General features: G+C 38.4%; 7 protein-coding genes, 1 long non-coding RNA gene and 1 pseudogene across 16 annotated transcripts; 6 read left to right on the forward strand and 3 right to left on the reverse strand.

Annotated features, from left to right (window-relative positions):
- Positions 1–5,527: 5,527 nt before the first annotated feature.
- LOC101669993 (cytochrome c oxidase copper chaperone) lies at positions 5,528–13,123 on the reverse strand. 2 transcript variants are annotated; one of them, XM_004772800.2, is made up of 4 exons: positions 12,919–13,123; positions 11,009–11,097; positions 9,350–9,391; positions 5,528–5,662 (listed from the first exon to the last, which is right to left on the reverse strand). In XM_004772800.2, exons 1-2 carry the CDS (start codon positions 13,023–13,025, stop codon positions 11,013–11,015), a joined length of 192 nt encoding a protein of 63 aa, XP_004772857.1. In that variant the 5' UTR covers positions 13,026–13,123; the 3' UTR covers positions 5,528–5,662; positions 9,350–9,391; positions 11,009–11,012. The 2 variants fall into 2 exon arrangements, with proteins under 2 accessions (XP_004772857.1, XP_004772856.1); XM_004772799.2 differs by lacking the exon at positions 9,350–9,391.
- An 11,230-nt stretch (positions 13,124–24,353) lies between these two features.
- CFAP91 (cilia and flagella associated protein 91) lies at positions 24,354–122,928 on the forward strand. Its single transcript, XM_045088428.1, has 18 exons — positions 24,354–24,571; positions 30,806–30,882; positions 31,591–31,748; positions 32,494–32,577; positions 33,802–33,855; positions 53,266–53,447; positions 76,906–77,083; positions 80,829–80,986; positions 83,317–83,499; positions 84,561–84,703; positions 92,973–93,089; positions 94,480–94,551; positions 95,715–95,861; positions 99,138–99,359; positions 102,120–102,268; positions 103,046–103,137; positions 113,477–113,642; positions 121,809–122,928. The coding sequence occupies exons 1-17, from the start codon at positions 24,448–24,450 to the stop codon at positions 113,626–113,628; spliced, it is 2,292 nt and encodes a 763-aa protein (XP_044944363.1). The 5' UTR covers positions 24,354–24,447; the 3' UTR covers positions 113,629–113,642; positions 121,809–122,928.
- An 11,739-nt stretch (positions 122,929–134,667) lies between these two features.
- Positions 134,668–159,325, forward strand: NR1I2 (nuclear receptor subfamily 1 group I member 2). 5 transcript variants are annotated; one of them, XM_045088430.1, is made up of 9 exons: positions 134,669–134,899; positions 150,225–151,081; positions 151,561–151,694; positions 153,085–153,272; positions 154,176–154,450; positions 155,816–155,958; positions 156,130–156,246; positions 156,598–156,703; positions 158,041–159,325. In XM_045088430.1, exons 2-9 carry the CDS (start codon positions 151,038–151,040, stop codon positions 158,183–158,185), a joined length of 1,152 nt encoding a protein of 383 aa, XP_044944365.1. In that variant the 5' UTR covers positions 134,669–134,899; positions 150,225–151,037; the 3' UTR covers positions 158,186–159,325. The 5 variants fall into 5 exon arrangements, with proteins under 5 accessions (XP_044944364.1, XP_044944365.1, XP_012901486.1 ...); XM_013046033.2 differs by having other exon boundaries at positions 134,670–134,899; positions 150,225–150,443; XM_045088429.1 differs by having other exon boundaries at positions 134,668–134,899; positions 156,130–156,703.
- A 2,620-nt stretch (positions 159,326–161,945) lies between these two features.
- Positions 161,946–376,680, reverse strand: GSK3B (glycogen synthase kinase 3 beta). Of its 3 annotated transcripts, XM_013046044.2 has the most exons (13): positions 376,116–376,680; positions 304,669–304,862; positions 270,309–270,392; positions 249,092–249,202; positions 240,635–240,765; positions 237,326–237,432; positions 229,643–229,740; positions 206,136–206,231; positions 197,739–197,777; positions 194,888–195,074; positions 179,559–179,657; positions 175,303–175,352; positions 161,946–166,871 (listed from the first exon to the last, which is right to left on the reverse strand). In XM_013046044.2, the coding sequence occupies exons 1-12, from the start codon at positions 376,201–376,203 to the stop codon at positions 175,348–175,350; spliced, it is 1,239 nt and encodes a 412-aa protein (XP_012901498.1). In that variant the 5' UTR covers positions 376,204–376,680; the 3' UTR covers positions 161,946–166,871; positions 175,303–175,347. The 3 variants fall into 3 exon arrangements, with proteins under 3 accessions (XP_012901498.1, XP_004772848.1, XP_004772849.1); XM_004772791.3 differs by lacking the exon at positions 175,303–175,352; XM_004772792.3 differs by lacking the exons at positions 175,303–175,352; positions 197,739–197,777.
- Positions 226,056–226,233, forward strand: LOC123394675 (annotated as a pseudogene).
- Positions 315,150–317,375, forward strand: LOC123394389 (histone-binding protein RBBP4-like). Its single transcript, XM_045088433.1, has one exon. It carries the CDS (start codon positions 315,164–315,166, stop codon positions 316,442–316,444), a length of 1,281 nt encoding a protein of 426 aa, XP_044944368.1. The 5' UTR covers positions 315,150–315,163; the 3' UTR covers positions 316,445–317,375.
- On the forward strand, positions 376,633–439,011 carry LOC101693437 (developmental regulatory protein wetA-like). Its single transcript, XM_004772795.3, has 3 exons — positions 376,633–378,604; positions 434,584–434,709; positions 438,888–439,011. The coding sequence occupies exon 1, from the start codon at positions 376,633–376,635 to the stop codon at positions 377,377–377,379; it is 747 nt and encodes a 248-aa protein (XP_004772852.1). The 3' UTR covers positions 377,380–378,604; positions 434,584–434,709; positions 438,888–439,011.
- Positions 439,012–442,259: 3,248 nt separating this feature from the next.
- Positions 442,260–502,295, reverse strand: GPR156 (G protein-coupled receptor 156). 2 transcript variants are annotated; one of them, XM_004772798.3, is made up of 9 exons: positions 502,161–502,295; positions 501,748–501,884; positions 464,803–464,938; positions 464,437–464,547; positions 459,219–459,344; positions 458,130–458,225; positions 454,626–454,862; positions 448,228–448,386; positions 442,260–443,770 (listed from the first exon to the last, which is right to left on the reverse strand). In XM_004772798.3, the coding sequence occupies exons 1-9, from the start codon at positions 502,251–502,253 to the stop codon at positions 442,433–442,435; spliced, it is 2,433 nt and encodes an 810-aa protein (XP_004772855.1). In that variant the 5' UTR covers positions 502,254–502,295; the 3' UTR covers positions 442,260–442,432. The 2 variants fall into 2 exon arrangements, with proteins under 2 accessions (XP_004772855.1, XP_044944367.1); XM_045088432.1 differs by lacking the exon at positions 459,219–459,344.
- LOC106003780 lies at positions 466,707–501,878 on the forward strand. The gene is made up of 3 exons (XR_001176470.2): positions 466,707–467,842; positions 499,459–499,545; positions 501,763–501,878. It is a non-coding gene; the product is annotated as an uncharacterized LOC106003780 (long non-coding RNA).
- Positions 502,296–566,816: the final 64,521 nt, after the last annotated feature.

Genomic DNA, 566,816 nt, shown 5'->3' on the forward strand with positions numbered 1-566,816 from the left:
GGGGCTCGATCCCTGGACCCTGGGACCATGACCTGAGCTGAAGGCAGAGGCTTTAACCCACTGAGCCACCCAGGTGCCCCTGATATGTTCTTTATTTTTTAAATTAATTAATTTTAAAGTAATCTCTAGACCCAACATGACTCTGAGATCAAGAGTTGCATGCTCTACCAACTGAGCCAGCCAGATGCCCAAAAACATTGGGGGAGAATAAAAGGGAACGAACAGAAGTCGCATCGTCACACCATTTGTTGAGTTGATTCAATTCAATAAGCATTTATTTAGGGCAAAGTATGTGTGGCAAGCACAGGGGATATACAGATGAGCATGACAACTGTCACTTTCAAGGAACTATTGGTCTATCGAGGGAGACGGACCCAGAAATAATTGCAATCCAATTAAATAAATGTATTTGGGGGTCAAAGGAAGTCCTGATCAGGGAGAAAAAATTCAGAAAAAAACATCACAGGGAAGGTGACATTTAAGCCAGTCTAAAAAGATGATGAGGTGTTCCCCAACTAGGAGGAGGGCATTCCAGGAAAGGAGAACAGAATGTGAAGTCAAGTCCAGAAGTAAAACAAAATACACGACATATTCTGGTAATAGAGGACAGTCTACTGTCGGTGAATCAGGAGGAACAGCAGGACACGAGGTAGGAAAGGCAGATCGGGGCCAGATTATGAAGTCAGCTGGCTAACCTGCCTCTCCAAGGGATTCTGTGAACTACGGCTGGTCTGTGAGCTATTACCGGTCCATGATGAGATGAGGGCAGAAACTGAGAGAATTGACATTTTTATAGCAATTTGACAAAGGGACTTACGGCCTTTTAATGCAATGAAGACTGGGCTTGTAGATGTGTTTTTTAAACTATATTTTCCCCAACTTCTGAGTAGTGATTATTAATTGGAAAAAAGTAAACCACATAGAGTTTGAAAAACACTGAGCCTGAGATTAATCCTTTCCTAATATCTATTAAAATAGAACAGAGGCATGATCTGAGCTTTGGACACATACTGCCAAGTTGACCTTAGGCAGACACTACTGTTTGTCTGCCCTATAACCATTCCCCATTTTTTCTTAGTTTATGGAACTGTGATTTTGCTTGGACAATATGTTAAGGAAGGTGAGAGTTTCCCTCAGTTGCCAGAGCCTAAAATAAGACTGGTCAAAGCCAAGCACAATATCCTATTCCCCTCGGTGGCAACTGCCTTACGAGTGGGCATGTGACTAACGGGATATAAGAGGAAGTGTAAGTGGGGCTTCTGGGAAAAAAACTTCCTGACAGTGCGAGGCCTGCTATTATCTTGGCTTGACCAGTGTAGTGCAGTGATGTAATGCTTGAAGCTACCATGAGATGTGATATACCTAAGGAGGAGGAGGATAAAGAACTGAAAAATAGAGTAAGTCACACTTCTCCAAAGTTTTACTGAGCCACTGTCTTGGATCTGGAACTCTCAACCTTCAGACTTCACGACAGGACGTCAACTACATTTCTTGCTTAAGCACCGTAATTAGGCATTCTGGTACTTGCAGGTGAATGCTTCTGGACTCAGATCTCCCTTGGGGTCTCCAGAAGGCCTACTCTTCAGGAAACAGTTCTCTGAACATCTGCTAATTGTTTTATTCTATGAAAACTTAACATCAGCCAATTTATTGTGCTTTACTAATATGTTTCTTTCAAAAGTTTGAGTAAACTATGAGAGAAGATGCTCCTTTAAAACTCAATTTGGCCATTTAGGATGACTTAGTTGTTAAGTGAACAAGGTGGAAAATTGATTGCCTACTCAGTCTATTTATCCCTTCCTCCTTGTTACAGAATTCCAGTTTTGTGCTGATAACTATAATTACAAATGGATCCAAGGGTTGGGGGGAGGGGTCCTATTTAAGCCAATCTGCATAAGGCGCTCTGTTCAGCAACTATTACTGGTCAGCAACTATACAGCAAATATAACCTAATTTGTCTCAATCAGACTTTTAAAAAAAAGGGATTTCATGTCTTGGGAATGCTTTCTCTCTTCTGCTGGACTTGAACAAGGAAGTACATGGTATCATCAGTCCCAGAAGAAAGAGCTCTGAGATGAAAACAACTTGGATTCTTGGATAATATCATTGAACCTATGACATCATTACATCTAGAGGTTCCCCTAACTCTGGATTTCCAGACATATGAGTTTCTCTTGATGAGGATTTTCTATTACTTGCTTTCAAAATCACCATAATCGACAGAGATGGAACTACCAGCTAGCAGTTTTTGGTAGCTAAAGGAAACCCTGGGTAGTCACACATGCACTCGTTTTAGGAAAGTATCTTGGAATATTCATCATAAAACTGAGTATTCAACTTTGTATGTTCACAGTTTATACACATATAGGTACTAGATTATAAGCTGAGAAGCTTAGAGTAAGAACATATCTTACATCTTTGTTCACTACTTAGCACATAATTAGGCATATATTATGTCCCGAGTAGATGTTGAGTCAAATAGCCTCTCATCTCCTTGAGTGCAAGATGTATGTCTGATCTACACATGAATATTCAACACCTAGGACAGTTACTTGCATATAACAGGCCTTTACTAGATACGAACTGTATGAATAACTATGAATATGTGATGTTTATATTAGGTATCTGGTACAGGAAAGAACATTCAGCTTGAACTCTACTGACCAAAACTCACATTCCAGGTCACCAGCTATTTGACCACAGTGATTTCTTTTTTTTTTAAAGATTTTATTTATTTATTTGATAGAGAGACAGTGAGAGAGCGCGTGAACGAGGAGAAGGTCAGAGGGAGAAGCAGACTCCCCATGGAGCTGGGAGCCTGATGCGGGACTCGATCCCGGGACTCCAGGATCATGACCTGAGCTGAAGGCAGTCGTCCAACCAACTGAGCCACCCAGGTGCCCTGACCGCAGTGATTTCCTTAAAGTGAATACCTCTCACCTGTAAAATGGGGATTATGGTTCTTCTAGCAGCCTCACATCAGACCAATGAAACATACAGTTATCCTAAAGTAGGCCTTACTTAGGGTCCTGGTCTTGTATTTTTTTTAAAGATTTTATTTATTTAAGAGAGAGAAAAAGAGGGTGTGAGCAGGGGGAAGGGGCAGAGTAAGGGGGAGAAGCAAACTCCTCACCGAGTAGGGAGACCAACGCGGCACTTGCTTCCAGGACCCTGCGATCATGACCTGGGCCAAAGGCAGATACTTAACCAACTGAGCCACCCAGGCATCCTCATGGTCCTATTCTTATCCACCTTTCAGTCAAATGTTTTAAGATTAGACAAAAAGAAATGATTAGAAAGAATGGTGTGACTGTGTCTGTATTGTTTGGGAATTACTGTGTATATCAAGGGCTTAGCAAAGATGTATGTCAGAATGTGGTGGTCACCTATTAGGAAGCAAACTTTTTCATTTTTCAGATTACTGTGGTAACATTTCTTACTATTACTAGTATTAAAATGTTATGCGTAATTTTTGGGAAGGCTTAAGCACTAGGGAAGGATGGGCAGAGGGTCTTATGAGATATATTTTTAATTATGGCAGATGTTAAGGGCACTTTGGTTCCTTTACATATCAAACTGGCAAAGCCTGAAAAAACTAACCTTGCTAAGAGCTTAGGGAAATAGACACCCCCAGATACAAAGGTACAATGGGTAGCCCCCCTCTAGAGATCAGTCTGGCAATACTCATCCAAAGCCTTGAAAACATGCATAGCCTCTGGCCCATCCTTAGCTAAGTGATTAGTAAGGGATCTGTAAAGAAATTCCTATGGAAACTTCCAGTGCAGTTTTATTATGAAGTGCCCCCCCCCAAAATAATAAAGTATATACATGCAGAAAGGGATGAATGGCAAAGTCACCAAAAAGTTGTCCTATTGTACACTGGTAGGATTTCAGGTGATTTCTTCCTTATATGTTTCCATAAAACCAGCCATCAAAAAAATCAGAAATAATTTAGAGGTCAGGTATATGTCCTGTTTAAGACCGATACTCAATTCCACAAATGGTATCTGACATAGAGCAAGCATTCTACAAAGCACTTTGTTGAATGAATGATGGTACAAGCAATAGGGAACTGGTTAAATTATAGTAAGCTCAGAATGGAGTTATACATATGAGGATTATAATCACAGCTGGTAAAATACATCAAGGGAGAAAAGTAATATGATTTCATTAAAAATATATAGCATAGAAAAATGACCTCATTTATTATTTTTAAAACATGTATAAATACATAAGAAAAGTTTGAAACAGCACACAGCAAAAATTAACACTTGGTGGTAAGTTTATAAATTTTTCCCCCCTTTTGTGTAGTTCATGGCATATTCAAGTAGAATCTGGATGACTATCTGCCAAGGACTGGGTGTTTTGGTGGGAAGTTGATTTTTATCTGTCTCAGGAGTCCAAAATTCTATTCTTCACCTAGAAGAATACTCTGAAAGCTATAAAATACCTCCTGAATGTATTATATCCAAACAAATATTCAGGGGAAATATGAGTATAAAATCAAAGAATTAGAGAATGTTAATCAACATTAAATGCTAGATACTATGCCAAATCCATAGTATATAAACCATTTTAAGTAGTAGTCACAACCCTGTACAGTTAAGTATTACTTCTATCCTTGCTTTTTTTCTTTCAGATGAGAAAAACCCACTGAAAGAGGTTGTGTCTATTGAACCTAAGTCTGTCATATTTCAAAGCCACGCTGTTAATTAACTAGAAGGAATCCTAAGGAAAAACTTAATTCAGCTCCTTTATTTTATAAAAGAGGCAATTTTCCCATCACAGAATGACGTATGGACACCACATATTCTCTTACGTTCTTCAGTATTTTTTGCTGAGATTTGAAACTCAATTTACTTCAGGCAGAATACAACCTTGTTTCATTAGCCATAAGCAGCTAACAGGACCGTGGGGTTCTATGTTCTACCCCAGGTATCACTCTTTAGCAGAGCACTAAGTTATTTCATTGGTGACTATCTGTCTTTGTCCAGCCTCTGGTCTGGGCCAGCTTCTAATCAATAAGAGACAATTATCTGGCCAGAGGCATTAAACTAAGGATCCTAGTTTATCTTAAAATGCAACTAGACATCTACAGATTAATTATGCCATACAGTTAAGATCTTCCAAGCCAAGGCACCTAAATGTAGTCCAAAATCTAAACAAATAACTTACCCCAAAGAGAGAACTAGTGAAGAGTAAGAATAATGATATAAAATATTAAGACTGAAAGCTTGTCCAGTTCTTGCCTTTAAGTAAGTTAAAAATAAAAACCAAAAACACTGAATGAGATGACATGGCTACCATACCCATTCTCAACTCGGCTATTTCCTTACTTCTATGCACTTCATTTTGGAGATTTCACTGAGTGAGATCAGTACCTGCTTTCTTTTTATCTAGAGTTCCCAGAAAGACACAACAGAAGAAATTAATATTTTAAGATTTTTTTTAATACTATGTCCTTAAAGAAAAATAAATAAATGCCATGTAAGGATGTGGGGAACACAAAAAGAAACACACCTTAAGATTTCTGACCAGAGATATTTCCTTTTTTTTTTAATAAATTATAAATACTTTTTCCATTTATCAAAGATCCTCAAAGAATTCTCACAACTACTGAATCTTCTTCATTCTTCAGGAATTATTCATTCACAGAGTACACCTACAAAAAAAATTTTATATTAGAAAATTAGATTTCAAACATCATGCCAGACCACTGGAAATGAATCTCACTCAAGTACTATTAATTCTAAACTGTGGTTTAGAATAAAAACCTATAGTTTTAAACTCTAGTTTTGTCTAACTAAAAAATCAAAAACCAAAACTGTTCGATCCAGTAAATTTTTTAATCTTCAGAAGTCTTTGTTAAAAAACTACATATATTTATTTATTAAAAAATATCTTCCCCAAAAGGCTAGGGCAGTTCATTTTTACAGATATTCAAGAGAAGATATTTGCAAAGCCCTCCTTGCTGATTCAAGTATGTCTGGCAAAGATCCACAAAGTGGAAGGCAGAAGGTCAGCTCTGTATCCAAGACACTTCCTGTGTAAAGTTACTCATTTTGACCCCAGGGGAAAAAATGAAATCCATTTAGAAATCAAAAAAGGAAAGTAGTAGAGGATAGGGTTGCTGGTTTAAGTGAATCAGTACCAGGCTTCTCTCGAGACCGAGATCTACCCCCACCCCCAGTCCCTAACCCAGAAGACAGAGAACAATGCTTAAAATGGTAAGTCATTTGGGCTAGCCAACTCTTCAGGCCCAATGCAAGTGCTTCTTCATCTAGCTATTAATCCCTGCATGCGGTTTAAGAAAAGATAAACCTTACTAACAATAAAAACATCTGAACTCTCTTTTCTAAAAGGCTCAAAGGAAGAATACACTTAAGGAAAGGATTGAGCAGGAACGTAAGCAGAAATGAAGCCACCCACACTGTAAGAGACAGCAATCCATACCACTGTTACTTTTTCTGCCGCTAACTATGTATCAGGAGGGGCTACTCCTGAAAGCCTCTGGGTATAAAACTCTTGGTTATATATGTGGAAGTAAAGTTCTTGACAGAAGAGACCCTGTCTTTCTCATGCCAGAATTTTCTAGTATTTAACAATAAAGATCTATTGAATGAATAAAAGTTTGAATAGCAAGAAATGACACTTTTTCTGGATTTTCTTGGGATCATATTTTCATAGATAATTAGGTGGGTATATGTGAAATCAGCATACTTTAACCAACTATTAAGTTCTATTAAACAGTAAATAGAGTATCCTCACTGCTCAGTCCTTGTCCTTTCATTTTCTTTCAACAATTTTAGCCCCTAGACTAAGTTCTCAAGGTTCCTTCTGACTCCTAAAGTCAGAAAGATACTAGCTGCCATTTCCTCTTTACATTTTTAAGCAGGTTCTTGGTTTCTCTAGTTTCTCTTGCAGTTAAAAAAAAAATAGTCATAAGACAGAAGAAAGTGTCTAGAGTCACTACCATCATATTTTTCCCTAGGAGTTTTCAAGTCTCTTCCTTTGCTATTATTAAATTTTTAGGTAATTTATATTTAGCAGTATCTCTGCTACTTCTTCAGCTTAACCCAACGGCTCTTAAAGGGTATACATGAGTTAAAGGTTACACAGGAGTTTCTGAGTCAACAGGAAGAGATCAAGGCCTACAGCATGTGAATTTTGGAAAACAGTCCTCAGGTGATTACAAAGTACACCTCTGGCTGAATGTAGCCTACTTTTATATTAAGTCCCAATGTACTAAATTAAAGGTACAATAAGACCTATCTTATTTATGATCTAACATTAAAATCTACAAAAAATTTCTGAATTAAGTAACTTTTGCGATCATTACTGGGAAGATCTAGGTTTGCAAAAGTGTTTTTCCTTTACAGCTATCCTCAGAAAAATGTGATCTAACAGTCTAAGGCATATCCATTTAGTTAGGTTTATCTTATAACAATGTAGACAGTCGTATTGGATTTTACAGCCAATGACCTGGTTATTCATAAACACACCCCCCCCACACACACACCCACCCCTACGCATTTTAACAATAGGTCTTTCCCTCTTTTAAGTTTTTAAAATTTTTATTTATTTGAGAAACAGAGTGAGAGAGAGAGAAAGAGAGACAGAGCATGCACACATGCACAGGCTGGAGGAGGGGCAGCGGGAGAGGGAGAGGCAGGCTCCCTGCTGAGCAGGGAGCCCAATGTGGGGCTTGATCCTAGACCCCGGGATCATGACCTGAGCTGAAGACAGCCATCAAACTGACTGAGCCACCCAAGCACCCCAACAATAAAGTTTCAGGATTGAAGATCAAGACTATGTGTGTCCTAAAGATGAGTATGTTGGCAACAGATCTCATTAAATGCAAGGAATAAAGTGTAAAGCATCTGTGTTTTGGAGAACATAAAAGACCTAAACTCCAGTTTTAATTCCACCAGCTATCCATTTGTCACCTGAACAAGTTTTTTTGACTTCACTGTTCATCCATTTCCCAATGGGGGTTAGAGAGACAGGACACCTGGGACCAAAGGAGATCCAAACACCTGTTCCTTTTCCAAAAGCACTATCATGCTGTAAATGAAAACATGACATCTGAATTCTAAGAAAGGCCCTATGTGGATTCAGATTGTTTCTCTCATAACCGGGATCCAAAAATATGTAATCAGGTCATATATTCAACAGACCTCAACTGAATGTCTGCTATCCACAATTCTGAAGACATAGACTATCCCATTCTGGTTTCTCTTAAGTAGTTGACAAATCCTATTCATACACCTGTCATTTAATCATCACAATGACTCTGTTATATAAACTAAGGTCCAGAAAGTGACAGACTTGCCCAAGACCACACAGTTAAACATCAGGTCTTGTAAGTCCAAAGTTTCTCCATTTTCTTCTACACACAAACGAAGTACATAAGAATCACTCTCACTCTCTGTCCCAATAATATAAAGAAAACTAGGATATCTTTGAGTCCTTGTGAATTTATGATAATTATCATATCAGTTGTAGCACCTCTGTGGTCCATGTGAAGTCCAAGAGAAGTTTCTGTTGCTCCTAAAATAAGCATTTTTTAAAAATCATCTTTTTTATCAAGACAGGCTTGGCACTAACCAGCAGTTTATACAACACCCTAGGAAGAGTGTTAGATTATGAACAAGGAAACCGTGTATAAATGTTAAGATTCTAGGTCTTTAAAAATAATCAAAAGGTATACTTAACTTTTAAAGAACACCTCCTGACACATATCCCCAACTTACTTATTTTACAAAATGATTCACCATGGGATTTAAAGAAATCTAAAAGCCATTTAAGTATGTCATGTACACACAGGATACCGTATACCATATATAAAATCCACCATACCATATATAAAATCACAAAATGTATTATGGTTCTCTTTTTATAAATTAAAAAAATGAAACCCAGGGAGGATTAGTGTCTTGATGAATGTTAAATGTAGCTGAAGTAAAATACATGCTAAACTAGACATAAGGAGAACCAAAATTAAAGCCTCAAGACTTTCATCCTAGACTGTTCTTCACTACATAGTGATACTTATCAGCTTGGAACAGGTTCCTTGTCCATCCTTTTTTATAGCTCCATGAGGAAGACTAGCCATATGTGAAATTCTAAAGAGGCAGAAGCGAGGTGAAAGGGAAAGAAACCAGGCTTTCTATTACTGTTACATTGGTATGTGACTTTGGCTTTATCTCTCAGCTATTATTAAGTTAAAAGTGGTGGTGTGGTGTGGATATTGGGGGGTGGGAGGGGTAGGCAAAAAGCAAAGGAAGGAGAACTCACTTTGGGAGGCCTTAGTTCCCCATTTATTTATTTATTTATTTATTTAACAAACCTCTATTGTGAACCTACTACGTGCCAGCCATGGTTACAGGTCCTAGGGATAGGACAGAGAGTAAAGCAAAAAATTAATTCTTTCTCAGAGTTTAAATTCTACTTGAAGTAAAGAAAAGCAGATAATAAGTAAATATCTAATATGCAAGCAGTGATGTTAAGAATAGGGTAGCCACTAGCTGATATGGTTATTTAAATTAAAATTAAACTAAATATTCAGTTCTTCAGTTTTACTAGTCACATTTCAAGGGCTCAAGAGCCACATATGGCTCCACATATAGCATAGTGGAGAGTGAAGGTACAGAATATTTTCATTATCACAGGAAGTTCTATAGGACAGTGCTGGGATAGTGATGGGCAGGAATGCTATTTCAGATGGAGTGTTGAGGCAAAGATTGTCTAAGATGGAGGCTTTTTTTCTTTAAAGATTTTACTGATTTATAGAGAAAGAGAAAGAGAGAGAGAGAAAGCACAAGAAGGGGGAGGGGCAGAGAGAGAAGGAGAAGCAGACTCCCCACTAAGCAGGGAGATCAATACAGGGCTCAATCCCAGGACTCCAGGATCATGACCTGAGCTGAAGGCAGACACTTAACGGACTGAGCCACCCAGGTGCCTCATAAGGAGACTTTTGAACACAGACCTGATTGGAAGGAATTAAGGTGCTATCTGAGGAAAGAGCTTCCAAACAAAAGATCATTTATTTATGGTATTGTTGTTAATTTAAGGTCCCTTTTAGCATTAAAATTTGGATTCAGAGTTCTTAAAAAAAAAAAAATGGTCTGGGGCACCTGGGTGTCTCAGTCTGTTAAGCTTCTGCCTTTGGCTCAGGTCATATCCCAGGGTCCTGGGTTTGAGCCCTGCATCAGGCTCTCTGCTCAGAGGGGAAACTGCTTCAACCTCTCCCTCTGCCTACCTGTATGCTCTCTCTTTCTCTTCCTTTCTGTGTGACAAATGAATGAATGAATAAATAAATAAATAAATATCCCAAAAGGAAAAAAAAAAGGTCTGAGGTTGTAGTATTATTGGAAGCCTGGTACAAAAAAGTAGTCATAGTTCCTTTTTCTTTTGCAGAAAGCACTGCTTCTATGTACTACTTATTCCCTACTTAAAAGCCCGTACTAAAGACCCACAACATCAGAAATAAATAAAGAATATTTTCCTTTTAGTTCCTTTAAGTCAGACAACTTCCTACACTATTATTCCTTCTGACTCTAAAAAATTTTTTTTTCTTTTTAATTTGACAGAGAGAGAGAGATCACAAGTAGGTAGAGAAGCAGGCAGAGAGAGAAGGGGAAGCAAGCCCTCCGCTGAGCAGAGAGCCCAATATGGGGCTCGATTCCAGGATCCTGAGATCATGAACCGAGTCAAAGGCAGAGGCTTAACCCACTGAGCCACCAGGCGCCCCTCCTTCTGACTCTAAAGGCTTTTATCAAACTCTTTTGTGAAAGATCTACTGAATACCTCTCAATTTATTAACATCATTTACTCCCTATATTAGAAACTGAAAATTATTTTTAAGTGATACTTAAGCATCTTAGATTAGCCAGGTGAACTGCCTTTTGAACAGAATGTTGCCCAAATTACTGCTAAATCTATAAAGCACAAATCTGAAGCAATAAGTCTATGTATTATCTTCCCAATCAGAAAGAATCTTGCTCACCATCTCATATCTTAAATCCCAGGGCTCTCATGCATTCCTTGTGGGCCTCGATTAGGTGTCCACAGTGTTCTTCTCCTTTCTCAATGATGCTATCAAACAAATTGTACTTGTTATCTAACAAAGCAGGCATTAAACACGTTAGTAGTAAGTAAGCATGCATGATAGTGATGGGGAGTGAGGCAGAACATGGGTCTGATGGAATGTAGCTGGGGTTAAAAAAATTTAAAAAGCTACTACCCCAGATGGCTTTGTTTTTATTGGCTCTTGTGATACTTCCATGCCCATAAAGATGTTTCACAGATAACTAGTTTTTAGGGAGAATCTAATTAGAAGAAATAATTATGCTTAATATTGCCTCTCGTTCATATCCAAGGAACAACACAGTTCTCTAATGAAATAAACCATCTGAGTACAATATCTACTTTAAACAAAGGACAGAGAGAAGAACTTACTTTTTTGCCTAGTACAGAGGAATTAAATTTTTTATTCTGCCCTACATTCAAATAGACCTAAATAAAACTTCTTATCACAATACACCCCAAAACATTCAAACAGCAAGATCTGGCAGCCAACAGCATCCTGATGAGCCTCCCTCATGATGATCAAAGAACTTTTTATTTGTAAAATTCACAAAGTAAAACCTAGGACCACACAGCTTTATTTCTAGGGCCTGAAAATGTAATTTTAGCAAAGATCAAGCTAAGCCAAGTGCAATTATAAAAAAAAAAAAATACTAACTACAGGTATATGGGCATAGTGGTCTGAAGCAATTAACACAAAAACAATTTGAAGGTTAAGTTCTCCTTTAGAGATCCAAATCCTATACATCCTTCAAACAGCTCAAGGGCTGCCTGCAAATGAATAAATGCTTGGGGTAGAGCTCCCTATGAAGGTAATAGCTAGCAAGGCACTTGTGTGGCTTGAATCATTAACCCTTACAGTAATCCTAGATAGAGGTGGATATTTTTATTAAGCCCATTTCGCACAATTTGCTCTAAGTCACATAGTGGTGGACCAGGATTCAAACCTTGACTCTGGATCCCAGGCTCTTAATCATGACAGCATACTATCTTTAGATTCAATAAGCACTTACCAGATTGTAGTCTTTCAATTCACCTTTCACAGTATTATTTGCGAAGTACTGAGTATTAATAAAAAGCACTAAGCTCCTGCAATTATTAACCCCACTATGCCACTTTTTATTATTTTTATAGGAGGACAAAAAGGGGTTGGAGGGAGAGGTGTACATTCCCATTTTCTGAGCATCCGCCAAATGAGACTTGCTCCACAACACAAGCTGTATAAAATTAGTACAAACAAAACCTTTTGTGCGTTGATAGTACTTTAGATGTACTATTCTGAACACTGTCATCAACGTCATAGTCTGATCTTTAATTCATTTACCCAAAGAGCGGGGAGAGGTAGGGGGAACTCTTCAGTACTTTAAGAAATGTACCGTGTCCTACTGTGCCAAAACTTTACCAGAACACTTTAACTCTTTGATCTTGCCAAAATTTTCTATCACGGCCCATGCCACGTGGTAACAGCAATCTTAGTATACGTCTCCATTAATTTTAAGCTCCTTTAAATCAAGTAGCATCTACAGTTCTATGTCTTTAGTAGACCTAAGGTAGTGCTTGACACAACACAACTCAAAAACCCCTTGCAGTAAAGGATCACTAAGTGAAGCGAGCCTGGTTCTGTGTGACCTCTCTCTTAACCTTTCATCCATGTTTCCGGTCTGGGCTATGGGCTCAATGGAGACAGCTGATCCATACCCTACAGGGCCCTCTTAACTCTCAAGAGCGCAGAACAGCGAAACTCCGAGCCCAGGGCCAGGCAGGGCACGAAGGCACCGGAAGGCGGCGCGCGGGGCCTGCCCGCCGCCCCCTCCCCGCTGGCGCACTGACCAAGCATCGCGGGCCTTCTTGGTCTCCGGGCAGGCGCAGCAGGGCTTCAGCGGCTTTTTCTCCTGTGAGTCAGACGGGGCAGGGCTTGCGGCCGCCAGACCTGGCATCTTTGAAGCCTAAAGCAGCAGTCAGCACCGCCAACTACACTCTCCCAGGCTTGGCTAACGCCGATTCGCCTGCAGTCACTTCCGGCAGTTGGTCTATAAGGGACAGGAAGTCCCGCCTCTCTCAGACAGGGAGGGAAACTGGCGCCTACGCTGGAGAGGCTAAATGAAGGTATTAAAGCGAGGCGCCTCTTCCGCGCAGGCGTAGAGAGGCGGAGTGAAAGCGCAGGGTTTGTCAATCAATGTGGGAAGACTCGAACAGGAAGAGCGGAGTAAATTAACTCCTACTTCACAACCTCTCCGCCCAACAGTGGAAAATCGAAACCGAGGAAGGTGAAATGACTTGTCCACGCTCAACAAGAGAAACCACTAACGAGAGCCAGTCCCCCTCCCCCAAGTAACGTCTTAGTTCCGCAGGTTTCCTGCTGCTGTGTTATCTGTCCTCTCCTCCCCTGCTGTTGTATAATCTGCCCTCCTCTCTCTCCCCGTCCCCACCTCCACCTCCGTCGTTTTCTGATTTAGTTAAAAGCGTTCAGCAAAGACATTTGGATAATGCAATCCACAAGTGTGGCGAAGAAAATTCTAATACTCATACGGTACCCCATACACGTTAAATTATTAACGGACTGGTGTTTATTAGCTGCCTTTTTGAGTTGATTTCAGTATGAATTGTTCACTCATAGGGCGAATATATCAGTTAAAACATTTGAAAAAGGACTTTTCCTTGATTCTCGAATTCGATTAGATATATGCGAACTGGCGCCTACTATGTTTTTTGTTTTTTCCTCTGCAGAGAGTTGTTGGAGAAAGGGAGTGAACTTATTTTTTAAAGCGGGGCTTCAAGGCATTGTTCAAATAGCTGCCTAGTGATTGATATTTTGGGTACTCAAACTTTCAGTATCACCTAACCAAGGTTTGTTGCTGTATTTTAGAGATTTAGATCCGGGAATCCATTGATTGAATGTGAACGGGCGCTATATAGAAGTAGTTTCTCTCTCTTTTTAAAAAAGATCTTTTTTATTTGAGAGAGAAAGAGCGTATGAGAAGGAGGAGGGTCAGAGGGAGAATCAGACTCCCTGCTGAGCAGGGAACCTGATGTGGGACTGGATCCTGGGACTCCAGGATCATGACCTGAGCTGACAGCAGTCGCTTAACAGGCTGAGCCACCCAGGCACCCTAGAAGTAAGTAATTTCTCAATGTATATTTTCCAGATTACCAAAACCATCCCTATTTTATCATCTAAAAACTTCTAATGGGCATGATTTTTACTTCATTATGGATTGGTATGTTTAAAAATACAATGTGTAGTCCTTATGTTCTCCTAAAATAACCCTTATCTAACATTATCAGTTCTTTCAACTAGGTGTTCACTACTCTTGTTTAATATCTTGCTATTTAAACAGTGCTTCTTGGACTTCCAACATCAATATCAGTTGGAAAGGTAATGTACAATAAACATGGCTGCACAAATCAATGGGGAAAAGAAAATGGAAGAAAATTAAACACCACATGAAAAGGTGGGGCCTTGGATGCATTAAAGGTGTACATGTGAAAGGTCAAACTAAGAAATTAATAGAAAATAGTGAAAATAGAGGAGCATCTATATATATATTTTTCTTTTTTTATTAATCATCCCAGTTTTAGGGTGCCTGGCTGGTGCCTTCAGTGGAGCATTCCACTCTTGATCTCAGGGTCACGAGTTCAAACCCCACATTCAGTGTAGAGATTACTTAAAAATAAAATCTTTATAGCCAGCAGACACATGAAAAAGTGCTCAACATCACTCGGCATCAGGAAAATGCAAATCAAAACCACAATGAGATATCACCTCACACCAGTCAGAATGGCTAAAATTAACAAGTTAGGAAATGACAGATGTTGGCGAGGATGCGGAGATAGGGGAACCCTCCTACACTGTTGGTGAGAATGAAAGCTGGAGTAGCCACTCTGGAAAACAGTATGGAGATTCCTCAAAAAGTTGAAAATAGAGCTACTCTATGACTCAGCAATTGCACTACTGGGTATTTATGTTAAAGGTACAAATACAGTGATCTGAAGGGGTACGTGCACTGGAATGTTTATAGCAGCAATGTCCACAATAGCCAAACTATGGAAAGAACCTCGATGTCCATCAACAGATGAATGGAGAAAGAAGGTGTGGTGTATATCTACAATGGAATACTATGCAGTCATCAAAAGAAAAGAGATCTTGCCATTTGCAGTGATGTGGATGGAACTAGAGGGTGTTATGCTGAGGGAAATAAGTCAATCAGAAAAAGAAAATTATATGATCTCTCTGATAGGAGGAATTTGAGAGGCAGGGTGAGAGGTCTTGGTGGAGTAGAGAAGGAAAAAATGAAACAAGGTGGGATCAGGAGGGAGATAAACCATAAGAGACTCCTAATCTCATGAAACGAACTGAGGGTTGCTGGGGAGTGGGGGGTATATGGACAGTGGGGAGGGTATGCGCTATGGTGAGTGCTGTGAAATGGATAAGACTGATGATTCACAGACCTGTACCCCTGAAGCAAATAATATATGTGAAATAAAAATAGAATCTTAAAAACAATCATCCAACCTTAATAGTATGTCTGTTACTTAAGACCCCAAAATACATTAATGTAAAGTTGGTTGGAGGTTATCTTTATACTGAAGCGTGGGGTACAACCTATTTGACAACATTGCAAAAGCACAGATTCTAAGTGTCAACACAAATTGAACAAACCATTTAGAATTTCTAAAAGTAAAGAGTTTTATCTGAGCCCAAGTTAAAACAGCTGCACAGGAAGCACACTCTTCACAGGGAAAAAAGTACTCTCGAGAATAAATAGTTTCTATGGAGTTGTATACTTTTTTATATCTTGTAAAAGCTCAATAGATTATAGGTTAGTGTATAGGCAGGAATTATGAGTTTTATTGTAAAGGAATGTAAGGAACAGGAGTGTTATTGATATCTCAAGGACAAGAGGGTTTTCCTTTTGGGTACCTTTTCTTAGGCTACACAAGCACATGTACAATAAATGTGTAGCAGGCTGTAAATCAGGCTGTTGTTTTGAACAAAGTTGATGTGCAGTCATGCTAACTTAGAAAGAAATCTAAAATGGCTTCCCTTGTATATTAGGCCTTTAGAGAGTTTTTCTCTCATCATAAGTTAAAAAAAAAAAAAAAGATAATCACATCAAAACAACAGCTTGATGTTTTCCATAGCAGAGATTAATTAAAGAAGCCATTAGACTGCTGTGGCACTAATGCTGCAGTGGCCTACATTAAGCAAACCAAAAATTGAGCCTATAAATACCTCAAGGTTACAAAATCAAAATGCTAAGGACAACCACTCACAAACAGCCAACTAAAATTTAAGCTGTAGCCAGTCAATAATTGGCTTTTCTTCTGCCTTTTCTCTGTAGAAGACTCTCTCTGAGCTCTTGTCAGTAGAGCAAGTGTTCCTAACCATTTCTTCTGTCCAATTTGTACCAATTTTTGTTCAAACAAGCTCTTAAATTTTTATTATGCCTCAATTTATCTTTCAATAGAGACTATAGAATATAAAATTAACAGATAAATGATGAATTGGTCAAAGATACTTGAAATATCTAAATCCAACAAGGGATTGAAGTCTAGAATAATTAAGAAACATATAGAAAGTAACAATAACAACCTCAGTAGAGATATGGAAAAGGGATATGAACAGACAGTATATAGGAGAAGAAATGTTCAAGCAACTTTTTTGTTTGCCTACTTACTGCAAGAGGATATGTAGAATATATAAAAGAAAAACCTGAAGCCAACACTTATAAAAAGAACTACGAGTATAAATCATAGATAAGGAAAACAAAACAGTGAAGAATCACTTTAGACCCATTAGACTGACAAAAGAAAGCTGAACAATGTCAAGTACCTGTAAGGAATCCTTCCAGGTTACTGTTGGTGATGTGGAATGGTCCTGCCATTTTGGGGGGCAGTTGGGCAGTATCCAGTTAATTTAAGAGTAGGTGTATATTCTGTGACTCAGCAATTCTGTTTCTGGCTCTGTATTCCAAAGACTTTCCCAGCAAGTCCATAGGGAACATATATGGGGATAATTGTGACAGCTTGTTTATGGGGCAGAGGATTGGAGGCAATGTGGGCATTCATCATTGTGGGGGTGGATAGGGAAATGTAGTGTCCTGGGCACATACTAGAAGAAATTGACAACATAAAGTAACATGGACAAATTTTTTAAAGAGTGTGGGTATTGAAAGTAAGAGAATAGGTATGTACCCCAATACCATTTACATAAATTTAAAGAAGAGGGGCACAAAACCCAAAAACACACATAAGACGGCATATGTATAAAAAGACTTGCTTTAAGCAGAATCGTTGTTTATGAAGGAAAGTTAAGTGGGGGAAGAGAATGGGGATAAATGCCAATCAAGTGATCTTACAGGGACCGATGATGACAATGGGTCATGAACAGAGCAGGATTAAGAAGTCAATTATCCACACTTGAAAAACAAGGAAAACTATCTTAGTAGCACCCCACTAAATGCAATTTGGAAAATGCTGCTTCATGGGGTAGTAATTGAATTTAATGATTTTGATGTCCTCTTTCACTACCCTTGTAGGTGGTGTGAAACAAGGTTTTATTCTAAGAGCTCTAGCCATATCCTTGCTTTTAAGCAAAAATAATTATTTTGTTATAAATACATATTGTGAATTTGTAGTTGATGTGCTATGATCTTGTCGTTCTCATTTTGGTGCCCCAACAGTAATTAGCAGATGGTAAACACAGCATACATAAAGTTTTATTCAGACAAATTATTCCCAAGAAAGCTTTATTTTGCCCTGTTGCTACAAAGACTCTTGAAGTATTTTTCCCCCATAGATCTATTTAAAATAAGGAGAAAAACAAAAAAGTGTTGTTTGAACTGATGTTTCCCTCTAGTACTGTCCAATAACTCTCATATTGGCACTGATAATTCTTAATAGAGAAACCAGATTTGTAAGATAGGCTCAGTTAGAATGTATAAGCGGTTGAAATGGCAGCATCATCTTCAGCTGTGATGTCTTCCATACATGAAGAGTTTGTGAACCATCATTTGGTCTTCATAGCAGTTGAGCTTATTATTTACATTATAGATGAGAATATTGAGAGATGGACATGATTTGTTCAAGGTCACATACTTGTAAATGGTAGGCCTGAGGCTCAACATCTTTTCCCTCTAAGGTCTATGCTCTATCTACTATCCCACTTAATATGTCTAAATGCAAAGTGAATATTTCTTATTTTTAGATTAATCATTGATTTCCATTTAATTTGTTACTGAACTTTAGTGTCTAGGAAATCAACAAGGAATAAAAGACAAGTATCTAAGAGAATTTAGGGAGTTAAGAAAATTGAGATAAATTGTAGATGTAGATTATAGACGAACATACTCAGTTTCTGCAATTGAGAAAAGATTTTTCTTGCCCACTGTCCTTCCTTGCTTCAGTGAAGAAAGGATACTGCAGTGACAACACTCTGTGACTTCCTCTGGGTTAGCTAGTATTGGCAGGCCTCAGGCAAAGAAGTTGGGTAATAGCCCCAAAGAAGTTGGGTAACAACAGGCCGTTTTCCAAATATTAGCAAGATCTTAGTTTCTGGGGCGCCTGGGTGGTTCAGTGGGTTAAGCCTCTGCCTTCGGCTCGGGTCACGATCTCAGGGTCGTGGGATCGAGCCCAGTCCGACATTGGGCTCTCTGCTCAGCAGCAAGCCTGCTTCCCCCTCTCTCTGCCTGCCTCTCTGCCTACTTGTGATCTTTATCTCTCTCAAATAAATGAAATCTTTTAAAAAAAAAATCTTAGTTTCCTCCCTGACCATTGTGACTTTTTTTTTTTAAGATTTTATTTATTTATTTGAACGACAGAGATCACAAGTAGGCAGAGAGGCAGGCAGAGAGAGAGGGGGAGGCAGGCTTCCTGCTGAGCAGAGAGCCCGACTTGGGGCTCGATCCGGGGACCCTGGGATCATGACCTGAGCCGAAGGCAGAAGCCTTAACCCACTGAGCCACCCAGGTGCCCTGTGATTCTTTTAAAAAAAATTTTATTTTATTTAAATTCAATTAATTAACATATAGTGTATTATTAGTTTCAGAGGTAGAGTTCGTGACTCATCAGTTGAGCACTGGTGCTTAAAACCCTCCAACAACTGGTTCTTCACGATGAAATATTCTCCTGCCCTTGAAAAAAAAAAAAAAAGACCAAAAGATAATCCTTTCCAAAGTGAAATATTTATTTATATCCAGCCACTTACCTCTCGTTTCAGAATGGTACCGTTACCCTACACATGTAAGTTGCTTTTTCTTCTGCCTTTTAAGTTATAAAGAGGTAAGCTTTAAGGTTAATGATTGGTTTTAACACAAACACCACTTTTTACTTTTTCTTACTCAGTCTAAGTGTCTTTAGGCTTGTGGGATTGTTAGAGTAGGTGGTTAGTTAGGTTCTAACAGGATCCCAGGAGGCCAGCACGGAGGAAGTCATGGTTAGCTACTGGGAAAGTCAGAGGCCCCTCCTGGCAATACTCCACAAGAAGTCAGATCTAACCAACAAGTCCAAGATGGCGGAGGCTGTGACAGGGAACCCCTGGCCAAATTAGGAAGAAAAACTGTGAAACACTTCTTCCCACCCCAAGTAATAAATATTTTGCCCCTTGGTTAATAACGGTCACTAAAAGATAGAAACCGAAACCCCCAATGCCACACATTGCTCTTGCTATCATTCTTGCTCTCATATCGCTACAGGGTACTTTTTACTTTCATAAACTCTCCCGCTTCTGTTACTCATCCACTGTGCTGCCTGTCTGTCCTTGAATTCCTTCTTGTGACAAGACCAAGAACCTTGTGTAACTCCTTCAGTTCTGGCTGGGTCATTGGCTCAGGAACCAGGGTCTCTCCCATTCACCCAGCAACAGGATGGCCTTAGTCTTAAAGGAAAAGTAGGAGTAAAGAACAATAACATTTAGTGTTTCCCATTCTCCCCCAAGAAAACTCTCAAAGACCCACTTCTCCCAAGAAAAACACGACAGTTTTAGAGTTGTAACTGGAGATTAAATTGAGAGAAGGAGGCATGTGGAGACTAAATAATGAAGGATTAGATGAACTATCTGTTTTACAGAGCAACTCTGAGGTTGGTTTGATTAGCATCTTTCATTTCAAGTTCTTGCTTCCAATTCTGATTCCAACCAGCAATATTTTACTATTTTAAGCCCGTGGAGCTCTTTGTTATTGCTGTTGTCATTGCTTTATTAATAGGCAGCTAAGGCTGAAATGGTGACTATAATGGACTTCTTTATAGTAGAGTGAATATGTTATTGTGTGGTACTGAATGGAAGCATAACCTATGAATGCCACCAAGCCGTCATTCTGTGGATGACAGCCCTGGTAATGTAAAAAGCAACAACTAAAGAAATGCTTTCTAAAATCCAACCATGACGAAAGTGCTTAGCTATTTTTCAGGCCTAACTAATTCCACTTGTGGCGCCTTTACCAAGCAAGGGTAGGAAGTAGATGTTGGTAGAGGAGTGACACCATATGCTGAGAGAGAAGAATTACAAGGCTTGAAAATTCTCACTTCTCTAGTTAATAAGTTCAGAGGTAATTTTATATAGTATTTACATTTCTGCCTGTGGGGAAAAAAAGCCTTCCAATTTCCATAGGCAAATATGGGCTATTTATCATGCTCTATAGCTTTTTAAGAACTCTGAAGGGTTTAAAACTATACCCTATTTGCCTACTACAGTCCCATGAATGCTAGTAGAAGCCAGCAAACTACTAGGTCAGAGGTAAAGGGTAATTTATTACTTACAGCTGTAGCAGCGGTGTATCAGCATTTTTGTGTCAGTTCACTGAGCTCTAATTCCCACAGGGTGATGTGAAGAAGGCCAAATGACATCTGCATACACACTGGGTTACATTACAGGAAAAAAACAGTGAGCTTAGGAAACCCAAATCTTTACTAATGGGTGGTAAGAACGTCTGCCCTTTGCTCAAAGGGAGACTGTTTCTTTCTTTCTAAAGGTTTTCATTTATTTGAGAGAGTGCAAGAGAGTGAGAGCATGAGTAGGGTGAGGGGCAGAGGGAGAAGCAGACTCCTCACTAAGCAGGGAGCCCGATGTGGGGCTCAATCCTGTGACTCTGGGATCATGACCTGAGCCAATGCCAGATGCTTAACCATGGAGTTGCCGAGGAGACTGACTTCTAAGGCTCTAAGCAAACCTGCCCTTTGCTCTAGAAGTGCACACTATCTGTATTGTCCAAGGTTTTTCCTACCCAAAGGAACAAGGGCAGAGAGTATCCCCCTTAAAAGATAAGCAGAAACATTGCCAACTGTCTTTCAATATGGCAAAGTATAACTTTAATGATTTTTTTTATTAACTAGCGCTCCTCTACAATATCAAAGTTACAAGTAAACTGCAAAATACCATGTAATTTCATAAAGACTGCACATTATTTCTTGCTGTGTAGCATTACCAAAAACCTAGTAGTAATAGATGTGTATTATCTTGGTTTTTATTTTTTTTAATTTTTTAAAATTTAAAATTTTTTATTTTTTTTTAAAGATTTTATTTATTTGCCAGAGATAGAGAGAGAGAGTACACACAAGCAGGCAGAGAGGCAGGCAGAGGCAGCGAGACAAGCAGGCTCCCTGCTGAGCAAGGAGCCCGATACAGGACTTGATCCCAGGACCTTGGGATCATGACCTGAGCCGAAGGCAGCGGCTCAAACAACTGAGCCACCCAGGTGTCCCTATCTTGGTTTTTATAGTTAGGAATCTAGGCATGGCTTAAGTAGCTCCTCCAGGGTCTCAGACTGCAGTGAAGATACTGGGTGAGACTGTGATCTTATCTAAGGTTCTAATGAGGAAGGATATGCTTTTAATCTCACTCAGGTTTTTGGCAGAGTTCAGTTTCTGGAGTGGCAGGATTGAAGGTTTTGGTTTCTTGCTGTGGGTTGGAGGTTGCCCTCAGCTTCAAGAGGCTCCATTCCTTGTTATGTGAGATTCCCCAACATGGCCACTTGCTTCCTTCAAGCAAGGGAGAGAGTAAGCAACTCCAGTAAAATGGATTGTACTGTCTACATAAGACAATCACATAGTCACATATATATCATCACATTTGATGTATTCTATTGGTTAATGTCCCCCAGTGTATTTATGGAAGAGGCTGGTTGTTGGCTACTGAAGATCATTTATGTGATTCAGTGAGGAGAAGTCTTTCTAAGGGGGGGATATTTTAGCTGAGAACTCAAATGATGAGGAGTCAGCGACAGGGATGAGGAACGTTCTGGGAAGAAGGGACAGAAAATGGGAAATGTAGCTATGCCCACAGACAGAAAAAATATTATTATACCATTAAACATTGTATTTTGTTTCTGTGTCTGTTTTCTCCATAATTCAGTAAGCTGTACAAATTATCTCAGAATCTTCAACACCTATTTTATAGTAGATAGTAAATTTGTTTAATAAATGGATGGATTTTTCATTTACGAATCATTTTATTAAGTTTTCATTTATCAGGAACTTCAGAGATACAAAATAATCATGTGAAGGCCTGCATCCACAATGAACTCACAGTTGTGCAGAGCAGAGTTGCAATAATTACTAATTCAAGGTGGTCCATGCTCTTGGCACTACTGTAGTTTTGGAAGAAAGAATGAAGCCTCACTCTTTTGTGGGGATTTGAGAAAACTACATGAAGTTAGCACTGAGTCTTCAAGGATACCTAAATTAGTTGGGGTGCATAAATAAGAAAAGGCATATTAGGCAAAGGAATCGGCTTGAACAAGGGCTTGGGAGTGACAAAGCTTATGGCTGTTTTGTAAAATCCCTAAGAAATTTAGGAGTAAACAAAACCAGGAGTATGTGTGGAAAGAGGGATAGTAGGCCTGTAGGCTTATTCAGTGTGTCAATGGATCACATCAAAAGGACAAAGCAGTCAACTCTAAGGTGTGCCACTAGCCTAACAGAATTTGAGTATCATAAATTATGGATTAAACCACATCAGATATGTAAAATGTATGCATTCCTAGTGATACCAACCAAACAAAACCTCACTGGTTAATATTGGAGGTTGCTAAGGCACCAACTCATTTTTCTGAAATTTTACAATTAAAGGGAAAAACCACAGCATTTATGTAGTGTTTCTTCTAGGATCCCTCTATTTCAGGAAAACCAATGAGTTGGTGAAAAAAAATTTTTTTTTAAAGATTCTTATTTGAGAGAGAGATGGCAAGAGAGAGAATAAGCAGGGTGGTAAGGGACAGAGGGAGAAGCAGACTCCCCATGTGGGGCTCCATCCTGGACTCCAAGATAATGATCTGAGCTGAAGGCAGGAAGACCTACTGAGCCACCCAAGTGCCCTAGAAAGTTTTTTTTTTTTTTTAAAATAGAAGAATCCCAGATAGTAAAGGAAATCATTGAAAGTGTTAAAAAAATCTGTTATAAGACTTAAGAACTATACCAAAATGCAATGTGAAGACTTTTTTTTTTTTTAATCTTTTGATAGGAAAAAGAAAACATTAAATGACATTTGGCTTTAACCAGGTTAATTTGAATATGTAGTGAGTATTAGATGACATGAAGGAATTCTTAATTTTGTTAGATGTGAAATTAGGTTAATGTGAAGTTAAAAAATCTGTATCAGTTTGAGATGCACATTAAGGGTAAAATAATGTCTGGGATTTGTTTCAAAATACTCAAGCATAGAGTCGGGGGAGGGATGAAATTAGATTGCCAAAATGTTAAGCGTTGATTCTTGGTGATGGGTATGTAAGGGTTATTAAAAATGGATTCACTTTTGCCTGTTTAAATTTTTCCTTAATAGTTTTAAAAAGCAGAATAAGCCCCGCAGAAAGGGGATGTCCGAAATGAAAGACCCCAACTATTCTAGAAGGTTCTAAGATTTCACAGGGATTTCCGAAAGATGTGAACTGTAATTCCCAAAACGCTGCTGGATTTGAGCATTGGACTCCGGCTCTCGGGACCGAACCCAGGGTAAGTGGTTGAAGGCTCACGTCAGTTTTGGGAGTGCTTTGGGAAGGTAGGACGTCTTTCCCCAGCCCAGCGGCCTCCCCGCCTCAGGAATGCCCTCTTTTCAATCTTTCTTCCTCTAAACCCCCGTGCCCTTCACTCCCCTACGCCTTTGGGTGCTTCTCTTTTCGCCGCCCCCAACCTTCCTCTCCAGCGCCTAGCCCCACCCATCCCTTTTGCGGACCCTACCTGTCCTCTCCCACGCCAGGCCCACCCCTTCCGTTTCAAGGCCCGCCCACGAATTCGCCCCGCCCTCCCTCTCGTGCTCCTCGCCCCGCCCCTTATCTCGAGGCTGAGGAGGAGGTTACCATAGCTACCGTGCACACAGCAGCTATGCGTCCCTAGTTGGTCCCCGGCTGGCCGGAGGGAAGAGGCGACACCATGAGCCATGTGGTGACTATCGAGGAGCCCCAGGCCAACCTGCAGGTGTCTCAGACCCGGTGCGGGGTGAGGTCGAGGGCCTGGGGCAACGTCTCTACCAGTCGACAGTATGATTTTCTGTACGGTAAGGGTGACACCAGACTTCCCTCCTGAGTTACTGCCTCCTGAGCTAGGTGGGCTTCGGGACAGTGGGACCGAGCCAGGAGCCCGGTGAGCGGAAGATGAGCCTCAGATCAGATCCCTTGTCCGCGGTTATCCTTTGTTGGGTGGGGGCAGCTCGGAGCTCCCAGGTGGCGGTGCTCTCCCTGCTCGTTGGGAGCCCCAGGTGTGCTCAGCGTGTCTGAGCACCGCGCCGGATCATCCGCCTTTACTGTTCGCCACGATCTTTTCCTGATAATTTGCACAGCCTTAAGCAGTCTTTCTAAAACCTGTTCCCACTGTTTTGTTATCCAGAAAAGTGTGCAGTGATTTGCAGAGTTGGAGATTCACTCAAATCCCCACGATGAAACTGCAAAAATGACCTTCCCGCTCCCATTCTCCGGGCAACTCAAAATTTGGCTTTGTATATAAAGAAGTAGCAGTTTATCTCACCTTTGTTTTTAGTTTTATCTTTTTTAAAAAACTTATTGTTACTCATCAGAGCATTGCTTATAAACTATGTCCGCTGGATTCTTTTGGGTCAGTAAAGGCAGGCCCAGTTTGTTTCAGTACTATGCTTGTCCGTTGATGTTCTGTTTCTTTTACTGGATCTTTAAGTTCCTTGAGTTCTTTAGGTACTTGTTTTATACAGTTTTGCAGGCTTATCATCATCAGTGTTGGTACATATGCGAGCTGCTTCACAAAAAACCTTACTGAATTTTGAATTTACTATTATAAGAATTTTAATCAATTAAACATGATTTTTCTAATTTTGCCCTCATTGATCCCATGCTCTTCTTCTGAACCCTGCATTGCTTTTTAACCATGTGGTAGCTCCTCTAGGATTCCCAGGATCATCTTTGGATGGATATCCAGAGGTTACCCATTTCCTGGTATAGGGACTGTGTAATGGGTTGCTTGGGTATTATGGGCAGTGGTTTTCTTCATTCACTCTTGGTTTCATCTTGTAAAAATAAGTCTGGTAAACTGTAAAAACATCACGTTGGTTTCAAAGGTAATTTGGAAATTGGATAGACCTCTTCAGTAAAGACAGGCAAAGAATTTATCAAGCTTCTTGTCTCTTTTATCCTTAAAAGTATTGCTTTCTCTCTTTCACTCTTGCAGAAGGATTGCTAAATATTTCCATGTTCCTTGCAAGGAACAGAAACCCACTCAAAACAGGCCAAATAAAGTTTGGATTGTTCCAATAAAACAGAGAGTCTCACAACTATTAATGGACAGGAAGCATAGTTTAGCTAGGACAAAGTAGAACCAAGACAAGGAAGGTCAGAGCTAAGTTGTGGTGCCCTTTTGCCTGATTTCTTGGACCTTATGGTTTTTTTACCTTGTTTAGGTTGTCATATTTAGCAAGTAAAAGTATAGGATGCACAGTTAAATTTGAATTTGAAATAAGCAATGAATAATATTTTAATACAAATTTTTAGCCCCATGCAATATTTGGGATCTATTTATATGAAAAGTTATTCATTGCCTATATGAAATTTAATGGAGCATCCTGTATTTTAGCTATCAACTCTAACCTTTGCTCTTTTCTGTGCATATGTTTCCTTCTTCCATCTGACAGGAAGCCACTGCTTTATGGATTTCTCTTACTGTGATGGGGACTGGGGTGGCAGTCTACATGACCTCTTATCCTAAAACTCATCATCAATTGTATGGAGACCTCATGTATCTTAGCTGAAAATTGAAGAGAGAAATAACGTAGATTGTTGACAAGCCAGTGAATTGACTGACTTGGGTCCAGTTTCCACCCTGACAGAACTGTGCTAGTGTCGGTGTGGTGGTCAGTGGTATACACGTGAACACCTTTCCAACTTTTTCATGCTTCCCCTGTTCCCACCCCTCAAACCCAATGGACTTTTCACCATAGTTAATTGTCTGCAAGGCTTTTGCTCCTCTAAGAAGCTTTGGGTGCCTTCATTAAATGTAATATTTACTCTTCTGATCACTCTAGCAATTAAGATTGATTCAGATGCCTTCCATTTTTTTGGTATTTTAGAGTTAACATCATTTTCTTAGTAGATTTTACCTCATTTATATACCATTTTGCATTTAACTCAGTTTTTTGGTAAATGCTTTGTGTCTCTCAAGTACCTCTTGAAGTGACCAGTGTACATTGTCACTTTGCTGAATCTGTACATTATTAGTTATATATACAGTAGTATATATAACTATATATATATAGTTACATATACAGTAGTCCTGATAATGAAAGCCTTTTAACTATATGATACAGTTTTTCTAGCTTCCAAAAATGTTTTAAAATGCTTTCTAGATATATCATAAGCTCTTTCCTCCCCCCCCCCAGAATATGCAATTTAGTATATTTTTGCCTAAAAGTAATCCTTCTGTCTTGGGGTTTTATACACTTCTTCTCATGATTACTTGGTTGTGATAACTTCGTAGGCTTGCCAGAACAGTTTCTACAGTACAGTTAAATTGGCTGAGGGGCTTTCCCATGGTTTCTGTGGGAAACTTCCACCCATAAAATTCATGGGGTTCCGATAATATTGGGCCTGGGAACCAGAAGGATTGGAGTTGAAATTCTAACGGTCAGTAAGTGGCTAATTTCTTGAAGCCTCAGTTTCCTCCCCTATAAAAAGGAGGCCTAGTGCCTATCTCATTGGCTTTTTGAAAGGATTAAATGGAATATTGCTTCTAAAGTACTTAATACCTGTCCAGGAATAAGCAAGTGATACCTGGTGAGTACTATTACCTGGGCATCTCAGAGGTCTTTCTATTGCCTTTCGAGCATTGATTATGATCACAGTTGTGGGGTATGTTGCAGAATGTAGCCATAAATCCTACAGTATTATGCCATTATCTTCTATGGATGGCAGGAATGTTTCTATAGATCACATGTCTTTGTACTCCTTATGGGTAGAAGAGGAGAATGGTTTATAATTTATTATTCAGATTTAGGAGAAATGCAGCCTAAGCTCATTTAAAATGAACAACATGGGTGGAACCAAAGACCCAGTGACATCTTTTAAATCACTTAAAGTAAGAGTATGAATAGAAATTTCCTTTTGGGGGCACTTGGGTGCCTCAGTCAGTTAAGTGTCTTCCTGCCCTTCCCCCTGCTTATGCTCTCTCTCTCTCTCTCCCTGTGTGTCAAATAAATAAATAAATAAATAAATCTTTAAAAAAGTTTCCCTTTGTCCCATACTATTCCTAATATATCAGATGTGTTGAAGCTATAGCCTTTTCCCCTTTAAACAGGTGCATTCATTCAGCCTTCAGATTCACTAGCCTGTAATTTGGGGCCATAAAATCTGGTCTCATCATTCCTAATCAGCCCAGTTTTCATCACTTCTCAACTTGAATCATAGGTGTGGATTTGGGTGCTGCAGTTGAAGAAGAGTATATCTAAGGATGATGATTCCCAAAGTCATATCACTGATCCAGACTTCTCTCCCAAACTCTAGATTCTTATATCAAATTGCCTGCTTCATTTCTCCATTTGGACATATAATAGATGCCTAAGGCATGCTTTTCATGTTCTCCCTAAAAACCTGCACCATCACAGGCTTTCCTGTGTCAATTGATACCAGCCCCATACTTTATTTTTGTATTATTATTATTTTTATTATGTTATGTTAGTCACCTTACAGTACATCATTAGTTTTTAATGTAGTGTTCCATAATTCATTGTTTGCATATAATACCCAGCACTCCATGCAGTATGTGCCCTGCTTAATACCCCCTCACTGGGCCAACCCATCCCTCCCCAACCTGCCATCCAAAACCTTCAGTTTGTTTCCCAGAGTCCATAGTCTCTCATGGTTCATCTCCCCTTCTGGTTTCCCACCCTTTATTTTTCCCTTCCTTCTCCTAATGTCCTCCATGCTATTCCTTACATTCCACAAATAAGTGAAACCATATGATAATTGACTTTCTCTGCTTGACTTATTTCACTTAGCATAATCTCCTCCAGTTCCATCCATCCAGCCCAATACATTGCTAAGTCGAAAAATCTTGGAGCCATCATTGTCTCATCTCTCTCTCTTTCTGACACACACCATTCCAATCCATTAATAAGTCCTCTCTGTCCAACCTTAAAAATATATCTAAAATCCTGCCCCATTTCATAAGTTCTCTTGCCATCAATATCATTTTTTCTCTAGGCTCACTGCATGAGCCTCCTAATAGGTCTCCCTGTCTTTTCGATTGTTTCCATGCTATCTGTTCTTCACTGGGCAGCAACAATGAACATTTTATTATTTTTTAAAATATTTTATTTATTTATTTTAGAGAGAGAGCATATGAGATAAGTGGGGAGAGGTGTAGAGAGGTAGAGGAGGAGAGTAGAGGGAAAGGGAGAGAATCCCAAGCAAACTCCACACTGAGTACAGAGCCCTATGTGGGGCTCAATTCCACAACCCCAATTTCAGCTCATGACCTGAGCTGAAACTTAACCAACTGGGCCACCCAGGAGCCCCTACAATGAACATTTTAAAATGTAAGTCAGATTTTGTCACATCTTGTTTCAAAATCTTACAATGGTTTCCCACCTAACTCAGATTAAAAGCCAAAGTCTTTTCAGTGGTCCACAAAGCCCCATGTGATCTAGGCCCCTGATAACTTGCCTGACCTTTTATCTACCCTGTTTTGCCCCTCTCACTCTGTTTCAATCCTGTTGGTTTCTGCTGTTCTTCAAACACATCAGGCATGCTGCCGTCCTAGGGCCTTTGCTCTGTTTCCTCTGCTTCAAATGCTCTTCAGATAACTCTGTAGTCAACTCCCCACTTGCAGGTCTCCTTAAATGCCACCCTTTGGGGTGCCTGAGTGGCTCAGTGAGGTTAAGCATCTTCCTTTGGCTCAGGTCATGATCCCTGGGTCCTGGGATTGAGTCCCACATTGGGCTCCCTGCTCAGCGGGGAGCCTGCTTCTCCCTCTGCTGCTCTCCCTGCTTGTTCTCTCCCTCCCTCTCTCTCTGTCAAACAAACAAACAAATAAAATCATTAAAAAAAAAAAAAAGAAGTCATCCCTCAATGAGGCCTGGTCTGCCCTGACTATTCTGTGTAAAATTGCAACCCAATTTCCCTTACCTGCTCTTTCCCCACTTTTTTAGTAGCACTTAACTGTCCTCTAACATATTATATAATATGCAAATTTGTTGTGTTGTTTATTGTCTCTCATGAAGTCAGGGATCTTTATCTTTTTCTTGATATGTTCGAGGCACCTTGAACATAGTAACCTGTCCATAAATCTTTCTTGAATGAAAGAGAGCTGAGCCTCTTGTAGTTTTTCAACCTTGGGGAGAATATTAAAAATCTGCATCCAATATATCATTTTTGTTTGGTAACTGAGGAGTTATTAGACTCTAGGAATTGACTCACATTATCTAAATTAAATTAAATTTAAATTACATATAAATCACAATGACAATTATTAATTCCTGTGAAGAAATATATTGCCAAATCATATAGACTAGTTGGCCAGGGTATTTGTTTCTAAAGAGATACCTATTTGGGAAATCAAACCTCTATCTGAAGGTTGCTTATGAATTTAATGTCATGTTATTTCATTTTAAGAGATGGCATAATAAATCATAAATATTATTCATTGTTTTAAAGATATACCTAACAAACCCATACTTACAATAACAGGGTAACCTTTTGTTGAACTTTGGAGAAAAAACTTTGTCCCATCATCAACATCCTTCTAAATTTAAGGAGTGAATTATAGCTGATTTTATTTATTTATTATTAGAGAATGACATTTTCTTATTATGTTTATCAATTCTGAGGTGACATGTTGTTAAGAGTTTGTATCTTTCCCTTGTACTGAATATGGGAGGTAGTGCTGCAGTGTGTTATTTCTTTCACTTGCAAAGGGGCGTAGTTAGTGTATATATCTTAGAGTATTTCTTGGGCCACCTAGACCCAGAAAGTGGTCTGGGTAACAGAAAGCGGTCTGAAAGAAAAGATGGCGTATTTATGCTCGGGTGCTTGAGAACATATCAGGCCTACTTTTTGCCTTCTAATTCTATTTCCTGACTTTGGAATATACGGAGGAGAAATGCATCTAACAGACTCTCACTGGTGACAGAGTAACAGGGCAATGAGCTTCTGTAGAGTTAGGCAATATCTAAATCTTGTAATTAGTTTTCCAATTAAGAAGTTACATTTTTTTGCTATTATTCTCAGTCTAGATATATTCCATTCCTTATACCACCTTATTGTTTATTTTGCAGATCCATTGTTTATTGTGTCGAGTGAGAAAGACCATACACAGGCAACTATCCAAGCTAATCTGATTCGAAACAGACTGGTAAGTCAATGACTAAGGCCACCTAATGAACTTGAACCATCTAGTTTTGCTAACCACACTAATCAGACTGACTAATCATGAGATTTCCAGTGGATTTTGTATTCTGCAGAAATCACTCTGCCATGATTACTATGGGATAAGACATCTTGATACTTATGGCCCACTGTGAAGATTAATTAACTAATAGTGAATAAAGGACTCATTATAACCTAATTTATTTCAGTGGGAAAAGTTATATGTGCCTGTGTTAAAAGAATTCAAATAGTACAGAAACATATATAGTATGAAATAAATTCTGTCCCTCATCCCCCTTCTTATAATCATCCATTGCCATCAGTTTCTTGGGTATCTTTCTAGAGATATTCTATTCATATACAATTACCCTTCTTTCTATGCCATATATACTGTTTTTGTACCTTTCAAAATTTATAATAATAAATAAAATGCTTTAGAAAATCTGATGGTGGGGCACCTGGGTGGCTCAGTAGATTAAAGCCTCTGCCTTCAGCTCAGGTCATGGTCTCAGGGTCCTGGGATCGAGCCCTGCATTGGGCTCTCTGCTCAGTGTGGAGCCTGCTTCCTGGCTCTCTCTCTGCCTGCCTCTCTGCCTACTTGTGATCTCTGTCTGTCAAATAAAAGAAAATTTTTAAGAAAATCTGATGGTAAGATTTTGTCCTTTTCCTCCCTATCTGCCTGTCCTAATATTAGAAAAAAGTTCCCAGGTTTAGAACCATGTTCAGTAACCTGATCCATTATCCAAGATATTCTCTCTATTGGAGCAAGGCAGACCCTGTCCCACCATTCATCCGCCGGGAATGGAAAGGACAGGAGGAGAAACACAGAGAAGCCCTCAGGCAGCTTACCACGTAAGTGTCAGGTAGCTTTGGCTGCTAATCATGTTTTTAATAAATGTGTTTTTCTTCTTAAGAATTTTTATTCTGCATTTTTTAAAAGTACAATTGTGATGTTACACCCGGGTCAATTGACCAAAAGAGATCTGATTCAGGGGCAAAGGTTATGGGATTATAGTTAGTAGATATTCTCAGAAGCTTGGAGTGAATATATATATTAAATGACAATTTGCCACCAAAGGTAGAGGTAGAAGTGACTGAATTTGTTTCTTTGATCCATCTTAGAAATTGCAACTATACCCTTCTGCTAATATCTAAATATATATATATTTGGAGATTTGCAGCCAAAGCACCTTCAGAGACAAGTCTCTTGAATTCTTTATTCTTTTAATTATTTATAAATCATGCCTAGTAAGTTTAAAAAGCTACCTTTCAGCCTGGACATAAAAAGTTTCTCTTAAAACTCTGTTATTCCTATATACTATTAATTAAAAGTGTGTATTTTTGTATGTGAGATTTCATAAACCCACTTTTTTCTTACTCTTCCTTCTTCTTTTTAGCCCCTGGTTTCCTGGCTCAGGGAAAGTAATTATTATGTAGTCTGAGATGTAGGTCAGTCAGATGCATGTTATAGATGACTTTGCTCTCAGTCTCAGATACTCTGTGCATCTCCTACTTTATAGACATAAAAATATGAAATAGAAATTATATTTGAAAATGACACATTAGACTTTAATAATGTTTTTCTGCTTCATTTTAGAACTGGTGAGTCTTTTCAGATGACTAAAGAGACTTATGAAGATCCTGAAGTTACTGGAAGGAATCGCTACAAATATTTTGAAAGGTAAAAAGTAATTACTAATGAAAATGAGCCCAGATATTATTAGAAAATGTCTTTTATGAGAATATTAGCAGCTGTCAGTTTTGAGTGCATGCAGTGTGTCACGTACCAGTTTAAGTGCTTTATATCTATAATCATTTTTTTTTTTTTAGATTGTAAAACTACACCCAACGAGGGGCTCTAGCTCACAACCCCAAGATCAGTAGTTGCATGCTCTACCAAGTGAGCGAGGCAGGCACTCTATATAATCAATTTTTATAACAGAATTGTAGGATAAGATATATTATCCCTCTTTATCAATAAGGAAGCTGAGACCAAGAGAGGAAAAATAAATTGCTTGAAGTCTCTTAAGTTAGCAAGTGGCAGATCTGGGATTCCAGCTAAATCTGCCTAACATCAGTAGCTGTAAGTAAGAATGTAAATTTGAGAACAAAATGAAGTCATCAAATCAAATGAGATATAGCAGATTCATCATGACAGTCATAGTACATGGGAAATTGTGATAAGTAGACAAATAGGCAACATTCACTGTCTTTGTGTGAGTGTTGTCAAAACCAACATGGTCGAAAATTTCACTTTGTTTCATTTGTGATCAGTATTCATGTGATAATCCTGTAGTTGGGTTAAAATAAAATGAGGATCTCTCTATAGGTCTTAGGTGGTTAGAAAAACAGTCGTGATGCCATATGTACATAAGCTTTCTTGAGAACATAAATTTGTTATCCACATTGTTATTTGTAAGCAACCTCTTTAGAGAAGTTTTATAACGCTGACTTTTTAGAGAAGTCTTAAATTTTCAACATAGTATTCTCAATTCCTAGACTTTCTGGGGGTAGTTTTTAGAACTAAGTCATTGCGAATTTCACAGTGTCTCAGGGAACTGAAGTTGCTGGGAACGGATGACCAGCTGAAGCCCAGGTATAAGGCATTGCTTCTGAAACTGTGGCTTGTTTACCATCTGCAGGGAAAACACTGGAATGTTTATTACAAATGCAGATTCATTAGCTCTATCTTAAATCTCCTGGATCTCCTGGGCTAGACTTGGTAATTAGCATTTTAAACAAAATCTCCCCCACTCTCCAGTGATTTTGTGTTTGTCCAGATTTGAGGATTACCAGTACGGGATATTCAAGCTCACTGATTTTAAGGGACTAATATGAGAGTTGGAATAAAGCCCAGAGAGCACACAATGAAAAAGTTCCACATGTTTTTGTTTTTCTCCACCAGACCTTTCCTTCCATTTCAACAGATGCCATTCAATGTCATTTTTGCAGCAACCAAGTAAGTAACTGTTATTTTACAATTTTTTTTTCTGTTTATTCCCATATTTGTTTCCAGAAGATAGTTCTCTAAATCAACATTTTTCAAATTCCAGATCACAAATCATTAGAAAGTCATGACATATTTTAGTGGGTCATGAATAGCATTTTAGAAAATGAAATAGAAAATAACCAAAAGCATCAGATACTTTGAGGGTAAATTGCCTTTTTGCTAATAATTTCTGTTTTGGATAGATATATACATATGTTCATATGTAATGATTATGATGTAAAATGTATTTCTTATTACACATTTTGGTAAAAATACAAGTTAAAAAATGCTTTAAATATCCTCTTTGCTTCCCTGAAACACACACTTACTTGGCAACAACTCTTCAGTATTTTATCGAGAAAAGTAATCAGTTATGAAATAGTTTTTGAGTACTGGAAGTTCATAATTTAATAATCATCTAATATACACAAGGTTATTCAATATACAATGATCAACAAAACATGGTTTTTGTCCCAGAGAGGAATGGCCCAAGGTGACAGAAAAGTAAAGGACAGGGGCCAAAGCTGGGATGAGTGTGCAGTTCTCCAGTATTGTTTTAGGGCTGTACTGTTTTGCTCTACTGTTTCCTGTGTCAGTATAACATAATGTGTTTACAAGAGAAATCATTGAAATGATCAGGAAAAGAAGCCTTTCTTAAGGTCTCAGATTTCTGAACAGAAATTTGGATAGGGCTTGGCTTTCAAACAAGTATTTAAAGGATATCCTAATGATACAGCATTTTAAGAATAGATGTTATCAAATGCCTGTAATCCTCAAGATAAGTGCCAGTTATGATCCTGATTCTGAGTATTTATTTATTTATTTAAAAATATTATTTATTTATTAGGGAGTGCATGAGTGGGGGGGAGGTTTATAGACTCCCCACTGAGCAAGGAGCCTGACACAGAGCTTGATCCCAAGATCATGATCTGAACCAAAGGCAGATGCTTAACTGACTGAGCCACCCAGGTGCCCCTCTCCTCTGATTTTTTAAGACTATGCATGGATACTTTTGGCTCTTATACAGATGGAGAATAGATTTCTTGCTCTCCCCCTAGAGAGAGCAACTTTGTGTGGTGTCAGTTTACTCAGGGATGGCTGCAGACTTGTTTTCAGTGAAATGCTCTGTATGAGAAAGGAGGAACATATGAGATTGAGAGATCCTTATAGATATCTTTGATAACTCTTTGAAAGCAGGCTTAGTGGATCATCTACTTTGGAGGTAATATTTATGTCAGGTCTAAAAGTTGTTTAATTGTGGGGAGTTCCGGGTTGACAGTGATGAACACTAAGCCTCTTCTTTTCTAAATAACTGTGATGTGAGAGATTCCCTATAAGAATTAAACCATAACAGTTGACATCTTAGATACTCTCTTTGAAGTTTTTAAGGAATTAATCAGTATCCCTGAATGCAATCAGCTCTGGGATTCTGGCAGGGTTGAATTTCTGAGCAATGAGGATAATTCACCTTACGTTAGCAGGGATGGAATTGTCTGGGGGACCAGCTGGCCTTCTCCAGCCTTTCATGGTTGGCCGTGGACTCTTTACTTTGGACTCATGTAAGCATCTTGGTGAAAAGGATAAAAAGTTAACATTTTAAAAAAGTTCAGTGGCAGGTTTTAGTTCCACATGTAAGGAGCTTGGCAGTTGCCATCTGTCCTATCAACAAGTAAAAAGCGGAACAAACTGAAAAAGCAACAACTTTTCTTGGATCTGTAAGAAAGGGGAGGATTCAGGGCAAACTGCTGCCCTAAGATTAGAGTGTCAGACAGGTTATAAGGAGGCATGGATTCCCAGAATCCCAGAGATTCATGAGTGGAAACAACTCCAGAAACCAATTCCAGATAGGAAAACCTGAACGATGACTGATGAATTGCAGGGCGCCTGGGTGGCTCAGTTGTTAAGTGTCTGCCTTCAGCTCAGGCCATGATCTCAGGGTCCTGGGATCAAGCCCCACATCGAGTTTCCTGCTCAGTGGCAAGCCTGCTTCTCCCTCTCCCACTCCCCCTGCTTGTTTTCCCTCTCTCACTGTCTCTTTCTCCCTGTCAAATAAATAAAATCTTTAAAAAAAATTGATGAGTTGTTGGAGGCTCTGAGAATTAAATTTTAGGGGGACCTAGTCATTGGAGCTCCCACAATTTTGTGAGATTTACCTCCAGGAGCTCAACTAGGTTCTCAAAGGGGGTTTAGGGAAAAAGCCCCTCATGTGGGGAATGGAAAGGGAACTCTTTTGAAATATGCCAGAGCACTGTGTTCTTAACAAGGTCAGTTATTAGGAGAAACTAGTTAACCAGAGTCTAACCTCCTGGAATTACTATGGCCTAACTCACCTGGGGGAAGGATAATATGCAATTCTATCCTTCTCTAACCATCTTGCCCAACCTGGGGAGGAGGCAGATGGAGAAAAAACTGGGAAACACTTAGGAAATTCACAGTCCATATGCATAGGCTCACCAAAAGACTGAGACATAATCACAGGACAATAGAATACTTATTTTCCCCCTCTTTCCCACTTCACCACCACATTACTAAAGGCCTATTTACAGTAGTTCTTCTCACCCAGTATTATGTGTATCAGTCAAGAATCAAAAGGCATACTGAAAGGCAAAAAACAATTTGAAGAGGCAGTATAAGCATGAGAACCAGACATGGGAGATATGTTGGATTATCAGATCAAGAATTTAAAACGACTATGATAACACGCTAAGGAGGTCTAATGGATAAAGTGGATAGCATGCAAGATCAGATAGGCAGTGTAAACAGAGAAAAGGAAATCTTAAATTTAAAAAATGCTAGAAATAAAAAATGCTATAGCAGAAATGAAGAATACCCTTGATGGGCTCACTAGTAAGTTGGACATAGCTTACGAAAGAATTTTGGGGCTATAAGTTAGAACCATAGAAAGCCATAAAACTGGAAAGCAAAGAGAATAAAGACACAAGGACTGAAAAAAGGAACAGAATACCCAAGAGCTGTGGACAACTACAAAGATAAAATAAATGTATAATGGAAATACCAGAAGAAGAAAGAGAGAAAGGAACAGAAGACATATTTAAAACAATCACTGAGGACTTCCCCAAATTAATATCAGACATCACACTACAGAGTTAGGAAGCCCAGAGAACAACAAGCAGGATAAATGCCAAAAGTACACTTCTCTTACTGATAATTACTTTTCACTGATAAGACATATCTTATTCAAACTAAAGAGAATCAAGATAAAAAAAGAAATTTTGACAGAATCTAGAGGACAAAAATACCTTACTTACAGAGGAACAAAGATGAAAATTACTTCTGACTTCTCAGAAATCACATGTGTAAGAAGAGGGAGACGTGAAAATTTAAAGTGTTGAGATAGAAAAAATATCAACCTAGAATTCTGTATCCTATGAAATTACCTTTAAAAGTGAAGGAGAAATAAAAACTTTCTCAGACAAACAAAAATTGAGAAAATCTGTTGCCATTAGACCTTATAAGAAATGTTAAAAGATGTTCTTTAGAGAGAAGGAAAATAATAAAAGTCAGAAGCTTGGATCTGCATAAAGAAAAGATGGAATAAATGAAGGTAAAATGAAAAGTTTTATTTTTTTAATCTAACAGTTGACAGTTTGTTCAAAATAACAGCAACGATGTGTTTGGAAACATATATAGTTGATACACAGTAGACTCTTGAAAATATGGAGGTTAAGGGTACTGACCCTGACATACTGAAAATCTATGCATAACTTTTGACTTCCTTAAAACTTAACCTACTCATAGCCTACTGTTGACTGGAAGGCTTACCAATAATATAAACAGTCAGTTAACACATACATATTTTGTATGTTGTATATATTATGTACTATATTTTTTACAATGTTAAGAAAATCATAACAGAAAATAGATTTACAGTACCGTATTGTATTTAGGAAAAAAATCCACATATAGATGGATCTATGTGATTAAAACCTATGTTGTTCAGGGTTCAACTGTGTGTGTGTGTGTGTGTGTGTTTGCTTATGTATGCTTATATAAAGTAAAATGACAGCAATGATAGGTGAAAGAGAAGAATTAGGATTATTTTGTTATTATATAAGGTATGTACACTACCCATGAAGGAATATAATGTTATTTGAAAGTGGACTTGGATTAGTTTTAAATATATATTGCAAGCTCTGGAGCAACCACTAAAAAAAGTCAAAAAGGAAGTATAACTAATAATACTTAATAAAAAAGATAAAGTAAAATCATATAAAATGTTCAACTAAAGCCATAAAAAGCAGAAATATGGTAGAAGACAAAATAAGAACAAAAAACAAGAACAACAAATAGAAAATGGTAACAAATATAGTAGACCTTAATCCAAATATATCAACAATCACTTTAACCATCAGTGGTCTAAATGTACCGATTAAAAGACAGATATAGTCAGGATGGATCAAAAAACAAGAACCAACTATATATTGTCAATAAGAAATCCACTTTATATTTTATTTTATTCAGTTTTTTAATTTTCCAGTATAGTTAACATACAATGTTATATTAGTTCCACCTGTACAGTGTAGTGATACAACAGTTCTATACACTACTTGGTGTTCAGCATAATAAATGTACTGTTTAATCCCCATGATTTATTTTACCCATACCTCCAGCTACCTCCCCTCTGGTAACTACCAATTTGTGCTCAATAGTTAAAAGAGTCTATTTCTTGTTCTCTTTCTCTCTCTCTCTCTCTTTTTTTAAAGAAACCCACTTTAACTATAAAAACACTTATAGATTCTTTTTAAGATTTTATTTTTAATGTTGGGGCACCTGGGTGGCTCAAGGGGTTAAGCCTCTGCCTTCAGCTCAGGTCATGATCTCAGGGTCCTGGGTCAAGCCCTACATCAGGCTCTCTGCTCAGCAGGGAGCCTGCTTCCTTCCCTACCCCCTGTCCACCTCTCTTCCTACTTGTGAACTCTGTCTGTCAAATAAATAAATAAAATCTTTTTTAAAAAATTTATTTTTAATGTCTATACGCAGTGTAGGGCTTGAACTCACAACCCCAAGATCTAAGAGTTGCTCTATTGACTGAGCCAGCCAGGTGCCCCAAGACACCTATAGATTAAATGGGTGGAGAAAAATACATTATGCCAACACTAATTAAAAGAAACCTACAGTAGTTATATTAATTTCAAAAAGAGCAGACTTCAAAGCAAGGAAAATTATCAGGGATAAATAGAGGCATTATGTAATGATAAAAGGCTCAGTTCTCCAAAAAGACATACATTCTTTCACATGTATGCACCTAACAACAGAATGTCAAACTACATAAAGCAAAAACTAATAGAATTACAAGGAGAAATGGATGAATCCATTATCATAGTTGGAGACTTTAACACCCTTCCAGCAGAAATGGACACATCTAGCAGGCAACAAATCAGGAAGGCCCTAGTTGAACTCAACAACACCATCAATCAACTGGATGTAATTGATATCTATAGATTACTTTGTCCAACAACTGCAGAATACATATTTTTCTCAAGTTCACATGGAACATTCACCATGATAGACTACATTCTGGGCCATAAAACACAATTTAACAAATGTGAAAGAATAGAAATCATACAGTGTCTGCTGTCAGACCACAATGGAACTAAACCAGAAACTAGTAACAGAAGGGTAACAGAATTCCTGAATATGTAGAGATTAAATGATACATTTCTAAATAACACAAAGGAGAAAGAAGAAATTTCCACAGAAATTGAAAAGTATTTTGAGCTTCATGAAAATGGCAATACAGTTTATCAGAATTTATGGAGTACATTGAAAGCAGTGTTCAGAGGGAAATTTATATTGAATTTATGTATTAGAAAATAACTAAAACCAATCATCTAAGCTTTCACCTTAGGAAACTAGGAAGAGGAGAGCAAATTAAATCCAAAGCAAAAGAAAGGAAACAATAAGAATTAGAGCATAAATCAATGGAATTGATCAAGGAAATCAATAGAAAAAAGTCAGTGAAGCCAAGAGCTGGTTCGTCAACAAGATCACTAAAATTGATACCTCTAGGGACACCTGGGTGGCTCAGTTGGTTAAGCTGCTGCCTTCAGCTCAGGTCATGATCCCAGTGTCCTGGGATCGAGTCCTACATTGGGCTCCTTGCTCAGCAGGGAGCCTCCTTCTCTCTCTGCCTCTGCCTGCTGCTCTGCCTGCTTGTGTTCTCCCCCTCTCTCTCTGACAAATAAATAAATAAGTAAATAAAATCTTAAAAAAAAATTGATACCTCTAGCTGGGATAACTAAAAAAAAAAAAAAAAAAAAAAAAAAAAAAAACAGAGAGGACACAATTTACTAATATCAGAAATGAAAACAAGGACCTCACTACAGATTTTATTGATGTTAAAAATGTAAAGGAATACTATGAATAACAATACCTGCAAATTTGGTAACCTAGATGAAAAGACTAATTTCTTGAGGCTCAGATGGTTAAGCGTCTACTTTTGGCTCAGGTAATGATCTCCAGGTCCTGAGATCAAGCCCCATGTTGGGCTCCATGCTCAACATGAAGCCCGCTTCTCCCTCACCCTCTGTTTGCTGCTCTCCCTGCTTTTGCTCTCTCTGTCTCTCTTTCTTTTTCTTTCTTTCTTTTTTTTTTTAAGATTTTATTTATTTATTTGAAACAGAGAGAGAGAGCACAAGTAGGCAGAGAGGCAGAGAGAGGGAGAAGCAGGCTCCCTGCTGAGCAGAGAGCCCGATGTGGGCCTCGATCCCAGGATCCTGAGATCATGACCTGAGCCGAAGGCAGAGGCTTAACCCACTGAGCCACCCAGGCGCCCTCTGTCTCTCTTTCTCTCTCAAACGAATAAATAAAATCTTTATTTTATTTTATTTTTTTTAAAAAAAGGTGTCTCCCTTCAGTTTGGTTCATGATCCCAGGATTGAGCCTAGGCTCCCTCCTCAGCTGGGAGCCTACTTCTCCCTTTCTCTCTGCCCCTCCCCCAGCCCACTCATTCTCTCTTTCTCACTCTGCTCTCTTTCTCTGGTAAATGTTTTCCTTTTAAAAAGAAAATACCTGAAAGACACAATTTGTCCAAACTCACACAAGAAGAAATAGACAATGTGAATAGACCTGTATCTATTAAAGAAATAAAATCAATAATTAATAACCTTCCAAAACAGAAAGCACCAGACTCAGATGGGTCTACTGGTGAATTCTACCAAACATTTAAGGAAGAAATGATACCATCCTCAACAATCTGTTTTAGATAATAGAAGAGGGAATACTTTCTAACTTTATGTGGCCAGCATTATTCTAAAACCAAAATACAGACAAAGACATTGAAAGAAGACTGCAGACCAATGAACATAGGCACAGAAATTCTCAACAGTATATTAGCAAATCAAATCCAGCAGTGTATAAAAAGAGTTATACACCACAACCAGGCTGATACTAGGCTAATTCAGCATTTGGAAATCAGTTAGTATAATCCGTCATATCAACAGGCTAAACAAGAAAAATCACATGATCATATTAATAGAGGCAGAAAAAGTACTTCACTGTATCTAATACCTGTTCATGATAAAAACTATGAGTAAACTAGGACTAGAAGGAAAATTCCTCAACTTGATAAAGAACATGTATAAAAACTTACAGTGTACTTAAATGTTGAGAAACTCAAAGCTTTTCCAAGATCAGGAACAAGGCAAAGCTGTCCCCTGTCACTCCTTCTTTTCAACATCATAAAAGTCCTAGCTAATGCAGTAAGACAAGAAAAGAAAATAAGTTACACAGATTGGTAAGGAAGAAATCTGTCTTTGTTAGCAGATGCTATGTTTATCTATTTAGAAAATTGGGGAAAAAGGACTAAAAATACCAGAACCAATAAGTGATTATAGTAAGGCTGCAGAGTACAAGGTTAATAAACAACAGTCCATTGCTTTCCTATATACCAGCAATGAACAAGTGGGATTTAAAATAAAAAAAATGCAGTACCATATACATTATCATAAAAAATGAAATATTTAGGTATCAATTCAATAAGATATATACAAGATTTATAGGAGGAAAACTATAAAACTTCGATGAAAGAAATAAAAGAACTAAATAAGTAGAGAGAGATTCCATGTTCCTGGATGACAAGACTCAGTATGGTCAAGATGTCAAGTCTTCACAACTTCATCTATGGATTTAATGTAATCTTAGTCAAAATCCCTGTAAGTTATTTTATGGCTATCAAAAATTGATTTTAGAGCTTATATGAATAGTCCTTATGTGTTGACAATAGCCAATGCAATATTGACAGAGAAGAACAGAGTTGGAGGACTGGCACTACCTGACTTCTAGACCTACTATTAAGCTATAGTAATGAAGACATAATGGTATTGGGAAAATAAAAGACAGATCAGTGAAACAGAATAGGGAACCCAGATATAAGCCCACATAAATATAACCAACTGATTTTGACAAAAAGAATAAAAGCAATACAATAGAGCAAAGTAGTTTTTTAACAAATGGTGCTGAGACAACTGGACATCTACATGCAAAAGGAAAAAAAAAAAAAAGAATCCAGACACAGACCTTACACCCTTCACAAAAATTAACTCAAAATGAATCACAGATCTCAAGGTAGAATGCAGAACTCTAAAACTCTTAGAAGATAACAAGAAGGGCGCCTGGGTGGCTCAGTGGGTTAAGCCGCTGCCTTTGGCTCAGGTCATGATCTCAGGGTCCTGGGATCGAGGCCCGCATCGGGCTCTCTGCTCAGCGGGGAGCCTGCTTCCTCCTCTCTCTCTGCCTTCCTCTCTGCCTACTTGTGATCTCTCTCTGTCAAATAAATAAATAAAATCTTAAAAAAAAAAAAAAAGAAGATAACAAGAAAAAAACCTAGATGCCCTTGGGTATGTTAATGAATTTTTAGCTGTAACACCAAAGGTACAATTCTTTAAAGAAATGATGGGTAATCTGAACTTCATGAAAGTCAAAAACTTCTGGTTTTTCGAGCAAAGATGGGAGGACCCTAGGCTTACCTTATTCCTTGAACACAGCTATTATTCTGAACACCCAAGAAATCTGAGTACTGACAGAACAAACTGCACCACCAGAGGGAGAGAAAAGGTCACATTGTGGAAGGTTGGAGGTGTGCAGATGTGATGTGGGGGTGCTGCAGAGGGAAGTGAGACCTAATCATGGAGAGAGGCAAGGTGGTGGGCAGCGTTGCATAAGGGAAACATTTCACACAAGGAAATCATTTCCCCCAAGAGACTGGCTGGGAAGATGAACGGGGCTGATTATTGTGAGTTTTTACAGTCAACAGAACTCAGACTGGAGTTTTAGAGTTCTGTGTCATGGCTGGTGTGGAGCCTCATAGGTGCTGCAGTGCTCCTGTGGAGAAGGAGGGCAGATAGCCTGAGAGGATACAGCATGATCCAAGGATCCCCTGGGATACAGAGAGAGATGGTTCCCCCTTCTTGGAGTGCATCTGCAAGAAGCAGAATTGCTTCTTCAAGGAAAAAAGAGATGGCAGGCACCATTATGCTCCCCCAACCCTTAGCACAGACACAAACATCTTCTGAGGGTGGCTAACCTGGACACTGGTTTTTGCTTCACTTTACTCCTAACTCCTGTATGTTCTGCTATTTCTAGGACAAACCTGTACCAGCCCCAATGTGGCAAGACCTTTCCCCAGAGGGAATGTCCAAGCCATGCCAGGTCCCTACAGTTTGGAGCTGTAAAACTCAGCCAGCCTGCCTGGGATAAAATACAGGTGCCCTGGAGCACCTGGGTGGCTCAGTGGGTTAAGCCTCTGCCTTCAGCTCAGGTCATGATCTTGGGGTTCTGGGATCAAGTCCTGCATCGGGCTCTCTGCTCAGCAGGCAGGGAGCCTGCTTCCCCCTTTCTCTCTGCCTGCCTCTCTGCCTACTTGTGATCTCTCTCTCTCTCTGTCAAATGAATAAATAAAATATTAAAAAAAAAACCCACAGATGCCCTGCACTGCAAGTGGGCAGACATCTGGACACAGGGTGAAGGCAGGGATCTGTGGGATCCCTGGGACATACGAGGGAAGATTGTTCACTCTTCTCTAAGGGCTTCCTAGACAGTAGTGGGCCCAAACTCCCCTCTCAAGGGAGAGGGCTGGTGCCATTTCTCTTCCCTGCCCCTCAGCATAAACTAACTACAGTAAGCAACACAAGCTAACAGTGGCAGCATAAACTGTTTACACCAAGCCCTGCCCCCTTGCACTCTGCAGTTACTTCTTTACTAGGGCAAGTGTGCCTGAGAACCTGAGTAGTGGGCCCCTCCCCCAGAAGAGCAGCATAACTGCACTGTATGCACCAAGTCTACTGACCATAGAGTGCTGCAAAGCATCAGGTCTCTCTTAATAAACAGACCAGAGCACACATAGTTAAAATTTGCCACACTCTGGCCAAGTTCCAAGCAGTCCCCAGTGCAGGCAATGTGAAATTCTGCAGAGGACTGACCTGAGGGAAAGAATAGTCATAACACAGCAGCAAATGTACACAGCATCTAGAGAGACACTTTTTGAAGTGCGTAGCCCTCGACAGCATATGAACCTCTTCTTCATAAAGCTATTACTCTCAGGAGCAGGAAATATAACAGGCTTTCATAACACACAGAAGAAGACAGAGACCTAAACAAATACCAAGATGGAGGAATTCATCCCAAGAGAAAGAAAAAGAAAAGTTCACAGTAGTGATCTAATCAAAACAGATATAAGTAATATGCCTGATCCAGAATTTAAAACAATAATCATAAGGATACTAGCTGGGCTTGAGAAAAACATAGAAGACATCAGGGAGACCTTTATCACAGAGATAAAAGACCTAAAAACTAGTCGGGCTGAAATAAAACATTCTATAACCAAGATACAAAATTGATTGGATAATGACAACAAGGGTGGACAAGATATGAAGAAGTACTAGGATAAAATTATGGAAAATAATAAAGCTGAAAAGAAGAGAGAAAGAAAAATATTGGATCATGAATGTAGATTTAGGGGACTCAGTGTCTCCACAAAGTATATAACATTCATATCATAGGAGTCCCAGAAGAAGAAGAGGAGGAAAAAGGGGCAGAAGGTTTATTTGAGGAAATGATAGCTGAAAACTTTCTGATCTGGGGAAGGAAGCATATATCCAAATCAAGGCAGCACAGAGAACTCCCATCAAAATCAGCAAAAGCATGCCAACACCAAGACACATTGTAAAATTTGCAAAATGTGGAGATAGGGAAAAAAATCATAAAAGCATCAAGACAAAAGAAGCCCCTAACTTATAAGGGAAGACAAATAATGTTAGCAGGAAACCTTTCCACAGAAACTTAGCAGGCCTGAACGGAGTGGCATGATATATTCAACATGCTGAATGGGAAAATATTCTCGGAAAAGCCAAAGTATTTTAGAAATGGGAAAAGCCAAGAATACTCTATCTAGCAAGGTTGTCATTCAGAGTAGAAGGAAAGATGGTGTTTCCCAGACAAAAACTAAGGAAGTTTGTGACCACTAAACCAGCCCTGCAAAAAATTTTAAAGGAGACTTTCCCTGGAAAAGAAAGACCAAAAGTAACAAAGACTAGAAATGAACAGAGAAAATCTCCAGGAACAAGGACAAAACAAGTAACACAATGCCACTGAATTCATATCTAACAATAATCACTCAATGTAAATGGACGAAATGCTCCAATCAAAAAACATAAGTTATCAGAATGGATCAAAACAAAACAAAAAAATCAAAACAAGACGTCTGTATGCTGCCTACAAGAGACTCACATTAGACCTAAAGGCACTTACAGCTGGAAAGTGAGATGGAGAACAACTTAACATGCTAACAGACATCAGAACAAAGCTGGAGTAGCCATGCTTATGTCAGATAAAGTAGATTTTATTTTATTTATTTATTTTTAAGATTTTATTGATTTATCTGACAGCACAAGCAGGGGGAGCAGCAGATGGAAAGGGAGAAGCAGGCTCTCTGTTGAGCAGGGAGCCTGATGTGGGGTTCAATCCCAGGACCTTGGGATCATGACCTGGGACAAAGGCAGATGCTTAACCATCTGAGCCACCCAGACACCCATAAAGTAGATTTTAAATCAAAGGCTGTAACAACAAGAGTTGAAGAAGGGCACTGTATCCTAATAAACAGGTCTGACCAACAAGAAGATCTAACGAATATAAATATTTATGCCCCCAACTTGGGAGCACCCAAATATATAAAACAATTAATACAAACATAAAGGAACTCACTGACAATAGGGGACTTTAATGGCCACTTAGAGCAATGGACAGATCATCTAAGCAGAAAATCAGCAAGGAACCAATGGCTTTGAATGACACACTGAACTGGATGGACTGAACAGATATATTCAGAACATTCCATCCTAAAGCAGCAGAATACATATTCTTTTTGGGAGTACATGGGCATTGTCCATAATAGATCATATACTAGGTTACAAATCAGGCCTCAACAAGTACAGAAAGACTGAGCTCATACCATGAATATTTTCTGACCACAATGCTATGAAACTTGAGGTCAACCACAAAAAATTTGGAAAGACCACAAATACATGGAGGTTAAAGAACATCCTGCTAAAGAATGAATGGGTCAACCAGGAAATTAAAGAAGACATAAAAGAAATACATGGAAAAAAAAGAAAATGAAAACATGCTGGTCCAAAACCTTTGGGATGCAGCAAAAGTGATCATAAGAGAGAAGTATATAGCAAGATAGGCCTATATCAGGAAGAAGAAAAATCTCAGATACACAACTTAACTTTATACCTAAAGGAACTAGAAAAAGAACAAGTGAAACCTAAAGCCAGCAGAAGAAGGGAAACGATAGAGTAAAAAAAAATGGTACAGAATTTTAAAAAACCAAACAGAACAGATCAATGAAACCAGGAGCTGGTTCTTTGAAAGAATGAATAAAATTGATAACCCCCTAGCCAGACTTATCAAGAAGAAAAGAAAAAGACCCAAATAAATAAAATCACAAGTGAGAGAAGATAGATCACAACCAATACCACAGAAATTCAAACAATTATAAGAGAATATTATGAAAAATTATATACCAACAAATTGGGCAATCTGGAAGAAATGGACCTAGAACATATATACTACCAAAACTGAAGCAGGAAGAAATAGAATATTTGAACAGACCCCTAACCAGCAATGGGATTAAATCAGTGATAAAAAAATCTCCCAGCAAACAAAAGTCCAGGGTCAGGTGGGTTTCCAGGGGAATTCTGTTAAACATTTATTTTTTATTTCTTTAAAGTTTTTATTTATCCATTTGACAGAGAAAGAGAAAGATTACAAGCAGGGGGAGCAACAGGCAGAGGGAGAGGGAGAATGCAGGCTCCCCATTGAACAGGGGCCTAATCCCAGGACTGTGGGGTCATGACAAAGGCCAGACACCCAATCAGCTGAGCCACCCAGGTTCCCCTCTATCAAACATATAAAGAAGAGTTAATACCTATTCTTCTGAAGCTGTTGCAAAAAAAGAAATTGAAGGAAAACTTCCAAACTCATTCTATGAGGCCTGCTTTAGTTCCCAAATCAGACAAAGACATCACTAGAAAGAATTACAGGCCAATATCCCTAATGAATATGGATGTAAAGATAAATTTCCATAAGGTAGTAGCAAGTTGAATCCAACAGTACATTAAAGAGTTACTCACCACATCAAGTGGATTTATTCCTGGGCTGCAAGGTGGTTCAATATTCACAAATCCATCAATGATACACTATATTGATAAAAGAAAGGGAAAGAACCATATGGTCCTCTCAATAGATGCAGAAAAATCATTTGACAAATACAGCATCCATTCATTATAAAAACCCTCAACAAAGAAGGGATAGAAGGAATATACCTCAACATTGTAAAGGCCATGTACAAAAGACCCACATCTAATATCATCCTCAATGAGGAAAAACTGCGAGCCTTCCCTCTGGTCAGGGATGTACAGGGATGGCCACTTTTATCTTTGCTATTAAAGTAGTACTGAAAGTCCTAGCCTCAGCAATTAGACAACAGATTGGCAAGGAAGAAGTCAAACTTAATTATCCATAGATAACATAATACTCTATGTAGAAAACCCAAAAGACCCCACCCCAAAATTGCCAGAACTGATGACATGAATTTAGTAAAATTGCAGGATACAAATCAGGGTACAGAAATCTGTTGCATTTCTATATACCAATAATGAAGCAGCAGAAAGAGAAATCAAGAAATCAGTTCCGGGGCGCCTGGGTGGCTCAGTGGGTTAAGCCGCTGCCTTTGGCTCAGGTCATGATCTCAGGGTCCTGGGATCGAGTCCCGCATCGGGCTCTCTGCTCGGCAGGGAGCCTGCTTCCCTCTCTCTCTCTCTGCCTGCCTCTCCATCTACTTGTGATTTCTCTCTGTCAAATAAATAAATAAAATCTTAAAAAAAAAAAAAAAAGAAATCAGTTCCATTCACAATTGTACCAAAAGCAAGATACCTAAGAATAAACCTAACCAAAGAGGTAAAAGATCTGTACTCTGAAAACTGTAGAACACTTGTGCAAGAAATTGAACAAGACACAAAGAAATGGAAAAACATTCCATACTCATGGATTAGAAGAACAAATATTGTTAAAATGACTATACCACCCAAAACAATCCACACATTCAATGCAATCCCTATCAAAATATCAACAGGACTTTTCACAGCGCTAGAACAAAACAATCCTAAAATTTGTATGGAGCCACAAAAGACCCCGAATAGCCAAAGAGATCTTGTAAAGAAAAGCAAAGCTGGAGGCATCACAATTCAGGACTTCAATTTATATTACAAAACCGTAGTTATCGAGACAGTATGGTACTGGCACAGAAACAGACATCTAGATCAATGTAACAGAACAGATAACCCAGAAATGGACCCATAACTATATGGTCAACTAAACTATGGTTTCCTGCTTTGACAAAGAGGAAAGATGGAATCTTTGGAAAGATGGAATCCATGGAAAACAGTCTGTTCCATAAAAAAGAGTGTAATCTTGCCATTTGCAACAACATGGATAGAATTAGAGTGTATTATGCTAAGCAAAGTAAGTCAGAAAGACAAATACCATTTTATTTCATTCATATGTGGAATTTAAGAAACAAAACAGATGAACATGGCAGGGGGAAAGACAGGCAGACCATAAATTAGACTTTTAACCATAGAGAACAAACAGGGTTGCTGGAGGGGAGGTGGGCAGGGAGATGGGCTAAATGGGTGATGGGGATTAAGGAGGATACTTGTGATGAGCACTGGGTGTTATATGTACGTGGTAAATCACTAAACTACTCCTGAAACTAATATTACACGGTATGTTAACTAAGTGGAATTTAAATTTATTGCAAGGACAGGACTTGCTCTTTTTTTTTTTTTTTAAAGATTTTATTTATTTATTTGACAGAGATCACAAGTAGGCAGAGAGGCAGGCTCCCCGCTGAGCAGAGAGCCCAATGCTGGGCTCGATCCCAGACTCTGGGATCATGACCTGAGTCGAAGGCAGAGGCCTTAACCCGCTGAGCCACCCAGGTGCCCCACTAAGCGGAATTTAATACAAACTTTAAAAAAAATAAAAACTTTTGCCATACAAAGTGTCAGTAGAATGAGAAGACAGCCACAGACTCAGAGAAGATATTTGCAGAAGATGTATTTGCTAAAGTACCGTTATCCAAACTATGTTGTAAACTTCAAACATAACAATAAGAACAACCTGATTTTAAAATGGACCAAAGACCTTAACAGACACCTCACAAAAAGGATATACAGATTGCAAATAAGAACATGAAAAGATGCTTCATATCAAATGTCATTGGGGAAATGCAAATTAAAATGATAATCAGGTGTCACTATGAATAAATAAATAAATAAATAAATGTGTCACTACTAGAATGGCCACCATCTGGGACACTAACAATACCAGCACCAGGAACCCTCATTCATTGCTGGTGGGAAATACAAAATGCTATAGCCACATTGGGAGACAGTATGGCTATTATAAAACTAAACATACTCTTAGCATATGATCCAGCAATCTTGCTCCTTGGTGTTCACCCAAGGAGTTGAAAACTTATGCAAAAATTTGAAAAATTTACTTGCATATAAACCCATTAGTATTTACAGCAGCTTTATTCATAAATGCCAAAACTTGGAGGCAACCAAGATGTCCTTTACCAGGTTGATGGATAAACTATGGTATATTGAGACAGTGTAATATATTATTCATCACTAAAAGGAAATGAGCTATTAAGTCATGGAAAGATGTGGAAGAATCTTAAATGCATATTACTAAGACAAAGAAGCCAATCAGGAAAAGCTACAGTATGTGTGATTCCAACTATATGACATTCTGGAAAAGACAAAGCTATGGGGATTCTAAAAGGATCATTGATTGCCAGGGGTGGGAGGGGTATGGATGAATAGATGGAGTACAGAGAATTTTTAGGATGGGGAAGATACTCTGTATGACGCTGTAATGGCAGATAGGTATTATGCTACATGTACTACGTATTGTAAGGATTTGTCAAAACCAGTGGCTTAACCCACTGAGTCATCCAGTTTCCCCCAAAACACAGTTTTTAAATATAAAAATGTAGTCCTGTTGTACATGCTGCTCTACAGTGTGCTTTTTCCCTATTTTACATTGAATTATGGACATTTTTATATGTTTATAAATTCTGATTACATTTTTACTTTTAATAGCTGCATAAATTCCATTATAGGTATGCCATATTTTTTGAAGTAGTTTTTCTATTGATGGTGATCATTTAAGTTTCTCGAAAACTTAAATTTAAATCATTTTTCTTGAAAAAGAGCCACATGAATAGATTGAAAAGATTTCCCTGAGGTATGATTTAGTTAAAAGGGGAAGATGCAAAAATGTATTAATAATATGATTTCCATATTAGCAAAACAATAATAATCTATATGTGTATATTTGTTCAAGTGTAGAAGAATAAGTGTGGATGAAAATACAGCAAGATTCAAGCATAATTGAAGTATATATTCTAGATATAGGATATACAGAAAGGGTCCTTCTATAGGTGGATAAGGGAGAAAAGATATTAAGGGAAACAAACTCAAAAGTAAAAGAGAAAAACACTGCTGGGGTGCCTGGCTGGCTCAGTTGGTGGAGTTGCAACTCTTGATCTTGGGGTTGTAAGTTCGAGCCCCTCATTGGGTGCAGAGATTCCTTAAAAATAAAATCTTTATTTTATTTTTTAGATTTTATTTAAATTCAAGTTAGTTAAAATATAGTGTATTATTAGTTTCAGGGGTAGAATTTAGTGATTCATCAGTTGCATACAACATCCAATGCTCATTACATCAAGTGCCTTCCTTAATACCCATCACCCAATTACTTGGTCCCCTCACCAACCTCCCCTCCAGCAACTCTGTTCCCTATAAGAGTATCTTATGGTTTGCTCCCTGTTTTTATCTTATTTTTTCCTTCCCTTCCCCTGTGTTCATCTGTTTTATTTCTTAAATTCTACATGAGTGAAATCATATGGTATTTGTCTTTCCCTGAGTTATTTCGCTTAGCATAATACACTCTAGTTCCATCCATGTCATTGCACATGGCAAGATTTCATTCATTTTGATGGCTGAGTAATATTCCTGTGTGTGTGTGTGTGTGTGTGTGTGTGTGTGTGTGTGTATACACACTATATCTTTATCCACTCATCAGTTGATGGACATCCAAAAATAAAACCTTAGAAAAGATGGGCGCCTGGGTGGCTCAGTGGGTTAAGCCGCTGCCTTCGGCTCAGATCATGATCTCAGAGTCCTGGGATCGAGTCCCACATCGGGCTCTCTGCTCAGCAGGGAGCCTGCTTCCCTCTCTCTCTGCCTGCCTCTCCATCTACTTGTGATTTCTCTCTGTCAAATAAATAAATAAAATCGTTAAAAAAAAAAACCTTAGAAAAGAAAACAGTGTGCTGTTTTTAAAGCATATGTGCTATCATACTTGTTATAAAATATATATAAATATAAAAATAGCCATATATCATTTTGATATCATATAAAAATATAAGCATTATCATACTTGTTATAAAATTATGTTAATAGCAAAGATGTTTATTTTTTGTAATATTTTAAAGATTTTATTTATTTATTTATTTGACAGAGAGCTAGAGAGCACAAGTAGGCAGAGTGGCAGGCAGTGGGAAGGGAGAAGCAGGTTCTCTGCTGAGCAGGGAGCCTGACATGGGGCTCAATCCCAGGACCCCGAGATCATGACCCAAGCCTAAGGCAGATGCCTAGCTGACTGAGCCACCCAGGCACCCCAGGAGTAGACATATGTTTGAATGAATTAATATAAAAATTTTTTCCATACTTAAAAGTAACCAGAATAAGAAAAAAACAAAAAGTTGAAAATATGGATCTAAGATTGATGCCTAATAACCTCAGGTGCAACCATTTTTTTAAAATTGGTCATTAGAAAAAGTTTTTAAGTTTTCTCTTACATATCAGACTTTATGAATATATTTGCATATATCTCTGTATATCTGTTTATATTTCAGTCAACATGAGAATGCCCGTTTCTTTGCAATTTGATCAATGCTAGGTATTTTCAATTTTTTAGATCTTTGCTTATGTGATATAATAAAATAGCATCTTGTGGTTTTATTTTACTTTTCTTTGATTACAAGTTATGTTCATTATTTTTTCATATGTTTGCTACAAGTTTTCATTTTTTCCAATTGTTCTTTATCCATTTTTCTTTTAGTATTTAACTGTCTTACTGATTTATAAGGCCTTTATTTGGTAATAAAAATATTATGGTATATTTACTTATGTTTCCTATTACTTTTATAGTCTCATTTTTTACATTAAATGCCTTAAAATATCTGGAATTAATTTCTATCCAAGGGATGAGGTAACTTTTACATAGTTAACCAAGTAATCCTAACATTAATTAATTGAGTCATCTATCTTGAAAGAGCCTTGCCTTTTTAAAAAATCAGAAAGCATCTCTTCTCTTTTCTCTGCTCCTGAATTTCTAGAGGGAAACAAATTTTGTTGTATAACTGAAACCAGAGAAAAAAGAAACCAGCAATTCTCAGCAGGTTCAGAAGTAACTGTATGACATCCTAGAATCTACCTTTTATAGCTCTATACTATATTCCCGCCCAGTAATACACAGATAAGTAGGTACTTTTGTGATTAGACCTAGGCTTTTATATCCCTTCAGTTTTTTGGAAGAGGTGAGACTAACAAGGCAGTTCTCTCAAGATAATTGGGCACAATCCTGAATACACTGGATTCATGAATTTGTGCATGTTTAAAGGGGAATGGGCTTAGTGAAGCTAAGGATTTATTTCTACGTGACTGTATAGTCTTCTAAGTGATTGGATCAGGTTTTAATTTTTGAAATAATTTTCCCTTTTAGGACAGAGGCATATATTTTCCCTCCTACTCCTGCTAAGTACCCTCCTGTACCTTCAAAGTATACCGTGGGTACTCAGACTGATTATCGGGATGCTGAAGTTCAAACTGATCCGTATTCTCCAGAATATGTAGTATGTCAGGATTCAATCCCTGAGCTCTTGACCCTGGCTACTCTTACGTGGGGTGAGTTGACAATTGTCTTGATTATTTTTGAAGGCCTGTCCTGATAACAGTGCATGCTGTTGAGTTCCTGGAAATGATGTGCTCAGAGGTAACTGCCTCTGTTGCTGTTTAAAATGTCTTGCTCAGCAGAGCTACTTCACAGACTCATGCTTCTATTGATACTTTTCTTCAAGGAGAGTATACCCTTTCCATTTTAAGGAGACTTATTGTACTTTATCCTTGAAGCTGAAGTTCTATTTCAGCTTAATTTTGTGTTTATTTGCTGACTACTCACCTCCCCCCGCCCCCCAAACTGTTTTTCCTAATGAATCAATTCCTTTTCATTGAGCAATCCTCACTCCCTCTTTACATATAAACTTTTTTTGAGTGTATGATACTGAATGTATATTCCACCATATGGAACAGTATTATCTTACTTTGCCAAAATATCTTGCAGTTATCAAAGCTCTCTTACATACCCCTATTGGATGATTTGGGTGATTTCTTTTGCTGTTATCTCTAAAATGTCAATATGGTTCAGGCTCAGAAATTCACTCTTAGAATGCAATAAAATCTGACCTAGGCCTATATTATGTGAAATTAGAAAAATTAATAAGGAAAGGGGCTTTTTAAAAAAAAATATTTTATTTTTTCAGTGTTCCAAGATTCATTGTTTATGCACCACACTCAGTGCTCCATGCAATACATGCCCTCCATAATACCCACCACCAGTCTCACTCATCTCCCTACCCCCCACCCCCAAAACTCTGTTTGTTTCTCAGAGTCCACAGTCTCTTATGGTTTGTCTCCCTCTCCGATTTCCCCCAACTCACTTCTTTCCTTCTCCCAATGTCCTCCGTGTTATTCCTTATGCTCCACAAGTAACTGAAACCATATGATAATTGACTCTCTCTGCTTGACTTACTTCACTAAGCATAATCTCCTCCTGTCCCATCCATGTTGATACAAAAGTTGGGTATTCATCCTTTCTGATGGAGGCATAATACTCCATTGTATATATGGACCATATATATCTTCTTTATCTGTTTGTCTGTTGAAGGGCATCTTGGTTCTTTCCACCATTTGGCTATTGTGGCCATTGCTGCTATGAACATTGGGGTACAGATGACCCTTCTGTTCACTACTTCTGTATCTTTGGTGTAAATATCCAGTAGTGCAATTGCAGTGTCATAGGGTAGCTCTATTTTTAATTTCTTAAGGGATCTCTGCACTGTTTTCCAAAGTGGCTGCACCATTCCCACTAACAGTGTAAGAAGGTTCCGGAAAGGGGCTTTTGGAAATGACTAGACATTAGCTTCTTGAACTCACTTGATTGTAGTGGGGAAACTGAGAGCCAGAGAAGCCAGCTCCTCCTAGGTGTTAGAGATAGTTGGTTCACTGTAATGATTTTTATTAAAATGAGTTACTTTTGTTTCCCAGTTGTGATAGTTTGCTCTGGTCAAGTCTGTATCATAGACAGTAAAGATGTTCATATCTGAGACCGAGTTTGGTTCTTGTTTCCTGGCTCTCCTTACAAATTCAGAAGCATTCTTTACATCCATACTTAAAAGTAGAGGCTCTACTTTCAGATGAGATTTTCAGAGGAGATTTCAGACAGATTAAAAATATGCTGAAACTTTTCCCTTCTGCTCTGAATATGTATATGTATTAGTGTATATATATGAAAATATATTTTGGTTATATGTATATTAGTGTGTTTGTATACACATATATACTTTTTAAGAAAGGAAGAAAATTTCCATAGTTTAGAAGTATAGACTTCCTAAAAGAAAGAAATAGCTGGGAGCCTAAGATGATGAGCAGGAACTGTGAATGGTAGGGAGCCTGATCTGAAATGCCTGCCTGAACTAGAAGAAGCAGGACTTTTCTCCTGCCCACAGGTGGGGCCGAAGCCCAGTGCCTGCCAATACAGATGTTGAAGTATCAGTAAAAACCACTGAGTCAGGCCTACCCCCTCATTTGTAAGGCCCTGAGTAGGATTTTAAATGGAGGCCTATATACTATATGTATAAGATGTTTTAAAATGATAAATCAAGTTAATATCTGTTAAGTAAAATATTTTAAGGAAATAAATCTGTATTTTTCACAAATATATCTTTTTTTCTATTTTAAAAATTTATTTATTTATTTTCAGAGAGAGAGTGCATGTACAAGCAGGCAGAGTGGCAGGGAGAGGCAGAGAGAGAAGCAGGCTCCCCGCTGAGCAAGGAGCCTGATGCAGGACTCAATCCCAGGACCCTAGGATCATGATCTGAGCTGAAGGCAGATGCTTAACCTACTGAGCCACCCAGGCATCCCTACAAATATATCTCTATAACAAGTTGAAAGGACAAGTTTAAATGGAAAATTCTTAGATACCTTGGGATTCTTTGGAGGAATGGGGCAGCAAGAAAAGAGGCTGCCTGTGACTTACTTTTTTCTCTGGCTCTGTTCCACATCATGAGGGGCCTGTCATGTATGCATGTGGTTACTTCACCTTCTTTTTCCAATCTCTGCATATATATCCCTGTAAACAGCTGCTACGTGGTTACTCCTTGGGTTTAAGGGTGAACGAACAGGGGCACCTGGGTGGCTCAGTTGGTTAAACATCTTCTTTCAGCACAGATCATGATCCCAGGGTCCTGGCATCAAGCCCAACATTAGGCTTGCTCGGTAGAGAGCCTGCTTCTCCCTCTCCCTCTGCTGCTCCCCGTGCTTGTGATTTTTTTTTTCTCTCTCTCTGTTAAATGAATAAAATCTTTTTAAAAAGGAGGGGGGTATGAACAAACAGCAGCATATAGTCTGCCCAGGGGAGTCTGAATTCTAGGAAGAGGTCCATGTAGATACTGCAAGGAGGCTTGGGCCATTTTTTAAGGAATTCCAAGGTCTCTAACAGTGGAGTAGGTTCAGCTGGGCATGGTCTGTTGAACTTCTCATCTTATGATAATGGGCAGAGCTCTAAAGAATGAGGCTGGGGAGCTATCCCTTTTGCCAGGTCAAAGACTGTTACTACCCAGTGTGCTCATGAGAGGAATCTACAGATGATCTCAACCCAAGAATCACAAAACATCTAAAGAACACAGGCACCAGGAGTGATCCACAAAAAGTTAAAAAAGAGAGAGAGAGAGAATAAATTCCTGAGCAAACAGAGCAAATGGACCAATCTGAAAAGGACTTGGGAAATACTTTTTATATCCTCAAAGAGATAAAGAGGGATAAAGCATGAAAACAAGAGTGGGAGCTATGAAAAAGAACCAGTTGCAATCACTGGGAAGGAAAACTATGAAGTTTGAAATAAAATGAGCTCAGTAGTAAACTAGGCAGCGCTGAAGAAAAAATTAGTGAAATGAAAGAGGAAATGAACAAATATTCCAGAATGCAATATTCAAAGATAGAATAAGGTTTAAAAAAAAAGGTAAGAGCCATGGGGGATAGGATTATAAGATCCTATAATAGAGAGAATGGTGGAGAAGCGGATGCAAGAAAAGATAAAGACTGAGAAAGATAAATGGCTAAGAATTTCCCAGGACTAAAGAAATATATGAATCATGTACTGTTGGATCCTATTGGCTAGTATTTGGTGAGAATTTTCGCATCTGTGCTCATCAAGGATATTGGTCTGTAATTCTCTTTTTTGACGGGGTTTTTGTCTGGTTTTGGTATCAAGGTAATGCTGGCCTCATATAATGAGTTTGGAAGTTTTCCTTCCATTTCTATTTCTTGGAAAAGTTTCAGGAGAATAGGTATTTTTTTTCTATTTTATTTATTTATCTTTTTTTAGTTTTTATAAACATATAATGTATTTTGATACCCAGGGGTACAGGTCTGTGAATGGCCAGGTTTATGCACTTCACAGCACTCACCATATCACATACCCTCCCCAATGTCCATAACCACACCCTCTCTCCCAAACCCCCTCCCCCCAGCAACCCTCAGTTTGTTTTGTGAGATTAAGGGTCACTTATGGTTTTTCTCCCTCCCTATCCCATCTTGTTTCATTCATTCTTCTCCTACCCCTTAAAGCCCCCATGTTGTATCTCCACTTCCTCATATCAGGGAGATCATATGATAGTTGTCTTTCTCCGATTGACTTATTTCGCTAAGCATGATACCCTCTAGTTCCATCCATGTCATCACAAATGGCAAGATTTCATTTCTTTTGATGACTGCATAGTATTCCATTGTGTATATATACCACATCTTCTTTATCCATTCATCTGTTGATGGACATCTAGGTTCTTTCCATAGTTTGGCTATTGTAAACATTGCTGCTATAAACACTCGGGTGTGCCCCTTCAAATCACTACGTTTGTACCTTTAGAGTAAATACCCAGTAGTGCAATTGCTGGGTCGTAGGGTAGTTCTATTTTCAACATTTTGAGGAATCTCCAACCTGTTTTTCAGAGTGGTTGCACCAGCTTGCATTCCCACCAACAGTGTAGGAAGGTTCCTCTTTCTCTATATCCTCACCAGCATCTGTCATTTCCTGACTTATTAATTTTAGCCATTCTGACTGGTGTGAGGTGATAGCTCATTGTGGTTTTGATTTGTATTTCCCTGATGCAGATTGATGTGGAGCATTTTTTCATGTGTCTGTTGGCCATCTGGATGTCTTCTTTGCATACATGTCTGTTCATGTCTTCTGCCCATTTCTTGATTGGATTATTTGTTCTTTGGGTGTTGAGTTTGCTAAGTTCTTTATAGATTTTGGACACTAGCCCTTTATCTGATATGTCGTTTGCAAATATCTTCTCCCATTCTGTCAGTTGTCTTTTGGTTTTGTTAACTGTTTCCTTTGTTGTGCAAAAGCTTTTGATCTTAATGAAATCCCAATAGTTCATTTTGTTTTTGCTTCCCTTGCTTTTGGTGATGTTCCTAGGAAGATGTTGCTGTGGCTGAGGTCGAAGAGGTTGCTCCCTGTGTTCTCCTCAAGGATTTTGATGGATTCCTTTCTCACATTGAGGTCCTTTATCCATTTTGAGTCTATTTTCGTGTGTGACATAAGGAAATGGTCCAGTTTAATTTTTCTGCATGTGGCTGTCCAATTTTCCCAACACCATTTATTGAAGAGGCTGTCTTTTTTCCATTGGACATTCTTTCCTGCTTTGTCGAAGATTAGTTGGCCATAGAGTTGAGAGTCTATTTCTGGGCTCTCTATTCTGTTCCATTAATCTATATGTCTGTTTCTGTGCCAGTACCATGCTGTCTTGATGATGACAGCTTTGTAATGGAGCTTGAAGTCCGGAATTGTGATGCAACCAACTTTGGCTTTCTTTTTCAATATTCCTTTGGCTATTTGAGATCTTTTCTGGTTCCATATAAATTTTAGGGTTATTTGTTCCATTTCTTTTTTTTTTTTAAGATTTTATTTATTTATTTAACAGAGAGAAATCACAAGTAGATGGAGAGGCAGGCAGAGAGAGAGAGAGAGAGAGAGAGAGAGAAGCAGGCTCCCTGCTGAGCAGAGAGCCCGATGCAGGACTCGATCCCAGGACCCTGAGATCATGACCTGCGCTGAAGGCAGCGGCTTAACCCACTGAGCCACCGAGGCGCCCCTTGTTCCATTTCTTTGAAAAAAATGGATGGGATTTTGATAGGAACTGCATTAAATATGTAGATTTTTTAGGTAGCATAGATATTTTCACAATATTTGTTCTTTCAATCCAGGAGCATGGAACATTTTTCCATTTCTTTGTGTCTTCTTCAATTTCTTTCATGAGTACTTTATAGTTTTCTGAGTATAGATTCTTAGCCTCTTTGGTTAGGTTTATTCCTAGGTATCTTATAGTTTTGGGTGCAATTGTAAATGGGATTGACTCCTTAATTTCTCTTTCTTCTGTCTTGTTGTTGGTGTAGAGAAATGCAACTGATTTCTGTGCATTGATTTTATATCCTGACACTTTACTGAATTCCTGTATAAGTTCTAGCAGTTTTGGAGTGGAGTCTTTTGGGTTTTCCACATATAGTATCATATCATCTGCGAAGAGTGATAATTTGACTTCTTCTTTGACCATTTGGATGCCTTTAATTTCCTTTTGTTGTCTGATTGCTGAGGCTAGGACTTCTAGTACTATGTTGAATAGCAGTGGTGATAACGGACATCTCTGCCGTGTTCCTGACCTTAGCAGAAAAGCTTTCAGTTTTTCTCCATTGAGAATGATATTTGTGGTGGGTTTTTCATAGATGGCTTTGATAATATTGAGGTATGTGCCCTCTATCCCTACACTTTGAAGAGTTTTGATCAGGAAGAGATGCTGTACTTTGTCAAATGCTTTTCAGCATCTATTGAGAGTATCATATGGTTCTTGTTTTTTCCTTTATTAATGTATTGTATCACATTGATTGATTTGCAGATGTTGAACCAACCTTACAGCCCTGGAATAAATCCCACTTGGTCATGGTGAATGATCCTTTTAATGTACTGTTGAATCCTATTGGCTAGTATTTTGGTGAGAATTTTCGCATCTGTGTTCATCAAGGATATTGGTCTGTAGTTCTCTTTTTTGATGGGATCCTTGTCTGGTTTGGGGATCAAGGTGATGCTGGTCTCATAAAATGAGTTTGGAAGTTTTCCTTCCATTTCTATTTTTTGGAACAGTTTCAGGAGAATAGGAATTAGTTCTTCTTTAAATGTTTGGTAGAATTACCCCCGGGAAGCCGTCTGGCCCTGGGCTTTTGATTGTTTGGAGATTTTTGATGACTGTTTCAATCTCCTTACTCATTATGGGTCTGTTCAGGTTTTCTATTTCTTCCTGGTTCAGTTGTGGTAGTTTATATGTCTCTAGAAATTCATCCATTTCTTCCAGATTGTCAAATTTGTTTGCATAGAGTTGCTCATAGTATGTTCTTATAATTGTTTTTATTTCTTTGGTGTTAGTTGTGATCTCTCCTCTTTCATTCATGATTTTATTTATTTGGGTCCTTTCTCTTTTCTTTTTGATAAGTCTGGCCAGGGGTTTATCAATCTTATTAATTCTTTCAAAGAACCAGCTCCTAGTTTCATTGATTTGTTCTATTGGTTTTTTTTTTTTTTTTTTTTGGTTTCTATTTCATTGGTTTCTGCTCTGATCTTTATTATTTCTCTTCTCCTGCTGGGCTTAGGGTTTCTTTCTTGTTCTTTCTCCAGCTCCATTAGGTGTAGGCTTAGGTTGTGTACTTGAGACCTTTCTTGTTTCTTGAGAAAGGCTTGTACCGCTATATATTTTCCTCTTAGGACTGCCTTTGCTGTGTCCCACAGATTTTGAACCATTGTGTTTTCATTATCATTTGTTTCCATGAATTTTTTAAATTCTTTAATTTCCCAATTGACTCATTCATTCTTTAGTAGGATGCTCTTTAGCCTCCATATATTTGAGTTCTTTGCAACTTCCCTCTTGTGATTGAGTTCTAGCTTCAGAGCATTGTGGTCTGAAAATATGCAGGGAATGATCCCAATCTTTTGGTACTGGTTGAGACCTGATTTGTGACCCAGGATGTGATCTATTCTGGAGAATGTTCCATGTGCACTAGGGAAGAATATGTATTCTGTTGCTTTGGGATGGAATGTTCTGAATATATCTGTGATGTCCATCTGGTCCAGTGTGTCATTTAAGGCCTTTATTTCCTTGTTGATCTTTTGCTTGGATGATCTGTCCATTTCAGTGAGGGGGGTGTTATAGTCCCCTACTGTTATTGTATTATTGTCAGTGTGTTTCTTTGATTTTGTTATTAATCGGTTATATAGATGGCTGCTCCCATGTTAGGGGCATAGATATTTAAAATTGTTAGATCTTCTTGTTGGACAGACCCTTTAAGTATGATATAGTGTTCTTCCTCATCTCATTATTGTCTTTAGCTTAAAATCTAATTTATCTGATATAAAGATTGCCACTTCAGCTTTTTAAAATGTCTGTTAGCATGGTAAATTGTTTTCCACCCCCTCACTTTAAATCTGGAGGTGTCTTTGGGTCTAAAATGAGTTTCTTGTAGACAGCATATTGATGGGTTTTGTTTTTTATCCATTCTGATACCCTGTGTCTTTTGATTGGGGCATTTAGCCCATTAACATTCAGGGTAACTATTGAAAGATAAGAATTTACTACCATTGTATTGCCTCTAAGGTGACTGTTACTGTATATTGTCTCTGTTCCTTTCTAGTCTACTACTTTTAGGCTCTCTCTTTGCTTAGAGGACCCCTTTCAATATTTCCTGTAGAGCTGGTTTGGTATTTGCAAATTCTTTCAGTTTTTGTTTGTCCTGGAAGCTTTTTATCTCTCCTTCTATTTTCAATGATAGCCTAGCTGGATACAGTCTTCTTGGCTGTATACTCTTCTTATTTAGTGCTCTGAATATATTGTGCCAGTTCTTTCTGGCTTGCCAGGTCTCTGTGGATAAGTCTGCTGCCTATCTAATATTTCTACCATTGTATTTACAGACATACAGCTTGTCCTGAGCTGCTTTCAGTATTTTCTCTTTGTCACTAAGACTTGTAAGTTTTACTATTAGATGATGGGGTGTGGACCTATTTTTATTGATTTTGAGGGGCTTCTCTGTTCTTCCTGGATTTTGATGCTTGTTCTCTTTGCCATATGAGGGAGATTCTCTACTATAATTCACTCCTTTTTTTCTTTCTTCTTTTGGAATCCCAATTTTTCTAATATTGTTTCATATTATGATATCACTTATCTCTCAAATTCTCCCCTTATGGTCCAGTAGTTGTTTGTCTCTCTTTTCCTCAGCCTCTTTATTCTCCATCATTTGGTGTTCTTTATCACTAATTCTCTCTTCTGCCTCATTTTTTATTGCACCTCATTAATAGGTTTTTAAATTTCAACTTGGTTAGATTTTAGTTCTTTTATTTCTCCAGAAAGGGATTTTATTTCTCCAGAAATGGTTTCTCTAATATCTTTCATGCCTTTTTCGAGCTCAGCTAGCATCTTGAGAATTGTCATTTTGAACTCTAGTTCTGACATATCAATTTCCATATTGATTAGGTCCCTAGCCATTGTTACTGCTTTGTATTGTTTTTTTTGTGGTAAGTTTTTCTGCCTTGTCATTTTATCCAGACAAGAATATAAGAACAAGAGAATAAAATGCTAAAAGGGTGGCAAAGACCCCAGAAAAATGTATGCTAACCAAATTGGAAGAATCCAAAACCGGGGGGGGGAGGAGAGGAAAAGGGGAAAAAAAGAAATAAAAATTAAAAAATTTTACACATTAGACTGTGTGCAAAAAATTTACACATTACACACACATTAGACTGGCGAGTAGAACAGAGCCACGCCCTTGATTTTGGGTGTATTTTGGTATTTTGAAGGAACTACCTCCCAAAATTTTAAAGAAAGAAAAACATATATATATACACACAAAAGTAAGGGTAAACGTGATGAAGGGATGGAATATGACTGTACAGATGAGAATAAAAAAAATTCTAAAAAAAGAAGTGATGAGATAAGTTGGTTGGAAAAAGAAAAAAAAGAGGAGGGAATGTGCTCAGGCTGGAGACTAGAACAAATCCATGTGCTAGATTAGGGTATATTTTGATTAGAAGAACTTATACCCCAAAATTAAAAAAAAAAAAACAACCCTACACATATACAAAAAATAAGGTTAAATACAATGAAGGGATAAAATATGGTATAACAATGAAGGTTTAAAAAGATTTTTTTAGAAAGGTATTATTAAGATAAACTAGCTTAAAAACGTTAAGAGAGGAAAGAGGAAATGTTAAAAAAAATAGGATTAAAAAAAAAAAAACTAGGGCACTTGGGTGGCTCAGTCATTAAGCGTCTGCCTTCAGCTCAGGTCATGATCCTAGGGTCCTGGGATGAGCCCCACATCGAGCTCCCTGCTCTGTGGGAAGCCTGCTTCTCCCTTTCCCTCTGTTGCTCCCCTGCTTGTGTTCACTCTCTTGCTGTGTCTCTGTCAAATAAGTACATAAAATCTTTTAAAGAAATATTTTAAAAAATTTAACTTTGCAAAACTAAAGGATCATGGAGAAAAGGCCATGAATTCTATGCGTTGCTTTCCCCTAGCTCTGGAGTTCTGCTGTTCTCCTTGATTGGTGAGCGTGGTCTTGGCTGGATGGTCTTGCTCATTTTCTGTGGGAGGGGCCTGTTGCAGATTCTCAAATGTCTTTGCCTGAGGCAGAATTGCACCACACTTTCCAGGGACTGGGCTAAGTAATCTGCTTGGTTAGCTCTCGGAGCTTTTGTTCCCTGAACATTTTCCGTACTGCTTTGGAGGATGGGAATGAAAATGGTGGCCTCCCAATCTCTGGCCCAGAGGAGCCAAGAGCTCGGGGCCCCACTCCTCAGTGTGCCCTCAGATATAAGCAATCACTCTTGTTTCCCTGGTCTCTGGCCATACTCCAAGCTCACCCGGCCTGTGATTGAACGTTTCTATCTCTGGTGCACGGTCCCATTTGGAGTCTACAAACCCAGCAGATTCCTGCTGTGCTGCTTCTCCTGGAGAAGGAAGGTGAGTCTCCCTGGATATGCCACTTGTGGGGTCACTGCTCTTTGATCATGTGCCTTGGATCATGGTTTAAGGCAACCCCGATCTGAAAGCTCACTCTTTGGTTCTGATTCTGTAGTTGGCTTCCCCCCTCTGATACCTGGCAGCTCTGACACACTCAGACACCCCCAATCTTTCTCTGACCCCATGGGACCTGAGACCACACTGTCCCCACGAGGGCTCCACCCCCGCTTAGCCTCTGGAGTGATGTCCCTCTGTGGAGTGGACTTCTAAAGATTTTATTTATTTATCAGAGGGAGAGAGGGGGAGAGAGCGAGCACAGGCAGACAGAATGGCAGGCAGAGGCAGAGGGAGAAGCAGGCTCCCTACTGAGCAAGGAGCCCGATGTGGGACTCGATCCCAGGATGCTGGGATCATGACCTGAGCCGAAGGCAGCTGCTTAACCAACTGAGCCACCCAGGCGTCCCTGAAGCAGACTTCTAAATTTCTAATTTTGTGCTCTACTGCTCCACTGCTTGCCGGGAGCCCCCCATCCCCTGGTCCATCTTCCTGTCACTTTCAATTCACTTCTCCCCACATCCTACCTTTCAGAAAGTGAAATCAGAAAGGAAATCTACCTATGTGTTCCTAGAATTGCTGCTCTTCTTCTTTCCTATCTCCTTTTGAGTTTGTACGTGTTTGGAATGGTTTGATAACTATCTAGCTGAACTCCAGGACCTGATGTCATTTCAGTCTGCTACTCCTCCACCATCTTGCCTCTCACTCAAGATGATAATTTTTTAAAAAGTTTTTTTGGGGGGTGCCTGGGTGGCTCAGTTGTTAAACATGTGCCTTCGGCTCACATCATGAAGCCGCGTCCAGCTTCCTGCTCAGTGGGATGCCTGCTTCTCTCTCTCCCACTCCCCCTGCTCATGTTCTCTCTCTCTCTGTCTCTCTCTCTGTCAAATAAATAAATAAAATCTTTTTTTAAAAAAAGTTTTTATTTATTCTCATTTGAGAGAGAGAGAAGGCACAAGCAAAGCGAGGGGCAGAGAGAGAGAAACAATCAGGCTTCTCACTGAGCAGAGAGCCCAATGCAGGACTCCCTCCTAGGACCGGACCCTGAGATCATGACCTGAGTGAGCCAAAGGCGGATGCTTAACCTACCAAGCTACCCATATGCCCTGTAAAGATGATAATTTCTTTAAAAAAGAAGTAAGTATTAAAACTCTATGTTAGGATTGGCAGACTATGGTCTAAAAGCCAAACTGGCCTATTGCCTTTTTTAATATAGCTTGAATGCTAAGAATGGCTTTTACACTATAAAATAGATGACAAAATCCTATTTTGTAGCATGTGAAAATTACATGAAATTAAGATTTCAGTGACTCTAAAGAGGTTTTATTGGAACATAGCCACACTCATTTGTTCATGTACTGTCTGCCTGCTTTTGCATTTCATTTTTTGGAAAAAATTTTTTTTTAATTTTAATTTCATTATATTTAACATACAGTGTTATATTAATTTCAGGTATATAAGATAGTGGTTCAGCAGTTCTATACATTACTAACACACATCACAATAAGTGTATTCTTTAATTCTCATCACCTATTTCCCTCCTTCCTCCCTCCCAGTAACCAGTTCTCTATATTTAAGAGTCTATTTTTTGTTTTTCTTTTTTTTTCTTTGTTGATTTGTTTTGTTTCTTAAATTCCACACAAGTAAAATCATATGGTATTTGTCTTTCTCTTTCTGACATTTCACTTACCATTATGTTCTCTAGCTCTACCCATGACAAAGATGTTGCAAATGACAAGATTTCATTCTTTTTTATGGCTGAATAATATTCTATTGTGTATATATGCCACTTCATATTTATCCATTTATAATTCTATGGACCCTTGGGTTGCTTCCATAATTCGCCTATTATAAATAACACTGCTATAAACATATACCTTTGGAAATTAGTGCTTTTATATTATTTGGATAAATACCTACTAGTTCAAGTACTGGGTCATATGGTAATTCTAGTTTTCATTTTTTTGAATAACCTACATGCTGTCTTCCACAATGGTTGCAGAAGTTTGCATTCCCGGAGTACCTGGCTGGCTCAGTGGAAAGAGCATTCCACTCTTGATCTCAGGGTCATAAGTTTGAGCTGCATGTTGGATATAGAGATTATTTAAAAACGAAATCTTAAAAAAATGTTTTGGGGCACCTGGGTGGCTTAGTTTGTGAGTGTTGGACTCTTAATTTTGACTTAGGTCATGATACCAACCCCCGTATTGGAGTCATGCTCAGTGGTGAGTCTGTTTGAGATTCTCTCCCTTTCCCTCTGACCTTCCCCCACTCACTCATGCACTCTCTCTCTCTCAAATAAATATATAAATCTTTAAAAAAAATTTTGCATTCCCACCAACATCAAGGTTCCTTTTTCTCTACCCTTGTCAACACTTGTGATTTCTTACTTATTTTAGCCATTCTGACAGGTGTGAGATAACCTCTGGTGGTGTTTTTGATTTGCATTTTCCTGTTGATGAGTGATGCTGAACATCTTTTCTTGTGTCTGTTGGCCATCTGTATGTTTTCTTTGGAGAAATGACTCTGTGTGTGTGTGTGTGTGTGTCTGTGTGTGTGTGTGTGTTGAGTTGTAAAAGTTCTTTCTATATTTTGGATACTAACCCTTGGTCAAATATGTCATTTGCAAATATATTCTTTCATTCAGTAGGTTGTCTTTTAGTTATGTTGATTGTTTCCTTTGCTGTGCAGAAGCTTTTTATTGTAGTCCCAGTAGTTTATTTTTGCTTTTGTTTCCCTTGCCTTGGGAGACTATCTAGAAAAATGTTGCTGTGACCAATGTCAGCGAAATTATTGCCAGTGTTCTCTTCTAGAATGTTTATGGGTTTAGGCCTCAAATTTAGGTTTCTAATCCATTTTGAGTGTATTTTTGTGTGTGGTATAAGAAAGTGATCCAGTTTCATTCTTTTGTATGTAACTATTTGGTTTTCTCAACACCATTTGTTGAAGAGACTTTTTCCCATTGCATGTTCTTGCCTCCTTTGTGGAAAATTAGTTGACCATAAAATTGTGGATTTATTTCTGGTCTTTCTGTTCTCTTCTGTTGATCTGTGTGTCTGTTTTTGTGCCAGTACCATACTTTTTGATTACTACAGCTTTGTAGTATATTTTGGATTTTGGGATTGTGACACCTCCAGTTTTGTTTTGTTTTGTTTCCCAAGATTGGTCTGTCTATTTGGAGTCTTTTGTGGTTCCATTCAAATGTTAGGATTATTTGTTCTAGTTCTGTGAAAAATACTGTTGGTATTTTGATAGGGAGTACATTAAATCTGTAGGTTGCTTTCTATAGTATAGACATTTTAACAATATTTGTTCTCCCAATATATGAACATGGAATATCCATTTGTATCATCTTCAGTTTCTTTCATCAGTGTTTTATAGTGTTCAAAGTAGAGGTCTTTTACTTCCTTGGTTAAGTTTTTTTTTTTTTTTAAGATTTTATTTATTTGACAGAGAGAGACACAGCAAGAGAGCACAAGCAAGGGGAGTGGGAGAGGGAGAAACAGACTTCCTGTTGAGCAGGGAGCCTGATGTGGGGCTCCATCCCAGAACCCTGGGATCATGACCTGAGCTGAAGGCAGTTGCTTAATGACTGAGCCACACAGGCACCCCTCCTTGTTAAGTTTATTCCTTGGTATTTCATATGATTTTTATACTTTGTGCTGTTGATGTGATATATCATGTTAGTTGATACTGAACCACCCTCATATCTCAGGAAAAAAATCCCACTTGATCTTGGTAAATGATTTGTTCAACTTGGTTTGCTAATATCTGTTTGAAGATTTTGCATTTCTGTTCATCAGAGATATTGGTATATAGTTCCCTCAGTCTCTCTCTCTTTTTTTTTAGTGTCTTTATCTGGTTTTGGTATCAGGGTACAGGTGGCCTCATAGAATGAATTTGAAAGCTTTCTTTCCTCTTCTATTTTTCAGAATAGTTTGAGAAGAATAGGTATTAACTCTTTAAATATTTGTTAGAATTCACCTTTGAAGATGTCTGGTCCTAGACTTTTGTTTGTCAAAGTTTTTTGATTGCTGATTCAATCTTTTATGCTGGTGGTCAGTCTGTTCACATTTTCTGTTTCTTCCTGTTCAAGTTTGGGAGGTTATATGTTTCTATTTCTTCTGGATTATCCAATTTGTTGGCATATAATTTTTTATAATAGTCTCATAACCCTTGGTCTTTCTGTGGTGTTGGTTGTTATTTCTCATCTTTCATTTCTGATGTATTTTTGAGCCCTCTCTTTTTCTTTTGATGAGTCTGGCTAAACGTTTATCAATTTTGTTGATCTTTTCAAAGAACCAGCTCCTGGTTTCATTGTTCTGTTCTACTGTTGTTTTTTAAAAAAATTTCTATATTTATTCATTCTCTAATCTTTAGTATTTCCTTTCTTCTGCTAGTTTTGGGCTTTGCGTATTTTTTTTTTTTTTAGCTCCCTTAAGTGTAATGTTAGGTTGTTTATTTGAAGTTTTTCTTGCTTCTTGAGGTAGGCCTGTATTGCTATAAATTTCCCTTTAAAATTGCTTTTCTGCATGTCAAAGATTTTAGGCCATTGTGTTTTCATTTTCATTTGTCTCCATATATTTTTTAATTCCTCTTTGATTTCTTGGTTGATCCATTCATTGTTTAGTAGCCTGTAACTTAGCCTCTATGTATGTGTGTTTTTCCAGATTTTTTTCCTGTGGTTGATGTCTAGTTTCATACTGTTGTGGTTAGAAAAGATGCATGGTACTTCAGTCTTTGTAAACCTGTTGAGACTTGCTTTGTGGCCTAATATGTGATCTGTTCTGGAGAATGTGCCATATGCACTTGAAAAAAATGTGTGTATTCCACTGTTTTAAGATGCAATGTTCTGAATATATCTGTTAGATCCATGTGGTCGAATGTGTCATTTATAGCCACTGTTTCCTTAATCATCTACTGTTTAGATGACCTATCCATTAATATAAAGGATGTTAAAGTCCCCTACTATTATTGTGTTAGTATCAGTTGCTCCCTTTAAGTTTCTTATTAGCTGCTATATATTTTCGGGTATTCCCGTCTTCTTGTTCAGTGGTTCCCTGTGTGATTATGTACTATCCTTTGTCTTCTGTTACTGTCTTCGTTTTAAAGCCTATTTTGTCTAATAAAAGTGTTCCACCTGGCTTTCTTTCACTTTCATTTGCATGATAAATGCTTTTGCATTTCTTTACTTTTAGTCTGCATGCATATGCCTTTATGTCTGAAGTGAGTCTTGTAGGCAGTATATATATGGGTCTTGCTTTGTTTTTTTTTTTTTTTTTTTTTTTTTTTTTTAAGATTTTACTTACTTATTTACTTACTTATTTATTTGTTTTAGAGAGAGTGTGAGTTGGGGGAGGAGGAGTGGAGGAGTAAAGGGAAGAAGAATCCAGGTAGATTCTGTTCTGAGCATGGTGTCCCACACAGGCTTGATCTCACAATCCTAAGATCACAACCTGAGTCAAAACCAAGAGTCAGATGCTTAGCCAACTGAGCTACCCAGGTGCCCTGATGGGTCTTACTTTTTTATCTATTCTGTCACCCTATGTCCTTTGATTGGAATGTTTAGTCCACTTACATTCAAAGTAATTACTGAGAGGTATGTACTTATCATCATTTTGTTACTTGTTTTATGGTTGTTTTTGTAGTTCTTATTAAATTCCTTTTTTTTCTCATTGTCCTCTTTCAAGATTTGCTAGCTTTCTTTATTGATATACTTTGGTTCCCTTCTCTTCGTATTTTGCATTTCTATTACTAGTTTTTGATTTGTGGTTATGTTTAGGTCTATATGTAACATCTTATGCATGTAGCAGTCTATATTAGGGTTTTGGCCACTTAAGTTTGTACCCATTCTAAAAGCATTAAATTTTTATTCCTCTCCCCTGTTATATTTTAGGTATATGGTGTTACACTTTACATCCTTTTATTTTGTGATTCCCTTGACTGATTTTTATAGATATACTTTATTTTACTGGTTTTGTGCTTCCTACTTTTCTTACTCCTGCTTATGGTCTTTCCTTTCCACTCATAGAGTCTCCATTAACATTTCACGGAAGGCTGGTTTAGTGGTCATGAATTCCCCCAACTTCTGTCTCCTTGGCAAACTTTTTCTCTCTCCTTCTATTCTGAGTGATAGCTCTGTGGGATAGAGTATTCTTGGTTACACATTTTTCTCTTTCAGCACTTTGAATATTTCATGTCACCCTCTTCTGGCCTGCAGTGTTTCTGCTGAAAAATCAGCTTGTTGTCTTACAAGGTATTTCTTGTATATAATTACTTTTTTTTCTTGCTGCTTTAAAAATTCTTTACCACTACTTTCTGCCATTTTAATTACCATGTGCTTTGGTGTGGACCTCCTTGAGTTGATTTTGTTGGGGGCATTTTGTGCCTCCTGAATCTGGATTTCTGTTTCCCTCTCCAGATTTGAAGAGTTTTCAGCTGTTATTTCTTCAAATAAAATTTTCTTCCCCCCACCCTTTTCTCTTTTTTTTTGGATCCTTACAATGCAAGTGTTATTATACTTGATGGTGTTGTTGAGTTTCTTTAATCTATTTTCATTTTTATTATTCTTTTTTGTCTCCTGTTCAGCTTGATTGCTTTCCATTACTCTGTCCTCCAGTCACTGAAATATTCATCTGCATCCTCTAGTGTACTATTTTTTTCTCTTCAGTTATTGAGTTCTTCATTTCTGATTGGTTCTTTTTTATGTTTTCTCTCTTTGTTGTGTGTCTCACTGAGTCCTTCACTCTTTTCTCCATTTCAGTGAGTATGTTTATGACGATTACTATTTCCTACCAAGCATACTGCTTATCTCTATTTCATTTAGATTTCTTGTGATTTTTCCCTGTCCTTATTGATATTTTCTCCTGTCCTTTCATTTGGGACATATTCTTCTGCATCCTCATTTTGTCTAATTCTCTGTGTCTCTTTCTATGTGTTATGAAAGTCAGCTATATCTGCTCTTGAAAGTCATGGATGTATGAAGAGGTGGTCCTGTAGTGCCTTGCATTACAATGTCCCCTTTTCACCAGACCCTGGAATTTCAGGGGCATCTTCTGTGCATGTTGTTTGTGCCCTATTGTTGTGGCTGAGTTGTGTTTACCTTCAGTCTAGTCATCTGCAAAAGCTCTTTGCCTGTTGTGGACAGGGTTTGGTCCCCGTGTTTTAATTTTGCCAGTCTGGGATTGCCTTGAGCTTGAGTTGAGTCAGACCAGGGGTTTGCCAGAGCTTCAGTAGCACTGAACAGCAAGGTATTCTTCCTGTATTGTCCCTTGAGATAGTTTTGTTGGTGAGTGGGACCAGCAGTTAGTTCAGAAATCTGTCCCCAGCCCACTACTATGTGTGGTTGGACTGGTATGTGTGGTTATCTTCCTCTCTCCTTGAGACAGGAATTGCTTGGAGTGGTGGTGGCCCCTTTTTGCGCTGCTTGCTTAGTGCCAGCCTTGGATGGACTTTTGCCAAGGATGGTTCCACAGGAGACATAGGATCAGAGTTAGTAGTGTCAGCAAGGTCTGTCAGTATATACGGAGGTGACCTGCAGCTGCCTGGGACAACTCTGCTGAGGCCAGCTTGGTTGGAGAGAGCAGATCTTCAGAAGACTGTGGGGCAGGGTATGCTATTAGAAAGGTTGGTGGAGATTATTCCTGCTGTGCTGATTCTGGCAGTTGTCCATATATCTACACTGGGAGGGTGGAGGTGGGAAATGGCCCCTGCCAACTTCTTTGTTCCTCAAGGAGTCTCCCAAAGATCCCTGCCCCTCCAGCACAAACTCTGAGATAGTAAATAAACCCCCCTCTTGTATATCCCAGATGCTTATCAAATTTCTGCTTCTAAGTTGAATCTCAGTGGGGCTATTTGTTGTGCTGTCTCTTTAAGGGTAGGGGCTCACTTTTCTCTCATCCTCCACTCTCCTGGAGCTGAGCCCACTGATTTTTTTTTTTTTTTTTTTAAGTTCCAGGTGCTAAGCCATACTGATTTTAAGAGTTGGCGAAGCCGGACTCCTCTGCCTTTCAAAGCCAAATGTTACAGGGATTCCTCTTTCTGGTGCCTGTCCCCTGTGCCTGTGGTACCTGGCATGGGTTCTATCCTCTTTGTACTCACTGCATTCTTCCCTTTGGTGGACAGTCCTGCGGGTCTGTTTGGCTCCCACTATGTCTTTGCCTTTCTTACCCTCCTTAGTGTGGCCTCTTTTCAACATATAGGTGTGAAGTCTTTTCTTCCAGTCTTTGTTTTTTTTTTTTTTTTTTTTTCTGATTATTTACACTGAGGGGGATGTATCTAGTTGCATCTGTTGGATGAGACAAGCCTAGGATATTCCTGTTCTGCCATCTCCCCACAAGTCCTTCCTCTACATTTTTAATATAGTAATGATTAGGATGTGTTCCTGGAATTTAGCACATGGGATTGGGCTTGGGAGGTAGGCTGGCATGGATACTAAATATCCTATCCTGCATTCAGCAGTCCCATATAAGAAATAATTGTTTGCTCAGTATGGCAGTGATATCACTGATTGAGTGATGCTGACTTTTTGATTGAGAAATGCTGACTCAGTGCAGTAAGAGGGAAAAATTCAGGTATGAGGATTAGAAATAAAAAGCAAAACTATACTTGTAGACAGTTAACTTATTTATAAAATCAAATGAAAGTACAAATTATCAGAACAAAGAACCTGAGTTGAAGGTAGGTGATTGTGGAATTGACATACAAAGATCAATAGCTTTCCTATATGTGAACTATGTCTATAAATATATAAGATTATATTTGAAAATATAATCTTAAAGCAACAAATAACAACCTAAGAAAGTCACTTAGCAAAAACATGTGTATAGCATTATGGAGAAAAACATAAAGTGTTCCTTAAGCATGTGAACAAAGATTTGATAAAAAGAAGAGCATACCGTGTTTATAAATGGGAAGACTCCTGCTTGAATAAATAAATATTATTTCTCCCCTAAATATTTTATACCTTCAATCAATGCTAATCTAAATCCCTATTTCCAGTATAACTGTATATATATATATATATATATATATATATATATATATATATGTCAGTATCTTTGCTCTTCTCTTCCCAGAAACCACACAAAAGCAATAAGCACAACAGAACTCCCACAAGGTACACTTTCAGTGAAACTACAAAAAAAAAAAAGAAAATCTGTGAACGACTACTAAGTATTTGTTAGGACTACAAAAAGCAACTGAGATTAGGCAGAAACAATGTGGGAGGAAGTAAGGAAGCATGGGCTGTGGGGGAGCACCTGGGGAATCTCAGAAGGCTTGAGGAAAATTCTGGGAGGCAGGTTTGGCAATATCCAGAAAAATTTAAAGTGATTATATTTTATGATCTAGCTGCTAGACGATCCTAGAGAAATTTTCATATGGACATAATGAGAGCAGTACAAGGATGTTTTTTGCAGCATTACTATGTGTATTCAAAAATTGAAACAATCTAAAACATCAATTTTTAGAAGATAGCTTAAATTCTGGTTGAGTCCTACAGTTGAAGAATGAAATTAGATCTCTTTCTATCAGTGTGACTAGTGTCCCCAAGACAAAATTGAGTAAAAAAGCAAGTTGCTGAGTGATACTTAAATATAGTAAAATATCATATATGTAAAAATTAAATAAAAGACTAGTGTTATATTTTTACTTACATATAGTTCATTTTTTTCCAGCTTTATTGAGATATAATTGACATATCATATAAGTTTAAGGCATACCAGGTGGTGATTTTATATATATATATTTTACAAAATGATTGCCACAATTACTTAACATACCCATCACCTCACATAGTACTTTTTTTTTTTTTTTTTTTTTTTGGTATGTGTGGTGAGAGCATTTGAGGTCTACTCTCTTGTCAGCTTTCAAGTATACAGTATAGTATTTTTAACTATAGTCATTATGCTGTATGTGAGATATCCAGAACTTATTCATCATATAACGGTAAGTTTGTACCCTTTGACCGCTTTCACCCATTTCTCCCACTTCCTTGCCCCTGGCAATCATCAGTCTACTCCCTTTTTCTATGAATTCAGTTTTTTTTAGATTCCAGATGTAAGTGAGATCATACAATTTTTGTTTTTTTCTGTCTGACTGATTTTACTTACCATAATGCCCTCAAGTTTAATTCATGTTTTCACAAGTGGCAGGATTTCCTTTTTGTATGGCTGAATTTTATATATTTTATATTACATATAAAATTTATCACATTAATTATAGTCAGTATTAATTATATTAAATATTACATATATGATAAATTTTGTTATATCACATAGTTATCATATTTAATATAACGTTAATTATATTTAATGTTATATAGGAATTATATACATTTATATCATTTTTTACATAGTCATGTGTTGATGAACACTTAGGTTGTTTCCATGTCTTAGCTACTGTAAATAATGCTACAATGAGCATGGCAGGGTACAGATATCTCTTTGAGATAGTAATTTCATTTCCTTCAGATATATACCCAGAAGTGGAATTGCTGAATCATATGGTACTTCTATTTTTAATTTTTTGAGTAAGCTCCATACTGTCTTTGATAGTGACTATAGCAATTATATTCTTGCCAACAGTGTACTAGGGTTCCCTTTTCTCTATATCCTTGCCAGCATTTGTTATCTGTCTTTTTTAAAACAACTATCCTAACAGCTTTGAAGCAATACCTTCTTGTGTTTCTCTTTTGTAGTTCTCTGATAATTTGTGATATTGGGCGCCTTCCATGTACCTGCTGGTCATTTGTATATCTTCTTTGGAAGAATGTCTATTCAGGTCCTTTGTCCATTTTAAAATCACATTATTTTGGTTTTTTTATTTGTAGTAGTTCCTAATATATTTAGGATATTAACCCCTTATCAGATGTATGGTTTGAAAATATTTTCTTCCACTCTATAAGTTGCCATTTCATTTTGTTACTTATTTCTTTTGCTGTGCAGAAGCTTTTTAGTTTGATGCAGTCTCATTTTTGTTTATTTTTGCTTTTGTCATTGTGCTTTTCGTGCCATATACAAAAAACCATTGCCAAGACGAATATCAAGAAGCTTTCTCCCTATGCTTTCTTCTAGGAGTTTTACATTTAAGTATTTAATCCATTTCAAGTCAAGTCAAGTCAAGTGATTGATGTAAGTTAGGGATTCAGTTTCACTCTTTTACATGTAAATATCCAATTTTTCCAGCCCCACTTACTGAGGAAAGTATCTTTCCCCCATTGAGTATTTGTGGCTCCCTTGTCAAATATTAGTTGACTATATTTGGGTTTATTTCTGGGCTCTTGATCCTGTTTCATTGGTCTATGTGATTGTTTTTATGCCACTACTGTATTATTTTGATGACTGTAGCTTTGTAATATAGCTTGAAACCAGGAAGTGTAATGCCTTCAGCTTTGTTCTTCTTTCTCAAAATTGCTTTTGCTCTTTGGGAGTTTTTTATGTTTCCATATTAATTTCAAGGTTGTTTTTTCTATTTTTTAAAAAAGATTTTATTTATTTATTTGACACAGAGATGGAGATCACAAGTAGGCAGAGAGGCCGGCAGAGGGGTGGGGGGAAGCAGGCTCCCCACTGAGCAGAGAGCCTGATGTGGGGTTCAATCCCCAGACCCCGAGATCATGACCTGAGCCGAAGGCAGAGGCTTAACCCACTGAGCCACCCGGGCGCCCCTGTTTTTTCTATTTCTGTAAAAAATGTCTTTGAATCTTACTAGGAATTGTACTGAATCTGTGTATGGCTTTGGGTAGTATGTATATTTTATCAAATTAATTCTTCCAATCCATGAACATGGGATATTTTTCCCTTTACTTTTGTCATCTTCAATTTCTTTCATCAGTATTTCATAGTTTTTAGTGCATAGATCTTTTACCTCCTTAGTTAAATTTATTCCTATTATTATTACTACTACTACTACTATTATTTTAAGATTTTATTTATTTGAGAGAGAGAGCATGCACGAGTGGGGTGGGGAGGGTCAGAAGAAGCAGAAGAAGCAGCCTCCCCACTGAGTTAGGAGCCTGAGGAGGGGTTCAATTCCAGAACCCTGGGATCATGACCTGAGCTGAAGGCAGAAGCTTAATTGACTGAGCCACCCAGGTGCCCCCCATTTTATTATTTTTTATTCTATTATAAATGGGATTGTGTTCTTTATTTTTTAGGTAGTTCATTGTTAAAATATAAAAATACAACTGATTTTTGTATGTTGATTTTGTATCCTGCAACTTTACTGAATTCATTTGTTAGTTTTAGCCGTTTTTTATAGTCTTTATAGTTTTCTATATTATAAGGTCATGTTATCTGCAAAAGAGACCATTCACCTCTCCCTTTTCAGTTTGGTTGGCTTTTGTTTCTTCTTTGCGTGATTGCTCTGGGTAGGACTTCTAGTACTGTACTGAATAGGAGTGATAAGAATAGGCTCTTGTTTTGTCCCTGATCTTAAAGGAAAAGCTTTCAACTTCACTGTTGAGTATGCTGTTAGCTATGGGCTTTTCTATAGAGTCCATTTCTGTTTCATTTCTCTAATAGAGAGGGAGTATAGAGTAGTAGATAAGACCACAAAGGTCAGATTGCCATGTTCAAATCCTGATTTCTATTACTTACCAGCTGTGACCTTCTTTAAGTAACTGATATTTCCTTGCATTTAAAAATGTTGATTTGTCTGATATAGGGCATTCCAAGGTATGATTATTTAGTAGGCAGATAATATTCTTCAAATACTGTCTAGTTTTATTTTTTTTTAACTGTCTAGCATTTTATGTGCAACTAAAATGTCTTCTGGCCGAATAAGTAACAAGAGGCAGTACAGGGCACAGATAAGCTATGAGGCACACCAGGAAGATGTTTCCTAATATCATTTTGTCATCACCCCTGAAGTTCAAGAGAACAGGAACTGAAAGGGAATAAATGAAATACTGAAATGTACATGAGTTTGTCCATATGCTTCTAAGGTTCTTTGCTTCATCATCCAGGTCGAGGGCTCCCGGCAGGACAAGCTGAGGTTGAGATGATAGAACGTGCCCGGGAGAAGCGTGCTTGGGAAGCCACTCTTCCAAGTCTGAGTGACTCCTTCCAGTTTGAGAAGAGGAGGAGGATGATGAATATGATGGAGAGGAAGGAGTGGGCCTTCAGAGAGCAGGAGATTGAAAAGTAAGTTCTAGATTACCCAAATATCTGCACCTGAGCTGTTGGCATAATGAAAATACTTTTTATCTGTAAAGCATTTTCCCAAATGTATTGGTTTAACAGCAACCTGCCACCTATAGAGATAGAAAGTTGGGTTTCTGGTTCTTTTGGGAATAATAGCTCTATAATTTTCTTCCGAACAATATAAAAATGTATAAGGCCCTTTTCATATGTAAAGTTTTAAGTATGGAACCCAGATTTGAACAATTCCTCAAAACATCTGTGATTCTTCTCTTCCCTTTTCCCTTTTCTCTCTCTCTCTTTTTTTTTTTATGATTTTATTTATTTATTTGTCAGAGACAGAGGGAGAGAGAGCGAGTGACGCAGGCAGACAGAGAGGCAGGCAGAGGCAGAGGGAGAAGCAGGCTCCCTGCCAAGCAAGGATCCCGATGCGGGACTCGATCCGAGGACTCTGGGATCATGACCTGAGCCGAAGGCAGCTGCTTAACCCACTGAGCCACCCAGGCGTCCCTTCCCTTTTCTCTTTAAAGAAATCTAGACTATCACAGAATCCCACTGAAATGCCTTTTGTTTTTTTAAAGATTTAAAAAATTTATTTGAAAGAGTGAGCACAAGCAGGGGGAGCAGCAGAGGGAGCTGCAGGGGGAAAGGGAGAAGTAGGCTTTCCACTGAGCAGGGAGGCCGATGTGGGGCTCGATTCCAGGACCCTGGGATCATGACCTGAGCGGAAGGTGACTGAACCACTCAGGTGCCCCTAAAATGTTTTTCTTTTTAAAATTTTTAAAACTGTAGTTCATTAACATACGGTGTATTAACATACAGTGTAATACTGGCTTCAGGAGTAGAATTCAGTGCTTCATCACTTACATATAACACCCAGTGCTCATCACAAGTGCCCTCCTTAATCCCCATCACCTATTTTGCCCATCCCCCACCCACTTTCCTGCATCAACCCTCAGTTTGTTCTCCATTCGTAAAAGTCTCTTTCCTTTTTCTTCCCCTTTCCATATGTTCATCAATTTTGTTTCTTAAATTATACATATGAGTGAAATCCTATGGTATTTGCCTTTCGCTTTCTCTTACTTTGCTCAACATAATATACTCTAGCTCCATCCACTTTGTTACAAATGGCAACATTTCATAATTTTTTCACACCTGAGTAATTTCCTATTGTGTGTGTGTGTGTGTCTGTGTGTGTGTTTGCCACATCTTTATCATTCATCATCAGTCTTTTGAACTGACCCTTTCTGTTCATTCCCAGTGCCACCCTCTGGGGATATCTTCATATCCAGCAGCCTCCTAGCTAATCCTTTTATTCTCCCTTCTACTGGATTCGCAGTCAGGATGCCTCGGGTTCTAGTCACAGCCCATGGGGCATTTTCGATTTAAAAGACAAATTGTGGAGTTCCTTAATTAAGAGATGAGCTCACAGTGCACAAATAACAATATGCTGTGGTACTTCTGGTTTTCAGTTATTTATCTAATGTATTTGCAGTAGCAATGTATTTGTCTTTGGAATGTGTGGAAAGGATGAAACCCCCCAAATTACAACTCCCTAGCAATAAGGAAAGGAAAGGAAGGGAACTTGATAAGGTTATCGTTTGTCCTAGGCTGAGCTGAGGCACTTCACTGCTCATAGCAATGCCACCACAGCCCCTGACGGTGCGCTTACACAAAAGAAAGTTAAGAACCAGAGCCTCAGTGTGGTTCTGAATTCAAAATATGTTTATCTTTTTATAACACCTTCTATTAACCCTGAATCCAGACTGTGTGATGTTTTGGTAAAAACTTGCAATTAAAAAATGCAAAGGTGTTAGGTATTGGGTGTCCAATCCTGTCTGTAGAAAATTAAATTTATTGCTGCAATTTGGAGAGGTATAGTCTTATCAGAAGGGCATTAAAAACATTTAAAATGTTTCTGGGTATTTCTGTTTGGGGTAAGTGGAGACTTGGGAAAGTTATTGTGAGAAGCTAGCCTCTGAGCTGGGTGTTGAAGGGTGAGTAAGAAGCCATCAGTTAGATAATATTAGTGATGATGATGATGATGATGATGATGGTATTTACAGAGCATGTTCCAGTTATAGAGTGCTTACTATGTGTTGGAGCCATGTTCCAAGCCAGTAGTTCTCAAATTGTGGTCTGCAAACCAGCAGCATCAGCATTACCTGGGAATTTGTTAGAAATCCAGATTTTCGGGCACCATGAGGATTCCAGATTATCTGATGCATGCTCAAGTTTGGGAACTACTCTTCTACCGTGTTGTATGTATTAACTCATTTAATGCACATGACAATCTTATGGGATAGAAATTATGTCCATTTTATGACTAAAGGAATTGAGGTTCAGTGATGAATTTTAGAATGAACCTAGGATTTCTAACTTCACACAGAAAGGTGACTCTTGGTCTGTGGCTTATTTTTAAAAACAGCTGTTTCTCCATATTTTTCGCTTTTCACTACTTCCCCACTCCCCCTTGTATGTTCGCTTTGAGACGCTCCCCCAGTATGACATGTTAGCTCTGTCTCTAGTCCTTTGAGTTGAACTTTCCTCTACTGAGGCCTCACTTTTCCCTTGTGTATGTGGCAAATCTCAATCCTTGTTTATTCTCAAGACTAGAGTTCATGGCTCCTGTAAGGAAGACTTCCCCAGCTTCCTGGATTCACTGGGAATAGCATTAGACATAGACGCTCTGTCATTTCTTCTCCCATATTCTTCATTCTTCTGGTCTGGTATTTATCTTCTTGTGCTATAAAATACTAGTTGATATGCCCGCTCCAATAGAACAGTGCTTCTTGAGAGAAGGTGTTTTATTTTGTTCATCATTGTTTGTTTCCTGCTTGGCATATGGTGAGCACTTCATAAATATTTGACAAATGAGTGGCTGAATAATTTACTCTATGAATTTTTAAGTAAGAGTAAAATGTTCAAATGTCTATTTTAGGAAGGAAAATCTTGACAGCTGTCTGGAGCAAGATTAGAAGGAGGGACTAGATTAGCAACTAGAGTCAAAGTTAGGGGAGGGATGATAAAAACATGAGCTAAGTGATGGATGTAAGAAGTGTTTTAGAAGAGGAATTATTAGGGGAGGGAAGATGTAAGAAAGGGTAGGTTTCTGGTGGAACAAAATGAGTGGGGTTTGTTTGAGGTTGTCAGGGGCTAGCTGAAAATTCCTAGCAGACAGGAATTCTGGTTCAGAAACACCTGGTCCGGAGGTAGAGATTTTGAAGTCATGTGTACATGGTTGTATACACATGAGCAAGGTAGCTAGCTCTGGGAGAACAAGATATAGGTAAGGGGAAGGGAAACAAAGATTGATTGGTTGTCTATATGTGCCAGACACTGGCATTTTCACATTTATTCCTTAAAATAGCATGCCGCTTCGTTTTCTCTTCACTCATATTACTTAACCCCCCGGCCAATACCTATGGACCTGGAACTGTGTACAAAGGTCTTATTGTTCTTTTAGGTCCATCTGCCTAGAGAGCCCTTTTATTTGACTGGCATACTCTTCTTCTCCTTTCAGAACTACGCCCATACATATTCCTTTTATAGAGAGACTCACTATTGAGTTGCCTCCCCCAAACGGCCAATCCGTTTGTCATACTTTTGCCAGAGCAGCCTTTTTAAGTACTTGAATGTGATACCAGCCTCAAGAGAGCATCCTGTTTATGGCAGGGATTTTCCCTTCTCTCTAGTAGAACACTCTGAGATACCAAATAGGTCCTTATGTCTGGTGATTTACTTAAAGGCTTCAGGAGATTCGCCTGGAGATTCTAAAAGAGCTGCTGAGAAAACGTGATGAGAATCAAAACGAAGTGAACATGAAGCACCTGAATGCCCGGTGGTCTCAACTGCAGGAAGCAAAGGAGGCAAAATTGGCACGGATTCAGCACACACACGTCTCAGGTAATGGTGTCATATGAACAGTGAAGGGAATGGGAGGGTTCGCTTTGCTTTGAATCTTTGAGCAAACCTGATTTAGATACAATTCTTTTGAGACCTAATGTTATTATATAAGTAAAGGAGATGAATTATTTCTCAAAAGTTGAAGAGTGGAAGAAAATTCCTTACTGAGAAAACCAAGTATTGATGTTCTAACAGGCAGTCCAGCTATTAACATTATGTGGGGGGGGGGTAAGTGTAAGGGGTTGGCCTTCCCATATTCATGGATTGAAGTCCTGGATAGGGAGCCCTATTTCTCAGTCTTTTTTTTATTTTTGCTCTTAAATGAGACATTTAATCATCATTTTTCCTGCTCACCCCCTGCCATGAAATTTTAATACCGTGGATATACTGTATATCTGTTTGTGTACTATATCTGTACATATAAAAAGAGCAGTCTGTGGATGATTAAGAATGACTATATCAAAATTTTTAATTAAAATTTTAAAAGGGGCATCTGCATGGCTCAATTGGTTAAGTGTCCAACTCGATTTCAGCTCAGGTCATGATCTCAGGGTCAGGAGATGAAGCCCCATGTTGGGCTCCTCACTGGGCACAGCGCCTACTAAAGCTTCTCTCTCACCCTCTCCCTCTGTCCCTCACCACCCCTCATCTCTGTCTCTCTCCCTCTCAAAAAAATAAATAAAAATAAGGATTAAAAATTTTAACTCATTAGTATTTAAGTTTATATTAAATAAGTAATAACTTTATAGTTTTATTTGCTTAGGAACTTTTAATGTAATTTACTTTAAAAATTGTAATATTTCAATTACATGTGCAAACTAGCAATTTCTATGCCTAATAGAATAATCATAATATTTAAAAAACCAAATTTGTTATTCATCTACAAAAGTAGAACAATTATAAAAATTCCTTAAAATTATTCTCAGTGAACTTAACTTTTAAAGTTTTCTTGATGTGAGAAAATAACTTTTAACTAGGTGCTAGGTATGCATTTAGATATTGTCAACTGTTTCTTTTCAGTACTTCACAATAATAAACATGGGTTGACTAGCTTGTCTATTGTATTCTATTCTATTCTAAAGTCCTCCTGTCCCTCTCTTCTGCCCTCTGGGATCGGTCACCTTCCAAAAAACTTCCTGCAAACATAACTTTGTTTTAGGCTCTGCCTTTGGGGGAACCAAGGCTAAGACATTACTCATATGTCACTTCTTCAGTGAGGCCTTCAAGGACACCCCCAACCCCCATAAATTAGGTACCTGTTATCTGCTCTCACTTATATGCCCCTGAACTTATTTTTTGTGTGAGAAGATAACTTTTAACTAGCTGTTAAGTATGCAGTTAGATATTGTCAACACTTTTTCTCTTCAGTACTTGATCTAACTAATGATGAGCTGACTAACTTTTGTAGATAAATAACAAACTGAAGGTTGCTGGAGGGGAGGGGTAGAGGGATGGGGTAACTGGGTGATGGGCATTAAGGAGGGCACTTGAGATGATGAGCACCATATGTTAGATGCAACTGATGAATCACTGACCTCTACTCTGAAACTAATAAAAAAATATAAATAGCAAAATATAAACTTTTTGTTTAATTCCCAAACCCCACGTCACACACAAAAGTGTGGAGAATCAAACATAAATGCCCACAAGGTAGCAGTAGTACATGCAGCCGCCTCTTATAGTAAGACTTTGCCGTCCCACAGTATGGGTTTGCACCCATGGTGAGTGCACAGTGTGGAGCCCTAGGGGGTGGATCTGTGGTAGGCAGAGAGGTAGCACAACTCCTCAGCTGAGTAAACTCCCAGTGTGCACAGCTGAGCCTTTTCCATCTGACTGCCAAACAGTTCTGAAAGCTCCAAGCTGGGATATATTGTGTTTTATTCTGTTGTTAGCCAAGGTAGAAGGAGATTATTAAAGAACCTGTTGTCTTCCTTCCCTTGCAGTTATTTTCCCAGGAGAAAATAATTCTCCAGAACTTCACTGACCATGTCTTTCTTGGTTAGTTTGAGTTTCTTTCATTAGCTTGACAAAACTCTTCCTGAGTTTTTGTAAGTAAGTTTTTGTAAGCTCTTACCTCAGAGCTTGGAATGCACTTATAAAAGACTTTTGATGAGTACCAACTGAGGACACCAACTGACTCAGCTTCTGTCACTCCCACTTGTCTCCTGATGACCTGGGCTTTGCGGATGACAGACCTGGCTACAGTGAGCGGTCATCATGAAATTCAGTCAGTTCAGTAGCTTCCCTGTGAATAAAAGTAGAACTGGCTTATTAGGCATTTGTTCAGAACAGCACTGTGAAGATAGTCACAGAGGTATGTTTTATTGTAGCAATCAGAAAACTTGTGGGAAAAAGAAAGAATATAGAAGGAAAGTTGGAGAGAAGAAATATCATCAGGGATTATTGTGATTATGCATCACAGGTCTATGGACCTCTGTCTCGTCTTGGTCGTTTCCCCGACAACAATTCAGAGGACTTTGTAGTAAAAAATCACTATCTCAACACCTATGAAGGTAAGCAATTTACATAATTACAAGTCCAGTATAAGAGGAGTATTAAAGTACTAAAAGAGAAGTATTAGGTTAAAGGCTAAACAAAAAATAAAAATATTTTCAAGAAATAGCAATGAACACATTTAATGTTATTAATAGGAGTACATACAAACCAATAAAAATTCCTAAGATCCAAATAAATAAATGGGTTTATTGTGTAACAATATATCTGTGTTTACCTACTAAACATTTAAGCATGTTCAATGTCACAAAAATGAAACTGAAAAAGCTTTCATACTAGGTTTTCAGAGTAAACAAGGAATATATCATGAAATCATCCCTTTAAAAAGAAGTATTAGTAAACTGGTGGGCAAGGAAATGTGTAACTAGGGGATAAGTTCATGGAGAGGACTATACCTCTTGCCAAGTCGCGGTGAGGCTCATTTAGATTATTTAAATTTAATTGGCAAGTTGAAGCATATACATGGCCAAGATCATGAATTGATGGTCACACTGTTGAACCCGTAGCTCTGGCTGATCATCTCCAGAGCAGAATACAATAAACTGGTGTATAGCGACCAAAAATTGGTGGTTCCATATATCATATGGTCACTAATTTTTTGTGGTTATTGTCGTAGAACTTAATACTTTTTTGTAGGGAAATATTTAATTAGAATGCATTTCTCAGGGTCCCTGGGTAGCTCAGTCTGTTAAGTGTCTGATCCCAGGGTCCTGGGTTCAAGTCCCGCATTGGGCTCCCTGCTCAGTGGGGGGTCTGCTTCTCTGTCTGCCCTACCCTCTTTATGTGCTCTTTCTCTCTCTCTCTCTCTCAGATAAATAAAATCTTTTTTTTTTAAAAGAATGCATTTTTCATTTTGTGGTCTAAATCACCAAGAACACGAGAACATTAATTATGTAGAAATTTGCTTTACATTTTAGGGGCCACTTCAATTATGTGAGCTCTATCTTATCAGTAATTCTAAATTAAACCACTTAGCAAACAGCTACTAAAATTAACAATATGCTTTCAAAATGTGAAATTTAATCACTGAATACTAAAAATATGTACTTCCTTCCTGTAGGATTAGTTGAACTTGAGTCACGTCTCCCAGATTTTGTGACACAACCCCGAATCAGACCGCCAAAGCCAAAAGTCACTACCACGAAAGCTGGTTTTCTCAAGAGGGCAGCAAGGATGGACCATGAGTTGGTAGAGGTTCATAAGGTATAAGACTTATTCGTAGACAGGCGCTATTAGTGGGACTTTTGTAGTGAAATACTTCATCTCCAAAACTGCAGTGTCCAGTAGTTCTCAGCACATAACTCTACATCTTTTTTCTCCAGATTTTATCTTCTGGAAGTTGCCCACACTGTGTTGAACCAATGTTTTTTCCTTGTTTCAAACTGTAGGAAAATTGTTGGAGGCTGTTCTCGCCATTTGCAGAAGTCATGCTACTTCCTTTTTTTTGTTGTTGTTGTTGTTAACATGTTACTTCCTAAAAGTGGTTCTGACTTTGGATCTACATAATAAAATCTGCCACTACAATGAGGTGTAGCAAGTTCCTAGTATCAGGAATTACTGCTGGTTTTAATAGTGTAATAGGCCTCATTTTCTCCCTTTTAGATTTGTTACCGGGGACTCGGGAAGAAAGGGAGTCACATTCAAGTCCTTTCTCATCTGGTTTAAAGCTCAACTAAATGAGAAAGTGCAGTGGTTATCCCCATAATACAAGTTACACAGCACCCCACAGCTGTGCTTCCCATTTGTTAGTTGGACTGTAAGTGTACAGACTCTAGAATTCGTGATTTATGATCATGCTGCTCCGTCTTTAGCATGCATCACAATCACCTAGAGGGCTTAAAACACATGTCGCTGGGCCCACCCCTCAAAGTTTCTGATTGAGTAGGTCAGGAGTGGGGCTGGAGTATTTGCATGTGGTACAAGTTTCCAGATAACCCAATCTTCAGAAATTGCCATTGGAGACACACTGGTTCGTGATAATCTCATCATTGGCCCATGCATTTGTTTGTTCATTTGGCTTTGGGAATAGCATAAGAATCCACAGTAGCCTATACTCAATATAAAAATTAAGACCATGGGGCGCCTGGGTGGCTCAGTTGTTAAAGCGTCTGATTCTTGATTTCAGCTCAGGTCACGATCTCAGAGTCCTGTGATAGAGCCCCACTGTGGCTCCATGCTAGATGGGGAGCCTGCTTAAAATTCTCTCTCTCCCTCTTCCTCTGCCTCTACCCACCCCACCAAGGCACACATCGCCCTTTCTCTCTATCAGTAAATAAATAAATAAGGACTTTGACAATAATTCACGTATATCTATGTGTTTTTTTCCCACCTCATCACCCCATCTCCGTTTACCCATTCTGAACTTGGTGTTCATTATTCTCTCACTTTCTGTAAGAGTTTCTTTCAAATACTCTTTATTAGGGTATGGAAGTTCTCTTCTACTCCTGTTTTACTAAAGATGTTTTATCTGTATCTATTGAGGTAATTATATATTTTAAAAATTATTGAATAGGGAACATTTATGTTTATGTTTTTGTTTTTTTTAAATGAACAATCTATCCTTACATACTGGGAATGAACCTAACTTGGATAAGATTTTTTTTTTAAGATTTTATTTATTTATTTGACAGAGATCACAAGTAGGCGGAGAGGCAGGCAGAGAGAAAGGGGGAAGCAGGCTCCCTGCGGAGCAGAGAGCCTGATGCAAGGCTCGATTCCAGGACCCTTAGATCATGACCTGAGCCAAAGGCAGAGGCTTAACCCACTGAGCCACCGAGGTGCCCAAGATGTTTTATTTTTAATACACTGTTGGATATTAAGGAGGGCACTTGTTATGATGAGCCCTGTGTGTTATATGTAAGTGATGAATCACTAAATTCTATTCCTGAAACCAATACTACACTATATGTTAACTAACTAGAATTCAAATAAAAATTTGAAAAAGAAAAAAAAATCATTGTTGGATTCGATTTATTAATATGTTTTTCAGAATTTTGATTCCATATTCATGAGTGAAACAACCTTATTTTTCTCTCATTTTGACTCTGTATGGCTTTGGTGTTAGAGTGATGCAGGTCTTCTGAAATGACTGCAGAGTATTCCTTCTTTTCTACTTTTGGAAAGAGTTTAAGTTTAAAGTGATCTAGTCCTTCAATTCAGTAGAATACTTATATTAAAATTATCTGAGACCGATGTTTTCTTCATGGAAAAATTCTAACTACTCCTTCAGTTTCCTCACTAGTTATAGAACTGTCTGCATTGTTTTGGTAAATTATATCTTCTTTTTTTTAAAATTTCTTTTTTATTATTATTTTTATTTTTTATGGAGGGAGAGAAGAAAGGGGCAGGAGAGGGGCAGAGAATGAGGTAGAGAGAGAATCTTAGGGGATCCATGCCCAACTGCAGAGCCCAATGCAGGACTTATCTCAGTACCCTGAGATTGTGACTGGAGCCAAACCAAGAGTCAGACATTTAACTAACTAAGCAAATCAGGTGCCCTGGTAAATTACATTTTCCTTATAAAGTGTTTTGTGCCTAACTTTTCATGTTTTTTTGCATGTGGTTGTTGATAGTATTATTTAAATCTTTTTAGTGTTTGTGGTATCTATAGTCATGCCTACTTTTTTTCATTTGTAATACTATTTATTTTTGCTTTCACTTGCTTTCCTTACTTGGTTTTACAGGAGGCTTATTAATTTCCTTGGTATTGTTTTTCCAAAGAATGAAATTTTTACTTTGCTGATTTTCTCTTTTATATATATATATTTTTAGTAACATTAACTCCCATTCATATACATCTTTCCTCTTTCTTTCTGTTTTGTTGTTCTTTTCCTTAAAGTAGTCATGTAGCTCATTAATTTTCAGGCAGTCATCAGTTTTATAAAAGTATTGAAGGGTAAGCATTTCCTTCAAAACACTGATTTTGGTATATTCCATTAGTTTTGATTTTATCAATATTAGTATCTAATTTTTTAAAACATCTGTTATGGTTTTTGAACCTGTGAGTGTTTAAGTTTTTAAATTTCCAAATATGCAGGAATTTTAACTCATTTTTGAATTAACTTCTAACTCCTTTGCTCTATGGTCAAGGATCCCTATTCTTTGAAACTTAGTGAGGCTTGTCTTGTGAACTAGTTTACATATAAAATAATCTAAGTTTTACAGATAGAGCTTTTTTACATATAAAATATTTTACATATAAAATAATATGTTACATATAAAATAATCTAAGTCCACCTTCAGATAATGCTGCCACTTTACGTGCAGTGTAGGTTCCTTATAGCAGATTATTCCCCGTTCATCCCTACTGTCCGTGTGGCACTCCTGTCATTCACTTCACTGATCCATATGCTATAATAACCAATATATTCTTACTCTCATTGCTTTAACATTTCTATTTTGGATCAATTAAAAATAAGAAAGAATACTTTATTTTACCTTCATTTATTCTTTCTATGGCACTGTTCCTTTATAGGAATGCAAGTTTATGACCTATGTCATTTTGCTCCTACCTGAAGCAACTGGAGAACTTGGTTTACATTTATTATAAGGAAGGTCTCCTGGCAATAAACTCTCTCAGTTTTTGTTTGTCTCAGGAAGTCTTTATTTCTTCTGTATGATTTTTTTTTTTAGATAATTCACATACCATTAAATTCACTCTTTTAAAATAAACAATTCAGTTTTTTTTAGTATACATATATACACAAGGTTGTTCAACCATCATCATTATTTAATTCCAAAACATTCTCATTATCCCCAAAAGAAACCCATACCCATTGGCAGTCACTCCCAATTGCCTTCTTCTCCCTATCCCCCAGCAACCACTCATATTTCTTTTTATGGATTTGCCTATTCTGAACATTTCATATAAATGAAATCAAACAATGTATGGCCTTTTGTGTCTAGCTTCTTTCACTTAGCACAATGTTTTCAAAGTTCATCCATGTTGTGGTAGGTACCTTATTGCTTTGTATGACTGTACAATATTCCATTATGTGGATATATCACATTTTGTTTACCTGCTCATCAATTGATACAGTTGATAGAAATTTGAGTAGTTTCTACTTTTTATCTATTATAAACTATGGTGCTTTGCACATATGTGTACAAATTTGTGTGTGGACATAAATTTTTCAGTTCTTTTGGCAATATACCTAGGAATGGAATTCCTGAGTCACCAGGTAACTCTTATACTTCTTGAAGTACTCCCAGAATATTTCAAAAGTGGCTACACTGTTTTACATTCCCACCAAGAATGTATGAGGATTCTGATTTCTCCGTATTTTTGTCCTCACTTATTATTGCCCATCTTTTTTATTATAGCCATCCTAGCTCACCCAATGAGATTCCTGCATGGTATCTCATTGTGGTTTAGAATTGCATTTGTCATAATAATTAATGAATTTTAGCACCTTTTTCATGTGCTTTTTGGTCATATGTACATCTTTTTTTTTTTTTAAGATTTTGTTTATTTATTTGTGAGAGAGAGAGACAGCGTAAGAGAGTGAGCAAGCACAAGCTGGGGGAGGGACAGAGGGGAGAGGGAGAAGCAGGCTCTCTGCCAAGCCGGAGCCCGATTCAGGGCTTGATCCCAGGACCTTGAGATCATGACCTGAGCCAAAGGCAGATGCTTAACCCACTGAGCCACTCAGGTACTCCAGGGCATTTGCATATCTTTTTTGGGGAAAAGTCTATTCAGATCCTTTGCTTATTTTTTAATTGGTTGTCTTTTTATTGTTTATAATAGACATTACTTTTAATGTCTATTTACTGTTGAGTTGTAGGAGTTTTGTATATATTCTGAGGACTATTCCCTTGTCAGATGTGATTTGCAGATTTTCCTCCCATTCTGTGATCTTTTCAGTTTTGAATAATTATTTTATTGAGTGAATTCTAGGTTGGCGGGATTTTTTTCCAACACTTCAAAGATTTCACTCTCGCATGGATTTTTTTTTTTTTAAGATTTTGTTTATTTATTAGAGAGAGAGTGAGCAAGAGCATGGGCAGGGAGGAGGGACAGGGAGAAGCTGAAGCCGATTCCCACTGAGCAGGGAGCCCGATGCAGGACTCGATGCCAGGACCCCAGAATCATGACCTAGCTGAAGGCAGATGCTTAACCGACTGAGCCACCCAGGCATCCTGCATAGATGTTTTCTGACTAGAATTCCACTGTAATTTTTAATCTTCATTCCTCAGTAACGAAGGTGTGTTTTCTATCTTCTTTCAGACTTCTCTCTTTGTCTTTCTCTAAATGTTATATGCCTGGGGTGTGTGTGTGTGTGTGTGTGTATGGCTGTGTGTGTATGTGTGTGTTAAGGTACATGTCTTGCTTAATGTTTTCTAAGCTTTCCGGATTTCTGGGTTGGTGTTTGTTATTACTTTGGGCAAGTTTCCAGCCATTATTATTTCAAATATTTATTCTGCATTCTCTCTTTCTTCTCCAATTGGCATTCCACTTACACATATTACTCCTTGTGATATTGTCTCACAGTTCTTAGATGTTCTGTTCTGTTTCTTTGTTTTTCCTTGCATTTCAGTTTGGGAAGTTTTTATTGACATATCTTCAAGTTCCTGGAGTCTTTTTTTTTTTTTTAATCTTTTTTTAGCTGTGTTGATTCTACCAATGAGCCTATTGGTAGCATTCTCCATTCCTGTTATAGTGTTTTGACTTCTAGTCTTTCCTTTTGATTCTTTGGGTTTCTGTCTCTGCTTACGTTACTTATCTGTTCTTGCTTGTCATCTTCCTTTCCCATTAGAGCCCTTAACATAGTAATCATTGTTATTTTAAATTTTCTGTCTGATAATTCCAACATGTATATCATATCTGACTCTGGTTCTGATGGTTACTTCTCTTTTTAGAGTATTTTTTTTTCCTTGCCTTTGTAATGCCTTTTAATTTTTTTGCTGATAGCCTGACATCTGTTATCAAACAATAGTAACTGAGGTAAATAGACTATAGTGTGGCATTTATATTAATCTGGCTAGATGTTGGGCTGTGTTTAATGTTTGTTATAGCTGATGTCAGAGGATTCACATTCTTCTACAGTCCTTGTTTTTAATCTGTCCTCTTGGCTTTGGGATGAGATGCCATTATATGGTGTCTGTCAGTCTGGAATATTGGTTTGAATTAAAGAGAGTCACTAAATATTAGATTTATGTCCAGATAGTGTATTTACTTGGTCTTATGGTTACATTATTTTGAGAATCCAGTATCAGAAATATAAAGGTATCGGTGGTATAAGGCTTTAAAAAATACTTCATGAGCTATGTCACAGTAACCATAGAGGAGAAATATCTAGAATAGTATAAAATAATTTCCACAGTACAGTATTTTCAGGCTATTCTTGGTAGTAATTTAGGTTAGAATATATTTTTGAAGACTTGTCAAATTACTTATGTCCTAAAGGAGATTAAAGAGTGTACCAATGAATACTTTCTTCTATTTATGAAAATCATGGATTGAACTCAGTTGCCTAATGTATTTGTCTTTTAAGCATGTTAAAATGTATTGTTTGGTAACAACATTTCCTCGATATTCTCATATTCATTCATATTCCCCCTCCCAAGAGCTTTACCTTTCTAGACAATAAGACAGATTGAAGGGATTCTCATATACTTTTATTTGTTGGTTTTATTATACTTTTCATTAGACTTCTTGACCAAACATTTTTCCCTTAACTGTGAAAATGAATTGCCTTTTTTCCAAAATTTAAATTATTTGTTTCTTTTCTCTTATATTTAGAATTTATTTGCTGACTGGGAAAAATATCCACATAGTTCAAAATTCATAAATTATACAAAAGTATTAAATGTAAATCTTCTATCCCTGTCTCCCAGCTATGCAGTTCCTTCTTTGGAGGCCACCAGTGTTTTTTAGTTTCATATCTTCCTGTCCAGAGATATCTTACAAACAAATATATTCATATCTATATAGAGAAATATACACATGTATATATGTGTGTATTTAGAAATATGTAAGAACAAATAAAAATACCTATGAGTATCTTCTTAAATTTTTTTACACAAATAATACATAATATACACTGTCTGTCTGTGCTTTTATTATTTAATATATGTTGGAGATCATCCCATATTGCGTTACATCATTTTTTACAGATTTTTCATCATATAAATGTTCCATGTCTACCCAGTCCCCACTTGATGGATATTTATATTGTCCCAAGTTTTTTGTATATAAAAAAAAATACTATATTGAGTGATCTTATTTGCATATAATTTGGTACAGGTATGAGCAACATATCTAGAAGAAAATTCCTAGACATGAATTACTGACCCACAATATGCCTGCATTTATAGTTTTGATGGATGCTGATAAATTTTCTTACATAAATGATGTACTAATTGCTGAGTGTGTGAGAGTGCCTGCTTTTCCAGATCCCTACCAACATATTATGAATGATTGGTTTTAAGATGGTTTCTCGTGGTGCTGTTTAAGGCAACGCACTCAAGAGATGCCTGAGCTTAAAATTATTATTTTTTGACTGCTGCTGCTTTCTGTTGATTCTATATATTAGAGCTCTATATATTAGAGCTGTTGTGTATTTGGTGTCAGTTTCATTTTGTAGAAACTCAGAGGGTTCTGTTAAAACCACAATAATTTCGTGTGGTTTCAAATTTTACTCAACTTGCATATTTTTATTAATTTCAAGTTTTGGCTTAGTGCTTATTTTGTCACTTCTCTCTGTTTTCTGTGGGAAAACTAATATAAAAATCATATGATGAAAAACATTCTAAAATATTATTTTTAAAAGACAGATCAGGTTTTTTGATCCTTTTAAGTTACAAGTATCCCCCTATGGCTGAAAATAGAAACAATGAACAAAACCTTATGTCATATATAATTTGGGGGACTTCTGGTGACTAAAAGTAAAATCAGTAAAAATGTATGTTGAAATCAAAGCACATGCACACACTGTTTCTCAAGAAAACAAGTTCATTTTCAGAAAAACTGAGGTGCAGTCCTTCATGGTCAAAGGAAAGCCCTTTCTTCACTAGGAGACAATTGCCATTTAATGCTCCTCAGTTCCCCCATAACAACAGAACATACCAAATATTTCTGTCATTTGTGGCACAGGGAAATTTTCTATCACTCAGGTACTTACTTGAAATAGCTAATTGGCTCTTATGGAAGAATAGGATTTGGAGGTTTTGCTTGCATACACACCACAAAACCTTTCAAAATCTCAAAAAAAATTTTTTTAATTCCCCAAATCTTTGACTAAAATGGATAAACCTAGAATATGTGCTTGGTTTATTCAGTGTTAGCAGATGTTTAGGAATATCATACCATCCCTTGGGTCAAACAAGCTCCCAGTTTTGGCCCTTCTCAAACTGTCATAGCATAACCATAGTGAAGACTATTTCTGATTGATACTTGATCTGTGGCCTAGATTGAGTAGTGGAAGAAAATACAAAGGTAAGAAATGACGCTAGTTGGTGTGTTTGATTTCAGGCAATACTGGATAAGAAGAATAGAGTTCTTGAACCAAAGAAAGTTTTGCGCTTTCTTCAAAGAAAGGCTCTACCTCAACCTCGGCTTCCAACTCCAACCTTGGAAATGAGTTCCAATGTAAGTTTGAAACTTTATTTGAAATGCTAAATTCAGTATTGCTGTTTGTTTATTCTTATACTTTGGGTTAAAAACAAACCTAACTTAACAGAGTTACCTTTTCAAGATCTGACTTATGGCTTTTCTTCTTATGCTTCAAACATCAGACCATTACGAATAAGCAAAATGAAATCTTCCTAAGAAAAATGGGCATCAGAAGGTAATCCTCATGTGTGTCAAATAAAAAAAGATGAAATGATGATCAGTTACCATAACCATCTTGCCCATGGGAAGGTGGCTATGAGCTGGAGTCAGAAAGGAGGGAAATAGCAGCGATGTCACGAGGACAGGCCAGCTTCTGAGGTGGGACTGGCTCCAAGAGTTCACCCTGACCAAGGTCACACTTCACCTTCATAGGTCTCCAAACTTAGTTTGGGCAAGGTACCAGAGTCAGTCAGGATTTAGGACTGACTTGGACTCAGCAGCTTCCGCACCCCCCACAAGAAAGTGCTAGAGATGCCACAGTACAGATGTATTGCTTGACAGAAGGATTACTGCCTCCCTTGTAGAGGAGGATATTCTTCTTAGCAGTCCTTTTCCTCAGCCCACTATCTCCCAGTATAGGCAGTTCTCACAAGATGCCAGAAGGTCGTTGTGTGTTGTCAGAGGGAGAAACATTGGCAGGAGGTCTCATTAGTGCTTCTGAAGGGTCACCTGTGTGGAGACCCTGCTCCAGTACTCCCACTGACTGCCCGGGATATGCTTCTGGAGTTCCCCTTTCTAGGCTTTGTGCCAGTCACTCCCTGTGGTTCACATTGTCTTTCGCATGTGTTCATGCTGTTGATTTCTGTTGCTTTCTCTTGCATTCAGGGGCACTTTAAGTCAATTTGCAGGCTCTGCTTTCTGCTTTTGGTATATAGTTACTTAAGGTGATTTTTGTAGATGGCTATTCTTGTCCATTTTGATTTTACCAGCTTTTCTAAATTCTTGAGAGAAGTACCTTACTCTAGACTCCAACATAGACTAGTTGTATTCCTTGTCTACTCATGAAAAAACATGAAAAAACTATTACAAAAGGGATGTTATAAGCAATACTTGCTGCTTCAAGAAAGATTTTGCTAGAAAGGAGTATAGGAAAATGAAAATGACTTAATTTGTAGGGATAGAGTGAGTTTTTTGCTTTTGATATGATTTTTTAATGATGTCTTATGATAAAAAATAATTTTAACAATACAGGAAGTAACATTTAAAATACTATATGTTCAATGAGTACTGTAGGCCTTATTTATTTCTCTTCAAATCCTTCTGGCATCTAGCACAGTCTCTTTTGCTTGATCTAAGTCTTCAAAAAAATATTTGATGCTGACCGCTACTCTTTTCAGCCTGCTTGGTTCTCACTTTGTTCTTTTAGGAAGAAGAAGATATAGAGATGGCTGTGATCTACCTTCAAAAGTTACTCCGGGGAAGAGCCGTTCAGAACATGGTATGTACAGTCCAACCACTGGTCCTGTGCTTCTTCTTTGAGAATAGATTTATAGAAGGTGTATGTACTCGGTTCCTTGGGGTGAATTCCCTCTTACACCCTGCTGTCTGATGGAACTGTGTGCTCCTGAATTACCTACCCATTCCCTTCTACTGTCAGAGTTTGTCCAAGTGGGTGGCATAGGGTCAGGGAGAGAAAGGACCTGCCTGCTGTTTGTCACAGTTGTCACCGAGGCAAAGTGAAATTAGTATCTTCCTTAGAATCACTAAATCCAACAATTTTCTTACCTGAATTTCGACTTATTTTATAAAAAGTTTATTTAGTTAAGTAATCTCGACACCCAACATGGAGCTTGAACTCATGACCCCTACCCCCCAAGATCAAGAGTTGCATGCTCTATCAACTGAGCCAGCCAGGTGCTTCTGAATTTTGACTATTAAGGCATCATAGACTAAATGGATTCCCTAATTTTCCACAATGTCACAATTATTTGAGTTTGTATATAGCTAGCACTACCTGAATAATAAATAGCTAAGTAATGCTAACTACAGTTTTGAACCCATACTATAAGCTCACATTATATATTCTTTGCTTTACATTTATCATCTCAGTTTTTTCTATCAGTTACCCCATTTTATAGGCAAGTGGTGTGAGTCTGAGAGTATATTAACTACTAGCAAATTCAACTCTGGTCTTCCTGACTGAAAAGCCTTCACCACATTATTTGTGCAAGCACACTTCAATTTTAAAACGGACTGATACAAAGCACCAGCAAAAAGATCTCTTGGAAAAGAAAGCATGGCTATGAAAAAGAGCATCCTCAGGCATCTTTGGGAAGGAGAACAGAAAATGAAGGGGAGGGTCTGGTTTCTTAATATGATACTATAGAAACCACTTTATCTTTGAGAGGTATTTTGAGAAACTGAGTAAACAACTGCTAAGTAAGCTCTTTCTCGACCTGAGCAGCTGGAGGTGTAGAAAAGAATGCAGAGCTCTAAGCCCTGTGGAACACCCCTGCTCTGTGAAGGCAGAACCGAACCCACCGTTCACCAGTCCCTCACCAGTCACTGCAGGAGCCTTAGGGTCCCGCACAGGGGATGCTAACTTACAAGTCTCTTTTTTATTTGATTTGATTTGATTTGATTTGATTTGATTTGATACAGATGTTTGAAGGGAAGGAAAAGCGGCTGGAGTTGATCCAGGAGCTGCGTACCAGCCACGCACTACAAGAGGACGACAGGCTGCTGAAGAAAGCCGAGAAGCAAGTGACGCTGGCCTTGCAGCGGCAGAGGAACTTGCATGAGCACAAGGTTCTTTCCTTTTCTTTCTTGTTATGTCATTTCCCCAGATTTTTATTATTGAGCAGGTGGCGTTACCACAACAGTAAATGAAATGACAAAAAAGAACCACCCCAACCCCATCACTCTATCATAGTTGTGTTTTAAATAACAGCCTGCAGCAGCAGTCCAGAATTGGAATGGGATGTGCCCTTGCTGAACTGGCTGTGGTCTTATTTTATTTGCAAAAGAAAAAAAAAAAAAACCACCACATTTTAAAAAGGCTCTCCCTTCCAATTTTCTTAAATATTTGGTTATTGTACTCAGTAGAATTGGGGCTCAACAGAATGAAAAGTAGTAAAGGCAGAAAAAAAAAAGACATAAGATTTATTTATTTATTTAAAGATTTTTTATTTATTTATTTGACAGAGAGAAATCACAAGTAGATGGAGAGGCAGGCAGAGAGAGAGAGAGGGAAGCAGGCTCCCTGCTGAGCAGAGAGCCCGATGCGGGACTCGATCCCAGGACCCTGAGATCACGACCTGAGCCGAAGGCAGCGGCTTAACCCACTGAGCCACCCAGGCGCCCCCAGACATAAGATTTATTATAAAAAGCAGCACTTGTTTATGAGTTTTGGAGCTGTTCATAGTGTATGCTGGTTAAACCACATCTAAAATATGTTGTTATCTCATGGTATTTGGTATCCTGTGATTTTCATCAGTGTCACCTGACAACAGCTGCTAATTGCAGCTCTTCCCCAAAAGTTGTAAATGTTTTCCTATGGCATTTGTCCATGTATACAGTTTTCAATATTTCTGACTACAGAATAGACATACTTTTACTATCTCTCCCACTTATCTCTAAATCAGCGTGAAAAAGAAACCGTTTGCAGAGTCTTGTGTTATAAGAAAGCTAATAGTGGAGTTAATATGACCCACCCTTAGTAGTGTACACAACACTTGTGCCATGTGGGACTGGGCATAAATGGTAGGCAGCTTGAGAATGAATGTGTTACGTCTTTCCCATGACACCAGGCTTGTAGATACTCTCTGAGTTTGGGGTTGATGGTGTAGAGAAGGGAGGAAGAAAGCCACAGACTGTGAGACCCAACAGAGGGACCGAGAAAGAAGAATGGAATGTGGACACGAGAGTTTCTGAATCTGGAGGTCTCAGAGCCCTCAAAATGACAGAGACAAGGCTGCACTACTGTTCCGATGGGAACAGAATGGCCTAGAAATACCAGGACCCAAGAACTGGATGGAAAAATGCCCTCCTTGGCCCTTTAGAGTTTCTGATTATAGACTTCAGCAGGTGCACCTAAGCTAGCCCAGACTTTTTTTTTCTTTTTCTTTATTTTTTTTTTTAAGATTTTATTTATTTATTTGACAGACAGATCACAAGCAAGCAGAGAGGCAGGCAGAGAGAGAGGAGGAAGCAGGCTCCCCACTGAGCAGAGAGCCCGATGCGGGGCTCAATCCCAGGACCCTGAGATTATGACCTGAGCCGAAGGCAGGGGCTTTAACCCACTGAGCCACCCAGGCACCCCCAGCCCAGGCTGTTTAACTCATGTGTCCCAGTTCATAGGTAAACACTTGACTGATACCATCTCAGCTAAGAGCTGAGGGAGTCGTTAACAGAAAGAGCTGTCCCCTAACAAAGGACTTGCCCTGCTTACCTTCTGCTGTACCTAGATACACCACTGATATGCAGGAGTCTGAGGGAGGGGGCAACTCACATCTACCTCCAGCTGATCCTCTCCTATTCTCCTCTTGTATTTTCTTCGGGGCATAGTACAGAAAATGCACAATTCCCAATTATGTAATGCATTGCGTGATATGATCACAGCAAAATCACCTTCCTAAAGATTTTTACTTAATTTTCAAATTAGATTGTACTACCTTAGCATACTCAAATTTCCTGCTGAAGGAGAAGGCTGGACACGAACAGGTAGCCACTTGGGATTTTAAAGGTTGCATCTGCCCCATAACGGAGGGAGCTTGTGATCCTGAGACAAGGAGAGAATCTGTTTGTGGTCTCTGGGCTGAATGACCACTGTTGATAAATGTAAGGAGCAGTGAGGCACTCTTAGTGTGGCCCTTTCTTTCCACCTCCTCCTGTCATATAAGTAGAGCTGAACTTTGTGGTTAGAAAGTATGTGCGGGCTGGGTGGAGGTGAGGGAGGGTGCTGGCGCTAACGTCCACGCTTGAATGGCAGTCTCCCACAGCCTCATCATCTTTGAGACCGATGTGGGTTTCCTCCCTTCAGAGACAAACCAGAGAAGAGCACAGCATAGAAGAACTGTCAGGACTGAGGGAGTGTATGACTGGGAGATGAGCCCTTTCCCTTAAACTGGAGGATAGGAAAAGGAACGGGATGAAGTTGCAAAGGATTCAATCTTCCTAAACACTTTCATTCTCTCTGTCAAAGCCAGGACAGACAGATCCATAAATAGATACTGTGGCTTATTCCTGCCAGAGAACTCCAGGCCCCAGCTTTACCTCAATGATTACATAGACCTGTAGGCTTTTTCTTGCTCTGTTTCAAAGATAGTTCTTAATGACTTTGAAGTTATTTAAAAGAATATGGTACCACAGTTTCTACTTTCATGTTATTCAAGACCTTAGAATCCCCCAAACTTGTGTCAAAGGACCAAGCGTTAAAAAATTAAAAGGTATCATGAGTGAATTTCTAGAAGGTTCTATTTTATTGAACTCCAAAAACTTTTTTTAAAAAAACCTTGACATTTCCCTTCATATCTGGGAAGATAGAAGTACTTTACCTTCTGGAAAAAATGAAAAAAAAATTTTGTGTGGGTATAAACTAATGTTTTGCTAAATCCCCCTCATAATTTGAGGACTGTAATCTGTCAGTGACTGACTAAGCAATCCACTTTCTCATGTCTCAGTTTGATCATAAGTTTTCTTAGTAAGAATCCTTGGGGCCGGGCTGCCTGGGTAGCTCAGTGGATTAAGCCTTTGCCTTCAGCTCAGGTCATGATTTTGGGGTACTGGGATCGAGTCCAGCATCGGACTCTCTGCTCAGCAGGGAGCCTGCTTCCCCCTCTCTCTCTGCCTGCCTCTGCCTACTTGTGACCTCTCTCTGTGTCAAATAAATAAATAAATAAATAAATATTTAAAAAGAAGAGTCGTTGGGGTGATGCCAACCTAGTGATAATACTCCTAATAAACACTAAGTGTATTCTGAAAATGAAGTGACTGTCAGGAGTTCTGGGTAATCCAGCCTCCCTCCATACACATCCGCATGCTTAGTAGAATTTGTATCCTTAAAATTTTACTATTGTTTTTAAGGTCTCACTGGTCGAAAACCATTTGGCTGGACTGGAAGGAAGGGTGCTGGCAGACATGTTTGACTTCCTGTCCAAAGAGCTGGTGAGACTACAGGAAGAGCGGAGGATCCATGCTTTTGCCATGCTGGCCGAGCGGCAGCGGAGGATGCGAGAAGCTGAAGAGAGTGGTCGGCGCCAAGTCGAGCAAAGGCGCCTGAGGGAGGAGGACCAGATATTTAAGGAGGCAAGTCGGGGGCGCAGCTGGATGGCTGAGGAGCCGAATCAAACCAGAGGATACTCATGATATGAAATGGCACTTGTTTTTTGTTTCTCATTGTGTTCTACAAATATGTATTATGTTCCTATGATGTGCTAGGCACTGTGAGATACTTTGGAGGGAAGAAACCAGACATGGTCCCCTTTCTCCTGGAGCGTAAGTACTATGTAACATGCAAATATGTGTAGGATGAGAAAATATAGTACGTTTCATGAAGCAAACAGATGGGGCCCAGTGGCACATTTTAAACAGGTTACTCTTTTTGCTGTGTGGAGAACAGGTTGGAAGGAGTGCAGAGTGGAAACCAGGAGATCAGGAAGGAGGCCGTGGAAGTAGTTAAAGCCAGTGAGAAACAGGAAGAAGTCAAAGAAACTGTCCAGTTTCTGGCCTAATCAACTGGAAGATGATAGTACCGTTTTTTGATGTGGGAAAGCGGAGCATGGAATTAATTTAAGGGCAGGGGTAGAATCAGGAATTTGATTTTTATTAGGCTTGAGACATTCTAGTGGAGGTGGCATTTCAGTGGTGGATAGCTAAGATGGAATTTAGAAGAGAGGTTTTGGCTAAAGATATAAACTAGAGCACCAGGTTGGTAAGTTAGAATTCTGACCAAGACCTAATGAGTGTGAAATTCCAAAGTGAACAGGATGTAAATTCAGAGGAAGTCCAAGGAGCTAATTATATCTCAAAGCACTCACCCTCATCAAGAATATAAAAGCTCAAGTGTTAAAATAGAAGGGGATTTATGAAGAAGATTTATGAAGAAGATTCCTTTAGAGAGAACTGTGCTGTGACTACCCGTTACACCTCCTACCTCACTCCCACCCCCCAACACACACCAAAACACACCCAGAGGTTGGTTTCTTTTACTGCAGTCATCGGCTAGCTTGATACATACTCTTTCAGTTAGGGCGTCTGACGCCCTGGGCATGGAGAAGAGGGAAGCTGGGCCAGCTGGCTGCCCAGGGATAGAAGAGGCTCTATGGGTGGCTAGCATACCCAGAATATGTCAAGGCAAAGGCTGTGTGAGAGTTTCCCCTGGTCCAAATGTGGGCCACATGGGAAAGAGAGATAGAACCCACCTGGATCTTAAACATTTTCCAAGAGGGCTATCTGAATTGTATGTGTGGATACTCAGTTCAAAAAAAAAAAAAAAGGGCGTCCATTTGAGATCTTCTTACTTGATCTGAGATTTTCAGGATTTACCCAATTCTTTCCTTTTTTTTTTTTTTAAGGATTTATTTATTTGACAGAGACACAGCAAGAGAGGGAACACAAGCAGAGGAAGTGGGAGAGGGAGAAGGCAGGCTTCCCATCAAGCAGGGAGCCCGATGCTGGGCTTGTTCCCAGAACCCTGGGATCATGACCTAAGCTGAAAGCAGACACCCAGGCGCCCCGATTTACCCAATTCTTACGGAATTAGGATTGATTCTTGAATAGTATTTGTTTTGTGTGTGTGCTTCAAGTTTTTTTTTTTTAAGCCAAAGAGATTGCTCTCCCTCTATACAGCGTAAGAATTTTTGAGTTACATATTGTCATGTTCAGCCTTTTAACTGGGGTGGCAGATCATCTACAATGTGTAACAGCCTATAATCCATATTCTAGCTATTTATGATTGCATACTTAGGGAGGAAAACTGTAAAGAAAAGGGAATGTTTACCATAAAGTCATGACAGTGGGAAGGGTCTGTGGTCAAGAAAAACCCATAGCGGACTTCTAGAATTCTAGCAGTGGCTACATGGGTACTGGCTTTACCCTAATTCAGTGCACAGGACATCTGTCACTGTGCACTTTTTAAAATGTGTGTTCTACTTCACAATTTCAGAAAGCTTAAAAAAGCAACAGTCCAGGGTATGATAGTTCAAAAATTCATCAGAGACTCAGGATCCTTCTAGCTTTCTACTTTTTTGTCCTTAAGGCATGGCCCTCATGGAAGTTTAAGATGACTTCTGGTGCTCCAGGATTATGTCCCCATGATGTGAGACGTGAAAAGAGAAAAACAAAAAAGCTAGGTTACTCCCTTTAAGAATCTTTCCTAGGGGGACCTGGGTGGCTCAGTTAAGTGTCCGATTCTCGATTCTGCTCAGGTCACGATCTCAGGGTACCGAGAATGAGTCCTGCCTCAGGCTACACACTGGGTTGAGCCTGCTTAAGATTCTCTCTCTCCCCGACTTGGTTGTGTTCTCTCTCTCTCTCTTAAAAAAAAAAAAAAAAGAATCCTTTTTAGAAAGTACACGGATGACTGCTGCGTATATTCCCTCAACCAGAACTATGGTTACTAGGAAATGTAGTCTTTAGACACCTGTTGACACAACTAAAACTCAGGGGCTCTGTTATATAAGAGAAAGGACATTGGGAAATAAACTCTTAATCTCTGCTACAGTTGGGTAGTTTGACCAAGTCACATCACTGGAAAGAACAAAGCCAGGATCCAAAACAGGGTTATTGACTGAGGCCCATGGTCCTTCTGCAGTGTTGTATTGCCCACCCTAAGTAAGCCTCATAAAGTGGGCTAGATGGATAGGGCCTGCCCGGACTGGGTGGGTAGGTGGGCTTGAAACAGACTGACCAGACGGAGGAAAAAAGGAATGATCAATGAGGGAACTATTGACTTAAAGAACGAAATAGATGTGCTTAAAAGACATTAGCCAATGTTTGTTCATTTTTTGGGTCTTGTTTACAGTAGTATTCCTAGTCTTAGTAAGGAGGTATTTTTATTTTTTGTAGGTGATTAAAGTTCACCAAAGTACTGTAACTTCCTATCTGGAAGACATAATACTGAACACTGAAGAGAACACTGCAGAAGAACAAGCCAGGGCAGAAATTGAGAAGATGGCTAAGGAAATCAATGACATTGCTTATGAAATGGAGAGCCGGTTTGTACCAAGACACCAGAGGGCAGGATGGGCAGTCCATTTACTGTTACCGATATGTATTTTTCAAGAGCTTAAGATTTTACCTTTAAGGAGAAACAAGTATATATCTCCCGCTTCAGTGTCCATTGTTTTTTTGTTTTTTTTTTTTTAAAGATTTTATTTATTTATTTGACAGAGAGAGAGATCACAAGTAGGCAGAGAGTCAGGCAGAGGGGGGGGGAAGCAGCTCCCCGCCAAGCAAAAAGCCCGATGTGGGGCTCTATCCCAGGACCCTGAGATCATGACCTGAGCTGAAGGGGCGGCTTAATCCACTGAGCCACCCAGGTGCCCCATTGTCCATTGTTTTAATTGCATAATTCCTTAGAAGTCAATGTGCCTAAACCTTTGTATGGCAGGAGCACGGGGAGTCGGATTTTCAGTGATCCTCTGCAGTCTGGATCACTAACATGTACTTTTACAATACCACAAAGCATGAAAGCAATGTGAATAAGTATGTGCAGTATGACTTCACCCCAAAGGTTTTGGCTTCTTGCATAAGTTATATTTCTAACATTCCTTTCCTGGCAGGCAGGTTAACTAAAGGACAGGATCAAACCTGAATTTGCATGAAATCAACCAAGCCCTCTGGCAGAATAATATTTCAGACAACTTAATCAAGGAAAAGGCAGTGGTGGGATTTGAGCAGTGGAGTCCTTCGCATAAGGAGAACTTAAGTAGAAATCAGAAGCTCAAGTGAGGCAACAAAGGAAATAGTTTAATTTGTTTTTTATTTTTTAGTCGAACTCAGCTTCAGTCAGAGGAGATTGTTGCTGAGTTGGTTTATAGTTTCCTGATCCCAGAAGTGCAAAAGGACTATGTCAAAGAAAAAGGTAAGCCAATGTAATGCTTCACTTTGTGATTTCCTTTAAAAGATATAAATTATTTTCAATATCCCTGAGATTTAAAATTGAGCAGAAGTATAAAGAAATTTCTGAAGGAGAATCACTGAGTTTTTATTTCAGAGCTTGTCAAGTTCTCTTCATGCTCTCTGATTCCAGAGTACAATCAGTCTAGTATAGATGTAATGCAGTTCTAGTAAGTGTGACGGAGTATCACAAGCAAAACCTTCTTTAAGAATTTGGTAAAAAAAAAAAAAAAAAAAAAAAAGAATTTGGTTTAAGGCAAATGTTGACAATATGCAGGATTTTCAGAGTGCGCTAGCCTTTTGGAGGTGGAACACATACAGGGTGGGTGTTGGAAAGCTGAGATGCTTAAAGGGTTTAAATCTATTCTGCTGCTCTGCCTGTGCCCCAGATAACTTAGTTTCTGCCAGGACTGTATCTAAGTATGAATATCTTCATTTGTCAAAAGTGGCATGTCTTGAAGACTGATGCTTTTAGTTAATAGAGAAAGAAAAATATTGTCTTAAAAAATGTTCTTGGGGCACCTGGGTGACTCAGTCAGTAAAGCATCTGATTCTTGATTTTGGCTCAGGTCATGATCTCAGGGTCTTGGGATCAAGCCCCACATCTGGCTCCATGCTCCACGTGGAGTCTGCTTGAGATTTTCCCTCTCCCTCTGCCTAACCCCCCAGGCCCCACAGAATACTTCTTTGGAGCTTTCAGCCTATTGGTGATAGGTTAGCAGAGACAAAGGGGTGCAACCAGAAGCAAGAAGTGAAATAACTTCCAAGGAAGATGGCCAAGTAGGAAGATCCTAAGCTGACCTTGTCCCACAGTTACACATAGATGACACACATATCAGTGTAAGCAACCCAGAAAACAATCTGAAAACTGGAAGAACACACTCTCAACATCTAAATGTAGAGAAGAGATCACATCAAAAATGGTAGGAAGGGGGCACCTGGGTGGCTCAGTGGGTTAAGCCGCTGCCTTCGGCTCAGGTCATGGTCTCAGGGTCCTGGGATCGAGTCCCGCATCGGGCTCTCTGCTCAGCGGGGAGCCTGCTTCCCTCTCTCTCTGCCTGCCTCTCTGTCTACAAAAAAAAAAAAAAAAAATGGTAGGAAGTGCATAGACAGGTCAGAAACCAAACTGACCCGTGACTCTGTCCATGGAAGGGACACTGCAAGCATAGAGAAAGGAAAACAGCAGATCCTACACGAGACACCCCAGGCAAGAGGCACCTGCACAGGGAAGATGAATCCCTATAACATCTGGTTTTGAAAACCACAGGGGCTTAACTTCACAAGTTTTACAATCAGCAGGGCTCAACATCTGGTACTTTGTAACAGTGGCTTGGCTCTAGAGAGCCAGAAGGCAATAGGAAGCAGTCCCCATCCTTAAAGAGACAGCATAACAAACAGCTCTACTGGGATACAGCATGGAAGCAGCAGTTTAAGTCTATGAGAAGACTTACTAATCACAGAACATGTGCTGGAGGGTCAGGGATCTTTAAGAAACTTCTCCAAAACCAAAAGTGCTGTCAGGAGCCATTTATCTCCCTCAACCCAGCCTAGATAAATGGATACCTACAAGGACCAGCAAAGTGCATACTCTACTTAGCTTGCTAACAATATACTCCATTCCCAGGTTCTTCTGGGAATCCCAAGCACTCCACTAGGCAGGAGTTCCACTAAAGCTGTGTCACAAACCTGGCATCATGCAAGCAGCTCAATAGACCAGCACCACTCCAAAGTGACTCCTGCCCCAGGGAGAGAGGAAGATAACCACACACACATCAGTCAGATGTGAATCCAGCAAATGGCAGACATTTGGTCTGACTGCGTGCGTCACCCACCAGTGAAAGCCTCCCAGGGGTCAACACAGAAAGAATGCCCTATAGTTCAGTGTGATCATAGCTCTGGCGAACATAGGGCTGACCCAAATCAAGCCCATGGTGAACCCCAGACATCACAGGGACCAAACCCTGCCTACAACAAGCAGAGAGCCTTTGAAGATGACTAGACTGAAGGCAAAAACAACTCAGTCACAACAGTAGGGCATACACAACATGCATAGGAGACATCCCTGAAATTCCAGAATCTGGTGAACAGGGGAAATTTTAATGCAGGGCACTATAGGACCACCACTTTATATGTCCACGACTTTCAAGAGGAGATGTAGCTGACTTTCATAACACATAGAAACAGACACAGAAAAAGGAGGAGACAGAGGAATATGTCCCAAATGAAAGGACAGGACAAAATCATGAGAAAACTAAATGAAATGGAGATAAGCAATATGCTTAATAGGGAATTTAAAGTAATGGTCATAAACATATTCATTGGAATGGAGAAAAGAGTGAAGGACTCAGATACACAACAAAGAGAGAAAACGCAAAAATACTGGAGGGAAAAAATAGTACATGAGAGGAAGCATAACACATCAGTGATTTGGAGGATAGAGTAATGGAAAGTAATCAAGCTGAAAGGTAAAAAAGAATAATAAAAATGAAAATAAATTAAGGAAACTCAACCACACCATCAAGTGTAATAACACTTGCATTGTAGAGATTCAAGAAAGAGAGGACAGAGAAAAGGGTAGGGAGAGAAAATTTTATTTGAAGAAATAATAGCTGAAAATTTCCTAAATCTGGAGAGGGAAACAGAAATCTAGATTCAGGAGGCACAAATCACCTCCAACAAAATCAACCCAAGGAGGTCCACATGGTAATTAAAATGGCAAAAAGCAGTGGTAAAGAATTTTTAAAGCAGCAAGAGAAAAAAAAAAGTTTCATATAAGAAATACCCTGTAAGACGGCTGATTTTTTAGCAGAAACATTGGAAGCCAGAAGGGAGTGGCAGGATATATTCAAAGTGCTGGAAGAGAGAAACATGTGACCAAGAATACTCTATCCAAAAAAGTTATCATTCAGAATAGAAGGAGAGAAGAAAAATTTTTCCAGACAGAAGTTGGAGGAATTCATGACCACTAAATCAGCCTTACATGAAATGTTAATGGGGACTCTGAGTGGAAAGGAAAGACCATAAGCAGGAGTAAGAATAGGAAGCACAAAACCAGTAAAATAAAGTATGACACCACATACCTAAAACATGGTGGAGGAGAGGAATAAAAATTTAGTGCTTTTAGAATGGGTTCAAACTTAAGCAAACAACAACAACAATATAGACTGCTATTTGCATACGACATTACATATCAACCTAATAGTAACCACAAATCAAAAACCAGTAATATATATGCAAAAAATTTGAGAAGGGAATCCAAGTATATCACTAAAGAAAGCCAGCAAACCAGGAGAGAAAAGAGTAAGAAAGGAACAGAGAACTACAAAACAACCGTAAGACATGTACTTATTGCTATTTGTTACTTAGCTATCAGTAATTACTTTGAATATAAATGGACTAAATGATCCAATCAAAAAACACAAGATCATAGAATGGATAAGAAACACTCCTATATGCTGCCCACAAAAGACTCATTTCAGACCTAAAGACACATGCAGATTGAAAGTGAAGAGATGCAGAAGGGTTTATCATGCAAATGAAAGTGAAAAGAAAGCTGGGGTACAACTTAGTTCAAATAGACTTGAAAACATGGGGCACCTGGGTGGCTCAGTGGGTTAAGCCTTTTCCTTTGGCTCAAGTCATGATCTCAGGGTCCTGGGATCGAGCCCTGCATTGAGCTCTCTGCTCAGCAGGGAGCCTGCTTCCCCCACCCCCAACCGCCTGCCTCTCTGCCTACTTGTGATCTCTCTCTCTCTCTGCCAAATAAATAGGTAAAATCTTTTTTTTTTTTTTAAAGAAAGAAAACAGTTTATAGCTAGAAACAAAGACACTACGTAATCATAAAGGGCATAACAATCCAACTAGAAGACACAACAATTCTAAATATTTATGCACCCAACATGGGAGCACTGAAACATATAAAGTAGCTATTAACGTACAAAAAGAGAGTAACTGATAGTAATACAATAATAGTAGGGGACTTTAACACCCCATGTACATCAATGGATAGATCATGCAAAGAGAAAAATCAAGGAAACAGTGCTTTGAATGACCCAGCAGACCAGATGGACCTAAGAGATACTCAGAAATTTCCATCCTAAAACAGTGGAAGAGGCATTATTTTCAAGCACACATGGAACATTCTCCAGAATAGATTACATGTTAGGCCACAAAATAATTCTCAACAAATTTAAGGAGTTTGAAGTCATATTATGCATCTATTCCAATGACAATGCTATGAAACTAGAAATCAACCACAGGAAAAAATCTGGAAAGAAAACACTACATAGAGGTTAGATTACAAATGAATGCATCATCCAAGAAATAAAAAAATACATGGAAATAAATGAAATGGAAACGCAATGATCCAGAATCTTTGAGATGTAGCAAAATCTGTTCTAAGAAGAAAGATTATAGCAGTACAAGCCAACCTCAAGAAAAATCTCAAACAATCTAACTTTACACCTAAAGAAGCTAGAAAAATAACAAGCAAAACCCAAAACCAGAAGGAAGGAAGTAATAAAGATAAGAGAAAAAAATGAATTAAAAAACTAAAAAACAAGGAAGGAAAATAAGAGCTGTTTCTTTGAAAAGATCAACAACATTGATAAACCTTTAGCCAGACTCATAAAGAGAGAGAGAGAGAAACAAAGACAGAGGACTCAAACAAAATGAGAAAAGAATGAGGAGAAATAACACCACAGAAATACCAAAGGTTATGAGACTATTATGGAAAATTATATGGCAACAAATTCAACACCAAGAAGAAATGGATGAATTCCAAGAAATATATATCCTCTCCAGACTAGGTCAGGAAGACATAGAAAATTTGAAGGTTGATCACCAGCAGGGGAGATGAATCTGTAATAAAAAAAACTTCCAACAAACAGAAGTTTAGGACCAGGTGGCTTCACAGGTGAATTCTACAAGCATTTAAAGAAGCATTTAAAGAATTAAACAAACATTCTTCTCAAACTATTCTGAAAAATAGAAGAGGAAGGAAAGCTTTCAAATATAGTCTATGAAACCAGCTGATACCCTGATACCAAAACCAGATAAAGAAGCTACAAAATGAGAGAACTACAGGCCAGTACCTCTAATGAACATAGATTCAAAGATTCTCAACAAAATATTAGCAAACCAAATCCAATAATACATTTAAAAAAATTCACCACAGTCAAGTGGGATTTCTTCCTGGGATGCAAGGGTGCTGCAATATTTGCAAATCAATTAATGTGATACATCACAACAACAACAAAGTATAAAAAAACATGCTCATTTCAACAGAAAAAGCATTTGACAAAACACAGTGTCCTTTCATGATAAAGACCCTCAACAAAGTAGGTTTAGAGGGAGCTTACCTGAACATAATAAGGTCCATATATGAAAAACTCACAGCTGAAATTGTACTCAGTGGTAAAAAACTGAGAATTTTCCTCCTAAGATCAGGAATTAAGACAAGGATGTCCACTCTCACCACTTTTATTCAGCATAGTACTGTAAGTCCTAGCCACAGCAATCAGAGGAAAAGGAGAAATAAAAAGGCACCCAAATTAATAAAGAGAAGTAAAAGTTTAACTATTTGCAGATGACGTGATAATATATAGAGAAAACCCTAGTGATGCCACCAAAAAACTATTAGAACTACTAAATGAATTCAGAAGGGTTACAGGATACACACTCGATAAGCAGAAATCTGTTGCATTTTTTATACATTAATAGTGAAGTAACAGAGAAATTAAGAAAATAATCCCATTTACAATTACGCCAAAAAGAATGAAATACCTAGTAATAAACTTAACCAAGGGGGTAAAAGATGTCTACTCTGAACAGTATAAAACACTAATGAAGGAAATTGAAGATGACACAAATGGAAAGACATCCCATGTTCATAGATTGGGAGAACAAAATTGTTAAAGTATCCATACTACACAAAGCAATCTACAGATTTAATGGAGTCCCTTTCAAAATTCCAACAGCATTTTTTCACAAAACTAGAACAAATCATCCTAACATTTGTATGGAACCACAAAAGACCCCGAATGACCAAGGCAGTTTTGAAAAAGAAGAACAAAACTTGGAGGTGTCACAATCCCAATTTCAGGATATGCTACAAAGCTGTAGCAATCAAACCAGTGTAGTACTAGCACAAAAACATGTATATAAATTAATAAAACACAATAGAAAGCCAAGAAATAAACCTACAATTATAATAGCTGACTAATTTTCCACAAAGGAGACAAGAAAATGTAATGGGAAAAAGTATCTTTAATAAATACTGTTGAGAAAACTGGACAGCTACATACAAAAGAATGAAGCTGAACCATTTTCTTATATCATATACAAAAATACACTCAAAATGGATTAGGGACATATGTGTGAGACCTGAAACCATAAAAATTCTAGAAGAGAGCACGGGCAGTAATTTCTCTGAGGTTGGTCATTGCAACAATTTTCCTAGATAGGTCTCCTGAGGCAAGGGAAACAAAAGCAAATATAGATTACTGGGACTACATCAAAATAAAAAGCTTCTGCACAGCAAAGGAAACCATCAACAAAGCTAAAAGAGAAACTACTGAGTGGGAGAAGATATTTGCAAATGACATATCCAGTAAAGGTTTAGAAAAAATATAAAAAACTTTCACAACTCAACACCAAAAAAAAAAAAAAATGGACAGAAGACATGAACAGACATTTCTCCAAAGACATACAGATGGCCAGAAGACACAGGAAAAGATGATGATACCACTAATCATTAGGGAAATGCACATTAAAACCATGGTGAAATATCACATCATACCAGTCAACCTGGCTAAAATCAAAAACACAAGAAAAAGTGTTAGCAAGGATGTATTTAAAAAAAAAAGGGGGGGGAACCTTGTGCATTTATGATGGTAATACAAGCTGGTGCAACCACTGTAGAAGACTGTATGGAAGTTCCAAAAAAAAAAAAAATGAAAAATAGAATTACCAAATGATCTAGTAATTTCACCATTGGGTATTTACCTAAAGAGTATGAACAGTAATTTGAAAAGATATATGCACCCCTGTGTTTACTGTGGCATTATTTAAAATAGCCAAATTATGGAAGCAGCCTGTTCCATCAGTAGATGAATGGATAAAGAAGATGTGGTATATATCCACTATGGAATATTACTCAGCCATTAAAAAAGAATGAAATCTTGGGGTGCCTGGGTGGCTTAGTGGGTTGGGCCTCTGCCTTTGGCTCGTGTCATGGTCTCAGGGTCCTGGGATCGAGTCCCGTGTTGGGCACTCTGCTCGGCGGAGAGCCTGCTTGCTCTTCTCTCTCTGTCTGCCTCTCTGCTTACTTATGATCTCTCTCTCTCTCTGTCAAATAAAGAAATAAGATCATTAAAAAGAAAGAATGAAATCTTGCCATTTGCAACAACATGGATGGATCCAGAGGGTATAGTGCTCAGTGAAGTAAGTCAGACAGAGAAAGACAAACACTATGATTTCACTCCTATGTTAAATTTAAAAACATCAAATCAACAAACAAAAATAGACAAATAAGAAAAAAGAATCTTAACACAAACAGATGGTTACCAGTGGGGAGACTGGTGGACAAATATATGAAATAGGTAAAGGGGACTAAGAGTTCACATAACGTGATGAGCACTGAAGAATGTATAGAGTTGTTGAATCACTGTATTATGCACCTGAAACTAATATAACACTATTTTAATTGTACTGGAATTTTTTAAAAAAGAATAAAAATTTTTAAAATGATCTTTTGTAAGCCTCAAATGTTTACAATAAAAAAATATGGAAAGAGCCCAGATGTCCATCGATTGATGAATAAAGAAGATGTGGTATATGAAGATACAATGGATTATTACTCAGCCATCAAAAAGAATGAAATCTTGTCATTTGCAACAACATAGATGGAACAAGACAGTAGTATGCTAAGCAAAATCAATCCATCAGAAAAACAATTATCATTTGATCTCACTCTTGTGGAATTTAAGAAACAAAACAGGATCATAGGGGAAGGGAGGGGAAAATAAAGTAAGATGAAATCAGAAAGAGAGACAAACCATAAGAGACTCTTAACTCTAGGAAACAAACAGGGTTGGTGGAGGGGAGGTGGGTGGAGGGTGGGGGAACTGGATGATGGGCATTAGTAGGGCACTTGAAGTAAGGAGTCCTGGGTGTTGTAAGCAACTGATGAATCACTGAATAATACCGCTGAAACTAATAATACAGTATATGTTAATTAAATTGAATTTAAATTAAAAATTTTAAGTGAAAGAACAGCTTGGTTATTTTTTTTACAAGGTTTCCATGTTATGTGGGGAATTCTGGACAGACTTAGAGAAGTATAACATTTCAGATCACCTAAAAGGGACAAAGGAATGATAGAATTCTAATGCATTGGAAGAAAACAAAGAAATATCTTTTTTTCCATTACATAAGTGTACTGTAATTTTTAAGACAGTACCTTCTAGTTATAAGCATTTAGTTTGTTTCATTGTGTTTTCCCATACCTAGCAGTGCTGCAAGCAATATATTTTATGCAAATCCTGGTCATGCTACTGACAGTAAATTCCTAGCATTATGGTGCTGGAAATAGGGCATGTGCCTTTTACTTTTGCTAGGTGTTACGAAAAGATTGTCCTAATTCATACTCCCATCATAGGTATATGGTAGTGCTTATACCAACAATATTTAATTTCCAGATAAAATAATCAATGTTTTTGTGTCATCTTATAAAAGGGATCTTGTGTTTTCTGAATCTTAAGAAAATATGTAACTCCTTTTTATTTTTCTTAGATCCAAAGTGAGGTCAGCCTGCTCCAGGTCAACTCTAACTGAGGGAATTGAAGGAGGCAGGGAAATAGTGTGTTTAGTAGTTACTAGTTTATGACCCATCCCCTAGCTTCTCTGGGCTCTGAGGGAAAGTGGCCTTTGAAGAGGCACTTCAGCTTAAGGAATCCAGTGGAACTTGTCTGTGGGGAGGGTGGGGAAGTCCTTAGCCTCTTCTCTTTGTATGTTTACCCCATGAAGAAAGCCATCTGGACAGGGAGCACACACTGGGACCTTTTTGTTTCTCTTTTCAAATAAAAGAACCATATGTATTATATATACTCTTTACCCCAAATTAAGATAATATTTACAGACCGTGTTTGAGATATTTCGTGATTGAAAAGACCTGTATATAGATATAAAATAACAGTGACTACCGAATTTTAAGTGCATGCTAAGTTCCAGATACTGTGCTAAGCATTTAAAAAGTACCTATATCAATTTCTTAAAATACCTAGAGGTCTATTCTTATTTTTCAGTTCTGGAAATAAGTGCTTAGAAATTTTATACAACTTACAGATTTGAACTGTGGTCTGTGTGGAAGTTGCTGTGTGATTTATCCTCTGTAAACTTGCTGACACTTGAATAGCACAGAATCCATAGTACTTCTTCCTGTCCTTTACTAGCTGTATGATCTGGGGCAAATTACTTAATCTCTCTGTGTCTCCATTTCCTTCTCCGAAAATGGGGATATTATTAATAGTCTCTTTTAGGCTTGTAGGGTGGTTTAAATGAATATATGCCAACTGCTTAGAACAGTGCCTGGCACAAAGTAAGGGCAAATGCTAAATGCTAAATCATCATCATCAACTTCAGGATTAGTGCCTTCTGAGGGAACTGGGATGCCTAACTACTAATTCTTGATAATAAATATCCTTCGAATATGGAGCAAAGACCACCTTCTACAGCCATGAGCTCAGAAACTTATCATCAGTCAACAAGTATCTTCCAGGCTCAAAGAAAAGTAGGAGACAAGGTCTCTACCTTTAAGTCATTACAACCTAGTTAATAAACAAAACGGAACTCACGCGGAGTGCTTCAGTGCTGCAAGTGGGTTTGTACGAACTCAGGTGTGGCCGTGGTAGATGCGGGCTGGCCCAGTCGGAGGAGACTTCTGGAGGAGCTGGGACCGGAGTTGGGCTACGCAGAGAGGGTAGAACCGCAGTGCAGGCATTCCAGGGGAGGGCAGCTGTGGAGGAGAGGAATAGAGGAAGCCTGGTGGGGAGGAGCAGGACCACCCGGAACCTGAGAGTGGGAACAGGGGGAACCGCTCTCATGAGCCAGGAGCCTAGATCTGGCTCCTGGCGGAGGTGTACTTCTAAAACAGAGAGCAGGTCATTGTCATTTAATCTCATCAGCTTTAAGCAAGGGAATATGGGGCTTACAGAATTATCATTTCTATCACTACTTTCTTGAACATCTTTGGGAATGATCTTGTTTAGACTTTCAGAGTAAAATTTCTTGTCGCTTTGGCACAGTGAGGAACGCCCAGCGGAAGCACATTCTTGCAGCCCATCAGATCATCCACAGCCACACGGAAGACATGGTCAATAAGGACTTTGTGGAGCAACAGCAGGATGAGGCGGCCTCAGACACAGACGAGTTACCCGAGGGAGAGACTCAAAAATAAGAACCACAGCTCAGGTGAGGTGGGTTTTTCATCTGAGAGGAGGCAGAGAGGAGGAGAGGCAGCAGCATTCAGTTCTCTGCTCTAGTCCAACAACCATGATGTGTTTAAGAAAGTGAAACACTCCCATTCAAATCGGCACATTTCATCTAGGTTACGGAATCTACTACTGAAATGCTTAGAGAATAGAGTTGACATTATAGCAATTGGACTCTTGGGTCCAGGAAACAGGATCCTAGGTAATTTTTTATGGGTCCTTAAAGCAGATGATGGTAGTTCATCACAAATAAAGCTTAAAATGTGTGTTATAAAAAGCAGCTTGTTTTTAGGGAGTAGAGGAGGACTCCTTGTCTCATCAGCCTGGTTGTAAGCATAGTACGAGGCACAGGCTGTCCAATTCTAGCCCAGAGGCCACCTGCAGGCCCCACCAGGAGCTGGTCTTAGGTTCAACTAAACATCCCTGCTCACAAGACTAACACAGACAAGGTTTGATATGAGTTTGGTATCTGTCTACACAGCAAGAGAGAAGTCGGGAACTGCAGCTTTGAGCAGGGTGGCTGGCAGGTGCTTCTCTATATGGAAGCTCTTGTCGTGTCCACACAGACACAGTTACTTTATCCCCTGGTTACAAAGCTCAGAGGCAAGGAAGAGAGATTTACATTGGGTTGGTGCAGACCTGCCCTGCTTTCCATGCCTTGGGGTCCAGGATGTCTCATAATGACTCCACACGCCTCGTGTCTGGGTCCCCCTAATGGATCCACTCGGTTACAAAAGTCAGCACACTCAGGAAAACTCGAAGCTATGGTTTCTTGTTAGGTATTAATAGTTCATTTATAATTATTTCCAATAAAATGGTAGTTACTTGGTGGTTAAGTAGTGTAGCTTAGTAACATAGTTGATACAAACTACCTTATCAAATTACTAGAATAGAGCTAGGGAGTCAATTGAAAATAAAATTCTCATGAGAATTCCCATAAGAAGGGAAGTGAACCCTATACCTTCTGCCTCAGCCCTCCCTGGTCAAGCACATCAGTACTGTTTTGGCCTGAGAGTATGCTATCAGGAGAGGGAAGACACAAGGCTTACAGGAAAATTTGAGCCTGGCATTCAGAAGATTTGGATGTTAGCCAGCTCTGCCACTAACTATAATTTTATAGAATAATTTCCCTTCACTAGAGGTTTGCCTGTGCCTATGTGACCAACAGACCCTGTGCAAGGGAATCTATTAGGGCCTTAAGTTTCAACCAAAGAGGATTGTACAGTGGCTAACTGAACATAATTAAAAACAAAGAGGATCATAGAAGGGATATGGAGAGGAAGGGGCAGTAAAGAAAGAAAGCAGAGAGAAAACTGATAAAGGACTCTTAAGTACCAAGCTATGGCTGTAAATTACGGAAAAAATCTTTCATTTTTAATTAGTAATGAAAGAGCCTCTGAAATCCCCAAAGATATAAAACATGTATTTACATGTAACATTATCCATACATCTATGTAATATAAACTCAAGGACCATAGCATTTTGTCTATCTTATTATGATAAAAACCATCGTCAATACTTGGATAGTCCTTTGTCTTACATGAAAATTTAAGAAGATCAGTAATTTACATAGTTTAAAATGAGTATGTCTGCACTTACTTCTGAGTATAAAGTATCTCTTTACTGTTTTATTAATGTTTGGAACATGATGCTTAGTTATTCCCATTGTATGTACCCTCTCTTCCTTCTCTGTGGGAAGGAGGGAAGGACAGATGTGAGATTATTTAATAGTGCTTTGGGATGTAGGCACGGACCATTGATTTTAAAATATTTTTAATCAGCTTGAAGACAATGGAGAGCTAACAGTGAGGAATCTCTGGCCAGATATCTAAGAGAAGACATATTCAGAGAGGTGATTCTGGCATTTGCAGCTGCCTTTTTTTCCCCCTGAAGGAATGTGCATAGTTTAGAATATGGGGCTGAAAAGCTGAGTGATGCTTTCACCAGCTTTGTAAAACTAGGGGGACAAAAACTAGAGTCAAGCTGGAGGCCCTGGTAAGCCTCCCCTATTTGGGTTGGGGCACCAACCCCTCGTTGGGACTAGGGGCACCTGGGTCGCTCAGTTGGTTAAATGTCCAACTCTTGATTTCAGCCCAGGTCCTGATCTGAGGGTCATGAGATCAAGCCCTGGGTCGGGCTCTGTGTTCCACAGGAGTCTGCTTGGGATTCACTCTCTCTCTCTCTCTCTGAAATAAATAAATAAATCTTAAAAAAAAAAAAAACCATATATATATATATATCTCCTCTGGTTCACACCTGGAGAGGAATTTGCCTCAGGATGAATCATATTCTGACCCTCACCCATACCTGATTTAGAGGATATTTAGATGAGACTTAGATGATGCTCTAATGAGTTAAGACTTTGGGGGCTATTGGGATGGAATGGTGAGAAGGACATGAATTGGGGGGGGTGGGTATGGAGTACTACAGACTTGTGTCCCCCCAAAATTCAGATGTTAAAGCCCTAACCTCTAATATGATGATATCTGGAGATGAGGGCTCTGGGAGGTAATTGGCTTAGATGAGATCATGAGGGTGAGTCCCCTATGATGAGAATGGTGCCCTTATAAGAAGAGACACAGAGAGCTTGTCCTCTCTTTTTCCCTGCCATGTGAGAACAGGCCAAGAAGACAGCCATCTACAAACCAAGAAGAGAGTTTTCCCCAGAAACCGGCCATGCTGACATCTTGATCTTAATCTCCAGAACTGTGAAAAAATGAATTTCTGTTGTTTAAACTCCCCAGTTAAGGTATTTTGTTAAAGCAGCCTGAGCTAACACACTTATGTTTAAAGAGATAAAAGTCAACGTTGAAATTTTCAGAATTGGAGATGATACAAATGATATAGCAGATTTCTACTGTAAAACAGAAATTCTAGATTCTAAAAATACAGTAATGAACATGAGAAACTCAATGAATGAATTTAAGAGCAGGATAAATATAGCTATGGAGAAAACTAATAAATTAGAAGATAGGTCAGAAGAATTTGTACCTAGAAAGAATAAAGGAACAAAAAGGTGGAAACTACAGAGGAGATGCAAGGATAGATGTAGGATGACTTAATTATTAGGAAGAGACAAGAGGATAGTAGGAGTGGACCACTGATTCAAGAAATTTGACTGCTAAGAAAAGAAATATGTCAAGAAATCCTGAATTTATAAAAACCAATGAGAGACTCAATATTTATAACAAGCCTTCTTTTTAAAAAAAAAATTAAGATTTTATTTATTTATTAGACAGAGATCACAAGTAGGCAGAGAGACAGGCAGAGAGAGGGGGAAGCAGGCTCCCCACAGAGCAGAGAGCCCATGCAGGGCTCAATCATAGGACCCTAGGATCATAACCTGAGCTGAAGGCAGAGGCTTTAACCCACTGAGCCACTCAGGTTCCCCTCTAACAAGCCTTCTTAACTCCAAGCAGAAAAATATTAAAAATCTATACCTACATATATTTTAATATGACTGTGAAAACAAAAGAGAAAAAATATCTTTAAAGTTTTCAGGGGAAAAGGACGTGAATTGTCTTCAAGACATTAATTAAAAATTAAAGAGCAATAATTAAACTGAAGTTGACTTCTGGCTAGAAACAAAGCCAGAAAATAATGGAGTGATAGCTTCAAAATGCTGAAATAGTATAATAACATAGGCTTCTATACCATGCCAATATATCCTTCAAGAATGACAGTGAAAGACATATTCAGATAAATGAAACAAAATTAGTCACTAGGACATCTTCACTACAAGAAATTACTAAAGGATGTTGATCAAATAGAAGGAAGATTATCCCAGTTGGAAAGTTGGATATAAAGAATATGTGGATATTTTTTAACTGCAAAAAAAAGAAGAAGAAGAAGAAGAAAAAGCAACATTGGTGACATGGTTACACAGCATAAGTAGAGCAAGAGTCCGAAATCCGTGTATGGGCTAAATTGTTGTAAGGCATTTTGCTTTATCTAGAAGAGGGATAAAGTGTTATTTAGCATTATCTTTGATGACTCAAGGCAACAGTCCGTAACGTCTAAGGTAACTTCTAAAGCACAGTAGAAAGATGTATGACACTAAACTAATAGAAGAAAATGGAATAAAAGTCCCACTCAATATAAAAGGAAGATAGAAAGGAGAGGAAAAGGAAACAAAACCAATAGAAAGCACTGAATAAAATGGTAGGTTTTTTTATTGTGGATTCATCACTAATTTATATTAAATGTAAATAGCTAAATGCCCAAAGTCAGAATTTGTCAGACTGAATAAAAATAAATGCTGTTTGTAAGAAGCATATGCAAAATCTAAATATACAGAATGCTTACAAGTTAAAGGATTAAAAAAAGATACCATGAAAACAGCATCCACAGGAAAGCGGGAATAACAATATTAGTATTAGACAGGGAGGGCTTTAAAGCAGAAAACCCCACTAGACAAATGAGGGTTACTTCATAAAGATAAAGGTTTTAATTCATTGGGAAGGTTTCAGTCACAAATAGGAATGTATCTAGTAACATGGCCTCAACCTTTGTAAAGCAAATGTAATAGCACTGCATAGAAAAACAAATCCGAAATAATGCTAGAAAATTTTAATCACTCTCAGGAATTGGTGGAGCAACCAGAGAAAAAAAAAGAAATGGAAGGTTTGAAATACATAATTAAGAAATTTGCCTAGTGGAAATTTATAGAATATTACACCTAACAACTCCAGAATGCATACTCTTTAAGAATACACACAACAAACATGTACAAAAACTATTTATGGTCATAAAGCGAGTGTCAACCAATTCAAAGAGTTGAAATCCTGCAAAGTGTGTTCTTTGATAAAAATGCAATGAAATGGGAAATCAATGACAAGATAATTTAATATGTTTAATTCTAATTCTAATATGTTATAAAGTGTCATAGAACTAGAAAATACTTTGGACTGAAAAATGACAAAAATGCTAATGTGCATCAAACTTGTGGAATGCTGTTAATGTGGCACTTAGAAATTTGTAGTCTTAAAGGCATTCATTTGAAAAGATGAAAATAAGACTAAGCATTCTTTTCAAGAAATTATAAAAAGAACAGTGAATTAGGGCACCTGAGTGGCTCAGTAGGTTAAGCGTCTGCCTTCAGCTCAGGTCATGATCTCAGGGTCTTGGTATCGAGCCCTACATTGGGCTCTCTGCTCAGCCTGCTTCACCCTCTCTCTCTGCCTGCCTCTCTGCCTACTTGTGATCCCTCTCTCTCTGTCAAATAAATAAATAAAAATCTTAAAAATAAAAAAAAGAACAGTGAATTAGATGCAAAAAAGCAAAAGGAAAGAAATAATACAATAAAATAACAGCAGAATTTAATAAAACATAAAAATTTGAAGAAAACATTCATAAATTGAGGGACAGAATTTAATAAAACAAAAAATAGAAATGTCTTCTGATTTTAGTAGAATGTAGTAGGTAGCTGCAACATTTAGGGAAAATAATGGACACATTGTAAACATATTTCTAGAGACACTGGAGAGCTATGGAAATGGAAGGCACTAGATGAACAATAGCAGCAGAGAAGAAAGTCCTTCCTAAGGGATCTGCGATCACTGGCCATTTTCTTGTCTTGGGGCAGTAGCCGAGTTTGGGTACAAGCTGGGACTCAGGCTTGCCAAAGGCAGAAGATCTTTATTTACTAGCGGAAACAGAAACCAACAAGGCATTTAAAAATCAGTGTGGCGGGACGTGATGGATTACAATCGAGAGGGGCCCCGAACATATGACCAGATTTCCCCCACAGAATGTCAGCAATAGGTTTTTTGTGGATAAACCTCTTACTAGTGAAAACATGTTTGAATCTATCATGAGTTTTTTAGCCAGCTGTTTCAGTGGTGATCTTCACTCAGTCTCATGGATTTAACCATTGTTAATTTATTGTTCCATGATTTTTTTCGTCAGAAATAGCTGTATATCCTGACTTGCCTACCTCACTGATACTTGTTAGCTTAGCACTGATAACCCTTCAGTGCGAGTTTTTGAGCTCAGATTAAGATGGAGAGTTTTCGGGACGCCTGGGTGGCTCAGTGGGTTAAAGCCTCTGCCTTCCGTTCAGGTCATGATCCCAGGGTCCTGGGATCGAGTCCCGCTTCCGGCTCTCTGCTCAGCAGGGAGCCTGCTTCCTCCTCTCTCTGCCGGCCTCTCTGCCTCCTTATGATTTGTCTATCAAATAAATAAATAAGTCTTTTAAAAAAGATGGAGATTTTTCTAAGTAAGAAAACTAACCTTATCCACTACTATGGAATACTGAATGGCTTTGGAAATTAACTTTTGCTGTACACTTGATAATATTTTTTAAATGAATCCAACCTAAAATTACAAGGCAAAACAGAGCTTATATGGCAGAATTTACACTACGGGAAAGTCACTTCAATGGCAACTAACATTGAATCACAAGCAATGGCAACCTGCTTTTTATACTTCCTTTGCCTGTCACAAGTTAAAACAAGAAGCAAGATTTTAATCCCCATACATATTTGCAGTGGATATGTTATCTGAGTTTACACCTTCAGGAGCATTTTATGGACCTTGAAACAAGTGCAAAGGAAATTATCCTATTTCAAAGTCTCTTTAACTGTGCGAAGGAGGAATGTCCCACTTAACTTCAATTGGAAGTGATTAATATGTGTCGTAATGACATGCTAAGAGGGAAATATCAAGAGAAGAATCTAATGGAGTTCTGTAAATGCCCCCCAGACATAGATATGCGCAATTAAAAGCATATGCTCATGGTTGATATCGGTGTTGGCAGCACCTATCTGTGTGACAGACATTTTCAAAGCTGATGGGGATGGGTGTCGGGGGTCTCATTGTAAATGTTTATCTGCTATTGGGGATATGTAATCAATTTTGAAGCTCTGAACCTCAATTAAGCAAAATGTTATCCTCTAAATAAGACTTCTGGGGCGCCTGGGTGGCTCAGTGGGTTAAGCCTCTGCCTTCAGCTCAGGTCATGATCTCAGGGTCCTGGGATCAAGCCCGGAATTGGGCTCTCTGCTCAGCAGGGAGCCAGCTTTGCCCTCTCTATCTGCCTGCCTCTCTGCCTACTTGTGATTTCTCTGTTAAATAAATAGATAAAATCTTAAAAAAAAAAAAAGACTTCCATTTTTCTTATTAGTAGACCCATATTAAAAACAAACCTGTAGTCAAATATTATTACTGCCTTTGAATTTTATCAAAAATTTTGTGAAAATATCTTCTCCTGTTGAGGACCTATATAATATCCTTGATTTTATTTACTGGCCCACAAAGCCTAAAATATTTACTATCAGGCCCTTTGTAGAAAACATTTATCAATTCCTACTATGTAGCAGTTAAAACGATGAAGCAGAACTAAATACAACATGGATGAGTCTCACAAACATAGTATTGAAAGAAGCCAAATCCTAAAAAGAAATCTACAGTATGAGTTTAAATCCACACAAAACTATGGCATTTAAGAATGCATACTTAGGAGGTAAAGATACAAAAAAAACCAAGGAAGTAAATACTGTAAAAAATAAAAATCAAAATAGTGATGACTTTTAGAGGATAGAGAGAGGGTTGTGATTGCAAAGGAGGAAGTGGGAACTTACAAGACTTCTTGACCTGGGCGATATTTACACCGATGAATATTTAACATGAATTCACTAAGCTGCACATCGGTTTTATGTTATTTTCTCATATATGTCACATTCCTTAATTAAAAGCTAGAAATATGTATGCATACATACAAATGTGGATGGACTCATGAGGCCTACAATACACACCAAATATTTCTGGAAAGATCAACAAGAAATTGGTTTAGTATTTGTTGGAAGACCTGAGGACTGGGGAGAATAGACATACTCTCCGCACATTTATATCCTTTTGTAGTTTGACTTCTTTACAGTGTCCACATATTAAGTTTTCAGTTATAATTCAGTTAATGTAAGGATGGTAAGTCCTGTGATTTGGAAACAGACCCTGTGAGTTAAGAAACATTTGGATCGTGGGGCTCATAAGTGGCAGAGCTGGGCTGTCTGGCGTTGTCTGGCTCCTCAACCAAGGGTCTGTGTAATTGCATCACAGTAGTTTTTTGGATGTATAGGTCTGATAATGATTGTTTCTTAAAAGATCGCATAATCAAACATTTGTGGGTTTTTTTTCTGTTTCTTTACAGATTATCTCTTTTAAAAGAAGCTGTACAGATCATCATATGGAATTCCAGTAATCTGTGCTTCTCCCAAGATGTGCAGCTCTTATGGACTTGTCAATGTGTAATTCATGAGGAAAGATCTTTCTTCTCCCTAAACTTCCAATAATTTAAAATTATTTTCAGTAATTACAATCAAATGAAGGAGTTTATTTTCTTTAGTGTTTCGCAGATGCTCTACTTCAAGAGAAAATTTTCTCATGTCTCATTTCAGCATTTTGTTAACTAGGAGGATATTCTGGCTTGCTGAATCAAACAAAAAGAAATGTTACTGAATATTTCTTAAGTAGTTTTGGCTTGATATTCATAATGCATTGACCTTATCTGCTAAGTTTGGAAGTATGTACACCCCATGACCTGGCATTTCATCTCCTAAATACATACTCAGCAAAAATACATGGATATGTGCACCAATGGGCATGACAAGAATGTTCACAGCAGCACTTTTCATGACAGCCCCTAAATTAGAAACCCAAACCTCCACTGACAGTGGAACAGAAAAATAAGCTGTGGTATTCAGTGGCCCATCAACTTACCATTGAGACTAGCAGAAGAATATTCATGCAACACCCACAGAGAGGATGCTTTGGGCGAGCAATCTGCCCATCCTGTGTATTGACTAACATGAGGATCCCTCCTCAGTTAAATATTGGTAAATAGGGAAAAAACCTAAAACATAAACAAATCTATGTGGGCCCCATATCCACATTACTCTGACAACAGAATAAAAACCTATCTTAGAAAATACCCTTCTCTAGGAAACCAGAAAAGCTTCAGAAGCTATCTGCTTGGTGAGGAGGCAATAAGACATGGGCTCCTGGGAAACTGCAGCCGAGAATAAGAAGAGCAGATGCCAGCAGATGCAAGAGAAGAAAGCTGGCTAAGATGAAAAAAATACAAAAAGATTTAAAAATCCGTGGAACACATTTGGATGCAGTTAAAAGAACAGAAGTACCAAAGCAGAGAATAAAAGAGGTGATGTTGCCAACAAACTTCCTGTCGTCCTGTATGGTTTGGGAAGGATAAAGAGATGAGAATGACAAAGAGGTTACCTCTGGATCACCAATCCTAAAGCAATGGAATTCTTTTTTTTTTTTTTTTTTTTTTTTTTTTTTTTTTTTAATTTATTTATTTATTTATTTATTAAAAATATTTTTATTAACATATAATGTACTATTTGTTTCAGGGGTACAGGTCTGTGAATCATCAGTCTTAAACACTTCACAGCACTCACCATAGCACATACCCTCCCCAATGTCCATCACCCAGCCACCGTATCCCTCCCACTCACCACCCCTCCAGCAACCCTCAGTTTGTTTCCTGAGACCAAAAGTCTCTTAAGGTTTATCTCCCTCTCTGGTTTCATCTTGTTTCATTTTTCCCTCTTTCCCCCATGATCCTCTGTTTTGTTTCTCAAATTCCTCATATCAGTGGGATCATGTGATAACTGTCCCTCTCTGATTATTTCTTTTTTTTTTTTTTTTTTTAGATATTTTGTATTTATTTATTTATTTATTTTATTTTTTTTTTTAAATTTTTTATTTTTATAAACATATATTTTTATCCCCAGGGGTACAGGTCTGTGAATCACCAGGTTTACACACTTCACAGCACTCACCAAATCACATACCCTCCCCAATGTCCATAATCCCACCCCCTTCTCCCAAACCCCCTCCCCCCGGCAACCCTCAGTTTGTTTTGTGAGATTAAGAGTCACTTATTCTTAAAGAAGGAATCAAAACAAATAAAGTTATAATAAAAGATTTTCTGAGCTGAAAAAATACTTGTGCATATAAATTTGAAAAGGTTTATTTTTACTTTGTATTAGGAAAACAGTGATCAGGGTAACTTTTTTTCACCGGAGAATCACTGACAGGAAGGTACTGCACAGGTAAAGAGTCAGCTGCATTTTGCTTTGGTCCTTTAAAAATCTAACCTGGGGGCGCCTGGGTGGCTCAGTCAGTTGACCCCCTGCCTTTGGCTCAGGTCCAGATCGCAGCACCTCCCGCCACCCTGCTCAGCAGGAAGCCTGCTTCTCCTGCTCCCTCTGCTTGTGCTCGCTCTATCTCAAATAAATGAGTAAAATCTTTTTAAAAAATAAAAAGAAATAAAAATAAAAATGCTAACTTGAATGAGGTAACAGTTACCTGTAAAATAGAAAATCAGGAATGCAAGACAAAATGAGAAGCAGCAATGAGGCATGGTGGGCTAGAAGATAGGGGCAGGGCAGAGGTGTTATCCAATAGCAGGCGACAGCAGACTTACTCTGTAAGGAGTCAGATAGTAAGTAATTTAGGTTTTGTGGGCCAAAGAGTTTCTGCTGCAATTACTCAATTCTGCCATCATAGGGTGAAAGCAGCAATGGATAACATGTGGAAGGAACATGGCTACATTACAATGAAACTTGACAAACTGGCAGCAGCCAGATTTGGCCCATGACCTGTGGTTTGCCCATCTCTGCTATATAAGCTGTGAACCAAAAATCAAATATCCACTTTGAAAAAGTGGTCAAAGTGGCTTTGAATAGTTAACTATAATAATGATAATGAGATAGAATATTTTCTAAAACAATCTTTATGCAGTCTTCTAAAACTAAGATTTGTATTTAGACGTAAAGGAAAATACAGGGTTTTAGAGAATTCTCATTAGCTAATTGAAGTTTACCAGGAAGGGAAACTTTCTTCTGTTACTAGCATCCTTCTACTTAAAATGACTTTACTTAAACTACCTGAACCTTAATAACCTTTAAAACACCTTCAATGATGAGTAAGACTCATGTTTAAAGCCACATGATCATGGCAACCAAAGCCATGTGGTTGTTGGGACTAGACTAGTATAATTGGTAGCAATACACAATAGCAATGAACTGATTTGTAAGGTAGAAAACTTTGTCTCATGGATGTGTAATCATGTATCTTGAATCCTTGTGCCACTTAAAGGCACTTCCTCTTTTCAACATCCTTAAGAACAGGCAAAGTAGAATCCAAGGAAGAAGTGTGTAGTGTGAGTTAAGGGTCTCTCTGGGGTGAGAAACTCAACACAGAATTGTTAGAGATTCCAAATCCTTAAGTGCAGAACTCCCAGACAGCTTGAAGTCTGAGTATATGTTGACTGAAGGTAACTCTCATCCCTCTCCTCAATTCTGGACCATGGTACCCACTTGGGAGTAGAGTTGCACCTACTAAGATGACTTGGGGTACTTTCATGCAGCAGGCTCCACAGAGAGGCTTACAGACCCAGTGACCAGTAGAGTGGGGAACGCCAGGGGGCAAGCATGCACTTAGCAGTGGAGTAGCATGGACGTTAAGCACTATGCTCTGGAGCCAGGTGGTCTGGATCGAAATCCCAGTCCAATGACACTGTGTCCTCAAACAAGTTACTTAATCTCTTTGAGCTTTAGCTTCCTCATACCTAAAAGGATATAAGTATAGAATGTACGTCATGGGGTTGGTATGAGGATGTAATGAATTCATTCATGTAAAAGGCTTAGGACAGTAGCTGGCATATGGTAAGCATTCAGTTAAGTACCACTTAGCTATCTTTATTATCACTATGGTATAGAAGCAAAGGCTATGGGTAGAGCAAAGTCACACCATCTACTGCTATGTAGAAAGTGGCTCAGTGAGTGTCAGAATCTAACCAATTAGATGAATTTCTCCATCTAACTTGGGGATGAGTAAAAGAAACAGAGAGAGGGATGAGTGCTCGTGTTCTTTACAATCTTGAAGCGTTGACAGTAAGGGCTCACTCTCTACCAAACACCAGAGCAGCAGAAGGAAGACATAAGTATTGTGAAGACTTTCCCAGAAAACTAAAACATTGAAGGAGGGTTCTTTTATTGTAAGTGTCAAATGTTGAGGAAACATTTGGAATCAAAGGCTATATTAGTTCTTAACCAGGGCTGCATGCTAAAATCATTGAGTACTTTTAAAAAATCGGTTCTTGGGACTCAGCAGATGAATTAAGATAGAATCTTTAGAAATGGGGCCAGGCAGGGATATTTTTTTTTAAAGCTTCCCAAGTGATCTAATGTACGTTCACACTTCAGAATAGGAGAAACCTTTCCCAAGGGAACTACCCTTCCCCAAGTATTTACCATTCAGAAACTTACCATGGGAGACATGTCCTTAGTCTAGGCTTTAATGATATTTTATTTCTAAAGCCTCAGGGATTCCAAAGACCATAGAAAAAAATTGTGGGAGCAAACACAGATACTGGGCACAATCATAACACTTGGGCTTCTTCGTCTGCCATTGCCCATATCGCACTTGCCTGTAATTCCTGCATAATCATCTCTCTGGACTGTTAGGTCTGAGGGGAGGGCAGGAGCCTTCTGAGTACATTTGTTTTTATTCCTGGTGCCTAGCACAGTCTCTGGAACATGGTAATCTCTCAAGTATTTATTGAATGAAATTCTACGTAATGTTTGTAAAAGCAAATACTTGTATGATTTTGAAGAACATTTGTGATGTCTTGGTATTTTGTGGTATGAAATGAGTTCTCAAGAATAAAATTCTAATTTATAATATTTACTTGTAGCAAGTAACTTCTTGTGATTCAACTGGTGAATGTTATGAAGGAACCAAGTAAGCCATAAAGGGCATATGGACCTTCCATACCACATCCTGAAGGGAGTTTATGCCCTTCATTTTGGACAAACAACATTAACAACTTAAAAACCTCCAACAGAGGTTTAGAGAAGAGGCATAAATGTTCTTCTCAATATTTTTAATAAAGACATATTAAAACATTACCATATAAATAGCTTCTAATTAGGGGCACCTGGGTGGCTCAGTGGGTTAAAGCCTCTGCCTTCGGCTCAGGTCATGATCCCAGGATCCTGGGATCAAGCCCCGCATCGGGCTTTCTGCTCAGCAGGGAGCCTGCTTCCTCCTCCCTCTCTCTCTGCCTGCCTCTCTGCCTACTTGTGACCTCTGTCAAATAAAATAAATAATCTTTTTTAAAAAATAGCTTCTAATTATGACAGAAGAGACCAGCAATTCTCCTCTACTAACATACAGATAGGTAAATAGCTATAACTAGACAAAATTATCAAAAACACCCATTTTAGGGCACTAGAAATCTATTAGAGATGGCCAACAGGTCTACACTACCCCCAACACCCATGCAGCTCATTCTGCAAGAATGGCCGTCTTCTAGTCCAGCAGCTTTGCTGAGGAAAGAGTTGATTTTGGGTGAGGAGATGGAGAGAAATCTAATGGTACTACATGCTAAAGGTAGCATCTTCTCAGTAGTTTATAGAAAAATCAGGAATCCATAAAGTTTTAGATGATCTGAACAACACTACTCACTGCTTTAACCTAATGCTAATCAGAACACTACACCTATGACAGGATATACATTCTTTTCAAGTGTACATAGGACATTTGCTGAGATAGGCCATATCCTGTGCCTTAAAACAAGTCTCAATAAATTTCAAATAATTGAAATCTTAAGAAATATATTCTCTGGCCACAAATAATTAGAAATCAAAAGGGGAAAAATAAGGTTAGAAAATTCCCAAATGTGGACATTAAACAATCTATTTCTAAATAAATTTTGGATCAAATAAGAAATCACAGTGGAAGTTAGAAAATACTTTGACTTGAATTATTGAGAAAATACAACTTTGAAATTTATGGGATGCAGCTAAAACAGTACTTAGGGAGAAATAGTTTTATAAACTCATATGAGAAAAGAGGTTTAAAACCAAGTAAGTTTCCACAATAGGAAAAAATAAACCCACGTTTAAGAAGTCAGGTGGAAATTTCTTTTTTTTTTAAGATTTATTATTATTTTTTTAATTTTTTTTTAAGATTATTTATTTATTTGAGAGAGAGAGACAGTGAGAGAGAACATGAGCGAGGAGAAGGTCAGAGGGAGAAGCAGACTCCCCATGGAGCTGGGAGCCCGATGTGGGACTCGATCCCGGGACTCCAGGATCATGACCTGAGCCGAAGGCAGTCGTCCAACCAACTGAGCCACCCAGGCACCCTGGAAATTTCAAGACAAGAACAGAAATCAATGAACAGAAGACTTACAAAGAATAGAGATAACAAACCCAAAATTTAGTTCTTTGAAAAGACTAATAAAATTAATTCCTAGCAAAAGTTGTTTAAAAAAGAAAACACAAATTATCAATGTCAAAGAAGGTATCACCACAATGAAAGAAGGTATGTCACTACAGATTCTATAGGCATTATAAGAATAATGAGGGAATATTTGGAAAACTTATAACAGTAAATTTGATAGCTTACATGGAATGGGCAAAGTCTTTGAAACACAGAATTTACCAAAACAGATATTAAGAATAAAATATAATATCTGAATAACTCAATACCTGTTAAGTAAATTGTTTATAAAAAAAATTTCCCTCAAAGAAACCTTCATGTCCAGATGGTATGTTTCAGTGGTGAATTCATCAATTGAATAAATTCAATCCCATAAATTCATCAAATATTTAAGGATACTGATACCAGTTTTATACAAACTCAGAAAATAAAGAGGAAACACTTCCCATCACACTTTAAGAGGCTGGTAAAACCATACCAAAATCTAAAAAAAAGATAAGAAAATAAGATTAAAGATCTATAACCTTCAAGAATATAGATGCTAAAAGCCACTAACAAAATGTTACCAAATCAAATCTAGCACTACACAAATGAAACAAAAAACCAGGATAATATATCAGACCAGTGGATTTATTCCAAAGATGCAAGGTTGGTTCAAATATTCAAAAATCAATATAATTCACCATATTAATAGGAGAAAAGAATAAAAGCATTATGATCGTAATGAAGAAAAAAATCCAAAATTCTATGCTCATTTAGGATTAGAAATTCTCAAAAAACAAGATATAGAAAGGAACTTTTAAAATCTAACAAAAGAATCTGTACAAAATCCTACAACTGGCATGATAACTAATGTTGAAATACTGAATGCCACCCACTTCAAAACTAGTACCAAAGCAAGTATATTCACCACCATCTTTCTATTCAATATTGCTTCTAATTGATGCAACAAGGTAAGGGGGGATAAAGCATAAGGATTTGAAAGGAACAAGTAAAACTAAAAACATTTTGCAGAAAACATAACTGTTTGCACAGAACAACCTAAGGAAAGCTAAAGAACAACTACTAGACTTACTTAACAAAGTCAAAGGACACGGCAATATACAGAAAAATATGTGTTTCTATAGGCTAGCAACAACTGGAAGATGGAAAGAAAAATTAAGTTCTCTTTACAGTAGTATCAAAAGACCTAAACACTTATAGGACTTGCCATAAATACAACATAATACTAGCATAATAGATAAATAGATAAACATTACAGAATATGGGGTCTAGATAGGCCCATTCATTTACAGTTAATTGATTTTTTGACTAAGGTGACAAAGCTATGTAATGGGGAAAGGAAAGTCATTTCAACAACTTGTGCTAGAAAAAACTGAAGAAATAAAGGGGGGAAATGAGTCTTGATACCTACATCACACCAAACACAAAAATTAATTTGGGATAGATCTCAGAATTAAAAGTTTAAGCAATACAGCTCCTCGAATAAAACATAGGAGAATGTTTTCATGACTTAATCTGCAGAGAACCCAAAAAATACTAATTGTAAAAAAGAAAGGCTGATATGCCGATGGATTCTTCTGAGGAGAGGAATTGTTCACCATTATGACCAAGATAGACACAAAACCCAACACAGCAAGGTCTTAGGCTTCAGAAATAGGCTTTCCTGTTTCATTGATCACTTTTCTCAAAAGCAAAGCCTTACTACAAACTACCTGTATCATTTCCTCGCACAGTGAAGGGAACAAAGATGTACACAAAAAAGAAATTAGGCATCCACTAGCACTGGTGGTATCAGGAAAATGGCAGAGTGGCCAGCTCCAAACTCCTGACCCTCCACAGAAACACTGAAGAACAAGCAGCAACTATTAGAACCAACTTTACCAGAACTCCTGAAAAAGTGAAAGGTTTATAACAACCAAACAGATGCTGAATCAAGAAAAGGACAACTTAAAAATTTTAGGAAAGTGATCACAGGACTTCTGGGGAAGATGGCAGAGTAGGAGGATTCTAGGCTCACGTCATCCCACAGTTACACAAATATAACATCCACATCAGTATAAATAACCCAGAAAATGACTCGAAGACTGGCAGAATAGACTCTCCAGCAGCTAAATGTAGAGAAGAGGCCACAGTGAAAATGGTAGGAAGGGTGATGACATGATTGGGAAATAAACCGACCCATCAGATGGGCTGAACGAGGGAGGGACCTACAGGTGTGGGGAGAGGAGAAGAGCAAACCCCAGACCAGACACCCCAGACACAAGGGACCTGTACTGGGAAGACGAATCCTCCTAACATTTGGCTTTGAAAACCACGTGACCTAACTTTGTGCATTCTTACAGTCAGTGGGGCTTAACACCTAGAATGTTAAAAATCAGTGAGCCCACCTCTGGGAGAGCTGGAGAGTGATAGGAAACTGAGTCCCTACACTTAAAGAGACAACGTAACAAACAGCCCCATGGAAATACAGCATAGAAGCAGCAGTTTGAAAAATGCTTGGCATATAGGGGAGGGAAATCTGTTCACTACTCTCAGAGCATATACTGGAGGGGCAGGGACCTTTGGGAGACTTCAGCAAGAACAAAAGAGCTTGTGAACACCATTTCCCTCCCTTGCCCCTTACCTAGAGACAAGGACACTTGTGAGAACCAGCACAATGTGAACATGCTCACTTATCTTGCTAACAATGTACCCTGCACCCCACCCCCTTCTGCAGACCACCTCCTCCTGCCCAGCCTTGGCAGGAGTTTTTGTAGGTGGCTGCAGATTCCATCCTGCAGAAGACCAGATGGGATCTTGTTAGCATTGCACCCCCCGCCTTTACCCTCATATTCTCCTACAGATCAACCGCTTCAAACATGCCCTTGATAGGAATCCATCAAAGCAGCACCACAAGCCTGGTGGTGTGCAAGCAGGCCTAACTGGAGTAAGTCCACTCCAAAGTGACTTTTGCTCCAGAGAGAAGGGAAGAAAACCACACATACCAATTTGACTGCAACTCCAGAAGTGGGCTGAGGTAGACTTCTAGTCTGACTACAGCCTCCCCCTGCCCCACCCGGCCAAAGAAAGCTTCTCAGAGGAAAATAGAGGAAGAGTGTCCTGCAGTTCTGTGACTCAATTCAGGCCCAGTGGAGCCCCAGATTAGCTCACTAATAGCAGAGGGACTAAGCCCTGCCCATAAAAGACAAAGAAAGCCATTGCAGATGACTAGACTGAAGGCAAATATAGTTCAGTCACACGAATAGGGCACACACAACACACACACACACACACACACACACACACACACACATCCCTGAAGTGCCAGCTTCTGGTAAAGAGGGGATATTGCACCACAGGGCATTATAGGACCTATTCTTCATAAGTCTGTGACTTCCAAAAGGAGAGGATATAGTTGACTTTCTTAACACAAAGAAACAGACACAGAGTTACACAAAATGAAGAGATAGAGGAATATGTTCCAAATGAAAGAACAAGACAAAATCACAAGACCGTTAAACGAAATGGAGATAAATAACATGTCTAATACAGGATTTAAAGAATTGGCCATAAGTATATTCAATGGACTTGAGAAAAGAGTGGAGGATCTCAGTGAGACCCTCAACAAAGAGATAGAAAACATAAAAAAGAACCAATCAGAAACAAGGAACTCAATAACTGAAATTAATAATACACTAGAGGGAATAAATAGTAAACCACAGGAAGCAGGAGAACAGGTCAGTGAACTGGAGGACAGATTAATGGAAAACAATCAAGCTGAATGAACAGGAGAGAGAAAAAAGTAATAGAAAGTGAAAATAGATTAAAGAAACTCAGCCATACTGTCAAGCATAATAACACTCACATTATAGATTCAAAAAGGAAAAGGAGAGAAAAGGGGGGGGGGAGAAAATTTTATTTGAAGAAATAATAGCTGAAAACTTCCCAATCTGGGGAAGGAAACACAAATTCAGATCCAGGAAGCACAGAGAGACCCCCCCCCAAAATCAACCCAAGGAAGTCCACACCAAGACATAGTAATTAACATGGCAAAAAGTAATGATAAAAGAGCACAAGAAAACAGTTACATATAAGGGAAAGCATGCAAGGGTATCAGTTGGTTTTTCAGCAGAAAACAGGCCAGAAGGGATACATGATATCATCAAAGTCCTGAAAGAAAAAAACCTGCAACCAAGAATACCCTCTCCATCAAGGTTATCATTCATCTGTTGATGGACATCTACCTGTTCTCCCCACGCTCCACCGCTAGGGCAATACCCCTTGAGCAGCCTCGCTCTGTTCTTTCTAAATATAAAGGTTCCTTGACCTGGTGACACATTCCATGAATTCACCCCGAGGAAACTCTCTAGGCTTCTCTGATCTGCTCTCCCCTAAGAGAGGCTCAGCAGCTCGGCCTTTCTGGGGTCTGCCACAGACCCCATGAGGAGTGGAAGGCAGGGACCGAATTTCTCCTACTTGCCAGCTGTGCTTGGGGCTCAGGAAGACCCTCAACGCTGGCATCGGAGCATCCGTCTGCTGCCCTTACTATCTACCATGGTTTTTCCAGCTGTTCTCATAGCTGTAGCTTCGAGGCTGCCTCCTGTCGAGGCCGTGTTTCAGATGGGCAGAGGCCTAGTCGTCCTATAGGCTTCCTCCCGCCTGCTGGTGCAGGAGCTCACAAGAGTCCCCAGAAGATTCCTCTAGAAACCTGAGAAGAGTTTTTTTTGCCTCAGTGATTTTAGGACCTGTTCCTAGTTCCCTGTTGCTGCTGTAAATAATTCACCATTTTTATAAGTGAGATAAGGCCAGGCCCTTGTGAGCCAGGAGAGATTTGAGATGATGATGAAAGCCGTGTATTTTGCCCACAACCCAAGGACTTCTGGCAAGCTGACCCACCTAAGCTGGGATCCTGCCCTTTCTCCCCCTAGACACAGAAATGTCTATCTTTACAAAAGATCTACTTTTTTTTTTTTTTCAGAGTGGTTATAGGTTCACAGAAAAATGAAGAGGAAGGTACAGACATTCCCCGTATGCTATCTGACCCTGCACACGCTCAGCCTCACAGCCAGCCCCTTATCCACACACCCCAGAGAATGGTACATTTGTTGCAATCAGTGAAACGACACTGACACATCGTAATGACTCAAAGTCTATAGTCCACATTAGAGTTCACTCTTGGTGGTGTCCATTCTATGGATTTGGAGAAATGTTTGATAACATGTATCCACCATTACAGTATCACACAAGAGTGTTTTTCCTGCCTTAAACAGTCTCTGTACTCCCCAAAAGACCTACTTTTAATCTTGGAAATAAAGGTTTCCTGGAGCGAGTTCCTATTCTTTTCCGGCTTCCCACCACCAGCTGTAGTCATGGCCTGTTGGTCATAGCTTTGCAGGATATCAGAGGTACCACCAGGCCCAGAATACAGCCCCCAGGGCACCCTAGACAGGCTGCTTCCCCCAGGAGCCCAAGCCAGTATCTCACCTCTTCTAGGTCCTCCCTGTCTGAGGCCCAAGTCAACCTCCTAACCAGTGGGATTTATAATCCAATGCTCCCCAGCCCTAACAGAATACCCTCTGGACAGATAGAAACTGGACTGACAGAAAGGAGTCCCATGGCCATAGGTCCCAGTCACCACTGCGGCTGAAGCTCCAATAGTGAGACACGTGCACCATCTTATTTCTGCATTTGGATGAGGACAGCAAGGTGAACAACCACTGGATAAGGGTTGACCTAGATTCTAGTCCTCCTCACATCCAGGAGAGGAAAATTGAGGGGAAGAGAAGAAACCAGTTTAGCTGAGAAGCAAGAAAACCATACTTATTCTTGCTTTTCTTATCAGGAGAGCTTGATGAAAATATATAATTCAGGATAAAAACAATTTAAATCAGAAACATGTGTAAGGCAGTCCAAATTTTCCCAAGATGACCATGATAATTGTTTAGAAATCTCTAGTTCTTATCCCTGTCCATCTAACTGATCAGTTTCCCTCGCCCTTTCTCCTCTTCCTCCCCTTTGTCCTTCCCCCAAGACCAAGCTCTACTGTTGTCAGAAGAACATACCTAGTCCACTCCCCACACCTACCATAGAACATTTTTTTAAAACAAAGCAAGTAGAAGAAACGTATCCTGGGAAACCCACTGCTTTTGTCTTTTGTCTATTCTTTTCCCTTAAGAGCTAGAACAGCCATCAAGCTCCTCCCAGGGAACCTGAAGGATCAGGCTGCAGGATGTGGGACTGCTGGTTCCTGGCCGGCCTGGAGGAGGACAGAGCCTTGGACCCATTCTCTGGTTCCTGGTCATCTGTCAGTCCCAGCACTAGAGCTGCAGGTCACGCTCCCCTGCAATGGGCTTAGCCCCCACCCCTCCCTCTTACTCTCTCCCTGTGTGCCCTCTCTCACCTGAACATCTGCCCTCGCTCATCATCTGGTCAAGTAACACTGTCCAGGAAGGTGGCTTAGACAAAGGAACACATATGTTAGGAGACCTAGGTTCAAATTAACTTTGCCCCAGAGACACAGCACAGAGAGCATCAGTTGCATGAATTTGCACAGAACCAGTTAGACCAAACACATACTAGCAACACTACTCCCCATCTCCAGCATTTTACAGTGAAGACTGGAGAAAAAAGTGGGGGCACGTAATGAGAGTAAATACGGTAATAGGTTCATTTGCTAGTTGGAGCTCTGGACTTGGGACTTAGGAGTGCCGGATGGGGGCCACAGGGAGCCTACAGCCTACGTCTGACCTGGACTGAGATGTAGGTGAGAGACAAGATTGGCTCACATCCTGGGAAATAACCTAGGTCGGAACTCTAGCAGGAGCCACAGCCTCTCCCCGGGGCAAAGTGTTCACCACAGTAACAAGCGGAAGAGGAAGGTAATGCTTCAGTCTTCAGCACGGCAAGGACTTGAGGGCTGCTGAGCTTCTCCCTGATCCTTTGTTCCTGCTTATTCAGAGCGGACCCCAAAGGAGAAGTCACAGCAAAGAAGTTGCCACCAAGCAGGTATGGGTTTTCTTTCTTCCTTTCTCTTTTGCCAGGGGCAGATTGCCTCCCCAAATCCCTGAAAAAAAAAAAAAAAGTGGGAACACAAACATATCTTAACATTTGAGGCCCGCACCGTGGAGGGTCATATTGGCCTTACAGCTGTTCAGCTTTCCAGGATGGAAAAAAACGTGCAGATAATCACTTAATATCGAGTTCCATTAACCATGCTTCCTGACATGCACCTGCCTCCTAAAGAAATAATCACAATGGAAATCTCAATTTTATATCAGCCACAATGAGTCATACACACAATCGGCCCCCTCTCTGTTGTAGAGTTGGAGTCTCCTGATCCAGAAAAATACCCAGGTGCAGGGCTGTGGGGGCTGGGAGCAACTCAGTCCTGGTTCCTGTCAGTCCTTGGGGCCAGAGCAGAGACCCAGCTGCAGGACAGTCACGGGGCCTGATCTCCTCTGCAAGGGGTCCCTCAGAGGCTCTTCCAAACCCCTCCCCAGCCCTCAGGCTGAGTTGGCTTTGGCCCAGTCTGTGTTCTACCTTTACTTGCCGGGGTAGGCAGCCTGGCCTGCAGAACAAAACCTCTTCTACATGAGCTCAGTGCCACCCTTCTCCCCACAAAGCAGCCCAGCTGTGTTTGAAGGTAACACCATGTGTGGGGATGGTCAGGAGTTACCTCTGAGGCCACTGAACCTTGATTCAGTGAGTCAGCTGCGACAGGCACTAGACTCCTCACACACGGGATGGCTGTGTGACTTTGGTGCTGGCTGGAAAGGTCAATGGTCAGCACCAAGGTGGCCAAGGTGACTGGATTATTTCCACTGTGATGGATGTTTGATCTCAAATGATATGGCCAGAGTCCAGAATGTTCTAAGCAAGGCCCCAGAGGCTACTACTTAAGTAGTTGGTTCATAAGAAAGATAAATTTTTCCATATACTTATTAAGTATAATTTTCAATATCCTTTTGAAAATATCTTTAAGTTATATTACAAACTTAAATCTAAACCAGTGATTGGCAAACTATGGTGTGCATGCCAAATGTGAACCACCAGATTTTTTTTTTAAGATTTTATTTATTTATTTGACAGAGACAGAGAGAAAGAGAGAGCGAGCACAAGCAGGGGGAACGGGAGAGGGAGAAGCAGGCTCCCTGCCAAGCAGAGTCCGATGCATGACTCAATCCCAGAACCCGGGGACCAGAATCTGAGCTGAAGGCAGATGCTAAACCAACTGAGCCACACAGGCGCCCCCGCCACCAGCTGTTCTTATAAATAACATTTTATTAGAACACAGCCATGCTCATTAATGACATATTATCTACAGCTGCATTTGCCCTTGGACAACAGAATTGAGTACTTGCAAAAAAGACAATATTGCCCCCAAAGCCTAAAATATTAACTATATGGCCCTTTACAGAAAAAGTTTGTCAAGTCCTAGTCTCAAGCTATCAACTTTTTCTTCAATTATTATGAATGAACATAATAAACAACCACAAAACTGATTAAACTATTGTTAGTAGGTAATAGCTTTTTTAAAGTGATGAAGCCTGATTACATGCTTTTTGTAAAATAATGGGTCCAAAAGTTAAAAATAGAACTACCTTACGACCCAGCAATTGAAATACTAGGTATTTACTGAAAGGATACAAAAATACTGATTTGGAGGGACACACGCACCCCTATGTTTACAGCAGCATTATCAACAACAGCCAAATTATGGAAAGAGTCCAAATGTCTATTGACTGATGAATGGATGAAGAAGATGTGTGTGTGTGTGTGTGTGTGTGTGTGTGTGTAATGGAATATTACTCAGCCATCAAAAAGATGAAATCTTTTTTTCCGTCATTTGCAGTGACGTGGATGGAGCTAGAGAGTATAATGCTAAGCAAAATAAGTCAGTCAGAGAAAGACAAATACCATACGATTTCATTCACATGGAATTTAAGAAACAAAACAGATGAACATGGGGCAAAAAAAGAGAGAGGCAAACCAGAAAACAGACTTTTAACTATAGAGAACAAACTGAGGGTTGACAGAGGGAGGTGGCGTGGGATGGGTTAAATGGGTGATGGGCATTAAGGAAGGTACTTCTTGTGAGGAGCACTGGGTGGTTATATGTAAATGATGAATCACTCAGTTCTACTCCTAAAACTACACTGTATGTTAACTGACTAGAATGTAAATAAAAACTCAAAACAATAAATAAAAAAAAATAAAATGATGATTCAGGATAGATAAAGCTACATTCTCCTTAAGCCATCCTGCCAGTGCCAGTCCCCTGTCCCCACAAAAGCAACTGCTATAACCAGTTTGGTACATTTATCGCCAATCCTCCGCATTCACAGATACGTACATGTACTAGCAAACTGTTTGTTGTCATATTATTCTCATTCTGGTTTTCCACCCAACAAACTTTTCATATCCATATTCCATATGGAGACTTTCTATCTCTGTATATAGCTCTACCTCAATAATTTTGTATGGATTATACATAGAATATGTGCGTCTTATTTTTTTCAAAGTTTTCTACTTATTTTGGGGGGGGAGGGGCAGAGGAAGAGGGAGAGACTCTTAAGCAGGCTCCAGACCCAGCTTGGAGCCCCACCTTGGACTCCTCCCAGGACCCTGAGATCATGGCCTCAGGCAAAATTGAGAATCAGAAGCTTAACTGACTGAGCTCCCCAGGCGCCCCAGAATATGTGCATTTTAATTTTTGATGTTATCAAATTGCCCTCCACGGTGACTGCAACAATTCATACTCCCTCCACAGAGAATGACAGTTACTGTTCCTCCACACCCTGATGCTTGCTGTCTATTAAACATTTATGGTTTTTCCGATGAGATGAGTGAAAATAGTAACCCATTTGTAAAATATGTAAATGTCCCTGATTACTAATGTGTTAGTTTGCAGAGCTGCCATAACAAAACACCACATGCTGGGGGGCTTAAACTCCAGACACTTATATTCTCATGGTGCTGGAGGCTCAAAGCCAAGATCAAGGAGCTGGCAGGTGTCATTCCTTCTGAGGTCTGGCTGTGTCCTCCCATAGCTTTCTGTGAGAGCCCAGCTCTGGTAGCTTGCCTTCCAGATTTCTTCTTCTTACATGGACATCAGTCATATGGGATTAGGCTCCACCCTAATGACCCCATTTGAACTTAATTGCCTCTTTAAAGGTACACTTAGAGATATAGTCACATGCTGAAATGGGGGTGGGGGACACACAACTAGTGTTGCACTAACAACTAGTGCAATTGGGCATCATTTTACATTCTTGGCCATTGTATTTCCTCTTTTTTTTTTTTAAAGATTTTATTTATTTATTTGGCAGAGAGAGATCACAAGTAGGCAGAGAGGCAGGCAGAGAGAGAGGAGGAAGCAGGCTCCTGGCTGAGCAGAGAGCCCAATGCGGGGCTCGATCCCAGGACTCTGGGATCATGACCTGAGCCGAAGGCAGAGGCTTTAACCGACTGAGCCACCCAGGCGCCCCTGTATTTCCTCTTCTTAATTGCCCATTCATATTCTTAGCTCATTTTATATGGGGTTATTTTCTTCTACTTACTTGTAGGATTCTAATATTTATTCTTGGTGCTAATCCTTTGATATACATATAATAAATATTCCTGCTAAGTCTGTGACTTGTTATTTAACTTTGTTTACATCATGTTTTTTAGTCAACAGAAGTATTTACTGTTATTGTTATTGCTGTTATTATTTTGAGTTAGTTGAATTTATTAATTTTCTCCTTTATGGATTTTGTTTTTTGGGGCTTATGTAGGGAAGCCTTCTCAACCTCCTAAGATTATGATGATAATAAAGTATTAGCATACTTTCTTTAAATAACTAACTTTATCACCTAAAAAAAATAGGCTTTTAGTTATATATTCCAAATTAAGTTTGCCCTCTCCCTAGTCATTTGAACATTCCCTCTATTGTGTACTAAATTCTCATTTTTACATGTCTGCTACTACTTTTTAAAAAAAAAATGCATTTCCTATTCTATCATAGGAAATATTATAGAGTCAATTTCTATTATAGCTTTACTGTTTCTAATTGATTTTTTTACTGACATATACAAAATCTATTTTGTGTTTGGTGTTTTTTTTAAAAAATATTTATTTATTTATTTTAGGGAGAGAGTTGGGGGGAAGGGGCAGAGGGAGATGGAGAGAGAAACTCAAGCAGACTCATCACTGAGCACAACATGGGGCTCGATCTCATGACCCTGAGATCATGACCTGAGCCAAAACCAAAAATCAGACATTTAAGTGACTGAGCCACCCAGATGCCCCAAAAATCTATTTTGTGTTTTGATATTTTGTCTGGTCATTTTACTTAATTCTCTTAATACTTGTAAAACTATCAATTGATTCTGTTGGAACTTCCTGGTAGACAACTATATTATATATATATAAAAGAGTTTTGTTCTTGCCTTCCTCATCTTTACACAGAGAAAAATATTTTTTTCTCTTACTGCCTTTTCTTGGCCTTCCAGCACAATGCAGAGTAATAATTAAGACTGAGGAGAATCTCAGGGCTGATGCATACAGTTGTAGGAGTTGTGCACTGCACAATTCTAGGGACACCATTCACAAATCCTTTGATGTCTAGGTATTCTTTATCACTGATTTTTGTTTTGAAGATTTTAATTATTTGAGAGAAAAGAGGAGAGAGAAAATGAGCTGGGGAGGAGCAGAGGGAGAGGGAAAAGCAGATTCTGCACAGAGTCAGTTGCAGGACTCGATCCCACAACCCATGAGATCATGACCTGAGCCAGAACCAAGAGCCAGACGCTTAACTGACTGAGCCACCCAGTTCCCCCAGTGTTTCTGATTTTAATTCATTATTATTTCATACTGTGAACTCCTATTTCCTGGAGACTTCTCTGCAGGACTCTTTGACATAGGAGTGTGAGGGGACTCTTCTTGCATACAGGAGCCTTCTAAGTGTCAGGATTTTCAGGGGACTGGGAAGAGTTCCCTGCCATCCAACACCTGTTCATCCACCTGCCGTATCCCCTGAACTTCTGTGAAACACTGAAATAACAATATCCAAATGAAAATTAAGATAAAGAGATACATCCAAATTCCTCATGTAATGTCAGAAACAACTCTCCTGGGTCTGGATGAATTCTAGTCACATTCTGAAACGCTATGCAGTAGGAACACTGCAAACACATAGAAGAGACAGGCAGTTGACTCAGAGGTCATTGTGCTCTGTTAAATATTGGAAGATGGTATGGGGTGTACTTTTAACTTGGGCTGATACCAGCTTTCAACCCTGATCTATGTCTAGGAACAAATTTTTTTGACCCCTTGGGTCTGATGACTGCATCCCAGATGCACAAAGGCCAAACTGCATGGCCACCTGAAGATAGCAACAGACTTCTCACTTGAATTTATGCAATGTAACATTTCCTCTCTGAGTTTCCTCTGGGTGCCTGTCCCATGCCAGGGCCAAGGAGTGGGGGACACTTTTGTTCACAGTATTTGATCCATTAAAAGAAAAAAAAAACTTTAAATATATGATCTCATTTTATCGCTGTCTTTTGTGACAAAAAATGCAAAAAAAACAAAAACAAAAACAAAACTTACACTGTACATAGCGTATCCATTGGCCCTATAGGAAGAATTAGAATCAAGGGAAAAGTTCTATCACTTGTTGCCTTTGTGACCTTGGACACACAACCCCAGTGGCTTCAGTCGTAAAGGGGATAATAAGACTTGTCTGGCCCTGCTCAACCACAGAGAGGCCCTTCTCCGCTGACCTCACAGGTGCCCCTGCAGGAGATGATGATTTGGCAACACTTAGTAAATAGTAAAACCTGTATCATAGGAGTTAAAACCTGCCAACCTTCTCCCTTCATTGAACAAAACCAATAGTTTGCAAGCTTCACTGTCAACTTCTTAGAAATTCAATTCTTTTTTTTAAAATTTGACAGAGAGAGAGCACAAGCAGGCAAAGGGAGAGGGAGAAGCAGGCTTCCCACTGAGTGGGACTCTATTCCAGGAACCCAGGATCCTGACTCAGGCTGAGGGCAGACACCTAACTGACTGAGCCACCCAGGCACCCCAGAAACCCAAAACTTATGTAACTTCCCTTCAGCTGCTTATTTTCCCTCTTTACCCTCTGGTCAGTTCTGACATATATCCACACACATACACACATGCGTATACACATACATTTCTGATTGTATATGCTTATGATGCATGTACATACATACATATAACTACACACATAAGACATATTACATATAAAACGTAAGTATATTATAATCCTACTGCTTCCAATAGTTTCTATCCCTAAAATCACAAGTTTTCTATCATTTTCCCCTCCACTTAGAGTCCTTGCCGCTTCAACTCCAAGTTGCCCACTCTTGCCTCCCCGTAATCATGGTGACCTGGCTTCAAAGCCTTTTGATTTGACTCATTTGAAGATTAAATATATATTCATCTCCTCCCCACACCCCTTTTCTTGGGAAGGAGTTATCTCACCCCGAAACGCATTTCGACTTTCAACAACAGTTTACGATACCAGTTATCTTGCATGTGTGTTTCATTACTTCCTCTAACTTCTTGAACCCTAAAAATGTTTGAATTGCCATACCCTCTACCTGCCTCTCGGTCATCTTCTCCGTTGTGTACAGCCCATTTTCCATCTGGGTTAGTTGGCTTTCTTAGGTCCTTGCTACTCAAATCAGACCAGCAGCGCTGGCAACATCCGAAACCCACCGCCAGACCCAGGGGCTGGAAGGTGCGTTTAACAAGCTCCCCAGGTGATCTGTTTGCACGTTAACGTTGGAGAATCCCTGAACTTAGATTCTAAATATGTGCTCTGGGTTACTTCACCCCATGCAGATTCTGAAGCAGACAGAGATCTTAACTGTCACCGAGGTTCCGAGGTGTGGTTCGAAAGCTAACGATCATCAACTCCAGGGCAGCTTGCTTGATTGTGACCTGGTTATCTTTTTATTCCTTACTGTAGTGCTTTGATCTACTGCTGTTCCTTCTGTTCTCTGGTTCTTCAACTATTTTCCTTCGGCTTTGTCTCTGCCTCCTGCCTTCTGCTTCCTCGAAGCCCTGCTTGGCTCCCGGGGCCTCCTTAACTGTGGGCATTAGGGCCTCCCAGGGAAGGCAGGACTGAGGTATCTGGCCACACACTTCAGTCAAATATATTGGCTTCCCTTTTAATGTTCTTTAAATATCTGATTAACATTTATTTAGTGACAAGTGATGGTATTTTTTTTAATTATAGTAAAAAACACATAATATAGCATTTACCATCTTAGCCATCTTTAAGTGTAGGGTTCAGTAACATTAAGTATATTTAGAATATTGTGAAACTGATCTCCAGGTCTTTTTCCTCTTGTAAAACTGAAACTCTACCCATTAAACAGTAACTCCTTATTCCTCTCTTGCCCCAGGCCCTGGCAAACATTCTCCTACTTTTTAAACTTTATTGAGGAATAATTGCAAATATAATCATATATATTTAAAATGTAAAATGTGGGGCACCTGGGTGGCTCAGTTGGTTAAGTGTCTGCCTTCGGCTCAGGTCATGATCTCGGGGTCCTGGGATCGAGCCCCACATTGGGCTCTCCACTCAGCAGGAAGCCTGCTTCTCCCTCTCCCTCTGTCTTTCTCTCTCTCTCAAATCAATAAATAAAACCTAAAAAAAATGTACAATGTGATGATTTGGTAGACATATATTTTAGAATGATTACCAACGTCCAAATAATTAACTCATCCATCACCCCACACAGTAGACACAGTTAACTCTGTGTGTGTGTATGTGTGAAGAATGCTTAATTCCCACTCCAAGCTACTTTCAAATAAATAATACTGTATTATTAGCTAATTAACCATGTTAGCAACACTGTGTTATTAACTCTAATAACTGTACATTGCCACCACTCGACTTTGTATTTCTATGAGTGTAACTGCTTTAGTTAAATTCATTTAGGTACCTCCTACACTGAAATCATACAGTACTCGTCCTTCTGCGACGGACTTCTTTGACTAGCACAATGTCCTCAAGGTTCATTGGTGTCGTAGCCTGTGCCAGAATTCCTTCCTTGTCCAGGCTGATAATACTGCATAACACGTGTCTCCCATTCATCTGTTTGTGGCCATTTTGGTTGCTTCCCCCTTTTGGCTGTTGTAAATAACATTGCTATGAACATGGGTATGCAAATACCACTTTGAGGCCCTGCTTTCAATCCAGAAAGTTGAATTCTGGATCATATGGTCTGTTTTTTATTTTTTCTTCAAAAAAGACCCACCGCCCTGTTTCCCAGAGCAGCTGCGCTATTTTGTGTTCCTAGCAGCAGCGCAAGCGGGTTTGAATTCCCCACATCCTCTTCAGCACTTGTTATTTTCCATTTCTGTGACAGCAGCACCCCCAGTGGGTGTAGAGGGAGGTCTCATGGCATTTCCCTAGTGATCAGTGACACTGAGCATCTTTTCATATATTTATTGGCAAGTGATACTTTTTTTAATGCAAAACGTATATCGTGTCCTTCATGATCAAGACGAGTAATTTATTCTGTGCCATTTTCCAAGCCAGACTACTTCTTAGAAGGCATGTTTAAGTGTTTAGAAAATAAAATAGTCTACTCATTCCCCTCAAACAGCCCTACACCACACATGATTCTGTCTCTGGTTCTGTCTGCCAGTTTTCACAGGGTGCTCAGGGTTGTCAGAGTCTTATCTCCGGTGGCTGGCTGGAGTGACCCAGTGTGACATGCATGAGTGCCCCAGTCACTCCATAGAGACTCGTCTACACTGTCCAGGAGTGTAGGAAAGGAAACAATTTATGGTTTATTTTGTTTCTCAGTTATTCCAGCAATGTTTTGACACCCTTTGAAATGGTGGCTCCCTACGGAGAAGCTCAGCGATCGGCCCTTTGAGTTGGCTCTGTCTGTATATCTGACATTCCGTGTCACTAGGAAAGGATCTCAGTGGGTTGGTGGATCCTTTGGTTGGTGGATCTCCCTGGGAGAGAGCAGTCACAAACATCCCTCACAGGGCCCCAGAACCTGGTCCCACCAGGAACCCTTCTGAGGGTGGCCGTGGGTGGGGGCAGCCCTCCTTAGCACCCTCGTCCTGTGAGGTCAGGTTGGGCGAATTTGTGTCTCCTTTACAAGGACAGAGGGGAGGCTGTGAATACTTGTCTGCCACAACATTTCTTCTCATGTAATTGTCTCAGATAAAATGTTGGCATTTTATCTGACACATCCTGTCTTCTTCTGATGTGAGGGGCCTGGGGAGGCAGTAATGTTTTTTCCTATTAAAAGCATTCCTTGATCTCTCTGCTTTAAAAAAAAGTTATTTGATGGGTCTCCTTTCAAAACCCCAGATTTCCCTGTAACTCCCACCTTGCTGCCGACCCCTTCTGTCTTAGCCAAAGCCCACTCTTTCCCCTTCAGAGTGGGACAGAAAAAGAAGACTTCGTCCTTGTCACTGAAGAAGATTAAAGAGTTAACAGTGAGGCAGAGAAGCAGGGGGTGGGGGGGTGGGGGGGGACAGCCAGATCCCAGGAAAGGGATTCTCTGAGGGCTTCTCTGAGGGCTTCCTTTTGGCACGTTTGTCCAGGCGCTTGGGCCTGACACTGGCATCCGTCTTTCGTGTAAGACTTCATATTTGGGGGGCATCAGTCTGCCCCACAGAGGAGACTGAGCAGTGAAGGCTCTGTCAGCCAGTCTGAGATGTGATCTCTCCTGGAGACTCCAGCAGGTTGTGTCCCTTTGTTGACAGGGACAACGGAAACAGATCAGAGATTGATTTTAGACAATGAAGCTTGGGGCTCTGGGCCCCTTCTGTACATGGGCTCCCTCCCACAGTTGAATCCTTTTATAACATTTTCATAAGTAAGATATTTAAGCATGGTTGTTTTTAGACGGTTTCTACACCACTGTCCTATTTTCCCTGAAGCCAGGTGTTGATGGAGTGGCCATGGGCTCATTGGAGATTGAGTTGGGGGTACATTTAGTTTGGGCATATTCATATAGTGGCAGTTACTTGCGTGTGGGGTTGAGTTACTGCTAACCACCCAACATAGCAATGGGTCCCAGGAATGTCCCGCTCTGCTGCTTGTCCGCCACTGTTGCAGGTGCCCAGCAGAAGCTAAAGAAGGGGAGTGAAGTTTGAAATGTGTGGAGCCAAGAATTAGACCATGGAAAATTCTTCCAAATATGAAGTCTTACACGAAAGAAACTTGATAGAGGCTTTCTTATGTTTGACAACAATCCTCAGCTACATGTGAAGATAAAAATATTCCCATCATCATAATAAAAAGCAAATTTTGGTCAATGATACCAGAGAAAAAACTTTATATATAAAGTTCCCATATAAACTTTTTTATATAAAAAATGACATTACATGGGTTCTTGGGTGTCTCAGTGGGTTAAGCCGCTGCCTTCGGCTCAGGTCATGATCTCAGGGTCCTGGGATCGAGTCCCGCATCGGGCTCTCTGCTCAGCAGGGAGCCTGCTTCCTCCTCTCTCTCTCTCTCTCTCTCTCTGCCTGCCTCTCTGTCTACTTGTGATCTCTGTCTGTCAAATAAACAAATAAAATCTTTTTTTAAAAAAATGACATTACAATATCATTGCTTTATGAGGGGAATTACTTGTTTTCTATTGCTGCTGCAGTATTACCACAAACTTGGTGGCTTAATACAAAATTTATTATCTTAGAGTTCTAGATGTCAGGGGTCCAAAGTCAATATTACTGGGGTGAAACCCAGATGTTACCAAGCTGGTGCCTTCTGGAAGGTCTAGGGGAGAGTCTGTTTATCACCTTTTCCAGTGTCTAGAGCCTGCCTGGATTCCTAAGTTCACAGCCTCTTTCTCCATCTTCAAAGCCAGCAACATAGCATCTGACCACTCTTCCATGATCACGTCTCTTTCTCTGACCAGACCCAGGAAAGTTTCTCTGATTTTTGAGGTCTGTTTCCTCAATCACATCTGTAAAGACTCTTTTTCCATATAAGGAAACACATTTCCATGTTTTAGGGATTAGGATGCGAATCTTTGGGGACCATTATTCTGTTTCCCACAAAGGACAATATTAATAGTTGTAATTTATTGTGATTTCGTTTCTCAGTCTTTCTCACAAATACATCTTCTCTTTGGTACCTAATTCCGTATTTGCAATGTGCGTTCTTTTTCTTGAAGAAGACCCCTCCAGTTGTACAAGCCTCAGACCTCACATAATCTGACTCCTGGCAAGTCTACTTGCCCACTGACTGGGTCGAGAACTTGACGAAATTTTTCCCACACTAGCTGGGCAGAGTCTGTGGGGGTGGTTCTGCTCACTGGCCAGGAAGGGAACCTGGGAATAGCTGAAGAGGAGAGTACCTGTGTCTCATAAGATGACTCCGGACAATCACCGAGCAAAGTGCAGGATGCCCATATTCTATAAGGGATGCTCTGATGAGCGCCATGCTCTGTGGGTGCCTGTTGGGGGGAGGTGGAAGAGCCCCTGAACCATGGCACTCAGAACTCAGTGGATGTCCTGCTTTGGCAACTGCCACGATGCTTTTTGGTTCGGCCAGTCTGCTCTTTCTGTCTTGGGGCTCCAAGATGATCATGTCCGGCTTTCTCTCTGGGATTCTTTCCTGGCCCCAGTATTGACCAAAGTCTCTCTTCTCTCCTGCTGCCTTATGGAAAACACCCATCATCGGGGTCTCCCTTTTGGCCATTTACTCTACCCTTTTCGGGTCTTCATGCTGCCCCCCACCTCGCTACCTGGGCCACTGGTCACACAGGTCCCTGAAATTCCTTTTCTCTGCCCTTGAGTCTCCCCCACTCTCACTTCTCTAGGGCTGTCTCTTTCCCAAATCTACCTCGGCACCCAGGTGAGGGCTTCTCTCCTGATCTCCCCCCTTCTAGCAATTTCCTCTTCCTGCTCTGGTGAGAATTTTCTCCTCCACCTCCAGACATCTCTGTTACACTTGGCAACCCAACAGGCAACATCGTGGGCCTTCTACTGGGCATTTCCTTCTTCCCTAAAAACAAAAAGATAGGCGCTTCCCACATCTATACCCGGTGTCCAGTCTGGGTATATGTGCAGCATGGCTCACTGTGTTCACACAGTCTCTCAATATCTGGCTCCAAGGGTCACTAGTGGATGGCTTCCCACCCCTCCCTCTCCCCCAAAGTAGACTCTCTCCCCAGCACCACCTTTTCACACATTCCTTCTGCTGGTGAGGAGTGTGAATATTCATACACTTCTCTGGTTTTCTTGGTTTTCCATCATGATTAGCCATCTACCCCATACTGTTGGGGTCCTGGGAACACTGAAACCTAGTGTGCTGCCTCTCACAGCTCAATCCCCCTTGACTGGCAGATGCCAGGTCTGCGGACAGGGTCTCATTTGGCCTCATTTTGGAGCCTGAAGCTGTTCAACCAGCAACACTCAGGTGTTCTGCAGGGCTGTCAGTGTGGGCCTCCAGTGGCCACCGTTGTCCACTGTCAAAGCCAACCCAGTGGCCATGCAGTTTTCATCCTCCACACCTGCCTCTGAAGTCCTTCCCCAGCTCCTGGGCATCCCAGAGTCCTCCCCCAGCCGCACTTGGGGATCCTTCCTCCTTCCATAGCAGAAACTGAACTCTGCGTTTCCTTTAGAATTTCTCTCCGCTATCACCCTGGGATGCACCATTCTCCTTCCTTTCTTTCTCCCCAAGTTCAACCCTGTCCTCCCTGTAGTGTGCAAGTTCTCCAGCATGCTCAGATTACCGAGCCGGGTGAGGAACAGGTGCAACCCTTAGAGCAAGCCCAGCTGGATTCAGTCAACACTGCATGTTTAATTAGTCTGATTAAATTCACATGAACAAGAGATGTGGCTGGCACATACCAGTCACCCAGGCACTGTCATTTCTCTGTCCACAGGGCACCGTGCTGGAAGGACTGTTGTAAGGGGGAAGCAGGGTCAGAACTGTAGGCATCACCCAGCACCCCCAGGTCCGATCTATTTCTAACAGAACTCTAGGGGTTCTGTTTCCATTATCTCTTGCCATATAACAAACCTCCCCAAAACTTGCTGGGTGAAGCCAGCCACCATTTTATTTTCTCCCATCATTCTGTGTTGACAGAGCTCAGCCTGCTCTGTGGCATCAGCCGGATGCGTAGCTGGGCTGGTATGTCCACGAGGGTTTGCTCACTTGTCTGGAGCTTGGTGGGGAGGGCTGGAAGGCGAGGGCAGATGGACCTCTTTCATCTTGTCATATGAGGGCTTTCCCTCTGCACATGGTCTCTCTGCATGGTCCCCTTGGGTGTCACCTCAGCAGCAGAGCTAAACTTTTCTCACACGGTAGGTTAGGGCTCCCCCAAAGGGCAGAAGCAGAAGCTACCAGGCCATCTTGCAGCTTTGGCCCACAACCGGCACAGTGACATTTCCCCACAATTCTATTGGTCAAAGCGAGACACAGGCCATCCCAGATTCCTCCTGTGAGAGGACTGCAATAAGATGTGGACCCCAGGAGGTGTGGTTTGCTGGGACAGACTTCGGAGCAAAGCTGTCATGGGTTCTCTAGCTGGGGCTTCATATATGAGAGAATGAACCACAGAATGTACCAGATCTGTGTGACAGTCAACTTAGGTAAAACAAAGTAAAAGTTACACAAATGCTATGACATGAGACTCTGGCAATAATCCTAATACCTGGTGATTCACAGACCTGTACCCCTGGGGATAAAAATATAGGTTTATAAAAAATAAAAAATTAAAAAAATAATAATAATCCTAATACCTCCTCATTACAGAGTTGTATCAGTCAGACACAGTGCAATAAGTAAATGTCTCCTCCCTTTGTCCCTTGGCAGACAATTCTTTGCACATCTAATTCTGCTGTAAGTTGTTTTTTTTTTTTTTTTTAAGATTTTATTGATTTGACAGACAGAGATCACAAGTAGACAGAGAGGCAGGCAGAGAGAGAGGGGAAAGCAGGCTTCCTGCTGAGCAGAGAGCCCGATGTGGGGCTCAATGTGGGGCTCGATCTTAGGACCCCGGGATCATGACCCGAGCTGAAGGCAGAGGCCTATACCACTGAGCCACCCAGGTGCCCACTGTAAGTTGTTTTTGCTGCTCTTGCTCATGGTGCCACCTTAGTGTTTGATTCCTGATTTGTGAGGTTTTGCTCATATTTCTTGAAAATCATTTGTGTGATTCTTTGCACCTCAGTGGAAAGTGATTTCCCTAGAGAAGAGTGTGTCTGCTTCTGTGGGTGCCTGGGAGCACTGCCCACCCAAGATCTCCTTAAATCAAATCATTAGCTTCAGGTTTTGGGGAGGACTCTCGATATACATTTTGTCTGCAAGCCCATATGAGGTCAGGATCATGATTTGAAAAATCAGGAGGGATTTCCCCCCACACCTGTTCAGTTCAAGTTTCCCATCAGCCCATTTTTTTTTTTTATCAGCCCATTTTATATACAGTTTTCTGGAAGCAGGATTGTGGGACAGATTAATTTCTAATTCATTTTTACAGGTGAAATGTTTGCTTTCATCTATTTTGCTGCTGGAAAGAGAAACTTTCATGTTGAAATGTTACTAAAAGTTTTATTTGGGGTTAAGAAAAGGCAACATCATCTGTGGTGTGGTGGCCCTGGGCAATCAGTGCCCAGAGAGGCTTTGGGAAGCATCATGAATAAGACAACTCCCATCTCTGCTCATCCTCCTCTGTGCTCACTCCAAGTATAGAATTCGGACCCACTCTCAGGTGAACATTCCCTGGGGCAAGCATCTCAAACACAAGTCTACTAACGGGTACAAGTTCTTTGATTACTCACTTATGCCCCCGCTTGACTGGGATGCTGGCCATTGTCTTCCTGCATTCTGAGAGCCCGTCTCCTCTCTTTCTCCCCATTTGCTTGATTATTTAGCTGAAAACTGCCTTTCTGTCCTGCCTTTTCAACTTTCTCTGGGAGCTTGGGCCACCTCATGCCTGAGAGGCTGTCTCCCTAGTCCCAGAAGCATCTCTAACAAGTGGCCTGTCCCTTGGGCCTCTGACCAGGTTATGGGCTCCTAATCCAAGTCCATTCAGGAATTGCTTCTGTGACCTCACCCGGGCAACCTTTTCTTTCTCCTTCTCATTTCTTCCTCTTACCCTTCTCTCACCATATTCCTGTTCACATGCTTTCCTACAGGGCCCTGTTACTGCATACACACCACCACCATGACATCTTTCCTGATACTGAGTACTAATCCCACCCCCAGTTCTCCTGTGGTTCAGCTCTTGGGTCTGCAGAACCATGTGGGAGCAGCACACAGGGAGGACTGTGTCAGCACATCTCTGCCCGGCCCCTTCATTTCCTGTGTTTTTTTTTTCACTTCTAGCCCAAGAGGCCTAGAAGCAAACCTGGAGGTGAGACCTGGAGAAAGCTGGAACCATGCTGACCTTGTGTCCTACGAAGAGGCAGATTCAGCACCTGCGAAGCCTGCTGTCAGTGCAGATGAAGGAGATGAGGGTCCCCAAATCTGCCGTGTATGTGGGGATAAGGCGACTGGTTACCACTTCAATGTCATGACATGTGAAGGATGCAAGGGCTTTTTCAGGTAGAGTTACCTGCCAGCCCTTACCCACCTGCCACCCCAACACACTGGGTCACATCTAACTGGGGCTCTGCCATTAGCCCACTGGGAACTGCTTTAGAGTCTCAGCCTGACCTATCCCAGCTTCAGAGTATGGGGCAGTTGCCAGTTCAAACGCCTTCTATTTTTTCAGGAGATTCATGAATATCTCAGAGGACTTCCTCTTCCATCTTTCTATCTTACTCGGGAAAGGGCCCCTTCCACTAAGATAACCCTTTTGTTTCTCCATGTGTTGAATAAAATGGAAAATCAGTTCATAAAAGAGGAAAGAATCCAAAAAGCCAAAACTCTAGTGCTCAAATCAACTTCAGGGAGTGTTTGTTAAGCAAAGAATGGCATAAAATAAAAGAGTAGGACAAAACAGTCTCATCTAGAAACAGGCAAACAGGGAGGTCGAAAACTTAAGGACTGCAAAGTATCAGTTCATAGCAAGACAGGCCTACACAGAACGGTTCACATTGTCCAAATGAAGAAAGAGTAAAGACCAAAGCCCCGCTGCGAGGCTCTCAGATCAAAAGGAAGAGAAGCCGGCCAAGAAAGGAGGGAAGCGGAGAAAGAATGTGTGAGGAGTTGGCAGTCTGCCCACCAGGAGGGCCAAGGAGGTGAGAGCAGCTCCCACCTAGGGGCCCACTTGGGACCCTCAGAAGCTCCCAGGACAGCCAGCTGGCTGTCTGCAGAGTTCCTGGCAGCTGAACATGTGCCCAGAAATGGACCCTAGAGCCAGGACCCATCCCGCAATCTCTAAGATGGGCTGCCAGTCAGCAGGCGGTGGGTGGGGGGCCAGAACCCACAGCAGGCCCTCCCGGGAGGCGCTGCGGCAGCTTGGACGTCTCCCTAGTCAAGAAGCCCCGGCTTTGGGGCTGGAGCTACGAGGCTCTCCAGTCCCGTGGGGCTCCGTTGGTCTAGTGCAGGTCCCAAAGCAACCATGTCGGCAGCCACACTCCGGGTCGTGTGGAGTACAACAGGGTCCAGAGAGACGTGTAGCTTGGAACACCCCCCCGCCCCCCAACTCCCCACCACACCCGGGCACAGGAAGCCCCGGTGTCCTCGAACCGGCCTTTCACTCTCTGTTCTCTCATAGGAGAGCCATGAAACGCAACACCCGGCTGAGGTGCCCCTTCCGGAAGGGCACCTGCGAAATCACCCGGAAGACCCGGCGTCAGTGCCAGGCCTGCCGGCTCCGCAAGTGCCTGGAGAGCGGGATGAAGAAGGAGAGTGAGCAGCGGGAAGGGCCCTGGGCAGGCGCGGGCTGGGGCGCATGCGCATCGTGAGCCTGGGCCAGGTGTGCCTCGGCCCCGGCTGGACGGAAGCGGAAGCGTGGTGACGTGTACGCGCACGTGTGCAGACACGCACCATGGGTGTGCGCATGCCTGACTGAGACCTGTGTACAACAGGCAGGCCAAGGGAGGCGAGCTCGTGGGCCACCTGCCCACACCACCACCCCAGGCCCATCCTACAAGGACTTGACAGAGAAAGTGCGTCTTTATTCTCTGCTCCGGGAGGTGTGGTGGGCATCTCGTGCTCCTTTAACCCCTCAGGTGCCCCTGCACGATTCTTTTCGTCGCTTTCATAATCGTCCACATGGTGTTTTAGCCAAATTGGGCCAGGGGAACTGGGGAGAAGGAAGCCAGAGGCACATGGTGTGATATGACCCCCACCCTTCCAGCAGCTAGTACCCATCAGCCTCCCAAACCTGGTGTTTGGAGGAATTCCAGAGGAGTCAGACAGGTGGCATAGGATGCTATCATTCTACCTGTAAATCTTGGGTGTATAATTGTGCTCCCAGCTCACTCTGAGATTGAGGCTGGTAGGGAAAAGGCTGGAAGCTTCCAGTGCGTATGTCTCCACTGATCCCAGAGTTGGCAGCCTCTTTCAGGGGACGAGTTCCCTGGGCCTGTGGACAGGGGCATCTCCTGCAGGCCAGCTGAGAGTCAGGCCCTCCTGTGGCTGTCCCCACCGTTGCTTGCACCGACGCCCACCTCTTTGCTCTGCACGCATAAGCTCCAGAAATCCATGGAAGGCCCTAAGGCTCCAACCTATGTAGGAAATGGCTGGAATGGTCACCAATATTTCGTGCTGAGCAGCAGCCTTAGCTCCCTAGGGTCTTGGAGACCCAGATGCCTTGGGGGAACTCTGAGGAGTCTGGTTTGTTGTCTAATCCACCAAAGAAGACTACTGACTGACCACTTATGTGCCAGGAAATCTGCTGGCACTTCGCATGCCATGTCTCATTGTGACAGCCTCGTGAGGGGAGCACTGTTGCTCCAGATCATGAAGAAGGACATTGAAGCCTGGAGGGGTTAAGGTGCTTGTTCACGGTCACCGCTAGCGAGTGGCAAAGCTGTCACTAAAACCCAGCATCTTTCAATTCTGAAGCCCGAGCTCTTCCCAATATTCCACAAAGTTGTCACAAACCCACTGCCTCGGGCGGTTTACCAGCTGCACATCACTCTCAGCCCTTAACCCAGTGTTTCTCCAGGGGAGCCCACCATCTAGGACAGGGTGGGTTTTTTCCACCAGCCCTAGTCCTCCTGCTGCATGGAGGCTCACCAAGTGCAGCCAAGCTCCTGTAGGTGCCTGAGCCTGCCCCTGGTTATCCCCTCAGTGATCATGTCCGATGCAGCTGTGGAGCAGAGGCGGGCTCTGATCAGGAGGAAAAAGAGAGAACGGATGGGCACTCAGACCCTGGGAGCCAAGGGGCTGACTCAGGAGCAGCAGACAATGATCAGAGAACTGATGGATGCTCAGATGAAAACCTTCGACACCACCTTCTCCAATTTCAAGGACTTCCGGGTATGAGGCTCTCTCCAGTTGGCTCAGACATTATCCTAGCTCCTCAAAACCCCAGTCTCATTCCCAAGGGTTCTCAAAGAGTGGCCCCCGCCTGCGCATCAGTGGGCGCCCCAGGAAATGGTTAGAAATACCAGTTCTCAGCTTACCCGAGACCTGCCAAATCAGAAACGCTGACGGTGGGGCCCAGTGATTGGTGTTTTGACAGGGAACACCTAGGTGATTCTGACATGTGCTCAGAGAGAGAATCTTTGTTCTCTCCTTCCACAGCAGGTAGTAAGTGGGCCTGAGCCAGAAACAGAGTTTTGGAAGCTGAGCTGCTCTAGGGTGGTTGACCCTCAGGGCTTTCTGAGGACAGGCCCAGGACCTGTTGGGGATCTGGCATTTGTGAAAGGGTTTTATAGATCTAAGACACATTTGTGATCTCAGCAATGTCAGCCATGTCTGATCCCGGTGCTCTCTTCCTGCTCTGGGCTCACAGGTGTATCTCAGGCGATTGGCTCCACTCAGAGAGCTGGCAGCCAGTGACCCCTGGAGTCTGTCCTTTCCATCTGCGGCTCCCACAACCTCCTTTTTAAGTCAGGGGTGCTTGGAACACACCCAGAGGTGGAGATCCCTTACATTCCACTGGGCAGAGAGCAAACCCATTTCTGACCAGGCAGGGATGGGAGGGAACATTGATAGATCCAGGAAGTACACCACTTGACAGGAGAGGACCAGAGAGAAGGAACAAATACTTGCGTGCACACACACACGCACGTATATATGCATGCACGTGTGTGTGTGTGTGTGTGTGTCTGCACTTGGCATCCTCTCAGGCTGCAGCAGTGGCCTGTGTAGAAACCTGTTTGGGAGAATACATGCTGCCCCTCCTGTCCTCTCTCCATCTTCCGGGTCCTGTCCCAGCTGCCAGAAGCGCCCAGCAGTGGTCACGAGGTTCCGGAATCCCTGCAGCCTCCAGCGGGGGAAGAAGCTGCCAAGTGGAGCCAGATCAGGGAAGATCTGTGCTCACTGAAGGTCACTCTGTGCCTGCGGGGGGAAGACGGCAGCGTCTGGAACTACAAACCCCAACCTGATAGCAGTGGGAGAGAGATCTTTTCCCTGCTGCCCCACATGGCTGACATGTCAACCTACATGTTCAAAGGCATCATCAACTTTGCGAAAGTCATCTCCCACTTCAGGTAGGACACAGCGGCGGGGTGGAGGGGTGTGGAGAGGAGCAGGCAGTGGCCAGCAGATTTAAAGGGTCTAGGGTAGATTCCTCTGAATTTGGGGGATGTTGGTGCCAAAGGACCCTCCCTTATCTCCACCTACCCTTCCCATCAATAGGCAGAGCAGGTTATATTGTAGGAGCCCACCTGTTCCCCTGTGACACCGAGGCCTTGTTTAATGAGGTGAGGGTGGCCACGAGTCAGATGTAGCACATTAGATCAGGGGAGTAAGAGAAAGGCCTGCCTGCACGTGTGGATCTTGGCAGATCCCCACTGACATCCGGTGACCTGCAATGGAACATCGTGGTGTGAGGTTACTTGCCATTTCTTGTGAGCACGGTTGTGAGCACTGCCCCCCCTGGAGGTGTGCATGATGATCTCCTTCCTTCAACAAATAGAAAACTAAGGTTCACCAAGGTCAAGGAACTTACACAGGGTTGTAGTTAACCAGAGGGGCCCGATTTGGGAGCAGAGAGTGCAGAGTTCAAAGCCAACTACCCACCAGGTCCTGAGCCAGCGCTGGGAAATAAGAGAGTAAGATCGACTTCCTGAGATTATAGATCTGAAAGAAAGGGGCTGGTGCAGAAAAAAAGGGACCAAATTTCTGAGGAGACCAAAGACAGGCAGGGGGCCCCTCAACAGCCAGCCTAAATGTCGTTCCTTCTGGGGTCTTAGTAGAAATGCTCCTCTGTGGGGAGTCGGGAACTCGCAGATTTTGGGGGTGGTGTCAGCCTAAACATGAATTTCAGAGGTGGCCATTGTGTCTTGGCCTGGCCTCAGCGCCGGGAGGGGGCTGACAGCATCTGGGCTGCCTTGAGCGAAGGGATAGAAACAGTCAATCCATAACAAACAGCAGGAAGCAGATATGCCTATGGGCATGGAGCTCCTGCCAAAGGAGCGGCGCCAGAGGAAGGACCTCTGGGAGGTGCCTCCACAGCCTGTCTTGAAGGACCAGCAGGGTTTATTTACCTAAGGGGAAGCCAGAGGGGCGGTCATCCCAAGTGGGGAAATTGAGGCAGAAACTGGAGGCTGGGGAGCTGGAGCCGCAGCATGGACCGTGGGCCGGTGGCTGTGGGGGACTTGGAGGAGATGGGCTGGACAGTAGGGGAGAGCAGGCTGCACTGGCAGCACAGACCCCAGCAGCAGGAGCCCCGCGGGAGGTGTGGGGAGGAGCAACCTGCTTGGCTGCTGTCAGAGGAGGGATTGGAGGCTATCTGAAAGCATCTGCAGCCCCCTCCGCTCCCCCCCACCCAGCCACGTTTCTGGATATGGGAGGGGGCTGGCCTATAGCCCCCAGTCTGGAAGCTGGCACATCCCCCCCATCCTCTCTGCTAGGGATTTGCCCATCGAGGACCAGATCTCCCTGCTAAAGGGGGCCACCTTTGAGCTGTGCCAGCTGAGATTCAACACAGTGTTCAACGCAGAGACGGGAACCTGGGAGTGTGGTCGGCTGTCCTACTGCTTGGAAGACCCCGCAGGTGCCCGCGAGCTGCCTGCCTGCCCCATCGGAGGGGGACAAACATGCGCGTGGTTGGAGGGGAGGAGCCACATCAGGACAGGCCAAGGGTCCTGGGGTTGCAGGGCAGAGACCGGTCGACCGGCAAACAAGCCCTCTGTGAGGGAAGGCTGAGAATTTTGCCCACCCACAGGTGGCTTCCAGCAGCTTCTCCTGGAGCCGGTGCTGAAGTTCCACTACAGGCTGAAGAAGCTGCAGCTGCATAGGGAGGAGTACGTGCTGATGCAGGCCATCTCTCTTTTCTCTCCAGGTGACGACCCCACCTGGCCTGCTTGGCCACTCCCCTCCAGCACCTCCAGCCCCAGGCTTGCTTGCATTCCCTCAGCTTTAGGAGGAGGTGGCAGCCCACCCCTGCCCTCCCCAGGGAGGGTCCCAGCCTCTGGGCTTGCCCCCGTTTGCTGCATGGCCAGGAGGGGGTCCCTGGCTAGCTTCTCCCTGGGTTGGCGGGGTGATGTCCCCTTCGAGTGCCATCCTCCCTTCCCTGCCTGGGTGCCTCTGGCTCCGGAAGGTGGTTGGCTGGCCATTTGCACTCTCTGGCTGGCCCCATCTTGTCTGCCCCCACGGCCTTGCTGGCACCACGCTGTCTTCCCGTCCCCCGCAGACCGCCCAGGTGTGGTGCAGCGCAGTGTGGTGGACCAGCTGCAGGAGAGATTTGCCATTGCCCTGAAGGCCTACATCGAGTGCAGCCGGCCCCAGCCTGCCCACCGGTGAGCAGCAAGCAGGGAGGGTGTGAGGGGTTCCCTCCAGCAGCCCCCTCCTCTAGGCACCCCACCTGTTCTGGGCCTCTCAGAGAGGACAGACCAGAGCTTCTCCTGGGGCAGCCTCTGACTCCCGGGGATTTGGGGCCCTGTCCTGTGACCTCCACTAAGGCCCCCAGCCCAGTCAGCCTGAGTTCCAGCCCAGCAATCGAGAAACTTGAGGAAAGGCCAGAGGCCATGCCCAGCTGTGGACGTTGCTCCTGTCTGCCCTTTTCCACTCCTGTCAGCAGGAATAGGAACCACCAGGGAGTACCCCCAGAGGCTCCTACAGGCTCTTCTACCAATAGCCAGCAGTAACCAGCATGGTAGTAAAAATAACCATGACAAAAAACGTGATGGTAGTAATAAATAGATTTGCACTGAGAAGTGCCAGCCCTGGGGCCAAGCAGTTTACATGATTTGACCCCTTTCATCTTGAACACAGACCTATGAAATGGGTGCCACCACTCCCCTGCAAGGGGCTGGAGACTCAGGGTGACTGCCTCAGGGTCCCCAGACAGATGGGTGGGATCTGGAGGTGGGAGAAGGTGGACCTTTTGAGTGCTCCCCAATCCCGTCCAGGAACAAGCACAAACAGGCAGGGTAGGAAAGTCTGTAGTTTGTGCTGGCCACAGCCAAAGGACGAAGGCTGCTCAGGGCTCGGCCAGACAGGGGTTTCCATCCCTGCGCTGGCTCTCAGCAGTCCTATGGGCCCAGGCCCTGAGGGGTGAAGGCCTGCACGAGGTGTGTTGGCTGAACTTCAAACCCCAAGTCCTTGCTTGGCCAGCTGTGACTTTATTTTGAGCTCAGCCTCTGGGCCACATCCTGATGTTCTTGGTCTTCCCCTGCATGGAGCTGGGAGGCATCACGCAAAAACTAAGGCATGAAACTGCTCTTAGACGCTAGATCCCAGGCTGGATCCAGGAAGGATCGGCAGGTCATCCTGTAGTTGCTGCCTCCACGACTCCGCTGCTTGGTCCTGGCCCACAGCCATGCGCCAAGGCCATGTTGTCCCCTAGATTGCTCTCTGTGCCCGGCCCCTACAGTGCCTGGATTTTCCCATGGAAGGCATGAGGGGTGAGGGAGGAGTGTAAGTCCACACCTCAGTCCCTCCAAGTCTGTTCTGCACTTCTCATCCGCCGACTAGGAGGAGCTCAAGGAATTCAACTGAACCTTGTCTTTTGGCTTGCCTGAGATGTTCTAAGAGTAATACCCTCAAACTTGTGCAACTTCAAAGCAGTCCCAGGGTTGGTGGATGGGGACAAGGGTGGGCTGCACCCCCAATTATTCCTCTGGCTGGCCTGCAGGTTCCTGTTCCTGAAGATCATGGCTATTCTCACCGAGCTCCGCAGCATCAATGCCCAGCACACCCAGAGGCTGCTGCGCATTCAAGACATACACCCGTTCGCCAGCCCCCTCATGCGGGAGCTGTTTGGCATCACAGATGGCTGAGAAGCTGCCCCCTTGGGAGAGCCTTGGGTGGTGGGGGGTGCAGCCAGAGCCAGAGCCCTGTCCTTGGAGCCACCATTCCTGGATCCAGACAGATGGATACCGCTGAGAGCCGACAATGCCCTACTTGTCGTGCCCACCCCAGGGAATCCACAACCACAGCTCTGGCAGTGTTGCCTAGCGTTCCTCAGGGAAGGGATGAGGGTCTCCCTGGACTCCAACCCAGTCTGTGGAGAGGGAAGCCATAGACACTTCGATGGAGAGTGCACTGGCCTGTCCAGAGGCAAGAGCACCCTCCCCTTAGAGATGGCCCTGTGGTCTGGGCATCTAGTGTCATGGTGGGAGAGGGGAAAGGGTGCCTGGGGCTGGACCATCTGAGAGTCTGTGCCCACAGCCAGGTTCATTAGCTTCTTGGATGTTTTCACTACATAGCCCCGTGTCCCTCACCGCACTCATTCCCAGCCCGCAGCCACCTGTCCTGACCTGCTCAGTGAGTTTCCAGGCCTGTGTTCATCAGCTGGTGTATCTGTGTCTGCGAGAGGAGCCAGAAGGCCTGCAGCAGATGTTAGAGGCCTGTCATGACCGCTGGGTCTATTCTTTCTTCCTTCTGGACCCTCGTTCTGTGTCTTTGTAGCCATACAAACACATTCGTAAGCACCAACAACATGCAGCTTTCTGTGGGGTATTTGCCGACTCAGACATAGCTCCTGAACTCCAAGACTTTCAAGTTCAACTTAACAAAGCAGAAACACAAGAGTTTTGATCCAAAGAAGTGGTAAGGGCCACAAGAAGCAAGAGGAATTTCTTCCTGTGAACACTGAGCTATGTGGGGTTCTGCATGCACCTAAGGACCCAAGTGAGGGATCTCTGGAACAAGTGTTCGTGGGAGGAAGGGCACTAACTGGCTGAGTGCACATTGCGTGACTTAGTGTAGGTTGGCTCTGCGTCAGACCTGGGGCTTGGGTCTGCCCCCGAGGTGGAACACTAGGGTGCTCTCTGCAACAAGGTTATGTTAATAAACATGCTAGCTATCACGCCCTGTATGCTCCTGTTTATACATCTGTTTGGAAAGCTAAAGAGTATGAAAGTGTTTGCTTTGTTTATAGCCATTTTGAGTAAACATGTTTTTGCCTTTCCTGCAAATTACGTTTTGACTAATTTTACGTAGGCATTCTGCACCTAAGGACAAGATTTAGCAAATATGTTCCTGAGTTTAGTGTCAAATCAAGTCAAGAGGACTAAGTAATTAATTTGTGGCTAGAGATTTAAACTTTTTTTTTGGTCTTCTGTGGGGGTGGGAAAATAGAAATATTATTTCATAACATACATATCTATTTCTTCACTACTTGTTTTACTACTGCCTTTTGCACATCTGAATGCTGTTGGTATGAAAACAAAAATGATTTAACTTGGTTTGCTCATAAAATTATTCCATATAAAGATCCATGTAAAGATGATACACCCTGCAATATAGTATATGTGTTGGTGTGCTTATGTACCAGAATTAAAACTGTAGTATTTGGATTAATTTTAAATGTCTAATGTTTTGAGGCAACTGAAGCTACAAGTTAACTGAATTTTAAGGAACAGACACTTGATTAGCTTTTACCATTTTACAAGAAGAAGGCCAAACGCTGAGAACGTGAGAGATTGCCGACACTATAAATCAAAGCAAACAAACATATTCCTTGCCATCTCCTCAGATTTTCCAGCCTGTTCTGCATTAAGGATATAGAACACACACATTTTTAGAAAAGAAACTGAAGGGAAAAAGAGCTCCTCTCTCCCAATACAATGAATACAGATGAATTTGTTCCCAGGAATTTTGTCTAATTACACTCCTTGGGAAATATAAACTTTATCCCACTGTATTCATAAATCATATGCCTTGCCTCTTCCCCATTGAAATAATTTTGAGTGAAATAATTTTGAGCTATTCATTCAAGAGCCCGAAATGGCTATTAAATATAGGCTACAGTAAGGCAAAATTAAGATGGGATGTAAGCTCCCGTATCGTAGTATTGATTTAAAAAATACCTGGGTAGCTGGATTGATATGTACGTAGGATTTATGTATCTTATATAGATTATTGTAGTCTAAGTGTAGGTAAGATTCAAGGTGAGATACATCAAACTGCTCACACGGATACTTCAGTAGCTTTGCAGATCTTGACCTTACAAGGCTAGGAACCAGACTCTACTTTGCTCCTCTCAAACATTTGGATGGCTCCATTACTCCCTTTCCTGAGCCTTTGAACACAGAACTAAGTGTCAGTTTCTAGGCATCCCTGTGGCTGCTGTTCATTTTCTAGGTCTTGTCTCAGGTGAGGATGAAGTCCATCTCCAAAGGTAGGAGAAAAGCTCTTCTAAGAAAGTACTGCTTGCCTTCTGGCCCCCTCATTAGCCAGAGGTACTCAGCAGCTAATCTCTACCTGGCCCAGACATTAAGGATTCAATTAAAGCACTGACATCAACAAGTTTTCTTGTGGGAAGGCTGGGGTGGCCTCTCCTTTCCGGAGAAGAGGCTATAAGTAGAAACAGACATTTGGTTGACCGTCCCTTCCCAGTTTGACAACTCGTAGGCCCCATGCTGTGTTACACAGCAGCTTCCATTTCCTCTGGACACATTCCCTTAACATGCCCACAGTGCTGGTGAGTGGAAGAATATGTTATACCTGAGAAACAGGAGGCTGAATCATCACTTTGGGTCACTTCCTTTCACAAACTTCTCCATGAAGAGCTCTGCAACCTGACCCCTCCCTTTCCTCACTACTCTTTCTAGAACACCTATGAAGTGGCATCCACTACCACGGTTCTCCTGAATTGTGACCCGAAAGGTTGGTCGGTACTGTTTGGAGGGCAGTCTTTCAGGCTTTTAAATTAAAAGGGTATCGTTCTCAATTCCAACTCAAATAGGGCAGGAAATAGAAGAGTAGTGAATCCCAAACAAACACATCAAAGCCATCGGGAGGCCCATCATCCTACAAGTGCCATCTTTATTTTTGCATTTTTCCCTCCTTTCCCCCTACCCTCTGCAACTGATAAACATGTTTAACTATTTTTCAAGTATTAGCTAACCCCACCACCACAATAAATAAAATAAGCAAATAAACAGAGGAGCAGACTTTATCCAATATAAATTCGTTTTTATTGAAGCAGCAGTCACATGACTTCATATCTAGCCTTTAGATTAGGCCTGACAAGAGTGAGCCAGCCCTAAAAAAAATGATGTTTCTTTTTGCACTAAGAGACATAACATGTTTACATACATCATCCAGTATTGGAAATGAGCAGATGCAAACACAACATGTGTTGGTTACCTGGAGGTACAGCCCCACGGTTTGTGGTGTTCATATATTTTACAAATACTCCCAAAGACCATTACTGATGGGATGAAAGTTAAAAGAAAATACAGCTACACCAAACCATGAACACAGTAATCAAAGACAGCAGCTTATACACGTTTTAAAAATTTGTCCCTTTCAAGGACATTTTCTTTCTTTTCAAAGCAGTGTCTGCAAAGCTTCCTCTACTTCAAATCCAAAGGTTTCCAAGATGGAAGCTGCACCTCTTGGGGCTATACAATGGAATACGATAATTTAAAGAACGAGAACTAGTGTTCATATTTTGATTTTAGAACAAAGATCCATGTTTCTCTAATTGGAGGAACGGAGATGGTGATGTGACTACATATTGCAGTAGCAAAATAGGCAGGGTAAAGAAAAGAGGGGTGGGTACTGAAATAAAGACCACACACTTGTGAATTTTAATTTCATTTCCAGGCTAACCTACTTTTTATTTAATGCAAATTACAGTACCAGTTAACTATTTCCAAACCAAGTCACATAGAACAAAATGTATTTACAAGGAAATGGGGAAAGGGAAAAAAAAACATTGAGCATACTTTTCACAAAAAAGTTTATATTTAAAATGAAAAAAAAATCAGTCACAGAGGCATTCAAGTAGTAATAATGTTATACAGATTTTGCTTTTCCTTTATATCAAGACAGATTTGCACAAGTGTTTGCAATAGTTTGTATACAACCCACAGTCCTTTATATATATATATATATATATATATATATATATATAATAAATTGTTTAGATTTGTTTTTAAGATGGAAGTGGTCACGCTAATTGGTATGTGTACAGGCCCAAGTGATCCATCGGCAACACATTTATAAATGCAAATTTTACAGGCAAGCACATTTTCATACACCTATCTGTATCTGCCTGTAGACAGATATAGTAAGAAAAAAAAAACTTAAAAATGAACACAAGGAAGTTTACTTTGTCAAGCTAACCCCTTATGTACTGGTTGTCATTTTGCTTTTATTGCAGAGGTGCAAAACGGAGCAACAAACTTGAATAAAACATCATAACCCTTGTGAAAATAATCCAAACCCCAGGGATTACTTTCAAAGCCTCTCAAACGTAGACCTTAATCTGGGACTCTACTCTGCTTCTAGTTGTTTTTTTTTCAGTGGCTCAGGTTTCTACCAGAAAAGACAGATTTTATTGTAAAGCATGCTTACTTTATTTTTCTATATAGGGGAGAAAGTGTTCGGCTCTGTGATTAGATGATCACTAACATGAACAACAGAAATCAGATATAATTTTGGTTTAAAACAAAGGAAAAAACCCCCAAACTCCTGGGGATCTGGCATTGGCCAAGCTTCCTTTGGAAGATTCCAAAGTTAAATCCCTTAAAAAGGAAAGGGAAAAAGAAATGAAATGCCAGTGTCTTTATATCCACAGGGATAGAGAATACAACAGTCCTCTCAGAAACCTTTGCATTGGTGCAGACAAGATGACTGGTTAGGCAGGCTTTGTTAAAACACAAACCAAAAATATGTGTCTAAAAATTAAGAGGACTTAAGAGACAGACACAACATGTCACTGGGAAGAAGGTGCAGTCTTCTGCCTTGTTGGAATGAACACACGATGTTTCAAAAATAGCAACCTTTGGTTTGGTAAAGTTTGTTTTTTCTTCTACTCAAGACATCTTATATATGGAATACTTGGAGGCAAAACAAATTTTAATATTTTTCTTTCAAAAAAGGCCTTCATGATGGGCACACAGTTAGAATTAAATTTTTTAAGAAGGAAATGGAAATGACATTCCACTGAACAAGGGGAGAGGTGGCAGGAGGGAGGGGATGGGCTGAGTTCCCTCGGTAACACGGCAGGCCTCTCTCGGCACGGTGGCACTCAGCGCAGTAACTGCTCGTAGTTGCACTAGAGCATTTTGGACCGCGGATGGAGCAGAACCTGATACTATTAAGCAACTTGGATTTATAAAAACCAACTCTCTCTCTTTCACTTGGGAAGGAAGTAGACAAGGGGGAGAGAGCATGGAAGGCTCCTGGACTTTGCTGTTTCTAAGACCCATGGAAGGAATTTGGGGAAGAGATGAGCAAACTCGAATCTATTCGGTCTCTTCCAGCTCTAGGGCTCCCTGGCATGACACAAAGTCCCTGGGTGGACCAATTATGAAATGAAACTGGTCACTGCTACTGACTGAGGAGGAAAGAGCTGCTCATAACCAAAACAGAGGCAGGGCTTAAATGCAGTGAGAGCATGAACACGGTTTCCTCTTTCCACTCCTGAGCATGGTATCACTGAAATTAACTGTGGAAGGGGCAAAGACACTGTTAGGAGTGAGTTATTATTTCAAAGGGAAAGGGGTAGGACAGGGAGACATGGATAGAAAAACCAATTAAAATTTGAGAAATGAAAAACAAAAACAAAAACAAACACATGGAAGCGAAGGCACTCCAAACTATATAGATACACTATACATTGCTAGAGTTATTGTTACAATAATACAGGCCGGCACCTACTGTACAGAGTTAAAACTATATGGCTTTAAAAAGCTCGTCTACATTTTGTCTGATTATTAAACAGAATCACTGCCCTGAACAGTAACTTTTTGCTCATTAATTAACAGTTCCTGGGTCCACATATTTACATACAAAACAATAAAACTTAAATTTAAAAACATTGAAAGAAAATATAATGTACAAGCTTGAATTTGGTGAGGAGCTTTATTATTATTATTATTATTATTATTATTATTTACAAAAAATATTCAGAGACCTGGATCTCACTTGTATAAAAGAGTTCTGTGATACCACCATGATCCTTGAGAAAGAAAAATCATGCACCTCAGCCCTCACACACACACATACAGAAATGAGAGAAAAGCATCTGACTTTTCTCTTTTTCTCTTACCCCATTCATGGGGGCAAAGGAGGGTTGTTTCCTAAAACAAGCACAGATTTTTATGGACTCTAGCAAATACACTAAGTCCAGAGTAGTGTCTGTGTCCAAATGTTTGGCTGGGCAGTTTGGTGTGAAAGCAGGTCCTTTTCTCTGCCATAGACCTGCTGTTCAGCTTCTTTATAAATCCTTTCCGAAAATGGTCTACCAAAGCATTCCCTTTAGGAATTTACCCGGCCAAATACTTTGATTCAGACTTCTTTCAAAGCTTAATTAGCTCTCAGAAGCACATTATGAAATGTAGAAGTCAGTTTGTTCGATTTGGTTTGACTGAGTGTGTTTCCTTTCTCACGAACTCTGATATAACCAGAGGTTGGAGAAACCCCTTTTGTGGCCAAAGAGCTTAGCTAAACAGTGAGTGAAAACTAAGATGGCTCACAGTTGCCCTTCTGGGTACGGTTCACTTCAGCAGGCAGTAGGACTCTCTTGGAGAGTCGCATACACTTGGTAAAGAAGCAGGACAGGGTACTGGGACCTTCGATGAGGGCTGCCAAGAGACTCCACTTCCGAATCACCTGGAGGGCAAGACCCCTAACACGACCTAAGGTGGCCATGAGGAAGGTGAAGGGAGGCTACACATGATCGAGGGCTCAGCTCTATGGCCCTACAGGTATCAACTAACCTTGGAAGGTGTGTAGGGAAAGACTGGGTAGAAGGGAAAGGCGGCCATCACTCAAGTGATCTTTAAATGTAAAGTACAACTGATTGTGCCTTAAAGATTCATAGGTCGAGTAATGGCCCATAAGCACCAAGGTGACTAAGGTTCATTTTAGAGTATATAAGGCCCACAAAGATGTCAACCTTAAAAGTATAAAACAAACTAGTTGTGAAAATCTATTTCCTCACTGCAAACATAATCCTTCAATCCTCTTTGCTTTCCAAGGAATATTGCTTTTTCTTCAAAAACAGGAACTGAGTCTTACACTATTCACTGATACACAAAGAAAACAAACAGAAACTCTTAGCTGGGTGTGGGGGGAAACATTCTTCTCATGCTTCAACCAGTTGATTTTGATACTGTGGACAAAAATAAAAATAAAAGGCAGTATTGAATCTATGTATATATAACATATATACATACACACATTTATATAATCAGCTTTCCTATAAAGTCAGTAGGTACACGTGACTGTTTATACCATTTTGATGTGTAGTTCTTAATATTCCTACCATCTAAAACCACAATGGTCTATCTGACATACATAATAAATAAAATTTTAAAAGCATGAGGTTAAAAAAAAAGCTGAAATTAAATACAGATTCTAGATTTGGATTTAAAATTAGAACTATGTGCAGAATGTGGCAATTTCTGCAAGCTCAATTTGTAATTAAAAATATGAAAAATAAACCAGTAGACTGTTACAGTTCACATTATTTAACTATAATGTCCTCTCAAGTGTATCTTTCCAAGGGAAGCAACTTTAGAAACAAATGTGGACAAATTCATTCACAGTGGTGAGATCTGCTCTTGACCTGTCCCTTCCTCCAGGTTCATCAGCTTTTGACCTCTGCAGCCAGAGTGACTAGCTCAACATCCTTTTCAGTCTTCTGGTCACTAGTTTCAAACTGCACTAAAACTTGCAGAGAACCTTTGGTCAGGCAAAGATCCACCCTCAGAGCACGTATGCTCCTCCTCTGATAGCCAATTTAAGTTTCTTCACCACTAGCACTAATTAGGAGCAAAAGAAAACCTTATCAAGTCAATTAAGAATCTTCAAACTTTATTGACCTCCCTGGGTTACATACAAATGATACACATTTTCTTTTTTGTCTGCCACACCTGCCACCAACATGCCAAAGGCAAGTCTTCAAATACCCAAGGATATGGATTAATTTTACAAGTGACATTGAAGTCCCCACTGAGTTACACCTGCTAAGCTCCCAACCAATTTCAAGCTGTGCACTATACCAAAGTCTTACACTTGACTTTAAAAGAAAACAAAGTTCAAAAAAACTTCAGCACAGAACAAAGTCGTCTTCTTTTGCGGAAGGGGCATGAGGCAGGAGTCCTGTTTTTAAAGTATACAACAGCAGACTTTTGATAAAAAAAGATTGTCGTGGGAGAGAGATTGTGTGTTCTAGTGCTCCGCTTTCCCCTCCCCACAACCCCTCCCACCCCCTGGATCTCCCTCAAAGTGAGAATACAATGAAATTGGTTTGTATTTATAGATATTTTACAAGGTTAAATAAGAACAACAATAATAATAAAAAAATTGAACACTAAAATGAGCAGGTTTTTTTTCTCTTTTTAATTTTCTTTCCAAACGTGACCAGTGTTGCTGAGTGACACTCAAGTAACTGGTGGTTTTCCCCATGCAGCTGCTGGCTGCTCGGGGCTGTTCAGGTGGAGTTGGAAGCTGATGCAGAAGCGGCGTTGTTGGTCTGTCCACGGTCTCCAGCATTAGCATCTGCAAATCGGAAGTCCCAAGAGAGAGCATGAGCAATGCTTTAACACCCCAAAGAGAAAAGTACACTGCCTCCACTGCAGACTGAGCTGTGTGGTCTTCCAAGCTGTATCTGAAAAGGTTGTTTAAATATGGCCAATACTATGAAATCTGAATTTCTTTCTGCTTAGAGCTGAGTCCGTGCCTTGGCCTGGTGTTTGGTGCAGGAAAGACAAGTGTCTTTGAGTTAGTTGGGGCCTGAGTAGCAGTACATGCATGAATACTCAGTTGGGAGTCTGGCTCACTTGAAAATAAATAAGTGAACAGTGCACAGCTGGGAACACTTGCTAAACATTCTGAAGCAGATTACAGTTCACCATCTGCTTAAGTGGGTAAAACGGGTGGAGGCACTGACCGTAACATGGGTCAGCACTGAGAGGTAGAAGCACCATGTGTAAATCAACTGCAGCTGCTTACTTTCTAAGTATAGTCCTTCTTCACTATTTGTAGAAATGGAAGATAATGAGCAAAAAAGGAACAGCCACTGCAGGACTGATTCACTTCTTCAATTCAATGAAGCATCTTGCAGTCAAATATCTTGGCACAGAGTTTATTTCACCTAATCTTTTGGAAATATGTCTAACTTTATATTTAACTCTAACTCCCCTACCCACCCCCCCCTTTTAAGGTTCATCATTATTTCACAGCACCTATTAACATGTAAGTGGGCATTTAGTTGCATCTGGACCAGCACTGCCTCTCAGGCAGGCAACAGACTGCCGTTTCAGTTGCCCGTCCAGCTGTGTCGCTGGGCCCTCGTGCATGTGACTGCTAATACATACTGCTGGGCATATTTTTCTCCCAAACACTTGACACTGAGCCCTGAGCAAGAAGAGAAGTGGCTTAACTGGGATGGATAACTTCTAAGAGCCATCTTCCTAGAAGTCACACTGCCCTTGACCATCAAAGCTGGTGACACCAAAAAAACAAGTTCCAAAGTTTTGTCTGCCTAGAGACTGAAATGCTCCTATATCCTTTGAAGGGTAAACAAGTGTCATGGCTGAATGTAACATCTGCCTTTGGATCTTTTTTGTTTCAATTTTTTGATTACAGCAAGAAACAGAAGACCCGGAGGACAGGAACGCTTTACTTAAGGATTAGCTGTTCAATTTATCATTCCAATGGCCACTCTATAAAAACTACATGTTTTTTCTAAATTCCTTATTTTAAGGGCAGCATTTGGGGAAGAAATGTCAAATCTCTCAATTTGACTGGTTATGTTTAATTCATTTAATTTCCTTCAAAAAAACTTATGGCTGCTTCTAGTCCTGTTTTCATGAAAATAAGTGCAAACATTACAGGATCAGGGTCCATGCATGGAGTCATATTAAATCATTATATGGCACATGGGACAGGTGGCAAGGTATATGACACAGAACCTTTCTCCGAAGGCAGGTACGTGCCTTTTCCAATAATCACTACATAACTATGTCTAATACTTCAGTCATGACTCCTGGTTTTTCTTAGATAAGCCCGTCCTAGTGCAAATTTTACTCTTCAATGATCACCCAAATTCTGTCATCAATGACAACATCAATTTCTGTCCAGGTCACATGTTCCTGTAAGGATTTCTCACGAAAAACAATCATTTTTGTAATTCAGGCACAGGCTGCTTTAACCTATTGAGCCACCCAGGCACTCCCGCAGGCTGCTTTAAAAACAAGTCTAGCAAATGCCTGAAAGGCTGCAGAGCTATTTCAGAATGATAATGATCCTCACAAATCCAAACTTACTGTAGCATTTCCCATGAGATGGATGACACTTGGAACCTATGCGTCTATGCGTGATCATCAGCAAACAGCACTTCTCTTTTTAGTATGTGAAGAGGACAGATAAAACTTTCATGTTCTGGTCTTCTAGACTTAAGAGATTTCCCAATCATGAGGAATTCACCAGCTTGACCATGACAGGCATGAGCTACACTGGAGGACACCCACTAAGGTTCATTTACGTAGCCATCCAGTTCATTATGTTAATTCACTCTCTAGCAAAATCCTATTGTGTGTATGAATTTGAAGAAACAAATTCAACTTCTAAATAATAAAATCTGAAAAGACATGTAGTCTCCTCAGGTTTGTAATTTAATGGTTTTATTATTTTTTTCTCTGAATTATCTCCATATCCCCTATTAAGTAAAATTTTAACAGCTAAATATTTTGATTATAAATATCCTTGAAAGCTAAAGTCACAGCACTGTATTCATTCATCAAACAAAAACAAATAACCTTTGCCTGCTGCAACAAATTACATTTAAAATCAAATTATATACATCCTTTGTGAGAAAAAGAACAGAAAGATGTTTTTCAGAGGCAAAGTACAGGGAGGAGAAATACAACAAAGAAAATGGAAAGTTCTACAACCTCAAGAGTAGCTCCCACAGAACACCAGGCTTACTAACTGAATAAAACTGCATTTTTAAAGTTCTTCTTGGTACATACTTACTTTGCTCCTACTGCCAATTCTGTAAGCTTATTTTATGTAGTTGAGTTAATATGGCCTTTTTACAATAAAAATGTTCATTAATTAAAAACTGTCACTGGATTTGGATGTTTAGTAATTTCTTTAACATTTCTTCTCAAATATTTAAACAGAAACTCCCTTTTAAAAAAACAAAACAAAACAAAACAAAACCCAGAAACTCCTTAAAAGGGCACCCGGATGGCTCAGTAAGTTAAGCCTCTGCCTTTGGCTCAGGTTGTGATCCCAGGATTCTAGGATCGAGTCCCGCATCAGGCTCGCTGCTTTGGCGGAGAGCCTGCTTCCCCCTCTCTCTCTCTGCCTGCCTCTCTCCCTACTTGTGCTCTCTGTCTGTCAAATAAAAAAAAGAAAGAAACTCCTTGGGGCACCTGGGTGGCTCAGTGGGTTAAAGCCTCTGCCTTCGGCTCAGGTCATGATCCCAGGGTCCTGGGATGGAGCCCCGCATCGGGCTCTCTGCTCAATGAGGAGCCTGCTTCCCTTCCTCTCTCTCCGCCTGCCTCTCTGCCTGCTTGTGATCTCTGTCTGTCAAAATAAATAAAATCTTTATTTAAAAAAAGAAAGAAAGAAAGAAAGAAAGAAAGAAACTCCTTAAAAGCACCACAATTCATTTTGCTCCTGTCTCCAGCATTCCCTTTCCTTTTCACATTCATACTGGTAAAGGTGAGGCTTCCTGGCATCATGGTTTTAAGGACAGCTAACAACTTTTGATTATAAAGCATCAAATTCAACTATGAATAACCAAAGACTGTACCGTCTTGCTTTTAGTCCTGAGATGCTATCCTGAAATTCAGTGATACATCTTTCTTCAATCTAGTCCAGCTCCACAAACACTGAGAATGAGACCCAGCTGTACCACTTGATAGCTATGTACCACTTAACAGCTTTGTGACAATAGAATAAGTTATTTAACCTCTTTATTCCTCAATTTCCTCATCTGTAAAATGGAGATACTACCACCTGTCTATGAAATAAGGCCTAGGAAGGTCTCAGCACAGTACCTGGGTATAGAAATTGTTCAGTAAGTGGAAAGGCAAAAGAGACATCTAAAAATACATCAACTGTACAGTTTAGTGTGACTGTAATAATCATCACCACCATAATGTCAGTGGCAGCAACTGTTAACATTTGGATGCTTACTAATGTACCAGACATCATACTATGTACATTGCAGGTACACACCTAAGAAATAGGTACAATTATTGCCCCCATTTTGCAAATGGGAGAAATAAGCACAGAGGTATTAGAGGAAGAGAATGATGGCCTTTATGGGGACTACAAGGGACAGCAGAAAAGATTTCCTAGCAAAGAAGAAAAGAACCTAAGGGGACTTTCATTCAGACCTAACTCCTACATAATCCACTATGATTTCTAGAAGCCTATTTCTATTATCTAAAAGGGTTACTACATTAGAACAGATCTGGGAATTTATAATAAGAATGAAAAGTACAGTTATTTTATTTCCTAATTCTTAGTCTGTATAGGGTATGCAAAGATAAAAGTGTTTTGGAAACAAATACAGAGGTCATTATTTCAAGCTTCCTAGAAACCAATGTCCCTTACCATCCTTCTGATGCTACTTCAGAACCAAACCAAAGAGGGACTTGAGGAATAGAGAGAATGATCAGCTTTGAGGGACAGTTATTAAGATCATTCTTACACACTTGGTAGCCCCCTTCCAAGATGGCCCCAATGAATCATGTCTTATGGGTGTTTATGCCCTAATGTAGTCCCTTCCCCCCAAAATAGGGCCGACCTATGTAACCGATAGGATATGTGCGGAGACAATGGTGTATGACTTTCAGAGTTAGGACATAAAAGATACTGTGGCTTCTACCTTGCCCTCTTTCTTGGATCAGTTGGTCTATGGAAAACCAGCTGCAACAATGTGAGACACTTAAGTGGCCTTATGAAGAGCTGGTACAAAATGGTAAGGGACTGATGCCTCTCGCAGCCGGGACTGATTTGCTAAGCACATAAATGAGTCATCCTGGAAGTACCTCTTCTAGCCCCAGGTAAGCATTCCAATGTCTGCAGCCCTAGCTGACATTTGACTACAACCTCATAAAAGACCCTGACCTAGAACCATCCAGCTCGGCTGCTTCTGAATTCCTGACCCATGTAAACTATGTGAGATAATAAATGTTTATTCTTGTTTTAGGCTGCTAAATTTTGGGGTATCTTGAACATACATACAGGTCAAATAAGTTAAATGCCAGGTAGAATTTATGCCCACAAGCCCATGAGAGCAACCCTAACCTAGTCCCTCTACAAGATATGTATGTCTGCTCCTAATAAAATATACAAAAGACAAGGAAAATTGCATCAGATGATCACTTATTTTTCCCTAATTCTAAGAAGAGTCTATGGTTCTATGGCTTTTGTGCTGGATATGGCAAAGGGAATTTGTACATGTATTTAATGAAACCAATTTTATTCTGTGTGACTTCAGAGATAAAAATGACAAGTGGGGCAACCCCACAGCGAAGCTAAGGGTGATGCCCCCTCTAAGGTATTAGGTTCCCAATAGAATCCATGAGGCTCTAACTTTTATCCTAGACAAAATTTTTATGTGTAAAATTCCATATATGATACATATATTTTTCTAGGATTGGACCCACAGTTGCTCCCCCACCTCCCCTCCTATATTCTCAGAGATCTATAAGAGTTGCTAGATAAGTGAGTCATCGATTTATTGAGCTGCTGTCTCAATACTGAGGAAAATGTCCCACCTAGTTGCTCAGGTCATAAACCAAAAGTTGTCACCATGATTCTTTTCTTTCTCTACTCCCTACATCTAATGCATCAGCAACTCCTGTCCATTCTCCCTCCAAACGTAGTTTAATCAAATGTGCCAACAGGGAGGGAAGGAAAGTGAATGGAAGACCCCACATTTATAAACTGTTGCCGAAGTGTTTAAATAAAAAGAGAGTAGCAAATAAGAAAATAGGTTGGGAGGAAAGCATAGTGAGTGAACATAGGAGGCTGGGATTCCAAATGTTCTGCCACCATGAATCAGGGTTCTGCAACTATGGATCTATCTAAAAGATAAAAGCCTTGTAAGTGATACAAGTGTTCACTGTTTGGCCTGAAATGTTCTATCTGTACTCTCTTATAGGGTGGCTGCTAACTATATATGGTTACTTAATTTAACTGAAATTAAGTAAAAATAAAAACTTCGTTCCCTACTTATCATAAATACATTTCAAGTTCTCAAAAGCTACAAAATCCTTAATATTTTTTATCATTGGCAGATTAGCAAAAGCATATATTTCAAATATCAAATTCTTTTAATATTTTATATGTACTTTATAAGTGTGTTTGGTTAACTTTAAGTACACTTTTATTTCCTTATTTCCTTTATGCTCTCTGAGCCCATTTCACGTGTTTCTATTTACTACTATCTCATTCTATAATAGTTACAAATGTCTCATGACAGGTCAACTTTTCTAAAAGATATTATACTCAGAAAGTTCCTATTCAAGCTGTTCCAAGTGGAAATATCTTTATTAAAAAACTATGTTTCAGGTGTTAGTGTTACTAACTGACACTGGAACAAAAAAGACCATTTTTCACAGAGAATCAAATGTACACTCTAAACTTACATTTAAATTGTAATCATAATCTGCATTAGTGAAATAAAAATATAAAGTATAAAGGGAAAGACTCAATTTTCGCTTTTCTTTTTATAATGTCTACTATGACTTTGACAATTTGGGGTGTATAATAACGAGGGGGAGTTATCCCTCCTCAGCAAGGTATTATTACCTCTCTTTCTTCATTTTTCTGAGGAAAAGGTGTGACACAAGACACCAAAGTGGCTTCACTCATTTCAAAAACATAACTGCAGGGGCGCCTGGGTGGCTCAGTGGGTTAAGCCGCTGCCTTCGGCTCAGGTCGTGATCTCAGAGTCCTGGGATCGAGTCCCGCATCCGGCTCTCTGCTCAGCAGAGAGCCTGCTTCCCTCTCTCTCTCTGCCTGCCTCTCCATCTACTTGTGATTTCTCTCTGTCAAATAAATAAATAAAATCTTTAAAAAAAAAAAAAACATAACTGCAATTCAGATGCCAGTGAGCCAACCAAAAAACTAACAAAGTTGGAGGGCCTGTCAATAAGACCTTATATCTTATCTGCCAGCAGCAGAGAGATCTTAGACACTCTGGGCTCAGGAGTAGAGCACATTTTAATTAGGAGGGTTGGTTGTTCAGGGTAGGTAACTGAAGGCCGTGAGAACACAGGAAACATATTCACCTTTTAGGTTAAAAGATCTAATTTGGAACAAAGAATGAGAAAAGGATATCAACAGGCGACTTTAGGCAAGGAACTGAGGAACATTTGAAGAACATCTAGTAGAATGTTTCATACAACATTTCTCAACTTAAGATGATTTTACATTACTTTTGGAGGGAGAGAAATTCAGGTAAAAATTTTGACTCAATAGGAGAAAACACGTTTTGAATAAAAAGAAACAATTTCCTGGAAGTGATACTTAACGACGCTCTGAGGAAAATAATGACTAAGCAGGCTTGACTGTAGGTATCTACGCAGAAAACCAAAAGGAGCCAAAAGGACGAAAGGGGTATAGCACTGTACCTAAAAAAGACACCCACATTCTTTGGCTACCAAGTTGGTAATACCTAAAAATAGATGTACACACTTGCATGCAGCACCTTCCCCACCCCACTCTGGGCTGGTTAATGTTAAGGTAATGGGAGAAATGGAAAAATACGTGCACTGCGAGTGGGCAGTATAATCTGGGATTAGCTTTCTGGAAGGCATTCTGATATATATTAAAATCTTAAAAAAATTTATAATCTTTTGACTTGGCAATTATACTTCTAAGCACTGAGATCTAGTACAAACGTCTAAGAATAAGAAATCAAGTTAAATAAATTATGATACAGGCTTAGGATGCACAGTTATATACCCCCATCCCTTGAATAGCAGGGCCCATATTAAAAACAAAAACAAAAACAAAAACAAAAACGAAGGCATCTCTCTCTGCCCATTCATACACAGACTAAAATATAAAATGATGTTACCTTCCATTATCTTTGGAATTGAGAATACGGAAGACTTTTATTTTCTAAAATAACTATATTATTTTTTAACAGAAAAAAATCCCCATATTTTTAAGAAATTCCATACATATTTGGGTTAAGATAAAGAGACAACAGAAATGAAAGGGTTGGGAAAAGGAACACTTGAGGGCAATACCCTGACGATGATAAAACCAGACAAGATATGGATATAGCTTTCCCAAAGCACACTGTACATTGGCAAAGAGGCAAAGGATAATAGTACTTGGGGAGGGGATGGATGGATGGTAACTATGATTTTAGAAAGTATTTGATCCATGGGCTTAATCTGTCTAACATTTCAACTCTCAAAATTAGTAGAAACAAACAAACAATGGGATAAATTATTCTGGGTTAAATTCTGCCCAACTAGAAAGAACTGGCTGGTGATGTAGGTGGCAGGAATTCTGAAGTAATAGTATGTAAAGGGAACCACAGGCCCTGGCTAAATCTGAGCCATGACCTCAGTAAAATGGATTTCAAAAAGTTCAGGGAATAATAGGTTTGATTTTACAGCTATAGTCTTCAAAAGGAGCTCAAAACCGACAAGAAGTAGAAAATTAGGAAAAAACAAAACTCTGACCAAGCAATTGCAAATAATCTCAATGCAAAATAAAGGGAGAAGAACCAAAGAATTCAACTAAAAGGGATTTTCTCTGATGAGCTCATCATTTTAAATACAGGTAACTTTAAGAAGAAGGGCACACATTCAAGGAAGAATAGAAAATAACAATGTGAACCTATAAAAACAGGTTAGATTTGGTTTAAATAAACAGCATAAGGTATTCAAAGCAAGGTCAAAAATAATAAAACCCCCTGACCAGGTAAAAAGAGAAGACAGACCTTGTCCAACTCCTATCATGATTCCCTTTTCTGTTAGAAGGGTTTTCAACCTGGAAAGGATATAACAAAAATCCTAATAAACAAAATGTAGCCCAAGAAAGGTGAGGGCAATCTACACATTTTAAATGTCTTTAAATCCAGAATCTAAAGTCCAAGAAACAAATTCCAAAATGGATTACAGAAACTCACAGTGGACAAATAGCGACATTAGAAATCTCCCTAAGTCTTAAAAAAAAAAAAAAAAAAGTTTGATTTCCATTCTTGATAGTGATACCTTAAGAATGGAAAACTTTCTTAAAAATTTTTTTTGACAACAAAGCATTTTACAAAACATCATTAAAATGAATATTGTAAGGCTGGTCTGTAGCTAAGGAAACAACAAGAGGGGTAAACAATTATTCAGAAACCCCCAAAAGAATAATCTCTAGTAAGTCTTGCTTTTAGTACCATTTAACTTATTTTATCAGTAATTTGAGAAAAGGCAAAAACATCTCTAAGGAGGCCCTGCCTTGTACTGTTTGGTATGTTTTATTAGCTGCTTAACAGTGGCAAAAAACTGTTATGTTTATGAAATGTGTAGGTGATATATAATTGTATAGAAAACCCAACAACCTGACACTTAGAACATATTCAGGATTAGGATTTGAAACCCTCACTAATATGGAAGGCAGTTAGCCATCATTAAAATTTGAGGACCTTTGTGTGTAACCCAAGAATAGGATCACTGAGAAGAAGAAAGTATAGGAGGACAAATTTCAGGGTGAAAAAAGGATAAACTTTCTAACAAAATGATACAAAGATGGAATGTGCTTATTTTTGTAGTAATGAGCTTCCAGTTACTGCTATACAGAAGCATGGGACAGATGGCTTCTTCTTAGCAGATAGTAAGAACATTAGTGGAAATTAGTGTTTTTTAAATTTAATAGCATAACCACTGCACTGAAGGAAACCTTACTCAGAAAACTGATATATAAAGATAGAGAAAACTGCTCTAGCTGAAATTCTCTACCATATCTCACACTTAATTGACATGGCATTGGAGTACATGAATCTCTAAAGTGGTTTATATTTGAACAGTAAAACTATAATTTCTCAAGATTTATTTTTCTAAATAGTTTAGACAAATGGGAATTTCTCAAGATTTATTTTTCTAAATAGTTTAGACGAATGGTCTCCCAAATGGAGTAAATGAGAGGATGTCATGGAGAAAATAAGAATTTACATATATAAAAACATGTGTATGTTAAAATGATATATTATATATTATATATACTAAGGTTATATACTAAAATTATATATTATACATATATAAAATTATACTTTATGGACTATTAAGAATAGTATATATAATTTCAAAAGTTTCTCATCAGAGCCATGATCAACTATAATGCCTCCTGATACTGAGGTACTTTTTAAAAAACAATTTAGAAAGAGTATGAGAATTTTTGAAAGAAAAAAAAATCAAAATCCATACCCACTAATTTAACACAACTCTTTCAATTTTTGTATATTAACTTATCCTGTCCCTATCCACATGCAAGCATTCATTTTGGCAGTTACCAACATGCCACATAAGATCTGGTAAGGATTTTTACAAATGTCTATAAGCTACATAACTGATATTTTTGTGATTATATAAAGATGGAGATTTCATACTGTATCAAAACAATTTCTTCCTGTTGACCAGTCAGATCAGACTGGATCTCCTTTTTGTTATTATGTAATTATTCCTATTTCTACCTCTGTACATGGTAGCTTTCTGTCTTCTGTTAGAAGTATCCTGAAGATTTCTGAAGTGGGATTAGTGAACTAAAAAGCATGAACTATGATACTTCTTGTTCTATATAGTAATGCCTTCCAACAGGTCTTAATCAATTCACTTGCAGTCACTTTCTGAACTCTGAGCATAGCACCAACTAAGAACCTTGTACACATTACTTCTTACTTCTTAAAAGTCTATATAGCGGGTATTTATTATTCCTGTTTTATGGATAAGGAAACTGAAGCCATGAGAGATAACAAGAACATAAATATTTTAAGGTCTTATTAAAGAATATAGCCCACACTGCCAAATTCTTATTCAAAAAATATATATATACCCATACATACATATTTATTTAAATACAGATAGCCATCAATGTCGCACGATCAAGTCCTTCATCTAGATCAGCATTTCCTGAGATATGTTTGGTAACATACTTGGTTCTCACTACTTTGGCCCAAAAGAAAACTTTTCCCCTGACCATAATGTGGTGGTCTGCCACAGACTCACACCGAGGGGCACTTAAAAAAGTATCCATATGAAGCTCATTATTACCTTTACTGTTGGAATGGTAAAGGGAACTTCATTTAATCTATCTCTTACAGTAAAAAATTTGAGGCCCCAATGATGAAATACTTCTCAAACAGCAGGCCCAGAAACATTTTGCTTCTCCTAAACTATCAGGGTGCTAATCTAATGAACAATGGGAAATTTTAACATGTAACATTCCTTTATTTAGCCACTAGGAAGCACACTATCTGATATCCTCTGGTAACTATCAAGATACTCAAGGCAGGCATTTTTCTCAACTAATTAAGTCTGTCCTTAGCCTCAGCCTACTATTCCTCTATTAAGTTCCTCATATTCTTACGTACTTCAACTTTGAAGTAAACTCTCAGGATCAGAGTCTAATCATTTTGCATATTTATGTCAAAATGTGATATAAATGGCTTTAAGAATATATATATATATAGCAATGAAATATTTTGGGGGGTCTGCTGTAACTTGTATTGAAGCCACATAAAAATCAGGTTATACTAGGCAATTTGCCCAAAAAACCTACTTTAACTTGTTTAGTATCTCACACTAAAGAAATCATTTAAAATTACCCAAAACTCACCAATCATAATTGGTGCTATTGTATTTCTAACTTCATTTTTACTCATATTCTAAAGCAATTCTAATAAAACTCCTGGAATAAGCTCAACAAGTAATTGCATTTGTTCAGGGTTAGGGGCTATTTCATGCTTTGAACAAACAATGTCATATAAAATCTAACTTGGGTTAGGGGTTTATTAGGTTTATTAATAGCTCACATAAGCAACTCTATCTTCCTTCTAAATAAATTGGTGATAGTTTTAAAATTCTTATATTTAAAAAATTTAAACCACAATTCAGCACATTATTTTATTTTTACAACATTATTCTAGGAGAGCAAAGCCACGCATTTTACAGATCAAGAAAACTAGTAAGACATATTAAAACTAATAAAGTTCAAACGACTTTCTCAAAGTAGCATGTGCTGATAGAACTAGAACTAGAAAAGAAACCTTTCTTTCCAGACTTTTTCTGGAACGAATGTAGGCCATGGACTAGAAATGTTTCTCAGCTTTATTAGCAATGCTCTAAAAAACTTTTGCACAGGAACAAACAACTGTGTGTCAGACAACAGGAGATGGATTATGACCTTATTGTGGAATTGCAAGAACTAATAAAGAAAGATTTTATCTCCTGCAGCATCAATGCCCTTAGGCAAAAATATGTCTGATCCAACTCAGTTCAATGTAAAATAGATGATTTACTGAAAACAGAGTCAGCTCCTGACATTTGCTTTTTAGAGGGGGATAAAAAAGTGTACCAAATTCTGAGCCTAATTGTGTTATTGTATTTCTTACTTAATTTAAACAGCATCTGGTGATTCTTTAAAGAACTTTAAAATTCATTCAAAAGTTGGATATTTGCAGAATATCTGCAATTCTCACTAAATAAGGCCCCATTAGCTGGCTAAGAGATCAGCAGTATACCAGAACTCTAACCGGGAGACCATGAAGGCATTTTTTTTTTTTAAAGATAAACAAGATATAGTCATATACTGATCTAAACCTTAAATGTATTTGCATTAGTTTTAGTCCTTTCAAATGCTCAAATTATACCAATCTATATTTTATATTTGTTGAAAGTTTGCCTCTCCAGCATACATGTATATTTATCAAGAAATTATATAGAAAGTATGACTTCAAAGGTAACTAAGAGGACAGAATTTAACATTATAGTAAGATATTTATAATTTATATATAAAGTATTTATGGGGTCCTTTTGTGCTTCTTTGGAAATAAAGCAACATTTTATTCACATTTATTCATTTGGCTGTGGTATGTTTTTGAAATTTGGAGGGTATTAAATGTTCACATACATCACATGAAATAAAATGGAGGTAATCATTATCTTTTTAAAAAAAAATGAATGTTTTTAGAGAAGACACTTGTGTTCTCACCTGAGGCTGCTGTGGCATTTGTAGGGGTTGAAGCAGCTGCTTGAATCCGAGCGTGAGGAGGAATAAGGATGGTAGCTAGAGGTGGATTACTTGACAGTTCTAAAGAAAAGGTAAGACACATATTAGAGCCCATTCTTAACTCTGTATCTGAAACTACTTTTATTGGTAACAATAAACATAAAGTACATTAAAACATTGGCTTAAAAGAAAAAAAGACAAGATAAATGTACATCTAAAACTAAATCAATGAGCTAATAATCAACTTACAGAGCAAGTCCACAGAAATGTTGTACATATAACTAAGGCACTATCTGCTAAAATTAGAATATGTCTGAGAATTGAAGGAAGCCTGGGGAACTAGACTGGCCAAAAGTTTGAGAATAAGCATATTACTAAGATATATTTCCATCTTTCATTAATTTAAATATACTGTGTGTGTATGTGTATGTAGGCACCACTGCATGCATGGCCCAACTGTTAAAGTTTCGTTGCTTTATTAAAAATAAGAATGCTTTTATTCCATTCTATTTTGCTTTCTAACTCAGTAAGACTGTTGCTTTGAAATAGGCTTTTTACCAGCATGTGGAAGTTTCTATCAATTCTATACAGAGTGGCTTTCTTCAAAGAATCAAGTCCTATATGTAAGTCTCAAGAAATAATTTACGATGATATTGAATCTAGTGATGTAGACAGATAGCAAGGAGTGCGGTGAGTTTTTACATACAAGTCTCTGGTGTTAGCTTTAGGTAATGTGACCGTTCTCCTGGTCCTCCCAGGATAACTCTGTTAATTTTTGTAATTCGAGCATTTACCCAGTGGTTTTCATTTTCTCTCTAGTAAGTGTTGTAATTTGAAGGAATAATTACACAACTATACAAGCTACAGGAAGACATTATTCTCTGAGTTAAGCATACATTTTAACAATTCACAGATATGGCATGGAATAAAAAAAATTAAATAGTACAATCTTTTTTTTTTTTTTAAAGATTTTATTTATTTATTTGACAGAGAGAGATCACAAGTAGGCAGAGAGGCAGGCAGAGAGAGAGGAAGGGAAGCAGGCTCCCTGCTGAGCAGAGAGCCCAATGTGGGACTCGATCCCAGCACCCTGAGATCATGACCTGAGCCGAAGGCAGTGGCTTAACCCACTGAGCCACCCAGACGCCCTAAATAGTACAATCTTAAAGTAAATTTTCATAACACAAAACTAAAGATTTTAAAGATTTTATTTTATTTGACAGAGAGACAGTGAAAGAGGGAACACAAGCAGGGGGAGAGGGAGAGGGAGAAGCAGGCTTCCCATGGAGCAGGGAGCCTGACATGGGGCTCCATCACAGGACCCTATCACAGGACCCTGGGATCAGGACCTGAGCTGAAGGCAGACAGTTACAACTGAGCTACCCAGGCACCCCCGAATTAACCATTTTAAAGTGCACAGTTCAGTGGCATTTCATACATTCACAATGTTGTATAACCATTCAACACCTCTGTCTAGTTTCAAAGCACTGTCATTACTCAAAAGGGAAACCTTTCAGCAGTCACTCCTGATTCATCCCTCCCCATGAGACCCTAGCAAAGAAAATAGTGTTTTAATACTATAGTTTAAAATGTTTTCTGAGGGTGCCTGGGTGGCTCAGTCAGTTGGGTGTCCAACTCCTGATTTCAAATCAGGTCATGATCTCATGGTTATGAGATTGACCCTTGCACTGGGCTCCACACTCAACACAGAGTCTGCTTTTCCCTCTCTCTCTGCTCCTCCTGCTCGCTCTCAAATAAATAAATAAAATCTTTAAGAGCAAATTAAAAAAAAATAAAAATATTTTCTGTTGTAAAGCTCCATTACTGACTTACTCAAATTGGCATCTAAATATCCAAAATTTGTACTAAATGATACCAGATTCTGATTAAAAAACAAAACAAGGGACACCTGAGTGACTCAGTTGGTTAAGCAGCTGCCTTCCGCTCAGGTCATGATCCCAGCGTCCTGGGATCGAGTCCCACATCGGGCTCCTTGCTCCGCAGGGAGCCTGCTTCTCCCTCTGACTCTGCCTTCCACTCTGTCTGCCTGTGCTCGCTCTCACTCTCTCTCTCTCTCTTACAAATAAATAAATAAAATCTTTAATAAACAAACAACAACAACAACAACAACAAAACAAAAACAACCAGCAAGCTGATGCCAAGATTTGTGAAAGATGAATGGGAGCAAAAGCCTAAAACTGAAAGAAGACTTTCTGCTTAAGTGAGAAGATGTAGGGCAGCTTCTCAAATTAATAGATGGAAGACAGTTGGAAAACCACTACTCTACTGTTTAGGTTTGAAGAGATGCTGTTTTCTCAAAATCAGCTTTAGTAGCTGTATTTGTTGTCACTGAGGAACAGAAGATCCTAGGGTGTTTTATTTCACATTAGTCCTATTTCAACCTATAATCTTATACCTAAGAAAGCAAGAGAATCCCTACTACCATGGCTGATGACTCTCATGGTTCTAGAATAAAATTAATGGATGTGGTACTTTTCATTAATGTAAAAAGGAAGACTCACTATCCCATTTACAATTAAAATCTGCTAAAAAGGTTTCTTTAAAATTCCTCTAACCATTCATCCATACTCCCATCCACCTATCAATACTGAGCAAGAAAGTGTGTTTCACGTAGTAGGTCTCAGGACAGAGAAAAAGATAACTGTCTTTGATCAACAGAAATTGAAGACAATGGAAAAGACAAATAAGCTAGCAAGAAAGGCATTCAACCTATTCAGGATACGAGCACCTTTTTTTTTTTTTTTAAAGATTTTATTTATTCATTTGACAGAGAGAGATCATAAGCAGGCAGGGGGTGGGGGAGCAGGTTCCTCGCTGAGCAGAGAGTCCGACGCAGGACCCAATCCCAGCACCCTGAGATCACAACCCGAGTTGAAGGCAGAGGCCCAACCCACCCAGGCGTCCCTAGGATACGAGCACTTTTAAATGAAAAGATCTCTATGGCCAAGGGCCCAACATCTAAAAGAAAATCTAAAAAAGGAAAAGATGACCAGAGATTTTAAGAGAAGACATTCTGACAAAGCCACTTTTAAGATAATCTTTAAAATAAACTGAATATTGTCACATGTGGCCCATGTTGCCCACTTTCTCCCATTCATTTACTCTCTTTTATCAGATCATTCATCTTTCTATGTATCAGTTTGCCCAGTGGAGGGGACATGGTGGTTTTATGTGAGATTTTGTGAATGTCACACACACAGGGGCAGGGCTTGAAAAAAAGCAACCTCTTTTTCCTTAGGGAGGAGATAGCCATTTTGGTTTTGAGTACAAAAAGAGGGGTAACTAACGAAAGGAAAGGAGAAAAGTGAAGAAAATAAGAGGCAAGAAAAGGAGAAGCTATGGATCCTGGAGGTTTTGCCATGACCAAAGACAAAGAGGAGAGTAAGTAAAGTCCACAAAATAACTAAAAGGACTAGATTCTTAATCTAGAGTCAATAAGTAGCCTTTGGGTGGAGGGGAGGGCTTTTGCAAATTTGTTTAATCTAACATTCTAAAACTTAAGAAATTCTAACCACCTCCCCCATCTCTAGAACTCACTGTTCTCTTCCTTAACTATAGGAATTCCTTGAGGTTCACTGTTTTCCATCAGCTTTCCTCTACTTCAGAGAGGTTGTTGTCATAACTTTTGCCTATATGAAAGAGGAAGCCTCCTTATACTTTGCTATAGTCCTGTTCTCTACACTAAAGTCTGTCCCTTTTGTGGGGACAGACTATAGGGCTGGCACAAAATGGCTGAAATGATTTTTTGCTCATGATAATTACTACCCACCCCCAGTCACCCCGTATATCCATGACAGTGAGCAGTAAAGAAACTGAGACAATGAATGTGGATACAAACTGCAGAGTGAGCATAAGAATGTGAAAAAGGATGGTATTTTAGGGGACAGGAACAACAGAAGGAGCAAAGGGATCTCTTTTAGGATCAGAGAGAGTGGGTGTATTCTTGAAGACAAAGAATAAGCAGTGTAGAAGAGACTGATAATAAAAAGAAAGCTAATTTTTTTAAAAAGATTTTTTATTTATTTACTGGACAGAGTGAGAGATCACAAGTAGGCAGAGCAGCAGGCAGAGAGAGGGGGAAGCGGCTCCCCGCTAAGCAGAGAGCTCGATGCGGGGCTCGATCCCAGGACTCCGGGATCCTGAGCTGAAGGCAGAGGCTTAACCCACTGAGCCACCCAGGCGCCCCTAAAAAGAAAGCTAATATTTATTGAATCAACAGGTGCAAGGCTTGAGATTAGGGAGATAATTAAGGGAATTATGAGGTCCATAATACTGAAGTGGGCTAGTTTTGGAGAAGAGGTAGGAAGAATAAGACAGACCATGTTTTATCTCAGAGACATGGCTCAAAATAACATGGCAACAAGTTCAGAAGGTTTTAGAAAAGTTAACAATGGTAAAAGTTTCTTTAACTAACTATAGATGCCATAAAACTGTGCCATCAAAAACCACACAGTAGTTTATCAGGGCATATCAAGAATCTTTTGATAGCCATATCAATCATTACATGATCTATAACTAAATATTTCAATGGACTAAAGAAAAGCCAAATGAATTTAAAAAGTTATCAATAAAACTAAATAGGTATCAATCAACCAAAAGGCAGACCAAATTCATTGAACTGAATTTTGCTGCACCATTGTTTATAATGTAAATAAGAGAAGAAACATACCCATGAAAAGATAAATTAAATGAATTTAACCATACTTGACTGCCTGATAAATCAATCTTTTAAAATATTAAAGCAAAACATAAATCTAGTTGACAAAATCTTAAGTACTCCTTGAAGTTTCTTTTCTTCCAAATATATGAGTCCTAAATTTAATGATAAGAGGTAGACAAGAAACTTTCCTGTTTTTTTCTGGGGGGATGGGGATAGAAACAGTGGGTCAGTGGCTACGTAGGGTATATGTTTGTTCAAACTGTGGATAGTGGGAAAGCTGAGGATAAATTTGAGAGAAGCAATCAATGTGTTAACTAGAGGGAAGAAATCAATCCCTTTGTTTACCAGACCTTCTCTTACGGTGATGTAAAAAAATACCAGTCATGGGGCGCCTGGGTGGCTCAGTGGGTTAAGCCGCTGCCTTCGGCTCAGGTCATGATCTCAGAGTCCTGGGATCGAGTCCCGCATCGGGCTCTCTGCTCAGCGGAGAGCCTGCTTCCCTTTCTCTCTCTCTGCCTGCCTCTCCATCTACTTGTGATTTCTCTCTGTCAAATAAATAAATAAAATCTTTAAAAAAAAAATACCAGTCATCAGGTAAAAAGTCATCTTTTTCATTAGCTTTGAAACTGACCCTGCAGATCTCTAAAAAGGAGTCCCTGAAAGAGGCAGATTTACTCTTTCTTCTACAATTAGTTTGAGGTCTTCACTTGTGTTATCAGGCTTCCTATCTACATATGAAAATTGCCAGTGGCTCTTTATAATAAGTACTATTTCTCTACAAAAAGGTTCAGACGATTTTCACAATGGCATGTCCCTTTTTTTGAGCAGTAATTCAAAGGCTGGAATGTGCAACTTGATCTCACATATTACTGAATTCTAATGTTGCTTATCTGGATTTTTTTTTTTTTTTAAAGATTATCAGCCCTATCCTAATGGCTCCTCTCCTCTTCTAACAATTTCAAAGTGCCCAGAAAATCCCTGACCAAGTTTCTAACTAAATGTTAAAATTAAATAACTAAATTAATTAGATCAGACAAACAGTAAACAAATAATTACAAGGCTCACTATTGTTTCTTGGTGATACTAACGATGTTTAATGTGAGAACTACAATAATTATCTACACAAATCCAAGACTACTTTGCCTTGGAACTGCCCAAGAGGGAGCATCACAATTTATACCAGTCACCCAAAAATGTCTGAATGCATTTGTAAAAGACATTTATAGAAGTGATGTATTTTTAAAGTTATCTAGCAAAATGCTAGTATATTAAAAGTTCTGGTGATTAAAAAGAATAGGCCTTAATAACCTAAAAACCTTACATTATTGTAAGAATATAAAAATCAATCCATTCTTGGTGAAGTATAATAAATGTAGCATTACTATGAATTATTTTATCTAGCTAATAACCTTTTGAGGCATCTAAAAATGAGATTGCTAATATTTTCAATCCTGGGAAATTGAGTTTGTGTTTTCTGTATTCATTTATACTATGATTTTATATATCTCACCCTATTGTGGTGTTTATTTCCCTCCCTCCCTTCCTTCCTTCATCTTTCTGAAGTCAATTCATTTTTATAATCAGCATTTGGGAGCTGAAAGTGTCCTTGAATATTCTTTATTCCACTTTTTTTTTTTTTTTTTTTAAAGGGAGGAAACTCAGAGATATTACCTGGACCAAGATCTACAACTAGTTAAAAACTGAGAACTAGACTTTAGGTCTGACTTACCTCCTTTCATATGCAATACTGCATATCTTTATTACCCAGGCTATACATCATATACTACCAGTGGTCTGGTCTTCCTGGAAGTCTATCCGTCCAGAGCACACACAGAACTTTAAGATACTAGTTTATGACTGTTTGTTCCTACATCATTCCACATTCTTCCCAATAGTAAGGTCAAAGAAACAGAGTGGACAAAATAGTCTCAGAGAAAAATGACAATTAATTCTCATAAATAATTAATAGTTTAGAGCCTAAAATCTTGAATACAGTCAACATTTTTGTCATTAGTTCTTTAGCTACCTGAACTGACTTACCTGCCTCCTTTTAGTGTACTCAAGAATTTCCTTACATTCTCCCTGTCATTTTATGACCTAGAATAGTACAAGTTGCTTACCTAGAAAATTTATTCTTCTAGACTACTTATGAAATATTAAAGAATAATTTTGATATCAACTCCACTGATAAGTAAGAACAACTCCACTTCTTATTTACCAAAATAATCCACTTGTTTAAAACAAATTTCCTCAAGTCCATTGTTCTATAAAGGCCTTTTATAGTCATTTTCACTCAAAAGAACACACAAAAGGAAATAGGGATAGCCACATAAAAAGTTTACAGTTCAGCCTTTTTAAAAAAAAAAAGCAGAGGGGCACTGCAAATTAGAACAGTTTATGAGTTTCACTATGTGACTTGATTCATATCCTACATATAAATCAAGAGTTTTTATTTTATGTAAATTTATCCTTGCTATTATAAATTATAATAAGTCTAAACCAAAAAACCCCAACTCAGGGTTTACAAGAACTTGAGAGTAATATCAGAAGAATCATAACCTCAGGTCACTGAAATACTGTAGCTAATTAATTAATTAATTTTAAAGGATTTATTTGTTTTAGGGAGAGAGAGAGAGAAAGAACATGAGGAGGAGGAGGAGGAGAAGGAGAAGAAGAAGGAGGAGAAGAAGAAGAAGAAGAAGGAGGGAGACAGAGAGAGCGAGAGAAAATCTCAAGCAGACTCCACAATGAGTATGGAGTCTGATGTAGAGCTTGATCTCATGATCCTGAGATCATGACCTGGGCCAAAATCAAGAGTCAGATGCTTAACCCACTGCGCCTCTCAGGCACCCCCCCACTGTGGCCATTTTAGTTGTAGCTGAGGATGAGGCAGGCTGAAAGAAAATACTCAGGACGTAGAAAGGCAGATAAGAAGGTGGCTGACCATATTTATGTGTATCACTATTCTATAACAGGAAAATTGGTTTAAAATTCATTGCTACAAAGATCATGGAACCTCCTAATGATGATAAATAATGATTTATAAGAACTTAAAAAGTTTTTAATTCCATACAATAAATTTTGTAAATAAGTAATCTACTGCTTTCAAATGAAGGAAGTATAACCCTTTGATGAACTGGGATTCTAGACCACTTGCTTTAATTGTTCACCCCCAACTTATTTTCAATTCCATTTTCATCACTTCCTACTCTGTAACATACACTTACACTCTTTTAAAAATCTGATTCTTTTCTTACCTTTTCTTTTTTTTAAAGATTTTATTTATTTATTTGAGAGAGAGACAGCACAAGTTGGAGGGGCAGAGGGAGAGGGAAGAGAGAGAATCTCAAGCAGGCTCTATGCTAAGCATGGAGCCTAACTTGGGGCTGGATCCCAGGACCCTGAGATCATGACCTGAGCTGAAATGAAGAGTCAGATGTGGAACCGACTGTACCACCCAGGCACCCCTTTTTTCCCTATTTTTTTGTTTTCTCTATTTTGGTCCTTTTTTCAATTTGCTTTGTGGAAGCTCTTTACTATTTCATCTGCTTTCCTCATGTGCAGATACTCTTACCCTTTACCCCAAGACATCCAATTTGCCCGAATTTGCATGGTGCTCTCTGGCAGCCCCACATATCCTATGTTAACTTTCATTAGAGAGTTAAATAGGCCCAGCCAATAAGCCACCACTCCTCTATATCTCCCCACAAAGCTACCAATCTCTCAGATAACCCAGCTGAGTAGTAAAACAGTAAACTCTTTAAACTAAATCATACTAATGTTTTGATAATCTTTACTCACCTTTGCTCAATTGCCAACTTGTCCTGCCCTTGGGGGACAATGTTTGCTAAAGTAACTTTACTTGGTAAAATTTCATACAAGTTAGGTAGAGAACTGGTATTGGGAGTGTGTAGTGGGATTAACTGGAAACTCACATTTAAACACAGAAAGCAATCTATTTCCCAATTTTTCCAGCCTTGGAATAGGCAAGGAATTGGTGAATAAAGAAAACAATGATCCCTATTGGAATTTCCTGATTCTACCTGCTTAAGGTCTGATTCAGTTCATGTCCCATCTTTGAGATCCAGTGACTGAAGAAAAAGAGGGTGTGCCAAAGGTATGTCTAGGTTTTCAATGTCTAGATGCAGACAGTATTAGTCAGGGGGTCCCAGAACACTGAAGCCCCAGTGGCAGAAAAATGAGACATCTGATAATCTGACTTATGGATCCAGAAGGTCAAAATGATCTCCAAGGTTTCTGTTCATTCTCTTTTCCTCCTCTAGCTGATCATAGAAATACTTGTTTTAATTATATGAGTATAATACTAATTATTATTTATAGCTAATTACTCATGGCACAGTAATAAACATCAAAGTGCAGTTAGCATTGTTAAGCTTTTTTCAATTGAAGCTTTACTTCAATACAACCCTATGTTTTACTCAAGTGTTTAATCTTCATGGTCCTAGTCAAAGGGTAGGTTTACCTTGCTAATTAAAACAACACCAGGGGTGCCTGGATGGCTCAGTCAGGCATCTGCCTTTGGTTCAGGGCATGATCCCAGAGACCTGGGGTCAAGCCCCCTGTCTGGCTCCCTGCTCAGCGGGGAGCCTACTTCTCCCTCTCCTCCGGGCTTGTGCTCTCTCGTTATCTCTGTCTCTCTCTTTAAAACAAAAAACAAAAACAAACAAAAAAAGCCAACACTAACAGCAACTAGAAGGAACACTAGAAATGTCTAATAAATATTTGTTGCATGAATCAATTTGTCTCTCTCTTTAAAACAAAAAACAAAAACAAACAAACAAAAAAGCCAACACTAACAGCAACTAGAAGGAACACTAGAAATGTCTAATAAATATTTATTGCATGAATCAATACTATGTTTACTTAAAAGTGGCCTATGTCACTCAAACATTCATTAAGTACCTACTACATGCAGACAGTGAATTATCTTTATTTCTTTTGGGGGGAATTAGTATAGACCATGAAAATTTGTGAGGATGGGGGAGTGTTTACAGCAGAACTTCAATAACACCCTCCCACCCCTAGAGTTTCCTATTTCTGGACTCTCTCTAGCTATACAACCAATTGGGTGACTGATTCTCCTTTTTTCAAGCTCTTGTATTACCCCATTTTATTCTGATCATTCATTAAATGCTATTAAATAATATGTGCTTTGAAATCGCATCTGCACAACAGTTACAAATTTGCCTTGGTAAATTAGATAATCATTTGGAAGCACTGATCCAAAATCATAATATAGAAGATCAAATATAACAACATCAAATATCACTTCTTTCCGGGACAGCTGTGTCCATACACAGAAATACCATTCAAGTGTAATACTGATGTAGAAGGAAAGGGAGAAAGTACTACAGGAGATTATAGCTCAGTTTCAGAATGGCTGCGAGGACAGGGCATTTCAATACTTAAAAAAGAAGGGTCATATTTCAAAATGATGGTACTTTCAATTTAATACATTTAGTTTTATGGAAAATAATTTCAAGGACATATTTACAGAGTTCATTTGGATAAACACAAAGACTCATGTACATCCTTTTAACTAATATGCAGAGTCACAGAAACACTTGGAACTATACAGATTGCATACTACATCTACACACACCACTACCAAATATATACACATTCTTTAAATCCTCAAAGATACATATGGAAATTCAGACATACAGAGAATCATAGTTATGTCTGATATTCTGGGAAATATAACAATTTGAAATGTCAAAATAAAATAATCTTCATACCTTTTAAAAATCTTATATATATCAGACATGTATGAATAAAGCTCAAACCAAATATTCTTCTTCAAATTGAGCCTTTACATTAAAGGTATGTGTCACAGCTGAAGTTAAAAACTTTAGAGACTTTTAAGGATGTTAAGATTAGCCGATTCTATTAGTTTGCAATATGAAAACTGCCCATTCATAAAACTCTTTGTAATATTTTTAAGACTATATTCTAAAATCTAAGCCAATTTATTTTCATGTCCCTTTGTCTTATGAGTATAATTTATTAGAAAATAGGAAAATAGCATTTACCAGGTCTTGATTCATTATATTGCAATAAGCTCAGAACCACAATGCACAATAAAATACCACTTCACATCCACTAGGATGCTTATTTTAAGAAGAAAAAGAAGAGGAAGAGGAAAAAAAATTATTGGCAAGGATATGAAGAAATTGGAACTCTTGTACCTTGCTGGTGAGAATGTAAAACATGCAAAACTACTGTGGAAAATAGATTGGCAGTCCTCAAAAAGTTAAACACAGAATTACCACATGACTCAGCAATACCCAAAAGAATTCAAATGAAGTATTCAAAAAAATATACTTGTACACAAATGGTCTTAGCAACACTATTCACAATAGCCGAAAGGAGAAACAAACCAAATATCCATCAACAGATGACAGATAAACAAAAATGTGGTGTATCCATCCATACACTATGGACTGAATGTTTGCATCTCCCTAAGATTCATATGCTTACACCCTATTCCCCAGTGTAATAGTATTTGGAAATGGGGCCTTTAAGAGGCAATTAAGATCATGAGGGTAGAACCCCCATGAATGGGATTAGTGGCTCTGTAAGAGAAACAAGAGAGGTAATCTCTTTCTACCATAAGCACACAGTAAGAAAGCACCGGTTTGCAAACCATGAAGTAGGCCCTCATCAGACATCAAATTTACTAGCACCTTAATCCTGAACTTGCCAGCCTTCAGAACTCTGAGAAATAAATATTTGTTGTTTAAGCCACATAATCTCTAGTGTTTTGCTATAGCAGCCTGTACTGGTCAAGACATAATACAGTGGAATATTATTCAGTCATGAAAAGGAACAAAATACTAATATACTACTATGACATGGATGAACCTTGAAAACATTATGCAAAGTGAAGAAGCCATATACAAAAGGTCACATAATATATTATTTCATTTATATAAAATATCCAGGATAGGTTAAGTCCAGAAGCAGGAAGCACATTGGTGGTTGCCAGGGATTGGAGGAGTTAAAGGGAACGGACTGCCTAAAGGGTATGGAGTTTTCTTTAGAAGCAATGAAAATGTTCTGGAACTTGATTGAGGTGGTAGTTGTACAAACTGTGAATATACTAAATAAACTGAACTGTTTACTTTAAAATGGCTCATCTTATGTCATACGAATTTTATCTGTTTTCAAAAGAGCTTAGAAATCCATAGAAAAACAAACTTCGTTGTTTTAAAATTTTATTTTCTTTAGTAATAATGAAAAATTATCAGCCAGTGACTAAAGAATCAAATGTAGTTATTTCAAAATTGGTACACACAAACAATGAAACAGAATCCTGGATTTTTAAATCTGATTAAATAAAATGCTTAAATAATATCTCAATTTTGATCAACACATACAGGTGCATTATAGAGTATGTACCTAGTATGTCTGTATATAAGAAAAATTATTCTTCAAAATGTATCCACAGTAAATATCTATTGTGTCTAGGGTTCTACCAAGTTGCTTATTTGACAAAAGGCTTCCTTGATCCATGTATTTTGAAAAAAAAGTACTTATCAGAGAAGATATTTAGTGTGAATAAAACCCCAACCAGTGTCGGTTTGGGAACTCTTAAGTTCACCTGACAGAACTTGTTTAAAAAAAAAAAAAAAAAAAAAAAGGAGAGACAAATTTAACATTAACTTAGTAGTTTCTGATGCCAAGATTCCACAGTTGCGAGTGCTGCATGTCACTATATACAGAGCATTTTAGAGACCACTTTAAAAAGCAACTGAGTAGATAGTTAAATGTACAGATAATAAACAGATATCTATAGTACAAAATCAAAATAAAAAACCTTGTGAAAATGGATACTTGTAGAATTTTCAGTGGTGGCCTCATATAGATTCAAAAACTGCTTCATATAAAAAAATTAATGATAGTTCAAAATGTAGCTCTACTGATAACAAAGATACAGATGTAAAAGACGCATATATAAAGTATTATATACTGGGTGGCTCAGTTTGTAAAAGCAGCTTTCTTTGGCTCAGGTCATGATCCCAGGGTCCTAGAATCAAGCCCTGCGTTGGGCTCCCTCTCCCTGCCTGCTGCTCTGCTTACTTGTTTTATCTCTGTTAAATAAATAAATAAATAAATAAAATTTTTTTTTTAAGTATTAATGAAACTGTTTTATGAAATTTGAGAAGTAAAAAAGTAAAGTTCCTGAATAAATTTAATTTTATACAGAATAAATTTAATTTTATACAAAGCAGAATTTTAAATACATTTAAGTTAACCAAAAGAAACCTTTTTGGGATATCCTTTTTTTTTTTTTTTAATTTATTTTTATTTATTTGACAGAGAGATCACGAGTAGGCAGAGAGGCAGGCAGAGAGAGAGGGAGAGGAGGAAGCAGGCTCCCTGCCGAGCAGAGAGCCCAACGGAGGACTCGATCCCAGGACTCTGAGATCATGACCTGAGCCGAAGGCAGAGGCTTAACCCACTGAGCCACCCAAGCACCCTATTTGGGATATTCTTAATGGGAGAGTAGAGTATCACTTTATATCCAAGGATTATCAGTATATGCATTAAAGAAGAGCAATACCATAAAATCTTATAGTGATTAATTTGGATGCTAAAAGTGATTATTTGGGGACTATGATTTTAATTTTCTCTGTACTTCTTTTGCATTTTCAACATTATCCTCAATGTGTATATACTACTCTTGATTAAAACAAAGCTGTAAACATTGAAAATAAAACTTACTTTCTTAATGACACAAAATCATAGAATCTTTGCTCTAGAAGAGTCTATCCTATAGGCAAAGTGTAATAATTCTATCTGTAACTTTGACATCATCCAGCTTTTTCCTGATATAAAATTTGGTATTTTAGAAAACAAACAAACCTGTTCCACTGTTAAACAAGTGAAAACTTCACTGATTCATCAATAATTTTATTTATTAAACTAAAGAAATTTATTTATTAAATTAATAAATAATTTTATTTATTAATAGATAAATAATATATATTTATTTATAGATAAATATATTTATCTGTATCTATATAGATAGATATGCCAGGGGCCAAGGTTTGTAGAATAAATTCAAATATGTACTGTTCTCTAATTTTCTGCTACTACTGTTTTCAATTTTATAATCAGGAGAAAGAATACAGGTCTACACCTTTCTTTAGAAGATAACCTATGAGGTATTTTAGACACCTGTCAAAAGTTCCTTAAGTCTTCATTTTTCCAGGATCTACTGTCTATTCTGTTCCTTTGTATATCCTACCTGCCATTCATTAACATCTTAAAATGGCATAGCCAGAACCTAAAACAACATCCCAAATGATTTCCGATCTGCCCTAAGTAGTCAGAATTAATCCCAGAATATCTGAAAATTTTTCTTTATGAATGCAGTTTAAGACCACATCAGCACTGCTATGAGTTACATGTTATTGACCACTCCAGAATATAGTTAATGGAATCATCCAAGTCTATTGTACTAGCAACTCACGTCTTCTAAATCTATTGCTTAAGCAATGCATTTTCCCACTTTGAATTTTAGAAAAGTTTAAATATGGGAGGAAAATTCATCTTAGAATAAAGGAAATATATCTATTTCTTGGTCACAGAAAGCTCTCCATCTCCTTTTTATATTTCTAGCTTGACTAAGCAGCCTAATCAATCAATTGACTATTTACTGCTTATTTTATCTATAGTAAATGGTACACTTTTAATGTTCCATTTATGTAGAAAATCTCTGCATCAAAGCAGTGCAGTTGATTAAATGAATCACTTAGGGTCTTAGAGAGGAAAGAAAAGTGAACACAAAAGTGATTAAGAAATAATGATTCTTCTGGTCTAGAAACCACAAGTACACAAACTCCATTTTTCCTCAACATTTCTCAGTAGCATCAATGGTGCCAAGCCCCAGAAGGCAAGGGAATTTCTCTATCTACATCCCTTATATAATTTCTAAGAGAGAGAGTTCTAGAATTCCAGTTTTCCTTCTGTTTGTAAGATATCTGACTTTATACAAATATAGCCACAAATTTATTTCCGGGTTTAAAAAAATCTGACATAAATTCTTGGGAAGCAAGAAATGCTAACATTCTAAGTTTCAAACACAAATTTGTAAGTTAAATTGTACATTAGTCTATATAATTTCTCATGTGTCAAGATTTATTATAATCTGCCAAAAATGAAAGAAGCTATGGTTATTGGAAAAATTTTATCTGCCCCTATGTTGTTCAAAACCATACAAGTAGTAGCCTAATAATTGGTTAAAAGAATGTTCACCTACCTGTATAAGTACTTAATATGCCCACTTTAGTCCTACACAGATTTCAACTAAAAGAATATCACCTAACACACATATGTAGCTTCCTCAGAAATGGTTAAAAATAGGGGCACCTGGATGGCTCAGTGGGCTAAGCCTCTGCCTTCGGCTCAGGTCATGATCTCAGGGTCCTGGGATGGAGCCCCGCATCAGGCTCTCTGCTCTGCAGGGAGCCTGCTTCCCCCTCTCTCTGCCTGCCTCTCTGCCTACTTGTGATCTGTCAAATAAATAAATAAAATCGTAAAAAAAAAAAAAAAAAGAAAAGAAAAGAAATGGTAAAAAACAGAACTAAGTATTTGGAATTACCTTGAGTGGTGAAGTTGAAGAGTGCAGGTGTGTCTCGCCCATTTGGTAGTTTGACATTTGGGTCCCTTAATTCGTCAAAAAATGAATGTGCACAAGCTTCCAGTGGTGTCAATCGGGCAGTTGGTGTATACTCCAGCAGACGGCTACACAGTGCAATTGCCTCTGGTGGAGTCCGGGGTCGGAAGACCTGCAGCACAAAAAAAGGGCAAAGAACAATTAATGCTTTATTGTAAGAATTGTAGCAAATTATCCTTTGAGTATGAGTTAATTCCCACCACACACAACATGGCTGCATTTGTGAAAGGAACCTTCTAGACTGAAAAGAATTAACGGCATATAATTCACCACACTGGGGTAAACAGCTAATTACAAACTATATGAGAAAAGTTCTGAGAAAAAACTAGGGGAAATTTTTAAAAAAATCTGCATTTGTTCATAAAGTAGTACAATTAAATATGTACACAAAATACAATATGATAGGCACAAGAAAAGGGATGGGTTCTGGAAGTAAGCACAACTAGAAGAATATTAAAATTTTCTAAAAGTTTTGACTACTGTGGTGGTTGCCTCTTGTGTGTGATTTTTGCAGAACAATTTTCAGTAATGGACAGCACTACTCAAATCTGGCCATCAATATTTTCTGAAAAAGGAAAACTATTTACAATAGGTCTAGAAATGCTAATGCTTTGGTATTATCTTTTCAATAAACAGCATCTATCTGATTTGAAGAAATTCTTGAATAACCAGAGTTAAAACTGTTTTCTCAAAGAATAGCTGTATGTATTACATACAGCTTACATGGCCAGATTACCCTCATTTGAATGAATATTCTCAGGTCTTAATTAGGGAGAAAGAAATGTACTTTTCATTAGTACAAATATTTCATTAGGAGCCATTATGTCAGAAAAAGTCAACTGAAAGCTGTGTTTAAGCAAGAAGCAAATAAATTAGTTTCTAAAAAAAAAAAAACCAGAAAGCTTTCTACACATCTATGTCTTAAAACTCCAAATCTATATATAAAACTATGAAAATAACTGTTTTAAATTATGGACAGCTGAAGAATAAAAGTAGAAAGGGGACAACAGAAATAAACTAAGTAGATGGACAGAAAGCCTCTGAAACTAAAGAAAAATGAAATATATATCCCTTGATATGGGAAAAGCAATCAAACAGAAGATGTGGTAGTGGTAGTAGACAGACATATAAATAGAGGCAGACGTATATAAAGGGAGGGAAATAGTGAGGGAAGGACATGTAGATTGTGAGGAGGATGAAGTAAGGTTTCCTAACGAGAATGGCTCACGTAACATCTGACTATCACTTAGGCTGAAGATAGCAGAACTAGTTACTACTATAGAGCTTACTTTTCAAGAGACAATATAAGAGTACTTTCTAAAGTGAAAACCTTATTTTTCTTTGTTTTTACACAAAGTTTATTACTATTATTTTCCATGGAAATTGAGAAATTGATCCTAGGATCCTAGGAATTTATTTCTGAACAGCAAAGAACTTATTTGACTATATTAGAAAACCCTCTGTACGATCAAAAATTGCTTTATCTTTATTCTTCTGAGTGATCTGACTCACCTCAGTCAAGAAAACCTTAAAGGTACTGTATTATTTGAAATGTTTAGATCTTCCACTGTTCTTGGTCATTTTTCCCTCTCTTGTTTCCTAGCCAGGTCCATATAATCAAATTCCGAATGTAAAAGAAAATAATCAGTGGGAAAACTCTGAAAATTTTTCACAAAAATATTAAGCATTACTGACATTATTTTATCCCAGAGAGCTGTTTGTATTTATTTCACAGCATGTGGATTTATTTTGCTAGCTAGTCTAAGGGAAAATGCTTTTGCACCAATATGGGACTGTATAAGTAGAATTAAAAGTACCACCAAAAGTAGAAATATCTCCTGAAAACATTCAAATGTAGGGTAGCTGAACAGTGAATGTATTTTAAGTGAAGAAATTTCATGTTACATTAATGAGGATTTTGCATTAAAGTTATTAATAAACTAGTATTGTAAACTCATCTCTAATTATTTAAAAAAATCATCCACATTCATTTGGTATCTTACGGCTACAAGCAACCATCCATGTTGGTACTAAGACACCTATTAGTCAATTTTGCCAGGGAATCCTAACTCATGGAATCAAAGAGTTAAAAACAATAAAGAAGACTTCATTCTAAGAGGCCACATTAAAATCAAGACTTAATCTGCCCTTTAAAAAGAATCCATTATTATTTTAAACCCTTTGAGAAATTTCTGATGAGCGAAGCCTTGGTTTAGTACTCTATGGATAAAGGTTAACTGGGAAATTATGGGGAGTCAAAGCCCAGTGTCTTCCAAAGTTCAGATTTGTGACCATAATATAGGGTGTAGAAGCATGCAACTTTAAAAAATTTCAGGCCAAACTAGAAAATAGCTCTTCTAAATTATCTTTGTGTTTAAAGAGAAGGAAACCAGTAAAAACTGAAATATGGCTTTTAATAATGAAGCTTCTAATGCCATTTTATTCCTTACTCATTTAAATTGTTTAACACTCAGAACCTTTAGTTCTATGCATCTTTGTTAATATTTATTCTTGAAAAAATAATTTTTAAACTCCACAGTTCCTCACTTCTAGATGTAAATAAATCACTCAGGAGACTGACAATCTAAATATACCATAAGTAAAACCTATCTCAGAGGGTGGATGGAAAGAAAAAAAAACACCACAGCTATCCTACATTGTTTTTACTTTTACATTTCTAGAATGAATAATGGTTTGCCCTTTCTAAAAAAAAGTTTTCCCCCTAGTTTTATAGACCTGCCCTGAAATTTTGGGGAAAAAAAAATTAAGTACATACCCGTACTCCTGAGGTGAAATGTCCTGTTCCTGACGAATCCTAAAGATGATAATGCAGTGAAATAATCCAAACAGGGGAAGTCAATCCAAAAGAGAATAGTCCAGCAAGGAAAAATATATCCAGTGTTATAAGAAATCCATGGTGTGGGGGGGGGACATAGAAAATGTTTATACAGTTATAAACTTTAAACATCAGTCTCCACAGTAGCAAGTCCAAGTTTTAAAAATTATTTCACCACAGTGTATGCAAAAAAATTTGATTGCGCAATGGTGAGGCACAATAAAGAAACATTTTAATTTTATTATGTTCCAATGCCAGTGCGTTTATTAAAAAAATACAAAACCAAAAAAAGTTAAAATCAAAATTAAATCTAGAAGTAAACTTCCCAAAGTAAAGTGTTTGGTCTTCTACGACCTGGATTCATCATCCATTGACATGGCTGGGAGGGGGCATATTAGCCTGCTTTTACAGACATCAGTTCCCAATGTGCTAATTTTTATCTATTAATGTATTCCAGTTAGACAGTATAAACATTTTTTGCTTAATTATTAGTGATGAGAGGAAAGTAATAAGTAGATTTAATTTATATTACTACAGATTTCAAGCCAGATATTTTCAATTTGTGTGAGCTAAGAAGGATCAGGCCACCGCGGATTATTCTCCATTTTGGATTGACTTCCCTGCTAAAAGAGGTTTGCTGACATTCTCATTATTTTAGGATTCTTCAGGCAATTGACATATCACCTCAGGAGTGCGGGTATAACTTACTTTTTCTATTGTGGGCTTTGCCCCCTCATACCCTTGCACCCATTACTTAGTTAAAATAAATAAAGAACATTCTTTCCTTTTTTGGAAAAACTCACTGAAAAAAAATCCTACATCTTTGAGCACTACAAATTCAACACAGTTCCATGTGCAGTTATGCCCAATTCACCCACCAAAAGCTAAACAAAAAATATATACAATAAACAATACAACTAAGGGACAGTCACAGTTACAGGTGACATGCATAGTAATGTACACCAACACCTAGGCACAACGGAGCCAAATATGCAAGGGAGGTAGTAGGATCTATTATGTCTAGGTATTGAGAACAAAAAAATGGCAGAACTCACCAGTAGCTGTGAATTCCCTTGGCTATTCTAAGAGAATTTAACATTCTTTTAGGATAGTTTCCAGTGGGGGAATTAATATTTTGCAAAAATAAATAATCCGCGGATTACTTTTAGTCTGCAGACTAAAATTTAGTACACGGATTAAAATCCGGCCCATCAGAATTAAAATCTCTCATGAACTAGAACACAATCAGGTGGACAAAAATAGAAAGCGAGACTAAAAAAACTGAGAGCACAAAGTAAGACTCAACTGGGCCAACTAACAGTTAGTGCGCAGACTAAATATGGCCAGCCAAGTATGTTAGCAAGGCCATGAAGAGCCCAAAACACCCTCTGTAAAAACTAAAAACAAAAATAAATAAATAAAAATAAACAGAACAAAGCAAAAAATAAATAAATAAACAAAAGAAAGGAAGAGAACAGAAAGGAAAAATTGAAAAGAACCAAAACACTGACATGAACTTTTAAGTGATTCAAATACTACCTCACCTGTGCAGCAACTCATTTTCTTATATTGAAACAAACTGTCACCACAAATACTAGTCCATAAAGAAACTAACAGAAACAATTCATTTTTCAAAAAGAAAGTCTCTGTGGTATCGAACAAATGCAAATGAGTCCTTAAATGAAGAATTATTCAAAATAAATTTGCATTTGGATAACTCAAAAATGACAGAGGCAATTTTTCCCTTACATGGCCTAGGATAGACTTTAGCTCTCAAATATCAAATTTCAATCTGGAGCTAACTGTTGCGAATGAATCTTAGGCCTTTTAAAATTACCATTTATAAGCAGTCATATATACGATATCAAGGCCTACAGCTGATTGCCACAGCATCAGCTCTCAACAATTCTACTGTATTAAACAGCCAACCAGAGCAATGTAGAAATGTCTATGGGCAATGATAATCCACGCAGAACACAGAACAAGTGCTGTGCCTGTTCTGAGCAGCTCCTTCTTCCTAGATTTCACTGTGATAAATGTACACCCCAGACACCGTTCTCTGGTTATACACAAAACACACAAGCACCCAGTGTTAAAAACTGATAAACCATGAACTTCTAAGGAGCAACCCCAATGCTGGCTCTCAAGTAATCTATTAATCATCTAAAATTATTTGCAATTTGTAGACCTAATAAGGATTAAAAGTGAGATGATGCCATGGATTTGTTGAATAGTTATGTTAATTACCCAGATTAAGTAGATACAGAAAGAACTTAAGTCTACTAAAGAGCTGATATATGGTACATAATTCATAAGAGGCACAAACATCCCTGCCTTAGTCACAACAGAGCCAACATTCAATAAATTTCACCTGTACTTATTAAAAGGCTTACTGAGTTTTTCTGAGCTCTATTACACGTAAATAATACATGTGTTGCTATCAACATTTAACTATGCAATGTAATTTTTTCCTATGACTTCATTCACTGATAAAACAGTACTGCAGGCTTACATAAAAGTATGATTTACCAAATGTCCACTTACTCAATTTAATCTCTTATGGTCAGACTGACCTTCTTAGGAAAGTAGAACATTTTCTTTCACCCACACCTCCTCATCTTAAGGGACAGTCCTCTGGGCTACAACAATTCCTGACCTTACCAACATCTAAGCAAATCTAAATCCTCTTTCAACAGCCCACCCCACCTAGTCCTTCTTCATCTTTAAGAGGCTTCCTTTCTAATTCCACCACCCCCGCTGGAGATCTGACTTATACCTACAGCATGTGAAACACTTGAATACTTACAGCACACAATCAAGTATGTAGTTATATGTTATATTACTGAATACTTGCTTCGACTAAGTCAGTTATATCACCTGTAAGCTTTTCAAAAACAAGGGCTATATAGTGTACTTCTGCGTCCTTTATAGTATCTGAGTATCTGGCACAGTGCTGGGTACATAGGAGATACAGATTTTAAGAAAGTAGACTTTCGCTTTTTTTCTTTTGCTTTTTTAATCCACCCCCAACCCTATCCCTCTGCTCCCCACAAGTGACCTGGAAACTTATGCCTAAGCATTCTTTTTTACATTATTTCTCTTACACGGGGATTGGCCACCCTAATGGCTAGATTTTAAAGTGCATAGTTTCCAGCAAAGAAATGGGGAGTGTAGCCAGTGCAACTAGGAAAGTGAGGAAATCTACTCACATAGGAAAATAAATGTTAGACATGGAAAAGTGATTATTCTAACACTAATAAAGATGTAGGTGGAAAATTCATTAGAGAATATAGTGTATTTAATGAGACAAGTGATAATGGATTAGTAGAATGTTCAGGGCAGAGGTAAGTTAAGTAATAATATAGAAACTAATTTACCTAAGCAATGGAACAAAACAGATGAGTACAATCTTGGGAACCAGTAGAAGTCCCAACATAGTTTTATGCTTTCTGAAGTACATGTAAGCAAAACCAAAAAAGGCTCATCGAGTTTACCCACAAAAAAGAAGTCTGACAATTTTTGTTTTGGGCTCTTTCGACCCCTCCGAAGGCATTTTTATTTTAAAAAAAAGTTTTTAAAGACTTATTTATTTGAGAGAAAGAGAATCTTCAAACAGATTCCCTGCTGAGCATGGAGTCCAATGCAGGGCTCTATCTTACAACCCATGAGATCACTAAGATCAACCGACTGAGCCACCAGCTGCCCTGAGGGCATTTTTAAAAGTATAAATATGTAAAATTGAAACACAACGTTTACCAAGTGAAAAATATTGTACTCGAAGGCTCAGAAAAAAAGGTAAGATTATAAAGAAAGTCTTAAAAAATTAGTAGGAAAAAATACACAAGTATAGCACAGTTTTATGTTTAGTTTTAAACACAGAGAATAATAAACATAATCTGTCCAGTCTAGTCTGGTACCTTAACAACTGAAATGACCTCAACCTCAATTTTCTAATTTCTCTTAGCTAGTTGTAAACAGTACTAAATTCATTAATTTTCAAGTATGTGGACAGTGTTCTAAGAAATTGGGTATATAAGGACTGGCTTGTGGATACTGGTTTCTAGGATACTTAAATAATAATCCATGGTTTCACATATCCCATATTCATTTAGCTATTAAATAAACTTATTGTGTATGCCAAAAACTTAGTAACAAACATTTTGAAGTAACTGATATCCATCCCATTATAACCACTATGAAAAAGAAATTAGGAAATGCTATAATGCATGTGGCATGACTTGGAAGGTATTTTAAGAGTCATCTGGTGGGAATTAATCATGGAGAGCTTAGATAATTAGAAAATATTTCATGGGAGAACTAAGATTTGAGGTCTTGAGAAAAGGTTAAGATTTGGTAAGCAGAGAAGAAGATCATTTTAAGTGTGAAAAAGAAGACATTAGTAAAAGAGATAGAAACATATATGGCTTCTCTGGGGAACAATCAGAGGTTAGGAAGGTGAGGAACAGGATAAGAATAAACCTCCTGTTTCTCTGGAAAGAAAAGATAGAAACAATAAGTGACACAATGACTATATAATATGTCATCCAAAATGGGACATTTTTGAGAATGAAGGGGCATTCAATTAACAATTACTCTGAACAAGCATAAAGTGGGACATATGGTCATCCTTGTCCTTAGATGCATATTATGTCAGATTTTCCTAAAGGCAATAAGTAAACAAAGAAGATTTTTAAGTAGGAGTGATAGTATCACATGTGCTTTTAAGAAAACTAACTTTGAGAGCAATGAGGACTATAAAGATATGAAACTGAAAAAGGGAAACTGGTTAGGAGGTTGTTTTAAAAATTCTATGATACAATGATGGCCTAGAGTCAGGGAAGTGGCGATAAAGAGGACAAATCAAAGAACTATAATGGAGGTAGGATCTTTGTATTTATTTAGAAATAAAATAATAAAATATTCCTTTATTTTAAATAAGGGAAATCGATTGAAATGTTGAAAACAGTATATTACTATTTTCAAAGAATCAGAAAACACAAAAGCTAATTGCTATGTACAAAAGAAAAAATTTGAGGCACGAAGAGTAGAAGCAGTACTCAAACTAGATCCTCACTTCATACTTCATACCAGACTGTCATTTAATCACACCTCCATATACTAAATGCAGAATTTAAGCTTCCTCTCCTGCTAATGAACCTCCATCTCTATTTAATTCTCAAATTTCCGTGGTATCATTTGTTTTTCGCTATCTGGCTTTTTATTCTTTACAGTGTACACCAATGTAGGAGGTCTTTATCTTCCTGTCCTCAATCCAGTAATGGTCCCTGTTTCAAAACATTAGTACCAATTTCCTTTCCTACTTAAAGCATAAATGATATAACAATGAATTAGATTACTCTGGCTATTAAGTACTAGCTAAGGGCAACTTACTGGATTTCTAAACTCTCAAGAATCTTGACATAGTATGGTTCATCTCATCAACTGTTTAGCTCTTCTGTTTGCTATCTTTCTTAAACATCTAAATCCCTTCACCTCAGTGTTTCCATGGAAGGTATCTTCTCTCTTGATCTTTATGGCTGTCTACGTTTTTAGTACACCAGCTTCTAATCCTTAGGGATATAGCTGTATTACACTGCAGCACAGAAAAGCAGGGTTCACATGTTCATAGCTTTAGGAAATAGGGCTAAAGTGGATTCTATCAGAAGACTAAAATAAAGGCAAAATAGCTTTTGTTTCCAGACTTTGTTTACCTGCTCTCAAAGAGCAACAAGCTCTTTTCTTTAGAGAACAATATTATGCATTTCTTTAAAAAAAACCCAAACAACCCCTTTATTGGCTGCCTAACATAACAGAGTACTTCTCAAGTTGGTGTTCACGATCATAACAGAGGGGAGAAGGGATTGTGTTCCTTCTAGAAATTTAAAATTTTGTCTTTTCATTTTGATAATAACCTATTTTGAAAATCAGTATTAGCATATTTTGGATCATTTGGATTCATCCAGATGGCAGAACAGTGCCGTGGAATTTTTGTCTGAATTTGGTTTTGTGTTTACAACCATAAAAACATCAATCTAGTTGTGTACACCAATGAGAAATTAATACAAGTGTGCTTATTACATAATAAAATCAAATTATGTCAAGGCACACTATATAAATGGAGAGTTCATAGTACTTTCAACAGACAAAATAGGTGGGAGAATGGAGTCATCATCCTACACATGAAATAGAAATGGAAGCCTAAATAAAACAAACAAATAAAAGGGATTTGTATAGATTATTCAAGTTTAAAGAGCATTAGTGTAAGATATAAAACATCAAGAATCCACAGGAGCAAAGGAAGATGTAAAGCAGACAAACTGACCACACATCTTCTGTTGACTACTCTTTAATTATAATCTACCATTCCTCACATTCCATCCTGGCTAATACTTGAAAAGATATAATCCAAGGGGGGAGGGGGAAGAAATGCCGAATATGCCACATACTAATATTAGTAGTAGTCTTGATTAAAAAAAAAAATGATAGGGACTGTTAAATAAAATTTCATAACTTCAACTTCAGCATTATATTGGTCAGATACTCTATATCAAGGATAGCATGTGAGGAATACTTAGATTACACCAAAAAGAGCTTTATTTTTCTTTTTTCATAAAAATGACATGCTTATTAATGAAAATATGGAAATGCAAAACAAAGAAAATAAAATCACCTATACTTTTCTCAACCAAACTACCATTAGCATTTTGGAATATTTCCCTGGATTTATTCATTATACAGAACTGTCTTTGTTTTTTTTTTTGTTTTTCTTTAACATGACTGAAATCATAGTATACTACAAATCACTTGTAAACACTTTAATAATAAATTCACTGGATTCAAACTGCAATTCAGCCTTTAAATCCTATTGGCCACCTAGGACTCTCTGAGTTAAGGGCAAGGTGAAAGACCCCAAATATTTTCTGACCAAGATTCAAAATAAACTTTAGGTGTAAAGATCAAAGAATGGTTTATCTCAGAACATTCAGCGTTTACTATAAATTTTAAGTGTGGCAGGGAAGGCAACATCATGGTCAGTGAAAGCTAACCTCTAATTCTGGCACTAAAACACCAATACCAAATTCTGATATAAGTAAGTAATTAGTAATAAAAAGATCTTCTGCAATGAAGAGAGATAAGATTGTGAGAACTTGAAGGAAAGTAACTAGAATCATAATACAATTCAGAGAAAGAAAGACTTACTTTGAATTTGGGAATATAAATTATTTCATTTGTAGCTCTAAATTATGTCACCTCTTATTATAAAAGGTCTATAAACAATTAAATAAACCTATCCCTGCTCAAAACAAACTGCTATATGTACATTTTTAAGTACAGAAAATCTCTGATTGAACTACAGAAGAGCTGAACTTTATTAACTCACAAAAATACATAATGAAATTTAAGTAAACATGAGAGGAGGTGCATGGTGTATAACTTTAAGTCTGGCATTACACACACACACACACACACACACAAACATGAGTAAAAGTTTAGTCCTGGCTTTGTCATGGCCACCTATGTAATCTTGAGTAAGTCACTTGGTATCTTTGACCAGAGTTTCTTAAACTGTAGAATAAGGATGCTAGAGATTCAATCTAGCAATAAGCCCTAATGAGATTTTTTTTCCTGCCTTTAATGTCACAAGTTAAACTGAAATGAAAAAATTTTTTAATAAAATCTATCTTAAATCACTTCAATCATGCATCAAAGCAAAAAAATAAAGCTTTTTTGTAAATTAGTACTTCAAACTGGTTCCATCTATGCTCTAAGAATCGGTTAGGCTATCCAATGGCTAATGACATCCCATTAACATATCAATGCTTTCAATGTATACTCCAATAAGATCAAATCTTTTTATTTCCCTCTGGAAATACCAAAAGGAAAGCAATCAAAAGAAGAAAAACACATAGTATCATAAGGCCTATAAACAGTTTCAAAAATGAATTAAGAAAATATATGAAATACATGTTTTCATATGCTACCTGATATTGAGCAAGTACCTCTGTTAAAGAAACTGACTTTTGAGTTTTATGCAGTCATTATTTATATATAAGATATTATACCTAATGAAATTCTGTATTTTAATGGTATAGGTACACTGTCCTCAACCTACAAATAAAACCCCAGGCTGAAAACTGCCTACAGAAAATCAATGGGGACAAAAAGTATACAGTCATTGAAACACTAAAGTATAACTACCCAACTATCTTTACATGCAGAACTGCTATGTACTTTGTACTCAGGGAGCTATCTAGTACCAAAATAGTTTAGTTTAAAAACAATGAAAGTTTAAGTTAACTATTGGTTAATGTGCTAAAAAAACTCATTTTGACTCACCTTAGTCCAAGGATGCGCCTTAATTTGAGGGAATTTGAATTCTGTGTAGTTTGGGTTCATTTCTCTAATTTGCTCCCTTGTTGGTGTTCCCAGGACCTAGACAGAGAAAGCCAAGTTATTGCCGTATTTTCCTATATACATTCAAATACAATCTTTATGTTTTAATGTACTGGTTTCATTGGAAAAAAGAATTCCAAAGTCATGAAATATATTATTCATTAAACAGAGCAGACTTTGCAAAAGATTTTTAACTGACTATAGATCCTATGCTGTATTACCCTACACAGACTTTTATGATAATCATGTTAAACCAGGGTTATACAAAAAGATCACTTAAAAACATTCAAGTAAAAATCAAACATCGTTCTATCAAGAAAAACCATCTACTGCATTTAGTAAAGTATAGCCAAAGGGTTTATTATCAATAAATTAATCAGGAGAACCTTACTCAGATACTGTCATCAATAATTCCATTCAATCAATGAATATTTAGTGATTGTTCCCTGTGTACAAGAAACTATGCGATGACATATGGAGAATACAAAGAGCCAGAGATTTTTTGTTATAATGAACTTAGATGTTAGTGTGTGGGAAAAAGTGTAACTGTAATACAAGATAAAAATACACTGAGCACTTCACTGCCTCTGACATAGTATGGGCTGGACAAAGGAAAGCATACAGAACTAAATGCACAAAACAGATGACGGGACGGGAAGAAATACTAATTACTAAAAATAAGGACTTTGGAGAAAGATGACATACATCACTACTTGTCTTTATGATTCTAAAGCCTGGTATAAAACAAATTTGTTAAAATATTTGGCCATTGACAATTCAAATAGAGTGGCAAAGAAGGAGTGTAATGTAGTAAGTACTTGATTTGTGGTGGCAACCAGTGAATAATCAGGGCAAAGTAAGAACTGCAGGGTTTGTGTGTGTGTGTGTGTTTGCTTTTTTTTGTTGTTCTAATTCTCTAGATTTCATTAAAACCAGAACTTAATCAAGATTTAAGAGTTTTGTTCTTCAAAAGATACTCTTAAGAAAATAAAAAGGCAAGCTACCAACTGAAAGAAAATGCTTGTAAAACATACATTCTGCAAAGGACTTCTACCTAGAATATACAAGAGTCCTATAATTCAAAAACAAAAAGACAAATACCCCTCCCCCCAAATGGGCAAAAGATACAACCAGACACTTTACCCAAGTAAAGTAAAGACAGTTTACCCTTATTTACATAGTAAATAAGCACATGAAAAAATACTCAACATCATTATCATCAGGGAAGTGCCAGTTAAAACTGTTAAGATACCACCTACATATCTAACTCAGAAGAGTAAAGTTAAAAAAAAGATTGTGTATACCAAGTTTTGGTGAGGATGCAGAGCAATTGAGGCTCTCATCCACTGCTAGTGGAAATGTAAAATTGTATGGCACCTTAGAAAAAACTTCGGCAGTATGTTAAAGAGTTAAACATATACTTACCATATATCCATCACTCCCACTCCTAAGTATTTACCCAAGAGAAATGAAAGCATATGTTCATACAAAAACTTTTACACAAATGTGCATAACATCTATTTTGCAGGTGCCAAAAAGCAGAAACAACTCAAATGTCCATGACAGATGAATGAATAAACAAATGGTGGTATATCCATATGATGGAATGCTACTCAGTAACAAAAAAAGAACATGGCTGAATCTACAAGTAATTATACCCAATAAAAGAAGCCAGACCAAAAAGAGTACCTACTGTATAATTTCACTCATAGGGAATTCTAGAAAATTTTGTTTACAACAACAGAAAGAAAAGCCATGATTGTGAAAGGCTGGAGAGAAGTATTACAAAGAGCACTAGGAAATTACTGGGGTGAGGAAAATGTTCATTATCTTGATAGTTTCATGTGTGCATACATATGTCAAAACTTCCCAAACTGTATACTTTAAAAACATGCACTTTGTTATATGCCAATTACATCTTTCATAATTATTTAAATATCTGAGTGCATAAAGTTTAAGTAAGATAAGTGGAAAGGACATTCTGAGCTATAGTATTATTTGTCAATAAAAGCCCAAAAGAAATCCAGTTAACTAAAAACTGACCTTTAATTCCTAAAAGATAATTTCTGAGCAAACCCCTGAGGTTATTGAAAAGAAAAAAAAAAGTATAAAAATAATCTAAATTATAATACATTATTCTGTGGAGAGCTTATTTTTGGGCACTGGAAACACATATCTAGTTATATATCCTCCCTTCCTTGTAGCAGAAGTACAGCTTTTTAGAGAGGAGCAAGGTATTATCTAGTACTGGGAAGGGAAGTCTCTGGCCTTTGCAGCTGTAGATATCAAATACTTGTAAATCAGGAACTATTCACACTTAAAATATGAAGGCTAAAAAGGAATCTTAATTTTTATTTTTAAATAATAAAGCAAACATTTATATCCTATTTTACCCCTTGATGAAGGTTATGTGTGTGTGCATCTGTGTCTCTGTCTGTGTGTGTTTTTGTATGTACTGGCAAAGCGGGGAGGAGTGAAAAAGGCAGAGTGAGCTAAACAATAATTCTGCCCCCCAAATGCAATCCCACTGGATCCTTTTAACTGCTGAACAAAAAAACCCAAGAGCAATGACATGAATAAATAAGTACATAACGCATACCTTCAATGACCCTACAACTTAGTAATTCCACTTTAAGGTTACACTCTAGCCTAGAGAAACTTTTTATACACCCAAAGCAACACTGTTCATAATAAAATACCACGGGCACAAGCAAAAATCCAAAAGTAGAATTAGTAAATAAACCGTAGTATAGTCATAAAGTGGTACACTAATAATGAAAATGAATGAAGCAGAGCTACACATACCTTCTGATAAATCTCACAAAATGGTGAGTTTTCTCAACAATGAAAACATACCGTAAGAGCGCCTTATATAAAGCTTAAAAACAGGCAAGACTAAACTATATTTTAGTATACATAGTAAAACTGTAAAACTAATAAAAAACATGGGAATATTCATTGGAAAAATTAAGAATAGATTATTCAGCTTAATAGGAAGATGTAAGAGAGACTGTGACTGGGATGGGGCATAAGTAATTCTTCTAATTCTTAACATGAGTGATAATTACACAGATATTTGCTTTATTTTTGTGCTTTACACTGAACACATTTTAACATATTTTGGCATTATGATATACATCACAATCAACAATTAAGAAATGCCCACTTCTGAATCAATGAGTATTTCCTGTGCAGTTTCCCTCTATTTATTCAGTATTTTGTTAACACAGGACACAGTCAAAACTCCCCACAAGTTGGTAAGAATGCTAAAAAATGCTAATTGTATGATGTCCATTAGTAAATGCATCCTTTTACTGTATGGACAGAGAATACGTGCACTTATCAGCCATTTAACTTTCTGATAGGGGCTATGTGAGATAATTTAAGCTACAAACTGTATAATAATAAAAAGGCAGGATACTCTTTGAAGTGAATATTATAATTCTTATTTTTTTTTATTACATCCTAAGAGTATTCCCAGTAGAAGGATATTCCCAATTGAAGTAAATCTGTGAAATACACAATAAAACAGCTGAGAAATACATGCACTATACACAAGGTTTGCTTAACATACGAAAAACTTTTAATTATTTAATGTGAAAGCAAGAAGGTATATTATGTATTATGTGTGCTTTCACTCCCGTATCTTCTCCCTAAATTCCTATCTCACAGCCACTCATGTCTAAACCTTTACCCAAAATTTTACAATGAAAAATTTCAAATATAAAGAAAAGTTGCACTTTTTTTTTTAAAGTGAAAACCCTCTCCTTTATAACAACTATCTTAAAAACATGATTAATGTTTTACTACGTTTGGTTCATCACGTTTCCATCCATCTATCCATACATCAATCCACCTTATTTTTGGGATACATTTCAAAGTCAGTTGCAGACATTACTACATGTCAGCATATGTATCATTAAGGTTTAATATTTATGACTTTTATTTAAGCATTTTTTACATACTTGGAATCTTCCTTTAATATACACAGTGTGTACATGTAGAAAATCTTTTATTAAAATGGGAAATAATCTGCTTTGACAGTGATACAAATTATATATCTATTATTATATCATATATAATATATATAAAAATATCATTATTAATTATAATTCTAATTGACTGTGTCCTCTACCTTCAAAATATGTATATCTGTAACTTTTAAGAAGCTAGGTACTATCCAGTAAACGGAATCACTGATTTGTACACTATCGATCATTTAAAAGCAATTAACCAAATGCCTTACTGTCACCATGAAGCAGCAATGGAGATCTTTTTATCCCTTTTATAGCCACATGATCTTGAATGTCTAAGACCATTAGATGGGGAAACAAAGATTCTAATGTCCTAGGATTTTCTATGTTTAATTTCCCTTGCCAAATACTCAACTGCTATAATCATTTCTCTATTCTTTTTCTTATTATTTTTTAAAAATCTTAAAACTAGTTTCTCTCCAGGCTGGCTAACAGAGATGGAAACTAAAAGGAAGACCCTGTAGAACAGGGGTCAGCAAACTTTTTCTGCCAGAGAGTAAATACTTTAGGCTTTGTAGCCCATAGAGCCTCTGTCACTACTCAACTCTGCTGCTGTGGCACAATGCAGCTATAAAGAAAAGTTTATTTACAAAAACAGCAGAGTGCATTTGGCTCCTAGGCCCTAGTCGCCAACCTCTGACCTAGTCCAAACATTTTTAGAGGTGAGAAAAACTGAGGACTAGAAGGAGCAACTTTTCAGAGGTGAGAACTAATCAGAGCCAGAACTAGGACATAACTCAAATCTCATCAGTGGCAAACCAATTTTAGGAGATGGTATCAAAGAATCTGTTTATTGGACTTGGTTGGAAGATGAACAATTTCTATTTCTAATTTGGTAGTTGTGAAAGATGTTGATACTATTAAGCATGAAGGCACAGAGCTGGAAGAGGAAATAGTATCCAAGACAATCAAGAAGAACTAAGTGGTAAATAATGGGTATAGAATTTAGAAGAGGGCTTGAGGGTAGAAAAACAGGTCTGGTAGTACCTGATGTATAGGTGCTAGGTGGCTGCAGAAGGGTATAACAGGTAAAGCACGCTGAAGGAAAAGTGTACTAAAGATGGGGACCCACAGGACAGAAATATGTGGGAAAAAAAACCCAATTTTTAATTTTTAAAGAAGATTTTACTTATTTACTTGACAGAGAAAGAGACAGCGAGAATAAAAATACAAGCAGGGGGAATGGGGAGAGGGAGAAGCAGGCTTTCAGCCAAGCAGAGAGCCTGATGCAGGGCTTGATCCCAGGACCCAGGATCACGACCGGAATCGAATGCAGATGCTAACGTCTGAGCCACCCAGGTGCTCCAGGAAAAGGGAAATTTAAAAAGAAAACTGAGACAGAAGTCCAAGAGACTGGAAGAAGTCCTACAGACAATGGTACCATGGAGGCCAAGGAAAGTAAACATTTAAAGAACAGAGAGGTGAGTAACTTATGACATAATTAGTTCAGAGTAAATAAAGGTGTTCAGTATATCTGGCCATGAAGTGACTTACTTTCTGATCATGGTGAGATCAACCATGAAAAGAGCAAACAGACCATCATCTGAAATAAGTAAGTGGCGACAAAATTATGTAAGTTCTCCTTTTAAAAGATCCCACAGTGAGGAAAAAGGGAACAAAGAGAAGAAACATTTATGGACCACTCAGTATGTAAAAGCTCTGGGTGAGGTGTATCAATTTTCTTTTCACATTTAAATTTCATAATACATTATTACCCATTTTATACTTAAGACTACAGCTGATGGAGGTAAACTGACTTCTCAAAGCTACAGTTTGTCATTTGTAAATATGGGATTCAAATGCATGTGCAGTTGACTCCTTAAAATGGTCTACCCAACATTAATAGCAAAAACAAGGAAAAGATTAAAAAAAAAAATTTAAAAAATCATTTCCGTAAACTCCACTGATTTTACCATAAAGGGAAATCTAAATCCTTTTGAATTGTGCAGGGTATACTAAGATTTTGTAAGATCACGAGGCTATAATTTTAAGTTTAAAAAATGAAACAGACTTAACAAAACCCTTCATAATTTAAATAAAATCTACCCATACCTGGTAATTCAACTTAATAAAAAGAGTATCTTGAACTGTTAATATTATAGATTTAGGCAATATAAGAATTATATGAAGAAATGCAAGCATCTGATTAGCTAAAGAAAATTAGAAAGTTTAACAAATCTCAAACTTATTTTACAAATTCTTGCAAAAATTCTTATGATTTAGTAATTTTGATATATCATTTTCAGGCTTCCTTAACTATAGATTCTTACTGTAAATCCCACACTTACTTTGCTTAAGTATATCTGCAATACTAACTATGCAACTTTGCAATATTTTTGTCTGTTGTGATTATTTCACGTGTGTAAGATCTTGGTTGGAATGTTAAATGGTGGGCAAATAATATAGCTCTGCATACTCTAAGTAATTTTATTGCCAAGAATTTCTATTTTTATTTTGTTCTAATTTTTTTAAAATTTAAATTCAATTTACTTAACATACAGTGTATTATTAGTTTCAGGATAGAATTTAGTGATTCATCAGTTGCATGTTAACAACCAGTGCTCATTATATCAAGCGCCCTCCTTAATATCCATCACCAGTTATTCCTCCCCTCACCGACTTCTCCTCCAGACACCCTCAGTTTGTTCCCTTATAGTTAAGAGTCTCTTCTGGTTTGCTCCCCTCTATTTTTGACTTTTTCTATTTTTCCTTTCCTCCCCCTATGTTCATTAGTTTTGTTTCTTAAATTCCACATGAGTAGAATAATATAGTATTTGTCTTTCTCTGACTGATTTATTTCATTTAGCATAATATCTTCTACTACCATCCATGTTGCAAATGTACTGCAAGAATAGTTTACTACAAAGCCCAAGTTACAGAAACTGATGTTGTTACTGAATTACTTTGAAAGCATAATTGCTTAAAGGTGGTCAATATAGGGGTGTCTGGATGGCTCAGTTGATTAAGCATCTGCCTTTGGTTCAGGTCATGATCCTTGGGTCCTGGGACTAAGTCCCACATCAGGCTCCTTGTTGAGCAGGGAGTCTGCTTCTCCCTCTGCCCCTCCTCATGCTTGTGCACTTTCTCCCTCTCTCTCTCAAAAATAAATAAACATCTTAAAAAAAAAGAAAAAGAAAAAGAAAAAGAAATGAAAAAAATTGAAGCATGGACATTAAAAAAAAAAAATCCAGAAAAACACATGTACATGTTTGAGAAGTTTCAAGTTTCAGAAGGGGGATGGGGGGAACAACAACAATAAAAAAAAAAAACTATCTGAAGAAATAGTGGCTAAAATTTTTCCAAATTTGATGAAAATAATGAAAAGTTCAATGAATCTCAAGTAATACGATACAAAAAAATACCATACAGAGTTACAGTCAAACAGTAAAACCCACTGATAAAGGAAAAATCTTTCCGAAAACAAAGAGACACATTATATGCACAGTGTATTAACAACAGGAATAACAGCTGACTACTCATCAGAAACAACCCAATCCAGAAGAAACTAGAGACCTTTCCAAAGAATGAAAAGAAAAAGCTGGAAACCAAGAAATTGTATATCTGCTGAAAATAACCTTCAAAAGACATTATTAAGCAAACAAAAGAGAGTTTGTCACCAGATTTTCACTATAAGAAAGTACTTTCAGGATCAAAGAAAAGGATTCCAAATGGACATTCCTATCTATACAGAGGAATAGAGACCACCAAAAATGGTAAATATGTGGCTAAACATATATTTCTCCCTTGCTTTTAAATTTCTTAAGAAACTGAGTGCTTAAAGCAAAACAACGAAGTATTATAAAAGTATTATAGAAGTAAAAATGTCTGACCACAGTAACATAAAAGACAGGAAAGGGAAATAGAAATATACTGTTGCAAGGTTCTTACTTCATATGTGAAGTGGTATATTATTATTTATGGACTGTGACAAAATTAACATGTCTATTTTCAATTTCGGAACAACTTTAAAAAATACAATAAGGATGTATAGCTTAAACTTCCCATTGGGGAAATAAAAAAGGCTCATTATATCCATAAGGTGGCAGTAAAGGAGAAAAAAAAAAGGAATGAAAAATAAATATCAAAGTAAAATACTTAAACTCAACCACAGCGATAATTACATTGAATGTAAATGGTCTAAACAGTCCAAATAAAAAGTAGTAATTGCCAGACTACAAAAAGACAGTAAGTCTATGTTGTCTGTGAGAAAGAAACTTTAAATATAAAGACACATAGGTTAAAATGCAGAAAGTTATACCATGCAAACACTTATCATTAGAAAGATGGAGTATCTACATTATCAGAAAATGGAGACTTATGGGCAAGGAAATTAAAATAAAGAGGGTCATTTTCTAATGATAAAAGTAATTTTAAGACTATACTTGAAATTACTATGAATACCATTTATTGGTAAGGATGTAGAACACAGGAACTCTCATATGTTGTTGGGAGTGAAAACCAGTAGAATACTTTGAAAATAACTTGGTAAATTCTTATAAAGGTAACATACAGTTATCATATGGCTAGCAACTTTAATCTTAATCCTTTCTTGAAGAGAAATATAAACATATACCTGTAAAAAGACTTATAAACAAACATTTATACCAGTTTTACTTGTAATAGCTAAAAACCAAAGCCAAACATCAATGTACAGGTAAACGGATAAAAAAACCTCTTGATATGTTAACAGAATACAACTCAGCATAAAATGGAATAAACAGGCAACATGGATGAACTTCAAAAACAAGATGTTGAGCTAGAAAAGCCAGATACAAAAGAAACATACATTTAAATGAAATTATAGAATAGGAAAAACTAATCTGTAGTGACAGAAAGCAGACCAATGGTCACACCTGAGACAGAAGATGGGGGACCAACTATAAAGGGGCATGAACAGAATGATCAACTGTCCTGTTTGCCTGGTGCTATCCTAGAAAAGCCCTCAGGTCCTGGGCACATTGGGATGATTACTCACCCCAGGCTGTAAACAGGAAATTTTGGGGGCAGTGGACATGTTCTAAATCTTGACTGGATAGTGGTTATATATGTTTACCAAGGCTTATTAAACTGCATACTTAAAATGACTGCTTTTGGGGCACCTGGGTTGCTCAGTGGGGTAAAGCCTCTGCCTTTGGCTCAGGTCATGATCCCGGGATCCTGGGATGGAGCCCCACATCAGGATCTCCGCTCCGCAGGGAGCCTGCTTCCTTCTCTCTCTCTGCTTGCCTCTCTGCCTACTTGTGATCTCTGTCAAATAAATATTTTTTAAAAATTACTTTTATTTTATGTAAATTACACCTTGTGATACATTTACTATACTAAACAAAACCAGATGTTTATCCTTCTTCTGTTGCTTTGTTAAGACTAGCATTAAAAGTATCAGAGTCTAGAGGCGCCTGGGTGGCTCAATGGGTTAAAGCCTCTGCCTTCGGCTCAGGTCGTGATCCCAGGGTCCTGGGATCAAGCCCCGCTTTGGGCTCTCTGCTCAGAGGGGAGCCTGCTTCCCTTCCTCTCTCTCTCTTGCCTGCCTCTCTGCCTATTTGTGATCAAATAAATAAATCAATCTTAAAAAAAAAAAATAGAGTATCAAGAGTCTATACCAAACCCTACAACTAGAATTATTTTATATACAATATGAACAGTTTTTAAGAAAGCAAAGTATTTCATCTTGTTTAATTTTTCCCTCCCTTCCCCTATGATTCTGTCTTGTTTCTCAAATTCCTCATGAAACCAGAGAGGGAGACAAACCGTAACAGACTCAATCTCAGGAAACAAACTGAGGGTGTTGGAGGAGAGAAGAGTGGGAGGGATAGGGCTGCTGGGTGATGGACACTTGGGAGGATATGCGATATGGTGAGTGCTGTGAATTGTGTAAGACTGATGAATCACAGACCTGTACCCCTGAAACAAATAATACATTATAATTTAATTAAAATTTAAAAAGAAAGCAAAGGTATGATTTAAGATGCAAAGAATGCAAAGGTAAGACAATCAAGAGGCATTTAAAGGTTTTTGCTCAGTCTCTTAAGTCATTCATTCATTCAAGACATTTACTGAGTTTCTATCTTAAATAGTACTCTAGGGTAGAGAGACTTATAAAATCTGCAAAGATCAGTAGAACAAAGTTTAAGTGTAGATATGTTGAGGCGAAAGTTCTACCCTGCACTAGAGTGGGCAAGTGATTCAGGAAAGGGTTCTGGAAGGAAAGACAAGAGCTGATTAATTATGTAAGGAGTCTAGAAAGCAAATGAGTCCGAAGCACATTCTCTACACACTATGTGTAGAGTGGAAAATGGCCTGATTTGGGTAATATTAACAGCTCAATGGTGACAGAAATTAAGAATTGAATATTGAGGGGAAAACAATGTTAAAGGTAAGTGAGTACAGGTTATGAAGAGCAAAGATTCTAAATGCATCACTATCTGTAATCAACACAATAAATTCAAGACAATTTAACAAACTGATTATCCTATTTCTACATGAGCATATCTTTATGTTTTATATTAGATTTTATTATATGCAGAGTGTATTTCTACCTTACTCCATCCGAATTATACATATGGAACCTTTCAAATTATATAAATTAAAACTTTTCACTTCATGGATAAAAAAATGTTTGAAACAGACCTCATCATTTCAGACACAATCAAGTCTTAAGAGTTCCCTTAAATTTTAAAAGATAGAAAAATACATTTCCCCAAACTTTTTGACTAAGGAAATACTTAAAACAAACAAACAAAACCCTAAAACAAAACCTTATTTATGGATTTCCTCAAAAGTGAGTTCCTCCAAAGACTTAAAGGAAATGAAACTGCACATAAAATGTTGTATGTACTTTCTGTAAGTATGATAGTTCACACAATTAAAAAAGGGGGGAGATGTTAAAAATGATCACACCATTGGAAAGAGTTTATGTATTCTCAGTTATTTATTATTAGAAAAAAACCCTTCCATTTACTGCAAAAAAACACATTTTCTTTGGCCCATCATCCTAGATCATGAGGAGTTAGGTGGTGAAAACATTCAAAGACTCAGAGTATCAGTCCAGCCATATTCCTCTGGGTATGCTGTGCATGGTTAAATCCATCATTTCATTTGTAGCCAGTCCCATCCAAATTTGTTGTAACATTTTCTCATTCATTTAGCTACATAGGTACCCAGACACTGATAAATATCAAATTAGGAATTATGATTTATTTCTTCAAAGAAATAAAGCTAAGACTCATCTGAGAAAAGCTATGAGGTTTTCACAGCTTTGTTTTTAATACTTCAACACCAGAGGTCGCCAAACTTCAGCAACAGAATGCTACATGTACAGTCTTAAAAGCAAGGGTGAAATAAAAGAAATCCAATTAGAAAGTTGTTATTCTTCTACTTAAAATTCTGCAGTGGTTTCCGATTACCTACAGGCTAATGTGATCTGGCCACAGCCCACAGGTCCAGCCTTCTCTTCCCCAGTAAACTCATTCCACTATACCCACCATTCAGAACCTTAAGCTCAAACCATAAACACACAATAGACCCATTTTCATGAAGCATCTTTGCCCAAATTCATACGTATGTCCTCTATTTCCTTCCCTTCTCTAAATGCTGAGTACCTTTCCATGTTTCAAGATTTAGCTCAAAAGTTACCTGTCCTATGATGCATTTCCAGACAGCACCAACTCCAAAGAGAATACTTCTGCCTTTGTACTCTGCCTAGACTTCTGGGATAATACCTGCCTTACTCTATTGTCCTCAGTTTTTCCTCTCTTCCCTTTAGTCTCTGAACTCCTTGAGAGCAAGAACCCTCTATGTTCTAGCCCAGCACCTAACAAAAACAATAGTAGTAGTTAAAGTGACATATACCATGAAAGACTAAAGGGATGCATGGCTACGTCTATAACGAAACTTTTTAAATCAGTGGATAAAAACTGAATTAACATAGAGGCCAGAGAGATTATATGTACCATGGTTGAACAATGAAACATCTTCACTTCTTTTTTGCAAAAAAGAACTGTTTTTCAGTTTGTGTAACTCTCAGGTTGGCTCCTGTACCATAAACTTGACAAATGTCTCTGGTTTAAAAACTAGTAAAACATGTCACTGAACTACTGTATTTCAAAATATCAGTATTTTATTTTATTTTATTTTTTTTAAAGATTTTATTTATTTATTTGACAGAGATCACAAGTAGGCAGAGAAACACACAGAGAGAGACAGAGAGAGGAGGAGGAAGCAGTCTCCCTGCTGAGCAGAGAGCCTGATGCGGGGCTCGATCCCAGCACCCTGGGATCATGACCTGAGCCGAAGGCAGAGGCTTTAACCCACTGAGCCACCCAGGCGCCCAAAATATCAGTATTTTAATGACACTGGAACCACTACATTTTTGCTTCCATAACACTGATACAATGTTATAACCCACTGAGCCACCCAGACGCCCCACATGGATAAAATCTTTTTAAAAAAATTTCACTACAATACCTTTCAAGATATGAAGATTTTATCTAATTTCTACATCTTCCCCATAATATTTGATTGAGATTTTGGAATAAGAAATTCTTGGTTTTGTGGTTTCTCCCTTCCAAATTCCAGAAGGCAAGGAATAAAAAGCCCTAACAAGGGCAGCATGAATTTTTAAAATCTCATTAGAACTTCATTGAAGGGGCTCCTGGGTGGCTCTGTGGGTTAAAGCCTCTGCCTTCGGCTCGGGTCATGATCCCAGGGTCCTGGATTCGAACCCCACCAGGCTCTCTGCTCAGCAGGGAGCCTGCCTCCCCCCCGCCCCCCCCCGCCTGTCTCTCTGCCTACTTGTGATCTCTGTCAAATAAATAAATAAAATCTAAAAAAAAAAAAAAAGAACTTAATTGAAAAGGGCAGCAAGCATGTTATATGAATACAACTAAATGATTTGACTAATTTAAAGTTTTCTGCCTAGGGGGAATGAACTAGTGTAGGAGGGTCCCTTAAAGTGTCTATGCTCTTACACCATTCACCCTTACACCAACTATGACTTAACTTGATCTGTTCCCCCTCTCTTTCTGAGAGCCAGGGAATAGATGTATAAATATGAGAAGTCTTCTGGAGTCCTTAGCAAAATTATGGTCAGAGTTCACTGCCTTCCTTAAAATATGGTGGAAACAAAGCTACCTCACCAAGAATTCCACAGATAGATGCCCACATTCTTTTTAAAAAATAACATCTTTATTGAGATATATTTCACATATTATGAAATTTATTCCTTTAAATTATACAACTTGGTGGTTGTTAGTATATTCCCAGAGGTGTACAACCATCACTGTCATCTAATTTTATAACATGTTCATCACCGCAAAATGAAACACTATACCCAAGAATAATCACTTTCATTCCCATTCCTCCCAAGCTCCTGACAACTACTTACCTACTTTCTAACAAATCTAAACAGATGTGTTTATTCTGAACACTTCACATAAATGGAATCACACAACATGGGGCCTTTCATGCTTGACATTTTCTTTATTCATTCATCAGATGGTGGACATTTGAAACGTTTGCGCTTTTTGGCTATAAATGATGTTGCTTTGAACATCTGTGTAGAAGTTTTTGTGTGGACATGTGTTTTCAATTTTCTGAGGTACAGACCTATGAATGGAATTGCTGGGTCATATGGTCATTCTATGATTAATATTTTAAACACATTTATATAAACCGTTTTTGGTTTGTACCATTCTACAATCCTACCAGCAATGTGTGAAGGTTTTAATTTCCCCATACCTTCACCAACACTAGTTATTGTTTGTCTTTTTATTCTAGCTATCCTAGTTTGAACGTGATGTATTTATTATGGTACTGAATTGCATTTCTCTAATGACTAAGGATGTTAAGCATCTTTTCTTGTGCTTCCTGGCCATTTGGATGTTTTTAAGGAAATGTTTATTCAGACTTTTGACTCATTTTTTATCAGACTGTCTTTATTGTTGAGTTTTAAGAGTTCTTAACATATTCTGAATGTAAGTACCTTATAATATATAGGATTTGTAAAAATTTCCTCTCATTCTGTAGGTTTTAATGTTTTTTAAAAAAGTTTTAAATATTGAAGTTCAATGAATGTATTTTTCTATTATTGTTTGTGTCATATCTAAGAAATCACTTTTTAACTGAAAGTCATAAAGGTTTCCTTCCAAAAGTTTTACAGTTGTGGCTCTTGCCTTTAGGTCTCTGATCCATTTTGAGTTAGTTTTTATAATACAGTATGAGGTAAGAGTCCGACATCACTCTTTTGCAAATGGATATTTAGTTCCAAGCTCTAAAAAGACTGTTCTTTCCCCCACTGAAGTGCCTTGGAACCCTTGTCATATGACAAACGTAAAGGTTTATTTCTGGACTCTCAATTCTAATTCATTGATCTATAGGGCTATGCTTGTGTCACTTTGTCTTTTTTCTCTTTCTCTTTTTTTCACATGACTGACAAAATTATAAGACATATAAAGTGTACATCCCCGTGATCTGATGTATAAATACATTGTGAAAGGATCTCCACCACCTTTTTAACACATACATCACCAGACATTTTTATCCTTTTTTTGAGAACATTTAAGTTCTACTCCCTTAGAAAATTTTGATTAAATAATGCAGTGTTATCAACTATAGTTGTCATGTTATACATCAGATCACTACGGCTTATTCACAGCTGAAAGTCTGTACCTTTTACCAACCTTTCCTCATTTCTCCCCACTACCCAGCCCTTGGCAACCACTTTTCCACTCGCTCTTTCTATGATTATGACTTTTTTCTTTCTTTCCTTTTCTTTTTTTGATTTCACATATAAGTGATCCCATGAAGTATTTATCTCTCTCTGTCAGGCTAATCTCCATTAGGGCAATGCCTTTAAAGTCCAACCATGTTTTTGAAAATGGCAGGATTTCCTTCTTTCTTACAGCCAAATACTGTAAGAAATGTATATGCACTTCTCTTGATTGCCACAGTCACATAATAAGTTTCTAAAATTGGAATTACAATTATTCCAGTTTCATTACTCTTTTTTTTTTAATTTTTTTTTTAATTTATTTGACAGACAGAGATCACAAGTAGGTGGAAATGCAGGCCGAGAGAGAGGAGGAAGCAGGCTCCCTGCTGAGCAGAGAGCCCGATGTGGGGCTTGATCCCAGGACCCTGGGATCATGACCCGAGCCAAAGGCAGAGGCTTTAACCCACTGAGCCACCCAGGTGCCCCTTCATTACTCTTTTTAAAGACTGCTTTCACTCTCGTTATTTCTTGAATAAAATTTTATACTTGGAAACAAGTCCTCTCGTTCTCCCCAGAAAGGTAGCTATTGTTTTGATTCAGCAAACTCTTGAATGTAAGTAAAAGTCATTCTTGGCTAACACATATTCAAAGGAGTCAAAAAAGACCTTTTTTTCCTAGGTGAATCTCAATCAAAGTAGTATGCTCACAAAGGAATAAAAAAAGGAAAGGGGTGGCAGTGGTATGGTGGTGCGGGGGAGGGATCAGAATCTCTTTATAGTTAGGAAAAAACCCTACTTTGTTTTTCTAACTTTAAAAATATCACACCCCCTTTTGAGACATGTAAATATATTTTTTAAAGATTTTATTTACTGGGGCACCTGGGTGGCTCAGTGGGTTAAGCCTCTGCCTCCAGCTCAGGTCCTGATCCCAGGGTCCTGGGATAGAGCCCCATATCGGGCTCTCTGCTCAGCAGGGAGCCTGCTTCCTCTTCTCTCTCTCTCTCTGCCTACTTGTGATCTCTTGTCTGTCAAGTAAATAAATAAAATCTTTTTTTAAGATTTATTTAATTAATGTATTATTTAAGATTTTATGTATTTATTTGAGAGAGAGAGTGAGCAAAAGAGAGCAAGCTGGAGGAGAGAGAGGGAGAGGGAAAAGGAGAGGGAGAAGCAGACTCCCTGCTGAGCAGGAAGCCCAATGTGAGACTTGATTCCAGGACCCTGGGATCATGACCTGAACAGAGGGCAGACAATTAACCAACTGAGCACCTAGGTGCCCCCAAGACATGTAAATATTTTATTCACACATCACCCAACTCTTGCTTCCTTTGAGAATCACTAACACTATAGTGATTTTTTTCATGTTTTCTATCATGTGTATTAATAAAACAAAACATTTTGTTTTATAAATATGATACAGGATTCAGTATACTTTTATAAACTATAAATGATCCTAAGATTCCAGTGTTTCTTTATATTTTTTTTCACTGCTCAACTGTTAAGAATCATTGCTCTCAACATTTCTAACCTTTTGCTAAAAAAAGGAAGCAGAGATTTCTCAACACTGGTCTTGAAATTAGGGTCTGGATTATGAATGCTGTTAACAGATTTCTGACTCTGACCCATTTCTCAACTGCCCCTTTACATACTTTATGCCAAAGAAAAATAATATATTAAACTAGGGTCTTGAGAGTAAGCAAATACACAAAAGAATTCAACTTTTTGCACAACTGTGCAAAAGAATGTGTAATTGCTAAGTAAAGGGTACATATATCCCAATATGAGTAATCCTATGAAAGGTTTTGACATGGATCCTAAAATATGACTATCAGTAAATTACTTCTGAGATGACGATGTCATGAAACTTCATTTGTGTGTAAAAATTTCTTTAGATAAAACATATATTGGCAACTTATTATCTCACACTTGTTATTTGGGGAAAGTAAAGATTTCAAATGGATGTCATTCTCAAGCCAAAAGATGAACTGGGTCACATTGCCAGGAAACCACTTTCCACACCTACAGTATACAGAGATTTAACCAAGTATGAGTAAGTTATTGTAGAGCCAGTAAAATTTCACAGTAGTAAGTTAAAACTTAAATTTCTTTTGGTCTATGGAAAACACTAAATTTAATGTAACAATGCAGATGAGCAATTACATTAAAATAATTAATGGCTCCTTTACTTACTTGCTTTAAAAAATGATGAAGTAATATTCACTATACCGTTACCAAAAAGTATAACCATAGTACCTTGTACTAGTATAGGGATATTTAACCTAAGTTCCTGGATAAGCTTCAGAAAGCCCAAGAATCACCTGAAACTATATGTAAAATTCTGGTATGTATGCATTTTTCTGGAGGAGAGTCCATTGCTATAAACAGATTTTCAAAGCGGTCCAGGATCCAAAAATTATTAATAATTGCTGTTCCAGTCAGTAATAAACATAGAAAAATTTAAATAATAAGAGAATGAATTAAGCAATCAAATATTTTATTTATAATTACAAACAATATATGTATTATAAGTAAAAGTGTATACCATAATGTATAATGAGGTATACTTACATGTTCTGGAAAGTGGAAAAAGAGACAGAATTAAGTTAAATATATAGTTCCTATGGTCTGTTACCAACACAAGAGCTCCGGAATATAAGATATTTCCCCAGGTAATATATGATTAAACCCCATAAGCATGTTAGCAAAGATACATCATGAATCCATTAAAAATCTTGGGAAAATAAATATTTTTTATACTTATTAAAGTCTGGCTTAATTAATATCTTAAAGCTCTGTCTGAGAGACTATTTGATAGTGAAAAATGTTAAGCCAGGAAAGGAGAATGATGCATACAGGTGCTGAATAAGCCATAACAGGGGGATAGGATAACTGAAAATCTAAAACATTTGCTTAACAAATATAATGAAAGTTAAGGTTGAGCTGTACTTGAAAGCAAAGAAATCCACCATTATAACTTTGATTACTTTAGATGAAGCACAATTAGACCTAATCCAAAGACATCTTGAACTGATCTGGTATATTCATTATAATAAGATTTAGGGCCTTTTTCCTTTAGTTTGTGATCACATTTTATATATGATACATATAACATATAATATTAATGATTATATATGATAAAAGTTTATAGATAATATATAATAAATATGGTTCACTCAGTTCTGGATATCAAGTTGACATAAGGACCATATTTTTCTCCCAGAGCTATAAAATTTAGTAAATTGGTAAATTGGGTGAATCGCCCAATCTCTCCCAGATATGGTGGTGGTGGTAATCACCATCATTTTCCTAGGATTAATTTAATGGCTAAATGCGGTACTGTATGTCTAGTGCTTAGCTCAATGCCTGATGCAAAGTAAAGTCTCAATGAGTGGCAGCTTTTGTGATTAGCAGTAGTTTCCCAATACCTGAAAATGCAGATTTTTGAGAAGCAAAGTAATCACTGATCTTTTTATCTAAATTATACTACAAACAGTGATCAAACTGGAAGACTAGGAAAACAATTATTTAGGCAAACATTTATAATAAAATGTGGCTCTTAATATGTTTTTATTTGTTTGCTAATAAAAGATTCCAGCACATAACAATTGAAAACATTTTTGTTTTCATAGTTTCTGTGACCACTAAAAGATAAGACGGTTTGAAAAAAATCAACATCACAGAACAATAAAAACTGAAAATCCTCTCTTTTGCCTCTCCCCTTAATTCTACTCTCCACTGCTAAATCTTTTTTCTTCTAAATCTTTCTCTGCTGATGGGCATCATAATCCCACCTACTTAGCTGTAGTAACAAAATCAAAAGATTATTTGCATTCTTACTGTTTCCTACTTTCAAATTCTTAAATAAAGCTTCTACTAAAGATAAGATATTATTAGCTCTTACCTATATAAGAGCTACCTAGGCAGATATCTAAATTGAGTAATTATTGTTAAAAGCCATTAAACAACAATTTAGTAAAAGTTGTTTTTTAAGATAAACTAATTTTAATTGCCTTATAACAATTTCATTACTACAATTAATTTATGTATCTGTATGTTTAATGTCATGTTTTTCTATAAGAGATATATCCAAATCTAAAACTTATGGAAGCTACTGAAATTCTATCATGAAGAGATGGGACTCTAATTCTGCCCTAAAACCCTTCCATTAGAAAGCAATGGTCAAATTATTACTAAGCCTAAGTAGATATTTATAGTAAATAAAGGCATATCTCTACAAACACTAATTAATTTAAAATTCGAAATTCTACAAAAAAAAAATGGTTTTGGTTTTGTGATACTTTAATCCAGAAGTTAAACTTTGCACTGAGTTTCCGTTCCCTTACTTGAAATTTATATTTTAGAATTTGGAGATGGAAAATAAACTGTTAGTAAAATTTATAGCATTCCCAGGTCCAGAGCTTCATAGAGTGCTTCAACTTCATTTAGGGAATACGGGGTACATGTCATTTATATAAGTTAATGATCAAATCTTTGAGAAGTCAAATATATCATGTAATTTCTTTCCAAGGCAATAATATATCACTTTACATTCATAATGCTATTCTTCTCAATATCAATTATGTACTTCAGAATATAATCATACACCAGAATCTAGTCATTTTCAAAGATCACTTAGTCAAAATATGCTTCTTGTGAGAAATGGATTATTCATGTCATTTTTGTTTAAACATATATATGTACAGAAAAGGATATAAAAATATTTATAGAAGTTATATTTCATGATGTTCCAAAATAGTGACTGTTTTTGTTCTATTCTTTGTATTTGCATGCCTGTGTTCTCTCAAGTCTTCTGAACTGAGCATAGAAATACAGCATAATTATATTTTTTTAAAAATGTTATTGTCATTAAAAAGGTACCTTCTCCAAGTTTTCAGAGACTCTATTCTAAATAACTGTATTGCTATGACTGATAGCAGAGATGCCATGGACAATGCTATGTCACTGAACCAATGTTTGTGAAACTCCTGGTACAGGGTCTCCCCAAATACTGTATTTTTCATCAGATATCTGAAACCACATCAGATATTTCTTGAGGTTATTTTAACTAGTATTTTAAGGCAGAATTTAAGAAAAATAAATCTTATTTAAGAAGTCCCTGGCAAGCTTTGCGCAGTGGCAGTATCGTAGCCAATGAGGTTTATCCGAGGCGCGATTATTGCTAATTGAAAGAAATCCCTGGCATAATGAAATCCTGATCTAACAATCCTATGTATGAAATCAACCTCAGAAAATTAAGTGTACTTCATGCTTAGAAAGGATTTTTTTCAAGACTTTCAATTACATCTTACTTTATACTTTTAACTTATTTGACCATAACATAATTGGATTTGTCCTAAATATTTTGCAGAAGTCTTCTTATTAGAGGGTAGGGAGAGAGGAGATTAAAAAGATTGGTTAGAATGAGACAAAGTTAAGCTCAGTTTATAAAACTGTATTACTCATGCTACAAATTATTAGCATGGAGATCTGAGCCAATAAAATTTAATGAACATATACAACAATCACAACTTTTCTTATTAATTCCTAAGTAATCCAAATTCATGAATGAACAATGACTGTCTTGAAGCTTAATTCAATTTAAATCTTTATTGGAAACTATTCTGGTGCCTTTGGATAATGACACACAATTATAAAGAAAGTCCCTGCTCAGAAAGTTTATAAAGTAATGAGGCAAGTCTACCACATATAAAATACTTGAAATCTGCTGAGTGACTATTCATTTTTTTGCATAAACTCAGATTCAGAGAGAAGAGTATTTTACAGGGGGGTTCAGCTACCTCTAGATACTCTAAAGGAATCCCCATGAAATTTTAAAGGGAAAGTAGCAGAAAAGAGGAGGTTTTTATGGATTCCCTAATTACTATTATCTCAAAAAAACTGAGAACTGATTTGGGCACTTACAAGACCACATTTCATGTAAAATTCAAATCTACTCTTGAACTCCTGATTAGCAATAATGACCATATCTGTTTAAAATGTAAAATGTGTTTTGTAACACTGAACTTTGAAAGCTAACCTATACAACTTCTTTTCTAATTTACGATTTAGATCAGGAAAACTAGAAGAATTACTACCTTAGAATTAGTTATGTATTTTTATTTCAGTGAAACATCAGAGATATTAAATATTTAGGGAACAGAAATACAGGATCAACAAGATTTTAAAGCTGTATTAAACACATACACAAAACCTGTACAATGTTTATTTAACCTCCGTGCAATAGGATTTAGAGTCACGCTATTCACACACACAACACAATGTCTATTAATCTCAACGTAATGTATAAACTTCAGGTCACCAAATGGGTGGTAAACTAATACTGGGATTTCATTTACACTGGGGAGTTATGCTTAAAACTCTAAAACAGATCAAGAAGCTGGATATTCCAAAGTGCTCTGGGATCCTAACTCCCTTATTTATATTACCTTCAAAACATGTATAGACAGTCATCTTAGAACTACAGCAGGGTTGTGACTATGTTCCTCACATATAAATGCAAGAGGACAAGATAACACATTAATGAAAAGAGTATTTCATTTTAGAGTTGGCCTACTACTACAAATTCATCATGGACAACTTAAAACAAATAAGCCCTAAATAAAAATGAATTAAATCATTAATAACATTAATAATAAATTAAATCATTAATAACAAACCGATAGTTTCTACTATTAAAAAAATACAAACTAAGAAGAAAACTGAATTAAAGGACTATAATAGTGGTGTGGTGCAAAAATCTCTAGATATAAAGGTTTATAAGATATGATGGCAAGCATGAGATAGTAATTTAATTTTATCAAGTATGAACTGAAATTAATGACAATAAATCATCACAAAGTTCTAAACTATAATCCATAGAAAAGCAACATATTTCTAATAAGCTGAACATAAATGACAAATAGAATAGCAATATGCCCACAGAATTATAGTATGGTGAGCTTGAGTACATCAAGTAAAAGCCTGAGGTAAAAGAAATGCTGAATGGTTGCACCATAGTATGGGTTAAACTACAGCCCAATCTCATGTTTTTTGGGGGCCTATGAACTAAGGACTGATTTTATAGATAATAATTTGCAATCAATTTGATGATAGAGAATACTAATTTTGAATCTCAATTAAAAGAAATGTTACAGCCCCGCTCCAAGGAACTCCAATTTTCTAATTAGTAGATGTGTATTACAAAAAATCTGTACTCAATTATTATAAATTTCCACAATGAAATTTGTTTTCTCTTGTATATCTCTAGGACATCCTTCCTTGATTTGTGCTTTAGCTCCTAAACCCTAAAATATTTTATCTAGCTCTCTAAAGAAAAAGTCTGCCAACCTCTGTATTAGAGTATTAATTTGAATAATGTGGAATGGGCTTTTAGGAAATCAAATGACCAAACTATCTGAACTTATTAGATCTGAGTGTGGTGTGGGAATCAGAAAGTAAATCTGATGAACAAAGGTTAAAGTTTAATTTGAAACTAAAATATGGTTACCCCCCAAAGACTACAAATACCACAGAGGTCTCAGGTGCAAATCATAAAAAAGTCATATAGATAGTAAGGAAGATTTCTGATCACTTGATCTTTTTAACCATACTTGCGTACATTAATATTTAGCAAAATCACCTGACCAAAAGTGACATATTTTTATAGAATAAGTACAAGGAATTTTAAGTAATGGAATCATAGTCCTGTGTACAATTGATAAAAGCTACTGAGGAGTTATGGTTCAGCAAAGAAAAACTAAATTAAAGTGTTTAGACACAGAGCAGACTGAATCCCAAAGCAGTATTTTGACGTTGGAAGTATTGAAGGAAACACTGGAAAACCATCTGTCAGGAATATAACTAAGATGGTTCTTTCACTGATTGGAGAATTGGACTACATGACCTCTAAGGAGATTTTGAATTTTACATTTCTAAGAAATATTCAGCAAATCAAGACTAAAACCCCAAAGAAAGCAGGTGTTTTTGCTTTGGACAAACTGTAACCTTAGAATGAAGCAATCTAGTGGTCTAAATATACAGACTCTAGATTTTTTTTTTTTTTTAAAGAGGGTACGAACTTTAAGGTCTCAAATATTAAGAACTTTTAAAAATTACATTTAAAAAATCAATTAAAACCTCAGTCTTACTGCTAAGAGACAATATTAATTCCAAGGTAATAATATCTTAAGTCTGGTGTTAATAAAAGTGCTTGTAATATCTAATAAATTAACTTGTGTTAAATTCCTAAGTCAAAATTCTGCTTCTATCAGTGGTCTGCTTATACAAGTAGACAGTCATTCTTTCATTTTACAAATACTTATATATTGAAAAATATAAGCACCATGTGCTCAGCAGAATATTAGGAGCAGAGAGGACAGAGTAAGTAAAAATACACAAAGCTTGTGCTTTTATTTGGTTTTTATATATTTTAGTGATCTTATGGCTTTTAAGTAATTTAAATAACAGATATATCCAATTGTTTTTTGCATCAGATATCTAAGATACCTTTTATACGATCATATAACAGAAGAGTAACTCAATTAGAAACCAAGAGGCTGTGTTCTTATAATTCCTCTGTAGCTGACCTTTTTATGGGATATTGGATCACTTTCTCCATTCTTTAAGTTTTTCCCTGGTGTGGGTGATATGGATTCTCAGAATAACAACAAAACTCCCTGCAATTCAAAAATTCTGATTCAAACTTCTCACCTTGATTATTTCCACCAATTGATCCACACCACTGTCCCCTGGAAATATTGGTTGTCCTAATAACAGCTCAGCCAACACACAGCCTGCAGACCATACGTCTGTAAAGAAAAGAAAACAAGAGTTACCATTACTGGGGCGCCTGGGTGGCTCAGTGGGTTAAGCCACTGCCTTCAGCTCAGGTCATGATCCCACGGTCCTGGGATCGAGCCCCGCATCAGGCTCTCTGCTCAGCGGGGGAGCCTGCTTCCTCCTCTCTCTCTCTGCCTGCCTCTCTGCCTGCTTGTCATCTCTGTCTGTCAAATAAATAAATAAAATCTTTAAAAAAAAAAAAAAAAAAGAGTTACCATTACTAAGAGTTACTAATGCTTGTAGCTTAAGTTGCATTGAAATCTATTTGTATACATTTCCTAATTTTACTTTGATCACAGAGTAAATGTCACAAGCAAAAAACTGTACAATCCAAAACCGAGGGAGAAAGTCATCAAATTATCCCTGTAGTGTAAACTTACCAAAGAGGAAAAAGGCCAATAAGCAAATTCCAACAAAGGGTCAAGTCCATTTAATTATCAAATATCAGGTGTTCAAATCTTCAACAACCAAGATGGGATTATAGCACCAAGACATGGAGTATGATTATCTACTTATCATACTTTAAAAAACAAGTCAAAGGGATACAACCTCTGTACATTGGCAGTGCTTACAAAATAGCAACAAACAAGTCTTCAATCTCTATACACAGAGTTTTAAACCAATGCAAATTCTGATAAAAAAAATTTAAGCTTCAAATGGTTGACTTTTGTGTTGTAATATGACTGATGAAAGAATGCATTTAAATATATTTCCACTTTTAAATGCAAAGACAAAGGAATAAATTTTATTTCACAAATCCTAAAGAATAGAAAAAGGAAGGAAAACTTCCAAACTCATTCTATTTATTCTGATACCAAAATCACCTAAAGACTCCAATAAAAAAAAAGAACTACAGGACAATATCCTTGATGAACATAAAAATTCTCAATAAAATACTAGCAAATTGAATCCAACAATACATAAAAAAAAATACATTAAAAAAATTTTGCCATTATCAAGTGGGATTTATTCCTGTGTTACAAGTATGGTTCAATATTCACAAATCAATCAACTTGATACACTACATTAATAAAAGAAAGAACAAGCACCATATGATCATTTCAGTAGATGCAACAAAAGCATGTGACAATGTATAATATCCATTTATGATAAAAAAAAAACCCTCTCAATAAAGTAGGTTTAGAGAGATCATACCTCAGCACAATAAAGGCCATATATGAAAAACTCACAGCTAATATCATCCTCAATGGGGAAAAACTGAGAGCTTTTCCCCTATGGTGAAGAACAAGACAGGGATATCCACTCTCACCACTGGTATTTAACATAGCACTAGAAGTCCTAGTCACAGCAATGAGACCACAAAAAGAAATAAAAGGCATCCATATTGGCAAGTAAGAATAAACTTTCTTGATTTGTACATATAGAAAACCCAAAAGATTCCACTAGAAAGTGCTAGAACTGATGAAGGAATTCAGTAAACTCACAGGATAAAAAAATCAAGGTACCACAATCTGTAGCATTTTTATGCACCAATTATGAAGCAGCAGAAAGAGAAATTAAGGAAACAGTCCCATTTACAATTGCTCCAAAAACCCAAAAGAATAAACTTAACTAAAGATGTAAAAGATCTGTACTCTGAAAACTATAAAACACTGAGGAAAGAAACTGAAGATGACACAAAGAAAACGAAAGATATCCCATGCTCATGGATCAGAAGAAAAAATATTGTTGGAATGTCTATACCACCCAAATCAACATTTAATGCAATCCCTGTCAAAATACCACCAGCAATTTTCACAGACTTAGAACAAACAATCCTAAAACTTGTAGGGATCACAAAGACCCCAAATAGCCAAAGCAAACTTGAAAAAGAGAAGCTGGAGGCATCACAATTCTGGACTTCACGTTATATCACACAAAGCTGTAGTGATCAAAACAACATGGTACTGCTACAAAAATAGGCACATAGATCAACAAAACAGAAAACCCAGAAATGAACCCACAACAATTAATCCTCGACAAAGCAGGAAAGAATATCCAATGGGAAAGACAGTCTCTTCAACAAATGGTGTTGGAAAAACTAGAGCACAACATGCAGAAGAATGAAACTGCTTTCTTACATCAAACACATGCTTTCTTACATCAAACACAAAAATAAATTCAAAATGGATTAAAAACTTAAATGTGAGACCTGAAACTATAAACATCCTAGAGAGAAACACAGGCAATAACCGGACATCAGTCATAGCAACTTCTTTCTAGATATGTCTCCTGAGGCAAGGAAAACAAAAGCAAAAATAAACAACTGGGATTGATCAAAATAAAAAGCTTCTGTATACAAAAGGAAACAATCAGTTAAATTAAAAGAAAGCCTACAGATTGGGAGAAGATATTTGCAAATGGCAAATCTGTTAAAAGGTCAGTATCTAAAATATATAAAGAACTTTAAAAACTCAACACACATGCAAAAATAAATATTCCGATTAAAAAATGGGCAGAAGACATGAATAGACATTTTCTCAAAATGTGTGGGAAAATGGCCAAAAGACACATGAAAAGATGCTCAACATCACTGTTCACTGGGGAAATACAAATCAAAACTACAATGAGCTATTACCTCACATCTGTCAAAATGACTAAAATCAATAACATAAGAAACAACAGGTGAAGGTGAGGATGTGGAGAAAGGGAACCCTCTTTCACTGCTGGTAGCAATGCAAACTGGTACAGCCACTCTGGAAAACAGTATGGAATTTCCTCAAAAAGTTAAAAATAGAATGAACTACGCTAAGATCCAGCAACTGCACTCGAGGTATTTACCTAAAGAATACAAAATTACTAATCCAAAGGGATACACACACCCCAATGTTTACAGCAACATTATCTACAATAGCCAAATTATGGAACCATTAATAGATAAATGGTCACACATACACACGTACACACACGTACGTGTACACACACACACACACACACACACACACACACACACGTGTGAAGGAATATTACTTAGCCATAAAAAAAGAACGAAAATCTTGCCACTTGCAAAGACAGACAAAAATGGAGCAAGAGAGTATTATGCTAAGCAAAGTAAGTCAAAGAAAAAAATACCATATGCTTTCACTCATATGTGGAAATCAAGAAACAAAGCAAATGAGCAAAGGGGAAAAAAGAGAGAGAGGCAAACAAAGAAGTAGACTCTCAACTATAAGGAACAAACTGATGGTTATCAGAGGTGAGATGGGTGGAGGATGGGTCAAATAGGTGATGGGGTTTAAGGAGTGTACTTGTGATGAGCACTGGGTTTTATATGCAAGTGTTAAATCACTGTATAGTACACCTGAAACTAATATTACACTGTATGTTAAATAGCTGGGATTTAAATAAAAACTTAAAAAAAGACAAAGGGAAAATACTTGAAGAGGTCAAGGTTAAGATTAGAGAGATAATCATTAATTTTCAATATGTAAATTGTCATGCTATTATGCCCTCTCAGGTGGTAAGGTGGATAAGAAATTGACTATATATAGCATCTACAAAAAATAAAATTATTTAAGAGTGAATTGCTTATTTAGCCAACTAGAAGTTTTTTGTGCTTAGTTTTTCAATAGATGAATTTTTCATGTTAAAAAAAAGTATAAGGTGACAGGAGGTTAGGGAAAAGAAGAAGAGCTGCATCATAGCAAAAGAAAAGCACAAATGGAAATAAGAGATGTGAGAATGAGTATCAAGGTACATGAACACAAGCGGAATCAGAAATGAAGCAGAAAGAGTAAGGAGAGGGGGAAAAAAAGTGGAAATATAAATGAGAAAAGAAAAAAAAATAATGTTAAGGAGGGCCAGTAAGTCCAAACTGGGATGGGTATGTGAGATATGAGCCTGCCAGTGTATTATTTTGTTGTAAAATTAAAACATTTTAAGGGAAAAAAACAAAACACAATAATTCACTTTTAAGTAAAAATGGACACCTCAATCCTGAGAGTAAACTTTTAAAAAATAATTTAAATAAGTTTTAATAATTTGTAAAAAATTTTAATTAATTAAAAATAATTTAAAGGATATAATCCTGGCTTACCTAAGATAGTCCTGGTTTAGATTTATTGTCCTTGGATAATCACTAATAGCATCCTCTTTCTCTTTTAAAAGTATTACCAAATAAGAAGTTAAATTATATGGTCAATCTATTTATAGCCCACCATTAAGACCTTCTACAAGGAAAAGCTAGTTTTCAGTTTCTGGATGCCTGAGATTCCTGGGTTTTGTATGAACCAACAATTAAGTGCATTAGAGGATGAACATAAATCTCCGGTGGGCCTTCTCATCTACCAGTAAGAAAGGAGAAGAACAGTGAATGGCATGGGGTCAACAAATAGTTTAAGAGGTCTGATACGGTGAGATGCATTACCAAGAAGGGTAAGAAATCTCTGCCAGTAACTAACTTTTTACTGACATAAGAAAACAATGACAAAAAATTTATATAAGAAATTCAAGTTGATCTTGTCCAGTTCTAAGTAATGATAACCAAGACACCTATTTTGCAAGTACTGACCAAAAAGAACCCTCCTTGATATACTAGGTAATTGCTAAATTAGGCAAATATTAAAACCTGCTAAGAACACTTAACTTCATTCAAAGCCAAATAATACTAACTCTAAAGATGGAAGGAGAAAAAATACATATCTTCATTAACATAAAGGCTTTATTTTGATCTAAGTTTAAAAATATGCCTTTACCTAGCCAATTAGTTGAAAGGTAATACGCACTCATTTCTTTACAATAGAAAATAATTCATCTCAGAAGACAAGGCTGGAAAAAGTACAGGGAAATAAATATTTATTAAAAAATCACGGGAAATACTTTCTTACACTGGATTTAGGTACAAATATGGGAGACAAGGAATAAAACATTAAAGAACACTATTGCTTAGTGGTTGCCACAGACTAATAATCCTAAAATTCAGGTGGCAACTATACCAATGGTCCTCAATGTTAACTCATGCAAACTACCAAAACCAAGGTATTTACCATTCACTTTCTGGGAGAAACCAAAATCTCTTCTGTTCATACTAAATGGGACAAATGAGTAATATTCTCCAAACAGAATAAAACAGGAATAATAATAATAATAATAATAATAATATAAGCACTCTGACCCATTGACTTATCTGGTTATTTGGGGATTTCAACTAAAATAGTGTTCTGCTTCATACTTAATGCTCATTCCTGGTAAAAGTAATCTTTCAAGATCATTTAGTTTAACATAGTTAATTCACAGATAAGAAAACTGAGGTACAATAAAGATCAGGGACTTGTCCAAGGTAAAGCTATTGAATGGCAGAGCTACCCCTGGAACCCAATTTCAATTCCCAGTCAAGACACCACTGTCAGAGAATAACTAACTGCTTCTTCGAGTGTCTATAAACTCAAATCTTCATCCTGAAGAACCATTTGTTCTCTGCCCTTTCTCAGTAAGATAATATAATCAGAGCCATCAGCCTGAGCTTTGGTTATATACAAATAGGACAATAATCTACTCTGAACCAGCTACTCTCTCATTTCAAACAATTGTTAAAAATATTTCTAAAATGTATCTGCATTAGCACACTTAATACTTTTGTTTCTGTCTTCAAATCACCAGAGTCATGAGAGGAAATACCCAAGTCTAAAAAGGGAAGTCAAATCCAGGCTTATTAGGGTTCAAAAGACCAAAGTTCAATCAGTGGCATATAGCTGAGTCCTAAGCCTAGAAAGTCAGATTCTGGTATTAGCCATACAAAGGAGGCAATTGGAAAGGAGGCACTCATAACATCCAGAGAAGTGATTCCTAATAGAGAAAATGGACTAAAATGCTCTTCTTTTGCAAGATGATTCCACAGAACCGCTAAGGCACATGGACATTTATAGAAGTAATGCACTCTTAAGCGGGTAGTGAGTTTTTTTTAATACATGCATTATTAATGTGTCACATGATGTGGTCATGACTTTTTTAAAAGAGGCAAACTGCATTTATTTTGGGTGACCCTAAATAGGTGACCACAACTCATCTGGTATGTGAATGATCAGTATCATATATGTGAATAAAATATAGAGCAGCTGTAAAGTCCAAGGATATTTCCAAAGATAAAGGTCTGAAATTTGCTCTTGCAGAGAGTCAAGTTAACAAATAGCATGAAACAAATATCTCCTTCCACTTCTTCAGTACTTTCACTAATATTTTATTTAATCTTCACAGAAACTCAGAAAAGTAGGTAGAACTGTTAGCAACCTCCACGTCATAGCTTAGTTAAGTAGTAACAGACCTAGAACTCAAATCTAGTTCTACTCCAACCAAAATACTCTTTTTGCTCTTTCTCATTTGTCCCTTAGCATAGGCCATATAACAGCAATGATGAAACTGACAGCATTACACACACACAAAGGGACACACACACACACACGATTATACTCTCATCTTCCAGTGTAGCAGGTCTCAAAGTATGGTCTGCAGAGCTCTGGGCCCCCTGGACCTTTAAAGAGGTCCTAACGGGTAGAACTATTTTCATAAGAATATCAAGATATTATCTACATTTTTCACTGTGTTGACATTTGCACTAATGGTGCAAAAGAAATGATAAGTAAAACTCTGGGTCCCTTGGCACAAATCAAATTGCTCTTTGGCATTTTTGTCCTTTAGGCAAAATAAAAATGGTAATGTGTTTCTGTATAGAGGCCTGTGTTCATATCAGAAAATTTCCACTTGTATTAAAAGACAAAAACTGTCCACATTCTGGCGTTTCTTAGAGTTCTGTAACTATGGGTTCTTTTTGGTTGGCTGGTTTGGTATTTGCATGCTTTTGGTTCTATTTTTGGACTAAGGAATTCTCTTCAGAAACAGAATGTTACAATAAAATAATTCTGACAGTTACGTGTACACCTAGCCTAAAGCTGCTCATCCTCTCTTAGCTTTACCATTCATGTGCACCTGACAGTACTATGTTCACTTTTATTAGTATCCTAAAATGGGGTAGAAGAGGAAGTCATTGAAGACTGAAGCAAATTATCCCTATTCAATTCATTCTAATCACTAAAGATCTTTTGTGAAGACTTCACAGAATCAATGGGTTTAGCCAAACAAATGAGAAAGAATTGTTTTTTTGTGACTTGACTCAACAGCAAATAAGCAACTGGGATAGCACAGTAGGAATGACAACAATATGGCTATCCTATCATTTTCATCATCAATGTTATGGATGCAACTTCTCCAAATAGTGATCAAGCTCAGAAGTTAGTATTTCAGGAGAATTAAAATGTTAAGAAAGAAAAGATACACTTAGGATTTATTTGAAATTTTAAAAGTTAAAAAAACAAACATAGTCATAATCATAATCAAAAAATCCCAGAAACCTTAGTAAAAAATAATAAATATACCTTAAATTCTGAGAGTTGACATATAAAATACTCTACACATTTTTGCACATCAGTCTTTAAGAAGAAACAGATTTTAGGTCATCCCTATTTTTATATTTAAGTGAAAGTATAGATTAGTAATACTAAATTACTAAAAACAAGATACAATTAATAATTACAAGCCATTATATTCATATTCAGTACTTACCTATACTAGAGGTATAATCAGTGGCTCCAAAGATCAACTCTGGTGCCCTATAGTACCGAGAACAGATATACGAAACATTGGGTTCTCCTCGGACCAGCTGCTTTGCACTAATTAAAAAAAAAAAAAAAAAAAAAGGCATAAATTCTTTAAACTCAGTGTCAACCTTAAAAGAACCTAAACTTTCATTTACAACCCTGAACATTTATCTAAGATTCACACCATTAAATCATACAACAAGCAAAAAAAAGAAAAATAAGAACCATAACTACCTAACAAAAGAAACTTATAATTTAAACATAACAGTAAAAAAGTAGCTTTTAAAGAATGCCTTTATGAACTGTCACCTAAGGAAAAAGAAATAGAAAGTCATAAAAGGACAAATGCTGAATTTCTTATCTTCTGTTCCTTGAATACTACTTCTAAAATAAAAGGAGGGCAGGAAAAGTAAGAAGTACCTCCACCCACCAAAAAACACAGTAATGGATTATAATACAAGAATGAATACTTCTTACCACGAGTGTTTTTTAAACAGAAATTGATCACTCTCTTATAATTTGACTTCAGCATCAGAGTAAATATCCCAAGGCTTACCCAATCTATTCTCTTTTTCCACTGTGTTGGTCAATTTATTAATTGTCTAAATATTCATTACTCAATAAATAAGACAGGTCCTCCCCTGTAGGTCAGAGATGATCACAGCCTCTGAATTCTAACTCCGCTATTGTAAATTTAGTTACATGTTCTCTAATCCAACTTTTATTCAAAATACTTTGTGACATGTATTTTAAACATTAATTAGTTTCTTTGGAGCTGTCTCTCAAGATAATTTAGAGATACACTGAAATAAACTCCTGTAGAAGTTAACTACTTTGGCAAAGAAGGACAACAAAGATAAATACAGGCAATAAAAACATATAACAAAATCAAAACAGAAAGAACGTAAGTAATAGGGAAAGGGAAAATTTTGAGGTAAAGGTATAGGAAATCAGAGTAGAGACAAATGAAAGTAGTCACAAAGGTTTCGAAGGTTGGACTTTCTTTTCTTTCTTTTATTTCTGGTCAATGATAATCCTTACGTTAACTTGTTCTTCCTTCATTACAAGATTTGAAGAGGGAGGCAGTTTATTTTTTTAACATTCTCCCCAAGTATTGACACACAGCACTAATTTCATAAATTAACAAATATCAATCCTTGCTTTTTGCCTGCATGAAAATTAAGATACCTTTTCAGCTTAGCTGATAAAAACTTTCTACTTTATAAAAGGTTTTTTTTTTTAAAGATTTTATTTATTTATTTGACAGACAGAGATCACAAGTAGGCAGAGAGGCAGGCAAAGAGAGAGAGAGAAAGAGAGGGAAGCAGGCTCCCTGCTGAGCAAAGAGCCCAATGCAGGGCTCAATCCCAGGACCCTGGGATCATGACCTGAGCCGAAGGCAGTGGCTTAACCCACTGAGCCACCCAGGCGCCCTGTAAAAGGTTTTTTATATTAGTAAGAGAGATTCCAATTATATTGTCAGAAAATTCACTATAAGACAAAAAAGGTAATATTGGAAACTCTGCATCCTATAGATTTCCTTGCAAAATGAGCCGAATCCTAAACAGGTATCTGAGACCAGTTAACTATAAAAGGGGGATGGTCTGAAGGAGCACACTGCTTTGAGACTAAGAATTGACTCCAAAGGAGCAGATGTGCTTGTTTTTCTGACACACTCAAGAGACAGCCTATGAAGAATATATCTTATATTAAACCTAAAATTTAAACTGTGGGCTGACATGGAAGTATTACAAAGAGGTGGAAATAGAGATATTAGGAGATGTGGATCAATATTTATAAAGAGCTGAACTGAAAAGAATTTGTAAGGATAAAAAAATGGAGAGAATCCAAGTTATGTGGCAATGTACTAGGGACTGAGAGGAGAAAGACTAATCTAGGTGGAAGAAGGTTAACTGAGTGAGTTACACTAGGATATAAGCTTGGTTTCATGTTGAAAGGATAGATTACAAGAAGCACAAGTTGCTGAATACTATGTAGATTAAAAGGATGACGTCTTATGACACAATATAATATTACCAAGGAATCAGTTTAAGAAAACAAAGTGCACTGGAATTTGCAGAAAAGGAGAACAAGAGACTCAATATAGAGGAAAAGGAAGAAAACACTGCTACTAAGGTTAACACTGAAATGAAAAAGAATGCAGCAATGAATGCTAGTACTTTAAAAAAAAACAAACAAACAAAAACAAAAACACAACTGCTCAGCAGTAAACTCTTGGTTTTGGCTTAGGTCATAATCTCTGGGTCGTGAGATCAAGTCCTGTGTTAGGCTCCCTGCTCGGGGCAGAGTCTGCTTGAGGGTCTCTCCTTCTGTCCTTCCCTTCTTACCCCCCAGCTTGCCTCTCCCCCACTTTCTAATAGATAAATAAAACCTTCAAAAAAATTAGTTCTTATTAAGAAAGGAATATAAACACATAATAAAACATTCAAATAATACAAGGTATCATCAATGAAAAAGCAAGTTTCTCAACCACACTATACTCCCTGTTTCCCTTCCTAGGGGCAATCAATGTTATGGGTTTATTACCTATCATTCCAGAAATAATCATATACCTATATACATGTGGCTATACCATGTTTTTAAAACATAAAAATGAAAAAGCTTTATATAGTCCTGATCTTGTTTTTTAATTTTTCTAAGACATTATTCCTTTTTACAGTTGCATGTATTACATTAAATGTGTATATACTATAATTTATCTGGTCACTTTCCTACTAACATTTATAAACAATCTTATGATAAAAATCCCTGTATATACACTATTTTCAAGTATTTCTAAGGGACTAATTCCTACAAATTAAAATGCTGGAAAAAAGACTATACATATTTATAATTCTAACAGAATTTATTAAACTACTCTTATAAGAATCTGTAAATAGTGCATACTCCTTGAATAAGGACTATGGTATTTTTGTAGTGATACTGTAAAAGGTATACAGTTTTTTTTGTTCTGTTTTTTTTTTTAAGTTAATTAATTTATTTATCTGACAGAGAGAGAGAGAGAGAGAGAGAGACAGCGAGAGAGGGAACACAAGCAGAGGGCGTGGGAGAGTGAGAAGCAGGATCCCTGCAGGGAGCCTGATGCAAGACTCAACCCCAGGGTGCTGAGATCATGACCCAAGCCAAAGGCAGATGCTTACCTACTGAGCCACCCAGGTGCACCCAAAGGCATATAATTTTAAAAGAGCATACAGGGTAGGAGGGTGGGACTGGGGAGGAGTGAAAGAAGGGAGAAGAAAAGAAAAAATCTTACCTTCCAAAGTCACAGAGTTTTAAAACAGCTGTATCAGGATCCAACAAGAGGTTCTGTGGTTTAATATCCCGATGGCATATTCCAAAGGAATGGATATAGGCTAAACTTCGGAACAGCTGATACATATACAACTGGAAAATATAGTAAAAATTAATGAAGACTTTGTCCCAAACAAATCAGAATCTTTTAAGCAGTAAATAAAGTAACAGATTTTCAGAAAAGAGCAGCACTCAATCTCCCTTTTATGAGTTTCATGTCATTTATATATTAATTAGCTAATTAAAGTTGCATTAACCATGTTATATTTGCACCATCCCCCTCAATAAAAAAAAGGAAATGTCACAATGTGATTTATAAATTTTTATTTTACTGACATCTTACCGCAAGCCTCCTAAAATGGGCTATTAAAAAAAATACAGATGGAATACCCAGAAAGGTATTCCAGATCATGTGGCTAGCAAGTAACACTGTTTAGACCAGAAGCCAAGTATTCTGTTTTTTCCTAAGTTCACTATTCTTATTAAGTATGTACACTTTCATCTTTAGAATAATATTTTCCTGAGATGTCAGCCCTAGAGCTTGCTGATAGAGGGGACCAGGAAAACTCACATGTGACTGAGAAAAATCTATAACCAATGATCTATCAAGACATCAGTAGCTACACCAATCTTCCTATATTATCTTTCAGAAATAAGTAGACTTTGAAATGCTATTAAAAAACGCATCCCTGGGGCACCTGGGTGGCTCAGTGAGTTAGAGCCCCTGCCTCCGGCTTGGGTTGTGGTCTCAGGGTCCTGGGATCGAGCCCTAAGTTGGGCTCTCTGCTCGGTGGGGAGCCTGCTTCCCCCTCTCTCTCTGCCTGCCTCTCTGCCTACTTGTGATCTGTGTGTGTGTGTGTGTGTGTGTCAAATAAATAAATAATGTATTTTTAAAAAAGGGGCCCCTGGGTAGCTTAGTGGGTTAAAGCCTCTGCCTTCAGCTCAGGTCATCGTCTCAGCGTCCTGGGATTGAGCCTTACGTTGGGCTCTCTGCTTAGCAGGGAGCCCGCTTCCTCCTCTCTCTGCCTACTTGTGATCTGTCTGTCAAATAAAAAAAAAATGCATCCTTGCTGATTATTGACATCAAATTGAAGGGATATTTATTTCAATTCTATTATTAAAAAAATACACTGAGAAACTGACTCTGCAGGGAAGCTAGCTGAAGAAGACAGGGACTCTATCAAGAAAGTGAATATATCTTAAATCTGTTTATCCCAAGGTTGGTGTTTAAATTTTTCTGACTACTTACCTTCTGATCCCTACCTCAAAGTTATATATCATGGAAAGAATTTTTGAAATGAGTTCAACTCAAGTATATCAGTATCTTGGTTAAAATAACAACAAAGTCAAAGGTCAGGAAAGTACTGATAGAAGGCACTACCGTCAGAGGCTACTGTTAAGATTTACTAGGTTTGTTTTTTTTTTAAGGTTATATTTATTTATTTGACAGACAGAGATCACAAGTAGACAGAGAGGCAGGCAGAGAGAGTTGGAAGCAGGCTCCCCGCTGAGCAGAGAACCCGATGCCTGGCTCCTTCCCAGGACCCTAGGATCATGACCTGAGCAGAAGGCAGAGGCTTTAACCCACTGGGCCACCCAGGTGCCCCAAGGCTTTAACCCACTGGGCCACCCAGGTGCCCCAAGGCTTACTAGTTTCTGGAAGTTAACATGTGGCCTACTTTTCTCCAGACAGGCCCTGATTGATTCCCGCATCAGGCTCTCTGCTCAGCAGGGGGCCTGCTTCCCTGCCCCTCTCTTTGCCTGCCTCTCTGCCTACTTGTGATCTCTGTCAAATAAATAAATAAAATCTTAAAAAAAAAATTAAAATAAAAATAAAAAATAAAAATGCTTAAGACCTTAAATGAGACTGAGGCTTTTTTTTTTTTACTACATTCATTCATCTAAAAGATCTAATCTGTATCCATTCTCCTCACTTTATCTTTTGAAAAGATACAGAAGAAATGTACAATTTCGTATCTATTTTGTTTTAGACTCTGTAAAAGTATATTTACAGGAAAATGGAGAGGCCTTCTCTACTATCAAGACAGCAGTAACAGTAACAAGAAAAAGCTACTATTCTAAGTGCTTTGCATGCATTTTCATTTAATCTTTATGTAATAATAGGCATTATTATTTTTATTTTCCATATAAAGTGCCTGAGGCACAGAAGATAAGCAATTTATCCAAATCAGATACTAAATCAGATACTATTATTTTTACTTCATCTCCCAATCCAATATTTTTCACAAAACATAGTTTTATAAAACCAGGTAAAATGAATAAGTGAATGAGATCAAATTATCAATTTCAGACAATGTTCTTATCTTTTTTAAACTCTTAAATACTCCATAGTGGCTTGGGAAAGTATACCTCTTTAATAATGATTTCTGTGTTTTATCATATTTTTATTCTATTAAATGAAAGTGTAAAAATGTAACCATTAAATAGCTTGATCACCAAGTAAATACAAGAATGATAAACTCTTAGAAACTCAGGAGATATTTAGCACATGTTGAAATTCAAGATTGACTGATAGATTTTTTTAAAGATGTTATTTATTTATTTGTCAGAGAGAGAGAGAGAGACAGCGAGAGAGGGTACACAAGCAGGGGGAGTGAGAGAGGGAGAAGCAGGCTTCCCGCTGAGCAAGCAGCCCCATGTGGGGCTTGATCCCAGGACTCTGGGATCATGACCTGAGCTGAAGGCAGACGCATAACAACTGAGCCACCCAGGCGCCCCTCAAGATTTATTCAATACATACTGTCAAACCAAGCCTGTTTTACCCTTTTGTTTAGTTCATTCTTGCAGGCACTCTGCGAGATGCATATTTATCCTCATTTTCATAGGTGTGGTAACTGAAGGCCAAATGAACAGTCTGATCTGTTACAAACTTATCAAATCTAACTCAAGTCCACTGTTCTTTCCTCTTTGCTACTAAATCTGTTTAAAACAAACAATACATAACAATTTTATGATTCACAAAAATGCAGCCAACTTTCTTGTGTCTCCAGACCAAGTTCTTTAAACTGTCTTTTCAATAAAAAAAAAAAAAAATTTAAATTCACAATGATGATTTTCCTGGTTTCAGACTTTAATTTTAAAACCTACTTAGTTATAGAAGATACTCATCAAAAGGCAAAGGTGCTCAAAACCTTTTTAACTTGTATAATAACCACCATCAACTACAAAGTGACCATACTATAAAAACTGAAGAAACGTTTAAAGCAATAATATAATATAATATAATATAATATAATATAATATAATATAATATTACTTCTCCAGAAAAAATGAAAAAGTGGATGTCAAACAATTACAAAGGACTGCAGCTGCCATTCTGGTGTCATGTATGCTAAACAAGTATTTATTGGATGGTCAGGTCCATGAAGGCAAGAGTATATGTGTTTATTTTTTTTACTTCATCTCCCAATCCAATATTTTTCACAAAACATAGTTTTATAAAACCAGGTAAAATGAATAAGTGAATGAGATCAAATTATCAATTTCAGACAATGTTCTTATCTTTTTTAAACTCTTAAAAATAAGAATAGATTTGAGTCCTTAAAAAACAGGCCAACAGCTCAGACTCTGGAAGGGCTACGGTTATATAAAAGAAGCATCCTTTTTTCCACAAGGGGGTGAAAGGAGTGTTAGATCTTTCCTTGTATGCCGACTTCAATATGCATATACCTTGTTTTCTTTTTTACAATATAGGATGCCAAAGATCTCATCCAAATATATGCTGTCAAAAACACTGAAAACATTGTGTGCCCGGGTGGTTTAGTCGGTTAAGCATCTGACTCGGTTTCAGCTCAGGTCATGATTTCAGAATCCTGAGATTGAACCCCGTGTTGGGCTTCCTGCTCAGCGCAGAGTCTGCTTGAGATTCTCTGCCCCTTCCCTCTCTGCTCATGCCCTCTCTTTCTCTAAAAATATACATAATCTTTAAAACAAAACAAACCACAGAAAATACAAGGCTCTTTACTACATTATTTGTAATAAGAAAAACAAAAACAAACACCTGAAGGGAAAACAACAGACCATTAGTAGGTAACCAGCTGAATAAATTAGGATATAGCCATATAATACACTAATGTGGAGCTATAAAAGGAAGGTGAAATAGCTATGTCTATCTATGTTAATAAAGAGTGATCTCCAGAATGTATTTTTAACTTAAAAAGTATCATGGAGGAAAAATGTACATATTATGTAACTATTTACATAAAAAGGAGGTGGAAAATAATTATATACATCTGCTTATTTTAAAAATGGGAGGACTATAAAAAATTTAAATATTTAACTGGGGGAGAGAGGAAATAGAGAAGAAACAGGTAAAAAAGTTAAACTTATTTGATGATAATCCTTATTTTTGTAGATTTTACTTTGGAACTTCATATTAATGTTGACATAAAATTTAAAGCAAAATTAATTTTAAAAATATTTTTAGGGAGGGGTGGGGTCAGAAGGAGAAGAGAGAGAATCTTGAGCACACTCCATTTCCAGCAGGGAACCTGATGTGGGGCTCTGTCTCATAATCCTGAGATCATGATCTGAGCCAAAAACAAGAGTCAGGCTCTTAACTGACTGAGCCACCCAGGCACCGCATGAATAAAAAATTTTAAATGCAATCTTCAATAAAAGTAAAATGAAATAAACAAAGCTTGGAGTGCCTGGGTAGCTCAGTTGGTTAAGCGGCTGCCTTCAGCTCAGGTCAAGATCCCAGAGCCCAGGGATTGAGTCCTGCTTGATGGGCAGCCTGCATCTCCCTATCCACCACCTGTGCTCTCCTGTACATGCACTCTCTCTTTCTCCCTCAAATAAATATAAAAAAAAAAAAGAAAGAAAGAAATGAACAAAGCTTAATGATACATACTTGCACAGAGAGGAAATACTCAATTTAAGAGAAAAATTTTACTGTTCATACCTAATAAAATATACCATAGAAATAAAAAGAAATGCAAAGTGATCTTAAATTACTTTCACTTGGTTGTGGTAGTGTCACTATTATTATTCTAAGACTATTATAGGTAGAGTGTAGGACAGAACAAGTAATTATACTATCAATGTAAAATGGAATTTTTAGTGTAAGAGAAAGAAAATATAGATGGAAGATTGTTAACCCCCCTCAATATTTAATGAGCAATGTCAATCTATATTAACCTTTGAGATAAAAAAAAGATGTATTTTATATGAAAAGCTTATTGAAGTATTTTCTAACTCTGTGCACTAAAAAACCCAGAAAGAATAACCAACCCTGTAGCAATTACCTCTCCTAACATTAGAGACAGTAGTCTCTAAATATCATTTCTCACTTAAAGAATAAGGTCTCCTTGAAGAAAAGGTTGATTCCAAGTCTGGGGAAGAAATGTATAAGATGAACCTAGAACACTACCATGCTAGAAAGTAAAGAAGCTATCAAAGATTAGATTATTGAGACTCAGGCAAGAAGTTTTAAAACAAACCTACATAACAAATACCTTGTTGATCACTTCTGGAGGAACCTGTGAACCAACTAATTATAAATTTTTGTAAATTAAGGGATATAATCAAATACATATCCTGTATTTATTATATAAACTGTACCTCAGGTAATCAAATACTTGATGTGGGAAACTATTTCAGCTTATAAATTTTTTTGGATAAAGATTTCATTTATTTATTTGTTTATTTCAGAGAGAGAGAGAGAGACAGGGTGAGTGGTTGGGGAAGGGAGGGAAAGGTAGGGGAAGCAAATCTCAAGTGGACTCCACGTTAAGCGCAGGGTGGATCTGACGACCTGAACTTGAAAACAAGAGCTGGATGCTCACCCAGGTAGGGCACCCAAGCGTCCTCCAGCTTATAAATAAAGAATGAATAATAACTTAAGAACATGCATATTTTGTAATCCTTTATAAATGAACAGATTTAGGCAATGATCAATGGTTACAAGCATCACAAAAAGATATTGTGTTCTTAAGGAAACCGCTCAATAATACATATGCAGTAGTCTTGAATCTTATAAAAATATATCTAATCACCAATTTGCAGGAAATACAGAAGGCAGAGCAACATATTAACACTACAGTAACCCAATCAGCAAAACTCAGACCATGAAACTGCACATCAACTGACCCAGTTTGTTTAATACCAAAGTGTAAGAGAGAATGGTCTATAAGTTAAAAGAAAAATTAGACACATATATCAGCCAATTATAAAATACGCACCTTACCCAATTCTAAGAAACTTAAAATCACACACACACACAGGCAATAAAAATAGTAGATATCTAAAGGTGTTAGTGATTAACTATTTATTTGTATAGGTAAAGACAATGATATTGTAACTAAGCTTTTAAAAAGAAAGACCCTATCATTTACACATATATACTGAAATAGTTACAGATGAAAATAACAGCATCTGTGACTTCCTTCAAAATAAAGGAAGTGGGGAGTAGAGGGTGGTATAGGTGAAATAAAAGTGGCCATGAACTGATCATTGTTCAAATAGTATAATGGGTACATGGGGGTTCATTATTCCATTTTCTCCTTTATTTCTATTTGAAATCTTCAATAATAAAAACATATATTTAGAGTGACCAAAGACAAGATCCTGAAACGAGTAAAATTTCTGTAGACAGATATAGGAAAAGAAAATCACTTGGCACATTTTATGTTAAATGGTGAGAGAACAGGTATTGGCTTAGCTTTGGAGCAATATAGATATGCTAGGAGGGAAGTGAACTCGAAGAGTAGATTCAACAGAGGTATTACTACCCCTCTCTCGGGAATTTTGCCAATTCAAAAGAATATGACCTATCTAACTACTTTAGTAACACTATGTATTTTTTGTTTTATAGTTATTTGTGTAATTGTTTTTCTTCTTATTAGAGAAGGAATAAAATATTTTATTAAGCTTCACATTGTTCTGCAATCATTTAGCATTTATTTGCTGAATTAGAGTTGAAATAAAAAACTCGTCTAACTACTGTGTACATCTTATTAAATGTCCACATGTTGTTTTTTTAAATCTAGTGTTAAGATTTTCTATTACTTTTATTTTACAGTCCCAAAAGTGCTTCCTCATATGTTAAGTTCACCTTACAGACCAACAATGCTTAATTGTGAGCAGTAAAGAAATGAATACAATTTTACCAACATGGAAGCTAAGTAGAGAGTAGATCAGTAACTGCCCAAAAGCACTTAATTTAATAGCAGAGTTGGGTCTCAAAACTAGGTCTTCAGGAACTAAATCTAGGGTTTCTTCTGCTTCATAAATCCATCAACATTCTAAACTGAGATGTTCAAAGATTACCTAGATTTAGGGACTTAAAAGGGGTAGTCTAGTGTGCAGATTATCTTGAATAGGACCCACTATTTTAAAATTAGAATAAAGTACTAAAGTACATGTGTAGTACAAAAACCGTGTCTTTTAGTTCCTCCTATTATCAACTTAACCACCAACTTCAACCAAGTTTGATAAGTCCAAATAAAATTATACTGGAAGCAGATTTTTAAATTCCTAGCACTGAATTCAACAGGAATACTGACTCCTTGTCATAATTATCTAGCTACCAAATTCCTGCTTTGGTACCCATTTTATCACTATAAAGTTTAAAATTGTAACTATTAAGCAAAATTCAGTACTCAATCTTAAGACATTCAGAGTCAATTTTATTTTCTAGAGTCACTCCTATAAAGGATAAAATGCAAAAAATTGTATTTAGATAGCTAGACTTTGAAATTTAACATCTAGTTAATTTTCACAATGTCATAGTTAAAAAATAATAATCTGTGTGTCAACCATACTTCAATAAAATTTTTTTAAAGATCTGAACAATCTAATAACAATAATAATGACAATAATGTTTCTAATCAGTGATCAAAACTTTAATCAGAATTATGCTGGATAAATTCCTAGCAACTCTTGAGTTCTTTCACAGAAGCTGACATTAGGTACTAAAAATTAAGTAACACCTTCAGAGAGTCTGTACATATTTAAAATTATAGGAAATTTAAACTTTAGCTACAGTTAAGCTGAATCTATAAATGGCAACATAATGTTTAATCTGATCATATATATACACTTTATAATTTTATATGATATGCCTGCTCCTTTTTCAGTCTATGCCATAATAAGGGTATCCGAAATTAAATAAACAGGTGTTATGGCCAGCAAAATTGAAATCCACAAATGTCTGTGAAAAAATTCACTTGTCAGAAATATGACAAGATATTTTTAATATGAGTGTTATCAAAGTTTAAAAGGTGAAGGTTTCACACTTTAAAATTATATAAGAATTCAATGAAGATCTAGCAATACCTACTTTGCAGCTTCCCCCACTTGGCATTATATACAATAATACAGTTAAAACATAGCCAGCACTTTCCTTGGCTCATATTAAGTACTTTTTAAAATGGGAAATTGCTCCATTTTTACATACCTTGACATAGATCACAGGGAGCGTCTGTTTGGCTCGACTATAGTGTCTGGCAACTCTGTATACTGTTTCCGGAACATAGTCCAGCACCAGATTAAGATAGACTTCATCCTTCTGAAAGAGTTCATTAAAAACAGAAAAAACAAAATTAGAAACTAGTATTTTATATACTCAGAGCAAAATCTCTATACATTTACTCAGATTTTTTTACTTTTAATTATTCACACTTTTAAGATTCATGCATTCAATTCTAATTATACAAAAGTAATTCAGAATATAGTCATAACAGTAAAAACAAGTCTACTGTACCTTTTTACTAACAATTTCATGGTAAAAAATAATAGACATTTCAATACTGCTAAGATTTTTAATTATATTTAAACTATTATTTTGTAGTAAGATTTTAGAGGATATCACTTGTCACAAAATTTCCTATTTTCTAGTTTGAGAATCAGTGCCCTTTTATCCTATCAGGAAGCTGTCATGGTAGTAGAGTGAGTGCTAAATTAGCAGCAAAGATTTCCAGCTTTTGCTCGGCTACTAACTAATGTATACTAACTAATGCAACACTTAATCTCTCTAGGCTTCAGTTCCTTCAACTAAAATATGAAAAATTGGACTAGATGCTCTTCACAATTTCTCTACAACCTCTACAAAGAAGATTCTATGGTTATCTGATAGTCTATAATTAGTAAAATAATCACTTGTCTTATACAAGTAACTGAAATAAAAAGTAATTTATAAGGCAGCAAGTTACCATACTCACAAGTGTACACTGCAGGTCCTATCTTTAAACATCCTTTCTCAGCAGCCTAAAGACACCAATCCAAGATCAGTAGATAGAAAGAAAGGAATTCCAACTAAGTACCAAGCAGGAAAGAGGAACAGAGTGCTACCTCTACTCTGTTCATATGAACAATATCAGATGGGTGAAATGAAGCAGAAAACAAAGTTGAGAATCACTGTGTTCAAATCTAGAAATGGCTGCTGAAGGGGAAAATCTGTAGATAAACAAATTTTCACAATCTGAAATCAATGTTACCTACCAAAACGAAGTAAAGAATTTCAGTTTTCAGCATTTACTGAGCATTTTCTACATGTCAGTAGCCACTGTAGAGGAAGTAAAGGTGGAGGCATAAAAGAGACAACATTTAAATGGAGTATGAAAGGAGCATTTAAGGCGTAGAAAAACTATGAAGGCATAGGAAAACAAGATGTGGGGTCAATGAAAAACAGCAGAGCTCAGGAAACAGTTTAGTGAGACAACGTGCCATCAACTCTACTACCTTTTCATTATCCCTCACTCTTCCACGTTCTCCTCTCTTCTCTCCATATCCAGCTTACATCACAAGGTCTACTATCACCCTCATTCTCTAACACGTGGTCAGTAAACAACAGCAAAGGCCTGCTGCCTATTTTTATAAATAAAGTTTTATAGGAACATAGCAATGTTCATTCATATAAGTATTTTCTATAGCTGCTCTGGGGTAGAGCTGAGTATATAACTGAGACTATAGCCTGCAAAACCAAAAATATTTACTATCTGGCCCTTTATGAAAAAGTGTGCCAAGTCTGCTCTAATATATATCCTTTTCTTACACCAGACCTGTTTGATAAACCACAAACCTGGTTAAATCCAGCTACCCATTCATTCCATGCCTGCACCCAAACTGCTGAACATGGCTACAAAGAGATCTAAAACTGTGCTGCTTGGTTTCACAGTAAATTCATCATCAAGAAATTCAATTGGCCCAGCAATTACATATTTGCCTAGTCCTTTCACTTTTCCCAAATACTTGATTTCTTCTTTCAGTCTGACCTCCAATACCTGTCTTCCCATCCTCACCCTCAGCTGATGACCTGGCCTGCACCATTACATGTGCCCACCTACAGCATCCAACCCCATATGCTCCTATTTCCTTTCTCTAACTAGTGATAAAGTGACTAATATCCTTGTAAAGGCAAACCCTCTACATGTAAAAAATGGTACTATTCTGTTCTTCCTATGAAGAACTTCCTACATCTCCTATGAAGAACTTCCTACACTTCCAATATACTTGACCTTGTTAAGGCTAAAAACGTTAGAATCATCATTAGTTCCCCCACTCTCCTCCTTCTCCTACACATATACAAACACGAAAGAAAGTATTAATGGTACTATCTTTAAAATTTATTCATGATCCAACCATTTCTTATCATCTTCATTGCTATAATCCTAGTCTGAACTACTATCACCTCTCATCTGGATTATGGCAGTATCCTCCCAAATGGTCTTTCTGCTTTCACCTTTCCCCTTTGGTCTAATCTCAACAAAACAGAAGTTAAATGGTAGCTCTTCTACTACACCTCATTAAGATTTATTCTTATAAAGTGGTCTACAAGGTCCTCCACACATACTTCCTTATTTCCATCCTCTACTGCTGCCCTGCTGCTTGTTCATCTCTACTGACAATAACTTCCTGCTGTTTCCTGAACACATTTGGCAGGATTTCATATTCAGGGCTTCTATACTGATCACCCCTTAAGCCTGGAATGTTCTCCTCCTTAGATATACACATTGCTCTTGTCTCAATTCCTTTAAATCCTGCTAAAATGTTACTGTTTTAGAGTAGCTTTCCCTAATTGGGCTTTCACCAATTTCTCCATCCCATATTCTTACCTGCCCTGCCTACTTTATTTTTCCCCATGATACTTATCATTTTCTAACCACATAGTTTACTTTATATTGTCTCCTCCCCCCCCACCTAGACTAAGCTCAATGAGTGATAAGATTTTTGTCCGTTTTGTTCATCATTCTTCTCCACCTAGAATACTGCCTAGCACATAGTTGGTACTCAATAAATATCTGCTGAATGAATTAAGCACAAAAGCAATGAATACTATTTAAAAATTAGGATGGCAGTCATACACATCTGCTTTAACTCAAACAGCACTGTGAAAAGCAGGTATGGAGGTTGGGGGGAAGAGGGAAGTTGAGAGTGAAAGCAGTGTGAGCTTCTAGAAACGTCCTACAGGTATCCAAGACCTAGACTAGCGTTTAGACAATAAGGACTGAAAGAAAATGGAGGTTAGGAGAGGCAGGTATATTGGCTACCTAAACATGAGAGTAATAGAGAACCTCCTGAAGCAAAGAAATTGGGATTAATTAAACAGTTTCTAAACCTGGGCGACTAGGCAGGTAATGGAACAAGGAAAGCGTAAAGAGGAAAAAAAGATGTTAAGGAAAAGTTTTAACTTTGATTTAATGGAGGATCTCAGATTTCAGAACATTTTAGGTGGATATGTTCCACAGATAGCTGGAAATGCAGATCAAGTCAAAACTCAAAAAAAGAGAATGGAGTATGTCTAGAGATTTAGACAGTAGCTAAAACTATGAGCACAGCCTCACTCAACTAAGAAGTAGGGGTACAATAAGAGAGTGAGAAGAGACTCAAAGTGTAATCCTAGAAAACATTAACCTCAAGGAAATTACATTAGGGGACAACTTTGTAAAGACTAAGAAACAGAACTAAGAGGCATTAAAAAGCAAAGAAATTTCAATAATGATGAGATGTGGAACAGCAAGGTGTTTCACTGGCAGGAGAGATAAGGACTGAAAGGTTGTTAGTATCATGGTTCAGTGATGGTCCTGGAAAGAGCAGTTTCAGACCATGGTGCCAGAAGCAACCAACACTAAGATCAAGAGTAAGCAGATGGTAGGTGAGGAAGAGAATGCAACTAATTTAGTTTGTTCTTACAAAATCCACTGTGGTGAAAGTAAAAAGCAAGCCCGGAGCTGATAACTCGAGGAGAGGCAAAATAGAGAGAGGTTGTAAAGAAATTGTTGATGTGCTTTTCATTTGTATTTTTTAAATGGCTAAATGATAACCCAAATTTATTGTAGGCTGAGTGGATAAGAATAAAAGGATGGAATAAAGTGATAAGAAAGGAAAGAAAAGGGATAACTGATAAAACAATGTTCATGAGAACATCATGAGAACATCATGAGAAATGAGAAACGAGAACACAGAGTACCATTCAGTGCAATTAAAAGGCAAAGTTAGCATTAGTCAAACGAAACATGGAAGGCCAAACTCTGATAGCACAAGTTCTGTGACCACAAGGAAGTTACTTAACTTCTTTCTGACTCAGTTTCCTATAAAACCACACTAACAATGGCATCTACTTTAAGACTATCTTGAGATTATAATAATCTACAAAAAGCTCTTTAAGCGCATTACCTGGCAAATTATAGATTTAAATGTTCACTATTGTCATGTTTAGGAGGACATGATACCACATTTTTCTTCCTATATATCTAAAATAAATGATTAGGTTAGAAAGAATTCTAAGTTAAGTAAGTGTATGTCTGATAACCCTCCTTCTTGTAAAATAAGAAATAAGGTCATATGTAGAACTAAAGGCAGCAAAAGCAAGAGAAGAACATTTGAGAGATCAAGATTTAGACAAGAAGTTCTAAGTGAAGATGAGGTCTACTAAAAGGAATACATAAATAGAATACCAAACTAGTACCACAAGAATATGTAGAGAATTGAAGGAATGGTGAGTCTTGGGTTTCAGAAAGATCATTAACACAGATGTTGAAAATCAAGAAACGTGATTTTAATAAATCATTTGACAAAGTTAATCATGATATATTTATGAATAACCTGAGGGTATATATAGCACTGTATTATATATAATTTAATTCATTTGCTAAACAATGACACCAAAAGCAAAGAATAAAAATATGAAAACATAAATGTCAAATTCAAGGAAGGTTTCTAGATATAGGACTACAAGCTCTGTCCTTTTCTTGTCCCAATCAGTATTTTCATAAATGATTTAATATATTAGAGGTTGCAAAAGCAAACACCTTCAATGAATGGCTAAGCAACAGAATGTAAATGTGTGAAGCCAAAATGTGTAATGCAGTAAGGGGTAGTGGTTGATAAATCAGATAGACAATATAAAACATAACTAGAAGCATCCTAATTCACAGAAATACTAACAGAATGTGCTAGCCAAATAAAACACACCAGGGGATGAATCTGGCAGTCAGTTTATAATTTTTGACTTTCACATCACCACCAAAGATCGACACAAATCTACGAATGGCTTAAAATGGAAGACCAAATAAGAATTTAAAGACCTCTAATAGTCTGGAAAGCTAAGCTAAACCTACAATATAATACAAAACCCTGTGATTAAATTCAAAGTACCAATTTATTATGTAGAGTGACAGGTAGACTTGACAGTAACTCAGCTGGAAAATAAATGAGAGGTATAACTGAAGAGACTCAAAAGGCAATCAACATTGAGACACGCTTAATGAAAAAATGCAATGTTAGGTTACAGATAAAGTACTATGTTCAGATCAGTAAAGATAATTCTACTCTTCTTTTGCACAGTTAAGGCTTCATGTGATGTACTGATGATACCCATTTTTAGGCAATGTATTTTATTCATAACATTAACAAAGCAGAATACATCAGAGGAAGGTCAAAGAAACCAGGTCTGCTATAGGTTGAATGTTCTAAAATACTATCCTATGAGAAATATGGGGGCTTAAATTATACTTAGACTACCACTTTGCAGAGTAACATAAATCTCTGCTCATAGATACTTTGTTGTAGTTTTTTTTAAAGATTTTATTTATTTATTTGACAGACAGAGATCACAAGTAGGCAGAGAGGCAGGCAAAGAGAGAGGAGGAAGCAGGCTCCCTGCTGAGTAGAGAGCCCGATGCAGGGCTCGATCCCAGGACCCTGGGATCAGGACCTGAGCGGAAGGTAAAGGCTTTAACCCACTGAGCCACCCAGGCGCCCCTAGATACTTTGTCTATTCACTCCATTTATCACCAAAAATTTCCAATTTCTTTAGAACCACAGAGGAAGTCTGTCCATTTTGTAAGTATAGTATAAATGACCATATGCATTTAAAAGCCATCACTTTGGGGACACCTGGGTGGCTCAGTCAGTTAAATGCCTGCCTTAGGCTCAGATCATGATCTCAGGGTCCTGAGATTGAGCTCCACATTGGGCTCTGCCCTCAGCAGGGATTCGACTTCTCTCTTTCCCTCATTCATGCTCTCTCTCTCTGAAATAAATAAATAAAATCTTTGGGGCGGGGGAAAAAAAGGAAATTTCCAAAAAACTGCATGATATCCAATTTAGGAAGTACTTCTCTCAGTGGTTCAGTTATTCCTAGTTATCACTTCTATTAATAAACTACTCCCTAACTGCTCATAACCACTCCTCTATGAACTTCACTCTAAAGTCATTCATTCAGGAAGAAATTTAAATGACAAAATTTCGATCACACCTAATGACAACTAAACAAGAACTGGGAAAAGTCCATCCTACATTTGGAAAACAGATAGTACTATGATGTTCTTATCCTCAGATGATTTTTGAAGTCAAGGAAACAAAATTACTGGAGGCTGCAGTTCTAAGTAGAATCATGCTATGATTCTAAAAATTTGATGGGATGTGAAGTGACATATAATGGAACCCAATAATAAGACATTCAACCAAGTATTATGATAGCCCAGGATTCTCCGCAGAATTGAGTTAGGGAACTTGGACTAACAAAAAACTCCAACAAACAAAAAACAAAAAAACTTGAAAATGGATCTGTTTTCTCCAATGTTGTGTGCCAGGTTGGCTAGAGATGGGAATAACACTGACAAAGTGGGTGTGGTTGAAAGAAAGAGAAATATTATTTTGCTTAGGAGAAGTGGGGTGGGAAAGGAGGATAAACACTTGGAATACAACAAGATTATGGTAAGCTTTATCCTCATCTAACACCATTAACACAAAGTAAACACCAAACTATCAAGTTTATAAAACAAAACAAAACAAAAAAACAACAACCAAAAAACCCCATAAATCTACCAGAAGAAATCATGAATGTGTTTATAATCCTGGAGGACAAAATATCTATTATAAGATATTAAGAAAAATGATGCCAAGTTAGATCACACAAAAATGTAAAGCTTTTACACTAGTTTCTGAAAAAATAACAAAAAAACCAGAACCAAATTATTAAAAGACAGCATTTTGGTCTTCCAAAAAGTATTAGAATTAACGAATTCAGTAAAGTTGCAGGGCTATAAGATTAATATGCAGAAATGTTGCATTTCTATATGTTAATGATGAAGTAGCAGAAAGAGAAATTAAGAAAACAAACCCATTTATACTTGTATCAAAAAAAGTAAGATACCTAGGAATAAATTTAACCAAGGAGGTAAAAGACATGTACTCTGGAGGTAAAAGACATCCTTTTACCAAGGAGGTAAAAGACATAAAACATTGATAAAAGAAATTAAAGATGACACAAACAAATGGAAAGACAGACCATGCTCAGGGACCGGAAGAATGAATATTGTTAAAATGTCTATGCTACTCAAAGCAATTCACAGATTCACTGCAATTTCTATCAAAGCACCAACAGTATTTTTTTCACAGAACTAAAAGAAATAATAATCCTAACATTTTTATGGAACCACAAAATATCCCAAATAGCCAAAGCAATTTTGATAAAGAATAACAAAGCTGAAGGTATCAGAATCCCAGATTTCAAACTGTACTACAAAGCTATAATAAAACAGTAGGATACTGATATAAAAATAAACACATAAATCAATGGTTTAAAAAAACGGAGCCCAGAAATAAACCTACCCTTACATGGTCAATTAATCTATGATGAAGGAAGTAAGAATATACAATGGGGAAAAAATTCTCTTCAATAAATGGTGCTGGGAAACATGGACATGGAAAAGAATGAAACCAAACCACTGTCTTACATAAACCACCAAATTCCTAAAAGAAAACATAGGCAATACATTCTTGAACATCAGCCTGAGCAAAATTTTTCTGGATCCATCTCCTCAGGCAAGGGAAACAATAACAAAAATAAACAACTGGACTAGAAAACCATCAACAAAATGAAAAGACAGTGAATGGAAGAAGATACTTTCAAATGATCTAAGAAGGGGTTAATATCCCAAATATATAAAGAACTCATACAATGTAACACCAAAAAACCCCAAATAATCCAATTAAAAATACGCAAAAGACCTGAAATTTTTCCAAAGAAGACATACAGATGGCCTACAGGCACAGGAAAAGATGCTCAACATCACTAACCATCAGGGAAATGCAAATCAAAACCACAATGAGGTATCACCTCACATCAACAGTATCAAAAAGACAAGAAATAACAAGTGTTGGCAAGGATGTGGAGAAAAGAGAATCCTCATGCACTGTTGGTGAGAATGTAAACTGGTGCAACCACTGTGGAAAACAGTATGGAGATTCCTCAAAAAATTAAAACTAGAATGGCCATAAAATCCGGCAACTCCATTTCTGGGTATTTACTTGAAGAAAATCAAAACACAAATCTGAAAAGATATATGTACCCCTCTGTTTATTGCAGCAGTATTTACCGCAGCCAGGATATGGAAGCAACCTAAGTGTCTATCAGTAGATGAATGGATAAAGAAGATGTGGTATATATATACAATGGAATATTTCTCAGTCTTAAAAAAAAGGAATGAAATCTTGCCATTCATGACAACATGGAAAATATTAAGCAAAGTGAATAAGTCAGACTAAGAAAGACAAATACTGTATGATTTCACTTAATTAAAAATCAAAAGAAATGAACAAACAAAACAGAAACAGACTCATAAAGAGAGACAAACTTATGGTTGCCAGAGAGGAGGGAAATGGGGGGACAGGTGAAATAGATGAAGGGGAAGAGGATGTACAAACTTCAGCTTTAGAATAGCTTACAGTACTGTTATAACTCTGTGTGGTGACAGGTGTAGTGAGCATGTTATGATGGATGTAACTGTCGAGTCACTAAATTGTACAATAAAACTAATATAACATTTTATGTCAACTATAATTTAAAAAATTTGACAATTTAGCAAAAATATTTCTGCTTACATATGACAAAGGACTAATTTTTGTTTAAGATACAAACAGCTCATTAATTATGATCTAAGTCAATAATAAAAAACTAACATTCCAATAGAAAAAAACTGCAAAGGGACATAAACAAATGGCCAATAATGGTCCTACCAATGGGGAATAAGAATTAAGATATGCAACCCCATTCATAATTAAAGATACATAATAAAAATAACAATGAGCCACCACTGTTCACCTATCAAATTAGAAAAGAAAATTCAATCTAAGAAAACTAGGGTTTGGAACAGATTTGCATCAACACACACTTTTGGATAAAACCCAAACTCTTAGAACCTTTTGGGAAATCAATGGGCTAATAATCTATTCATCCCAAAGCTAAGACATACAGACATCCAACTCAACTCAGCAATGCCATCTCAAGGAATCATGTATATGACAATGTATGTCTGTTTATGTGCATACACAAAGACTACTGAATTTGTGGGGAGCAAGAAATTTAAAATAATCTACCTTCTTAGGTACGGGCTGTGTACAGTGACTTCCTTTCAGAGGATAGAGCATGGAAAGGGAGTTTGGTAGGGGAAGTAACTTTACAGTGGAGAAAAATGAAAAATATTAGGTCAGCCAGGTGATTTAAGGTTAGTAACAACAGCTACAGTTGTGCTGATACTATGTCCCCTTGATACGATGTGATGAAATGGCACTGTGGACTTTTTCAAAATAACCAGTTTATTATGAGATAAATATTAAACAAACCCCGGTAGTGAGGCAGCCTATCAGTACTCCTCAAAACTGTCAAGGTCAGCAAAAACAAGGAAGCCTGAGAAATTGCCAGTCAAGAGGAGCCTAACAGACATAGTAACTAAATGTAATGTGGTAGCCTAACTGGGATGATGGAAGAAAAAAAAGACATTAGATAAAAACTAAGGAAATCTAAATAAACTATGGAATTTATTAGTAGTAATGTAACAATACTGACTTATTAACTGTAATAAACATAACCTTACTTACATATTAACAGTAGGAGAAAATTGGGTGTAGTATCTATGCATATAGACATAAAATGCTGTATTATAATATTTTGGGGAAAAGAGGGGCAACATGGTCCAAAATATTATTACAATAATGTAATAATATTAATTAACAATAATTAATAATATTAAATATAATAATTAATATTATTACATTAACATGGGATATATGTGCTCATATATGCATACAGAAATTTACCTCTAAGGAGAGGGATTTGAGGATTTAATGATCAGGGTAAAGAAGACTTTATTTTTATCTACTGTCCTGTATTATTTCCATTTTTATACAATATGCATTATAATAATATTTTAGTAATACTAAAATAACATAAAAACAAGGTGGTAACTGATATTCAGAATAAAGTCCTAGATTCACATCTTTAAGCAAACAACAGTTATCAAACTTGGTGTTATAACATTTATAAGTCATGAAGAGGTCTTGATAAAAGAATTTTGCATTACCTATGTATTCATTCTCTAGGTCATACTCTCACTGAACATGTCAGCATTTCATCAGCAAAATGTTCATACAGAATGAATATACACAACTTTAAATAATAATTCAACAATTTTAAATAAGAAACAAATGAGTTATTTAGGAAATCTCTCTATTTCAGTAAATAAAATTCTCTGCTGTCAGCTATTTTCAGAAAGGAAGGTGAAAGAGAGAAGGAAAGGAATGAAGGAGAATTGTATTTTGTATACTAGACCACATATACACTTAGCTATAACTTTGCACAGCATTTCTATATGTATACCATCTCTGTACTTGAGATTTCATTTAATTAAAAAAATCACAACAAATAATCCTGTTCATTTAGGGGAGCTGACCTTGATCTAAACAATCACTTAAGAACCCACTTCCAACCCCAGCCTCACCTCCACTACTATCCCCATACTCCTATACTTTATGTATCAGAAATTTCAAAATACTTGTATTTTTTCTATACAGACTATGTTGTCTAACCTCACCAAGTCTTTTAAACATCCTGTACATCTTTTTTTTTTTAGATTTATTTATTTGAGGGAGAGAGAACACAAACTGGGGGGATTGGGGCATGGGAGAAGCAGACTCCCCGCCATGCAGGGAGCCTGAAGAGGGGTTTGATTCTGGGACCCCATTTTGATTTGAGCTGAAGGCAGACCCTTAACCTACTGAGCCACCCAGGTGCCTCTGAATATCCTGCACTTCTAAATTAACACACACCTATTTATTTATCTATCTAAAGAGCTCCTCCTTCAAACCCTGAATAAGTATCACTTCTCCTATGTAATTCCTTTGCTGAATTACTTTTCTTTATAGTACTTCTGTTCATATTCTAAATAATGGTTTCTCCATGTGTCATTCTACAGTATATTTCTTTTCCTGTCCTTTTCAAATTGATTTAGGCAGACGTTATACTTTGTCTTATACCTAAAACACTATATACAGTATCAGTAAACTGAAATGAATTTCAAGAATTCAGAAAGAGTAGATGATTGGAAGAATACAGACTTTATAAATGGAGAGGCTACATTTGAAATTGGCTCCTGTGTTTGGTTACTAACTATTCAACCTTGAGCAAATTCTTTAATTTAAAATTCTAAAATTTAAAACTTATAATAAAATAGTACTATTACCTACCTTGTAGCACCAAGATGACTAAATGAGAAAAGTACATAATGTGCACAGAAAAAAACCACTTATATGTGTAAGATTTAACAAAAAATTTAGTGTTTTTAATCATGATTTAAGACATTATATAGTAATCTCTATAGTAATCAAAAGAATATCTCTAAGAATATGAATCTGATAAACCATATATCATTTATTTGGTGTTTTTAAGTATCTATTTTAGTATATGTTTTATAATGTATTAGTACAATGGTACAAATTCATTGTGCTTACTTAAAATTTATTTACTGATGGAGTAAACAAAACAAAAGACAATCAGCATGTGTTCAATTAGTACTTTTCAGTCTATTCCTCTACAATACAAAATGCACCCACTATAGCTGGAAGTCTCAGCTATATCTCAGCGTAACAGCTTCACTAAGCTGTTCATAAAATGTAGAAAGTAAGTGGGGAGCAGAGCTTCTGGAATGGCAGAGTAGAGAGCATAGAGGATCTCCTCAGTAGAACAAATATTTAACTGGTAAAATGATTAAAAAACAATCATTTAAAGGATCTGGTAATTTTTTTTAAGGGCATACAGCAAATGAAGAAACAAATCTCAGTGAGAACAGCAAGAGTCTGTGGCATTTTAGTGAAGACCTGCTCCCTTACCCTGATAACTTACTTCCATGTCTGGGAAGCTCTACTCGGTAGGTCTACTGGGTAGCTTCCTCTCCTCTCAGCTCTAGTCTGGGGCTATGGTTTCACCCCAGGAGGGCAGGCTGTGTCCCAAGATGCAAAAGATCTATTCCAGTTGGGCAGGGCCAAGAGGATTGTGTTCCCCTTTCCTCATCCAGTCTCCAAAAGTAATTCAGAAGCTCTACACCAGGCATAGCAGGCTGGGGACCTGAGTCTCACCTTTAACTTGCTCTTAGTGTAGAGCACCCAATGTTGGGAGTGGCAAGGTGTGAAGAACAGGGGATGTCACTGCCTATCCTCCATTGCCCACTCATAAAGTGGGGGTGTTACTCTGGAAAAAGTGAGTCTTCACACTGAGTTCTAGCACAGTAAAATAGGGATTCTGTCCAGGGAAAGAGAGGCTAGCTCTGCCTACAGAGACCAATTTTTTTCATGACACAGTAGAGAAAATGCCATGCCTATGGGCATTGTCTAAAAACAATGGAGATCCTTGTGGAGGCTGGGTAGGTCCCTGACAGAAGCAAACAGGCAAGGCACCAGAAGTTGAAGAAAAACAAGAAAAGACACAGCCAAAAAGAGCCTACTTGGCAACAGTCATCTCTGGAGGTCATTAAGGATATAAACAGGTACTAGGTTGTGCAGAATGTGGGGGGAGACGTGAAACATTACCCAGGTTGCACACAGATACATCAACACACAGTAAAAGCATTAATGGCACAAGGGATTTACAAGCAACCTCAAATCAAACACTGAACAATAAACTACTCTGACCCAAAAGCAACTTCCAAGAAATAAAATCACATTCATCCCTAAGTCAGAAAGAAAGTAAATGCCCAAGCCTGCACCTTCTCAGAGGCAATCAGGGGGGAAATTCTAAACTACTAGTATCTGGTTTGATCTGTGGCAAATATAGACTCCTTGAACTGAGAAGAGGCACCCAGGTCACTTACACATCCAATGGTAAAGGATAAAAATATAACTAGCTAAGGGAACTCAAAGCACAACCTTGACCAGTAAGTGACTCTAAAAAGATGTCAAATCAAGACTCTTCTCTTAAGAAACTAGAAAATAACGGGCAAAATAAACTCACAGTGAAATGTAGTATGGAAACAATAAAGAGAACATAACAGAAATAAGTGAATTACAGAATAGAAAAGAAATTAACAACAACAACAACAAAAACCAATGAAACCAAAAGTTGATTCATTAAAAAAAAAAAAACTAAAGAAAATTGACAAACCTTTGTAGCACTAGACTGACGAAGGTAAAGAAAAAGACTCAAATGGTGAAAATAAGGAATGAAAAAAGGGACATAACAAATGGTCTTATAGAAATAAAAAAAATTAAGAGAAAAGTATGAAAAACTTTTTGTCAATAAGTAAGATAGCTTAGATAAGAAGAACAAAATACCAAAATGGACAAGAGAAAAAATAGAAAATGTAAATATACCTACTGCAAGTAAAGAAACTGAATTAGTAATTTTAAAACTTCCCACAGAAAGTGCCCAGGAACATAGATGGTTTCACTGGAGAAATCTACCAAACTTTCAAAGAAGAATTAATACCAGTTCCTCATAAAAACCTTAAAAAAAATACGTGTGTGTGTGTGCGCGCGCATGTGTGTGTATAAAATGATTATACACCATGACCAAATAGGATAAATTTGTTTATCATTTCAGAAACGCCAGTAGGTTTTAGCATTCAAAAAATTAATGTAAATCACTGTAGTAATAGAATAAAGGACAAAAAAAATACGATCATTTTAAAAGATGGAGAGATAAGGAGCATTTGACAAAAGTCACCATTTCATGAAATGCTAAACAAACTAGGAATAAAAGTGATCCCCCTTAAATGACACCTACGAAAAACCCACAGCTAACATCATATTTAAAAAGAAAGACTAGATATTTTTCCCCTCTAAAATCAAGAACAAAATAAGGATTTCTGCTTTCATCTCTTCTCAACTTTGCCCTGGAGGTTCTAGCTGGGGCGGTGACAAGAAAAAGAAAATAAAAGGCATCCAAGACATTATATTTTGATAAAAAGGTCAGCTCATCAACTAGATTTAACTATTATACATATGTAATGTACCAACAACAAAATTTCAAATATAAAAAGCAAAAACTGACAGAATTGAAGAAATAAACAATTCTACAATAGTTGGAGACTTTAATACACACTTTCGATAATGGACAGCACATCTAGATAAAAAGGCAATAAGGAAATAAAAGATCTGAACATTATAAACCAAAAGGATATCTATCAACCTATCTATCTACCTTTACATCCCAAAAGAGAATACACATTATTCTCAAGTGCACATGGGATGTTATCCAGTATAGGCCATATATTATGCAACAAAACAACAAATCTCAATGAATTTAAAAGGAATGAAATCATATGAAGTATCTCCCCCTACCGTAATAGAATGAAACTAGAAATCAATAACAAAAAGAAAAAAATTACAAATGTGTAGAAAATAAGTATCACTCTAAACAACCAACAGGACAAAGAGAAAATTAAGCAATACCCTCTGGAAAAAGAAACATTAGAATACACTTGCAATACATGAAAACAAAAATCCAACATACCACCCTCTGAGTGCTATCTTCACTGCACTCAGTGGGAAATCTAGCGCTGTAAATGCCTGCATTAAGACAGAAGATTTCAAGTCAATAACCTAACTTCACATCCTGAAGAACTCTAAAAGAATAGGAAACTAAACCTAAAGCTAGCTAAAGGAAGGAAATAATATAGACCAGAAACAAATAAAACAGAGACAAACAAACAAAAAAACAGAAAACAAAACAAACAAACAAACAAAAAAAACAGAAAACACCTAAGAAAATCAAAAGTTTGCTCTTTGAAAAGCTAAAAAAAACTGACAAACCTTTAGCTAGACTGCCAAAAAAGATACAAAAAACTAACATCAGAACTGAACATGAGGATATTACTACTGACCTTACAGAACGAATGTGTGCCAACAAATTAGCCTAAATGAAATCAGTAAATTCAAGGAAACACACCAAATATTAAACTAACTCAAGACAAAATATAAAAACCTCAACAAACCTATATAAAAAGTAAAGAATGCATCGATCAGTAATCCGAGAACTTCCCAAAAAGTAAAGTCTGAGACCAGACGGTTTCAATGGTAAATTCTAACAAACCCATAAAGAATTAACAATTCTTCACAAACTCATCCCCCCAAAACTGGAAGAGTTTAAGTGTTTAGTTAATGCCTGGCGTACAGTAAGCATCACACAGTTTTGGCTATTATCACTACTACTACTATTATTGTCCTGAAACAAAAGCTATTTATTCTTTTCTAAAAATTCTCCAAAGTAGACACTATACAACCTCTCTTTGTTTAGCAATTATTATTGAGATATTTTTAAATGCTATGTGTCTAATACACTGATCCTGCAGAAAAGGACATTCTACACTAAATAGTACAGCATACTATACAGACCCTGGAGAAAGATTGCCGGGAATGGACTCCTAATGTTGCTACTCAGTAGCTGTATGACTCAGGTAGCTTACTTAACTGCAAGTGCCTCAGTTTCTTCTATAAAATGGGGGATAATAACAGTACCCATTCTTCACTGGGTGGCTATAAGGTTTAAGGGAGTTATAAAGTACATGTAAAGTGCTAAGAGCAATATCTGAGGCATAGTAAGTGCAATATATATTTGCAACTATTAAATTATAATTTGCAAAGGAGGAAGTTAATGTTTATTAAGTGTTAATTATATGCCAAGTGCTACGATCAAGCACCTAAACATTATTACTTTTTTCTTACAAAATCCTTACTATACAGATGAGAAGGGGGAAAAGGCTTAGAAAGGTAAATATCTTGCCTAGTTACACTGCTATCAAGTGGCAGAACTGGGATGTAAACCCCGTTACAAAGCCAGAGTTTTTTAATTTTCAGAATAGATTCATCCCTACCCTTTTCTCTCCAGGGCTAGTGACAAACAGGCATAATAAAAGCTCAGCACTCTTCTCTTTGATCCCAGAAGCAGTGGTAGAATCCTTTCCTTCTATACACAGCTCTCTACACAGTTACTATCAATAGAGCAAAGTTGGTATGAAGAATGAAATCAATTTGTCATCCTTGCTATTTAAACTGCCTCTCATACAAGTAGAGGGAAAGATTTTTTTTAAGGAAGGCGATTTCTTTATTATTCAAATTACCAATCTATGATTTTACCAATCTAATATTTTACAGGTAAAATATTTTCACATGTAAGGTTACTTACAGAAATTTTTCTAAAAAAAAAATTCAAATAAAATTTGAGTCTCCTATAAAGATACAATGTGGTTTACATACTATGTCCGTCCTTCAGACTCGTAGGGTTCTACAGAGGTGAGATGCAACTCAGGAAAGACAACGTTAGCTGGTCCCATACCCTAGTTTCAACCAAAGCAACTTTGTTTTTTACCTGTTCTTTTTATAGGATAGGGTTCTTCATAAAATTCTATTTAGGAGCAAAGCAGCTTCTACGATCAAATACCGATAATGAAAAAACACAAATTCACGAAAATATCATAAGCCTAGACTTATAAAACATTCAAAAACCCCCATTTTTGTCTGGTCAAGGACAGAGTGCTACTTCTTCTGAACTAAATCAGAGTTAGTTAAAGCCCACTGAGTAATCTAAAGTATACTGATTGACTACCTGATGCTCTAGTTACTACAGCAAACACTAATAATTCCAACCAGATGACTATGACTAAGACTAAGTCACACCTCTGCTCTCTGTCCTGACTTAATTCCCCCTTCTTTCAGTTATTATGGACAGTCTTCTCCCCAGTTATATGCTAAACAATTGCTAAAGAAAACTAGTCTTTCAAATGGCAGGGTGGAGCAAAATAAAGACAATTTTACCAAAACAGACATAACCTTTCAATTAAACTGTGGTCAGTGGTGATTGTCTGCCAAATATTGCCATAATCCTACTCTAACTTCACCCAAAGCTGAAAAGTGCTTATAGATAAAAATTATGAAGTCCTGGGGTAGCACAGTGGAGGAATACTTAGGGAGTATTATGCAGTTCAACAATTCAATGGAATACTGTATAGTCAATAACTACAAATACTATGAGGCAACAAAGAAAGTTTTATGAGATCTTCAAAGTTTATAAGGTTATAAATAATTATTCATGCAACTATACAAATGAAATGAAATAGGAAAGAAAGAAAAGAGGAAAGGAAAGGAAAAGGAAAAAAATGAAAAGAATAGGAAAGGAAAGGACGAGGGAGAGGGGATATTTGAGACCAATAAGGAAAGGAATTTTCCAAAAAGGAAAGGAAAGGAAAGGAGAGAAGAGAAGAGAAGAGAAGAGAAGGAGGGAAGGAAGAGAACAGAACAGAAGTCAAAAGTCAGGATAGTGAGTAAAAATTTTTCTTCTTTAAAATTTTCCAAAAAGGGAGTAATAGAGGCAAAAAAAAGAAAGAAAGGAAGACCAAGAAAGAGAATGAAAAAGGCTCAGGACAGATGAGAATCCATACAGACTCAGAAGCATCAGATATTCAAAGAAAGATGGGTAGAAATCCAACAAAAGAGGGGTGAGATTGAAATCCATATAGTAATTAAATGAGAAAGAGACAGACAGACAGACAGGTATCAGAGTTGAGGAGAGGAAAAAAATCTGAGCAGGTGAAACAAACCAAGAGAGGGACAGAACCCCAGAGACGGAAAGATAGAGACCCAGAGCCCAGAGTGAAGGAAGCAGAAACCCAGAAAGTAGACAGAGACAAAAGGAACAGAAGAGACTAAGAAAACGGTAGAGAGGGAGAGATGAGGACAACAATAAGAGAGTTATGAAATGCTTACATATACATCAACCAAGTCTTTCACCCTTATAATCCTGAAACACTGAATTCTCTTTTTCACCCTCACAATTTCTAAAACCGTCTCCCTAATTGCCTGCTCATATCTCCTTTAGGCTTATGTTCTGACCACTGATGTCTTGTCCAGATGTTCCCCTGAGCTCTTTAGCACCCTGAAGAAAAACTCTTCATGGAATATTGAATCCCAGTCTCTTCACAGAGGTTTTTTTTTTTTTATTGTTGTTTTTACTGCTTTGTCCTAGACAAAGGACCTACCCAAAGGCACTGGCTTCCTTGCAGTTTTCCCAAATGAAGATTATTCTCACATTCTATGACCAGAAGGCAGTACTTGGCAAACTGTTGGCTCTTTACTGTCCTGGTCTCAAATATCCCCTCGCCCTTGTCCCAGAACTCCGAAGAGTTCTACCACATGGCTACACAACTCTATCAGCCCAATCTTGTCAATACCCTTTCTCTACTTAGCACCCACCCTCCACTGTTAGCTACCACAACCACCTATGAAATCATACATGTATCTGTCTCATGGGGATTTCTATTTGCATGTCCCAGAGACATCTTGAACTATTATTATTTCTTCCTCCAAACTCTTCTTATTTATACACATAGATAGTACATAATGCTTCTGTTAGAAAAAGTGCCTACCCAATATAAGACTGTCATATTCAGAGAGAAATCATCTTTAAAAATCTGTAAGAATTCCCCAAGATATTTAGATCCTTTTCTAAAAGGCAGTTGTAAGTTCACTCTCAGGACTCTTAAGAGTTAGAACTGATAACTACAAACCTGAGTTCTCAACCTGAGAGCAGAACCTCTCTTCTCATTTGGGGCATATTAATTTACTATCTGGTCTCATGAATGATGTTAGCCCTGCCAGAACAATTCAGAAGAATGGGAGTGGAGATCATGAGTAGGGCAAGAAGAAATCATCTTTGGTGGCTAAAAGATCATGGGAGGTCCTGAACCGGTGTATTTCTGCATATCTTCAGAAAACCTTCCTTTTTTCTTAAGGAAGAAGGATCATTATCTTCACCACTATATCACAAATTTTCTTTTTTTTTTTTTATTTTTATTTTTAATGAAGCTATCCAAAACTGAGAGGAACATTTTTTTTCACTTTGGAAAATTTACAAAGCTCAAGAGAAAGTTTCTGAAATAAAACATTAGAAAGTACATTTCTTTTTTATAACAGAGGTTCAGCGTCCTCCTGGTTAATCTCCCTTAATGATTCCTCAATTGCTCTTTATCTGTAAGACCATTTATGATAATAAGCAGCTCTGAGCAGCAGCAGGGAGGGAAATCCATCCTCTGTGGTATACAGATAACAGTCCACTGTCATTCCGGAAGCAGGATTAAGTGAGGGTGAGGGCACTGTGAACAAGGCTTTCACCAGACCAAAACCAGATAGGTCAAGTTTGTGATGCTGCCACAAATAGAGCCTTATATTTACAAGTTTGACATTCTTCCTTTTTCTGCTCTTTATTTTCATAAGCATTAAATGACTTAATATTTGTAAAATAACTAAACACAGTGTCTGCTGTATAGGGAAAGCTATATAAATGAAGTAATCATGATAAAATGTTTAGGGGTTTGTAAGGAGTCCTCTGCAAACCAATCTCCATGTAATCTAGTGGTTCATGGAACAAATAATTCTGACCTTTACTTTCCTCCCTGGGGTATTATAATGTCTAGCATCTAATAACAAAAGTCATGAGGATGCAAAATTCCATTAAAAGAGTGCTGTGAACATAACAGATGGTCCATAATGTTATTTGGAAAGGGACAGGAAAAAGTAAAGATGTCAGAATAGATAAGATTAAAGACATAACAGGCAGTTTGCTAGGTTTAAAAAAAAAAAAAAAGGTAGCATGAACCTCGTAACTGGCTTTAGAAACAAAAGGGCTCAAATACTTACAAGGGCTTACCCTCCCTAATATAAGCACCTGAGAAACAACAGTCGCTAAGGAGACAATTTGCTAATTATGGTTGCTAAAACATTAGCTATGACTGACACAAACACATTCAAATATTTAACATTTATGTATCCACAGGAGGTATATCACAATTATAGCTTAACACAAAGGAACATTCCCATATTACAGGCTTTGGCATGAAAAACATAACTTCTAAGGAAATAATCTAAATAAAACTTAATGGAAAATGGTTAAACACTGGTACACTGGGAAATAGTTATATGAAGTAAAAAAAAAAAAAATACTGTGCTTAGAAATCAAGAGGAATTACAGTATATACCAGAAATCTGAGGTCCAAAATATCAATTTGTCTTCTCCAAAGTCATATTTGTTTAGCCAAAAAGATTAAGTAGTTTATTATTTGCCCTGCCCTCACACCCCAAACCAGTGAAGTAGAAAGTAAGGAAAATATTGAACCTGGGAAGAAAAGAGAGTGAACAGGCAGAATTAAGCAAGTAAAACAGAAGAAACTGATTTTCTGTGCTTCCAAACTCTAGTAAGCACAATGATGTTAGTTATAGTTAATGTCATCATATGAACAGAAAGACCAAAAGGGCCAGGGATGCACAGCACAAAGTCTCCTTTAATTATCCTTCGCTTTCACAAAATTAAATGTGATCATAAATAGTGGCCACTTACAACAAGCTTTGTAATATTACACCTTCCTAACTTTTTCCCTCACCAAAGATAGGTTAAACTTGCCTCCCAGTGTTTAAGTCTCATTCTAGTCCTACTAAAGTCTTCCTGTTTTCCCTTTTCCTCCAATACTTCCACTTAAAATGACATAATTTTCCTTCTCTAATAAACAGATGGAACTATCATGGGGCTCCAGAAGCACCTAAGGAACACAGAAAGTTTAAGATATATATACATATATATAAAGAACTAAAGACAAATATTCAAAAAAGAAAATTCTTAAAAATTCATTCCCTTTTCAATTTCATAACTAATTTCTGATATGACTAACGATATTCAGTGATTATATCTTAAGTTCAGAATCACTAGGGCCTGTGTTTTAGAATGCTTCCATTCAATTAGCAAAACTGTTCTGCTAGTTGGGCTAGGGTGGGAGATATAGTAGAGAACGATGACTAATTTTAGAAAAATAACAAGTCTATCATAATATTCAGTACACACTTTCTGCAAGACCTACCTTCTCACCACTTGAGTAGAAGAAATAACGCAATCGGACTATGTTACAGTGATCTAGCTTTCTCATGATTTGGAGCTCTCGGTTCTGAAAAGGAAACACATAAAAATATTTTTTAAAGGATTAAATAATATTAACCATATTGACTAAGATTCGAAGAACTCATAACATTAAATACTACAAAGAGAAGGCTATGGATATGTTACTAAAAAGTATGGTCTAGGGGGTGGGGGCCTGGACAAAGTAGGTGAAGGGGAATGAGAGGTACAAACTGCCCACTGTAAAATAAATTAAGTCATGGGGATGAAAAGTAGGGCATAAGGAATATAGTCTATAATACAGTAATACACTTATCATGGTGAGAATTTCATAACCACTGAAGCACTACATTGCACACCTAAACTTAATATTATATGCCAGCTATACTTCAGTTAAAATTTTTTAAAAGTAAAAAGATAACAAATTTTAAACAAAATAAAAATTATGGTCTATAGACCAATGCTGACCTGCAACCTGTTTTTCACTAGTCTATGTTATTAGTCTACTACTTTCTACTACTTTGAAATAAGACAAACACAGAAATGAGAATAAGTGCTTAGAATGTTTTACAGAAATTTGATATAATAATTTCATATCTGTGAATCTTACAATAAAGATTGGGGCCTATACTCGGTATTTTTTTTTAATTCCACTTTTCTAGTAACTGTTTGTACTGCATTTTACAAAAACATCAGTCTTTGATGAACTGGAAATTTTTAAAATTAGTATTTCACCACTAATATCTTGAGAAGCAGTGTGTACAGGATGTTAAGAGATAGATGGAATAAGCTACCACACTGTACTCTTCTGCAACTATAATAAAAATCAAACTTCTCACTAAACAAGTGAATTTGGGTGCAAAGAGCTCTTACAAGCCCTACTATCTTCCAAGATACAGTTAAAAAAAATAAATAAATAAAATCCGAGAGCCAAAAGAAGGGCTAGTTGCAAAGTTAAAATATGCATGCTAGAAATTGTACAGTCCTGATAAATTTATAGACCACACAAATAATTTTTTCCTTTGGGGAATTTCAAAGTTATGTTCATTCTTCGTGAAAAGAAAGCATTAAATATGATGCCTTTCTTTGCAGTAATAAATGTGAAGAGTATATATTAACAAAGAAGATAAATTCCAAAAATATATTTGGCTATCAGAAGTCTAATAAATAAAGGCCAAATTATATAACACAGAGAAAATATTACAAAGTACTGGCTATATGCACAGGAAATATAAAATTAAAATTTTGGGAGAGCTAAAAAACATACAGTTATATACCTGGGAATCTGGAAGGAAAAATGCTTTATGGTTAGAAAAAGAAGCCCCCCTCCCAAAAAGAGGGGATGGGGATTGCACAGCAGATGAGGGGCTTAATAAGCAGAACTGTCCTACAGCACAGTGGTTTCCAGTTCTTAGAAGATGATACCAGTGGGCGCCTGGGTGGCTCAGTGGTTAAGCTGCTGCCTTCGGCTCAGGTCATGATCTCAGGGTCCTGGGATCAAGTCCCGCATCGGGCTCTCTGCTCAGCAGGGAGCCTGCTTCCTCCTCTCTCTCTCTCTGCCTGCCTCTCTGCCTACTTGTGATTTCTCTCTGTCAAATAAATAAATAAAATCTTAGAAGGAAAAAAAAAAAAAAGAAGAAGAAGATGATACCAGAAATATGCAAATGTTTATCCTCCTCTAGAAACTTCCAACTGGCTCTACAGTTGTGCTAGGATGTCATCTTGGGAAAATTGGAAACTATCCCTTTAAATTGGCTGGGTTCATGTACAGTGAGAGCTAGGTTCATGTACAGTGATACTTGAAATTCTTTTATAGGTGAACCTGTGTGGCTCAGTTGGTTAAGCAGTTGATTCTTGATATCAGCTCAGGTTACAATCTCAGAGTCCTGGGAAAGAGCCCCATGTCAGGGTCCACACTCAGTGGGGAAGCTACCTAAGGATTCTCTCTCTCCCTCACCCCTTCCCTCCACTTGTGCTCTCTTTCAAATAAACAAATAAATCTTTTTTAAAAAATAAGAAAAAATATATTTTATAGAACATCAATCTATTATCCCATTACTTGTTATAAAATGTCTATAGCTGAAGCAATAAACAAAACAACTCAGTATAGTATAATTGCTTTAATAAAGATAACGGAAGTCACATTCTAAGTTTTAACTGTGACAGAGAACACAAACTTCACCAATTTAAAAACTGGGTCTGTTTGCATTTTAAACTGATGCTGAGTTGGAAAGTAGATCTATACTTTGCCAGTTCACATCTATATAGCTAGTTTTGTGGAATAACTGCTAGTAAGCTAAGACTATCAAGATATTAAGATTAAGGTGGCTTTTAAGGATTGTTTTTCAACATAGCCAACTATATTAAAATAAGCCATTTTCCAGACTCACTAACCAAGTTATAAAAGAGAACTATTAAATTCTCAGATAACAGAAACTGTGTAAGTTTATGCATACCATCTTTTACCTGAAAGAATGCATAAGTGAAGCAAATACATGGACCTAAATAATCATCCACCCTTACTCTTTTGATATATTCTATTTCTTCTTAAAGTCTTAAGTTTTCTCATCTTCAAATTCCCTAAAAGGTCTAAAATATAAATTTCATAGAGCAACATTTATAAGTATTAATCATATCAACACTGGGCAAACAAAGTTAATGCCTGAATGCATTTAAATATACAACTATCACAAGCCTAGCCATTACTACTTAGTCATTCTTTATTAATTCACTAATGACATACTAATTCTACACAAATCACTTTTATACTACAAATACTGGGCACCTATACTATGCCAGGCATTTTTCGTAATGTTAAGGATATTGGCTGTGAACAAGACCAAGCTCCTACCTTCATGAAACTTACAGTCTATGGAGGAGAGTGAGGAAAAAGGAATATATTTTCATATAGCTTAAGGAGACAGAGCATGATATAGACAAGGAGCTGTATTTTGGATAGGGAAGTCAGAACACACCTCATAAAGCGGTAAGATCTGAACACAAACCTGAATGATATATTAACCATGTGAAGATATGTGAGAGGAGCACTGTAGTTTATAGGAACCTCCAAATGTAAACAGAGGTGGATAGGTAATATCAAGAAATAGCTAGAAGAATAATGTGATTGAGTAAAGGAAGAGAAGTTCAGAGACGGTAGGCAGGGGGTATGTCTATAAACTCTTGTAATCACAGTAAGAAACTGAGTTTCATATTAAATGTAAAGGAAAGCCAAAGTCATTTTGATCAGGAAAATGACATAATCTGTTTACCCTTTTTTAAAAAAGATTTTTATTTATTTATTTGACAGACAAATCACAAGTAGGCAGAGAGGCAGGCAGAGAGAGAGAGAGGAGGAAGCAGGCTCCCCACTGAGCAGAGAGCCCGATGCGAAACTCGATCCCAGGACCCTGGGATCACGACCTGAGCCGAAGGCAGAGGCTTTAACCCACTGAGACACCCAGGTGCCCCTGATTTACCCTTTTTAAAGGATCATTCTAAAAACTGAAGAGAATAAATTTGATGGAGAAAGTGGTTCAAGAGTTCTGTTTTCCATCTATTAAGTTTGAAACGTTTACTGGCCATCCAAGTGAAAATACTGTGAGGCTCAAGGAAGGAGAAGTTGAAGCCAGAAATATGCATCTAGGAGTCATCTTCAAAAAGGGAACTTAAGGTTAACATGGGTGGCTCAGTCATTAAGCGTCTGCCTTCAGCTTGGGTCATGATCCCAGGGTCCTGGGATTGAGCCCTGCATCAGGTTCCCTACTCAGTGGAAAGCCTGCTTCTCCAGCTTCCACTCCCTCTGCTAGTGCTCCCTCTCTCGCTGTCTCTCTCTCTGTCAAATAAATAAATAAAGTCTTTTTTAAAAAGGGGGGGCTTAAAGCAAGGGAACCCAACGGTATCACCTAGGGAAGATATTTAGAGCAGAATACATAAATAAATATTCAGAGAAGGAGCAGATCACATGGAGAAGTAATGAAGTAGGACGAAAAAAAGGAGAGAATGTTATCTTTCAAGCAAAGTAAAAAACGTTTTCAGAAACCCACTGAGAATATCATTCTTAATGGAGAAAAACTGAGAGCTTTTCTGCTAAGGTCAGGAACACAGCAGGGATGTCCATTATCACCACTGCTATTCAACATAGTACTAGAAGTCCTAGCCTCAGCAATCAGACAATAAAAAGAAATTAAAGGCATCCAAATCAGCAAAGAAGTCAAACTATCGCTCTTTGCAGATGATATGATATTATATGAGGAAAACCCAAAGACTCCACACCAAATCTACTAGAATTTATACAGGAATTCAGTAAAGTGTCAGGATATAAAATCAATGCACAGAAATCAGTTGCATTTCTGTACACCAATAACAAAACAGAAGAAAGAAAAATTAAGGAGTCAATCCCATTTACAATTGCACCCAAAATCATAAGATATCTAGGAATAAATCTAACCAAAGAGGCAAAGAACTTATACTCAGAAAACTATAAAGTACTCATGAAAGAAATTGAGGAAGACACAAAGAAATGGAAATCATGTTCCATGCTCATGGATTGGAAGAGCAAATATTATGAAAATGTTTATGCTACCTAAAGCAATTTACACATTTAATGTAATCCCTATTAAAATCCCATCCATTTTTTTCAAAGAAATAGAACAAATAACCTAAAATTTATATGGAACCAGAAAAGACCTCGAATAGCCAGAGGAATACTGAAAAAGAAAGTCAAACTTGGTGGCATCGCAATTCTAGACTTCAATCTCTATTACAAAGCTGTCATCATCAAGACGGGATGGTACTGGCACAAAAACAGACACACAGATCAGTGGAACAAAATAGAGAGCCCAGAAATAGACCCTGAACTCTACGGTCAACTAATCTTTGACAAAGCAGGAAACAATGTCCAATGGAAAAAAGACAGCCTCTTCAACAAATGGTGTTGGGAAAATTGGACAGCCACATGCAGAAAAATGAAACTGGACCATTTCCTTACACGACACACGAAAATAGACTCAAAATGGATGAAGGACCTCAATGTGAGAAAGGAATCCATCAAAATCCTTGAGGAGAACACAGGCAGCAACCTCTTCGACCTTGGCCGCAGCAACTTCTTCCTAGGAACACCACCAAAGGCAAGGGAAACAAGGGCAAAAATGAACTATTGGGACTTTATCCAGATCAAAAGCTTTTGCACAGAAAAGAAAACAGTTAACAAAACTAAAAGACAACAGACAGAATGGGAGAAGATATTTGCAAATGACATATCAGATAAAGGGCTAGTATCCAAAATCTATAAAGAATTTATCAAACTCAACACCCAAAGAACAAATAATCCAATCAAGAAATGGGCAGAGGACATGAACAGACATTTCTGCAAAGAAGACATCCAGATGGCCAACAGACACATGAAAAAGTGCTCCATATCACTCGGCATCAGGGAAATACAAATCAAAACCACAATGACATACTACCTCACAGCAGTCAGAATGGCTAAAATTAACAAGTCAGGAAATGACAGATGCTGGCGGGGATGCAGAGAAAGGGGAACCCTCCTACACTGTTGGTGGGAATGCAAGCTGGTGCAACCACTCTGGAAAACAGCATGGAGGTTCCTCAAAATGTTGAAAATAGAGATACCCTATGACCTAGCAATCGCACTACTGGGTACTTACCCTAAAGATACAAATGTAATGATCCGAAGGGGCACATGCACCTGAATGTTTATAGCAGCAATGTCCACAATAGCCAAACTATGGAAAGAACCTAGATGTCCATCAACAGATGAATGGATAAAGAAGAGGTGAGATACACACACACACACACACACACACACACACACACACACAATGGAATACTATGCAGCCATCAAAAGAAATGAAATCTTGCCATTTGCAACGACGTGGATAGAACTAGAGGGTATTATGCTCAGCAAAATAAGTCAGAGAAAGACATTTATCATATGATCTCCCTGATATGAGGAAGTTGAGATGCAATGTGGGAGGTTTGGGGGGGTGGGAAAAGCATAAATGAAACAAGATGGGATCAGGAGGGAGACAAACCGTAAGAGACTCTTAATGTCACGAAACAAACTGAGGGTTGCCGGGGGTAGGGGGTTGGGAGAGGGTGGTGGGGTTATGGACATTGGGGAGGGTATGTGCTATGGTGAGTGCTGAGTGCTGTGAAGTGTGTAAACCTTGTGATTCACAGACCTATAGCCCTGGGGCTAATAATATATTATAGGTTAATTAAAAAATTTAAAAATATAAAAACAAAACAAAACAAAAATGTTTTCAGAAAAAGGCAGTGACCATTTATGTTGAAAGCTGCTGAAAGGTTGACTGAGATGAAAACAGAAAACTGGTAATTGGAAAGGGTAAACGCAGGATGCCAGTGACTCTCATAAAAGTGCGTTCAGCAGAAAAGCGCTAACAAAAGTCTGACTAGAGTGAATTAAAGTGGCCTGGAAGACATGAGGGAAAGGAGTAAGAAGTCAGAAAGTTTCAAAAGGGCAATATTTCCAGCTATAGTGGAATAAAGTGATTGGCAAATCCGTTCCCCCTTAAAACACCTATAAAAAGGACAACACTGTAGGGGTATCTGGGTGGCTTAGTCAGTTAAATTATCTGACTCTTAGTTCAGATCCTGAGGTCCCGAGATCCAGCTCTGGGTAGGGCTCCTCACTCAGCAAGGAGTCTGCTTGAGATTCTCTCTCCCTCTGCCCCTCACCCGCTCCCCCTCGCACAAGCAGACACAGGCTCTCTCTCTCTCTCCCTCTCTCAAAATAAATAAATCCTTTTTTTTTTTTTAAGATTATTTATTTATTTATTTATTTGTCAGGGACAGAGGGAAAGAGAGTGAGCAAGCACAGACAGACAGAGAGGCAGGCAGAGGCAGAGGGAGAAGCAGGTTCCCTGCCGAGCAAGGAGCCCGATGTAGGACTCGATCCCAGGATGCTGGGATCATGACCTGAGCGGAAGGCAGCCGCTTAACTAACTGAGCCACCCAGGCGTCCTAAAATAAATAAATCTTAAAAAAAAAAAAAAAAAAAAAAAAAAAAGGACTACATTGTAGAAACAACCACTTCAAGGCTCTGGAAATAAATCAAAGGCAAGAACATATCAAGTAGCATTCATTCTTTAAAAAAAAGCTGCTAGACACAGGAGGCAGGACAGTAGGGATCAGTGACCTTTTTGCCAGGGGAAGCTACCATCTCCAACCAATACTGCCCAGCTCAGAGACTGAGGCAGTTTTATCAGGGCAGGAAAACCAGGAATTTTGCCGGGGGGGGGGGGTACCATTCTCTAGTAAAGACAGAAATACCCATCCATGTCCAGTGGCACTGGCAGTAAAAATGGTAAATCTGATAGGAAACAAAGTGAGAAAGCTCACAGCTCTATTACCCTGAGGATCAAGTCCCAGCTGGGAAAAATGACAAGACTTGGCAGAACACTAAAAAACTTAATAGAGGAGATCCTGGACATGAGAGACACAAAGGGGATAAATAAGCTCTCCACATATTCCTGGTTGACTGAAAAGTTGTGCACATATGCAGGGGAAACCCAACAGGGCCTCAGACAAAATAAAAGCTGAGGCCAACTTAAAAACTGGCCAAATTTTGGGGCACTTGGATGACTCAGTCATTTAAGTGTCTGCCTTTGCCTTGGGTCCTGATCCCAGGATCCTGGGATAGAACCCCATATCAGGCTTCCTGCTCAGCAGGGAGTCTGCTTCTCCCTCCTTCCCCTGCTTGTTGTGTGTGTGTGTGTGTGTGTGTCTCTTCCTTTCTAGTAAGTAAATAAAACCTTAAAAAAAAAAAAAAAAAACTGGCCAAATTTTAAATGGACACCCCCACCCATGTAACAGAATCATCAAAAAATGAGGGAAGCCTTATAAACTTAAGATGTTTGAGCACAATCTCTAACCAATAACTGAATGCCCACTAAAATATACAGACATTGTCAGCCTGTGAAAAATATCGGGCTAAAAAATTGAAATTAGAATTAAAAAGTTAACACAGAATATAGGCATTTCAAACTGTAAAGATAAAAAGATTCTATAGATTAAATACAGGAAAATTACCAAAAAAAGAAAAAGAAAAAAAGGAACATCCCAAAATAACCACCTTCATTAAGATTTAAAAAAAAAATCAGACTCCAGAGTTGCTACAATATATTATCTGAAATGGCCAACTGTAAAAATATTTAGTTTTTTTTAAAAGGAAGAAAAGATAAAAGAAAATGTGAGACATACAGACAACAGATAGAGCTGACCCTACTCTAAGATTTAAAAAAAAAAAAAAAGCAGCGAATAGAAAGTGACTCTGGGCAGACACAGCTGTTAGATTTAGCAGACAAGAATAAAAAGTAGCTATTCTATTGAAAAACATAAGGACCTGAAACCATAAAACTCCTAAAAGAAAACAGAGAGAGTCGGTAAGCTTCCTGGCACTGGTCTTGACAATGATTATTTTAAATTTGACAGCAAAAGCAAAGGCAACAACAGCAAAAATAAACAAGTGGAACTACATCAAATTAAAAAGCTTTTGCATAGCAAATAAAATGAGCAACAAAATGAAAGGAAGTAATGGGGGTATGTAATAGGAGAAAATATTTTCAAATCATATATGAGATGAGGTTAATATCTAAAATATATAAAGAATTCACATAACTCAACAGCAAACAAACAAACAAAAAAAAACAAGCCAATTAAAACCTGGGCAAAGACCCAAATAGACATTTTTCCTAAGAACACATACAAATAGCCAACAGGTAATGAAAAAGTGTCCAACATCACTAATCATCAGGGAAATGCAAATCAAAATCAAAATGAGATATCATTTCACACCTGTTAGAATGGCTATCATCAAAAAGATAAGAGATAAAGTGGTGATGAGGATGTAGAGAAAAGGGAAACTTTGTGTACTGGTGGTAGGAAATTAAACTGATGCAGCTACTAAACAGTACGGAGGTTCTTCAAAATATTAAAGATAGAACTACCGTGATCCAGCAATTACACTTAAATCATTATTTTGAGGAGTTACCTGTTCTCCCATATTCACTGCAGTATCATTCACAATAGCCAAGACAGGGAAACAACCTAAGTGTCTATTAACAGAGGAATGGATAAAGAAAATTTGATATAGATAGACAGAACTGTCATTCAGCCAGAAGAAGGACATTCTGACATTTGCAACATGGATGGACCTTGAGGTCATTATGCTAAGTGAAATAAATCAGAAAAGACAAATGCTATATATCATTTGTATGTGGAATCTAAAAACCCAAACTCATACAAAGATACCAGAAGGGTTGTCACGAGGGGCTGGAGATAGGGGAAAAGAGATGTTGGTCAGAGTACAAACTTCTAGTTATAACATGGATAAGTCCCGACAATCTCACCCATACACCATGGTGAATATAGTTAGTAACATCATACCTTACATTTCAAAGTTGCAAAGTTGCTTACATGTTCTCATCACAAAAAGAAATGGTAATTATAAGGTGTGATGTTAATGGTATGGTGGTAATCAGTTTGCAATATATAAATACATCAAATGAACATACTGTACACCTTAAACAAACACAATATTATATATCAATTATATCAATATAAAGCCAGGAAACTTTTAAAATATGTTCAAAGAGTTAAGGGAAATCATATATTAAAAATTAAAGAAAAATACAACAATTACACAAGTAGAACATTTCAAATAAAGAAATGTTTTAAAACTTGGAAACACTAGAGTTGAAAAGTGTAACAAAGTGAAAGATTCAAGATATGAGATGATATTTCTAAAAAAATCTGTGAACAAGGGGCACCTAGGTAGCTCAGTGGGTTAAAGCCTCTGCCTTCAGCTCAGGTCCTGATCCCAGGGTCTTGGGATCAAGCCCCAGCATTGGGCTCTCTGCTCAGCAGGGAGCCTGCTTCCCTCTCTTTCTCTGCCTGCCTCTCTGCCTACTTGTGATCTCTGTCAAATAAATAAATAAATAATCTTAAAAAAAAAAAATCTGTGAACTTAAAAACAAAGAAATAAACTATCCAATTCAAAGAGCAAAGGGGAAAAAAAGACTGCGGAAAAATGAACAGGGCTTCAGAGGCCTCATATGGGATAATAGCACACCTACCGACATATGTATAAAGGCAACATCAAAATAAATAAATAAAGAGGAAAAAGAAAAAGTAGGAGAAAAAATTCGAAGAAATAACTGCTGAAAACTCCCAAAATTTGATGAAAAACACTAATCTACTGACCACAAAACTTAATGAACCCTAAGCTAAATGAACCCCAAAAAGATAAATACAAAGCGATTCACATCTAGGCATATCACTTTTGAACTGAAGCCACAAAGAAAAAAAAATCATGAAAACGGTAACAAAAAAATGGTTTCTAACATACATGGGGAAAATAATGCAATAAACAGCTGATTAATCATCAGACTGATGAATGCCAGAAGGCAAAAAAAATAAGATAAAATAAAACTTAAAAATCCTGACACACCTGGGTGGCTCAAATGGTTAAAGCATCTGCCCTAGGCTCTGGTCATGATCTCCAGGTCCTGGGATCCAGCCCCATGTCAGACATTTGAGAGAGAAAGAGAGCACACGCACAAGCAGGGGAGAGGCAGAGGGAAATGGAGAAGGCAGCTCACCGTAAGCAAGGAATACAACAACGTAGGGCTCAAACCCAGGACCCCAGGATTGTGACATGGGCTGAAAGCAGATGTTTAACCAAGCAAGCCACCCAGGCAACCCACCCTCCACCCCAATTTATTTTTAAGTGGAGAATATTCTACAGTAGAAGACCTGACTTTAAGAAATACTGATGCATGGGCACCTGGGTGGCTCAGTGGGTTAAAGCCTCTGCCACTGCTCAGGTCATGATCCCAGGGTCCTGGGATAGAGACCCACATCAGGTTCTCTGCTCTGCAGGGGGCCTGCTTTCTCCTCTCTCTCTCTCTGTCTGCCTCTCTGCCTACTTGTAATCTCTGTTTGTCAAATTAAAAAAAAAAAAAAACTTAAAAAAGAAGAAATACTGATGCAAGTTCCTCAAACTGAAAAGAAATGACATCAGGAGATAATTTGATCCACAAGGAGAAATGAGAGCACCAGAAATGGTAAATATAATTAAGAAAATATAAAGACTATAAATATATTTTTTCTTTTCTTCCCTTTATTTCACTAAATACATATATTAAATAAAGCAATTTCAGTAATAGTGTATGATTAGGCTTATAACATAAATAGATGTAACACACGTGACAATAATGGCAGGAAAAGAGGGATGGGAAAATCAAGTTGTACTGGTGAAAGGGTGCTATGTTTTACTGGAATTAAGCTAGTGTAACCTGAAGCAGACATATAAACTGAAATGTACACTATAATTCCTAAAGTAGCCACTAAGAAAATAATTTCTGTAATGCTTAAAAAAAATAAAAATAAAATCAACCCTGGACCCACAATGGTACCTTAAAAAATGAAGGCAATACATGCAAACAGAGGAACAAAAACGAGAGAGAAACAGAACAAAGAGGACCATGGCACAGGTAATTCCAATCCTAACAAAAACTACATAGTATGTAATTAACTAAGCACACAATCAAAAGCAGAGATGGTCAGACTGGATAAGAAAGAAAACTCCAGCTACATTCCTTCTACAGTAAATATACTTTAGATTCAAAGACCCAAACAGGTTGGAAGTAAAAGGATGGAAAATGATACACCATGCGAACAGCAACCAAAAGATACCTGGAGTGGGTAATGTTATTGGCAAAGTAAATTCTGAGAGCTAGAGATTCTCCCATGTCCTACCAGATAAAGTCTAAATCACTTCATGTTTTAGTTCCTTCTTACTAGCTTCACCCTATCTTCTACTCATAACCAATGTGATCACAGCTAGATTCCACTTCTCGCTCTTTCTGACCATATTATTTCATCCCCAATTCTAAGCCACTGATTACACCATCACTGGAATGTTTACACCCTCCCTCCCACTTAACACACATTCTACCCATCTTTAAAGTTCCTATTTAACTCCCACCTTTTTCACAAGGCCATCCCCAGCTGCTCCAACTCACTAATCTCTGATCTCTAAATTCCTGCTGCACCTTGAAATATTTTGGAATTTATTATATACTCTCTTGGGTCTTTTTATTTTTACAAACTATTAGTGCTGTTATGTAAAAGAACACTTTTCAAAAAGTACCTTATAGAAAGCAGGTATTACATTGCAGTGACTATAGAGAAACACACACACATACACACACCCACATGTCCAACTAACTTACTATATAAGTGCCTTAACAGGAGAGGCTGAATTTTGTATCTTCCCATATCAGCCACAGAGCTCTCAATACTCTGGTTACTGTCTTTCATAGAATAAATTCTGTTTCTGTAACTGCTTCTATCTTGTAAATTGCTACAGACCAGTATTTTCCAAATTGTAGGTTCAGCCAATCAGGCTTGAGAAGGGGATGGTAAGGAGAAGAGAATGGAATGAGAACTTTAATATAATTGGACTACGGACTTTTTAACCAAACTTATTTCCATTATTTTTCTGTGCACTGGTTTGCAATATAAAATGTATTTCTTAATATAGGATCATAGTTAGTAACTTAAAATCCATTGTAGAAAAATAACCTGTCTATATAAAGGCAATTTTTCCCAATATAGAAAAGATAAGGGGCGCCTAGGTGGCTCAGTGGGTTAAACCCTCTGCCTTTGGCTCAGGTCACGATCCCAGGGTCCTGAGATCGAGCCCCACATCAGGATCTCTGCTCAATGGGGAGCCTGCTTCCTCCTCTCCCTCTCTGCCTGCCTCTCTGCCTACCTGTGATCTCTGTTTGTCAAATAAATTTTAAAAATCTTTAAAAAAAAAAGATAAAAAATTATTGGTATCACAAAACAAACTGAGGGTTGCTGGGGGGAGGGGGATTGGGAGAAGGGGGGTGGGGTTATGGACAATGGGGAGGGTATGTGCTTTGGTTGAGTGAAGTGTGTAAACCTGGCGATTCACAGACCTGTACCCCTGGGGATAAAACTATATGTTTATAAAAAATAAAAAATTTTTAAAAAAGTTATTGGTAAACTAAATTCTTATTTACCATTCCCATCTAAAAAAATAAAGTAACTGCTCAAGACGGAATAAATACCACACCCATGTAAGAAAACCTGAAAGCCACATTTTTTTTTTTTAAAGATTTTATTTATTTATTTGACAGAGAGAAATCACAAGTAGACAGAGAGGCAGGCGGAGAGAGAGAGAGGGAAGCAGGCTCCCCGCTGAGCAGAGAGCCCGACGCGGGACTCGATCCCAGGCCACATTTAAAGGAAAAATTATACTTTTAGTTTAAGCAATAGTCATTAACATATATCATCTTTTTAAAAAGATTTATTTATTTGACAGAGAGATTTTATTTATTTATTTGATAAGTAGGCACAGAGGCAGGTAGAAGAGAGAGAGGGAAGCAGACTCCCTGCTGAGCAGAGACCTCCCCCCCCAATGCGGTGCTCAATCCCAGGACCCTGAAACCATGACCTGAGCTGAAGGCAGAGGCTTAACCCAATGAGCCACCCAGGTGCCCCTATCATCTTCTAAATAGACAGAGGTTATGTTCATTTTTACATTATTTGACATATCACACTTCAAAAGAAGAGGAAAACAAAAACAAAAACTTCCAGAAGCTAAAAAGCATTGAGTCAAGGGATTCCCAAAAGGGTACTTAACGCACCTTTATATAAAGTTCATTAAAGGAAAAGCTAACTTAAAGGTGAGTTAACAACCAGCAAGTAATAATACTGTGGACATATGGTAGGCAGCCTATGGCTATCATCATCTTTTCTTCTTCACTGAATTTCATTCTGTTGGATCTCTCCTACCATAGAAAGCTCCACTTTCATAAAATCTAGTAAAATACCATTTACTTCAAACGTTTTGGCTCAAAGAACAACTCTTGGTTTTGGCTTGGGTCATAAGATCAAGCCTCAGTAAGGGCTCACACTCAGCAGAGTCTGCTTAAGGTTCTCTCCCTCCCCGACACTCTCTATTCGTATGCACGTGCTCGCTCTCTAAAAAAAAAATAAAATCTTTAAAAAAAAAAAAAAAGGATCATCCAGAGTTCCATCACCCAACATTTGTAATCACATTAGGACTGAAAAATTGTTTAATTCCTCTCTAAATCTTTGATTACATAGTAAATTTGGACCCTTCAATTGGCTACAATATCTCAAAATAACTCCATGTATACAATAATTATTTTGAAGGCAACTATGTGTCAGACCCAGGACTCTGAGTGTATACAAATTCATAGTCTTTAAATATTTCATATTCTAATGGGTAAGCCAATCCAACAATTACAACACAAGTGAGAACTCTAGCTCACTTGGAAAGGGCTACAGGTAAATGGGGATTGGACCTAAGAAAAATTTGCTTATTAGTACCTTGAAAAATCCTGGAAAGGGGCAGTGGAAAGTCTAAGAAGTCTGAATACTACAAGTCATAAAGAGCCACTGATCTGCTCTAAGCAAGAGATTTGTTTTGGGAAGATCACTGGTTCTGAAAAAAAAAAAAAAAATTTTTAAGGAAGAGAAGATAAACAAGGAGCTGCACTGAGGTAGAAAAAGTAAGGACAGATGCAAGAGAATGAGAGATGAACTGAGAGGCAGATCAACAGTTATTTCATCACCTGCTGCTATAGGTTTGGTAACTGAAAGGAGGGGGAGGGATAACTATCAAGCTTCTGACTCATGTGACTATTAACATGACAGTAGAGTTCACTGGCCTAGGAAGCTGTTTTGGAAGAAGAAAGGAATGAGTTCAGTTTGGGACATGTTTACTGAAATGGCTGAAGGACACAGTTGGAAAAGTCCAGAAAGCAATATGATACGATCATCTTATCCTCTAGCAAGAGGTCTAGATGGTTCTTGAAACCATGGGAATAGATAAAATTGCCTGTAAGTTACGAAAAAGAAGTAGCCAGAGTCTCCAGCAGCAGAGAAGTCTATAAAGGACACTAATAAACTGGTCAGGCAGTATAATCTGGACCATGCTGTCACAAAAGCCCCAAGACAGGTAAGACATTCTCAAGACGATCCTGAAGAATATCAACATATAGGCAGACAGATGAAAAAGAATCATACAAGAGAAACTGAGAATGAGCCAGTATGAAAAAGATGAGTCACTAAAATAATAATCTAGCATAAGGATCAACAAACATTTTCTATAAAGGGCCAGATTATAACTACTTTGGCTTGCAGGCCATAGTCTCTGTGCAATTACTTAACTCTACAGTTATTGTGGAAAAGCTGTCAACAAAATATGTAAAGGAATGAGCATGCCTATGTTCCAGTAAAACTTTACAAAAACAGGTGCACAGTGTGCAATCTCCTGCTCTAGAAGCCAAGGACAGAAAGTTCCTTATATATTCAATCTCTTTCGCACTTACTATACATCCACTGATATATTAAAATATATATTTCTTACATATATCATATAGAGTGGACTTTCTAATATCAACTATGTTCTGGAAATACACAATATCATTTTTCTTTTACATTACTGTAATTAGATAGTATATAAATAAAAACTTAAATTGTGAATTATAGATATAAAATACATACTGCTCAGGCAAGCTTAAAATTTTCTACAAAGAAATCCCAAATTTATAGAAATAATAAACAGGGGGCGCCTGGGTGGCTCAGTGGATTAAGCCGCTGCCTTCGGCTCAGGTCATGATCTCCGTGTCCTGGGATCGAGCCCCGCATCGGGCTCTTTGCTCAGCGGGAGCCTGCTTCTCTCTCTCTCTCTCTGCCTACTTGTGATTTCTCTCTCTGTCAAATAAATAAAATCTTTAAAAAAAAAAAGAAATAATAAACAGGATTCATGCATGCAAATTTTCCCCATCAGTCCCATAAACAACTTGCTCAGCACAGAAAGGGAAAAGGAATGGGAAACAACAGAAATGATGCCTGAGAGCTTAAAGGACTTCTATTCGCAGCCAGCTAATATGGAGTGATGTAAATATAAAAATGAGGGTCCTTAAAGGCTCAGTTTTCAAAGGCCTGAGCATGTAAGTCAAATCTAACCTAAATGCAACACTGCTTCAACCCTGTATCATTGAAATATTATTATTAGCATAACAGAGATGGTGCCAACAACTACAGGATTAATAAAAAATCAAGAGCCAGGTACCCTGCTAAGAGCTTTGTCTTCCTAACTTCATTTAATCCTCTCCATAAACCATTTAAGTAGGCAACAGTATCAATCCCCACTTAGAAAGGGGGTGAAGGCATAGTGAGGTTAAGAAATTTGAGGTCAAAGAGCAGGGACAAGATTTAAACCAGATGTGTCAGATTCCTAAGCCCATACTCTTAACTATCACAACAAGATGTAACTCAATTACATCAATTTCATTCATTACTATATCTTGAGGAATACAGTGACAATAAAGCAGGACTTCTGTACTGAAACCAATTACAATTCAAAATAAGACAAGTACACAAGTATCAAATAATGATACCACATAACAGAAAATGTTACGTGCTTTTAGAGGTATCCAAAAAAAAAAAAAGAAAGAAAAGAAAAGAATGTGGGGGGCACCTGGGTGGCTCAGTTGGTTAAGCGGCTGCCTTCAGCTCAGGTCATGATCCCAGGGTCCTGAGATCAAGCCCTGCATCTAGCTCCCTGCTCACTGGGCAACCTGCTTCTCCCCGTCTCTCTGCTGCTACCCTTCTTGTACTCTCTCTCTCTGTCAAATAATTAAAAAAAAAAAAAAAAAACTTTAAAAAAATGATGTGAGAGTTTTGAAAAGATAAAGAACTCTTCTTCATTACATTTAAAAAGATTTTTCATGAAAGTGTACACAGTAAGTTGCATATTAACTAGCAACTCCTCCCTGGGACCATTAGCTTTTCTGAATACATAAACAAAAACTCAAAAAAAAAAAAAACCCAAAAACAAACAAACAAACAAAGAAACAAAAACCCTCTTCCTTGCTAAGAAGAAACTAGAAAGGAGACATATCATCCTATATTACCACCAGAATACAACCCAACTAAAAACTCAGGCTACTATAGGGATTGTGCCTATATGCTATAAATTATGATTTCCACATAAAGAGATCATCAGTTGGTCACTCTTTTGAAATGCTTTCTCAAAAAAAAAAAAAAGAAAGAAAGAAGGAAAGAAGAGAAAAGAAAGGAAAAGGAAAAGAAAAAGAAATGAAATGATTTCTCCACAATTTTTCCTTCCTCCCTGGCTAAATTCACTGTTTCTTTTACTAATTCTTTCTAATCTCTCTATTTTCTAAATAATGGAATAAACAGAACCTGGGGTCTCACCTCTTTTCAACTAGCTCTATGATCTCTTCCAGTCTCAGGACTTTAAAGGCTGATGACTCCCAGTTTTATATCCCCAGACTAGACCTCTCCTGTGTACTCCAGAATCTTTCAGTCAACTAACTACATGTCAGTTCTTCTTCTTTTTTTTTTTTTAAAGATTTTATTTATTAATTTGACAGACAGAGATCACGAGGAGGCAAAGAGGCAGGCAGAGAGAGAGGGGAGGGGTAAGCAGGCTCCCTGCTGAGCAGAGAACCCGATGCGGAACTCGATCCCAGGACCCTGGGATCATGACCTGAGCTGAAGGCAGAGGCTTTAACCCACTGAGCCACCCAGGCACCCCATGTCAGTTCTTCTAACATACATCTCAATTTGACATGTCATGAGCTAAACTCCTGATCTTCCTTAAACCTGCTCCACTCATATCCTATATCTCAATTATTGATCATTCGACTCTTCCAACTGTACAGGTCAAAAATTTTGAAATCTTGAATCTTCTTTCTCCAACCTCACATTCAATCTGTCAAAAAATACCATTGGTTCCACCTTCAAAATATATCCAAAGGTCATATGGCTGGCTCCGCCAGCAGAGCATGCAACTCCTGTGAGGTTGAGCCCCACTCTGGATTACTTAAAAATAAAATCTTAAAAGAGAAAAAGAGAGAGAGAGAGAGAGAGAGAGAGAGTGTGTGTGTGTGTGTTTCTCCAAGATTCCAGCAATTGAAATCTTAGGTGTTTACCCCACTGAAATGGAAATTTATGTTCACACAAAAACCTATAAATAAATGTTCATAGCTGTATTATTCAGAATAGCTACCAGATGTCTTTCAACAGGTAAATGGATAAACAAGCCATAGTATACCATACTATGAAATCCTACTCAAAAAAAGAAAAAAACTATTTATTGATATATGCAACAATTTTAATCAATCTCCAGCGACCTGTGCTGAGCAAATAAAGCTAATCCCAAAAGGTTACATGCTGTATTTGATTCCATTGATATAACATTCTTGAAATAACAAAATTACAGATAAGGGGAACAGGTTACTGGTTATTGCAAGGGTTTAAACTAGGGGTTAAGAGTGGAGGAATGGCAGGAAGATAAATGGTTACGGTTATAAGAGGGCAACATGAGGATCCTTGTGATGAAGGAACTGTTCTAGTGAATACACAAAACTACATATGTAATAAAACTGCATAAAAGTGTACACAGGCATATATACACACGCACAAATGAGTACAAGTGTAAGTGGGGAAATCTCAACCAGACTGATGGATTATATTAATGTCAGTATGCTGGTTGTGACACTGCACTATAATTTTGCAAGATGTTACCACTGAGGGAAACTGGGCAAAGGATACATGGGATCACTGTATTATTTCTTACAACTGCAGGTGTATTTACAATTATCTCAATATAAAAATAAGTGTGTGGGGGGTGTATATGTATATCTACTACCTCGCTAGTGTAAGTCTTTCAGAATACCTCTGCTCAGCTATATGGTCTTTCGGCTTTCCTCTGTTGACCTCACATCTATATTTAACAAAGCAGGCAGAGTGATCTTACGTAGTCAGAGTGACCTTGCATTTTAAAATATGAGATAGATAATGGGATTTCTCTGCTTACAAACTCCAGTGGCTCCCCACTTTGAAGAGATTTAAAGCCAAAATCTTTGCTGTGGCTAACAAGGCTTCTACCAACTACCCTACCCACTGAAGAAAACATTTGTTAGTCATTTATTTGAAAAAGGTATCTGTATCCAGAATAAAGAACTCTACTCAACAATAAAAAGACAAATAAAATGAGGAAAGGAAGGTCTTCTGGTTTCTAGTCTAGTATGTAAGGAGCTTGTGAGTCATCCCTCTCATCTTCACAACAAGAAAAGAGCTGAACAAACTGAAAAATCAACAACTCTCCTTAAATCCACCAAAATACTGAGGTCACATGGCAAACTGCTGCTCTAAACACTAGAGACAGACAGGTAGATACACAGAACCACAGCTTATTGGAACAGAAGCAGCCCAGGAGCAGAAATTGCCTAAAGAGCCAGTACCAGTAGAGAAAAACTTAAAACTGTAATTGACATAGAAAAGTCTCAGAGTTAAAAGCTCCAGAGAGGGACACCCCTGTTTTTCTCAGTTTTATCTCTAGGATCTCTACTAGATCTTCACTGGACATGGCCAAGGAGAGAATCAGTAAGCCTAAACAAATGTCAATAGAAATTTCTAACACTGAAAAGCAAAAAGCAAAAACAAAAACAAAACCATAACAAACAAACAAAAAACGAAAAAGAAGAGAATATCCAAGAACTATTGAGGCAATTATAAAAGTTGTAACATATGCATAATGGGAATGCCACAAGGAGAAGAGAGAAGGGAACAGAAAAAGCACTGGAAGCAACAACTGAGAATTTCCCCCAAATTAAGGTCAGACACCAAACCACACATGCAGGAAGCTCAAAAGACGATTAATACCAAAAAAAAACTATATCGAGGCATATCATATTCAAACTGCAAAAGATCAAAGACAAAGAAGAAATCTTGAATGAAACCAGAAGAGGGGAAAAAAAAAACACTTTCTCATAGAGAGGTAAAGGTAAAAATTACATTGAACTTCTCTTCATAGGTCATGTAAACAAGAAAAGAGTGAAGTAAAGTATTTAAAATGTTGAAAGAAAAGGGGTGCCTGGGTGGCTCAGTCATGGTGTCTGCCTTCAGCTCAGGTCATGATCCCAGGTCCTGGGTCTGAGTCCTGCATCAGGCTCCCTGCTCAGCGGGAAGCCTGCTTCTCCTTCTCCCACTCCTCCTGCTTGTGTTCCCCCTCTCACTGTGTCTGTCTCTGTCAAATAAATAAATAAAGTCTTTTAAAAATAATAATAATAAAAATAAATAAATAAAACGTTGAAAGAAAAAAAAATCTAGAATTCTGCATCCAGTAAAGTTATTCTTCAAATGTGAAGGAGAATTTGAGACTTTCTCAGAAAACAAAAATTGACAGACTTTATCAACAGCAGACCTGCCATCCAAGAAATGTTAAAAATAAAAAATTCATCAGAAAGATGGAAAATGACATAGACAAGAAATCTGTTATTTATTGTAAAGAAAGAAAAAGCACTAGAGAATTAATTGATCTAGCAGCAACTGTTCAAAATAGTAACAGTGATATTGTATTCAGTGATTATAGGTTATGGATTAGTGAAAATAATGACAGCAGTGTTATATGGAATGAAAAGCAGAAATTGGAAATATTCTGTCATAAGGTAAGTGCACTATCCATGAAAAGAGTATAGTTACTTGAAAGCACACTTCAAAAAATTATAAATGTACACTGTAGACTCAAATACAACCACTGAAAATGGTTTTAAAAAGTGTAATAGATACTGTGAAGGAAGAGAAAAACAGAATCATATAAAATGCTCAACTAAAAATAGATAAAGCAGAAAAAGAGAGGAAGAAAAAAGAAGAAACAAGGACAACAAATAGAAACAGTAACAAATATGGCAAAAATATGATCCAACTATATCAATAATCTCTTTAAACATCAATGGCTTAAATACAGCAACAGAAGAGAACTTACATAATGTTGTATGTCAATATCTCAATTTTTAAAAATAAATACTAATTTAAAAATGAATTTTAAAAAGAGTCAACTATATATAATCTACAAGAAATGCATTTAAATAAAAGACATACACACCTTAAAAATAAAAGGATGGACACAATTTTAAAACTACAGGCCAATATTCCAGATGAATACTGATATAAAAACCACCAACAAAATATCAGCAAACCAAACAACAGCATGCTGAAAGGATTATATACCACAACCAAGTTTTATACCTGCAATCGAAAGATTTACCTGAAATGCAAGGGTGGTTCTACATACATGTATCAATAACTGTGAACACACCACATTACCAACAACATGAAGGACAAAAACCAAATGGGCATCTCAACTGATACAGAAAAAGCATTTAACAAAACTCAACACTCTTTCATGATATACTCAACAAACTAGTAATAGAAGGAAATTGCCTCAATATAATAAGCTGTATACAATGAAAAGCCTTCCTTAACCTCCTATTCATTGGTGAAAAACCGAAATTGAAAGCTTTCCTTTAAAAGGAAGAACAAGGCTAGGATGCTCATTTTTGCCACTACTATTCAACATAGTACTTGAAATAACAGCCAGAGCAATTAGACGAGAAAAATAAATAACAAAAGGCATCCAAATTAGAAAAGATACAAAATTATCTCTGTTCACAGAGATGATCTTATATGTAGAAAGCCCTAAAGAATTAAAAAAAAAAAAAAGTCTGTTACAACAAAAAAACAATTTCAGCAAAGTTTCAGTTATAAAATGAACACTTGCTTGATTTTCCCAGTCATTCTCTTGGTAGCAGTCACCACTGGGATGTAAATATCCGTAAATATCCTTCCCCCCAGGGTCACTGAAAATATATTTACTGAGCACCTATTATGTTCCAGAGTTTGTTCTAAATCCTGAAGACAGTGGTGAGCATGACAGACGAAGCCCCTGTGCTCACAGACTGTATATTTTGATGGGGGATACAGACAATAAACAGGCAAATAAATAAATATGGCGATTTTAAAAAATGAACACTTAAAAATTGGCTGTATTTCTATACAGTAACAATGACCAATCAAAAAAGAAAGCAATCCCATTTACTATAGCACCAAAAAGGATACAGTGTTTAAGAAAAACCTAACCAAGGAGGTAGAAGGCTTGTACACTGAAAACTGTAAAACACTGCCAAAAGAAATCAAAGAACATAGAAATAAATGGAAAGGCATCCCATGCTTTTAGCTTAGAAACTTAAACATTAAAATGTCTACAGTACCCAAAGCCATACAGAGACTCCATGTAATCCCTATCAAAATTCCAATGGCATTTTTTTTTTTGCAGTAATAGAAAACCAAAATCCTAAAATTTTATATAGAATCTCAAGGGACCCCAAACAGCCAAAACAAACTTGAAAAAGAACAAAGCTGGAAGACTAATAATTCTATATTTGAAAACAAACTACAAGCCAATAGTAATCAAGACAGTATGGAAATAGCATAAAGATAAATATATAGACCACTGGAACAGAAGAAATCAGAAATAAACCCTTATGTATGGCCAAATAATTTTTTTAAATGGTGCCAAGACTACAAAATGGGGGAAAGACAGTCTCTTAAGCATATGGGTGTTGGAAAAACTCAACTAAGAAGCAAAAGGATGAAGATGAACCTTTACCTCCACCACACACAAAAACTGACTCAAAATGAATTAAAGACCTATGAAACTATAAAAATCCTATAAGCAAAAACAGGAGAAGAGATTCAGCACACTGGAGTTGGTAATGTACTTAACCTTTGGTGACTTAAAGCTCATCCTTTCTGTGGCAAGTGAAAGGATTTCCTTCTTTTGGGGACACCAAAAAGCACAAGTAACTAAAGCAAAAATTGACAATGCGACTACATCAAACTTAAAAACTTCAGACTGTCAATCATGACAGTAAAAGCACAAACTCACATGTGGAACCCTTTATAAAAAAGAAAGAAAAAGCCAAACTCTTAGAAACAGAGGGTAGAATGGTGACTGTAAGGGGTTGAGGAAATGGGGAAAATAGAAAGCCATCAGTAAAAAAAAGATGAAGAAATTCTGGGCATCTCATGTACAACATGGTAACTGTAATTAATAATACTGTATTATATTGGGGCGCCTGGGTGGCTCAGTGGGTTAGGCCACTGCCTTCGGCTCAGGTAATGATCTTGGGGTCCTGGGATCGAGCCCCGCATAGGGCTCTCTGCTCAGTGGGGAGCCTGCTTCCCTCTCTCTCTCTCTCTCTCTCTGCCTGCCCCTCTGCCTACTTGTGATCTCTACCTGTCAAATAAATAAATAAATAAAATCTTTTAAAAAAAAATACTGTATTATATATTTGATACATGCTTAGAGAGTAGATCTTAGGTGTTCTCACCACACATGCATGTGCAAAAAAAGCTAACTGGGGTGCCTGGGTGGCTCAGTGGGTTAAAGTCTCTACCTTCGGCTCAGATCATGATCCCAGGGTCCTGGGATTGAGTCCCACATCGGGCTCTCTGCTCAGCAGGGAGCCTGCTTCCTCCTCTATCTCTCTGCCTGCTTCTCTGCCTACTTGTGATCTCTGTCAAATAAATAAATAAAATCTTAAAAAAAAAAGCTAACTATGTGAGGCGATGAATATGTTAATTAAACTGACTGGGGCAATCACTTCACAATGTATACACAGTTCATCACACTGTATGTACCCTTTAAATATATGCAATTTATTTGTCTACTAGACCTCAATGAAGCTGGGGGAGGAAGAGTTCAGCAACAAATAAACAAACCTAGAAAAAATGTTAAGATGGTAAGTTTAATGTTATATATTCTTTATAATTTTTTTTTTTAAGTAAAGGGATGAAGAATGATACACCAGAGTAAGACTAATCAAAAGAAAGCTGGAGTAGATATATTAATTTCAGGCAAAGCTGACTTCAGAGCAAGAATAATTATCAGGGTTAAAGAGGGCCATCACATAATGAAGAGGAGATCAACTCTCAAAGACAATTCTTAATGTGTATGCACCTAGCAAAAGAGTATCAAGTATTTGAGGCAAAAATAAATAGAATCATAAGGAGAAATAGACAAATCCATTATTATACTTAGAGATTTAAACACCCCATTACCAGCTGTTGACAGATCCAGCAAGCAGAGAATCAATAAGGATACAGCTGAACTGAATGACACTCTTGATCAATTGGATCTAATAAATATTTATAGGAAACTTTATCCAACAACAGCAGAATAATCCTCAACTTGATAAAGAACATCTATAAAAATCAACAGCTAACATATTTAATGGGAAGAAACTAGGTGTTTCCCTACTAAGAACAGGAACAAGACAAAAAAGACTTCTCATCACTCCATTCAACATTGTACAGAATACAATTAAGACAGAAAGAGGAAATAAAAGGTATATAAATAGGAAAAGAAGAAATAAAACTATCTTTGTTTACAAAAGACCTGGCTGTCCATGTAAAAAACATCTCAAGGAATCAACAACAAAACCTCCTGGAACTAGTAAGTGACTGTAACAAGACTACAGGTACAAGTTTAAGATACGAAAGTCAAATGCTTTCTTATATACCAGCAATGAACTATTGGAATTTAGAATTAAAAATACAATACAATCGGGGCGCCTGGTGGCTCAGTTGTTAAGCATATCTGTCCTCGGCTCAGGTCATGATCCCAGGGTTCTAGGATCGAGGCCGGCCTAGGGACCCCTGGTCCATGAGAAGCCTGCTTCTCCCTCTCCCACTCCCCCTGCTTGTATTCCCTCTCTTGCTGTCTCTCTCTCTCTGCCAAATAAATAAACAAAAATCTTTTAAAAAGAAAACCACACACAATACAACTTACTTTAGACCCCTCTAAAAAGAAATACTTGGGTATAAATCTAACAAAATACATTATGAGATCTACATGAGAAAACCCATAAAACTCTGATAAAAGAAACCAAAGATCTACATAAACAAACATATTTCATGTATAAGAATAGGAGGACTTAATAGTGTCAAGATTCCAGTTCTTCCTAACATGATCTGTAGATATAATATAATCCCAATCAAGATGCCAGCAAGTTATTTTGTGGACATCCAATAATGAACCCAATATTGAAAAACAATCAAAAAGCTGTTACTAACACCTTCAAGACTTACCATAAAGCTACAGCTAAAAAAAAAGGGGGGGGGACAGTGTGATTTATAAACAAATACATCACTAGAATAAAACACAGAGCCCAGAAACAGCCACCAAATACAGTCAACTGAACTTTGACAAAGGATCAAAGGCATTTCAATGAAGAAAAGATGGTCTTTTCAACAAACTGCTGGAATAACTGGATAGTTGCACATGTAAAGAAATGAATGTAATCACAGATTTTACATGTTTCACAAAAATTAACTTAAAAAATAGATCATAGAAAAGGCAAAACTACAAAACACAAAGAAGACAACATAGGAGACAATTTAGGTCTCCTTAGGTTTGGCAGTGGCTTTTCAGATACAACACCAAAGGCATAATCCATGAAAGAAAAAATTGACAATCAGACTTCTGATTAAAATTTAAAACTTTGCTAATGAAAAGATAAGTCACAGACTGGGAGGAATCTCTACAAAACACACAGGTGAGAAAGCACTGTTATCCAAAATATACAAAGAACTCTTAAAACTCAACAGTAAGAAAATACACAACCATTAAAAATGAGCACTTACTTGAATAGACACTTCACAAAGAAGATACACAGATATCTTCAAATAAGCATATGAAAAGATGTTCAACATCATATATCACCAGAGAACTGCTAATTAAAATGAGATACTACTGCTCTCCTATTAGGATGGCTACAATTTAAAACACTGACTATACCAAAGGCTGATGAGGATGTGCAATAGAAAAGTCTATTACTGCTGGTAGAAATATGAAATCTTTCTGTACAGTCACTTTGGAGGATAGTTTGGCAATTTATTGCAAAACTAAACAAACTCTTATCATACAATCTAGCAACCGCACCTTGGTATTTATCCAAATGAACTGAAAACTTGTATCCACACAAAAACCTATAAATGAATGTTTATAGCGCTTTATTCATAACTGCCAAAACTTGGAAGCAACCAAGATGTCTTTCAATAGGTAAATGAACAAACTGCAGTACAAGGATAAAATGGAATATTATTCAGTGTATTTCTCCCATTCAGTAGGTTGCCTTTTTATTTTGTTGATCATTTCCTTTGCTCTGCAGAACTTTTTAGTATGATGTGGTCCTACTTATTTATTTTTGCTTTAGTTTGCTTTTACTTTTGGTGTCAGACTGAAAAACCTACTGCCAAGACCTATGGCAAGGAATTTACTATGTTTTCTTCTAGAAGTTTTATGGTTTCAGGCCTTATGTTGAGGTCTTTAATTTATTTTGAGTTAATTTTTGTGTTTGGTGTAAGACAGTGGTCCCGTTTCATTCTTTTGCATGTGGATGTCTAGTTCCAACACCATTTATCAAAGAGACTATTCTTTTTTTCTCCCATTGTGTATTCTCAGCTCCTTTGTCAGACTTAACCATATACGCATAGGTTTATTTCTGTGCTTTCTCTATTCTGTTCCATTGATTTATGTATCTTTTCTTTTATGCCAGTATCATATTGTTTTGATTATTACAGCTCTGTATCGGAATTTGGAACCAGGGAGTATGAGGTCTTCAGCTTTGTTCTTCTTTCTAAAGACTGCTTTGGCTCTTCAGGGTTTTTGATGGTTCCATACAAATTTTAGGATCATTTGTTCTATTTCTTTGAAAAATAGCAGGGGCACCTGGATGGCTCAGTCGGGTAAGCCTCTGACTCTTGGTTTTGGCTCAGGTTATGATCCTGGGGTCATGAGATTGAGCCCTGCATCAGGCTTTGTGCTCAGCACAGTCTGGTTGGGATTCTCTCCATTGCTCTGTCTGCCCCTTTCCCAGCTCGTGCTCAAATAAATAAATAAATAAATATGCTTTTTAAAAAATACAACTGAAATTTTAATATTGATTGCACTAAAATTTGTAGATTATTTTGGGTGATATGAACATTTTATAAAACTGATTTCTTCCAATTGATGAGCACAGAATATCATTCCATTTATTTGTGTCTTCTTCAACTTCTTTCATTATTGTCTTATAATTTTCAATATTGAGTCTTTCACCTTGCAGTTAAATTTATTCCTAGGATTTTATCCTTTTTAATGCAATTATAATGAGACTGCTTTATTTCTCTTTCTGATAGCTCATTATTAGTGTATAGACATGCAAGAGATTTTTGTGTCTCCTGTTCTCAGTTGTTCTAAAGGTTTTTTTTTTTATGGAGTCTTTAGGGTTTTCTATATATAATATCAAGTCATCTGCAAATAGTGACAGTTTTACTTCTTCCTCTCCAATTTGAATGTCTTTTTTTTTCTTTTCTGCCTAATTACTCTGGCTGCCTTATATTAAGTTTTATTCCTCATTCACTCAAGCCATTCAAGCCATTAAAAACCAGAAAAAGGACATTCAAGACCATTTTTTGTGTCTCTGGAATAAAAGACACAATAAAGCTATATATAGTTTTAAAAGCAAAATCAACAGAACTCTTTGACAGCAACCTTTGTACAGTCTCTAAAAATTCAATTCATTAAAAAAAAAATTTTTTTTACTAGTCACTACCTATACACTTGCAAAGTAGCAGAAAAGGGTCTCTAACCCTACAAGGCTTGGTTTGGTAATAATGTGCCTCTCAAATCTCACACTGCAAGGAGCATCACTGACCCATGGCTCCAGCTGCTGAGCTCTCAAAGCCATTCTCCTGTTCAAGCCATGCCATGCCAAGCTTCCCATGAACTGACTTCCAGAAAATGACTGCATATGACAGATATATTTAAGGGAGACCTTTTCCCAGGAGACATTGTACTCTTCTGATGGTTCAACCTCAGGGTGAGATTCTCCACTGGTTTTGCTTTAACTTTCTTAGAGCTGCATTGCAGTGTAAGACCTTTCCTACTTACTGTCCTTTCCTCTCTCCTCCACAGAAGTTAAGACGTTTCTGTGACCCAAAGAACATAACTCCATATGACATAAGTAAGGATTACTATTTCTTTTAAAGTTGTTTGTCAGTTTTATCGGGAATAGATTTTCCACAAATGACTTAAAATAGTTATACAAATACAAACAATTAGGTGTCTCAAAATAAGATTATCAAATTTAGGGGCACCTGGGGGGCCAGTTAACTGTCTGACTCTCGATTTCAGCTCAGGTCATGATCTCAGGATTGTGAGATCGAGACCTGTGTCAGACTCTGCTGAGCACAGAGGCTGCTTAAGATCTTCCTCCTCTCTCTGCTGCTTCCCCATCCCTCTCTAAAAAAGAAAAAAATGTTTATTTTTAAAAAAGATTATAAAATTTAAGAGCAAGTAAAACGAATGTAAAAATCCAAGTAAACAGCCATTTGTAGTAATTTAGATGCCTAAAAATAAAAGCAAAATTTAGTTACTAGGAGTTTAAAAATTCAGAACATGTTCTCATAATACATTGTTTCATTTGATTCATACAACATGAGAAAAAAAGGAAACACAATATTTATTGAGTTCTCTTCTGTGCCAAACAGTAGGCTGGGGCATTGCAGTAGTATAAAACTGAAGCTCATAAAATTAATGAATATGCTCTAGCTTACAAAACTACTAATAATGAATACCCAAGGTCTTCCTTCCTCTATGCTGTCTCCACAATATCCAGGCAGAGGATAATAATAATCCCATGAATTAAATCTCTCCTCATTCTCAAAAATGGTAAATACTAAAAGTAGAACCCTATTCACTCTCTATTCACAATAGGACGATAGTTATACTTCACATCTCCACCCACCCCCATATCCTAACCACAGAACAACTGAAACCAAACAGGAGACCTGAAACCTATGACTTAGTTCAAAGGAGAACTGAAATTAATAGTTAATGAGGCAAAGATCACTAATTAATTAAAAATGCAACTTACCGATTTTCAAATTAGAAAAGCCAGCCTTAACAACTGTCAGTAGCTTTTGGGACCAATTAATCTTCGCCTGGATCTAACATCAAAGGTCTCCCACATAAGGTACCTAGCTAGACTTTACCTCTACAAAACCACAAGAGCATTTTCTATCACAAGCACTTCCAAACCAATCAAGTAAAGTAATTTAATTTCTGTTTAAGTAATTTGCCACAGTATGGTGGGTCACAAAAGAAAAAAGGCATTCAAATTATATAGGTAAAACACTACTGAAATGAAGATTATACCTAAAATTACTAATAGAAAAGCTCAGTGTCTTATAGATGGTTTATGTGACTAGTGTGCAGGGATAATTACTCTTGGGTTTTGTTTTTTTGTTGTTTTGTTTTGTTTTGGGTCTCTGACTATTTTCTCTCTCATTTTTTCACCAAAATAAACTGCCTCTCACCGATATTGGCAGGTTCTGCAGGATGATTTCTTTGACTGGACAAGGAGAAGACCCTATTTCAACCTTTTCTGGAAATACTAATTATTTAGTGTAATCCCAGGCAGCAGCTATGTAAATCACAGAAGGGAAACTACAGAATCTTAAATTGTCATGAAAATTCCTACTATTTTATGGTAATCAAGAAAAATGAATTGGCCAATATATAAAATAAAAAATTTTTTTGGAAACAGTTTACATTTAGCAAGGAGAACAAAGAATACTTAAGTTTCATAAAGGAAAGGTGATACAATGGAAAGAACTGAACCTGCTACTTTTTAGCATGTAGAAGAAAAAAACCCAAAAGATACAACAGCAACAAAAGCAACAAACACTTAGGAATAAATTTAACTAGAAATGTCAAAAGCCTATACAATAAAACTCCTGAAACACACAAAAGTAAACTTGAACAAATAGAAAGATATCTCTTATTCGTAGATAATCCAACATCAGAAATAGATCAGTTCTCCCTAAGTTAATTTATAAGCTAATGAAATTTCAATTAAAAATATGAAACAGCTTTTTTATGGAATTAGTCAAATTGATGCCAAAGTTCATATGGAAAAACAAACACTCAAGAATAGCTAGAAACCAGGAGGGCACCTGAGTGGCTCAGAGGGTTAGCCTCTGCCTTCAGCTCAGGTCAGGATCTCAGGGACTTGGGATCAAGCCCCACATCTGGCTCTCTGCTCAGCAGGGAGCCTGCTTCCCTTCTCTCTCTGCCTGTCTCTCTACCTACTTGTGATCTCTCTGTCAAATAAATAAATAAAATCTTAAAAAAAAAAAAAAAAAAAAGAATAGCTAGAAAACACAAAAAAGGAAAGCCACAAGAATAGATTAGCTCTAGGAGACATTAAAACATACTTTAAAGCTTTATAATTAAAACAGTGTGGTAATGACAGAAGGATATGCAAACGACCTAGTCTGGAACAGAATGGACTTAGTAGAATAGAATGCAAAGTCCAGAAATAGACCAAGTACATGTGGAAATTCAGCATATGATTGCAATACCATCGCAAGTCACTGGAGCAAGGATAAACCTTTAAAAAACTGTACTGAGCAACTAAATGGTTAATGAGTTAGAAAAGATAAAATTAGATCACTAACTCATACCATACATAAGAATAAACTCCATAAAAAAAGAATAAACTTCAAATGGATCAGAGAATTTAAATGTGAAAAGTGAAATCTTGTAACTACCAGAAAAAAAAAAAATGTGAATTTCTCTTTAACCTGAGGAAAAGTTTTTTTCATTAGGAAAGTCTTTTTACTTACAACTTAAAACCCAGATATGATAAAAGAACAATAAATGTGACTCATGGGTAGTGGGAGACTTTCATATGGTAGAAAAATAGAATATACAAAGTAAAAATACTACATATATTACAGATAAAGGTTAATCCATTATAAAAAATTGTTCAGAGTTAAGAGGAAAAGGCCAAAACCCCATTTTGAAAATGGGCAAAAGGAAAAAAAAAAAAAAAAAAAAAGGAAGAAAAACAAAGAAAATGGGCAAAAAGAGAAAAAAGAAAAAAAAGGACAATTCATATACACACACAAAAACAAAATGGACCTTGAACAGGTGAAAAGATGTTAAACTACATTCATAATAATAAGATTATAAAATAAAAACTACAATGAGCTACCATTTCTCAGCTATCAGATGAGTAAAAAGATGAAAAAGTTAAGCAATGCATTTTGTCCACACTGCGGGGCAACGGGCACTCATATTACTGAAGAGAACCCAGACTGGTTCAACCCTTATGGAGGAGAATTTTGCAATAGCAAACAAAACTACATAAATGTTTACGTTTTGACTCAGCAGTCTACTTCTCTTAATTTACCCTGAAGACACACATCTGATTAAAACAATGAATATGAAAAGGTTTTTCACAGCAGCACCCCTAGAGATTATAAAATATTGAAAAGAAATTAAATATCCATATATTGAAGAATGGTTGAATGAACTCTGGAATACTATGCAACTGGATGAGAAATATCTCTGAATTTATATGCAATGACGTCTAAAAAATATAGGTAAGAGAAAAGGCAAACTACAAAAGAGTATCCCTAATATATTATCTTTTATGTTAAAAAGAAGCCAAGAAAATTACATTTAATTGCTCATTTGTGTTAAAGAAACCCAGAAAAAATGAACCAAAACACAATTAGACTGGCTATCTACAGTGAGTGAACGGAAACATGACAGAGGGAACAGAGAGTACATGACATTTGTATATTTCTGGTCTTTGCAACCATATTAGTGTGTTTCACAGCCTGAAAATATATTTTTTTTCTTTTTTTTTTAAAGAGAGAGATCACAAGTAGGCAGAGAAGCAGGCAGAGAGAGAGGAGGAAGCAGGTTCCCCGCTGAGCTGAGATCCCGATGTGGGGCTCGATCCCAAGACCCTGAGACCATGACCTGAGCTGAAGGCAGAGGCTTAACCCACTGAGCCACCCAGGTGCCCCAATAATTTTTTTTTTTTAAAGTCAAGTAAGAACAGGGATAATATTCTAAGAAGGGATACATACAGAAACAAATGAACCAAACTGTATTTCAAAGGAATTACTTAATCACACCAAAAGAAATAAATTTAAAACAGAATCTGTTCAGAATCTGTTAGTGGTGATAAAATATTTAGTAAAGCACTCTGCAGTCAGAATGTGTGGATTCAAACACTTGCCTAACTTTCCACTTGCTAACTGTCTGACCCTGGGCAAGTTAATTTATAATCTCTGTGCGTAGATTTTCTTATCCAAATAATAACAGTACCAATCTCACAAAACTAATGATAAGGCTCAAAATCTTAGTAAATCACTAAGCATGTAACAAGAATTTGGTAAGCATTTGCTATTATTACCTACTAATAAAAACAAAACAAAACAAAAACCCAAAATACTGAATGTGTGGGCACCCAGGATACACATAATAAAAATGGAGTCTTTGGGGGCACCTGGGTGGCTCAGTTGTTAAGCATCTGCTTTTGGCTCAGGTAATGATCCCAGGGTCCTGGGATCGAGCCCCACGTGGCCTCCCTGCTCAGCGGGAAGCCTGCTTCCCCCACTCTCACTCCCCCTGTTTCTGTTCCCTCTCTCAGTCAAATAAATGAATAAAATCTTAGGGGAAAAAAAGGAGTCTTTGTCATGAAAAAATTTGGAATTTCCTAGTCTATGGACAGTAAGTGTTCAAGGAATTTACAACAATATCCACAAGGCTCGCTGGAATAATGTGAGAAATTTCATAAAGGAGCAATCTGACAAGGGTCTTTATACTTGCACAAGATTTAGATTAGCAAGAGAATGGGAGTGATAAAGGAAGCTAAATAAAAGCAAAGAAGCCATAAAGACCAATATATTTCAAGGATAGTAGCACAGAAGATTTGGAAACCTATCTAGAGATAAGGCAAGACTATGGAAGTTCCTGAACATACTACTGAACTGGGCAGGCTTTTTTTCCTAGACTATGAGGAACCATAGAAGAATTGTGTGTAGCGAAAACAATATGACCAAACTGAACTGTGGGGTTATTCTCGTGCTGGTATGTGGAAGATCAGAAGTAGAGTCTTACTCGTGGGTAAGCCAAATAATGGCAAGGGACTGACTAGAATAGTAGTGATGAAAAAGGGAAAGAAGTCACCGATCATCAAGGCAGTGAGGAGGGAAAAAAAAAAATCAATGAAGTTTGATAACAACTAGATATGAGGTATGAGAGAATAGAAAAGTCTGAATGACAAGGTGAATGACAACATCATTAGAAGGAAAAAGCAAAAAGGAATGGGAACCAACAGAAAGGATTTCCACTGGGTCTTAAACTCAGGTCAGTCTTAGGTAAGAAGCCTTGCCAATTTGAGATAACAAATCAAGATCCAATGGGCATTTGGCAACAGGGGCCTAGTACTTACAAGAGTAAGATCTGAAGACAAAAGGTATAAGAATTTTTTTCTTAAAAAAACAAAAAAAAAAAACTCTTTAGAATATTTGAGACATTCTAGAGCTAGTAGACTGTGCCTTTTCAGAGGAGTGATCATCTCATTTATCTTTATAGCCCTTCAAATTTGGCATAGTTGCTAGCACAGGGGTGACTATCAGCAAAACATTACTTAAGTGGGAGAAGTAGAGAAGGGAACAGAGCTGTGTGGTTTGTTAACAGCAGAGTCTACTTTAGAGCCCAGGTCTCCTGACTCTCAACTATAGACCATAAAAAAAGAGATGACCTCTGAACATTCATGCATAGGATCCCCTAGAGAGCAAGTGTAAGAAATGAAAATAAACTAAACTGTGGGAATGGCTGGTTTAGGTGGATGAAAGACATAAGAAAATAGCAAAGAAAATTCAGAGTTATTTAGGAAAAAATAAATGATAGTTGTCACATCACAGATTCAAAAGAAATTTTAAGAAAGGAAGTACAGTCAATTGTTCAAATAAGCAAACACCACAGGTAGTGTTTCTCTGTTCTCCTATACCAGTGAGATCCAGGTCACTTTTTAGAAGTATAAATTGAGAAATTTTAATCTACTTTCACAACATTTTAACATCACGTATCCCTCAGCAGTGCTTCAAATATATTGTGCTCTTTAGTAAATTTTATCTCTATAAAATAGAAAAAAGGAAATAAAGTCTCAGGGTACCTAGGTAGCTCAATCATTAAGCATCTGCCTTCAGCTCAGGTCATGATCCCAGGGTTCTGGGATCAAGCCCTGTGTCGAGCTTTCTGCTCAGTGGAAAACCTGCTTCTCCCACCCCTACTCCCCGTGTTCTGTGTTCTCTCTCATTCTCTGTAAAATAAACAAACAAACAAATAAATAAATAAATAAATAAATGAAAGAAAGAAAAGAAAAAAAGTCTCTATAATAAATTTGCACTTGAAGCGAAAAGAAATGAATGAAAAAAATACTCATTTATATCTATTGATAGCAACAAAATACATGAAATACCAAAGGTCTTACCTTAAATCTCTTGTCCTGCAATACTTTCTTGATGGCAACCAGTTCTCCTGAATCACAAAGTTTGGCTTGATATACCACACCAAATGACCCATTCCCAATCACTTTAGTGTCTGTATAGCTGACTTCTTGTGGCCTGTCTGGACCCTGCCCAGGAGTTGCCACCACTGTGGTCACCTTGCTGCCATCCTTGTCTCCTAAAAGAAGGAAGAGATAGAAAAATAAGAATTGTAAAGAACTAATTCATAAAAAACAGAGAAAATTGCTTAACTATACAAAGTAAACTACATTCTTTATTACAAATTATTATTTTTTTATTTTTATTTTTCTTTAAAGATTGATTTTTTTTATTTGAGAGAGAGAGAGAATGAAAGGGAGCATGAGAGGAGAGAGGTCAGAGAGAGAAGCAGACTCCCCGCTGAGCAGGGAGCCCGCTGTGGGACTCCATCCCGGGACTCCAGGATCATGACCTGAGCTGAAGGCAGTTGCTTAACCAACTGAGCCACCCAGGCGCCCCTACTACAAATTACTTTTAAATGCTCATCTTAGTTTATCATATAGAATTATTTCAACTATTTGTTTCAATTATAATTAATTTTTTTAACCACAATTTATTCAGTCATTGTGTAGACAAGGCATCATGCTTAGCTTATATATATGACTCCATTTAATAAAAACAACAACCCCATGAGGTATATAGTACTGTTCCCATACAAAATTAATGGCAAGAATGTTAAATTTGGCCAAAGTCAAAAGTCAAATGGTGGATCCACTGGGGTTTAAATCTTTATCCATCCAACTCTATAGCCCCTAGTTCTTTTCTCAAGTCTTCCTTATTTTACTCAAAAATAAAATAGGTGCAGCTAAAAATACCTAAATATGTTGACTACATTCAGACCACTCTGCCTTTAGGAAGGGAAGGCTTTGAGTTTTTGCTTCTCTGCCATCTTATTTCTTTTTAAGAAAATAGAATACTTCTCAGAGAAAGGTTAGATGGGGTAAGAGATGTAAAAGATAAAAGAAAACCAAACCCATTCTGAATTAAATCTCATCTGTAAGTAGTTCACTGACGTTCTGTGGTCTCTGCCCACTCAATGGCTCTTGCCTTACCTTTTGTACTTTTCCTCCCCTCCCAGTAATAATCCAGAGTCTCCTCAATTCAAGCTCAAGAGCCACCTCCTATTTGACCAGGCAGAGTTCACAATCATCTTATTCTCCAAACTCTTAAACTATTCTAAACCATACTATGCTACCTAGAACCTGATTATAAAAAGCTTTAAATTGTTCTTTCAGTGATTTCAGAATACATACAGATTTTAGTAAGTACTATCATTGTGAAGTAGCAATTATGATTTGTGCTTTTTCCTCTCTTCCCTGAGAAATCTAAACCCGATTCTCAGTACCTATAAGTCCTTAGACTCAGACTAAACTGCACTTTTTCCTTTTTTTCCTCTTCTACTCTTCCATTATATCATTTTTATGATGCTAACTGAATTCATCTAACCTAATAAAAGAAAAAATAATGCAGTTTCTCACTCCAGATACCAAGCCAAGATTATGAAGTATTCATTTGTAACTCACATATAAAAGAATGAAAAATATAATAATCTCTTTTTCCAATGGTTTCAATTTTTCCCCAATATAAAATTACCAGGTAAATGAATATTCAAATGTTACTGGCATATTTACCCAAAGTGTAAAATTATTTTAGTTCACAGAGGTACTAATATAGACGAAAACCAATATACAATATCTGTGACTGATTAATTCTCCTACTTATAAGGCAGCCTTCATGACAGACACAAAAGCAATGAAAGATTCCTACTTTAAGACCTAGGTGAATTACAGGCAATCTATATTATATATAATAGCATGACTGACTACCTTAAATATGTATGGTTTTGGTTCCAAGGTATAACACCCAACAGGTATGACAGCACAAATCCAACATCACTTGAAGAAAGATAACTCAAATCTTGTCAACACCATCACTGTTATTCATAACAGTATTATATGTACTTGAAATGCATGCAAATCCCAGCAGAAGCCCACACATATACAGCAGTTCTCAATGCTTTCAAATGATCTCTTCACTTTTCACTTCCTAGTAAGATAAATCTCAAATATTTTATAAGACCCAGTTAAATCAAATCTCAGTTCTAAATCATCATGCTCAACTCCCCAAATATTCCATATTACCATCATTTCTGAGTATGTTAATGTTAATTACAACTTTTCAGGTTGACTATAAACTTTACTATACATTATTTTCTTCTTCATTTGTAAAATAAACCTAGCTCTACTTGTATTATATAACATTCCTCTAAAGACAGAATCATAGTCTTCTAAACTTAAACTCTAAATGAAGAGCTCTAAAAATGGTTGAATTCAGAAAGAATAAAATCCAAGGTATTGAATATATTTTATCATCCAACTGCCCAAAGAAAATAAAAAACAAAATTGATTTCAACAGTCTGACTCTTCCCTAGAACATCCAAGTCAAAAGCATATCACCAAAAAGTATATTATCTCAAGAACTATTAATAATTCCACTGAACAAGTTACTTATAAAATCTCACAGGTTTAATTTACAAAACAGAGCATCATTTTTTTTTTAATTAAAGTAACAGATTTTAAGAATGGCTGCTGCATTTCACAATTTTAATTGAAAACAAAAGCTGAGGTGTAAACAAAAACTACGCTTTTCTACTGTATAACCATATTTCAATAAAGAAAACAGTAGCCACAGCTTTGAACTTGCTTCTATAAAAGAACTTAATATAAGCATATATAAACATTCCACACTTGCCTCCTCAGACTGTGTTTCTAAAGGAACTATAGCATTTCAGAAACAGGACTCCGAGAACCAGCTATGAAAGGTACCCTGGGTGGCTCAGTGGGTTAAGCCGCTGCCTTCGGCTCGGGTCATGATCTCAGGGTCCTGGGATCGAGTCCCGCATCAGGCTCTCTGCTCAGTGGGGAGCCTGCTTCCCTCTCTCTCTCTCTGCCTGCCTCTCTGCCTACTTGTGATCTCTGTCTGTCAAATAAATAAATAAAATCTTTAAAAAAAAAAAGAAAGAAAGGTACCCATCGGAAGCCTGAGATTTGAAATCTCTTCAACCTCGACTATTAAGTCTAGGGAATGTCTAAACATCTAAGTGTACTTTTTCTTATATCTAAATTATAATGCATAAATGAAATAATTCTGCAAAAATATTAAAGTGGGGTAGAAAGATAAATAGGTCCTACAGATGCTATCACTAGAAGGCACTCTTAATATTTCCCAATTTAGGGACGCCTTGGTGGCTCAGTGGGTTAAAGCCTCTGGCCTTCGGCTCATGATCCCAGGGTCTCTGCTCAGCAGGGAGCCTGCTTCCCTTCCTCTCTCTGCCTGCCTCTGCCTACTTGTGATCTGTCAAATAAATAAATAAAATCTTAAAAAAAAAAAAAAGACTTCTTAATTTAAAACTGCAAATGAATTTGGCCAAGGATCAATCCTTTCACCCTCTTACACACCTAGTTAAAAAGGTAGACTTAACTATCTTAGCAGAAATTAAAGACATTCTATTCTCTTTTGAGCAGTTCAGAAATTGCTGAGAACTCTTACAGGCTATATTTTCTTCCAATATGAAATCCCTAAGTATACTAGGAACAATGGTTCTCAGGCTTTCTCCTTCAAGCATTCTTGAATTTTTATTCAGAAATTATCAAGCTCTTCAGACTGCTTCATCATAGAACTGAAATAGCAGAGCTGTAAAGAATGGCAAGATAACACTGGGGATGACTTGGCATGAGCATTAGCACATGGGACAGTCAGCAGCTAGTGTGCCAAGGAAAAGCATGTCACTATCTGGCATTGTAGTTTGCCGACTTAGCAATAAAACAGCTGTATAAAATTTCACTGTATAAAGAACCATCCAATTCATTGTTTCATCTACTCTCATAAAAAAATGCAGGAAGACATTACATTACTATGCAAATGAGGAAAGTAAAATTAAGAGTTTAACTTGTCCAATATCATAAAGTTTTAAGTAAAAAGAACTCCTCACTTGCCTCATACTGCCTCTGCTATATTTTACAACCTTCCTAATACAGCTGAAAAAACATAACTTCATATATTATTGCCCCCCCAAGAAGCAAATATTTCTGAAAATATAATGTGAAAAGATCAGCTCTGAAGCAGTAAGAAATAAGACAATAAATGATAATCTGTTATAGTTTCCAGGCCTCAACCATTCACTTACTAATAGCTAAAGAGCTATTTCCAAAAATACTTTGGTAACCTTAGATTTTGGAACTTATCCCAAAGCAAAAGCATATGGAAAACAAAAATGTAAAATAATCGATTTTGTGATGTTCAAACAATTTAACATCTGCTACTAGAAACTGTATAATTTTGTATCTTAGCAACAAAGCATTATAAGCAACAGGCCAAAATCCTCATGAAAAGCTGGAAATCAACAAATCTCATTAAAAAAAACAAAAATAACAACAACAACAAACAACACTAAATTTTCCAGAACACATGATACAGTGGGTCTTATACCAATTACAACAAAACTGTCTCCTTAAAAAACACCACTGTCTTACAGCTCAGCTCCAGGAGGCCCTGTCTCCTACCAGAGGACTCCTGGGATTCTCTATTACAATTAAAATTTACTCAGGAAATATAAATTTCCTATTATAATTAGAAAATAATATTAAATCTTAAATATATAAACAATAGACTCCTTATAAGCAACAGAAAGATGACATGAACAACAGAATAACCACTTTCTACTGAAGGTGTTAAACATAGAATATAATTTTTTAAAAGCCTTAGGCATATCCTAAAATAATATGTGTGAGCTAGTACCCAATCTCTCAAACAGGGGTCTGTACCTTGTAAGCAACACCTTGTGGTTAGACTTTTTAAATCTTCTGAAGTCACTCCTCAAACCAATTCACCTTGAGAGGAACAAATGTTACAGTGTAACACTGACCACACCCGAAGTGTGGCATGAGCATCCCAAAACCAAGAGGCCACTTCAAGCATGTTTAAATACTTAGAAGGTATCTAACACTGACATTCTAATTTTATATGAATGATAAATCTCACTCATACTTTAGCCATTTGATTTGGGTTTCTTAAGATTTAGAGTTAAGGAAAAGCAACAACTACAACACTTTTTAACTATGAGGCTTGTAGAGATGTTAAGCCACACTACTGACACAAACTGAACAAAGTCAATAATGACTGTCTAAATATCCTCCTTTAACTCAAAAATAACCTCTCCACTTAAAAATAATAGAGAGTTAAAAGTCTGTAACAAAAGCACAGAGAAACCCGCACGCCACTGTGACTATAAGGAAGATATGACGTATTGTTAAGAAGTTTTTTGTTGTTGGTGTGCCTGGGTGGCTCAGTGGGTTAAATCCTCTGCCTTCAGCTCAGGTTGTGATCCCAGGGTCTCTGCTCAGCAGGGAGCCTGTTTCTTCCTCTCTCTGTCTGCCTCTCTGCAATAAGCAGAATCATATAAATAATAAGCAATAAGCAAAATCATATAAAAAGTAAGGAACTGAGGTCCACATAATGAAAGGTGGACAAATTAAAAAATAAATTTATTCTTGGCATGAAATAGGGACTCTACTTTATGACCCGGAAGCTCTAGTAAGAGTGAATCTGCTCACAACCTTGGAGCAAAACTTGGTAGAAAGGAATGTCAATCAAGCCCCACAATCAGCCAAATCAACCCCAATGATCAATAGCATGATAAAAAATGTAAGGCAATTTCTATGAAATCTTCATAAGATAAAAATCTTTCTGTAGAGCCTTTTCCCTTAGACACCATTCATCTCCACATGATTCTATGTAAAGGGCTGGGAAAAATAAAACAAACTAAAGAATTACTAAATTTCCTTTAAGGATAGGAAGAGTAAACAAAAGGGAAGGCAGGGAAAACAAAATGGACAGATGTCACACATGGACTGACTTTTGGAACTTTCCCTATATGCCACTTCTAGACATAGAAAGGAAAACCGGGTGGCAAAGGATAAAGATCAGGGAAAAAAAAAAAGGACTACAGACTCAACAGTACGATAACACCGCATTTTAACCACAGAGATTATACCTACCAATGGGATTAGTAAGCATCAATTCTGAAAGACCATAAAATTCCCCTTAAGAAAAAAAAATTCAGTCAAGTTTTTGTGCTAGAGGCATAATGGTATTATACAGGACTGCTCTGTGATCTTATCAAGGTTTGAATCACATATTCTACCACTTAATATCTATAAAATGGAGATAGCTGCTACTTCATAGGGCTATTGTAATGATTACATAACGGAAGTGAAGCATTTTAAGTGCATGCCCCCACAGAGAGTGCTCAATAAATTACAGTTTCTCTGAACTTTGAATTTTTGGCCATGGAAATAGGAAAAAAAAAAAAAACACATTCCTTTGCCCTGCTATGCTCTTTCAACACTCAATACATGCCCTACTAAAGTACTTATCACAACATTCTATAATTATTAAGAGCCTGAGCCCCTCACTTGACTAAGGAGATCTTAGGAAAGCCAAACATTATCTGAATCATTCCCATTTCCCTAGTGCTTATTAGCACAGGGTTCAGAACAACGCACGTGCTCAGCAAAGGTTTACGTTGAATTTATGTAGAATTACTCAAGCACAATTGTTAGGATTTGGGAACTATTTCATCCTAAACATTATTAAGCAGTGTGCTGACTTCTTATGCTTGCCATTGAACAGACACAAATCCCCAGGGATAAGGTATATAGAATGGTTTTACCAGCAGTAAAACAGAATGTGGAGTGCTTACTGGACATATGGTTAACAACATGCAGCCAAAACAAATAGCCCAATTTGCCCCATGTGTATTTATTTACAAGTAGGAGAATTAGTCTGTTTCATAACCATTTTCCAAATAATTCTGGTTTCTCTGAAGCATCAATATGCAGCAATGGATAAGAACTCTGAGATATGAAGTTAACCTTCAGGAATAGGGGAGACTTCTGAGGTCTGAAGTTCAATTTTTATCAACTTATATGTAAGTATATTCTTTTTTTAAAGAACTATCTATTTATTTCAGGGGGGGATGGGTGCACATGCGTGAGCAAGGGCGAAGGACAGAGGGAGAAGGAGCGAGAGAATCTCTAGCAGACTCCCCAATGAATATGGAGCCCAGCCCAGGGCTTGATCCCACCACTCTGAGATCATAACCCAAGCCAAAATCAAGAGTCAGATACTCAACCAACTGAACCACCCAGACACCCTTATATGTAAGTATATTTTGAGTACCGTTTTACAGTTTGTAAGAATCACTCACAGCAGACAGAAGAATCACCTGGGAGAATTTACTGAAAACTAAGAATTTCACCGCTAGAGAGACTCAGCAGGTGTGCAATGGGGCTCAGAAAACTGCATTTTTAATAACCATGCCCAGTAATTCTTTCTTTAAAAATATTTAATTGAGAGAGAGAGAGAGAGAGAGAGAGAGAGAGGGGTGGGGCACAAGTTGGAGGAACAAGGAGAGGGAGAGAGAACCCTCAAGCATACTCCACACTGAGTGCAGAGAGGGACATGGCCAGATCTCAAGACCCTGAGATCATGACCTGAGCCGAACTAAGAGTCAGATGCATAAATGACTGTGCCACTCAGGCACTTCATCCACCCCCCCTAATTCTTTTTCTTCACCCCCCCTCCCCAATTTTTAAGGCAGTTCCAGCCACCATACTGTGAGAAAGAACCATAATACCATTTAACCCCTTGTGACATACTCATGATGAACATTTAACAAACGGAAGAAGCTAAGATGTTCAAAAAAGGTTGGTAATTCACGCAAAGTAACTCCCTTCAACAAACTGTACCCATAGGATTCAGAACTTTTAAAACCTATACCCTACTACATTACTTTGCTTTAAGACCACGGTATAAAAAAAATACACAGGAGTTGAGGTCCTAAAATCAAATTTTTATTTTCACCAAAACTGAATATTTCAAATACTGTACAGAAGATTCTAACACAAGTATCTGTTAGATAGGTAAGTTCTAATTCAAAGTCAAAGTTCTAGTTCAAAATATCCATATTCCCTTTGAATTAATTTTAACTGACTCAATTTTTTATAGTCTCTTAAAGAACAAGTTTTACTTTAAACCAAACAAACCAAAAACCAGAATGAACCCTGCTAATTTTCAACAGCCTGTATTTATTATTTTACTTAAGAACCATGAACTAGAATCAAGCATATTTTTCATTTTTTCTAACTCCAGTGAATTGGAATAAAATCAAACCAAATGCAAAATGAATAAACATTTCACTTGGTCTTAAGCCCTCACTTGAAACAATATCAAAATGCATTTTAGAAATAGGTTTATTTCCTGTGAAAGTCCAAAAGGCTTTTGCAGTATGTATGTAAAGAGCTTCAGATTTTAGGATTTACATTCGAATATTTTAAGTTTTGGGGCATCTGGGTGGCAAAGTCAACTAAGCGTCTGCCTTTGGCTCAAGTCTTGATTCCCATGAGCTGGGGTTGAGCCCAGTGTCTAGTGTCAGGCTCCACGCTCAGTGGGAAGTCTGCTTCTCCCTCTCCTTCTCCCCACCTCCCCCCTGTGCTCTAGCACGCCCATGCCCTCTCTCTTTCTCTTAAATAAATAAAATCTTTAAAAAAAAAAAAAAAGAATCTTTAAGTTTTAAACATATTTACCTGTTTGGTTTACAAACTGCCCAATTTGGGGGTTGAGGGGAGTAGGCAGTATATTTAAATTTTATTAATGAGGAAGTCTTCCATATTACCAAAAGAAACAGTTTATCATATATGGATGGAAAGACTAAACAGCAAATGCTTAGATAAAAGAAACAAATAATTACTTTAAAAAACACAATGACTGGGGCACCTGGGTGGCTCAGTGAGTTAAGCCTCTGCCTTCTGCTCAGGTCATGATCTCAGGGTCCTGAGGTCCAGCCACGCGTCAGGCTCTCTGCTCAGCAGGGAGCCTGCTTCCCTCTCTCTCTCTCTGCCTGGCTCTCTGCCTACTTGTGATCTCTCTCTCTCTCTCTCTCTCTGTCAAATAAATAAATAATCTTAAAAAACAAAAATAAAAACAAAAACACAATGACTCACTGATCCAGTGGTCACACTTCTAGCAACTTCAGTCTTAAATAGCAACAAATCGAAAAGAAAGCCAGAAAACAAGCTCCAATAGGCTGATATATTTTATTCTAGTCTTTAAGTGAGTGCAATATTAAAATCAACACTCTACAATGTTTTTAGTGAACTAGGCCTGTTTTCAGCCTACCACACACACCCTTCATCCTCAATACTGCCTTGGGACAACCCAAATCCGTGCAGTGTAACAGCTTGCAAAGTCTTACTTTCCTCTGAACTATGCACCAAGGTCATCCGTACCCCCAAATCCAAATTGCTTTTCCTATAGCACATCATACAAATTTATATACATTTTTATATGCATTTTAAAGTGGAAGTTATTAATCTAAGATTTTCTGTTAAATTTCAAACAGTGGTGGGGAGGAAGAAGGCAGGACGGGATTTATTTTCTCCCTGAAGACTTGCTTGTTCTAGATTGGTTTTATATGCTTTACCGATTACAATTGAATATTCGATCTATCAGGGCAACAATCGTTTTATCACATGCTGTAGCCCCATTTTATGCCTTATGCACATAGCTTGTAAAATATTTTTTCATTTATAAGTGAACAAATTCCTACAGGATTCCATGATACTTTGGAAACCACTAAAGGTCTGAAAGTCATTAGAGTAAGTACCTCTAACTCCTCTAAGATGATACAGGACTCTGTAGTCACCTCTCAAAAAGCTGAGTCATTCAACAGACTCAGAAGCAAATGTAAAAACAAATTCACAGATTTGATAATTTTCCCTGGGACCAACTTTGATCACCATAAACCATCACCAGCCATCATCATCACAAATAACATATTTGTTAACCACTTTACAGTTTATAAACATGTTTACACCTATTACCTTACTTTACCCAGGCAATAGTACTGTGAAGGAGGGAGAACCAATACTAAATGGAGAAAAGAGAACTGAAGTTCAAAAGATAAGTAAAATTGCTCTACATTATACAATGATATTGAAAACTACGACCCAGTTCATCCAGTTCCCAAGTTTAGTATACCTTCCAATACTTATAAAAATGGAAGCAAATCAAGCCAATTATTTCTATTTCAAAATAAGTTCACAAAAATAAGTCCAACATAACCACATATTTTAAGTAAATGTCCTCATACCTTTTAACATGACCTGCGAAAATATCTTATATTATAAAACTGCTTCATTTTGCCTGAGCTATAATGCTCCATGAGAGACAGTCTAAAATGAGTAAAAGAAGAGCAAGAATTCTGAGGAAAATCAAGTCAATGAACTGACAGCATACATTTAAGTACCTGAACAGAGCCCGTAGCCTCCCCGCCCCTCCCGCAACGCTCGACCCCAGGAAACCCCCGCTTGCCTGCCCGCCATGGCCGACAAGGAAGCAGCCTTTGATGACGCAGTGGAAGAACGTGTGATCAACGAAGAGTACAAAATATGGAAAAAAACCACCCCTTTTCTTTACGATTTGGTGATGACCCATGCCCTGGAGTGGCCTAGCCTAACTGCGCAGTGGCTTCCAGATGTAACCAGACCAGAAGGGAAAGACTTCAGCATTCATCGACTTGTCCGGGGAACACACACGTCCGATGAACAAAACCATCTTGTGATAGCCAGTGTGCAGCTCCCTAACGATGATGCTCAGTTTGATGCTTCACACTACGACAGTGAGAAAGGAGAATTTGGAGGTTTTGGCTCAGTTATTGGAAAAATTGAAATAGAAATCAAGATCAACCATGAAGGAGAAGTAAACCGGGCACGTTATATGCCCCAGAACCCTTGCATCATTGCGACAAAGACTCCATCCAGTGATGTTCTTGTTTTTGACTATACAAAACATCCTTCCAAACCAGACCCTTCTGGAAAGTGCAACCCAGACTTGCGTCTCCGTGGACATCAGAAGGAGGGCTATGGACTTTCTTGGAACCCAAATCTCAGTGGGCACTTACTTAGTGCTTCAGACGACCACACCATCTGCCTCTGGGACATCAGTGCTGTTCCAAAGGAAGGAAAAGTTGTGGATGCGAAGACCATCTTTACAGGGCATACAGCAGCAGTAGTAGAAGACGTTTCCTGGCATCTGCTCCATGAGTCTCTGTTTGGGTCAGTTGCTGATGATCAGAAACTTATGATCTGGGATACTCGTTCAAACAATACTTCCAAACCAAGCCACTCAGTTGATGCTCACACTGCTGAAGTGAACTGCCTATCTTTCAATCCTTACAGTGAGTTCATTCTGGCCACAGGATCAGCCGACAAGACTGTTGCCTTGTGGGATCTGAGAAATCTGAAACTTAAGTTGCATTCCTTTGAATCACATAAGGATGAAATATTCCAGGTTCAGTGGTCGCCTCACAATGAGACCATTTTGGCTTCCAGTGGTACTGATCGCAGACTGAATGTTTGGGATTTAAGTAAAATTGGAGAGGAACAATCCCCGGAAGATGCAGAAGATGGACCACCAGAATTGTTGTTTATTCATGGTGGTCACACTGCGAAGATATCTGATTTCTCCTGGAATCCCAGTGAACCTTGGGTGATTTGTTCTGTATCAGAAGACAAGATCATGCAAGTGTGGCAAATGGCAGAGAACATTTACACTGATGAAGATCCTGAAGGAAGCGTGGATCCAGAAGGACAAGGGTCCTAGATATGTCTGCACTTCTTGTGAGTTTAGACTCCCCTTTTTTCCCCCCTCTCAACCCTGAGATTGATTTAACACTGGTTTTGAGACACAGACTTTGTTTGGCTATCCCTCTATGATAGGTACCATCAACGATGTTACTAGCCCAAACAGAGGGTGTTTTCTAAATATTAATTGGGGGACTTGATTCAGTAAAGCCACAGACTTATATTTAAATTTTCTTCAGGAATTTTCTAGTAACAAAAGGTCTAACGTAGCCACAGAAAGGGGAATATTGGGTGTGGTTATTTTTCTTCTTAGGCTATATCCCCAAGTTTTACAGACTCCTTTTAAGTAAAGGCTAAAGTGAGGAAGGATAGAGCCAAGTGAGGTAGGTGTCTGAACCATGAAGTATAAATACCACAAGATGTTGTTTTTATTCAGGAAATGGGGGAGATTCAAGTCATATAAATTCCTATTCTAAAGTTTTCACACCTGACTTTCCAGGATGCACATTTCCCTATGTAGACCAGTCTCCTCTCAGTTTCTTCAGTTAAGTCAAAACTATGTGTTCCTCTTTCCCCATATATTTTTGCTTGTTAGTGTATTTCTTGAGCTGTTTTCATATTTCTTTCCTTTCTGTGAAATGGTTTTTTTAAAAAACTTGGGGCCACCAAGTTGTAAAGATGTATGTTTTTACCTGACAGTCATACCACAGGTACACTGTCCAGTTGAGTTGAGAAGAGTGAATTGACAGCTTGTATTTGTTTTTAAAATTAAATTAATCCTGGATAAGAGTTGCTTTTTTTTTTTTTTTTTAGGAGTTAGTCCTTGACCACTAGTTTGGTACCATCTCTATTTTGGGTGACCTGTTTCACCAGCAGGCCTGTTACTCTCCATGACTAACTGTGTAAGTGCTTATAATGGAATAAATTGCTTTTCTACGTAAAAAAAAAAAGTACCTGAACAGATGTATTAGAATACGAAGTAATAATTTCCTGGTTAACAATAGCTGCCACTTTTGCAGGAATACAAGGAATAAAAGTTTCCTGCTTTTATTTATTTGGCCTGGTTTATCCTAAACAGGAAATACTAGGAACTGCAAAAGCAAGGAAGCAGAATTTTTCTAACCAATGAACAAAAAAGGAATGTGAAAACAATCCCCCTACATAACATGGTTTTAGGAATCTCCTGATGATTTGGCTAACCTACTTTATTTTACTTCTCAGAAGTTTAAAGGTAATAGAGCATATTTGTTGGAGGAGAAGGAGGGGAAAAGGGAGGAGGAGGAGAAGAGAAGGAGAAAGATGAGGGGGAGGAGGAGAAAGAATTGAATTTACTTTTTTAAAAAACACTCCAAATGGAGTACCTGGGTGGCTCAGTTAATAACTCTGCCTCAGGTCAGGTCATGATCTCAAGATCCTGGGATAGAGCCCTGCCTCAGGCTCCCTGCTCAGCAGGGAGTATGCTTCTCCTTCTCTCTGTTTTCCTACTCCTGCTTGCGAGCTTTATCTCAAATTTTAAAATCTTTTAAAAAATAATAAAATAATTTGAAAATAAAAATATTTTTATTATATTATAAATATTATATTATACTAAATTTATTATTTATTATAATATAAATATTATATTATACTAAAAGTACTCCATATGTATATAATATTTGGGTGGTGCCGTCCCACATGACAAAAAACTAACTCTAAAAAATATGTGTAATATAAACACCAAAGTAGATCACTGGTCTAAACAGCTTCCAAAGATACCCAGGACCAGCAACTGACAAATAGAGGGATGTCTAACCCAGGACACTTTCTATCTTCTCTCTCTCCCAAGTCTTCATATTCTCCCCACCCTTAAAACTGCATTATTCTTCTATCAATTAAATCCACCTCAGACAACACCCTATGTTACTCCATCTTTTTGTCCCCTCAAGTCTTGGAGGAAACTTTCTTTCTCTTCCCTCCTCTCTTCAACTCAAAAGCTAAAATAATGTAATAATAATAATAATAACCTTAACTATAGCTGGTAAGCAAAAGGGTAGCACTTCTGTTCTATACCAGTTAAGAGAAAGTAAAGCCATAAGTTGAAAAGCCAATGCTATCAACCTATAAAGCTCCTGAAAGTAACCAGAAAGATCTGTCAGCCTCACATAAGTCTCTACCTATTCCTTTATTTCCCTCAAATTAAATCTCTTTATCAATCAAGTACCAGCACTTAGAATAATCTTTTCAAAGCTACTATTGGGGGGAGGGGGATGTTAGTTTTGTTTAATTACTATCCCTGCAATATTATTATTTTCTACTTTTTTCACTATTAATATGTATATATCTAAGCTAAGTTATAAATTATGGTTTAGGCTTTTATAGGACAGCCCGCCTGGGAACCTTATTTTTATTCTACATACTTAACAAAACTTTCAACGTAAAAATATGTTCTAATTTCCAAAGCAACAGATGAACTTTTAGAAGACACTCTGTTTATAGGCTAAGATTTTTCTGTATAATGGGGGGGAGGGGGGATACACCTCAAGTATTATATTTTAACTTATTAAACTGTTAAAGTGGAAATGAGGTAGGGTAGATCCTAAGAGCTTTACAAGAGTCTCATTACAATGAAAAATAAAATAGCCAGGTATGAAGTGAGTCACTAATTCCATTCCTGCAAAGGGCAACACAAATTTTCAAATAGTGATTAATTTTTTAGCTTACATATATGAGTAATGATGCTACATTTATAGCTAATAAGGAATACACTCGTGACAAAACTATATTAAGTAACATTGTCCCCACTGATTCTAACCAGTTGGAATCAAATCCATATTGGTTTTTATATTTGCCCCTCTGCCTCCCTCTAAAAACTAGCTTAACATCCCTTAATACTCTCCCCATAAAGATGGACTTTAGAGAACCTAGCAGTACCATTCAAATAGGGCAAAGGACATGGCCTAGGCACCTCTACACAGAAGAGTACTGACAGATCAACTCAGTAAATTCATAAAACAGAATCCACTTAGCATTTCTTCCTACAAAGCTCTACTAGAAGAGATGCTAACTGGGCTCTGTTAAATAAAGGCCACTGGAAAGACACAGTCCTACACTCACAGTGGGACTATAGTAAGTCTTGGTTCCTACTGTCACTGACTAAAAAGTATGACTAATCCTCCCAGTGGATCACAAAAGGGCATGCTGGGTACACCCCATGCCAGAGCAGAGTATTTCCCACACTGCTGACTCATTACTTCAAGTGACAGAAGTCAAGTGGACTTAAAGGTAGGAAACACTTTCTCTTAAAAAAGAACTTTTATGCTTGAGAAACAACTACATTACTAATGTTGCCTTTTTGGATGGTCTTTATCATCTCCTACTATTACCTACCTGGCCTAATGATAAACCAGGACAGGACCAGTATGAGTCAGCTAACGCTGACTGCTCGCTAAATTCCTTTTTATAACCATACTTCCAACAATGCTTCTGCAGTGTCAGAAGAACATCAGCAGAAAAATGAGTTCCATTTAAAATGAAAACGAGAGAAAGAGATGCAATTCTATACTTACAGTACTTTTACTTTAATAAATCACTCTTATGTGGCTTTGTAAATTACTAAGTCTCTCATATATGTTTATGCCATGCATATTCTTTCTATCTTGTAAGTATTCTCTCATGTTAATGGTGACTATTAGGATGACAAAAAGTTTCAAAAATCTTGAGAACAGAAAAGGAAAGACGATACAATAGAATTTTTTTGTCATTATTAATTCATTACATGCTTAATAAACACTATCTATGTACCAGATTGGGCAAGAACTAGGAACACAAAAAAATGAGTAAGACAAACAAGGGCCCTTTCTTTATGGAGGTTTCTGTTCAAAGAGAATTTATTTATTAATAAAAATCCAGATTCGGTATTTATTCAAAATCTGGATTCAGTATCTCTTACAAGATTATAGAGCCGAGTACCTTAACAATTATTTTCACTAAAACCTCACTTAATCTTAACAATCCTCCCGTGAGGAGCATGAAATTACCTTCATCTCACAGATGAGGAAACCGAGGCTCCAAGAAGAGACTTATTAGAGATCACAAACTAATAAGGCCACATTAAAACAGCTGTTCTAATTCCAAGTGTCAACTCTATCCCTAATGTATCAACCTGCTTCTAAGGAAAAAACCAAAAAGGAAAAGATATTAGTGGATGCCCAGATTACTAAATTAACTTAAATTCCTGTGTAGAAATAAACTAAAAAAAAAAATCTTCAAAAACATTCTGATGTGAAGATATGCAAACAGGACCAAGAGTCCACTGAAATTTTTCCAAGTTGAGCTCCAAGACTCCATCCAATAGCCCTCCATTCTGTACAACATTCATAGCTTCACAGGTAAAATATATTTTAATAAAAGTTAGTTACAAAATAAATATTTGTAGAGCCATCCTATTTTCTAACCAGTTTGCATTATAAAAACTGAAACTACATACCCATTAAAGAGTTCTACAGTAGACACATTTAAGGCTTCAGAGATTTGATACAGTACATAGTTCTATAGATCAACAAGGTCAATAGAAAGCCATCTAATCCATTACTCTTAAAGTGCCACTTTAAACTTCATCAAGAAGAAAAATATTATTTACCCTATATTGAGACCCCAACACATAACCAACCCATAGTTGCACTCCTCTGTTCAAGTACCTACATCACCTAAAAGGGAGCAAAGCAAACTTTTTTTTTTTAAAGATTTTATTTATTTATTTGACAAAGAGAGATCACAAGTAGGCAGAGAGGCAGGCAGAGAGAAAGGAGGAAGCAGGCTCCCCGCTGAGCAGAGAGCCCGATGCGGGACTCGATCCCAGGACCCTGAGATCATGACCTGAGCCAAAGGCAGCGGCTTAACCCACTGAGCCACCCAGGCGCCCAGAGCAAAGCAAACATTAAGGGAGAGGAGAAATGTACCTAACAATCCAAGCACCATGACAGAGAAAAAGTGGTGAACCTCGGAAGCCCACAACAGCAGCTGAACCTCACCAATTTCATTAAGATATCCATCAAAGCAAGTGAAGCAACAGCTCCTGCAATTAACTGTGTTGCTAGTAGACAGTAGGATCCAGTAATTTAGAAACACCCTTGGAAAACTGAATTCCAAATAAAAAAGAATATTTTTGTGAATATTATATTGTGTTATTATATTTTTGTGAATATTATATTGTGTTATTCGACTTCTTGGGTGGAGTAAATACTCCAGATAACCTGGCCAGCAACATAAGTGGACTCCAGAAATTAACCTGGTACAGAGAATCTTAAGTTTTCCTATACTAAGAAATTACCCAGATCCATATTTCTGAGAGTATAATAGATAATTATTACAGTAAACTGTCCAATAAATGTACACAAAGTGAATTAACCACAAATTTTCTAATTTTCCAGCTTACATTTCAACTATGAATAGTGTTCCTACATGTACACCCTCCCCCTCCCCTGAAAACTTCTCTTCCCTTTCACTGGGATGAGCAACTGGATATATTCACCCAAGTACGTATTTCTCCCTAAACTGTGAAAACTCAGCAATAAATTATAAACTCCCTCTCTCATGGACCTACAGCCTAGTAAGAATAGCAAATATATTTATACAAATAATTGTCCACTTACGTATTAACTGAGGTAAGACTACATAAAAGAGAATTACAGGATGCAAGGGAGCCTATAATGAAGGATTTAGAGTCTAATCAGGGTTGGGTTGCCTTAAAAAGTGTGAAGAGGGGTTGGGTTGCCTGGCTGGCTCAGTCCTTAAGCGTCTGCCTTCATCTGCCTTTGGCTCAGGTCATGATCCCAGGGCCATAGGATCCAGCCCAGCATCAAGCCCCCTGCTCGGCGGGAAGCCTGCTTCTCCCTCCCCTCTACCACTCCCCCTGCTTGTGTTCCTTCTCTTGCTGTTTCTCTGTCAAATAAATAAAATCTTAAAAAAAAAAAAAAAGTGTGAAGGGGGCTTGAGGCCAATGAGGTGAAAAAAATAATAAAGGCAGAGATAAAGAAAGACATTGAAGGAGTTTAGCAAAATAGAATAAAAGAAGGGTAGTCAGTCACATAAGTCTATATTATTAGATGACTGTTTATATGAGGTCCAGAATAATCAAATCTATGGAGAGAGAAGGTAACTTAGTGGTTACCTAGGGCTGGTGAGGTAGATGGAGAGGAAATAGGAAGTGACTGCTAATGGATTAAGATATTTCTTTGGGGGATGATGAAAATGTTTTAAAATTAGATTATGGTGATGGTTGCCCAACCTTGTATATATATTAAAAGTGACCGAATTGCACACTTTAAATCAGTGAACTTTATGGTATGTAAATTATATTACGAAAGAACTATTAAAAATAAGATTAAATAAAAATACACTCTCCTTAAAAGGAGGGGGCTACAGCTAATTTTTTTTTTTTTTTTACCTCCAAAAGCCAAGGAACTTCAGCAAAGGCAAAAACACCCCATCTTCCAGGTTCATGTACTAAGTTGAGAGAAGAAGCAAAACCTATAAAAGTGGGATGGATCCCCAGCTTGGTGGTGGAAAAGATGTGCAGAAAGGACTGCACTGGCTAGGGAGCTTCTCTATTTACCTTCCTATCACATACCTCAGGCTACAGAAAAGTAAATTTAAAACAGCAGCCACATTCTGAGACCAGAAAGACACCCAAAATAAGGTTAAAAAAAAAAAAAAGAGGAAAAACTCACAGATGGACATTATATCACAACAAAAGATCTGCAAAGAGCTGCCCAATTTAACTATAAGTTCAAAAACACCAACACAAACATAACTGTAGGGAAAACATGCTAAAGCCAAACCAAAAACTGTATCTGGAAGAAAACCATCTAAAGCTCAGGAAAACATTCCTTCCGAGAGTTCAGTGCTACAAGAGAAGTTAGGAAGAACACAAAATAAGTAAAACAAGAATACAAAGGCCATAAAACAATAGAAAATTTTTTTAAAAAAGAAAATTATTTTGGTCCTTGTATTAGTTTCCTGTGGCTGCAGTAACCAATTACAATAGATGGGTTGCTTAAAACAACAGAAATTATTCTGTCACAGTCCTGGAGATCAGAAGTCTGAAATCAAGATGCTGTAATCCCTCTAGAGGCTGTAGGACAGAATCCATTCCTTGTCACTTCTAGCTTCAGGTAGCTGTCCATGTTACTTGACTTGTGGCCTTAGATACATCATTCCAATCCCCACCTCCATAGTCATAGAGCTTCTCTGTGTGTCTGTTCTGTGTATCTCTTACAGGGACACCTTTTAGTTGGATTTAGGTCCCACCTGGATAATACAGGATGGTCTCATTTCAAAATCCTTAATTTAATTGTAATCTGCAAAAACCCTTTTCCCAGATCAAGTAACATTCACAGGTTGCTAGAACCTGACATGAATATCTTTTGGGGTGCCATTTCTCAATTTGTTTCTTAGCTTACCAAAACAACAAGATACCTAACAAACTAGAAACAGTGATGGACAGAAGAAACTTGGTGAAAAATACATGCAGAGAAGAAAGGAAGTCACAGTAATGCGAGGGAATCAATGAAGAAACTGAAATAATTCTGGAGATGATAATAAATATAGAGAACAAAGATGATTCAACATAATGATAATTATTGTTCCAAGAATGGATTTCAATACTTGAACAGAAAAAGTAGTCAAAGATACAAATTTCCTTGAAAATGAGCAAACTGTATCTATGGGACAAAAAGATACAGTGTATACCAAAAAGAACTGACTCAGAATGACCAAAAGTATCTTGGTTAAATGGATTAAAAAAAAAAATTCTATCAGGCATCCAAAACAAAAAAACTTAAGTCACCTACAAGCAAGGAGGGGACATTTATGGAAAAAACAACAAACCAGTTTTGAAAAAACAGGCCAAGCTTTTTTCTACCATTACTTGGCTTGTGACCTTGAGAAAGTCAAGGAACCTCCTTTCTAGACCTCAGTTACCCCTGAAAGAATTGAATAAATATAAACTTTTATATCCCCTTCCAACTCTGAAAATGTACAGTTCCATGGCAGCAGATGACAAGGATAAATTTTAAACACTGGGTTTTATAGCCTAGTTCTCACCTTCCAATTTCTATTCAGTTACAGGGTGGGAAAGAAGGAACTTACTTAGTCATTCTTCCCATTCCCAAATATACCTACCATATTTTACCTAGCAAATCAGCAATTAAAAAAAAAAGTTCTCAAAGTATAATAAAACTAGGTATTCTCGAACACAATTAACTCATGCCAATTGAGTTCCTAGAAAGGTTTCATCAGTTTACAATTTTACTCTCAGTGTTGGGAGGATGAATATCTGACAACTGCTAAAAATGCATTTACACAGTTTCCAAATATCAAGCAAGGATATTAGAAAAAAAGTCACTGAAGAAAGAAGTATTAGGAATAAGAAGGTACCTGCTGGAGCAAGAGTCACAAAAGATAAGGTACAGATAAGAGAGAACTGAGTAATGGTTTTCAACAAGAGCCAAAGAGCCCCTGTAAGGACTTGCTATTCAAGGGGGCCTTAAGTCCATAAAAAATCAACCATTGTTGAAATTCAGCAATAAATAATGTCATATCCATAAATATGTAGATATACATATATTCTTAAATATGAAGTCTTGTTTTATACGAGATCCTGCTTTGATTAAAGTGTAATTTCCCTAAAAAGCAACAGCAGCAACAACAAACTACAAAGACTTTCACCCAGTATTTCCCTTTCCAGGAATATGATGGGGGAAAAAGGTAATCAAAAACTAACAAAAAATGATTAAATTTTATTATAATGAAGCACTATTTATATCGCTAAATTGGAACCAATCTAGACACCCAATAATAACAGAATCATTAGGTAAATTAATGTACACCCTGAACAAAATATTTAACAGCCATTAAAATTACTTTTTTGGGGTGTCTGGATGGCTCAGTCAGTTAAGTGTCTGCCTTCGGCTAAGGTCATGATCTCAGAGTTCTGGGACAGAGCCCTGCCTAGGGCTCCCTGCTCAGTGGGGAGTACATGTCTCCCTCTCCCTCTGACACTCCTCCCACTTGTGCTCTTTATCTCAAATAAATAAATAAAATCTTTAAAAAATAATAAAGTAAAATTAAGTTTTCAAAGAATACAGAAGTTGTAAGAAAATATTCATGATAAAAGATTACATGAAAAAGCAGGTTACAAACTGCTGTTTATTACGTGATCCCGATTTTGAAAACAAATGTTACATAGATAAGTACACCAAAAAGCAAACAGATGCTTTCTCTGGAGAGTGAGAATACAGGTAAACTTTTACTTTCCTTTTTGTACCACTTTGTAATTTTCAAATTCTCTACAGTTAAGTATATACATTTTTTTTAGATGAATTTACTTCAAGTTCTAAAAAGGTGACTTTTTTCATGAAAGTATTAATATAATCTACCATTTCTTCACTGGGTTCTAAAAAAAATTCAAACATGCTTAAGGAACTATTCAAATTGACAATGAGTAAATGTTTACTACCCAAATGATTTAACCTTAGTTCTAAAATTGAGCATAAAAGCATTATGAAGAAACAGACTGAGTACCTTATTCATGGTCAAATGGTTATTCAAGTAAGCTCGGATTCTTGTACTTAATACAGAAAAGAATGACAAGAAAATAAGCTTAAGAAATCATGATGTATGTCTAAAAGATTTCCTAAAGTGTTGCATCTGTATTCAGATTCAACCTTTTTTTTTTTTTAAGATTTTATTTATTTATTTGACAGAGAGAGAGATCACAAGTAGGCAAAGAGGTGGGGGGGGTGGAGGCTCCCCGCTGAGCAGAAAGCCTGATGCAGGGCTTAATCCCAGGACCCTGAGATCATGACCTGAGCAGAAGGCATAGGCTTAACCCACTGAGCCACCAAGGCACCCCTCAGATTCAACTTTTATTAGCTACCCTGTGACTGTTCATTTAAATCCTAAAACAGTCAAGGAGGTATTACTATTTAACAGAGGAAAGAATTGAAGAGGTGAGCCCAGAGCCAAACGACATCACAAGTGAAACCTGCTAAAGCTGACTTACCTCACCAAAAACTGTTACTCCCTCAACAAACTATTTAAAACCATCCCACCATTAAGGCCATAGATCTCTCCAGCCTACTTCGACTTCAAGGACTAAATCTACTATCACGTCATATCCTTATTTACCTACATCTTCACCAAAAATGCAAGCCTTTCCCATTTGTTATTATATATTCCTCCGTCTACTTCATATAGCCTTCTTATCTGAGGAAACTCCTCAATCCTACCCCTTCTAGAATGTCCTCTCAATGACCAGTCTATAACCAGAAAATTCTACCTTCAGACCTTAAGGAAAACATAATGACCTCAAGGACACTACTTTCATAAACCCCACAAAGGCTAAGGTCATTCAGTCCCTCCACACATCTCAAAATAATGTCCTCCTTGCTCCCTATTGCCATTTCAGGATCTTTGGTCATCCACAACAAAAAACAAACACTCCTAATTACTGGAGGCCCTATGTTGCTTCCTCTTCTACCAACTTCTTTATGTTACAGTTTTTCTTAGTTTGATCTAATCCCCTTTCTCTCCTGTCTCTATATTCTCCCCCAAATTATTTTAAGCATTCCCAGAACTTTAAATATTTGTTATTTAAATTATTATCACTTGAGACCTGTTGGTTCTCCAACTTGCTTCTGTAGCCTAGACTATTCTTTCAACCTTTGGAGAGCTCTATAATCCACTTCCACTTCAGAATTACACTTGTCAGGGTTCCTGATAGCTCAGTCAGTCAAGCTCTGGACTCTTGGTTTCACAATCTCAGTGTTGCAAGACTGATCCCTACATCAGGCTCTGCGCTGGATGGAGCCTGCTTAAAATTCTCTCTCCCCCTCTCCTTCTGCCTGCCCCTCCTTCCCTCATATATGTACGTTCTTGCTTTAAAAAAAAAAAAAGTTATACTTGTCTCATTCCTCTGATTAAAACACCTGAAAGGCTTCAAAATGTTTTACAAGACTCCGCAAGATCTGATTTCTCATCTCATGCCATTATTCCTCTGACTCACCGTCATTCAGTCACACTAGACTTCTTTTAATTTATTGAATACACAAAGTTCTTTGCTTCTTTAGGACTTCTTAATTGCTAAAATGTTCTTTTTCTAGCCCACTAGCCATTCCTTTTTCTCCTTTAAGCCTCAGTTTAAAGACACCTTCTCAGAGATGACTTCTCTATCCAAATCCAAATTAAATTTTCCTCTGTTATTATCCTCTCACAGTAACTAGTTCTTTTCCTTTAAAACACTTACCATAATTTGTAAATAAGTAAATACATAAATAATATCCTAATCATATTAAGCATGCAAACTGCAGAATGAATCAAAAATCAGTAAATGAATGGGATTACCCAAAACCATACAGCTAACATACAAAAGATCTGCCCAATCTAAATTTTTAATACACAGTAATAATGTCCCTACAACTCTCAAATGTAACTACATTTAATATTTAGATTTAATAATCCTTATTATAAAAAGATATAGTAAAGTTTCAAGACCTCTTAAAATGTAAAATTACAAAGACCAGAATACTGAGAAATGTAACAGAAGGTCTGGATTTTTGAGAAAGTTATAATTTCAACACTTCTCAAAATATTCCCAAAACACTTTCTTATGTGAATAAACAAGAGACAGACCACTAATTTAGCAAAGTTCCACATTTTAACTAATACTATTTCTTGGAATGAAACATAAAAATTCCCAGAAAAAGCAGTTAATTTATATTCGTAAAACAGCCCACCAAAACCTATTTAACAATGGTTACATAGGCCTTAGTACTAACACAGAGACCTGAGTTCTGCATCCAAAAAGCAGGACTCTAGTGAAAGAAGGTAGAGGATAAAAACCAGAAGAGCTCATTTGAGTGCCTGGGTAACCAGCTTGTTTTTGGACTCTGCCAGATTCTATGCCCAGACTGATGCATTCAACAAGGGACACAGTATGAAGTGGGAGAAGGAAAAAAGTAGTTTTTTATTAAACACTTGACAAGTACAGGGTTGGGCATATTGTATTTTACTTACTACCAATCCCACAATGCAGTTATTATAAACTTTTGTTTCCCAGGGAGTATTTAGCCCTAATCCTATACTCTTCCCACTATTTCTTAAGTAATCTACCCTAATTAAATAATCATATAATTAACTATTTAGTGTACTGTCCACAGAGTTAAGACATGTCTACATTTTCAGCAGTTTTCATATAAAGAGCTCAAAATCTCTTGGGTGAAAGGATGACTGAGTCAATCAATGAACGAATAAATGGCCAAAATAAACTCAAATATCATCTCCTCTGTACCTTCCTAACCATTCTAAACTACAATTATTATTCTTTCTGTGGAATGAAACTGACTCTCTCTACTTGTGCTATTTAATATAATAGTCACTAACTAAAATTGAAGCTATTAAACACCTGAAAATGGTTAGTCTGAACTGAGATGTACTATAATACCTAACAAATGGTGAGACTTAGTTTAAGAAATAGAATGTATTTCAATAACTTTTATGCATATTACATGTTAAAATGCTAAGTTTGTAATATATGGGGTTAAATAAAATCTATTACCGAAATTAATTCGAATTTTAATGTGACAATTATTAGAAAATTTTAATTTAATAATTAGAAAACTACAATATATTTTTAATGAACAGCACTGACCTATACCAAAAATCAGTATATACCAGCTTATGTATTATCATTTTATAGCATCTCTTTTGTTACTTAAATATTCATGTGTGTATGTTTCCCTAAAATGAAGTGTTCCTAGGCTTATAATATTACAATACGAACTGGAATATACCTTTTTTTAAAGTTTTTTTTTTTTTTTGGTCCCTGCCGGGCAAAATATAATGTTATTTGTTTCATGGGAATAGGTCTATGAATCACCAGTCTTACACAATTCACAGCACTTCACCACAGCACATACCCGACATTTTAAAATAGCTGTATCAAGTTATAATTCACCCACTTAAAGTGTACAATTTAATGACTTATAATATAGTCACAAGATTTTGCATCCATCATCAGAATTTCAGAACATTTTCCTTAGACAAAATAGAAACTCTGCAGCCCTTACCCATCATTCTCCAATCCTTCCATCCTTTGGCCTCAGGGAAACGTTAATCTACTTTCTAGCTATAGATTTTCTTATTCTGGACACAATATATAAATGGGATCATATGGTCTTTAATGATTGGCTTCTTTCACTTAGAGTAACAGTTTCTGGTTTCAACCAAGTTATAGTATGTTTTGTCGTATGCTTTGATTTCTTTATGTATGATTTCTTTTGATTACAGAATAATATTCTATTGTATGGATAAACCACATTTTGTTTCTCCATTCATCATCTGAATCATCATTTGGGTTTTTCTACTCTCTACCTACTATAAATAATGAAGCTATGAACACTGGTACGTATCTAGGAGTGAACTTGCTGGATTGCAAGGTAACTCTATCTAGAATTATGTAAATTTCTATCAGACTGCTTTCCAAAGTTTATCCAAATCCTCACAAACACTTGATTCTGACTTCTGATTCTAGTCATCCCAATGGATATAAAGTTGTATTTCACTGTAGTATTTAGATTTTCCTGATGGCTAATGATGTTAAACACCTTTGCATGTGTTTATTAACCGTTTGTATATTTTCTGTGCCAATTTTTAATTGAATTACTTTGTCTTTCTTATTGAGTTGTAAGATTTATTTATATTTTCTGAATACGAGCGCTTTATCAGATACATGATTTGCAAATACTTTCTCCCTTTCTATGGACTGTCTTTTCTCTTTCCTGATGGTGTTTTGAAACATAAATGTTTTCATTTTTTATAATGTTCAATTTATTTACCCTTTCATTGCTTCTGTTCTTGATGTGACATCTAAGAAGCCACTGTCTAATTTAAGGTCACAAAGATTTACTCCTCCTTTCTCTTAAGAGTTTTACAGTTTTAGCTCTTGCACACAGGTCTTTAATCTATTTTGAGGTAATTTTTGTATATGGTGTAATATAGTTCAATTTCAATGCTTTTGCACATGGACAGCCATTTGTCCCAGACTGTTTGTGGAAAAGACTACTCTTTTCCAACTTGTCTTGGTATCCTTTTCAAAACTAACTGACCATAAACATAAGGGTTTATTTTTACATTTTCAAATCTATTCCATTGATTTGTCTATCCTTATGTCAGTGGCACACTATTTTGAATATTGTAGCTTTATACTAAGTCTTGAAATTAGAAAGTAGAAGTTCTCCAACTATTTTTTTTTTTTTTTCAAGATTTTTCTGGCTATTCAGGATCTGTTAAGGGTTGAATTTGGTGTCCTTCCCCCCACCCCGCACCCAAAACAAAAAAAGTCATATGGAAATTCTAAGCCTGAATTACCTCAGAATGTGACTTTAGAAACAGGGGCTATAAAGGTAATCAAATTAAAATGAGGTTATTCAGGTGGCCCCTAATCCAATATGACTGGTCTCTTCATAAGGGGACTTCAGTGCACAGAAACAAACACATACAAAGGGAAGACAATGTGAAAGAAGAAGGGAGAAGACATCCAGGTGAATGGAGTGATGTATATATAAGCCAAAGAATGCCAAGGACTGTTAGCAAATATCAGAAACTAGAAAAGGCAAGGGAGGATTCTTCCCTATAGCTGGCAGAGAGCACATCACCCACCCAACAGCTTGATTTTGGATTTCTAGCTTCTGGAACAATAAAATTCTGCTATTTTAAGTCACCTCGTTTTTGGAACTTTATGTCAGCCCAAGTAAATTAATATAAGATCCCTTATATTTCCATATGAATTTTAGGATCAGCTCATCAATTTCTGCCAAAAGGCAGTTAAAATTTGGATAGTGATCACACTGAATCTATGAATTAAAGGAGTACTGCCACCTAAACACTATTAAGTCTTTCAATCCATGAACATTTAGGTTTCTTTAATTTTGATTAACAATATTTTGTAATTTCCAGAGTATAAGCTTTGTGCTTCTTTCATTAATTTATTAAACAAATTTATTGTTAAATTTTTTAAGTACTTTACTTCTTTTGAGGCTACTGTAAATGGAACTGGTTTCTCATAATTTGCTAATTTCCACTATAAAAATACAACTTTTTTTTTTTACATTGATTCTCTATCTTGCTGAACTCATTTATCAGCTGTAATAGTGGATTAATAGTGGATCTCTTGGCCTTTCTACACACATCTGCAAATAGAGATAGTTTTACTTCTTTCTTACCAATTACAGACACCTTTTCCTTTTCTTGCCAAAGTGCCCTGGCAAGAACCTCAATTTTGAACAGAAGTGGCAGATGTGGATAACCTTATCTTGCTTCTGATCTCAGGGGAAAACATTCAGTCTTTCATCTTAAGTAAGATGTTTGCTCATGGTTTTTTCATAGCTGCTCTTTATCAAGCAGAGGAAGCCCCTTCCTATTCCTCACTTGTTGAATATTTTTTATCAGGAATGGAATGTACTTTTAAAACTCTCTGTACTTTACAAAATATGTAGCTTGTTAATGCTCTGTTGTGTATAGAATGAGTAAAACCAGCATCAGGTACAACTTGCCCCCCCCCCAAAAAAAGAAGAAGTAGTCTGTGGTGTCTTTTTATCTAGCAGGAAAATTTAAGTACTGATAATTTAGAAGATATTCTCATTAAGAATATTCATGCTGTCAAACTAATATTAATCACTAGTTTTTTGTTGTTGTTGTTGTTTTATTTTGTTTTGTTTTGAACATTTACCCGGTATCACCAATTTAAGTATCTAAAAGAAGGTGGACCATGAGTCATTTAGTTGCCAAATAACTCTTAGAATAAAGACTTAATTTAAAAAACAAATCTGCCTCCAGTTGGTTAAGCATCTGACTCTTGGTTTTGGCTCAGGTCATGATCTTAGGGTCATAAGACTGAGTCCCCTGTTGGACTCTGCTCAGCTTGGAGTCGGCTTGGAATTCTCTCTATCCCTCCTCCTGCTTGCTCTTTCTCTCTTCTCTCAAGTAAATAAATAAAATGTTTCTGTTTTGTTTTGTTTAAATAACTAAGAAAACAAATCTCTGCAGGGGTGCCTGAGTGGCTCAGTTAGTTAAGAGTCTGAATCTTGATTTTGATTCCAGTGTCCTGAGATGAAGCACCACATCAGGCTCTGGGTTGAGCATGGGGCCTGCTTGAGATGCTCTTCCTCTCCCTCAGCTGCTCCCCCTCTGCTCACATGCTTACTAGTGTGTGCTCTCTCTCTTTAAAAAAAAAAAAAAAAAAATCTATGCCACAGGGCAGTTTTAAGAAAGGAATTGTTTACAGAGATCAAAATAACAGTATGCCTCAATAAAGGTTTCAGGATCACTGTTAAGACACACTTACAAATTCCTTACCATAGAAAAAAATGTAACCTAAAAATCAAGTTTGCTTTGACAAAACTCAAACTTTATGATAACTCAACAGGATAGCAATTTCTATTAGTGCATTAAACAATTATCATCCCAATATCTTATTTACTAAATACACAGAAATGCTGAATACACAAGTATGGAAATACCCATTATTCACTAGCAATTACATGAAATAAGGAACTGCTCAACTTTTATTCACGGTATTACCCAAAAGGACTCTTGTTCAACCCTCTATTTTACCCAGTCTAACTTTAAAAATAGGCATTTCTTACACTGCACATGGTTACATTGCAAATCATTCTTCTATCTACTCTTAAAAAAACCTAAAAATCAAATAGCAAGATACTAGAAAACAATACTTTAAAAGTAATACACAGCAATTGAGAAACACATGCTTCTCTGTTCAGAAATTCTGTGACAGATACTGAAGAACTGAAGATATATTACCTAAAAGACTCAAACACTCACTGGATAGAGAACTCAAACATAACCTAAAGTAAGAAATGATTCTAAATACACAACCAAGCAGAAAGTGTATCATACATCATATGCAAAGGAATGAAATACATTTTATAAAGTGCTACAACTCTTCTTTCACCATCTTCTTACACATATAACCTTTGGTCTTAAGCTACTTGGTCTTAAGCTTTATTGATTTTAAAATACAATGAGCATATAGAATGAAGTAAGCACTTTTTCCTTTTTTACATTTTATGCTTTTATATTTTAGATAGTTTTTCTAGGTCATTCATTAAGCTCCCTAATGTAAATCTGCTTCTGCCAGAAAGTTACCAATAATGACAGAAAAGGTCCAAGTGTATTATTTATTCTTGTTTATATTATTTCCCTATAATACACTCTAAGAAATAATAAAGAATAGTGAATTAAAAGTATATAAAACATTTGAGGGTTCTTTATTATTATTAACATTCCATAACTAAAAAATAAGTTATTACAATAACTATAATATAATATAGAATAGCCGCAAGCTACTATCTTAAATGCTTTATAGTACACAGAATTTAGGTAAAAAAAAAAAAAAAACTACTTTATATAGATGAGGAAACTAAGGCACAGTTTAGTACAGTAAATAACTTGTCCAAGGTCACAGCTAGTAAATGGTAAATTCAGAATCTGATTAAAAGAACTTACTCTAGAGCCTAAGCTCTTACTTTATAGGTTACCACCTCCTCAGCTGTTTTAAGCTCTATAAGTCAAAAATAATGATAGTAATCTCAGGTTTCTTATTTTATTTTAAGAATCATAATTCACACATAAGCATACGTTGAAAGAGGACACCAAAAGCCATGACAGTCTTCTCTAAAAATCATGTTAGGTCAATTGGACATCCACATGCCAAAAACAAACAAACAAAACAAAACAAAAAACTGAGCCTATTCCCTCCACAAAAATTAACTTGAAATGGATCATAGACCTAAAGTAAAATGGAAAACCTACAGAGCTTCTAAAAGGTAACTTGAGAAAACCTTGGGTTTGGTGATGACTTTTTATTTTATTTTAAAGATTTTATTTATTTATTTGTCAGAGAGAGAGAGAGAGCGAGCACAGGCAGGGGGTGTGGCAGGCAGAGCAAGCAGAGGGAGAAGCAGGCTCCCACCAAGCAAGGAGCCCCATGCCGGACTCAATCCCAGGACCTTTGGATCATGACTTGAGCGGAAGACAGAGGCTTAACCGACATAGCCTCCCAGGTGTCCCTGACTTTTTAGATACAACATGAAAATCATGATCCATGAAAGAAACTGGACTTCATTAAAAACAAAAAATTACCAAAAAAATTATGCTTTGCGAAGGATAATATTAAGAGAAGGGAAAGAGGAGCCACAGACTGATATCAGGAAAACATGTAACTTACTAACAACGGACTTGTGTCCCAATATCCAAAGAACTCTTTAAAATTCAAGAATGAGAAAACAACATGATTAAAATTAGGCAAAAGACATGAAAAGACACTTCATCAAAGAAGATATACAGGGACGCCTGGGTGGCTCAGTTGGTTAAGCAGCTGCCTTCGGCTCAGGTCATGATCCCAGCGTCCTGGGATCGAGTCCCACATCGGGCTCCTTGCTCAGCAGGGAGCCTGCTTCTCTCTCTGCCTCTGCCTGCCATTCTGTCTGCCTGTGCTCGCTCTCCCGCCCCCCTCTGATAAATAAATAAAATCTTAAAAAAAAAGAAGATATACAGATGGCAAATAAGCATATGAAAAAAATATTCAACATTTTATGTCACTACAGAATTGAAAATCAAAACAATGAGTTAGTTACTGGAGCGCCTGGATGGCTCAGTTGGTTAAGCAGCCAACTCTTGGTTTAGGTGCAAGTCATGATCTCAGGGTCACAGGATCACGCCCTGAGTCCAGCTCCCTGCTCAGCGGGGAGTCTGTTGGAGAGTCTCTCTCCCCTTCTCCCTTTGCCCCTCCCCCTGCCCCACTCAAGTGTGCTCCTGCTCCCTCTTTCAAATAAATAAACCTTTTTTAAAAAAACCCACATACACAAAAAAAGTACAAGTTACCACACAAACCTATTAAGATAACTAAAATCTAAAACACTGGCACCACAAAGGCTAGTGAGAATGCAGAACAAGAGATTTCTCGCACACGGATGATAGGAATGCAAAATTATATGGTCATTTTGAAAGACAGTTTGGCAGTTTACACTTAAAGATATTTATGCATGTGAGCTGAAAACATGTCCACTCAAAAACCTGCACACAAATGTTTTTAGTAGCTTTATTCATATCTGTAAAATATGGAAGCACACACAATGTCCTTTAATAAGTTTAAGGATAAACAAACCTTGGTTTGGGTTTGTTTCATAAAATGGAATATTATTCAGCAATAAAAAGAAATGAGCTATCAAGATACAAAAACAAATGGAAATGCAGACTGCTAAGTCAAAGAAGGAAGTCCGAAAAGGCTGTATAGTATATGATGCCAACTACATGATATTCTGGAAAAGACAAAACTACACAGATACTTAAAAGACCAGTGGTTGCAGGGATGTGGGGGTTAAGAAAGAATAGGGGAGCACAGAGGAAACTATTCTGTATGATATTGCAATGGTGAATATTTAATGTTTGGCAATTGTCAAAAGTCACAGAACTATCCAACATAAAGAGTGAGCCTAATGGCAATTATAAATAATAAACTATAGACTCTAGTTAATAACAATGTACCAATATTAACAAAAGGTACCACACAATCCACGATGTTAATAAGGAAAACTGTGTGGGGAAGGAGGGAGTATATGAAAATTCTCCTACCTGCTGTTCAGTTTTTCTGTAAACTGGAAATTGCTCTAAGAAATAAAATCTAGAAGGAAGGAAGGAAAGAAAGAAGGAAGGCAAAGGGGAGAGGGGAAAGAAAGAAAAAAGAACAAAAGAAAAGGAAAGGAAAAAAAAAGAAAAGGAAAGGAAAAGAAGAGAAAAGAAAACATTATAGCACAATGGCCCTAAGCCACTAGAGTGTGTATCACTTGGTAAATTAATTCATTATTAAAAATTTGAGGGGATAGCGAGGTTTGAGTTTTTATTTTGCTTTGTTTTTGTTATCTCATTACACATGTCTAGCTCCCACCCCAAATCTAATAAAAATAAAAACCTTTGGGAGTAGGACCCTAAGTCATGTATGTTTACAAAAACTCCCAAATGCTTCTGTCAACATTTGCAAAAAAAAAAAACCTTTTAACTTTTAAGGTAAACAGATTGCTTGGTTGCTGCTTTGTAGCAGCTAGTACAGGACACATCTTTGCACTCCAGTTTCCTCAAATGTAAAACAAGAGGGTTAAACTTGACAGACAAGAGCATGAGTCAGAATATTAGGGTCACCTTCAGCTCAAAACGTCTTTCTGCTTTACATGAATGTAAGTTTGAACTTAAAATGATGTCTAAACCACATAATTCGTTTACGTACAAAAGACCTTTAAACTACAACTAATCTGCCTTACCTGATCAAATAAACCAATGCTTTTTTCTATCACAATTCCCTCTTCACAAAAACAGGAGCATTTAATCCTTTGCAACTCTTTGAGGTATTCGTAAAGAATACCAAGAGTGTAAGTGAAGAATCTGAGGTAACTATAAGAAATCAGATACTCTCAAGAAGGCAATCCAATAGATAGGCTGCCATTATTTCCTAACATTCATGTGAGCAAAGACCAACACACACTAAACCCAATGTCAACACAATTCAATTTCCTTGTCTTAAAATTGGCTTACTATCTTGCTGAATGTCATAAGTCTCTTCCTAAGAAACTAAAATTTATCATCTACCCTCAATACCTAGTAAATAAAACAGCATCTGTAAACCAAATAACACAGTATGTAGTGAACAAGCAAGTATTTCTCAATTAATTTATAGCAATCTAATAGTTGTTGAACAATTACTGTATGTCAGGCACTAGCTGAGCAATGGAACAGAACAGTGAAGAAAATCAAGTTCCTGTCCTCATGAGCCTTATTTATACTCTAGCAGGAAAGACAAACTATAATACATACCAAGAGGCGATAAAAACAATTTAAAAAAATAAAGCAAGGTAAAGGGTGAGGTATTTATGGACTGAGAGGGACTTTAAGAGAGCCTTCTCAACAATGATAAAAATGTTTTGTACTCTGATCTGAGGGGTAGGGTATTCACTGAGTTGTACATTTAGTCTTTTTGCAATCTGCTGTATTTAAGTTATACCTCCAAGTGTTTTGCTAAGTTTGCTAAAAACAACATCTGCAAGACCAACCCTACCCAGCTCCAATGATGATTTCCTTTTGATTACCACAATACAATTAAAGTCAAGGGAGTTTATTTATTTCACTTCCAAGTTTATTCACTTCACTTCTCTATATCTCAGGCTGCTCATCTATAAAACAGTGATAACAAGATCTATCTCAGAGGTTATAAATGAATATATTGTACTTACAACAGCAGCTGGCATATAGAAAGCACTAGACAAGTGACTACTACTACTGTTACTTCTTCTACTGTTACTAGGAATCCTACCAGGGGCTGGCACATAGGTATACACAAATGGGCAAACTAATCCAGTAAAGAAAAAATACAGATCGCTAATAGCTAATGGCAAGAGTAACAATCGATTTCTGTTCCCATTTACACCCAGACTTACTCAGTTCTTTTTTAGAATAAATGTACTCAACACATTCTGTCCAAAAATTCTTCCTTATAAATGTACTATATAGAACAGATTATACGATGCCTAAGGGATCGCAGAAAATATTCAATTAAAATCAAGTTCTCAAGTACAGAGGGGAAAAACTGCCTATATATGACAAGGGGGGAATGTTGGTAAATTACGACAAGCCAAGTTCTTTTCAGTGGGCTTAGCTAGTTTCATTTTGATGAATGCTCAACTTTCCTTCCCCAAAGGAATCTTTGTGCCTCTTCACTTTATCTAGGTGATAATTCAAATCAATATTTTAAACATTACATGTTCCTACTTCAGACTTAGTATTTCTTTAGATATAATCAGAAGATGTAAAAGTAGTTTGAGGCTTAATTCTTACCTTGCCAGACTAGTAAGGAAGAATCTAACACAAAAGCAATCAATCCATTCAGTCAACAAACACCTCTTGAAGGAGTATTCAGTGACTGGTTCCAGGTCTGGCAAAAGGCTGGTTTCCAAGTCTACTAGGGGAATACTGTTAAATGGATAAAACTACAAAACAGGTATGTTAAGTACAGCAAAAGTCGTAGAAGATATGAAGGAAGCAAGGAAAAGAATAATATGAAATGTCAATAACTTCAAATAGGTAGGTAATTTATGCTACGATAAGAGGGGGGGTCTTAGACTTTATTTTGTAAGGAATGAATAGTAAATAAAAGATTCATGCAAGAGGATGTTAGGGTCAGACTTCTGAATATTTACCTGGGGTGGGAGAAAAGGGTAGAGAATACTAGAGACAGAAAATCAGTTTTGGTTCAAGGGTAGGCAAAGCTTTTCTGTAAAGGGCCAGACAAATATTTTTGGCTTTACAGGACATGTGGGCTCATCTGTAAATATGCAACTCTGTCTTTGTAGCATAAAAGCAGCCAGCAACAACAAATACCTAAACTAATGAGCAAGGCTGTATTTCCATAAAACTTGATCTACAAGGGGCCCCTGGGTGGCTCAGTCGTTAGGTGTCTGCCTTAGGCTCAGGTCATGATCCCAGGGTCCTAGGACTGAGCCCTGCATTGGGCTTTCTGCTCTATAAGAAGCCGGCTTCTCCCTGTTCTACTGCCCCTTCTTGTGTTTCCCCTCTCACTGTGTCTCTGTCAAATAAATAAATAAAATCTTTAAAACAAAAACAAAAAAATACTTGATTTACAAAAACTGGAGCTGGCTGTATTTGGCCTGTGGGCTATAGTTTGTGAATCCCTGTCTAAGCAGAGTGGTAATCCAGTCCTAAAGTGAGGGTACAGAAATGGAAAGGAACAGAGGCGCCTGGGTGGCTCGGTGGGTTGGGCCTCTGCCTTGGGCTCGGGTCATGGTCTCGAGGTCCTGGGATGGAGCCCCACATCAGGCTCTCTGCTTGGCAGGGGGCCTGCTTCCCCCTCCCCCTCTGCCTGCCTCTCTGCCTACTTGTGATCTCTCTCTCTCTACTAAATACATAAATTAAAAAATTAAAAAGAAAAGAAAAGAAATGGAAAGGAACAGACATTCCAGAGATATTTAGGGATGGAGTAGACTTGAAGAAAGACTACAGGTAGAGAATTAGGTATAAGGAAGAAAAAACTCTTGATTCCTAGGAACAAACCCAAGGATCTGTATGGATGATGGTCCCATTTACCAAGATAGTGAATAAGAAGAGCAATAACTGGTTTCATTTTATTTAAAGAAGGAGAGAGGGTGAGGAGAGAAAATTAATTCAATCTTAACATCCAGTTTAAATAGACTGGAAACATCTAGGTAGAAATTCCAGCAGGTCTGGAATTCTGAAGAGAACTGGGCTAATAAAGATCTAGGTTCATTATAGTAGTAGTTAAGATCACTGGGGAAGAAAGAAGGTGGCAAGACTTATAACAAAGGAATGAGGTCCAAATACTAACACTGGGGGGAGAGCCCTCTCACCTCTCTCCTCCCCCACCGTACAGTAAAGACTGAGAGGCAACAATCTGAGAGAAGAGCAGTTTCAGTGAAGTGGAATACTAAGGGTCAGTACCCCCAAACTTAACTACAGGATACAATATTTGTGAGGAGGAAGAAATTAGTGGGCCAAACACAGAAGAAGTCTAATAGGATTTAGGATACTCTAGGCAGAAAGAACATAAACAGATGCACTGTGGTTAAAAACAAGTCACAGCCCAGAATAGGTAAATTCAAAGGGACAGAAAGCAGATTGGTGGTTGCCAGGGGCTTGTGGGAGGAGGGAATGGAGAGTGGCTGCTAATGGATACAGATTTTTCTTTTGAGGTGATGAAAATGCTTTAGAACTTGATAAGGGTGTTGGTTGCACATTGTGAATGTAAATGCCATTGAGTTGTGATTCTTTTGTTGTTGTTACAATTTCATCTCAATTGGGGGAAAAAAAAATGACAGGGAGAAAAATCAGTGAAGCCAGAGAACAGAACACTGGAAAGTAAGACTGTATATGAATAGACTGTGAAAAACGAGATTATTAAAAGGCTTCAAGAAAGCCAGAAAACTTTTAATCAGATTAAAATAGCCAGCAAAAGACCATTTTAAGCATCTCTTCCAGTTTTCTTAACTAGAATGGGACATAGCTCAACTGTCTAATTAGGGAACCCCATCTGCATTATGTGGGGAAGCTGTAACTATAAAAAGAAAATAAAATAAAAGCTGCTGTAGGTTTAAGCACAGCTACCCACTGGAGTGGATATATGCTTTATCATTAATAAGGGTTTTCAAAAAATATATGATTCAGTAATTGAAAAAAGCACTATACTAAATGTGGGAGACTGAATGCAAAAGTTCTGCCACTTTCCAGGTATTCCTGTATTTACACACCTTGCAAAGTGACTTCGTAGTCTTTCCCCACCTCTTGAATTTGAACTGGACTGACTTTCCTTGGCCAATGGAAAGCCATGACAATGACAGTTTGCCAGTTTTGAGCATGGCCCTCTAGAATTCCTGCATGCTTCCATAACCTCTCTCTTAGAGTATGTTCTGCATCATGAAACAAGTCCAAGCCAGTGTGCTAGATACCTACAGACACATTGCCCAGTTCCCATTAGCCCAGCTGACAGCCAGCCAAGCACCAGACATGAGAATGAGACTACTCTAGCCAAGCTAGTTTTAGCCACTCTACCAGCTAAGCCACAAGAAATACGAGCAAACCCATATAATATCACTTAAGCCTACCCCAGATCAGCAGAAACACCCACCTGACCCAAGACTCATGAGCAATAAAAAACGGTGGTTGTTTTAAACTAAGTTTTGGAACAGTTTGTTACATTCGATAACTAAGATATACTACTAATAATAGTGATGACAGGAAGAGACCATTAATTTGGCATAAAAGCTAGATTTATGTCATCAAATACTAATTTATCACTGTGGTTTGGGTTTTATAGATACACACATGTGACTTATAGAGAAAAAGAAAACCTAATTATTAAATTCCTATGATTACTCTGTCATTGGGAATCTGAAAAGTGATCTAAACCACCACCACCCTTTCACCTAAAATTACAACAACTTAAAACCATTAAAAACATAAATGCAGGAGCGCCTGGGTGGCTCAGTGGGTTAAAGCCTTTGCCTTCGGCTCAGGTCATGACCCCAGGGTCCTGGGATTGAGCCCTGCTTCCTCCTCTCTCTCTGCCTGCCTCTCTGCCTACTTGTGATCTCTGCCTGTCAAATAAATAAATAAAATCTTTAAAAAAAAAAAGAACATAAATGCAATTTTTTATAACATGAGGTGTCTTTGGAAAACAATTATCACATGATAACAACTAACTATACTTAGAGGGGAGATACTTTTATAACTAATTAAAATTGGAGTTTTTAGGGGCACCTGGGTGGCTCAGTGGGTTAAGCCTCTGCCTTTGGCTCACATCATGATCTCAGGGTCCTGGGATCGAGCCCCGCATCAGGCTCTCTGCTCAGTGGGGAGCCTGCTTCCTCCTCTCTCTCTCTGTCTCTCTGCCTACTTGTGATCTCTGTCTGTCAAATAAATAAATAAAATCTTAAAAAAAATTTTTTTTTTAAATTGGAGTTTTTAGGGGTTTGTTGTTGTTAAGTAAGGAAATTACTTAATTATCCAGGTGCTAATACTGTGACTTTCAATTTTTAGAAGCATGATACCATAAGAGCGACTTTAAAATAAAAGACAATCCAACCTTATTTACAAGTTAAAAATAAAAAAAAATAGTAAGCCATATTAGTTCAACACTTCCCGCAAATAGTACAAACAATCATTTTCTCAACTGGCAGGCATCGAACATATTTCAACAAATGATAGAGACTTCATCTCTTTTCCCTTCAACAAAAAAACTAGCAGTGGTTTAATTGTCAAATCACTGACCTATCTATCACTGCCAGTGCCAGCTCTACCTATTGCTAAGAGGATAATTTTGTATGCAAAGCAAGAAATCAAGCACTCATGAATCATTTGCATTTGGTATGACTGTAGACATGGAGAGACTTACATGCAGGAAGTGCTTTTTTAAAAAAGACAACGAAAATTGTAATAGTCTTTAAAATCATTCCTGAATTTAACATAGTCTTTTTGCTAAAGTAGTTACCAATAGAAATAAAATCTATTTTTATGGCATTTAAAACAAGTCAAAATTCCCATGTCAGTTTAGCAGCAATGAACTTTAAACACCATTAATACACTCAGGGAAATTTTCAAAAGAAAACAATTTAGTTTACTACTTTTAAACATACTAAATGCTTCACTCCTTTATTAAGAGGGTCTGTGGTCCTCCTCTCTCTGCCTGCCTCTCTGCCTACTTGTAATCTCTGTCAAATAAATAAATAAATAAAATCTTAAAAAAAAAAAAAAAAAGGGTGCCTGGGTGGCTCTCCGTGGGTTAGGCCGCTGCCTTCGGCTCAGGTCATGATCTCAGGGTCCTGGGATCGAATCCTGCATCGGGCTCTCTGCTCAGCAGGGAGCCTGCTTCCTCCTCTCTCTGCCTGCCTCTCTGCCTACTTGTGATCTCTCTGTGTCAAATAAATAAATAAAATTAAAAAAAAAAAAAAAAGAGGGTCTGTGGGTGTTACAGAAGTTTAATGGCAAGGGCTATCTTACAAAGGTACTTCTACATTCACAAAAACTAGAAAACGGGATTTTCCATTCATTAATGCTTTATTATACCAACAAGACACTTTAACAGGACTCTAAATGTTTAAAAGAATAGTACAATTTATTTGATAGAAAGAAGAAAAGAATGACTAAATTGATGATTATCAAATATCCTAAATAATTTCACTCTTTATTTAAAGAGTTTAAGTCTCAAATTAAAAAGTGAATAAGATGGGGCGCCTGGGTGGCTCAGTGGTTAAAGCCTCTACCTTCGGCTCAGGTTATGATCCCAGGGTCCTGGGATCGAGCCCTGCATCTGGCTCTCTGCTCAGCAGGGAGCCTGCCTCCTCCTTTTCTCTCTCTCTCTCTCTCTCTGCCTGCCTCTCTGCCTACTTGTGATTCGTCAAATAAACAAATAAAAATCTTTAAAAAAAAAAAAAGTGAATAAGAGGGGTGCCTGGGTGGCACAGTCAGCTGGACATCTGACTCTTGGTTTCAGCGCCAGTCATGATCTCAGGGCTGTGGGATCGAGCCCCAGATCAGGCTCTGCACTCAGCACAGAATCGGCTTAAGACTCTCTCTCCCTCTATCCCTCCCTACCATGCACAGTCTCTCAAATAATAAGTAAATATTGAAAAGAGAAGAAAAGAAAAAAAAAAGGTGAATTAGGGCTTTCTCAGACCATGCACAAACCTAAGGTCCTGCCCTCCAAGTATTGCCCCGAGTTAAATCACAGGTTATAGAGTAGCTTTGATACTAAGCCTACAATATTCAAGAGCCTCACCAGGTTCTATTAATTTGCTGTCCTAAAACAGCTAGTCTACAACAACCCCTACCCTCCTACACACACATACACACACAAGTAAAATATCCAATAACATAATTCTAGGTCATCTTCTACCCCCTTCTCCCTCTTAAATACTTTTTAGTATTTAATCCAAAAATTTAAGTGCTTACAGAACCACCTCAAGAAATACAGTGTTTCCAAATGCCTCTAAGAAAAACCTTCCCTAATCAGCTATACCAACCAACCAACCTACACCAGGAAGTAAATCTCCTTGTTATATGCTAAAAAATTCTCACTGCCCTCCCAGATATATAAAATCTATGGTATGACTCTATTTGAATCTATTCCTTTTTCAAATACAGTAACACCCCTTTGGGGTGCCTGGGTGGCTCAGTGGGTTAAGGCCTCTGCCTTCTGGTCATGATTCCAGGGTCCTGGGATTAAGCCCCCCATCGGGCTCTCTGCTTGACGGGGAGCCTGCTTCCTCCTCTCTCTCTGCCTGCCTCTCTGCCTACTTGTGATCTCTATCTGTCAAATAAATAAATAAAATCTTAAAAAAAGAAAAAAACCTTTAATTATGAAGACTACAAGGAACATCAAACTTATAAAATCAAAATCCTGAAGACAGAAAACAATTAACTGCTAACATTTATTGAGAGTACCCACTCTGTGTCAAGCTTTGTTTTTCAGGGATTACACAATTTAACCTCCACAACAGCTCTGTGAGATAAATATTATTATCATAATTTTAAAGACGAAGAAAGAAAAGTTTTGAAAGGAAGTCCTCTGTTCAAGTTCAGAGTTCTTAAGTGTTGGGAGTTGGGATTCTAAACCTAAATATATAGCTCTACATTTTTTAAGTGAAACACAGCAGCAGAAAACCATATATATAACAGACTAAGCTTCATGGAAGCAACCCACAAGAATTTATAATCTATGGATTAAAATTAGTAATCTCATTCAGAGCACAATCCTAACAACTGGTAATACAGATTTCCCAGTTCACAGTTACTTAGATAGAGCACACACTTGAAGGAATAAGTGGTATGACTACTAGGATCAACCACATTAATGTGTTGGGAGGTAGGAGAGTAGATGTGCACAAAGAAAAGATGAAATTGACTATTGAAAAGCTGTAACATGATTAAATAGCCCTAAACTGTTATATATTAGAATGAGGCTATTCTAAATACTCCAGTAGAACAGTAAAGTAACTGATATTCATGACAACTGAAGTATCATAAGAAAGTATAAAAAATCATATTCAGTATTATCTAAAATGTATCTTTCAAGACAAGTTTTACAAAAAGGCAAACAAAAAGTTTGAAATCACTTCTCCGGAAAGTTTAAAATGACGCTATTTCCTCATCTCTCCATTCAATCGCTTAGTCTCTCCTTTTCTTCCTTAGAACATAAACACTCTCAAATCCCACAGAGTTTTTGTCCATTTTGTCAGCTTCATAGGTAAGATTCCCAAAAAGTAGCCAAAATTCATTATATTCCATTTTCTCACCTCTATTTTCTTTATTAACAGCTTCTATACTCAGCTTCCCAGTTAAGTTGTTTTAGTTTAAGGCCTTAATGCCTCCTTATTCCTAAATCTTATGAACAATTTTCAGGTCTTATCTGCCCTTCTAAGCAGGATTTGACATCAGATCCCTTTCTCCCTCCCTTCTTTAAATTCTGGTCAGTTGCCTTTTCACCGCCATTATTGTTTTCCCTCTTCTGACAATTTTTTGCTGGATTCACTTCCTCTGTTTATCCCTCAAATGCAAGAGGGTCCTTGGCCGCCTTCTTACTTGTTAAAAATTCTCCAAAGAGGATCTTGATCTCCATTCAACTGCATATGATACACTGCTAACTCTAGCCCACACCACTCTCCTGGCAGCTTTATGCTTCCCATACATCTCCACCTGAGTATTTCCAGGCCCCTCAAACCTAACATGGCCACAAGAGAACTCATCTTGGAAAGCAAAAGAACAGAGCCTTGGAAAATGTAGATGTATAGGGAGTTTTACTTTGTTGGAGGGTAACATACTCCCTACTTTAGTAAACATTTATCCACTCAGTCATTATTTTTGACTCCTTCCTTCTCTTACCAGATAGCCAATAAATCAACAAATACTGAAGGAAGACTGTACAACCTTAATCTTGGCAACTCGACCCCCTTTTCTTTGCTTCCCCATCATTCTCAAGAATAGTTGCTTTGGCTCTCCCATAATATTAGTAATAGCTTGTAGCTCTAGTAATACTTATCACAGAACATGCATATTCCTTCATTAATCTGCAAACTTAGTGACAGGGGAAACCATGTCTCACTCTTTATCCAAAGAGTAGTAAACGTAAGTCTGGTCAGGAATCCTGGAAAGCTAAACAACACATCAAAAGTTATAAAATTTGTTAACTGTGGAGTAGGAATTTCTGTACAGTTCAATTTGCTAGCATTTTTCAATACTGAAATAACTTCCATCAAAGTACAGTGATAACAGCATAGGAACAGCAGCACTCTGCATACTCAATGTGACAAAATACTCTTTTCTTGTTTATGCTTCTATATACATTTTAAATTTCCAACAATGATTAAGCACCCCTTTCATTAACTGGTGAGGAAACAGTACTTGTTAAGAGTAAAATGCCACGATCAACAAGAATAAAACATCTTTTTAAGTTTTTAGGGCAAATGGTTGTTAAACTGAAGTCAGGGTTTGGGAGATGTATCAGGAATCTAAGAAAACATAAATATACCAAAATAGAGAGCAAGAAGCAAGAGGTATGACTGCTAGGACCAAACAACACCAGTGGATTGGGAGGTAGGGAAGTAGATGTGCACAAATAAAAAATTTCTCAGTTCTTTTAATTTGGAATGGCATAATTATTTTTCATTAAAAATGGGTTTAGGTTAACATGCAAAAAACTTACTATTTCTAATAAATTAATAAATATTTTGTGAATTTTAAATTCTTATTTAAATGAGTTATTCTTATTTTATGAGTTTTAAAATTCTTATTTTATGAGTTTTAAATTCTTAAGTGGCAAATATCTACAAGTATAATCCACATGAACAAGAGCTCTTCAGGATCCTCATTAAGAGTATAAAGAGGTCCTGAGACCAAAAAATTGGAGACAGAACATTAGACTAATAAAGACTACTAAGACTATTGTTTTCATCCAGTAACTGAGAAAAAGCAGATATGTTTACAATTTCATCAGTCAATTGGTCAGTGACTTACAATAGAAATAGATCTTTCAGCAAAAGAGGATGGCTAATGGGCAAAGGGGGATTATATATTTATACTCAAATTTATTCCAGATTTAAATTCAGTTATAAAAATACAAGAGTAAAATATAAGTGAGTATTTTTATCAGCAGTTCTCAAAGTATACTGCACATCTCTGGACCTTTTCTGGGGGCCCACAAGGCCAAAGCTATGTTCATAACAATAATAAGATGACATTTGTTTTTTCATGTTTATTCTCTGGAGCATACAAAACAGTTTTCCATAGGCAATATCTCCCATGATAAATATCCCAAGAAGGGGTTAAATGCAGAGACAGATGTGGGAATCTGGCTATCTTCAAATAAGCCAAAGAGATTTGCAAAAATATAAAATTTCTCAATTCATTTGGGAAAATGTAATTATTTTTCATTAAAAATGGTGTTTATGTTAACATGTAAAAACTCTTTATTCCTAATAAATAAATATTTTATAAATTCTTCAGTTTTAAATTCTAACGTGGCAAATATCTAGGAGTGTAACCCACATGAACAACAGCTCTTTGGGGGCCTCAACAGTTTTTGAGAGTATAAAGAGGTCCTAAGACCAAAAAATTTGAGAACTGCCAACTTACATAGTTTGGGGAACATGATCTCAAAGCTAGAATATCAACATACACGTTGACATAAATTTTTTAAAACTTCTATACATCCAAAAATAAACATAAGGAAAGTTACAAGAAGAACTGATAATCTGAAGGAAAGTACTCAACATACAAAGAGTTCAGGTATTCATATATGAAGAGCTCTTTCCATCACTAAGGAAAAGATAAACACCCTCCAAAATGGAAATGAGGACTTGAAAACTAATGGGGAAAAGGATAATACATAAGGGGCCAATATGCATGTAGAAAAATAATCATGAAGCTTAGTAATCAAAGCCATATAAATTAAAACTATTCAAATCAACTATATCATTTTAAAATTACAATATGTAATTCAGTAAAAATACATGAGAACAGGTGACCACATAAATTATTGTTAGGAACATAGTTGTAATTTCTTCAGAAGGCAATCCAGCAACATGGATCAGAAATCTTAAGGGTATGTACTCTTGGACCTCCATAAAAACATGTGTAAAGGTCAGCTACAAGAATATTCAGTGAAACATTATTTACAACTGCAAAAGAGAAAACAAAACAATTAAATGTCTACCAAGAAGAGGACGACTGAATATATTACAGCACCCCATTGTATAGATAAGCTATTTTCTGAAGTTTTAAAATGCTGTGATTTATGTGGAAAGATATCTTTAATATATATAGGTTTTTAAAAAGGCAGTTACAGGGGCCCTGGGTGGCTTAGTTAAGTGTCTGACTCTTGGTTTCAGCTCAGGTCATGATCTCAGGGTTCTGAGATGGAGCTAAGTCAGACTCCACACTCAGCGGGCAGTTAGATTCTCTCCCTCTTCCTCTGCCCCCCTCCCCATTCTTGTGCTTTCTCTCTCTCTAGTACAAGTATCACAAAAAGTTTATGGACTTTAGCATCAATAGACCTGGTTTAAAATTCACAGCTTAAAAGCTTAAACAAATCACTTAACCTTTCCAAAACTCCATTTTCTTATTCACTGAATACTGACAATAATTTCTGTCTCATGGGATTGTCATAAGGACTAAGTTAAAAGTAAAAGATATATAAATACTCAAATGTTAATTCCTTCCATATGTATATATAAACTCTAACTGAATAGGAAGTTATATAAAAATTACATTGTAAAGGAAATTACACACATCTTCTCCAATAGTTAATGGCTCCTTCTCATTTACAATTAAATCAAACCCAAAAATACCCAACCGAATAAATCCTCCTGCCTTTTGGGAAACCCTATGCTTAGGAAAACCAGTATGAAACAAACATTTTTACCATCTCTTCATTACTAAATCTGTCCTGCTTGACTTTTGTATCCTCAGGAGTTTAGCAGAGTGCCTATTGCCTAACATATAGTTAGTCTTTTTTTTTTTTTTTTTAAGATTTTATTTATTTATTTGACAGAGAGAAATCACAAGTAGTCAGAGAGGCAGGCAGAGAGAGAGGGAAGCAGGCTCCCCGCTGAGCAGAGAGCCCGATGCAGGACTCAATCCCAGGACCCTGGGATCATGACCCGAGCGGAAGGCAGCAGCTCAACCCACTGAGCCACCCAGGCACCCCTAACATATAAGTTAGTCTTAAGCAATGAATGAATACATATGGAGATCTTGGGACACCTAACACTCTGTCTAATAATGAGTCTCATTATCACTCAGTCTGAAAGCCTTCACACAAAACTGTGGTGTAATTAATATTCAATAATTTTGATTTCAAAAAAGCAATCATGCAGCAAGTTTCATCCATTTACTTTCTTCTTTTTTCCAAAGAAATATATATAATTACACAAAATCCCTGGGAATCAAAGTCACAGAGAAAAGAGCTCTTAAACCTTAGTCTAGCTCTCTCACTAGAATTAAAGTTAATTAGAGATTTAAATTATTACTAATGGAATTCGTTTTTAAAGGTGCTTAAGGGAATGCTCTGTTCAGGAATCCTGAAGTAAATCCTATAACATCAAAGGACCCTTATAAAAAGAACTCAGGCTTGTTAGACAATATATGTTCACTTAAGTAAAACTATAAAATAAACATAGCAAAAAGAAAAAAGTTAACATACTTGAGTTACAGATTATAATACAGAATTACAAGTATAAATACTTTGGAAAATATTCTGTTTGTTTGCAATCAATGCAATTACACTGCACAGACTCCTTTGTAATGCACTATTTTCACACGTTCTTATTATAAATTTATATCCATGTTAAATATTCTTTTATATCATTTTTAATCCTATTGCATGAATATCATAAGACTATTGAGGATTAAATAAATGTAAAGTAAGGCATGGGGAAGCATTATTTAAGTAGTATTATTATTATTAGTCCCAGGATTAAAATTTTCATGAAGTTCATATGTATCTAAATTTGCAAGCCTGTCTTTAATTTTTTCCCCTAAAATAAAGTCCTAGAAGTAGAATTTTTGAAATTCTGCCAAACTGCCCTCCAAAAAGAACATACTCCCAAAACCCTTGTTACCAATTATATATCTAAGCTTTGCCGATTTGACTGGGGAGCGAGGAGTAAAATTTTTTCTCATTTTATTTTTGTGTTTTGTCAACTACACTAAAATCTAACTTTATTTAATAATAATTATACTTTATTTAATAATAATTATACTTTAACATGTTAACTATTATTTCTCCTTATGTGACTTGCTTGTCAAAATACTTTGAAGTGAATTACTCCAACTTTCAGGGTCAGAATAGTCTTAATAGATTTTCTAGGTATGTTACATATACTGCCATTCTACATAAACATGTATATGTTACACACTTGAAAAAAGGGAATTATATACTTTCACTCCATAATAACCCTCAACTTAGTATCTTCCACTAATACTTTAAAAACATAACACTTTTGTTCAAATCTAAGAGAGAAAAATCATTCAAATTAAAGACTTTACCTAAATATGTAATATATGGTATCTCCATTAACACATTAAGTCAAAAGAACAGACAAGACTTAAGATGTGACTATGGAAAATGTCCATGATACGTTAACAAGTAAAAAGAAAAAAGAACACAGAATGGTTTGTATAGCACCATCCATTTATAATTTATATGGTGAAAATAAAACAAGTACAGAGTGGGAAGAACAAAGAACCAGTTGCTGTCCTAGGTGCTAGGGACCCAGTAATGAACAAAACAGGCAAATTTTTTTCCTGTTTTTACAAAGTTCTACAAAGCTTTTTATCCTGACTTCACTTAGATTCACTTTTACTACTTTTTTAAAAAGATGTTATTTATTTACTTATTTGAGAGAGAGTGCATGTGCGTGTGTGCACATGAGCACAAGCAGAGGGAGGGAGAGGAAGAAGTAGACTCCCCACTCAGCACAGAGCCTGATTCTGGGCTCAATCTCAGGACTCTGAGATCATGACCTGAGCCGAAATCAAGAGGCAGACAACAGACCAAGCCACCCAGGTGCCCCTAGACTCATTTTTAGTATTAAGCCACAACAGATTACAACAATGAAATATGACTACACTCACTACTATCTGAAATATATTTTTTTACTACTTTCTGGATTTTAGAGCAGTAATTACAATATAGAAAATTTAGGAAATTACATACACAAAAAATATACTACCTAGTGTTAATGAAATAGAAGAAAAAAAGGTCTTAAAACTATTTTTTTAAGTCTTATTTATACCCAGGAATCTCTTTTCATTATCCAAATTTAAAGCTCAACTGATAATATTACACTAAAAAATGAAGTTGCAGAATATTCATGACATAATCCCAATTTTGTTTAAAACCCATTTGTGGTATATAGAAATGTTGTATACTCCTACTAGACAAATGTCTTGAACTAGCTTGTAGTAATTTCTGGAAGTGGGCAGATGGGAATCAGAAAACTTTACACTTTTTATTGTATATAGTTTCTATGCTGTTTTGAGCATTTGTGGTAAAATAATATCTTTATAATAAAAATGAAAAATAAAATACTTCTTAAGATTTCAGTGCCAGAGAAATGGGCAATTGGTCCCACTGAAATTTCCCGCTGTAACACTTTAATCTCAATCTATTTGGAACTGCATGAATAAAATGTCTGAGTGATATGCAGATATAGAAGGCAATAAGGAAGAGCTTCATATACTCTGAGTAATTTCTGGGATTTTTGTTAAGTAAGAAAATACAAAATGCTAAACACATTATAACTTTCATTTAAGAAGAGAGAAATAGGAATATACATACATTTTTTTTTTTAACAATCAAAAACAAGGGGCACCTACATGGCTCAGTCAGTCAGTTAAGGATCTGCCTTCAGCTCAGGTCATGATCACCAGGGTCCTGTGATCAAGTCCTGCATCAGGCTCCCCACTCAGTAGGGAGTCTGCTTCTCCCTCTCTGCTGCTCCCCCAGCTGTGCTCTCTCTCTCTCAAATAAATAAATAAAAGCTTTAAAAAAAATAACCAAAAGCAAAAATGGTTAATTTTGGGGGGGAAAGCAAGTTATCTATAGGGGAGGGAGAGGATAAAAACTGACTGTTCCGATTACATTCCATATTGTAGTTTTGGTTTGGTAACAATGTAAAAAAAAATTTCCAAGATTTATTTATTTGAGAAAGAGAGAGAGAATGCAGTGAGCAGCAGAAGGAGTAGAGGGCAAGAGAGAATCTCAAGCTGACTCCCCACTAAGCACAGAGCCTGATGTGGGACTCAAGCTGAGGACCCTGAAATCATGACCCAAGCTAAAATCAACAGTCAGAAGCTTAACTGACTGAGCCTTCCAGGTGCCCCTGGAACACTGCAAATATATTACATACTTATAAAACAAAATTAAATCAAAATGAAAATAAGTTACACCCAAAAACTGAGAGCAAAATGAACAAAAGAAACTACATAGCAAATGGATGGTCTAACCTCAAAAGAAATCATTTCAAATGACTTTATTCCTTTAAAGATTTATTTGACAGAGTGTGTGTGCACACGAGTGGGGAGAGGAGCAGAGGGATACGGGAAGCAGACTCCCCGCTGATCATGAAGCCCTGATGCAGGACATGATATCCCCACCTCTAGGTCATGATCTGCATAGAAACCAAGATTTGGATGCCCAACCAATGGAGTCATGCACGTGCCCCCTCATGTGATTTTAGAATGGTAATTTGACTGTAAATTCCTAATAGGATTTATATTAAATGCAAGAATTCTTAACTGTTTGCAGCAATCATTTTCTACAATAATCTCAAAATAACAACACTAACATGAATATATGAATATAAGTCAAGTAAGTAATGCACTACTCTCAAGATTTTTAGCATAAATGAAAAGAACTACAGATATGAACCTTTAAAAAGTCAAAGGCAAAATCTTGTAATACTAAACTCTGATACAACAACAAAGTTGTATCAGATTTGGAAATATTGGTATGAACTCATGGTATCTTTTCTCACTTAATCATACAACAAATTCGGCAAAGTTGCAGAATTAAGATCGACACAAAAATCAGATGTATTTTTATACACTATCAATAAACCATCTGAAAAGGATATTTAAAAATGATTCATTTAGGGCGCCTGGGTGGCTCAGTGGGTTAAGCCGCTGCCTTCGGCTCAGGTCATGATCTCAGGGTCCTGGGATCGAGTCCCGCATCGGGCTCTCTGCTCAGCAGGGAGCCTGCTTCCTCCTCTCTCTGCCTGCCTCTCTGCCTACTTGTAATTTCTCTGTCAAATAAATAAATAAAATCTAAAAAAAAAAAAAAAAAGATTCATTTACAACAGGAATAAACTTAATCAGGGAGGTACAAGACTTGAAAGTTCAAAACATTACTGAAAAAAATTAAAGAATTAAATCACTGGAAACACATTCCATGTTCATGGATCAGAAAACTTAATATTATTAGTATGTCAATACCACCCAAAACAAGCTACAGGTTCAGCACAACCCTTCTCCAAACTCCAAAAGACTTTCCTGCAGAAATGGAAAAAAGGATCCTAAAATTCATATAGAATTGCAAAGAATTTTGAATGGCCAAATTAATCCTTAAAAACAACTACACTGGACTACTTAAACTTTCCCATTTCAAAACTAATCACAAAGCTACAGTAATCAAGACAGTGTAGTACTGGCATAAAAAAGTATATTTACAGCTTAACAGAAGAGAACTGAGAGTCCCTGAATAAAGTCAGGCATCTATAGGCAATGGATTATTAACAAAGGTGCCATGGCCATTCAATGTGAAAAGAACAGCTTCTTCAACAAATCGAACTTGGAAAACTGGACCCTTACCTCATACCATATACAAAAATAAACTCAAAATGGATCATGAACCTAAATATAAGTAAAAAGACTATAAAATACTTAGAAGAAAACATGGATAAATCTGGAGTGATTTTTCAGGTATGACATGAAAAGCACAAAAGGGAAACAGATACATTTGAGTTCAAAATTTAAAACTTTTGTGGGGCACCTGGATGGCTCAAATGGTTGGGCATTTGCTTTCGGCTTGGGTCATGACCCCAGGGTCCTGGGATCGAGCCCTGCCTTGAGCCCTGCCTCAAGCCCGGCCCCAGGCACCCTGCTTGGCAGGGAGCATACTTCTCCTTTTCCCTCTTCTGCTCCCACTGCTTGTGTTCTCTCACTCTATTATATAAATAAATAAAATCTTAAAAAAAAAAAAAATTAAAACTTCTGAACATCAAAGCACACTACCAGGTAAGTGAAAAAAAGTTACGACTCACAGAACAGGAAAATATATTCAAGTCATATACCTGATAAGGTCTCATATACCAAATATTTAAAGAGTTCTTACAATTCAACAACAAATAGACAATCCAAGGGGCGCCTGGGTGGCTCAGTGGGTTAAGCCACTGCCTTCGGCTCGGGTCGTGATCTCAGGATCCTGGGATCGAGCCCCGCGTCGGGCTCTCTGCTCGGCGGGGAGCCTGCTTCCTTCTCTCTCTCTCTGCCTGCCTCTCTACTTGTGATCTCTCTCTGTCAAATAAATAAATAAAATCTTTAAAAAAAAAAAAAAAGACAATCCAATTTAAAAATGGCCAAAGAACTTGAATGGATATTCCTCCAAAGAAGATATACAAAGGCCAACAAGCCCATTAAAAGATGCTCAACATCATTAGTCACTAAGAGAATGCAAATCAAAATCACAATAAAGTACCATTTCACACCAACCAAAATGGCCATTATCAAAAAATGGAAAACAACGAAAGTTGGGAGAGTTTGTGGGGAAAAACCAGAACCCTCATACACTGCTGGTGGGAATGTAAAATGGTACAACCACTGTGGAAAACTGACTGACAGTTCCTAAACACAAAATTACCATATGACCCAGCAATTCCACTCATAAGTAAATACCTCCAAAAAACTGAAAAGCATTCAAACAAAAACTTACACATACTATTCATCGTAGCCAAAACTTCAGTATCAATCAACTAAGCAGATAAACAAAATGTAGTTTTCCATACAATGAAATATTATTCAGTCATAAAAAGGAATGGAGTACTGATACATACTGCAAAATGGATAACCTTGAAAAAATGCTTCATGAAAGAAGCCAGACACAAAAGGCCACATACTGTATGACCCTTTTTATATGAACTGTCCAGAATAAGACAGTGGTGATAAACACACAACACTGGGAATGTACTTAATACCACTGAACTGTAAACATTAAAGTGATTCAAATGAGGGTGCCTGGGTGGCTTAGTCAACTAAGCGTCCAACTCTTTTCCCCCTGTTCCCCCTGCTGGAGCCCTGTTGGGCTCCATGTCAAGGCAAGAAAGAAACAAAAGAAAGATAAAGAAAAAAAAGGTTCAAATGGTCAATTTTATGTTATGTATATTTCACCACAATAAGGAAAATCCAACACACACACACCATACAGACCCTAGCTCTGTCCACTAAAAGGGCCTAAAAAGAACAACCAGCCCATAGCAACAAGACCCAGACTATGGTCTCTAAACATTATCACTAACAGGAATCAAAACCCCTTAAAGAAGTAACTGACTGTGAATCTAAGGTAGGTGATGCATGAGACTAGCCTGAAACATCTTGTTATACTAGAAAACAGAATTACCAAAGATTACTGAGGTTATATCTAGAGATATAGGAACCAACATAAAGGGACTCCCACCAGCTAAAACGGGACAACTTGAAAATAAAAAGAATACTACAATGGCTTAAAACAACAAATGTATTTGGGACGCCTGGGTGGCTCAGTCAGTTAGGCTGCTGCCTTTGGCTTATGTCATGATCCCAGGGTCCTGGGATGGAGTCCCGCATCAGCCTCCTTGCTCAGCGGGAAGCCTGCTTCTCTCTCCACCTCTGCCTGCCATTCTGCCTGCCTGAGCGCTCATGCGCGCGTGCTTGCTCTCTCTCTCTCTCTCTCTCTCTTTCTGGCAAATAAACAAATAAAATCTTTAAAAAACAAACAAACATATTCAAAACCAGGGGTTCCTACAATAAAAAAAATTAAACAATCTCACTGGCCGCTTCTATCAAATAGTAGGAAAAGACTCTGCTGTTCCTCAGAATAATCATATAATTGACTGAAGTTTAAAAAGTTTTTTATAGAACTCCAGCATATAAAACAGAAGGAATGATAGCATATCACCACCACTAGATATAATGATCTAGAACCCAGTCAGCAATCTTTCTTTCTTTTTAAGATTTTATTTATTTGACAGAGAGAGACACAGTGAGAGAGGGAACACAAGCAGGGGAAGTGGAAGAGGGAGAAACAGGCCTCCTGCCAAGCAAGGAGCCCAGTGCAGGGCTTGATCCCAGAACCTTGGGATCATGACCTGAGCCGAAGGAAGAAGGCAGACAGCCAACTACTGAGCCACCCAGCAAACTTTTACCAGTGACCAGACAGTAAGTATTTTAGGCTTTACAAGCCATATAGCCTCTGTATTAACTACCAATTTTGCCTCTGTAGCATAAAAGCAGCAACAGACAATACATAACAGAACTACTGTGGCCAGATTATAATAAACTTTCATTTACAAAATAAGGAACAGATTGGATTTGGCCTGTGGGGTAATAGTTTGCCAACCCATAAGAAAGGCTGATGGGCAACCTTAGAGTAGATGGTGAACTAGGTGAACCAGGCTGACAAGAATACACCCCAGCTGCAATCAACTGTAACATGACAAAAAGGGAATCAGAATCTGATATTATGTAATAAGAGATATTTAGCACCATCTAAAAAGGTAATCTGATTAAAAATCTAACAGTTTGCAGGAGATACAGGAGGGATTACAGGAACATCGCCTCTATTTTTTTTTTTTTTTGATTTATTTATTTGACAGACAGAGATCACAAGGAAGCAGAGAAGAAGGCAGAGAGAGAGGAGGAAGCAAGCTCCCCGCAGACAGAGAGCCCGATTCGGGGCTCGATCCCAGGACCCTGGGATCATGACCTGAGCCGACGGCAGAGGCTTTAACCGAGCCACCCAGACGCCCAGGAACATCCCTCTATTAAATGACCATAGCGATACAATCAGCAAAATGTGGTAATGTGTAATGTGTTAAATGACCATGGGAATATAATCAGCAAAATCTAGAATGTGGGAAATTCCAAATAAATAAATGGTAAGGAAAACAGTAAAAGAAAAATTAACATCAATTGTAAAGAAATTTTAAAATAGCAACCAAACGCAATGTATGGCCCTTGTTTGGGGTCCGAATTCAAACAAATTTTATTTTAGGGAAAAGAAGATATAATCAGGAAATGTGAACAATGACTGATTATCTGATTATAAATCTGATTATAAATCTGATTATCCTAAGGAATTTTTTAATTATTTGAAAGGTAGAATCATGGTGCTGTAGTTATGTTTGTTTATTTTAAGCATCCTTGGAGAGACTTTTCCAAAAAATAAAATTATATGATGTTTGAAATTTGACTTATAAATCATGAGGGTACAGATGAATTAAGAATGACCACATACAGGTAACACAGAAACTGGAAATGGATATATGGTGGTTCACTATACAGTGCTATCTACTTTTATATAATTCAAAGCTTCTTAATTCATTAGTAATTTATGAAGAAAAACCCCAAAATGGAAAAAAATATTTAACACCTATTTGGGAATAGGAGTTCCCTAAAAAAAAAAAAAAAAAAAAAAACTTAATGAAAATTACCCCCATTCTATTAGAAGCCAGGTTCAGTAGCCATAAAGAGCTAACTGGAAAGGGAAAAGAAAAGGAAAAGAGAAAGAAGGAAACTGTGACTCATTCTCCACATCCCTCCTCCTAGTTAGTGAAAAAGTTGTGAGGTGCTGTTGGCTGCTCCTTCAAGAACGCCTGGCAAGGACAAAGAGTATTTTACTATTTAAGAAAAGGTTTCCTATGAAAATCACTCTACCTCAAGATTTGAAAACTGTCTGATATTCTTAGAAGCCCCAAAGATCTTGGTTATTTTAAAGCAGTAAATAAAAAGTGAGGAAGGGAGACGAAACTTTTTTGTGGCAGGCAAGGGGAGAGTTTCTTTCCCCAGCTTCCTCAAATAGAGAAGGAATCAAAACTAAAGGAAAAGATCTCAGTATTCTGCTTAACTCAATTCACAGTTAATAACAGCCTTAGTGGTTTTGAAAGATTCTAAATAGTTACCCAAATTTTCAGGGAGCACTCGGGCCATTTAGTTCTACCAAAGGAGACGGCAGACACCTCATTTTGGGAGAAGAAAGATCTTCACATTCCATAGTATTCTGGTGTGCCCATCATAGTTAAGCATTTAATAATCTAATGGTCAATGCAAACCAAACTACCACCGATATACAGACTAGATAAAAAGTTTTCAGAAGAAAAATATACAGTCTAAAGAGACTGACAACACACACACCAGATCGACTTAAAATACACATCTCAAATTAAAAAAAAAAAGAAAGAAAGAAAAGAAAAAAAGCTTTATGGCCACTAGGCCAACTCCTATTTATTACAACTAGTATTCACTGAAAAAATACCAGATCCCCAATGGGAAATGTAAAACTTTCTTAATGCCCTATAACTACATTCAAGATGGAATTTCCATTATCTTAAAAGGCATCTGGTGATGATTTTTCCTCAAATTTTTAAAAAAGGAAAAAAAAAGATTTGGAGGCTTTCCTTGTGATCTCCCTACCTATGCCTGTTTAAAAAAAAGAAATAAACACACAACAGATACAGGGAGATAGCAACCTACATCTAAAGCCTTCATTATTTTTATTACTTTAATAGCTAAGATTACTACGTGCCAGACACTGTGCCAAGCACCTTACATGCTTAATTACCTCCTATAAGCTTTATAATCATGCAGAAAGGTACGTAACTGAAGTTAATAACTTGTCTAAGCTCACTATACCTGATCAAAGGGAAGGCTCTGACCTTATGATATCAAATATAGATATAAAGTTATACATACCTAAAGACTATCAAATCTCACTCAAACAGCACTTTAATTTACAGAGTATTCTCTAAAACCTTTCCCTCCCAAACAAGGAGTTCATCTATACAAAACAAAGGATGCAGGACATGCATCAACTAGTTAATTTATTCTCCCTTCCTTCTTCCCTAAATAGAGCAGTTTATACTCTTTCCTAGTACTACTGCTAAATTTCTGTTTGTAACTAAAACCTGGAAGTTCATTACAATTACATAGTAGCACAGTAAGGTCAAAAGAGCAAAGACTTAGGGGGCGCTGGGTGGCTCAGTGGGCTAAATCCTCTGCCTTTGACTCAGGTCATGGTCCCAGGGTCCTGGGATCAAGCCCTGCATGGGGGCTCTCTGCTCAGCAGAGAGCCTGCTTCCCTTCCCCTCTCTGCCTGCCTCTCTGCCTCCTTGTGATCTGTCTGTCAAAGAAAGAAAGAGCAAAGACTTAGGAATCGCAGAGATTAGGGATTGGACTGTAACAGTGGACATTCCCAGTTCTGCTCTCTAAGGAGTTTTGTCCTCTATCTACAGAAGTCCCCTGTGTTCCTTGTCTGTAAAATGGAGACATTACGTAGGCCCTGTAAAATAATACTCTTTAAATGCTGGCTCCCCTCCCTTCTCTTCTAAAATAAAAGCAAAGTCCAAACACCAAAGGCAGGACTTCCACAGTGTGATCCAAGGAATACAGGGATCCTACAAGCTACATTTTCTAAACTTCTTTGGACACAGAATATTTATTATAGCATAAGACCAATTAGAGTAACTAACGTAGGAAACACTAACCAAAGGAATTCCATACAGGCTAAAGAAAAAAACAAAACAAAACACTTTGCTTCAGATTCTACGATAGCTCTTTTGGCTCTTCAGTGTTCATTTTTATCCACTATGCAGTTTCTGCCTTCATTCTGTATAGCTGAGCTGGCAAAGAAGTACCTTCTAGATACGTGACTATTCCATGTATTAAACACTGTACATTAAAACCCAGATATCCTCTAGTAAGTATGGTCCAAAAAAATCTAACTGATGAAAAACAGGACTCAGTATTGCAAAGTTAACAGAAAACAGTATTTTTCCAATGGTCTTCTGGTTACAGAATAGAGGTGACCAGAAAAATCCATCTATCAGTTTTCATTTACCAGAATTATATGAAATAAGCCAATTATTACAAACAAAATGTGTACCTCACTGGCAGGTAATAAAACAAGGCAGAGGGTGGAAGCCAATTACATTCTATCTGAATTTTGGATTATCACAGGATTTCATTGTAATCTGACACTTAAAACACCCACCAACAAAGAAAAGTTGCTCAGAAGGACAGAAAATTTTATTCAAGTCATGGGAATCTCAAATCAACCTTTACCTACTCTCAAAAACTATAGACCTTCTTAAAAAGAAAAACAGATTAATAGATATGTTAAAATTTGGTTTTTATACTTAAGATTGATTGTTTTAAATTTATTTCTCAACATTCAACATTTACTAAGTGCCAACTTGATAAAGAGAATCTTTATGTTCAAGAATAATATTAAGCAACAAGAAAAATACTGAGATACATGACCACAGGAAATAATTAGGATGGAAGTAGGCGAAGTCTAACACTTTTGCCTTGAGTCAAACTATGATGTGTTATCTGTGCTTAAGATCAGTGTCTTCAAGTTACCAGAGGTAGGAAGCCTCTATTTCTGCACAATCATTCACATTCTCTTGGGTCAGTAAAGCAGTTAAGAATAAGAGCTCTAGCCTAAATTATCTGAATTAGAATAGAGGTTCTGCCATTTGCTGGTTCTAAACCCTTAGCAAAAGTTAGTTAACCACTATAAACCTCAATTTCCTCAAAGATAATGGGATCAGGCTCAACACTGACTTTCCAATACAGATTTCAAGTATATTTTTTTACCCATTTCTTACAGTGACTGTTTTATAGGTAGTCTATATTAATTTTGAAAGCAAAGTATTTCCTCTTAAGATTTTATTACAAAAAAGTATTTAAAATTTTAACTGTACTTTTATGTGATTGACAGTTGTGTTCTTCTTGGTAAGAAACATTATAAAAAGTTAAAGTTCCTAAGCTTTACACACAGAAACCTTAATTCAATCAATTTTGGACAATTTTCCTATTCTCTTTCCTCTTCTCTTTCCAAATTATAAAGGCCACACAGTGCAGGAGTTAAGAGAACAAATTCAAAGTATGGTGACAAAATTTGCTGACTATGTAAGGCCCTCTTAGACTCAAGTTTACTCATTCATAGACTACATTTGCCTTACCAGGCTGTAGTAAAGACTGAATAAGATACAAATAAACTGTTTAGTACAGTACAATGAGACAGTAAGTACTCAAAAGTTTTTTTCTTGTATGTGAAGTCTGGTGTCCTGAGTTCAACATGCTGGACCTGTTTTCTACTACCTATAAGATCCTGAATAAATCAATTAAAATATTTTTAACTTAACTTCTTCCATTAAGTGGAGATAATAATTGTCTCAAAGAATTAGGAAAGTTAAATGAAAGGCTGGTCCTTGGCACACAGTAAATACTCAAAGGGTAACTGAATCTGAACTACTACAGTTCTAAGATCTGGGATACCATCAATATAGCATCCACAGAAACTCAATAGCCATCATAACCATAAACATTTTTCTAATTAACTTCTTTTCTAACCCTTACTCTCATGGTCCACAGCAGCTCTCCACCTCTCTTCCCTAAACTTTATAAAGTACACAGGCTTTCTCAGGTGTATATGAGAAATGAAACGATTTTTTTTTTATTGGGACACTGCATTTTTAAACAATGTTTTACACCTAAATTAATGCTGGTAGTTGACATGCTGTACAATTTACATGGATGCTATATGCAAGGCATAGAGTCAGAGAATTCTCTGGTTCATGGGATTTTCCTTTTCTAAGGACCCCAGGAACTGGTCCATCTGCTCCAATTTTATAAGTCATGATACACACCCCTTATTTTTCACTAGGTACTCATCCTCCACTATGGCAGAAATATGACACTAGAACATTCCCTCTATCCTTTGAATGTACACAGTCACTCTTTAATTTTTCTAGAAACTCAAAAGAGGCAAATATATATAATAATATGTTCTCAAAAGTCTCCCAACAAAGGTTATCCCTGATGTTCAACTGAATTTAAATAGAACTATGCTTTGTTCTTTAGTAACTGTTTTTGGATTTTAAGGAGGGCGTACCAAACAACTGTTACTTAAACAGAGAAAACAAATCTCTTCTATGTCTAAAAATCGTGCCCTCGGCCAGCCAAACATCTCACAATGTACCCAATTAGTCAGAGGCAGATGCCATGTTGATCAGTAGAATCCAAATTATTGTGACAACATGACTTCTCAAAACCAAATACAGACAGCCAAGTTTTACAGCTAGTTAGGAGGTTGGTTTATTTAGCAAGAGAGACCATATTGTTTACTTCTATTTCTCTCTCTTGAATTGATATACTAGTAAGCACTACTATATCAAACAAATACTATCTTAGAGAGGTCCTATAGAAATTAAAGTTTTCATAAATCCCCACAATACAATTACATGTCTAAGTAATCCATGAGGAAAGGGCCTGTTAATATTTAAATATTGTCTATCTCCTATAGAATAAGCTACTTACTGAAAATTTAAAAACTGATTTGTCAAACTTCTTTGCTCTAAATTTCTCTTCTAGACTCACCCACTCCAAACAAAATCCTGGAAGGCTTGGGGGTATTGGTAGTAGCTGGACAGGCTCAATGTTTCAAAGGTTCTGTGTTCACCAACCAGTGCAACCTAGCACCCAAGTTCTTTCATTCATTCAGAGTCATTCAGTGCTAAGCACATAGTATAAAGTGTCTACAATTCTGTCTTTATCCTTTCCCTGTATTGCCCCTTCATTTATTTTTATTACTTTTTGTTTTTTTATTTTTTTAAAGATTTTATTTATTTATTTGACAGAGATCACAAGTAGGCAGAGAGGCAGGCAGAGAGAGAGGAGGAAGCAGGCTCCCTGCTGAGCAGAGATCCTGGGGCTCGATCCCGGGACCCTGGGACCTGAGTCGAAGGCAGAGGCTTAACCCACTGAGCCACCCAGGTGCCCCACTCCTTCACTTTTAAATAAAAATTTGTATTTAGGGGCAACTGGGTGGCTCAGTTGGTTAAGTGTCTGACCTGAGCCTTCAGCTCAGATCATGATCCCAGCCTCCTGGGATCAGGCCAGAGTCAGGCTCCCTACTCAGCTGAATGTGGCTTCTCCTTTTGTCCCTCCCCCGGCTCATGTGCACATGCTCTCGCTCTATCAAATAAATAAAATATTTTTAAAAAATTCATACTTAACTCTATAATTTCTTTTATCAAAACTTAAATGTTCCTAGAAATAACAGTGATAGTTTGGTGACCTGGAAACTCTATACCATGTAACAACCATGCATAGTATACACATAAATAACCATAACAAATTGCTTTCAACTCAAACATGTATTAAGTGGCCCAATATAAAAGGCACTGTGCTCCATATTGCAGGAAATACAAACAGAAGTATAATACTCTCTTTGCTATACTCCTTTTGCCTAAAATCCCCTAGGGTGAGACAAAACAAGTTAACCAGAATGCAAGGCAGAATATAAGAAGGGTGACAGAGAGTGCTACAGGAATTACATGCAAGTGAATTTCATGCCTTGGGGTAAGGCATGGATGGGAGGAGTTAAGTGGCTGAAGTGGCCTTTGAGACTCTGAAAGCTGGGTAGGTCTTTGAAACAGCAAAGAATATTTAGATTAATAAGATTCCATCTGGGTCAGGACAATCATGGCAATGACAACATTTAAAAACCTATCAAAAAGAATTCACTACACATTTAAACAGTTGTGCTAAAATATGGGAAAAAATCATTACCTCCTATAGGAAGCACCTTTCTGAAGAACATAAATCTCTCAACCTCCTTCATGTGGTATTAAATTTCAAAATTAACTAAAGACATGACTGAAAACAAAACAAAGCAGTTAAGATATATCAATGAAGTATTTTTAAACCACATATATCTTAACTGTTCCTTGAAAATACACTATGATTAGGGTACCTCGGTGGCTCAGTGGGTTAAAGCTCTGCCTTCGGCTCAGGTCATGATCCCAGGGTCCTAGGATCGAGCCCTGCATCCGGGCTCTCTGCTCAGCAGGGAACCTGCTTCCTCATCTCTCTCTGTCTGCCTCTCTGCCTACTTATGATCTGTCTGTCAAATAAATAAATAAAATCTTAAAAAAAAAAAAAAGAAAATACACTATAATTAAACAGATTGAAAAGAGAATTTCATGATAACATAATTCCTAGACAAAATTCTATGCCTACACTGTCCAACAGGATAATCAGTAGCAACACGTGGCTACTGAGCTCTTAGAACATGGCTACTCCAAATTAGGATATACTATAAGTGTAAAATACCCACCAGGCTGTGAAGAGTTAGTACCAAAAAAAAAAAAAAAAAAAAAAGTAATATATCTCATTAGTAAATTTTATATTGATTACATATTGAAGTAATATTGGATATACTAGATTTAAAAAAATATTATTAAAAGTAAGTTCACCTGTATTTATTTACTCTTTTTAATGTGGATCCTAGAAAATTTTATATTACATATGTGACTCACATTTGTGGCTAACACTATATTTCTATTGAATAGCTCAGTTTTAAACAAATATTTATATGATTATTGTTCAGATTTCTGTATTTGTTTCAGCCTATTGCTTCATGTTGGCATGGTAATCACTTGATCATAATGATACAAAGTAACCTCCCAAACATCTATGCCTCAGTGTCTAGACTCTGAAAAGATGAGACACATGCCAAAAAAGTGTGTGAGCTTAACTACTCTTTTGGAGCAAATGTGTAAAAAAACAACCAACAAACAACTTTTCTAGATACATTTACCGAGCAGTTAATTTTTTGGGTGCTGCTGGCTGATGTCATGAGATTATGTTAAGATAAGTAGTAGGTGACACAAAGACATGGGATCCAGGGAAACAGGAGTGGACCCTGAAGAGCAATGAAGTCAAGATGACAGCTATACAATGGGGCCTGGAGAACCACCTAGCCAGATCTCAGTAGTAAGATGAGGACTCCAGGAAAAAGACACTCCTGGAAAACAAGAGTAGTGGAGCAGATCTAGAGAATCCTTGCTAAAATTTGAGGTGTAGAAAAATCAAAATTATGATCACTGCAAACAGTACCAGAAAAAAGAAAATGGAAACAATAAACTGTAAAAAAAAAAAAAAAAAAAAAAAAATTAAAAGCAAAGGAAATGTGATTGCCACTTAGGAAATAGTTTGATAGTTCCTTGAAATATTTAACAGTTAGCATACAACCTAGCAATTTCACTCCTAGGTATATATCCAAAAGATAAGAAAATATATGCCCACACAAAAACCTGTTCACAATTATTCATAGCAGTATTATTTATATTAGCCAAAACGTAGCTAACAATCCAAATGCCTATCATTTGGAAGAAACAATTGATGGCAATTCCATACAATGGAATATTGTTCAAAAATAAAAAGGAATGAAGTACTGATAAATGCTACAACAGAGATGGACATAGAAGATATTATATGAAATAAAAGAAGCCAGTCATAAAAGCCACATATTGTATGATTCCATTCATATGAAATGTTGAGGATAGGCAAATCCATAGAAACAGAAAGTAGTTTGGTAGTTACCAAGAGCTGGGAGGAAGAAGCATGTGGGGAATGACCACCACTGGATACCATACAAAAATGTGCTAGTATTAGTTGATAGTTGCACAATTCTGTAGACATACTAAAAACCACTGTACACTTAAAATGAATAAACTTTATGGTATGTGAATGATATCTCAATAAAGCCATTTTTATATTTTTTTAAGATTTTATTTATTTGAGAGAGAGAGAGAGTGAGAGAAAACATGAGACGGGAGAAGGTCAGAGGGAGAAGCAGACTCCCCTTGGAGCTGGGAACTTGATGTGGGTGGGACTCAGTCCGGTACTCTGGGATCATGACCCAAGCTGATGGCAGTTGCTTAACCAACTGAGCCACCCAGGCGCCCAATAAAGCCATTTTTAAAAGGGTATGTGATCATTGCACACTACCTGTTTCTGCTAAGAATACTGCTCAGTGTCTAGACACTGAGTGTTACTCATTTGAATAATTTTAAAAATTATTTAGCTAAAAGTAGTTGCATAATTATATTAGCATGCTGGCAAAAGTGCAATAAGGATGAGAATAAATGTCTATCATAATAAGAAAATAATAAACAATATCAAAAAGTAATTCTAACAAATAGGTAAAAGTATATGAAATAAAAATATGACAAAAACTGATAGAGAAAAACAGCTGTCATAGTTAAAGAGTACCTACGGGAAATAGGAGAAAGAGAAGAGTGGCTTCCATGAAGACTTTCTTTAAACCATATGAATGTACTATTTTATAAAAATAAAAATTTCTTTTTTAAAAAAGACTAAGGAGTGCTTGGTTTAGAAGCAGAATGAAACCGTGCGCTCTTAAAGAGGTAAAAGGCACAGGCTTCATTGACACTGACGCACTCTGCGCCTCTGATCTCTCAAGAGAACAGGTTTTTTTCATCTAAGATGTTAGAAAAATGGAAAATTAAAGGAAAAAATGAATTTTCCTTTGTGTTTTTCTTTACCATGACAAATAACTACTTCCAGCAAGAATGATAATACCTTCTCGATGCTATGGATCATTTCTCAAATACACAGAGTAGAAGATATTTTAAATATGCTAAGTGTTCACTGGTTGTGACTATTAGCATTTTACCTCTTATTGCCAAGAGAATCACCTTCTCATCTTTGTACTTACTCCCCATCTAACTCACATTCAGTAAAATAAGGGTTTAGAAACTTAGGATAATGGAAAACATCCGCAATTTTCTAGAATTATTGTTTTAAATTGTGTTTTAATTCTAACACTCTTATGCTAAAGCTGTGTTAAGTATGTATAGAAAAAATATAATTCCATAATAGCAATAACATGTAAAGAATCAGAGTACAGAAGGATTCTTAAGACACAGGGATGCTGTCTCCAAGAAAGGGAACTGTAGTTTAAAAGCAGGAGCAAGACAAAGATAAAAACCGTGAAAATTTTGAATCACATGAGTAAATTCCATTTTTTAAAGCAAAATATGTAAATAAGAATAGCATGTAATTGTCTATCATACAGCATCCAATTAGTAATATTGTGGTTATTGCTGTAATTATACAAATCTGATATATGTATACAATTAGGTACTATTGCTGAAACCCTTCCAACTCAAAGCTTCCCCCTTCCCTTCAGAGTTTAATAAGCGGAGTGTGAAAACTGAAATTCCAATGGGGAACTGCAGCTAATACACCTGCAATACTGGCAGTCTGATGCCAGGCATTTACACCAGCACCACAAATTCTTCAGATGCTGCCTCTACAGACTTAAAAATATAGGAGTAGGAATTTGACTCAGCTCAGTAACTTCAACACATGTCATGAAGAAAGTGGTTAATCAATTAAAAAGAATTAACTGGAGTGCCTGGGTAGCTCACTCGGTTGAGCATCCGACTCTTATTTTAGCTCAAGTGATGATCTCAGGGTTCTGAGTGGGACTCCATCTAGAGCCTACCTAAGATTCTCTCTCTCCCTCTGCCCCTTCCCCTATTGTGAGCACATGTGCTCTCTAAAAAAAAATTTTAAAATAAATAAAAAATTAAAATTAAAAAATAAAAGCAGCTTAAAAAAAGAATTAACTGACCTTATAGAATTAGGGGAAATAAAAGGAGTCCATTTTTTAAGATAGATTACCCTTCCTTGGAAAGAAATCTACAACACCCAACATTTTTTAGTATTATTAGCCAGTGAAGCCCCTAAGAATTTCTTAGACTTCCAAAAGAAGATTGGGGTGCCATGGCTGTCCTTTATCTTCAGATCAACAATCAAGATACCCATCTTTTCAAATTCTCATTAACAGGTCTTAAGTGTGGTTGGTAAAGTTACTAATAGCTGATCATAATTCATGAAAAAGCTTAAGTAACACCATGCAGTGCCTTCTAAGTATTCAAAAAACAGAAGATATGAGTAGGTTAAAATTCAAACAGCAACTTCAAAGTACCACAAAAGAAAAAAAAAAGACAACAAATCTTAAATCAGATAAAATGCTACCGCTGAATAATAAACATTTCTGGGCTAGCATACTAAAAACTTTAGTAACCTTTATCCATATCACTGAAATGCAAATAGAGTTGGTCAATGGGAAGTGATGACCATTACTCTTCCTTATCACTTCAGTGACCAAAAAATTAGAGAATGTTTGATGTAATGAGAAGTTATTACAGAACCCCAGGTATCCTCTTGTCCTTTTAAGAGATATAATTTAAATTTCTCTAGGTCAACATTTTGAACAATTATCAGTGATTTCCCCCCCTCCCCGAGCTTATAAGTCTACACTAAGTAATCCCAATATGCTTGCTTGTCCTTTTTTTTTTTTTGGAGATGTAATGCTTAATATCAGTATCCATTCATTTCCTTCTAACTTGCAGTTTTAAAAAATAAGATAACTGAATGAATTACAACCATGTGTTAAATAATAATAAAGAGTTGTAGTAAAATCCTAAAAACAAACATATGAACAAAGTGTTTGCAAAATTCGTCCAGGGATTTCAGATATTCAGGAGTCTTTTTGCTTTGCTTCCTGATTGTCAAACGCCAACCCATTCCAACAAAGATGATATTCCAAAGAACCCAATTCCACACTGACGCAGAGCTGTTCTTCTTTAAAAAACAACAATAACTGAATTCTCAGTTATAACAAATGTCCAACAGACACTTGACTAATTGTACATACATAAAATCACAAAACCATACACACATAAAAACACACACACACATATATACACTCATGAAGTTTGCTGTCAAATACTAAAAGGAGGAAGAGAACACTGAGAACACTCCACAACCTATAGGAAGAGACAGAATTAATAATCCTTAATAATAGCTTATTTGGAGAATCACAGTCTAATATTACCTGAAAATATAAACACACCAGATTTACACATGAAAAATCAGTACTTTTCAATTAAAACAAAAACTCTCTGAACATTAAAAAAAAATCCATATATCACTTTTCTTTTTTGGCTGGCATAATCCTTAATATTTCCATTTTCATGGTTGTCTTAGAAAGTTTTCCTGAAATCATAAGAGAACTGACCATTTTTTTCAATATAACTGTGAATACTTAATACTATATTTGCTGATAGATATGCCTGAAACTAACTGCAAAAGCAGTATTAATGAAATTAGTGAAAGTCTTACACACACATTAATTATCAATGAAAGACTATCCTAAAAGTAAAAGGCACTTTAGCTTATCCCTGGAATCCAAGTATCTCTATAACATATACGATATGGAAAAAGAGCTGTAGACTCAAAATGCCTGGGTTTAAATTCTAGCAAAGCAACTTTCTTTCCAAGTAATCTTGGGATAAATTGTTTCATCTCTCTGTATTTTATTTACCTAATCTATAAAGTGGGGATAATAGTATTAGCTAGTTTGTAGAGTTGGTGTAATTATTACACTGAAATGTGCATATAAAGAATTTGGCAGAATGCTTATTTAGAACACAGTAAACATTCAATAGACATATCACATATCAATCACATCAGTATTTGTGGCCACTTTCTGTTAAAGTAACCTATTCATTTTTAGCTTCAAAAGCCTAGGATTTCACATGATAAAATTAAGGATAATGAAAAAGAGTTTTAATGTCAGTACTTAGTACCAGTGTTACTAATATTCGTGCCAGCCTACCCACCTCTCTAACTTTAAAGCATGTATGTTCAATCCTATGCCTGTAAGTTCATTTAAATTTCACCACCATCCAAAATACAAATTTCTAGAAAAACAGTTCCTCTTCCATCAGAAATGTTTACTTTTTATTATTAAATTGATTTCAAAGGACAATCAAGAAATTAATGACTCTAGAATACATTGAAAAGAGAACATTTTAAGGGATTCATATTTTATGACATTGTTGGCCATAGCACCCTGGAGAAAAAAGGAAAACTTGATCTGGCAGAACTGAGAAACAAAAAAATACATCATTGCCTCAATCTGATCAAATCAGAATGCTTCTAAGAAAATTACCCAATACAAAAATGTAAGATTCAACTACCTACAAAAATTTAACTTGCATACCCTTTAAATGTAGACTTTGTCCCTAAAACATAAGCAAAAGTGGGCAGGGGGATTGTAAACTGAGAATCCAAATCTACAGAGTTTTATCTTTATACCAGACCAAGCACATTACAGATACAGTATTTATTTAAATAATTTTCAATGTTCATTATGTGCTGGGTATTAACTTTGAAAAACAGAAAACTCAGTAATAAACAGAATAGAATAAATGTCCCTTTTTAATTTATGTCCTTTATCAATTTAATGATAAAAACATTTGGGAAAACTATTAAATTGTTCTCCTTTAACTCTACTGTCAGTTTTTCCTTGTACTACTCACATAGGTCTTTATATGAATATATATTTCCACATTACATTCAACAATTTCAAAGACAATTTACATAACCAAGGAAGATTTGTACAATCTAAGATAGAAGCAAAGACTGCAACCTCTACTCCAAAGTCAATAAACAATAAAAATACCTCTAGTCTTGAAATCACATAAGAGTACCTTTCCATTACATCCCCTGCCCCCCAAAAATGCTAGGAAATGATGCAAATTTTCCAACAAATTCATCTACTTAGAGTGATTATGTTTTTAGAACAGTATCTGGGAAATCAGATTGGTCTTCTTAGTACCAGCATATACTCCAGTCACATACATACATACACGTGCTGTCCCTCCATTCTCCATTGCAGGGTGGAGCATAACAAGAGACACCACAGACTTACAGTCTGCCCATCCCCATTCTTATCCCACAATCCCATGAGTCTTATTAAAAAGTATGAAACTGTGGCATCAGGTCAGCATGGGTCTGTTTCACAGCATTCTCCATATATAAAACACACAAAAACAGCTTTTCAAGTCTCAGAATCTGCTACTGACATTTAAAAAACTCTGACTTCACCAGCTTTGGTGTCTCTCCAAAACAGTATCTCACACCTGCAACTGAAGTCCAAAACAAGGAGCAGATGGCACGGAGTGCAAGAACTGATTTTCATATGAACTACACCAGTGAAATGAATGTCACCTCATTTACTCAATGCCATTCCCAATCAGCCATAAATCGATTTGTGAATCTCTCGGCTCACTTAAAGTTTAGTCCTAGCTCCTATTCCTTTCACAATTAGCACTCTACAGATGTATACAACAAGAGAGCGTGCAATTCTTTTACACAAGTATTAGTGTTTTAACAACTCTGGAAAGGTCTGGTTGGGAAAGGAATGAAAACTTAATGAAAGTAAGGTTTTCAGTCTCACACACGAGCTCCCATCCACATAAACATGGATGATCTAGAAATTGACTAAATTCTAATAACCTAATTTTTAGATGTCACAAGGAGATTGAACTCCCTGAAGAACAGAATAACTCTAAGTTGCCACGTAGCTTTTGGTTTTAATACAAGATGACTAAATACTGCACAAAAATATGCAACTGCTATTAATTATCCTCTCTTCACTAAAAAAACTGATGTAAAAAGTTTTATATGAGGAAATAAATGATACTCACTGATTTACTCTCCTCTTTTTAAATCTTCTACTTAAAAATTAAACCTAGCCAATTGGCTAAAATTTTGCCAACAGTATACCAAAAGGATTTTTAACTAATTATTTTTTTAAGATTTTATTTATTTGCTTGACAGAGAGAGAAAACACAAGTAGGGGGAGTGGGAGAGAGGGAGAAGCAGGCTTTCTGCTGAGCAGGGAGCCCAATGCGGGGTGGATCCCAGGGTCCTAGAATCAGGACCCAAGCCAAAGGCAGACGCTTAATGACTGAGCCACCCAGGTGCCCCTATTATTAATATTTTAACCAAAATCACCATAGGAAGTCCTTTACCTTCTCTTTTTTGAGTAGTAGTACACAATTCTACAGAAGGAACTGTACAGCTCCTAACATTTAGACACTTAAAGACACTTGAGTCTGAATGCAAACCAAAAGGAAACATTGGTTTCACCATAGTAAGTAAAAAGTAATATTTGAAATACACAATTTAGATACATGATTTAAACTTGGGATGAATACAGGGCACCTGGGTGGCACAGTCTGTTAAATGTTGACTCTTGGTTTGGGCTCAGGGTTGTGAGATCAAGCCCCACTTCGGACTCTGCGCTCAGCGTGGAGTCTGCTTCAGTTTCTCTTCTTCCCCTCCTGCTTATGCTCCCCCTCTCTCTAAATAAATACATCTTTAAAATAAATAAGTAAACAAACTTGGGATGAATACTTAACCAAAAAGGCAAAAAATATGTTATAAAATCAACTTATAATTTCTGCTGGAGCCTTCACAAACCAAATAAAGGAGGCTATTATTACTATTATTATCATTATTTTAAGTGCAAAGTTTAACAAAGAATAATATTTATGAAAAACAGGTTTTAAATGTACCAAAAGATTAAATTAAAGGCTATTTAAAATATCTAGTTTCGGGGCGGCCTGGATGGTTCAGCTGATTAAGCATCTGCCTTCCATTCAGGTCATGATTCTAGGGTCCTGGGACTGAGCCCCATAATGGGCACCCTACTCAGTGAGAAGCCTGCTTCTCCCTCTCCCTCGGCTTGCAGCTCCCCTTGCTTGTACTCTCTTTCCATCTCTCTTTCTGTCAAATAAATAAAATCTTTAAAAAATAAAATATCTAAAGTTTTTATATCACAAAAAATATTAGTCAAATATTTTTAGTCCAAAAAATATTTCCACTGCTTTTCGATAAATTACCATGGAATTATTATAACTAGGGGTCAAGGGTGAGGTTTTTGAATCTACATAAAAAATTACTTTCTTTTTTAAGACATTATTTAATAGCATTTAAATAAAAACCATTGTTTACTGCTCCCCCAAATAAATCCAACATTCTTAGGTGAAGAAAAATTAGAAACTCTGCAATTAATAAACTGTAAAGTTAAATATCACTGCCAGTAACCACGTGCTCTCTGCTGAACGAACTTTAAGGGAACCTACTGTATATTAAATTTTTAAAAAGCGAACTCCTCTACCTTCTCATCTCAGCACTTTCTCAACTTTCCCATTACAATCAACAATATAACTCGGCCGTCAAGTCTTCCAGACCAACAACATCAGAAGTTATTTTTAACTCCTGACTCCCTCCCAAATATTCCCCTTCGATCCAATCTGAAGTCCTGCCAGTTCGTCATTCATGCTATCTCTCAAATGTGTTACTTTCATACCATTTTCACATTTTATTTTATATTTCCTCATGTTCACAACATACCCTATTTCTCTGAAAGGGCTCTAATGTTTACTGTAATCCATTAAATCAGCTGTCCAAATCACCTTCAAATAAACATCTTGTTCACCAACCTACAGTAAATCCCAATCTCTATTGAATCACAACCAACCTCTTACAAGTCCCCTTCAGCTCTCCGTCAACTATGGTTAACACATTTTCCAAACTCTCTCTCTTCTTATTTTCCAACTTAGGCCCCTTTAACTCAGATTTACCAACTTGCTTGGTAAGTACAAAAATCATCTACCTGCCACACAAAAATCACCATCTCTGTGCCTCTGTCCATTCCTTCCACCTAGAATCCTTTATGCTTCTCTATCAATTCAAACGGCTGTCTCCTTTAACACCTGTCTTAAAACACATTTCTGCAGGAAGTCCTTCCTCTCCAATCCAGAGGCCTCACTCCTGTAATCTTCATCCCTCTGAACAAAGCATTCTCTTTGTATTTATAATCTTGCAGTCATCATGATACTGTTCATATTTCGTCCCATAACCTGCCTCTACGACTAAATGATAAGCTTTTGAGGCCAAAGACTTTAATTTATGTATCTCTATTTTGAACAGGGGTCCCTTAGAACAGTAGCACTGAAACAAATGTTTAATGATATCCTTTTTCTTCTAAAATGTACTAAATTTCTACTAAAATGTAAGTCAAAGTTGTTAAAAACACAAAATTTGCATTGAACTCCAATTTTTTAAATGTTATGATCTATATAAGAAAAGAAAATTAAACACTTTAGCCTATGCACTTTACAAGAGTTACTCCAACCTCAGTCAACAAACCACATTACCAAGAATTAAGAAGTCATTTTCAAAAAAAACCTCGGAAACAAAATTAAAAGTCCAAAAACTTAATATTATAAGCTATTCCATTTTGCTCTCTGAAATTGATCTAATAAAATAATTACCTAAAATTGATTTCAAGTGGTTTTAAACTATATTACCAAGATGAAAAACATACAAACACTTCAGTACCACAAGAGGCTCTTAAGTAGCTATTATAAGATTTGCCTCATCATAGCTGAAAATTACCCCAGAATTTTAAAATATTCCTTTCAAATGACCCCATGAAGTGCTTAGAAAGCTTGCCTCTCCTCTGAAAAATGCATCATCAGCTGCCTTCTTCACATACCCAGCATTCTGTACTAGTCACAAAAATAAATAATGAATAAATAACTTTTAAAACTGATCTGCTATTCAGCTACTACCTTAGACTACCCTGTTTCAGGCAAGTCCAAATGCCAAAATAAATTGAAATTCTGGGTTCAATTAAAAATGATAATTTTAGGTTGCTTAAGCATATAATGAACTTCACATCACAGCATGTATATATTTTTTAAAAATCTCAGTTTTTCAGTTCTCTCCTAGGCAACAGTTTTTCTTTGCCCTCACTATGCCCCTTTCTCCAGGAATAAGGAAACAATGTAGATATTTTTGTCAAATTCTGGAAGTATGGTTTAAATAAACTGTCACTAAATACCTATCTACAAATAGAGATACTCTAGAACAGTAGATACTTAGTATACCAAACACAGACTATTTAGCACAAATCTGGGACAAAAGTACAGTCTAGCAACAACCCTGAACACAAGCTCAAATATCCCTATTATACTCAGGACTACAGCCTTCTGCAAAGCCTGTGACAGAAAGGTCTAAATCCATAATGTAATAACTAAACCCATAGTTTTACCTAAATGTGGGAGGAAACCAATGCAAGAGTATTTTAAATAGTCCTAAGAAGGGACGTTTGACTTCTAGATAATTTAACAAACGCTGAATGCCATGGCACCCCAAAACTGAACTTAATGATGAGTCAGTGACAATTAACATTCAACTTAGTATCTGGCAACATGACAATACAAACCTCAATCAAAACTTGAACCTACTTCCAAGTTACCTTTTGATTAAACATAAATTATATAGTGGTAAATTGGTAATGTCAAAACGGGAAGGTTAAGAGATCACATTAAAACGTGTGCAATTAAAACAATGCCTGTAGCGATGCTACTGGGTCTCTACCAGCTCCCACAGACCCTTTCTAAAGGGAGAACTCAAGCCTCGCCTCCAAACGTGAATGCTAGGTACTAAGCAAGTTCATCTCTGAATTAAGACCAAATACTCTGTAGTCACACAAACAAGAAACAAATGTTAGGAGACTGACATTTAGTCTTTCTAGCAAGTATACAGAACTATGACAACCCCTAAGACCTGAGCTAAATAAAATAACCCTCATTCCAAAAGACAAATACACTGTAAATGTACGTAAGGATTGAATAGTCCTCCAAATTCGAAAGGATGAGCAAGAAAATACTTTCATCACTATTTCAACATGGAAATACTCAAGCACTTGATAAAGCTGACTACCAAGAGCACAAAAAGTATAAGAAAAGAAGCAACTTTCAAATCAAATCATCCAAGTAAAAAGCATATTCTCTCAATTCAAGGTTAATGAGACAGGGGGAAGTGGTATGGGAATAGAGAGGGAGCTGCCTCATCCTTGACTGAAGACAGGTTTTTGCCCTTTTCCACTACCTCTTGATTATTATTAGCAGAAGATCTAATATTTTAAGATCCTGGTTAGTAAAGGCTTTGTATTTTAAGGGTGAGGTGGAGAAGGGGTGTAAAATAAAATCAATACTCACTGCTAACTTTCATGCTGCCAAAAGCTGAAGGCTGCTGCACTGGCTTGCAGCTCTCCGCAAAGGAGGTGGTTCTGGGCCGCCCTGACATGATCACTCTTTTCCCGAATCACCCTCTTTTCCTTCCTTCCTTTTCTTCCTTTTGTTTTATGCTGGGGTGTTAGGTTAATGATAAATGCAGCATTAAGTTGTCCCAAAAGAAGATTTAAAAAAAAAAAAAAAAAGACTTCGTCTTCTTGGCTTTTCACTCCTTTCTGTACAGCTATTTAAAAAAAAAAAAAAAAAAAAAAAAACCAAGCGATGTATTTCTCCTTCAAGACAGATCAGTATGGATATTTAACATATAGATGATTTGGGGCTGGGAAAAAAATACAGTTCTTTCCCCTCCCTTTTTCCTTTCCAAGGAAAGGGAGGGGGGAGTCTTAAAAATATATATATCACGTGAAACGGGGGCAAATACTTGATTGAAAATAAGTACTCTGAATATTATATTTTCCTCGGGGATTTTTTTTCCGAGTCAATGAAGAAGGAAAGCGGCGGAAGGATCACGAGTCTCACGCTTGAAAAGAAGGGGGGATGGGAAAGAGGGAGGGAGAGGGAGGGGGTGGCTCGGAGATGCGACGGGAAACGCTGCGGCTCCGGCAGCGGCGGGATCCGGCGGGCAGACGGCGGGGGCCCGGCGAACTGGAAGGCGGCGGAGTCGCGAGTCAGTCAGAGGCGGGCGGTGGCGGCGGCTCCTCTTCTCATTGCGCCAGGAGCAGCTGCAGGCGGCGGCTGGATCCAGCGGCCATGGCGGCGGCTGTGGCGGAGGCAGCTCCCTTCAGACCCCAGGCAGCGGATCCTCGACTGCTCCCCATACGCCGGGGACATGGGAACCCGGCAACCGCTTCCGTCCCCTGGGGCCCCCTCCCCGTCCGCGGCACCAGCGCGGCCGCCCTCCCGCCCCTCGCCTCTGCTCGGTGCCCGCTCAGGAAGTCTCCGCGCTTTGCCCCCAGCCCGGAGCCCTGTCAGCGGCTGCGGGGCCGGCTCCTCCTCGCTTCCTTCCTTCCTTCCTTTGTCACTCGGCCCGGGCGGCGGCGGCGGCGGCGTTGGCGGCGGCGGCAGCACAAGCCTGCATTCGCCCGGGTCGGGGGCTGCTCTGTGTGAGGAGCGCCGTCTGCGCAGCCGCCTAGCTCTTCCCCACTCACCCTCCCCCCTCCTACTCGTCCTCCGCCTCCTTCCTCCCCCACCCAGCCTTACACCGCCCAGCGCCCCGCCACCCGCGTAACAGGCGTCTGGGAATCGCCGTCCGAGGTCCGCGCCTGCCTGCTTCGGCTACGGAGCCGAAGCCAGAGCAGAGCCAATCACAGACGTCGATTGTTTGCCACTCCGCCCGGAAAAAGCCGATCGACCTGAGACACCAATTAGGAAGTGTCGCTAGAAATCCACGCCCAAAAAGCGGAAAATGCCGAAGATAGCCGATGGAGAAGAAGGTGGGTTCTAGTTCTGTGGCTGGCTAGAGGAGAAATTCGACAATGGCAGCAGTGGCCAATCACAGTGGCCGGCCCTTACGAAAAAGCTTGAAGAGTTAAGGACGGTGAAACCCGGAGTCACCGGTGAAACGGCACGGCTGGGCGCCGCGGCCGCGCCTTGTAATTGGCCGACAACTCCGCTGGGAGTGTACCTCCCTCGGTGATTGGTGAAACGAGGGGGCTTCCGAGGACAGTACGGCCAGTCAGAACGTCTCCTCCCTCGCCAAGGTGGGGAGAAGAAGAAAGAAAAGGGAGGGCGTCTATAAAGCGCCTTCTCATTGGCTTGAAGCCTTGGAACTGGAGTGGGGGCAAAAGGGAAAAGGAGGGAGGCCGAAACCCGTAGCGGCAGCCAATCAGCACTCACTGTCGTCCAATCGCAAGACCTAGATGCGGTGTGATTGGCCTTTCGCCCCCGGCGGCTGTCCCGGGAGCGGAGGGAAGCTCTAGAGGGGTCGTGGCAGACGGTGTGTGATGGGTTTGTCTGCGGCTTCTCTCAGCCGTTGTGGAAACCGCAGATAGGGAGCGCGGGCACTCTGCGCAGCCGGTCCGAAACTGCTGCGGTCGGCGGCGCTGGGCTCGGAGCGCTCAAGCGAACAGAGAGTTCAGAGGGGCTCTCCCCACCCACCAAGAGTCTCTCCGCCCGGCGCGGCTCAAATTGCGGGTCGGAGCCTTCCCTCCGCCCGGGATAGCGCGTCCAAAGAACCAGCGTCTTCCCCGAAAGGGCCAGACGGGTCCAGGGCGCCTACCCGGCTGGGTGCGAACTCTCCGACGCTAAAGTAGGAACAAAGCTTCTAGTGAGGCAGCGCCTCCGGGCGCTTGCACCCTCCCAGCAGCGGTGGCCATTGATAAAGTGAGGCCGACTACGCCTAGTGTGCGCAGCCAGTCCGGGCCTTCTGGAAACGCCCCTGAGAAATGAGCTCATGCTGGATGCGCACGCTCCTTGGGCGCGACTGCCCAGCGCAAAGCAAGCCCCGAAAACAGGTATGGGGAAATGCCGTCAGGCCGGATATCCTGAAGCCTCCGAGGAAACGGGGAGTCAGAATGGCCCAGAGCTTTTGGTCCTTTGGAAATAGGGCAGTCTATAAAAGTACTAGATAAGTAGGTTGCCCACGGAGGGGGGTGTTCATTGTTCTACTGAGAAGCAATTCCCTAGGCTTGCCTGAGGACAGTAAGGTATGGCTACGCCAGGATAGTAGAAAAAGTAGAATGAACAGTTGCCGTCCTGACTGTAATCCCGTGGTGCCTGTAATTTCCACGTGCAGAGTCATCCTTTTTATGAAGATACTATCTCCAGAAAGCACATGCAAAAATACTCATAATTGATGAGATTACTTAGCTATTGCTTTGAAAAACTTGTGAGGAACTTGGAACAAAGTAAACTTTGATCGGAGACAGGAAAAGTCTATCTAGACAGGGTTTGCAAACTCAAATATCTACGGGGGACGGGAGGGTGCAGAATAATAAAGCAAATGAATGAAACTGGCCTGGTGTAAAACAATGGAGAATGATAAGAAATGTGGCAAATCAGTGTCCATGCTGTAACTGAAACGACCAGCTGTTAAGCACTAACAGATTGTTGCTCACAAGAATGTGGGTCCAGTGTTCTGAGATACATGTTTTTCTTCCCCCAAGAGAAACCCTAAGGCTGGATTTTTGTGTGAAATGTTTCAGTTTTTAAGTATTGGCAACCAATACTCAGAACCCAGTAGGCCAAACTAAAAACATGCAGGAGTAGATGTGGCCAGAATGCAGTAAGTTTGTAGTATCAAACCTGAGCATAGGTTTTATAGCCAGTAGTGGCTCTTGTATTCAAGAACTCTGGTATCTGGGGGCGCCTGGGTGGCTCAGTGGGTTAAGCCTCTGCCTTTGGCTCAGGTCATGGTCCTGGGGTCCTGGGATCAAGCCCTGCATCAGGCTCTCTGCTCAGCAGGGAGCCTGCTTCCCCCTCTAGCTCTCTGCCTGCCTCTCTGCCTACTTGTGATCTCTCTCTCTCTTTGTCAGATAAATAAATAAAATCTTTAAAAAAAAAAAAAGAAAAAGAAAGAAAAACTCAGGTATCTGGATGTATGTCACAGTAACGGATAAAGAATGTTAAAAGCAAACTCAGTGCATGGCAACTTTGTCAGGTGAATGTTGTCTCTCCATTATGGCATTATGAAAAACTTTTGCCTCTAGTACCTGAAATGTGAAGCAAAGCTTTAAATCCTGACTTCCTCTTTAGTCTCTACCCCTACTTCAGTTATACCAGCAGGAAAGTAAGTAACAAAATGTTTAGGTTATACAAATTGGAAACATGGCTGTTCTGTATACAATAAAGTAGAAAAATAGTCAAACTTAAGGTTATGATTAGCAGCTTCACTATTACTGCCTTCAAATATTTTGAACTGTTGCTGTTTTTAAAAAATCTGACCCAAGAAAATTTTAAGGGAAAAAAGTACTTCAGTCTAGAAGTCGGGCTTAAGGGACAAGTTAATGAGAAAATACAGAACTGCTAAAGTTAACGTTCAGTGTTTCTCTGAACTTTCAAACTCTTGCTTTACCTTCCCACCTGTTGTCAACCACTGATCAGCTTATAATAATTATAATAGTTGATATTTACTGAGTGTTTACAATGTGCCAGGCACTGTTCTTAAGTGCTTCACACACATATCTCAAATTTATAATACTATGATGTAAGTACCTGCACTTTACAGATGTGGAAATGTAGGACCAGAAAGATTTACTAAGTCCACATAGCTAAAGTAACAGAGTCAGGATTCAGATCTGTTCCTAGCCTCTATTCCATATTTCTCTGAAACTTGTTCCTCACCTCTCCTGGTCTATCTTGCCTTATCTTAAAGTCTAAGCCTTCGGTCTTGAACTGTGTGTGACTTGTGAATGTATCTCTAGTTTGGTTTCCTCCAGTGCTTATCAAATGTTCCCTTGCAGAGATCAGTGATTTCACGCCACAACAACAGTAAACCAAAGGATTAGAAAAAGATAAATGTAGGAAAAATGGGTGTACAGAACAGGTAGTATAGTAGGACAAAAAAGAGATTGGTGAGTGAGTCCACAAGATAATAATTATGAATTAAAATAGACAATGAACTAACTTCTTATAGTAATAACAAATTTGTATAGCTTTTGTAATTGGGAAGTACTATCATGTTTGTGAAGTTCAGGAAGTACTAGTATGAATCTATTATCCTCTTTTTAAAATGAGGAAACTGTATGGTACAGTAAGTGACTTGCTTAAAATCACTTGGCTACATTGTTTTTAAAGATTTTTTTTAAGATTTATTTATTTATTAGAGAGAGTGCCTGCATGAGCAGGAGGAGGAGCAAAGGGAGAGGAAGAAAGCATCTCAAGCAGGTGTCCCGCTGAGTGCGGAGCCCAACTTGGTGCTGGATCTCAGGACCCTGAGATCATGACCTGAGCCAAAAATCAAGAATCAGAGGCACCTGGGTGGCCTAGTTGGTTAAGTGTCCGCCTTTGGTTCAGGTCATGATTCTGGAGTCCCAGGATTGAGCCCCATATTGGGTTCCCTGCTCAGCAAGGAGTGTGCTTCTTTCTCTTCCTCTGCCCCTCCCCACTTGTTCTCTCTCTCTCTCTCTCTCTCTCACTCTCTCAAATAATTTTTTTAATCTTAAATAAAATAAAAAATAAAATTCAAAAAAAGGGAGAGAGAGAATCAGACACTAAACTAACTGAGCCACCCAGGCACTCCCACTTAGCTGCATTTTTTCATTGAAACTAGGAGAAAATATAGATAGCATTAAGAATGAAGATAGCAAGTAGAATATGAGATGCAGTTTAATTAAATGAACCCAGAGTCAACCATTCCAAATAGAAGTCACAAGAAAACTCTTCTTTTTAGGACCTCATTTATTTAGCCAACATTTGGGGGCTCTTCAAAATTTAGTAAGATATGGTCTCTTTGTTCCAGATACTTGCAGTCAAATACTATGAGATAAACAAGAGTTGTTTATGATGAACTCTAGGAAAGCCCTCCAATGTCAAGGTCAAAGGTTAAGAAAAAGGGAAAAGTAACTTACATTATTGAGTACCTATGTCATTTCTCTCAAAACCCTGAGATAGTTGTTATTAGCCCTTCTTTTAATACACGGAGGGAAAAGTAAATACACACTCAATTCACATGATCAGTAATGGCAGAGCTGGAAGGGCACCTGGGTGGCTTATGGTTGAGCATCCAATTCTTGGTTTTAGCTCAGGTCATGGGTCATGGGCACTATGGAATCTGCTTGCGGAGTCTCTTTGCCCCTTCTCCCACTTGCATTTGTGCACTTGCTCTCACTTTCTCTCTCAAAATAAATAAATCGTTTTTTAAAAATGAAAGAGCTGGGATGGGATTTACACCTGAGTGTCTTTCTGCTAAATTAGTCTGCCTTCCATCAAAAAGTTACATCGTTAATCTCATTCACATAAAATTGTTTGTGCAAGCACACACAGATGTCTGGAAATAATGAACTTTGATGGCATTTTGGATTATCTTTATTGTCTCCATGCTTTCCAGTAATATCTTCATTTTCCACTTTTACATAAAAAACAAAACACTTAAGAAAACACAAAGAGGGCGCCTGGGTGGCTCAGTGGGTTAAGCCTCTGCCTTCAGCTCAGGTCATGATCTCAGGATCCTGGGATCGAGTCATGCATCGGGCTCTCTGCTCAGGAGGGAGCCTGCTTCCTTTTTTCTCTCTCTTTCTGCCTGCCTCTCTGCCTATTTGTGAACTCTGTCAAATAAATAAATAAAATCTTTTTAAAAATAAAAACCTTTAAAAAAAAAAAAAGGAAGAAAACACAAAGGTAAGACTGTAGAAGAATGAAAGAAAAAAGTGAAATTGCTCAATTTGATTAGGAATTAATAAACTGCAACTTACACAGGAACTATTAGTCAATAATGTTGATAAATGTTCTATAGGAAAATAATCTAACAGGAAAGGTAAGTAATTATTTTTCGGATGTTGAGTTTTATGCTAACCCTTTCTCAGGTAGTCATTGCAAATAGCTTCTCCCATTCTGTAGGCTCTTAATTTTGCTGATTGTTTTGCTGTGCAAAAGCTTTTTATTTTGTTAAGTCCAAAGAGTTTGTTTTTGCTTTTGTTTCTCCTTCCTCAAGAAACTTGTCTAGAAGGGAGATGCTGTAACCAATGTCAAAGAAGTTACTGCCTATATTCTCTTCTAGGATTTTTATGGTTTCAGGTCTCACATTTAGGTCTTTAGTTTTTTAATTTATTTTTGTGTTTGATATAATAAAGTCCAGTTTCATTCTTTTGCATGTTACTCTCCAGTTTTCCAAACACCATTTGTTGAAGAGACTGTCTTTTTCCCATTGAATATTTGTTCCTGCTTTGTCAGGATTAATTGACCATATAGTTGTGATTCATTTCTGGGTTTTCTGTTCTGTTGATCTATGTGTCTGTTTTTGTGCCAGTACCATACTGTTTTGATCACTACAACTTTGTAATGTAACTTAAAATCTGGAATTGTGATGTTCCCAGCTTTGTTTTTCTTTTTCAAATTTGCTTTGGCTATTTGGGATCTTTAGTAATTCCTACAAATGTTAGGATTATTTGTTCTGGCTCTGAAAAATGCTGGTGGTATTTTGGTAGGAATTGCATTAAATGCGGAGATTGCTTTGGGTAGTATAGACATTTCAACAATATTTGTTCTTCTGATCCTTGAGCATGACATGTCTTTCCTTTATGTCATCTTCAGTTTCTTTCTTCAGGGTTTTATAGTTTTCAGAGTACAGAGTACAGGTCTTTCTCTTTGGTTAGGTTTACTCCTACATATCTTTTTGGTTTTGGTGCAATTGTAAATGGGATTGATTTCTTAATTACTCTTTCTCCTGTTTTGTTACTAGTGTATAGGAATGCAACTCAATTATCGGTGTATAGAAATGCAACAGATTTCTGTATATTGATTTTGTATCCTGTGACTTTACTTAATTTATTTATCAGTTCTAGCAGGTTTTTCTTGGTGGACTCTTTTGGGTTTTCTATATGTTAGTATCATGTCATTTGCAAATAGTGAAAGTTTTAGTTCTTCCTTGCCTATGTGGATGCCTTTTATTTCTTTTTGTTGTCTGATTGCTGTGGCTTGGACTTCCAATGCTGTGTTACATAATAGTGTTAAATAACAGTGGTAAGAGTGGTGAAGGTGGACATCTGTGCTTATTCCTGACCATAGAGGAAAAGCTCTCATTTGTTCCCCATTTAGTATGATATTAGCTGTGGGTTTCTCATATATGGCATTTATTGTGTTGAAGTATATTCCCACTAAACCTACTTTATTGAGAGTTTTTATCATGAATGAATGTTGAGCTTTGCCAGATCCTTTTTCTGCATCTATTAAAATGATCATATGGTTCTCCTTTCCTTTATTAATGTGGTGTGTCATATTGATTGATTTGTGAATATTGAATCACACTTGCAACCCAGGAATAAATCCCACTTACTCATGATGAGTGATTTTTTTAACATTTATTGTTGACTTTGGTTTGCTAGTATTTTCGTGAGAATTTTTGCCTCCGTGTTCATCAGAGATCTGGCTTGGAGTTTTTTAGGGGAGTCTTTATCTGGTTTGGGTATGAGGGTAATGCTGGCCTCATAAAATAAATTTGAAACTTTTCCTTCCTTTTCTATTTTTTGGCACAATTTCAGAAAAATAAGTATTAACTCTTTTTTAAATGGTAGAATTCACCTGTGTGGCCATCTGGTCCTGGACTTTTGTTTGTTGGGAGTTTTTTGATTACCGATTCAATTCTTTGCTTGTTATCAGCCTGTTTAAGTTTTTTATTTCTTCCTATTTCAGTTTTGGTAGTTTATATGCTTCTAGGAAATTATCCATTTCTTCTAGGTTGTCTGCTTTATTGGCATGTAGTTTTTCGTGATATTCTCTCATAATTGTTTGTATTTCTGTGGTATTGGTTGTGATTTCTCCTTTCTTGTTTGTGATTTTATTTATTTGGGCCCTTTCTCTTTTCTTTTTGACAAGTCTGACTAGAGGTTTCTCAATTTTATTATTTTTTTTCAGAGAACCAGCTCCTGGTTTCATTGATCTGTTCTCTTGTTTTTTTGTTTTTTGTTTTTTGTTTTAGTTTCTGTATCATTTATTTCTGCCCTAATCTTTATTCTTTCCTTCCTTCTGCTGACATTAGGCTTCATTTGTTGTTCTTTTTCTAGCTCCTATAGGTGTAAAGCTAGGTTGTTTATTTCTTGCTTCTTGAGACAGGCCTGTATTGCTGTACATTTCCCTCTTAGGATTGCTTTTGGTGTATCCTGAAGGTCTCGGACTGTTGTGTTTTTATTTTCACTTGTTTCCGTGTATTTTTTAATATTTTCTTCTTTAATTTCCTGATTGACTCTTGCATTGTTTAGTAGCATGGTGTTCAACCTCCATGTATTTTTGGTCTTTCCAGATTTTTTCTTGTGGTTGACTTCTAGTTTTATAGTGTTATAGTCAGAAAAGGTGCATGATATGACTATGGCATGGTATTTGTTGAGGCCTGTTTTCTGATGTGATATTCTGGAGAATGTTCCATGTGCACTTGCAAAGAATGTGTATTTTGCTGTTTTAAGGATGGAATGTTCTGAATATATCTGTTAAGTCCATCTGGTCCAGTGTGTCATTCAAAGCCATTGTTTCATTGTTTATTTTCTGTTTACATGATCTGTCCATTGGTGTAAGTGGGGATTTAAAGTTTCCCAATATTATAGTATTATTATCAATTAGATCCTTTATGTTTGTTATTGATTGTTTTATATATTTGGGTGCTCTCATGTTGGGTGCATAAATATTTACAATTGGTTTGTCCCCTTTATGATTATATAGTTCCCTTCTTTGTCTCTTGTTACAGTCTTTGTTTTGGTTATATATTTATTTATTGAGAGCAAGTGGGGGTGGGGGAAGGGCGAGAGGGAAAGAGGGAGGCTTCAAGCAGGTTCCATGCCCAGGGTGGAGCCTGTCACAGGGCTCAGTCTCACAACACAGAGATCATGACCTGAGCCGAAATCAAGAGTTGAGTGCTTACCTGACTGAGCTACGCAGCACTCCACAGTCTGCTTTAAAGCCTAATTTGTCCAATATAAGTATTGCTACTCCCTTTCTTTAGACATCCATTTGCCTGATAAATGTTTCTCCACCTCCTCACTTTCAATCTGCAGGTGTCCTTAGGTCTAAAATGAGTCTCTTGTAGGCAGCATATAGATGGGTCTTGTTTTATATTGTTTTGTTTTGTTTTAATCAGTTCTGAAACCTGTGGTTTTCCCACCCCCCCGCCCCCAAAGATTTATTTGTCAGAGGAGAAAGATCAAGTGTGTACACACAAGTAGGGAGCACAGCAGGCAGAGGGAAAAGTAGGCTCTCCACTGAACAAGGAGCCCAATGCAGGATTTGATCCCAGGCATTAACCAACTGAGCCACCCAGACATCCCCACCCTATGTCTTTTGATTGACATGTTTAATCCATTTACATTCAAAGTAACTATTGATCGACATGTATTCATTGCCATTTTATTACTTGTTTTTTCTGGAGGTTTTCTCATCTTTTCTTGTCTTTGTTACTTTAGGTCTCTCCTTTCCACTCAGAGTCCCATTTAATGAAAATTGTACCTTTTACCAACAATAAAAGTTAACTGATGTGAGGACTGTGGTAGGTGTTTGGGGCACATAAGCCCTTAGATAGTAAATGAAATTTTTCTCTATTTTACTGATGAGAAAACTGAGGAACAGGAGAAGTAACTTGCTCAAGTTTACATAGCTAGAAAGTAGTTTTCAAACCTATAACTTAATTCTTATACCCTTACCCTGGTAATTTCTCCTTAGAAAATCACCTGAAAGAAACAATCCATAAGAAGTTTCACAAAATCCATTTAGTGATCCTTTATTCAGCTCCTGATCTCTCTGTAGGGCACTGTGTCAGGCCTAGAATACAGAAATATTAAGATAAAGCCATTCAGAGAGGACTACTGTCTTGTTCTAGTCTTAGAGGAGCTTTTGTGGAGTGGAGACTTGTAGAGAGACAACATCATAATGTCATTTGGGCAGCTATGGACTAGCATGGGGGAGAGATGTCCCAGAGATCATTTTCTAAATTGTGTTTAAACTATTGGTCTCCAAAATTGAGTGTATGCACCCAAAGGTTGTACAGAATAACCTTTTGTAGTTATTTTTATCTTTTAAAAAGTAAGAAATTACCTTTCCAATGATTAATTAACTGGTAGATACTGGCATCCTTCTCAGAACCTGTGTCAGAGGAAGAGGTGTCATATGGTTCACATTACAGCTATCCTAAAAGAAGAGGAGGGATACACAGTCTTGAAGGAGTTGTGCATACAAGGCACCCTCCTGCTTTTTAAGTATTCAGCAATATATGGCATTTTATTTGTGCTTAATTAGGTGGATTTTCAGTCATATTTGGCTTTTAATTAAATCAAGCCTCACAAGTGGAAATGATTCCTACAAATATAGATGACATATTTTACTAACAGTGCAAGAGTAAGTGAACAAACAAAAAAGCAAAGATGACATTCCCCTGCTCTTGGCAGAAATTCTTCATCATTTTACATCATTAGGTAAAAACAGTATGAGCTAAGCAAATTTGACAAGAAATGGGCCTGAACATTCTGAAATTCTTGGGAAGAATTTTGGAAATACAAAGTTGCCATCCACTATAGGTAAAGACAAAGCTTACTCTAAGTTTAAGTATGATTAAGATGTAGTGAGTGCTGGTGAGATGTCTTTACAATTACCAAAATGCTTAAAGACTTTGCATCTGGGACAGTGTTACTAGTTTTGAGGGGGGTGAGGGGTGAGAACAAAACTGTTTGAAGGCTTAATTAAAAATCAATATTTAAATATTGTTTATTGTACTATAACCTTTTTTATTCCTATATGTCTTATATGTGTATATTACATTAGGTCAAGAGTGTATGTTTTATAAATATGCAGATTATATTGGAACAAATATTAATACATTCTTTACTTGTAGGGTATAAGATCAAAAATATTTGTAGACAACTATTTTAAACAAAGGTCAGTTTTCCAGATGGATAAAGGGAAGAACATACAGGCAAAGAGAAGAGGTTATGCAATGCCAGAAATGTAATGTATGTAATGAGATATTGAGAGAATTGGAGGTAGTTTGAAATAATGCATATAAGATTAGCATATAGGATACAAACCTAAAGAAAATAAAGAGGATTTGGTAGAGGTGTAGCTAGGTAAATTATATTAAGTCCATATATTATGCAGTCAGTAACAATGTAAAGACTAATAGCAGCTCAGAAACAATACTAATTGAAAAATTATAGAACTGCAGATTGTATGTTACCAGATTTCCGATTCTGCTACATATACATACATTTGGATCAAGACTGAAAAGGAAGATAGAAATTGGAATAATTTTGTTAATATATTAGCATATTTAATTATAGATGAAAATATTAACTTTAAATGTTTTCATTTAATATTTTTACAATAAGTGTATTTGGTTTTAAAGGAAATTCATCGCCAGATTAATTCATTTCTTCACTGTGATTCACATATTACTCAGAAAGCCTCTGATTGCATGGGATTCTTTTTTCTTTTTCTTTTTTTTTTAAGATTTTATTTATTTATTTGTCAGAGAGGGGGGGGGAGAGAGCGAGTGAGCACAAGTAGACAGAGTGGTAGGCAGAGGCAGAGGGAGAAGCAGGCTCCCCGCCAAGCAAGGAGCCCGATGTGGGACTCGATCCCAGGATGCTGAGCTGAAGGCAGCCGCTTAACCAACTGAGCCACCCAGGCGTCCTTGATTGCATGGGATTCTTAGCAAAGGCTCCAAATTTCTCAGCAAAGCTATCCAACATTTTGGATAACATTTTTATTGATAATCTCTTGTAATGTGAGTTAAATTAATAAAACTCGTCTATCTACTAAGTACATACTGTATGCAAGACATCACATCTGTTACAAAGACACCTGATATAAAGAGGTACATGAGCCACATGAGTGGCTCTGTGCTCTTGGGGAGCTTATCTTCTAGGAAAACAAACACCTGAAAAGTTAAATAAATATTTATTTAAAATCACATTTTGAATCCATAAAAAATTTATGAATCAGAACATAATTCGCTCAAACTGCTCACGCTGTCCTGTTTATAATAGGTGAGTGAAAATTATATTTTCAATCTAAAGTGGATTTATTTTCCTTTTTTTTTTTTTTCTAAAGTGGATCTTAAAGGATGAGTACTAGAATTTGAAGATGAAGAAAAGAGAAAGGAAGTAAATTATTTTCCCCCACTTCATTTCCAGCCCCCTGAACAAACACCCTTCTAGTAAACTCTTGAGGTCAGTGGAGCTATCAGAGCAACTAAGGGCAATGGGAGTCTGTTCTTCTGACTTCAGAAAAACCAGTTTGGCTAGAACAGAAAGTTGATAGAGAAGACTAATGGAAGATAAGGTTTAAAAGGTAGTTTGAGGCCAGATTTGACAGAGCTTTGAATGTTACACCAAGATATCTGGACTCTGTTTTGTAGACAGTGGAGAATTGTGGGAGATATTTTAGCAGATATAAGACATTGTCACTGTAGGAAAGTCTCTGAGGGAACATACTTGTGTGGTTGCTAAAATGTGCCCAGAGTCAAAAGACAGCATACTTGGACATGCTTGTTCCAACCAATGTGGTGTGCCCAAATGGGAAAGTAGTGGGTGACTACCCAAAAAGAAGGACCGTGTTTGAAATATTGCCACTGTGAAGTACACTATGGTTGTATTAAAAGTTTCATATCAAGCCTTTGACAGATCATATATTAATACTCTAATCTTACCATCCAAAGGAGTGTACTATCCAAGATAAAAGGAAAACAAAGCCATGACAAATCCTTTCAGATTTTTATGCTTATAACATATGCCCTCCTAAGAAGGCAGTTTATAGACCACTGTTTTAAACAAAGGTCAGTTTTCCCGATGGGTAAAAGAAAGAACATACAGGCAAAAAGAAGAGGTTAATGCCAGATATGTATGTAGTGAGGTATTGAGAGCTGGAAGTAGTTTGAAATTATGCATATAAGATTAGCATATAAGATATAGACCTAGAGGAAATAAGGGAAAACAGTATCAAATAACAGAGGTATAGTTAGTTAAATTATATTAAGTCCATATTATGCAGCCAGTCAAAACTTTTTTTTTTCTTTTTGAGGAATAAACAAGTCTGAGACAGTTGAGCACATCTTCCTATCAATATTTTACTTTCTCTAACCATTTTCTGAGAATTTAAATATACAGTTTTCCCATTTAGTCTTCTTATCAAAAGTGGCCCAAATTATCCTGATTTTTATCATTAAAGTCTTTGGCTGTGATTCTATAAATTTTATAAATATTGCTGGTCTGTGTTGGAAAACATATGAAAAGACCCAATATTGAATATCCTGATTCCACTAGGAAGTGCTTATTGTGTGTCTGCTGTGTGCCCAGGACTATGCCAGATAATGGTGGGAAACACATTTGCTTGCAGATGAGAAACAATTTGCTTGCAAATTGCAGTTAACTGCTGTATATGTTTTAAAACCTAACTATGGCCTGTTTATCTTCGCTTATAAAATATTTTCAAGGTCAAAAGTGTATGGGCCCTTTTAAGAATTAAAAATAAATGTCTTGAATCTCCCTGATGGCTAAAGATGATGAACATTTTTCCATGTGTCTATTAGCCATTTGTATGTCTTCTTTGGAGGAGTGTCTGTTCGTGTCTTCTGCCCATTGAGATACCACCTTACACCAGTTAGAATGGCCAAAATCAACAAGAGAGTAAACAACAAGTGTTGGAGAGAATGCAGAGAAAGGGGAACCCTCTTGCACTATTAGTGGGAATGCAAGTTGGTGCATCCACTTAGGAAAACAGTGTGGTGATTCCTTAAGAAATTAAAAATAGAGCTACCCTATGACCCTGCAATTGGTTGGGTTAGCCTGGTGGTGGGTATTAAGGAGGGCACCTGTTGCGTGGAGCACTGGGTGTGGTCACAAACAATGAATCTTGGAACAAATCTCTTATAGGGCCAAGTCAGCTGGAACTCTTTTTTTTTTTAATGGGCGATAATTGTTTTTAATTAATTTCTTTTCAGCGTAACAGAATTCATTGTTTATGCACCACACCCAGTGCTCCATGCCATAAGTGCCCTCTATAATAGCCACCACCTGGCTCCCCCAACCTCCACCCCTTGCCCCTTCAAAACCCTCAGATTGTTTTTCAGAGTCCATAGTCTCTCATGGTTCATCTCCCCTTCCAGTTTCCCTCATCTCCCTTCTCCTCTCCATCTCCCTATGTCCTCCTTGTTATTTGTTATGCTCCACAAATAAGTGAAACCATATGATAATTGACTCTCTCTGCTTGACCAGTCCCATCCATCTTGATACAAAAGTTGGGTATTCATCCCTTCTGATGGAAGCCTAATACTCCATAGTGTATATGGACCACATCTTCCTTATCTATTCGTCCGTTGAAGGGCATCTTGGTTCTTTCCACACTTTGGCGACCGTGGCCATTGCTCCTATAAACATTGGGGTACAATGGCCCTTCTTTTCACTACATCTGTATCTTTGGGGTAAATACCCAGTAGTGCAATTGCAGGGTCATAGGGAAGCTCTATTTTTAATTTCTTAAGGAATCCCCACACTGTTCTCCAAAGTGGCTGCACCAACTTGCATCCCCACCACCAGTGTAGGAGGGTTCCCCTTTCTCCACATCCTTTCCAACACAGGTTGTTTCCTGTCTTGCTAATTTTGGCCATTCTAACTGGTGTAAGGTGGTACCTCAATGTAGTTTTAATGTGAATCTCCCTGATGGCTAGTGATGATAAACATTTTTTCATGTGTCTCATAGCCATTTGTATGTCTTCATTGGAGAAGTGTCTGTTCATGTCTTCTGCCCATTTTTTTGACATGATTATCTGTTTTGTGTGTGTTGAGATTGAGAAGTTCTTTATAGGTCCTGGATATCAGCCTTTTGTCATTTGCAAATATCTTCTCCCATCCCTGGGTTGCCTCTTTGTTTTGTTGACTGTTTCCTTTGCTGTGCAGAAGCTTTTGATCTCGATGAAGTCCTAAAAGTTCATTTTTGCTTTTGTTTCCTTTGCCTTTGGAGACATATCTTGAAAGAAGTTGCTGTGGCTGATATTGAAGAGATTACTGCCTATGTTCTCCCCTATGATTCTAATGGATTCCTGACTCACGTTGAGGTCTTTTATCCATTTCGAGTTTATCTTTGTGTACGGTGTAAGAGAATGGTCGAGTTTCATTCTTCTACATATTCAGCTGGAACTCTTAAGTAAGTAAACTATTCTGTGGAGGTTAAGCTTTTAATCTGGCATGAGAGGAGTTAAAGTGAAGTATTTCTCAGCACCACAGAAACCATCAAGTAAAAATTGACAGGAGTCACCCAAAGAGGACATCCATATTGTTTGCCTTTATATCTAACTTTCTTCCCATGTAAATGAAACCACATGGAGATGTAAAGCATTTCTCTTGATCTCAGTTGATATTGTACACATAGTAGGAACTCAAAAAAATGTTGGCAGGGGCGCCTGGGTGGCTCAGTGGGTTAAGCCGCTGCCTTCGGCTCAGGTCACGATCTCAGGGTCCTGGGATCGAGTCCCGCATCGGGCTCTCTGCTCAGCAGGGAGCCTGCTTCCTCCTCTCTCTCTGCCTACTTGTGATCTCTCTCTGTCAAATAAATAAAATAAATAAAAATCTTTAAAAAAAATGTTGGCAGAATGAGCTATATGATTACATTTGAAAATTGAAACTTAATTATAATTATTAAAATTACAATTTTATAAAATATTTACATATGGACAAGGAAAGAAGAAAAGTCTAAAAATAAAAGGTTTGATTATTTTGTTGGTTTTATCACCATAATATAATTTATCATTTTTGTGATTAAATGCATTCAAATATAACAGAGAAATGCAGTAGGACAAAGCTTTGTCCACCACTGAGATTCAGACATGTAATTGCATATCTAGCAAATTGATGGGTTTAGAGAACCACGAGGTGATTTGCGCAAGGGTTTTGGCAGAAAGACTGTCAAGAAGTGTGGGTACCACTAACAAGAGAGTTTGGCTAGGCTACTTTTTGGTCGTTTGCACTGCTAGAGTGCACTAGGCTAGTGTCCCAACTAGTCAGTGTCATGTCATGCTGTATCTTAGATGTCACTCTTGGACTGGGGGAACAATGTCTTATCTATCTGGAAGATTCATTCTCTAACGAATGAATCTTGGAAAGCACCATGAGCAGAAAAAGGAGTGCATTAAAGTCTTTATTATGTCACAAAATACAATCCATAGGTGAGTGATTAGGGGTTGTTTCCACTTCTGCAGGAAATATAGCATAATTTTGCAGTACTGAAGTCTCCAGAAAACACAGAAGCATTTTAAGTCATTGAGGACTACAATGAAGATAATGAGCATGTCCAGTAAAAGGTGGTGGTGACCTGGTTTAATGGGGATTAGTGCCAGAAGTGTTCAAAGACAACAGAAAATTTAAAGGTGGCCACAGATAAGTCTTGTATTTGAACCCATATAAAAATCTGTCTCAGGGCTCTTAGAAATTATGGACAGGGGTGCCTGGATGGCTCAGTGGGTTAAGCCTCTGCCTTTGACTCAGGTCATGGTCTCAGGGTCCTAGGCTCGAGCCCTGCATTGGGCTCTCTGCTCAGTGGGGAGCCTGCTCCCCCCGCCTCTCTGCCTGCCTCTCTGCTTACTTGTGCTCTCTCTCTGTCAAATAAATAAATAAAGGGCAGAGGATTTTCAAGGAGCTGAAGATCTTATATCAGCAGGCAAAGGCAGGAGCCAGTGAAAGATGGATTATAAAACCATTAGTAAAAAGTTCATAATGATAGGTTTTAGTTCATAAAAAATATGCGATGTGAGAAGTGAATCTGCTATTCCTTCACTCAGTGGTCCCCATTCTTATATGCTTATTATTTGTGTGAGCATTTCAGGGAACTGAGGGTACTGATAGTTCCTTTTTTTTTTTTTTAAGGTTTTATTTATTTCACAGAGAGAGATCACAAGTGGACAGAGAGGCAAGCAGAGAGAGAGAGGAGGAGGAAGCAGGCTCCTTACGGAGCAGAGAGCCCGATACGGGACTCAATCCCAGGACCTGAGCTGAAGGCAGAGGCTTAGCCCACTGAGCCACCCAGGTGCCCCGATACTGATAGTTCTTAAAAACACAGGGCATTTTTTTTAATAACATGACCCATGAATGGAAATTAAATACAATTCTTCATTTGGTGTTCAACCAAAGAAATAATGGTATCTTCCAATCCTGGGAGAAAAATAGCTGGGCGGAATTTATTGACATTTAAGGTCTTTTAAAGGGTAATTTTGGATGTATGTGATTTGCACCTAAAATACTGTTCTTAGAACCCAAACCTTGCCAAAGAGGCAACTCCAGGGTTTCACCTTTCATGTAGTGCTTAATAATTTATAGAGAACATTATAGTATAGGATGTGTAACAAAACCTATAAGGTAGGTAAGACAGCTAATTTCATTCCTGCTTTACAGATTTTAAAAATGGAGCAAAAAGAATTGCGGTTAGCTCTTCTGGCTCAACTTTACCACACTGATCATAATTGCTCATTAAACAGCCATAGATATATGACATCTAGTATGTTCTCGGAATAATATTTTTTAAAAGATATGAAGGTAAAAAAAGATATGAAGTTATGTTCTGAATAAGCAAGAAATGTCTCATGAAATGAGGGTAGTTTGTAAGGCGACATCCTTTCTTTAAAAAAATTTTAATGGGCCTTCTTTTTCTCTTCGGCCTATTATCTTATATGTTGTGGTGACTGGTGTTTAATAATTGCATAAAAATAAATAGATGCCTTGGAAACCAATAACACTCAGAGTATAGAACAATGTATATGGCATCTAATATATGAATTGGAGATTTTTTTTTAAAGGAAAGATGTACATACAGGGTCCCAACAGTCTTCAAATATGGTTACAAATGAAATTTAATTAGTGAATAAACACTGAGCATTTATTATGTGCAAAGTATTTCTTAATGAAAGTGAATCAAAAAAGAGTACAAGACATTATCAGTACCCTTAATAATTTTTAATCTGTCTAGAAAGGTATAAGATACAGACTAGGTATATTGAAGGTCCTCAACAGATATTTGTTTATAATAAATGATCGGATGAATGACTATAAGAGATTATTATTGGTCCAACGTAGCATATGATATATATCAAGAAAATGAAGAACTGTGTGGATATATCTGTATAAAACAAAAGACTGCAAAATGGTATATTTATCTTTAAGAAAGTCATTAGAGTCCTCTATAGGTGGAGTCGTAATTATGAAGGTGAGGTTAGGTTGCAAAGCGGTTTTGAATATATAAAAAAATAATTAAGTAAAGGAAATCAGGGATTAGAGGTATATAAGTGTACACTATGAATATATGGGCATACTAATGTTTATCTCCGAGGCAAAACTGTCCTGACTCCAATGGTATCTTGGAGGAGCAACTTGAACATGAATATCACTCAGGAAGCTAAAAGCTGTCACAGAGACAAGTGTTCCTCTATCTAAGTTAAGATCCACATTACTTGCTAACACAATGGAAAATTGAGCAGTAATTTGGAATTTCCCTGATGAGGAAAGTACAAATTAAACTGAGATAACTCACACTGAGGTTTTATACATTTGCAGGGACAGCGGTAATGTATAGGATTTTGGCAAAGATACACGATAATTTATCTCCAAAGTGAATGAATCAAAACTTGCAAATTTTAGAGACTGGCTTAAACCTCATCTAGCAATCTAATAAATCTCCCCCCACCTTTGGAAAGTAATCCAGAACCCAGTTAATTTGGGACAAACCTCAGTGCTCTTGCAGGTAGCCATTTAGAAGACTGGTCCCTTGCGTTGAACTTTACTGGTGAGGCTATAATCTATTGGCATCCAAACGACAACTTATGAAAGAGGACTCAACATGCTCCCAAAAGAAACAACTTGTTCTCTGCCAAAATTAAGATTACCTTGCTTTAGGAAGAGAATGCATACCATGCTGGCAGCCAAATGATGATCTGCCAAAAATATCACTCTGTTGTGAATGGCAAAAAAGTCTTATATAACCCAGAAGGGCAAGAGTATTAGAGATGGCCTTCCAGACAGTTGATGAGGAACCTACTGAAGGCTGCACTGAAGGCAATAGTAGCAAGTAGGCATTGTACCAACTTAATGACCTGGCAAATTAGAAACCACCTTGGTGAAAGTAAACCCATGGGTGGGGTTTTTAAACCCCAAGTTTTTAAGTTTTTAAGGCCTAAGGATAGGTATAGCAAAAATGAGTACCTGTGAACAATTTATTCCATTTCTGTGCCCATGGCACATGGATAAGAGAGACTCAGTTCAATCTTGGGGTCCTTCTCAACTAACCCAACACTGTAAGTAGACACACTTATCAGTAGGAATTGTCAGGTCATTTAAAACCTATTTCCTTGCCTGCGGATTGCTCCCATGTGACAGTTGCCTACTCCATCTTCGGATAAGAAGATAATGGCCCTGAAAAGCACTTGGCTATGGAAGGGTTCCTCACCTCCCAAGAGGTTGGGAAGCATAACCAAGTCAATACACACCCAACTGCGTGGCTAGGAACACAGGGATCCCATCTACCATTCAGATGACCCCAGGAGGTAGACTTCCATGCATCACAGCTCATGGCCCACTGCCCACGAATACCACTGAGTAGACATCAGTTAGTTGCTTCTTGGCCTTGGCTTAAGACTGTTTTCATTGTTGGAAAATCCTTGGGTTTTAGGGAGATGATATGAGATAGCACCTGTGAAAACTGTTTGGAAATTTTAAAGGCCTGGACTCATGCAGAGGTATGGGTGAGGATGATTACTGGAGGATCACAAGAAGTCAAGTCCTGCATTTTTCCCCAGGCTCACAATTTTTTATTTAATTGGCTCTTTTCAATAAGACCAGAGTTTATCTTTTCCCTGATGGGAGGCAAAAGTAATAAGTTATTTGTCTTGGGCACCTGGATGGCTCAGTGAGTTGAATCTCTGCCTTTGGCCCAGTTCATGGTTTCAGGGGCCTGGGATGGAGCCCTGCATCAGGCTCTCGGCTCAGTGGGGAGCCTGTTTCCCCCTCTCTCTCTGCCTGCCTCTCTGCCTACTTGTGATCTCCCTCTCTCTGTCAAATAGATAAATAAAATCTTTGAAAAAAGAAAAGGAGAAAAGATACTTGTTTTGACTTTGCTATAATTCTGTATGTGTGGCATCCTTAAATCCACTCCTACACACTAGTCAGATGCTCTAACTCTCACACCACTTTTGTCACTTCACCCAGCTTCTTGGGAACCTAAATTGATTCCCCTGTCCATTGTAGAAAATTCAAGCTCTTCAGTCATGCATTCATAGTCTTCCTTCAACTACCGACCCCTACCACTCACCCACCAGTTGCCACCACCTTTCCAATCTCACCTCTTCCTGCTTCATATCATAGAAGCAGGTACCACTGGAGCTGACAGTCATCAAAAAGATGATGCTCATCCATTCCTTGCATTTCATAGTTGGGGAAACTAAAGTCTGTAGAGGTGAGGTGATACTCCCCAGACCATACACAGTTCTCCCACTGTGACCAAAATAACATGTTTTCCATTCCCCACACCGCTTCTTCCTTTGGTCCTAAGCACTGGGACTGGAGGAGTAGAACTGGTGCCCAGGAACAGTGTGGTTCGGGATAAATGATGCATGAAGCCAAAAGGAGAATTAAAAACTCAACATTCTGTGTTTGCAGCAAATGACCTTTACATAGAATGTGCCACCCTCTTAATAGGGAATTCATTAAAGTTGGAAATTAATCTGTAAACTTTTGTTCTACTGGCTTTGGAAGGGAAATTTGTGACAATTGTCTTCTATCTAAATAGAATAAATGGTTCAGGGCTAGAAATGATTAATATCACTTTTAGGCATGTCAGGATTTCCCTGGGGAATGGCCCATTGGGTTATTATTGTTTGCCAAGATTTTCCTCTGAATTGAAGCTAACAAGGTCATTCCAAGGGTAACCATATTGGGAAACCTTACTACAATGACCCTGTTACAACTTGCCCAACTAGAAGCTAGGAAACCACACCTTCTTTAGAAGGTTTATGTGGTAGAAAATGGAAAGTGGCTAGTGATTTAAAACCTTACTGATTATCACGAATGGCAGGAAGAAGAAAAAAGTGAAGGAAAAGCCTTGATTATAAGAATATTGTTAAAGAAAATGAAAGGAAGTTTTGTAAAAGTTCAAATACATAATGCAATTCAAAAGGAGACTGATCAAATTTCCACATCTGCTTTGATGAGTAGATAAGAATACTTGTAATTTGTGTATTAAATATTTGAATATAAATTACTCCTTATAACATGTTTTAGGGTATTTTTTCTAAGTTTCCTTTAGAATTTAAATTATCACCTTGGAACTTAAAAAAAAATAAATATCATTTTTATATATACATAGACTATAGTACTTACTCGGATTATCAAAAATTTCAACAAATGAAGCCTGAATTAATGAAGTTTTAATATGTCTACAAGTATATTAGTATTAAGTATATTAAGATTTAGTACTTTTCAGACTTGAGCACTTAAAAAATATCCCTGTTGCACTAGGACCTGCCTATAGCAAAGCTCAAAGGAGCAGACTTTGTCCACTACTCCACAGAATATAAAATGGTTGTTTGTTTTAATACAAATATGCACTTTACAACCTCCCATTCCAACACACACACACACACACACACACACAAATCTTCAAGTAATGGACTTTTCAGGAAGATGCTTCATTTCATCCCTGGCTCCCCCTTTCCCTGGCACATGGCAGAGGTGCACCAAGAGCCCTCTGTGACCCAGAGTTCATTAATTTCATTAATTGAGACTCCATTCTAAATAAGTACTTAGTCTCTGTATACATAAAAATGAGGAGAGGTATTTTATTTTTTTAATTCCATGGTGATAATTTAAATACTAAAGAAAATATACAAAACAGTTTCCAGCGGGATGTGCTTGATCTACATTTAGGAAGGACTTTAGAGATTATGTCAACCAATTTGAATGGGAAAAGCAACTGCACTTTGCATAACCAAAAGCTCAGTAAATGCTAAATTGAATTTGTTGACGATTGAAATAATAAGTATAACTGAAAAGGCCTATACGAATATGATGTATTAATAAAAAGATCAATATTAGACACTCAATCCGTTTGGTATCTAATTCTTTAAAGCTCAAAGCTCAGGAAAAGCAGCAAAATGTGCTTTGACCGCCTCCTCTTTCTCTCAGGTGACCTTCAGTTTCTTCTGTTTTCTCTAACCTCTGCAGTGAAGATCATTCTTTTGCTTGAGATCAAAGTAACTGCCTCCTTTCAAGTCTTTATTAACATCACATCATTCTCAAAGAGCAGGGGGTAGAGAGAACTATCCCTTCCTGATTTTTGCTTTTTCCTACAAAAAAAATAGAAAATCCTTTGCTTGTCTTGACATTTTGGGTGTCACTTGATACATTCTTAGATTTGTCTTCCTGGGCATACTAGATGTAGAACAACATAGTGTTCTCTCACTTCTGGGTTAAATGTACGTCAGACAGGCCTCAGATCCTCCATGTTTGTCACATCCCCAGCCTTTCACAGGTGGAGCCCCACATAACCTCCATCTGCGGGCCCCAGCCTGTCTAAGCCCATGAGTCAGTTCTCCCTAAGGCTAGAGGAGTATCAGCAGCCTCAGCCCCATCTGTCTGAAATTAGGCCTGCTGCCCACAGAGTGCTAGCATTTAAGGACTGGGGCCCGCAAGGCTTTGGAGGAGCAGCATCTCCAATCTGTGTTTGCCTCAGCCATGGAACTGGGAGGCATCAGGTTGCAGTGGAAGGAGCAATAGCTAAGGAGCCAGGCAGACCTGGAAAGCTGTGAGTCTCCCCATTCTAATCTTAGCTGTATGACCTTGGGCGAGTCACTGAACGTCTCCAAACCACCTGTTTCTTTTTTTTTTTTTTAATTTTTTATTTTTTATAAACATATATTTTTATCCCCAGGGGTACAGGTCTGTGAATTGCCAGGTTTACACACTTCACAGCACTCACCAAAGCACATACCCTCCCCAATGTCCATAATCCCACCCCCTTCTCCCAACCCCCCTTCCCCCAGCAACCCTCAGTTTGTTTTGTGAGATTAAGAGTCACTTATGGTTTGTCTCCCTCCCAATCCCATCTTGTTTCATTGATTCTTCTTCTACCCACTTAAGCCCCCATGTTGCATCACCACTTCCTCATATCAGGGAGATCATATGATAGTTGTCTTTCTCTGCTTGACTTATTTCGCTAAGCATGATACGCTCTAGTTCCATCCATGTTGTCACAAATGGCAAGATTTCATTTCTTTTGATGGCTGCATAGTATTCCATTGTGTATATATACCACATCTTCTTGATCCATTCATCTGTTGATGGACATCTAGGTTCTTTCCATAGTTTGGCTATTGTGGACATTGCTGCTATAAACATTCGGGTGCACGTGCCCCTTTGGATCACTACGTTTGTATCTTTAGGGTAAATACCCAGTAGTGCAATTGCTGGGTCATAGGGCAGTTCTATTTTCAACATTTTGAGGAACCTCCATATTGTTTTCCAGAGTGGTTGCACCAGCTTGCATTCCCACCAACAGTGTAGGAGGGTTCCCCTTTCTCCACATCCTCGCCAGCATCTGTCATTTCCTGACTTGTTGATTTTAGCCATTCTGACTGGTGTGAGGTGATATCTCATTGTGGTTTTGATTTGTATTTCCCTGATGCCGAGTGATATGGAGCACTTTTTCATGTGTCTGTTGGCCATCTGGATGTTTTCTTTGCAGAAATGTCTGTTCATGTCCTCTGCCCATTTCTTGATTGGATTATTTGTTCTTTGGGTGTTGAGTTTGCTAAGTTCTTTATAGATTTTGGACACTAGGCCTTTATCTGATATGTCATTTGCAAATATCTTCTCCCATTCTGTCAGTTGTCTTTTGATTTTGTTAACTGTTTCCTTTGCTGTGCAAAAGCTTTTGATCTTGATGAAATCCCAATAGTTCATTTTTGCCCTTGCTTCCCTTGCCTTTGGCGTTGTTCCTAGGAAGATGTTGCTGCGGCTGAGGTCGAAGAGGTTGCTGCCTGTGTTCTCCTCAAAGATTTTGATGGATTCCTTTCTCACATTGAGGTCCTTCATCCATTTTGAGTCTATTTTTGTGTGTGGTGTAAGGAAATGGTCCAGTTTCATTTTTCTGCATGTGGTTGTCCAATTTTCCCAACACCATTTATTGAAGAGGCTGTCTTTTTTCCATTGGACATTCTTTCCTGCTTTGTCGAAGATTAGTTGACCATAGAGTTGAGGGTCTATTTCTGGGCTCTCTATTCTGTTCCATTGATCTGTGTGTCTGTTTCTGTGCCAGTATCATGCTGTCTTGATGATGACAGCTTTGTAATAGAACTTGAAGTCCGGAATTGTGATGCCACCAACTTTGGCTTTCTTTTTCAATATCCCTTTGGCTATTCGAGGTCTTTTCTGGTTCCATATAAATTTTAGGATTATTTGTTCCATTTCTTTGAAAAATATGGATGGTACTTTGATAGGAATTGCATTAAATGTGTAGATTGCTTTAGGTAGCATAGATATTTTCACAATATTTATTCTTCCAATCCAGGAGCATGGAACATTTTTCCATTTCTTTTTGTCTTCCTCAATTTCTTTCATGAGTACTTTATAGTTTTCTGAGTATAGATTCTGTGCCTCTTTGGTTAGGTTTATTCCTAGGTATCTTATGGTTTGCGGTGCAATTGTAAATGGGATTGACTCCTTAATTTCTCTTTCTTCTGTCTTGTTGTTGGTGTAGAGAAATGCAACTGATTTCTGTGCATTGATTTTATATCCTGACACTTTACTGAATTCTTGTACAAGTTCTAGCAGTTTTGGAGTGGAGTCTTTTGGGTTTTCCACATATAGTATCATATCATCTGTGAAGAGTGATAATTTGACTTCTTCTTTGCCGATTTGGATGCCTTTAATTTCCTTTTGTTGTCTGATTGCTGAGGCTAGGACCTCTAGTACTATGGTGAATAGCAGTGGTGATAATGGACCTCCCTGCCGTGTTCCTGACCTTAGCGGAAAAGCTTTTAGTTTTTCTCCATTGAGAATGATATTGGCGACCACCTGTTTCTTTGTCTGTAAAGGAGAGGTTGTTTCTAAAGCCCATCACCTACAGGAGTTTTTGCTGGTAGCTTTGTTCAGTCTTTTTATCATTACACTATTTTCCAATACAATACAAATAGAGGCTTCTTTCTTAAGTTCTATCTGAAATTAATTTTGCCTGATAGGCGAACTTTGCCTGATGGAAACTTTACCAAATATAGAATCAATCATCTGTCTTCTTCTGTAATTTCTGTTTTGCCAGACCCTTAAATGATATATTTAAGCCAAAAATCTATTGAAGGGGAGGAATGTCTATTCATCCTAATAATTGCTAATATATAGTGAGGGTTAAATATATGGTAGATACTGACCTAGGTGCTTTGACATGGATAGTTGTACTTAATCCTTGCAATAATGTGTCTGTGTGTGTGTGTGTACACATATATATGTATATATATATATATTTAATTGACATATAGTATATTTTATATATATATAAAATACATTCAGAGGTACAGGTCTGTGATTCATCAATCTTACACAATTCACAGCACTCACCATAGCACATACCCTCCCCCATGTCCATCACCTAGCCACCCCATCCTGCACCCACCCCTCCCCTCCAGCAACTCTCTGTTTCCTGTTTGAGTCTTATGGTTTGTCTCCCTCTCTGGTTTCATCTTATATCTTATATCTGGAGATATTTTATTGTTGTTATTGTCTAGATGAAGAAACTGAGGCATGAAGGAGCTAGGCAACATGACCAGAGTCACGTAGCTAGTGAGTAGAGAGGGATAGAGCCGAGATTGGGGGAGAGGGTTCTTAGTTAAACCAGTAGGTTGTTCATTTTCCTATTTCAAGCAGTGATCATATCTAATTCCCTCCTGATAATGATGAGTACATGTATTACCTGGTGCCATATTCATTTACTTGTTGAATATCTGCTGGATGCAAAGCAGGACTAGGAGATTTGCACCTTGAAGCATCATAGAAGAAGGAAGGTATGGTCCCTGCCCTCAAGAAAATCAAAAGCTAGTACAGAAGCCCACTGATCAATAGTGAATGCCAATAAAAGTAAAATTCGGTAAGTGCTTTAATAGTGCTACAAGCTAAGTGCCCCTGGGCCCAGAGGGGGAACAACATAGTTCAGTACTTTCCGGAAAGTTTGATTTCAAAGCCTATCTTTGAGTTGAGCCTTGATGAACAAGGAGGATTTTGAGAGGTGAATGAGAGAAAGACATTCCAGGCACAGGAACCACATGGGTAAATACTCACACTGAGTCACTATTGACTCACTAACCTCAATGCAGGACTTGTTCCTGGAATAGCGAGGAGTTTGGGTTTTCTAAACCTTAGGATATTTGCAAGGAAGTCCTAATTTGGTAGATGATAGGAGAATGGCAGTGTCATAAAATCTTGGGGTTGAAGAGTCCCTTAAGGTCATCTAAGCCAATAACCCATCCTGTACCTAAATCTCTTCTAAAACCTTCCTGCCAAGTGATCATCAAAGCTAGGCTCACATGTTCCTAGCAACAATACACTATTTTCTTCTAGGATCGCTGAGCTCATCACTTTCTGAAATTATATTCCTCATTTATTTGTTTATTCAATTATTGTCTCTATCAGACTAGAACTCAAGTTCCACAAGGGTAGGGACTATCTTGTCTGCCAGGTAGCCTCAATGCCTAGCACAGAGGAGGCATACAATAAATATTCATTGAAATGAGTGCATTCCATCTCAGGATAACTCCACTTATAAAATTCTTTTCTTCTTGTTGTGTGTTATTTTATTTTATTATTTTTTGTCATTTTTAATTAACATAAAATGTATTATTAGCCCCAGGGATACAGGTCTGTGAATCATCAGGTTTACACACTTCACAGCACTCCCCATAGCACATACCTTCCCCACACTTATAAAATTCTTAAGTGATTTCCACAAAATAGTCTTTTACATAAGCAGAGACATCTTTAAAATCCCCCTTGTATTTTCTCTAGGTTATATATCTCCAGTTGGTTAACAATTCCTCATGAGATATAACTTCACGATCCTTCACTATCCTGATGACTCTCTCGAATCTCCTTTTGTCTCTCTTTTGATGTTCTTCTGCAATAACAGAAGGTGATATTCCAACTTTGTGGCATCCTTCAACTAAAGAGGTCTGATCATCTCTCTTGTTCTAGGCTTCACAGTGTGACCCAAGATGGCATTTTGTGAAGGCCTACTTCACTTTGTTGCCTCCTGTGTCTCTAATTGTCGGATAACCACCCTCCTTCCCACTCCCTGTACCCCGTTATGTTCTACTGCTTGCTAACCTCTCTCCTGTCTTGACCTGTGCAGATAGAGTTTGAAAACCAAGCCCAAGGCCTCACATTTATAAAGGGGGCTATTAAAATAATCTAGGACAAAAGATACAAGGTACTGAACTAGCACAGCATGGCCAGAAAGGAAGAAACAAAAAGAGAAACACACTTAAGGCATGATAAACAGAATTTGCAACTCACTGATTTAGTGCCCAATAGTTCATTGTCTGAATGGACGCCTCTCCCTCCAGACTTCTTGTGAATTAGGAGTCCATTCTCAGCTTCTCCCTGCCTCACAGAGGCTCGCTGCCTCTGAAGCGAGCATACTACATAGTCTTTTTTGTCTTTTATATGTATTTTTCCTAGTTACAATATAAGCACAGCCTGGAAAAAAGTCAAATGTAGCAAGATTTCTGGCCTAGATGACTGAGAGAATGGTGGTCCCATGAACAGTGTTAGGAAGTCCAGGGATAGACTTTAAGGTGATAATGAAGCATTTAATTTGGGACATGTTGAATTTAAGGATGTCTTGAAGCCATTGGACAACTTTTTTTAGTGCTATGGATTTGGAACACAAAGCTGAAATATGGATCTGTGAGTCATCAATGGAGACATTTGCCACTTTCCCAGACAATGAGAATGTTGAAGATCTTCTGGACTGAAAAAAAGACATGGCTAAGAACAAAACCTTTAACACTGGCCTCCTAAAATGGGTATTTGGAGGAAGAATCTCTCAGAAAGAGAGAGAGGTGTTCTCAGAGGGTATGAGGAAAACTTGATGAATTTGATGCTGGGCATTGTTGCAGAAAGAAGAGAACACCAGTCACATCAAACACAGCAGAAAGCTCCCAGAAACAAGAACTGTGAAGGCATTACTGAGTTTGTCAATGAAGAGGTAGACTAACCTCGAGGAGAATAATTCTAGTGAAGTTGGAGCCCACTTGCAAGTTGTTAAGAAATAAGTTGAGTAAATTGTAACAATGACTTCAAAGCAGCAAATCTAGACTATTTTAAGAAGTTGTTATAGATGTAAAATAAAAAAACAAATCCGTATGAGATGCTTATGATCCGCATATTCTAAAATATAGTATGAGGTTAACTACCGTTTCAACAGAATTTCCAAGTGGCTTCAGAATTGGGCACTATACGACTATAAAGTATTCAGCAGATCTCACTATATTAAAAAGAAAAGTGGAAATAGATTTTTTTATTAATAGATTTCATTGAATTTAAATGGGGCTACATGTATTTTCTTGGTTCCTTCTTAAATGTCCAATTATTAGATGTCTAATAATTTTCTTAGAGTTCAATTCTTACCTAATTCTGCCCAGGCTGGTTGGCAGGTCAAGCTCTTTGAACTTTAACCCAGTGCAGATTCTGTTGGAATTACCAGTAGGTCTAATGAATTTCTGGATCCCTTCTATATTGTCTTCTAATGCCATGGGGTGTGAACCTCTGAGAAGACCCTTTCACCCTGCCCTGGTCTCTACTGCACATAGACTCGTAGAATGTCAACTCTGGAAGTGGCTTTATAGTTCTCCTTGTTCATCTCCCTCTATTTCACAGGTGAATTAACTGAGGCCCACAGTGGGAAAATGACCTGTTCAAGTGAGCATTGTTACAGCATGACTGTAGCATGGTCTTTAGAGTTAGAACTCAGATTGAATCATTCATCACAGATTCATTACTACCTAATTTTATGACACCAGGCTAGGCTCTTCACTTCCTGAGTCTCCGTTTTCCCCCCTCAAAATGGGGCTAATGGTTTTCATTAGTACACCTGATGATTGTACATACATATGATATCCTTGTGCACACATATGTAAGTGTATGTTATACCCACATACAATTTAACAAATAAATGAAAGTTCACATTGCTCAAAAAAAAAAAATGAGGCTAATGATCTTCACACCTGCTTCCAACAGTTGCCATGTGACTGAATAACATGTGGAGCATCTGGTCAGTGTCTGGCATATGGTAGAAGCCCATAAAATGTTGATTCCCTCCCCTTTGTGCAAGTTTCCATAGCCAATGTGATAGAAACAAAACTCAAGCACACCCAGGTCTTCAATCTTCCAGGACGGCACCCTTTTCATACATAGGGGTCTTCAAATTGAGGTACCCCTGGAAGTATGTGAAGATTTTCCAAGGGATACAGGGGTAGGGACAGTTTCAAGAAAGCTGATTTCCAGATCCTCATGTTCTGTATGAACTGTTCTCTAAAATTGCTCTGAGTACACACCTGCAGTTGAAAGTCGGTTTTTCCTCCTATTTCACAGTGATTTTTCTACTTTGTAGAAGACAGATATGTCAAACTGGAGTTGTACATCACCCTGAGGTGTTGAATCTCCAAAGCAACAAACAAAAGGACTTTATGGCAATTCCTTTGGTCAGGATGCTCTGAAATGCATGTCAATCTCATTTAGAGGCACAGTTCCAATATAATTTTACTTTTTATGTTTAGAAAGATGATTAAAATGTGTGATAATGTAGTCTGTTTGCTCAGTTGAGCGATTCCAATAATTGTTTCAGTAATCAGTGTAAAAGAAACTTTTCAACAACTAGAACTTTATGGTCACAAGAAAGTTTTTAAACTTTTAGTTCACACACATACATATTTTTGTTGGAGAATGTTAGAGTGGTTGGTAAAAGACTTCTGAATATAGAAATATGTTACATTAGATTAAAATCTGTGGAGGAAATGGGATAGAAATACAAGCTCAAGGAGAAAAAGACCATATAAAATATTCAATTGTCAAAAAAAGCTTGTTATAAATTTATAAAATAGATGAGGTGGGTAGCAAGATACCCTCATACCTAAATGATATGACTGGCAAAACTTAAAAGAGTGATGAGATGGACTTATAATATGCTGGAAATTATATTTTTTGACTCTTCAATTTTTATGAAAAAAAATTAAATACCAGCTTAAAAATGAATTATAAAGAACATAGTTTTTCAAAATTCTTTTAGGGAGTATAACTAGACTAGGTCCACAGCAATTTCAGAATTTTACCCTTATTCTAATCCATGACTGAGGGACATCTTTCCTTTTTTTGATTTTCAAAAAGATTCACACACACACACACACACACACACACGCACATGCACACGCACAAACAACATATCCCCAGCACTCTCTGTCTTCCTTTGATACCACATCTTCTCCTTTGTCCTTTAGGGGTATGTCTTTTGCTCCCAGTCCTGTAAGTTCACACTTTATCCTTTTCAACCCCAGTTCTTCCCTTCCCACCCAACTCTATATGCACATACTTGCCCATTTGCTTTTGAACTTTTTCCCACAATGCTGTTGAAGTTGCTCCAGCCATTAGGAAACTGTTGGCTCCTTCCTTCCTCTGTTGCTCCAACAATAATTCTGAACTTGCACCATGCATCAGAATCACCTAGAGGGCTTTTAAAAACACAGATTACTGGGTCCCACCTCTAGAGTTTTAGATCTAGTATTTTAGGAATGAGGCCAGAAAATTTGCATTTTTAACACTGCCAGGTGTTGCTAATGCTGCTGATTTGGGGACCTCACTTTGAGAACCACTGCTGTATACTGTCTGGTCAGCTCCCCAGACATCATGTGGCCTAAATGGCAGGTACCATCCTGTCCAAAGCCAGGAGTGACACCAAAAGAGAGATACCAGACAGAAGTGTGTGAGGTTTCTCAAGCAGATTTCTCATACAATCTAAGGTTTCTTCAGGCTTGGATTGAGTTAGGGCAGAATTCAGAGCAAAAATGCCACAAATAGGAAAATATTGCAAAGTTTCATAGCATCCACCAAAAAAAAAAAAAAAAAAAAAAAGGGACCTTGGATTCATGGTGGATCTTCTATATACCAGGCATTTTTCTAGGCAAATTCTCACATGCTATCTCATTTAATCCTCACACCCTTTTTGTGATCTGGCTTTTTACTTATTATGTATTAAGTGTTATTTATATACTACATGTTATACATAAATAACATTTGTTATTTATTCTCTTTACGCATAAGAAAACTGAAGAGCTGAAAGGTTAAATCCATTAGAAATAGTCCTAAACTATTCACTCACTTCAGGTGACTATACAGAAGAATGAAAGAATCATCAGTTTGTCAACCTGCTACTACAGGCAAGTAAATACTTCAAGAAAATTCTGTGAAATCATTTAAAGAATCAATAAAAGGAACAGGCAGATTTTAGTAAAGGATAAATGGTGGGTCCTACCCAGTTTATTCATCAATCAACAGAGAACAGAAGAGAATCTGACGTCTCTTCCCACCCCCTACCCTTTATTGATTTAAAAATGAGGCATTGGATTCCATGAACCATAACTCTGTTCTTTCAACAACACTATTTAAAAAAAGGAACCACCAATAATAGTGTATTATTTTATTTTATTTTTAAGATTTTATTTATTTATTTGACACAGAGAGAAATCACAAGTAGGCAGAGAGACAGGTAGAGACAGAGAGGGGAAGCAGGCTCCCCATTGAGCAGAGAGCCTGATTCGGGCTCAATCCCAGGACCCTGGGATCATGACCTGAGCCGAAGGCAGAGGCTTTAACCCACTGAACCACCCAGGCACCCCAATAGTGTATTATTTTAAAACTCAACATATATAAAACACAAAAGAACACTATAGAATATTCTAGTATCCTAGAGAATGGTCTGATAAAGAATAATAATTAGAGAATGTTTCCCATTGCGTGGAGAATTTCCATAGTGGCGTGTGTATGTGTGTGTGTGTGTATGTAGTGTGTTCTCATATCATTATTATTCTTAATTTCTGGAATCCAATGCAAAATTACCAGCATGCAAAAAGCCAGGATATCTTAGCCCTTAAATAACGCCCTGTATTTATCAAAAGATAAATAAATCAAAACCAACCCAGAACTGAAATAAATTATATAATTATGGGAGAGAAATATTAAAATGGTATTCCAGGGGTGCCTGGGTGGCTCAGGAGGTTAAGCCTCTGCCTTCAGCTCAGGTCATGATCCTGGGATCGAGCCCCACGTCAGGCTCTCTGCTCAGCCAGGAGCCTGCTTCCTCCTCTCTGTCTGCATGCCTCTCTGCCTGCTTGTGATCTCTGTCAAATAAATACAAATCTTTAAAAACAATAAAATTAAATAATATTCCCTAAATTCAAAAATTTCAGCAGATATATGGAAGTTATATTTTAAGAAAGATCAAATCACACTTATTTTTTAAATTTTTTTAAAGATTTTATTAATTTGAGAGAGTGGGCGAGCACAAATAGGGGGTGGGACAGAGAGAGAGGGAGAAGCAGACTCCCCACTGAGTAGGGAGCCCCACAGGGGACTTAATCCCAGGACCCAGGTCATGACCAGAGTTGAAGGCAGAGGCTTAACCAACTGAGCCCCAAATAAAACTTTTAAAGATAAAGAACATAATGTGTGTGATGAAAAATACAATGGATGTGTTTAAAAGCTGATTAGATATTGCCAAAAAAAATAATAATAATAAGATTAGTGACTTTGAAGGCACAGTGATAGCAACTGCCCAAAATGAAACAGAGAGCAAAGAGAATTCAAAAAATATCATGGAGCATCAGTGAGCTGTGGGACAATTTAACAGTAATTGGAACTTCCTGAAGGAGAGAAGTGGGATGAAGAGAAAAAATACGGAAAGAAATAATGGTTGTTGCGAATTTGATGAAAACTATAAACCCACTGGTCCAAAAAGCATGGCAAATCCTAAGCACAAGACACATAATAAATTGTTCAAACCAGTTATTAAGAGAAAAACTTAAAAGACATCAGACATGATATATAGAAACAAAGACAAATTTCGGGTGCCTGGGTGGCTCAGTGGGTTGAGACTCTCTGCCTTCTGCTCAGGTCATGATCTTAGGGTCCTGGGATCAAGGCCTGCATGCTTCCCCCTCTCTCTGCCTGCCTCTCTGCCTACTTGTGATTTCCCTCTCTGTCAAATAAATGAATAAAAATCTTAAAAAAAATTCCAAATTTATTATTGGACACAATACAACTGAAAAGAGAGTGTAACAACATCTTTAATGTCCTAAAAGGGGAAAACAATAACTGTCAGCCTAGAATTCTCTATCAGGGAAAATATCTTTCAAAGACAAAGGTGGACTTACACTGCTGGTGGGAATGTAAGCTGGTGCAGTCACTCTGGAAAACAGTATGGAGGGTCCTCAGAAAGTTAAAAATAAAGCTACCCCATGGTCCAGCAATTGCACTACTAAGTATTTACCTAAAGGATACAAAACTATGGATTTGAAGGGATATAAATGCACCTTGATATTTAGAGCAACGTTATCAACAGAAGGGGCCCAAATGTCCATTGACTAATGAATTAAGTTGTGGTATATTTTTGTACAATAGAATATTACTCAGCCATCAGAAAGAGTGAAATCTTGCAATTTGCAATGACATGGATGGAGCTAAACAGTATTATGCTAAGCAAAATAAGTCAGAGAAAGACAAATACCACATGATTTCACTCATATGTGGAACTTAAGAAACAAAACAAATGAACATATGGTGGAAAGACAGGAAGCCGACTCATAACTATAGAGAACAAACTGAGGGTTACTGGAGGGGAAGTGGACGGGGTGGAGGGTGCAGAGAGAGGATGGGTTAAATGAGTGGTAGGTTAAGGAGGACACTTATTGCGATAAGCACTCGATGTTGTATGTAAGTGATGAATCACTAAATTCTACATCTGAAACTAATAATACACTGTATGTTGACTAACTGGAATTTAAATAAAAACTTGACCACAAAAACAAAAGTGGAATAAAGAATTTTTCAGACATACAAAAGCTGGAGTTGGAAGAATTCATCATAAGATTTCTATTTCCACCTTTCCAATCCAAAAGCCTTTTATTTCTTTTTCTTGTTTTATTGTGCTGGGTAGAAGCTCTAGTAGAATGTTGAATACAGAACAGACATCCTTGTCAGGTTTCTGATCTTTGTAAATCGTCTTTTTATCAGATTCTATTTAGTTATCCATTTTGAAAATACTGTTTACTAAGGATCAGACCAATTTTTTTCCGTAGGTGGAAGGCAAATAAGAATCTGAGGATAGAAATTGCAGAAGACCAAACATGACTTGACATTAAAAAACAGAATAAAAACAAAAACAAAAAGATACTTTCTAATATGAGAACCATTAAAAAATAGCAATGTCGAAATGGAGAAAATACCTTTCTCAAAATTCCAGAGGACCACATCCTCTAAATAGTGTAGTAGCGATTTTCATCCTACATGGGAAAAGAAACCACTTGACTTCTGCAGTTTCTGCTGTTTCCTTATAGTTGTGATGATCCTGTAATAATCTGAGGCCACATGATGTTGTTTCAAAGAAGAGAAATTGTAAACGAAGTATTTAAATGATTATGTACATTATGTACTTATGTATAGTGTTACATATAGGCCATCAATATATCACTATTTTTTCCCGAGCTTTTCTATAGTTTATTAAAGCCAAAAATTTCTGTAGCTTTGTTCTTCAATTTATTAACTAGGTTCCATCTTTCTTTTAAAAGACTTTATTTTTTTTTTTAATAGAGCATTTTAGGTTCACAGTGAAATTAAGAGGAAGGTCTAGAAAATACCATATACTTCTGACCTCCACATGTCTATAGCCTCCCCCCCATTATCAACATGCCCCAGCGGAGTGGGACATTTCTTATAACTGATGAACTTACAATGACACTTCATATTCACCCAAAGTCCACAGTTTACATTAGTAAACTCTTGGTGTTGTATAATCTATGCATTTGGATATACCACTCTTTTTTTTTTTTACAGAAATATGTTCAAACTGTATTTAAAATGCCCTCTGGAAATTATTTTCAGGGAATCTTTAGTAGCCACTTCATTGTACATTCTCAATGATTCACTGCTCAATAAAGAAGTTCCATTGCACCAAGTATTGTACCTGTGAGGATTCATGAAGCTTGCTGGAAGAAATTCTGGAGTTCTGCTGGTCCTGGGTGTGTTTGTTTATTTGCTTTGGTGGATGTCTCTCTGACCTCTTTAGGTCAGTGGGAAAAGAACAAAGGCCTCTCCTCTTCCTGATTACACCATGAGGAAGCCCCAGGTAGCTGAAATGAGAATGCTTCAAGATACAGGAATAGATACATTCCCATAGAGAAAATAGGACAAACAACCAATTAAGTCCTGAACACGGGAGGAAAGAGCAACCTAACAGCTCTGGAAACCAAAGCAGTAAATCGAATGAGGCCTGCGAAGGATCTGTAGTGTCAAGCTTAAATCTGGGTTGACATTCCAGATAATCTGGTAATAATTAATAATGGATGAAATTTAGGTAGATTGAGATTCCATTTTTACCTAGTCATTCATATTTTCTTATTTATGAATTAATATATGAAAAGGTGTAAAATTCAAAGTTAATCTACCCTTTCACCTAATCACTGTAACCTTAATCAATCAAGTCTGGTACCCAGAGGCAACTATCACCACCAGTTTCAGATGTCTCCTTCCAGAGATAATCTATGAATATACAAAATGGGGTGGTGGAGAGTAGGGTGGGGGCATAATTGCAACACAGTGGACACACTGTTCTCTACCTCACATTTATCTTTTAACAATGTATCTCTGAGAAATGTCCTATTTGTACATAGAGTTCTGCTCCATTTTTTTTTTTTTATTTAGAACAGCAGCACAGTTTCCATTGTGTGGAAATACAATTATTTATTGACCAGTCTGAAAATGATGGATATTTAGATTGTTTCCAGTCTGTTGCTAGCATTTAAAAAAAAAAAATTGTGAGACTTAATGATGCCTTTAAATGAATGTGCTCAATAAAATGGATCACCTGGGAAATAATACTTCATACCTACAAAATGAGCTAAAATAGAAGATTAGAATACTTAATGAAAGGGACTGTGGAAAAACAGGCACACAACAGATACATAATATGTATCTGTTGAAGTGTCATTGCATTTATTCTCAAACATTGCCATTCATCAGAATTTCTTTGGTTTTCTCTCAAAACACAGATGTTTGGGTTCCCTGCTAGAAATTTTGATTTGGAAAGACTGAGTTAAGTTCTCTATACCTAGAAGCGGGGGTTGACAGAACTACCATTCTAACCCCAGGCTTAGATGTGCAAATATTCGCAGCTACCCGCACTCCAAAATTAATCCTTAGAAAAAATGGCCTTTATAGACCTTGCCTCATGAATTCAGCCTTTTTAAGGGATGGTATGACTTCATTTCTTGTTATTACACATTAAACATTTTTTTTAAAGAATTTATTTATTTGACAGAGAGTGAGAGAAGGAGAGAGAACACAAGCAGGGGGAGCAGCAGAGAGAAAGGAGGAAGCAGGCTCCCAGCTCAGCAGGGAGCTGGATGTGGGACTCAATCTCAGGATCCTGAGATCATGACCTGAGCTTAACCCACTGAGCCACCCAGGTGCCCCCACATAAAACATTTTTTTATGGGGAAAAAAAAAACCACAAAAAGTTGATTATGTATTGACACAAATTTATTTTTTACAGAAAAAAAACTCACAAAAGTTGATCTAATGACATAAATCTCGATTGTTAATTATCTTTGCGAAAGTATAATATGTAGTTTTAATGCCTAGGTACACAATAGCTTCATTCTTGTTCCACTTAGCTTTATTTCAGATGCACATTTAGATACTCAAATAGATCACAAAGTTATTATTATTTTTTAAAAGATTTTATTTATTTATTTGACAGAGACACGTTGGGGGGGAACAGAAGCAGGGGGAGTGGGAAAGGGAGAAGCAGGCAGGGAGCCCCATGTGGGGCTCGATCCCAGGAGCCTGGGATCATGACCTGGGCCGAAGGCAGATGCTTAATGACTGAGCCACCTAGACGCCCCACAAAGTTATTATTTTAATAGTTCTGTGCTTACACTGTTTTTCCTTATAGTTTGCAAAAACCAGTCCTTGAGACAGGGCATTTGGGTTGTGTACAGTTTTTCCCTATTATAAATGGTATGTATTTAAATATCATTATTCAAAACTTTTTTTCTTTGAATTATTTCCTTATGCATTACTAAAAGAAGCATTTGTACATGAAAGGGATAAAAGTTCTATTACTTTTGCCTGTAGAGATTGCTGTACAGAAGGATTCTAAGTCACTGTGTTCTGCAAAATGGACCAGTCTGCCTGCCTTCGCGTAAGTCCCTCCAGCAAGGGCTCTTATTCCTTTCATTTTAATCTAATGAGTGTTGTTTTATTTCTTACCTAAAGAATTTATTGAACATATTTGTCAAAATTATTTTATTTATTTCTTGTTAATTAATTAATGTATTATAATGGTTTAAGTAGACTCTCACCAGATTGCCTGGGTTCAAATTCTTGCTCTGACATATGACTTTCAGTAAGTTACTTACTTTCTTTGTACCTCAGTACTTCAAGTTTAAAATGGCAACAATGAAAGGAACCTGGGTGTCTCAGTCGGTTAAGCATCTGCCTTTGGCTCAGGTCATGATCCCGGGGTTTCTGGGGTTGAGTCCTGCATTGGCCTGCCTGTTCAGTGGGCAGCCTGTTTCTCCCTCTTCTTCTGTCACTCCCCCTGCTTGTGCTCTCCCTCTCTCTCTGCCAACTAAATAAATAATTTTTTTTAAAAATGACAATAATGATGGCACCTACCTCAAAACCATTTTGTGAAGATTAAATAAGTTAAATCCTGGGACGCCTGGGTGGCTCAGGCAGTTGGGCATCTGCCTTCGGCTTGGGTCATGATCCCAGAGTTCTGAGATGGAGTCCCATATTGGGTTCCTTGTTCAGGAGGGAGCCCGTTTCTACTTCTTCCAGCCTCTCCCCCTGCTTGTGCTCTCTATTTCTCTCTCTGACAAATAAATACAATCTTTAATTATAAATCAATCAATCAATAAGCAAGCAAGTAGGTAAGTAAGTTAGCTCCTTAGAATGATACTGGTATTTGGTAAGCACCATTTAACAGCAGACCATTGTGAGTGTCCATAAATGCTAAGAACAGGGCTATGCTCCAGAAAGAAACTTGTAGGGGCACCTGGGTGGCTCAGTGGGTTAAAGCCTCTGCCTTCGGCTCAGGTCATGATCTCAGGGTCCTGGGATCGAGTCCCACATCGGGCTCCTTGCTCAGCGGGGAGCCTGCTTCCTCCTCTCTCTCTCTCTCTCTCTCTGCCTGTCTGCTTGTGATCTCTCTCTCTGTCAAATAAATACATTAAAAAGAAAAGAAAGAAACTTGTAAATGCCCCAGACACAGAAACAGTTTCTATGTTCACAAAGCTCACAGACTTGGGGACACAGGCAATTCCCATATGGATAACAGCCATGTGAGAAGTGAACATAGGAAACTCTTTTACCTGAATATTTGATTTTTGCATTAGAGAAACTACGCAAATATTCTGAAATTTGGTTTGAGGTTATATTTTTTCTCCTGTGAACTATTTAGTCACTATGGCAGTGACTTGCCCATGGAGTCTAAATTTTTTTTTTAAAAAGATTTATTTATTTATTTATTTGACAGACAGAGATCACAAGTAGGCAGAGAGGCAGGCAGAGAGAGAGGGAGAAGCAGGCTCCCTGTTGAGCAGGGAGCCTGATGCGGGGCTCGATCCCAGGGCCCTGGGATCATGACCTGAACCAAAGACAGCGGCTTAACTCACTGAGCCACCCAGGCACCCCGGAGTCTAAATATCTATTACTGATGTGTAGAGCCATGTTTTTTAATTTATAAAACCAATGCTTCTTCTGCTTTAGATACACAGGCATGTTCCACCCTCACGGACACTGATGTGCTGTTCTCTCTGCCTGCAAAGTTCTTCTCCCAGAATCCACATGGCACGTTCCCTCTCCTCATTTAAATCTGCTCAAATGCTGCCTTCTGTGGCAGGTCTTCCCTATCACCCTACTTAAAATTGCAAACTTCATCTCCCAGGACTGTATTCAGCTTCCCTGATTTATTTTTAGCCTTCGTACATTTCACTTCTGTACTAGAAAACATACTTATTTTATGTTCAGTCTCCACCATCAGAGTGTAAGACCCGCAAAGTTGGGAGCTTTGTCTCTTTTATTCTTCACTGTATTCCCAATATTTAAAATAGTGTCCAGCTCTTAGTAGGTGCTCAATACACAATTGTTGAGTAGATAGACTGTCATTTACACAAATGACATTAATATCATAACATATGCATTATTCTGGAACTTACGTTCTCATTGGACTATACATCTTAGGTATCTTTTCATGTCAGTACCTATAGATCTTTTTCATTATTTTTAATGACTGTACAACTGTTCAAAGTAGCACAAACCATAGGGTATTCTTTTGTTTTTCATTAACAGACATTTGAATTGTTTCCAAATTGTTGCTATCACAAAGACTGCTGTAATAAATAACATATCTTTCTTTATACAATTGTGGTTTTCTTTAGGAGTTGAATACTGAGCTTTTGTCCATTGTGTTTATTGCAAATATTCTTCTGTTGCTTACTTTTTTATGTTCCTTACGTGGTAAAAATTTCAGATGGAAAATGAGAATAAATCTCCCTCCCCATCGCCCCAGTTCTCCATGTTTCTCGTGTATCTTGCACAAAGTGCAAATAACAAGCTATGTACCTGAAGCAGAAGTTTTGTGAAAAATATTTTCCTTGCTGTATTCAGTAGACTTTGATACCTTCTGTTCTGTTCTATTAATTTCATTAGAAAAATGCTCATCGGGACCCTTTAAATTGATTTTAAATCATAAGTTCATTGACACCCACAGTATGAAAATCTCTGCCCTCTTCTCCCCTAACCTGTGTTGAACTAATCTATGGAAGCAGACACCTATTTGAGTTTCCTTGTTTGGCAAGCTGGTAGCCTATCAACACAGGAGACCTCCCTTAAACTCTAGTCCAGTTAAGTAGGATCTGGCTTACTTTTCCCTAGAGTTGAGACCCAGCTACCCTACCTGCCAAAAATGAACAAGTGGTCTCAAATGAAGCCACTGCCAAGATGGCAAATACCTGCCTTTGAATGTCACTGCTGCCATGCCTTGTCCACCAGATTGATATTAGCCCCACACAGACCCCACCTGCCTCGATAAACAGGGATATCATTTTAAGACTGTTGGCTCGCTTCCATGTTGATACTGAAGGGAGTTCACTCTGTAGGATGGAACTGTTTCTAGTATTGCTAATGCTTAGAATTAGAAAGGGACAGAATCACAACTTTCAAAGTTCTGTTTATGCAAATCCCTGCCCAGCCTGAGTTTGGAGGTACGGGGGAAAATGGAAAAGTGCTACTAGGATCCAAATACAGTTGGGGTTCTGGCAGATTCAGGACAGAACTCTGGGAAAGCGGGATGAGGTCAAGTACAGATGGGTACACATGGTACGTTGAAGTAGGAAGTAGCAGAGTGGTGGGTTGCTATGCCCACCTGAGACTCACAAAAGATGACAAGACTCTGTTTCGGTCCCTCCTGCTGGTGGGGCTAATCTCCTGTCTTGGTCAAGATGAGCTCAAGAACAGGGTGAATCTAAGCCTACAGATTAGGAACATCCATACCTATAGCTGAGAGTCCTAGGGCATGCAGGGCCTCATAGGAAATAATCAAGAAGAAAGACTCCTTAACTTCTACAATCAATCCAGCTGGGAGCACGATTCCTCTCCTTGGGATTTGATTCAGAACCTACTAGGAAATCATACTGGATAAATAATTTAAACGCAAATTGATATGACCAGGACTTGAGCAGATCATATCAGACAAGCTGATTTTTCTCAATTAGGAAAAGGAAACGCTTTTAAAAAGAAACATGTTCTGTTCCTGGAAAGGGTTTCCTGAAGGGTGGGCTTATTCACTCACGCACCCAATCATTCATTCTTGTATTACGTGGGATGCACTTCCTAATGGCTTCACACCGGCTTGGTCAGATATTCCCCTCTTTTCTCTGTCTCTTTGGCTATCAGAGGCAGAGGGGCAGGGTTAAGTATTTTTACCACTGAGATACGCAATTTCTTAGGCAGATTGTTTGACTTTAGTGTCAGTGGGGCCCTGATGACCAATGAAAAGTGTTCTAGAAGTCAGTTCTACATGACAAGTTTGTTAATTATGCTTTTGTCTTGAGCAGGTGATTCCTTACATGGCAGCACAATAGAGACAGAGATAATGACAAACTCCTGAAAAAGGAGATTGTAAGAGGTGATAAAATTTAATTCCTAAATCCAGATGCCAGCAAAGATTACTATCCTTCTAGATTTAAGAAATATTTGTCATCCCCGCCTCCCCCTCCCCCCCCCTTCCTGCCGACATTCCTTGGAAGCAGCTCTGCCCATCCTGGGGTAGCAGGGACAGGAAGCTCATATTGTCATGGTTCAGTCTGATTTCCAGCATCTCATTTTCATCTCACCTCTGGCAGCTCTCCCTTCCCTATGTTCTGTCAGGCCCAATGTGGAGCTCAGTCCCCTCTCTCTCTTTGTGATTATTTTCCTTCTCTTCCTCACCTCCACAAATCTCACATAAGACATGTAAGTATGCAGTAGAATCCACTGAAGATTTGGGGTGAAATGAAGGCTTATGTAGACACTGGATATTGCTTATCCTACTCCCTTCTTCTCTCCTTTTGGCTCCCCAATCCAAACTCAGGGACCCTCAGCCTGGGGATAGGGGAGATGTTCATGCTTATTTAGACTTATTAAAGCTGCCTAAATGCCAAAGCAAAGGGTGACTTTCTGCAATTAGCAGCACCCAATAACTGATAGATATTTTGACCTTTCAATCTTTTTTTATTTCTTTTTTTTAAAAAAGATTTATTTATTTATTTGACAGAGAGAGATTATAAGTAGGCAGAGAGGCAGGCAGAGAGAGAGAGGAGGAAGCAGGCTCCCTGCTGAGCAGAGAGCCCGATGCGGGACTTGATCCCAGCACCCTGAGATCATGACCTGAGCCGAAGGCAGCGGCTTAACCCACTGAGCCACCCAGGTGCCCTCAATCTTTTTTTCTAACCTTCCTTTATGAATTGAAACAGTTCATGCCACCCTGTAATAGGGGAAAAATGGTAAGTTGGGTATATTTTTATTTTTAAAGATTTTATTTATTTATTTGACGGATGGAGATCACAAGTAGGCACAGAGGCAGGCAGAGAGAGAGGGGGAAGCAGGCTCCCTGCCAAGCAGAGAGCCTGATGTGGAACTCGATCCCAGAACCCTGGGATCATGACCCGAGCCGAAGGCAGAGTCTTTAACCCACTGACACACGCAGGCACCCAAGTTGGGTATATTTTTTAAAAACTGTGCTAATATGGATAAACTCTATTTAGTTGTTAATGGATTACATATGGTCATAGTTATTACACTTAAAAAATATAAATTTTTAGTGTAGACAACTGCAAAAAAGAAAACTAAAATTGGCTCATAATTTTCCCAGATTGCCTCTGTTGTTATAATACCCAGATTTTGATGATTTTTTTTCCCCTGCTACTTTCCTTTTCCAGGTTTGCCAGAATTAAAGGGTATTCGTTGGTACAAGGAGAAATGGTACTTTGACCCAATTCTTGGCACCAGATTCAGGGATCACGGATCCTGAGCTGGATCAGCAGTAGGACCCCAAACACCAAATTACAAATCAGGAGCTGGCTAAAGTAAGGCAATGGAAAAATTAAAGGTGGAAATTCTGTGAGGAAATTGTAGAATTAAAGTTTCTGCAAGGTTGAAGCTGACCAAAGCTGATTTAGATGGAAGAGGTACTTATTGAGAAGATATTTGGAACTCACAAAACCATTCAGCAATCTGTAAAGACAAGTTTGGAAGGAAAGCAGTTTCCAGGGAGCCCCAAATTGCACCTTGTCCTTACCAGAACCATTCTGGTCTGATTTAGTCTGTTTTAAGCAGCTGAGTTTCCTATAAGCATGGTTAATAGAGTAACAAGGAGTGCTTCTTCATGTATATATTTTTTGTTATCAAATATAGAATTTTTTAGATTGTCAAGAATAATATGTACTCAATGATACACTTACTAGCATTAGCAATAACTATATTTAAACAAGCGATTTAAAGCAAGTCTCAAAGAAATCCAAAGATTTAGGTACAGTTAAATATATTTGTCTTTATCTCCTTCATATTTTCTCTCCTATGTTTTCTGAATACAAGCACCAGAACAATTTTCTTTAAAATGCCAATCTCATCATGTTATTTACATGCACAAAATATTTCAGTATTTCCCTGTGCCTTCAGCAAAAATCCAGATTCCTGAGCTGGTGTTAAGATTTCTCTTCAATGTGACAGCCCCAAATCTATCTTTCCAGTAGCATCTACTACTGTTTCCCTACATGAACCTGTAGTTAAAACCAAATGTGTGACTGAGCAAGTCTTGTACTCTTTTGCCTCTGTGCCTATGTTTATACCATCTTTCCCACGTAAAAAACCTTCACCAGCTCTTCTTACCCATAATCAGTTTTTCCTATCTCTAATAAGGAGATCTCATGTTCTGTATGAGAAACCTGCTTTCCTAGCCCAGTTGAGTCAATCCTTTGAATTCTTATAACAAAAACCATCCAACTTTCCAGTTCTCAATGGAGAAGTCAGGGTGTGAGTGGTGTCACCATTTACTACCATTAATCATTTAAGCAGGAGATCATAAATTTTAAAATAACCATTTAGAGGAAGCAATTTTAAAATTCTCTCCCACATTAACCCCACCATCCATCACTTGAGCCTTGATAGATTTTCTGGATGGGGAGCTACTTCTGTAGCGCTGGTGACACCAACTGAAGGTCTGCCTAGGATTGTGTCCACTTGTATGACTCTAAGTGCAGAACCTCATCATCCATTCAGCCTGTCTTTTAGCCTAATACTTATGGATCATGTTGGAGAACCAGAGTCTTGTGAGAACATTGAGAGCCTTATGAAGGGATGAAGGGGAGGAGGGGAGGACTGTAGAGAAGACTCTAAATCTGTAATGAGCCAGTAGGGCCCTATGGGGTGGAGATATTGGAGAATGAATTACAGTTGGGGTGTAGAGACATGTAGGAGGTTAAAACGGAGTGTGGGAGGGATGGTCGAGATCGCTGTGTAACTAAAAAAACCTTGTTTGGGAAGACTTAAGAGATCATCCTCATCTATATTCCTACTTACTTCGGGACTCCCAGGAATAGTTGGGTGGAATGTGAGAGTGGTCAGATTTCCCAAAATTGAAGGTGACAGCAGAGCCATGGCAATGCCATTTTTACCATTACTGACTATTTTATTTCAGACAGGTGTGGCCTGGGACAACATGGGTTATATTCAGATGTGTTTACTTGTCATTTTCAGGCACACAAAAATGATAGGTAAAAATAGTTGTGTTTAGGTGAAAGAATTATGGGTAATTTTTGTGGTAATAGTTTAACACAAATATTGTTATTATTAAACTGTTACCACAAAGTTCAGAAATATGAAAATGTTATTAAACTGGTATCATATCATAAATTTATGTATAATAGATATTCATATATATATATATGTGTGTGTGTATATGTGTGTGTGTGTGTGTGTGTGTGTATCTCATCAAAGGTACACCTGTGTTCACATTGGTCCAGGACCAATTTCTGACTGGTCACTTTGTGAGTCAGCAATAGCTTCCACGCTAGGGACTGTTGGCCTCCTTCAGATTCTCTTAGGAAAAACCAATGTGGTTGGAGACAGGGAAAGAAAGGATTCCATTAGGACCTGAGTTGGAAGAAGAGAAGCAAGGAGTCACTGCCTGCACACCAAGGAAAAGATAAACAAGAAACTAAATGATACAAGCTTTCTAGAGACCGAGGTCAACGCCTGATAAGATCGAGCTGCAGATGGAATAGTCTTCAGTCCCAACCCCATCCCATGTTTTCCTCCTTTGACCTCATTTTCTTCCATTTCTACTTTTTATCTTTATTAAAGTTTATGAAAGCAACTTTCATTTCTTTGCCTTACTTAGCTCTGTTTTTTGAACTTTCTTTTTTTATTATTTTTATTTAAAGATTTTAATTTATTTATTTGACAGAGAGATAGGGTAAGAGCACAAAGTAACCAGAGCGGCAGGCAGAGGGAGAGAGAGAAGTAGGCTCTCTGCTGAGCAGGAAGCCTGATGTAGGACTCGATACCAAGACCCTGAAATCATGACCTGAGCCAAAGGCAGCTGCTTAGCCAACTGAGCCACCTAAGCATCCCTGTCTTTTGTTTTTCATTTTTTAATTTTATTTTTTCAGTGTTCCAAGATTTATTGTTTATGCACCACACCCAATGCTCCATGCAATACGTGCCCTCCTTAATACCCACCACCAGGCTCACCCAACAAACCACCGCTGTCCCCTCCAAAACCCTCAGTTTGTTTCTCAGTGTCTACGGTCTCTTATGATTTGTCTCCCTCTCCGATTTCCCCCAACACCTTTCTCCTCTCCTTTTCTCAATGTTCTCCGTGTTATTCCTTATGCTCCACAAGTAAGTCAAGCCATATGATAATGGACTCTCTGCTTGACTTATTTCACTCAGCATAATCTCTTCCAGTCCCATCCATCTTGATACAAAAATTGGGTATTCATCCTTTCTGATGGAGGCATAATACTCCATTGTATATATGGGCCATATCTTCTTTATCCATTCGTCTGTTGAAGGGCATCTTGGTTCTGTCCACAGTTTGGCGACTGTGGCCATTGCTGCTATGAACATTGGGGGTACAGATGGCTCTTTTTTTGACTGCACCTGTATCTTTGGGGTAAAGTGCAATTGCAGTAGTGCAATTGCAGGGTCATAGGGTAGCTCTATTTTTAATTTATTAAGGAATCTCCACACTGTTCTCCAAAGTGGCTGCACCAACTTGCATTCCCACCAACAGTGTAAGAGGGTTCCCCTTTCTCCACATCTCCTCCACCACTTGTTGTTTACTGTCTTGTTAATTTTGGCTGTTCTAACTGCAGGCACCCCTGTTTTTTGGAACTTCATTAGCACAGTTAATTTTCTGCCTGTTTCCTGAGCACCAGTCCTTGCTTTATTGTCAGGTGTTAACTGGGGGGTCCTGGACCCCACACAATGTCCTATAGGCCCTCGGGAGATTTTTCCATATGAACCTGGCCATGAACATGCTGGCTGCCTGTCCCTCAGGCTGCCTGCTGTCTTGCTTTATGGCTGTTCATCTCTCAGGCAGAAGCTTTGGTACAAACACAGGCTATGTACAGTTTCATGAATGGCATGGTCTCCCTTCCTTGGAAGACTCAATTCCTATCATCTGTGAGACATGCTCTGCTCTGACCCATCACTCATCAGACCGTAAGAAGCCCTGGGAACAGTGTTCTGCTCCAAACATAGAAGGAAGAGGGTGGCTGAAGTCAGGCCCAGGGCTTACTGGGCTTACTGCACTGTGGAGGATTTCTGGCATTTACCATCGTTTAGTCCTGGGCCTCATCAGACTTCCTGAGTCTGAAGCAAGCCCAGTCACTATTACATGACTCTCTCACTCCCACCCCAATTGGCTTGCTATTTCTTAGACTTGTCTGCTGCAGTTACTAAGAAAACCTCACGTGGACCGTAGTGGTTCTTCAGAGCCTATGAGAAAGTCTTCAGAGTCCTTGGGTGGCTCAGTGGGTTAAGCCTCTGCCTTTGGCTTGGGTCATGATCTCAGGGTCCTGGATCGAACTCCACATCGGGCTCTCTGCTCGGTGGGGAGCATGCTTTGCTTCCACCCCCTTCTCCCTGCCTGCCTCTCTGCCTAATTGTGGTCTTTCTCTCTCTCTCTGTGAAATAAATAAATAAAATCTTAAAGAAAGAAAGAAAAGCTTCATTCATTGTCTTTACCTGGTCTATACACTACCCCAGGTGACCACCGTATCATCACCTAATCACTGTTGGGGAATCTTCGAAGAATCTGACAAAGACCTTGGTCTGGGGTCCAGGTTTTCATCAGTGGGGGCTTTATGTTTAATTCCTAATACCTTGAGGAAGTATTAGGGCTGTTTAATGCCCCAGCATTGCCAAATAATGGACTTTCTGTTAAACTCTCATGGTGTGAAGAATTTGACTCATCCTACTGTGACCTTGACTTTTTTGGGACCAGAGTGTACAAAGATACTACATTCCCATGAAATCCTGTGGCCTCCAGGTATGTTATAGATCGGTCTTCTCACACTTTAATGTGCATGTGAATCACCTGGGGATTTTGTAAAAATGCAGACTCTGACTCAGCAGATCTGGGTGGGGTCTGAGATTCTGCATTTCTAGCAAGTTCCAGGTAGTACTTATACTGCTGGTCCCAGGACTACACTCCAGCTGCATGGCTTTGAAGGAAAGAGAGCAGAGGAAAAACATTCCAGGATATAATTCCAAATTATATCCTTCTGTGGATATAAGTTTCTTACAGCTGGAAAGGAAGTCACCTTTAAGACAAATGAAAATGGCCTTAATCCACTTGGCCTTTGTAATCTCCTCCCAGACCAATAACATTTCTTTGTGAGCAAGCAGAGATAAGGGAACTGGTTAATGTCCAAAAGGAATCCAGACATCTGTCAGTATTTGTACCCTACTGCACTTATATTACCTCAAATACTCACCTAAACACACTCATTCCTCACCCACTCACCTAGTGATGCCAATGGAGAGTCAACTCTTCAGGTCCTAGGACAGGCCAGAAGAGATGTGAAATTGTTCTGGGACTGGATAATGGTTAGTTCTGGACAGCTGGAACTTTGAAGAAGGTAACAGGGTTATTTTCTCTTCAATCTCTGCCTGCTGTCTCAATGATAGTTGGCAGCTTGCTGGGCTGGGCACTGTAGGAATCAGAAATAAGTAATAAAACTTTGTCCCTGCTCTCTAGACACTTGCCATCTAGTGAGGAAGACACATGTGGGCAAATAACAATGGAATGATGTATTAACTCTTTAGTAGTTGTATGACAAATGTGGTTTGAACATAGGTGATAAGGAGGGTAGGGCTAAGGTTTGGGAAAAGATGTAGGAAAGACTTCACAGAAGAGTGGCATGGCAGTGAGGACTTTTTCAGCTGAAGGAAACATGGCAGGGTAGTCTAACCAGAGTATCCTGACAGGCTTCCTTGAGGGAAAGGCTGGGAAGAAAAAGCGCCTCCAAAGAAAAGTTCCCAGGACCAAGGTTTTCCAAAGCACACAAAACCAGAAAGGTGACTGAAAGTGGGGCAAAGGCTCTTGCTAATATTACATAAATATTTGGTCAGATGGAGCTTTTACTGAGGTATGAGGGAAAACCCTCTTATTTTAATACTTCTCTGAGTTTTTAATAAGTATCATTAGTAAAGGTAAAGGTAGATAAGAAACAGTTGTTGTTATAATGAAAGGGTGTATTTATGAGAAAAGATCTCAAAGATCTTTTCACCAGAAAGACACCAAAGTACTCCAGGGACAGGCCAGTTGTCTAGGTTCTGCTGCAATAATAGGGCAAAGGGGCATAATTGCCATCTAGTGGCCCAGACCCACAAATGTGAGCTCCCTTCTAGGCATCCATTGTTTCTTTCTTTTTTTGCACTTTTAGAAAAACTTATTGAGGTATAATTGATATACTAAGGTGTACAACATAGTGATTGACCTTTGTATGCATTGCAAAATGGTTACCATAAGTCTAGTTACCAACTGTCACTTTACAAAGTTAACCAATATGATTAACTATATTCCCTATGTTGTACATTGCATCCCCATGATTTCATTATTTTATAACTGGAGTTTTGTACTTCTCAATCCCCTTTAACCATTTTGCCCAGCATCCCCCCCACCCCCAAGAAGCCCTCCACCTTTCAGGTCACCACCAATCTGTTCTCTGTATCTATGAGTCTGGGTTTTGTTTTGTTTTGTTTGTTTCACATGTAAGTGAAATAATGCAGTATTTGTCTTCCTCTGACTTATTTTACTTGGCATAATACCATCAAGTTTCACCCATGTTATTGCAATTGTAAGATTTCATTCTTCTTTTATGGCTGACTAGTATTCCATTGTGTGTGTATATGTGTGTGTGTGTGTGTGTGTGTGTGTATAATATGTATATTCATGCAACTACCAATGGATGAATGGAAAAAGAAAATAAAGAAGACTTCTTTATCCATTCATCCATTTATGGACACCTAGGTTGTTTCCATATCTTGGCTATGGTGAATAATGCCTCAATGAACATAGACATACATGTATCTTTTCAAATTAATGTTTCCATTTTTTCAGTTAGATACCCAGTAGTGGAATTGCTGGATCATGTGGTAAATTTTTTGAGGAAACTTCATATTCTTTTCCATGGTGGCTACTCCAAGTTATATAGCCATAACAGCACACAACGGTTCCCTTTTCCCCACATCCTTGCCAATACTTGTTATTTCTTGTCTTTTTTATTCTAGCTATTCTGCCTGGGTGCGATAATATCTCATTGTGGTTCTTATTTGCATTTCCCTGATGATTAGTGATGTTGAACATCTTTTCATGTGTCTGTAGGCCATCTATACATTTTCTTCTGAAAAATGTCTGTTGAGATCCTTTGTCCTTTTTCTTTTCTTTTTTAAAAATTTTCTTATTTAAAAAAAAAATTTACTTATTTACTTATTTGAGAGAGAGAGAGAGTGCACATGTGAATGGGGCGGAGGGGCACAGGAAGAGGGTGAGACCCTGTGCTGAGCGTGGAGCTCAATATGGTGCTTGCTGTGGCTCAATCTCATGACCCTGAGATCTTGACCTGAGCTCAAACCAGGAATCAGATGTTTAACTGATTGTGCCACCCAGGTGTCCCTCCTCCGTCCTTTTAAAAATTCGATTACTGGGTGGGGGGGTTGTGGGTTTTTTTTTGTTTTTTTCTTTTTTTTCTGGTTATTGTTATTGAATAGTATGAGTTTATTATATATTTCGGATACAAAAACCTTACCAGATATATGACTTGAAATATCTCCTGTTAATTATGTTGTCTTTTTGCTTTATTGATGGTTTCCTCCACTTTGCAGCTTTCTAGTCTGATGTAGTCCCATTTTTAATTTTTGCTTTCATTTCCCTTGTCTTTGGAACCAGATCCAAAAAGCATTGCTATGATGGATGTCAATGAGCTTACTGCCTACGTTCCTTCTAGGTGTTTATAGTTTTAGTACAGTTCCTTCAGGTAACCACATGGCCTCCACAAGCCACTTAGTATAACCTCTTCCACCCTCTTCCAGGTCCTGGTGCCTCGGTTTGTTTCCAGGGGAACATTTGCCCAATGATAAAAATGGGCAGTATTACACACAAAAAAATTAATTCATAAGAAAGTGTAAAGAATTACTAAGAAAATGCCTGTGACCACGGCTGCTCCTGTGTCTAATTTGGTCGAGGAGAGGAACTGATGGAGGACCAGTGGAGAGCAGGAAGAGCAGGGGTGGGGGTCGAGGCGTGGCCTGTCCCTGAGAGACAAGAAACAAATACAGGAAGAGGTGGCCAGGCAGCAGCTGCCTTTGAGTTTACTTGTTTACCTTCTCCTGGGAAGGAGCAAAGAGAAACTGCTCAAGATATTATTTTTAGAGCTATTTTCAAACAGCGTGGCTAGAAAGGGCTGCGGTACTAATGGCCTGTAAAGAATGTTTAGCATGCTTAGCTTTCTTATAGAAGGGCTTTGTTTCTAGGTACACCCGCATGTTAAATTAAAGGCTCTCAAGAAAGAAATCCCAAATCAGTGCCCCCGCATGATGTGGGAAGGTAGGGGGCTCTCTGGCTCCGTGAGGGGTCTGACATGGCTTTCTTCTGGTGTCGGTTTTTCGGCTGGACTCCACTTCTCTGGGGTTCTTTGCTATTTGCCAAATTCTTACACTACTCAGAGGGAGTCCAAGGGCTCCTTCAAGGCTGTGAAGAGGTCTTTTCAGATGAGGAGGCTGGTGTGTAATGAGGCAGAATCATTAGAGAGCAGGTGAGAGGGAGGATTAGAACCTGTCCATGGAGGACAAGGAGGAAGAAGGGGCAGGAACCAGGATATTGTAATTAGACAGACCTTGTTCTCATCCTGGTTTCTGAGCTCTGAGACAACGCAGGCAAGTTAGCTCTTGCCTCAGTTTCTTTTTCTATAGAATGGAGACAAAAACAGCTAATGTTATTGTGAAGATTTTTAAAGGTGATAAAGAATGTAAAGCACAGAGTCTGGCACCTCTGAGAGGCCAGTCCTTCCCTCTGAATGCCTACCCCAGAGTCTCCCTTCTAAAATGTTTCCTCCATTGGGCCTCCACTTCCCTTGGAAGCATTCCTCAGTCTCCAGTGTTGCTCAAAGATCACCCTCTTCTAGAAGGAGGAGTTCCCCTTTGGTGTGGGACAAAACCAGAATGAGGGTGAGACTTTTGAGTGCCTGTGGGTGGACGGCCTTCTTTCAGAGTGCCTGGGCTTCTCTCTGGAATCCTTCTTTCCTCCCCTGCTCAGGGGCTGTAAGGGGCTTGTTACCAAAAGTCCAGGCGTGAGTGTCTCAGGCTGGTGCTGCTTCCAGTCTGAGCAAGACAGGGAGAGATGCTGTTCCCCTGGGCTCTAATTCTTTGGTGCCCCTTTAAGAAAGGGCTCTATTCACCCTTGACAGTTAAAAACCTCAAAGGTCTACGTTAAGCATCTAGGCCTAAGGGGAAATGGCCTGGGGAGACTCTCAGCTGCTTTTGGCTTGGGCTGGGATTTGGGTAAGGTACCAGCATCTTTCTTTTTTTTAATTTGATCAAATATAAATAACGTAAAATCTACCATTTTAACCATTTTTAAGTATAAAATTCAGTGGCAGTGAGTCCATTCATATTTTTGTGTAACCGTCACCACCATCCATTTCCAGAAATTTCTCATCATCTCCTACTGAAATTCCATACCCATTAAATAATAGCTCCCCATTTTCTCTTTATCCCCAAACCCTGGTGACACTATTCTACTTCCTATTTCTGTGAATTTGACTATTCTAGGTAACTTATATCAGTGGGAATCATATAGCATTTTTTGTGTCTGTACAGGTCTCTTTTAAAAAGAAAAATGATATATTACAGATTTACTCTATCACCTATTCTGATGTTGCTTCTGTGCATGAACACATACACACATACACACACAGATAAATGTAAATATGAATCCTATGCTCATAGCTCTATTTGCAGCTTAAACAGTTAGAAAACCAAATTATCAAACTAACCCCCAAAATCCTATATGATTAAATTTAATGTGAGGGATGATGTTTTGCTAAAACAAAACCCCCTAATTGGTTAATAATTTAAAGACTTCCGGTTCTGGCTGTATATTTAATTTCTTTCCTACATTTTGACTTCAATTGTTTTAATGCAGAGAATAAACCATTTGCATAGTGTCTTGCAGAAAATGTCACTAGTAACGTCAAAGCTTGATTTGGTAACGCAAGATAATCAGACCACACACTTACCCATAAGGTGGCAGCAAGCGATTCTTGAAGACCAATTTTAATGAAGTGTTACTAGATAATAATGTAAAATTATCTTTTCTTGGAGATAAGATTAGCATTGTGATGTTATTAAAATCTGAATTACAGGGGGCATCTAATCTAATTCCTATTAGAGTTGGGAATGGAAAAATCCTTCACTGCAATTATCTACTTCTTGCAGCTAATGAACTGCTGCAAGTTGGTAAACACAAAGATAAGCTCTAAGCATTAGAATCTGAATATGGAATTACCTGCTCTGGCCAGGTCCTCTTGAATACAGCATGCTTATAAAACTGCGCCAGTTATCTATTGCTAGGAAACAAGCAACCCCAAAATTTGTGGCTTGAAACAACACTTGTACTGCTCACAAATCTGTGATTTGGGCAGAGTTCACTAAGAATGGCTCGTCCCTGCCCCAACCGAGCAGAGGCCTCTGCTTGGGACTTACCTAAGGTGGCTAGAAGAATGGGACCTAGAATAATCTAATGATTCTAGGCCAGTAAAGTTTTTCTGTAAAAAACCAGATAGTATGTTATTTTTACCCCTGTAGACCATATCGTTTGTTGTAACTACTAAACACTGTCATTGTAGCAAAAAAAGAAGCCACAGAAAAATGGATGGGCATGGTCGTGTTCCAATTAAACTATTTATAAAAATAGGCAATAGGTCAGGTTCGGCCAGTTCAGAAACTGCCCGCCCTTTCGAGCTTGCTTGCTGACATGTCTGGCAATTGACACCATCTGCTCACTGGGACCTTGTCTGGATCTTCTAGCCAGAAGACCTAGATGTGGTTCTTCATGGGTCCTGAGCTTCTTCTCAACATAGAGCTATGTCCCAAGGGCAAGTTTTCAGATAGAAAGGACCAGAAAAAAAGGACCAGAAGAAAGCTCTATCTTTTTTATAACTTAGCCTGGGAAGTCAGGCATCATCTCTTCTTCTTCTTCTTCTTTTTAAGATTTTTATTTATTTATTTGACAGACAGAAATCACAGTTGACAAAGCAGCAGGCAGAGAGAGAGAGAGAGAGAGAGAGGGAGAAGCAGGCTCCCTGCTGAGCAGAGAGCCCGATACGGGGCTCCATCCCATGACCCTGAGATCATGACTTGAGCCAAAGGCAGAGGCTTTAACCCATTGAGCCACCCAGGTGCCCCAGGCAGCATCACTTCTATCACATTCTACTTGTTGAAGTGGTCACAAAAGCCCACTGAGGTCAAAGGGGAGGGGTTACAGACTCTACCCTTGATGTGATAGTGACCAGGTTTCAAAGAAGCACGTAGGACTAGGAGTATCGCTGAGCCCATTTTTGGACAACACAGTCTTCCACGTTTACCATTTGCCATGTGATGACTTGTTCTCCCACTACTTTTTTACACTCAAACCATTTCAACATCCTCACTTAAACAGCAAGCAGACCTTGATGCCATTTAAGCTTTGCTTGCGTAAACCTTCACAAAGCGCAACCTTAGGTACTGAAATTTCACAAAGCATTCTTAAACAGTCATCCAGATGATTGAGAACAAGCTAAGAATTATTTTTATATTATTATTCAAATAAAAAGTCAAATTAAAAAAAATCTCAGAGAGACCTTGTGATTCTCCGAAAACAATTTCTTCATTTGAGAAGTATGCCAAAGGTTAGAGTGGAAAACCAATTCCTCCTAGCTTTCACGTGGTCTAGTCCAACTTCCTGGAATGAAGGTTGAAAGTCCTGTAGTCATAAGCTGTGTGCATTTGCTGTAAGAGTCCTCTCCCCAGAGATCCCTTGGGAAGCTGTAGTTCAGGATTTGGTTTCGGCCATCTCCGTGTCTTTCCCTTAGAGGCACTGCTGACAGCCCCAGTTTAATGGTTTTCAAATGTTTTCAGCTGGGCTGTGGCTTGTCTGCAGCCTCTTCACAGCCATATGAGCAAAAGATTCTCTTCTTCTCTTCTTTCTTTAGTATTTGGAATTCTGGTTGACCTGTCTTAGCTTTGTGGATCATCTTCCAAAAGTCTTTTTAGAATTTAAAAAAAATTTTTTAAATTTTTTGTTATGTTGTGTTAGTCACCATGTGGTACATCATTAGTTTTCGATGTAGTGTTCCATGATGCATTGCTTACATATAACACTCAGTGCTCCATGCAATATGTTCCCTCCTTAATACCCATCACTGGGTTAACCCGTCCTTCCACGCCCTCCCCTCTAAAACCCTCAGTTTGTTTCCCAGAGTTCATAGTCTGTCATGGTTCATATCTCCTTCCAATTTCCCCCCTTCATTTTTCCCTTCATTCTCCTAAGATCCTCCATGCTATTCCTTATGTTCCACAAATAAATGAAATCTATGATAATTGACTAGCTCTGCTTGACCTTCTCTGCTTGACCTCCTCTGCTTGACTTGGCATAATCCCCTCTAGTACCATCCAAAAGTTGGGTATTCATCCTTTCTGATGGCTGAGTAATATTCGATTGTATATATGGACCACATCTTTTTTATCCATTCGTCTGTTGAAGGGCATCTTGGCTCTTTCCATAGTTTGGCTATTGTGGACATTGCTGCTATGAACACTTGGGTGCATATGGCCCTTCTTTTCATGCATCTGTATCTTTGGGGTAAATACCCAATAGTGCAATTGTAGGGACAGAGGGTAGCTCTATTTTTAATTTTTTGAGGAACCTCCACATGGTTTTCCAAAGTGGATGTGCCAACTTGCATTCCCATCAACAGTGTAATGGGCTTCCCCTTTCTCCACAGCCTCTCCAACATTTGCTGTGTCTTGCCTTTCTGAGAGTTTTGTTTGGTGTCCAACCTGGAGAACTGGATATCTGATACAGGCTGCTAGTTGGTAGAAGAGAAAGCATGGAACACTTTCCTGCTTAACCATCTGGTTTCTGTTTCTGGGTTTCTGAATAGATCTTAAGAATGCTGTCCACTTGGACCCTCTGGGGCGCCTGGGTGGCTCAGTGGGTTAAGCTGCTGCCTTCGGCTCAGGTCATGATCTCAGGGTCCTGGGATCGAGTCCCGCATCGGGCTCTCTGCTCAGCAGGGAGCCTGCTTCCCTCTCTCTCTCTCTACCTGCCTCTCCATCTACTTGTGATCTCTCTCTGTCAAATAAATAAATAAAATCTTAAAAAAAAAAAAAAAGAATGCTGTCCACTTGGGGCACTTGGGAGGCTCAGTCAGTTAAATGTCTGCCTTCAGCTCAGGTCATGATCCCAGAGTCCTGGGATCAAGCCCTGCATTGGGTTCCCTGTTCAGCGGAGAGTCTGCTTCTCTCTCTCCTTCTGCTACCTCCCCTGCTCATGCTTACACACTCTCTCTCTCTCTCAAATAAGATCTTTATCAAAATTCTGTCCACGCTGATAAAGGCTTGCTAAGTGAGATCTTCATTCAATGTGTTTAGTGATGGAAGAGGATGTGGGAACCATGTCTTCAGGTAAGGAATACATGCATTCAGAGAATCTGTGGTGGCTAGACTGAATTACACTATTCGATCTGTAGGGAACAGTGCAAGCACACAGGAGGCTTCAAGGAATCAAAGACTGTGAGGCAGGATGGTGCTAAGAGCTCATACGTCTCATACCCACCGTGTCTTCTTTCCGGGTTTTGGATGTTGAACTTTTCAAAGTTGGTCCAGGGACTGAGGGCAAGAGCCCAGTTGGTATGGGGCTTTGGAGGCCTTTTTGCTGAGCCATTTGTTGAAAGGGAAGCAACAGCATAACTCTGAGGTGGGGAGACACTCAATTAAAACTATTTTGACGTTTCTCTTGCATTTGTTACTGAGAGGCTGAGCTATGGGCCCTCCTTTCCTCCTGTACATCCATAAGGGGTCTCTATCTTAAGATGTTTTCCCTCTCTCCTGCTGTTCGTTCCCCACTGAGAGCCAGACCTCCTCTCTGTGACTCACCCGAGTTGCTGTAGAGATAATTCCGATGGCAGAGGCAGAGGCCATTGCTTTGAGAGGAGGGAAGCAAGTCTCCTCTCATCATGCAAATACCCCTAATTAAGAAATCCAGAAACAGATTCTGTGTCATGGAAACATAATTTCCTTTGACTCAGAGAATTTCAGGAATTGCTGCGGGCTATCAACCTATTTTGATTTCCTGGGTTAAATGGCTTCACCCTTTGCCCTGAGTTTTCTAGAACAAAAATGAGTTCAATCTAACATTTGTAAATTATCTTCTACATGCCAGATGTGGCCCTAGTAACTTGGGAAATAGTTATGAACAACAGAGTTCCTACCCTCAAGGAGGTTACAACTGACTAAAATAATCTTTATTTATTTATTTTTTAAAAATGTATTTGATAGACAGGGATCACAAGCAGGCAGAGAGGCAGGCAGAGAGAGGAAGGGAAGCAGGCTCCTCGCTGAGCAGAGAGCCAGATGTGGGGCTCAATCCCAGGATCCTGGGATCATGACCTGAGCCGAAGGCAGAGACTTTAACCCACTGAGCCACCCAGGCACTCCCTAAAATAATCTTTAATTGGTAAACCCCCATGGTACGTAGATCTTGATAGAAAGGCAAAAACACTGTTTGGACACTGTTATGAGATGAACTGTGTTCCCCCAAAATTCATATGTTCAAGTCTTTACCCCCAGTACCTCAAATGTACTTTATTTGGAGACAGAGTTTTGTTTTATTTTTACAAAGGAAATTAAGTTGTAAAGTCAAGTCATTAGGATACACACTAGGGAGAGACGCCTGGCACAGATCATTCACAACCCATAGAAGGAATCAGTCCTGCTGACATCTTGAGTTTGGACTTATACCCTCCAGGCTATAAGACAATAAAGTTCTGTTGTTTAAGCTCCCCCAGTCCCTAGTACTTTGTTATGATGGCCTTAACAAAATAGCATAAAAACCCAGTAGCCTCCCCCCACTGTTGTACAATCTGGTGGAAAACCCTGGGTGGATAGAAATTAAGTGTTTGTGGAGTTTGAATTTACTAGACATTTGATAAATTCATTCATTTATTCATTCCCCATCTTTTTATTCTGGTTTATTTTTTATTACACTTTATGTTGGAAATTATTCTAACTCTTGTTAGTTTACTGTCTTTCTACTTGCTTTATGATAGATGTGTAATACATATTTGTTGAGTAAAAATATTTCCCTCCTCATTCTCTTCACTCTCTCCCTCTCCATTCAATATTCAAGCGTTTTATGTCCATTCCAGGTTCATCCCTGTCAGAGCAAAAAGAAGTTCGAAGAATGACTCTGAGGAGCTTGGGATTTCAGGAGAGAGATAAAGATAAAGCCCATGTAAGGGGCTGCATTCCAGTATTCCAGTGCCACGTGATGAGTAAGTATGTGCTGGACGGGTGTTGGATCATAACTGTTGCAGAGGGAAGGTGCAGTGTGCCAAAGTGTACAGACAGGAAAAGGCTCATGGAGGAGGAAGAATCTATGCTTGAGATGAAAGAAGAGCTAAGAGAGAGTATAGCAGGGTCCAGAATGTTCATAGTCCATCTGCCTTCCCTTACACCTGGGAGCTGTGTTTAGGGAAGAGTGAGATTGCTCCAGACTGGGGGCTGGGCAACGCATGGGGATGGAGATGATGGATAGAAGCTGGAGCTTCCTTCTGGCATTCCAGGAGGCCAGAGCAAAAGTCTAGTAGCTCTCAACTCTGGCTGCACCTGAAAATCACCTTGTGAACTAAAAAAAAAAAAAAAAAAAAAAAAGTTAATATAAAGACCCTACCTTGATCTGGGATCCCCTGGAAACTGTAGGCAGAGCTTCAGAGAGAAGAAATCCCTTTAGGATGTGGATTGACAGCAACGGCTTATAGCGCAAGACCCAAGCCACTCTGCCCAGTCATGAGACTCTTGCAGCTCTGGTGTAAGACTGGGATAACTGCTGGAAATAAGACATCTGGCTGCATTCCACTGGTATGGCCTCCTTTTCCTGAGTGTCAAAGTGCCTGCTTGTGCCTTCAGAATATGTTGACAGATCCGTATTCTGTTTCCAATTCTGTCCTTTATTTTATGGTGGGAGTAGTAGGAACACAACCAAAATAACCCGGTCTCCCTCTTTTTAGGACCCTTATGCTTCCTGAGGGTGTTCATAGGAACCAACTAGAGAAGTGTTTTTTGTTGTTGCTGGTTTTTATTTATTTGTTTGTTTTGAAAGTGTTGGGGGAAATTAGGTCCAGAGTTTTAGGGATCTCACAACTTGGGTTCTGTCGGCTTAATCAAGATACTTTTGAGCAAACAGAAAGGAAGGAACAGAAAGAGAGTTGGTCAGTCTTTAAAAACCTAGAAATGTTTGGGATCTACAAGGCAGCAGGTACCTCCAAGATATTGTGGACATGAAATGATAAATGAGACATTGCTTTTGCCTTCCAGTCTCTGATAATTTAGTTGGAGGGGTAAGGAATGAACATGTGAAATTTTAACAATAAAGGATTTCTGTAACAGCTCCAAACAATGGAATTGTTGTCAGGGCATCACAGGAGTATATAATTTATCATTAGATGAATTCTGAGGCCAGTTGGAACCAGCCAGAAGAAAGTGAGGTCACTTCAGGCCAGGGTGGGAGAGATGGGTTGGTGTGAACAAAAGTTAGAGCCTGAGGTAGTGCTGGCATGCTCTGGTAACAGGCAAAAACCCATTTGGCAGAAGCAAGGAGGAGAGTTTCAGGCAAGTGGAGAATGAGGGAGGGCAGAACTCCGTAATGGAGAACCTCGAACCCCAAACCAAGGTGAGATTTCATTTTGAGGAAGTGGGCACAATGAAAGTTTTTCAGTGAAATGGACTTGAGTTGAAGAGATTCTGTGGCCCTCCCTGAGTCTCAGCAGATCTGTGGTCTGCAGTGTTTCTAGCCATCATGGGGTCTTCTGGAACCCTTGTCCAGCTTCATCATTTTGTGCCCCTTCAAGGGCGCAGTGCTTGAGAAAAAACTTCCAGCTTGGAGGACTGGCCATACTTTTTCAAACAAGGGAGTTAACATCTTTTCAGAATCAAGTGTCCGTGGCATTGAGCTTCCTTCAGGGGGCGGGAGAGACCAGGTAGCTTTAGAAAGCTCCCTCCAGGACACTGTTCAATGACTCAGCAAGGGAGGTTTTGCAATAGGCTTATAGAACTTGACCAGCTTGCTTTTCCTAAGGAAACCTTGGTGTCCTAAGAAAACCTCAGCCTGGGCCCCTGTCCTGCCGGGTTGAAATTCCTTCTGTCTTCTGGTAGCACGCCTGTAGCACATGCTCTGGAACTTGTGTCAGGGAATCCAAAAACGGCTTTGGAATCAAGTCAAATTTCAGTTCAGGCTTTGGTTCTGCCTCTACACAGTTGTGTGACGTTGGGCTAGTTAACCTGGCCTCTCCTGGTGACAGTTTCCTCATCTGTAAAACGGAAACAAGAACTACTTCATGGCATGGCTATAGGTCTTAAGTGAGACAAGTATTAAGTGACACCCAGTAAGTATTTTTTTCTATTATAAAAATCCAAAATATTTCTATCAAGGATATTAGTCGTGTCCTTTGGCTCCCCCTGAAACAAAATCAGATTTCCTGACTTTCCAACTACACCTTTTCTTCTAGGCCTACCCTAATATTTGAGTCCTACAGGTGGCTCTGCTCCCCAAACTGTGCCTGACCTAGAAAGGGTTGAAGGAGAAATTTCTGTTGCCCAAGAAGTGGGCTGAACCAAAGGGTAATCCCTCCTTTTCCAAATCTATTTAGAAGATCCTTCCCTCAGGAACAAACTGAACACAAAGAAGGGGGATTGGGGCATAAAGCAAGAAAACAGGATTTCTAGTTGTAAATTTGTGTTTTCCAAATAACTTTCCAAGACACATGCTTCTATAATGCTTTCTCTGTGCCAGTCATAGTTCAGCCGTTTTATAAGCATTAATTCATTGAATCCTCATAACAACTCCATGAGGTAGGTGTTATTATCCCAGTTTGCAGTTGGGGGAACTGAGCCACAAAGAGGTTATGCAACTTGCTGGAAGTCACACGGACACAAGGGCGACTTTAAGCCCTGGCATTGCTGTGAGGAAAACTATTGTACTAAAATTAGTGGAGAAGAGAGTTCCTCTATAATGCCTTCTTTTGACAAAGCTTTCAGGTGTTCTAACAAGGGATTTGTTAAAACAAAGTGAACCTACCACACAGTCATCCATGATGAAATACCTGAACCTTGCTTCCCGGGTGACCTCAGCTATTGTGAGTGGTCCCCCTTTCGACCGTTCTGGCTGGGCTGCTCTTCTCTTGATTTATGTCTTTTGACAAACATCTGCTGAGCATCAGCCATGCGCTGGGCACAGTGCTAGGTGCGGGGGACAGCAAGATAATTACAAACAAGTTGTAGGCTCAAGAAGCTCACTGTCTTATGGGGAAAGTCGAGAAATGAACTGATGGTCACATATGTACCGAAGAAAGGGCTCTACAAGGGTATCCCTGTCTTTCTTCACAGAAGTGAGCTTCACTTTCTCTAACTCAGAGCTGGAGCCAGCACATTCCTTTACAAGAGAGGCAATTGCCCAGTCCATCCACTGACAAAGCTAAGCAGGATGCCTTTTGTTCTCCGTCTTCCTCCCTCCGTCACCACATCTTCCTGTCTCTCTCTGTTCTTTGAACTTCTTGTCCTCCTTCCCTTCTTTTTTCCTGTGCTTTTGCTTTTCTCTTAGTTACCTGCAGACCTTGCCAGGGCCGCTCCCAAGCACTTATTCTCTGAGCCTGTCTTTTTAGTATATTTAGACATCCAAAGGTAAGTCAAAGAATGAAAAGGGTTGGGAAACACTGACCCAGATCTTGTCAAGCTCATAACCGGTAATTTTGTCTTGTTACACTGGCATTTCCTGCCTCTTTGTGACCTCAATAGTGCACTGAGCATCCCAAGATGCTCCCTGATTCAAATGCAGCTTGGCTGGATTCTTAAAATGAGGAACATGTCAGGGAGAAAGAGATCAGAGTAGGTACCAGAGGTGAGGAAGAGCCAAGTCTGAGTACAAAGAATAACCTTTCTCCTTGCATTCAGCTCTCAAATGCCATCTCTGCCCTAGACCTCCCTTGACAAAGCCCAGATGGTGTTACTGGGGGAAGTGTAGCAACCAGAGGGTATGGAGAAAGTGCTTTGTTTGGGGCTCTGAGAAAGGGGACTAACTAAGCTGATGGTGAGAAAGATGAACAGACTGTCCTCCTACTAATGCTGCTGGTTACTCAGTAACAAGTCTGTGATGAAAACATCTTAAAAGAGGACCTCAATCCCTGTAACTTTCTTGCTTCTCTTCCATTAATTCTATCATTCTATCCCCCTTCTCCCTAAGAGACTTAAAGCACTGTCATTTTCAGAATTCAGTTATTCTGGGACTTTTAGTGATAGTTTCTCACTTTTAATTCATTGGAAAGCAGTGAAACCAGATGGCTCTGCCTCCCTTTCTGCTGCTTCGCTAACCCTAGAACTGGTTCTCTGCCTTCCTTTGTTTTATCCACTTATCTGTCCAGAAATCCATCTGACAAGCATTTATTGTGCTTCAACTTAGTGTGAAACTCTCTGATGGCTACTCTGGAGGACACAAAGATGGAGAAGACAAACTCAGTGCTTTCAGCAACTTGTAATCTGCACAGGAGACACATCTAAATATAATAATAAATACAGATACAGAAGAGATTTTGTGGAACCTGCGTTGACTTTTCTCTTCACCATTTTAGAAGTGATATGGTTCTTTAAAAACAAGCCTCCTACATCCTGATGCTTTTTTCTCTGCTATGAGCTCCAGGAAGGCCAAGTTGATCCTTTAAGGAAAGAGTTTGTCACAGGCCAGGAGAAAGGACTAGACTTTGGGATCAGGGTGGGAACCTTCAACTTGGAACCTTAAATCAAGATTTTAATCAGCAGGAGAAGAGATGCTTGGGTCAGAATCACGCTTGGCTCCATGCCAGACCTTAAAACCAAGAAAGACATACATAACCAGAGCACAGGTGTAGATGCAATGTTTCCTTTTGCTTTTCCAGATTCCTTTGCACAAGGTCCTACCCTTTCTCTGAGGACATAACAGTCAAGAGCATCCAAAAACCATGACACATTCATCCCTTTAAGAATTTCATCACTGGATTAGCTGGCTTGGGGTAAAAGATCTAGGAAGGGAGGTGGTGAGGAATGGGGATGAGTACACTGAGTAAACACTAGATCTAGGAGACAGTATTTGAGGTGGGCAGTCATGATATTTGGCACAGAGTTTTTTTTTTAATATTTATTTATTTATTTGAGAGAGAGAACTTGAGTGAGTGTGATGTGGGGAGGAGCAGAGGGAGAGGGAGAGAAACTTCAAGCAGATTCCCTGCTGATCATGAGCCCAATTTGGGACTTGATTCCATGACCCATGAGACCATGACCTGAGCTGAAATCAAGAGCCAGATGCTTAACCTGCGTGACTGAGCCACGCAGACGCTCCATGACATACAGTTTTTGAACCAAATGATAACCAAGGAAAATTCAGGTAGATTCTCCATCTCTTCAATCAAGTCTATCAAAGATTACAAAGTAATTCTAGGTAACATGGGGAAGTAGAAGCCTCTATATAACTAAGTTCAAAACATGGGCCTGCAGATATTCTTCTATATTTAACTAGGGGGTCAGTCCATTTTATTGGGGGGGGGTGTTCAGACTCTACCTGAGTCTTGAAGGATGAGTAATTTACAAGGTGCACAAAGTAGAGAAAGAGATTCTAGATAGAAGAGGGAAGGAGAAGTGATAGTGCTGAGATGGTGGGACTGAAGGTATAGTTGCAGAGGGAGGAGGAAGCTAGAAGGAGTGCCAGGTGTAGAGCCTCCATAGTCCACATTAATGAATGGGAGGTTGCTAGAAGCTAAAGGAGGTGAAGCCCAACTATAGGACCCACTGCCATGGTTTGGAAGAGTGGAGGGTCTCCAGAGTTTCTTCTATCCACTGGAGCAGGTGGTTCTGGGATAGGAAGCTGCCCGAGGAGACCACAGAAGAATCTATTATAAATGCAAGCTGGGACATTGGGGAGGGTATGTGCTATGGTGAGTACTGTGAATTGTGTAAGACTGATGATACACAGACCTGTACCCCTGAAACAAGTAGTACATTATATGATAATTAAAAAAAAAAAAAAAGAAGATATACTTGGAAGTTGGGGCAAGCCAGTGGCAACTCTGATAGCTGCTTCATTTCTGCTCCCTGGGTAGTTCGGTCTACACGAGACTACTACTCGTGCTCTGTGGCATGAGACTACAATTTCTAGAGAGACTTGATTTGGGAGCCATTTCTGGTTTATTAAGGTGTCACTTGGACAGCGTACAAACAGCACAAGTGGAAACTACAAACCCACACACAGAATAAATTATGACATTTGCATTTAAAAGTAGACAGTAGAGGAATCCGTGCTACCAGAAGGGCTTCCCAGTCCAGTGTCTAGAGATTCACCAAGTGTCAGTAGGCCCTGAGAGTTCAGGATCAATCTTCTGTGAGACTTCTGGAGCCAACTGCCCCCCTGCAAGCATATCTAATGAGGCCCAAACTCCTGCACACAAACATGTATACACAAAGACGAACACACACGGGGTAGGGGTGGGGGATGGCCTGTAAACAACAGTCACTTAAAGCAAAGTGGACCCAGTTGTGCTTTCCCTGTGGCACTGGGGGCCGTTCTGTCTCCTACCCTTGTTCTTCACCAAGTCCCTGGCTCTGGTGGGAGTTGTGGGGGGGCCCCTGGGGTAGTGAGGCAGTGGGGGGTGGGGCGACTGCTGCCTGAAGCTAGGAGCCTCTGCTCACACTGCAGAATGAGCACTCCCTTGCACTCCTGTCTGGCCTGCCCAGCCCTGCTGGTCACTCCCAGGAGAGTCAGGGAAGAGATGTGCCCTCAGGGAAATCTACCAACTTGGGAGCCCCATGAACTGTGGGCAAGTCCTACATGGGCCACTCTCTAGCAGTGTGATGTCTGGGGAAGTTACCTCAGTTCTCTAAGCCTCAAATTCCCCATATTCCCCATCCGTGAAATGGGAACAAAAGTGCCTACTTCACAGGGTTGTCATAAGGAGTTCCTGGAATTTTATATTGCCAAGTACCACACTAGACTCAAGTTCAATATTCAAAACCTATTCTCTTTTCCTGCCTTCTCCCACATTTTTTCTTTTATATTTCCCCATTTTGTATTCCCAGGTTTACGTAGCTGTCAGTGCTCATGTAATCCCAATGGCACCAAAACCACCTCTTGACAAACAGGGCCTCTCCTACCCCATCAGAAATTACTGGTGTGTGCTTCCCCCACCTGCTGCCCTGACCCGGTACAAAACTGTACCACCAGAAAAGTCAAAGGGATGGGCCACAGGGACAAGGAGACAGTCCGGGCCTCTGGTATCATCTGAGCTCAGGAACAAGACCTGGGCAGCCTATGGGCCCATGGAGACCTGACAGTCTCAGGAAAGCTGGTGAGATGTCATAATGGCGGAAAGACATGTGCACCAAACAGCGGTGTACAGGTGACTCTGAGCTGAGTCTGGCCGGAAGCTGGAAATGAAGGGTGGTCGTGTTCACAAACTTCAGCAGAAATACAACCACCCCTTGCCAAGAGCGGGGCACGCAAGAATGTAAGAGACTCATCTTCCTAGCAGGTCTGTCCACCAGAAGGCCAGTTTGATGGGTCCCAGGCTACAGCTCTGGTTCTGCAGAAACTTTCCTTGCATCTCTCCATCTGTATGTCTGCATAGTTCTCCACCTGGTATATATTAAGAGTTTCATAGAATACAGACTGACCAGGACAGAAGACCCTCTGTGCTCATTTAGCACCTTTTATCTAAAAGTTATTTTTTAAGGTCGCTCAACCAAGTCTTTCACAGGAATGCTGTGAGGTAGTAACAAGACAGGCAATACTCCTCTTTTGATAGATTGAGAAGAGCTCAAGGTAGCACAGTGCTCAAGTGAGCACAGCTGAAACATGATAAAGGCTTGATCAATTCAGGGGACCGATCTGTTTCCCGAAGGCCACAACTGGCCTTCCACCTAGAGGCCTTGGTAAGGCTTGTCCTGAACTAACCTCTATATCCAGACTCACTTTGCTGCTTTTCACACCAGTGTGGGCTTCAAGTTGTCCTTGAAGTTCACGATAGGCTTTGAGCGGGCCCACAGCTTCTCCCAGGAAGCCAGCCCACCAGCAGGGTCAGGGTCGGTGTCTGATGAGCCACTGTCACTGGAATCAGAGGAGCTCTGGAAGCAGATTTCACAGTAGGGCCGGTGGCAGCGGCAGAAGAGCTCGTCTGAGCTGCTGGACTCAGTGTCAAGGTAGCTGCATGGAGGGGACATGGAGGGACAGTGTGGGAATCCCAGGGGCAGCAGCTGCCGCTGCTCCAGAATGTCTGGTGAGGCTCTGGATAGGTGTGGGGCAGCAGGACACGGTGCCCGGTCAGAGCCAGAAGGCTGGTGGGGAAAGGCTGCATGGTTCCCTCCGGCACCCTGGGGCTCTGTGTGGCTTTGTTTGCTGCCCTCCAGGGTGTCCGGCTTGCCTTGAGGATCTGGGAGTAGTGAAGTCTTCCTGGAAGAGGAATTTGGGACTCTGGAATCTGCCGTTTGGGGATCCAGGCAGACACTGTCCCTACTGCGCACGTTTAGCCTCCCACTGTGTGCCCCAGAAACAGTCCTATTTGCACGATGCCCCACATATGAAGGTATAGAGCCTGGAAAATGTGAGCGAGCCTGCAGTGCAGCCCGCCTTCTCCTCACCATGTATGGGCTAAAGCCGAGCTCCTTGGTGAGGGGAATCTTCTGGAAGCTGTGGGTAGCACTGCTCTTCCAGGGCTGCTGTGGACAGGACAGGGAAGAGGGGAGGGGAGGCTCGGGACCCAGGCCCAGATCTTGTAAGACTTCCTGAAGCTTCTCCCTGATCACTGAATTGACCCTTGACAGCCGCTTTTGGGGTTCCTCTGAGTTCTCCAGCTGCCCCTGTCTCTGGGGAATGGGGTCTTCTCCCGCTGGCATGAGATTCTGGGGGTAGTTCATGAGTACTTGGTCTTGTCTTTCTGCTCCTTGGCTTTGCTCAGGCCGTGGCTTCTGGCTGCAGCCCAAATTTAAATGATCAGAAATGTCTTTCAAGTTAGACGTTTTCTCCTTCTGCCCTGGGGAGGAGCTGGTGTCCTTCACAGCCGGCTCCAGGCTTTGTACACTTGTGCTCTGGGAGTCCTGCACAACCACACTGGTATCATTCTGAGAGTCAGAGAGGCATTCTGAAGGCCCCTGACCTACCAGGCTATGGGCAGAGGTTGCAACCAGAATGTTCTTGCTGTGGGAGGAGGCAGGAGGGACAGCCCACTCTGCAGGGTCGAGGGTGCACTCAGCTGACATCAGCCTCACTAGCTTCTCTTTGGCGTTGTTTACTTGTTCCTGCAGGCTTTCAATCATAGCATTTTTCTGCAAAATAAAAGTGAAATCATCAATAAAGAATGCCTCAGAGGGTTTTTACATTGTTTCCCATGGTGGAGAAAGTGTGGCTTCAGAACCTTGCTCTAAATCCCAGTTCCTCTGCGTATTGGCTGGTGATCTCAGGCTCCGAGGATGTGAGTGAAGTACTTAGCACAGTAACTGACACACGGTGCTCAATAAAGGTTAGCCATGATTTATTGTTGGGTGATCTTAACCCCCTCCCCCACCCAAATCCTCAGAGTGTGTGGCTTTGTCTTTGAGACGGGAGGTCAGATGAGGCATAGCATTAGCTGTTTGCTGGCTGCTGCAGGCCCCTCCCTTTTCCTCAGAACTTAGAGGGTCAGGTTGCTTCTGTGAGACACCACTCTGGATAATGTTTGAGATGGCCCGAGATGGCCCAACGCAGGGTTTGCCACACTTTGGCAAAATACAGATGAATTTCCAGCGTATCTCGGGGATGAATGAATGAGGAAATACATACTTTGCCTCTTGTCAAACAGACTAGAACATTTGGGAAGAACAGAGAGAAGAGTGGAGATTCCTGCGCCAAAGAGAGAAGACCCAAGCTGGGGGTTGGGAGGGGTGCAACAAGATTCTCAGGTTGATGTCATCGCCTCCCTTGGCTGGACCTTGGGGGCACGTGCCGAAGCTACCGTGTCACGCCATTAGTTGTCAGTAGCTCCTAGAAAAGCGCAGGCACCAGAATTACTGGAGAAACAACCCCCCCCCCCCCGCTTTTTATTAGAATAGTTGACACTAAGTCTCTGATCACAAGGAGCCAGATGACTAAGCCTGGGGCAGCTTGGCTGTGGAGCGACCTGCGTCAGGGCTGTGAGCTGATAATACAGGTTGCACCCAGGAGGGCTGGCAGGTGGGGGCTGCAGGAGTGTGCCTGTCCTAGCCACAAGATCAGGGGGCATGAAGCAGCAGGAAGGGGGTGGTGGTGGGTGTGCCCTGAGCGACCTCTGCTTGTACAATCGGCGACTGTCTAGCTCAGAACTTATGTCCACCTTCTGAGATTGCTGATGTTGAAAAGTAGTGGAGCCCAAAGAAGAAGTGATGGTCTTGGGGCAGACAATAGCAGGGTCCAGGGTTTGGGGAGTAATAACCCAAACTGCTTCTAGGAAGTGCTTGTCCAAATCCGAAAATGCTGCCTCTTTGGGGTCATTCTCTCTAGAAGCTAAGGATGAGCATCTGGATATTCATTGATTGTGTCCTAGAAATCAAAGAATGTATCCCTCCTTGGGCTACGTGAAGCAAGTCACCTGTGGACTGAACCTGTGGGTTTTTTTCTCAAGTTGATATGGGAGTGTTGCCCAGAAGTGACCTTTATGGGAGCAGTAACTTAAGTAAACTAGTCCAGCAATAGTCCTCTGGCAGCGACTCCAAGCAGATCTCCCGTTCCCTCTTTATAAGCAGCAGAGTGACTTTCCGAATATTGGTAGTTCAGGTTCATCCTGGCTGAGTCTTCTTCTTTTATTATCAGGAAAGAGTCCAGGACCAGTGAGTAACTGGTGAATAAGCGGAAGGCCTTTGCAGCTGAGCTCCTGCCTCCCCATCCTCCTTTTGCTCACCTGCAGAGTGGTGAAGCTGGGGCGTTGCCGAGAAAGTGTAGATGACTCAAGGACTCACCAGGAGCAGAGTGGATGAGTAACTCGACAACCTCCATTCCGGCTCTTCATGATATGGGTGGTGCCTGATATCTTTCAGAGAATCTCATGGGTGTGACTGAGCACAAGATGGATGCCAACCCTCTTCCTCCTCAGCAGCCCTTTCTCCTGAAGCTACCCCCCAACCCCCCGCCGCCCCGCACATTCTCATAGGCTTCAGGAGGTCTCCACTGCACCACAGAGTTAGGAGGAAGCCACCAGCTAATGACAACTACCCCAGCAAGTAAACTCCAAGTGTTGACTTTTTGTGCCCCAAAGTCCTTTGAGTGTAGAAAAATAGGATAAACATTGAGTTGGGAAGAATACTTTCCTCCCAGCAAACCAAATATCTGAAGCTGACTAGTGACAGATTTAGAAACGTCAGCCTAAACAGTGAATTTCCCTTGTTCCAGAAAAGGAAGTGGGACTCTGTCTTCACCGTAGCTGCAGACTAATTAAAGGCGTGGTATGAGGTGTCGCCATTGTGAGACCAAAATCTGACCTACCCGGGCAGTGCATTTAAATGAGCTTATTAATGACTACTTTTGGCCCATCGGAGAAGCAAAACATCCATTGTTGTGTTTTATAAGGGCAGGTCATCAGGAGAAATAGAGTCACCCTCTTGTAGGTGAATGTCCTCTGCTGCAGAGTGTACAAGGGAGGGTCTTCAACCCCTGGGGCAGTTCTGTTTGCTGGCCTTCCCACAGCCTGGCGAGTCAGTGATGCATGCTGCCACAGCAGCCTCTGGGGGACCTCTGGCTGTAGTGTCAAGGGGGGCAACAGTGAGAAGATGGACTGCTCATGTCGTGAGAAAGTAAGAAGAGGACACAGAAGACAGAGGGGCCTAGGGAGGGGGCTGCACAGAAGGAACCTGCAACCAAGGAGCTGGAGTCAGGGTCTGCGCACACAGGGAAGCAGGAGGGAGACTTGTGTTGATCTAGCAGGCAGTGCTGGAACTGGAGACTCAGATACTGGAAGCTCTCAAGGCCTGTGGAGGGGCACTAGGACAAGCTACTTGTTCTCAGGCCTGTTCTGGGGAAGATGTTCCAGGTGTAGGTCACCGGGGGAAAGAGGCCAGGATTTTGCTGTCTATGCATCTGTTCCCTATTAGGGCCCTTCCTCTGCAGACTCCAAGCATGTTTCTGGATGGAGCAGATTCAGTTACTGCGTGGGAAACAGGGTAGCATGGCAGAAATACAAAAAGCACGTCACAAATTACCATAAGGCTAAAGAGTCAGGCCACTTGGCTGTTCCAGCGTTAGCTGATTGTGAATAAAAATCATCCTGGCTGTTTTCGCCAAGTTTCCAGCCTTCTGTTTAGCTGGAAAAAAAAAAAAATGCTTCTTTGAAGACTTCACAGAATATCAAAGGCAATGCTACTTACTCCCTTGCCAGGTAGGAAGAAATCTGGCTTTGAAATAAGGTCCTGGATGTTTCATGAATAGTCAAGAAATGGAGAAGTATTATTCTGGTGGATTAAAGAACTCCAGACGGAGGGTGTGGTGTGAGGGAGTAGAGGAGCACAAGCAGGGATGCCCCGGGAGGTGAATCCCTTCCCTTGTTGTGTTCCTTAGGTCCCCATCACACCATCTTCTCACGCAGAGACAACTGATACCCTGGGGTCAGGCCAGTTACCTGTGTAGTTTCCCACACAGCACCTACTCAGGTGTGTTCTGTACTGAAAAAATATGAAATATAATTTAGTGAGTGTGAAAAACTGATTCTGCAGAATCCTAGGCCTTCTTTCTGAGGCAGGGAAGCCTCAAGCTTTTCCAGGTGCTTTCTTCAAGCCCACATCATACTGCCCAGTTCTGGGAGAGGTGCCAAATCTGGCTGAAGAACAGAAGAAAAAGAAGTTGGGGTTGGCCCAGTCCTCCCCTGGTGTTACTATGATATTCAGAGGCCCTATTAAGCCCTCCACCCCATTTTGGAGACTTTCTGGGTTGGCAGGATGACTGAAATCTCTAGTTCAAACCTGGAAAGGATAATAATGGGCCCCATAAGATCTTGGAAATGAGGGTACTACTCTAAGAGAATATATCATACAGAAGAAGCTAGGATCCACTACTGCTCAAGACCTTTACAACACTGTTCTGCCTGCTTGGAATGCTTTTCCCTGCGCCTGGTCAATTTGCACTTAACCTTCAGGTCTCAACTCAGAGGATATTTTCTGACCATTCTAAAGTAGGTTACTCACTACCCATTATTCTGTCTTACCACTCTGATTTCTTCCTTCATAATTCTTTTTTTTTTTTTTAAGATTTTATTTATTTACTTCTGTTACGGAGATAAAGCAAGAGAGTGTGCATGAGCAGAAGGGTAGAGGGAGAAGCAGACTCCCCGCTGAGCAGGGAGCCCAACACTGGGCCTCAAGCTTAGGACCCTGGGATCATGACCTGAGCCAAAGGCAGACACTTAAATGACTGAGCCACCCAGGTGCTCCTTCCTTCATAACTGTTACACAGTTTATAATTATAATTTACTTGATCAACATCTGTTTCCTTCGATAGACTATGAGCTGTATGAGGGTAAGGACTGTACTTCTTTCATTCGTCAGCACTTTGCACAATACTTGGTACACATCTGGCCAGTGAATGAATGCAGTGGGTGAGGTCAGCGACCGGAGGGTCCCTGGGGAAATGCTGAGCTTTCTGCCTGGGACTGAGGGAAGTGGGAGTGGCTAGGAAGTGGGGGAATGGAAATATAGGAATGTCAGCAATGAGACATCTGGGGTCGACCTTGGCATGACTGGAGTTCTTGCTAACAGAGAATCCACCAGGCAGGGGTCTAGCTTACTTCTGTGAGGAGTCTGTCCATGGAGTTTCTCTCTCCTCCGGCATGGCAGTTCTGCTCCTCACCATACTGGGTATGGAAGCCTTTGCTGGGAGTGCTGAAATATTTGGCCATGCGTCTGATTGTTTGGTTTTCCTCTTCAAATGCCTTCCATTGCTTCAGCTGTTCGATAAAAGAACACATGTTATTTATTTAATTACACTCCCAGAAATACATTCTCTCACTCTTTTTCAAGAACATCAGGCATGACCATGTCACAGACACACACGTGATGTATAAACTATTCTCCTCTCAAAACACATTTTACTCTGGTTCGTAAACAGCAAAGAAAGGAGGTATAGAGAAGGTCAAGGTCATTCTCAGTTTAAAAAAATGCCAAAGGAAGACAATGACAGGTAGACTGGTCAAGGTGAGCCAGAGTTGAAGTATGCTTCTAGAGCCATATTCTCAAGCCAGAGTTTAGGAGCTATCATGGGGCAAGGCAATCTAAACATTGTATGTTTCAAATGAAACTGCTCTTAGTTGTAAGTAGCTGTTCTTAATTATTCTCATTTGTGGAGTAATGGTGTGCTTACTGCTACTGAAAGCCCAGTTCTTGCCAGAGGACTTCTAACCCAAATCAATAATCAAGTCTCAGACAGATAGAAAACCACAAATGTCAATAAAAATCAATAGAAATGACAGAACATTAGGTCTGCGAGCTGACTGTCCTTTTTACATGACAAATGAGGAAAGACTCAGGAGGAGTATGACCTTTCAAGGCCCCACAGTCAGTTAGCAGCACAACCCCAGCTGTTACCAGAGCCCTGAGCTACATCACATCTCCTTAGCAGGGGTGATGAGATAGAGACTGGTAACTGTGGGGGTCCTATGGAGGGTTTTTCAGGAGAAATTGGTTTTGAGAAACAATCTGAGGAAGCTTGGGGCTGGTTTAATTTCATAAGAATGGAAGTGAATATAGTACATTCATGGGGTGTCTCGGTGGTTGAGTCCGTTAAACATCTGTCTTCAGCTCAGGTCATGATCCTAGGGTCCTGGGATCAAGCCCCACAGGTTCCCTGCTTGGTGGGGAGCCTGCTTCTCCTGCTCCCCTGCTTGTGCTCTCTTTTTCTGTCAAATAAATACATCTTAAAAAAAAAAAAGCATTCACAAACAGGGGCATGGTCTTTGGGCCAGGGGTGGGGGGAGTGGTAGTGCTGGACATTTCTCTTTCTTCCTTAAGGAATTTTCATCATTAAGGGTCCTAGTGATTTATGCTGGCTCTAGATAGGATACTGAGGGGTTTGTGGGGAGCCACACAGGGATCCTGGAATTGATTTGCTTATTCATCAAACATTTATTAAGCTCTGACTATGGAGTGCAACCCAAATTTGGTAAAGCAGATAGGATACTAAATTCCCACCATCGACTGCAATACTTTCTCACCCAAGTCCTCCTGGGTCCTCTGTTGACTCAGCATGAGTCCTTTATGATATCAGGAGTTTGCAAGATCTGTGCTGGGTCAAGCGAGGACCATCTCCTCTGCATGCCCTTCTCAAAATCCACCTCCCAAGGCCATCAGCTCAGCTGGCAACTGAGCCTCAGTCTGTGGTCTTCAGTGGATAGAGCAGACCTCTAGTGCTCTCCTGGCACTCACCCTTGCAGTGTTGTAGTATCTCTGTTCTCTCCCAGGACGCCTTGTTTCCTTAGCAGTATAGCTTTTCCTTTTTTCTCCCCCAACAATGCCCATCTGAATTGTCTCAGCAGGGCTGCTGGAAGAACTTCTCAATATTGGTGTAAGGGCACCACCAGGGCTTCTGGGCTGTCTCACCCTAAGCTGGAGGGCACAACCAGGGTGCCCCTTGACTAAATCCTCCTCTTCCCCTTTGTGGGGATCCTGGTCCTTAAGACTTGACATTTCTGGTCTATGGCTATAAATGACCCCCAGGTCCTAATTTCAGGACCTCTTCATGGCACTTCCTCCAGAAGGCAAGCATTTTCTTGTTTTCTCGGCCTCTGGGCCATGTGGGTGTGGTAGGATGAATAATGTTTCCCCAAATATTTTCTTCCCCTCCTAATCTCTGGAACTTGTGAATCTGTGACTGAGTTAAGGATTTTGAGAAGGGGAGACTGTTCTCGATTTTTAGGGCAAGGCCAATGTCATTGCAAGAGTCCTTATAAGAGGACGGCAAGAGAGTCAGAAGAAATGTTGCCAGTGGAAGCAGAGGTCAGAAAGAGAGACAGATAAAGATACCACACTCATGGAGGAAGAAGCAATGAGCCAAACAAGCAGCCTCTAGAAGCCAGACAAGAAGTGCAAACACATTCCCCCTAGACCTTCCAGAAGGAACACACACCTACTGACATCTTGACTTTAGTCAAATAAGGCCCATTTCAGATGTCTGGCCTCCAGGGCTATCAAATAATAAATGTATTATTTTAAGCTGTTGGATCTGTGGTTATTTGTTACAGCAACAATAAAACATTAACACAGTGGGATTGACTCTCAATCTCTACCAGGTAAACCAGGGTCTTTGGAAGTTCACTCCATGTGCCTCTCTCACATCCTGCCAATCTCCCCTTGTTTCAGTTTGTGCTTCAAAAAGTGCAAGATGCACAAGTGTTATGGTGCTCCAAACAGACTTTGTTCTGTCTCCTATGTCTGCCTCTGGTCACGGTGTTCCCCCATCAAAAATGCCAACCACTGTCCTCCCCCAATCTGCTCAGTGAACTGTTATTCCTCCCTCAAGATTGGGCCCAAATACCCCATGTTCTGAGAAGGTGTCACTGAGCTCCCAGACAGCCTGAGGCACCCCTTCCTCAGCATTAGGTAACGTACCTTCCTCAGACACCTAAAAGATGTATTATAATTCCTTTCACATCTGCCCCCTACTAGATTTGGAGGTGGGTCCATGTGTTGACCTACACATTTCCTGCAGAGGTCAGTTAGTAAGTGATGGACAGATATGTGAACAAATGAAGGAAGCTTTCCCCTAGAAAACTAGGGGGCGCTGCGACCTATGCAGATAACTATAAGGCAGAGTAGAAATTCCTAAACACCTTCATGAGGAGCAGATGGAACACTTGGGGAATGCAGAGGAGGAAAAAAAAAATGCCGTATCTCAGAACCCACCTGCCTCTCAGAGAGAGAGGGATGGAGGTGGGGATGTGTATAAGGATGGGTCATGTTCAGGTCACAAAAGTAGAGGCTGGCTCATTGCTGGTGATGACCTCAGTGTTTGGCATAAATACTTAGGCATTTCCTGAGGGCCTGTGTAGAGTGCTACTTGGCCCACTTGCCTCTTCTGTAATGTCATCCATTTCACTCAGCTTTCTAGCGCCACCTAGCTGCCCTTGACGTATCTATGCTTCTGCTTTCATAAGCCCCTCCCATCAATCCAGTCTGAAGGCTTAGTCATAAGAAGGCAGTCCACCTCCTGCTGCCTCCCCTCCCTATACAGCTCTCCTCACACAACTTTCCAAATTTGTTCAGCTGTCCTATTTTCCTGGAAGACACAGTGCAGGTCTCACGGGGAGAATCTTTCTTCTACCGAAGGCCACTGAGCCAGAGCGGAAAATCAATTCAGGGGCATACAAAAAACTGACAAGCCTCAGTTACTTTCATATTTTGAAAAATCATTTACCCTCCTAAACCTAAACTACGATAAGCTATAATATATTTTTTTGGTTTTAAATCATGTTCTGTTCAAGAAGAGAAAAAGCACGAGACAGAAAATAGAAGAGGAAAGACAGACTAAGATAATGGAAGCTCAAAACGACTAGGAAGAAAAGGGGGGGGGTGAGTCAGAGAGAAAGAAAGAGAAAGGCCCACACTGTCTGTACACCCCATTGCTGTACCCCCTAATATTTTCATTTCCACTCCCACTTCAACAAACCAACTGCTTGTTGCTTAGGTCAAACCTGGAAGTGAGAATCCAAGCTGATCTTTGTCCTGTATGTTTATGTCTGTTATGTCTGTATGTAGATGGGAGTGTACCTAAATATTACCACTGAGGATTCAAACACCAAGGACAGTGGAAGTCTTGCATCTGAGGCTCAGGATGGGAAAGGGACAGAGGTGAGTGTGGAGGGGGAAGTTACAAGTAGGGCGCATCATGGAGGTTGCAGATTCACTCAGTTTTCAGATAGAGGTCTTGGTTAGGTCTGAAAGGCTTTCCTCTAATGGTGCCTAGGTGATTACTTCTGCCCCAAATTATCTTGTTGTCTTTCAGAGACTCTTATTAGCTCTATATTGTATCCTAGATCTGTTCTCTGTGTTTTCTTAACTAGTCTCTCATTTTTTATCTGTCCCCTTATTGTCCGTTACTTTAAATTAATTCACTAATTCAGTATTTTGCCATGTCCAATTGCCTGTTCAATACTTTTATTGGTATTTTAAGTTTCACACAGTATTTTTCATCCTTATTTAGTATTTCATTTTTTAAAAAGATTTTATTTACTTATTTGTCAGAGAGAGAGAGTATAAGCAGGGGGAGCAGCAAGTAGAGGAACAGGGCAAAGCGTGGGAGAGGGAGATGTGGGGCTTAATCCCAGGACCCTGAGATCATGACCTGAACTGAAGGCAGATGCTCAACCAACTGAGCAACCCAGGTGCCGCTATTCACTATTTCTAAGATTATGTCCTTTTCATGATGGTTCCCTTGAGTTGAAGAGAGGCAATATCCTTTGAATCCCATTGACAAAACAAATCAGATCTATTTCAAAAACTGTTTTACTTCAGAGGAAGGCAGCTTCTCCAGATCTTCAGAAGTTTGTGGCCCAGTTCTTGTGAACTGCAGAATTTCTTCAAGGTCCTTTCCTCCTGACTCTATAGTCCTACATGAGATGAGCTATAGTTTCCTCATACAGAAATATGTTTGCTTGCCTTTCACTTGTAGTCCCAGGATGACTTCCATAGCTCCAGTTATCACAAAAATTCAAGGTAAGAAGAAGGCAGAATAGGTGATGCCAGCCATGCCTTCAGTTTTTGTTGTTGTTGTTGTTAGGAAAACAAAAGCTTTCTCATAAGTCTGCTAGGAAACCTTTAGTGTTTGAAATGGTATCACTTGGTCACCACAAGCCATGAGGGAATTTGGTAAAGCAAGTCTTGAGCTCTTTCAGTCTATATAGTAGAGATGAGCAAGGAAGAAAGGGGTTGGCAATGGATGGATGGGTTACCAATCATCATTGGCCATAGAACCCAAGGGGTGGGTTACGCAAAAGATCCCTGCCCACTCCCTTTTCCCATCTCCCAGAGAGGAACAGCCCTTTTTCTGCTATACCCCAGACAAATAAGCCACAGCTCTCATGATTTCCTTCCATTTCGTTCTTATAACATAGAGATTCAGCAAAAATTACTCTAGTTTCTAGCAGAGATGTAACACCCATCCTTGGTTTTTAGTGCACTGCTACAGATGTTTGCATATTTGTTTATTCTCTAGATTACTTTAATGAGAATTTATGAAAGGGAAGGAGAGTAAAGGTCTTTGCCTGTGTCACACCATCGTGCCCCAAAGTGCAGTCATAACCCTCCCTCAGCCAACACTTTAATTATCAGTTAGCTCCCTCAAGAAGACATTCCTAGTCAACTGAAAGCTGCAAAGGGAATCAAGATGGAGTCTAGAGGGAGTAGTGGGATAAGGGAGGCCTCCGGGGAAGAGAAAGAGATCTAGAAGGGAAACAGGACAGGTGCCTAATGCCAAGTTCATTAACTCAGATATATGTGGTTCAGTGGTACCCTAGGGCATTACATGAATAATTTAACATCACTTCCAGAGCCCATGGAGTCCTTCTTTCCCTCTGACTCCCTTTCTTTCTCTTTGCTCTCTGGATATTTCTGCTTCTATCTTTCTCCTTCATTTGATTTTTTTCCCCTTAATTCCCATAGTGTGAAACACATTTTTATTCAGCTTTTATTTCTCCTTATTATAAAAAGAAATGTTCTATATTGTCTTCTAATAAAAAGGAAAAAAAATTTTAAATTGCATAAATTTCCAAATGAGGTTTTCTCTGTGAATCTGCAACCTCCAATAGGAAAGAAAGAAAATGTCCTCACTCCCAGGCTAGTGAAAGAAATGACATTATCAAGGAGAAGAGGGGACTGGAGATGAGTGAAGTCGACGGGAGGGTAGGTGGACAAGCAGGTCTGGGAGGCAGCCTGCCAGGGCTAGAAACATGCTGCCATGTGTGCTCAGCCACTCTGGCCTGTCCTTCCTGCTGATGGGGAGCAGAGTCGCCCTCTTCAGGGAAGTGAGGAGGCAAGAACGGAGAGAGCCGCCTCACGAGGAACTTGCCTTCGTTCTGACTCCCCAATAAACGGTATCCAAAAGTCTCAATAGAAAACAAAGTGAGGGGTTTATTATGTCCAGGGAAGCCTCTGGAATGACAGAGGACCAGCCTGCCAAATTCTCCGTAGAGCATACCTGGGGAATGAAGATGAAGCAGTTGATCGTGGTTGTGCAAACAAAGATACCTCCAGATGTGAGTCCAAAGACCAGGTTGGGCCAGGAGTGCAAGTATCTGGTGACCACGAAGAGAAGCCCAGCAGCCACTACTACGAGGTTGACCCCAACCATGATGGTTAAAGACTGATTCACAGGAGGAGAGCTGACGTGGTCAGTCAGGCCAGCCAGGTAGGCACCGTAGAGCAGCAGCAGGCCCTGAAGACAGAGAAGAGAACCCGGGGCTGAGAGAAGTGGAACAGTGGGCTCAGTGTCAAAGAGCAGTAAGGTTGGAACCATAAGGTTGGAAGCAATTTCCTCACCTTTAAAATAGAGATAATCAGACCTACCTTAAAGGGTTGTCATGAAGATGTACTGATATAGCACATGGGAAGACACTAAGGGCATCCCCTTATATTACTAGGTGCTAAATAAATGTAATTTTCCTCTCCTTCCCTGGGAATTAGTTTACTGGAGGTCAGCAAGTCAGCCAGCAGACGGGACTCTGCTGGGACAGGGCACAGGCAGGACGGTGTAGGTGGGTAGCAGGTCTACAGGATGCATTGCTGGGCACTTGGAGGGCAGTGGGCATGCCGTGCCGTCAGTGGTAAGGACTACTGCACCTGCTGTGTGGTTTTGCACTGCATGGAGCTGAGGGACACGTATAAGCAGAAACAGCCCTGTGGTCTGCTTGTCAAGCTGTGTGCTGTGGCAGGGGCAGCGCCCTAAGGAATGGGCTTTTTATCCCCCCTAATTTTCCCAAAGACACCATCTGCTTGCCAAGCCCTGCACCTGCAAGATTGCATCTGTCTAGAAGGGATGACTTTTTCTAATTTACACAAAGGATCTCTATAGGCTAGCAGCGGCTCTGTGCCAGTGGGTGTTTATGGGAGATGGAAAAAGAGAACAAAGGCAGGCTGGGACCTAAGCGAGGCTGTGGAGCAGGCACAGGCAGTAAAGGCTTCATCTATACCCTTCATCCTCTGTGTGACATTCTCTGCCCCCATCACCAGGAACCCAGTGCCCTGTTCTTTCCTCTTTCCCATGAATATAAAACTGCTCTCAGATTTCTCACTTGTACTACACAGAAAATTACTCATGCACTTTAAAGTGCTGCCTTTCCTGGAGGGAGCTGTATTGAAACAGAAATCAAAGCTGTGATCAATAATACGTAATGTATAGATTCACCATATGTTTGTCTATGTACAAAGTATGATATTAGGTGCAGGATAGGCAAAGGTGTTACAAAGAGGAATAAGCCATGATCCTGGCTTTCAAGAAGCTCAGTCTGGTAGGGAGATTTAAGGCGAGCACACAGATGTCCATGTTTTGTCACACAGAATGTGAAGATGCCATGAGGATTGAGGTGTGGGTGGAAAGTACAGATATTCACAGGGAGAACTAATAATGAAAGCAAAGCCGGTATCAGCAGGGTACCTGCCAGTGACCCTGAAATCATACAATCTGACCAACTCCATCTGCCAGGATAGCCCTAAAGATAATTTTTTGGAGGACTGGCTGTGCCCACAGTGAAGGAGTCAACAGGGAAGGGATGCCTTCTGGGCACCCCTAATGCCCAGTATCCCAGGAGAGGCCTAAGGGCCAAAGGTGGCTCCTCTGAGATCTTCAAAGACTAGAAAATACACAAGTCAGGCCAGTGGGGCTTGAGTTTGGGGTAACTGACACCATCAGGTGGCATCTGGCAGACTGGATCTCTAGTAATTTAATTAAAAGTAAATGAAATTAATTCTATGATTTTGAACTATTCACATCTCATTCTTTAAAATGTTTTAACGCCATTAAACCTCTTGCCAAAAGGGAGCGAGGTATGAATAAAGCCTCTCTACATCCACAACTTGTGTTTGAGTAAATCATATCTAATGCTTGTATGTCATTGACATTCACTTCTGAGAAGTGTGGGGTGGGGGTAGTTGCTAGGTTCAGGTGGGCATGGGGTCCTGGAACATGATGTGAAGATTTAAGTCATCCTTAGGAAGTGCTCATTGACCAGCGAGCCTGTGAGGGGCTGGCTCAGTCAGTTTCCTGATGCTTAGCACTCTTTTCTCCTTTTCTTTCCTTGCCTTCAGAAAGATATTACAGTGATATAAAATGGAAATGCGATTGTATAAAAGGCTATGGAGAAAATAAATCAACTTGAATCACAAAGGGAGCTTCTATGGGGGAAATGTTGAGTTTCTGTCCTGGGGAGGACATGTTTTTCTATAGGGCTCAAGAAATCAAACTGTCTAGGGGGCAGTAGAATATTAATAATCATAATATCTAACACTTATTGAGCTCTTTCCATGGGCCAGGAGTGGCTGAAAACTCTGATCATGCACTAACCTGTTTGAAATTCAGAACAGTTCTGAGAGGATTTTGTCGTCATCCCCATTTTATGTAAGAGGGAACCCAGGATCAAAGAGGTTAAATAAGGTTCAGAGTCAGCTAGGAAGGGGCTGAGTCAGAACTCAAATCCCGTTCTGTCATATTCTGAAGTTCATTTTCTTAACTGTTAGCAAGAAACTAGAGGTCAAGAGCTATTTCCTGCCCAGTTATTCTCTTTTAAAAACATTTCTATCAAAGTAATATATGCACATAGTAAAAAAGCAACATTTCCCAATTCCAGCCCTATCTCTCAGAGGCAACCACTTGAACAATTTCCTAGGGGTAAAGTGAGTAAAGTTTACCTTAAAGACCACCAGGCCTCTCTGTCCCAAGAATCAACAAATAGTATCTTAGCATCCAGGGCTTGCCTGAGTGAAATAGGCCTGCCCTATACCCCTCACAGCCAGATTTTCTATTTCTTCATGTTGAAATCAGCTAATAGGATAGTTCGTACTAGGAATCTCCGGCCCTATACAGGTTTCCCGTACCTGCTAGAAATAATACCCTACGTTTGCCAGCTAACAGAGACAAATGAGGCTAACTGTGGGAGATTCAGAGCGGTAGGAGGACACTTTGAGGCAGCTGGAACCACTCAAAGGACACCAGGGATATTGCCATCTGTCTGAGGGCCAGCCCTTCTTCCGATCAGACTGAGAAAAGTTGGTGGAAGGCAGCAGAATACCTTGACACAAATCTTGAAGAAAAATACAAGAAGGTTAATCAGGGCATCAAAAGAACAAATAAAGCCGGATAAAATGTCTCTGCATAATCTCCCTTGCAGGGAGTTGGGGAGAAAACTGGTATTGCCAAATTAATTAGAAAAATCAGACCAAGAAATGAGAGAAATTGTGGGTAAATTTCACATGATTTAGGGGAAAATTAAATGAGAGGGTTCAAAGAATTGGAAAAATGACCCCCAAGACAAATAAAGAGTAGAGAAATAATGAGGGTCATGATTTTGAGATTTATGCATAAACAGAGGTTTCCTCTGATTTCAAGATTCTTTGCGTTATCACCTCATTAATTCCTCTAATTCTCTTTTTGTGTGGCTCTTTTGTTGGGGACAGACAGATTATATCCCAAGGAGATGTGGTTACCAACCTTGCACACCAAAACAAGAGCAATCCAGACATCAGAGTACCGGGAAGCACAGAAGTGTGAGCTGGTCAGAGAGCAGGACACGTCTCTCCCTGTCACCTAGGAGGTACACAGAGTCAGGACGGAGGAAACCCACAATTACTAGGAACACACAGGAGATCTTTGGGGACATCTGGAGCATGAACTCTTCTACAGCATGTGATTTTGGCCTTAATACGTAAAAACTGTAACATTTAGGTGACTCGGTTATAATCTAAGTGAATGTGGCTATGGGTGAAAGAAAAGATGATAAAGTCCGGCTGACGTGTGGATGCTTGGTGATGGTGGGGCTTACTCCTCAGTTATTGTTTTGCTACCACAGTGACTCATATTAGTGCATCAGCAAAATTATGAATTATTTCACATCTTGTTTCTGCTATTTTTTAACAGTTGAAACTGTACATATTAAATCTGCAACGTCAAGATTTCACTGTATACCTCAGCCCCTTGTGAGGCTGGAAACTTATAATACTTCCCATTATTTTAACTTATGTAGTAGGCACAGTTGAGCCCTTTCCCTGCATTGTTTCCCTTCATCTAAGCCACAGCCCTAGGGAATAAGAAATACTATCATCATCACTCTACCTATAAGGAAACAGATACTTCAAGAGGTTTAAATGACTTTCCCAAGGTCACATGGCTGGTAAGTGGAATTTGAAGGAGGGCTGACTGATTCCAAATACCACCTGAAAATACCACTTATACATCTCAATAACTAGGGGAAGTCAAATTCCTATGGTTGAAAGTTCTCATTGTTGATCATGTGAAAGCAGAGATAACTGCTGGGCAGTTCTCATGTTCTGACATCTCAGTGGATGCTGTTGGAAGACACGTGGAGCAGGGGCAGTGGCTGTGGTAGCACACTTTGCAGACAAGGGGCAAGGCACTCACCACAGCCACAGCTCCCGACTCTCCCTGCTTTTTGGGTCATTTATCTTCTTGTTGGGAGAATGAACACAGAGTGAGGACTGCTGGGAGAATGACCTCAGTGTACCCACAGAAGCCTATCCTCCCAGTTCGGAAAGTAGATTATCCAGGGATTGGGCCCCTCACCGTCATACTGACACCGAGAATCTGGAGGCACTGGATGGGATCAGTCAGCACCCACGTCACAAGCAGGATCACATCAGCTATCACCAGGGCTGCCACTAACCCCAGTAGCTGCAGGTCTTTGATTATCTGCAAAAGAGTCAGGGCCGTACATTTCCTTGGCTTGCTGGCTAAATGACACAGGGCCTAGAGTATGCTGAGGTTCCAAGGTCAGCCCTCCCAAGGGGCTTCACATCCAGCCATCAAAGATGAAACACACACTACAGATGTGCAATGGTGTCTATCTATGTCCATGTCATCACCATTACCACTAAATGTTTTTATTTGTTTATCTGTCCCAGATCCTGCCTTTTCTCACAAAGGATTAAGGAGTCTTATAAAATGAACACGCTATTATTTCTAGATATGTGCATAATGAGCATATAGAGATATTAATGTTTCCACATAAAACTGTTAAAAACCGTTAACTTGGAGGGTGAGATTGAAAGATGAGGGTGGTGGAAGAGAGATTACTAGCATTTTCTTTATACATATATGAATCATTTGACTTAATAGAAAGAGAGCTGTGTTACTTTTGTAACTACGGAAATAAAATTTAAAAATATATACTTTGAAAGGATGAGAAGTTGAAAAAAATTAAGGAAAAGAAAAAAATCAGGAGAATTAGGATGAAAGGTCAGAAGAAGAGAGTACACAGCCCTCATGAATTGAGGGAGAAATGTGGATCTGAGTTTTTGATAACCATTGAAAAGAAGAGGGCATAACTAGTTACAGGATTCACGGTGTCTGTAAGATAAAAATGCATCAGTCATCAGTTGCTTTACCAAACTGCTTAAAACCAATGATAATAAGAAAATCTTCAAATCAACCAGCAAAAAGGCACCTCATCTGTAGAGGAACAAAGACAAGGATAACATCAGATTTCTTATTAGAGAGGGCCACGTAAGAAGACCGCAGAATGAAAACTTCAAGGTACTAAAAGAAGAAAAGAAAGCCTCAACCTGTAATTCTATATCCAGCAAAAGTAGCTTTCAGAAACAAAGGGGAAATAAAGACTTTTTCAGATAAACAAAAGCTGGAAGAATTCAGCATTAGCACACCTGCATGAGAATGTTAATATCTTTAAAGCAAAAGGAAAATGATATCAGATGAAAATATGGATCTATACAAGGAATATTACCTTCGTGGAAAAATACACGTTGATTTTAATTATTTAAATATCTTTAAAAGATAACTGTTTATCATAGACCTGTACCCCTGGGGCTACTAATACATTATATGTTTACAAAAAATTAAAAAATTATTTTAAAAAAGATAACTGTTTAAACAAAAATGAGTAACAATTCTGGTGGGTTTATATGTAGAAGTGAAAACAACACAAAGATCAGGAGATGAGGAAATGGAAACATACAATCATGAGATACTTATACTCTAAGTGGATGCCAATTATAGCAATGTTCACAAACACTTCCAGAAACTGAAGAAGAGGGAATACTTTCTAATTCACTCTATAATGCTGGCATTATGCTATATGAAAACTAGAAAAAGATTTCATAAGAAAAGAAAGCTATAGAACAATATTCCTTGAGTATATACATAAGTATTCCATGAGTATACACATTATAAACACAATCTTATGAAAAGGAGTCCAACAATAAAAGAAGAGGATAATACATCATGACCAAGTGGAGTTTGTAAAATGGTATTAGTTTGAGATCCTAAAATCATTTAATGTAATTCCACCAAATGAACAAACTAAAAAAGAAAAAGAAATATGATTAGTAGACACAGAAAAAATATTTGACAGAACCCAACATCAATTCTTTAATAAAACCCTCAGCAAAATGGGAAGTGAGGAGAATTTCCCTAAGTAGGTAAAGGATATCTGTAATATGACTATAACTAACATACTTAGTTTTGAAATACTGAATGTTCTCCCTATAAGGTCAAGAAAAATTCAAGGATGCCTGTGTTCGGCATTTGTATTGAACATTGTACTAGTGTTTCTAGACAGGGCTGTCATACAGAAAATTGGAAAGAAACTCTTTATCCACAGATAATATGATCATCTAAGCAGAAAATCTGCTGGATGTACAAAAAAGATCTGATGGATCTACAATAAGTAGTTTAACAAGGTTACAACATACAAGATCAGCATATGAAAATCAATTATATTTCCATATATTAACAGCAAAAAATCAGAAATTAAAATAAAGAACAATAACATACAATAGCATAAAAATTAAATAATTGGGAATAAATCTGATAGAAGTTATAAAGGATCTCCACTGAAAACTATACAATTAGAAAAGACCTAAGTAAATGAAGATATATACCGTATTCATGGGTTAAAAGATACAACATTGTTAAGAAGTCAGTTCTCCACAATTTGATCTATAGAGTCAACACATTCTCGTCAAAATTTCAGAAGAAATTTGCAGAAATTGGCAAGCTGACCCAAAAATTCATATGCAGATTCAAAGGACTTAGATTAGTCAAAACAATATTGAAAGAGAAGGACAAAGTTGGAGAACTAACACTCCCTGACTCGAGATTTTATATAAAGCAACAATAATCCAGATATTATGGTATTGTTGTCAAAATAAACAAATAAATCACTGAGACAGAATTGGATCCAAAAATAGATCCACATATCTATGGACAACTGATTTTCAACAAAGGTAAAAAGTAATTCAGGGAAGAGGACAGACTTCTCAATAAATGGAGCTGGAACAACTGTATATTAATATGTGAAAAAATCAACTTTGATCCATAAATCATATCATATTAAAGATTAACTCAAAATGGATCATATGCCCAAATGTAAAAAATGAAAACTCTAAAACTTCTGCAAGTAAGCACAGGAGAAAACTTTTGAGGCCTTGGATTAAGCGAAAGTTTCTTAGATCTGATACCAAACATGATCCATAAAAGAACAAATTGGTAATTGGAACATCATCAAAATTAGAAATGTCTTCTCTTTTGAAATATACACTTATGTGAATGAAAAGAAAGACATAAATGGGAAGAAAGTCTTTGCAAATCATATATATCTGCTGATGGGCTTATCCAGAATAAAAAAAGAACTCTCAAAACTCAATAGTAAGAAAACAAACAACTAAATTTTTTAAAAAATGGGTAAAAGATACTTCACCAAAGAAGACATATGGATAGCAAATAACTATGTGAAAAAATCACACTAAGGAAATGCAAATTAAAACACAATGAGATACTATTATAAACCTCTATTAGAATGACTACAAAGAACAACCAAGTCAAATGTTGGCAAGGATATAGAGGAGAGGGACTCTCATACATTTCTGGGGGGAATGTAATAAGGTACAACCATTCTGGGAGAAAGCCAATTTCTTAAAAAGTTAAACAGACACTTAACCATATGATCCACCCATTCTACTCTTAGGTTTTTAACCAAGAGAAATGAAAGCATATGCCTACTACAAAGACTCATACACCAATTTTCATAGCGATTTTACTTTTAATAGCCCTAAAATGGAAACAAACCCAAACATCCATCAACAGATGAATGGATAACAAACTGTATGTCTACACTTTGGAATATTACTCACCAATAACAAAAAAAGAACCACTGATGCATCCAACAACACATATGAATCTTAAAATAATTATGCCAAGTGAAAGAAGACAGGTTTAAAAAAAAGAGCACAAGGGTGCATGGGTGGCTCATTCAGTGGGGCGTCTGCCCTTGGTTTTGGCTCAGGTCATGATCTCAGGGCTGTGGGATTGAGCCCCACATCCTGGCTCTGTTCTCAGTGGGCAGTCTGCTTGAGATTCTCTCTCTCCCTCTCCTTCTGCCCCTTCCATGGCATGCTCGTACTCTTGTTCTCTTAAATAAATAAATAAATAAATATATATATATATATATATATATATATATTTAAAGAGTACATACTATATGATTCCATTTATATAAAATTCTGGAAAATGTAAACAAATCCTTAGTGACAGAAAGTGTATCAGTGGTTGTCTGGGAATAGGAATGGATGTAAGGATTGGACAGGAGATGGAGATAACAAAGATTCTTGAAGAAACTTATGCAGATTTATACCATGATTCATGGATTTGTACCTATGTCAAAAGTTGTCAAATCATACACTTTAAAATATGTGCAATTCATTGCATGTTACTTATGCCTCAATAAAACCATTTTTTAAAAAAGATTTTATTCATTTATTTGACAGACAGCAATCACAGTAGGCAGAGAGACAGGCAGAAAGAGAGGGGGAAGTGGGCTCCCCACTGAGCCAAGAGTCTGATGCAGGGCTCGATCCCAGGACCTTGAGGTCATGACCTGAGCCAAAGGCACAGGCTTCACACACTGAGCCACCCAGGCAGTCCAATAAAACCATTTTTTGTAAAGAAATCTGTTTTATAGAAGGATAGATAAACTTCTTGTCCTTTAGTCAATTTTTTTTTCATCATGGTTATTCACAGCTGAGCTTATTATGAATACTCACTGAATAATGACTAATATTTGAAAAAAAAATCATTCCAGAGAAGTAAACTCCTATTGAGTGATATATTGGGTCTGGCTAGGACCTATTGCCAAAGAGTTTGATGAATGAACTTTGAGGTTTGGGCAAGGAACCTGATAAAATGGGGAAATGTGGTCAGGATGACATCTGATGTCGGGGATATAGGTGATCTGGCTGCCACAGAGCTTCTAGGGTTGATTCTATCTGGCGAATGGATGTCCTCTTCTTTGTTCACTGCTCAGGCCCATCCTTCCTAGTGCAGAAAATGGTCTTCCACATGGAAAAGAACTGGGCTCCAGTAAAGGAAATAATTGCTTACTTGCTACAGCTTCTCTGTAATCACTGTCCCTTACTCCGCTTTCAGCTCATATTTATGCCAAGAAACAATCTCTCTGGGCATCTTGTTCTCTCTCACACTGGTTCTAGATGCTGGCCAGTTCACATGGTACCAGAAGTACCAGGGCCTGGGGTACATATGAAGCAGAAATACATTCAAAGTCCTATCTCCCAAGAGCACTGGCACATAGCTTTCCAGGCTTGGAGACTTAGGAGACCACACTACTCCAAGATTTGAAATGAGGAGTAGGAAATTCAGATTGCCATAAAAGGGCCTAGCTAGTAATCCAACACAAACTTCTCCAGCTTATAATCAATAATAAACCTGCTGTTTGCAATTAAGCACTGGTATGTAACTGCTGCCTACTCACCACTCTCTTGTCCGGGACCCTCTGGGTAAACACCTTGTAGAGTCGCCAGCTCTTCCCCAGAATAGGGCCAAATACAAGGGAGGTCCCAATGCACAGCATAGATAGTCTTATCTACAGAGGGAAAAGAGGCATGAGATAGACTTTTGTTGTTCTCCACATTCTGATCTGCAAAGCCTCAGTCCACACAGGGCAAGGGACAGGATGTGGACTGCAGTAAGCATTTCAGTGATCACCTTTGAGAGTGCCCATTCCAAGGATAAAGATAACCACCACCTATAGGAGATGCTGATTTGAAAAAAAAAAACAAAAAACAAAAAACAAAAGTTGGACATTTTGTTCAAAACAAAAACTTAAGATTTAACCTACCTGAATGAGAGTTTCCATTGAGCCTCCCACTAAAGCATCTCGATCTTGAATCCCAAAGAGGTAAACACTACTGTAAGTCAGACAACTGCCAAGTAAGGTCACAATATTCAGATTGGGACTGGACATCTTCACAATCCTAAAGTGAATCAGGAAGAAAGACACTTATAGTCATGATCCTTTGCTGTGGGAGTAAACAGAAGTTCCCCACAAGTATAATCTCCAATGTAACCTCAGAGTGAAGGGCCACTGGGAAGAAAACACTTTATAGCCCTGTAAAAAATTGTTAGGATTTACATTTATTTTAAAAAAGAATGAAATTCTGGCATTTCTTGCTTATATAATTCTAAGCCTTAAAAAAAAAAAAAGGCCAACTTCTAAAAAACAGGTGGTATCAGAGAAGAGTTAGGATTTTTCCATGAAATTTATGGTTGCTAAGAGACAACTATATGCAGCCTAGTGAGTAAAAAACTAGCAGGTAGAGACCTAAAGAGATACAGTTTGGAGCCCTTAGAAATGAGCTGTAAGGTAAACTGCTATTCGGAAAGTCTTTGTGATTTTTTTTTCACAATTTACTCTATTTAAAATGTAAAATTCTTTTTCTTTTTCTCTGCTTGACCAAAAGAGAAAAAGGAAGCAAGCATTGAAAGGGATTTATCAAGTGACTACTAATAATTATCAAGGGACTATAAACATAAATATTAAATTTATTTAAATTTTAAATTACACTATTTAGACTAAAACTTAAATACAATGACATTCCTTAATTGGCATTTATTTTTTTTTTGTCAAATAGTTTTAAATTAGTTTACAGAATAATTTAAAGATTAGAGGGAAGTGTGGACAATCAGGGTGTCAGACAGACCCTGGGCACCAACGGAGGCTCAGGACAAAGTAAAAACGTACGAATTGGTTAACTTAAGGGGAAAACCAGGCTTACTCTAGACAGTGACTGATAACAATTAAGAAATGTCATTGTATTTAAGAGTTTTAGTCTAAATAGTGTATTCTACATAAATTCAATGTTTATATTAATAGTCACTTGATAATTATACTTAGTTATATTTTCATTTTAAAATAGTAACTGAGGATGACAGCATTTTTATCTATGTACCTGGATTACCTGGCTGACCACTTTAAAGTTGAGAGCCAAGGCAAAACCAGTTACTAAGTGCAGCCTACTTCAATGACAGTCAAAGTACTCAGAGGCATTAAACAGTTTGGCAGTGTTAGACTTGCAAACATGATAACCAACAACGGCCCAGCTTTGATTACTTTGTGGCTGGCAGCATAATTATGTCCACACACACAAAAATACCAAGTCATTGTCCTGGGACTCAGGCCCCAAGTACAGATAAGGTTGGCCAGTAAATTCAGCTGAGGTTTACCTTGTCTTGGAGTAAAAACCTTGATTTTTCTTTTTTTCCCTCTAAAAATGAGAACAAGTTTTATGGATTCCCCTTATAAAAAGGGGATAACAATAATACCTCCCTCTCCCCCTGACAGAGTTGTAAGAACTCAGGGAGGTAATATAGCAAAGTGGGTGGCACAGAGCCTGGCACAGAGTAAGCAGGTAGCCAACATTAGCTAATGATAATGTTAATCTCACCATCTTCAGACTTTAGAAGCCCACGAATCACTTTTTCCTCTCCTGTTTCTTTTCTTTTCCTTTTTTTTTTTTTTAAGATTTTATTTATTTATTTGGCAGAGAGGGATCACAAGCAGGCAGAGAGGCAGGCAGAGAGAGAGAGAGAGAGAGAGGAAAGCAATCTCCCTACTGAGCAGAGAGCCTGATGCAGGACTCGATCCCAGGACTCTGGGATCATGACCTGAGCTGAAGGCAGCAGCTTAAGCCACTGAGCTACCCCGGTGCCCCTCTCTCTTTTTTTTTTTTTCTTTTTAAAAGATTTATTTGTTTTAGAGAGAGTGCACGCATGTGTGAGCGAGTGGGCATAAGGAGAGAATCCTCAAGCAGACTCCCCGCTGAGTGGAGAGCCTGACCTGGGGCTTGATCTCATGACTGAGCTGAAACCAAGAGTCATCGTTCAACCAACTGTACCACCCAGGTGCCCTACCTCTCCTGTTTATCACCTATAGCCAATCAATTGCCAGTTTCTTTCACTTGTTATTTTGAAATCTCTCCAAGTTGTCTCTTACTCTCCATTCCTGCTACTTCATGCATCCAGGATACAATCAAGTTAGGAGCAATGGAAATGGAGTCAGGTGTGACAGATGAGTAGCCTGGCTCTGCCAATCACAAGTGCGGGACTCTGGGCAAGTCACTTAACCACTCTAGGCTCCTGTTTCCTCATCTGTGTACATAATGTTATCTTTCCTAGCCATCCCACAAATTATTGCAAAGATCAAATGAGGTGTGTGGCAAAATTCTTTGAAAACTAAGGTGATGCAAAACTACGAATTTTTAGATTTTTGATGTAACCTCTAACCCTCTGTAACACCAGTGTTTTTCCTGTCCTAATACATTCTATATATTACTTTCAGACTTAATTTCTTAAAATACTATCTCATCACTTAGGAAGAGAACTGCATGTATACAGGTCAATTTTGTTTACTTAAAGTCTCCGTATCCAAATTTAAAATCTAGCCCTATCCTCCCTATCCACTCATTCATCCATCTCCTCAGTCAGCAAGTCTTCAAATTGTGACTGAGGGATAGTAATCTTCACTAGTTTGTCTCTTCTCATAAGAAGGAGAATTAGAGGGTTAATACTGACTGCCAAAGTAAGAACAGTGTGAACCAGCAGCTTCACAATACATTTGTTAAGTAAAGCAATACCTTAGATAGACCAGTGCTGACACTGCTTAGAAAAGGGCACTGCTGACCTGGGACTGGCTACTTGGTGCAGTCAGAAGCTTGCGCAGTGGAAAAACCACTGGGTAGATCTTGCAGGACAAATAACTCAGGCTGTTCTTCTCCATGACTACGCACAAGCATGAACCATGAATAGCTGATGATGACCTCCCTGACAAGCAGCTGCCCAAGTTCACAGCCTCACGTCTGTGCTGTCCAGATCACTGATGGGTAAGTTTCTTTCTTAATTCCTCTCTGGGGCCCTTTTATTTGAACACCACTCTACAATCAGATCTTCTTTGTGTTATTCAGTACTGCATGCAACCCTGATTTAAACTTTCTCCCTCTCTTGATTTAGTTAGGAGGAATTCAGTTTAATTATTTTTTAAAAATTTTAATTATTGTTTCTTATTAACATATAATGTATTATTTGTTTCAGGGTCAGCTTAGTTATTTTTAATAAAATATATATTACATGGTCTTCACACCTCAGAAGTTGATGCAAATTCATTTCCTAAATGGACATGTTGTGGACTTACATAAGTTTATTTTTATATTTTTCATAAAAAGTTTTACTTAAAAGTTGCATCAGAAAAAAATGAATGGAAGATGATTTACCTATTTTGTTTGGTGAAGTTAACACCTGTGAAGTCACTGAAAAGTGAATCATCTCCTATTCAGCAGATGAATTATGTATGTCTGGGGAATGTCTTTCCTATAATAGGAGTTCAACCACCAATGTCACTTACATATTTCTGTTGAATTAAAGATGAAATCTACACATGCTGAATATTCTAATCAACCACAAACACATAATTTCCACAAAGCAAGAAGATTTCAACATTATATACTTAATTATAAATATTCGGTCCCAACAAAATTACCTATGTTGCATTTATAAAGAGGTAAGGGCTTGGACTGGGTTACTAGCACTCAGAAACAAGGTTTTTTTTTTTTTTTTTTTTAAGGATTATATAGCTATCTCATCTTTTTCTCCTCATTTATTCATTGGCAATGTAAGATGAGCTTTCTTGATTTTTCTATTCTCAAGTAAGTCTCAATATAAATAGATAAATATCCATCTATATCTGTACAACCTGTATAAACCTGAATTATCATTTCAAAAGTCTTTAATTAATCCTGATGCTTATATGACATCCATCAGCTCACAGGTATGATGTTTTAAAAGTTTATCAAACACAGGTTTCTGAACTTCGAGGTTTATTATACTTGCTATGGAGGACTGACTGGTCATCCTATTGTTTCTTCTTAATTCTGGTTATGAACTGAATTTGGAAATATGGCTTGCAAATAGGGTTGAGGGTACTTCTTGTGGCTATTAGAAAAGTTTTTTCAAATGTCACAGAGTCATGGTTTCTGAAATGTTATATGTGGGTCACTAAGCTTTAAACTTATCTAAAACCAAGTATGAATGTCTTTCTAAAAAGATTTTTAATAAACCCTTATGATTAAATTGTTAGAGTCAACTGAATTTCTTTTTCAATCCACTGTTTTTGATCCATGCTACAGGGGGATTACAAATCTACCTCAGCTACATATGTTCCGAATAACTTTATCATAAAGTTGTTTCGTGTGTTTCAGCACATAGTGATCATTTTGCTACTTTGCTTATTTCTAATGTTTTAGGTTCAATATCTAAACCCAATTCAAATTCTGCACACCTCAAAGCAATATATATATACATATATATTTATGTGACTTCTAACCATATATATTCTAATTCTGTAACATAATGGTGAGAGCAGCTTGGCCCTGTTCCTTCCTCTCCTGTCTGGGCCAACACTCTAGGAGACCATCCTGGGAGACTTCATTAACCTTTCCACCTCCAGAGTTCTAAATTCTTTTATCATGATGACTTCACTTTATTCTTCTTATAGATACACATCCCCAGGATCCCATCTTGTCTGTTATAATTATTCAGAATAATTTTTCTTCATAAATTTTGAAGACCAATATTCCCCTCTTTGATCTCAATGCATCTAAAATTGAACTCTTAGTCTTCTCCCCAGACCTGTTCTTCTCACATTCTTCCCCAGTTCAGATAATGGTAATTCCATCTTTCTGTTGAGTTGGGCCAGAAATCTTGAAGCCCTCCTTGACCCTTGCTCACCACCCACATCCAATCTGTCATGAAATACTTTTGACTCTATTCTTGAAATACATCCCAAACCACTACTTAACCACTTCTGTTGCCACCACCCTGATCAAAGTCTGACTTTGCATTTCTCAATTGCATTATTACAATAGCCTCCTAACTGGTCTCCCTGCTTCTATTCTGGACCCTTCCTAAGTCTATTTTCAACATAGCAGTCATAGCAATCCATTAAGGGTAAATCAGATCATGTCATTTCTCTGTTCAGAAGCCTGCAATGCCTTCCCGTTTCGCTTAGAAGAAAACTCAGTCTTTACCAGAGTGTACAAGGCTTTTATATTTGGCCCTCGTTAGCTCTCTATCTTATTTCCTACTTCTTCCTCTTGCCCACTCCACTCCACACAGGCCTCCTTGCTATTCCTTGAAAACACCAGTCACTCACACACTTCAAGAATTTGAAGTGGCTGTTCTCCCTGTCTAGAATATTCTAAATCATGTATTTGCATGGCTCATTCCCTCTGTCCTTTTATGTCCTTGTTCAAAAGTTACCCTCTGAATCAGGGCTACGACCCCATTTAAAATCGTACTCTTTCTCAGAATTCCAAATCCTTCTTACCCTGTTCTATTCTATCTCTACCCCACCACAGCACTTATAACTTTCTAAGGTATTACACAATTTATAGATTTATTGTTTATTATCTTCTCCCAATCAGAATTGTTCATGATCTACTCCCAGCACTAGAACATTCCTGAAAGCACTCAGTAAAGGGGTGCCTGGATGGTTAAGTGTCTGACTTCAGCTCAGGTGGTGATCTCACGGTCCTGGGATCAAGCCCCACAATGGGCTCTGTGCTCAGCAGGGAGTCTGCTTGTCTCTCTCCCTCTGCTGACTCTGCTGCTTTTGTTCTCTCTCTCTCTCTCTCCTTATCTCAAATAACTAAATAAAATCTTAAAAAAAAAAAAAAGAAAGAAAGCACCCAGCAAACACTTGGTGAATGAATGAATAAGTACCCTATACTCCAGCCCTCTCATATGCTCACTTCTAACATACTTGTTCATTGACAGCCTGCAGACCTCCAGTTCCCTGGCTCTTCAGCTTCCTCACAGTCTGTCATTCTCTCTTCCTTTCTGTACCCAATGTGACACCTCTGGTTGGTCATCTGAACTGTTCTCTCAGCAACACCCACTTCCTTTTCCAAACAAGATCTTTTGCTGCATCTGCCTGACAAAACTCCCATCAAAATTTCAATCCATTGTCTGCCTTTATATCCAAACAGCAGAATGCCGGGGGAGAAAATTTTATAGCCTTGCAGGCTGTTGCCACCAAAATTAACAAATGAGCTAGGGCTTACTGTACCACCAATTAATCTTTTTATTTGTTCTATGAGATATGTTTCACATTTTCTTTGTGGGTGACCCACTTCATCGGCTTCAAAGAAATAAGAGCATGTATCTGGATGATGTCCTCAGTCCAGCTTTGGTGCCTTCCTCTATGGCTTTATAAGGGTATATATGCATTAGTACAATTGTCATGTTATATTACCAGCTTTTTGTATTTGTCTCACTGGACAGTTTCTACTCCTCAAAAGCCAGGCTCTTTCTTATTCGTCTGTATCTCAGCTCCTAGCACAGTCCTTACAAAATGGCATGTGTTTCATGACCGTTTGTTGAATGAATGAATGAGTGAATCAATGAATTCATTAAAAATATGAAAGACCCATCACTCCCTCTTTTCTTTGTCTTCTTCTCTAATTTCATTTTTCTTTGGCAATGCTCTCCTCTGTTAGGCAGAAGGATGAGGCTTTCACCCTTTCCAAAGGATTCCAAATGGCTCTAAAGCAGTAGAGATCTCTGACAGTGAGAGGGAAAGTCAAAAGTTGGTTCAATGTCTGTATGTTAAGACAAAAAGGGTAATTCTGTGTTATGGTAAGAGTTTTAGGAAGCCCCCGCCTGGAATGGCTGAGATCTTCCTGGCATTATTGAACATGAAAGGGCCAAGATTATTTTGGATACTGTGGCTTTCCATAGACACTGGTATTTTTTTTTTTAAGATTTTATTTATTTATTTGACACACAGAGAGAGATCACAAGTAGGCAGAGAGGCAGGCAGAAAGAGAGGAAGAAACAGGCTCCTTGCCGAGCAGAGAGCTAGGCGCGGGGCTCCACCCCAGGACCCTGAGACCATGACCTGAGCTGAAAGCAGAGGCTTAACCCTCTGAGCCACCCACCCAGGTGCCCAGACACTGGGTTTTGACAAATCTTCTCCATACCCCAAACTGTCACTGAAAAGCCTTGTCATTCAGATGATCCACTCCTTTGCTTCCCCACTCAGCATGGTGTTGGGGGAGTCTAAAAATAAGTGAAAGAAAGAATCCTAACAGAATGCTGGTGAAGCTTCTCTTTGTTTCTAGGAAACTGCAGCATCTTGGGGATGTGTATATTCATATATGCACACACACACATATGTGTTTACTTGTCTCCAATGAAATCAGGCCACTTGAAAGATTCCTTTCCATTGGCTGAATTCTTCCTGGAGAAATCCCCCAGGAAATGCTTTTGTCCAAGATGTCTCTTACATCATGTGTCGAGGGCTGTGGAGGCCCAGTGATATGATGACAGCCCTTGTCAAGCAGTTGATGGATGAGTCCTCATCTTCAGGACCACACAGATTACAGTCTCAGCCGACATCTGCTCAGAGGTTAACAACATGCATCCATTCCCTGACTTCGGAAAATCTGCTGATCTTGGACTGATTTGCTGCTTGCAGCTAGGCTACGATGCACGCCTATTCTATACATCCTTGCAGCTACTAAATTGTGTTCTGGAGCGAGCTAAAACACAGTCCTGCTTTATGTTCAGGGTGGGCTGGGCCTCTCTAAATTTGCCTGCTTTCCTGTAGTCGTAAGTACTTGCATAGCTTTCTTTTACATGGAGAGAGCAGGCTCCTACCGCTGTTCTGTCAGTGCACTGCAGCTGCTGGAGCTGGAGATGAACTGGAAGAACAAAGACATTCTGCCTGCAGGATAGCTAGGGGATTAGTGGTGGTTGGACTTGATGACGTCTACTTTCTTTTCCAGCACTCTCTTTCTCAACTTATGGCAGAGGCAAGTTTTTTTCCCTACTGCTGGCTTGTTAATAAGCCAGTCACACTTCGTATTTCTGCTTCTCTACCATATGCAGGTTCCACAGGCTGACCTGGTCATCAGAGATGCTTTAGAATTTACATCTGAATCAATCAATCAGTCGATCCATCCATTAATCACACAAACATTCAGCTATTAAGTGCAAAAGAAAACTTGCTAACGATCCTGGCCCCAAGTTCCCCTTTAGCAGATGAACTCAGTATTTCCATGCTTTATTAGTTACTATCTTTTTAATGATCTTCTTGTGTCAAACATTAATTCAACAATTCCTAGATATCTATTTGTTAAAGTATTAAGAACTGGAGATAGGAAGGCAAATGAGGTATAATTTCTATCCTCAGCTCATTTGGATACCACCTCCCTGGTTTCTAACTTTTTCACTGCAAAGGCAATTTTCTTATTCTGCCTTTTTTCTTTTAGAATAGAATAAAATTTTAATTTAATATTAGCAGTTGTTTTCTTAGTATCACAGGGCCATTTAATAAAATCTATGTATATGAATGTATGCTCGTTATAAATATTTATATGTGAATATGCATAGAAATTTGCAGAGTACAAATTTCAGAATATATAGTTTTCCTAAACTATATAAATAGGCCAAAGGATCATTTTAAAAGAATTCATTCCTGCAAATATTTTTAAAGCTGAAATGTGGAAATTTAGATGGAAGACCAAATGACCATTACTTCATTTGATCAGCTCATGTTTAGGACAGTAGTGAAAAAACATATTGATAGAATCAAAATAAGCTGGTGATGAGAGGCGGCAGGGGGAAAAGCCCCAAAGGGTACTCTTACCAGAAAGGAGCTTGTATGGCTTTAATTATGAGTATTATGGCCACATTCCACATCAATTTAAAAAGAATTAGTTTCTAAATATATTTCTGTCATGTCTCATGCAATATTTTAAATGTTTTAAATGCCAGGGGGAAAACCCTAGAAACATGAAAATCCTTTCCTCTCATATAACATCAGACCCTAGAGTGTGTTGTTATAATTTATGAGGCAATGATTTCAACTTCCTTTCTCCCCTTAGCTGTGGGAGCAGGCCTTGAGCAGTCCCTAGCTACCAAAAGACATGTAGCATTTCCCAAAGGGCACAGCAAATGCCCTGATTTTAAGTAGAGCATAAAGCATAGCACATTTGCCCCCATGAAACATCCAATCCCATGGAGTCAGTTGTAACCAGAATATTATTTATCGTCTACCACGTGACATGTTCATCAAAGTCTCTGAGGCACAGAGGATCTGCCAGCCATGTTAGGAAGGTTTCCTTCCTCTCCTTCCCATTCTTTCTGGTCCTCAGGATTGTGGTGGGAGAACTTGGGGCCTTGATGAGTCTGAGAGGAATCCTAGCAACTAGGGCTGCCGGCATCACTCCCTGCTGGGCCAGAATCTGGGAATCCTTGACGCTGGGACTAGGTTTTACCTAGCTTTGCTCATTAGCACCTGACACAGGGCCCTGAATCTAGTGGAAACTGTTTGTTATCCTGGATAAATCAGTAAAGTTAGAAGGCTCCAGTACTTACAAGAAATAGAAGGGAGACCACTAGGAAGGCACAAACTGCTTGTTCTCCCCAACTCTGCCCCAGGAATTGCCAAGGACAGAAATGGAGTCTGAGGGTCATGAGGAACACCACTTAAACCAGGGACTGGGACTGACCCTCTCATTTTATGATGAAGGGACCGTGCATGACAATTTTATAGCCAGAAAGGGACCACAAAGGGACAGCTAATGAAGATGCCCTGACTCCTGGTTCCCTCCAGTGTGCTTTCACTTCCCCTGTATGTTGCCATGGCCACCTGGGACCTGGTGTCCATCCTTCTGATAATGGACTTCTGCTAGAGGCCTTCTTGACCCTGGTTTCTAATGTCCAGCAGTAGCACTGGTGGTAGGCCAAGGGTTGAGGCCCCTCAAAGGCTCTGTTAGCTGGCATCTATTGTCAAGTAGACAGAGAGGAAATCCTGAGCCCTCTGGAGTGCCTTCTGTTGGGCTTTGCTTGCCCTTTCCAATTCTGAGTGCTGGCCTGGACCTTGGACATTGTCAGGGCTCCCTTCATGGTTCCTGACTTTACCTACTGGCTGGAAACCCAGACTGCATTCTTGCCACAACAGGCTTTGGGCTCTTGGTTTCCATCATGGCCTAGAGTCTCCAGGTCTTGGCCCCAGCAGGGCCTGGAAGGGTCTGCCCTAGGCTGTAACAGGAGTTGTGTGTTCTTTCCTGTAATCTGATGTGAAAGGAATAATTGTGAGATAATCTGTGAGTTGAAGCAGCTTTTTGGATTAACACTGAGGTTAAGATGATGTAGTGGGAAAAGCATGGGCTCTGACATCAGACTGACTAGACTGACTAGCTGTTTATGGTGGGTGATTTGCCCAACCATGCTGAGGTGGTTTCTTTATATAAAAATGGGAAAAATAGGGGTGCCTGGGGGCTTAGCCCATTAAGCATCTGCCTTTGGCTCAGGTCATGATCCCAGGATTCTGGGATGGAGTCCAACATTGGGGTCCTTGCTCAGCCAGGAGCCTGCTTCTCCCTCTGCCTGATGCTCCCTGATGCTCCCCCTGTTTGTATGTGCACTCTCTCTCTCTCTCTCTCTGAAAAAACAAACAAATAAATAAATAAAATCTTAAAAAAAATAAAATAAAGATGGGAAAAATAATATTTATTCTCTCCAGTACTATAAAGATCAGAGAAAATGTATCTAAAATAAAAGCGCATAAGAGGCCTGTGATAGAAAGTAGCAACTGTTAATTTTAAGTTAAATTGTCTGAATTTACACATCTAGGGACTACATGCTGATTTTATGATAAGCTTGAAGTACGGAAGGATCATGAAGTACCTCTAGATCATAAAAAAATTACATTGCAGTTAGTATCATTTGAATGTATGTTTTTTTCTATTTCTTAGAATATTGACAATAACATGGAATAATATTAAAAAGAGTAGCCAACATCGATTATATATTTAATATTTGCTAAGGGGTTGCTAAGGGCTCCACATAACACTATCTAATGCAATCTTCACAGCATTCCGAGATACATAGCGTCATTATCCATACTTTCAAATAGGGATAGAAATTCAGCAAAGTTCAATAAGGCGATTGAGTCACATGCCTAGTAAGAGATGGGGCTGGGATTTGAGGCGGAGTTTGAGCCCAGAGCCTGGCTTCTTTCACTGTTGACACACTTAACCTTTTGTAAACATTGTTAAGGAGTAACCCTTATCCCCCTCTCTCTGCTTTCCCACCGAGGCCTACTGAGGAAAGGTTTTCCTCCCTCTCTTGGATTGTGGGAAACTTCGGAGGAGGAAACTTTCACTTCCCTCTTCACCTCAGGACCCACACTCCCCCAGGTGAGCAGGGGTGAGCACTCTGACTGAAGAGAGGTGAACAGACCTAGGTCAAGTTCTACCAGAAGGTCTCCAAAGCAGGAATCTCCCCTCTTCTCTTCCCCTGCCCCACGTCTACCAGGCAATGAGCCCTCCTCTTTTCCCAGGCCCCATTTTAGCTTCACGTCAAGGAGTGCTTTCTAATTTGGCTTTCACTCGCAATCTCCGTGCTTTCTTTTCTTCAAAAACCTTTTTATTTTGAAATTATCTGAGACTCACAAGAAGTTGCAAAACAGGGGCGCCTGGGTGGCTCAGTGGGTTAAGCCGCTGCCTTCGGCTCAGGTCATGATCTCAGAGTCCTGGGATCGAGTCCCGCATCGGGCTCTCTGTCTGCGGGGAGCTTGCTTCCTCCTCTCTCTCTGCCTGCCTCTCTGCCTACTTGTGATCTCTGTCTGTCAAATAAATAAATAAAATCTTAAAAAAAAAAAAAAAGAAGTTGCAAAACAGCTTGATCTTTAACCCAGCTTCCTCCAAAGACAACATCTTACATAACTAGATTATATTATCCAAACCAGGAAACTTGACAGTGGTGCAATAGTATTAACTAAAGTATAGGCTCATTTTGAATTTCACCAGTTTTTACATGTGCTCTTTGTGTGTGTGTGTGTGTGTGTGTGTGTGTGTGTAGCTCTATGAAATTCACCATACATACAGATTAATGCACATAGCACCTTCATCAGTTTTCTTAAGTGTTTCATCGTGCAAACAAAACTACCCTCAGACTTTTCTTTTTAGTCACACCCTCCCCCAGCTACAACCTCTGGCAACCTCTCATCTGTTCTTTATCACTATTAATTCATCTCTTGAGAATACAATGTAAGTAGAACCATACAGTGTGTAACCTCTTGAAACTGCTTTTATTCAGCATAATACCCTTGAGATTCACACAAGTTGTTGCAATGGATTAATAGCTTGTCCCATTTTATTTTGGGGTAGAGTTCCATTATATGAATGCACCACAGTTTGTTGATCCATTCACATGCTAAAAGATATTTGGGTTGTTTCTATTTTTTGATGATTAAAAATAAAGCTGCTGTAAACATTTATTTTTGTGTTTTCAGTTTTTTAGGAGTAAATACTCAGAAGTAATATTCCTGAATTACACAGTGAACATATGTTTGATTTTATACCAATATGCCAAACTGTTTTCCAAAGTAATAGTACTATTTTTTTTTCCTTTCAAGATTTTATTTAAATTGTAGTTAGTGGGCACTTGGGTGGCTCAGTTGGTTAAGCAACTGCCTTCAGCTCAGGTCATGATCCCAGAGACCCGGGATGGAGTCCTGCATCAGGCTCCCTGCTCCACAGGGAGTCTGCTACTCCCTTTGATCTTCTCCCCTCTCATGTTCTCTCTCACTGTCTCTCTCTCAAATAAATAAATAAAATTTATAAATAAATAAATTGTAGTTACTTAACATACTTAACTATGTTAACATTAGTTTCAGGGGTAGAATTTAGTGATTCATCAGTTGGATATAACACCCAGTGCTCATCACAAGTGCCCTCCTTAATAGCTAACACCCAGTTACCCCATTCCCTACCCACCTCCCTCCACCAACCCTCAGTTCCCTACAGTTCCAGAGACTCTTATGGTTTGCCTCCCTCTCTGTTTTTCTCTTATTTTATTTTTCCTTCCCTTCCCTTGTGCTCATTTGTTTTGTTTCTTAAATTCCACATATAAGTAAAATCATGGTATTTGTCTTTCTCTGACTGACTTATTTTGCTTAGCATAATACCCTCTAGTTCCATCCATGTCATTGCAAATTGCAAGAACTCATTCTTTTTTGATGGCTGAGATAATAGTACCATTTTACATAACCACCAGCAATGCATGAGACATCCAGTTTCTCTGCATCCTTGCCGACACTTGGTACTGTCGGTATATGTGCTTTTGGCTTGTGTGACACATGTATGCCTTTAAGAGTAAAAATATCATTTGATTATCTAATTCTGTGTGTTTGTATGCACTCTTACTGGACCAAATCCTGGAGGGAATGGGTGTGTTTTAGGCTCTGAATTCTTTTTTTTTTTTTTTTAAGATTTTATTTATTTATTTGACAGAGATGACACGTAGGCAGAGAGGCAGGCAGAGATAGAGGGAAGGAAGCAGGCTCCCGACTGACCAGGGAGCCTGATGCAGGGCTCAATCCCAGGACCCTGGGACCATGACCTGAGCTGAAGGCAGAGGCTCTAACCCACTGAGCCACCCAGGTACCTCAGGCTCTGAATTCTTATCAAGCATCTCCTATGTGCCAGACCTTGTGGCAGAAGATGGGAAATACACAAAATATTGTATTTGACTTTGCAGACTCAGTTTGTAGCAGAGGAGATGAGTAAGTGTATAGGTAACTATGATTATGAAATAATGTAGTAAGAAATATAGGTATATATAAAGTACTGTAGGCATTGATAAAGGAATGCCCTTAGAACAGTGGTTTTTAGATTTTAGAATTGATAAGAACCACCTGAAGAGCTTGTTAAAATACAAATCTGGTCATCATCTTCTAGAATTTCAGATTCAGTAGGGTTGAGGGTAAGGACCCCAAGAATTTGTATTTTTTTTTAAAAGATTTTATTTGTTTATTTCAGAGAAAAAGTGTGAGAGAGAGACAGGAGGGACAGAGAGAGGTGCACGAGTGAGCACAGGCAGGGAGTTTCAGAGGGAGAAGCAGACTCCCTGCTGAGCAAGGAGCCCAATGTGGGAATCATCCCAGGACCCTTGGATCAATGACCTGATTTGAAGGCAGATGCTTAACAGACTGAACCACCCAGGTGCCCAAGAATTTGTATTTTTAACAAGTATCCAGATGATTTTGATAAGGATGGCCCAGGGCCCCCATTTTGATGGATAAGAATTTGTCTTAAAGGATAAAGAGGAGTTTGTGAGGTGAAAAATGAGTCATGAAACAAGGAAGGGCATAAACGAAGGTATGGTGATTAAAGCAGTGGATGTTTGAGAAACAGCTACTACCTCGTATCATGAAAACACAACCTCCTTTAAAGGAAATAAGCAGAAATTGTACATTAGGGCCAGATTACAAAAGATCATAAATGCTTATCTAAGGAGTTGTATAAGCAGTAGAAGTCTATGTTTGAAAACCAAATCTGTGTTTGTGGAAAAAACGCTGGCAAAAGAGCAGTAGCTAACTTGGAAATGGGCTAGACCAGCCAGGGGGCTACCGCAATAACCCAGATGGAAAGGAGATCAGGGTTACCTTGGGCAATGGAAATGGGCAGCAGAAGACAGGCTGACATTTGAGAAGATAATATCTAAGACTTGGTGACTAGCTGGATGCGTAGGGAGACAAAGGAATCCAGAATGAAGAGTGGATGGATGGTAGTGCTATTAACTGAGATTGGATCTACACAGAGGTAGAGCAAGATTTGTGGAAAGATTTGAGTCTGGTTTTTGGTCACTGAATCTGAATTAACTAAGGAACGTCCATCTTAAAGTATCAACTGTAAAGTTAGAAAAATGGGACTTGAAAGAGGCAGGGCTTGGGGATATGTTGCAAGAGGGATTAAGATGAGGGGAGGGGTATAGCATAAAAAATGAATGTAGGCTGGAGCTCAGGGTGGTATCAACATTAAACAGGGAGGCAGGAGTGCAGGGGCCAGTCAAAGCAGCTGTCAAGAAGCAGAGAGGTAAGTCAGGACATTCATGTATGTAAAGTTAAGGAAAAAGAAGGTTTCAGAAAGGAGGAAAAAAGGAGGTTAAGTGTTATATGGCCTGAGGCTAAATGAAGTCTAGAAAGAGATCAGTTAATTTAATGACCTGAGCAAGGGGTCATTTCAGTGAAATCAGTGCATGGGTTGAGGAATGAATGGAGATGAGGAAGTGGAGGTGGCCGGATCTCTCTTTTAAGAGGCTTGGTGGTAAGAGAAGGAAGAGGCATGACCAAGGGAATAATTTCTTCTAGAGGACTTCAAAAATCTCAAGGGGAACACCAACAATTTCCAGCAACTTGTCAGTATTCGTTTGTCTACCTGACTTGAAATACGCAAAACACAGAGAACTAGTCGATCAGCTTCTTCTGATCTATTCGTAAGGGGCAATTTCAGTGTGGTCATCACTTTGGTATCTTTCTCAATAAATTCAGAGGCACATAATTAGTTTAGTCTTATTGTCTTTTGGTCTCTGACCACTCCCTGTGCCCTACTATTAGCAGCAGAAGATTCCACTGTTATTCTAGCGTCTCCCTTTTAATCCATTTAAATAATCCCTTTATGTATTTTGGACTGGCTTCAAAGGTGCTTCTCAAAGTCTTTTTTCCTATTTCATACCTAACCTGACAAACTCTGTGGGCTCCCTGCTTTCCTCTGGGGAGCTTTATACATTCTTTGAGAGATGTCATTTTCCCTCCACTGTGACTGTCACATTTTTAAGTGCTTGGATTTTTTTTTCTTTTTTATTCTCAGTTACTTTTTCCCTATACTTCTAATAAAGTCTCTTAAAATAGGCTCCAATCTCCTTCTGACTTTCAAAAGCCTAAATTTCAATTTTCTCCTAGTTAATACCCACATTTTGCCATAGTTTCCTTTTGAACCCTGAATAGTTGAGATAAATTTTCTGGGCTTATGGATTTAATTGTGTCATGATTAGTCACATTTATTGGCTCACCCATGGTTACCTCCTAAGATCAAGTCCTAGTCAGTAGCAAGAAACACAGCCAGGATATTTTCTCTGTCATAGGTTTTAAACTTCCTGTTATAGAAAAAATCCTATTTTAAAAATCTTATTAAAAGGCTCACCTCTACCTGTTGACCTGATTAGGCTTTTTACAACTCACATTTATTTCAATTTATAATATCTGGCATAATTTCTAAGCCTTTAACACTTCTTTTTTTTTAAGATTTTTTATTTATTCATTTGAGACAGAGAGATACAGAGAGAGAGAGAGAGAGAAAGAGAGAGAGAGAGAGAGAGAGAGAATGAGCAGGAGAGAGGCAAATAGAGAGGGAGAAGTAGACTCCCTGCTCAGTCAGGAGCCTGACACAGGGCTCAATCCCAGGACCTGATCCCAGGACCCTGAGATCATGATCTGAACTGAAGGCAGACACTTAACAACCTGGCCACCCAGGCACCCAGATATTAACATATCTGTATCAGTATCATCAGCTTGGTCATCCAGTATGTAACACTGATTCCCAAACAGAGTCACCTGGAGAATTAAAAAAAAAAAAATGCTGCTGGTGTTCTACCCATTGATATTTGATATAACTGGCCTAGGGTGAAGCATAGGTACTAGAATTTTTAAAACCTCCTGATCAGATTCTATTGTGAACCAGCTTTGATAAATCACTGGTTTAAATATATTCCAAAGATAAATAATCTAAGTTTAAAAATCATCAAAGTATCTGAATAACAATTTTTCCAAAGAAGATATACAAATGGCCAATAAGTACATGAAAAGATGCTCAATATTATTAGCTATCAGGGAAATGCAAACCCAAACCACAATTATTTGAGTAAAATCAAAACCACAAAACCACTTATATCCATTAGGATGGTGACAAAAAAAAGGACAGATAATAGTAAGTGTTGACAACTATGTGCAGAAATTTAAACTCTCATACATTGTTGGTGAGATTGTAAAAAGATACAGTCACCTTGGAAAACAGTTCAGCACATATATAAATATATTATAACCCAACAGTTCCACCTCTAGGTATGTATACCCAAGATAAAGAACAATACATGGATTGCAGGGAGCACTGGGTGTAGTGCAAAAATAATGAATACTGTTATGCTGAAACTAAAAAATAAATAAAAAAAAGAACAACACATGTATACACAAAAATTTGTTCATGAATGTTCATAGCAATGTATTATCCATAATGGTCAAAAAAGTGAAAACAACCAAATATCTATCAACTGATGAATAAAAAACCAAACTATGGAATACCCACTTAACAGAACATTATTCAGCCATAAAAATGAAGTACTTCCCCTAAGGATGAACCTTGTAATCATTATGCTAAGATAATGTTACCTGAAAGAATCCAGACACCAAGAACCACATGTTGTATAATTCCAATTATATGTATTGTCTAGATTAGGCAAATCTACAGGCAGAAAGTAGACCAGTAGTTGCCAGAGGCTTGCAGGGAGGAAGGAATGGAGAGAGACTGCTAATGGGTCCGAGATTTCTTTTTTGGAATAATGAGTGGTCTAGAATTAGCTGGTTCTGATGATTGCCCATCCTTGTGAATATACTAAAAACTACTGAATTATATACTTTAAAAATGTGAACTTCATGGTATGTGAATTGTATCTCAAAAGAAAAAGAGAAAGTGTATATTCCTATAATTATCCTCTATGTCTAAGAGAGTCTTACCCATAGGGATTTGAATAAGACTCCCTTTGCCAATCACATTTCTATTGTACTATTGTTTGTCGTTAAGTCTCACACAGAACTAGACCACCTCCTCCCCTTTATTCTGAGAATTTAAAGTCCAGGGTAAAGTCTCATACTGTACCAGAATGAAACATCTGGATTTGGTTATATGAGGAATATAAATAAATTCTAGAGAAGGAAATCTGGAATGGCAGGGTCTTTACTGAATGAGGACAGACCATTCTGCAGCCTGAAAAGGGGAAGGCCAATGGAGATGTGAACAAAACCTACGAAATCAGTAAGAGATGTTGAGTATGATAGAATGAAATCTTGGAATACTTGAAAGAGAGGATATCAAAGATTTAGATAAACAAATCCGGGACATGAAAAATAAAGTAACAAGTTTTAAGAAGGCAATAATTTAAGAATGATCATTATCTCGTAAGAGATGGTACAAGCAATAAAAAATGGCTTTAAGGAAATGGCTCTATAATAGATTATTTGACCCAAATGAGTTGTTTCTTTCTTTTTTTTTTTTTTAAAGATTTTATTTATTTATTTGACAGAGAGAGATCACAAGTAGGCAGAGAGGCAGGCAGAGAGAGAGAGGAGGAAGCAGGCTCCCTGCTGAGCAGAGAGCCTGATGCGGGACTCGATCCCAGGACCCTGAGATCATGACCCGAGCCAAAGGCAGCGGCTTAACCCACTGAGCCACCCAGGCGCCCCCAAATGAGTTGTTTCTAATAGGAGTTTTTGTTTCTTTTTCTTTAAAATTAAGCAAAATGTTAACTGTAGTAAAATGCAGTAAAATTACATATAATAAAATATCATAAAAATGACCATCTTAACCATTTTTAAGTATACATTTCATTAGTATTAAATATATCCATGTTATTGTGCAACCAATCTCCAGAATTTTTTCATTTTGTAAAACAGAAACTCTATACCCATTAAACCACAATTAACTGAACATTAACTGAAACTCTGTACCCATTAAACACTAATTCCCCATTTCTCTCTGGCAACCACCCCAGCCCCTGGCAACCACCATTCTATTTTCTATTTCTTTGAGTTTGATATGCCAGATACTTTATATAAGTGGATTCATATGGTATTTGTCATTTGTGATTGGCTTATTTCACCTAGTATGAAGTCCTTAAGGTTCATCCATGCTGTAGCATGTGTTGGAATTTCCTTTCTTTTTAAGGCTGAATAATATTCCATTTTATGTATATGGCACGTTTTGTTTATCCATTCAACTGTTGACAGATACATGTGGTTTACTTGTTTCTCTTTTTCTGAGAGGTGGGCCCAATCACTAAGATTGACATCTAGAGGATTAACCTGTCTTCTATTAATAAGGCATTGGTATCACTACCAGAAAAGAAAGCTCGTCAGAATTGATGGCTCAAATGGTGGCTGAAAGGTTATGCCAGAGGAGTTTGAATTCAGGGATCTATGCAGACTCATAGATTAAGATACATAAGATCAAGATTAAGATACATAAACCAAGATCAAGATTAAGATCAAGATTAAGATACATAAACCAGATGCTAAGAGCATAAAAGAAAGTACTAGTAATTTAGGGATTGAACATGCAAGGATGTCTAAAACCTGATCATTCGGAGGAAAAGTCAACAAAGGAGTAAATTTTGGGAGAGAACCTAGCAGGATCAGAGAGTGCAGAAAGTAAGCAGAAGTCCCAGGGAGGGAGGGGTTGGTATCAAAGAGGCACAGGCTAAGGTACATATCTAAGGCTGAGGTCTTGGACTCTGGCAGGCAGTGGGTCACCAGAAAGGAACAGACTCCTAACAGGCACTGGCTGCTCCCTGAAAACCTCCGCCCCGGAGCCTGCTGACTTGACAGAGAGAAGGGGGTGAAATGAAAACAGATAGACCAGGCCCTGGACATTAATACTGGATTTTAGAGGTAATTCCCAATACCCAAAAGGTGGGGCTACTTTGATTTCCATCCCGGCTGGTGTCAATCATGTCAGGGGTTAGATTTGGTGAGGCTGCAGAGATTCCTATGTAGCAGGGATGCTTGCGGTGTAGAGAGTATTAATTACGTTCTGAAGATTGCAGTGGGGTCTGCAATAAAATGAGTTTAGTATTAATTTTAAACACTTATTTTTGAGGAGCCTGGGTGGCTCACTCATTAAGTGTCTGCCTTTGGCTCAAGTCATGATCCCAGTGTCCTGGGATCGAGCCTCATATCGAGCCCCATATCGGGTTCCCTGCTCAGTGGGGAGCCTGCTTTTCCCTCTCCAGCTCCCTCTGCTTGTGTTTCCTCTCTCACTATCTCTGTCATAAACAAATGAAGTCTTTTAAAAAAATGAAAAAAAGAAAACCACTTATTTTCGTGTGCCTAGAGTCAAAGTATGCCCAGATTCTCGGAGTGGTACTAAACTAAGTGTTGGGAGTTAAGAGGCGAGGGTGGTGGTTGCAAAAAGAAGAGTATAAAGGTTAGAAGACAGTTCTTTGAAATTGCAGGACAGAGGTCTACGGTGAAATTTCTCAGAATGGGAAATAATTGTTGGGTGTTCCATAAACAGTATTACCAGCTTGTTTTTCTTTTCTCTTTTTCTTCTTCTTTTAAAGAGTTCAGAGTATATAGGTGAAGATAAAACATGTTCCTAGAAAATTATATTCATAGATAAGCTTCTCTAATTTGACAGTTCTTCTGTGCTGAGGCATGTTTTCTAGCAAACAAAATACACTAATAAATCTATCAGAGGCAGAAAAGCAGTGGGGGACAGCTGCAGCCACAGCATCCAGGAATGACAGTGATTAATTCCTACATCTGCTCCGTCAGATAGAAACAAAGGTCAGCGTGCATAGATTCGCTTCCTAAGCTCCACCTCCTCCTAATGCACAAACACGAAAGAATAGCCTCTTTCACCAATGAAGTGGCAAAATTCGAAATGCCTGAAAAATGCTACCATCTGATAACCCCCACCCCAAAACACAAGCTTTTGGTGGGATGGAGATTGAATAAGGCATAGAATAGGGTCAAATGGTGATTAATGTCATATTACTATCTAATCTTGTCAGCAACCGAATTATGTGAAATTTCAATGCTCAGCTACATTTATGAAAATAAAAGAAAACAAAACTTAAGAACAAATCTTGATGAGATAATTCGGTCTAAGTAAAAAAGGCTATTATGGTGAAGCCGCTGAACACATATGGTACATTTGGTATTATGTAAATATGGTATTTGGAAGTTAACTCCGTCCTCATGTTAAAAGGCCCCTGAAGACATTGCCACTTCCTATCCATGACTCCTGCGATTACAGATCCTTGACAGTTTGAGGTGTTTTTTGTTTTGTTTTGTTTTTTTAAATAATCTTGGACTAGGAAAGGTACTTTTTAAGTGCAAAAGTTATACTTAGTTCAGTTAATTATCACAAAGGATATATCTATGTAACTATCTCCAGAGTTAAGAAAGAAAACATTATAACATTTTAAAATCTCTACTTAAAATTATTAATCCTTTCCCCACTAAAAGCAAACCACCATCTTGACTTTCAACACTATACTTTAGTAATGTCTGATTTTGAGCTTTATATAAGGTGACTCATATAGTACATGCTCTTTTGTGGCTAGCTTTTAAATTTTATGTTTGTGAGATTCTTTTGGAACTTGCCATTTTCACTGCTGTATAGTATTCCACTGCAAGACTATAGTACAACTTACTCCTTTTACTACTAAAGGACATTTGGGGTGATTACAAATAATGTTGCTGTGAAAATCCTTTATATACAACTCTTTGTACAAATGTGCATACACTTCTGTATATAATTTAGAAGTGGATTTACTGGCTCACAAGATGTATGTGTTGTTAATTTTATAAGACATATCAAATTACTTTCCAAAATGTTTATAGCAATTTGCACTCTCACCATGAGCAGATGAGAATTTTATAACCTCACACCTTTATTTTAACATTACCTTTAAGTTTTAAGCCATTTGGTGTATGTTTCATAGTTTTAATCTGCTTTTTCCCTGCCATAAGCAACTGCTCATCTACCTTATGTCTCTGTAGATTTATCTGTTTTGGACATTTCACATAATTGGAACCATACAATTTATAGTCTTTTGTGATTGCCTTCTTTCACTTAACATAATGCTTTGAAGATTCATCCATGTTGTAGCATTAATCAGGATTTCCCTTTTTTAAATTGTTGAATAATGTCCTATTGTATGGATATACAATTTCATTTATCCATGGATATTTGGATTATTTCTGCTTTGGGGATATTATGAATGCTGCTGTGAACATCCATATGCAAGTTTTTGTGTGGACATATATTTTCATTTTCTTGAGTATCTACTTAAACATCCAATTACTGGATAATATGGTAACTCTGCATTTAACATTTAGAGGAACTGCCAAATTATTTTCCATAGCAGCTGCACCATTTTAATTCCCATCAGCAGTATGTGAGGTTTCATTTTCTACACATCCTTGCAAACACTTGTTTTCCTCCGTCTTTTTAAATTCTAGATGCGTTAAGGGGGCATGAAATAGTATCTCAGTGTAGTTTGGTTTGCATTTTTCTCATGGCTAATGTTGTCATACCTCTTTTCATGAGCCTATTGGCCCTTTACAGATCTTCTTTGGAGAAACGATTATCCAGATTCTTTTCTCATTTTAAAATTGGGTTATTTATTTAAAAAAAATTATTGTGAGTTGTAAGCATTATTTATGTATTCTAGATATAAGATCATTATCAAATAGATGATTTGAAAATAGTTTCTCCCATTCTTTGAGTTCCTTTAGTTTTCTTGACTGTTTGTTTGTTTGTTTTAAAGACTTATTTATTTATTTATTTGACAGACAGAGGTCACAAGTGGGCAGAGAGAGAGGAGGAAGCAGGCTCCCTGCTGAGCAGAGAGCCCAATGTGGGGCTAGATCCCAAGACCTTGGGATCATGACCTGAGCCGAAGGCAGAGGCTTTAACCCACTGAGCCACCCAGGTGCTCCCTTGACTAGGGTTTTGAAGCACAAAATTTTTAATTTTGATGACACTGAATGTATTTTTCTTTTGTTGCTTGTGTTTGACATCATTTACTGATGAATAGAAATTTTTATTTTTTTACTATTAACAATGGTACCATAAGAAAGTGTTATGGAATTCACCTTCACATTTACAGTAAACCTATCCATTCTAACCATCAATGTTCAGGATATAAAATTGAGAATTTTTTTCAGATACTATTAAAAAATAGTGCTGTCTCTTCTGATAAAATGACACACATCTCCCTTTTAGATATTCATGTTTTTTTTTTTTTAGGAAACTCAAGAATAATTTTTAAAAGTTTTATTGAAGATAAATACTTCAATATTTTTATATTCAATATATTCAAAAAGATAAATGAAGATACACACTTGTGTAACCAACATATAGGCCAAGAAACAAACATTGCCAGTGTTCCAGAAGCCTTCCTCTTGCTCCCTTCTGTCACTGTGCTCCCCCAATTTCCCCCTCAACTTAAAGGGTAACTACAATCTGGACTTCAAACATCATTGATTAAATTTGCTTAGTTTTGTGTTTCATATAAGTAATTCCATATAGGGTCTCACCTTTATGCCTTTTTTTTTTTAAGATTTTATTTATTTATTTGACAGAAGAAATCACAAGTAGGCAGAGAGGCAGGCAGAGAAAGAGGGGGGAAGCAGGCTCCCTGCCGAGCAGAGAGCCTGATGTGGGGCTTGATCCCAAGACCCCAAGATCATGACCTGAGCCGAAGGTAGAGGCTTTAACCCCCTCAGCCACCCAGGCAACCCTATGCTTGGTTTCTTTAGCTTAACATTGTTTTTATGAGTCATCCATGTTGTTGCATGTAGTTGTAGACTGTTAACATTATGACTGTATAGTAGGCAATCATTAAATAGACCATGATGTGTTTAGACATTAAACTATTGATGGCAAGTTGAGTAGTTTCTAGTTTGGCCCTATTAGAAATAGTTTTATTCAGAGCTATCTAGTATAGGTATTTCTGTGAATATATGCATGCAGTTTTTGCTAGAATTGCTGTAACATAGGGCATGAATATGTTCAGGTTTAGTAGATTCTGCTGAATGGTTTTTTGAAATGATTGTAACACTGTAAACTCTCATAACAATGCATGAGAATTTCAGATGCTCCCCATTCTTCCCAATACTTGGTATTGTCAGTCTTTTTTATTGTAGACATTCCAGTGAGTACATAGTGTTATCTCACTGTGGCTTTTCTTTGCATTTCCCTGATGACTAATGAATTTGAACACTTTTTCATTTGTTTATTGGCTACCTGGATATATTCTTTTATAAAGCATTTGTTCATATCTTTGCTCATTTGAAAATGATTGTGTTCTCTATGCCTTTCTTATCTGTTCACAGTCCTTTATTTTGGATAAAAATCTTTTGATGATACATGCATTGAAAATATATTCTCCCATTTATGACTTGCTTTTCTCCCTCTCTTAGGGTTTTTTAGTGAACATAAGGTCTTCTTAACATTACGTAGAGCAATTTAACAATATTTCCTTTCATGAATAGTGCTTTTTGTGTTCTATTTAAGATGTTTTTCTGTCCCAAGATTATGAAGATATTCTCCTATTTATCTTCCTGAAGCTTTATTGTTTGACTTTTTTATTTTGATCTATAGTCCATCAGTAGATGATTTTGTTGACATAAGACTGAAGTTGCAATTTCCCCCCATGTGGATAGCCAACTGACCCAGGACCATTAATTAAAATGTGTCCATACTTGCTTGGCTCTGTTTCTGCTTCATTGGTTTATTTGTCTATCCTTGCCCCAAAGGCATACTTAGCATGTATGAATCACTAGCTTTTTAATAAATCTGAATATACTGAAGTAGAAATCCTCCCACCTTGTCCATCTTTTTTCCAGGCTACTTTTGGCCCTTTGAAGCTCCATATAAATTTGGGAATCAGCTTGTTGAGTTTCACCAGAAAAGAAAAAAAGTTGGATTTTTATTGCAATTACACTGAATCTATGTATCAATCTGGGGAGAAATTACATATATCTTTATAATATTGAGTCTTCTAATCTATAAACATAATATATTCTTCATTTAATTAGAACTTTTTAAACTTCTCTCAAAAATGTTTTATGACTTTCTATGTAGAGATACTGCATATCTTTTCCTAGCATATTAGTAGGGTTCAATCAGAGAACGGAACCAGTTGGAGATACAGGGATTTGTGGCAGGCAAATTGGCTTATGCCATTTTGAGGGCTGGTTAAGCTGTCTTAAAATTCCACTTTTAGCCATTTGTATTCATGAATGAAGCCACTCAAGGAACATGACTTTAAGGGAGTGCTATAGGTGCCTCTTTCAAATTCTCAAAAAGCAGCCAGTTTTCCCGTTAAATGTAAGTCAGGTCATGTTATTCCTCAGTTCCAAACCCTATAATGGCTCCCCATAATATTTGGAGTAATGCTAAAGTCATTACAGTGACCTACAAGGCCTTACATGTTCTGCCCTGCTCCTCCATTACCTCTCTGACCTTATCTTTTCCTCTTTCTGCCTCATTTACCAAGTTCCAGCCACATTGGTCATCTTTCCTTCTTCATGGCCTTTGTAATTTCTGTTCCCTCTGCCTGGAACTGTTTTCACCTCATGACTTGTTTCTTATGCCTTTCAAGTCCATACTCAAATGTTATCTTCTCAGTGCGTTCTTTCCTGACTGAACTCTAAAATAGCACCACCACCCTATGTTCCCCATTCACTTTCCCTGTTTTACTTTTCTTTCCTGCACTTATCATTAATATTCCATATATTAACATTTCATATATTTGACAGTTGTTTTATTTGTTTATTGTCTGCTCACCTCTATAGGAAAGCAAAGTCCACAAGGGAAGGGAATTTTTGGCTACTTTGTTCTTTGATGTAATCCTAACACCAAGAATAGTACCTGATAGATTGTTGACTAATTCAGTAAATATTTATTAAAATAATAGGCACATTTGTAAGAACCTAATTATGAGAAGGCCTTTTAAAAATACAGCATTCAGTGGCCAACAGGGCATCAAAAGTGAACAGATTTTTTTTAAAAGATTTTATTTATTTATTTGACAGAGATCACAAGTAGGCAGAGAGGCAGGCAGAGAGAGAGAAGGAAGCAGGCTCCCTGCTGAGCAGAGAGCCCCATGCGGGGCTCAATATGGGGCTCCATCCCAGGACCCTGGGATCATGACCTGAGCTGAAGACAGAGGCTTAACCCACTGAGCCTCCCAGGCGCCCCCAAAGCAAACAGATTTTAATGGTATGATAAGACTGAAAGGATCGTTTAGAATAAAAGGCCACAACCAGGAGAAATGGGAAACTGAGGCTCTGGATGTCATTCCCTGGGCTCCTGCAGGGACAAGCACCATGAGGGAAAGAAAAGAACAATGGAAAGCAATTGCTTACCTGTGACATAATTTTAAGTAGAATTGCTACCATATTAAAGTTAAAGGATGAAAATATCCATCTTGTAAGAACTTAACCTTTATTGTCATAGCCTGTATTCTAGTCCATTTAATTTGTTCAGTCAGGAAACCTGGAGTATAGTCCAGGCACAATGGAGATACAGAAATGAGTAAGATGTAGTCCTAAGTTCAAGGAGCTCATTATCTGCCAGAGGAGACAGTGCTCTCCTCCTTCCAATCCAATCAGTTGTGATGGATCAATGACGTGCTTAACTGTAATGGTGGGTATGCAATGGGGGTGTGTGTCAACTTCATCTAGAGGTCATAGTGATTTAGGTCTGAATACAGGATGGGCAAACAGCATCAGAGGACTGTGTAGAAAACACTCCTATCCATTAAACCTGATCCTGCCTCATTAACTTCTTGCTGAATCATCCCTATTCCATCTCCCAGCCAGTACCCAAGAAAACCTCATGTCTGTTCATAATCCTAGATCTTGTCACCTTATTTCTGCTTCTCACCTCTTTTCCAGCACCATTTCTGAATGTCAATGACTTTGGCCTCACGATACACCACTCACTTTTGGTTCTATGCTCAAGCCTTTGGAAGTGATAACGGTTATGATTTTTTTCCAACTATGAAACTTAGTTTTCTTGTTGGATAAGTTCTTGCAAGAGTTGCTCCTGTCTCTGCCTCAATTCAGTCCTAGGCTCTGCATACCTATCCCCAAATCAGCTTTATGGATGGTATTTATTCTAGGTCTGTCTGGCTCCTTCTCCTTTTTTTTTTTTTTTTAAAGATTTTATTTATTTATGTGACACAGAGAGAGAGAGACAGAGAGAGAGAGGGAATACAAGCAGGGGGAGTTGAAGAGGGACAAGCAGGCATCCTATGGAGTAGGGAGCCTGATGTGGTTCTCAATCCTGGGACCATGACTTGCACTGAAGTCAGATGCTTAATGAGTGAGCCACCCAGGTGCCCTGGCTCTTCCTTCTTGGCCAATAACCATCAAACTAAGGATTATAGAGAAGATACCAGAAAGCTTTGTAGGGTACAATATTAGTGCAAACTTTCTCATAGCCAACAAGATGCCAACTGCTTTCCTTTCTTCCCCATCACCATCCCTTTGGCTCCAGTCATTTAAATCACAAAGAGGGCAGACCTGAAACAATCAATATGGAAAAAAAAAAATGCCATCCCTGCAGCAAGGCATTATTTTTTGAAAAGCTATTTTTAAAAAACCAGAATGTATTTTTTGGATCTGCTCATGTTTTTCCACCTCAGTGATGCATTTGAAGCTCCTGGGAACACTTAAATTACGTTCTACACAAAATCCTGAGCCAGTAGGTGTTGAGCTCAGCAAATATTTACTGAGGTAACATCTCTCCCCAGAAAAAGACCAGGCTTGTTATGACTCACTATAAAAATGGGAAATTTCTCAGGTTCAGATTCCCCTCCTTTAATGACAGCTCCCCATGTTCAAGCCTCCTCTTGGGTCCTGTATCATCCTCATGGGACTTGAGCGTATGGTAACCAGCACAAATGCAACATGAAGCTCTCACTACTGCTTTTGCCATGAATAATGAAGGACTTTGTCTCTGAGCCCCAGTCTCATGTCTTTTGTTAGCATCTATAAGATAGTAACAGGTTAACTTGTTAACCTGCAAGCAGGGCAAAAGCTCATCCCTACACAATTCTTATTATTCAAATTTCTTGATTTCCCAGGCAGTAAAATACAAGATACTGGGGATGATTGTACAAATTCCACTTTCATTCTGATAAATAACATGTAAATTTATACTCATTATCACAAGTGACAGTGAGATAAGTTCTTGGAATAAAAGTTCTTTAATTAAATAAGTTTAGCTTCATACAGAACTTTGGACACTGCCCTTATTTTATGCATTACATAAGAGGCACCAGGAGAGCCTCTGGGCCTTAAGTACCTACTTTGCTCCAAGTTAAGTGATTATTAAACTATAAGAGGAATCTAGAAAAAAATAATGAATTCTCCCATGATAGTCATTAATATCTAACACAGTTATCTGATGGGTTTCAGGTCCCCCAACAGGACCCTTTAAGAAGGACAGCAGATATGGTGTACATTTTTCCTTCACGGGAAACTTCTCAGAAAAATAAGAATGTTTGTAGACTACATTTTGAAATAGCTTTATTGAATATAACTGCCATCCCATAAATTGCACATATTTAAGGTACATGATTTGGTAAGCTTTGATATATGTAACTATCTATGAAATACCACAATCAAGGTAATGAACATATCCATCACCCTTAAAAGTTTCTACATGTCCTTTTGTAATCGCTCCTTCTTGTGCCTCTGTGCCACCCTCCACCCACTGCAGACAACTACTCATCTGATTTCTGTCACTACAAATTAGTTAGCAACAGATTAGGTAAATTTTCTATAATTCTGTGGAATTGGAATTATATAGTGTGCAACTTTTTTGCCTGGCTTCTTTTACTCAGCACAATTACTGTGAGATTCATCCAGGTTTTCCCAAGTATCAGTAATTCATACTTTCTAACGCTGAGTAGTATTTTATTGTATGGATACACTGCAACTTGTTTATTCATTCCCCTATTAATGGATATTTGTTCTGTTTCCAATCTTTGAAATAAAGCTGATGTGAACGTTGGTGTACGAGTCTTTGTATAGACAAACAGTTTTATTATTTTCTTGAGTAAAAAACCAAAGGTGCGGAATGGTTGGATCATAGGGTAAGTGTGTGTTGAACTTCTGAAGAAACTGTCAGACTGTTTTCCAAAGTGGTTGTGCCACATTGCAGTTTGACTAGCAATGTATACCAACACTTGACTTAGTCAATTTTTAAAAATTGTAGGTCAAGGAGGCAAAGATGGCAGAAGATTAGGGAACCCTATTTCAACTGGTCACCTGAATTGAATTGGATATCAATCAGACCACTCTGAACACCCACGAAATCAGCCTGAGATGTAAGAAGATATATCCAGATGTCTACTAACAGAATATCTCTGGATGTTGGTTTTAAGGTATGAACTGGGGAGCTGTGATTCTGCAGGCAGATATTGGAAGATAAACGTCTGTGCTGCCCAGAGCAATATATGCTTTCAATGCCACCCCGATCTAAATACCAACAGCATTCTTCAAAGTGCTGGAACAAACAATCCTAAAACTTGTATGGAACCAGAAAAGACCCCAAATCACCAAGAAAATGTTGAAAAAGAAAAACAAAGCTGGGGGCACCATGTTGGCTGATTCAAGTTATATTAGAAAACTGTGATCACCAAGACAGCATGGTATTGGCACAAAAACAGACACACAGACCAAGGGAACAGAACAGAAAGCCCAGATATGGACCCTCAACTCTATGGTCAAATAATCTTCAACAAAGCAGGAAAAAATATCTAAAGGAAAAAAGATAGTCTCTTCAATACATGGTGCTGGGAAAATTGGACAGCTATATACAGAAGAATGGAACTTGACCATTCTCTTACACCATATACAAAGTTAAACTCAAAATGGTTGAAAGACCTCAATGTGAGACAGGAATCCATCAAAATCCTAGAGGCAAACATAGGCAGTAACCTTTTTGACATTGGCCACAGCAACTTCTTTCAAGAAACATCTCCAAAGGCAAGGGAAACAAAAGCAAAAGTGAACTTTTGGGACTTCATCAAAATAAATAGCTTCTGCTCAGCAAATGAAACAGTCAACAAAACAAAGAGGCAACCCATGGAATGCGAGAAGATATTTGCAAATGACACTACAGATAAAGGGATGACATCCAAGATCTATAAAAAGCTCCGTTAGAATGGTAAAAATTGACAAGACAAGAAAAAACAAATGTTGGAGAAGTTCTGTAGAAAGAAGAACCCTCTTACATTGTTGGTGGGAATGCAAGTTGGTACAGCCACTTTGGAAAACAGTGCGGAGGTTCCTCAAACAATTAAAAATAGAGCTAACCTATGACCCAGCAATTGCATTACTGGGTATTTACCCCAAGGATACAGATGTAGTGAAAAGAAGGGCCATATGCATGCCAGTGTTCATAGCAGCAATGTCCACAAGAGCCAAACTATGGAAGAAGCCAAGATGCCCTTCAACAGATGAATGGATAAAGAAGATGTGGTCCATATATACAATCAAATATTATTCAGCCATCAGAAAGGATGAATACCCAACTTTTGCATCAACATGGCCAGGACTGGAGGAGATAATGCTAAGTGAAGTAAGTCAAACACAGAAAGTCAATTATCATATGGTTTCACTTATTTGTGGAATGTAAGGAATAGCATGGAGAACATTAGGAGAAGGAAGGGAAAAATGAAGGGAGTTGAAAATCAGAGGGGGCAAAGAACCATGAGAGACTATGGACACCAAAAAACAAACTGAGGATTTTAGAGGGGAGGGAGGTAGGAGGATGGGTTAACCCAGTGATGGGTAGTAAGGAGGGCATGTATGCATGGAGAACTGGGTGTTATAGGCAAACAATGATCACGGAACACTACATCAAAAACTAATGATGTACCCTATGGTGACAAACATAACATAATAAAAAAAGTAAAAATTGTAGCCATTGTTAAAAGAATGTAGCGGCATTTAATTGTGGTTTGAATTTGCATTTCTCAAGGGGCACCTGAGTGGCTTGGTTGGTTAAGCATCTGCCTTTGGCTCAGGTCATGAACTCAGGGTCCTGGGATAGTGGCCCACATTGGGGGGAGGCTCAGAGTAGAGCCTCTTTTTCCTTCTCCCTCTGCTGCTCCCCCAGCTTGTGCTCTCTCTCTGTGAAATAAAGAAATAAAATCTTTTTTTAACAATGTCAGCTAGGATTGTAATGGTAATTGGGCTTAGTCTATAGATCAATTAAGAGAGAAGTAATAATATTGAGCCTTCACCCCATGAGCACACTATTTTTCCATTTATTTAGGATTTAATTTCTCTCAGCAGTTTTACGGTTTTCAGCATATAAGTATTTCACAGTATTTGTTAGATTAGCAATATTATATAGCTTTTAGTGTACAAATATTTCATATTGTTATAGTTATCCTGAAATATTTCATATTTTTGATGCTATTGTAAATGGCAATGCATTTAAGTTCGCTTTTTCAGTTGTCTGTCTTTAGTATTTAGAAACACAGTTGAGTTTTGCCTTAATCTCATTTACTTCAACCTTTCTAAACTCATTTATTAGTTCTAGTAGTTCTTTAACAGATTCTATTGAATTTCCTACATACACAATCAGGTCACCAGAAGGTAAAGCCATTTTAATTCATCCTTCCTAAACCAGGCTCCTTCCATTTCTTTTTCTTTTCTTATTGCACTGGCTAAAATCTCCAACACTGAGTAAAACTGGTGAGAATGGAGATCTTGTCTTGTTTCTGATCTTAACAGGAAAGCAATCAGTCTTTTACCATTAAAAACTGGGGTTGGCTATAGTTTTTTCTTTTTTTTCCACAGACGAACCTTGTTATGTTGAAGTTGCTAGTTTGTTGAGACTTTATCAGGAATGGATGTTGAATCTTGTCAAAATGCTTTTTCTCTGTCTAGAAAGATGATCATTATTTTAAGTTTGTAAATAGGGTGAATTATATGATTAATCTTTGGATGTTAATTCAATTCATTCCCGGGATAAATCTCATTTTGTCATGATGTATTATCCTTTTGGTATTTGGTTGAACTCAACTTGTTAAATTCTTATTTAAAATTTTGGATCTATGTCATGAAGGGTATTAAGTTACAGGGTTTTTTTCCCTTCTAATGTCTTCATTAGGTTTTGATACCAGGGTAATACGGACCTCATGGAATGATTTAGGGAATGCTCCATGATTTTCAGTGTTTCAGAAGATATTCTGTAAAACTGGTAATACTTCTTCAACAATAAAGGCACAGATTAACTGGGAGCCTCTAGCTCAGGATCTCACACAAGGATGCTGTCCAGGAGCCAGCCATTGCTGCAGTCCTCCAAGGCTCAACTGGGTTAAAATCTGCTTCCAATCTCATTGCTATTAGGCATTAGAAGATGTGTTTTCAAATTCACTGACATGGCTGTTAGTAAGCCTCAGTCCTTGCTGGATGTAGACTAGAAATCAGTTGCTTGCCATGTGGGCCTCCCCACAGGGCAGCTCACAACAAAAAGGTAGCCTCCCTCACAGTGAGCAAGTGAAAGAGTGAGAGAGATCTAAGGAAGGAAGCCAGTCTTTTCGTAACCTTATCCTAAAACTGATACCACATTAATAAGCAAGTCAGTAATTCTAGCCCATATTCAAAGACAGGGGATTTCCCAACAGTGTGACTATCAAGAGGTTGGGATTAATGCAGAACATTTTAAAGACTGTCTGCTACAGTTGCTTTTTTTTTTTTTTTAAGATTTTATTTATTTATTTGACAGAGATCATAAGTAGGCAGAGAAACAGGCAGAGGGGGGGGTGGAGAATTCTCCCAGCTGAGCAGAGAGCCCCATGCGGGGCTTGACCCCAGGACCCTGGGATCATGACCTGAGCAGAAGGCAGAGACTTTAACCCACTGAGTCACCCAGGCACCCCTGCTATAGTTGTTCTTAACATTACCTTATTAACCTTCTAATATCTGTAGAATCTTGGGTGATGTCACCTCTCTTCCCTTATTTAGGTAGTTACATATTCTACTTTTTTCCCTCCTGATCATTTGAAGTAGAGGTTGGTCAATTTTATCGAACTTAGCAAAGAACTTTGGTTTCATGGTTTGTTTCTGATTTTGTTTTTGTTGTTTTATTTCATCAATTTCCACTTTCATCTTTATTATTTCTTTTCCTCTGCTTATTTTGGGACTCAATTTGTTCTTTCTTTTTGTTTGTTTGTTTCATAAAGTAGATCTTTCCCCTATTCTCATATGGAGCTTAACGCTATCATTTCCCTAAAAGTATTGATTTAATGGTATTTAATAAATTTTGATATGTTATATTTTCATTTTCATTCAGTTTAAAATACTTCTTGGTTTCTCTTTGATTTCTTCTTTGACCATGAGTTATTTTAAAGTGTTCTATTTAGTTTCCAAATATTTCAAAACTTTCCAGAGTTCTTTCTGTTATGGATTTCTAATTTAATTCTACTGTAGTCAGGGAACATACTCTGTATGAATTGAACCCTTTTAAATTTAATGAGACTTTTTCTATGACCCAGAATATGATCTATCTTGGTAAATGTTCCATGTGCACTTGAAGAGAATGTGTATTCTGCTGGTGTTGGGTGTAGGATTATATAAATGTCAATTAGGTCAAGTTGGTTGATAGTGCTGTTCAAGTCTTCTTTATCTTTACTGATTTTCTTTCACAGACTACATTTTTAAAACTTTATCAAAAATGTATCTGCATCCAAACTTGAACATCAGATAATATTTAATTTTATTAGAATATTTTTCTTCCTCTGGTGCTACATAGACACACAGACACAGACACACACACATACTCACAAATTTAGAGAGCAAAGAACTGAAATGAAATGATCTGTGATGCTGCACCTTTGAATAAATTTTATCATTTAAGAAAGCACTTTGAAACTGGGTTATTTTATCTTTCTTTGCCTGAACCTGTAAGCTACTTAATTGTAAAATATGTTTCTATTCATGGTGCCTCTTATTATTTTATTCTTTATGTCAAGTCATGCTCCTACTGCAAGCAAAACAGGCAGCAAAATTTTTACTGCAATGAAAGATATATAGGTGTTTCTACTACAACACTCTTTACAAGTGTTCCTATTTTATTTTTTATTTTTTTAAGATTTTATTTATTTATCAGAGTGGGGGGGAAGCAAGCACAGGCAGACAGAATGGCAGGCAGAGGCAGAGGGAGAAGCAGGCTCCCTGCTGAGCAAGGAGCCCGATGTGGGACTCGATCTCAGGACGCTGGGATCATGACCTGAGCCGAAAGCAGCTGCTTAACCAACTGAGCCACCCAGGCGTCCCAGTGTTCCTATTTTAACAGGATATATAAATGTTTTAAAAAGTTGCATTCTACATAATTGTGTATAAAAATAATGGGTTATGGGAAAAATGGTATGGGGCCAAAACAGCTGAAACATATTTAACTTTGTAACCAAAATACTAATAAAAATAATGATCATCCAATTAAAAACTAGCACTCAGCAAATGTCAATTACCACCATTGTACGCAAGTCACAGTTGATTTTTGCAGCCTTAAATCTGCAAGATGTACATACTAGAGGACATTCACTTCCAGTAGATAACATTATAATCCAAATTAAAAATCTTCTCTGGATCTGTGCTTCTTCAACAATTAATCGTTTTTAAACACATGGGAAATACCTTCTCTACTTCACCATCTACTCCTAGGTAGCCTCACAGCATAGGAGGTACAACAGTTTTTAAAGCCATTAAACCAGCTACTACTTGCACTGCCATGGTAGTGCAATATTCTTAGCTTAAGTCTTTCTTCTTTATTTGTAGGAAGGCTTGGCCGTGAATGTTTTAAACCCTTGATGTACTGGGGGAAAATTACATATGAAGCAATGGTACTACTTTCTTATTTGCCAGGTGGGTATTAAATTGCACTACAAAAACCTCTTGCAGCTGAAGAAACTGTACTCCATAGTTCTCTAACTTTGAAATGCATGATTTTCCCAGTCATTCTCTTGGCAGCAGTCACCATTGGGATATAAATATCCTTCCTCCCAGGGTCACTGAAAATGTATTTACTGAGCACCTATTATGTTCCAGAGTTTGTTCTAAAGGCTGAAGACAGTGGTGAGCATGACGGACAAAGTCCCTGTGCTCACAGACTGTATATATTAATGGGGGATACAGACAATAAACAGGCAAATAAATAAATATGGTGATATCAGAGAGTTATAATTGCTATGAAGAAAATAAAACAGGGTGATAATATATGGAATGAAATACTGGGGTTGGGTGGTCATTCTGTAGATAGGCCACTCTGGATAGAATGATCAGAGAAGGCTTCTCCAAAGAGATGACTTTTGAACCAAGACCTATAAGATGAGAAGGAAACAGTCACGGGAAGATCTGGAGAAGACTGTTAGGCAGTGGGAACATAAGGGGACAGTAAGTATAAGGACTTGAGGTGGGAGCAGACTTAGTGAATTTGAGGAACAGAAAGAAAAGTGGCTGGGCAGCATCAGAGATATACTAAGGTTTGATTGCCATGAGTCACAACCATGCTGAGGTTAACAGAGCCATTCAAGTCACTGCTATTTAATAATTCCATGTCCTCCATGTCTCAAATGGCCAATGGTGCCCCAAAATGCCTGCTAGACAAATCCAACGGATAGACCCTCATCTGAGTTCCAAACTCAGGCAATGGAGCACAGGTGATCATCTCTAAGTATAAGGTTGGAGTGGGACCAGACAAGTTTCACCTCTCTGAGGTAGTTGTTGGAATCTGATGTGGACTCCATCTAGAATTTAGCTGTGGGCAAAGAAGAGAGAGCTAGAGCAGGGCTTCTCAGGTGACAGGCTGGGACAGCAGGAACAGGATGATGGTAAAGAGTGTTGGTGTGGGAGAGATGGGGTGGGCCCTGGAGGAAGAATCCAATAGCAGTGAAGGCAGAATTCTGCAAGCCCCTTCAGAAAAAAGTCTTCACTTAGTTTCTTTTGCCAGCCCTGGAAGCCACGGATACCTACCCCGATGAGCCACTGACTGGCTTGCTCTTTTCTTTTCTTTTCTTTTCCTTTCCTTTCCTTTGCTTTCATTTCCTTTTCTTCTTTTCTTTTCTTTCTCTTTCTCTCTCTCTCTCTCTTTCTCTCTCCCTCCCTGCCTTCCTCCCTCCCTTCCTTTCCTTCCCCCTTCTTTTTTTCCCTTCCCTCCTTTCCTTTAAAGATTTTATATGTTTATTTGAAAGAGAGAATTCATGTATGAGATAGAACAAGCTGAGGGAAAGGCAGATGGAGAGGGAGAAGCAGACTCCCCACTGAGCAGGGAGCATGATGAGACTTGATCCCAGGACTCTGGGATCACGACCTGAGCCAAAGGCAGATGCTTAACTGACTGAGCCCTTCAGGTACCTGAGTCAGTGACTTTTCTAACCAACCAGAAATTATCTAATAGGTCGGCAGAAGAGTAGGGCTTTACCATTTTCTTCAGAAACCTTAGCCCACCTAGTCTGGTTCCAAACTATATTGGCCATGGACTTTAATATTGCTTTTGATTATTTCTCTACATGCTCTATGTTTTTAAGACAAACACCTCATTTTCTATGATGAAAACAGAGAAAAAGGGAGGGAAAACCTAAGAGACTCTTAACTCTAGGAAACAAACTGAGGGTTGCTAGAGGGGAGGTGAATGGGGGGATGGGGTAAGGGGTGATGGGCATTAAGGAGGGCACTAGTTGTGATGAGCACTGGGTGTTGTAGGCAACTGATGAGTCACTAAATTCGACTCTTAATACTATTTAAAAAACAAACAAACAAAACCCCCCAATACCTCATTTTCTCAGAAGGATCATACCTCTCTTTTATGAGGAGAGATTCTTCATTCTCCTCTTTGGATAGCCTTGTGGTAGTTACCACAATACTGGGCTAGATTATTTTTCCTCAAAAGGAAACTATACTGCAAGGCCAGGATGATTTCAGGGGAACTACTCACATAGCTTAATGCCACAATAGGAGATAAGCTTTACTGATACCTCCTAACAGCTCATGATGTCAAAATGATACTAATACTGTGGGTTTCATGATTCAGGCTAGAGGGGGTGAGAAACTACTTATGGGACTACTTACCTGTTATTCCTGCAGCGAATTGTGAAGCCAAGAAAGAAGACTATCAGAAGAAGTCCACAGCTGAGAAAGGTCCAAACAATACCCAAGAGGACAGGAGATAATGAAGAAATGGTCTTACTGCTATAGTGGGAAGAGGTCTGAGAACAGAATAAAGAGAAACTGTTAGGAATGAAGGCTCTTTTATAGCTCAAACACGAACTTCCCCCTCATTCCCAAAGCTGGAGAATATGTGTCCTGCATGAGCATTTCCTCACCCTCTTCCTCCTCACTTCCTCCTCCTCCTCCCCCCTATTTCCTCCTTTTCCTCCTCCTACTCCTCACCCCTACCACTGCACCACCACCACTAACAACAGCAGCAACAACAACAAGGTGCATATCTGAGCATCCCTGACAATCCATGGCTGTCAACTCACAATTGTCCTGCAGAGATCATGAAGAGGACTCCGATCCAGCTCCTGGCCAGGAATACTGTCACACAGTTCAGAACAGTTTATTTCAGGCTCCATGTCATCACGTGCCCCTTTTGGTATGTACTTATTCACAGTCTTGGTTACCTGCTGGTTGTTAGCCAGCACATCTTAGACTAAAACACAAGAACAATTCAAATCTTTTCTTTAGAGGCACCATTTTGGAGCTGGCTCTTGGCTCAGAATCTGGGATGAACAACTGGTTCAGGTGGAAGTGAAGGGTTATTTCACCAGGATCCTTCATCACACACCCTCCAGGCTCTCCGTGTGTCCCGCTGGCAGTGCATACCATAGGAGTCAAGAGCGGGCATCTTTGTAACCATTAGATCACACGAAGTGATGATTCTGGCTTGCCACCAGATGGCAGTCACTGCTCCAAGTACTCACACAGGTCCAGAAGGAAAGGACGGCAATTAAACCTGTTAACAAACAAATTATGTGTTGTGTGTGTGTATATATTACACACACACACACACATATATGCACACACATTACATATATAACATAAATTATATATATTATGTTAATATATAATATATATAAATGGTTTATTATAGAGGTTTAAGAATATTATTTTATACATTTTAATTACACATAGTTATATTTTTATTTTATATATGTACTTTATTACACATAACAACAGCTTAACATATATTTAAATAAATATATTTTTAAGCCTCTATAATAAAAACATTTAAAAAATAAAGACAAAGCTCATTTAACAATTTATAGATATAAAGTTTAACAGTCTCTTTTCAGATCCCTTCTTTGGCTCAGCTTATAAGACCTTTAGTTTAATCATGTGAGGCCCATCTTCCTTTTTTCTCTTCTGGGAAATCTCCTGTCCTCCCAAGATCTCTCCATGCAACTTATGGCTTAAGCCCTCTCTGATCCTGAGTGGCAGTGGCCTTGGATGACCCATGCTGTCTGCATGAAATGTCAAGAACTCCAGTCACTGGACTTCTTGTTTACTCAGTAAGTAGAGGAACATCCCATGTCCAGGCAGCGGGGTGTGTGTGTGTGTGTGGGGGGGGTTCAGAATGATACAGAAACCCTTTGACAAAAGGTTTTTGTTTGTTTTCAAACTTGTAGACTCCTAGAAGTGGGATTGCCTACTCAGGTAATAGGGAGAGAAACTGAGGAGCTCTAGGAATTCCTACAGTGTAAATGAGTGGTATTTCTCTTGGAAGATGCTTGCAATATGAATACCGTGATCTAAAAAAAAGCTCAATTTACAGAACAAAAGTAGAAATGTAGATAGGCTCAGATTACCCTCAACAGAAAAGGTAGACATGTTCCTAATTCTTCAAAGCAATCTATTCCTTGAAAGACAAGACAGATTAGAAATTTTACCAATGGGAACTTGAAAGAGGGTGACACTTCTGTTTTGTGTTTCTGAAACAGCTTAGTACAGTTTTCTTGTATTGTGGAGGGAAATTGGAACAGGAAAAAAATCAATTATTATTATTTCAATAGCCACTGAATTTAGAACTTGTGTTTAAGCCAGAACAATAGTGACAGGTGTAGAATGCCATCTTTGGATTCTGCATGCTTAGGCATGAACAATATAGCACCAGGTGCTGCCCATTCATTGGCCTCTCATATGTTCCTGAATTATTTACCAGGTTCATTACAATGAAATCCCAAGAGAAATAAAAGCCACTATCTTCCATCAGTACATTTAAATTCTTGTACAGACTGTCCGATTACTGAATGCAAAATTAAGAACTAAATATACAAACATGGCTATTTGCATCCTATTTCAGTTGAAATTTTATTGCTGCAAAGACTATTTTTTTTCCTTTTCCTCTTTTTAAGCTTGGATTTCCCCTATTGTGTCCAATATTGTATGCCACAGGGAAACTATTCTACATGAAGGAATGAAAGAGTTATTTTTCCTATATTGCCCTTTTAATCATACTGACAAATAAATATATACTTATATTTGAAGCATTATTAAAACCATGCTAGTTTATCCTTACATTATACATATAGAAGTACACATCAGTGTGTGTGAGTGTGTGTGTGTGTAAAACCCCATTCATTCTTACTACAACAATGTCATCTGAGGTAAACAACATCATTCCTCATTTTTAAATAAGAAAATTGAAGAGCAGAGTAGAGAACCTGGTTCCGCATCTGCATAGGCACCACTTGAACACTTGAACACAAGGTTAATATCCACCCACTGTCCACCCTACAGGGGGCAAACTCTAAGCTGGCCTCTCCAAAGAAGACACCAAATGGCCTGTTGGGGGTTCTTCAGTTCCTTAAGTTTAACTTCTAGGAGTTCCCTGGAGTATGGCACATAATAGGGTCTCTATACCAGTAATTCTCAACCGAAGCAATTTTGTACCTCTAGAGGATATTTGGCAAAGTCTAGAGATATTATGGTTGTCGAAACTGAAATGGGTGCTACTGACATCTAGTAAGTAAAGGTCAGGGATGCTGCTAAGCATATCACAATTCATAGAATAGTCCAAACAACGAAAAATTATCCAGCTCCAAATGAGAATAATGCTGAAGTTGAGAAACCTTGGTCAACACTGTGGATCTGGGAAGTACTAACAATCTCAAGCTCACATTATCTTTGGAAGATTCTGTGACTATGATGGGGTAGTACATATGAACATAAATTCCCTGGGGGGATAAATTCCAATGGTTCCCTTGGACAGACTGAAATCACTGGCATGGAACTTTGACTGCTAAGCTCCCATTTGGTCCATGGATAGCTAGTGCAGGAACTTACATACCATGATACTGGGTTCTGCCATGGAGCAGGTATTCAGCTCCAACGTTAGCATCTATTCAGAGATTCATACAGGAGGAGCTAGTGAAACAGTGAATGACTTAGTCATTGAGAGGAGAGTTGAATGATTTCAAAAAGTGTTGACTGGGAAATTGAGTGGGGAGTAGTGCGTCAGATAACATAATGGTAAGGGATTTTACAACAAGATAGATACAGAATCCAAGGCACAAAGAGAAAGATCTGCTAGGCAACTCTAGAAGCAACCCTTTCCACCCCACCCCCTCCAATCTTCAGACGTAAACTATCTAGGCCACAGACATTAGGAGACCCAACACTCTACACATGGTGGGGCTTACAATTTATTTGACAGATTACAAAGTCCTGTCCAGTGATTAGTATTAGGAAAATAGGTAGTGTGTTAGCTACACTGTTGTCAAGTGTAGGATAGTCTATTACAACTTTGAATGGCACTATGTCTTTCCATAAAATCCCTCCCTTTTCTTCTATATATTATTTATGGCTATTGAAAAACTAGCCCTGCAACAATTGTCTGAAAAAGTTGTACAGTTGGTAGGATTCTGCTTCATGAAGAATCAACTGCTATAAGAACTGCCTTCCTACTGTAAACTATTTGAAAACTAGACAATAGACAGGAAATTGTTATTTTCAGAAACTGGATAGCAGTTATAGAACTGTGGAAAACAAGTGAGGTGAATCTTACAATGATGGACATATATATAAAGAAATATAAAAAATATTCTTTCAGTGATGATAATTGACCTGAAGCTATTGCCTAGAGGCAGTTTCCAGGCCACATCCCAGGAAGGAAACCCAAACATAATCTATGGCTTGCTGAGGGAAGGAGAATAGATTAGAGTTTGGGGAGGTCAAAGCAATTAGAATTTATAAGGTGGAGGAATGAAGAAGAGGAAGATACAAAGAGAGAGAGGGCTTTGGAAATCTGAAAGGTAGCTCCTTAGTCTTTTTCTGAGTACTGAACTAGGCATGAATGAGAAGAACCTACTTGAGATGGAATACAACCACTAGTAAGTAACTGAACAATTCCTGGATCTCACACAGAGCTGGGAATGCTTTGCATTCCTACCAGCCAGAATGGAGAAGCCTCATATTATATGGCATTCAACAGAATCTTCAGAAAGGTCATATCTTAGTAGTGGAAGTAAATACTAGAAGCTATTCTAGTCTAGGTACTACTAGACTCCAGACTAGTCTTTTGGGAAGAACTGTCCTAATAATGCTTAAAAGAAAGCCCCAAAAGCATGAAATTTATCCACAAAAATCTGAATTGCTTTCCAGAACACAACCCAATGCCCTTCAAAGGAATACAAGATGCAGTACTCAAAAACATAAAACTCAAAACCTCCATCATCAAATTAAAAATTACCAGGCATGCAAAGAAGCAATAAGTATGACTTAAAACCATACATTAAAGGCACCTGGGTGGCTCAGTGGGTTAAAGCCTCTGCCTTCGGCTCAGGTCATGATCCCAGGGTCCTGGAATCGAGCCCCACATCGGGTTCTCTGCTCAGCGGGAAGCCTGCTTCCCTTCCCCTCTCTCTGCTTGTGTCTACTACTACTGTCTCTCCAATGGATAAATAAAATCTATTAAAAAAAACCAAACAAACCATTCATTTAAAAAAAAAAAATGTATTGGGACGCCTGGGTGGCTCAGTTGGTTAAGTGTCTGACTCTTGATTTCGGCTCAGGTCATGATCTCAGAGTTATGAGATTGAGCCCCAAAGTGGGCTCTTTGCTCAGTGGGGAGTCAGCTCAAGATTCTCCCACTGCTCCTCCTCCCCGTCCACTCTCTCTAAAATAAATATACACATATTTTAAAAAATAAAAGTCAATAAAAACATACAGAAATGATATAATCAGTACAGAGGGACCTTTAAACAACTATTTTAAGTATGATCAAAGATATGAAACAGAACATGAACAAAATGAGGAGAGAAGTGAACAGTATAAAAAAGACCCAAATAGAATTCTAGAGATAAAAATATAATCCTGAAATTAAAAATACAATAGATTAGATGCTACAAAGATAGAATAATGGTTAGAGACAAAGCATTAGAAATTATCCAAAATGGGGGAGGAGTCAAGATGGCGGAGAAGTTGCAGGCTGAGACTACTTCAGCTAGCAGGAGATCAGCTAAATAGCTTATCTAAAGACTGCAAACACCTGCAAATCCATCGGCAGATTGAAGAGAAGAAGAACAGCAATTCTGGAAACAGAAAAACAACCACTTTCTGAAAGGTAGGACTGGTGGAGAAGTGAATCCAAAGCGATGGGAAGATAGACCCCGGGGGGAGGGGCCAGCTCCCGGCAAGCAGCAGAGCAACGGAGGACAAAATCAGGACTTTTAAAAGTCTGTTCCCCTGAGGGTCATTGCTCCAGAGGCCCACGCGGGGTCAGCGTGGCCTCAGGTCCCGGAGGGTCACAGAAGGATCGGGGGTGTCTGAGTGTCACAAAGCTTGCGGGTATTGGAACGGGAAAGCCAGCTACAGAGACAGAGCCGACAGTAAGATCACAGCTCGGGGTTACCTTGAACCAGCCACAGGCTCAGTGAGCTAGGAGCGCGGCTGGAGGTCAGGCAGACGGGAGTAACTGGGCGCTGTTCTCTGAGGGCGCACTGAGGAGTGGGGCCCCGGGCTCTTGGCTCCTCCGGGCGGAGACCAGGAGGCCGCCATTTGTATTCCCATCCTCTGGAACTCTACGGAAAGTGCTCAGGGAACAAAAGCTCCTGAAAGCAAACCCGAGCGGATTACTCAGCCCCTGGTAAGGGCGGTGCAATTCCGCCTGGGGAAAAGACACTTGAGAATCACTACACCAGGTCCCTCCCCCAGAAGATCAACAAGAAATCCAGCCAAGACCAAGTTCACCTACCAAGGAGTGCGGTTTCAATACCAAGGAGAGCAGCAGAATTCCAGAGGAGGAGAAAGCAAAGCGTGGAACTCATGGCTTTCTCCCTGTGATTTTTTTTAGTCTTGCAGTTAATTTAATTTTTTTCTTTCTCATTTTTTTCTCTTCTTCTGCTAAATTTTTTTTAACTTTTACCCTTTTCTTTTTTAACGTTTTTAAACTAGTTTATCTAATATATATATATATATATTCTTTTTTATATTTTTCTTTATTCATTTTCTTTTTTTTAATTCTTTTCTTTTCTTTTTTTCCCTTTTTTTTTCTTTCTTTCTTTTTGAACCTCTTTTTATTCCCTTTCTCCCCCCTCACGATTTGGGATCTCTTCTGATTTGGTTAAAGCATACTTTCCTGGGGTTGTTGCCACCCTTTTAGTATTTTACTTGTTCCTTCATATACTCTTATCTGGACAAAATGACAAGGCGAAAAAATTCACCACAAAAAAAAAAAAAAAAAAAGAACAAGAGGCAGTACCGAAGGCTAGGGACCTAATCAATACAGACATTGGTAATATGTCAGATCTAGAGTTCAAAATGACAATTCTCAAGGTTCTAGCCTGGCTCGAAAAAGGCATGGAAGATATTAGAGAAACCCTCTCGGGAGATATAAAAGCCCTTTCCGGAGAAATAAAAGAACTAAAATCTAACCAAGTTGAAATCAAAAAAGCTATTAATGAGGTGCAATCAAAAATGGAGGCTCTCACTGCTAGGATAAATGAGGCAGAAGAAAGAATTAGTGATATAGAAGACCAAATGACAGAGAATAAAGAAGCTGAGCAAAAGAGGGACAAACAGCTACTGGACCACAAGGGGAGAATTCAAGAGATAAGTGACACCATAAGACGAAACAACATTAGAATAATTGGGATTCCAGAAGAAGAAGAAAGAGAGAGGGGAGCAGAAGGTATACTGGAGAGAATTATTGGGGAGAATTTCTCCAATATGGCAAAGGGAATGAGCATCAAAATTCAGGAGGTTCAGAGAATGCCCCTCAAAATCAATAAGAATAGGCCCACACCCTGTTACCTAATAGTAAAATTTACAAGTCTCAGTGACAAAGAGAAAATCCTGAAAGCAGCCCGGGAAAAGAAGTCTGTAACATACAATGGTAAAAATATTAGATTGGCAGCTGACTTGTCCACAGAGACCTGGCAGTCCAGAAAGAGCTGGCATGATATTTTCAGAGCACTAAACGAGAAAAACATGCAGCCAAGAATACTATATCCAGCTAGGCTATCATTGAAAATAGAAGGAGAGATTAAAAGCTTCCAAGACAAACAAAAACTGAAAGAATTTGCAAACACCAAACCAGCTCTACAGGAAATATTGAAAGGGGTCCTCTAAGCAAAGAGAGAGCCTACAAGTGTTAGATCAGTAAGGAACAGAGACAATATTCAGTAATAGTCACCTTACAGGCAATACAATGGCACTAAATTCATATCTCTCAATAGTTACCCTGAATGTTAATGGGCTAAATGCCCCCATCAAAAGACACAGGGTATCAGAATGGATAAAAAAACAAAACCCATCTATATGTTGCCTCCAATAAACTCATTTTAAGCCCGAAGACACCTCCAGATTTAAAGTGAGGGGGTGGAAAAGAATTTACCATGCTAATGGACATCAGAAGAAAGCAGGAGTGGCAATCCTTATATCAGATCAATTAGATTTTAAGCCAAAGACTATAATAAGAGATGAGGAAGGACACTATATCATACTCAAAGGGTCTGTCCAACAAGAAGATCTAACAATTTTAAATATCTATGCCCCCAACGTGGGGGCAGCCAACTATATAAACCAATTAATAACAAAATCAAAGAAACACATCAACAATAATACAATAATAGTAGGGGACTTTAACACTTCCCTCACTGAAATGGACAGACAGATCATCCAAGCAAAAGATCAGCAAGTAAATAAAGGCCTTAAACGACACACTGGACCAGATGGACATCACAGATATATTCAGAACATTCCATCCCAAAGCAACAGAATACACATTCTTCTCTAGTGCACATGGAACATTCTCCAGAATAGATCACATCCTCGGTCCTAAAACAGGACTCAACTGGTATCAAAATATTGGGATCATTCCCTGCATATTTTCAGACCACAGTGCTCTGAAGCTAGAACTCAACCACAAGAGGAAGTTTGGAAAGAACCCAAATACCAAATACCAAATTCAAAGAATGAATGGGTCAACCGGGAAATTAAAGAAGAATTGAAAAAAATCATGGAAACAAATGATAATGAAAATACAACGGTTCAAAATCTGTGGGACACAACAAAGGCAGTCCTGAGAAGAAAATGTATAGCGGTACAAGCCTTTCTCAAGAAACAAGAAAGGTCTCAGGTACACAACCTAACCCTACACCTAAAGGAGCTGGAGAAAGAACAAGAAAGAAACCCTAAGCCCAGCAGGAGAAGAGAAATCATAAAGATCAGAGCAGAAATCAATGAAATAGAAACAAAAAAAAAAAAACAAAAAAAAACCAATAGAGCAAATCAACGAAATTAGGAGCTGGTTCTTTGAAAGAATTAATAAAATTGATAAACCCCTGGCCAGACTTATCAAAAAGAAAAGAGAAAGGACTCAAATAAATAAAATCATGAATGAAAGAGGAGAGATCACAACTAACACCAAAGAAATACAAACTATTATAAGAACATACTATGAGCAACTCTACGCCAACAAATTTGACAATCTGGAAGAAATGGATGCATACGTAGAAACATATAAACTACCTCAACTGAACCAGGAAGAAATAGAAAGCCTGGACAGACCCATAACCAGTAAGGAGATTGAAACAGTCATTAAAAATCTCCAAACGAACAAAAGCCCAGGGCCAGACGGCTTCCCGGGGGAATTCTACCAAACATTTGAAGAAGAACTAATTCCTATTCTCCTGAAACTGTTCCAAAAAATAGAAATGGAAGGAAAACTTCCAAACTCACTTTATGAGGCCAGCATCACCTTGATCCCAAAACCAGACAAGGATCCCATCCAAAAAGAGAGCTATAGACCAATATCCTTGATGAACACAGATGTGAAAATTCTCACCAAAATACTAGCCAATAGGATTCAACAGTACATTAAAAGGATTATTCACCACGACCAAGTGGGATTTATTCCAGGGCTGCAAGGTTGGTTCAACATCCGCAATTCAGTCAATGTGATACAACACATCAATAAAAGAAAGAACAAGAACCATATGATACTCTCAATAGATGCTGAAAAAGCATTTGACAAAGTACAGCATCCCTTCTTGATCAAAACTCTTCAAAGTGTAGGGATAGAGGGCACATACGTCAATGTCATCAAAGCCATCTATGAAAAACCCACCGCAAATATCATTCTCAATGGAGAAAAACTAAAAGCTTTCCCGCTAAGGTCAGGAACATGACAGGGATGTCCATTATCACCACTGCTATTCAACATAGTACTAGAAGTCCTAGCCTCAGCAATCAGACAACAAAAGGAAATTAAAGGCATCCAAATCGGCAAAGAAGAAGTCAAATTATCACTCTTCACAGATGATATGATACTATATGTGGAAAACCCAAAAGACTCCACTCCAAAACTGCTCGAACTTGTACAGGAATTCAGTAAAGTGTCAGGATATAAAATCAATGCACAGAAATCAGTTGCATTTCTCTACACCAACAAGACAGAAGAAAGAGAAATTAAGCAGTCAATCCCATTTACAATTGCACCCCAAACCATAAGATACCTATGAATAAGCCTAACCAAAGAGGCACAGAATCTATACTCAGAAAACTATAAAGTACTCATGAAAGAAATTGAGGAAAACACAAAGAAATGGAAAAATGTTCCATGCTCCTGGATTGGAAGAATAAATATTGTGAAAATGTCTATGCTACCTAAAGAAATCTACACATTTAATGCAATTCCTATCAAAGTACCATCCATCTTTTTCAAAGAAATGGAACAAATAATTCTAAAATTTATATGGAACCAGAAAAGACCTCGAATAGCCAAAGGAATATTGAAAAAGAAAGCCAACGTTGATGGCATCACAATTCCAGACCTCAAGCTCTATTACAAAGCTGTCATCATCAAGACAGCCTGGTACTGGCACAAAAACAGACACATAGATCAGTGGAACAGAAAAGAGTGCCCAGAAATAGACCCTCAACTCTATGGTCAACTAATCTTCGACAAAGCAGGAAAGAATGTCCAATGGAAAAAAGACAGCCTCTTCAATAAATGCTGCTGGGAAAATTGGACAGCCACATGCAGAAAAATGAAATTGGACCATTTCCTTACACCACACACAAAAATAGACTCAAAATGGATGAAGGACCTCAATGTGTGAAAGGAATCCATCAAAATCCTTGAGGAGAACACAGGCAGTAACCTCTTTGACCTCGGCCGCAGCAACTTCTTCCTAGGAACATCGCCAAAGGCAAGGGAAGCAAGGGCAAAAATGAACTATTGGGATTTCATCAAGATCAAAAGCTTTTGCACAGCAAAGGAAACAGTTAACAAAATCAAAAGACAACTGACAGAATGGGAGAAGATATTTGCAAACGACATATCAGATAAAGGCCTAGTGTCCAAAATCTATAAAGAACCTAGCAAACTCAACACCCAAAGAACAAATAATCCAATGAAGAAATGGGCAGAGGACATGAACAGACATTTCTGCAAAGAAGACATCCAGATGGCCAACAGACACATGGAAAAGTGCTCCATATCACTCGGCATCAGGGAAATACAAATCAAAACCACAATGAGATATCACCTCACACCAGTCAGAATGGCTAAAATCAACAAGTCAGGAAATGACAGATGCTGGCGAGGATGCGGAGAAAGGGGAACCCCCCTACACTGTTGGTGGGAATGCAAGCTGGTGCAGCCACTCTGGAAAACAGCATGGAGGTTCCTCAAAATGTTGAAAATAGAACTGCCCTATGACTCAGCAATTGCACTACTGGGTATTTACCCTAAAGATACAAACGTAGTGATCCAAAGGGGCATGTGCACCCAAATGTTTATAGCAGCAATGTCCACAATAGCCAAACTATGGAAAGAACCTAGATGTCCATCAGCAGATGAATGGATCAAGAAGATGTGGTATATATACACAATGGAATACTATGCAGCCATCAAAAGAAATGAAATCTTGCCATGGAACTAGAGCGTATCATGCTTAGTGAAATAAGTCAAGCAGAGAAAGACAACTATCATATGATCTTCCTGATATGAGGAAGTGGTGATGCAACATGGGAGCTTAAGTGGGTAGGAGAAGAATCAATGAAACAAGATGGAATTGGGAGGGAGACAAACCATAAGTGACTCTTAATCTCACAAAACAAACTGAGGGTTGCTGGGGGAAGGGGCGTTGGGAGAAGGGGGGTGGCGTTATGGACATTGGGGAGGGTATGTGCTTTGATGAGTGCTGTGAAGTGTGTAAACCTGGTGATTCACAGACCTGTACCCCTGGGGATAAAAATATATGTTTATAAAAAATAAAAAATTTTAAAAAAATTATCCAAAATGAAGCACAGAGAGAAAAACAATTGGTAAGAATGGACATAGCCTCAGTGACTTAATGAAACAATAGCAAGTGCTCTAATGTACACATAAATGGATCCCAGGGGATAAAAGTGGGGGAGGGAGGAAATAGAAGAAAATATTTGAAAGAAATCATCAAAAATTTTTCACATTTGATAAAATGTATATACGTCCATATCAAGAAGCTCAACCAAACCCAAGCAGAATAAATGTTAAAACACACATGCATACATTAATATATATTATAAGGAAATTACTGAAAATGTGCAATAAAGTCTTAGATGCAGCTAGACTATGTACAGATGAATAACCGTAAGACTCACAATAGATTTCTTATTCGAAATTATTTAAGCCATAAGAGAACTGAATGACACCTTACAGTAATGAAAGAAAAATAAAGTCAACTCAGAATATAACACCCAGTGAAAATGTGAAAATGTGTTTCAGTGAAAAGGTTTAAAAAAAAAAAAAAGGTATTATGAGATAAAGAAAATTGGAGAGAGATATGCACTCCAGAAATGTTAGAGGAAGTTCTTCAGGCAGAAGAAAAATGATATCAGATGCAAATCTGGATCTTTATAAAGGAATGAAGGTGCAGGAAGTGGTAAATTTGTTGGTAAATCCAAAAAAGTGTTTTTGTTACTTTTTAAAGCAATGCTTCTAAGCATGTACCTATTATAAAAACAGACATATACTGAATTCTCCTTTACACCCATATCCTCCACATCCTCTCATTTTTCAAACACAACTTCCTTGGTTTATATTTGCATTGCGAGCCAAGTTGGTGCCTGCATTACCAACAATAAAGCTGAATCAAGAAAGGCTTCCAGGGCCATGAAGCTATGAGATGAATGTGAAAGGGAAGACTGAATATACATTTATGCAGAAAAGGAATGGCTACACATTCCTTTTCCCCCAGAATTCTGTTGCTAATATTCATTCAGTTAAATTTATTTTTGAAACTAACAGTGTGACAGACACGTTCTAGGCATCTAGAACCAGTGGAATACACTGGTGAACAAAAGAAATATCCCTGTCTTTACAGAATTCATATTACAACAGGGGGATACCAAACAATAACCAGTGTACATAATAACTAAATAAATTAAATAATACTTTGAAGGTGTTAAAGACAATGGAGAGAAACGTAGATCAAGGCAAGAACATTTGGAAATGTCACGGGGGAATGAAGCAATTTTAAATGAGGTTGCCAGGTTTGGCCACATAAATAAAAATATCAAAGTTTAATTCCATAGTGAAAATTACAACAGCTCTCCAAATTAATCTCTTTCCTGTTCTTATAGGGAATATTCAGAACCATATAACAATGATCAGATAAGCAAACAAAGTTTTGGGAGGATTTACTTCTTCCCTTTTCACCAGCAATTTCTAACATGTCAGGTAACCCTCATAGAGTATTTACAGTTCTCTGTTTAGGCCCAGTTCCACCATCTACAGAAACTTCTCATGCACATCCTCCACTGGACTTTCCCTCTTTGATCTAATTCCATTAGATGTTCATATTTTAGTGATTCCTGAGAGTTTTCCTTTGCTGTTCTTGTTTGCAGTTATAGTTAAATTGCCTTTAAATTCATAGATATTTCTTAAACTCAGAAAAGTACAAGGAAGAAAATATCAAACACCAAATTTTTAAAAAAGGTTTTATTTACTTGAGAAAGAGAGAGAGAGGGAAAGGGAAAAGCAGACTCCCCACTGAGCAGGGAGCCGCATATGGGGCTCAATGTGGAGCTCAATTCCAGGACCCTGAGATCATGACTTAAACTGGAGGCAGACATTCCACCTACTGAGCAACCCAGTCACCCCAAACACCCAGAATTAAGTACTAACACCTTGGCATATTCTTTCCAGACCACTCATCCCACCTCCCAGTCCCCTCAACTCCTGAGAAAAATCAATCTATTGCTTTTATATAATAATTAGTTTTTAAAAATGAGGACTATCTTAATTTTTAAAAAAGAATGAGAAAGTATCTACATACTGCTATGAATTCCAGGACAGATTATCTTTTAAAAAGCAAGATGCAACACAACATATATAGTGTGCTACCTTTTGTATAATAAAAGACATGAAATCCAGATAGGTCATTGGATTATTTTCAAAAAGAAACAATAAGAGAATAAAGTCATTACCTGTAAGAGGAGGAAAAGAAAAAGGGGGAGAGGACAGGGAGGTAAAATAGATCTCTCAATGTTTATAGTTTTGACTCTGAAACCATGTAAATTTACTTAATTTAAAAGCAAAATTAAATCAGAAAGAAAGTCAATATCTAAAAATTAAAAACAAATTAAAATAAATTATCTAACTGTACTGAGTTGATATTATAACTTAATCAAACTATATCAAGTTGATGGTATAACCACATAAAGGATTTAAGTAACTATAATTTGATTATACTTACAAAGGACAAAAAATACCCACAAAGAAATCTTAAACTGCATTAAATGGGTAATATTCCTATATTATATATGTGGGTACTCACATATATACACATATACCCACATATAAGTATCTACCAAGTAAAGTAAATAAGTAATTATGATTATGTTACTAGGAACTAAGACTTTCAAAGTGAGAGAAAAGAGATTCACATATAAAAATAAGTTAAATAAATACCTTTCTATCACTAATTTAAATTAGAAATACAATAAAATGACGTGGATGGAACTAGAGTTTATTATGCTAAGTGAAATAACTCAGTCAGAGAAAGAAAAATATCATATGATTTCAACCATATGTGAAACTTAAGGAAGAAAACTGATGAACATACAGGAAGGAAAGGAAAAAATAAAATAAGATAAAAACAGAGAGGGAGGAGAAACCATAAGAGATTCTTAACTATAGGGAACAAACTGAGGGTTGCTGGAGGGAAGGTAGGTGGGGGAATGGGGTAATTGGGTGATGGACATTAAGGAGGGCACTTGATTTAATGAGCACTTATATAAAACTGATGAATCACTAAATTCTACTCCTGGAACTAATAATACATTCTATGTTAATTAAATATAAATAAAATCTTAAAATAGTGAAAAAAGGTATAAAGATTGTTAAAAAGCCAAAAAAAAAATTAGAAATATGATCTTGGAATTATTTTCCTCCTTTTAAAACAGTCATATTTTCTGATCTGTTAACTGAGGCTTGGGAGTAATTACAACCCAATAACAATAAACACTCTGAGTGCTCAGATTATGGTCTCTAAATCACTCACTAAAAGGAATCAGGTTTCTTTAGTGAGATAGCCAATTTAAGTTGTGGAGATGGAAATATACAAAACCAATCTGGGCTATCTTGTCATACTAGAAAATAAAAAATACCAGAGACTACAGAACCATGTTGAAAGGACACAGGAATCAATTGGCTTCCCCTAGCCAATGACAGGATAATTTGAGCACCAAAAGGAATTGCAACTGTAATGTCCTGAAACATATATGACACACAGCACACACTCAAAAAATGCTTATTTAATGAGTGAATTAATTTAGCATTGTAAGTATCAATAAGAAATTGTTGATGGTGTAGTCTACAACATTGACTTAGTGGTTCCTCCATAAGGATACATGGTATAAACTTTTCCTCTTGAATACTAGGAAAAATTAACCTTTTTTCTGGAACATTTTTATGTCATGTATAGTATGTTCCTCTTTCTCTTGAAGTGCAGAACCAAATGTGTGGCTCAGTTACAGCAACTGTGCAGTGTTAGGTATCTTTGGCCTATTTTTATCACCCTCTATTTTCTCTTTGTCCTGATTTCCTTACCTCAAATTTTTCATCCCACTATATTTTTTTTAAAGATTTTATTTATTTATTTGACAGAGCAAGAGAGCAAGAGAGGGAACACAGGCAGGGGGGAGTGGGAGAGGGAGAGGCAGGCTTTCTGGCGAACAGGGAATGGGATCATGACCCCAGCCAAAGGCAGACCCTTAACAACTGAGGCACCCAGGTGCCCTCGACTACATGTTTGTTTGTTTGTTTTTTAAGATTTTTATGTATTTATTTGACAGACAGAGATCACATATAGGCAGAGAGGCAGGCAGATAGAGGAAGGGAAGCAGGCTCCCCACTGAGCAGAGAGCCTGATGTGGGGCTCAATTCCAGGACCCTGGGATCATGACCTGAGCCGAAGGCAGAGGCTTTAATCCACTGAGCCACCGAGGTGCCCCCCACTACATGTTTTCAATTAAAAGAAGGGGAAGAGACAGCATAATAGGGATGTTTCACCCAATGTGAGCAAATAGATGTATTATTCAAAGTACCTCAGCCTCAGGTTACCTGCTAAAAGAGGCAAGACAGAGCCACATACAAATGCATAAAAAATGTATGAATCAAACCACCACCACCAACAGCATTTTACTAGACATTCATTAAGATTCCTTCTGGCTCCACAGCTGTCTGAAGTATAAGCTCTCCATTAACTATGTTAAAACAGGCAGCAGATACACAGGTAATTATAAACAGCAGGGAATATAAAATGCATTTTAATTGCCTTTGAATGCATCATGTTATGTTCCTGTAGCAGATTCACAAACATCCCGAATATGGGTCACTCACCCCAAGAGTAAAATTCACTTCTATTCCTGAGCATGCACTACTTTTCAAAGGGATAGCAGCCAGGTGCAGGCAGGGCAGAGGGTATTCAACCTCCTGCAAGGAACACCTGCCACACAGATCCTCATATAGGAGATGGCTCACAGTTGTAAATTCTTTCTAAGAAAGCATGAGTATGAGATTAGGGTGGGAAGGTATTGCATCTATAGGAACAGATGTTTGGTCAGGCATACGTCACAGAATGGTGGAGCAAGAAGCAGCAGCGGATATCACCAAGTCCAATCTCTTCTGTTTTATGCGTGAGGAAATAGCCCTCAGAGGTTGAGAGCCTCAGGATCATCTAATGTAGGAAGATAATCTAGGTCTCTCAAGTTCAGTACTCTTTCTATGCTACTTTAAAGACATTTAAATGAAATTGCGGTTGGGACATTTGGGACAACTGGGTGAGACTTGTACTTGGGGAAGCAGACAGGGTCATAGGGGTAAGAACTCAAGAGCTATTGTTAGAAGGCTGTGGAGGAGGGCCAAGAGAGAAAAGGGACACAGTAGAAAGAGAAAGAATATTCTCTTGGGAGAGTATAAGTTTTGGAAGAACTTGTATGTTTTCTCCCCAACAATGTGAAGAAGATTGAAGGAATCTTCTCAGAACCTCAGATTTGTCTTATAAAAGAGGGAGATGATAAGTTTCTTTTTGAAGTCTTTTAAGTTTCTCCAATTAAGTTTTCCACATACTTGCTTTCTGAGTGATCATTCCAAAGGACCCTGGGGCAGGGCTTGTATAGGGAATCCAGATTCACTGGAGGAAAGGCTGGGGAGAGATGGCTGCTATAAACACATCTCTCTTAGAGGATTTTAAAAGCAGAATGGAACCCCTGGGTGTCCTTTGGCAAGGATGGAAGGTGGGCAGGGAGCGAGGAAGGGGATTGGACTTGATTCACTTCCTTAGTCTGGTGTGGCTCTCAGAGAAAGAACTTTGAATCCTTAGGATTGTATACATTCTTGAACTATACCACCATTCTTTCCTAATTCCTATGTATCAAAGTCTCTGTCTTCCTGTGTTTCCCAGCCCACACTTAGGGATCTTTCTAAAATATGGAGAACATTTTTGCTCAACATTATAGAAGATAATACCGAACCCTTAGTTTCATATTACTTATAACTTTTCTTCTGCTAAATCTGATTTCCTCCTTTACTGTATAGTATTTAAATTTAACTGGCTACTTGATAGAATTATACTGAGTCAGACTGGCTATTGGATTGGGTCCCCCACAGCATATAGGAAACAGTGTTGTGAGTAGTAAGTTTCCTATAAACATAGGTCAACTGAATACTGGGCACATCCCAGGGCCCCTGGGCCAATTCAATCCTCCATCCCAGTCCTTGGGAGTTTGGTTTCACTTCACATATCCTAGGACCATTGGCGGTAATAAGTGGCACTGAAATAGAAAAAGTTGAGGAAGAATATAAGTCTCAGATACATCATTTTCTATCTGTGGTACTTTAGGTTAGTCGCTTCTCCAATTATTAGCTGCCTCATCAATGAAATAAAGATAATACTATCCACACCTCATAGGTTTTGCTGATGACTAAATCATATGCTGTATAGGATATATGCAAATATAACTTATATGTACTAGATCATCAATAAATAGTGGTTTAGTTCATTTCCATGATACAGAAGGGTCATTTATACAGAAGACCTGAAGGTGCATAACTGAAGTTATTCATCTTGTTTCTCTAAATATCCTAACAGAATTCCAAGTTCTGAATCATTAATGTATCTTCTAACATTATAAGTAATGATCTTTATACTATATTTATAATCAGATTTTATTTAAAAAATAATTAATTATATATTTCCAGTGGTAGAGGCCATGTGCATTAATTCAACAAATACTGATTGATCAATTATTATGCAGTAGTCATTGTGCTAAGAGCTAAGGATGCAGCAGGGAACAAGCCAAAGTGTTCTTGCTCTAGCACATAGTACAGTGCCCGGTACATAGTAGGCGATCAATACATATTTGTTGAAGTGGACCCCGAGACATAAAACATCATAGACAGCAACACCTGGGTGGCTCAGTGGGTTAAGCCTCTGCCTTCAGCTCAGGTCATGATCTCAGGGTTCTGGGATCGAGCCCTCCATCGGGCTCTCTGCTCAGCCGGGAGTCTGCTTTCCTCTCTCTTCTTGCCTCTCTGCCTACTTGTGATCTCTATCAGATAAAAAAATAAATAAATAAAATTCAAAACAAAAACATCACAGATAGGAGTCCTTAATTTCTAGGAACAATCCTCAGGACCATGTAGATACTCCTGTAACTCAGTAGAAGCAGGAGGTTTCATTCATGGAGGGCTTGAAGATCCCTCTCAGACTAATGGGAACATCTGCTTTTAGAACCCTGTGTTGATGTGTTTTTCTGACTCTTGCTATGCTCTCAGTATAAGCTAGCACAACCACAGAAACTGAGCATTACTGCCTTATAGAGAGATCCTAAAGACCCCTTACAGAGAGATCCCAGAGACCTGTTAATATTCCAACACTATTGCCAAGGAGTGGAGCTGGGAATTAAACCAAAAACCAAAAAACAACGTGCTAAAGCCCTTCTCAGAGTTGCATTGTTACCTAAAAGCACTTAGGTACTATTATGCAAATTACACATGCACAATTTCCATAAAAACCAGTCACAAATGTCAATTGGTACTCATTAATATGCAATAAAATTCTCATTTGAAAACTATTAAGAGCCAAGAATGACTTCCACTTGGCTGCCCTCCTTTAATGAGAACTGCTGTGAAGTGCTCTATGCTATTATTCATCAACAAAACAATAAGGTATCACAACAAATCAAGCTTCAGAAGGTAACAGAAGGACTTGAGAATTTGACATTTAAAAGGCTAGTTTTGGACAGCTCAAGTTTTACACTGCTACAGCTCAGACCTCTCCATTTGGCTACTCAGAACATCAGCGAACTGCACTCTCTAAACTACCTTGCAAACAGAGCCATGGTGATACTGAACACTCCTTTAAAGAACATTTGTGAGGGTGTGACACAGCTGGAAAAAGGTAAACAAAACTTTGGTTCTGAGGTTCAGTCAGCTTGGAAGACTGAACGTTCTCTTTCTCAAAAGAAGTGGAGATCCAAGGCCTTTGGAATTACTAGGGGCTCTTCTCTGAAAAGCCTCCTAGTCAGAATTTTTATGAGTCAACTTCCATGCTGTGTCTCTAAATTCCTTCAGTTAGACACCGATTTTCTCTAAACTGTTGTTCAGAGTTGTTGTGCAACCCAATATATTTGTATGAGAGCCATTCTGGCTCGGTGAGGATGAAGAGATGGAAAACATAAGCCATCAAACTAGACTGTCCCTTCAGTCACTTTCTTAACAAATTATCCTAATCTTGGCCTGGAAGCTGAGGAAAGAAAGCTTTTCTAGGTATAGTTTAACACAGTGATTATCAAACTTCAGTATACATCACAATCACCTAGAGAGCACCTTAAAAAACAGATTGCTGGTCCCCACCTCCAGAGTTTCTGACTCAGTAGGTTCTGAGAATATGCATTTCTAGTAAATTTGCAGGCAATGCTGTAGTTGCTGGTGTGGAGATCATACCATGAGAACTGTAGTCCCACTAAAGGAAAGGCTTTTATCAAAGTTTAAACCACACAAACATTTTAAATAGCCTGTAATTTGATACTTCAAGCTGCTGTGAGGAAGCTCATGTACAACATTTATAAATCAAGTCATTCGACTTGTTCGCTAGAAATTAATTTCAGAGAAGTACTATTAAGAAATTAGACACTTAGAATAGCACTCAATGTTTTCATTCTTTGAACCATGATTCTTAAGTATTTTTATGGACATGAGATACTGATGAAAGCTATAGATCCTCTCCTGAGAAACGTACAAATACATAATATTTTACATGTAAAATCACAGGCCATCCATCACCCCTACCCCCCCTCCCCCCAATAAACCTCAATCATCCCAAGTGCAGAGGCTCATTTCAAACTACAACTCAGCTGAACCCAAGGATAAAAGAAAGGTTTTGGTTGTTTTTATTGAAGTATAGTTGATACAATGTTATGTAATTTGAGGCATACAATATAGTGATTCTACAACTATATATTCTATGCTCACCACAAGTGTGGCTACCATACAACATTATTACAATACCATTGACTATATATACTCTCTACGTAGTATCTTTCATTCCCAGGATTTCCATAACTGGAAACCTGTAGCTCCTACTCTCCTTCACCCATTTTGCCTGTCTTCCTACCACCCTTCAGCACCCCCTCAGGTGGTTCTCTGTTTATGGCTCTCTTTCTGCTTTTTGTTGTTGTTGTTATTTGTTCATTTGTTTTGCTTTTTAGATTCCACATATACGTGAAATCATATGGTATCTGTCTTCCTCTGACTTATTTCACTTAACATAATGCTTTCTAGCTCCCTCCATGTTATCACAAATGGCAAGAGAATGTTCCTTTTATGACTGAGAAATATTCCATTGTGTAAATATATACATATATATCTTTGTAATCTATTTATCTATTGATGGGCATTTAGGTTGTTTCCATATCTTGGCTATTGTAAATAATTCTGCAATAAATACAGGGTGCATATTATCTTTCCGAAAGAGTGTTTTCATTTTCTTTAAGTACCTACTAGAGACATTACTGGATCGTATGGTATGCCTATTTTTAATTTTTTGAGAAAATCCTGTACTGTTTTCCACAGTAGTTTCACCAATTTATATTCTCACCAACAGGTCACAAGAGTTCCCCTTTTCTCCATGTCTTCACCAATACATGTTATTTCTTGTCTTTTTGATACTAGACATTTTGACTGGTGTGAGGCCATATCTAATTGTAGTTTTGATTTGCACTTCTTTCATGATGAGTGATGCTGAGCACCTTTTCGTGTGTCTGTTGTTTCTCTGTCTTCTTTGAAAAAATGTCCAATAAGGTCCTCTGCCCATTAAAAAAAATTTTTTTTGGTGTTGAGAAAAATTTTTTAATTTTTTCCTTATATTATGCTCATGAATCAACTATTTCTTTGTGGCTAACCACAAATAAAGTGTGGTACACTAAGATAATGAAGTCTATGACAAACTCTTTCAGCAATTAAAATATTTTAATAATCATTTTTAATGTTTATTCTTTAATAATCTTTCTCATTAATTAGAATAGTATTTTTATTAGGATAATTACTGACATAAATGAGTTAAATATCTATTATGTTACTATCTTTTTAAATTTTTCCAGCTTGTTCTATGTTCCTTTTATTATACTTCTTTACTCTCATTTTCCCATTCATTAGCTTTTCAAAAAAACAGCTCTATTGAGGTACAAAGTCCATATAATAAATTTTTAATATTTAAAAATGTCAATTTGATAAATTTTGACATGTGTATATATTTGCAAAACCGTTCTTGCATTCAAAATAATGAACAGGTAATAACAGTTCCAATTTCCAATTTTGTTCCTTAAAAAAAAAAGTTGTATTGGCTATTCTAAATACTTCACATTTTCACATGAATTTTAGAATCAGGTTATCAATTTCTATAAGAAAAGCATCTGGGATTTTGATTAAGATTGTATTATATCTCTAGGTGAATTCAGGGAGTATCAACATCTAAACAATACTGAGCCATCTACCCCTTGTCTTAGCTCAGCTGGTACAACAAAATACCATACACTGGTTGGCTTATATAAGAAATTTGTTTCTCATGGTCTTGGCAGAAGTCCAAGACAGATGGCTGACTTGTATCCTCACATGATGGAAAAAAAGTTACCTGGCTTTCTGGACTCTTCTTATAAGGGCACTAATCCCATTTATATGGGCTTTATCCTCATGACCTAATTATCTCCCAAAGGCCCCGTCTCTAAATACCATCACACTGAGGACTAGATTTCAACAGATGAATTTCAAGGGGACACAAACATTCAATTCATACCATCCATGAACAAGGTCTATCTCTCCATTTATTTAGGTTCTCTTTCTCTCAGAAAGGTTTTGTAGTTTTCAGTGTGTAGTTCTTGCATAAGTTTTATCAGATATATCAGAGATATCTCTAAGTATTTCATATTATAAAAATATTACAACTTTTTATTTTCAGTTGTGATTGCTTAACTATATATCTCTACAATTGATATCTATATATTGATATTGTATTTTGCAACCATGCTAAACTTACTTAATAGTTCTGGTGATTCTTTTATAGATTCCATTGAGTTTTCTACATAGACGATTAGGTCACATGCAAATAAAGGCATTTTAACTTTTATTCTAAACTGGATGCTTTTCATTTATTATTATTTCTTTCTACCTTATTGTACTGGCTACGACCTCCAAGACAATGTTGAATAGAATGCGTAAGAGTAGTCATCTTTGCCTTGTTCTTGATCTTAGGGAGAAAGTATTTGGTCTTTTATCACTAAATATAATGTAAGATGCAGGTTTTCCATAGAATCCCTTTATGAGGTTAAGAAGTTTATTGAGATAGAAATTTATTGAATATACTGCAAGGGAGCAGAGGCAGGACAATAAAGGAGGCTGCCTGCCATGAGGCAGTGGGGGTGGGCGCTGTAGTAAAGAGGGAGACTGAAGAGGTATGGGAATACATGGACTCTTCCCGTACCCAGTTTTAAGTATCCGACTGGTTAGCTAGGGCTTATGGATATTTTGAGGTGGGTTCCCTAATGAGCCTGTTTACATTCAGCCAGGAGGTCATTGTGGGCCTTTTTACCTTACTCAGATTTCCATTGCTTAAACCTGTTGCCTAAAAGTGGCCTCTACATTCTCCCTCAGCAGATCAACAACAACAAATCTTTGGCATCTGGGCGAAGGTCTCATCTTCAGCTGCTTCATGCTGGTGGGGGGGGGGGCACGCTGTCCCTACTTTAACTTGTCAGTCCATCAGGGGTTCTGTGCAGAGCAGAGCAGAACATGCTGACAGGAATGTGAGTGAAATTCCCTGGTGGCCAGGTCCATGGGATTTAGGGGAGGGGACCCTCTGATGGTATGGGCTGGGATCCTTGTTGAATCATAATTTGTATATGGAATTTTTGGATTCACTAAGACGGGTAGGAATGTATTTTATCTGTAGATCAAGATGGTGGCTAGATCTGCAGGAACAAAGGAAAAAAGCGGGTGGGGGAAGGTTAAAAGAAGCAATATGGCTGAGAGTCAGCCAGTGTCAGAAAAGGGTCCCAACTAAGTCCATAATGTGCATGGATTCACCCAGGACAAAGCTTCCATTGGCAACTGCTGCACACTTTGGGAACGTAAGACCTCAGGACGTTTTAGTGGGAGATGAGAAGAAAGGGGTTCTTTGCCTTCTCAGGCATGGGCAGTCTGACCTGTTGGCCACACGGGGAGCTGCCTTGGCTAGAGACCCTCAGTTGTCTAAGGAGTACTGGGATTAGACCTCTGAAGGGCTGAAAAGAAAAAGGAGAGGGAGGGAAGGTTTCTTTCAAAGGGCAAAAGGGGAAATCCCTTACTCTTTCAGGCAAGGGCAGTCCCATTGGATCCTCCTAAGGCTTTGTAACCTCACTGAGGAGTAACCTCTCCTGGAGGTTTTCAGTTCCCCAAGGAGTACTAGTCAGTCTACGGAGGGAAAGTCCCAAGAAATTTTCAAAGAATCCAAGGACAGTTCTAGGCTGACAGAGGGTTCCTGTATGGGCTCCACCAAATGTCGGGGAACCCAATGGGGTGGAGGCTGGTGGTGTGGGGGGTGAAAGAATTCACCAAAGACAGATAAAAGAGACAGAAGTTTACTGAAAGCACTGCCAAGGAGCAGCAGGCAGGACAGCAAAGGAGAGACTGCGAAGAAGTTCTCTTTCATTCCTAGTTTGCTGAGACTTTCTTTAATAGATGTGGGCTTTCACAATATTTCTTGAATAAACTTTGGTAATTTGTCTTTTTCAAGGAATCTTTTTACCTTATCAATGTTGATAGGATTATTGAGATAAAGTTTTTATAATATCTGTAGAATTTATAGTGGTATCGCCTCTTTAATCCATAACATTAGTAAATTGTGCTTGCTTTCTTTTTATCCTATCAATCTGGCTAAAGGCTTATTGAGTTTATTGATAGTCACAATTAATCAGCATTTGCTTTCATTGATCTCTACTATTGTTTTGTTATCTACTGTATTGATTTCTGCTTGATAGTTATTACTTTCTTGTGCTTACTTTGGGTCTCATTTGCTCTTTTTGTGTAGTTTCTTAGGATGGAAGCCAAAACATTAATTTGAGACTTTTCTTCTTACAAACCTCAAGCACTATACATTTTCACCTAAGTACTGCTTTTGAAGCATACTTCTCATTTTCCTTCAGTCCCAAAATAATTTCTAATTTCCCTTTTGATTTCTTTGATTCATGAGCAATTTTGAAGTGCATTATTTGGTTTCCAAATGTTATTGATTTCTTAACTAATTCTATTGTGGTTAAGAACATACTTTATATTACTTGAATCCTTTTAAATGTACTGAGAATTGTTCTATGACCTAGAATACGGTCTATCTAAATGTTCTACTTGAAAGGAATTAATATTTTGCTGTTGATAGGAATAGTGCTCCATAAAGATCAATGAGGTCCAGATGATTCTGTTGACTCCTTCTTCCATATTTTTAATTATTTTCTGTCTTCTTGATATATCCATTACTGAGAAAAAGCCAGTGAAATTTTGGACTACGGAGGTGCCTGGGTGGCTTAGTAGGTTGAGAATCCAGCTCATGATTTTGGCTCAGGTCATGATTTCAGGGTAGTAAGATGGAGCCCCAATTCCTGCTGAGTGTGGAGCCTGTCAGAGATTCTCTCTCTTCTCTCCCTCTTCCCTTGCTCTAAATAAATGAAGAAATAAATAAAATCTTTCAAAAAAAATTCTAGACTACAATTATGAATTTGTCAATTGCTCTTTGAAGTCATATCATTTCTACTTCATGTATTTTGAGGCTCTGTTGTTAGATGCATAAATGTTTAATATTGTTATGTCTTCTTGATGACCACTTTATCATTCAAGAAATGATTTTCTTTATTTATAGTAATATTCTTTGCTCTTCAATCTATATTTTGATTGGTGTGTTAGCATGGTAAATCTTTCCCATCCTTTAATCTATTTGTATCATAATATATGAAATGTGTTTCTTGTACCTAGTATATTTCTGGCTTTACTTTTAAAAAAAATCCTACCATTTTTTAAAATCCTCAACCATTAGTTGAGGTGTTGAGAGTATTTACAGCTAAAGTAGTTACTGATATATTTAAGTTTAAATGTATTATGTTGCTATTGTTTTTTATTTATCTCATCTCTCGCTTGTTCCTTTTTTTTCTTTTTCTGACTTCTCCTAGGGAAATTGTTTCCATTTTATCTCTTTTTGGCTTATTAACTATGCTTATTTATTTTGTGATTGTTCTTGTGTTTACAGATATGTCTTAATTTGTCATAGTCTATCTTCAGATGATACCATATCACTTCATATGTAGTATAACAATATACTTCCATATCTCCATTCTTTGCCTTTGTGCTCATTGTCATACATTTCCTTTTACATATGCTATAAACCCCATAGTTTTTTATTTTTCTTTAAGCTGTCAATTATATTTTAAAGGAAGTTTAAATCATAAGACAAATCATTATGTAGTTGTGTCTGTGTGTTTTTTTTTTTTTAAAGATTCTATTTATTTATTTATCTTTCAGAGAGAGTGAGCATAGATAGACAGAGAAGCAGGCAGAGGCAGAAGGAGAAGCAGGCTCCCTGTCGAGCAAGGACCCCGATGCAGGACTGGATCCCAGGACACTGGGATCACGACCTGAGCCAAAGGCAGCCGCTTAACCAACTGAGCCACCCAGGCGTCCCTTGTTTTTTTTTTTTTTTTTTTAATAGATCCATACTTCCTGATATCATTTCCTTATTCTGGAAGAACTTCCTTTATCATTTCTTGTAGTGCACATTTGTGAGGAATGAATTCTTTCAGCTTTTATATATGTGAAAAAGTCTTTATTTTGCCTTTGTTTTGAAAGGTACTTTCACTGGGCATTGAATTCTATGTTGAAAGGTTTGAGTTTTTTCCCAGTACTTTAAAGATGTTGTTCTACTGATTTTTTTGTTTACATTGTTTCTGAGGAGAAATCACTGCTATCCTTATCTTGGATGAAAATGTTTTACTCGTTATCTCTTCAAATATTTTTCTGTGCCCTCTAGGGTCATTATAACTACACATAATACTAGTTTCTTTCTCTAAATATTCTTGAACATTGTTCTGGGATGCAGTTTAATTGGGAATAGTTTCATCCTTTTTGTCTTCTTTTAAGATGTTAGACAAGATCAGAGCAGTGGTCAAAGTAGGATTAATTATTCCCCACTGCTAAGGCACTCCAAGCACACTACCCAATAGCCTCAGAGTTACTAGCTTTTCTCATATGACTATTGGAAACAGCACTATTCCCAGCCCTGTATGAGCAGCAAGTTACTGCTCCCTCTAATCCTTTTGAGTGGTTCTTTTTCCATCTCTAGGTAGTTTCCTTATAGGCCTGTGTTGACCAGGATTCCATTTCATACTTGGTGTACTCAGTGAGGATCTCTGAAATTCTCTGTGCACTCTCCACTTTGATAATCTGTCCTGTAAACTCCAACTGCCTTCATCTCCCTGGACTTGAAACTGTCTTCTCAACTCAAGGAGTCTGCCTTCTCTCTTTTTGTACCATATTTTGGAAACTGTATCTTGATATGCCTGCTTTTGTTTTGTTTTATCTCACTGAATATCAGAAACCCTTTAATAAAAATATAGTAGTTCTGGATCATTTCCTTTTCTCCAATGAATATGTTATTTTGCTTCTGTTAGGGTGCTAGAATAAAAACAGATTATTTTAATCTAATCAGTGAAATTAATCAGTGACTGATCTGATTGGGAATTAGATTTCAATTTCAATATGACCAGGTCTATTTCTGGGCTAATTCCTAGACATAGTTTTTTAGAAGTCCCAACTGAAAGCTTAGGGTATTTGTATTAATTGGGTCCTCCAGAGAAACAGAACCAGTAATTTATGTATCAATAAAAGAGATTTATTATAAGGTTCTGTGGCTCAGGGAATTAAGGAGGCTGAGAAATTCTGTGATCAGCTGTCTGCAAGCTGGAGACCCAGGAAAGCTGGCAGTATAGTTTGAAGGCCTGTGAGCCAGAAAGTTGATGGTGTAGGTGTCAGCCCAAGTGTGAAGGCCTGAGAACCAAGAGCACCAAGGATAGTAGAAAATCAATGTCCCAGCTCAAACTGTGAGGGAGTGAAATTTCAACCTTCCTCTGCCATTTTGCTCTGTGCTACTTATAAACTGGTGAACAACTTGGAAGGAAAATTGCTCAGATTGCTGGGCTAATTCTTTTTCCTCTCTTCTTTCCATAATCAGGTCTTTCATCAGACTGTAGAATGTAATACACAGCTTTTCTGGACTTAGCAGCTGCTTTTGGTTTAGGGTTAGCTCCTCCTCACCTGCTACTTAGTAAATAGCAAATGTCTCAAGGGAAAAACAAGCTAGTATGTGGGGGCACTCAATGAGTTTCTCTTCTTTATGAGCTCTTAGCTCTCAAGTTCTAGTTGCCTTAGTAGGTCTTTTATGAACTCAATTCAATTTTTAAAATCTAGCTTTTCAGGACACCTGGGTGACTCAGTCAGTTAAGCATCTGACTTCTCATTTTGGCTCAGGTCATGATCCAACTCAGGTCATAAGACTGAGCCCCATGTTGGGCTCCACATTCAGCAGAAGTTTATTTGTTTCTAAAACAAATAAATAAGACATCTTAAAATATATATATATATATATATATAAAATTTAGCTTTTCCAGATGTCCTCTATGGGAGCAAAAGTCTACTATATGCACATGCTTAATGCCTTACGTTTTCTTTTTTTTTAATGACAAGACCAAACTGTTTAAAGATAATCTTTATAGACACAAATGACAGTGAAAACAGTATAAGATATAACTACCCTTACTATTAACTATGAGACCAATTAAGATACATTATAGAATTCCTAAGTTATAAAAGACAAACCTATTATAGGGACTGGTTTTACTATCATTATTACTGGTCAGTGTGTATTTGAAAATTGAAAGTTTCTATAAAAGTATGTATTAACACAAAGGCTAATGCTTATTCTACAGGTGTATACATGTTCAAACTAAAGTTAAAATTTCTCCTTAGAAATTCACTGCAATAACTTCTATGCTAGTATTCTTTTCCTCCTTTAGTTTTCAGTCTAGGACATAGAAATCCATTTCAAAGCTATTGAGTAAAAGTTAGCATGTGTTATGGATGCCAGTAGCAAAATGTCTGCTACAGAACTTCATCATTTCTTTCCCTCTATTAGCTAATGTTTGCATTCTGAACATAGACTCGCAACTGGGTTTCTAGTAAGAATTAGAGATCACAGATTTCTATAAAGTGTCTATGAGCTCATAGGTCCCTGGTCATACAGCAGCCTTTATCTGAGGATTTTAAGATCTCATTTACTTCTTACTATTTTATTAGTTTGCATTTTGTATTTCACTTGTTTGTACTCACTAGCTTCCCTTCATGCTTCTCTGCTATTTTTCCCTAGCCCTGGTGTAGTGGGAATCCCACTCCTCTCTAGTTTGGTGGACCAGATTATAGTTTTATATCCAAACAAGAGCAAAAGTAAATATGAGAACCACGAAGTGCTGGGAAGTTCACTCCTAATACCACATTTATTAAAATCATTTGTTTAAAAATGTTCGCATCTGTTGCTTGGCACTGATCCTTAAGCTTCAAGACCCCTACCTTCTTAACTAATTATCCTCATGTCAAGTAATCGGTTGTAGTTGATTGACTATATACTCATAAAACTCCCCAAATCGAAGTCCCTCAAAATAGAGGGAAAAAACTGGGATTGAATTAAAGAACTTTTCTCAATTCCACTATTAAAGAAAGAGCATTAAAAAAATAAAGAAAAGGCATAAAAGGGAACATAGCAGATATGGTGTTGTGAGAAAGCATTGTAAGAGCTTATTTTCTCTGAAACCCTGCCCCCCGCCCCCCACCCCGCAACTGATCATGCTGCTCCTGCCACAGATGAAGACCATGTATAATTCCACAGCACAGAATAAATGAGCAAGGGGAACTGTAAACAGTCTGTCCAACCAGAAGCAATAGAGACACAATACAACCAAGACACTGCAGACCGTTTCCCACTGAGCTAATATAATCCACACTTGGCAAGGAGGAATTCTCACTGCAGGGCTTTCCTGCCTAAAGACACAGGTTCCCCTGGAGAAAGGCAGTGGGAGATGGGAGAGGAAGACAAAAGAATGGAGGAAAACTATTGCTGTAGGGGAGACCCACAGTGAGAAGTAAAATTGTGTGAATTCCCTCTGCCCCAGAAATGCCAGTTTGGGAGCTCTTTCTATGGAAATGGAAACCAAAGTGTAAGGATGAATGTAAGATGTTCACTGTGGCATAATTCATTCTATTAAAAAAAAGCTGGAAGGAAAACTGGAATATCTATCAATACAGAAATAATGGGAAAAATTATGGAATTTCTACAAAGAACTATTAAGTAGTTGTTAAAAATAAGAAATTGGATCAATTAGACTTATATGTAAAATAATGTACATAACATAACAAATAAAATGAAACAAATAACAGTGAATGGTATATGATCTCATTTACATATGAAATAGAAAATAACTACATATTTGTTTGAACATAAAAAAGGAGTGAAGGAATTCACACTTAAATTTTTTTTTAAAGATTTTATTTATTTATTTGACAGAGAGAGATCACAAGTAGACAGGCAGGCAGAGAGAGAGAGAGAGAGAGAGAAGCAGGCTCCCTGCTGAGCAAAGAGCCGGATGTGGGACTTGATCCCAGGACTCTGAGATCATGACCTGAGCCGAAGGCAGCTCAGTGGGCTTAACCCACTGAGCCACCCAGGCGCCCCCACACTTAAGTTTTAATAGTGGATCTGTCAGGAAGATGGGGGGGGAGGAAGTGGAGATTAATAACATTTTCTTTATAGACGACTGTTTTATTAGACTTGTTACAATGAATGTATACTGCTTTTATAATTTAAAAATGTAGTAAGTTAAAAATATAAAAAGGATTTATTGACTTCATAATTACAAGCAATGCCAGGCCCCGGAGTTCAGTGGGATGTGTAGTTCTCTGGCATTTGCTTTAAATGGATCCTGGTGGGCAGAGGTAAATAGTAACTTCTGCTCTTGAAGACAGGCCTCTCCTTGTGTCCCCCAACAACACCCAATTAAAGCATAGACTTGATAGTGTCCCTGGAGAGGGTCAGTGGCTGTGAAATGAAAACTATAGGTACCCCTCCAAAGCCTCAGCCACGGAGCTTCCCAAGGCGCCACCTGAGCCAGTGAGCAGCCGGCAGATGCACAGATGAGAACAGAACAGGCCTTTGTCTGGAAAAACCCCGCTACTTCAACTCCTGACAGCCTTCGTTGGCTCCTGTTCCAAACTTCAGAGAATAGATGCACAAGGCTGGCCTAGCCTCTGCAGGGATAAACATTACACTCTGTGGGAAAGAGGCTGCCGCCCAGTTTTAAAGAATCCCGTGCTAGCACTTTGGGGAATGTTTCTTTGAGGACCACTGGAAGCTAGTTGTGGGCTTTCCAATTGTTACACGCAGGATAGAATTAAGGCCCTGGAGGAGTGACACTGGCTCAGTATTTGCATTTGGTTTCATGCTGAGAGAAGCTTCCAGAGCTTTTGAGGGGTAATAGATATATGATATTCAATAATAAAGAAAATAATGTGCAGAAGCTAGCAGCCTGTGAAGAATTAACTCTTTTGATCACTCATTCATCTTTCAGCATCTTTTCTCTTCTTGTAAAATCCTACTGTCCTCCACCAGGCCTCTTCTTCTCCCTAGTTAACCTCTTTAATAGATTTTTAAAAAAAAGATTTTATTTATTTATTTGACAGGACAGAGATCACAAATAGGCAAAGAGGCAGGCAGAGAGAGAGGAAGGGAAGCAGGCTCCCTGCCGAGCAGAGAGCCTGATGCAGGGCTCGATCCCAGGACCCTGGGATCATGACCTGAGCCGAAGGTAGAGGCTTTAACCCACTGAACCACCCAGGCGCCCCTTTAATAGATTTTTTATTCAATGTTTTCCTGATTATCATAGAAATGCTAGAGAGTTCATGGAAAAATATGGTTACCTTTTTTTAAAAAAAGTAATCACTTAGAATCCTACTGCTGACAATATTTTAGAATACTTTCTTTTTGTCTTTATACTTACTTTTTCTTTTTAATTCTTTATTTAAATTTGATTTAGTTAACATATACTGTATTATTAGTTTCAGGGGTAGAATTTAGTGATTCATTAGTTGCATATAACAACCAGTGCTCTGGGGGGCGCCTGGGTGGCTCAGTGGGTTAAGCCACGGCCTTCGGCTCAGGTCATGATCTCAGGGTCTTGGGATCGAGTCCCTCATCGGGCTCTCTGCTCGGCAGGGAGCCTGCTTCCCTCTCTCTCTCTCTCTCTCTGCCTGCCTCTCCGTCTACTTGTGATCTCTATCAAATAAATAAATAAAATCTTAAAAAAAAAAATAACAACCAGTGCTCATTACATCAAGTACCTTCCTTAATGCCCATCATCCCCCTACCTACCTCTCCTCCAGCAGCCCTCAGTTTGTTTCCTAAAGTTAAGAGTTTCTTATGGTTTTCCTCACTCTCTATTTTCATCTTATTTTATTTTTCCATCCTTTTTAAAGCAGGTCTGTGTGTAGCTTCACAAGTGTAAATGAATGTCTCACATATATACCTAATATTATAAATAAATATGAGAGAATATGTGGAGGTGGAAAAGGATTTGGGCAGTGTGTTGCTGTTGTGGTCTGCACAATTGTGGCGTGGCTATGTGTTCTGGTGTGTCAAGCTGGTATTCATATTCCTCAGACTAACTGTGACAACAGCCTTCATGCCTCAGCCCTACTTTTCTCCTTACAGCTGCCTTGGAACTCAGCAACATTTGCATGGAAAAATCCCCTTGGGTAGTTATTGGATCTTCTTTCATCCCAGATTTTCACTTGAAGATAATTGACTACATAGGATCCCAGCAGGTCACTATTCTCTTCCCTTCCCTGTCTCTTGATATTACCATTTCTGCTCCCTCTTTATTGGATCTTCTGGGTTTATCCTAACAGCATCCAAAAACAAGCAACCATCACCAGCCTGGACACAATTAGAGAATCATCAAAATGCCCATTTGGAAAAGACACTCAATTAAGCATGCATTCTGTTCACATGTTCAGAGAAAATACTATAGCTAATGTGGTCTTTGGGAGACTCCACTTCATGGGAAAAAACCAGGAATGTATCAGATTAGAGGCAAGAAGGACCTTGTTGGTCTAGAGTCTTGCTTGTCCAATACTTTAGACACTTACCACACCATCAGTCCAGGCCACATCTTCAGGCCCTTACCATTTCCCTAGTTAAGACACCTGCTTCTGTCTTCTCTCTCCAGGTCTCCCCAGTTACCCTTGGAGAATCAGGATGAATAGGTGGCAGTGCCAATTGACTGTCTGACATTCCAACACAGACAGATGGCAGTGGGAAAGCCCAGAGTACTATTCCCTGGGTGTTCCCATTGTCCCTCTGGAACAGGTACCCATGAGAGCAAGAGAGCAATTCCAAGCAAAAAAACCCTGGGCAGAATCTTGGAGTTTATCTACGAGGCCCTCCCATGCTCTTCCTTGTCCTCCTACCAAGAAATCACTTCTCTCCCTCAGAACTCCAGAGCTTCCTGCTAATCTATATCTATGCAAAGCTCCCCACTGCAGAACTGAAAACTGAATTCCTCTGAGGAATTCTTTTTCTATCACTTCTACAATGAGCTCGTCCTTATCACAAACATCATAAAGTACAGATGCTGATAGGCTTAACACCCCTATCCCCTCCCTATTTTCATGACGAACTAAAAAGGCAACATCCCTGGGGACACTTTTAAATAGGAACTTACAATATGATGGGAGAACACAAGTGGAAAGAGGCCAGGCAGTTCAGCCTATAGGTTATCAATTGGCATGATTGATCCAAACTTCAACTGTCAGTTGCCCCTCTGGTCACTGCCCAGTAGCCCGGTCAAAGCAAGCCTGAATTCTGCAGTGATGGTCTGACAGCCTCACTGCTGGGTCCTCTGTTGCCTGGCAACCCACATCTTCAGTACACCAGCTCTGATTTCGGTTCAGGTATTAAAGGGGTACTCAGACCCTCTCACCTGGCCCTACGAGGCAAAGTGGCCATGGGAAAGAGCAAGGATGCAGCACACAGTCTACAAATTTAATTTGAGATGGCTTGGCACATTCTGAGTATATGTGAGGCAAGAAGGTAGTTGGCGAGAACTGTTTCTGGTCAATCCTAGGATTATATTGAATGCATCTATTCTACCTCTTTTAGAATAGACTGTACATCTTTAGGCTGAACTGGACACAGCCAGATATTCTGGAAGCGCCTTGGACATAAACAGACCGCAAGGCCTTGCTTGGGTTGGATACACTTCCCAGGAATTGCTTAAATTTTGACCCAGTCTCTGGTCAAAAGTTACATGGTCCCCTACAACAAACAGACTGAAGTCCACTCTCTTGTGTTCTTCACAAGCTGGCCTATAGCTCTCATGCTTTATCTCTTACTGCAAACCTGCCCTGGCCTGACCCTCCTCACCTCTTCACCTCACTCAAGCCACACCAGCACTCTGGCCCTGACTCGAACACCCAATACTGAATACCAGCTCGAGTTACTCTCTTTGAGGGAATGTTCTTCCACACTACAGCTGCCAGTCAAAGCACCACACCTCCTCCAGAGCTCTACTCAAAAGACACTTCTTCCTTGGAGGAAAATAACAATCACTCCTGAAATAGCTAGTTCTCTGCTTCCACCTGGAAACCCTGGCTAGCCTCCACGCCTTCCCCACAGTTTCATAACAGGTGTGATAATTATAGCACTCAGTATAGTTGTCATGTATAAGGCCTGTCTACATCAGTGTCAAAGGGACTATGTCTTTTATAGGCCGGTTCCTTCATGCTTCCATCTGGAATGAATCCCACCTTCATTAATTCTTCCTCACCTCTAACAGGTTCTTTGCACAAACCCTTCTGGGTTCACACCTTTAGCAGTGCTCTATTAATAGGTCTTTCTTTTTTGCAATCCATTTTCTTCAACACACACCCTCTTTCTCTTGATCCAGACATTACTAATACCCATTTTACTGTTTGCTCATTCTCCCCCTCCCTGCAAAGCAGGGTACACTGCAAGGTGGGGTTCAACAACATGGGATATTCTCTGGCTATATCATCTATCTCTGAGTACCTCATGATTATGACAAGTGCTTCAGAAAAACACCTTGAGAAGTCTAGATGGAAACCAATGCCCCATGGAAACACATAAATATTTTATCAGGCTCTGAACAAGACTCTTGCTCATAAATATTTAAACTCCTTGATAGCATAATGTTCAGTGGCTGATTAGAGTCAACTTGTACTGAGGTGGGGAGCTGAGAGGAAGAAGGAATACAACAGCAATGATAGCAGGCATTCTACAGAGTTCCTTTTAAGGATCTAAAAACACTGAAGGGCGCCTGGTGGCTCAGTGGGTTAAAGCCTTTTTCCGGCTCAGGTCATGGTCCCAGGGTCCTGGAATCCAGCCCCACATCGGGCTCTCTGCTCGGCAGGGAGCCTGCTTCCTCCTCTCTCTCTGCCTGCCTCTCTGCCTACTTGTGATCTCGTCTATCAAATAAATAATAAAATCTTTAAAAAAAATAAAATAAAAATAAAAAAGAAATAAAAACACTGAAAATCCTCCTGAGGTCTCCCCAATTTGCACAGACATTCATTTTCCAAGTGCTCTCCCTCTGAAGTGGAAGGTTGGTCAGTGCCCATTGGAGTGGTCCTAGAGAAGGCACTCACTGGGCTGCAGGCAGGCTGCTACTGCATCACAGCCCCAGTAACCTTGTCATACTTCTCTCAGCACTGGTGGCACAAAGAAGATTTTCAAATTACGTACACAGGACTCAAGATGAGGCAGACCCTATAAGAATCTTTATGGCAGCTTTATTTAAAATAGCCCCAAACTGGAAATAACCCAAGTGCCCATCAGTAAGAGAATGGGTAAGCACATGGTAGATAGCCATATGAAGGAATATCATCTTGGAATAAAAAGAAATGAACAGCAGATACGCTCAACAGCATGGATGAATCTTGGACATCATATTGAGCAAAACAAAGTCAAATGCAAAAGTATGTCAGAGTGAATGCATTTATATGGACGTTTAAGAATGCAAAACAAATCTACGAAGATAGGAGTCATAACAAAGTCTGCTTCTGGATGGTAGGGATGACCAGAAAGAGACACTGGGGAAGTTTCTAGGGTTACTTTTTTTTTTTTTTTAAACTTGTTTGGAATGTGCATTTGTCAAAACTGGCTGAACCTTTAGCACAGGATTCAGCTTCAAAATACCATGGGGTGGGGTGGGGGGCACCTGGGTGGCTCAGTGGGTTAAGTGTTTGCTTTTGCCTCAGGTCATGATCCCTGGGTCCTAGGATCAAGCCCCAAATCCACTGGGCTCCCTGCTCAGTGGGGTGCCTGCATCTTCCTCTCTTTTCCACTTGTATTTTCTCTCACTATCTCTGTCTTTCTCTCAAATAAATAAATAAAATATTTAAAAAAGAAGTGCTGTGAGGATAAAAGAAGCCAGTAATCTCCAGGATCATCATTAACCTATAAATTATTGATTGGCCCAAATTACCTGAAAAGACTTCTAGTATTTTACCAAGGGTTCTGAACCTTTATGGGAGTTAGTGCCTTGCTGTGCCACTTAATTATCTAATTAATTCAATAATTATTTATTAATCACTTATAATATGCCAAACAGGAACACAGAGATGAACACAACAAAAAATTTCTTGTCCTTATGGAGCTGACATTTGAGTGGGGGTATATTGGACAATTAACAAAGAAACAGCTATATTTTATAATGCCAGATAATGATAAAGCAATGAAGAAATAAAGCAGGGTCAGAGGACAGGGCGTGAGTGACAAAGGCACATTTTGGATCAGGGAAAGCCTGATCAAGGAGTCCCATCTGAAAAAAGATCTGAATGAATTAAGGACAGAAGCAGTGCAAGTATCCGAAGAAGAGTGTTCAGGCAGAAGGAAGAACAAGAGAGGGAAGAGTGACTGACTATGAGGTCAAACAGGTCAGATTGCATAAGGCTTTGAAAGGTAAACCTTGGAAGAAAGTGGATTTTATTCAGAGTGTGAAGAGAACCATTAGAGAGTGTTAAGCAGGAGAGAAATATAATCCAACTGATGTATTAAGAATGGTAAAAAGAAGGAAATTAAGACATCTGTCCAATTCCTAGGGAAGGGTCAGAATAAGATCCAGATTTTTTCCCCTTCGAAATCTTAATAACCTTTACACATCTATTTCTTTAAAAAAGAAAAAAGATTTTATTTATTTATTTTAGAGAGAGAGCGCAAGTGGGGCAGGACAGAGGGAAAGGGAGAGAAACTCTCAAGCAGACTTTCTGCTGAGGACAGAGCACGACGTGGGCCTTGATCTCATTACTCTGAGATCATGACCTGAGCTGAAACCAAGAGTCAGACACTTACCGGACTGCACCACCCAGTTGCCCCCACGCATCTATTTCTTAACCACCTTCTGATTCAAGCTCTGTTTGGGGCCAGATCACATATTTCTGGATTTCAAACTCTGATTTTCATTAACAAGTTTATACCTCAAGATAAAAATTGAGGTAGGTAACTTCTCTGTATGTTGGAAATTTTTTTCATAATAAACTGTTCTATTTAAACAAAGGAGAAGTAGGGGTTTGCATCCTTTATCAGGCAAAATTAATCAGCAACTAAATATGAATGTTATAATTCTCAACAACTTTCTGTAAAATAAAGGTTCTGATTTTTAACTAAATGTGGAACATTCCTTCCAATCATTTCAAATCCAACTTCTCTGCCCAAGTGAGTCAATGTTCCACTGTCTCTGGCAAGTCAGAGCCTTGGTGCTTCTTTCTTCTCTTCCCGCTGCCCCCAATGACTTTCTGGAGAGCTACAAGCAAATGTGAATTTGTGGTGGTGGGAGGGCAAACTCCTTCAACCTCATCTGGAAATGCTCTTATGTTCAGACAACACAAAAGGAAACATTAAAATCCTCAGCAGGAAACAAACTGTAAGCATCTATTGTCTTCCTGAGAGAATCTCCTTCCCTTAATCATTATTTTCCCTCTTTTGAGAGCCTTCTAGTCTGGAAGTCTGTGGCCTCATCCCCTTCACCCCTAAGATTCCCCTAGGCCACAATTCTGCTTTCACTAGACTTGACTTTCTCTATCCCCAGGCTACCATAACTCAGCCTCTGACCAGGTCCAACTTAGACTTTATTGAGGGAGAGGGGGAAGCTAAAAGCTGGTCGTAGAAGAGGAGGTGAAACGAGCACTCCAGAGACAATGGTGGCCCTGAAGTGGAATTAGGCTGCCAAAATGGAGACCAGAGAGCCCCCACCCCCACACTTCCAGAACCACAACTCAAGTAAAGCCTGCCAACGCATTTTATTCTCCAGAACTCAAATGGACTTGCTGCTACCCAAGCCCACAAGAAGGCTTTCTGTGCTGAATATCGCCATTGATGGAGAAAAATTAATTTTCCTTTGCAGGCCTTGCTACTTAATACGACTACTCAACAATTTTTCCAGCTTTTAATCTATACCCGAAAATGTTTTGCTTTTACTTAGGGATGCCATAATTTAAGTCCTCTACCAAGAAAGACATTTCATTACAGGCTAGGATATAATTTGCCTGCTATTCATGCATGCTTGTACCTAGAAAACCAACAAAGGGAAGAGTAAGCGCAAGCCATGACCTCTCTCCCCACAGATTTCTATTCTGCAATGTTAACAAAACTTAACTTTCAAAACAAGGTTCATCTTTGACAGAAGCACGAGTATACTTAGTTAAACACCATGCAAACATCTAAGAGGTGGCCTCTAGGTACGTTGGAAACAGGCACTTGCTGGGGTACCAGGATGCTGCAGTTCCCCGGGCGATTCTTCTCTGCCCAGAACAAGGCATTTTGACAGGCAATGAAACCTTCTCTGTTCCGGACCTCACATTCGCGGTGAGGGAGCCCATCCCCCCCGGCCAGCCACCCTGCACCCCGGGGAGAACACTGGGAGACAAGCTGCGTGGGGAGGCTGTGGAAAACTGTTTCAGGGTCTCTCAATTTCAGCAGCGTGTCGCTCACTGAACAAAACTGTACAGCCGGAGGCCCCTGCCCACCAAGGACCAGTACCCTCCCCACGCCTCTGTGGAAGTTGCCGCCGGCACTCCCGGTGAGCGACGTCGGGCTCGCCTCCAGTTCCGAAGACAGCTTCTTAACCGTTTCCAAAGAAACCACCCAGATTCTGGAAAGGAGAGCAAGCCCTTCCCCTTTCCACTTCTCGCAGGTAAGTGTTTGATGTTTTGTGGATACATAGTGTCCACAGAGAGGTCCTACAAAATCCCGAATTTGGGATCCTCGAGGGCGCGCTGCTCACCTCACCAGGTCTCCGACCGCCGAGAAGCGCCAAGCCCGCGTCTGGCGGCGGGATGCCCGCGGTCCCCGGGTCTCTCGCGGGTTCGCCGGGCTGGAAAGGACCTGGAGCGACGAGGGGCAGGGCAAGGGCCAGGGCGGGCGGCCGCGCCCATCGCCGCGCCGGGGGCCGGGCGTGGAGGCGGCGGGACGGCGGCGCCCGCCTCTGCGGTCTGCGAGGGGCGCGCGCTGCCCTCCCTGGCCGCCTCCGGCCCGAGCGCTGCTGGGGCCGCGCCTCCCGCTCCTCCCCTGGCGCCGCCCCGCGTGGCGCGCCGGGCCCTTGCTCAGCCAGGGAGGCCCGTAAGGCCAGGGCGCGCGGACCCGCACACCCCACGCGCTGCGCTCTCTGTCGACCCGCGGCCGCAGGGGCAGCCCTGCCTCCGCCCATCCGGCTCTGAGACCCTCGGTCCCTCTGCGCCCCGGCCCAGCGGGCGGGGTCCAAACTGGCCAGGAACAGACGGGAAGGTTTCCACGGGAAAGTTCCTTTTTTATTTCTGGGGTGGAGTCACCAAGTAGTGTGCTTATGTTATGCTCTCTAGGTTTTCCAAAGTCTTTACATTGAGTTCGTACTTATTTTATAATCAGAAAGACAAGGGCGTTACTTTTATCAGGAAAGCTGAAAGTAAACCACAAACGAGATGTCCATCCATTCAAAGATGTGTGAGCCTCCGTGCTTAAGACACCCCGAAGAAGTCATTGGTTGGGAGATCTGGAAAGGGTCTCAGGAATCTTTTAGACTTTTCATATTTCCATTTATTCTATTTTAAAAATCTCAGACGTATTTATGCTGGTTGGGAAATGCCACACATTTACGAGTGCCTCGAGGAAACCCTTGGCTGGCCAGGGGACAAGGGAGGAAAGCCAGGTGGGGCCGCTCCCACCCCAACCAGACGGTGGTGACATTCCTAGATGTCTCATACGTGAAGTTAATAACCCAGAAGAAGCCTTTTCACAGGAAGGGTTCTACCCAGGAGGAAAGTAAGAGGAAACACGGATAGCCAAGGGTTATCTCAATGAAGCTGAGTAAAAAGCCAGATTGTCTAAGAACAAGAACTATGTCTTAGATTTTATTCAGGATTCTTTCTGGAGTTCTCATTCCACAGCTCCTGATGCTTTCATTTGGAACATGAAGAAACTGAGGAGGACGCATTTGATCCTCTTCCTTGGGTGTTGCTATAGTTAAGAAGGTTTTGGGGTTCATCTTTTCCTTAGGACAGAGGATTTCAGAGAGCAGAACTAGATCTTTGGTTCTATAGTTCTACATTGAAGATGTCTTTCTGATCTCTGTGGGGCTTTAATTTTACCTCATAATTTCTCTATGCTTTTAACTCATAATTCTCATCATTCCCTCTACATTCTGCAAGATATTGCAATCTTTCTTTGAATGTGTCTCCCACTTCCAATCCCAGCGTTCTCTTTCTCAGAATGTAGTATTCCCAATCCCTCACGTCCAGGCCCAGGAGGTCTTCCATCTTCCACCAAGGTACCCTATTTACCTCAGATAGGTTTCTGGAATCTTTCCCCTCCCCTGCGTCCCCACACTGGTGCTCTTGTCAGACTTTTATTACCTTGGGCTGAATCATTTTAATAGTTTCTTAACTGGGTTTCTTGCCTCCTTTCTCTCCTCACTCCCAAAAAAGACCCAAAAATGCCACTCTCCTGACAGAACTTTCCTCCTACCTTTACTCCACCCCCAACACACAAACTTGCAGTAACTCCCTCCTGCAACTGGAATATAAACTACTCTCGCAATCCCTTCTGTCCACTCAACACCTGTGTTTGTTTTACTAAACTAGGTCAATTGCTATTCTTTGAATGCCCCTTGGATTTTTAATGCCCCTGTTTTTTTTTTGCTCAGTCTCCCCTTATTCCAGATTTCCCTTTATCCTCATCTTTGCCAGTTGAATTTCTCCCAAGCCTTCCCGATCCAACTCAACTGCCTACTGCTTCAAAGAAGTCCTTCCAGATCTTCCCTGTCAGATATGTGTGATCAATTAATGTCTATTCCATGCTCTGTGTTTCTGTTATACCACTAAGTTCACGTGTATGTTACAGCTGGTTGTGTCCTCCGGTCTCCTCACTGTCAGGACCTGCAAGGCAAGGTATATTTCTGACTCATCTTCATCCCCCATAGCAATTGGCCACACACACATTTTAAAATAAATAACTATTCTTTGGTTGTATAAAAACTTTGTGCTTATTGTAAAAGTTCAAGTGCATAAAAGTATAAGGAAGGAAATAAACTCCCACACCTTGAAATGGCCACTGTCAGTATTTCAGTGATCATATATTCATGCATCTCTTTATGCACATGTCCATCTATATATGTCCATGTGGGGTCATTTCATGTGTGCTGAGTTTTCTTTCAGACCCACTCTTTTTAAATCTTTTCTTACCTGACTCTCCTCCTCACTACTCTCCCTCACTCTCAACTATTTAAAAAGTTAAGTAGGTGAACACAACTTCATATATATATACAGTTGTTTTTGTTTTTTATTTATTTTACAAAATGAGGTATCACTGTATATATATACTTCTCTGCTTGTTTTTCTCAGGAAGTAATACGTCTTAAAAATCGTTTCAACTCAACTAGTATTGCTTTAATTAATTTATTTTAGAGAATGCATAATGTTTTAGATATACCAAAATTTATTCACAGGTTCTTCTATTCATGGCAGAATCTTTTTTTTTTTTTAATTGCCACTGCCATGAGTGTTTTGGTAAGCATCTTTATATGTATATCCAAATGCCTTGGTACTTTACTTTCTGAAGGATTAATTCCTAGGTATGGGATTGATCTATTTATAATGTCAACAAGTTGTCTTCTAGAAGGTTGTAACGATTGGCTCTGTATAACTTCAGCCATTTTGACAAGTGAAGAGAGGTAGTTTGTTGTTCTGTTACTTGTATTCTCTGACTACTGGTGAAGCTATTCTTTTTCCCCTTTAGACTTTCTATTCTGTAATTGCTTATTCACATGGTTCATTCATTTTCCTTCTTGAGTTACTGGTCTTTTCAAAGTGTAAGAATTTCTTATACATTACAGATAGTAACTCTTTAATATGTTGTATGTGTTGCACATACTTTCCCCAATCTCTTCTCTTTTAACTTTTTTTGGCATTTTAACAATCAGCTACAACTTATTCAAGTTGACATCAAGTTAATTTCACATGCCTTATGATTAGAGACAATACAGTGCTTAGGAAACTATACTGGATTTTGCAACATCGTGAGAATCTAATTTTCTATTTCAGTATTTCACAGTTTATTCAAGAATTTGACATATCATCCCGCTCCTTAATGCCATACTTAGTCACTATTAATCCATTTTCCCCATTCACAAATGTACTTGTGTTTATATTATAGCACAAATTTTCTATATATTATTATCTGCCAGAGTCACATTAAATTAGATAATCAAATCTGGTTTACAAAGTGTTAACACATTTAGTAGTTATCATTTATCTTTTTTTCTACTCCAGATTCACTCCTTTGGGAAAATGCTTCCTGCTTTCCCTCCCATGCAATTCTAGAGACCTGTCAATCTTGGAACCCCACGCTTTGACCACAGTAGTGGTAATAACCTGTACTAGAACAAATGGATTCCCTGATGCAGGAATTTGAATCTTGAATTTTAGGCTGACATGTCTTAAAATGACTGTCCTTAATTCCAGGTACTAAAATACTCAGATCTACCCTGTTGCTTTTAATTTTATCTATTTTATTATTTTCTTAGTGGTTGCTCTGGGCATTGTAATTAACATCTGAACTTAAAATAATCTATTTGGAGTAATACCAACTTAATTTTCATAGCATACAAAAATTTTGTTCCAGTATAGTTCCATTCCCTCCTTTCTCCTTGGTGCTATTATTTTCATACAAATATTATTTATTTCTATACATTATAAGCCATCAACATAGTTTTATAACTAATTACTGTTTTAAGCAGTTATCTCTTAAAGAGTTACAAATGTTTTTAAAAGAGTTATGTTTAAGAACACCTGGGTGGGGACGCATGGGTGGCTCAGTTGGTTAAGCAGCTGCCTTCAGCTCGGGTCATGATCCCAACATCCTGGGATCGAGTCCCACATCAGGCTCCTTGCTTGGCAGGGAGCCTGCTTCTCCCTCTGCCTCTGCCTGCCACTCTGTCTGCCTGTGCTCACTCTCACTCCTCTCTCTCTGACAAATAAATAAATAAAATCTTAAAAAAAAAAAAAAAAAAGAACACCTGGGTGGCTCAGTTCATTAAACATCTGCCTTCAGCTCAGGTAATGATCTCAGGGTCCTGAGCTCAAGCCCCACATCTGGCTCCCTGCTTAGCGAGGTATCTGTTTCTCCCTCTCCCCCTGCTCATATTCTCTCCCTCTCTCTCAAATAAATAAAATCTTTTAAAGAAAAGAGTTATGTTTATACTGTTTTACACATTTGCCTATGAAGTTAAGTTTACCAGTGCTCTTTACTCCATGTGGATTCCAGTCACTTTCTAGTATCCTTCTATTTTAGCCTTCGGGACTCCCTTTAGCTGTGTAAAACCCTCAGAATAGGAGAAACCTGCATGGCCTCTGAGGGGCAGGTCTGCAAGCCACAAAATCTTTGGTTTTGTTTTCTTGTAATAACTGAATGTCTCCTTCACTTTTGAAGGACATGATTGCTAGATGCAGAATTCTTAAGTATTTCTTTTCAGCACTTTGAATGTGTCATCCCATTGCCTTCTAAAGTCCATAGTTTTTTATGAAAAGTCATCTGTTAATCTTGTTGAGGCATCCCTGTTTTGGAAGAACTGTTTTTCTCTTTCTGCTTTAAAGAATCTGTCTGCTTTTCTACAATTTGACTATGATGTGTTCAGGTATGGACTGCTTTGCCATTATTGTATTAGAGGGTATTGAGCTTCTTGAATGTGTAGATTAATGCTTTTCATTAAATTTGGGAATTCCAAACCATTATTTCTTCAAATATTATTTTTACCCTTCCCTTCTCTTCTTCTGAGATTCCCATTATGCTTACATTGGTAAACTTGATGGTGTCACACAAAGTCTTTGAAGCTTTGTTCATTTTTCTTCTTCTTTTTGTCCTTCATACTGGATTATCTCAATTGGTCTATTTTCAAGTTTGCAGATTCTTTCTTCTACCTGTTAAACCTGTTCAGCTCCTCCAGGGAATTTGTCATTTCAATTATTATAATTTTCAACTCTGAAATGTCTACATGGCTCTTTTTTAATAAATTATTCATTCATATTATTTATTTTATGAGACATTGTTCTCATTCCTTTAATTCTTTACATACAATTTCTTTTTATTCTTTGAACATAGTTACGATAACTGACTTAAAAACTTTGTCTCATAAGTTCAAAATCTCAACTTCCTCAGGAACAGTTTCTATTGATTGCTTTCTCTCCCCTTGTGTATGGACCATACTTTCCTATTTCTGTGTATGTCTCATAATTTCTTTGTTGAAAAATAGGGCACTTTAAATTATATACTGTGACAACTTTGTAATCTGATTTCCTTCACCAGCTTCAAGGTTTATTGTTGTATTTCTTGTTATTTTGTTGTTGAAGCTATTGCTGTTGTTTGTTTGCTCATTTAGTGACTTTCTTGGACTTATTTTGTGAAGTCTGTGGTTTTGTCTTTGTCCTGTGCTGCACTAAAGTTTCTACTCAATTAGCTAATGACTGAACAGAGCTTTCCTTAAATGCTTTGAAGTAATAAGTTCCCCATCCTTTGCCAAAGAGCTATGTGTGTGTGTATGTGTGTGTGGCAAGACTTTAATGGTCCAGCAGTTTACAGCTGTGATTTAGCCTTCACTGCCTGCTTTTCAGAGTCTCCAGTCCATCCAGATGTAAAGATTAGGTTTTTTTCTGGGTGTGCACACAGCTTTTCACTTATATTTGGCCTTCTACATCACCAGAAACATGTGTCTATGAACATCTCATTTTCCAGATTTTTCTTGTAATTTTTTTTTTGGGGGGGCTGGCCTCTTGTTTTCCCTAACTCATACTGCTGTCAAGAGGCTGTGATATTAAAAAATTGTCACTGACTGTTTTTGACAAACACCCAAACACCCTGGGGATAGAGCTTCTTTCAGTGATCAAGGTCTGAGTCAGGTCAGATAAAGATAAGCCCTGTGAATGAGGTTTTCCTGGGGGCTACCAGATCGTCACATAATAACAATTCCGTTTGAATGGGACTTTTGGGAGAGCCTCAGCTCCACTATGCTCCCTCCAGTAGCTGCTAGACTGCTGGTTTCCACAACTACTATAGTTGTAAGGCTGTTGGTTTTTCAGTGTATGGCATAACTATGGTGAGGCGAATAGGAATAGAGCAGGTTAAAATGCCAGAAAGCTTATAGTTCTTATTAAGATTCAGCCATTTTATTTGAATAAATATCCTTCAGATTGATACAGGCTTTTGATTAATTTCCACAGTTTGATTAATTTCCACAGAAGAGAAAAGGTTGATTTTGATTGTTTTTTGTTGTTTTATAAAGATGTGTTGCATGTGGCAAGACTTTGTTCTTGCTTTATAAACTGTGGATTTTGGAAGGTCCTTTTCTACTATTCTGGAAGTGTTTCTCCCATTCTTGTTAAATTTTTACTAAATATTTTATAGTTTTGTCACTATTCTGAGGGTAATATTTTCTACATTTACATATTGGCTTATATGGAGAAAAAAACTGTTTAAAAAATTTGTTTGATATTTAGTCATCTGACCCAACTGTGTTTTAACCCCTTTATGTATTTTAATAGAATCTTTTGAAAATTCTAGATAAAAAATCATATCAAAAACAAATAATTTAATATCTTCACAGCATTTATAGTGACCACATTTTTATCTCATCTTATCACATTTTCCAGGACCTACAAAACAATAGCGAACAACAATCATGGAAAATGTCTTGTATTATGACTGATTTTAACAGAAATGTCTTAATAGTTTCCATCTCTAGAATAATTGATGTTGCCTTTTTTGGAATAACTTTATCATATTTAATACTTATCTTCTCCAACAATGAATGTTGAACTAAATTGAACTTTTAGTCCACAAGGTTTTGGGGAACTTTTAAATTTAAGTCTCAACAATACTCTGGGCTATTACTTAAAGGTAGCTTGTGAAATATCTCCTTACCTGGAATTACTTAGGCATCCAGCTAAATTATAAATTGAGGTATTACTACATGTACCTTGAAGAGAGCTAGAGAACACATCCATGCATGTTTTCATGGATACTTTCTGAAGATACAATTTCTGCCAGAACTATTGTGACATTAATGACTCTACTTAATTGGAGTGGGGGAATTCAAGATAGATCAGAAGGAAGGGCACCCCTGTATCAGACTGGCAGGTGTGTTTGGGATAGGCAGAGCCATTATTCTTGCTGTAGACTCTCCCATGGTATTAGCAGAACACTGAATCAATGAAATGGAATTAACAATAGAATTCTGCCCAGGTTAAGCACTAATGAACCCTTCCTCTTGTCACCCATGCTAAACCTTCTCATAAAAAGACCCTCCTTTCTTCACCTTCCTGGTTCCTCATCTTAACTCTCTTTTCATTTGTTTCATTTGGAATTTAAAATAAGACTTTAGAATTTTTACCTTGAAATTGATCTGAAAGTTATTAGAATACCCAAGTCTCATCCTCTTTAACCAACTTGTAGCATCAGGCATTGAGATTCAGCACCCAGCTTAGGTTCTTGAGATGCTCCCTGCCTGGCCTGAAAATGACTTCCAAAAGCTGGCTGCAACTTGCACTCATACCTAGAAGGCTGTGGGTAGTTAGCAAATGCTACATTCTAAGAATGGACTGTTATCAGAATGACATTTATTATTTTGTTATTATTTTTTCAACAAATATTTATCCAGTGTAAGAGATACCAACTTCTCTCTTTCCATGTTTTCTTACCTTGGCCCAAAACATAGCCTTCTGCTTTCTTGGAAGTGTTAGGGAGAAGGCTATAATCCTTCTTACTTTTACCTCTCACCTGTTGTCTTTCATAGGAAGTAGAATGGTTTGTATGATTATTGTTTTTGAAAAAGGATCATTGCCTTCACATGGCCAAGTCCCTGCTTGGCTTTCTTTTGGAATGATGCTGCCCACAGGAGAGATGCACTCATCTTTTCCTTGTATGATAGACTAGCTGGAGAAGAACCCATTTCTGTAGAAAGCCTGTGGTTGTACAAGTTTTACTTATGCTTGTGTGGTTAGGTTCAATTTTGGAAGGAGTCTGAATTTTGGCTTCTAATCCAGGCTGTGTTCTTTAATCTAGCATTACCATAAAAACAAAAACAAAAACAAACAATCAAACAAACAAAAAAACCTCAAGCAGACTAATAGAACCTAATGGTTACATGTTTGTGACCCTGGGTAAGAAAAAAAGGGTCCCAATAGAGGCTAAAGTCCTTAAGAGAAGAAAAATGTCCCCCAAATAAGTACTTTCCTCTAGGGGCTTTGGGGTGGTGCAGTCAGTTAAGTATCCCACTCTTGGTTTCAGCTCAGGTAGTGATCTCAGGTCATGAGATTGAGCTCCATGTCAGGCTCTGTGCTTAATGTGGAGTCTGCTTGAGTTCCTCTCTCCCTCTGCCTCTCCCACCATGTGCTCCTTCCCTCCCTCCCTCTTTCTCTTTCTCTAAAATAAATCAATCTTTAAAAAATACTTTCCCCTATAATTTACTTGCTATATAATCACAGAATATCAAAACTGGCAACGTTTTTTTTTTTTTAATCTTAAAAATGAAGAAAGAAATTCAGAGAGATGAACTGAGTATTCATATGAACACTGGAAGCATACCTAAAAAACTTAAAGATGATGTCAATGTGAGAAATCCATCCTAAGAAGGGTGCCTGGGTGGCTCAGTGGGTTGAAGCCTCTGCCTTCAGCTCAGGTCATGATCCCAGGGTCCTGGGATTGAGCCCCACATCAGGCTCTCTGCTCAGCAGGGAGCCTGATTCCTCCTCTCTCTCTCTGCCTGCCTCTCTGCCTGCTTGTAATCTCTGTCTGTCAAATAAAATAAATAAAATCTTTAAAAAAAATTCATCCTAAGAAATAAAAACAACAGCAGCAGCATCTTTGACCAAGAAAGGCAGAAGAATTCCAATAACACAATGGGTACGAACTATCTCAGGAACACAAATAAATAATTTCCTATAAAATGAGTAGGAAGATTTCTGGTCCTTACATGTGTGGATTTTGGTCTCATATGAACCAGAGGGACTGAGTCACGGTAATTAGTAGATTATTGTAAAGTTTTTTTTTTTTCTTGTTACAGTCATGCACCTAAATGACTCTAAGGTTAACTTTTCAACCCCAGCCAGCCTTTAAAAGCTAAGAGACATCTTTTGTTGGTGCTTACTGATGGGATGGCCAATGGAAAGGGTTGCCATTATGAGCAGAGAACCTGTCTCCTAGGCCTCACTTGTCAGACAATGAGTTCCATGGGACAGGCAGGAACAAGATATAGAGGGGAACACCTGTGGGAAACAAAAGTAAACATTGTATTAAGAATAATTAAATTAATAAAATGGATATTCTCCAACCCACTTTAGTCACCCAATGTTTAATGCACTGTGGCCCCATGCAGCCAGAGGGAGAGTTTTAATAAGCACCAGACTCCACGAAACTAGATGTCCAGAATCCAATACAGTTGACGTAAACTGCCAGTCCTTTGAGGTTGGGAAGCTTGCTGGTTATCCAGCCATTTTGGGGGATGAAAGTTGAAATGGGCTCAGCCTTAGCATTGTTAAGCAAATACCTTTTTTTGCCTTTAAAAAACCCCAGATTTATTTATTTATTCAAATAATGTACAATTTACCCATTGAAACTTCGTAATTCAGTAATTTTTAGCATATTCACAGAGTTGTGCAGCCATCATCAATTTTTGGTGATTTTATTACTTCAGAAGGAAATCCCTTCTGGTGGGAATGGAATGTAGAATTACTGTATGATTCTAGTTCTGTGTTTATGCCCCAAAGCATCAAAATTGGGAGCTTGAACAGATATTTGTGTTTTTGTGTTCATAGCAGCATTACTCACAGCAGGCAAAAGGTGGAAGCAGCTCAGGTGTCCATCACCAGATGAGTGGATAGACAAAACGTGGCGTATACATACAATGGAATATTTATCAGATTTATAAAGGGATGAAAGTCTGATTCATGGTACAACATGGATGAACCTTGAAGACATTATGCTAAATGAAATAAGCCAGTAATGAAATGATGAATATTATATGATTCCACTTATATGACAGATCAGAGTAGTCAGATTCATAGAGACAGAAGTAGAATAGTAGCTGCCAGGGGTTGTGGGGAAGGGGAGAGAAGAATGAGGAGTTATTGTTTAATGGGAATTAAGTTTCAATTGGGGAAGACTAAAAAGTTCTGGAGAAGGACAGTGGTGATGGTTGCACAAAAATGTGAGTGTGTTTAATGCTATAGAGCAGCATAACTTAAAAACAGTTAAAGTGGCGGTTGCCTGGGTGACTCAGTTGGTTAAGCAACAGACTCTTGATTTCAGTTGGAGTCATGATCTCAGGGTCGAGGGATGGAGCCCTACATTAGGCTCCAGGCTCAGTGTGGAGTTGCTTAAGATTCTCTTCCTCTGCCTCTGTTCCTCTCCCTTCCCACCCACCCCCACCTCTCTCTCTCTAAAAGAATGGTTAAATTGGTAAATTTTGTTTTGTATATTTTACCATATTGTTTTAAATAAGGGGGGCATCGTGAAGAGGCCCTTGAGAGGAAAAGGTTCCAACCCATCTCCAACACAGCACAACTAAAGGTCATGTGCAGAGAAAGGGTGGGTTGTGGTGATAGACAGGCATCTTGCCTCTCTACTTGTGAGCCATGCGACCAACACTACTTGCTCTCTAGCATGCTTCTTTATCAGGAAAATGGGAGTAATGAAGAAGCATGGCTCTGATAGTTGTTGAGCTTTTTTGAAATCTAAAATTCTCTTAAACCACTGTATATTCCCCAATATAAGTGGCATAAAACATACAAGAAAATATTTAAGTACCAAAAATGGAAGAAACCCCATACCCTTTAGCTATCACCTCCTAGACCTCCTTCCACCTCTCCACCATCCCTCAGCCCTAAGTAACCACTAATCTACTTTACACATAAATTTCCCTATTCTGGGATTCCTTAAGAATGGAATCATAAAATGTGTGGTCGTTTGTGAATAGGCTTCTTTGTCGTTTTTGCCTCTAACTAAGCTGCCTCTGTTTGTAAGATACTACATTTCCACAAGGGGAAGCTAGGAGCTGTTGGCAAGCCCTGGGCAGGGCATTTAAGATCACTAAGAATGAAAATGAAGGTTCTAAAATTTAAAACAATTTTAATTTTTTTTATTATAAAATCACATATTAATTGTAAAAATCTCAAATAATATTGAAGAGCAAGAATTGCAAAATAAAAATCAACTTTAACCTCACCACCCAGAAATAACAATTGTCAACATTTTGATATTCATTCAGACTTTTTGCTATGCATATTATACTCTCACATACTCATATAATTTATCATATTGAATATGTTTTTATGTCATTTTTTCTGGTTATAAAACTTATGGATGTTTATTGTAAAACTATTGGAATAGTATAGAAATATAAATTTAGAAGTACTTTATAATCCCTCTGTAGAGGTATGTCTTCACTTAAGAATATATCATGATGGGGCACCTGGGTGGCTCAGTGGGTTAAGCCTCTGCCCTGGGCCCAGAACATGATCTCAGGGTCCTGAGACTGAGCCCCACATCAGACTTTCTGCTCAATGGGGAGCCTGCTTCCCCCCACCCCATCTACTTGTGATCTCTGCCACATAAATAAAAGCTTTTTTTAAAAAAAGAAAGAATATATCATGATGTTTTTCATGTTAGGTCATAGGATTTTATTTCATGTTAGCAGTTGCTTTAATAGTCCATTAGATGAACGTGTCATTATTTGTTTTAGATGCTCCATTGATAAAATTTGTGTAGCTCCTAGTTTTTTGCTGAAATGACATAATCAAGATATTTATGCTTGTTTCTTTGTGCTAATATTTCCTAGAAGTGGAGTTTCTGGATCAGAAGATATGGAAATACACTGTTCTGTAAACTGTTTTTAAAAAACCTATTACATATTATGAACCTCTTTTCATAAAATATTTAACTTAGCTGCCTAATGTTATAACCTATGGATGTACTAATATTTATTTTCCCAATCTCCTAGCACTAGAAATTGAGTTATTTCTAGGTTTTCACTATTATAAGTAACTTTACAATAAATATTACTTAGCTAAGTCTTTGCATGCACACTTAAAATTATACTCTTAAGATGAATTCCTGATTCTGAATTGTTCTTTCAAGGTGTATGCACACTAAGAAAAATAGCTTTGTCATTTTTTATTAAAGAAATGATATATTGTTGTCCTAGATGAGAAAATACAGATAGGCAAGGAAATCAAACATGCATAACTTCACCACCCAGAGGTAATTATTAGTAATGTAGTGGAGATGAGCATTGGTAACTATTCTGACTCTATACTTCCTTTTACATAAATACAAATATAGACTATATGCTGCTTTGAACACTCACAATAAGCCTCTTTTCATTTATTTCCATTATCATTTTTAACATCTACATAGTGTTATAGATACACTAACATTTATTTGCATAATTCTTATTGCTGGCTATTTAGCTTGTTAAGGTACAGATTTAAAAGATTTTTCAGGTGAATGCAGTACGTGTGAGGGGGAACCATCTCAATGTCAAGAAGACCTGAACAGAAGGCTCATGCCTCTTTATGGACCTTTGGGCCTGAAGGAAGTAGTGAGAGGAAAGGAACAGTAATGGAGAGGTACTGAGTCAAAGTGGAGAAAGTTATCTTAGCCAAGCCCAATAATGAGGGCTCTAAGTGGAAGCATTTGGGTTAGGAATATAGATACATGTGTGAGCCTTGTTCATTGCAGTGGGGGAGAAGGAGGGCTAAGTCCTTGACTAAAACTCCCACCAGAATATTGCAATGCTTTGGCACGGCTTCAAGTGTGGTGTGAGGAGGGCAGCCTCTCCCCATGAAGCCAGCCAGGGAAAACCTTGCAATTTCCTATGATCAGGCTGGAAATATCACATATAGGATTTTGACCTGGAGCTGGATTCCTCAGTAAATAATGACAAATTACCAAAATTTGACCAGTATCCCTTCCCAACAGAGTATTTGAGAATGCCAGTTGAAATGGAAGTTTGTCAGGGATTCAGTAGGGAGGACTGAAGTGATTTCTTTTAGGGTATACAAACTGACATCTGAGGGCAGCACAGAGAGTTCAGCAGGACAACTGGATGAGCCCCAAAGAACCCTAAGCAGGCTAAGCCAGGATCTGATGTAATGGGTCCCCTCCTTTTGGGAGATGAGACTGAGTCATTTCCATTATCCACTCAGCTGAGGGCTCTACTTTTGGAGTGAATCCCAAGCACGTATTGTGTGAAGACTTGGCTCTGCTCCATGACCTCACAAAGTTATGACAAATTTTCTAAATTTTTATTTTTTCTTAGGAAATACTCTATTTTGGTTGGTCACTCGAGTTTCCTCTAAATGCTTTTGAGATTTTCAGCTTGCACTATTTCTCTGAGTAATGGATTTTCTTAGTCCATTACCCACTGTGCATACTTCTTATATTAAATTTTCCTGCTTCAAGATTTAAATACTCTGAAATTTAACAGAGAGTAAGAACTCTCTGGTTACCTCATCCTCGCCCTTTATTATTTCATAAACTTTTATCGCAACTCCTTTTAGTCTTTATTGTTTTGGCCTGGTCTATTCTTTTTTAACCCATAAATTGGATGATTCTCAAGCCGTTTGGCCAATATATGTGGAACTTCCTGAGTTTCATTAAATTATTATTACTATTATTATTTTGAGTAACTATCATAAGGAAGAAATGTTGTGTGTTCTCAATGAGGGACACAAAATTGAATAACTTATGGTCCCTGATGAATCTACTGTTCTCTTCCCTTGGCTTATAGAAGTAGCCCATGGGGCCAAGTTTCTGGAGCAGAGATAGGATAGGACATTGCAGGTGCACTATCTATTTGCTTAGCCAGAGGGCTGTTTGACCCTTTATTAATGAGCAGAAGAACTGATGGAAATTAATTTTCTTAATTTTTTTTAAAAGATTTTATCTATTTATTTGAGAGAGTGTGTAAGAGAGAGCACAAGTAGGGGAAAGGGCAGAGGGAGAGGTAGACTCCCCACTGAGCAGGGAGCCCTATGTGGGGCTTGTTCCCAGAACCCTGGGATTATGACTTGAGCCAAAGGCAGATGCTTTCTCAACTGAGCCGCCTAGGTCCCCCTACTTTTCTTAATCCTTTGTGTCATGGAAATATTTTCTCCACAAGAGTAAAAGTGACTGAACCTCATGGCTCCCAACTTCTGTCTCCTGGTAAAAAGTTCTGGCACCAACTAGCCAGAGTTAGGCCAAACTCCACAGGTTAAGGGTACAGTTGTCCACAAGACTGCCCTCACTTTAGATACTGGATGCAAGTTCAGAGGTCCCAAAGTCAACTTCTATTCTGATGGCTGCAAATTTAGGAGTTCCCACTCTTCTCTCAGGTTTGATAATATTTTTAGGATGACTTAGAGAAGTCAAGAAAATGCTATAGTTACAATTACAGTTTTATTATAGGAAAAGGATACAAAGAACATCAGTTAAAGAAGGAGGCAGTTCAGGTCAGGAGGGTCTCAAGAGCAAAGCTTTCATCTTCCTCAAGGACACATTGCACATATATGTGGACAATACACAAAGCAGAGAAAAGGTTACCTGAGCTTTGGTGTCTAGAGTTTTTGCTGGGATTTCATTATATAGGCATGACTGAATCATCGCCCATGTAGCTGAACTCAGTCTCCAGCCCTTCTGCTTCCTGGAAGTTGAACTGGTATCAGGTCACTTAAAACCCCAACTGTGTAATCACATGGTTAGTCTTTCTGGCATGGCTAACCTCCATCCTGAGCCATCTCATAAGCATAAAACTATCTAGGGGCCCACCATGAGTCACTTGTTAACATAAACTATCAGGTATGGTCTGAGGGGCTGACCACAGATAACAAAGACTCTCCTATCACTCCAAAAATTCCAAGGCCAGCCAAATTTTTTATTACACACTCACTTGGGGGTCTCTTCCTAAGCACCTTAATATTGGCCTCACGGACAGATGGTTTCTCCTCTACTCTGTATGCACTGTATTCATAACAGGTGTACTGCCTTCTGGTAGTACCTGCTCTCAGGCTGGCAGGACAAAGACATTACTCTGTAGCTAATTATTAGAGGTCAAGCAAATCCACACAAAATAGTCCAACATTGGGACACCTGGGTGGTACAGTCAGTTAAGCATTCGACTTGTGGTTTTGGTTCAGGATGTGATCTCAGAGTTGTGGGATTAAGCCCTGTGTCAGGCTCCATGCTCAGTGTGGAGTCTGCTTAGGATTCTCTCTACCTCTCCCTCTGTTATTACCAACACCACCCCCCAAAATACATACATACATACATACATACATAGATACACAAATAAATAATAAATCTTTTAAAATGTAGTTCACCATCTACACAGGAAATACTTATATGACAGCAGGGAACTGGTGTTCTGCATTTCCAATCTGGTTTCTTCCTCTTCCTCCTTTTGTAGAAAACAAAGAAAGCTGAGAGGTTTGATTCTGTCAGAAAGTTTTGTCTTCAGGAATGTTAAAGGAGTGTTAGAGAGGACTTGGGCAAACCAGGCATTTCCATATGTTATTGATGGCCTTACTTTTTGGAGGGCAGTTTATAAATAGTTAAATTCACATAACAAGAAATTGAGGGGAACTTCATCAGTTTCTAAACTGTATTTAAAACTCGAAGCTGACACTACAAGGCACTGGGTAAGAAAAAATAGATATGGATACATTTTCAATAGAACCATCGACTGATCACCTTGAGATGGGGCCAGACACCTCCACAGAGCTTCTGGAAGAAAGGAAAACTGGCACTACCACCACCAGCAGCACTCCCAACAACGTTATGAGTCAATTTAAGAAGACTTGAGAGGAATGGGAGAAATGGTCAGTGGTGGTCTTGTGAAAAAAGATCAGTGTTAGAGGTTTTACCCTTCTTTGGGGGAGGGAAGGATGGGTGCTTTCCATTCCCTGAATCCAAGTGAATGGGTATGCCAAGAGAATCATTAAGGGAAATGGGGCAGCAAGTAAGGGAGATAGACATTTCATTCCCTAATGGAGGTCTGCTTAGGTATATACAGGTCTATCTTCCTGTGTGCCTACCTACTATGGGAAAAAGAGTTGAGATAGTGTATATCAGCTAGCTTTCCATGATCTGGTGTGGCAAGGACACTTGTTTATTCTGTGGATTGAGATAACCCTACAGAAAATACCTGTACTTTGTGCACCCAAATGTTTATAGCAGCAGTGTCCACAATAGCCAAACTATGGAAACAACCTAGATGTCCATCAACAGATGAATGGATAAAGAAGATGTGGTATATATATATACAATGGAATACTATGCAGCCATCAAAAGAAATGAAATCTTGCCATTTGCGACGACGTGGTTGGAACTAGAGGGTATTATGCTTAGCAAAATAAATCAATTGGAGAAAGACAACTATCATATGCTCTCCCTGATATGAGGAAGTTGAGAGGCAACATGGGAGTTTGGGGGGTAGGAAAAGAATAAATGAAACAAGATGGGATTGGGAGAGAGACAAACCATAATTTACTCTTAATCTCACAAAACAAACTGAGGGTTGTTGGGGAGAGGGGTGTCGGAAGAGGGGGGTGGGGTTATGGACATTGGGGAGGGTATGTGCTATGGTGAGTGCCATGAAGTGTGTAAACCTGGCAATTCACAGAACTGTACCCCTGGGGATAAAAGTACATTATATGTTTATAAAAAAATAAAAATAATTTTTTTTTAAAAGAAAGAAAATACCTGTGCTTGAATTATCTTGCCAGGACTCCATCCAAGAAGGTTACCAATTCATGGAGAAACAGCTGTGGGCGAAGGACCCCAGTGCCCAGTGGTCTAGTGTTAGGAGCAAACGTAGAAAATGAATAGAAGGTTGAACTGGAGCCAGATCATCTATGTTAGGGGAACTATGCAACAGAGAGGGAAACCTCTCCAGACCCCTTTAAAAAACTCAAAATTTTGATGCCTGCTACACAAATAGCATCATCCATCTGTCTGGGTTAGCCAGAGCAGCCACACAGCCAACAAGCTGTTTAAAGTCAAGAGGTGTTTGCCTTTTCTTCAGCCTCCATTCCATTTCTATCATTGAATGAGGCTCCCCTCCCCAAGTCTCTGAGGGAAGGGGACAGCTTTGAATCAGCTTTGAAGTTTTAAACGGACTGGGAAGTTACAAGTCTGCTCAAGGTACCCTTAAGAGTTTGAAATGTGTTCAATATAACATAGTTAAAAGCGATGATAGGTAAAACAAAACTACTTCATGCTTATACTGTATCAAGAAGAGAGTCTTTAAAATAAACCAGATACATTCACATCCCCTTTGATCCTGCAATTCCACAGTTAGGAACTGAGATGACAGATACAGCAGCTAATGTATGACAAGTTAGATATACAAGGATGGTTATTGCAGCATTATTTGTAATAGCAAAACCAGCAGCAATGAGAAAAACCACAGCAACAGCAACAACAACAAAAAACTAGAAACAACATAATGCTACCAACAGGAGGCTGGTTAAATCAATTATCTCATAATCTCATATTTTAAAAAGCAAGATTGAAGGAGAGCGGTGAGCATTGACACAGAAACAGCTCCAAGACATTTTGTTAAATGAAAAAAGCAAGGGGCAGCACAACATACACAAATCTTTGAAAATAAGAAATTGCTTGTATAAATATTTTTAAAGTCTCTATTGCATAGAATGTACATACTGACATATATAAACTAAAAATCTTTCTGGAAGGATCTAAAAAGAAACCTAAGAGTGATTTCTTTTGAAATGAGTGAATGGGAGACTCTCATTTTTCATTTTGACACCTTTAGGGGCTATTTGAATTTGTTACTAAGGGCATAAAGTTATTTTTTTTTTAATGAATAAGTAGTAAATAGGTTGTACAACAAGGTCAGTGTATTTAATGTTACTGAACTGGACATTTAAAAATAGTTGCAATGGTATGTTTTGTGTTATGTACATTTTTCCACAATAAAAAAGTAAATAAATACATGTAAATTAATCTTAAATGAAAGAAGTATCAGGAAGAAAATAAAGAGCTGCAGGAAGAGAGAGTTGATGTGTGAGAGCGCTCTGAGGCGGCAGTAAAATGAAGTTCAAGGCCTTGTCTTGACTCCCTGAAGCTCTATTGCGCAGGAGGCTGTCTGAGGCTTTTATGGGGGGTTCAGAAAGGAGCCAGGACATGCATGTTTGTCTGGAATAAGTTGGGGAGGGGAGCCTGGTAATTTTTTATTTCCACCCGAGTTGTGATTAGACTCAGCACTGTTGTGTGAAATTAAAGAGCAGGAGATTTTATTGGGCAGTGGGACCAGTTTTCTACCTGAGTAACCAAGGGTTTGACTGGCACATAGTTCCACACAAAACCCGGGCTGGATTCCTGGTGGATGAGATGTTGTCCTAGACCCAGGGATGCCCGGAAGATCAGAGCATAAAAAGAACCTGGATATGCCTGCCATCCCTGACTTGAGAACATGGAGACCCAAGGAGGTATGTGTACAGTCCAAATCACATGGATACTCAACAACTGAACTAGGATTGCGCTTCTGGTTACGTACTGTTTTTCTAAAAAAGTGATACCAGCACCACGCTAGTCGTGGCTTGACTCTCTTCACTCAGTTTCTCTTCCTGTTAATTATCCCAACTGCTCCTCAGAATTGAGGGTCTAGTGTTTGGCCATTATTCTTTGGTTAGCCTGCAGGATTCTGGTTGCTAATACCTTATCTGGAATGTGTTCACGTGTATTCCATATATGAGCCTAATGTGTAGTTTTCTGTTTTTTGTACTACTCTTTTTCACCAATTAGGTAAGGTTTATTTTCTCATATTTTACTATCTTGGAAATAAGATGTGGCTGACAATTGCTGTCAGCCAGACCTAAGCCGTGACACAGCCGACATTGCCCACACCTATACCTGTGTGAACTTGTCTGAAACCTTCCACTGACACCTGCAACAAGAGTAAGAAAGCTATGGCACTAAACTTGTGAACGTCAAGGGAATATCCGCACTTGGAAAAATACAAAAAACAAACAAAAAAAGCCCAAACCCAGACACAATAGTGGACCTTCTTGCGGGAAAGGCAGCATTGCCAATACTTGTGAAGGTAGGGAGGTCAATATTGAATGGGGAAAAACGGGTTATCAGCAGCTCTGAGTTGAAAATGAGTATGAGTATGAAGATAGCTTCTTCTTTTTTTTTTAATGAATGTACAAGACTGATAGAAGATAAATAATCTCTTATTTTTATTTTTTAAATATTTACTCATTTATTTGAGAGACAGAGAGAGACAGATACAGAGACAGAGAGAGCACACGCAGGGGGAGAGGCAGAGGAAGAGGGAGAAGCAGGCTCCTTGCTGACTAGGAGCCCCAGGCATGGCTAATCCCAGGACCTACAGGTCATGCATGACCTGAGCCAAGGCAGATGCTTTAACAATCTGAGCCACTCTGAGCACGTTGACAAATAATCTTTTAAAATAAGACTAAAGCAGCGTTTTCCATAAATTTAAAATTTAAAACAAACTGTAAGTGCTAGTTACAAGAGTATTTTTTTAATGGTACCTAAGATAATTTGAATTTTACAATCATTGGCATCTTAGATTAGATGAAATATGCCAACAATATCAAATTTTGATGAAGAGAGTCCCATTTTTTTCTCTTAAAATGAAGAGTCACATTATTTTTTTTCTAGGCTTTGAATATCATAAAATGTAATATATATTATATGGTATATACAATATATAATAGAAAACATTATATAAAATACATAATATAAAATATAATAAAATATCATAATTTTGTAATGTTGACTTAAACTCAGCTATGAACTCATGTAATCCTGGGGTCCTTTCCAATGCAACATTTGGGTTTCTTTCCCCCAGCTTTTTTCCTTCCAAGATTTTATTTAAATTCAAGTTAGTTAATATACAGTGCAGCATTAGTTTAAGGGGTAGAATTTAGTGATTCATCACTTTCCAATGTAAAGTTTTTAAGTATGATTTTAAGTGTTTCTATGCTAGATGGTTTTTTTAAAAATATTTTTCCTATTTCAGGATCCATTTCGGTTATCTGTATTTTTACTAGGAAATCAACCGTTTTCCTTAGGATTCCAGTTTGTTGCCATAAGTTTCTCTTATTATACTTTTAATTTCTCCTCTACTTGTCATTTTCTATAGAATTCATAATTATTTTCTTTTTGTTCACTTTTTTTTCTTAATCCAGGTCAGATCTTCCTCTTCTTTTGCAAAGGAGGACATTTATACTTGTTTGTATTTTCTACCTCTTTTCTATTACTTTCATTTTAGCTCTAATCTTGATTCATTCCTTCTTCCTAATTTCTTCTAGTTTACTTTGTTGCTTTTGTTTAATTTCTTAAGATAAAAATGAACTTTATTTTTGATATTTTCTTTAATAATGACAACATTTAAGGTATATAGGTAAGCTTCATATTTTCTTCTGAGTACAGTTTCCACTTGACGTTTGGGTTTTGGTAAAAAGTATTCTCTTTTTCATTACTTTAGAGATACTTTATAATTTTGTTTTAATTTCCTCTGTATATGGTTTTTAGTCACCCTTACATTATTTATTTTCAACTTTATTGAATTAAGGGAATGCAGTTTTTAGACTCTGTCATAGTTTTCTTTGTGGTCAAATATTAGTGATTTTTGTAAATATTCTATGGGTACCCCCAAAATGTTCTGTTGCTTGTTTGAGGGATATTAGATTCTATACAGAGGTATTACTTCAAGTTTATTAATTGTATTATTCAATTCCTATGTCATCCCATGTTTGTTATATACCAGATTTGTCTAATTCTGAAATAAAGGGTTAAGCTCTTCTGTTAAACTCCATTTTATCAAATTTTTCTTGTACTTCTTATAATTTTTTGCCTTTTGGGATGTTATTTGTTTGGATTATATACTTACCAAAAGTTAAAAAATGACAGAAGAAAAACCAGTGAATCGTTGAAGTAGTAGTTAGTAAAAGTTTATTGTGCACATACCAAAAAGACAGTTTGCAAAATGGTAGCACTTAAACCAAAATATGAAATAAGGCTCAGGGGTATAGTGTTAAAAAGCAGCTTATGTAGTGAGAAAGCAGTGATTGTTTATTCTTCACAGCAATTGGTTATAATAATCTTTTTTTTAAAAATATTTTATTTATTTGAGAGAGAGAGAGAGAGAGAGAGAAAGAGAGAGCGCAGAAGCAGGGGTAGTGGCAGAAGGAGAGAGAGAACCGGGGAGCCTGACAGGGGAAGGGCTCAGCCGCAGGACCCTGGGATCATGACCTGAGCGGAAGGCAGGCACCAACCGACTGAGGCACACAGGCGTCCCTAGAATCCTCTTGTATGATATGGAATTGATCAATGGTCACCTCAGATCCACTCTGGCAAACAGTTCAAGTTTTGTTTATGATTTCCAGAGGCATAAGCAAGAAATGACCCAGGTCAAGTTACTATTGCAAAATAAGCTAAATTAACCTTTGTATGATTAACTTGGTTTTGTCCACTCAGGAGATTTTCAAAGCTGGTCTTTGTTTTTTGTTAACAGTTTGCACATTGCTTAGCCTATGATTATCTACATATATATATATTCTTTTTTAAAAAATATATCTAGATGTCTTTATATTGAACTATTTATTTTAAATTTTATACTAGTGAGTATAAATTCCCTTTTCTTTCATCTTGGACTCTGTTGTCTGGTTAGATTCCCTTCTTAACTATTTTCTTTAGTGGGAAAACATGAGTATTACTCCCTGTCTTCTTATGTATCTGCAAGTTTCTTTCACTGAGGCACCTGAATTAGGTCTTGGCTGGTCATGGAATTCTGGAGGAGTAGTCGTTTGCTGTCGGGAGTCTGCAGATGTTATTCCATTTACTTCCAGTTGCTGGTGAGGGGGAAGAGAGGTCTGATTCTGTTTTCTTTATCATAAGGCAACTTTCTATGTGGAAGCTCTTAAAAAAAAAAAAAATTGACCCCCTTGAGTTCAAAAACTTTCCCGGGATGTTCCTAAGGTGTGTGTGTGTGTGTGTGTGTGTGTGTGTGTGTGTTTTCATCAGTTCAGCCTGGAACCTGCAGACTCCATTCAATCTCTAGATTCAGGTATTTCTTGGTCTAAAAAAGCTTTATCTTTTTTTATGTTTAATTATTGCCTTTCCTTCAAATGTACCTTCTCCTCCATCTAGATTTCCTAGGTTGTATGTTAAGTCTCTGGAATCTATCAAATCTCTCATCTTCTTGCTCATGATTTTAGCCACTTTTTATCTTTGCTCTGTGCTTTGAATTATTTTCTCCATTTGATCGTCTAGATTAATTTAGGTTTCTTTTCTTTTTTTTTTTTTTAAAGATTTTACTTATTTGACAGAGAAAGAGAGACAGCGAGAGAGGGAATACAAGTAGGGGGAGCGGGAGAGGGAGAAGCAGGCTTCCCCCGCTGAGCAGGGAACCCACTGCGGGGCTCCATGCAGGTCTCCATCCCAGGACCCTGGGGTCATGGTCTGAGCGGAAGGCAGACACTTAACGACTGAGTCACCTAGGCCCCCCTAACTTAGGTTTCAACAGAAATCATTCTCTCCTTTCATCTATGTATATAGTATTATTTAAAAAACCAAAAACCAAAAAACACCCTTTCTTTTTTTCTTCCATTTTCTAATGCCTCCCTTCCTCCCATTCTTCCTCCCCCTCTGATTCCCTCCATCCCTCTCTTCTTTCTCTCTCTTTCCCTTTTTAGTGCCACAGGTTTTCCTTTCTTCTTGCACTTGTATCTTCTTGGTATTTGTTTTGTCTGTTCTGATTGATCTTCCTCTCTGCCACTGAGTCCCTTTGGATGTATTGTTATTTCCTTTGTTGACTCAGTGGGGCTATGGAATATCTTAAGAAGCAGCCAGCATAGTATGGTGGATGTTGTTTGAGCTGATTGTGTAGAGATAAATGGTTCATAAGACTTTTACTGAAGCAGGAAAGAAGATACTTTTCTCCCTGTCTTTATGGATTTTCTCAGCCTCCGAGCTCACCATTCAGTTCCTACTTGTCTGTTGGGGACCGGAAAAAAGCCAACCATTCCTGTAGGGCTGAAATCAACCTTTACTCTCCGGACCTACAAGACTGCAGAAAGCCAAGTTTCCCCTGGATTTATTGGTTTGTTTTTGTCCTGGGCACGTCCAATGGTGGTCTGTCTTATAGTCTTGGTAGGCAAATCCTGGCACCCTTTCTCCCCTCCAAATTCATACACTGCCCAGAGGCTCACATTTATTCATACACCCATAGGTCTTAGCTGCCATTTGATAAAAGATTAGAGTTGCTAGTTGGAGAAAGCAACTGTACTCAAAATGCCATCTTTGTGTTCCGGTCCTTAACTCAACTACTTAATAAGCCCTCAGACGGTATGAGTTCCTCTTGACCTCCATGTCTAATTCTGTGAACTACACTTCATAGTTACAATGAAGGTGGAGAAGGAAAAAGAAGAGAATGAACAGGAAGAAAAGGAGATGGAGGGGAATAAGAGAATGAAGAGGAAGAAAAGGAAGGAAAGCAAGACCCCAGTGCCAAAAATCTTTAGTAATGCAGCTATCTTTTGAATACTAGTTCTTAGTACCAAGGGATTTCCTTAAATCAGTGTGTGTGTGTCTAACAACCTTTTTACTTTCCTAACTGCCTAATTTTATGAGGCGTGTACCCATGGGCCGGTATTTCTGGTGTTAGTATATGAATGACTGCCTAATCTTGCCCTTATGCACAGTTGCAGAAAGAAAAGAGATTCAATGCTAGCTATCTAGGGCAAAGGGGCACACACAGGAAAATGACCCTTATTGGGGTAATAAGTTTATTAATGATAAGCAGATCACTTTACATGCTGATTTGAGAAAATAAACATCTGCTTTATGTTGGATCTACATCTTGGCCTTTGCTGTGATGATGGCTTTGGCGCTGCATCTTCGGAAAGAGGGAAAAAAACCCCACAACAACAACGATCCTCTCACACAGTAAGCCCAGCGCTGCCGGCAGGATCATCTAGCAGATCATTTATTCCTCTCTGGGCCACATGGGTAGGTGAAAGTGACAGACACATCTTTACTCTATGTGTTCAGTGATCAAACGTCAATCTTTGGGTGTGCAGATGTGCGTATTTGCATGGGTACCTGTGTGTATGTGTATGTGGGATTGTATAAGGATTTGGGCTTATCTGAATATAAATACTGATTTGACCCAATTCAAAGTTCCTCTCCTTTAAAAAAAGATTTTATTTATTTATTTGAGAGAGAGGGAGTGAGAGAGAGCGTGAGAGGAGAGAGGGTCAGAGAGAGAAGCAGACTCCCCACTGAGTGGCAGCCCAATGCAGGACTCCATTCTGGGACTCCGGGATCATGACCTGAGCTGGAGGTAGTCGCTTAACCAACTGAGCCACCCAGGCACCCCTAAGTTCCTCCTTAATAGCACCTTGAAGAGATGATATTACCTGAGAATTTATAAGGATAACAAAAAATATGTAAAAGAGTGAATCTTTGGGATAAGTTTACAACAATTAACACGTACATACCTATATGTAGCAACTTACAAATAATATTACATAACTTGACTGTGGTTCAGGTATCAATCACCAGCCTTCCTTACTGGGGCATCCATGAAACACTCAGCCAGGAGTGTTCTAGAAGCATCTTGTCCTTTCCTCCTAGATACACCAACTGCTGAATCTACACTGGTCTGGTTGCTTTTTAGTGTCAAAGTTGAAAACTTCACTGTGAAGAATTCTCTTTTCTCAACTAACCACAGCTTAATGTCCAGTTCTTACATTATTGACTTGTGTCTCAACTGCATAGAGCTGTGATCCTGTTGTTTTCTCATTTTTCTCTTCTGCACAAACACAAGGTAAGGACGGTTGAACATTGGCTTTTAGAGTGGTGGGAGGAATTTTGGATTGAAAGAAAGGACAGAGAGAAAGTGCTAAGAGGAAGGAAGTGGTGACATTTTGGAGCCAGAGGCACAAAAACAGTATCATGGGCAGCGTGCTTGTACTTGTGTGCCTGTATATGCACAGGGGCACACACACACACACTTACAGTCTTGTATGATTAGCATCACTGTGCCTCTATGATGACATAAATGATTTAAAAGTTGCCTCCATATCTAACCTGGCCAGCACCCATCACAAGAACCTTATGGAACACTTCCTTTAAGGTTGTTAAGCTTCACAATTGCTAAAGAAGTAAAATCTTCTCTGAGGTATTTAAAGATAAGAGGGGTTCTCACCCTGATAATTTAATTGTCCACTGTGTAAAGTGGTGTGACGATGACTTCTCAAACTCTCAATGCTACATCTTTGGTTCTGTGATTACTTAGACTCAGAGAGAAATTCCTATAGCAAGCCAGCGTTAAAAATTGATTGTAATTATGCCACAGCCTAAGTCATATGCACTTGCTATTTTTCTGATTCCTTCTTATCCATTACTCAGTTGCACACATCCCTTTTTTGTATACCATGCTGCCCTCAGCAGAAATAAAAAGGATTGTTGACTGTTTCAAAGATGTCTATTGACATGTTATCCACTACAACAAATCCTTGTTAAGTTATATAAATGGTAGAATTTTAATTGCAGATTCAGGGGTAACTCATTACTAACTCTTTCCCTGGCTGCATGTGCATTGGCCTAGGAGGGAAGATGAAAAGACCTACATAGAGATGATTAAAAAGGGTATAGGGAGTGAAGCAAGAACTTAAAAATATTTGAGAGCTACTAAAACAGAAAGGAGTTTTGAGCACAAGATAACTGGACTTAAAATTAGGAAGAACTTCGGAGACTACTGTCATGGTTACAAGAAGTTGAAATTATTGTTAAATAATAACAAAATTATAAAATTTTAGCTTTATAGCTATAACATTAGCTTAATTTCCAAGTTAAACTTATTTCATGTTTCTTCATTTAGTTCAGCTTTTAAAAAACCCAAAGCAACATTTTATACCCAGTCTTAATTTATAGGAAAAAAATACTCATAATCACATT

Source organism: Mustela putorius, unplaced genomic scaffold, assembly GCF_011764305.1.
Source record: "Mustela putorius furo isolate JIRA1106 unplaced genomic scaffold, ASM1176430v1.1 tig00003834_pilon_pilon_pilon, whole genome shotgun sequence".
Classification (NCBI taxonomy): Eukaryota; Metazoa; Chordata; class Mammalia; order Carnivora; family Mustelidae; genus Mustela; species Mustela putorius.

Coding starts and splice junctions, on each gene's coding strand:
- CFAP91 (XM_045088428.1), top strand. CDS start 24,448: ATGAGCCATGTGGTGACTATCGAGGAGCCCCAGGCCAACCTGCAGGTG. Junction 33,856..53,265: donor GTCATTTTTGCAGCAACCAA/GTAAGTAACTGT, acceptor TTTCCCTTTTAG/GACAGAGGCATATATTTTCC. Junction 93,090..94,479: donor CCTTGGAAATGAGTTCCAAT/GTAAGTTTGAAA, acceptor TTGTTCTTTTAG/GAAGAAGAAGATATAGAGAT.
- NR1I2 (XM_045088429.1), top strand. CDS start 151,038: ATGTGTGAGGAGTTGGCAGTCTGCCCACCAGGAGGGCCAAGGAG. Junction 151,082..151,560: donor CCACCAGGAGGGCCAAGGAG/GTGAGAGCAGCT, acceptor GTTCTCTCATAG/GAGAGCCATGAAACGCAACA. Junction 151,695..153,084: donor GAGCGGGATGAAGAAGGAGA/GTGAGCAGCGGG, acceptor TTATCCCCTCAG/TGATCATGTCCGATGCAGCT.
- LOC123394389 (XM_045088433.1), top strand. CDS start 315,164: ATGGCCGACAAGGAAGCAGCCTTTGATGACGCAGTGGAAGAACGTGTG.
- GPR156 (XM_004772798.3), bottom strand. CDS start 502,253: ATGGAGCCTGAAATAAACTGTTCTGAACTGTGTGACAGTATTCCTGGC. Junction 464,939..501,747: donor ATTCGCTGCAGGAATAACAG/GTAAGTAGTCCC, acceptor GATTCACTTTAG/GATTGTGAAGATGTCCAGTC. Junction 458,226..459,218: donor TTCTCGGTGTCAGTATGACG/GTGAGGGGCCCA, acceptor TGTACCTCCTAG/GTGACAGGGAGAGACGTGTC.
- LOC101693437 (XM_004772795.3), top strand. CDS start 376,633: ATGAAGAAGGAAAGCGGCGGAAGGATCACGAGTCTCACGCTTGAAAAG.
- GSK3B (XM_004772791.3), bottom strand. CDS start 376,203: ATGTCAGGGCGGCCCAGAACCACCTCCTTTGCGGAGAGCTGCAAGCCA. Junction 304,863..376,115: donor TGGCAGCATGAAAGTTAGCA/GTGAGTATTGAT, acceptor TCCTTCTTTTAG/GAGACAAGGATGGCAGCAAG. Junction 179,658..194,887: donor CTTCAACTTCACCACTCAAG/GTAATTCCAAAT, acceptor CCTTTTCTTTAG/AACTGTCAAGTAATCCACCT.
- LOC101669993 (XM_004772799.2), bottom strand. CDS start 13,025: ATGCCAGGTCTGGCGGCCGCAAGCCCTGCCCCGTCTGACTCACAGGAG. Junction 11,098..12,918: donor AAGAAGGCCCGCGATGCTTG/GTCAGTGCGCCA, acceptor TTTGTTTGATAG/CATCATTGAGAAAGGAGAAG.